Source organism: Delphinapterus leucas, chromosome 11, assembly GCF_059928025.1.
Source record: "Delphinapterus leucas isolate spDelLeu-1000000601 "Yukka" chromosome 11, BTC_Dleu_Yukka2, whole genome shotgun sequence".
NCBI classification, from domain to species: domain Eukaryota; kingdom Metazoa; phylum Chordata; class Mammalia; order Artiodactyla; family Monodontidae; genus Delphinapterus; species Delphinapterus leucas.
Window position 1 is genome coordinate 51,336,814 of NC_143139.1, and position 576,716 is coordinate 51,913,529.

Here is a 576,716-nt window from a genome sequence, read left to right on the forward strand (position 1 = left end):
TGCAGCTAGTTTAAGGGGGCCAGTGTTACATCATATCAAACACAACGTTGCAAAAACAAGCTATCTGGAGCTTTAGGGGTATTTGAATGACGAAACTAGATTATCCAGTTGATCTTACATGTACATGTCAGTAGAGTGATTCTATTTTCTTTAAAAATTAGCAAAACTGTGAGTCAGATGTCAGCAAAATGGCCTGTTTCTAACTTTTCTTTTTTCCAGTGGTACTTTCCTCATTTTAAAACTGAATTTGGATACAGATACACACATGTATACTGTGGACAATTGACTTTATTGGGTTAAACTGCAGAAACGTGCTCCTTTGTTTGATGTGTGATCACTGAAAATAGAAAATATTAGATATACTGAAGATACAGTGTAGAAAGTGAAATATTTTCCAACATGTAAGGTTAATTTAAATGTGTTCATAAACTTTACTAGCTACCTATCAATTAAAGACAACTTCTTGAATTATTGAAAAGTGCCAGAAATAACAAGAACAACCACTGTAAAGCAATTATACTCCAATACAGATGTTAAAAAAAAGAAAGAACAACAATAATAATACAAAATCAAGTATAAAGAAAGCCTGAGAACTTTGCCTGGATAGTTGTGTCTTTGTGAATGATTCCAGTCAGTAGCACCCAAATTCAGCTTTTTTAAAAATGTGAAGTGCAGTGTATTTACAATATTGTGGGGAGACCTTCAACATGGTGGAGGAGTAGGATGTGGAGATCACCTTCCTCTCCACAGATACATCAGAAATACATCTGCACGTGGAACAACTCCTACAGAACACCTACTGAACGCTGGCAGAAGACCTCAGACTTCCCCAAAGGCAAGAAACTCCCCCACGTACCTGGGTAGGGCAAAAGAAAAAAGGAAAAACAGAGACAAAGAATAGGGACGGGACCTGCACCAGTGGGAGGGAGCCGTGAAGGAGGAAAGGTTTCCACACACTAGGAGGCCCCTTCTCGGGTGGAGACTGTGGGGGGTGGAGGGGGGAAGCTTCAGAGTCACGGAGGAGAGCGCAGCAACAGGGGTGCGGAGGGCAAAGCGGAGTGATTCCCGCACAGAGGATCGGTGCCGACAGGCACTCAGCAGCCCGAGAGGCTTGTCTGCTCACCCGCCACGACGGGCGGGGGCTGGGAGCTGAGGCTCCGGCTTTGGTCGGAGTGCAGGGAGAGGACTGGGGTTGGCGGCATGCACACAGCCTTAAGGGGCTAGTGCGCCACGGCTAGCCGGGAGGGAGTCTGGGAAAAAGTCTGGAGCTGCCAAAGAGGCAAGAGACCATTGTTTCAGAGACCACTGTGCAAGGAGAGGGGATTCAGAGCACCACCTAAAGGAGCTCCAGAGACGGGCACGAGCCGCGGCTATCAGCATGGACCCCAGATACGGGCATGAGACGCTAAGGCTGCTGCTGCCGTCACCAAGAAGCCTGTGTGCAAGCACAGGTCACTGTCCACACCTCCCCTCCCGGGAGCCTGTGCAGCCCGCCACTGCCAGGGCCCCGGGATCCAGGGACAACTTCCCCGAGAGAACACACGGCTTGCCTCAGGCTGGTGCAACGTCACGCCGGCCTCTGGGGCTGCAGGCTCGCCCCGCGTCCGTACCCCTCCCTCCCCCTGGCCTGAGTGAGGCAGAGCCCCTGAATCAGCTGCTCCTTTAACCTCTTCCTGTCTGAGTGAAGAACAGACGCCCTCAGGCGACCTACACGCAGAGGCGGGGCCAAATCCAAAGCTGAACCTCAGGAGCGGTGCGAACAAAGAAGAGAAAGGGAAATCTCTCCCAGCAGCCTCAGGAGCAGCGGATTAAAGCTCCACAATAAACTTGATGTACCCTGCATCTCTGGAATACCTGAACAGACAACGAATCAGCCCAAAATTGAGGCAGTAGACTTTGGGAGCAACTGTAGCCTTCGGGTTTGCTTTCTGCATCTAATTTGTTTCTGGTGTTATGTTTATCTTAGTTTAGTATTTAGACTTTATTATCATTGGTAGATTAGTTTATTGATTTGGTTGCTCTTTTTTTTTTTTTTACATATAGATATATATATTATTTTCCTTTTTTCTTTTTGTGTCTATGTGTATGCTTCTTTGTGTGACTGTGTCTGTATAGGCTTTGATTTTACCATTTGGCCTAGGGTTCTGTCTGTCGATTTTTTTTTTTCTTTTAGTATAATTTTTAGCACTTGTTATCATTGGTGGATTTTTTGTTGGTTTGACTGCTCTCTTCTTTCTTTTTTTAATTACTTTTTAATTTTTTTATTTTTAATTTTAATAACTTTATTTTATTTATTTTCTTTCTTTCTTTTTTTCTCCCTTTTCTTCTGAGCTGTGTGGCTGACTGGGTCTTGGTGCTCTGGCCGGGTGTCAGGCCTGTGCCTCTGAGGTGGGAGAGCCGAGTCAGGACACTGGTCCACAAGAGACCTCCCAGCTCCACGTAATATCAAACGGCGAAAATCTCCCAGAGATCTCCATCTCAACACCAAGACCCAGCTCCACTCAACGACCAGCAAGCTAAAGTGCTGGACAATCTATGCCAAACAACTAGCAAGACAGGAACACAACCCCACCCATTAGCAGAGAGGCTGCCTAAAATCATAATAAGGTCACAGACACCCCAAAACACACCACCAGATGCGGTCCTGCCCACCAGAATGACAAGATCCAGCCCCATCCACCAGAACACAGGCACCAGTCCCCTCCACCAGGAAGCCTACACAACCCACTGAACCAACGTAAGCCACTGGGGGAAGACACCAAATAAAACGGAAACTACGAACCTGCAGCCAGCAAAAAGGAGACCCCAAACACAGTACGTTAAGCAAAATGAGAAGACAGAGAAACACAAAGCAGATGAAGGAGCAAGGCAAAAACCCACCACACCTAACAAATGAAGAGGAAATAGGCAGTCTACCTGAAAAAGAATTCAGAGTAATGATAGATGATCCAAAATCTTGGAAATAGAATGGAGAAAATACAAGAAACATGTAACAAGGACCTAGAAGAACTAAAGAGCAAACAATGATGAACAACACAATAAATGAAATTTAAAATTCTCTAGAAGGAATCAATAGCAGAATAACTAAGGCAGAAGAACGGATAAGTGACCTGGAAGATAAAATAGTGGAAATAACTACTGCAGAGCAGAATAAAGAAAAAAGAATGAAAATAATTGAGGACAGTCTCAGAGACTTCTGGGACAACATTAAATGCACCAACATTCGAATTATAGGGGTCCCAGAAGAAGAGAAAAAGAAAGGGACTGAGGAAATATTTGAAGAGCTTATAGTTGAAATCTTTCCTAATATGGGAAAGGAAATAGTTAATCAAGTCCAGGAAGCACAGAGAGTCCCATACAGGATAAATCCAAGGAGAACCTGGCCAAGACACATATTAATCAAACTATCAAAAATTAAAGACAAAGAAAAAATATTAAAAGCAGCAAGGGAAAAACAACAAATAACATACAAGGGAATCCCCCATAAGGTTACCAGCTGATCTTTCAGCAGAAACTCTGCAAGCCAGAAGGGAGTGGCAGAACATATTTAAAGTGATGATGGGAAAAACCTACAACCAAGATTACTCTACCCAGCAAGGGTCTCATTCAGATTTGACGGAGAAATTAAAACCTTTACAGACAAGCAAAAGCTAAGAGAATTCAGCACTACCAAACCAGCTTTACAAAAATGCTAAAGGAACTCCTCGAGGCAGGAAACACAAAAGAAGGAAAAGACCTACAATAACAAACCCAAAACAATTAAGAAAATGATAATAGGAATGTATATATCGATAATTACCTTAAATGTAAATGGATTAAATGCTCCAACCAAAAGACACAGACTGGCTGAATGGATACAAAAACAAGGCCTGTATACATCATGTCTGCAAGAGACCCACTTCAGACCTAGGGACACATACAGGCTGAAAGTGAGGGGATGGAAAAAGATACTCCATGCAAATTGAAATCAAAAGAAAGCTGGAATAGCAATTCTCATATCAGACAAAATAGACTTTAAAATAAAGACTATTACAAGAGACAAAGAAGGACACTACATAATGATCAAGGGATCAATCCAAGAAGATATAACAACTGTAAATATTTACGACCCAACATAGGAGCACCTCAATACATAAGGCAAATGCTAACAGCCATAAAACGGGTAATCGACAGTAACACAATCATAGTAGGGGACTTTAACACCCCACTTTCACCAATGGACAGATCATCCAAAATGAAAATAAATAAGGAAACACAAGCTTTAAATGATACATTAAACAAGATGGACTTAATTGATATTTATAGGACATTCCATCCAAAAACAATATAATACACTTTCTTCTCAAGCGCTCATGCAACATTCTCCAAGATAGATCATATCTTGGGTCACAAATCAAGCCTTGGTATATATAAGAAAATTGAAATTGTATCAAGTATCTTTTCCTACCACAACGCCCTGAGACTAGACATCAATTCCTGGAAAAAATCTGTAAAAAATTCAAACACATGGAGGCTAAACAATACACTACTAAATAACCAAGGGATCACTGAGGAAATCAAAAAATACCTAGAAACAATTGACAATGAAAACACGATGACCCAAAACCTATGGGAAGCAGCAAAAGCAGTTGTAAGAGGGAAGTTTATAGCAATACAATCCTACCTCAAGAAACAAGAAACATCTCAAATAAACAACCTAACGTTACACCTAAAGCAATCAGAGAAAGAAGAACAAAAAATACCCCCAAAGTTAGCAGTAGGAAAGAAATCATAAAGATCAGATCAGAAATAAATGTAAAAGAAATGAAGGAAATGACAGCAAAGATCAATAACATTAAAAGCTGGTTCTTTGAGAAGATAAACAAAATTGATAAACCATTAGCCAGACTCACCAAGAAAAAAAGGGAGAAGACTCAAATCAATAGAATTAGAAATGAAAAAGGAGAAGTGACAACTGACACTGCAGAAATACAAAGGAGATTACTACAAGCAACTATATGCCAATAAAATGGACAACCTGGAAGAAATGAACAAATTCTTAGAAAAGCACAACCGTCTGAGACTGAACCAGGAAGAAATAGAAAATATAAACAGACCAATCATAAGCACTGAAATTGAGACTGTGATTAAAAATCTTCCAACAAACAAAAGCCCAGAACCAGATGGCTTCACAGGCGAATTCTATCAAACACTTAGAGAATAGCTAACACCTATCCTTCTCAAACTCTTCCAAAATAGAGCAGAGAGAGGAACACTCCCAAACTCAATCTATGAGGCCACCATCACCCTGATACAAAAACCAGACAAAGATGTCACAAAGAAAGAACACTACATGGCAATATCACTGATGAACAGAGATGCAAAAATCCTCAACAAAATACAAACAGAATCCAACAGCACATTACAAGGATCATAAACCATGATCAAGTGGGGTTTATCCCAGGAATGCAAGCATTCTTCAATATATGCAAATCAATCAATGGGATACACCACATTAACAAACACGGATTAAAAAAATATGATCACCTCAATAGATGCAGAAACAGCTTTCGACAAAATTTAATACCCATTTATGATAAAAATCCTCCAGAACATAGGTATAGAGGGAACTTACCTCAACATAATAAAGGCCATGTATGACAATCCCACAGCCAACATTGTTCTTAATGGTGAAGAAAATGAAACCATTTCTACTAAGATCAGGAACAAGACAAGTTGCCCATACGCACCACTACTATTCAACAAAGTTTTGGAAGTTTTAGTCACAGCAATCAGAGAAGAAAAAGAAATAAAAGGAATCCAAATCCGAAAAGAAGAAGTAAAGCTGTCACTGTTTGCAGATGACATGATACTATACATAGAGAATCCTAAAGATGCTACCGGATAACTACTAGAGCTAATCAATGAATTTGGTAAAGTAGCAGGATACAAAATTAATGCACAGAAATCTCTTGCATTCCTACACACTAATGATGAAAAATCTGAAAGAGAAATTAAGGAAACATTCCCATTTACCATTGCAACAAAAAGAATAAAATATCTAGGAATAAACCTACCTAAGGAGACAAAAGACCTGTATGCAGAAAACTGTAAGACACTGATGAGAGAAATTAAAGATGATACAAACAGATGAAGAGATATACCATGTTCTTGGATTGGAAGAATCAACATTGTGAAAATTACTACCCAAAGCAATCTACAGATTCAATGCAATCCCTATCAAACTAGCAATGGCATTTTTCACAGAACTAGAACAAAAAATTGCACAATTTGTATGCAAACACAAAAGACCCTGAATAGCCAAAGCAAACTTGAGCAAGAAAAACAGAGCTGGAGGAATCAGGCTCCCAGACTTCACAGTATACTACAAAGCTACAGTAATCAGGACAGTATGGTACTGGCACAGAAACAGAAATATAGGTCAATGGAACAGGATAGAAAGGCCAGAGATAAACCCATGCACATATGATCACCTTATCTTTGATAAAGGAGGCAAGAATATACAATGGAGAAAAGAGAGCCTCTTCAATAAGTGGTGCTGGGAAAACTGGACAGCTACCTGTAAAAGAATGAAATTAGAACACTCCCTAACACCATACACAAAAATAAACTCAAAATGGATTAAAGACCTAAATATAAGGCCAGACACTTTAAAACTCTTAGAGGAAAACATAGGCAGAACATTATGACATAAATCACAGCAAGATCCTTTTTGACCCACCTCCTAGAGAAATGGAAATAAAAACAAAAATAAACAAATGGGACCTAATGTAACTTAAAAGCTTTTGCACAGCAAAGGAAACCATAAACGAGACGAAAAGACAACCTTCAGAATGGGAGAAAATATTTGCAAATGAAGCAACTGACAAAGGATTAATCTCCAAAATTTATAAGCAGCTCATGCAGCTCAATATCAAAAAAAACCAACAACCCAATCAAAAAATGTGCAGAAGACCTAAATAGACATTTCTGCAAAGAAGATATACAGATTGCCAACAAACACATGAAAGGACGCTCAACATCACTAATCATTAGAGAAATGCAAATCAAAACTACAATGAGGTATCACCTCACACCAGTCAGAATGGCCATCATCAAAAAATCTACAAACAATAAATGCTGGATTGGGTGTGGAGAACAGGGAACCCTCTTGCACTGTTGGTGGGAATGTCAATTGATACAGCCACTATGGAGGACAGTATGGAGATTCCTTAAAAACTAAAAATAGAACTACCATACGACCCAGCAATCCCACTACTGGGCCTTTACCCTGAGAAAACCATAATTCAAAAAGAGTCATGTACCACAATGTTCATTGCAGCTCTGATTACAGTAGCCAGGACATGGAAACAACCTAACTGTCCATTGACAGAAGAATGGATAAAGAAGATGTGGCACATATATACAATGGAATATTACTCAGCTATAAAAAGAAACGAAACTGAGTTATTTGTAGTGAGGTGGATGGGCCTAGGGTCTGTCATACATAGTGAAGTAAGTCTGAAAGAGAAAAACAAATACCATATGCTAACACATATATATGGAATCTTAAAAAAAAAATGGTTCTGAGGAAACTGGAGCAGGACAGGAATAAAGACGCAGACATAGAGAATGGACTTGAGGACATGGGGAGAGGGAAGGGAAAGCTGGGATGAAGTGAGAGAGTCGCATGGACATATATACACTACCAAATGTAAAGTAGATAGCTAGTGGGAAGCAGCCACATAGCACAGGGAGATCAGCTCAGTGCTTTGTGACCACCTAGAGGGGTGGGATAGGGAGGGTGGGAGGGACATGCAAGACGGAGGAGATATGGGGATGTATGTATATGTATAGCTGATTCACTTTGTTATAAAGCAGAAACTAACACACCATTGTAAAGCAATTATACTCCAATAAAGCTGTTTAAAAAAATAAAATACTGTAGTGCACACTTAAAAGAAACAATATAGTGTTAGTTTTAGGTGTACAGCAAAGTGGTTCAGATATATAGATTCTTTTTCAGATTCTTTTCCACTATAGGTTACTACAAGATATTGAATATAGTTCCCTGTGCTATACAGTAGGTCCTTGTTGTTTGTCTCAAATTTAGGGGAAAATTAGAATAAGGAATGCCTCATTGAAAAATATCAACTATTGTAAGTTATGTACAGTAATAAAGAGTATTTTCACTTTAATTACCAAAAATCCTTTAAGCCTCAGCCTCTGTAGTAGAAATTCTTCTCTAATCTAAAAGGCTTGAGATGTGCCACACCTAGAGAAGCCCGCACGCCACAACAAAGAAGAATCCACACGCCACATCGAAGACCCAGTGCAGCCAAAAAAAAAGCCTTGAGAAGGAGCATGTCAGAAAATGAATATTTTAAATTGCAGATAAAGTAGAGACAGGGTTTTCCATGGAAAATGAGGATTACAGGGAGAGGAAGAGGCCAAGGAATCGGATTTCAGGCAGGAAAGCTTTGCAAAGCAGATTTTGGGAGATAAAGAGGAGACAGGGTTGTCCATGGAAAATGAGGATTACAGCAAGAGGAAGAGGCCAGGGAATTGGATTTCAGGCAGGAAAGCTTTGCAAAGCAGATTTTTGAAGATTTCATAAGAAACTGGTAGGTAAGAATAAGGTAAACATTAGCAAATTTGGGCTACATAGGTTACAATCGGCCATGAAATCAAATTCTTTTACCGTTTTGTGAGTGATATGTAGTGGATAAATGATACTGCATAATAAATGAAATAAACTATTTAAAATACAGAACATCGTACAATTTTAAACTCTAAAGTGCAACTTTTTACATGTGTTTAATGTAAAATAATTTTTAAAATTACAAACCAATACACATTCACTGTGGAAAAAACCAAAACATAATACATGTAGATATAACTAATGTGAACACCTTGGAGGATTAGACCTTTATCAGACATGTTTTCCTATGTCTGCCCACATATTTTGTAATGGAACCAAACAGAATATACTGTTATAGACGACTGACTTAATTTGTCATGAACATCCTTCCATAGCATTGAGTAGATGTCTAGAATATTCTTATTAATGCTTCTTGCCACTATCACAGACCTCTAGGTTCTGCCGTTTTTCACTTTTATAAATAGCATGACCAGGAACAGGCTTGCACCAAAAACTTTATTCATATCCATGATTATTTCCTTAGGAGGAATCTCTGGAAGTAAAATTTCCTAGTCAAAGGATCTATGCCAAGCCTTTTGCCATCAAAGTCAAATTGCCCTGCAGAAAGGCTAACATACACATCAGCTACAAATAAGTATGCATAATTCTCCACATACTAAAAACACTTTTAAAAAACTTGACCAATGTGATGTGAGGAAATGATTCTCACTGTACTTTTTACTTTCATTTGTTTGAAGTAGAACATGAAAGTTATTTTAAGTGGCTCCAAGGACCCCTTGGGTTACTGGACAATACTTTATTGGAAGTAGATAACACCTACTGCCTCTGCTAGATCTTAATCCTAAAGTTATTTTAACTTTTCCCACATGTTTCCAAAACACTTAAATATTAAGTTTAAAATTTCATTAATCAGCTATGTATTTTGCTTGTGTTGAAATCCCTAAATGTTTGATATTCTTTTGAATGAAATAACTAGATAATGGAATGAACTTTTCATTTTCCATGTAGATATTTTGATGTGGTTTGGCTTTAGCCAAAGATGCCTTTCAAAATACTTAATTGACATTGAAGGCATTTTTCTCATATTCAAAATTTCCGTGCATTTCAAAAATTATGGTGCTGGAATCACAGAACTTTATTGGCATTAGTCAAATTTAAATAATATTTTAAAACATTTTGCTGTTTGGCATTGTGTAGATCCTTTCCCCCTTCCCAGTATGCCACACTGCTCCAAAAAAACCATACCAGATTTCACACAGTTACCTGTGGTAACCTATCTGGAGCAGACTGGACATAAAGAGTAAGATAACTGAGGTGCTAATATTGGCCTGCATAATCCCCATGGGTAATCAACACCTAAACAAGAGAGGGAAAGATTCTAGAAGCTTCATCTCCATGCCAGTTCTACCATCTTCTCTAATCCCCTACAAGAAATAGTCCTGAGATTGTTTGATATGCAATCCATTTTGTACTGAATAATATGCCAACGTTTGCAAAGGGGAGAGAGCATGGAACTTAAGTCTTTGCTTCAAATTTCATTCTTCAGAAGACAAACTCAGAGGAAAAATAAATAAATTGATCAATCAATCGGAGCTACTGACATTTTCTACTTCAAGTGCAGTTACTGAACCCTTTCAGCTAAGGAGGGGTGCAAGTCAAACTACCTTCTAATGGTTCTTACAAATCCATTTTCTTTAGAAGTAAAGAAAATGTTCTTTTTAAAAATATTGATCCCAGCTGACAAGTGGTCAAACACAATAGATTCAGGTGAAAAAGCAAAGGAGATAATAAAAGGTCATTCACTGATTTATTACTGATTTCATAATATTTCAAAATTAGTTGTCCATAAAGTATCTATGAAGAGGAAACTGTAGGAAAAAAAAAAAAAAGAGGAATACTCTCCCTATAGAGCAACAGGAGCCTCAATGAACTTATCTGCAGAATGGGGGTATTAGAATAGATGACCTTCCTGTTAGGAACTTTAGTGGATCCAAAACATCTATTCCTTTATGACAATGGAAGTGTTGAAGGGTCTAGATTTGATCTGTTTTAGAAAGGAAAAATGAGAGAACAGACGTGAAGGAAAAAAGGCAGCTAAAATTGTCACGCCCATACTACAACACGTAATTAGAGGGAACACTAGTGGTGTCTCAATTCAAAATAGCTACTTTTTATAAAGTGTTTTCTGGATCACATTCTTTATGAAGATATCCATTTAAACAGTTTTAGAATAAAAAGACCTGAAAATGTGACTTTAATTATAACTACAATGATTTTCATAAGTAGATACACTTTACCAACTAACGAGCAAAAGAATTTACTTACCATTTGTCCTCTAGAGTAAATTCTCCAACTGCACAAAAGAAACTAAACTCACATAATGTTTATTCTCCCTTTCCTTCCCAAACTAGGTCATTTATGAAATACTGAACCTCTACAAAAGGTAACATACAAAAGATGCTAATGTGCTAAGAAATAAAAGGAACACTTCATAAAAATATAGTGTAGTTTTCTTTTTCCATATGAAAGTATTTAAAAAACAGTAGCTTGCAATATGTTACAAACATTCTTATATGACACTTTTTGAGTCTGTGAATTCTTGCCAGAAATATATAGCGTTCACATCATTCCAGTGAATAACACTCAACATACCAATTTTTTTCAAAGGCACAATGTCAAAAATACTTATCGACTTTAAAATTTGTTTTTTCTGTAGTATATACCAACCACCTGTGACATTGTTCTAAACAATGACATTGTTGTAAACAATGTTGCAGGTGGTTGGTATATACTACAGAAAAAAGTCTTAAATATTATGCTAAATTTCAATGTCAGTGAACACAGAAAAAAAAGTAATGTTGGTATTTGAGGTCATTATATTTCCAGCAGCCTGAAGACATCGAGACTTATCAAAATAGTGATCTTAGGCACTTTGCCTACCCCTTTCTTTTGGGAATCTTTAATTTATGTGACATGTTTAAATAAATGGGAGTTAACTCTTCATATGCTTTGGAAATTAGATGAGAAACCACTCTTAAAAATTGTAAAAAAATGTAGCCGACTACACACTATATAGTATTATTTCTACCTGCCATCAGGTGCTGTAAATATTAAAGGGTAATTTTCTTCAACCTTTCTGGTTAACATAACTCACCTGCCCTTCAGCTTGCCAAGTGAAATTCATGGAATGGATATTGACAGGAATGGCTGGCATTCTCTGTTGTGCTCTTCTGAAATCATGTGTAAAAGGGGCCATTTTCCCCTCTGAAACAATCAAGATATCTTCTTCAAATCCTGGTGTTAAAAAAACAAATAAAACTATCAAACTAGCTGGACTTAAAAGCATCCAAATGAGAACTTGCACGCAAAAAGAACACCAAAGAATTAGTAATGGGTCATTTCTTTTCACAAGGCACCTGCCTTCGTACCAACTGATATTCCTGTGGGTGATAAGAATGATGCCAAAGACGCATGCTTTCGGGGAAAAGGAGTGGACGTGGAGTTAACTGGTGCTAGCAAATGCTGGGTCCACCTGAAAACGCAGGATTGTAGAAACTAGCAACAGCATGATCAGAACACTAGATCAGCTTAGGTTTCTTGAGAGAGAAGTTTATACGCTTTTAAATGGATAAAAGCTAATTAAAAGGGGGAGACCAATCTTCCTTGGAAATTAAGCTTTGAAAACATACTAAATGTATGCATCTCTCCTCCTTTAATGGAAAAGCTGGACACAGAGTGAAGACCCTGGCAAGGGAAGAAGCAGAAGCTCCCGTGTTAGGCGCGTAAACCTTACCTATGAGCACTCTCGCCTGGTGAGCATCGATCCACAGGTACAGGCTTTCCTCCGGCGGCTGCCCGACCTCCGCCCGCAGCACCAGCAGGCACGGGAGGATGCTCCAGAATCGGAGCGCGGCGGCAGGGAAGGCGCCTCTCCGGGCCATACTACTCCGTACCTCCTGGCTGGTGGCTCTCGCAGCTGAAACTCCTGCCGCACCTACCCAACCTGCAGCCGTTAAGCTGTCTCTCAACCGGAGCCGTTCCCGCGTAGTCAGCTGGGCGTGTAGCCTCTCGGCTCTGTTGCGAGTGAGCCCGGGTGAGCGCGAGGAGGAAGAGAAGGGAGCGGAAGAACCGGCGAGAGCGGGGCAAGACGGGGGTGGGGGGTGGGGGGCGGGGGCGCAGGAGGAACAGGGGAGAGCAGAGACGCAAGACTGGCAAAGCAGGAGATGCCAGCCCGCCGAGTGAGGCCAACAGTCAGAGGGTTAAATACAGCGGGAGAGGAAGAGCGGGAAGGGCCGGCGCAAGTGCGGTGCGAACGAGGAGGCACTCGGCCCAGTCGGCCGCCACTGGGCGGCGCTGGGGAGACGCACGGGGGTGGGGCGGCACGGGACCCCGGAGGCCGCGTCCACGCCACTGTGCGCCGCGTGGGAGCACGCACGAAAGGCGCACGTGGTGGAGGGAGCTGCGGAGAAGGGCGCTCAAAGGCGCCTCTGGGACGTCCCTCGCTTCTGCCTCTGGCCAGACGAGGCATGAATGGAGGGAAGTGGGGTGAACTGACTTCACAGGGCTTGACTGAGCGCAGGTGATGATGATGATAACTCCCATTTGTACTCCGGGGCTAAATGAAGGCGCATATTCCTCCACTTCTCCCTTTCCGCTACTGTCATTCCTCCTGCAAACCCTATCCTCATCCATCCGCGCTAAGCTGACACGGCGCATTCCCATCCATTTAAAACCCAAGACTCGACCGTCCAGTGGTTCCCTGATGGCTGGCGCTCAGGTTGGCGGGGGCGTGGGGTTTCATTGCTCACTTGCCTGACACCATGGAGGATGCTTTTTAACAGCTGTGGAGGCTCTTCTCCCTGATCACCGGAAGCACTTGGAAGAGTTCCCTGAGCTCTGGATGACAGGCTTACCTGACCTGCTGGGGTAGGGCTCCCAAAAGTTGTGAATATCTTCATAGTTGCCGGTATTTTAAGAAATTTGGAGGCGTGCCGCGCTGGTACTGAAATCGCAGGCGCTTTAGAGCAACACCAAGGATCTGGCCTTGCCTGTGGGAAGAGTAGTTGGCTGGCAGTGGGCTCCAGCCCAGCCACACCGACTCGACCCCAGCAGAGAGGATTTGTTTTGCCCCCTGCCTAATCCCTTGGATGAGCAATGAAAACGGAAGCAAAGGTTTTAAAATTTTTTTTAACTTAGATTTCAGACTCAGAAAAGAGTTGTTTACTTCTGTATTTTCTGGCATCCGAATGCTGGACAAATGTCCCAAGGATTGAGCATCTGGGGCTGGGCGTGTTGTTTCACCCAGTCCCTTGCAGAAGTGGATATCTCAAGAGGGGAGAGCAAACCGGCAACAACGGAAGAGAAGCGGAACACGTGCATGAATTCAGCTAAGCGATGGGTCATGAGAAGTTATTAAAAAGAACAGAATATGTGTATTTCCAATTATGAAATATTTTCAACCGTGCAACTGTTGATCTTTGAAAAGAACTAGACGAAATCTACAATGGATTTGAACTTTGTGTTTTAATTGTAAAAGCACTTTAAAGTGCTTACTTAGACCTCACAAGTCTTTTAAATAGGTACTATTATTATTCCCATTTTATTGATGGGGAAACAAGGCTCAAAAAGATCCAGTAAGTTAGTTGACTGTGGTTACCCAGTGGTAACTATGGTTACTTACCGGGTCAGAGGCAGAGTCAGGGTTCAAATTTCCAGGCACTCTGGTTTCAAAGCCTATTCTCTTAACCACTATACCTCCACTGATAAGTAAATCATAATTAAGTCTGTCTGCATCCAAAGCTTCACAGCCATTCTTCTTTACAATAACATTTACCTCTTTTCAAAGATTTCATGAGTTTTTATTTCAGTGAATATTCATTTATGTAATGTATTCATATACATTCCGAAACCCTTAAAGCACTTTAGCATTGTAATGCCAGTTGTCCCCCAGTTAAAGATAATACTTTTGCAACACAGTGGACATCTTCCTTTACTCCAGAAAGTTGTCGTTTTAATTGAAAATATATTTTTCCCTCAGTAGTGTTCAAACCCCTACGGCTCTTGATGCAAGGACGCCCTCTACAGGTTGTTCTAATCAAATACTAACTGAGAAATAGCCTTCATAAAATTTACTTTTTATGTAGAGAAAAAGAGGGACTAAATTCTCTCCTAATTCACCTTCCCCTGAGTGAGGTCTTTCTGCAACAGTTGAATTTGGTGTTGGTGATACTGGTAGTATATCGTGCTGTAAGGAATTTTTCTTTCCAGAACAACGGGTCTCTGTTTGCTTCTCCCCAGCAGTGGACACTTAGAAAAATTACATTTTATGATAGACAAAAGTGTTATTTAAAAATATTGGATTTGGGCTCTTTTGGTTTTTAAAGGGAAGGAAGGAACCAGTCAGCTATTTTCAAGAGTAATATGGTGTATCTTTGGGGGGAAGGTCCACCTAAGAGTTGATTCAGGCTGGACTCTCCCTTCTATTGTTAAAGAGCAAAGAGGCTTTTTCATTCAAAAAAGTCATGTTTTAAAATTTCTCTGCTCAAATAGAAATGCAACAATATTTGCACATGATAAAATGTTGGAAATAATATGCTAGGAGGTGTTTGGAGTTAACTTCATTTAGTTGAAAATCCGACCATTTATTTTTCCAGTCCATTATCCTTCCTTTCCTTGTGTAATTAATTCTTGTGAATTACATTTGCAGGCAACTTCATGTATTTGTTTATTAACTCATTCACTCATCCAACAAATATTTATTAAACACCCATTTTGTGCAAGACACTGTCCTAGAAACAACAGGAGAGACAAAGCCAGTGAAAAATATCACGAAACTACATGAGAAACAAAACACAATCCCAGCCCTTGAAGACCACTGGAGCTATTTAAATGAATAAGATAAGTACCCAAGTAACCGTAATTCAAGGCAGAATACAATGATTGTTGATAAGACAAAAGGACTGGAAATTCAAAGGAGAAATCTCATATCTGGGATTCTGAAAGTTTTATAGTTCATTCATTCATTCATTAAAAAAAACACTGACTGTGTGTCTGATGTATGCACTGTACAGGAACGGGGATAGGAAGGCAAATAAAAATACAGCCCCTGCTCTTGAACTCTCGGTCTAACAGGGGAGATTGTTAAGAATGAACAATAAAGAAGAATGAATGCCAGGATGGGGATGTGCACAGGGTATTTTGGGACTGGGAGAAAAGTCCCCTAATGCAGACTGGGTTCTGGTAGGACTTCCTAGGGGCCAGGGTACTTGAGTAAGCAGTTCTGAAGGTTAAAGGGGAATTGAACATGTAAGGGAGAGAGACAAGTGATGTCCAGCAATAGTGAGAACAGAGATGAGAGAAGGAATGGTACCATCCAGAACCTGAATGTACTGATCTGCAATGTGATGAGCCTGGAGTGGGGGAGAGAGGGATGGATGAAGCCAAAAAGGGAAGTAGGAGTTGGTTATAGAAATTGTGCTGAGAAGAATTCTCAATAATTTATGGAGAGACACTGTCCTCAAGGAGGTGGAGCATAACTCCCCACTCATTTTTTTTTTTTTAACGTCTTTATTGGAGTATAATTGCTTTACAATGGTGTGTTAGTTTCTGCTTTACAACAAAATGAATCAGTTATATATATACATACGTTCCCATATCTCTTCCCTCTTGCATCTCCCTCCCTCCCACCCTTCCTATCCCACCCCTCCAGGCGGTCACAAAGCACCGAGCTGATCTCCCTGTGCTATGCGGCTGCTTCCCACTAGCTATCTACCTTACATTTGGTAGTGTATATATGTCCATGCCTCTCCCTCGCTTTGTCACAGCTTACCCTTCCCCCTCCCCATATCCTCAAGTCCATTCTCTAGTAGGTCTGTGTCTTTATTCCTGTCTTACCCCTAGGTTCTTCATGACATTTTTTTTTCTTAAATTCCATATATATATGTGTTAGCATATGCTATTTGTCTCTCTCTTTCTGACTTATTTCACTCTGTATGACAGACTCTAGGTCTATCCACCTCATTACAAATAGCTCAATTTCGTTTCTTTTTATGGCTGTCCCCACTCTTAAGCGTAGGCTACGCATAGTGACTTCCTTTCATAGAGTTCCATATGGAAAGAGGTAAAAGGAGTAACTTTACAGCAGAGAGACCTAACAGACATGGGTGATCTTGTCCAGGTGATCAAGGTCAACATCAACAGTGATAAGTCATGTTGATAGTATATACCCTGGATAAGATGTGATGAGAATGGTAACTTCACCTCTGTGGTCTTCTCTTAAAAACCCATAACTTCTGTCTAATCATGAGAAGAATATCAGAAAAACACAATTGAAGGACATTCTACAAAATACCTAACCAGTAATCCTTAAAACTGTCAAGGTCATCACAAACAAGGAAAGTCTGAGAAATGGTCACAGCCAGGAGGAGCCCAAGGACACACGACAAGTAAATGTAATGAGGTATCCTGGATGGGATTCTGGAACAGAAAAAGGACATCGGATAAAAACTAAGGAAATCTGAATAAACTATTAATAATAATGTATCAATATTAGCTCATTAACTGTGACAAATATACCATATTAATGTAAAATGTTAATTGAAGGAAAACTGGGTGTGGGATTTATGGAACTCTGTGCTATCGTTGCCATTTTTCTGTAAATGTAAAACTGTTCTAAAAAAGTTTATTTAAAAAAATTAAAAAGTAAAGTTTATTTTAAAAATAAATGGTAGACCTAGATACATTCAAAAATACTAAAATACTACGAAAAGATGCTCAACATCACTCATTATTAGAGAAATGCAACAAAACTACAACGAGGTATCACCTCACACTGGTCAGAATGTCTATCATCAAAAAATCTACAAACAATAAATGCTGGAGAGGGCATGGAGAAAAGGGAACCCTCTCACGATGCTAGTGGGAATGTAAATTCGTACAGCCGTTATGGAGAACAGTATGGAGGGTCCTTATAAAACTAAATATAGAATTACCATGTGATCCAACAATCCTTCTCCTGGCCATATATCTGGAAAAAAACATATTTCAAAAAGATACATGTGGGCTTCCCTGGTGGCGCAGTGGTTGAGAGTCCGCCTGCCAATGCAGGGGACACGGGTTCGTGTCCCGGTCCGGGAAAATCCCACATGCCGCGGAGCGGCTAGGCCCGTGAGCCATGGCCGCTGAGCCTGTGCGTCCGGAGCCTGTGCTCCGCAACGGGAGAGGCCACAACAGTGAGAGGCCCGCGTACCGCAAATGAACTTATTTACAAAACAGAAATAGAGTCAAAGATGTAGAAATAAACTTATGGTTCCCGGGGGGCAAAGGGGGATAAATTGGGAGATTGGTATTGACATATATACACTACCATATAGAAAATAGATAACTAATAAGGATCCACTGTATAGCACAGGGAACTCTACTCAATACTCTGTAATGACCTATATGGGAAAAGAATCTAAAAAATAAAGTGGATATATGTACATGTATAACTGATTCACTTTGCTGTACACCTGAAACTAACACAACATTGGAATATAAATATCAACTATATTCCAATAACAAAAATACTAAAGTGCTGACATTTGAAAATCAAAGGATTTTTCATAAAAATTTGGATTTTCAGGTTCTTGAGGCTTTTTTTTGGCTTCTTGGGGCTTACTCAAGTAAAACTGAGACATCTGGCAATATTCCCTCCCAAGAGGATGTGTGTGAGTAGTGCTGTAAGTACAGTTACAATACTCCTCTTTCCAGCCTGCTCCACTCATTTACTTGACTTGCTGGGCTTCTGGAGGCCCAGAAGTTTGCTACTCGCTACTCATGGCCTGGAGGAGAGGCCATGGGACAGGGAGTGGGAAGGTGCCTGAGGGGGCTGAGCCATCCCTTAGCCTGGAAGTGCAGTTGTGTGGGAACAAGGACAAAGCCTGCTGTAGAGGAGGATCTTGTCACTGCCCAGCCACCCGTTCACCCCAGCAAACTGCCATCCTGCTGACCACTCTGCCTTGTGGTCTCCGCCAGAGCTATTTTGGTGACGACAGGTGTTGGGACCGAGACTAGGGTATATCAGCGGCACCCTGAGCTGCATTTGGAGAAAGAGGGGAGCAGGCAGCCCTGTAGCACACTGGTATGGAAAGGGAGCCACAAGACACAAGATAGCAAGTAAAGAGAGCAAGTTGCCAAGCATTGTTTTAATGCAGCCCTGTTTTTAAAAACCAAACACAATATCTATCTGCCTATCTATCTAGTTAATACGTATATAAAACCATGCAGAGAAAATGTCTAAAAGGTTACATACCAAAATATTTCCAAGGGTAACCTATGAGGAGTGAGACTGGGATGAGGGAATTATTTTTCACTTTATGCATAAATATTTTCTGATTTTTTTTTTAATGGGCAGATGCTCTTGTAATTAAAAACCACTTCGAAGAAGAAAGGTTGTTTCTCTCCTGCTCAGTCAGTTTCTCTCAAAGTAGGCAGCCGTCACCACCCTAGTCCAGCACTTCTTGCTATGCTGCTTGCATACTTTATCACTTAAGAACTGTACATCACAACACATGACAGCTCATTACTGAAGCACAGCACAGCTTGAGGGTTCCTCATCAGCGCATGTAACACTTCTGCTCTTCTTTCCTCACATGATGGCATTGCCAAGCAACCTAGCATATCTTGTCTTCCACAAACCATACCCATTATTTTCTGTTCATCCATGCTGTTTCATCCCTATGACATTTAACAGCACTATTTTTTTATAATTGGGAATAAAAGGAAAACAATTGTACTGCCCAATATTAGAGAAATGGAAAACAAATTAGAACACTTTCATAAGATGCATTATTATTGAACTATTAAAATTAATGTTCTGACCTATGTATTCAACCATGAAACTATCATCACAGTCAAGATAAAATCCATTATCCATCACTCCCAAAAGTTGAACAAATCATATACTTTAGATATGTGCAGTTTATTTTATGGCAACTGCATTTAATTAAATCTGTTTAAAAAATTTTTAAGAAATAAAAAATATTGATGTTTCATCAGGACACAAGAAACACTAACCATAAAGGAAAAAATTGGTAAATTAGGTGATATTAAAATTAAGACTTTTAAAAATCAATAGATAGCATTGAGAATGAAAAGACAAGCTATAAAGTAGGGGAAGATACTTGGGCATATAGGACTCTTATCCAGAATATATAAAGAATTTCTATAAATTCAAAAGAAAAAGGTCAAACAATCTGGTAGAAAAATGGGCAGAAGGCTTGAATAAGCACTTCACAAAAGAGCATATCTAAATGGCCAATTAACACATGAAAAGCTGCTGAACTTCATTAGCAATCAGAACTAAAACTACAGTGAAACCAGTTCACTGCATTCAGAATGCTTAAAATTAAAAAAGAAAGACTATATGAAGTTGGTGAAGAAGTGAAACCTATACTGCTGATGAAAGTGTAAATTAGTACAACCATTGTGGCAAACTGCTTGGAAATAGCTAGTAAAGCTCAGTGATTGCACTCCTATGGATAAGCCCAAGAAAAAAAATGTGCACCTATCCATCCAAAGACATGCACTATTTATCTTGGCCTCCAAATGGAAACAACTCAAATATCAACAGTGGAATGAATTAATAAATTATTATTATTGGTATGATGGACTACTACACGGCAATGAGAATATGCAAAGTACAATTACACACAACACAGATGACTCTCACAGACATCAGGATGAGCTAAATAAACCGAAAGGGTACATACTGCATGATTCCATTACTAAAATTCCCCAAACAGGAAAAACTAATATTAGAAGTTAAACCTTTGGAGCGGAGTAATGACTGGAAGGGGATGTAAAAGGTGCCTCAGGGTGTTGGTAATGTTTTGTTTCTTTTTTTTTTGCGGTATGCGGGCCTCTCACTGCTGTGGCCCCTCCCATCGCGGAGCACAGGCTCCGGACGCGCAGGCTCAGCGGCCATGACTCACGGGCCTAGCCGCTCCGCGGCATGGGGGATCCTCCCGGACCGGGGCACGAACCCGTGTCCCCTGCATCGGCAGGCGGACTCTCAATCATTGCGCCACCAGGGAAGCCGGATGTTTTGTTTCTTGATCTGGATGTTTGCTACATGGGAATGTTTATTTTGTGAAAATTCGTTACATTGAACGAATTTATGATTTGTTCACTCTTCTATGTGTATATTTCAATAATTTACTAAAAATTATTATATCATATAAAAACCAAAATTATAAAAGATAGAACACATAGGTGAATGTATGTATAAGGTTAGAGTGGGAATGACCTTTCTAAGCAAGACACTTGAAAGCTATAAAAGAAAAGATAAATAAATTTGGCCGGAAAAAATGTTTTAAATAGCTATGTAGCAATTAATATAAAAATAGCTACACCATAAACAGATTGCTTGGGAAAATATCTGCAAATATATGACAGACAGACGGATAATTTTCAAATTTCCAAAATGCTTATCCTTACCAATAATGCTTATACCTACCATATCAGCTAGTAGAAAAATGGACAACAATATAGATTTCTGTTTCACAGAAATAGAAATACAAAAGGCTGAAAGGTGCTTAACTTCATTCATAATGGAAGAGGTGCAAACCAAAACAATGAGATATTGTTTTATTTTACTGATGTCAAAAATATAAAAATTGACAAATATAAAATTAGATAAATTAAAAATTAAATAAATTTTAAAATAACTGAATATAAAGTATAGTCAAGGAAACAGGCAAACAGAAACTCTCATATATTATTAATGAACGTGTTAATCAACTTCTCCGTTTGGGAGAATAATTTCTAATTTTCCAATATCCATCAAAAATTCAAAATGCATATATTCTCTGACTCAATAATTCCACTGTTAGGAACTTATTCCATGACTATACATGGAAAAACACCACCAAAATACATTTACAAAGATATTCTCTTTGTAATGGTAAAAGACAAAGAAACAAAAAACTTGAGACTATCTAAAGATCCATTAATAGGAAAGTAGTCAAACAAATTATGGTACAGTATTCAGTGGAATATCAGGCAGCCATTATCCAGAAAAAAGAAACTCTGTGCTGATTATGAAAATTCTCCAAGATTCATTATGAAGTGAAGAAGATGCAAGCAAGATGCAAAGCAGTGTTTGTAGTATGTGTTCCTTAGGGTACATAAAAAATTAATACACACACAAACACTTAAGCACAGATGTACATGTACATACAAAAACACAGACATCATCATCACGTGCACACATAGTCTGCCACACACACACATACATTTATCTGCAGGAAAAATACATAGGAAACTTGATGCCAGTTTCCTTTGGTGAAAAGAACTATGGTTTAGGAAGAGCTTGGGGAGAGAGGATTTTTTAATTCTATTTTTCTCTATTATTTGAAATTTTTTAGACATATAGTTGATTTCTACTTTTTGAAATGTTAATAGAAATTACTTAGGTAACATGCTATGAGCCATTTAAATTTTCTTCTCTTTGCTTTTCTGTTTTCAAAAATAAAAGTCTAAGAAATGTTTTTTTAAATGACATTTCCAAATACTTTCTGATAGCTCATAATATAATTTTGAATGAGAAAACCCCAAGAAAAGAATGTTTCTGTGTAATATATTATGTGTAACATAAACACACAAAAATAATTTTAAAAATGCTCTGAAATGTTAATGAGAAATGAGAAACTTGCCCCGATGGAATAACCAGAACCATCCTGTACTTATATAGTAGGGAGAGGCAGACTAGAGACAGACACTCAGAATATCAGCAGGAAAGCCATGGAATATTGAATAAATGATATTGAGGTAACTGGTTTCTGCTGGGAAATAAAAGATCTCTATTTCATACCACATTCCAAAATAAGCGTCAGATAGGTTATACATATATTTATGTATAAATGTAAATATTTATATATATTTAAATATAAAAGAGGAAACAAAATACTAGAAAAAAATATGAGTTAGTATTTACCTGAGAAAAGGAGGAATTGAAGGCAGAAAGCATAGAGAAAAATGTTTAAACTTAACTACAATGTTCACTGCTATTTTACATATAGTAGTAAAAAACTAGAAACCACCTAAACGTCCAATCATCAGTTTTAGTTTAAATACAAATTAAAAAAACACTATGCACAGTTAGGAGTATTGGAAAGTTACATAATCACATTTAACAACATCTATGATATATTGTTGAATGAAAAATAATCACATTAAAAATATTATGTACTGTGGGAACCTACTTAAAACGTGTGTGTGTGTGTGTGTGTGTGAAAATACATGACTGCAGGGATAATACTTCAAAATGTTAACAGTAACACCAGTGTTTACAGCATTATTCACAATAGTCAAATGGTAGAAATATCCCAAATGTCCTTCGATGGATAAACAAAGTGGTATTAACATACAATGGAATATTAACAAATTTCTTAAAAGGAATTAAATTCTGATGCATGTTACAACATAGATGAAACATGAAGACATTATGTTTAGTGAAATAAGACAGACACAAAAAGACAAATATTGTATGATTCCACTAATATGATATTCCTGGAGTAGGCAAATCCATAGAGGCAGAAAGTAGAACAGTGGATACCAGGAAGGGAGGGAGAATGAGGGATTATTGTTTAATGGGTACAGAGTTTCAGTCTGGGGTGATGAAAAGTTCTGGACGTGGATAGTGCTGGTTGCAAAACAATGTGAATATTTCAATATTTAATGTAACCTTAAAATATTAATAGTAGCTATCTCAAGTTTTTATTTTCTCCTCTTATTTTTACTTTCTTTTTGCTTGTTTTAATTTTATTTGCTCGTCATTATTTTCTAACATTTCTATAACAAAAAAGTTACTTATATATCGAAAATTATTGCTAAAATAGTAGATATGGACTCTTGTGAAAGGAATGAAGGACACTGACAGTCACATTAGTCACTTCTATATAAGAGGCATTGGTTTTATTAATTTACTCCTCACAAAAGTTCTGTCAGGGGGTCACTATGCATATTCATATAAGAGGCTCAATGAGGTTAGGTACTGTGTATAAGGTCACACAGCTAAAACTCCGCAGAGCTAAGGAAATACCTCAGGCAAGTTTAACTCCAAGTCTGTGTCCATGACACATACAGCTTATGACTGTGGCCTTTTAAATTATTAAAGAGTCAGGTCCCAATGAAAGTCCTAATTAAAATTCCTCTCAGATAGTCTAGGAAAACATTCCCTGTATGAGAAATTGTGTCAGGAACGAAGGCATTGAGATATGAAGTAGGAGCTGGGAGTTGACTGAGAGATGGACAGAAAGGTTGGACCTATCCAGGAATGTAATTTTCTCAGGCAAGAGACAGAATTGCTGAAAAGGAACTCAGAATACAAATATGTTGTTTCAACAATAACTGGATAGTTCACGTGAAAGCACTTTGTAACCTGCAAAGCCCCAGTCGTAGCTGGTATTTTATGAGTTCCAGCAGCAGTGGTCTGAATAGCCAAGACTCAATGCCTGGGTGCGGAGCTGCTCGCTCACCTCTATGTCTGAGGCCGTCCTCAGGACAGAGGAGTGGGAGGCTTTTCTTGTGATCACTGATCTCTGAAGTCTCCAGAACACTATGAACCTTCCTCCCTTGATTCTTCTCTCCAGCTTATTTGCTAATCTGAGTTCCAGTCCTTGACCCATTCCTACAGCCAGAAAGTCATCACAGACACAGACATCCTAGAACACAGACTCCTAAAGCAATGGAAAATTCCATGGGTAACAGAAATACTATGTGAAGGAGCTACATTCAGAATGAGCCTCAAAAAAGCAGCAGGACAGTTTTGACATAGAGCTTGCGGTATGCGGGCCTCTCACTGCTGTGGCTTCTCCCGTTGCGGAGCACAGGCTCCAGACGCGCAGGCTCAGCGGGCATGGCTCATGGGCCTAGCCGCTCCGCGGCACGTGGGATCTTCCCGGACCGGGGCACGAGCCCATGTCCTCTGCATTGGCAGGTGTATTCTTAACTACTGCACCACCAGGGAAGTCCCAATATGCATACTCTTTAACAGAAATGTTTACTTCTGAGAATTTATGAAATAATTAGATATGCATAAAATGTATATGAACAAGAATGTTCTTGACAAACTTTACTATATTAAATAATTAGAAATAATTCCCATCAAAACTGAACAAACAAGTACACAGTAGAATGCCACGATGTAAGTTAAAATGGGTTCTAATGGAATTTGTTGACATTAAAAGAAATCCTCATTATTTTAAATGAAAAAAGCATGAATGATCATGGTATAATCAATAGTATAATTACAGAATGGTTTAAAATATGTCTATGCATGTTAACATATTTGTGTACATCTGGACACTACTTATGTTAACAGTGATTAACTCTAAATGATTACGTTACTACAGATTTTCACTTTATCTTGTTTTGTTGTATTATCTAAATCTTTTACAATAAAGCTGTATTAATAAGAAAAAGTAGTAAAGCTAGTTCACTGTGTTTGAAAAATATTTAATGGCTTTTTTTTTCAAGCAAAGGGATTGAATCAAAATGTCATGTACCTCCATGAATGATGACTGTTTTGGAGTCTGCCATAGCATTATGTGAGGTTAGCTATCAACAATCTTGATTAAAATCAGGTTTTACAAAGACCACTCTCATTTATGCAAGAATACCAAGGGATTACATGCTGTTTGGAGCCTTGTTTACAATATATTTATAGTTCCCACAAAATTTCACCTTTCCTTTGGGCTTTCAGTGCCACTTGGGAGGCAATGTAGAGTTATGGAAAAAATGTGGATTGTGGAAACAAGACAGCCTCCTCACTTCTCCACACCCCACCAATTGAATATTTGAGGACACTTTGTTTGATTAGCTACTTCAACTCAGATTTAGTTTAAGGAATGCTTCTGGCACTTTAACGCGTCTGAAATACAATAGGTACTTCATGAACGTCTGCAAAATATACACTGAAAGACTTAATGCAATATTTGGATCCACATGGCTATGGTTGGTTCCCTCTTGTAAATTACTAGCTTCTTCCAAGTTACTACAGGCTGTCTGCAAAAATTTACTCTTAACAGAGTTAATTTACTCTTAACAAATGCCTTGAATATTTATCATTAATTTACATGAAGCCATATAACTTGTGCCCAAGAGGAAATTTTGCTCTGCCCTTTGGTTATGGCAATAAAAACTACCATTAATAGACAATGGGGGGCATAGGTGTAGCTTCATCATCTGTGCAACCCTAGCAGCATCAACTAGCATCTTAGAAAACACTGTGACTCTAAAAACTCTTCTCACATATGAAAAAATTATCTTTATAATTAAAAAACTTTTCCCAAGGCCTTTTATAAAATATATTGTGGAAGTTGCCTTATTAATAACTGATAATCACAATGAGGGTTGAATTCTTCTATCTTGCACTCATTCTTGAGAATACTCAAGTTTCCTGAGGCATTTTTCTCTGGACCATCTGAACATGATACATATTCTTTCCATTCATGGGAATAATCACAATCAAACAATGCCAGTTTATGTGACTGGCTTCATTTAGGTAAAATACTGAATAGCATTTGGCCTGTAGTAACCTTTAAAAATATGCACTTGTGAATTTTTGAAAGGACACATTCAAAATTTCAAGGGAGATCAGCTAATTGTGAAAGTAAGACCTAATGAGGGAAAAATTCCTTGGCAGAGTTAACACAAAATAGGAAATTAATTTGGGGCAGACAAATCTCAATTTTGTCACTTTCAAGTTGATCAGGTCCTCAGAGACTGTTTCAGGATAAACTCAAAACAGAAGCGGGATAAACCAAAATGATAATTTGTTAATCTCTAACAGGCGGAATCTATTTTTGGAAACTAGAATACAAAAGTCAGCATTCCAAGACTTCCCTTTCCTATGAAGGTATGAAGGTATCTGCAGAATTCACTTGGTAATCACAAGATTGGTGAACATTGATCCCAGTTGACAGTATTGGATGGCATGAGAGTTACTTCATCTTGGCCAGTGAGTTTCAACTGCCACCCATTAGGAAGCATTTTAGAAATGCCTTGTGGGGATATTTTTGGTTGTTACAACGACTAGAGGGCACTTTGGGCTCTTACAGGGTGTGGGCAGGGATAGTAGATGTCCTGCTATGCACGAGACAGGACCACACATGAATTGTCCCACAGTCTACACATCTTTTGATGACCCCATTGGAGATTCATGTAGATGAAAACCTGTTTATAATTATATGAACCTAGAAACCTAGCTCCATTTTACATATAAACATACAGTTTTTAATATACACTGAATTTTCCAGAAATGCAACTACTGGCAATAGTAAGATTCTGCGAAGAGTAAGATTGTACTTCGTTTTGCTTGGATCTTTACCAAGAATTATCCACGTTTTGGAAAAATCACATCACACCTCTGCTTTTCTCATTTTCCTGTACTTTTATATATAATAGCTTCTGATCTTCTTACTTCCCTTGAAACCAAACTTTTCATTAAAGTAGATGCAAGCATCCATTTGGATCCTATTAAAGGATCATAAAGGGGGAAAAACAGAAGGCGGCTTTGGGTCAGTCTGTAAAGTCTATATACTATGTGATTCCATTTATGTGACATTCTAGAAAATCAGGGAATACATCAATGGTTACCAAACGCCGTGGGTTTCCAGGATGGTTTTATTACAACAAGGCATCATGAGGGAATTTCTTGGGGGGCAATGTTAGCTGTTCTGAATCTTGACTATGGTAGTGATTACTATATGACTGCATGAATTTGTCAAACATTATAGACATGTATACCAAAAAAATTGAATTTTACTGTATATAATTTTTTAAATGTTTAAAAACTTGGGGAAAAAACCCACAAACGAAACACAGAAAATAAAGCAACTTAAATGGTAGTGTTGGGTCTTAGTGTTGAGAACCACTGAACTAGGCCATAGACACTGATGACATTTATGCTCCCACAGTTCACATCTCTAGTGATTGAACTACTCATTCTCATCACTCTCCTGTGAATAGTGTCAGATATATGGAGAGATATAAGTTATTTTTTAATAGGATTCATGACAATGAATGAACTACAGCTCAATCAAAGCCAGCAAGTTACTGGCAGTTAGGATTAAAACCTAGCCACTAATTCTAGTGAACATTTACTACACCATACTGACTCACTAGTTTTGTGCTTAAATGGAAGAATGCTGTGAATTCTTAAGCTTTTCCATTCATTGCTATATTACAACTCTAAAATAAAATAAAATAAAGTAAAATAAAATAAAACACCAGGACTCACATTATACTACCTCCTGAGTTTACTAAGAATTAAAAAAAAAATTGCTTTTGTTTCCTAGAAGAAAAGTGTACTAAAATGTCACTTCCACTGACAGAAAATACAAGTCTCTTGTATTTTTATAAGGTGTTTACAATTGGTCAGCATTTTGGCTGGGGTGTTAAAGACTTTTTGCCATTTAACAGTATTTATTCTGCAGCCTTCTGAAACTGGGAAATTTTAACATGTAGAAATGTTTAGTTCACTTATTGTAGGTGATTAAAATGGTTAAGGAAGGAACATTACCTAATAAATGCCTTAATTTGGGTAATATCCAAAGAACAGATGTCAAAATGATGAATTACTAGCTTTTTAAATTTTCTTGCCTAACAACTATTTAACCAATTAAGCTATATGAATAAGTAACAAGAATATAACATTTAGATAATCATTAATTGATACTTGTGCTAAGAATCTGTAATTCATATCCAGTATGCTGCCTTTCTAAAAGAAGAACTAAATAAATGTCACTTTAATAAATGTGCTTCACAGTAACTGATATTGGAATTGTGAATTCAAATGACTTAAAAACAAAAACCAAAATATACCTCTATTGACTATAAGCTGAACCATGGATTTGAAGTCAAGTTGAAGGTTCCAATGTTCACACTGTACATTCTAGCATCTGTGGCACAACATCAACCTTCAAGTGGTAATCCTATTTTAGTTACTCATAATTGTGGTTGGAATTGTCCCATCCACCATCAACTTAAAATTGGAGGGGTGGGAGTGGAGGTGGAGGTATAGACAAAATAAGGTTGGCCATGAGTAGATAATTATTGGAACTGAAACTTCCTCTGACGCTACGATGGAGTAAATGGTGCCGAACTTGTCCTCCTATTGCAAACAACTAGAAAAGTGGACAAAATATAAGAAATCTGTTTGAAGACATTGAATGATAGGAAGTGTTAAAGTTTGTAAATCCTAAAAGAAAGGAGACAAGTTATTTAAGCTCAATGATCACTCTGGCTGTTTTTCTGAAGGCACTTTCCTGACTATGGAGTAGGGAGAGGGAATCCAAGCAGAGCAAGGTAGTCTCTGAGGAGACAGAGATGGAGGAGGCCGAGGCAGCTGGAATTTGTGAAGCAAAGAACTTAGAAGAAAGATTATGGGGGAAAAAAGCTCAAGAATTCTTCATAGAAGTCTCCTTGAGTCTGTTTCTGAATACTAAGATGAAAATCCATAGGGGGAAACTTCACAAGGCTGGTTAAGAAACTACTCAAAAGCAATAAGCTGAAAAGTTCCCAGAGCTCATGCAAAGCAGGGAGACATTTGATTTCCAACCAAGCAAACTGTAGAGACTTCGGTGAACATTGAGGTACTTGGTGGAGACCCCAGAAGGATAATTCTTTAATGGTAGGGTTAAACTAGCTCTAGAATAAAAATTACCCTAGATCAACTCTAATGAAGCTTAACAAGATTCAAAAGGATCAACCTAACCTGCAAGTAGGTTAACTTCCTTCAGAACAAGACTCAACACTCTTTAAAGAAAAATGTTTAAATCCAGACATTTGAAGCCTAAAATTCATAATGTTCAGAATCCAATAAAAATTACTAGGCATGCAGAGAAGCAGAAAAAGGTAATACATAAACCAGAAGACAAATGAATCAATAGAAAAAGATCAAGAAATGATAGAAATGATGGAATTCACAGATAAGTACTTTCAAGCACTACTTTAAATATGCTCAAGAGTTTAAAGAAAAACATGAATATAATGAGGAGAGAGATGGCAGCTATAATAAAGATAAAATTGCTGAAAACAAGTGATAAAGAAAAGAATCTTTAAAGCAGGCAGAGAATAAAAGACACATTACTTATAGAGGAATAAGCTTAAGACCTCTTTAGAAACAATTCAAGGTAGAAAAAAATGGATTTTACAATGCTGAAAGAAAAAAAGGCAATCTAGAAAGCTATATTCATTTAAGTGTCCTTCAGTAAATTAAAAATGAAATGAAAATGTTTAAAACAATAGTTGAAAAAATTTGTCATTAGAAAATTTGCATTACAAGAAATAAGAAAGGAAGATTATACAAGATGGAACTCAGAAAAGCTAAATATGTGGATAAATATAAAATAATATTTTCTTTTAAAAAATTTTCCTTAAAAGCAGTTAACTCTTTGAAGCAAAAATAGTATTGTGAAGTTTATAATATGTAAAAGTAAAACATATGACAGCAATAGTACAAAGATTGAGAGGGAGGAAACAGAGGTGTAGTCTTATAAGGTTCTTCAGTATATGTGAAGTGGTACAATATTATTTGAAGGTAGACTGTGGTTAGTTATAGATGAATGTTGTAAATGCTAGAAGAAACACTAAAGAATAAAACAAAGAGGTATAGTTAACAAAACAATACTGGAGATAGAATAGAATACTAAAAATACTCAATCTAAAAGAGGGGGAAAATAATATAGAACAAATATAACAAGTAGAAAACAAATAGCAAAATTGTAGACTTAAAGCTAACTATATCTTTAATTACATTAACTATAAATGTCTAAATACCCCATTTAAATAGCAGAGATTGTTAGATTGGATTTTAAAAAGGAAGACTCAACAATGCTGCTTACAAAAATAGTATTTTAAATATAAAGATTCAGGTAAGTTAAAAGAAAAGGATCGAAAAAATGTATACCAAGGAAAAACTATTCATAAGAAATAGAGGCATTATTAGTATCAGAGAAAATTGACTTCAAGATAGTGAATATTAGTGATAATTGTTGAAGCTGGGTGATGGATATATGCCAGTTGGTTATACTATTCTATTTACTTTTGAATATGCTTGACAGTTTTCAAATATAACATTAAAAATTGAAAGAAGAGAAATATGTGTTAAAACAAGGTTGTTTTTTTTTCTGTGTAGACAATATACCCATCCCTTATTTCACTTACCCATTTTGAAACAAAAATAGCTTATGCTGTGGGTTTGCATTACCAGCTTCAGTACTATAGAGACATACTTTTTCCTTTTTCTATTACTTTAATTTCTCCTAAAATGATTATAATACATATTTTTGAAATAAAGTTACTTAGGGATATTAGAGAAGGTTAATAATTCCCCTGGTGGATGTGGATATTAGGTTCTGGAAAGCTGTGGATGGATTTCACTTTTATAGAGTTCCCAGAGTTACTACATATTTGGAACACTGTATTGCATTTCACATTTTAGAGCTATTATCTTCAAACCCTCCAGAACAGAAAAGAATGTTTTCCATTATTAACAGAATATTTTTCTTTTTCTTTTTTTTTTTTGCAAAAAAGAGAAGCAATTTGAAAACTGCCAGATTGAAAATGGCATATAATTTACATGACAATAAAACATTTCACAGAGAACTGCTATAAATGGCATTTAGCCCAGTATAGAAAAGATTTGTCATTTAACTTCCATCTTCTCCATTATTATTTATCATCCTTACAGGAGCTTCAGACAGTTTATCACAGGTATACATAATTTCCAATCTCAGACAAGATTTTGTAGATAAGCATTAAGCTATTTTTCTCATATTCACAAGTCTATGCATATTCTTCCCTACCTAATTCACTGGGTAACATTCAATAAATTTCCAACAGAAACTGAAGGATAATACTTAACAGAATTTTACCCATATATAACACCTTAAACATAAAGCATTTTTTGTTATAATGTTTATATCTTATATTTTTATGAAACCATGCTTACACAGGGTAATACACTAACACTTATTTGTGTCAAATACTTTCATGAACACAAACGTGGTTTTATTCGTTTTAATTTATACCCGACTGTTTCAAGAGAGATTTTTATGTGGTTTAAAAGATACATTGAAGCTTTGTAGTATAGTCTGAAGTCTGGGAGCCTGATTCTTTCAGCTTCATTTTTCTTTCTCAAGATTGTTTTGGCTATTCAGGGTCTTTTGTGTTTCCATACAAATTGTGAAATTTTTTGTTCTACTTCTGTGAAAAATACCATTGGTAGTTTGATAGGGATTGCATCGAATCTGCAGATTGCTTTGGGTAGTATAGTCATTTTCACAATGTTGATTCTTCCAATCCAAGAACATAGTATATATCTCCATCTGTTTGTATCATCTTTACTTTCTTTCATCAGTGTCTTATAGTTTTCTGCATACAGGTCTTTGTCTCCTGGGGTAGGTTTGTTCCTAGGTATTTTATTCTTCATCTTGCAATGGTAAATGGGAACGTTTCCTTAATTTCTCTTTCAGATTTTTCATCATTAGTGTATAGGAATGCAAGAGATTTCTGTGCATTAATTTTGTATCCTGATACTCTACCAAATCCATTGATTAGCATACTACAAAGCTACAGTAGTCAAGACAGTATGGTACTGGCACAAAAACAGAAATATAGATCAATGGAACAGGATAGAAAGCCCAGAGATAAACCCATGCACATATGGTCACCTAATCTTTGATAAAGGAGGCAAGAGTATACAATGGAGAAAAGACAGCCTCTTCAATAAGTGGTGCTGGGAAAACTGGACAGCTACATGTAAAAGAATGAAGTTGAACACTCTGTAACATGATACACAAAAATAAACTCAAAATGGATTAAAGACCTAAATGTAAGGCCAGACACTATAAAACTCTTAGAGGAAAATGTAGGCAGAACACTCTACGACATAAATCACAGAAAGATCCTTTTTGACCCACCTCCTAGAGAAATGGAAATAAAAACAAAAATAAACAAATGGGACCTAATGAAACTTCAAAGCTTTTGCACAGCAAAGGAAACCATAAACAAGATCAAAAGACAGCCCTCAGAACGGGAGAAAATATTTGCAAATGAAGCAACTTTTAAGCAACTTTGTCTTTTAAGACAAAGGATTAATCTCTGAAATATACAGGCAGCTCATGCAGCTCAATATCAAAAAAACAAACAACCCAATCAAAAAATGGGCAGAAGACCTAAATAGACATTTCTCCAAGGATGATATACAGATTGCCAACAAACACATGGAAAGATGCTCAACATCATTAATCATTAGAGAAATGCAACTCAAAACTACAATGAGGGATCACCTCACACTGGTCAGAATGGCCATCATCAAAAGATCTACAAACAGTAAATGCTGGAGAGGGTGTGGAGAAAAGGGAACCCTCTTGCACTGCTGGTGGGAATGTAAGTTGGTACAGCCACTATGGAGAACAGTATGGAGGTTCCTTAAAAAATAAAAATAGTACTACCATATGATCCAGCAATCCCACTACTGGGCATATACCCTGAGAAAACTGTAATTCAAAAAGATTCATGTACCACAATGTTCACTGCAGCTCTGCTTACAACAGCCAGGACATGGAAGCAACCTAAGTGTCCATCGACTGATGAATGGATAAAGAGGATGTGGCACATATATGCAATGGAGTATTACTCAGCCATAAAAAGAAATGAAATTGAGTTATTTGTAGTGAGGTGGATGGACCTCACTACACTCAGGACTGTCATACAGAGTGAAGTAAGTTAGAAAGAGAAAAACAAATACCGTATGCTAACACATATATATGGAATCTAAAAGAAAAAATGGTTCTGATGAAGATGGGGCAGGACAGGAATAAAGACACAGATGTAGAGAATGGACTTGAGGACATGGGGAGGAGGAAGGGTAAGCTGGGATGAAGTAAGAGAGTAGCATTGACATATATACACTACCAAATGTAAAATAGATAGCTAGTGGGAAACAGCTGCATAGCACAGGGAGATCAGCTCCGTGCTTTGTGTCCACCTAGAGATGGGTTAGGGAGGGTGGGAAGGAGATGCAAGAGGGAGGGGATATGGGGATATACGTATGCATATAGCTGATTCACTTTGTTATACAGCAGAAACTAACACAACACTGTAAAGCAATTATACTCCAATAAAGATGTTTTAAAAAAAGATACATTGAATGTAATTGGATGGCATACATATTCAAGCCAGGGATTCTTTAAAGTCTAAATCAGAATATATAATTTTTGTCTCCATACAAATTTTAAGATTTTTTGTTCTGGTTCTGTAAAAATATGCCATTGGTAATTTGATAGGGATTGCATTGAATCTGTAGATTTCTTTGGGTAGAATAGTCATTTTCACAACGTTGATTCTTCCGATTCCAAAACATGGTATATCTCTCCATCTGTTTGTGTCATCTTTGATTTGTTTCATCAGTGTCTTATAGTTTTCTGAGTACAGGTCTTTTACCTCCTTAGGTAGGTTTATTCTTAGGTATTTTATTCTTCTTGTTGCAACAGTGAATGGGATTGTTTCTTTAATTTCTCTTTCTGATCTTTCATTGTTAGTGTATAGGAATGCAAGAGATATCTGTGCATTAATTTTGTATCCTGAAACTTTACCAAATTCATTGATTAGCTCTAGTAGTTTTCTGGTGGCATCTTTAGGATTTTCCATGTATAGTATCATGTCATCTGCAAACAGTGACAGTTCTACTTCTTCTTTTCCAATTTGTATTTTTTTACTTCCTTTTCTTCTCTGATTGCCGTGGCTAGGACTTCCAAAACTATGTTGAATAATAGTAGTGAGAGTGGACATCCTTGATTTGTTCCTGATCTTAGAGGAAATGCTTTCAGTTTTTCACCATTGAAAATGATGTGTGCCGTGGGTTTGCCATATATGGCCTTTATTATGTTGAGGTAGGTTCCCTCTATGCCCACTTTCTGGAGAGTTTTTATCATAAATCGGTGTTGAATTTTGTCAGAAGCTTTTTCTGCATCTACTGAGATGATCATATGGTTTTTATTCTTCAATTTGTTAATATGGTATATCACATTGATTAATTTGTGTATATTGAAGAATCCTTGCATCCCTGGGATGTCCCACTTGATCATGGTGTGTGATCCTTTTAGTGTGTTGTTGGATTCTGTTTACTAATATTTTGTTAAGGATTTTTGCGTCTATATTCATCAGTGATATTGGTCTATAATTTTCTTTTTTTGGAGTAGCTTCATCTGGTATTGGTATCAGGGTGATGGTGTCCTCGTAGAATGAGTTTGGGAGTGTTCCTTCCTCTGCAATTTTTTGGAAGAGTTTGAGAAGGTTGGGTGTTAGCTCTTCTCTAAATGTTTGATAGAATTCACCTGTGAAGGCATCTGGTCCTGGACTTTCGTTTGTTGGAAGACTTTTACTCACAGTTTCAATTTCACTACTTGTGATTAGAGACACAAAAGGCCCCGAATATCCAAAGCAATCTTGAGGGAAAAAAACAGAGCTGGAGGAATCAGACACCCTGACTTCACACTATACCACAAAGCTACAGTAATCAAGACAAAATGGTACTGGCACAAAAACAGAAATATACATCAATGGTACAGCATAACTTTCGCCAATGGACAGATCATCCAAAATGAAAATAAATAAGGAAACACAAGCTTTAAATGATACATTAAACAAGATGGACTTAATTGATATTTATAGGACATTCCATCCACAAACAACAGAATACACATTTTTCTCAAGTGCTCATTGAACATTCTCCAGCATAGATCATATCTTGGGTCACAAATTAACCTTTGGTAAATTTAAGAAAATTGAAATTGTATCAAGTATCTTTTCCAACCACAATGCTATGAGACTAGATATCAAGCTGGAGGAAACAGGCTCCCTGACTTCAGACTATACTACAAAGCTACAGTAATCAAGACAGTATGGTACTGGCACAATAACAGAAATATAGATCAATGGAACAGGATAGAAAGCCCAGAGATAAACCCACGCACATATGGTCACCTTATCTTTGATAAAGGAGGCAGGAATGGACAGTGGAGAAAGGACAGCCTCTTCAATAAGTGGTGCTGGGAAAACTGGACAGCTACATGTAAAAGTATGAGATTAGATCACTCCCTAACACCATACACAAAAATAAGCTCAAAATGGATTAAAGACCTAAATGTAAGGCCAGAAACTATCAAACTCTTAGAGGAAAACATAGGCAGAACACTCTATGACATAAATCACAGTAAGATCTTTTTTGACCCACGTCCTAGAGAAATGGAAATAAAAACAAAAATAAACAAATGGGACCTAATGAAACTTCAAAGCTTTTGCACAGCAAAGGAAACCATAAACAAGACCAAAAGACAACCCTCAGAATGGGAGAAAATATTTGCAAATGAAGCAACTGACAAAGGATTAATTTCCAAAATTTACAAGCAGCTCATGCAGCTCAATAACAAAAAAACAAACAACCCAATCCAAAAATGGGCAGAAGACCTAAATAGACATTTCTCCAAAGAAGATATACAGATTGCCAACAAACACATGAAAGAATGCCACTTCATTAATCATTAGAGAAATGCAACTCAAAACTACAATGAGATATCATCTCACACCAGTCAGAATGGCCATCATCAAAAAATCTAGAAACAGTAAATGCTGAAGAGGGTGTGGAGAAAAGGGAGTCCTCTTGCACTGTTGGTGGGAATGTGGATTGGTACAGCCACTATGGAGAACAGTATGGAGGTTCCTTAAAAAACTACAAATAGAACTACCATATGATCCAGCAATCCCACTACTGGGCATATACCCTGAGAAAACCATAATTCAAAAAGAGTCATGTACCAAAATGTTCATTGCAGCTCTATTTACAATAGCCCGGAGATGGAAACAACCTAAGTGCCCATCATCGGATGAATGGATAAAGAAGATGTGGCACATATATACAATGGAATATTACTCAGCCATAAAAAGAAACGAAATTGAGCTATTTGTAATGAGGTGGATAGACCTAGAGTCTGTCATACGGAGTGAAGTAAGTCAGAAAGAGAAAGACAAATACCGCATGCTAACACATATATATGGAATTTAAGGAAAAAAATGTCATGAAGAACCTGGGGGTAAGGCAGGAATAAAGACACAGACCTACTAGAGAATGGACTTGAGGATATGGGGAGGGGGAAGTGACAAAGCGAGAGAGAGGCATGGACATATATACAGTACCAAACGTAAAATACGTAGCTAGTGGGAAGCAGCCGCATAGCACAGGGAGATCAGCTCGGTGCTTTGTGACCGCCTGGAGGGGTGGGATAGGGAGGGTGGGAGGGAGGGAGACGCAAGAGGGAAGAGATATGGGAACATATGTATATGTATAACTGATTCACTTTGTTATAAAGCAGAAACTAACACACCATCGTAAAGCAATTATACCCCAATAAAAATGTTAAAAAAATAAAAATAAATAAAAATTTATCTCATTTTAAATGAAGAAATGCAAATTAAAACACAACCAAGGTACCATTTCAAATTGACAAAACTGGAACAGACTTTTTTTTAAACTCATATTCAGAGTTAGCAAGAATTCCACCAGACTGGCAGTCATAGCCACTGCTGGTAAAAATGTTTATTTATGAGTACTTTATGGAAAAAAATTGCTAATATGTATTAAAAGGAATAAAAATGTTTACCTTTTTGCTCCAGTGGTTCTACGTATAGGGATTGGCTGGTTTTTCTCCTTCTGTCCCTCCATGTCACCACTCCACACTTTTTGGTCCTACTCTATGTTGTCTAGGGGAAGATCCCTGAGCTCCCTTGCTTTCTAGCTTCTAGCTGGGTTTAGCCAGTGAAAGCACTGAAAGAAGAGAGGTCAGAAAATGAGAGATCTGGGGACATCTACTTCCCACCACCTGATTCCTCACTGCTGCCATGGTTTTGTGAGCAATTTTGTTCCTTAAAGCCAGTGGTTCTCAAACTTCAACACATCAGAATCATCTGGGAGCCTCGTTTCCAAATTGGTAGGACAGGCTAAGGCCTGAGAATTTGCATTTCTGATAGGTTTCCTGGTGTTGCTGATGCTACTGGTCCGGGGATCACGCTTTGAGAAGTACAGCTTTAAGGCCACGGTTCCTTGTTGCCCTAGTTGCTCAGCTGAGCCCTAGTTGCTCAGCTGAGACTTTCTTTGTGAGACATTGACACTGTAGCCCTTTTCTCTCTCTGGTTAGGCATGGGAAGGGTGTGTTTGCCAGTCTCTGAGTACTTCACCATTCCTTGTTGATTCTTTAACCCTGTCCACGACTCTTGTCATCAGTCCCTTCATGAAAGTCTCTTGAATTAAACATTTGGAATATGCCATCAGTTCCCTGCTAAAACCCTGGCTGATATAGGGATTTATCCTTGAGAAATAATCAAAGGTGCAGACACAGACTTAGGGGCAAGAATGTTGTTTGCAGCATCATTTACAACAGCAAAAAAATTAGAAACAAGGTGCATGGCCAACACAAGGGAAAAGATGGAATATGAGGCAGCTATGAATGGTGAACTGCATAATTGTACTGACTAACCTAGGGAATGCTCATAAAGCAACGTTTAAGTGAGAATGAGCTGTAAAACCATACTTAGTGAATGTCCACAATTTTTATAATTTTGTGTGGATGTGCTTGTATAAGGTTTGAACTGAGATGAAATTGGAGAGAGTAGTTTATTGAATGAGGATTTGACTTGCCAGTATATTTGTATTTTTCTGATTGAATGTTTTGAACCACAGGTGTAAATCCAATTAATAGGGGGCCCAGGTTTGATCCCTGGTCAGGGAACTAGATCCCACATGCATGCCACAACTGAGAGTTCGCATGCCACAACTAAGGAGGCCGCCTGCTGCAATTAAGACCAAGCACAGCCAAATAAATAAATAAATATATTTTTAAAAATGGGCAGAAGACCTAAATAGACATTTCTCCAAAGAAGACACACAGATGGCCAACAGGCACATGAAAAGATGTTCCACATCTCTAATTATCAGAGAAATGCAAATCAAAACTACAATAAGATATCACCTCACACTGGCCAGAATGGCCATCGTCAAAAAGTCTACAAATAATAAATGCTGGAAAGGGTGTGGAGGAAAGAGAACCCTTCTACACAGTTGATGGGAATGTAAATTGGTGCAGCCACTATGGAGAACAGTATGGAGGTTCCTTAAAAGACTAAAAATAAAGTTGCCATATGATCCAGCAATGCCACTCCTGAGCATATCCAGACAAAACTGTAATTCAGAAAGATACATGCACCCCTGTGTTTACAGCAGCACTATTCACAATAGCCAAGACATGGAAACAACGTAAATGTCCATCGACAGATGAATGGATAAAGAAGATGTGGTACATATATACAATGGAATACTACTCATCCACAAAAAAGAATGAAATAATGCCATTTGCAGCAACATGGATGAACCTAAAGATTATCATACTAAGTGAAGTAAGTCAGGAAGAGATATCACTCATGTGATATCTCTCATGTGATATCACTTATATGTGGAATCTAAAATATGACACAAATGAACATATCTCAGAAACAGAAACAGACTCACAGACATAAAGAACAGACTTGTGGTTGCCAAGGGGTGTGGAGGAGGGAAGAATTGGGAGTTTGGGATTAGCAGATGCAAACTGTTATGTAGAATGGATAAACAACAAGGGCCTACTGTATAGCATAGGATATATTCAGTGTCCTGGGATAACCCATAATGGGAAAGAATATGAAAAATATGAAAAAGAATATATATGTATAGCTGAATCACTTTGCTGTACAACAGAAATTAACACTGTAAATCAACTATACTTCAATAAAGTTTTTTTAAAAAGACACAAAGACCAATGTGGGATAGTGGAAAGAACGCAACTTGGGATTAAAACACTAGAATTTGATTTCAGGCTTTGTCACAACCACAATCAAGCAGTCCATGAAATCTGCTGCAAAATATATAGTAGAACATAAATTATAAAGCTCAATTATGTAATCAGGGAATCACAAAAACTTCTTCATCAGAGTGAATGCTCTGTGACATGCATAGCAAGTATGTGTTTACTAAGCTGGAGTTAACATTAGTCTATCCTTCTAATCCTTCTCTACTTCAGAACAAACGTGCATATTGTTCTCCCTGCATATGCATAATTATGAAAGTTTTGGCATATTAGTCACAGTGAGAATGAGCATTCAAAAGCCAGAGCTGATGGTTAAAACAGAGGTGGCATTATTCTTAGACAGGAAAATGGGTATCTTGTCCCTGACTCTTAATTACAGTATGTTTCCATAAAGATACCTGGAAAGGCTGTTTAGGAATCTAGCTTACAGAAAATAAGCAATCCCACATTTGTATGAGCCAGAGATAAAATTATTTTTTAATTATATAATGGGAAGAAAGACAACCCAATAATGGACGAATGGCATCAAACTGATAATGACTGAGGGATTCAAATAAAATATGAATGTAGGATAAACCTGAAATGCTGAATTAAAAGGGATATGAGCAACTAAGATGCGATCAGATTTCCAATTCTGACATTTCCTTCTCTGATCACAGCATCCTAATCATCCCATTCTTTCACTCCTACTGAATGTCCTATTTGTCCAAATAATAAATTCAAGTTTTACATTTGCCTGTTCTTTCAGCATATCTACAGGCTGCAGCTTCATTTACCTCCCTACCCAATGTGACGCTATGCCAGTGGTGATCATTTGATCACTAGACTGGACTCTCTCATCGATACGTATACTTGTGCCATAGTCTGTTTGGCCAGACCTCGAGCTTAGGAATCTCTAATGTCTGTTTTCTTTGCTCATACTCTGAAGCTGCCAAACCCAGCTGTAGAATCACAGAACTAATCTCGCCTTCTGCCTACAATGGTGATAAAGGACACAATGAAAAATGTCTTCCAAATTCCCTCCTGATTAACCAGGAGAGTACCTTAAATGAGAAAACTCATCTATGAACATGGTAAAATAAAAGATATAGTCAGATTCTGTTAAGAGACAAAATAATCCTGCCTAACTTTCTGTGAAGTAGGATTGAAATAGAAGAACCTTGTTCTTGCTCATTACTTGTTGCCACAGTGACCATGACTCAGTAACTAAAGGAACTGGTGTTCCATTCATTCTGAGCTACCTAGGCCATTTATTATCAGGTGAGAAAGCCATAGAATGACATTTTTAGGTATCTAAGAACACAGAAGCCAGATTGTCTTCCCAAATAAATGCCCTGAAGGCCTGCTTCAGAACCCCAACATATTAATAAAAATTTAGATTCAAGAAAACGAAAGTGGTGGCTAAAGGAATTGGGGTAATCAATAAGGTAAGTTAAATATCTAGAGAGAAGTTGAATTTTTACAACTAGTGTATAAATTTGAAATAAAGTTACTTGAAACAGATGATTTATACTATTTAACACGAAGTCAGTGATGCAGTTTATGACCTCAGTCTAAATGAAACCACCCCTCCCCCTACCACCAAAGAAAACACTGGAGAGAAAGGAGAAGCTTCACCAAAGGAAACAAAAGCCCTGGGTTTCACATCCTTCATAATGGGGAGTAAAGTTCTTATGTTGCTCTTGATTTTAATAATTAGATGGCAAAAGTCTAAGAATGGTTTAACTGAAACAGGATGCTTTCCTTCTTAATTATTGCAGAGAATAAGAACAAACTAACAATCCATGTCTAAAAGAGGAAAGGGATTAAAACCCAGGAAGTATAAAATAAGAGCTTTTAATTTTTGTAACAATTAAAATGGTCATTTACCTCTTTTTCTGCCCAGTATCTCTGCATTTTTCTGAGAAAAGAACCCCATGCCCCCATCCCCACTCTAACCATAGACTCCAAATGGAGATAACATCGTTTTACATGATCTTATGTACCTGGTCTAGATTATGCAGAAGCGAGTATCTGACTTAAGCTGGGTCAGTTCTAGAACCTCATCATCCCCACCCACTCACCACCCAGTCCTGTATACTGGTTGAGTTCATAGGCAAATAGACATTTGGCACAAACTGTGAACATCATATTACTTCTCCAGGGTTTGTTCAACAGGATTTGTGCAAATGGGTTTTTTTAACTTTGAAGATAAAGCTGGGAAGATGGGTGGAGAAGTATGTGTGGACAAGAGTAGTCAGAGAGGGACTTCCCTGGCGGTCCAGTGGTTAAGACGCTGCACTTCTACTACAGGGGGCACGGGTTTGATCCCTGGTCGGCATCGCCAAAAAAAAGAGTAGTCAGAGAGAAGCAAAGAAGGGAGGTGGAGCTAGAAGATCGTGGTAGCCTCAAGTCTCTGGCTCAGGGGGTCTCTAGCTGCACTCTTGCTCTTTCTGGTTACAGGAGCCAATGAATTTCCATTTTGCCTAAGTTAATTCAAGATGAATTTCTACATCTTAAAACTAAATACATACATGTAAGATTTATGACTATAAATGTAAATGAGCTTAATATTTTTAGTAAAAAGTCAAAGACTCAGATTCCAATGGAAAATAAATCCAGTTCTAAGGCCCCCTCCTCACTACTTAACATCTTGAAATCATCTGGAATTCTACTTCTGGAAAATTAACTTTTACATTGTGTATTAATAACAAATTAGTCATAGTGATAACATTTACAGATTCCTTTATCGTGATAATTAAATGAGCTAATGCATGAAAAGTATTTGGCATGATGCTTCGCACATACTAATCCTTCAACAGTGTTTGCAATGGTGAGGAGGATTATCAATATTATTATCACTCCACACAGAGCCCTTCTCTCTCTGAAAGCTCTCTTTTTGTGGTCTTATCCTCAGCTTTCACTATCACAACTACCTGGATGATTTCCAAACCTATGTCACCTACCTGGACACCACTCCTGGGCTTCCTTGTTTTACTTTCAATTTCTCGTACAAATCACCGCTTAAATATTCCACCAGCACATGGAGCTCAACGCATCCAAATTAAACTATCTCCTAATTTCCTAATTCCTGTTAATGGAACAAGCATTCTCCCCATTCCCTAATCTGGAAACCTTTGCTGCTCCTCTTACGTTGCCCGCATCCCTCAGCAATATAATTGAGCCCAGTGCCTGGATCATGTAGCTGCACAGTCCATGCCGGTCTACTTCCCTATCCTCTTTTAACTTTAATACATCGTTAAGCCCTGTAAAAAAAAATTTGTAAAAATGCCGCTGTGGGGCTTCCCTGGTGGCGCAGTGGCTGAGAGTCCGCCTGCCGATGCAGGGGACACGGGTTCGAGCCCCGGTCCGCGAAGATCCCACATGCCGCGGAGCGGCTGGGCCCGTGAGCCATGGCCGCTGAGCCTGCGCGTCCGGAGCCTGTGCTCGGCAACGGGAGGGGCCACAGCAGTGAGAGGCCCGCGTACCGCAAAAAAAAAAACAAAAAAAAACAAAAAAAAAAATGCCGCTGTGTTTACCTTCCTCTTTATGACTCCCTCCTTCCAATGTATTACTTTTCACTAGTATTGAGTTAGACTCCTAGTTTTCCTCCTTATTTTCCAATTTCTTCTCCCTTCTTTTATCCTTACAGATTAATCCTCCTCAAGCATCGTGCCAATCATGCATTTGTTATATGTTAACTAACAGGTTCCTTGTTTTGAACATAAGTCTAAACCTGTCAGCCCATCATGCCAGGCTTTCTACTAATATGGGTCTAACCTACATCACCAACTGCCGCCTTTATGGACACTATGGCTCAGTTGACCTGGTACATGGACCCCTCCCTAATAACCCCAAACATTTTTGGAACTCTCTAGTTTTATCCTTGATATTTCTTCTGCCTGGAAAGTGTTCTTGAACCATCTCTGCCTGTCAAACCCTATCTAACCTTCCAGGACTTTGTCAGAAACCACCCTTGTCAAAAAGCCTTGATTCATGCACCAGCTATGACTTGTTCTTCAAGCCACTGTAGAATTCTGTATGCCTCTAATAGTGATGAAAATGTTTTTCTTTAAATTAAAGATTCTCAGGATTTGTCATCTTGATGTTTTACCAGATCGTAAATTGTTTAAAGGGTTTTGTCCCACTTATCTTTTAATTTTCTGTAGGCCCTTGTTTGTATAGCATATTTCACAGAGTTGGTACTCAATAAATATTTGTTAAATTCAATAAAGATTGTACAATTTAAGACAGAAAAAGTTATTCTGAAAGCATGACCAAGGTTTCTTAAGCAGACTATGTAAAATAAAGACTTGTTCAAGTACAAAAGTCTATTTACTATATGTAAATCTTTGCTTAGAGAATGAACTAGCTAAATATGTCTCTGAACAACACAAGACAAGGCACACACAATTTTTATGGCAGTAGACCTGAAAGAAATATGTACTTTGCAGAGACACCAGGCCACAGAAACACCTGTGGCATATGAATAAAGGTCTTTCTGAATATTAGATGAAGTGCCAGAGGTGCTCTTTGCACACAGCTTATTTAGAGATATTTGGCTCTCCATGTTACTTTTGTTAATACAGAGATAACAACAGCTTTCAAACACTACACTGTACAGCCTGAGTAGAGGTGAGAAAATAATGGAATATAGGGCTAGGAATGCAGATTGCAGCCGAATTCTGGAGGACCTGGAATGCTGGTATCGGGATTTTATTTAGTAAGCAACTCATTGAAATTTTTTGTTGTTGTTTCTTATTGTTTGTGCTTGATCCTGTGAGCACCATCATAGAAATGTGCTTCAGGAAAATTAACTGCAGAGCAGAGGGTAGTTTGGATTGGAAAGAGAGCCTAGAGGTAAGGACCTAGCTGGTCTACTTAGAGTAGAAAAGGTCAAATGCACTAAAGTGGCAGAAGTAATGGACAGGAGGGAAAGGATGCTGATGCAGGAACTATTACAAAGGACTTAGCAAGTGACCTGAAAACAATTACGATGATCAGGGTAAGGAGAAACCAAAAATAGCTCCTCAAGTTTTGACTCAGAGAGTACAGACAGACAGTAATAATGCGGGGAGAGAGGGAGGGGGAGAGAGAGAGAGAGAGAGAGAGAGAGAGAGAGAGAGAGAGAGAGAGAGAGAGAGGGAGGGAGGGAGACAGGGAACATCCTAGAGGAGCTGGAAATGCTAATTTTATTTCCTTTACTCCTGTGAAAACAGGTTTTCTTCTTACTTCCCTCATTGTTCCTTCTTAGTCTTATATGTTGGTTTCTCTTCGTTTGTCCTTTAAAAGTTAGCATTTCAGACAAGTCACTAATATCTGGGCAATGCAAGCCAGTTATATACCTCTTTCTGTGTAGCAAATGGAATAAAATTTTAAAGGATTTATCACCTGCAGTATTGTTATCAGTGTAGATAAAAGATATGTTTTAAAAAAAAAGATATGGTTATGTGCTCCTGAGGGAGGGGAGTATAAATTGGGAATTAGATTTTACATTTAGAGGTACATATACTATATACTTCGGGGTTTTACAGTTTAAATCAACTTTATTGATATGTACATATGATAAAATACATTCATTTAAGTGTATTGTTAGGTACGTTTTGATGAAAGCGTACCCACGTAACTACTACTCCAATTAAAATACAGGAAACTCTGTACAAACCTTGCACCAGCCCAAATGCCTCTCTGCCACTGCTTTGGACCTCTGGCGTCACCTTGGCTTGAAGTGGACCCCAGCTGCTCCTGTTCTACTGGTGGATCCTGCACCTGTGCTAACTCCTGCAAACTCACCTCCTGAAGGAAGGGCTGCCACTCCTGCTGCCCCATGGGCTGTGCCAAACGTACCCATGGCTGTGTCTGCACAGCAGCACTGGACAAATGCAACCACTGCCCCTGATGCCAGGCAGATCCCGCTCCCGGATGTAAACACCACCGCGTACAAACCTGCATTTTTTTTTTTTCATGCTACCCTAACCGGATTGCTGCATTCCTTTTTCTATAAAATATTTGAAGGACAGTAAGCTCATCTAGATTCTTTAAAAAAAACTTTATTACCCCCCAAATTCACTCATATCCCTTTGCTGTCATTTTCTCTCTAACGCCCTCCCCAAACATAAACATGATTCTGCTTTCTGTCACCACGGATTATTTTTCCTGTTTCAAAATTTCAAATAAATGGAATCATATGGTATGTAATTTTTGTGTCATTTGTAGCTAAAGAAAAGTTTTCAAATGTCTCCAGATTGATGTACATTAATAGTTCATTCCTTATTAGTACTGAGTAGTTCCAATACAGTTCCAATTTCATTAGTTCCACTAAAATTTGTTTATATAGTCACCTGTTGATAGATTCTGTTTCCAGTTTTTGCTCATTGTGAATAAAATTGTTATTAACATTCATTTTCTCTCTTAACTTTTTTAAAAATTGGAACATAGTTGCTTTACAATGTTGTGTTAGTTTCAATGAAGTGAATAAGCTATGTTTATATATATAATCCCTCCCTCTTGTACTTCCCCCCCACCCCCCACCCCTGTCCCACCCATCTAGGTCATCACAGAGCACAGAGCTGAGCTCCCTGTGCTGCGCAGCAGGTTCTCACTAGCTATCTATTTTACACCTGGTAGTGTATATATGTCAATCATAATCTCCCAGTTCGTCCCACCCTCCCCTTCCCCCACACTGTCCACATGTCCATTCTCTACAGCTGTGTCTCTATTCCTGCCCTGCAAAGAGATTCATCTGTATCATTTTTCTAGATTCCACATATATGCGTTAATATACGATATTTGTTTTTAGTCTTTCTGACTTGCTTCACTCTGTATGACAGACTCTAGGTCCATCCACATCTCTACAAATGACCCAATTTCGTTCCTTTTTATGACTCAGTAATATTTCATTGTATACAGGTAACACATTTTCTTTATCCATTCATCTGTCGATGGACATTGAAGTTGTTTCCATGTCCTTGCTATTGTAAATAGTGCTGCAATGAACACTGGGGTACTCCTCTTTTTTTAAAATTAATTTTTGTCTGTGTTGGGTTTTCGTTGCTGCGCCAGATTTCTCCAGTTGAGGCGAGCAGGGGCTACTCTTTGTTGCAGTGCACAGGCTTCTCATTGCGGTGGCTTCTCTTGCAGAGCACAGGCTCTAGGCACGCGGGCTCAGTAGTTGTGGCTCACAGGCTCTAGTGAGCAGGCTCAGTAGTTGTGGCGCATGGGCTTAGCTGCTCCATGGCATGTGGGATCTTCCCAGACCAGGGCTCAAACCCGTGTCACCTGCACTGGCAGGCGGATACTTAACCACTGCGCCACCAGGGAAGTCCCCCGTATGTCTTTTTGAATTATGGTTTTCTCAAGGTATATGCCCAGTAGTGGATTGCTGGGTCATCTGGTAGTTCTATTTTTAGATTTTTAAGGAACCTCCATACTGTTCTCCATACTGGCTGTATCAATTTGCATTCCCACCAACAGTGCAAGAGGGCTCCCTTTCCTTCACACCCTCTCCAGCATTTATTGTTTGTAGATTTTCTGATGATGCCCATTCTAACCAGTGTGAGCTGATGCCTCATTGCAGTTTTGATTTGCATTTCTCTAATAATTAGTGATGTTGAGCAGCTTTTCATGTGCCTCTTGGCCATCTGTATGTCTTCTTTGGAGAAATGTCTATTTAGGTCTTCTGCCCATTTTTTTTTATTGGGTTGTTTGTTTTTTGATATTGAGCTGCTTTTGGAGATTAATCCTTTGTGAGTTGCTTCATTTGCAAATATTTTTTCCCATTCTGAGGGCTGTCTTTTCGTCTTATTTAGGGGTTCCTTTGCTGTGCAAAAGCTTTTGTTTCATTAGGTATCATTTGTTTATTTTTGTTTTTATTTTCATTACTCTAGGAGGTGGGTCAAAAAAGATCTTGCTGTGATTTATGTCAAAGAGTGTTTCCTATGCTTTCCTCTAAGAGTTTTATAGTGTCTGGTCTTACATTTAGGTCTTTAATCCATTTTGAGTTTATTTTTGTATATGGTGTTAGGGAGTGTTCTAATTTCATTCTTTTACATGTAGCTGTCCTGTTTTCCTAGCACCACCTATTGAAGAGACTGTCTTTTCTCCATTGTATATTCTTGTCTCCTTTGTCATAGATTAGGTGAACATAGGTGCATGGGTTTATCTCTGGGCTTTCTATCCTGTACCATTGATCTATATTTCTGTTTTTGTGCCAGTACCATACTGTCTTGATTACTGTAGCTTTGTAATATTATCTGAAGTTGGGGAACCTGATTCCTCCAGCTACGTTTTTCTTTCTCAAGATTACTTTGGCTATTCGGGGTCTTTTGTGTTTCCACGCAAATTGTAAAATTTTTTGTTCTAATTCTGTGAAAAATACCATTGGTAATTTGATAGGGATTGCATTGAATCTGTAGATTGCTTTGGGTAGTAATTTTCACAATGTTGATTCTTCCAATCCAAGAACATGGTATATCTCTCCATCTGTTTGTGTCATCTTTGATTTCTTTCATCAGTATCTTATAGTTTTCTGAATACAGATCTTTTACCTCTTTAGGTAGGTTTATTCCTAGGTATTTTATTCTTTTTGTTGCAATGGTGAATGGGATTGTTTCCTTAATTTCTCTTTCTGATCTTTCGTTGTTAGTGTATAGGAATGCAAGAGATTTCTGTGCATTAATTTTGTATCCTGCAACTCTACAAATTCATTGATTACCTCTAGTAGTTTTCTGGTGGCATCTTTAGGATTATCTATGTACAGTATCATGTCATCTGCAAACAGTGACAGTTTTACTTCTTCTTTTCCAATTTGTATTCCTGTTATTTCTTTTTCTTCTCTGATTGCTGTGGCTAGGACTTCCAAAACTTTGTTGAATAATAGTGGTGAGAGTGGACATTCTTGTCTTGTTCCTGATCTTAGAGGAGATGTTTTCAGTTTTTCACCATTGAGAATGATGTTTGCTGTGGGTTTGTCGTATGTGGCCCTTATATTATGTTGAGGTAGGTTCCCTCTATGCCCACATTCTGGAGAGTTTTTATCATAAATGGGTGTTGAATTTTGTCAAAAGCTTTTTCTGCATCTTCCGAGATGATCATATGGTTTTTATTCTTCAGTTTGTTAATATGGTGTATCACACTGATTGATTTGTGTATATTGAAGAATCCTTGCATGCCTGGGATAAATCTCACTTGATAATGGTGTATGATCCTTTTAATGTGTTGTTGGATTCTGTTTGCTAGAATTTTGTTGAGGATTTTGCATCTATGTTCATCAGTGATATTGGTCTGTAATTTTCTTTTTTTGTGATATCTTTATACGTTTTTGGTCTCAGAGTGGTGGTGGCCTTGTAGAACGAGTTTGGGAGTGTTCCTCTCTCTGCAATTTTTGGAAAGAGTTTGAGAAGGATAGGTGTTATCTCTTCTCTAAATGTTTGATAGAATTAGCCTGTGAAGCCGTCTGGTCCTGGACTTTTATTTGTTGGAAGATTTTTAATTACAGTTTCAATTTCACTACTTGTGATTGGTCTGTTTATATTTTCTAATTCTTCCTGATTCAGTCTTGGAAAGTTGTACCTCTCTAAGAGTTTGTCCATTTCTTCTAGGTTTTCCATTTCATTGGTGTATAATTGCTTGTAGTAGTCTCTTATGATCCTTTGTGTTTCTGCAGTGTCAGTTGCAATTTCTCCTTTTTCATTTCCAATTTTATTGATTTGAATCCTCTCCCTTTTTTTCTTGATGAGTCTGGCTAATGGTTTATCAATTTTGTTTATCATCTCAAAGAACCAACTTTTAGTTTTATTGATTTTTGCTATTGTTTCCTTTGCTTCTATTTCATATATTTCTGCTCTGCTCTTTATGGATTCTTTCCCTCTACTAACTTTGAATTTTTGTTGTTGCTCTTCTTCTTTCTCTGGCTGCTTTAGGTGTAAGGTTAGATTGTTTATTTGAGATTTTTCTTGTTTCTTGAGGTGAGATTGAATTGCTATAAACTTCCCTCTTAGAACTGCTTTTACTGCATCCCATAGGTTTTGGGTTGTCGTGTTTTCATTGTCATTTGTTTCTATGTATTTTTTAATTTCCTCTTTGATTTCTTCAGTGATGTCTTGGTTATTTAGTAGCGTATTGTTTAGCCTCCATGTGTTTGTGTTTTTTAGTTTTTTTTTTTCCTGTAATTGATTTCTAATCTCATAGTGTTGTGCTCGGAAAATTTGCTTGATATGATTTCAATTTTCTTAAATTTACCAAGGCTTGATTTGTGACCCAAGATGTGATCTATCCTGAAGAATGTTCCGTGTGCACTTGAGAAGAAAGTGTATTCTACCACTTTTGGGTGAAATGTCCTGTAAATATCAATTAAAGCTATCTGGTCTAACATGTCATTTAAAGCTTGTGTTTCCTTATTTATTTTCTGTCTGGATGATCTGTCCATTGGTGTAAGTGGGGTGTTAAAGTCCCCCACTATTATTGTGTTACTGTCAATTTCCCCTCTTATGGCTGTTAGCATTTGCCTTATGTATTGAAGTGCTCCTATGTTGGGTGCATAAATATTTATAATCATTATATCTTCTTCTCGGATTGATCCCTTGATCATTATGTAGTGTCCTTCTTTGTCTCTTGTAACATTCTTTATTTTAAAAGTTTATTTTATCTGATATGAGTATTGCTACTCCAGCTTTCTTTTGATTTCCATTTTCATGGAATATCTTTTTCCATCCCCTCACTTTCAGTCTGTATGTGTCTCTAGGTCTGAAGTGGGTCTCTTGTAGACAGCATATATATGGGTCTTGTTTTTGTATCCATTCAGCCAGTCTGTGTCTTTTGGTTGGAGCATATAATCCATTTACATTCAATGTAATTATTGATATGTATGTTTCTATTACCATTTTCTAACTTGTTTTGGGTTTCCTTTTTTTTTTTTTTTTGCGGTACGCGGGTCTCTCACTGTTGTGGCCTCTCCCGTTGCCGAGCACAGGCTCCAGACGCACAGGCTCAGCAGCCATGGCTCACAGGCCCAGCCGCTCCGTGGCATGTGGGATCTTCCTGGACCGGAGCATGAACTCGTGTCCCCTGCATCGGCAGGCGGACTCTCAACCACTGAGCCACCAGGGAAGCCCCAGGGTTTCCTTTTGTGGGTCTTTTTCTTCTTTTGTGTTTCCTGCCTAGAGAAGTTCCTTTAGCATTTGCTATAAAGCTGGTTTGGTGGTGCTGAATTCTCTTAGCTTTTGCTTGTCAGTAAAGCTTTGGATTTTTGCATTGAATCTGAATGAGATCCTTACTGGGTAGAGTAATCTTGGTACTCTGGGTAGAGTAAAGTTTTTCCCTTTCATCACTTTAAATATAACCTGTCTCTCCCTTCTGGTCTATAGAGTTTCTGCTGAAAAATCAGCTGATAACCCTATGGGGATCCCTTGTATGTTATTTGTTGTTTTTCCCTTGCTGCTTTTAATATTTTTTCTTTGAATTTAATTTTTGTTAGTTTGATTAATATGTGTCTTGGTGTGTTTCTTCTTGGGATCATCCTGTATGGGACTCTGTGAGCTTCTTGGATTTGGGTAGCTATTTCCTTTCCCATGTTAGGGAAGTTTTCAACTATACTCTCTTCAAATATTTTCTCAGACCCTTTCTCATTCTCTTCTTCTTCTGGGACTCCTATAATTCGAATGTTGGTGCATTTAGTGTTGTCCCAGAGGTCTCTGAGATTGTCTTCAAAATTTTTCATTGTTTTTTCTTTATTCTGCTCCTTGGCTGTTATGTCCACCATTCTATCTTCCAGCTCACTTATTCATTCTTCTGCTTCAGTTATTCTGATATTGACTCCTTCTAGTGTATTTTTCATTTCAGTTATTGTGCTGTTCATCACTATTCCTTTGTTCTTTAGTTCTTCTAGGTCCTTGTTAAACATTTCTTCTCGATCCATGCCTCCTTTCTATTTCCGAGATTTTGGATCGTCTTTACTCTCATTACTCTGAATTCTTTTTCAGGTAGGTTGCCTATTTCCTCTTCATTTATTTGGTCTTGTAGGCTTTTACCTTGCTTCTTCGTCTGTAACATATTTTTTTGTCATCTCATTGTTTTGATGGGTGGGGCTGTGTTCCTGTCTTACTGGTTGTTTGGCCTGAGGCGTCCAGCACTGGAGTCTGCAGGCAGCTGGGTAGGGCTGGGTCTTGGTGCCCAGATGAAGACTTCCGGGAGACCTCACACTGATTAATATTCCCTGGAGTCTGAGGTTCTCTGTTAGTCCAGTGGTTTGGACTCAGCATCCCACCACAGGAGCTCAGGCTCAACTCTCGGCCTGTGAACCAGGATTCCACAAGCTGCGTGGTGCAGCAAGAAAAAAAACAAAGAAAAAAAAGAAAAGCCGGAAAAGGCCTTGGCGCGGGGCAGGGGTGGGGCACGGACTTAGGTGGGGACAGGGCCTAGGCTCAGGACCTACGTGGCTGGAAAAGGCCCTGGGGGAAGTGCAGGGGCAGTGCTTAGGCTTAGTGCAGATGGAGGGGGCTCTGGAAGGCAGAGGTTCAGGCCCCAGACCCCAGCAGACTCTCCAGGGCCCAAGTGGGCAGGGGAAATACTGGCTGAGTTCCCCTCCAATTCCCCAATCCCCCGAAGGTCCCTCCCTGTCCCCACTGATCCCTGCACTGTGGGTGGTCCCCTCTGATAGCGGGAACCCCTCCCCTTCCCCAGCCACCCCTCAGGGGTGCCAGTCTCATCCCACCTCCACCTTTCCTCCTCCCCTCCTTCCCCCTCACAACCTACCTAATCACATGGGGATTTCTCCTGTCCCTTTAGGTCATTAACATTCATATTTAAATCTTTGTGTGGATATGTTTCATTTTTATTGGGCAAATATATAGAAGTGGAATTGCTAGATTATACGGTGAGTATATGTTTAACCTTATGAGAAACTGCCAAGTTGTCATCCAAAGTGGGTGTACCATTTTACATCCCCACCAGCAATGTGTGAAAGCACTGGCTGCTCCACATCCTTGTCAACACTTGATGTTATCATTCCTTTGAATTTTAGCCATTCTAGTAGGTGTGTGGTTGTATTTCACTGTGTTTTAATTTGCATTACTCTAATAACTAGTGATGTTGTGCATACTGCCATGTATTTATTGGCCACTCATGTATCTTCTTCTGAGAAGTGTCTGCTCAAATACTTTGCCCATGTTTAAATTGGGTTGTTTGTCTTCTTATTGAATTATAAGTATTTGAGATACAAGTTCTTTATCAGATATATGTATTTGTGAATATTTTCTCCCAGTCTGTGGTTTGCTTTTTGATTTTACTAAATGTGGTCTTCAAAGAGCAGAAGTTTTTAGTTTTAATGACATCTAATTAATCGCTTTTTAAAAATATGACTAGAACTTTAGGAACTCCAGTTTAAGAAAATGTAAGCCTCAGCTTCAATTTGCTACCTTTCTGTTATTCACCTGGGATGCTTGAAAATTGCAGAATTAGGTTAGAATCTAGGTAAATCTTACAAAAGTCCATGAATATGACTTCTGTTTATATTATAAACACTTTTGTTTATATTAATAGGTATCATTTTGTGGGTGTATGATATTCAATAAGCAGTGTACTAAACACTTCACATATGTTTCATTTAATCCTTACAAAAAGCCTTAGTGAAGAGGAAACTTGGATTTTGAGTAATAAAATAAGTAGACTAAATGCTTAAATATTATCAGTGGCAGAACTAGAGTCTACCTGACTCCAAATCCCTTTGAATCTTAAATACTATACAGTATCCTGTCCAGGAAATCTTTGTATATGTAAAAGTCAAAATATTTTCCTATGTTTTCTTCTAGAAGTATTACATTTTAGTTTTTATTTTTGTGTTTGTGATCCATTTGGGTTCATTTTTGTATATGGTGTGAGGAAGGATTGAAATTCGTTTCCCCAATGGAGATCTAGTTGCTCTGTCGTCATTTGTTGAAAAGACTATCCTTTCTCGCATTGAATTACCTTGACACCTTTCTAGAGAATCAACTGACAGTTTGTGTGGGTCTATTTCTGGAACCACTGTTCTGTTCCATTGATCTGTATCTCTACTCTTATATGGATACCACATTGTATTGATTACTGTAACTTGACAATATATCTTTGTGATATTGCGATTTTTAATAAGAAATATATATTTCTGGCACGGAGCTCCTAAAACCCTTGGAATTACTTAAGTGTTGAGAGTGACAAAGGTGTCTTTTGTTATGTTGATGAGATGATCTTTGGAATACCCCTAAATTACATAAAGGTGGGGCCTGGTCACCAGAGGAACCAACAAATGATGTGATTACAGGGTTGGAACTTTCAGTCTGACCTCAGGAAGGAGAGAGGGACTGGAGGTTGAATCAATCATCAATGATTTAATCAATCATGCCTATGTAATGAAGCCTCCATAAAAACCCAAAAGGACATGGTTTGGGAGCTTCTGGGTTGGTGAACACATGGAGGTGCTGGGAGAATCGTGCACCTGGAGAGAACATGGAAGCTCCATGCCCTTTCCCCATACTTTGCCCAATGCATTTCTTCCATCTGGATGTTCCCGAGTTATATCTTACTATAATAAACCAGCAATCTGGTAAGTAAAATGTTTCTATGAGTTCCATGAGCTGCTCTGGTAAATTAATCAAACACAGGGAAGGGGGCCTAGAAACCTCTGATCTATAGCCAGTTGGTCAGACATTTGGTAGCAACCTGAACTCGTGACTGGTGTCTAAAGTCCAAGGTGGGGGGAAGTCATTGGAACCCCCAATCTATAGCCAGTTGGTCAGAAGCACAAGTGACAATCTGGGCTTGCAATGGGCATCTGAATTGCAGGGGATGAGGGGGCCTTTGGGGTGTTAGTCATCTGTGACTGAGCCCTTTACCTGTGGAATCTGATGCTATCTCTGGGTAAGTAGTGTCAGAATTGAGTTGAATTCCTGGACACCTTGTTGATGCCAGAGAATTGCTTGGCATTGTGTGGGAAACTCCTCCTATCCAGTGAGCATGCACACATATGTCATACATTGGAATTGGGTCCAGGAACCCAAAAGAATCTTGAAGTCAGGTAATGTAAGATATCCACCTTTGTGGGGTTTTTGTCAACATTGTTTTGGCTGTACTAGGTCCTCTGTATTTCTGTGTAGATTTTAGAATCAGTTTATTAATGTCTATTTAAAAAACCTGCTGAGATTTTTAAGTGGTGTTGGAAAATTTGGGCAGTCCCATGTAAGTCAATGAAGTTAGAACATACCCTCACAACATACACAAAAATAAACTCAAAATGGCTTAAAAACTTAAATATAAGATATGACACCATAAAACTCCTGGAAGAGAGCATAGGCAAAACATTCTCTGACATAAATTGTAGCAATGTTTTCTTAGGTCAGTCTCCCAAGGCAATAGAAGCAAAAATAAATAAATGGGACCTAATCATATTACAAGATTTTGTACAGCAAAGGAAACCATAAACAAAACGAAAAGACAACCTATGGACTGGGAGAAAATGTTTGCAAATGATATGACCAATAAGGGCTTAATTTCCAAAATATACAAACAACTCATAAAACTCAATAACAAAAAAAAACAAACAACCCAACTGAAAAATGGGCAGAAAACCTAAATAGACATTTCTCCAAAGAAGACATACAGATGGCCAACAGGCACATGAAAAGATGCTCACCATCGCTAATTATTAGAGAAATGTAAATCAAAACTACAGTGAGGTACCACCTCACACCAGTTAGAATGGCCATCATTAAAAAGACTACAAATAACAAATGTTGGAGAGGGTGTGGAGAAAAAGGAACCCTCCTACATTGTTGGTGGGAATGTACATTGGTGCAGCCACTATGGAAAACAGTATGGAGGTTCCTCAAAAAACTAAAAGTAGAGTTGCCATATCATCCAGCAATCCCACTACTGGGCATATATCCAGACAAAACTATAATTCAAAGAGATACATGCACCCTTATGTTCATAGCAGAACTATTTCCAATAGCCAAGACATGGAAGCAACGTAAGTGTCCATTGACAGATGAATGGATAAAGAAGATGTGGCACATATATACAATGGAATATTACTCAGCCATAAAGAGAAACAAAATTGAGTTATTTGTAGTGAGGTGGATGGACCTAGAGTCTGTCATACAGAGTGAAGTAAGTCAGAAAGAGAAAAACAAATACTGTATGCTAACACATATATATGGAATCTAAAAAAAAAAAGGTTCTAATGAACCTAGGGGCAGGACAGGAATAAAGACACAGATGTAGAGAATGGACTTGAGGACACAGAGAGGGGGAGGGTAAGCTGGGACGAAGTGAGAGAGTAGCATTGACATATGTACACTACTACCAAATGTAAAATAGATAGCTAGCAGGAAGCAGCTGCATAGCACAGGGAGATCAGCTCACTGCTTTGTGACCACCTAGTGGGGTGGGATAAGGAGGGTGGGAGGGAGACGCAAGAGGGAGGGGATATGGGGATATATGTATTCATATAGCTGATTCACTTTGTTATACAGCAGAAACCAACACAACATTGTAAAGCAATTATACTCCCATAAAGATGTTAAAAAAAAAAGTGGAAACAACCCAAATTTCTGTCAACTGACAAATGGGTAACCAAAATGTCATATATCCATACAATTAACTATTATTTGGCTATAAAAAGGAAATTCAGTAGTGATACAACATGGATGAATCTTGAAAACATTATGCTAAGTGAAAGAAGTCAGTCACAAAAGACCACATATTATATGATTCCACTTACATGAAATGTTCAGAACAGGCAAATCTTTACAGACAGAAAGTATCAATAGATTGGTGGTTTCCAGGGGCTACGGAGAGAGGGAAATTGGGATTGGCTGCCACTAGGTATGGAGTCTCTTTTTGGGGTAATGAAGATGTTCTGGAATTAGATAGTGGTGATGGCTGCATACCCTTGTGAATATACTAAAAAACACCGAATTGTACACTTTTAAAGGGGGAATTTTAGGTATGTTAATTTTATCTCAATAAAGCTTTTATAAAAAAAAAAATGACACGGAAGCAACCTAAATGTCCATCAACAGATGAATGGTACATATATACAATGAAATACTACTCAGCCATAAAAAAGAATGAAATAACGCCATTTGCAGCAACATGGATGAACCTAGAGATTATCATACTAAGTGAAGTAAGTCAAAAAGAGAAAGACAAATACCATATGATATTACTTATATGTGGAATCTAAAATATGACACAAATGAACCTATCTACAAAACAGAAACAGAATCACAGACATAGAAAACAGATTTGTGGTTGCCAAAGGTGTTGGGGGAGGAAAGGACTGGGAGTCTGGGATTAGCAGATGCAAACTATTATATATACAATGGACAAACAGCAAGGTCCTACTGTATAGCACAGGCAACTATATTCAATATCCTGTGATAAATCATAATGGAAAAGAATGTATATAAATATATAACTGAATCACTTTGCTGTACAGCAGAAATTAACACAACATTGTAAATCAACTTTACTTCAATAAAATAAATTTTTTTAAAAACCTGCTGAGATTTTGGTTGAACTTGCATTGAATTTAAAGGTAAATTTGAGGAGTGTTTAAGTCTTCCAATTTGTGAACATAATACAACTCTCCATTTAATTAGGTCTTTTTTCAATTCACTCAGCAATATTTTATAGTTTTCAATGTACAAATGTTACACATATCTTATAAAATCCATCTTTGAGTATTTCATGTTTTATAATGCTTCTATAAATTTATTATTTTTATTATTTATTGTTATTTAAAAATTTTAAATTTCCAGTTGTTAACTGCTTACATGGCGAAATAAAATTGAATTTTTAAAATACTGACCATATATTCTGGATCTTGATATATATATACTTAATAATACTTCTAGTAGGTTTTTAAAATTTTTGTTAGGTTCTTGATGATTTTCCTTGTATTAAATCATGTCATCTGTGAATAAGACTAGTTTTACTCCCTTCTTTCTGTGTGCCCTTCATTTATTTTTCTTGCTTTAACACACTGGCTAGGACTTCCATGGGCTTCCATGGACATTCCACAACATGGGCATGATGTGGTGGATACAGCACTTGGCATTTATTCCCACTTCCTTCTAGTGTGACCTTCTGTGCTGAGTAGATGGAAAGCTAAATACTAAGTTTCCCAGACTCCCTTGGCATCAGAGTTCTACAGTTGGCTAGATTCCACCAATTAGATACACCTACACACATGAGAAAATGTGAAGCTAAAGTGGAGGTCCTCTTACTGCCGCTTTTGGCTGTTTACTGTTGACAAACGCAGTCATGGAACTGTGGGGTTTTCGGCAGTGTCCAGTCTCCAGTTTCATGGCTCTCAAGAGGCAGTAGAATCAGCTTCCTGACCTCTGGATTGCAGCTACAGTGTTTTGTTGGTTGGTTGGTTGGTTTTATTTTGTTTTTAACTTTAATAGTCCTAGTGGCAAACTCCTGATTCCCCACCTTCCTGCTTATGGCAGAGGAGGTAACGTCACTGGGAGATCAGTTTTGTGATGCTTAAGGAGTCATTCCTAGATCTCAGCTTATAACTCAGTCTTCCAGCCCTTCAAGTGATTTTTTAAAATGATCTAATTCTTTGTAATAAATCCCTTTCTGTTTAAAATACTTCAGATGGCATCTCTTTCCAGCACTGTGATACACACAGTCAGGAGAGACATTCAGCAAAGGTTTAAACAAACAGTAATCGGCAGATGTGGAAATAAACAGCCAGTTCAGGGACAGAAATTAAGACCCTGGAGAGACAAGTGTGCCGGACACAGTCTCTATCAAAGAAAACAATGCACTACACTAGTTATCGGGGAACCAGAGTCAACTTTAGGACAGGCTGTGTTGCAATACAGGGTGTGTGTTGAGTTGGTAAACCTCTGCCCTGGGGCTCTTGTGGCTCCTGCCATTCCCTATGCCTAGGAACAAGTTTGATCCCAGATTGCTGGGCAAGATTATACCTTTAGCTCAAGGTGAAGCTATCTCAGTGATAACAATTAGAGAGATGCAGGGACAGGGCAATAAGCAGAGCAGTTTAAAGATTAAAAGAATAATTTCAAGGTGAATAAAAGGCAAAGGTATTTCATAAAGTATTTAGTATATGTATGGTACTCATTATCCCCAAGATGTGAAATAGATATATATATTTATATGTATTTTTCCTCATATAACATTAAGAATTGTAAGTAGTCAGACAAGTCATTGAGCCCATTTGTCATCTAATTTAGAAATTCCCTCCATGTTACTGACTAATAGTTATCCAGCTCTTGCTTGAATAGTTAGAGTGACAGAGAGTTCACTATTTCACAAACCCGGCTATTCCATTTTTCTAATCATCAGAACTTTATTTTTAATGTTGAATACCAAATCATTTCTCTGTAATTTTTTCTGTCTCAGGGTAAGCACATGGTTTTTTGCTACTTATCTCTGTTTCAAAGTATCTCTGTATATCTCTCCAGAGATATCCATTCCCACTCAAAAAAGTCCTCAATTTCCTTTTAGGAAATCATATCTCTTCCGTGGTGTATGGTTTTCGGAAGAAAAAAACCTGTGTGCCTGCCTCCCGCTTTGGAAACAAAGGGCAAATCTTTCCTTTCCTCGCCCTCATAAAACCAGCATAAGTATGTGTCCTAGGTTTGGTCAACTTTCCCTTCAGTTTTTTAATCTTAAGAGAATGTGGCATGAATTAAAAAAAAAAAGTTAGACACCATTCAGCACAGAGGTAGTATGCCAACTACATGTGCAGTTATGAGACAGTGGCTGCACTTTCAGCTTCCAGATCAGGTTGTGTTACCTTGGTTATTGTTCATCTCAGAATCTGGCTCTCTAATCTCAAGTCTAAGCACTGCCAATAGCCTCCCAATGGTTTTATTATCTTTTAGAGTTTCTGTTGCTTGCAATTCAAATCTCTAACCAAAACACTATATATGAATGAGTGGGTAGTTTTTTTTTCCCTGAAGTGTCTAGTCGCTGCTTAACTTAGTTAGGGATAATTTGGTTGCAATAGACAGAACCCACTCCAGCTGACTCAAAAAATGAGTTTTATTGAAAGAGCACAAAGAAGCCTCAAGGCACTAAGGACAGGAATTAGAGCTGTGTCCAAGGAAACTGAAGCAGGGAAATGGGAAGTCAGGAACGGTGGTTATTCTTTACATCTCTCAGGAGTCAAGCGTTCTCCTTCAGATTTGTGTCTCTCTTGTGGCTTCACTGCTATTTTCTACACATGTATTCTGATCTCTATCTTGCTGGGTTTCTGTTTAGTCATCTCATATCGACTGTTCATGATCTTTTAGCTTAACATACAATCAGTGACTACAACCCTATGTCTCTTAGTTCAGATTATCCAAGGGAGAAAAATGTGCTCTCTGGCTGCCAGTAGATTGGCTGGCTTTGAGTTACTCACCTTTAGTCAAATCAGCTAGGGAAGAGGTAGGGGCAGGTTAACTGTATATCCCTCTAGAGGCGGTGGATGTGGCAGGTCAAGGTAGAAGGTACTGTTGCGAGTACCTGGTAAATGGAATGATTGGTCTGGTGTGTGTTTGATGGGTAAATGCTCCCCACAAGGTCAGATATTTTGAAAAACTGTAGCCTGGGAATTGGAAGTTATCCTTTCCTAAGAATCATCCAAGATTTCCTACTCACTAAGAATAATCTTTCCACCAAAGGATACCTGCTTGTTTGTTTGTAAGTAGTCATACTGATTCTAGTCACCAGTTGTTGCCCCCGAGAGGCTGACAGAGACCCATAGTTTCTCCTCATTCTCTGTCATATTCCAGGATTTCTCATAGTGATGTCCATGGACCGCCTGCAGTAGAATCTACTGGGAAGTTTGTTTAAAATGGAGATAGATTCTTGGGATTCTCTCTAGATCTACCAAATCAGCATTTCTGCAGGGGTAGGAGTGGAAGGAGCTGGCCATCTGCGTTTTAAACAAATTCTCTAGGTGATTTTCAAGTATATTAATGTTTAAGAACCACTGAGCCAGAATATAAATTACTTGAGGACACAGCACAGTTAGTGCATCCTGTTCAGGATTAAATCCCTTACACATTGCCTGGCACATAAAAGACACATACAGATTCAATAAACTATCTCTTACGTCTACAACATAATTCTGATTATATACAAATGTATAATAACAGTGATAAGACTTAACTTAAAATTACTGATTGAATCATAAACTCTTGATTATATTACAATACCAAAATATTTCTATCAAATACTAAGAATACTTGTAAGGTGTCAAAAATCAGCCAATTATTGAAAAAAACAAAACAAAACAAAACTCCCTGCAAACAAAAGTCCAGGACCAGATGGCTTTACTGGGGAATTCTACCAAACATACAAAGAAGAACTTATACCAAACCTTCTCAAACTCTTCCAAAAGACTTGAGAGGAGGGAACACTCCCAAAGTCATTCTATGAAGCTGCCATGACCCTGATACCAAACTACACAAAGACACTACCAAAAAGAAAATTACAGGCCAATATCTTTGATGAATGTAGATGCAAAAATTCTCAACAAAATATTAGCAAACCAAATCCAACAACACATAAATAAGGTCATACACCACGATCAAGTAGGATTCATCCCAGCATCACAAGAATGGTTCAATGTATGTAAATCAATCAATGTGATACACCACATCAACAAAAGAAAAGATAAAAACCACATGATCATCTCAATAGATGCAGAAAAAGCATTTGATAAAATTCAATATTCATTCGTGATAAAAAAAAACTCTTACCAGGGAACCTTCAAGATAATGGAAGAGTAAGACACGGAGATCACCTTCCTCCCCACAAATACATCAGAAATACATCTACATGTGGAACAACTCCTACAGAACACCTACCGAACGCTGGCAGAAGACCTCAGACCTCCCAAAAGGCAAGAAACTCCTCACGTACCTGGGTAGGGCATAGGACAAAAGAAAAAAAGAGACAAAAGAATAGGGACTGGACCTTCACCACTGGGAGGGAGCTGTGAAGGAGGAAAAGTTTCCACACACTAGGAAGCCCCTTCGCGGGTAGAGACGGTGGCGGGGTGGGGTGGCGGGGGGAAGCTCCGGAGCCACGTAGGAGAGCTCAGCAACAGGGGTGCGAGGGCAAAGCGGGGAGAGATTCCCGCACAGAGGATCGGTGCCGACCAGCACTCACCAGCCCAAGAGGCTTGTCTGTTCACCCGCTGGGGCGGGTGGGGCTGGGAGCTGAGGCTCGGGCTTCCGAGGTCGGATCCCAGGGAGAGGACTGGGGTTGGCGGCGTGCACACAGCCTGAAGGGGGCTAGTGCCACAGCTAGCCGGGAGGGAGTGCGGGAAAAGGTTTGGAGCTGCAGAAGAGGCAAGAGATTTTTTCTTGCCTCTTTGTTTCCCGGTGCACGAGGAGAGGGGATTCAGAGCACCGCCTAAACGAGCTCCAGAGACGGGTGTGAGCCGCGGCTGTCAGCGCGGACCCTAGATACAGGCATGAGATGCTAAGGCTACTGCTGTAGGCACCAAGAAGCCTGTGTGCTAGCACAGGTCACTGTCCACAACTCCCCTCCCGGGAGCCTGTGCAGCCCGTCACCGCCAGGGTCCAGTGATCCAGGGACAACTTTCCTGGGAGAACACACGCCGCGCCGCAGGCTGTTGCAAAGTCACGCCGGCCTCTGGGGATGCAGGCTCGCCCCGCACTCCATACCCCTCCCTCCGCCCGGCCTGAGTGAGCCAGAGCCCCCTAATCAGCTCCTCCTTTAACCCCGTCCTGTTTGAGCGGAGAACAGACACCCGCAGGTGACCTACACACACAGGCGGGGCCAAATCCAAAGCTGAACCTCAGGAGCTGTGTGGACAAAGAAGTGAAAGCGAAATCCCTCCCAGCAGCCTCAGGAGCAGTGGATTAAAGCTCCACAATCAACTTGATGTACCCTGCATCTGTGGAATACCTGAATAGACAATGAATCATCCCAAATTGAGGAGGTGGACTTTGGGAGCAATGATAAATATATATATATTTTTCCTTTTTCTCTTTTTGTGAGTGTGTTTGTATATGCTTCTGGGTGTGATTTTGTCTGTATAGCATTGTTTTTACCATTTGTCCTATGGTTCTGTCTGTCCTTTTCTTTTTTTTTGGTATAGTTTTTAGTGCTTCTTATCATTGGTGGATTTGTTTTTGGTTTGGTTGCTCTCTTCTTTCTTTCTTTTTCTTACTTTTTAATTTTTTTAAATTTTTAAAAATTATTTTTTATTTTAATAACTTTATTTTATTTTATTTATTTTTCTTTCTATCTTTCTTTTTTTCTCCTTTTTATTCTGAGCCATGTGGATGACAAGGTCTTGGTGCTCTGGCCAGCTGTCAGGCCTGTGCCTCTGAGGTGGGAGAACCGAGTTCAGGACATTGGCTCACCAGAGACCTCCCAGCTCCATGTAATATCAAACGGTGAAAATCTCCCAGAGATCTCCATCTCAACGCCAAGACCCAGCTCCACTCAACAACCAGCAAGCTACAGTGCTGGACACCCTATGCCAAACAACCAGCAAGACAGGAACACAACCCCACCGACTAGAAGAAAGGCAGCCTAAAATCATAATAAGGTCACAGACACCCCAAAACACACCACTGGATGCAGACCTGCCCACCAGAAAGATAAGATCTAGCCTCATCCAACAAAACATAGAAACTAGTCCCCTCCACCAGGAAGCCTACACAACCCACTGAACCAACCTTAGCCACTGGGGGCAGACACCAAAAACAACGGAAACTACGAACCTGCACCCTGTGAATATGAGACCCCAAACACAGTAAGTCAAGTAAAATGAGAAGACAGAGAAACACACAGCAGATGAAGGAGGAAGGTAAAAACCCACCAGACCAAACAAATGAAGAGGAAATAGGCAGTCTACCTGAAAAAGAATTCAGAGTAATGATAGTAAAGATGATCCAAAATCTTGGAAATAGAATGGAGAAAATACAAGAAACATGTAACAAGGACCTAGAAGAAATAAAGAGCAAACAATGATGAACAACACAATAAATGAAATGAAAATTCTCTAGAAGGAATCAATAGCAGAATAACTGAGGCAGAAGAATGGATAAGTGACCTGGAAGATAAAATAGTGGAAATAACTACTGCAGAGCAGAATAAAGAAAAAAGAATGAAAATAATTGAGGACAGTCTCAGAGACCTCTGGGACAACATTAAATGCACCAATTTTTGAATTATAGGGGTCCCAGAAGAAGAAGAGAAAAAGAAAGGGACTGAGAATATATTTGAAGAGATTATACTTGAAAACTTCCCTAATATGGGAAAGGAAATAGTTAACCAAGTCCACGAAGCACAGAGAGTCCCATACAGAATAAATCCAAGGAGAAACATGCCAAGACACATATTAATCAAACTATCAAAAATTAAATACAAAGAAAAAATATTAAAAGCAGCAAGGGAAAAACAACAAATAACACACAAGGGAAGCCCCATAAGTTTAACAGCTGATCTTTCAGCAGAAACTCTGCAAGCCAGAAGGGAGTGGCAGGACATATTTAAAGTGATGAAAGGGAAAAACCTACAACCAATATTACTCTACCCAGCAAGGATCTCATTCAGATTCGCAGGAGAAATTAAAACCTTTAAACACAAGCAAAAGCTAAGAGAATTCAGCACCACCAAACCAGCTTTACAACAAATGCTAAAGGAACTTCTCTAGGCAGGAAACACAAGAGAAGGAAAAGACCTACAATAATCCAAAACAATTAAGAAAATGATAATAGGAACATGCATATCAATAATTACCTTAAATGTAAATGGGTTAAATGCTCCCACCAAAAGACACAGATTGGCTGAATGGATACAAAAACAAGACCCATATATATGCTTTCTACAAGAGACCCACTTCAGACCTAGAGACACATACAGACTGAAAGTAAGGGGATGGAAAAAGATATTCCATGCAAATGCAAATCAAAAGAAAGCTGGAGTAGCAATTCTCATATCAGACAAAATAGACTTTGAAATAAAGACTATTAGAAGAGACAAAGAAGGACACTACATAATGATCAAGGGATCGATCCAAGAAGAAGATATAACAATTGTAAATATTTATGTACCCAACATAGGAGCACCTCAATACATAAGGCAAATACTAACAGCCATAAAAGGGGAAATCGACAGTAACACATTCATAGTAGGGGACTTTAACACCCCACTTTCACCAATGGACAGATCATCCAAAATGAAAATAAATAAGGAAACACAAGCTTTAAATGATACATTAAACAAGATGGACTTATTAATTGATATTTATAGGACATTCCATCCAAAAACAATAGAATACACTTTCTTCTCAAGTGCTCATGGAACATTCTCCAGCATAGATAATATCTTGGGTCACAAATCAACCCTTGGTAAATTTAAGAAAATTGAAATTGCATCAAGTATCTTTTCCGACCACAATGCTATAAGACTAGATATCAATACAGGAAAAAAATCTGTAAAAAATATAAACACATGGAGGCAAACAATACACTACTTGATAACCAAGAGATCACTGAAGAAATCAAAGAGGAAATCAAAAAATACCTAGAAACAATTGACAATGAAAACATGATGACACAAAACCTATGGGATGCAGCAAAAGCAGTTCTAAGAGGGAAGTTTATAGCAATACAATCCTACCTCAAGAAACATCTCAAATAAACAACCTAACACTACACCTAAAGCAATTAGAGAAAGAAGAACAACAAAAAACCCCCCAAAGTTAGCAGAAGGAAAGAAATCATAAAGATCAGATAAGAAATAAATGAAAAAGAAATGAAGAAAACAATAGCAAAGATCAATAACACTAAAAGCTGGTTCTTTGAGAAGATAAACAAAATTGATAAACCACTGGCCAGACTCACCAAGAAAAAAAGGGAGAAGACTCAAATCAATAGAATTAGAAATGAAACAGGAAAAGTAACAACTGATACTGCAGAAATACAAAGGACCATGAGAGATTACTACAAGCAACTATATGCCAATAAAATGGACAACCTGGAAGAAATGAACAAATTCTTGGAAAAGCACAATCTTCTGAGACTGAACCAGAAAGAAGTAGAAAATATAAACAGACCAATCACAAGCACTGAAATTGAGACTGTGATTAAAAATCTTTCAACAAACAAAAGCCCAGAACCAGATGGCTTCACAGGCGAATTCTATCAAACATTTAGAGAAGAGCTAACACCTATCCTTCTCAAACTCTTCCAAAATATAGCAGAGGGAGGAACACTCCCAAACTCATTCTACAAGGCCACCGTCACCCTGATACCAACACCAGACAAAGATGTCAGAAAGCAAAATAACTACAGGCCAATATCACTGATGAACATAGATGCAAAAATCCTCAACAAAATACTAGCAAACAGAATCCAACAGCACATTAAAAGGATCATACACCATGATCAAGTGGGGTTTATCCAAGGGATGCAAGGATTCTTCAGTATACGCAAATCAATCAGTGTGATACACCATATTAACAAACTGAGGAATAAAACCCATATGATCATCTCAATAGATGCAGAAAAAGCTTTTGACAAAATTCAACACCCATTGATGATAAAAATCCTCCAGAAAGTAGGCATAGAGGGAACTTACCTCAACATAATAAAGGCCATATGTGACAAACCCACAGCCAACATCACCCTCAATGGTGAAAAACTGAAACAATTTCCTCTAAGATCAGGAACAAGACAAGAATGTCCACTCTCACCACTATTATTCAACATAGTTTTGGAAGTTTTAGCCACAGCAATCAGAAATGGAAAAGAAAGAAAAGGAATCCAAATCAGAAAAGAAGAAGTAAAACTGTCACTGTTTGCAGATGACATGATACTATACATAGAGAATCCTAAAGATGATACCAGAAAACTACTAGAGGTAATCAATGAATTTGGTAAAGTAGCAGGATACAAAATTAATGCACAGAAATCTCTTGCATTCTTATACACTAATGATGAAAAATCTGAAAGAGAAATTAAGGAAACATTCCCATTTACCATTGCAACAAAAAGAATAAAATACCTAGGAATAAACCTACCTAAGGAGACAAAAGACCTGTGTGCAGAAAACTATAAGACACTGATGAGAGAAATTAAAGATGATACAAACAGATGGAGAGATATACCATGTTCTTGGATTGGAAGAATCAATACTGTGAAAATGACTCTACTACCCAAAGCAATCTACAGATTCACTGCAATCCCTATCAAACTACCACTGGCATTTTTCACAGAACTAGAACAAAATATTTCACAATTCGTATGGAAACACAGAAGACCCTGAAGAGCCAAAGCAATCTTGCGAAAGAAAAACGGAGCTGGAAAAATCAGGCTCCCTGACTTCAGACTATACTACAAAGCTACAGTAATCAAGACAGTATGGTACTGGCACAAAAACAGAAATATAGATCAATGGAACAGGATAGAAAGCCCAGAGATAAACCCACACACATATGGTCACCTTATTTTTGATAAAGGAGGCAAGAATATACATTGGAGAAAAGACAGCCTCTCCAATAATTGGTGCTGGGAAAACTGGACAGCTACATGTAAAAGAATGAAATTAGAGCATTCCCTAATACCATACATAAATATAAACTCAAAATGGATTTAAGACCTAAATGTAAGGCCAGACACTATAAAACTCTTAGAGGAAAACATAGGCAGAACACTCTACCACATAAATCAGAGGAAGATCTTTTTTGCCCCACCTCCTAGAGCAATGGAAATAAAAACAAAAACAAACAAATGGGACCTAATGAAACTCAAAAGCTTTTGCACAGCAAAGGAAACCATAAACAAGATGAAAAGACAACCCTCAGAATGGGAGAAAATATTTGCAAATGAAGCAACTGACGAAGGATTAATTTCCAATATTTACAAGCAGCGCATGCAGCTCAATATCAAAAAAAACAAACAACCCAATCCAAAAATGGGCAGAAGACCTAAATAGACATTTCTCCAAAGAAGATATACAGATTACCAACAAACACATGAAAGAATGCTCAACATCATTAATCATTAGAGAAAAGCAAATCAAAACTACAATGAGATATCACCTCACACCAGTCAGAATGGCCATCATCAAAAAATCTAGAAACAATAAATGCTGGATTGGGTGTGGAGAAATGGGAACTCTCTTGCACTGTTGGTGGGAATGTAAACTGATACAGCCACTATGGAGAACAGTATGGAGGTTCCTTAAAAAACAAAAATAGAAGTACCATACAACCCATTAATCCCACTACTGGGCATATACCCTGAGAAAACTATAATTCAAAAAGAGTCATGTATCACAACGTTCGTTGCAGCTCTATTTACAATAGCCAGGACATGGGAGCAACCTAATTGTCCATCGACAGATGAATGGATAAAGAAGATGTGGCACATATATACAATGGAATATTACTCAGCTATAAAAAGAAATGAAATTGAGTTATTTGTAGTGAGGTGGATGGACCTAGAGTCTGTCACACAGAGCGATGTCAGAGAAAAACAAATACCGTATGCTAACACATATATATGGAAGCTAAAAAAAGTCATGTAAAACCTAGGGGCCGGACGGGAATAAAGACGCAGACCTACTAGAGAATGGACTTGACACAGCGTGGGGGAAGGGTAAGCTGGGACAAAGTGTTAGAGTGGCATGGACATGTATACACTACCAAGTGTAAAACCGATAGCTAGTGGGAAGCAGCCGCATAGCACAGGGAGATCAGCTTGGTGCTTTGTGACCACCTAGAGAGGTGTGATAGGGAGGGTGGGAGGGAGACACAAGAGGGAGGAGTTATGGGGATATATGTATATGTATACCTGAATCACTTTCTTATAAAGCAGAAACTAACACACCATTGTAAAGCAATTATACTCTAATAAAGATGTTAAAAAAAAACAACAAAAAAGAACTCTTACCAAAGTGGATATAGAGGGAACATATCTCAACATAATAAAAGTCATTTGTGACAAATCCACAGCCAATATAATACTCAACAGTGAAAAGCTGTAAGCCTTCCCACTAAAACCTAGAACAAGCCAAGAATACCCACTCTCACCGCTTCAATTCAATATTGTATTGGAAGTCCTAGCCACAACAATCAGACGAGAAACAGAAATAAAAGATATCCAAATTGAAAGGGAAGAGGTAAAATTGCTATTCTATGCTGATGACATGATACGATACATAGAAAACCCTAAAGACTCCACACAAAAAGTGCTAGAACTGATAAACGATTTCAGCAATGTAGCAGGATACCAATTTAACATACAGAAATCGGTTGCATTTCTTTACACTAATGATGAAATATCAGAAAGGGACAGTAAAAAAAGCAATCCCTCTTATTTTTTAAAATTAATTTTTATTGGAGTATAGTTGACTTACAATGTTGTGTTAGTTTCTGCTGTACATCAAAGTGAATCAGTTATACATATACATATATCCACTATTTTTTAGATTTTTTAGCCCAGAAATAAACCCACACACCTATGGTCAATTAATGTTTTATAAAGTGGGCAAGAATATACAACGGAGGAAAGACAGTCTATTCAGCAATGGTGTTGGAAAAGCTGGACAGCCGCGTGTAAATCAATGAAGTTAGAACACTCCTTTGCAGCATACACAAAAATAAACTCAAAGTGGCTTAAAGACTTAAATATAAGACACGACACCATAAAGCTCCTAGGAGAGAACACATGCAAAACATTCTCTGACATAAACCATAGCAATGTTTTCTTAGGTCAGTCTCCCAAGGCGATAGAAATAAAAGCAAAAATAAATGAATGGGGCCTAATCAAACTTACAAGCTTTTGCACAGCAAAGGAAACCATAAGCAAAACAATAAGACAACCTACGGACTGGGAGAAAAATATTTGCAAACGATATGACCGACAAGGGGTTAATTTCCAAAATATACAAACAGCTCGTAGACTAAAAGCAAACAACCCAGTCAAAAAAACGGGCAGAAGACCTAGACATTTCTCCAAAGAAGACATGCAGATGGCCAAAAGGGGATTATCAGATACAAACTACTGTATATAAAATAGATAAACAACAAGACAACAAGGTCCTACTGTATAGCACAGGGGAAAAAAAAAATATATATAGCAATCACTTTGCTGTACACCAGAAACTAACACAACATTGTAAATCAATTACACTTCAATAAAAAAAAAAATCAGTCCATTATTGTGATACCTTTACTAGTTAAGAGTCCTCCTTTGCATTTATGTTAGACTTGCTTTCAGCCCACATTTCAATTCTTCTTCCCCAAATGGCATAGGTATGGTGTTCATGTCCTATGAGTCCCATTTCAATTACTTTTGCATCACACCATTTTGAAGTAGAAATATTTGTCTATATTTAGCCTTGCTGTTCATTTTTCTATTAGTCACTTTTTTTTTGGCCAGGATTTTAGTTCCCCCACCAGGGATTGAACCTGGGCCACAGCAGTGAAAGCACTGAATCTTAACCATTGGACAGCCAGGGAATTCCCCTATTAGTTACTTCTTATGTTTCATAGTTGTAGAGTGCAAAAAATGATTGTGGGATGAATGGGCGTTTGAGGTGGTGATGGTCATGCAGATAACTTGTTATTAGTAATTCCAAGTGACTCTTTAAGAAAGTGGTGGGTCATAGTCTTTCTTCTCCTTTTATATTTTGTAAAAAATTTATTGTTTTTACACTATTGTGGAACAAATATAATAGCAGTTTTATGCTTTGCAATTTATATTGCTAATTTCATGAACTTTTTGAAATTCTGTAATATTTCTCGCAGCTATGAATGTTGTCTCCCTCTGTGACACTGAGTCAAAATGCTATGACATAAGAGGGAGAGACTCATGTTCCAGCTCTGCCCCCACGCCCCATTTCTTCTCTCTGCCATTGAAAAGTCTGTCAATTGGCAAATCCCATCCTCCTGCTCCCATTTCCCCTCCCAACACCATCCACGGATCCTGGTGCTATCTTCTGGAGACACAGAGATTTAAATTAAGTTTAACCTAAAAAAACCCCTTCACATATATGAAATATATCCCAAATTCAAAATATATCCTAAATCCTATCACTTCTCTTTTCCTCCACTGCCACCACTCTGATCCAAACAACATCAGCTCTTGCCTGATTATTTCAGTAACCTGATTTGTCTCCATGCTTCCACCCTAGCCCCACCCCCAACAGCCTATTTTGCAACATAACTCCCAGAATGATGCCTCAAAAACACGTGAGATACAGTCACTACTCTATCTGAAATCCTCCACATGGCTCCCCAACTCACGCAGAAACTGGACAGGGTCTTTGCAGTCACCTAAAAGGCCCTACCTAATCTGACATGTAGTAAGCACTCAATAAATTTTAGTTGAGTGAATGAATAAATTTAGAGAACACTTAATTCTCCTTATTTTCAAATTAATGCCCTAGTTCCTAAAAAGTTCCTCAATGACTCAAATGGCTTCCAGACTTCCATTCTGGTCAGCCTCTTATACGAACTTTAGGTTTTTAGTGTCCTTCTTAAAATGTAGCACCAAGGAGCTTCCCTGGTGGCGCAGTGGTTGAGAGGCCCGCATATCGAAAAAAGAAAAAATGTGGCACCAAGATTAACATGGTGATACAATTTTAGCATAACCAGCGAATTTTACTCCATACATCCTTTTATCACTGTCACATAGGGTTACAGTAGCTTTTCTGGCAGCCGTGTCATAACATTGAAGCCATTCTGTTTTTAATGAACGAAAATTCCCATGTCTTCACCCAGAAATCGATGTTAATTCAAATCTACTCATCTTTGCATTTGTGCAGTTGGTATCTTGAAACAATGTAAGGACTGACCAAAAATTACTTCTTTCATAGAATTTGATTCTTTTTGTTCAAAGACATTTGCATCGATGCTTCTAATTGCTCAGTTTTGCTACTATGGCAACACTGTTAGTTGTTACTATTTTTTCAGCCATTACATTTTCCATCATCAGCCTGTCCCCCTTGTCTTCCAACTGGTATGCACCTCGAAAGTGTTGTTGTTTTGTTTTGTACTTTTGCTGAGATTATTTTGCTAGATATTTAAATATTTCTCCTGATATGATTAATTATAGAAAGAAAAATTAAATAGAATTCAGAAGACCTAGGTACTATCACATGTACTAGCTTTGTGATCTTGGAGAAGTGAATGAAACTCTATGCCTCAATTTCATTGCCTATATAAACTGAGAATTATAATAACTTGCTTCTGCCATTCAATAGGGTTGTTCAGTGAGATCATGGCAGTGACAAAGGAGTATTGATATAAAATAAGAAAAATGGCCAGAGACCCTTAACCAAGTTACAATCAGACAAGTGTCTTCTCTTTTTTATTTAATATAAATTTATTTATTTATTTATATTTTATTTTTGGCTGCGTTGGGTCTTCATTGCTGCTCATGGGCTTTCTCTAGTTGCAGTGAGTGGGGGCTACTCTTCGTTGAGGTGTGTGGGCTTCTCATTGCGGTGGCTTCTCTTACTGCAGAGCACGGGCTCTAGGCGCATGGGTTTCAGTCATTGTGGCACACGGGCTCAGTAGTTGTGGCTCACGGGCTGTAGAGCACAGGCTCATTAGTTGTGGCGCACAGGCTTAGTTAATCCACGGCATGTGGGATCTTCCCGGACTAGGGCTCGAACCCGTGTCCCCTGCACTGGCAGGTGGATTCTTAACCACTGCACCACCAGGGAACTCCTACGCTTCTTCTCTTACCCTGTTACTTTTTTCCCCCTTAAAATATAGCTCCATAGTATAGAGAGCTGGTCTGAGGATGCCTGCGTTCTAACCTTCATTTTCTCACTAACTAGTTGAGGCACCTTGGACAAATAATATAACCTGCTAGGCTTTATTTTTTTTAATTAATTAATTTATTAATTAATTAATTTATTTTTTGCGGTACGCGGGCCTCTCACTGTTGTGGCCTCTCCCGTTACGGAGCACAGGCTTCGGACGCGCAGGCTCAGTGGCCATGGCTCACGGGCCCAGCCGCTCCAAGGCATGTAGGGATCTTCCTGGACGGGGGCACGAACCTGAGTCCCCTGCATCGGCAGGCGGACTCTCAACCACCGCGCCACCAGGGAAGCCCTAGGCTTTATTTTTTTAACCTAAAAACAATAGGATTTGCCTACACACTTTCTAAGATCCCTCTCAGCTTTTGAATTTTTGAAAAGCTGTCATGCTGGCCCACACTCAAGAATAACATAAATCTTACTTGCACATTTGTCTTCATTAAGGTACATGTCTGGTGGCTTTTATAATGAATAAGATACTCATGCTGCATTTCAAATAGGAGCAGAGGTGCAGGGCCTATAAGAGCTAAAGCCTTTTAAGAGTCCTAAAACACCAAATTAAAACCAAGAAGTTTAGGTAAGTAATTAAAGAACCACTTGGGCTCAACTAGAAAGAATTTTCCACTTACTGAATATAAGTTTTGTAGCTCAGACCCCACCCAAAAACCATGGGTACTAAAGACTTTAATAACAATAATGCATCTTGTTTAAATATAGTTAATCTTTTCATAAGAAGTTTAAATGATTCAGACATTAGCCATCAATTACTTCTTTCCTTTAGAAAAAATGCACCACTTGGACTTTTACACAAAAGTGTCAAAATGCTAAGAAGGGAACATAAGTTAATATGAACGAAGAAGAGAAAGATGAGTTGGGACCTTACCTCAGATTCTTTTACAAAGCTAATTTTTATTAAAAACGTGATTAAACATTTAAAACGATTAAAGCAAAATTCATATTATATTATTCATAATCCCACTACTGTATGAAACTTTATAAACATTTATTAGTTTTTAATTTAGTTTTACTTAATTTAGTTTAATTAGTTATAAATTTACTCAGATTTATATTTGAGTCCCTTAACTTTGGGGCAATAATCAACTTTAGGACTTCATGGGAAGAGTCCATTATCCACAGGGAGGGTAGATGAGGAGAATCTTCGGAAATTTGGCTTAGCACCTTCCAAGACATCACTTTCTTAGTTTTTCTCTATCTCACACACCACCAGCTTGTTTTTAGTCTCCTCTGCAGGTTTCGTGTTATCTTCTCATCCCCTAAATGTTGCAGTACTTCAGGGCTCAGTTCCCTTACATTTTCTCTTTTCTATCTAGTTATTTTCCATGGCTTTAAATTCCATCCATATGCTGCTGATACTCATATTTATAACTTTAGCCCAGACTCATAATACATCTGTTTATCAGACTCTTTTACTTGGAAATCCCAAACATAACACATCCAAATGAATCTCTTGACTCCCCCCGAAAAATATTGTATCTCCAGGCTGCCACATCTCAGTAAATAACAACTCCTTTCTTCTGGATACTCAGCCCCCAAAACTTGGAGTCATTCTTGACTCCTTTCTCTCATATCTAACATCCAATCTGTAAATCCTGCTTAGTTCTACCTTTAAAATATATTCAGAGTCCCAATGCTTCTTACTTCCACCCCCTACTACTATGTTTCAACCCATAATCTTGTCCACCTGGAGTTTTTCAATAGCCTCCTAACCTATCTCTTTTCTTTCCTTTTCCTCTCCTAAAGTCTATTCTCAACACAACAGGTCTTCCAAGTAAATTAGATCACGTTGCTCTGTTCCTCAAAACCCTACTTTGGTTTCTCATCTCACCCAGAGTGAAATCCAAAGTACTTACCATCGCCTAAAAGGCCTTACAAGATCTCCATTCTTTCTTCACCGCTGTTCTGACCTCGTCTTCCATGGCTCATGCCCCACCCCACCCCTCTTCACCAGCCATGTTGGTCTCCTTTCTGTGAAAGCAGGATCCCACCTTGCACATTCTCACTCTGGGTTTTTGTCCTTACCATTCCCTTCAGATGCCTACACAAATGGCCCTTTATCAGAAAGGTCTTCCTAACCACCCACATGAGATAGCATCATCTACCTGTCACCTTTACGCCCTATCCCATTTACCTTGTTTTGTTTTTCTTCTTAGCACCTATCATTAGCTGACCCATTACATGTTATTTGTTAATGTCTATCTTCTTGAGCTAAAATGTAAGGTCTATGATGTTATTTTGTTCACTGTAGTATCTCCATCACCTAGAACAATGTTTGGCCCACAATAAGCACTCAATAAATATTTGTTGAACAAGTGAATGAACAAACCCAGTAGTCTTAATTAGAGACTTGACAAAATACACATAAGCAACTGAAAAGTCGGCATGACATTCATGGATTTGATATAGGGAAAATGCCTGAATTGGAGTTACATACATCTGAATTGCACAAATAAAGTACTGATCAAAAATGTAAGTTGCAGGGCTTCCCTGGTGGCGCAGTGGTAAAGAATCCGCCTGCCAATTCAGGGGACACGGGTTCAAGCCCTGGTCTGGGAAGATCCCACGTGCTGCGGAGCAACTAAGTCAGTGCACCACAAATACTGAGCCCACGTGCCACAACTACTGAAGCCCATGCACCTAGAGCCCATGCTCCGCAACAAGAGAAGCCACCACAATGAGAAGGCTGCCTACCGCAATGAAGAGCAGTCCCCGCTCACCGCAACTAGAGAAAGCCCGTGTGCAGCAACGAAGGCCCAATGCAGCCAAAAAAAAAAGAAGAAGAAATGCTCCTCATGTATGGGTGGCCAGAAATGATCTTATTTAGAGGCAAGCAGGGGTCAGGAACAAGTTTCAGTCATGAGTGATGGGAGACAAAGCTTTCCATCCCATCAACAAAAACTAAAAGTGGTCCTCTCCCCGTTATCCCTTCTCTCCATGCTTAAGCTTCTGGGAAGGATGGATAAGAAACATCAAAGGATACATAACCCAAAGTTTGAACGTATTATAAAACACAAACCTGATGATTCTCTATGCCTATCTCCTATGAAGTTCCTGTATAACAAATAAAACAACACTAAAGGATTGCATTGAAAAGAATAGATAATCATAAACTGAGGCGTTCAGATCTCTTTACACCATTGCTTATATGATGTGGGACAGAAAACTTCGGTGTTAAGATGCCTTTTGCTGCTTAAGGAAACCAAATCTCTAGAGCAGTCTGGGTCATAAGCCTCTTTACAGGTGTATTCCTTAAACTTCATGCTGAATTTGTAGACTCACATTTCTCTCCTATTTCTAGATAACCCTATACGAGTCTTATCCCTAATGTATTTCTTCTTTGTGTGTCACCTGCAAGTCTTTCTAATACTATTTTGTGACATGTGGTATCACTTAATAAGTCAGGAGCTTGGAGAGATGCAAATTTCAATCAGACACAGATCCTTATCTCAAAGAACATGAGAAATAAGGCAAGTATATAAATAAGTCTAATAAAAATGTACAATAAGAAGTATTATACGAAAGTACTTTCAGAAAGTTTTGAATTTGTAAGAGACCTTAATGGTCAAGTATTCTTACTTCTTCATTTTACAGATGAAGAAACTAAAAGAGAAAAGGTTAAGTGACTCATTCTGTGAAGTACAATCAACTCATATGAGGTATTGTGGTGGGCTGGAAAGAACAGTGAACTTAGGGTGAGACAATCTAGGAATGATTTTGGACCTCATCTAGTAAGCTCTCATAAAGAACAAATGATCAAACTTTCTTAAGCCTTAGTTTTCTCCTCTACAGAACAAGGATTATAATTGCTTGCCTATTAGGGTTGGTGGAAAGATCAAATGAGACCATGAAAAGGTGCTATTGATTATGAGGCAATTTAAAAAATGTAAAATATTACTACAATTAACTGCAGAACTGGAAATAAAACTCAAATCTCGCAACTTTTAGACCCTTGTCCCTCACATATTAATGTGAAATACTCTCTACGACTCCCAGTGCATGATTTAGCAATTCACCTTCTTGCACAGAGTAGATTATAATTATCAATCATATGTATGTTGTTTACTGGAGTTGTATGACCGTTCCTTACCTGTTTGAGTTATATACAGAAAAATAAAACAGATGCTCTTGCTATGAAACTTTCTTGGCTAATTCTTATAACAACATAGGATAAGAATTTTATCTAACATTTCTCAATACCATGTTGTATTTTCAGCCTGTTTATTCTGGCTTCTTCCTTAGAATCACTGTTAGTGTTGAATAAAAGTTAAGCAATTAAAAAGAAAAATAAACATCAGGAACTTTGTAGATCGAACTAGTGAAGACATCCTTGAGGCACTTTAAGAGAAGTTAAGTGACACCATCATTATGATACTGTGTTACTTCTTTGATCTGCTAAAAAGTTAAGTGAAATAATCAGTTTATATTTCTGAGTTTTCTTTCTAGTTGTTGCATGTAGAAATAAAACTAAGAAATAGGTCAATTGTAAAAGCTTTTGTCCTCTTCCTCACCTCATTACAGACTACTCCCTCTTTAGGATGGGTGAGAAAAGAGGGAACTAAGTTTATTTTTACACATATTACTGTATGAATTAAGAAAGGTATTCAAGAAGTGGTGTGCTATAGTGGAGAGAACATGAAATTTGGACTCTGAGGTCATAGGTTTCAGTTTTCCATCTGGTTCTTGAGACTTGAATCAAGTAACTTTTCTAACCTCAGTTTCCTTATTTGTAAAAGATGAAAACTAATAAAACCTACCCTTTGGATTGTCAAAGGAATTATATGGTATTCCCCAAATAATTAAAAGACAGCTAAAAAGATGCATATCATCTTTGGAAGAGAAAATAAAATTGAAATCACTTTTTAAAATGAGGCACATGAATATAAAGTCAGAAAATTTAGATGGCATTAGAAATGGGATTAATGTTTTAAATATATGCTATGGAGCCCTAAACACTTGCTATAGTTGGGACACAAAATTGAGTATGAACTTCCTAGCTGTCATCTCAAACAGGGAAACATGGCAAGTCAGTAAACCAACAGCATCCATCCATAAGGTTAAAAACAAATTAGTAGTTTTGTGATTCCTCAAAAAGTGAAATATACAATTACCATATGAACTGAAATTCCTAGGTACACACCCAAAATGATTGAAAACAGGTATTCAAACAGATACTTGTATATCAGTGTACATCTTGTACATCATAGCAGCATGATTCACAATAGCAAAAGGTAGAAACCACCAAAATTCCCATCAATGGATGAATTATCTACAAAATGTAGTATATCATTACTAGGAAATACTATGCAGCCATAAAAAAGAAATGAAGTACTGACACATGCTACATCCTGATGAATTTCAAAATGCTAAGTGAAAGGAGTCAGACACAAAAGGTCACATTATTGTATGAGTCCATTTATATGAAATATCCAGAATAGTTAAATCCATAGAGACAGGAAGCAGATTAGGTTGCCAGGGGCTGAAGAGGGGGAGAAATAGGGAACGCCTGCATAATAGGTATGGGGTCTCTTTTGGGAATGTTGAAAATGTTTTGGAACTAGATAGAGGTGATGGTTGCACAACTTTGTAAATGTACAAAATGCCACCAATCGTGCACTTTTAAATGGTTAATTTTATGCTATGTGAATTTTACCTCAATAAAAAATAATGATAAATAGATTAAACAAAGCAAAACCAATCCAAGACCCAAACAAATGAGTTGTCTGGAAAAGTACAACTATTTCTAATACTGAGGCCTGAAAGGACATTCTCTAAGGAAATAAACACTTAACAATATCTCTGAACATAATGCTGAGTGTCATATCATTCTTTAGAAGGTCCTTCAATAAAGGCTGATGTCCTAACTATGAAGGGAAATATGGCAATAGGTATTTTAACTGGGAACCAGGGGGAGTATGGTGTTAGCAATGTGGCCCAAGCTTCACTGGTCTCTGACCAGCAGGCTTAAGGCAGAGATAATATTAAAAACATATAGAGGAAGAGATAGACTGCCTATCCTTCTATAATCCTTCAGAAATGTTTCCCTTAGTCAAAATTTTGAAAGCTGTAGAGCAGGAGTGAGTTTGAGATTGCATTCCCTGTAGACCATGGGTGCAGGTTGCTAATTTAGAGGCTTGTGCTTTAAAAGTTAGCCAATCTGGAAGCAGGAGTAAGATCCATTGGTAAATGAGGAGAACTTTGGAAGCAGGTAGTGACAGTGCTGGGTCAGTGAAAGTTCTCCTGAGAAAGTATAAGATCTGCTCGAACACTCAAAGGGTAATTATAACCCCACATAGTTCCATGCAATAAATCATGCCCTCAGTATCTTTAAGGAGAAAGGTTTCTTGTAGACTCCATGAGACCATGTATATAAAATCTCTTTGTAAAGTATAAAGTTTATACCAATTGTAGTTTTCATTGTTGTGACTATCTGGCTATAATACCTAGCATGTAAACAACGTATTTGAACAGAATTTTCACATACATTCATTCATTATTCTTAACAGATACTTATTGAATATTAATTGTGTGCCCAAGAAGGATAGACAATATTATCATCATTTTAGAAAAGAATAAATTGAGGTTCTGAGAACCTAAGATTTTCCCTAAGTCCCATAACTTGGAGACTCCAGACCTTTGGTTCCTAGTTCATTCCAAATCTTTCTGCCCCCAAGGGCTAAAACGACTATGGTTGCCAAACCCCTTTGTCTTCATTAATTACTAAATGGGATTATTTGATGCCTTGGGCAAAGGTTTACCATTTCTACTTCTGTCTGTGCAGTGGTATTTTCCTTAACTGCTGTTACATGGAGTTCTCTCTCAGAAGCCATGCTACCAAACACACACACAATGCTTGGCTGTACATTACTGGCTAACATTTGAATGTACATTGTGTGTTAGGTGTGGTGCTAAGAATTATGCGGACATATTCTCATTTAATCCTTAAAATAGCTTTCTGGGGCTTCCCTGGTGGTGCAGTGGTTGAGAGTCCGCCTGCCAATGCAGGGGACATAGGTTCGTGCCCCGGTCTGGGAAGACCCCACATGCCGCAGAGCAGCTAGGTCTGTGAGCCATGGCCGCTGAGTCTGCGCGTCCGGAGGCTGTCTCTGCAACAGGAGAGGCCACAGCAGTGAGAGGCCCGCGTACCGCAAAAAAAAAAGAAAAAAGAAAAAAAAAAACCTTCTGAGGAAGGTTCATCATCTCTCTTTTGTTTATACAGAAACTAAGGCTCAGAAAGATTAAATAACTTGCCCTAAGTCAGAGGCAGAAATATAAATGGTCTTCAAATCCTTATAGGATATCAAAAGATTCCTGAAAATCAGAGGCTGACTTCTATGATTCCTACCTGGAGAGCCAGTAGGGTGTGGAACAAATGTTGGAAGTAAGCGACAGGGCTGGGTCCCCATGCAGTTTTGCTTAACTTCAGACTCACAGCTTAACTCCTCTGCTATCCTGAGACACAGGTCTAATACGTTTATAATCATTTGATTCCCGACCCAGACAATTATGGTAATAAATTTGGGGTCATTATCATCGTAGTGGCTAAAATTTTCTATGTCAAGCACTTTTTAAAGTACTTAACAGTCCTAGAATTCAGGAATATTTGTAGATTTTAAAGTCCTCTGATAAAGGACAAGGAAGTGCCCGTCCACGTAAGAGTATTTTTGAGGAGACAGCAAGCTTTTGCTAAGAAAAGTCAAAAGTTCAGGTTACTGAGTATTATTCTGCTGTTGGATTCAGGATGTTGAAAAGCTAGTATCTATGCTTTTGACTAACATATTTTTCCGTTCAGATGTGTATAATGTAATAGGGAAAAATAATTTATTTGACAAAAATTATCATAGCGTGCCAGATATTGTGCTAGGTGCTGCCACGTAGCTGCTAGGGTTTAAGTATTCAAGAAGTGTCAGCTCTGCCAGTGTTGGAGGAAAAGGGAAGCGATCTTTACCAAACTGGGAAAATTCCATCTGAGATTCATTTCCTAGTCTATAAATGAGGGGGCTGGATATACAGGTCTTAATCGTTTCTGTTTTTTTGACTGTGTGTGAAGGTTTCTCCTCTTCATCTGTCACTACTCCCATGTCAAAGTATTCATCTCACACTATCCTAGCTTTGCAATTAATTAATTAGTTCAACAAATGTTTACTGAACGTGCCTGAAGTGTCAGGCACTAAAGGGGTGAAGCAAGGTCCCTCTGCTCATAAAGCTTACAGTTCAAAGGGATAAGAAAATAAATAAATTAAAAATTAGGAAAACAAATGCATAAAAATATTAACAATAAATAAATAACTATAGGTTGAAAAGGTCTTAAGAAGGAAATAAGCAGGATGGCACGTTCTCTTTTTTTTTCAGTCATATAATGTGATTGGCTCTTTCAATTCCCAAAACGACGACCTATCAAGGTTATCAGATTTTAAAAGGGGAAAAACGATAATACCTTACAACTAACTAGGGAACGAATAGCCATTACTCTTGAAGTAAACTGTATCGGGGCTGGTTTACTCTATCTTTTCCTTGGAATGTTAGAGGAGAGGCTTCTCAAATGAGCAGCGAGAGTAACTCACTTTATTTTTTTTTTGGTAAGTCAGTCGGAAAGACAAAGCGAAAAGAGGGAACCAGGAGTCAGGGAAATTACCAATCGTCTGGCCATCAAGATTTCTTTAAGTCTCTAAGCTCCCCTTGGCAGCGGTAATCAAGATGAAAGAAAACCATGCCATAAACTTCAGTTTTCCCTTCAATATTACTGCCCGGTGGCAGGAACCTGGGAAGAAGAGGTCAAGGTGTGGTTTGGCAAGAGGCAGTTCCCGGGAGAGGCGCTGGGAAGGGCAGGGCGGAGAACAGCCGGAGAAGGTGACAGAAAGGAAGGGGAAGAAGGCGTTAGCACCCCGAGGTGAAAGCGCAGAAGTCTCTGCCGCGCGCGACTCAGGTGGCCCTTTCCCGCTCAGGTGAGCTCCTCCCGCGCCTCCCATTGGCCAAGGCGCCAGTGGCGCTGGGAGGGCGACGCAGTCCGGTCTAGTTCAGGGTCTAGGGCGGCGCGTCACTTCCGGTAGCGCGGAGCTTGTAAAACACCCTGGAGAGAAAATGGCGGCAGCAACGGCTTCGGCGCCTCAACAGCTCTCGGATGAGGAGCTTTTCTCTCAGCTCCGCCGTTACGGCCTGTCTCCTGGCCCAGTGACGGAGAGCACCCGCCCGGTCTACCTCAAGAAGCTGAAGAAGCTTCGAGAGGAAGAGCAGCAGCAGCACCGGTCCGGGGGCCGCAGCACCAAGACGCGGAACAGTAATAACAATAACACGGCAACCGCCACGGTCGCCGCCGCGGCAGCAGCGGCGGCGGCCGTGGGGATGGGGGTCCGGCAGGTCTCAGGCGACCTCTCCTACTTACGGACTCCTGGAGGCTTGGGCCGGATCTCGGCTTCTGGCCCGGAGAGCCCCTTGGGAGGGCCCGGGGGCGCCTCGGCCGCCCCCACGGCTGGCAGCAAAGTACTGCTGGGCTTCAGCTCGGACGAGTCGGACGTGGAGGCCAGTCCCCGGGACCAGGCCGGCGGCGGCGGCGGGGGCGGCGGCGGCGGCGGCTGCGGCGGCGGGAGGAAAGACCGGGCTCCGCTCCAGTATCGCGGGCTCAAACCGACGTCGGCGCCCCTGGCCTCCAGCGAGGTGACTAACAGCAACTCGGCCGAGCGGAGGAAGCCCCACTCGTGGTGGGGGGCCAGGAGGCCGGCGGCTGCCGAGCTGCAGAGCCCGTCGGGGAGAGATGGGGCGGCGGATGACGGGGAGCAGGAGGGAGAGGACGGCGAGGATAGGGACCCGGAGGCAGAGGAGCCGCTGTGGTCCGGCCGGACCGTGAATGGCAGCCGGCTTCTCCCCTACAGCTGCCGGGAGAACTATTCGGACTCGGAAGAAGAGGAGGACGACGACGTGGCCTCCAGCAGACAGGTATTGAAGGACGACTCCCTTTCCCGGCATCGGCCCAGGCGGGGCCATAGTAAGCCTCTCTCTCCCCTGCCTGCGAAATCGGCCGGCGGCCGACTGGAGACCTCAGTTCAGGGAGCGGGAGGAATCGCGATGAATGACAGGGCGGCGGCCGCTGGGAGTCTAGACAGGAGCCGAAACGTCGAAGAGTCGTCGTCGTCGTCGGCGGCGGCGGAGCAGGGAGGAGGGTTTGATCCCCCGGACTCCAGCCCCATTCCTAGATACCGCGTTAACGCTAAGAAACTGGCCCCTCTCCTGCAGCCACCGCTCGCGGACGTGGACTCAACCTTGGATTCGTCCACAGGCTCCCTTCTTAAAACCAATAATCATATCGGCGGTGTGGCCTTCGGCGTGGACTCCCCCAGGATTTTTTCCAACAGCCTCCCTCCCAGTGCGGCGGTGGCCGCCTCTGGTTCACTCAGGATCAATCACTCCAATCATACGGGCTCCAATCATACCTACCTGAAGAACACATATAACAAACCGAAGCTTTCCGAACCTGAGGAGGAACTTCTCCAGCAATTTAAACGGGAGGAGGTGTCCCCAACTGGGGGTTTCAGTGCCCACTACTTGTCGATGTTTCTCTTAACTGCTGCCTGCCTATTTTTCCTCGTATTGGGACTGACTTACCTAGGAATGAGAGGGACAGGAGTCTCCGAGGATGGAGGACTCAGCAGTAAGTATTAAACCCCGTGGGGAAGGCAACAAAGGGAATGTTGTTAGTGGTCGGCTCTCACCGCACTGGGCGTTTTACCCGAGGTGACTTCTGTCTGCAAGAACATGGTTTAATAGTGAAACACAACAGATGGAGTGCATTCGTATCATCTTTCTTTAAGAAAGAACATGATTACCACGATAAGAATGATAATCCCATGGCTGGTTTTAAGATTTTTCTGTATGAAGTATTGGGAAATTCAGAACATCTTATAAAAGAACAAAATATTACAAGCAAGTCTGTTAGTAAAATGCATTTATTTATACGTGTGACTTAAATTTTCTTTTGGCCTTAAATAACCATATGTGGAGTTGCCAATCCAATTACTCAACAGTTTGGAGGTATTTTGATTGTTCAGGGGCATCATAAATGCAGTTGGTTTTTTGTTTGTTTTTGTTTTCCCAAATTGAGTTGTGGTTCTAAAAGGCAATGTAAGATCTCTTGAAATTCTGGTTAAATGTTTTGTAGTATTAAGTATATGTGTAGGTAGTTCTGTAATTTCTTTAAAGTGAATGAATACAGATAGAAAGTAAGAAGGCATACCTCTACATTGATTTCCCAGCCCGAAGCACCTCCCCTTCCACCAGTGAAAAAAAATAGAGGTAGGGAACTGCAGGGGTTTGCAGTCAGGTTAATCTGGATTGGTCTCCAGGCCCTGCCTTTTACTTGCTAAATGTCTGTAGGCAGGTGTGTTCACTCATTCATTAAGCCAGCATCATCTGTGCTGTCCTTCAACACAGGAAGAAGGTGAATACTGATGGCTTTGTGTTCTATGAAGGAAATAAGGATGGAGTAATTGGTGTATTCTACTTTAGAGATAGAGAGAGTAGGAACTATTTGAAGTGAGCCCTGAAGCAGAAGAAGGCGACGGCCTTGTAGGAGACTGGAGAGCATTCTGGGCAGAGATTACAAGAGGAGGAGGAAAGGCCTTGAGTTGAGCAAGAGCCTTCCTGTAGGTTATAGTACCTTGAGCGAGGGGGAGTGAGCCAGGGTTTAAGCTTCCCTTGCAAAATCTGTAAAACGATGCTAATCTTGATTAGAATAATGCCTGGGAAGATTAAAAGAGAGAAAGTAAATTTAGTGCGTGATGGACTGCTGAATACATAATTTCTCAATGTTAGGTCCTTCTCCCCTCCCCCTGCCCCCTGAAAATTCCTGCCCTTTTCACCCAACATGAATTCGCTGTATCATGATTTGTATTTATAAAATTGGCTTACTCTTATTTTATTTCAAAATAGTGAATGATGCAGTTAGCAGACTTAAAGAGTGGAGTGAAAATAGTGTAAGCTTTGGTTTGGTATGGCCAATTCTAAGATAGTCAAATAATAGATTATGATATTCCTTAACTAGAGGATTTAGAAGAGGGCTGAAATCCAGCACGCACTGTAAATTGGTACCCTGGGAGCAAGAGTGATATATTGTATCCTGCCCCAGATATTGGAGAGAGACAAGAAGTAAGGTCACACTAGAAGTTATACTAGTAAAGTTCACATAAATGACATTACCCATGAGCAGTGCCTTCCTGCATGTTTGTTTCTCCAACAGAACTTGGTGTGTTCTGGCCCTTTTCTAAGAACTAAAGGCTTTGCACATATTATCACTCAATCTGCTCAGCAACTCACAGAGGTAGATGGTGTCATCGTCACTCTAGAGATGAGGACAGTGAGACTCGAAGTTAAGAAATGTACCCACAGTTGAGCAGCTAGTGAGTGATAGGACTGAGATTTGGTTTCAGATTTTTTTCAACTATTAAGCCCATACTACTTTGGGTATTGTTTATAGAGAGCTTTCTAATAGGAAGCTTTTTTTTTTTTTTTTTTTTTGCGGTACGCGGGCCTCTCACTGTTGTGGCCTCTCCCGTTGCGGAGCACAGGCTCTGGATGCGCAGGCCCAGTGGCCATGGCTCACGTGCCTAGTCGCTTCGTGGCATGTGGGATCTTCCCGGACCGGGGCACGAACCCGTGTCCCCTGCATCGAGGACTCAACCACTGCGCCACCAGGGAAGCCCTAGAGAGCTTTCTAAATAAGAGGATACTTTTATTAGAATTAAGGAAATAATTGAACACTTGGTAGGATTTCATACAGAATTAGTGATGTGCACAATCCTCAACTAAGGTGACTTGTCACATCTTTCTTGTCACTATTAAGATGAATGGCTAAAATTTTCTTATGTACCAAACTTTCAAATGGAATAGAAAGGGATAGGATTGCTAGGGCTTAGCTACCTGCCCTCCCCACCTCCACCACTGTGGAAGGAAGGAAATTATAAAGTGGTTTGCCCTTTAATAAATGGTAAATATGAGGTAGCTTGGGTGATGGAAAGAACAGTGGCTAAGAGGTAGAGGATCTGGGTCCTAGGACTTGACAAAATGACCTTAGTCAAGTTAACTTCTGAGCCTCATTCTTATATGTTAAATGGGACTAATAATTTCTGCTGTCTATGGGGTTGTTGTGAGGATCAAATGAGATAGTTTGTAAACAAGTTCAAAGTGATATTCAGAAGTTTAGATAAAATTTGTTGTATTCCTGGTAAACTACAGTATATATGTAAAGAGAAATAGTTAAGTCATTTCCCTAAATACTTAGTAGTGTATTACTTACCTATTCAAAATTTAATTTTTATTAAATTCTATTAAATACACATTGTAGACATTGATACAGACATTTGAGTCAAAGTGTGATCAATCCTTAAATGTAATATATACTTGACCTATTGTGTATCCTGGTAGAAAGAAGTGCCTGTTAGTTCAGCTAGTTTGCACACCTAACGGTGAATAACTTCACTCCCTATATCTGTGTATTCTGAATCCTTTGTCATATTATAATAGTTAGCCAGTGCTTAACTGTAGGGTTCATTGGTCAAATAGTGTGCTTAAGGAAATAGTTTTACTTTGAGTAATAATTTCACCAGAAGATTGTAGGTTATATGTGAGAATAAGCTTTAGTAAGCTTTCATTAGTTATCATTTAAATTATGTATAGCATATAATAGATTAGCCTTTTAAATAGTTCCTAATCATTTGTTCTTTAAAAACTTCTCATCAGTACCCTAATTTTATTAATTAAGTTACCTTTTATTAAATTACTATGAGTGTCTGCTTTCTCATCTGTAAAACTAGGGAGTTGGCTTAGATGATGTCTATGTTCTTTCCAGCTCTATGGTTTAAGATTCTGACTTTGAACTGCCCTACCAAAACAGCTCAAGGATCAGCCTGCAGTCAGATTAGATCAAGACAACCCACCAAAAGAAAATAGAGAGGCAGAATAGATTAACTTTCTTAGGCTCATCTGATCATTATTAAAAGTTGTTTTTCAGTTACAAAAGACATGATTTTTGTAGAAAATTTGAATAGAGATCTATGAAGCAAAAAATGAATCAGTATTGTTTACCTCTCCTCCTAGTCTCACACTCACCCCTGGCATAAATAAGTTCAAATAATAAATTAGAACTTTCTTTATGCTTTTCATGTAAATACATGCATTCATATATATGTACGTGTGTGTGCACATACACATTTTCATTCAACAGTAGAGTGCCTCCTATGTGCCAAGCACTATTTTAAGCAGCAGGAATATGTGGAGAACAAGGCAGATGAAATCTCTCTTCTCATGGAGCTTACATTCTAGGGGGGAAGATAAGCAACTAAACAAATAAGAATTTCAGATAGTTGCTAATACAAGGTAATGATAGTAACTTGAAAGGCATAAAACAGCCTGAATTTTATTTTAAGTAACATCCTACTATACATATTCTTCAATTTCTTTTTTCACTTAGTATTGTATAATGGGTAACTTTTCTTATAGTAAGTTTAAGTACAAAGGCATAATTTAAAAATCTCACATTTCACTGGTCCCTTTCTAGCCCTATAAAAATGCTAAAATCTCTGCCATCTTGAAAATGTTCTTTAACCCTCTGTTCTCTAGCTCTTAGTCTCATCTCAGTCAAGATTACTCTTTCCTCCCCTGCCATTCACTCAACCCCTGTCTAGTTTAGCTTTTTTTTTTTTAACCATCCATTCCTCTGTAACCTCTCTGTCACCAGTTACTCAATTGCCAACCGAGAGAAGCTTTAAAGTTCTTCTCTTCACCTCTTTGATACATTCAATACATTGACAATTCCCTTCTTCGTGAAACTCTCTCCTTTCCAAACTTCTGTATCACCACTCTCTTCTACTTTTCATTTATTTGTCTGCCTGTGTTTTAAATATTGGTGGTCTCTGGAACTCTTATCCTTTCGTACAGTTTTCCTAGTCAGTTTCATCCACTCTACTGGCTAATACCTCCCAATTTTATATTTTCATCTTAAATTTTTCTCTCTTGGGTTCTAGACTTAACCATTTATTAGACAATTTCTTCTGGATGTACCAGAAGTACTAACACCATCTGTACTCAACAGCTTTACTTCCTTTTACCTTGTTTCTCCTGTTTTGTTCCCTGTTTTAGTTAATGGCATTTCTATCCACCCAGAGCTCAAGCTAAAAACCTTGAATTTGCCTTGATTCCTTCCTTTCCTCCATCTTCCTACCAAACCTCAAACCACAGTTTATCTTGTTACCAAATCCTGTAGTTTTACTTGCTACCTATCTTTTGACTCAATCTATTTCTCTCCATTCCCCACTGCTCTAGGCTAGTCTTTTGCCTGAACTGATGTAGCAGTCTTCTAACAGTTGTCCGTGCTTCTCGGCTGTAGCTCTTCCCGTCTGTTTTTCAGTGTCAGAGCAATATTTCTAAAATAAGAATGCAGTAATTCTTTGATGCTTAAAATTACTCAGTGGCTTTCCCTTACTCATTGGATAGAATGTAAACTCCTTGGCTAAACTGTTCATGATCTAAGTATGCCTGCTCTTTCTAGCTTCATTTCTTAGCAGTCCCTGTTATCACACTTTACTTTCTGGAAAACTGGAACTTTCTGGAACACTTTCTGGTGTTCATTGAATATGTCACTGAGATTTTTGTGCCTTTGTGCATGTGCAGGTTGTTTCTTCCTCTCTATTAACTGCTATTCATTCTTAAAAGTCTCACCTCTGGGGCTTCCCTGGTGGCGCAGTGGTTGAGAATCTGCCTGCTAATGCAGGGGACACGGGTTCGAGCCCTGGTCTGGGAGGATCCTACATGCCGTGGAGCAACTAGGCCCGTGAGCCACAACTACTGAGCCTGCGCGTCTGGAGCCTGTGCTCCGCAACAAGAGAGGCCGTGATAGTGAGAGGCCCGCGCACCGCGATGAAGAGTGGCCCCCGCTTGCCACAACTAGAGAAAGTCCTCGCACAGAAGCGAAGACCCAACACAGCAAAAATTAATTACCCCCAACATCTTAAAAAAAAAAAAGTCTCACCTCTGGATGTCTTTTCTGTCTCCCTATCCTCTTTACCCTAAAGTTTGGCCCATGATTCTCTACTCAAAGAAGATCTTATGCATCCTTCATAGCATTTATTTCATGTTTATAATTGTGTATGTCCACTGTGCCAGATAGATTACAGCTCCTTGAGGTAATGTTTCTACAGGAGGAATTGAGTACACTGAAAAAGAGCACAGGCTCTTTCATTTCTCTCTCTTGACCACAGGGTCATGAGCCTGGATGACTGAGAGAACGGTAATACCATTGACAGGAATTAGAGATGTTGAAAAGGGATCTTTTTGCGGGGAAGGCGGCATAGGGAAAATGAGTTTATTTGGGGCTTATTTTTTGAGTTATTCAAGTAGCAATATGCTGTAGGCCATGGTAATTATATAATTGGATTAAAGATGAGAGACTGATGCCTAATGTGAAAGTAAAGTACTGTTTACTAAAGGAATAGATACCTTTTTAATGTTTGTTTCTTCTTTTCGTGTGGGTGTTTTGTTCTTAAAGACAAGACTGAGTGCTGCAAAAGATACCATAGTTTTTTAAAAATTACAATTTTACTTTTTCAAGTAGTTAGACTAGCCAAAAGGTCAAAACTTTGAATCTGTAATGAAATGGGCATAAGGATTTTGAAAAGTAGTTGTTGCCCTCATTCTTGAAGAATGAAAGCTGAGTGAGAAGTTGACTACTTTGTAAGAACAAAAAAATTCTTAGACCTCTAAGAATATTCCTGGGAATACCAGGGGATTGCATATCCCAGTCTGGTGATTCGAGAAATTAAAATCTACTATGTAAAAATGTCTTTCACCTGAAACATCTCTAGCATAATTTAAAATAAAAATCATCAGAGTGAAAACTTGTAAGTTCCCTATGAGTGTATTCATGGAGCCTAGTTTGAAACATTGGCATAGATATCAGGGCTTGGATCATTAAAGAGGCAACCTGGGTTTGAATTTGGGCCCTTCCTCTTGTTAGCTTTTTTATTAAAGGCAAGTTGCTGAACCCCTGTAAACCTCAATATTCTCATCTGTAAAATAGAGTTCAGTGAGAATTAAATGAAATAATGCATGTAAAGAACTCGACTCAGCACATGACACATAGGAATAATAATAACAGCAGCTAACCCTTATGTAGCACTTTGTGCCAAGCACTGAGCCTAAACAATTATAATTGTCAAGTAATCTTCATGAGGCAGGTATTTATCCCATTTTATAGGTAAAGAAACTGAGACACAGAGAAGTTACATAACTTGCCTAGGGTCATGAGTGCAGAGGCAGTATTTGGACTCAGATAGTGGCACTTAACCACTCTGCTAGATTGCCTTTTAATATGTGCAAGTACATAAGGGCTCTGTATATGTTCTCCACTATTATTATTATCTAGGAAATTATGCAAGATATGGATGGGTGAAGCTGCTTAATGCATGAAATCCTAGAAGTGCCAAGGATAATCTTTGAAACCTAACAACATTAGTACAAGAAGGTACAAATTTGTACTCACTTGACGATTAGGAATCATGTGGAACTGTTTATCCTTCTATAAGGTTTTAGATTAATTAATTCATTGATATATGAGGAGGGCAGTCTGCTATAATATAATACAAATTATATAATATGTAAAACTATAAGGCATATGATACTATTTCTAATTTTTAAAAGATTTGCATAGTCTCAAAACTGGTGGGGATAGTGGTCCTCTGATTTGCATTACCACTTTTTAAAAAAAAATTTTTTAAATTATTTTATTTTTATTTTTTTTGGCCACGTGGTGTTCCCTGACCAGGGATCGAACCCACACCCCCTGCGTTGGAAGCACAGAGTCTTAACTACTGGACCACCAGGGGAGTCCCCTGCATTACCACTTTAAAACTTAGGTTTTCCATTGTTTATTTTCAAGATGTAAAAATCTTTTAGTACATTTGTTCTCCCTTTTTTTGCACCTTTTACAAAAGCTTTGAATGTATTTTTCCCTATGCGTATATTTGTTTCAATGGGAATGAAGCATTCTGTAATTTCAGGGATGTTTTAAAAAATTAGATATTTTTATGATTCCTCAGTAGAGTTATGAAGTTTTAAAATAGCTTCTCCTCGCTCACTAATCATTCTATATATTTACCTATCTGAAAAATATTTTATATAAATAAAAGGAACCTCAGAGCAAAGAGGTTATAACGTCAGTGCAAAGAGATATTTAGATTATAAGAGTATAAAAATGAAGTATACCTTGGACTTCCCTGGTGGTGCAGTGGTTAAGAATCCTCCTGCCAATGCAGGGGACATGGGTTTGAGCCCTGGTCTGGGAAGATCCCACATGCTGCGGAGCAACTAAGCCCATGCGCCACAACTACTGAGCCTGTGCTCTAGAGCCCACGAGCCACAACTACTGAGCCCACGTGCCGCAACTACTGAAGCCCGCGAGCCTAGAGCCCATGCGCCGCAACAAGAGAAGCCACCACAGTGAGAAGTGCGCGCACTGCAACAAAGAGTAGCCCCTGCTCGCTGCAACCAGAGAAAGCCCGTGTGCAGCAACGAAGATCCAACGCAGCCAAAAATTAAATAAGTAAATAAATAAATAAATAATGAAGTATACTTTAAACTTTTGGAAATCTGTAAAATATATGGTAAGCAAGTAGTAGTAACTTCTTTACGAAAAGCATATTACTAATGGTATATCTTTATTCTAATCCTGTATTAATTTATTATACACTAAAAATTGCTACTGTTTAATTTGGGAATCCAGCACAATACTAATTGTAGAAATTATAACATGTATTATCTCATAACTTTATTTTTTTTATTTTCTCATAACTTTATATTTTGGCTTTCATACTCAGAATTTATTTTTAACAGATTTTAAAGTGAACCAGTAGCAGTATATTTGGATTTTGCTGTTTTAATAATGCATGTTTTAACCTGAATCACACAAGTGATAGTTAAAAAAAATACGTAAAATTTGATCTAATTAATATTCTTTATTAGCATCACTGTCAAAAATAATTTTTAAAAAAGAGTTGAACATGCAGGGGCTTCCCTGGTGGCGCAGTGGTTGAGAGTCCGCCTGCTGATGCAGGGGACACGGGTTCGTGCCCTGGTCTGGGAAGATCCCACATGCCGCGGAGTGGCTGGGCCCGTGAGCCATGGCCGCTGGGCCTGCACGTCTGGAGCCTGTGCTCCGCAACAGGAGAGGCCACAACAGTGAGAGGCCCGCGTACCGCAAAAAAAAAAAAAAAAAAAAAGTTAAAATAAGGCTGGGTGCAAAACTGCAAGTTGAGTGATAAGTGATTAAGTATACACCAACAGTTGGTCTCCTGTCCTGAATATACATGAATGGAAGAAAATCCTTTAGGAGCCATGGGCATTTTAATACATAGTACATCAATTTTGTTTTGCAGTTAGAGACCCCTTTTATTTGTGTATATATGTACAAAAGGTATTTGCTGATTGTGGCTAATTCCTGAAAGCACTTTATACTTATAAAGGAAGCTTTTGCTCTGTAGGAATTCACCTAGGTATAATTTTTTTTAATGTTCATTTATTTATTTATTTATTTATTTTTTCTTATTAGTCATCCATTTCATACACATCAGTGTATACATGTCAACCTAGGTATAATTTTTTAAACACATATAAAGAGGGTCATTGAAATCAATTAGCAGGAGGAAATCTTAGAATATTTGTTTCTTCCAGTCCCTGGGCTATGGCTTAGAACCTTGGTTAACCTTGGTAATGACTTCTGGGTTTAGAAGGACACCTACTACAGTAACACAAATGCTTTCTTGCTTGATTTAGTTCTCCTGTTCATTCATCCATTTACTCACTCATAAATTATTTATTGAGTGCCTACTATGTGATACCGGAAGACGAGTATATACTTTTTAGAATTGTAGGAGGGATACTCTTTCCCCAGCACACTGCCTCCCTCCCCCTCCCAGCCCCGCCATTCTCTTCTTTTTCCTAAAATGCACTAGCTAGCCTTCAGAACTGAGATTTGGTTACTGTGCAACATTGTTTCAGACTTGTCCATTGTGACTCCAGAAACATGACTTTAAAAATTAGTTTCTGCAAATTTGGGTATGCCCTATGATAAAGTTTACTACAAAAGAAATAGTTTCATTTCTTACAGGATTTTAGAAGTAATTTAAGAGTAAAAAAGGAAGAGACATGAAGAATGAATTTGTCAAAAATGAAAATATTATCAATTTGAAATGTTTATGATTGTGGTTTAAGATGTTCTAGAAATGTTCTTATGCTTATGACAAAAGACTTACTTTGTTTTTTTAATATAAGAAAATCACCTTTAAATGTCCCTTCTTTTAGATTCTAAAGCCTTAAATGATAAAAGCCTTTATTGAGAACTTTCTATGTGTGAGCACCTTTATATTAATTTCCATGAGGGAAACTATTAATATTATCTCCATGAGAAAACTGAAATATAGAGGGAATAGGGTTAGGTGTGACTTGTCTTAAGATCCCACAGCTACTAAGTTTTAAAGCCAGCATTTGAACCCATGATCTGACTAAGGGTCCACAGTCTTAGCCACTGGGAAGCCGTAGATTTTCTTATTTATCTTTTCTCACCTACTAACTTTATTTGGGCAGGTAAATCGCTTGTGACCTCTGGGCTTTGGTTTTTGCATCTGTCAAATGAGGGAATAGTAAAATCAGCTCTTCCAGCCAGTGACTTTTGTAGGGAACTGATGTGATAATGTCTATGGAAATGCTTTGGAGAAATTAGAAGTGATGTATAAATGTATATTTTTAATGCTGTAAGTTAGAATTTCCCAGCTATAGTAGTTTAATTTAAGCAGCACGTGTTCAGCACTATGACATGTCCTGTCGGTAATGTTAATAAGTAATGGAAGAGCTGGTTAAATTTATAGTTCTTATCAGTATTTTTTTAGACTTTCTCTCAGGTTGTCTGAGCAGATAAAAGGAATCATCTTTTTACATTACCTAGTTAGTGCCTTATCTCTAGGTGCTGAAAAAGAATTTTCTGTCTTTGCAGTTATATTAATGTAATAGATTATGAAGCACAATTTGAAACTAGATTTTAGCTTCCTGGACTGCTAGAAGGTAGACTTGCTAATAGGAAAGACAGAGATGGGATACATTGCTTTAATCCAAAATATAGTAGTGAATTTGAGACAGAAAAACATTTCTTAGGAATATGGATGAGTCTTCTGTTAACATTATCTGAAGGACAGACAGTACTTGCAGCTGGTAGAGAAGAATGGCCTGTCACATTGCTGTTCTTCATCCAGTTTGTAAGATACCATGAGTACTGTTATTGGTAAAGTGGGAAGGTGAGCTGTGTCCCCATGAATAGACAATAGATTGAATGGGGGTAATCAAGAAATTGGGGGGGATGAAATAATAAAATGAAGTTGATAAACATTAAAATCATGCTAATTAAATTATAAGGAATTTAAAGTACATTAGGATCTTCAGTCTCCTAGATAAAAGATGTGGTTTCAGACCAGAGCTGTCTAATAGAAATATAAACCACATGTGTAATTTTAGTTTTTCCAGTAACCATATTAAAATGTAAAAAGAAACAGGTGAAGTTAACTTTAATAATAGATTTTACTTAATCTGGTAATCTAGAATATTATCATTTCAACATAATCAGTTTAAAAATTATTGAGATATTTTACATTCTTTTTTTGTATTAACATTCTATTTTATACCTACAGCCTGTCTCAAATCAGCCTAGCTAAATTTCAAGTGCTCAATGGCCACATGTGGCTAGTGGCTACTATATAGGATAGTGCAGCTCTAGACTGCCCTGAGTTATGGAGTTATATTGTTGGTTTAATGAGATCTAACAGCTACTGATTTTTGAATCTTACAATGTGCCTTGCATTGTGTTCTCTATAATATTTTCAGTTAATCTTTATAATAACTCCATGATGCAGATTTTACTCTTCTCATGTTATAAATACAGTGATGTATAAGAGATGTTAATTTGTTAAAGGTCTAAGGTCAAACAGGTAGTCTGTAGGATAGCAGGGATTTAAAACCAAGTCTGACCCCAAAATTCTTGTCCTTTTCATTGTATTGCACTGTTTTAAAGCATGGCCACTTACCTAAGGCAGGTTGGTGTATGAGATTTAGTTCTTCCACTGCTCAGTTATTTTTGATTCACTGCAGTGACTTTTGATTTAGTCCTTATTTTAAAATATCAATACAGAGCATTTTTAGGTTAAAGTGGAAGAGGTATCCCGTAAATTCTTACTTATATTTCTAATTGGGAATATTCCTTTATATTCTTTTCATCATGTCCTGTTGTAAACTGCTTTGTATAGCTCTTCAAAGTAGACATGTAGGAGGGAGGGATGACCTTTTGATTCTGGCACATGACTCTTTTGGGAGATAAGGGAAAAGTCAGCTACTATTGAGAAAATGAAACCAGGATGACTAATAAAACTTTTGTTGTAGTAAAAAAAATTTTAAAGGTTTCAGTACCTCACTTTGAGAAAGATTTTGGGATGATCTTATTCATCATGCTCTTTGAATTATAAAAATTATCTCAGTTCTTTTGCATGGTGTTATTTTATGATAGATTTATACTTAGCAACATTAATGAATTTGAGTAATTTCTTTGAATTATGTTTAGATTCATAGACAATGTTTGCTTACAAAGACAAGCTGTTTACTTCTAAATGAAAAAAAATGGACAGTCCTTAATTTTTGAATGGTTGTCTTCCAGATCATGTGTAAAATAGTTGTTTGAACTTGGAACATATCTAACTACACTGTTTCTAAGTTCCCAGGCTAGCCCATAGAAACCTATTTAAAACCATATCCTATTTTAAAAACACTAATTCAAAAAGATACATGCGCTCTAATGTTCACAGCAGCATTATTTACAATTGCCAAGATAAGCAACCTAAGTGTCCATCAACAGATAAATGGATAAAGAGGATGTGGCATATATGTATATATACAATGGAATACTACTCAGCCATAAACAGTAATGAAATTTTGACATTTGCAACAACATGAATGGACTTGGAGGGTATTATGCTAAGTGAAATAAGTCAGAGAAAGACAAATACTCTATGATATTACTTATATGTGGATTCTAAAAAACACAACAAACTAGTGAATATAAGAAAAAAGCAGACTCACAGTTATAGTGAACAAACTAATGGTTACCATGGAGAGGAAAGGGAAGAGGGGCAACGTAGAGGTGGAGGATTAAGAGGTACAAACTATTATGTATAAAATAAGCTACAAAAATATATTGTACAACACAGGGAACATAGCCAGTGTTTTATAACTGTAACTGGAGTATAGCCTTTAAAAATTGTGAATCACCGTATTGTCCACCTGTAGCTTATATTGTATAGCAACCATACTTCAATTAAAAAAAACATATCCTGTCTTAGTACTAGTATAGTATTGGTGTAAGTTTTAGGTCCTCAGAGTGTGGGTCATGTTCTGTGGGAGTTGGATTAGGAGGAAGCAAGTTTATTTTTGGCTTTTTATGTTTTCTCTTCTTATACTTTTCTGTCTCTTAATTCCTGTTCTTATGCTGGCCTAAACTTCTTGGCGTTCTACTGTGATCTTGGTTAAACATCTAAGTGCTCAGTACTTCAAATTTTTTCTTTTTTAAAAAAAATTGAGATATAATTGACATATAACATTGTGTTAGTTTAAGGTATACTACGTAATGATTTGATATATGTATGTTTTGTGAAATGATTACCACAATAAATTTAGTTAACATCCATCACTATATATAGTTATATTCTTGTAATGCGAACTTTTAAGACCTACTCTCTTAGCAGCTTTCATTTATACAGTACAGTATTGTTAAATAGTCACCACACTTTACATTACATCCCCAGGACTTATTCATCTTATAACTGGAAATTTGTACCTTTTGACCACCTTCACCCATTTCACCCACCTCCCTACCCCCAACCTCTGGCTGCCACCAGTCTGCTCTGTTTCTACAAGTTTTTTTTTTTTTTTAGATTCCACATACAAGTGGGATCGTACAGAATTTGTCTTTCTCTGTCTGACTTATTTCATGTAGTATAATGCTCTATAATAAATAGTAGGTCCACTTACTGGGTGCTTGGCAAGTATAAACATACATGTTTACACTTAAGCATTTAAGCCTTAAGCATTTTTTACATGATTTGATAAATGAAGAATCTGTAATGGAAGATTAGGCTAATCGCTCTGTCCAAGGTTATAGATCAGAGAGGGGAGTTGTGGCGTTATGTTGTTGGTTGAACTGTGGCAGTATGATTTGAAAACTCATCCCCTAACCATTGTACTATACTGCATTTCTCTCTCGCATTCCCTCTTCCCCTTTTACCAAATTGGAACTCTTTATTTTCTCAGTTCAGATACTTTTAGCTAAATGACAGAGAAATCCATTTGATTGAATTAATTCACAGTATTATAGAATTCTGATAATAAAAATGATGTGATTTTATGACAAAATTTGATAATGTGATTATCTTTAGTGAGGATTGAGCCAGTATGGAATCAGAACTTAAACCAGCTTCCCTAAGTCATCCTTCATCCTTATATGTATAGTTAGTTGAGTTGCCTACATTTTTCAGTTAGAAGTTAGGTCCATAGTGCTCAACTTATGCGCTGAAAACAATTTGGGAACATCACCCATTACAAGGTATTGTCTGAGGACCTAACAAATGATTTGCCCTTCTCATATTCTATTATTTTTCAACTACGTATCAATACTGCTATGATTAGAATACAAAAAATATATATATTCATGGTAGAATTTTGTCGTATTTTCTTAGTATGTGAATAGTAAAAATACTACTTTGGGGATCTGAACATCTTGATATAAATGAAGAAGTCCTTTTACTTAAAAAGTGAAGAAACACTGCTTAAAGCATGCTATAAGGAAATTGTATATACTGGTTATATTTTAGAATTTGTTTTCAAGACAATCATAGTGAATGTTGGGAAATCAGTTGTAATGTTTAAATGACTGACTGACCAACCTATCAACTGGTAAAAGCCCTTTAATCTTCTCAGAGGTGATTGCACTTTAAATACAAGATCTTTGTTAACCCAGCTTCTCTCTCTGATTAGTGAAATTTTTGGCATTTAGTGTAAAATTCAGGTATTACAAGGTTTTTGGCAGGGAGCCTTGCCTTGGGGTCTTCCATTTCATCTCTTTCTAACTCACAGATTTTCTGAGAACTTTGTCATTTCTTCCCAGTAGCTCCATGGCAGAGACGAATGAGGAATGGAGTAGTGGTATATTGTGTTATTTTGTAAACTGAGTGCCGTCTATTTTTTAATTTCATGCAAAGATTTGGAAAAGAAAAAAATAGCTAAGATTTATTAATCTCTTTTCTCCCCATATTGGTATGCATAGTCACAAAACATCCCATTTTATGTTAGTTTACTAGATAGAGTCTAAGAGAGGGTGACTTGCCTAGGGTCACAAGTCATAAATTTTGGAACAAGTATTCCTTGCTCCAGAGAGTTTTTTTTTTTCCATTTTACCTCACTGCCTTTCAGTGTGAAAAGATATTTTTCATTCATCTAAATGACTTAACATCAGAAGTAAGCATTACTTAGTGGAAATTTTTATTTAAATTTTAAAAATTTAATTTATGTTTTAAAGTTTAAAAATTATACTAGGTTGAAATTAATATATTAAAGTTGTAATTATATTAATACTGTGTCATCCAAGAAGGAAAAAGGATAATCATCCAATTACTTTGAAAATATTTAGTACCTTTTAAAAAAATTCTGTAATATTTGAGTTAGAAAATTAGAGAAACTAGAGTGATTTAGTGTCCTTGCCTGGATTTTGTTGTAGGCAGAATATCAGTCCAAATACATTATAAAAAAATAGGAATACAACATTCTGTTGGGTTGATTTAGATTGCTTATTTTTTTAAGCAAACACTTCCTATCTTCTTTAAAATTCTTTTTTGGTAATAAATTTTGTAATGGATTTTGTAAATCCATTGTGTATGGATTTTGATGTTTAAAAAGCAAGATTAAATAGCCTATAGTAGGGTGTACAATTTGGAAAAAAAACAGCTTAAAGTAGTAAATCAAAATTCTGGCAAGTCAGTTTGCTAACTAGAGCAGACATAATATGAATATAAATAAATATGTTGTGCTTTAATTTACAAGACTTTTTTTCTACCAGTTTACTACAGGGTTGTTGCCATACTTTTTTTTTTTTTTTGGCTATTTTTGTTAATAAATTCTGTTCTGGGGGAAGGAAGAAGGAAGGTTGCACTGAATAAATAAAAGTAGATAAAGTCAACATTTTTGCCGTATATGATCACCTTAGAGTTTAAAGGACTTTTAGAAGTCACTTTTAGAAGTCACTAGCTACTTTGTGCAGTGGCGTTTGAGAAAAGATGATGTTTTAGTTGGGCTCTTTTGGTCATAAAGACAGTCTTAAGAAACTAAGGGTTTACTCTGGGGATATATGTGGGCTAGGACTGTAAAGACTTTAGGAAATCAATTCAACTCAAGGGGCTCTGGGTCTGTACTTGTGTGTGTGCCTCTGTCTTGTCACTGTCCTAAATTTTGCATGCAATTATTTCACTTAATTCTTAAAACAATCTTAAGAGCCAGGTATTATTAGCATTCCCTTTAGATGAGGAAACTGAGGTTTAGGAGAAACTTGTCTAAAGTCAGTAAGTAGTAGAACCAAGGTTTGAATACCGATAATCTGACTTCCGGTATGGGATCTTTGTGCCTGTACTATACTCTCTACATGATTCTGTATCATAGCCTGTTTTTGTTTTTTGATTTCCTTTGGAATTATCTTCACCACCCCCCAAAAAAGTCTTAATTCTACTAGACCAGGAGTTCTTAACCTCAGTGGTCCCTGAATCTTAAAGAAGCCATAAATGGCCTCCAGGTGAACAGTAACTCCTTGAAATTTTACGCAAATTTTTGAAAGTGTATTCACTTTTCTGGGGATAGGGTCCATAGATTTATCCATTTCTCAAGGGTCTCTGACCCTCCAAAATAGTGAGAATCACTGCACTGTCAGCTGCTCTGGGGAAGGTAGTATGAGTTTTCATCTTTGTATTCCTTAGCATCTGGTTTTTGATTGTTCAAAAATATTTGTTGAAGAGAATTTAACAAATAAGAGATGGTATGTGGGGAAATAAGCTTAAAATTAGTCATAATATGGGAGTCTTAAGGTACCTTGAATGTTTACTAGATGGGTATGAGAGCATCAGTTTTATTTACTTGGTTCAGAAAATTGTTTTGTTACTGACAGGTTCAAATTTCCAGCTCTAGCATATAGTAGTCCTATGAAGTTAGGTTTTTGAAATCAGAGCATGAAGGAAAATTTGTGTGTTCAAAACTGCTGTTGAAAAGTCCCCTAGATTTAGAGGCTGCCATGTGATCTCTCAAGAAGGCCAGTTTTTATTTCCCCCCCATCAATGTAAGAATAGACCATTTTAGTACCTGAAGGAGCACTAAGGAACATAGTACATCTTTAAACATTAGAATCATACTCAGTGTTTGAAATATTCTTAGTTATGAGAGCCACATGGAAATTGAGAGCAGCTGAGGGAATGGCAATATCGCATCTCCCATCTCAGGCTTTGTCTAGGGCACATGCCTATTGACTGTAACAGAGTTACAGTTGTGGGGAAGTGCATGCATTTTTTTTTTCCCCCTTAAATATTTGTTCACACACATTTATTCCTATTGTCTCTTTCTGCTACAAGTAGAAGTTAGAAGTAGACATTAGGTGAAAATCTGATGATTCCAGCATATGTTGTACTTTCTGTTCATTGTGTTCATGTGAAAGCATGGGTTTTACTCTTAAGGTTTCATATAATATATTTTAACCAACGAAAACGTCTCATTTAGCCTAGTTTACCACGTGTTGTAACTGCTTATATTTGTTTTACCTAATATGTTGTTTTTGTTTTTTTTAACCTAATGATGATAAATTCCTCTATTCCCCAAATGACTTTTCATTTTTGTCTGGTTTCTTCCATAGCTAAAAGTCAAGATGTAACTTTTAAGCTTGTTGCTCATAAAGTCAATGTTAGGGATATATATATATTTTTTCTTTTAGCTCCATATTCAGTTTATATGTTAGTTTTGGTCATACTTTAATCTCTGTTCTTTGTCTATGCATATAATGCCTTTTTCCCTTTTATCAGAGCTATGCTCCTTATCCCTGTTTGATGAATGGAATAAGAACTACTGTCTTTTTTTTTTTTTCATTTCTGTTCACCTTTTCATTGCACTGTAGCTTTTCTCTCTCCAGTTTTCTTATTTGCATAATGTCTCTGCTACACAAAACTAAAGTGGTGGTAGTGTTTATCTCTAGTCATTTAAAATGGTAAACACACACATTGTAATTGAAAATGTTACTAAGTAGAAGACCTCATGAATTTAATTTTATGGGAAATGCATGTTTGTTTTATTGTGCTGGAGATGGGTTGCGCGGTGTATCACAGATCCCTTTTGGATCTCTAAATTCTCTTTTAGCAATATTCTTTCAGAACAGCTCTCTTTATAACAGTTTCTTTTGTATTCTTGGCAATGTAAACCTTGAGGAAGTGTTATAGCCAGTCTCTAGTGTATAACAGTTAATGTTTAAAATCTCTTAATGCAGTGAGCTGTCACCATGTTTAATAAATTGCAGTATTGCATTAGCATAAATTCCTTTGGGTGCCAAGATATCTGTTGCACAGATGCTTGCTATTATTTATAGGTTTGTTTCTAACCTTTGTGGGTTGACTTACTTTTATATTCATTTGTCACCATGCAGTAGCATAATTCTTTAACTGACATATATGCAAAATAGTTTTCAAGAAGAAACTATGAAAGTACTGAAAAAGCAGATTACTCAAACTTTTGGACCTTGGGCAGTATAAAGCTCCCATAATTTAAGTAGACATATTGCTTTGTCTTTATTTGAATGTGTTCTTATACTGCCTTTCCTCCCAATATTGGGTAAACTGCAGGAGTGTCTTTAGCTGATGAAATTAGATGGAGGCAGCAGCCTAATCATTTCCCTCTGGTTTTGAGTCGATGAGATAAGGGTGTGTGTGTATGTATGTTTGTTGACGTGGGGAGAAATTATTATCTTTATAGTTTATTTTAGAGTAAGCTGTTGATATTTTCTTAAAGTCTAAGTCTTCTTTTGGATTAAACATTTTTTGAATGGGAACTTCACTTTTATTTGCTAGTCAGATTCAGGAAGCAGTAACTCTATCAGATATTCTTTGAGTTATGGATGCTCTATTAAGATATCAGAATTAATTTTTAGAAGGAATAGACTGACTCATTAAAGTCTTTTAAATGTGATATTTTGATATTTTGTTTTGCTAGTGATCTAATTTGCTAATTTATTGGATTGGCCAAAAAGTTCCTTCAGGTTTTTTTAAAATATCTTTATTGGAGTATAATTGTTTTACAATGTTGTGTTAGTTTCTGCTGTACAACAAAGTGAATCAGCTATATGTAGACATATATCCCCATATCACCTCCCTCATGAGCCTCCCTCCCACCCTCCCTATCCCACTTCTCTAGGTCGTCACAAAGCATCGGGCTGATCTCCCTGTGCTATGCAGCAACTTCCCACTAGCTATCTATTTTACGTTTGGTAGTGTCAGTGCTACTCTTTCACTTCATCCCAGCTTCCCCTTCCCCACCTGTGTCAAGTCCGTTGTCTACATCTGAGTCTTTATTCCTGCCCTGACACTAGGTTAATCAGTACCGTTTTTTTTAGATTCCATATATGTGCGTTAGCATACGGTATTTGTTTTTCTCTTTCTGACCTACTTCACTCTGTATGACAGACCCTAGGTCCATCCTCCTCATTACAAATAACTCAATTTCATTCCTTTTTATGGCTGAGTAGTATTCCTTTGTATATATGTGCCACATCTTCTTTATCCATTTGTCTGTCAGTGGACATTTAGGTTGCTTCCATGTCCTGGTTATTGTAAATAGTGCTGCAATGAACATTGTGGCACATGTATCCTTTTTGAATTATGGTTTTCTAAGGGTATATGCCCAGTAGTGGGATTGCTGGGTCATATGGTAGTTCTGTTTTTAGTTTCTTAAGGAACCTCCATACTGTTCTCCATAGTGGCTGTATCAATTGACATTCCCACCAACAGTGCAGGAGGGTTCCCTTTTCTTCACACCCTCTCCAACATCTATTGTTTCTAGGTTTTTTGATGATGGCCATTCTGACTGGTGTGAGGTGATACCTCATTGTAGTTTTGATTTGCATTTCTCTAATGATTAGTGATATTGAGCATCTTTTCATGTGTTTGTGGGCAATCTGTATGTCTTCTTTGGAGAAGTGTCTATTTAGGTCTTCTGCCCATTTTTGGATTAGGTTGTTTGTTCTTTTGATATTGAGCTGCATGAGCTGCTTGTATATTTTGGAGATTAATCCTTTGTCAGTTGCTTCATTTGCAAATATTTTCTCCCATTCTGAGGGTTGTCTTTTCGTCCTGTTTAGGGGTTCCTTTGCTGTGCAAAAGCTTTGAAGTTTCATTAGGTCCCATTTGTTTATTTTTGATTTTATTTCCATTACTCTAGGAGGTGGGTCCAAAAGAATCTTGCTGTGATTTATGTCATAGAGTGTTCTGCCTGTGTTTTCCTCTGAGAGTTTTATAGTGTCCGGCCTTACATTTAGGTCTTTAATCCATTTTGAGTTTGTTCCTTCAGTTTTTAAGTGGAAATAAGAGACACATTTTTCATTTTCACTAAGAACTTTATCGAACAATGTATTCACCCTTTTGTTCCACTACCTACTGCCATTTTTCAGGCATCTTCATAGTTCCATCTTCCCAAAACTTTTTATCTTTTTGAGCAAAGAACTGTTCCAGGTGCCTTTTACAGTCTTCTGGGGAATTGAAATATTTTCCATTAAGAGAATTTTGTAAAGACTGAAATAAATGGAAATCCGAAGGTGCAATGTCTGGTGAATAGGCGGATGAATCAGAACTTCCCAGCCAAGCTGTAACAGTTTTGTCTGGTCATCAAAGAAACATGTGGTCTTGCATTATACTGATGGAAGATCATGCATTCTCTGTTGACTAATTCTTGCTGCTTTTCATCGAGTTGGTCCAACTGGGAGCAGTACTTGTTAGAATTAATCGTTTGGTTTTTCCGGAAGGAGCTCATAATAGAGGACTCCCTTCCAATCCCACCATATACACAACATCACCTTCTTTGGATGAAGACCGGCCTTTGGTGTGGCTGGTGGTGGTTCATTTCACCTCCCCACGATGTCTAACGTTCCACATTATTGTACAGTATCCACGTTTCATCGCCCACCATAATTTGTTTTTAAAATAGAATGAATGTTTTCATTACTCAGTAGAGAATTGCATGCGGAAATTCGGTCAAGAGGGTTTTTTTCATTTAACTTATGTGGAACCCAAACATCAAAGAGATTAACGTAACCAAGCTGGTGCAAATGATTTTCAGCGCTTGATTTGGATATTTTGAGTACGTGGGCTGTCTCCCGCATGGTGTAACATTGATTGTTTTCAGTTAATGTCTCGATTTGATCACTGTCAACTTCAACTGGTCTATCCGACCGTGGAGCATCGTCCAGCGAGAAACCTCCAGCTCAGAACTTTGCAAACTACTTTTGCCACGTTCGATCAGACACAGCACCTTCTCCATATACTGCACAAATCTTTTTTTGTGTGTTTCAGTTGCGTTTTTACCTTTCTTGAAATAATAAAGCATAATATGCAGGAAATGTTGCTTTTTTCTTCCATCTTCAATATTAAAAAAATGGCTACACAAAAATTCACAAATTTTGATAAGTTTCTTTTTAAATGCACGCTGATATGACAGCTGTCGCAATGCAATCTGACAAAATTGTTTCGAGTGAAGTTAAAGACAACTAAGCGCCGCTAGAGCCATCGTATGGGAAAACTGAACGAACCTTTTGGCCAACCCGATAGTATTAATTTTATTTTAGGTAAATGAAGCCAGTCTTGTAAAATCATTGGTAGATGAATTATCTCCAACTCAGTAGGTTAAGTGTGTTAGAAAATAATCGTGAATGTTTGTCAAACATTTACTTTTTAAAAATTACTAGACACAGGCTCCTACATTTTGGCTACTTCCCTATCTGCCAACTTTATGACACTATTTTAGTAAAAAAGATAAATTCATATTTGTAAATGTAAATTATATGAATTTTTAAAACTAAGACTATAATAGCCAGGTCTTTCTAAAACAAAACAAAAAAACCCTTATGTTACAGTAACTCTTCTAGTTTTTTGCAAAAGAAGAGGAAATTTTCTTTTTCAGTTTTCGATTTGTTAAGAATTTAGACTGATTTGTAAGGAAGAAAAATTTTTTTCTTGTACAGTAAGCTGCAGCTTTTAAAATTGGGGTTTAACCTACTGTATCTAGGAATTGAAGTGACCTTTTACCAGTTCTCTGATACGATTTTAGCACCATCAATGAATATTTATCGTTTCGTTTTTTTATACTTTTCCTCCCCTACCATTTTATTATGAAACATTTCAAACAGAAAATTGAAAGAATTGTGCTGTGAACACTCATACCCACACCTAGTCTACAGTTTACACACTTCCTATATTCACTTTATTATATGTCTTATCACTCCATCCACTGTTCTGTTTTTTTAAAAAATATATTTGAGTAAATTGAAGATATTAGGATATTCCACCCTTACATACTTCGTGTATATTATTAACTAGAGTGAGGTGTTTTTTTCTTTTTAGGTAAGATTTGCATGTAGTCAAATGCACAAATCTTTAATGTACTATCAGATGATTTTGACAAACGCTTCCAGCTGTGTAACTTAAATCCCTACAGATATAGAACATTACCATCACCTCTGTAAGTTTCCTCCTGCCCAGTCAATACTCCATCACTGTTTTGATTTTTTCACCATAGATTTGCTTTCCCTGTTTTAAAACTTCATATAAATGGATTCATAGAATACTCTTTTGTGAGGCTTTTTTCTCTCAGCATGACATTTTTGAGATATATTAATGTTGCATTTTCTAGTACATTCCATTTTATTACTCTTGGTTTATTTTTAAGGCTCAGATCTGTTTTACACAGAAATTATTTATCCCCTTCTGAATTCTTAAAGCACTCTATTCTAAACTCTAAGGTATTGATTATATTATAGCTATTTTTATTATATATATTATAGCCATGTATATATAGCTGTTATAGCTACTCATTTATCTCCACTACTCCGTATGCAGCATGTTCTCAGAACATGGTGTATAGAATATGCTCCATTAATACTTGTTGAACAGTCTATGGTTAGAAGTCTTTCTTACAGCTTTTGTTACAGAGATCCCAAACTTGGGGTACGATTATAATGTGAAATTAGTGCTTGAATGAAGATTAAATAAAAATTTCAATTACAGTCTGTTATCAGTTTTTTCCAAGGAAGCCATCATTTCTATGGTGAACAAATATGAGATTTTCAAATGACCACAAGGTTGAAAGAGACCATAATGTTCCTTATCATATAGGGATGAAGAATAAGAACCAATCAAATAATAAGGCTATTGCCAATTTAATTATGAGTTTTGACCTTTTATTTCCTTGGATACATTCTTTCAGTTTTCACTATATTCTTAGTATTTTGATAACCACATTTAAAGCCCATTTTATTTTTATTTTATAAAATCAATCTGTATATTCTGTTATTCTTTAAGAAAACTTATTTGGAAGCAGCACAGGATTGTTGCCTCTCAAAAGAGCGCCAGTGAAAAGTTGGGAGTCCTATAGGATATGAGAAGTAAAGAAGTATTTGTATTTTTGCCCTCCTTCCCTTCTCTTTCAACTGATTATCCCCATCTAGGTCTGTACCTCTGTAAATCCAGATAGATAAGTGAGGTAAACATAGAAAGGTTATTTATGAGTAGAACAAGGTGGTATAAGAGTTTACCTTAGGCAAGTTTTATAGTAGACAGTTCTTGTCCATATAATTTTGTCTATTTTGATTGCTGATTTAATCTCAATATTCACAGTAGTTTACTAATAAGTACACTTCAAGTGAACTGTTCCTGTGCTTTAGAATGACCACATATTTGGCAGAGCCGTGAAACAATAGGTGAACTTTCAGAGAACAAATGGGCAGCGTGCTGTGTTGCAAAAGAATGTACTGCCTTGTTCACCCTGTCCATATTTAGATCAGTCTGGCTGGCAGTGAAATGCAGAAGTGTTGGCCATACAGGTGCAGTGTTCTGCAGCTGTCGGAAACATTTGCCCTCCCCCTCACCCCCCACTTCTTCACATATAATTATGCTCTGTTTAAACCATTAATGCTAGAAGATGGGATTTGAGAATTTGAATGTCTGTTTACAAAAAGGTACTACTCAGAGAGATAATTGGTCATTTAGGCAGCTGAATTTAATTGCCTAAATGACTTGAAGTTTCCAAAGACTAAAACCTAGCCTTAAGGCCATAGACTTTTAGAATTATAAGAGACTGCCTTTGAAAGAACATGTCTGCAGAGTTACTGCCCTCCAGACTGAACCTCTTGAGTTCAGGGCTTATATATTTTCATTTTTTAATATCCTGCAACCAGCATAACGCCTGACACCTAGTAGGCAACTTGATATATGTTTGTATCTTACGTTAGCAGATGAAGCCAAAATATTGTTTAGATGTGGTATGGTACTAAATTAGAAAATTATGATTTTTTCTTTAAGCCGATGCCTTGTGGTAAGTTTTATAGCAGTCTTGAGAACAAAGTGCCATGGCAGCAGAGAGAAGGGCAGTGATTAATGCTGCCCGTGGTGGTCATCAGACACTATGTTTTGATAGGTCATGGAAAATCTTTTCTAGACTACAATTAGAGAACTTGGTTTTGAAGAGTTTTCCTCATCTAAGAGACATCAGTGTATTTTCCCAAAAGCAGTGTCTTTTCCTCCTTATCCCGATTTTGCGCATTTTTCATGCATTACATCATAAGGAGATTAAAGTTTAATGATTCCAAATCTGAAAGTTCTGGAGAAGAATGTTTTCCGTAAACCTAATAGAATAACTATTTTCTTTTCTGTAGTTTTTTCTATAATGAAAAGAATGTAGGCTTTGGAGTCAGACATAGGTTTGAATCCCATCTTTTTGAATCCCAGCTCTTTAAACTGCATTTACCTGAAGGATCATGCATCAGTTTCTCTGTCCATAAAAATAGGGGTAATACCTGCTGTAAAATAGTGGTGTAAGGATGAAATGAGCTACCTCCTAAGAGTGTGGCATCAGTATTCCTGGAACATATCAAGAGCTCAAGAAATATTGTTTCCTTTTTATTCAAAGGAGAATCTTGTAGAGTAAGCAGGATTATAGTACCCCTCTGGTATTGGTGAAGCTGTTATTCTAGGAGACTGCACGGTGCTTTCAAGCTTCTATTCTTTCGGCATATATTTAGCACCCAGTATCTGCAAAGCAGGTAGAGATTTTGCAGTCTTGTTGGCAGAGGAAACAGCAACAAATAGTTAAGGTAGTGGGATACTGAGAGTAAATACATGGAGGTTCTGAGAAGAGGAAGGTCCTGATAAACTGCAGTGGTTAGGCATCCTTCATGACTGCAGGAGAGCTGCAAACTGGACCTTAAAGACAGAATGAAGGAGAAGGAAAAACATTCAGGCTTGAACAAGATCAGAAAGATCAAAAGCTCAGAGCCTTTCTGGCAGAAGTTTTTTTCCAGCTTTATTGAGATATAATTGACATATAACATTGTGTAAGTTTAAGGTGTACAGCATGTTGATTTGGTAAATTTATATCCTGCAAAATGATTACCACCATAGCATTAGCTACCACCTCCATCCTGTCATATAATTATCATTTCTTTTTTGTGGTGAGAACATCTAAGAAATACTCTTTAAGCAACTTGCAAGTTTATAATACAGTATTATTAGCTATAATCACCATGCTGTACATTAAATCCCCAGAATTTGTTAATCTTACAACTGGAAGTTTGTACCCTTTGACCAGTATTTCCCCATTACCTCCACTGCCCAGCCCCTGGTAACCACCACTCTACTCTCTGTTTCTCTGAGTTTGGTTTTTTAGATTCCACATATAAGTGATATCGTACCGTATTTGTCTTTCTCTGTCTGAATTATTTCACTTAGCACAATGCCCTTAAGGTCCATCCATGTTATTGCCAATGGCAGGATTTCCTTCTGTCTCGTGGCTGAATTGTATATACGTACTGCATCATCTTTATCCATTCACCCGTCGACAGTTAGGTTGTTCCCATATCTTGGCTGTTGTAAATAACGCTGCGATGAATATGGGGATGCAGATCTCTCTTTGAGATCCTGTTTTCATTTCCTTTGGATGTGTACCCAGAAGTGGGATTTTACTGGATCATATGGTAGTTCTATTTTTAATTTTTTGAGGAACTTCTATACTGTTTTCCATAGTGACTGTACCAATTTACATTCCCACCAACAGTGTACAAGGGTTCCCTTTTCTCCCCACCCTCACCAAACTTGTTATCTCGTCTTTTTGAGGATAGCCATTTTAACAAGTATGAGGTGATAATTCACTGTGGTTTTGATTTCCAGTTCCCTAATGATTAGTGATGTTGAGCACCTTTTCACGTACCTGTTGGCCAGGTATGTCTTCTTTAGAAAAATGTCTATTCAGTTCTTTCTGACAGAATATTTTTATATGACTGGTAATAGTTTCAAGTATTCAGAACAGAAAAATGTTGAGGCTGTCTGTAGTTGGCTGTGCTGATGTAGAGAAAGCAGGACGAAAGTACCCTGAATGTACTATTTCCTCAGTTTTCAAGCAGATCATTCTTATCTAAATGTTTAGGACTCTTAAACTTAATCCAGAGAGGGGCCTGTCACTTATTACATGTGTCTTTCTTTTAAAGCGTAAGCCGGATAACATGTTTCCAATTCTCTGAGGTTTCTTGCTCAGAGTAATATATAAAAAGTCTTCAAGGTTCTACATTATCTTACCTACCAACTCCCTTAATTTTACCAGTTTGACTTCATTTCTTGCTACTTGCCCTCTCATCCACACTGCTCTATTTCCGGGAGTAGTATGGCAGGCATGCTGCCACTTCACAGCCCATACACTTCCTGTTCTTTCTGTCTATAAATCTCTTCCTTCACAGTCCACGGCTTGTTCCCTCAGCTCTCTCAGGTTTCTATTCAAATGCAACCTGAGAAAAGGGGAGAAAAGGGAACCCTTGTACACTGTTGGTGGGAATGTAAATTGGTACAGTCACTATGGAAAACAGTATAGAAGTTCCCTCACATGTCAAGCACCATTCCTGCTGTTTTATTTCCAAAGCACTTAGAACCATTTGACATACTATATATTTTAAAAGTGTATTTGCTCATTGTCTCTTCTAACGCCTCTAAAATATAAGCTCCTTGAGGGCAGAGATATTATTTATTTTATTCACAGCCACATTTCCAGTGCCTAGCACAAACTATTCAATAAATACTTATTAAATGAATAAACTTTATCTTTCTTTCTGAGTTGTAAAAGAACTGTGGTCATCACAGACTTTTCTTCCCTTTATTGCCACTGAGTGACCAAAATGGGGCCTTCCTGAGGAGGACATCAGTTCATTTGGTCAACATTAAACACACTTTGCGAATATAGGCATACCTCGGAGATATTACAGGTTTGGTTCCTGACACTGTAATAAAGCGAATATTGCAATAAAGGGAGTCACAAGAGTTTTTTGGTTTCCCAGTGCCTGTAAAAGTTATGCTTACACTATACTGTCCATTAAGCGTGCAATAGCATTATGTCTAAAAAAACAATGTACCTACATTTATAATATACTTCATTTTTTCCCTTTTTATCTGGGAATTCATAATGGTCGACAGTTTGATCTCAGCCTAAGAGAATGGAAAAGAGTTTACACTTGATAGAAAGGATCAGTAAAACTAGTAACTTTTTTTTGCAATTTATGTGAGAGAAAGAGGCTTAGAGAAGGAGAGGAAACAATGTGTCTTGAAAGTAAGTAGGAAACGATCACAAGATTAGAATTAGTTCCTTGAAGCAAAATGTGATGAGAAATCATTGGACGATTTTGAGGGGTCTAGTAGTATAATTAAAGAAATATTTTTAGGACTTTGATTTTTACAATTATTAGGATAGTCCGAAGAAGAGAAGTCAAAATTTAAGGACATTTATAAAAAAAAGTTTGGTATATTTGAGGTTTGAAATAATCTGAACAAGAAAAATGAAGGAGGAATGGCCACATGAGAAGGATTTGAGAAAAAGCAGTAATGAGAAGCTATTCGGGGTGTAGGGGTTATAGGAGGACAATAAGTTTGAAATACCAACTTGGCATTATCATTGCTTTAGGATAAGAGATAAGAACTATAATTTACTCTCAGTTTCCATTTTTTAGAGGCTAAAAAATGAGGTGGCATTTGCTGTAGATTGCTTTTGGAATATGGTTTCTTCTCTACAATTGCCTAGTTAGCAGGGGGAGGGAGGAATGTTTTCACTAGGGGTAACAATATTTGTTGTATCCATTAGAAATTGTAGGTAATGCGGATGAGATAAAAAGTACTGATGTAGTTTTAGAAATACTGAAATGATTTAGGGGAATAAAAGTTAGATGCATAAAAATGCTTTTGTTTGCTAAAATTGCTGTTTTTAGATGGAGTTTCCTTTTTAAACTTAACCTCAAGACTACATTTACTTTTGTTAATTTAATAGGTCCATCTGTTAATTTAATAGGTGACAGTTGTCACAGGAAGCTGGGGAACATTTTTTTATCAGTAGGTATGTATATTGTTGGCTTTCAGATATGTTATGCTCTCGGGTATCTAAGCCTATTAGACAAGAGACAGAAACTTAGAAAGATACAAATGGCAGAGCAACGTTTTTCAACAGAATTACTGTTCTGCTCTTTGGCTTTCCCTTTGTTATCCTATTCCTCTCCCTTTCCAGTTGCTCAGAACGTACCCTTCTCCAGCTTCCTGCAGAGTTTAACACTTTTGCTTCAGTGTTAACACGTAGAGTAGAATAAAGAAGGACAGATTTAGCCTAGACAGCTCAAATAGTACTTTTCAAACACTGACTGTATGTTCAGTACTATGCTTGGCTCCAAGCATACAAACCTGAATACACGTGATCCCTTGTCATGAGAAACTCATAGTAGAGCAGTCTAGTGGCAGAGCATCCACAATCTACAGTAATACTTTCATAGAGATACTTGAAGAGCTAGTTTTCCATTTAATAATTTTAACAGAAACAAATTTGTAAGCAGTCAAAAAATGGTCCTCTCATGGCCTTTCTTCATAGATATTAAAACCTGTTTTTAGAATTGCATGTTTTAATATTTTTTAGAATTACTCTTATAGAGGGCAAATAAAATACTCATTGTTTAGTATTGTTTGACCAATTTATTTTAAGTAGATTGACAAAAGCATTTTTGGTAGTATGTTGAACTAAATATGGCTTTATTTTAAATTGTTCGAATTTTACATTAATTAAAATTAGTGTTATTAAAAAGTATCTTTTTAGTCTAAGCATGTTCTGATTCTTAACATTTTATTTAATCTTTAGGCTATATTCCTCTTCCTAGTCCCCTACTGAGTACTTCTGATCTTCTGTTTTTCAAAATTTTTTCTTTCTCAGCATGAAAACCCTATTGCTTTATAGAAAAATGATGTCTGAAAATTCATTACCAAATCCCTTTAGATGATAGAAGAATACATTTTTGCCTTATTTTTTATTGTACCTTTTAACTTAAACTGGTCTCACACATGAACTTTCTTAGAATCAGGCAGTTCCTGGTTCCTATGGGACTTCCTGTTTTCTCAAATAAAAATAGAAAAGCACCTCAGAAAGGAAACCTGGTCAGTGTGAACTACTTTGTAGGCTCAGTTAGTCTTAGTTGTGACCTGGCTTATAGAGATCCAGGTATCTGAAAGCTTTGAATATTTTTGCATGCAATTTTAAAATAGAGGAAAAGGAGGAGATTCTAAATAATAACCAGAGAGATGCTACATAATCAGCCATGAACTTGTTTGTATCTTTTGGGGGAGGGTGGATGTATGGAGGTTGGATGGAAAGTGGTAAATCCGTTCTTTATAATATTTATTAGAAGTAAGAAGTTGTTTAATACTGAGACTTTATTCTTAGCCACTTTGATGTGTATATTTGTTTCATGCCACTTTTCCAGATGTTAGCAAGGACTAGGAAGTTTTGTTTTTTAATCATTGGAAGTAAGAATTCTAAATGAATTATTCAGTTTTAAAGCATCTTGTAGATTTCCTCAAGTAGTAACTGCCTTTAGTCTATATTTTGAAGAGAAACCAAGTTAAGGTGAAGAAATGATAGTCATTAATAGTAACGATAATAGGTAACATATATTAAGTGTTTGACACTATGCCAAGCATTTTATATGGTTTATCTCATTTAATCCTCACAACTGTATAAGGTAGGTATCATCATTACATCCTTCCGTTACAGAAGAGGAAACTACAACTTAGAGTGGCTGAATAGATGGTAGTTCAAGGCCACGTTGCTAGTAAGTAGTGGAGCTAGGACTTGAACCAAGTCACTCTAAGTATTATAGAGCAAACCACAAAATCATAGTGAGAATGGTAAATATAGTAAGTCTGAAAACTTAGTTCCCCAACCTTTATTATCATCAGTTTGTTTATATATTGTTTGCATGTTTACATTCAGTTTTAGCATAGTACACTTTGGCATTTCCGAGGGCTTGTTTAGGGGGATTCTAATTCTCATTCTTAAATGATGCTAATAGTTCTCTCTTTTTCTTTCCTTGATAGTAAAAAACCCCTTTGATGAAACATTTGGAAAAATAAAAGTAAGTAAAAAATCTTAATACTGATACTTTGTCTTACGTTTTATATGATAAAGGTAGTAGGATGACTATCACCTAAAAAGTAGTAATTTTAAAGGCAATAAATTTTCTTATTTTTGAGTATTCCTTGACCACAGTATAATTAAATCTGACACCGATTTCCACCTAAGAGCTGACCTGTTTATCACTTTGAGGTAAAAGCCACTGCCAAGTAAAATGGCAGTGGCATGTCATCTGGGGATCTGGTCTTACCCTTAAAAGTATGCCTGTTTTCTTAATTGTTGGGTACCCTAGCAGTTTTTGTCTTTTTTGCCCTCCTTTTGTTCTCTTTCGATTTTTTGCTCATCGGCATGCCTTTTCAACTGTCAGGAAGGCAAAGGATTTAGAGTCTTATGCAACTTATTTATGATTTCTTTTATTTTTAAAGGATTTATAATATTAATTTTAACCTAAGTTTTACTCACATGAAAACATTTTTCACTTACCATTCATCATTATAGGCACTCCAAAGATTATGATATTTGAGTTTATATTATAATACACAATTAGTTGTTAATTTTTTTTATTATAGGAACTGACAGTAATACAGACCTGTACAGAAAACATTATTTGTTGTACTAAATGATATGTAATAATGTGTAATCAGACCCATAGAATGTTACTTTAGATTGTTAGTAATGATTATTTTCTGTAGTATTCTATTGTTGTGATATTGTTTTTTTAAAAAAGTTGACTTTATCATATTAAGTATAACATTGCTGCTGGCATCATAATTTAAATTTGCACAATATACTCACTGAACATTGAAAAGACAAGACTTTATTTTCTTCTGTATAATTTTCCCCTTGGGGGAACCTGAAGTTCCTAATCTCTAAATAATAATAATAATTGTAATGAAGATAATGGCAATTAACTTACATTAAGTGTTTATTCTGTGCCAGGCACTATGCTAAGTGTTTAAAATCCATTAATATCATTTAATCAGGGACTTGATACAAAAATTGAAAATATCCTTGAGAAAATTGGCTGAGATACAAGAGGGAAATATTTAAAGGTGATAATATGTGAGAAAATTTGGTAGAGTCACCCTACAGTTTGGTTTTTCCCCCAAGAATGAGAACTTTGCTTCAGAGAATGATTTGTGTTAGTAAAAGAAAATCTGGAGCTTATCAAAACACGTAATTAGAATAGAAGGTAGCTATTTCAAATTAAAAAATTATTTTTGTTTAATGGAAGGTTACTTGAAAGCTTACTTTAAATATGGATTTATTTGTAGGTCTTTAACTTGTTTTCAGGGTAATCAGTAGACACATTTCAAGCTGAATATTAGGAGGCAATCTGAAAAGCAGACAGAATGGAAGAAGTTTGTAATGAAACTATAAGCCAATATCAGTTTCTGTAAGAAAGTAACTTTAACATTTGATTTACACCCTTTTCGGATTTACTTCTAGTTTAGCATATTGGTGCTAAAGATTATTGAACCTTTCTATTTCTCAAAATTGATTTGTTCCAATTAATAAAATGTTCCATAAAAACTATTTAGGTCGTAATTTAGTTGATTATTTGGATGGCACTTGACACCCTTGTAATATATAGATGGTCATTTTGAATGAGTTGCTGTTGGAAAAATAATTCTTGAAAAAATTATAGCTGAGCTTTTTGGGCGTTTAAATGCATTGTATGCGAATGGAATAGCATGTATGTTATCCAGTATGAGATCCAGTTACATATGATTAGGTTTTGTTATTTCTTCTACTTGTCTAGTCCAGTGTTTTTTGTTGTTGTTGTTTTTAATGTATTTATTTATTTGTTTTTTGGCTGCATTGGGTCTTCGTTGCTGCACACAGGCTTTCTCTAGTTGTGGTGAGCAGGGGCTACTCTTTGTTGCTGTGTGGCGGCTTCTCTTGTTGTGGAGCATGGGTTCTAGTCACACGGGCTTCAGTAGTTGCAGCATGTGGCTCGGTAGCAGCACGCAATCCCTAGAGCGCGTGGGCTCAGTAGTTGTGGCGCACGGGCTCAGTAGTTGTGGCTCGTGGGCTCTAGAGCATAGGCTCAGTAATTGTGGTGCACGGGCTTAGTTGCTCCATGTCATGTCGGATCTTCCTGGACCAGAGATCGAACCCATGTCCCCTGCATTGGCAGGGAGATTCTTAACCACTGCACCACCAGGGAAGTCCTAGTCCAGGGTTAATATATGTGAATCAATAGATGAAGTTTATTCCCAGGCCTCTGATGTTCATTAAAGATGTAATCACAGAAGGACAGTGTCAAATTTTCGGATTTAGTTTTGGATTTGAAAGGGGTGTGGGGATAGGCATGATCAGGACATGCAAAATGAAAAGGGAGTCGGTCTCTTTTCCAGTTAAGGAAGGAAACAAACTTCAAAACTCTCAACCACTTTAGTCCTGAAGCTTAATCAGATTTACCTTGGCTTTATATGTCAAGTCCACAACCTACACTATCATTGGAACTCCTCATCTTGTTATATTGAACATATTTATTAAAAAACGATTTTGTGGTTTAATCTATCACAGATGCATAGCTTTCAGAATCTTGAATTTCAGCCCCTGCGGTTACTTTTTGATGTCTAATTTTTGCAGTTTGGATTTTTAAGCTTATGTGATAAGGACTGGCTTGATTCTGAATCAGGTTGAGATAGAGTTGAGGGGGTAAAAAGCAAATGGGTTGGAAGGCAAGTAGTCAGCTGAAGGAATGTCACTTATCTCTAGCAACCATCTCACATAAAGCCAGGGACTCTGGTGGTAGGATTATGGAGACTTTGATGAGTTTTTCTCTTCCTAGTACCACTCATTAAAGCTGCATTGATCCATAGTGTGCCATCCATAGTGTGCAGACTTGTCTCTTCTGTCCTTGAACATATAGCGTGAAAACAAATGGATGAGATTACATGTCATTGGGCATATGAATATTACTTTCCCAGCTTTTTTACTATCCTGTCTGAATTTGTTCCTGGTCATATTCATACAGTAATCCTATTTTGTTAGAAACTTAAGGAGAAAGGAAATAATAAAGACATAGCCCCCTCATAAATCATGAGTTTATTTCAAATAGTGTGATAAGCTATTCTTACCCCCTAACCTACCCTCCCCCGTTGCTTGTATCAGTTTCTCTTAATTGTGATTGCTCTTAAATTGAGGTCTCATTGCTTTAGACTACTTGTCAGGGTGCTTAGACATTGCAGTAGTCTGCACTCTGGTTTCCTTTCATATGGTCAGAATAATATTCCTGATGCACAGTTCTGTTTTACTTTTCTTGTCCTAAATGTTCAGAATGAAGTCAAACTCTTTGTCTTGGTATCTAGAGCTCTCTAGCCATTGATTCCAAACTGCTTTTCTAGTAGTTTGCTGAGTCAAAGTAGACTCTGGTTATGTAAGAAATATAACCAAAGGTTTTATTCCTTCAGGCCCATTCTGTTCCTTCTGCCTGGAATGCTGGTCAATTCTATTCTTTCTGTGAAGCCCGATTCAGATATTCCCTCTTCCATAAATGGATCTTCCCTCCCCTCCATCTTCTGTATTTACATTGTACCTTGTTTGCAACTATAATATAACGTTTAGTATGTTTTTTGCCCTTGAGAACAGGAACCATCTTGTTCCCTGGGTTTCTTGCTTTGTTGAGAACAGTTCTTAACTCGTAGTAGATGCTCATTAAATGTTTGTTTCACTTTAATGGTTCATAAATTTATACAGGGCCACTTTGGGACCTAGGAGGGATTGAGGGTTAATTTAATTGAAGTGTCACTACTCATTCCCTTATTATGTGGTTGAGGCAGGTTAAAACAAAACATGAAGAAAACAGTCTCATAAGAATACACATGAGCGTGCATTGTATAGAGGGGGATTGGGAGCATTGTTTTGGTGGCTGGGGGAGTTTGTTGTATATAAGACATTTTCTAGCACTAACCTTAGTGCCAGTTTCCCAATCATCCTCGAGAAGGTAAAATATTTAGAGTGATAGTTTAGATTCTTAGATTAAGGTTTCTTTAAAATATGGTAGCCGTTGGTTAAATATGAATTTGTCTTTCAGATTATGTAGCTTCTATGGTTTTTAAATTCATTCACTGTTTTTCTTTTCGAATAAAAATTATTAATTGGTGCATTTTTCTCCCCGGAATCGGATATTTTATAATAATTTCTTTTAAATTTAGGAAAGTGAGAAAAATCTTATGATGAACAGTTTATACAAGCTTCATGATCGATTGGCACAGCTTGCAGGTAATTGTTTTAACATTCATAGTCTCTAAAACTGTTTTGAAAATTAATTTGCATATATAGCATGCAGTATCAGTAGAAATGGTTTTTCCCAAGTTCAGTGTTGTTATGTTACATTGTGGGGTGTTTTCTCTTTAGAAGTTTTTAGTCCTTATATGGAGTGGGTTTTTATCTGTATAGATATGTTTAATCAAGGCCTTTTTCCTGCCTGCCATATGTATACAATGAAATATAGATATATACTCTATGGTAAAAGTCATCACATTTTTTTATTGCATTGATAATAACAAAATTCTGAAAGCTTATATATCAGCTAAATTGGGTAAGCAGTGGATTAACTAAAATCCTCAATTAAATATAAAAGTGCAGATTTTCCTTTGGTGATTGTATAGGTGTCATTTCCTTGGATAAAATAAATATATTACAGAATTTTTTTCTCCTGAAACATCGCATTTTCCTCATATTCTGGTCTTAGTAAGACTTTGAGAGTTCTCAGGTATGCAACATACCTGCAATTAGAATAATATAGGTGAATTGGCATGAAGTTTAGCATTTATAAAAGCTGTAGTAGAACCTTATCTGTTTAATACCTTTTAACTTTTTTCAGTTATTTCACATATAATCTGAAAGAAGAGACTTTGGATTCTCTTCATATAAACAGTTACAAGAAAAGAAAAATGTAGTATTCCAAACTTTTGTTTGTAGCAGATCCTTTGGTAGAAACTAGATCATTGGTAGAAACCTAGTAGGTGAATGTGGAACTCCTCTGGTCGAATGGTAGCATTGAGAATCCTGACAGTTCCCCATCCTCTCACCAATCTTTGCTTTTGTTTTTTTTGGGGGTCCTTAATTCTGGTCAGTTTTTTTTTGGCTAATAATTGTGTGTATATCACTAAAAGTCTTCTTTGCATTGACTGACAGACTGTTATATACATATGCTGCAAACTGATGACATTTATTTGGTATGCTGTAGCACCCAGAAATGAAGTATATAATCTACATGGAATTCCTCATGTTGCTGCTACAAGCTTCTAGAGCTGTCTCTATAGCAGTGTTTTATGAAGTGTGTTAGATCGGCATAGTCTGGGGTGCTTTTAAAGATGTAGATTCCTTCCTCTACAGCAGGGGTCTGCAAACTTTTTTCTGTGAAGGAGCCAGATAGATTTTTTAGGCTTTGTGGGATAGACTGTCTCTGTCACAACTACTCATTTCTGCTGTTAGAGCCTGAAAGCAGCCATAGATAATACATGAATGAGCGTTGCAATAAAGCTTCATTTATAAAAACCGGTGGTAGACCAGATTTGGTCTGTGGGTTTGCCAACCTCTGCTGTAGATCTGTGGAATTGGAATCTCTGAGGATGGATTATAAAGTTTGAAGACTTACATGTTCATCTAATAGGTATTTCTACCTGTTTTACAACCATGACCATTAAAATCTGGCTACTTGAACAAAACGATAAATAGGAACATGGTTGCTTTTATGATAGAAAAATTTGCCAAGGATTTTACTTTAATTATTGTACTTTTATGTTAAATTTTTTTTTTAAAAAGTACTTGAAAGAAACAAGTAGGAGAAACTTAAAATTGAAGTTCATTGTAAGGATAATTGATCTCTAATAACCACAGATAGCCTGAAAAAGAAAAAAAAAGGCTTTGGATTCTTTTATAATAAATAGTTACAAGAAAAGGAAAATGTAGTTTTCCAAACTTTTATATGTAGTACACGTATTTGTAGAAACCAGATTATAGGTAGAAGCTTCTAATTTCCCTATTGATTTGTGTTATAATAATTTTTTAAGTTATGCATACTCCTTGCTAAAGATAGGCTTAGTAATACTCCGAAAATGCACATTTTAATTCAAACTTGAACTCTTGAATTATTAGCTTTAGTTAATAGATGTATGAGTTAGCACAATGAATTTTCCCCCTTGAAAAATAATACATCTGTAGAGGGCTTTCTTTGTGCCAAGGTCTATGGATAGGCATCAGCATGACATGGTTCCTACCCCTGGCTAACAATTTCATTGGGAATGTAAGAGGAATGTATGTTTCTGTCTAGACTGAAATACATTTAAAGGTTGTGGTTGATATAAAAATATTTGTTTATATTGCCTATTGAAATTTATTTCTAGAAAATATAAATGAGTGTTTATCTTCTTTCTTTACTGATTATAATAATATAATCTATAATTGTGTAATTTGTAAAACTAGTTTGATTAATCATATTTGTTTTCTTCTGTTTAACATAGTACTGATTCAAAATTAATAATATGCTAATCTTTCCAGGAGATCATGAATGTGGCAGTTCTAGTCAGAGAACACTTTCTGTCCAAGAGGCAGCTGCATATTTGAAAGTAAGCAGTGAAATTAGAATTTTAATAGCTCTATTCTTAAAGTTTATGTAAATCATCACAACTTATATCTACAGTACCATGCATTTGATTACTTTAATTGTACTGTTACAAACTTGGGCCTGCTGTTTGGTGTAATGTGAGCAGATAGAGAAAGCAAAATTACTCAACATTTTTTGTTTTAGTTTGTTTTAGAACATTCTCTGTGAGAGAATGCACATTAGTTTGGAAAGGGTGCAGACACCATTGGTGAGAGAGAAATTGAGATAAGTAAGTAGCATATAAGAAAGCATATAAGTAAGCATCTAACCATTGTCATTTATTTCAATTCTTCTGCCCCGGGATAATTTTATTTCAGGGTTCTAAGAGAATTTGCAGATGTATTTTCTATACCACTGTAAGTAATCTAGGAAATCCTAGATAAAAGGATAGGTACTAGAAGGTTAAGATGGACAGGTGTCACTCTGATTTCCAAAAAGGGGACAGTGGATTTTGAAAACCCTATTGGGGAGCTTGATGTTAATCCAGTTCCATAAAGATAATTCCATAAAGATGTGAGTACTTGCAGATGGAAATGCTGATCCCTAGAAGTTGGCATCCATTCATCGTGAACAAGTCATGTCATACAAACTTCATTTCCCCCCTTTTTGTGGTAAAAAAAAAACACGTAACATGAGATCTGCCCTAAAGTGTACAGTATTATTAACTATATATGCATCATTGTGCAGCAGATCTCTCAAACTTTTTCATCTTGCATTACTGAATCTCTGTACCCATTGCACAGCAACTCCCCCTTTCCTCCTCCTCCCAGCCCCTGACCACCACCATGTCACTTTCTGCTTCTGTGAGTTTGACTACAGTAGATACCTCATAAAAATGGAATCATGCAGTATTTGTCCTTCTGTGACTGGTTAGTATCTCTTAGCACAGTGCCCTCAAGTTTCGCCCATGTTGTACTATATGACAGGATTTCCTTTTTTAAGGCTGAATAATATTCCACTGTATATACCCCACATTTTATTTATCCATTGATAGGCTGGTGAATATTTAGGTCTTTCCACTTCTTGGCTATTGTGAATAATACTGCAGTGAACATAGGAGTGCAAATATCTCTTAGATCCTGTTTTCAATTCTTTTGATAAATACCCAGAAGTGAGATTGCTGGAACATATAATAGTTCTAGTTTTAGTAATTTGATGAACTTCCATACTGGTCTCCATAATGGCTGCACCATTTTACATTCCCACCAACATTTACAAGGGTTCCCTTTTCTCCATATCCTTGAAAACTCTTATTTTGTTTTCTTTTGGTTCTGGTTTGTTTTTTAATAATGGCCACGCTAACAGCTGTAAGGTGATATCTCACAGTGGTTTTGATTTGCATTTCTTTGATGATTAGTGATGTCAAGCATCTTTTCATATACATATTGGACATTTTTATGTTTTCTTTGGAGAAATGTTTATTCAGGTCTCTTACCCATTTTTTAAATCAGGTTATCTGATTTTTTGTTATTGACTTGTAGGAGTTCCTTATTTACTTTTGGATGTTAACCCTTATCAGATATTTGGTTTGCAAATATTTTCTCCTATTTCACAGATCCTCTTTTTACTCTGTTGATTGTTTCCTTTGCTATGCAGAAGCTTTTTAGTTTGATGTAGTCTCACTTGTCTCTTTTTGCTTATGTTGCCTGTGCTTTTGGTGTCATATCCAGAAAATCATTGCCAGGTCATATTTAAAAAATCATTGCTAAGGGCTTCCCTGGTGGTGCAGTGGTTGAGAGTCTGCCTGCCGATGCAGGGGACACAGGTTCGTGCACTGGTCCGGGAAGGTCCCACATGCCGCGGAGCGGCTGGGCCCGTGAGCCATGGCCGCTGAGCCTGCATGTTCGGAGCCTGTGCTCTGCAACAGGAGAGGCCACAACAGAGAGAGGCCCGCGTACCGCAAAAAAAAAAAAAAAAAAAAATTATTGCTAAGACCAGTATCATGAAGCTTTTCCCCTGTATTTTCTTCTAAGAGTTGTTTTTTTTTAATATCATTCCTTATTTTTTATTAATTAATTTATTTTTGCTGTGTTGGGTCTTCATTTCTGTGCGAGGGCTTTCTCTAGTTGTGGCAAGCGGGGGGCCACTCTTCATCGCAGTGCGCGGGCCTCTCACTATTGTGGCCTCTCTTGTTGCGGAGCACAGGCTCCAGACGCTCAGGCTCAGTAGTTGTGGCTCATGGGCCTAGTTGCTCCACGGCATGTGGGATCCTCCCAGACCAGGGCTCGAACCCGTGTCCCCTGCATTAGCAGGCAGATTCTCAACCACTGCACCACCAGGGAAGCCCCATCTTCTAAGAGTTTTATAGTTTCATGTCCTGTTTAAGTCTTCAATCCATTTTGAGTTGATTTTTGTGTAGTGTAAGATAAAGCTTCAGTTTCATTCATTTGCATGTGGAAATCCAGTTTTCTCAACACCATTTGTTGAAGAAACTATCCTTTTCCCGTTGTGTGTTCTTAGCACACTTGTTGAAGATCAGTTGACCATATATGAGACCTTCTCTGTTTTCTTCCGTTGTTCTATGTGTCTCTCTTTACATCAGTACTGTACTGTTTTGATTACTGTACCTTTGTGATATGTTTTGAAGTCAGGAAGTATGGGGCCTCTAGCTTTGTTCTTCTTGCTTAAAATTGTTTTGGCTATTCAGGATCCTTTGTGGTTCCATATGAATTTTAGAATTGATCTTTCTGTTTCTCAGAAAAGTGCTACTGAGATTTTGATGGGAATTGCATTGAATCTGTAGATTGCTTTGGGTAGTATGGACATTTTAACAATATTAAGTCTTCCAATCATGAACACAGGATGCCTTTTCATTTATTTGTGTCTTGAATTTCTTTAAGCAGTGCTTTGTAGTTTTCAGTGTACAAGTCTGTCACATTCTTGGTAATGTTTATTCCTAAGTATTTTGTTCTTTTTGATGCTATTATAAATGACATTTTCTTAATTTTCTTTTCTGATTTTTCATTTTTGTGTATAGAAATGCAACTTCTTTTTTATATTAATTTTTTTATCCTGCAACTTTGCTGAATTGCTTAAATTGTAATGGGTTTTTTTGTGGAGTCTGTAGAGTCTTCTATGTATAAGATCGTGTTTCTGCAAACAGATAATTTTACTTCCTCCTTTCCAATTTGTATGCATTTTCTTTTCTCACCTAATTGCTGTAGCTAGGATTTCTAGTACTATATTGAATAGAAATGGTAACAATGGACATCTTTGCCTTATTCCTAGTCTCCAAGGAAAAGCTTGGAGTTTTTCACAGTTAAGTATATACTAGACATTGGCTTTTCATATGTGGCTTTTATTATTTTGAGGTAATTTGCTTCTGTTCCTGATCTGTCAAGTGTTTTTAATAATTTAAGGTGTTGAATTTTGTCAAATGCTTTTTCTGTATTTATTGAAATGATCATGTGAGTTTTAATTTTTTGTTCTTTTAATGTGGTGTGTATCACATTGATTGGCTTTTGTATGTTGGACCATCCTTGCATTCTTGGAATAAATCCCACTTGGTCATGGTGTCTGATCCTTTTAATGTGTTGTTAAAACTGTTGAACTCAGTTTGCTAATATTTTGTTGAGGATTTGCATCTGTATTCATCAGGGATATTGGTCTGTATTTCCTTTCTTGTAGTGTTTTCGTTCAGCTTTGGTGTCAGAGTAATGCTGGCCTCATAAAATGAGTGTGGAAGTGTTCCCTCCTCTTCAAATTTTTTGGAAGAATTTGAGAAGCATAAGTGTTAATTCTTTTTTAAATGTTTAGTAGCATCCTCCAGTGAAACCACTGAATCCTAGACTTTTCTTTGTTGGGAGGTTTTTGATTACTGATTCAGTTTCTGTACTAGTTATAGGTCTGTTCAGATTTTCTATTTCTTCATTATTTAGTCTTGATAGGTTATATGTTTCTAGGAATTTATCCTTTTTTTTCTAGGTTATCCAGTTTGTTGATGAGTAATTGGCCGTGGTAGTCTGTTACGATCCTTTGTATTTCTCTGACATCAATTTTAATACCTCCTCTTTCATTTCTGATTATGTTTGAGGCTTCTCTCTCTTTTTATTAACTAAGGGTTTGTCAATTTTGCTGATCTTTTCTAAAAACCACTTCTTTGTTTTGTTGATTTTTTAAAATTTTATTTCTGCCCTAATCCTTATCACTTCCTTCTGTTAACTTTGGGTTTAATTCTTCTTTTTCTAGTTCTTTGAGGTGTAAAGATGGGTGGTTTATTTGAGAGTCTCTTCTTTTTTAATGTAGGCATTTACCACTATGAAATTCCCTGTTAGAACTGCCCTTGCTGTATCCCATAAAGAAGCTGTTGGACTTCTTGAATCTGAACGTCCATTTCTTTCCCCAGATTTGGGAGTTTTGGGTCATTATTTCTTCAAATAAGCTTTCTGCTCCTTTCACTCCTCTCCTTCTGGGACTTCCATAATGCATGTATTGATCTAACTGATAATGTTCAGTAAGTCCCTTAAGCCTTTCTTCATTCTTCTTCATTCTCTTTTCTTTTTGTTCCTCTGGATAATTTCAAATGACTTATCTTTGAGTTCCTTGATTCTTTGTTCTGCTTGATTTAAGACTGCTTTTGAACCCATCTTTTGAATTTTTCAATTCAGGTATTGTATTCTTCAGCTTCAAAATTCCTGTTTGGTTCTTTTTAGTGTTTTCTCTTTATTGATATTCTCATTTTATTTATGCATTGTTTTCCTGAGCTTGTTGAACATCTTTATGACAGTTAGTTTTAGATTTTTATCAGGTAATTCATATAGCTCAGTTTCTTTAGGGTCAGTTCCTGGAGATTTATTTTGTTCTCTTAGTTGGGCCATGTTTTCCTTGTTCCCTTTGTGTGCCTTGTTACCTTGTGTTGGGATCTACCATTTGAAAACACAGCCACATCTGCTAGCCTTTACAGACTGCCTTCATGCAGGGGAAGACCTTTACCACTGAGCTCAGATAGAGATTCTGGGGTCCCCTCAAACCTTTTTTGTGGATGCATCTTTTCTGGACCTGTGGGTGCATATTCCCAACTAGAGAGATTTTGCAGGTTTCTTTTTATAGGAGCTTGTAATCTCTTGCTCCCTCTGGTGTCTGTTTGCTATACTGCGGGTTCTCTGGAACCGCAGGAAGCTGTCCAGCTCTTTTTTATTTTCAGCAACCCCCAGGCATCTAGACTATGTCAGATCTCAGTGCTCTGAAACAAGTGATACAGAAACCAGTCCCTTGGGCAGCTCCCTGAGAAACTGAAACGTTGGACACATGTTCCAACTCTTTCCCTCCATGGGGAGAAACCAGGAGTTAGGGGTTTTCTGCCACTTATTCTGCACTGAGCTGCAGGCAGGGAAAGTGGCAAGTGAGTGTGTATTAGTTCATTGCCTTTGTTCTTGGCAACCCCCAACCTGGTGCCCTTACCTATTAGTGCTAAGATTCAAGCAAGACAGAAGCCAGTCCCTCTGGCGGCCCCTGAAAAGTCTGAACATTGGGCATATGTTCCAGTCTTCTCTTTCCCTCCTCAAGGATAAGCCAGGAGTTGGGAATTTTCTCCAGATCACATTATGGTATGCCAGGGGAAGGAGCTCCGGTGGAGTGAGTGTTATGAATTTTCCTACCTTCATGCAGCTAGTTTTGCACATGCTTGGGGTGCAGGAGGCTCTTAACCGGTTTCTAGATTTCTTACAAAGGGGTATTATTGAATTTGTGTCTCTGTAGGGGAAGGAGGGTCTGGAGCTTCCTATTCTGTCATCTTCCTGACGTCACCCCCTCTTTTTTTTTTTTAAATTTAGAATGTAGTATAGTTCTAAGGCTTTCAGCGAGGTTTTAGTGACAATCTGCCATGATATGCTCGTCAAAAAAGAGAAATATGGACTCAGTTCTTAACTTAATTCATAACTTATATGTAGATACTTAAAAGATGTTGAGACAGTATAATATGATGGAGATTTGATGTTGATTCCAATTCTAGCACTGGCACATAGAAACCGTGTGTCTTGGTAAAGTCCCTTTACGTTTCTGTACCTGTATCTCAGTGTGAAAGTGGGACTGTTCTTAATAATGCCTGTCAGAGTTGTTGGGAGACTTGTGAGAATACAAAGTACCTAGGTCAGTGCCTGATGATTATAATAACTTCCAATAAATTTTACTTCTTTTTTTGTGTGTTTCCTAACTAATTAAACCCGTGTCACTCTGAAGAGAGTTTTCTAATAACATGCTGCAGGATTTGTCTCTCAACCTTGTTCTTTTCTTCATTTTCAGTTTTGACCTAGATGAGAACATTGATGACAGGCAAATTTGTGGATAGCGTAATAGTTAATAGATTGGATACCTAAAGGATTAGGATCCAAAAAGGTCTAAATAAGAAGGGCTTACGATTATGGGACTTTGTCTTAAGGGATGGAAAAATTGCTAGATATATTATGGGGGTGGGGGCAAAGAAGGGATTGGATTGAGTAGGCTAAAGGGAACATAGAATCAAATATTCCAGGAAAAGGGCATAGCATGTGGGAATCCAAAGCCAGCAAGCCATTTGTTATGATTTGAACATGTTTTTACTTTTAGCAGTGGGAAAAACTGATCCCAACCAGTGATTCCCTCCTGCTTTCTCTTCTTTTTTTTCCCAGTTGAACCTCTCAGAGAGGTAATGGCACAGATATCTGTTATCATTGGTCATAAATTCCTGGAGCAGGATTAATTTACATTTCAGACAAACCTCAAGACTCTTAAAATCTACTGAATTGTATTTGAAGGAAGGACTAAAGGGTTGGATGGGATAGGGCTTGGGAACAGGATAGGGCTTGATCAGCAGTTAAGCTGGAGCTGAAGAAGAGTCGGGTTGGTGTGGAAGGATGATTAACTGCCTCTCTTTCCCGTCCCCAGCCATTTGATTGGATAAGGTAAAAAGAAGGACACAGAACCAGGGTTGGGACAAGTTGGAGTCTAAGCCAGGCAGCAGTAGGGTACAAGACATTAGTTTGATTGAAGACTGGCAGCAAAGGAGTTAATGGATACACCCATGCATGAGTTAGTTGGGAACTGCCTGTATTGAGTTTAAAAAAAAAAAAAAGTGATGCTAAAGAATTCTGGTCTTAAAAGATTTTAATATCTTTTCTCTGGGACTATTTTATGTTTCAGATTGGGTTTTGCCCTTTTTTTTTTTTAATTCAGTAGAATTTCTAATGTATATTTTTACAAGAGATTTTGGATTAATTTCTTAATTAGTTAAGTGAAGTTACTTTATGTAGGTAATATCCTTCTTATACATTTAGGGGTGTGTGTGTGTGTGTGTGTGTGTGTGTGTGTGTGTGTGTGTTAACCTTTTCTTTTTGGAGTCCCATTTTTAGCTTTTCAAATGCTGTGAAATCTGGTATGGCTTGTTACCACCAAAGATGCAGTTTGGACTGCTACTAAAAGGAAAAAAAAGCATTAAACAGGGTTTTTTCCAAAAAAATAAAGTTTTAAGGTTTAGATAAAAGCTTTTAGGTGCTGTTTTTAATAATGCTTATTTTTTCAGTATAACATTAACCCATGTTTATGATTTAACTCATACAGAAAATAAAAGGAAAATTGCATTTCAAATTCACCACCTAAGGTTAGCCACTCATTTTGGTCCATGTTTCTCTAGTCTTATATTTTTTCCCCAAAATTAGTATCACTATAAATATTATAAATGTCATATTGTAAATATTTACATATTTTTTCCTTTAAGCTGTTAGTGTTTTCCCATGTCATTGTTCAGGTTTTTAAAAATTACTTCTTTTTATCACTGGATAATATTTCTTTACATGATTGTATTGTACTGGTTTGTGGTTTTATGAAAGTACCTTAATTTTTGCATTATAGTACTTGATTTTGTGATCATTTCCTTAGGAAATAGTCCTGGAAATGAAATTACTTGTTCAAAGAACTTTTGTTAATGCTTTTGATATATGTTGCCAAATTACTTTCTAATTTTTAATGATAATTTTAGCACAGTCTATCCAAAATTGATATTTTATTTTACCCAAGTTTTAGAATAAGCATGGAAGAACCCCACTACGAAGCTGGTATCAAATAATGATGACCATATATATATTGTAGGCTTTCTGCTTGTGGAGAGGGATCTATTGTACCTTTTATGTATTTGTACTATGGTTTCACCTGCAACACAATTAAGCTTTTGCATTCAGGAGAAAATGAGCCAGGGAATATGTAGCACTCCTACAGTATAAGCTAATTTTTTTCCCAACTTCTAGTGCATTTTAAGCACAGTATTAGTAAATGTTTGATGGAGTAAAATGAGTGAATAAGCCTCAGTAAAAATGTTTAAAATTTTTCTTCAATTTGATTCTTTACATTCTATTTTTATTTTATTGCTCCCACTTTCTCCTTCAAAGGAAATTTAAATAAATGTGACAATTAATTTAAATAACGTAAACACTTTTTCTTACTTCTCCAGTGTTTTTCTTGAACTTTTTATTCATCATTTTTGAGATTGAAAGCTTGTTTGTTTTGATTTGTAAAAAGTTAAGAGGTCCCTCTGGTGGAACATTTAGGAAATACATGGCACTATATTTTCATGAAAAGACATAGATTGCTTTTAAGTTAAATGGTGGGAGCTTTGTATGATAACTTAACAATAGAATGATGTAGTGGATGGTGGTTCATTTCCTAGGTCACTTTCAAAACCTGTTTAATTTTTGACCCAATATGTTTAAGGTTTGTGAAGAATATAATAGGAAAGAAGATAGCTGCAAATGTGCCAAATTATGGGCTGGATATATTTTTTATGAACTAGCTTGGGATGCTAATCACTGTTAATAAAATTGTGTCTTTGTGGAAAAATAAGTATTCTAAGAAATGGAGTGAGGGATACATTTCATAATAATTATAATATTTCAAGTATAATTTATCTTAGTACTTTCTGTATGTTACCTTTGATTTCACAATGATCCGGAAAGGTAGGTGGTATCAGACCCACTTTATTAAGAAACTAAAGCTCAGAGAGGTTTAATAACTAGGTCATCCAGCTAGTAAGTGATGGAACTGTGAATAGAATCAAAGTATTTGCTGTTTTCACTGTATTGTTCTACCTCTTAGATGGAAGGCCTGGGTTTATAGCCCCTACCCTCATCTATTGAGTGGTCAAGGGACTGACCCTGAATAGGGTTTAGAATCTGAAGAATTGATCAAAGTATATTCATCTGCATAAATGACTTATTTTCTCTTATTTCCGCTTAAGGTTATACACATAGCTATTCAGTAGTGGAGTCATGATCTGATTCCAGGCCTCTTTGATTCTAAGGACCATGTTCTTTCCGTTATTCTTGGAGGTGAAAGATCAAGTTTCCACTGAATCATCAAGAATTAAATCATACTCACTATTGATTTCTGTGTGTCATATTTTACTTAAAGGTAACATCTAATGTATGGCATATATCATCTCACAATTAAGCAGAATATTCACTAACCGGAAAGCCACGTAGCTATTATTACCATGTAAATTATCCATTTGTGAACTATATCCAATAGATTTTTAATCTTTGCTTGACTTCTCCCTGTACCACTATCATTTTCCCTCCTTACAAATGTTTTGTTACTTTATTTAATGAACGGAATCTTTTACATGAAACAGTATTATTTTTGTACTTTGTAATCCAAGTTCGAAGCATCTGATACAGGTTTTTAAATACACATTTTTGGCTAGTTATTTTGAAAATAAGTAAATTTGTAATTGGGAATCATGGGTGTGTATGTATGTGTACACATATAGTGTATTAAAATAGATTTGTTAAAGATTTGGGAAAACATGCTTTGAATTTAGAAAGATTTCTATGAAGCAATCAGCAGTGTGTTAGCAGAAATATTGCCTATAAGTAACTAGTAATAAGCAATTATGTTAATAGTAGGCCTGATTTTAAAATTAAAAACTTAGTTTCCTCCTGAGTTTTGTCATCAGTTATTAGAAAATGGACGTTTTATGATACAGGAATGCCTTACCTCGAGGGCTGGCAAACTGCAGCCTGTGAGCCATTTTTTGGTATGGCCTGCTAGCTGTGTTTTTACAACGTTTTTAAAGGTTGCTTAAAAAAAAAAGTGACAGAGACCAGAAGTGTATACTGCTGCAAAGCTTAAAATATTTACTCTCTGGCCCTTTACAAAAAAGTTGGCCTACCCCTGCCTTACAGCTTTCCAGGTAGCTCCAAAAAGTGAACAGTAAAACACTTCAGACTCTTATAATCAGGTAGATGCTGTGTATGCTACAGTGTTAGCATGAGCTATTTAATTAGCATAAGCCAGAAAAAAATTCAACTTCTGTGTCTATAAAAATTCCATTTTATGATACTGTAGAACTCTAAGTACTACGTAGAATACTTGTGGAAGTAATAACTTATTTAAGAACTCAACACCTTTTTAATCTTTAATGAAGTTTTAAATAAATTATCATTTGTTTTTTGAAAATCTGTATTCATAAAGGAACATTCCATGGTTCTATTGTATTCCAGGTAGTCATTGGATATCCAGGGGTATTAGCATAGGAAAGGAAAACAGAAAATGGGAAAAATAACAACGGATGCCTTTTTCTATCCTTAGTATTTTATAACTAGAAGTGTTAAGCTCTTTGTTCTCCACATAACTTATTAGAGTAGGTGTCCTTGTTAATTTGAACCATTATGTACATTTTTAAGGATAATTAATGAAGGTAGTAATTTTGTTTATAAAGTTTTTAGCTTCCTAAAATTTTTATATTTAAATTATATAACTAGTAAACTTGGAAATTTCTTTGTTTTTACATTCTTTGACATATGTTTATAGTCTAGCCTTCTAAATTCTGTGTAATAATGCAAACATGTCATAATATTCTGCATACTGTATTAATACAAACTGAAGAGCATATATGTAAATACAGGTTAAATACAATGTATGTATTTCATTGAGTTTTTAAAAAATATCCACATCTTTCAAGGGTGCTATCATGTCTTTGTCTTTGAAGGATGAAGTCTTTGAAAGAAACTAAATGAGTACAAAATCATTTTTAAAAACCAATACATTACAAAGAGGAATCGACGCAAGGTCTTCAGCTCCCATATTAATAACCCATATTAATATCGCTTTATGGATTTTCAAAATCCTGTATAACTTGTGCTTTATCTAATCCTGATCTATGCAGTGTAACCAGAAGTATGTTCTGTTGGTGTTCCTTTATCAAAGCTTGAATCTGCTCTAATTTTAGAGTATGTGAATGTGCATTCTGTTTGATTTTTAGTTATATACAAAGTGATTTCTAATTTTATAACAATTAAAACAGTAATTGCCTGAAATTGTTTTCTATAATCGCATAACATCTTAGGGCAATATTAAACAAAATTCACTTTTTCTTCGTTATTTTTCTAGTTCTTACTCAAATGAGTATATATCTTTTATAGTTATAAATAAGTTGAATGTTGTAGTTTACTTTTTAAAGCATATAGCTATTTAGCTGTCATCATGATCATTTCTAAATTCATAATATCCTACTGAAGTGATCTCACATATAAACCATTTCTCAATAATTAAATACTAACATTGGCTACAATTTTTTGATATTTATAAATATTGCCAAAATTATCACACTTAAAAAAATAACAGATAGCCTATAGTTATCTTCAGCATCTGAAAATCCTGGTAGTAGTTACACATAAGTAATGATGCCTAGCAGTATTAGTTCTGCTTCATAAAATTGTTTACTATACTTTCAAATTTGATATATTAAAATAACTGCCAGTTTCATATTAGGAAGGAAACTGATCAAATGAGAACCTTGTAATTTCCAAAGCTGTTGAAGAATATGTTGTTAAAATTCAATAGCTATTACTTATAAACATTTTTAAGGGATTGTAAAAAGTGATTTCTTATTTCTACTTTTAGAAATTCATTTTTTGCACTTCCAAAAGTACATAAAGACATAATTTTTGAATAGAATGCAAGCTCCATGAGCACAGGGAATTTCAGGTATTTGTTTAGTGCTACATCTCTAGGTCCTAGAATAGTACCTGGCACATAGTGAGCCCTCAATAAATATTTTGAATGAAGCAATTTTCAAGGATGTTTATTTACAGTATTATTTGGTATACTGAAATTGGAAACACTTCATGTTCATTAATAAGGGGGTGATTAGTGTAAAATAACCACACAATGGAATATTATCTTGCTGGAAAAAATTGAGGTTGTTCCATGTGTACTGACATTGACATTCATGCCACCTCATTCTGTGAATAAAGCAAGTAGAAAAACAGTATGTGTAATATAATACCACTTTTGTTTTTAATATTTTGATTTAAAAAATACATAATCCATTTATGCTCAGCAATTCTTAAACTTTTTGCACTCCTAAAATTACTGATGATTCTAAATGACATCTGTTTGTGGGCTAGATATGTATTTATTTATATTTAGATATACATTTGCCATGTTAAAGTTAAGACAACATTTAAAAATTTACTTATTCATTTAAAATAAGAATAATGAATTTATTACGTTAACATAAATACTGTATTTTTATGAAAATAACTATATTTTCCAAAATAAACACATTTAGTGAGAAGTGGCATTGTTTTATATTTTTGCAAATCTCTTTAATGTCTATCTTAATTAAAAATAACCGACTTCTCATATCTGCTTCTTTATTTAATCCATTGTGATGCTGTTTTGGTTGAAGTACCTCAAGAAAATCTAGCCTCACACAGATACGTAGTCAAAACGGGGAAAAGTATTTTAATTCTCTATTCCGATAATTGTAGATATTCTTCAATACCAAAACTCTACAAGTAGTAGTTTCTTAAAGATTAGCGGCAATGTAGAATTTAAAGCTATGTCAGCGAACTTTTCGTACTCATACTTTTCATACTAAAGCCCTTTGGTCTGTTTTGCACTTAGAATAGATCTTTTACCCATGCAAGCTTTTATAGCTGATGATTGTTCATTTGGAAAATATTGGTTCACTGGTTATGCAGATCTTCCAAATGTTGACACATTTTATTATGCCATGCTCAAAAGTCACATTTGTTAATATCACAGCATAGTCTCATTGCAAAGGTTTTCAAGTATTGTGAAGTTGTTAGGCTCATAGTAATGGATGAGCATTTTTTGAAATTCTACTTTTCACTTGAAAGCTTGAATTTTGTCATTGATAACACAATCAGTTGTTTTTCTGGAGTTGATGGGCTTAACTTCATTCACTTGTTGAGAAAACAGCTGTTAAACATCCAAGTCTGAATAATTGTCATTTGTTCATCTACAGATAGTGTTCCATTAAAAAAGGGGGGGGCTAATTTACTCTTAATCACAATGATACTTGAAAAGAAAATTACTATTTTTTTAAATCTGTAAATAAAAAAATGAAAAGAAAACATAGCAGAATGTTCAGTGGTTATCTTAGGATGGTGGGGAAATGGTGACTTTTTTCTTCTTTCTCCTTTCATTTTTCTGTAATGAATAATACATTTTTATTATGTTATATAGTTTAAAGTGTTATATAAAGTATGTTATTTATAGGACAACTTACACATAACAAGTGGATATGAATTATGAAGAATAGTTAGTTATTTTCTCTATTTTTCTTATTAGGATTTAGGTCCTGAATATGAAGATATATTTAACATCTCATTGCAGTGGATTTTGGAAAATGGAAAAGATGTTGGAATAAGGTAAAGGATTTGGTTTCCACTTTGTCCATTTTGTAGTCTAAGAAGTGATTTTGACTCTAAACTCTCCCTTAATTATTTTTAAATAGGTGTGTTGGTTATGGCCCTGAGGAAGAATTGACAGATATAGTTGATGTACAGTTTTTACAATCCACAAGACCACAGATGTCCTTCTGGTGTCGTTTTCGACGTGCTTTTATTACTGTCACCCACAGGTTATTGTTGTTATGCTTAGGTAAGTTGTGAGGATGAGAAAGCAGATACATTGTAATCTAGAATTTTTGTGTCTGTATTTCACCAAATGCCAGGATTGAGAATATACTTCTGTGATAGTTGTCATTATAAATCGCATCCAGAAGTCTTCAGTAAGGTATAAGAATATTGAGGGTTTCTATAGTGTCCGTATCAATCTAAGGGCTTAGAAAACCGTGCTGTGAGGAGAGGTGGGAATCAAACTTTGTCATGTGAATGTCACAGAAAAAGCAAATTTAGTGCATAGATAGAAATCTACTTTAGGAAATAGAACAGGAAGATACAAAAATTAAGCTTATTTTTAAAATACTATATTAGAAATTAACTTAATTAAAATTATTTTTAATTTAAAAAATACCATTAAATGAATTAAAATTTTCATTCAGATTCCTAGATTTTATGTGACTATTTTGATTCATAACAGGAATTTAGGAGATACTCATATTTTTTTCTTTTTTCTGCCCAATTCCTGTAAAAATAATTCAGGTTACTTAAAGTTAGAGGTAGTTTGTTTACAGTCTCATAAGACTCACTTTTCTCATAGCTTAATGCTGAAAGAAAAAAGTTTGTGAAACATAGTTATGTTACTTTGTTTTCAAAAAAAAATAATAGAATTTAAATGTTGAGTTGTCAGCGTAATGAAGAAATGGTTTTTCTGGAGATATTAAGTGACACTCTGGGAAATGTTTAATATTAAATTTTTCTATGTAATTTGATCATGTAGCTAATTCAGACCACTGTCTTGAAGGCTTATTCCATTATCCCATTATGGCAGTTAAAATAGTCACTGTAGAAACTGTCAAAATGGCTTTTTTTTGCTTTATTTTGTTAATACCACATTTAACAACTGACAAAATAACTTCAAGTTGCAGTGAATATTATTGAATGCCATTGACCACAGTTTTAAAAACAATATATAAATATTGCAGGTGTAGTGATGGTTTGCGTTGTTCTGCGTTACATGAAATACCGCTGGACAAAAGAGGAAGAAGAAACAAGGCAGATGTATGATATGGTGGTAAAGATTATAGGTATAGTATTTGTAAAAATCTAAACTACTTCTAGACATTATGTGATAAACTACATGATGTCCAGTGATTGCTTCATTTGTAAATTTGTTTGATTTACTTTCAGATGTTTTACGAAGTCATAATGAAGCTTGCCAGGAAAATAAAGATTTACAGCCTTACATGCCTATTCCCCATGTGCGAAATTCCTTAATACAGCCTCCCGACAGGTGTGTTCAACACATTATGAGTTGAAGTAAATCAGAATGTTGGTATCTTCTGCAGTCATGAAAATTACACTGAGAGTTGTGACCCTTCTCAACTAGACCTGTTTTATTGTACAGGCTTTATTTTTGTACTTTAAACTCTTTTCTAAATTTTCATCTATTATCTTCCTGATTTGGAGTGGCATAATAGACAACTGGATTTCAAAATATACACTTTTGATTCTCTGTTGTCAGTCTCTACCTTATTTCCTTTAATTCTGTCTTGATAAGGAAACAGAGACAGAGAACAGCCAGAGATGTTTTATTAATAATGTTTTAAAATACTTCCTTTTGTTGTTAATAAGGCTTTTTAAATAAAAGAATTAAGCAATAACTTCTTGAAAATAAAAGATGATGTCACATTCTAAAGCAATATTCTTACCCTAGCAACACATCAGAATCACCAGTGGAGCTTTTGTGCGGGAGGCGGCAGGGGCGGGGGGAATACAAGTGCATTGTTCCAAATATAGTCAATCTGAGGTGAGGTTCAGTCATCTAAATCTTTTTGGAAAAAACTCCTCCATATGCAGTGATAAGAACAGCCCGCATTAAGAGTAACCACTACCTTCAATGACTAATATTTGAAAAAGATGACAAGCCAAGATGATAGTAAAGTTGTCATTTTCCTTCAAATGATAGGAGAAAAATGAAGAAAGTCTGGGATAGAGCTGTTGACTTCCTTGCTGCTAATGAGTCTAGAGTTCGCACGGAAACACGAAGAATAGGTGGTGCAGATTTTCTAGTTTGGCGGTGGATCCAGCCTTCTGCATCCTGTGACAAAATATTAGTAATACCTTCTAAAGTGTGGCAAGGTCAAGGTATGTATTTTTAAACAACAAAAAAATATAAATGTAATTTTTTCAAATGCAAAAGCCTTACGTGTTTAAAGTAAAATAGTATAACTGAAAGATGTATGAAGGCAGAGCTCCCTTCCAGTTCCATCCCATAGAAGGAATCAGTGTTAGCTTCTTACATGTCCTCCCACTTTTCTCCTTGCTAATATAAACAACATGGTTTGTCTTCACTGTGATAGAATTCTAGAGACATTACTTTGATTTTTTTCCCTCTTTCACTTACCAAAGCAACTTAGTATATTAAGTTGACTGATTTTTTATGCAAATAAGACACGTAATTTGTTTTGTATTTAAAACACGTGTAAGTGGAATTATAACTTTTAACTGCTCTTTTTTCAATTTTTGCTTGCCTTTCTCTTTTTCATTAAGAGTCTTCCACCTGCATATCCCATGCCAAGTAGCTTTTGTGGGTATCATTCCATATTTTTCTTAATGCTTGCATAGTTGCAAAAACAGGTATTTGTAAGTTTATAAGAGGGTTTGGTGTTTGGTTGCCTTACGTATCCAAAGTGATAACTGTTACCTCATTTTAATTTTTTGTATCTTAATGGTTATTTGCAAAAAGAAATCTCATGGCTAGTTTAATTTGTATTTCAGAACTAGTAATGAGTTGAGTTTCTTTTAACCTTGTTGGATAAAAAGCATATTTATCAATGCTTGCTAAACATAGACTATATGGGAAAGGTAGGTCAATTGTTTTGAAATTGAAATAAAATAAAATCCAATCTCTTCCTGATTTTCTGTAATTGATTTTCACTTTCAAAGAGCTTGAATAATGGTTTATATAATCGTGGCATAAAAATAAAGTTTTTATGTTTCCAAAATGACACTAAACCATAAACTATTTGCTTTAGGGTACATGCAGAATGGTCCTCTGAAACCATAGGCTGTCAGTCAGATCTGATTACCTTAGTGCCTTATAATGATGCATGTGGAGTCTCAGCCTAATTTCATCATAGAGCTAACAGTTGGTGCTCATGTATGCATCTGAAGTGCTAGGCCATTGTTTTTGTTCATATGAATTTTTTTTTATCATTATAGTTGTCTTATTTTAAAATAAGATATTTAAAATAAGTGAGATTTTCAAGATGAATCCAAAGGCAATTTTCAACTAGATAATCCATGTTGTTCTTAAAAATTAGTAGTGGTATGATTTATTTGTGTTAAATTGGACACTTTATAATCTCTAGGATTTAAAACCTCAGACTATTATTTTCACTTTATCATTATCTTTAGCTAGGAAAAGACTGCAAAAATGATAAAATACAACTTAAGGTCAGTTATAGTAGTAGTTAAAACTCAACCTGAATTAATACAATATTTTTTAAATCTCCAGCTACTTTTTTTTAATATATTTTTTAGAAGTTTTATAGTTTTATTTTTTTAATTAATTAATTTATTCATTCATTGATTTTTGGCTGCGTTGGGTCTTTGTTGCTGCGTGCAGGCTTTCTCTAGTTGTGTCAAGCAGGGGCTACTCTTCGTTGTGGTGCACGGGCTTCTCATTGCAGTGGCTTCTCTTGTTGCGGAGCACAGGCTCTAGATGTGCGGGTTTCAGTAGTTGTAGCACGCGGGCTCAATAGCTGTGGCTCACGGGCTCTAGATAGCAGGCCCAGTAGCTGTGGTGCATGGGCTTAGTTGCTCCGTGGCATGTGGGATCTTCCCGGATCAGGGCTCGAATCCATGTCCCCTGCATTGGCAGGCGCATTCTCAACCACTGCGCCACCAGGGAAGCCCTCCAGCTACTTTTTACGTATTAAGTGTTTTATCCAAGTTTCAGTGTATTAAATGTTTGGAAACTATATGCCAAGTACTGAGCTACCTTAATTTGCATATTTCTAAATGGGCCATGTAAAGAATTGTAAATTTAATCTCTCTTTTCTTGACAGTCTTTGATAAACAGTTACAGTGATTAGGGCCCTGTTCCTGGACCTAGAAAGGAATTGAGAGTAAAGTAAGACACCTGCTACTTAGCAAATAGAAAAAAAGGTGTAATGGCTGAGATAATTTTAGCCTGAAGGCAGAAAATCCTGACATAGAACACTTGGTAACTATTTACTTGAAGTATACCAATTCAATTTTTGGATGGTTGTAGTGATAAAATGGAAGTCTTTAGATTTATAGCAAGAAAGACTTGAGCTCTTTTAAGAATTTCATCATAAGAAGAATTGTTACAAAAAGCTGATAATGAGAAGTTGTTGGAATTTTCTTAATGATAGTTATACATCTTTTTGCCTCATTTAAGAACGTATAGCTCTAATACAGAGAGAATTTAGTGTTAATATTACTTACATTTTTATGCTATTAAATATATAGTCTATTTAAATGTAACTAAATGACTCTGACCTAGCTTTTTAAAATGATTAATACATAAAATAAGTTTTGCTTTCATTTAAATATATCTGAGCACAAATGTTGTACTGTATAAAAATGGGCGTATACTAGAGGGTTCTGATGGTTTTTTATGTGAACAGATAGTTTAACTTACTAACAAGCTTAATGTTTCTCCCCTTATAAATGCAGTGGTTTAAAAGGTACATGTCTGGGGAGTTCCTGGTAGCCTAGTGGTTAGGATTCCGAGCTTTCACTGGATTTCAATCCCTGGTCAGGGAACTGAGATCCCATAGCCGTGCAGCATGGCCAAATAAATAAATGGTACATATCTGGAGGGTTGGTAATTACAGTAGTCTTTTGAGTTCACTACCACTACAAGCTGTTGTCATTTAATGATACTTTTCCCAAGTAACTGTTAAATAATCAGCCTTATTGAATTTTTAGTTCAGTTTCTAAAAAGTAGTTAAATATAAATTCAGTGATAACATTAGTATCTCTAAAGGTATTTTATTTAATGAATTAATTTATTTTTATTTAAAAATTTTTTAATTTAATTTTATTTTTGGCTGCGTTGGGTCTTCGTTGCCGTGCATGGGCTTTCTCTAGTTGTGGCGAGCGGGGGGCTACTCCTTGTTGCGGTGCGCAGGCTTCTCATTGTGGTGGCTTCTCTTGCTGTGGAGCACAGGCTTTAGGTGTGCAGGCTTTAGTAGTGGTGGCACACGGGCTCAGTAGTTGTGGCTCGTGGGTTCTAGAGCGCAGGCTCAGTAGTTGTGGCGCACGGGCTTAGTTGCTCCGCGGCATGTGGGATCTTCCCGGATCAGGGCTCTAACCCGTGTCCCCTGCATTGGCAGGTGGATTCTTAACCAGTGTGCCACCAGGGAAGTCCCTAAAGTTATTTTAAAGTACCAGTTTGCTGGGGAGCCAGAGAATTATTTATGCTTCTGACAAATGTAGTGTTTGGTATAAACAACATTCATTTGAAGGACCCAAAGGTAGTTCCTGAGGTACTTGAAATGTATCATTCAATAACTACTGTATCTTTACATGGCCATGGTAATTAGGGTTTAGTTAGGGAGATAAAGCTTGTATCTTAAAAATCAATTTGATCTTTTGGACTACTTTCTGACTAGAGTTGGCCAGGGATAGTTTCTCCCAGATCTGTTATTTTGTGGAAACTTGGGTCTCGGCTAGGATAAGGTGGTATGAATGCTTCTGTTTTCTCTGGTGCATCCCCTGCTGGCCCAGGCCGTTATTGGAATTTCAAGGAAGTCAGATTGTTTGCAGCTAAAAGGTCATCTAAGAACAGAATCTGTACACTGGTAGAGAAGTTCAGAAGGTACTAGATGTTCACAAACCTTCTTGATCTGAGATTTGGCAAAGATTTTTCATGTCTAGTGACCCTTCCTCCACCCCATATCAGGCACTGTTCAGACATTTATACTCCAGATGTTTCTTATCACTGACAGTTCTGAAATCTTTAATTGATACGCTCTGGTCTTTATCATAAACTCATCCTTTCAACTTTCCTGCTTTACGTATTTGGGAACTCCAGAATCTGATTCTTCAATGCACCTACTTTCTCCAGTTCTTCAGCATTTCTCCTATCTTTACTTCTTTTCCTGTGCATCTTAGTTTTCATGATCCATCTTTTCAATCACTCTCTTGCTAGTACCCTTATGTCATCACTTGTCCTTCATCTTACCCTGGTATATTCCAACCAAGGATGAAACTGTTTATCTGTGCCTGTCTATATGCAAATGGATGAGATTAGCAGGAGAAATTCATGCAACTTGTTAGACTGGTACCTTTATAACTAATCAACCTCAATTAGGTCTTCAGTACTACCTGCCTTTCTTATTCTTACCATTTTTTACTAGTCACTTCACTTACCTACTCCACTCAATAACAATTTTATATTTCTTCCCCTCTTTTCAAACCTTTTGCCCTTCTTCTCTGTCTTCTAATTCTCAGTTGATGACTCAAATAGAAACAGTCAGATTGTACCTGCCTCAAATTTCCACCACCAAATTCATAGAATTACCAAAATCTACACTCATCCTCACCTCCTCTTGCAATTGAGGAGCTGTCTCACTTAACAAAGATCCGAGCCCTTCTCTTCAGAGGATCCCTCTGGATCCCATTCCCTCTGGTCTTCTCAAGTGTCTTCCCTTACTGTGTTTTAAATCCCTGCCTCTCTTGGATCTTTTCATCAGCACTTAAACATACTATAGTCTCATCTTTAAAACACACTGGTGCACTATACTTTGTCCTATAGCTGTCTACCTATTTATAGCCAAATAGCATTAAACAATTTACTCACTGTCTTTACTTTTCCACCTCCCATTTATTCTTCAGCTGACTCCAGTCTGTTTTCCATCCCCATCATTTCAAGGAAATAGCTCTCAGATTTCAATATTGCTAAAGTCAGCGGACATTTTTCTTTCCTGTCCTTATTTTACTGAACGGTATTAACAATTGAGCCTGCCTTGGAAAATTCTTGTTTTGGCTTTGTGGTTGCCACTTTCTTCTGGTTTTCATCCTACCTCTTACCCTTTCTTAAATCTTCTTTTCTAGATTTTCCTGGACCTCTAGGTGTTGGGGTTTTTCCAGGCCATCTTTCATCATTCTCCCTGTCTTCCCAGATGATCTTATGCTGCAACTTCATTTTTTATATATATGTTGATAACTTTCAAATTTATGTCTCGCACTAAGTCTTCTGTTCTTTTTTTCAGATTTTTATACCCAGCTGTATACTTGTCTTCTTTACTAAGAAGCACTGGAAATTCAACATGTGCATGAACCTAATGTCTTCTCTCTCCAAACTGACCTTTCCTCCAGTGTTCCTGTCTAATTAATGATACCTGCCCCTCCTCAGCTGGTTCTGTCATAAACCTGGGAGTCATCCTTAATCTCTCCCTTAGCCCCCACATGTGCAGTCTTTAAACAAGTCATGTCAGATCTATTCCATAATATGTCCTGATTCTGTCCAGTTATTTCCATCTGCATTGCTGGCCTGTCTTATCCACATTACTATCATCTCCCTCTTAGACAACTATAATAACCTCCTAACTGGTGTCCTTGCATTCACTTTTGCTTCCGTCTAATTGATTCTCCACATAACACTCTATTTAAAAATTTTATAATTTTAAGAGATCTTATCATACTATTCCTCTCCTTAAAACATTTGAGTGGCTTCCCATCGCTTTTATGGTAATGTCTAAGTGCTTTAATGTGGCCTACATGGTCCTCCATAATCCAACATCCCCTTCTTCAGGTTTATCTTTCTATTGTCCCCACTCTAGTCTCAGTGACTATCTTTTAGTTACTCGAATATACCAAGTTCCTTCTTGCCTTGGGCTTTGTACAAGCTGTCACCTTTGCTTGAGATGTCCTTTACACCTCTCTTTACTCTGCCTATTTATATTGTATTTATTCTTTAGGTCCCAGCATAAATTATACTTTATCCTTGAAGTGTTACTTGATATTCACAGATTAGCTTCAGTTACACTGAGAGCTTTCTGTACTCTTCTTTCTTAGGATTTACCACAATTATGATTTCTTGGGTGACACTGTTTTTCATCTGTCTCCCCCACTAAACTAAAGTCTTTGAGAACAATGACTGTGTCTGTCTTATTCACCTTGATCCAGGGGTCTGGCTCATAATAAAAGTACGCAGTGAATATTTTTTGAATAAACTGAATGGCTGAATACTTTTCAACAAAATGGAACAATGGAAAATAGTAAAACTCATTTGTTTTTTATAGCATTTCATTTAGATAGAAGAAATTCACCACCAAATAGTTTGACGCCATGTCTAAAGATTCGAAATATGTTTGATCCAGTTATGTAAGTATTATGACGAAAGGTACATGTAATTTTTATTTGGAATATTTGGCTGAAAAATGCATGATACTCTTATAATGCTGTCTGTAATAGAAAACTCTTCTACTTCTGAATCTCTAACTACCGAAATGTTCTGTTTTTCTCATTTCTTCTTTTTTGTTAAATTTCAAGCAAAGGTTTCACCAAAAGGCACAGATGTATAATGATTTGTAAAACTTTTATAAATCTGCATTCACTGGGAATCCCCACAGCAGATAAATGCTTGAGTCAAATTAATGACAGATATGATGACAGACAACAGTACCCTTTATTAGATGTATAAGTCGTGTCTGCCACCGTTCTTTGCCTCAGTAGGCAATATAGATAGAAATATCTGCTATTTAAAAATTTCCAAATCCTACTCATAAAAAGTTTTCTACAAAAATGTACATACCTTCCCCTCTACAAGACTTGTCCATTTACTGTTTGAGAAACTTTTCTGTCTATGTAATTACAACAACACATGCATCCAGAAAATAGCACAGTCAAAAGTTATTGCCTTAGAATCCATAATACTTCACATATAAGCTGTAATAATCTTTACAACTTGCTTCCTAGAGGTGACTACTTATCTGTCCAATGATAGGACAAGTCAAATTTTGTTTTTTAAAAAAAGCTGACAGTAGAAATTGTATTACATATAAAATACCCATAAGTCCCATCTGATAGCTCATTTATTTCAAGAAATAGTTGATATGGTAAGATTCCAAATGAGTGACAGCAAAATTGTAAATGCGACAAAGCACTGTCAGTACACACACACACACACACACACACACGCACACACGCACGCATTCCCTCCATTTTGCAGAGGTAGAAACAATTAATGGTGTGGTGATCCCTCTATTTGGAATCTTACCTCATACCTTAGGGTTTAGGAAGTCTCTGCCAGTCCAGTATTTTATTACCTGAGATGAAGATTTACAATTTGAAGTGTAACAGCCTTTTCCTTGGACCCACCATCTATATCTCACAAGAAAAACAAATGTGTGTTACTGTAGCGGGAACTCTTTCGTAATAGTAAGGTGATTTGTGTCACCTTACTTAGGTGACTTAGGTACAAGGTGACTTAGGCACAAAATGTTTGTCCTATATTCACGCTTCTATTATTTTGGAAAAAAAGAAGCTCAGAATATACTAAGAATTTTCCTTAAGTTTAGGAATTTGAAAATGTCATTAAAAAATAATACTTTACTTTTACAAGTTTACTGTAACTCATTAAAGTGCTTATTAACATTTGTCTAGATAGAAAAGAGAAATGACTTTAAGTACGTAGGATTTTAAACGTAAAAATGATAGCACATTTATTCTGCTATAGTAGAGATCCTTCAGTGCCTCAGCATGTGCGTTCTTAGACTGGAAAGTGAGAGCAGGGCTGGGACTTCTGAATGCTAATTATTTTTTAATCTACCTACTGTTAGTAACAAGCATTTATATACTGTTAATTTTAACTATATGGTTTTTAAACTATCCCCATTTTAGTTGGGTATATATATTGTAAAAAACAGAAGACTTCTTCTGAGTAGGAATATAGCTGTTAATTTTTTTTCTTTTTTCCCCCAGCTGTATTGAGGTATGATTGAAAAGTAAAAGTTTTATATATTTAGGTTATACAACAGACCTTTTGTGTTTTGTTTTTTTTTGCTCATTCTTTAAAAAAATTTCTTTTTATTGAAGTATAGTTGATTTACAATACCATGTTAGTTTCAGGTATACAGCACTGTGATCCAGTTATACATATATATGTGTGTATATATATATATTCCTTTTCAGATTGTTTTCCCTTATAGGTCATTACAAAATATTGAGTGTAGTTCCCTGTGCTATGCAGTAGATCCTTGTTGTTTATCTATTTTACATCTATTTTATGTTTATTTTATGTATACATTATATATATAAGATAATGTGTATAAGTATATAGTGTATATAGTGTGTGTAAATTAATCCCCAAATCCTAATTTATCCCTCCCCCCTTTTCCCCTTTGGTAACCATAACTGTTTTCTTTGTCTGTGAGTCTCTTTCTGTTTGTAAATAAGTTCATTTGTATCATTTCTTTAGATTCCACATATAAGCAATATGATATGATATTTGTCTTTCTCTGTTTGGTTTACTTCACTTAGTATGATAATCTCTAGGTCCATCCATGTTGCTGCAAATGGCATTATTTCATTCTTTTTTATGGCTGAGTAATATTCCATTTATGTATCTATACAACATCTTTATCCATTCATCTGTCGATGGACATTTAGGTTGCTTCCATGTCTTGGCTATTAATAGTGCTGCTATGAATATTGGATGAATATTGGGGTGCATGTATCTTTTTGAATTATGGTTTTCTCCTGATATATGCCCAGGAATGGGATTGCAGGTTTATGTGGTAACTCTATTTTTAGTTTTTAAGGAACCTCCATACTGTTCTCTATAGTGACTGTACCAATTTACATTCTCACCAACAGTGTAGGAGAGTTCCTTTTCCTCCACACCCTCTTCAGAATTTATTATTTGTAGACTTTTTGATGATGGCTGTTGATTTTTGTTTTCGTTAATTTTTTAGGGAAATAGGGGATCAGTGGCATTTGGCAATTCAAGAAGCAATTTTAGAAAAATGCAGTGATAATGATGGCATTGTTCACATTGCAGTAGACAAAAATTCACGTGAGGTAAAGTAACTTTTACTATTGAATTCTACGTTTTGGATTTGTTGCTACTAAACTAAGACTATTTATTTTCTTTCTTCCCTTTTTATTTTTTTAAAAAATATCACAGGGTTGTGTATATGTTAAATGTCTGTCTCCAGAATATGCTGGGAAAGCTTTTAAGGCATTGCATGGCTCTTGGTTTGATGGTAAGAAATTTGAGTATGACAAACATTTTGAAAAGATAAATTATGGTTTACTGTTAAACTATACCAGATTTTAAATTAAAGAATCTTAGGTTAGCATTTTTAGAGTAATAATTTTAGATTATTTTGTGTTCATATATCTTTTACCACAGTTTGTTTTCTATTAAGCACATTCATACAGATCTAAAATATTATTTTTATCTTACAACAGGGAAATTGGTTACAGTAAAATATTTACGACTAGATAGATATCACCATCGCTTTCCCCAAGCTCTTACTTGCAACACTCCCTTGAAGCCATCAAATAAACATATGAACTCTATGTCTCATCTTCGTCTTCGGACTGGCCTAGCCAATTCTCAAGGAGGTTCCTGAAAAGACTTTCTTCCACTCCTAGGACTGTTCTTTACAATAGGAAAATTCCTGTTTGGCTTCGTCTCCCTTTTTAAATGCTTTTTGTATGTAATATTTTTATTGAGTACAGATCTGTTTGAACGTTCCAGAAATCTTAAGGTTCCAAAGGGACTTAGCAGTGAAGCAGCAATGCTGAGTAGATAGAATAATTGTTTCATTCAGTTTTTGGAGCTCAGTTAAGCCAATGCACTTAAAGTTTTGCATGAGGAACATTGACCTTATTAAGCATTTTCAGATGTGGTGGTTGTTAATTTTGCACCAAGAAGTGTTTGGATAACCACACAAAAGCATGGTGAAAAGGCTTCTTGTATTTCCGTAATTTCCTGTAAACTAATGTTGTGAATTTTTGTATACAGTCACCTACATAGTTCCTTACAGGCTAATGTGGTAAAACTGTTAATTTCCCAATTTAATCTTAGGTTTCTATTGCTTGTAAGAGATTCATTTGCTATAGCTGGAATATGGGAAAATCAGTCTGGGTTTAGTGGTTACATATAAGTATAAGTGGATGTACATGTACTTAAACTGGCTTTTGTATATATGTATAAATGCTGGTGATGGCGAAAGTAGTCTTGTTTTGTGAGGATATCTGCATTAAAGCAGTAAAATAAGCTTCCTATTTTATTCATAATCTAATGTATATATATATGTATTTGTATATATGTGTGTATGTATATATATATGTATGTGTATATGTGTATATATACACACACATATATACATATGGCTGTACTATCATATAGATCAAACAGCCAAACACCTGGAAGTATTAGATAAAAGTTTAAAATATCTTTTATAGGTTTTATATAAAAATGTCTGAGTATGATATTGTGTGAAAGTTCCGATACCAGTTGTAAGGGATTCAAATTTATGTGAGCAATAAAAAAGCAATTGGCAGACATTGGAAAAGTATTTTGTGAAAAGCTGTATTTATTATAAATACTAGGGCTATGACATAGTACCATTGGGATTAAGTCATTTTCCCAATCTATTTATAATTTAATGAGATGTTAGCTTCCCTGTTGTATGTCAAGTTTAAAGCAGGGCACATTGTTGCAGCAAAATGTGTATTTGAGAAATTATATTTGCAATTTTGGGTCATGAAAGTTTGCAGTATAGTAAATGCAGGAGTGATGGTTGCTTTGTGCCTCAGTATTTACTTTGTTTCAGTGAAGTTACCTTATTACTGTTTATGATTTCAGATTAAAATAGTTACAGAGCAAAGTTTACTTGTAATGTAACAATTGGCTTTTTAAAAATAACCTGTTGATATGTCATTGTCAGTCCAAATGAATATGTGAAACAGCTGGAATTGTACCAATTTTGATTTTGTTTAAAGCTCAGTTTTCTTTTTTTTTTTTAATTGTATATGTGTTGGGTTTGCAGCATGAACTTGCACAGTTAATGCACGTTTTCTGGTTAAGTAAACATGATGCACACTGTTCTGTAACAGAAAACCCTATTGTGCCTTACCTATGTGCTTTTGTGGGCACCATGTTTATGAAGAATAAAAAATGATTTGTTATCTGAAGAGAATAAATTTTAAATTCTCAGTTTATGTCTCAGATGCTAAAGTGTGAAAAAATATATATAATATATAAAATAACTAATCTTTCTGTATTTTATGTGCATCACAGTGATTTATCTGTGCTTAGTGACCCCATCTTGTGACCTGTTATAAGAGTGAATGTAAAAAATAGTTGTGGCATTTTAAGAGGTCGCCTTTTGATGCAGATGCATCTTTTTCTTGCTTCTAAAACATATTCCATGTAAACATTGTACATTTATTATTGTAATATATACTTTTATGCAGCTTATTTTACCTGAAACTGTTAAGCCGACCAAGATCCCTCCCTGCAAGACAGATGGGAATGTGTATAATAACTAGATATTTGAGAAGTTCTGAAGTTTGATGTAATCTGTTACTTGTCCTGTTTAAAAAAAGGAAAAAATTCTAATTAAAAATTTATTAGGTTTTTTTTTTTTAAATGCGTCTTGGCTTTAAAAAAATTTTTTTAAGTGCCCTGTGTCTTTATTTTATTTTATTTTTTTTACCAGTGAAAATAGATGCCTTTATTTTTAATCTTTTTTGGTATCTGTAAATATATGTATGATTATAAAAATGGATGAAGACCCTGAAGTTAATTTTAGCCATCCATTCCTCAGCATCTTTTCTTTATGAAAATGTCTTTGTCTAACTTTCAAGTGTTTGGCTTAAAGTGGGGCAAGAATGTAAATCAGATGTATCACTAAAGCACTACTTAGTTTAGCTAGACTTTTTTTTTTTTGGCTGCATTGGGTCTTTGTTGTCGCACGTAGGCTTTTTCTAGTTGTGGCAAGCGGGGGCTACTCTTTGTAGCGGTGCACAGGCTTTTCATTGCAGTGGCTTCTCTTGTTGCGGAGCATGGGCTCTAGGCAGGTGGGCTTCAGTAATTGCAGCACGTGGGCTCAGTAGTTGCAGCACATGGGCCCTAGAGTGTGCATGCTTCAGTAGTTGTGGTGCGTGGGCTCAGTAGTTGCAGTGCGCAGGCTCTAGGGCACGTGGGCTTCAGTATTTGTGGGTCCTGGGCCCTAGAGCACAGGCTCAGTAGTTGTGGCGCATGGGCTTTGTTGCTCCATGGCATGTGGGATCTTTCCGGGCCAGGGATTGAACCTATGTCCCCTGCATTGGCAGGTGGCTTCTTAACCACTGTGCCACCAGGGAAATCCCAGCTAGACATTTTTTCATAGCAAGACTTTCTCAAAGGAAGCCATTCTTTTACACATTCTAGCTCAAACTCCTTATCATAAAAAAATAGTTTGTGGGCTAGCTACTTTGAGTAGCATTGGTTTCGATTTTTCGATGGTTTAATCAACTAAAAAGAAGACTTGACTTAGTTGGTAGACTTTTATTGGTTGCTAACAAATGTCAGACACTGTTACACATTAGGGATGCAAAGATGAAAAAGACATGGCACAGTCTTCAAGATGGTCACAATTTAGAGAACCTAGGGCAGCTAAGTTAAATGATAGTGTGGAAAATATAGTGAGAGAAGAAAGCAGAATAAATTCTGGGAGATTAGGGTTTCCCTGATGGCACAGTGGTTAAGAATCTGCCTGCTAATGCAGAAGACATGGGTTCAAGCCCTGGTCCAGGAAGATCCCACATGCCGCGGAGCAACTAAGCCCATGTGCCACAACTCCTGAGCCTGCGCTCTAGAGCCCGTGTGCCTCAACTACTGAAGCACGCGTGCCTAGAGCCCTGCTCCGCACCAAGAGAAGCCACCACAATGAGAAGCCCGCGCACTGCAACAAAGAGTAGTCCTCACTCGCTGCAATTAGAGAAAGCCCGCGGGCAGCAACGAAGACCCAAAAATAAATAAATTAATTAATTAAAAAAGAATTCTGGGAGATTAGAGAGGTTGCTTATGCATCTTAATAGATTGAGAAGACATCAGGGCAGATGAGGTAAAATTTATCAGCCACTTCTTAATTAGTATAGGTACAATGGTAAGTCTCTTTTCCTGTGAGCTCTCAGGGAAGCTTCTGTTCTTGTGATGAGCTCATAAAAATCAATGTGTTGAAACCTGAGTTATTATAAAATCCATTTTCATGCTCATTGGTCGGTAGAAACCTGAATATCTTGTGAATATAGAAGCCTGATATTGCACTTTGTTATATTTTCCTTGTGTGGATGACAAGTTGTGATTTCCAAGTGAACAGTGTCTTGATATATCATGTGCCCAGAACATTTCCTTTAATAAGATTGACCTTGCAATTCTCATTCCCTGCTCCTAGTGACATTACATTACTGCAGGTCATCTACATGGCTTCTTTGCCCTTTTTTCCTAGACTTATCTCGGCAAGTCACTTCTTCCAGATGACTCAACAAAAGATGCTAAATCAAGCAGAATTTTGGCAGCCACTCTTTTGGAAAGGATGCTCAAGAACAGGTACTTAACTGAAAATTAGAAACCAGAAGTTGTGCTTTAAAGAAACTGAATGTCCATAATGCTCATTCTACTGGTCTAGTGAGCATAACTAGCTACTGCCTTTAAGCCCCACTGGAGAAACTTTATGACTAGGAATACATCCTGGTGGTAGATTTCTGTACCCAAGAACCTCTACCAGGGGCAGCAGGATAGACTCATTTTGTTGATTCTTGGACTTTAATGCCAGTAGAACCTGAGTATTTAGATTTACCGTTTCTTCCATGGGTAGACGTTGGAGACCTGCACATGCTCCTTAAAATTGGAAAGAAGTCTGTCTGGGCATAGAGAGCACATGAAAAAAGATCGATGAGAAACAACCTAGTGCATGTATAAACTACAAGCAATTTCTTATGGTTGAATTACTCGGTACAAGACAATAAATAGAGAAAGGAAAGGTAGGTAATGATCAGTTCATGGAAAGCTTTGTAGGTCACATTCTGAAGTTTGGATGTGGGTTGTTAAAGGGAGATCAGGTGAGGATTTGTTGGGATGAAAAATGGAGAAAGGATTTGAAAAATAGAGATAAAATGGGAAGGACTTGATTAATTGGATATTGATAGAGAAATTGATGTCCAGTTTTCTAATGTAGGAACTCTAACCATCCCAACATTTGGAGAACAGGTGATAAGTAACAAATTGGATGGGAAACATGATAAACTGAATATTTGGATACTTTGAGATTGGGATGGAATATTCACCCATCCCAGTATTCAGGTGGATGTTTCTAGTAGGTGATTGGATTTCCAGTTCTGAGGTATTTTGAGAAAAATCTGAGCTGGAGATACAATTTGGGAGTTAAAACCACAGAGGTGAATCAGATGACCCAGAGAGAGAGAGTCCATATAGAGACAAATTTAGTTTAATCCTAATTCTGCCATATTTAGCTGTGTGGGCCTTAGGTGGAGGGTTGGGTTGGGGTGAAATATTAAGAAAATTTCAAAACAAATTAAGGTGGAATTTGAAAAGGTCTTTGAATGGGGTGAAGTTGAAGTAGAAATTTAGTATGACTATCACATTTCTGGCTTGGGCAACTGGTTAGATGGTGGTGACATTCCCTAAATTATGGATGGGCGGTTGGCGGGAGCCAGATGCTAGTCAGAGTGCTAGATAAGACTTCCCAGAATTGCAAATGTTAGGCAAAATAATCCTTCTGACTTATTTTTCTGTTATAGGACATTGTTGGAGGATGAGTGATAGGGGACAGTCTTTGAGAATCTCTCTCCAAAAAAACAGAACTGTTAACTTACATAATGTTCTAGCATTGTCTATGATTCTCTGGTATTCATTAGAAATTTTCCTGATTTGTAGAAAATGAGATGTTGTGTAGATCTGTAAACCTGTGACTGTCAAAAGAAGGAATAAATACAAAAGTTGGTTGTTAATTAGGACTGTTTATAAACGGTTTGCCATGCACCCAAAGCTAGGAACTTGGTTGATGTGTGTTATACATTTGTAAAGCCTTTGTAAACTAGTCAAGTCTTATAGGCCTGGAAACCATTTTTTTTTCTTGGCGACTTCATTTCTCCTTTGATTTATTGAATGAGTTTAAAAATTTAACTCCAGAGGGCAGTTTTATTTTTATAGTTCCAAATGCTACAATACTTCCTTTTACTTAAAAAAAATTTATGTGGACATTTTGAGATTTCAGTGGCACTTTAAATCCTACTGCGTAATAGCCAAAACTCAAGTTGGTCTTTAAGGCTTGCCTTTATCTAGACCAGTGCTGTCCAATACTTAATATAATGTCAGGCGTGTGTAATTTTATTTATTTATTTATTTATTTATAATAAATTTATTTGTTTATTTTTGGCTGCGTTGGGTCTTCGTTGCGGTGCGCCGGCTTCTCATTGTGGTGGCTTCTCTTATTGCGGAGTGCGGGCTCTAGGCGCCCAGGCTTCAGTAGTTGTGGCACGCGGGCTCAGTAGTTACGGCGCATGGGCTTAGTTGGTCCGTGGCATGTGGGATCTTCCTGGACCAGGGCTTGGACATGTGTCCCCTGCATTGGCAGGCGGATTCTTAACCATTGCACCACCAGGGAAGTCCAGGCATGTATAATTTTAAAATTTCTGATGGCCACATTAAAAAAAGTAAAAACCAGGTGAGGTTAGCCTTAATACATTTAATTTAGCCTTATATATACAGGATATTATTATCTCAACATATAATAAAAGCTTTTATTAATGAGCTATTTTACATGCTTTGACATCTAGAATATAGATTACTCTTACAGCTAGGGTGACCCTGTGTTGTGTGACTTACAGTGCTAAAACTTGTACAGATGGTCACCTTATTTACAGCCCATATTAATTCAGATGCTGCATTTTTATTGAAAATACTTGGTCTATATTTAGGTTACATAAAATCTACTGTTTGAAAAAGTTTATTCATATATGCAGGTTCTTCCAAATATACTTAAAAGTGTTCCTATAACTGAATCGGGTATCAGTTAAATTTACATTAATTCAAATTAAACCTTCAGTTCTTCAGTTGTACTAGCCACATTTTAAGCGCTCAGTAGCCACATGTAGCCAGTGACTACCATGTTGACAGTGCCAGTCTTGAACAACCTGTACCTTTCTAGCTAAATCCTAGTCTTCACGCAGCCACTGTGCTCCAGCTAGACTGCACTGCTTGCCCTTCCCCTTCATATCTAACTTTTGCTTGATTCTGCCTTTACTGGCATTGTTCCTATTGTTCTTTTTGCCTGAAACATCCTTCATGTCCTGCTTCTGTATACCCAAATGTTGCCCATCCTCTAGAATCCTATACAAATGCCTCTTCCAGGAAGTGGTATTGATGAACCCTGGTTGGAAGTAATTCCTATCATGTACACTACTGAAATATTGATATTAATTTTCACTTCTCATGATTTTGGCAGTTTCTATCTTGTATTATGGTGTTCTCAATCCATTCTAGTTTGGCTTCTGTCCTCATTGCTCCTCTGAAATCACTTCTAGAGATCACCACAAATTTCCTTTTGCCAAATTCAATAGTCTTTTCTGTGTCCTCACCTTTCTTTGAACTCTCAGCACCATCTGACATAGCTGATCATTATCTCCCACTTAAAAATTTTTATTATGAAATGATTCACACATATTAGAATATATATGAAGTATGTATTTTACTTACATTTTGAAGTACGACATCGTTTAAAATATAGAACATTAACTTCGAGGCACCTCTGTGTGTCCTTGATACTTCTCTCTCTTTCCTAACTCCCAGATGACCACTATCCTGAATTTTGTATTAATAATTCTTTATTTTTCATTATAGTTTTACCACATATTAATGTTGGTATTTATCCATTCAACTACGGACATTTAGATTATTTTCACTTTTTTACTATTATAAACAAGGTAGTTATGAACATTCCTTCTTGAATGTGATTCCAGCTGCACATATTCAAATTTCTCTAGGTCAGTGATACTCAAAAAGTATGGTTCTTAAATCAGCAGTATGAACATCACCTGGGAACTTGTTAGTCCAAGCAAATTTTGGGCCCCACTCCAGCAAATGTGAATGGACTAAATGCTCCGACCAAAAGACACAGGCTCACTGAATGTATACAAAAACAAGACCCATATATATGCTGTCTACAAGAGACCCACTTCAAACCTAGGGACACATACACACTGAAAGTGAAGGGATGGAAAAAGATATTCCATGCAAATGGAAATCAAAAGAAAGCTGGAGTAGCAATACTCATATAAGATAACAGACTTTAAAGAATGTTACAAGAGACAAGGAAGGACACTACATAATGATCAAGGTATTAATCCAAGAAGAAGATACAACAATTATATATGCACCCAACATAGGAGCACCTCAGTACATGAGGTGAATGCTGACAACTATAAAAGAGGAAATGGACAGTAACACAATAATAGTGGGGGACTTTAACACCTCATTTACACCAATGGACAGATCATCCAGACAGAAAATTAATAACGAAACACAATCTTTAAATGACACAAAACACCAGACAGATTTAATTGACATTTATAGGGCATTCCATCCAAAAACAGCAGACTACATTTTCTTTAGTGTACACGGAACATTCTCCAGGACAGATCACATCTTGAGTCACAAATCAAGCCTCAGTAAATTTAAGAAAATTGAAATCATATCAAGCATCTTTTCTGATCACAACGCTATGAGATTAGAAATAAATTACAGGGGAAAAAATGTAAAACACAAACATGTGGAGGCTAAACAATACGTTACTAAATAACCAGGAGATAGATCACAGAAGAAATCAAAGAGGAAATCAAAAAATACCTAGAGACAAATGAAAATGAAAACATGTTGATCCAAACCTATGGGATGCAGCAAAAGCAGTTCTAAGAGGGAATTTTATAGCAATAGAATCCTACCTCTAGAAACAAGAAAAATCTCAAACAATCTAGCCTTACACCTAAAGTAACTAGAGAAAGAAGAACAAACAAAACCCAAAGTTAATAGAAGGAAAGAAATCATAAAATCAGAGCAGAAATAAATGAAAAATAGAAACAAAACAGTAGCAAAGATCAATAAAACTAAAAGTTGGTTCTTTGAGAAGATAAACAAAATGGATAAACCTTTAGCCAGACTCATCACAAAAAAGAGGGAGAGGGCTTCCCTGGTGGCTCAGAGGTTGAGAGTCCGCCTGCTGATGCAGGGGCCACGGGTTCATACCCCGGTCTGGGAAGATCCCACATGCCGCGGAGTGGCTGGGCCTATGAGCCATGGCCGCTGAGCCTGTGTGTCCGGAGCCTGTGCTCTGCAACGGGAGAGGCCACAACAGTGAGAGGCCTGCGTACTGCAAAAGAAAAAAAGGGAGAGGACTCAAAATTAGAAATGAAAAAGGAAAAGTTACAACAGACACTGCAGAAATACAAAGCATCATAAGAGAATACTACAAGCAACTCGATGCCAATAAAATGGACAACGTGGAAGAAATGGACAAATTCTTAGGTATAAACTTCCAAGACTGAACCAGGAAGAAATAGAAAATATGAACAGACTAATCACAAGTGATAAAATTGAAACTGTGATTAAAAATCTTCCAGCAAACAAAAAGCCAGGACCAGATGGCTTCACAGGTGAATTCTGTCAAACATTGAGAGAAGAGCTAACAGCAAACCTTCTCAAACTCCTCCAAAAAATTGCACAGGAGGGAACACTCCCAAACTCATTCTACAAGGCCACCATCACCCTGATACCAAAACCAGACAGAGATACTACAAAAAAAGAAAATTACAGACCAATATCACAGATGAATATAGATGTAAAAATCCTCAACAAAATACTAGCAAACAGAATCCAGCAACACGTTAAAAGGATCATACACCATGATCAAGTGAGATTTATCCGAGGGATGCAAGGATTCTTCAGTATACACAAATCAATCAGTGTGATGTACCATATTAACAAATTGAAGAATAAAAACCATATGATCATCTCAATAGATGCAGAAAAAGCTTTTGACAAAACTCAACACCCGTTTATGATGAAAACTCCAGAAAGTGGGGATAGAGGAAACCTACCTCAATATAATTAAGGCCATATATGACAAACCCACAGCCAACACCATTCTCAGTGGTGAAAAACTGAAACCATTTTCTCTAAGATCAGGAATAAGACAAGGATGTCCGCTGTCACCACTATTATGCAACATAGTTTTGGAAGTCCTAGCCTCGGCAATCAGAGAAGAAAAAGAAATAAAAGAATACAAACTGGAAAAGAAGTAAAACTAACTGTTTGCAGATGACATGATACTATACATAGATAATCCTAAAGATGCCACCAGAAAACTACTAGAGCTCTTCAATGAATTTGGTGAAGTTGCAGGATACAAAATTAAAGCATAGAAATCTCTTGCATTCCTATACACTAACAACAAAAGATCAGAAAGAGAAATTAAAGAAACAATCCCATTCACCACTGCAACAAAAAGAATAAAATATAGGACTTCCCTGGTGGTGCAGTAGTTAAGAATCTGCCTGCCAATGCAGGGGACATGGGTTCGAGCCCTGGTTCAGGAAGATCCCACATGCCGCAGAGCAACTAAGCCCGTGTGCCACAACTACTGAGCCTGCGCTCTGGAGCCCACGAGCCACAGCTACTGAGCCCATGTGCCACAACTGCTGAAACCCACGTGCCTAGAGCGTGTGCTCTGCAAAACATAAGCCACTGCAAGGAGAAGCCCATGCACCACAACGAAGAGTCACCCCTGCTCGCCACAACTAGAGAAAGCCCACGTGCAGCAATGAAGACCCAACACAGCCAAAAATAAATAAATAAAATTAAATAAATTTATTAAAGAAAAAAATTAAATACCTAGGAATAAACCTACCTAAGGAGGTAAAAGACCTGTACTCAGGAAACTATAAGACACTGATGAAAAAAATCAAAGATGACACAAACAGTTGGAGAGATATACCATGTTCTTGGATTGGAAGAATCAACGTTTTGAAAACGACTCTACTACCAAAAGCAATCTACAGATTGAGTGCAATCCCTATCACATTACCAAGTGCATTTTTTACAGAAGTAGAACAAGAAATCTTAAAATTTGTATGGAGACACAAAAGACCCTGGATAGCCAAAGCAATCTTGAGGGAAAATAATGGAGCTGGAGGAATCAGACTCCCTGACTTCAGACTATACTACAAAGCTACAGTAATCAAGACAATATGGTACTGGCACGAAAACAGAAATATAGATCAATGGAACTGGATAGAAAGCCCAGAGATAAACCCATGCACCTATGGTCAACTAATCTATGACAAAGGAGGCAAGGATATACAAGGGAGAAAAGACAGTGTCTTCAATAAGTGGTGCTGGGAAAACTGGACAGCTACATATAAAAGAATGAAATTAGAACACTCACTAACACCGTACACAAAAATAAACTCAAAATGCATTAAAGACCTAAATGTAAGGCCAGACACTATAAAACTCTTAGAGGAAAACATAGGCAGAACACTCTTTGACATAAATCACAGCAAGATCTTTTTTGTCACACCTCCTAGAGTAATGGAAATAAAAATAAACAAATTTGACATAATGAAACTTCAAAGCTTTTGCACAGCAAAGGAAACTATAAACAAGACGAAAAGACAACCCTCAGAATGGGAGAAAATATTTGCAAACAAATTAGTGGACAAAGGAATACTCTCCAATATATACAAATGGCGCATGCAGCTCAATATCAAAAAAACAAAGAACCCAATCAAAAAGTGGGTGGAAGACCTAAATAGACATTTCTCCAAAGAAGACATACAGATGGCCAATAGGCACATGAAAAGCTTCTCAACATCACTAATTATTAGAGAAATGCAAATCAAAACTACAATGAGGTATCACCTCACACCGGTTAGAATGGGCATCATTAGAAAATCCACAGACAACAAGTGCTGGGGAGGGTGTGGAGAAAAGGGAACCCTCTTGCACTGTTGGTGGGAAGGTAAATTGATACAGCCAGTATGGAGAGCAGTATGGAGGTGCCTTTAAAAAGTAAAAATAGAATTCCTGTATGACCCAGCAATCCCACTACTGGGCATATGCCCAGAGAAAACCATAATTCAAAAAGACACATGCACCCCAATGTTCGTTGCAGCACTATTTACAATAGCCAGGTCATGGAAACAACCTAAGTGTCCATCAACAGACAAATGGATAAAGAAGATGCGGTACATATATACAATGGAATATTACTCAGCCATATGAAGGAATGAAATTGGGTCATTTTTAGAAACGTGGATGGACCTAGAGACTGTCATACAAAGTGAATTAAGTCAGAAAGTGAAAAACAAATATCATATATTAATGCATATATGTGGAATCTAGAAAAATGGTACAGGTGAACCGGTTTGCAAGGCAGAAATAGAGACACAGATGTAGAGAACTAATGTATGGACACCAAGGCGGGAAGGTGGGGGTGGTGGGGGCATGGTGGGATGAATTGGGAGATTGGGATTGACATATATATACTAATATGTATAAAATTAGTTAATAAGAAACTTCTGTATAAAAAATAAAATTCAAAAACAGTCTTCTTTAATTTCTTTCAGCAGTGTTTTATAGTTTTCAGGGTATAAGTTTTATACTTCTTTTGTTAAATTTATTCTTAGGTGTTTTATTCTTTTTGATGCTATTATAAATGGAATTTTTAAAAAATTGCTTTTTTAGATTGTTCATTGCAAGTATATAGAATACAATTGGTTTTTGCTTATTGATCTTGGGTCCTGCCACCTTGTTGAACTTATTTATTAGTTCTAATAGGTTTTAGTGAATTCTTTAGAACTTTCTATATATAAAATCATGTCATCTGCATAAAAGGTAGTTTTAATTTTTCTAGATGCTTTTTCTTTTGTTTTTGACTTACTTGCCCTGGCCAGAACTTCCCATATGGTGTTGAACAGATGTGGGGAGAGCAGCTATCCCTGTCGTGTTCCTGAAATTAGAGGGAAAGCATTCAGTCTTTCACCATTAGGTATGACGTTAGCTTTTGGTGTGTTGTGTCTTCATTTCACTCACCTCAAAGTATTTACTCATTTTCTTTTTTCAAGTTGAGGAAGTTCCCTTCTATTTCTAGTTTGTTGATTGTTTTTATCATGAAAGGGTGTTGGATTTTGTCAAATGCTGTCTCTGTTGAGATGATCATATGATTTTTGTCCTTTATTCTACTGATAACAGGGATTAATTTTCAAATGTTAAACCAACCTTCCATTCCTGGGATAACACTCAAGCCATAATCATGGTGTATAAACCTTTTAATATGTTGGTGAATTTAGTTTGCTGGTATTTTGTTGAGGATTTTTGTATCTATATTCAAAAGAGATATTTGGTATGTAGTTTTCTTTTTTTGTGAGGTCTTTGTCTGATTTTGGCATCATGATAATACTGGTCTCAGAATGAATTGGGAAGTGGTCCCTCCTGTTTTTGGGGAGAGTTAGTGAAGAACTTGTATTAATTATTTTTTAAATATTTGGTAGAATTCACCATTGAAGTCATCAGGCCTAGGCCTTATAGGCAGTTTTTTTATTACTAAATCAGTCTTTTCACTTGTGATAGGTCTATTCCGATTTTCCATTTCTTCTTGAGTCAGTTTCAGTAGTTTGTGTCCTAGGAATTTTTACATTTCATTTGTTGTGTAATTTGTTGGTATATAGTTAGTCATAGTATTCCCTTATAATCCTCTTTATTTCTGTAATGTCAGTAGTAATGTCCCTTCTTTTGTTACTGATTTTAATAATTTGAGTTTTCTTTTTTTCTTGGTCGGTCTAGTTACAAGGTTACCAATTTTGATATTTTCAAAGAATCATCTTTTGCTTTGTTGATGTTGCCTATTGTTTTTCTATTCTCCATGTCATGAATTTCCACTCTAGTCTATTATTTCCTTACTTCTACTTGCTTTGGGTTTATTTTGCTCTTCTTTTTACAGTGTCTTTAGGTGGAAGTTTAAGTTATTGATTTGAGACCTTTCTTTCTTTAATATGGGCATTTACAGCTATATATTTCCTTCTCAGCACTGCCTTAGCTGTGTCCCATACATTTTGATATATATATTGTGTCCTCATTTTCATTCATCTTAAAGTATTCTAATTTCCCTGTGGTTTCTTTTTTGACTCATTGGTTATTTAGAAGTTTGTTTCATTTCCACATATTTGTGAATTTCCCGTATTTCTCTCTGTTATTAATTTCTAATTTCATTCCATGTGGTTGGATAACATACTTGTTTGATTTCAATTTTTTTTAACCTTTGAAGCTTGTTTTATGGCCTAGCATATGGTCTATCCTGAAGAATGTTCCATGTGAACTTGAGAAGAATATATATTCTACTGTTAAAAACTCTAAGTCACGAGGGTTCAGCTGGTGCTCTTTGGGTCACCACTGGCTCCCACATCTGATTATATCTTTGATTTTCTGCTTTTGTTTCATTTTTGGCCTCTAAGGATTCCTCTTACTTTACTGCCAGATCAGTAATTCACTTTGAAAGATGTTTTTCATGTTTAATCCAGTAAAAAAGATGTTTTATTTTGGGAGGTTTATTCAGGATGTCTTATTCCATCATATTGCTGGAAATAAGTTCTGTTATGCTATTCATTATTGTCCCCGTCTTTGAAAATCATTCATGCTCTTTACCAAAAACAATTCCTGTCTTGGGATTGGTGCCTGCATGTTGAATAGGGATATTCTGTTTTAGATGGTGATTTGATAGATAGGTACACTGTTATCACCTATGAATAAATTCAACAAGTAATATATAAGATGTATGTGAGGAAAACTTTTCTAAAAGAGATCAAAGAAAACAAATAAATGGAGACAATAATTTTTCCTTGATAAAAAGACTGAATATAGCAAATAGGCTCCCTAATTCTTCCTAAATTAGTAAAGAAGTTTAATGCAATTCCAGTAAAGTTTTCCATAGATTAAAATTAATGTCTTGGTATTTTAAATGAATTTATAGAATATCAGCTGGTAGGATAAACAAGAAAGATATTAAATTCTTAATAAAATATGATTAATAAAGAGAGACTGGCCCTATCAGATGTTAAAGCAAATTAAATCTGTGTCAACACTGTTGCACAAATATATAGTCAGACAACTAATACCTTGAAACAGATTCTTACCTGAGCATAACTGATACCAGAAGGTCACTTAAATTAAGTCTATTTAAATTTGGGACCAAATTTTCCTAAATAGTTTCACTAGAACTTTAACTTAAAATTTTTTGCTAAGATTACAAAAAAAACTTTCTGTATAACATAGTTAACTTATAAATATTTTAACTCTTAGAAATATTTTTTGACAAAATTATTTGAAACATGGAATGATAATTTTTACTTCATGTTGGCTGTTCCATAATCAAATCATTTTACAAAAGATCCCAGACTTCATCCATTTTTGTAAGGGTATCTTCTAGTCAAATCATTCCCTTATGTGCTTCATGTATCATTGTTTTTTTGTTCTTGGCAACTTTCCTTTAATTGCTCACTGGACTTATTGACACATTCTATGGCTATACTCATGATTTGAATAGTCTTCCATCATCTTTATCAATTTCATGAAATACTACATATTTCTGAGACTTGCAAGTTCACTTTGTAGTGAATTTTCATTGCACTTGCATTGTGTTTTGAATGACAATCTGCAAGACACTGTCAAAGACAGACATTAATGTAGGAGGTGTTGTGAAGTGGGGAAGAATGTTTGAGGAGGGATTGATTTTTCTTTTTCTTTTTTGGCTGCACCGTGCGGCTTGTGGGATCTTAGTTCCCCGACCAGGGATTGAACCCACGCCCTCAGCAGTGAAAGCATGGAGTCTTAACCACTGGACCACCAGAGAATTCCTGGGATTGACTTTTTAAAGAGCACTTTTTGTAAGAGTATTTTATGATCCATTATCATAACAGTATGTGGTTAATGGATACTTGAATTCTGAAGATACTCTGATATGTAAGAATTTAGTATATGATAAAGATTGGCTTTAAAAATTAGTGGAAAAAGTGGATCATTCAATAAAAGTTTTAAAAAATTAAGAGCAAAAGTTAGAGCCCTAATATACCAGGGCCAGAAGCCTATGTTTCCTGCAACTTGTATTTCCTTAGAAGAGGCACAGACCCTTTGGCTTGTAGTAACTTAGAATATTTTAATGACCAGATACTTCCACACTGTGGAAGTCACTCAATTTCCTCATACTAACTTGACTGAGAGGATTCTTTCACAAAAATTTCGTATGTCCCAATAACACAACAAATGTTCAGTTTACTTTGTTCAGTGCTCTCTTTTTATTTGACAGTCACAGTCGGGCTTCTCTACCTTACTACCAGCATCTGATTTATAGACCCTAGTAACATTTTGGGGAAGGGTTCCTTTCAGAGGAACATGATAACTGACAGAAATATTATGGACTTCCCAACTGATGTGCCACAAATGGTTACAGATGTACCATTTAGATGTAGCCTTTAGAGTAGCACTAGGACTTGGAGTGGTGGAGCTCAAGGCCTAGTGACCTCTGGCAGGCTGTTAAGTAGCTTCCTCCATTTAACCAGGGCGCTGTACAATGATTATCCTTTTCTTTCAGCGCCATGAAGTAAAAAAAGTTTGGAGAGCACTGTTCTAAGCAATTAGCTGGAAACAATGAGAACGAGAATAATATGCAAACATAGAGTCATTTGGTTTAGGGGAGAGAGTGGATAAGGGGGCAGATTAGACGTTTTCTTTTTGAATTCACTTCAGTTTTTTTTTTTTGCGGTACGCGGGCCTCTCACTGTTGTGGCCTCTCCCGTTGCAGAGCACAGGCTCCGGACATGCAGGCCCAGCGGCCATGGCTCACGGGCCCAGCCGCTCCGCGGCATATGGGATCCTCCCGGACCGGGGCATGAACCCGTGTCCCCTGCATCGGCAGGCGGACTCTCAACCACTGCACCACCAGGGAAGCCCCTTCAGTTCTGTTTTCACGTTAGATTTTATATCATCAATGTGGTATCTACAGTAGTTTCAGTCTTCTGTGTTTTCACTTGTAAAGAGTCTTCTACACATACCCAGATAAATTCCAGGAGGAATAAAGAATTGAAAAATAGTCACAAAATAACTAATAAAAAAATCAGAGGAAAACATTTGATAGAGGGTTAAGCACAGAAACAAAGAAAGAAACCATAAAGAAACATGTTTGGTTATATTAAAATGATCAGTACATCCAAAACGTCTAAGAACAAATGAAAAGACAAGGAAATTGAAAGATGTTAGCACTATATATGATTTGCAGTAATATTCTACAAGTAAAAATTATTCTAACATAAAAAGACTAACATCCCAATAGAAAAATAGTCAAATGACATCAGGAGATGACCCACAAATGAAGAGCTGCAAATGGCCAACAAAAATATGAAACAGTCAGCCACAGATATAAATGCAAATTAATCAACAATTGAGAAAGTCTTTTTACATATGAAACTTCACAATTTTTCTTAAGTTTAGGGAAAGTAGGCCCCTTATATTAATGCTGGTAGTTATGTAAAGTGATGCTCATTTCTATAGGTCAATTTTGCAATACATAGTTTTGCCAATAAATTTTGAAGTCCAATAAATTTTTAGGAATTTATTCTGAAGAAATTATCAGGATGACATGAAGATACGAAAATGATGTTCATTACAGCTTTATTCTGTAATAAAAATTAGAAGCAATTGAAATCTGCAAAAATGAGAATAAGTAATGAATTATGGATTATATGAATCATGGGCAATCATTAAAATAATGTCTTTGAGGAATACTTAAGGTGTGGAAAATATTGTCTATGTGTTTCTTAAGTTGCATAATCATTATTTCAAATATACTGTATTTCATCTAAGATACTGTTAGTCGGAAGAGGCAGCATTTTCTCTGGCACTAAGTAAGAAAGGAAAACAACAATAAAAGTAACACCGAAGATGTGGATTCTGATAGGAGACCCTACCATAAAGCTAGAACAACCTCAGAGTCAGGGTAAACGTCCCATCTGGAACGGGACCGCAAAAGAACCAGCTGATCTTCATTCAGACTGGTTTCGGTTCCTTCCACCAGCATGGTGCAAAAATCTGCAAGCAAAGAGAGAAGTTAAAGTGTTTACAGTTAGTAGTTCCCCCAGATAAAAGCAAACATCAATTCCCTGGAAGAAATGGGAAGTAATGCAGGTTAGACTGCAATTTTTTTTCTTTTATAACTTTGACAGTGAATTTTTAAGACACCATTTATTCTAAAATGAATTTCTATACCAGAGTTGTTAAAAGTGAAAAATTATGTATCTAGAGTGAAATGAATATATCATATACGTACTATTGGAGGGAAATACTCCAAGATTTAGCAGTGAATTCCAATCTGTTATATTGTATATGTATTTTACAAAATTTCTCCACAAACATTTATTACATATATTTGAATGCTTACCTTAATTAGAATTTCCATAATTGTCTTTACTTCATCTTCTTAATTTGATCTCCTCTGCTAGTATATATATTTTTTCTTTCTTTTTTATTTTTGGTATGCGGGCCTCTCCCGTTGCGGAGCACAGGCTCTGGACGTGCAGGCTCAGCGGCCATGGCTCACGGGCCCAGCCGTTCCGCGGCATGTGGGATCCTCCTGGACCGGGGCACGAACGCGTGTCCCCTGCATCGGCAGGCGGACTCTCAACCACTGCGCCACCAGGGAAGCCCTGCTAGTATATTTTGAATCACTACCAACCTTTGGTAATGAAGCTCAGACATTTTAGACTTTTTACAGCACTTTGGAAAAGGCTATGTTTATTTTGGTGGCAGATCTGTGGGTTGTTACAGTTAGCAGGTATATGAAAGGTCTTACAAACACTGGATTCCTGTATTGAGAGAGGGGGAAAAAAGGAGGCGTGGTTTAAGAGCACAGTCTCTGGAGTGAGAGAACCATGTTCACATTTCGACTTTAACACATCCTGGTTGTGTGACCTTAGGCAAGTCACGTAGTCTAAGACTCAATTTCCTCATTTTTAAAACTGCTTATGATGCAGTTGAGAGAATTAAGTGAAATAATGTAAAATGCTGTCATATATCCCTGTCACCATCTCTAAATCAGGCTCTATGAAACCAACTACTTGATAATGTGATTTATTTTTAACACCCCTTTGCTTTTCATTGTAGTTACCCTTAACAATGCTCACGCATAAGAGAGACCTTGGAAAATCTATAATCTCTTCAGTGCCTCCTTTTTGAAATAATATATTTCCCATTCCAGCAAATAGAGAAAGGGAGTGGACTGATTAACATAACTTTGATGCAGAAGCCAAACAGAAAGGGAAAATTTATAGGGCAAGACCCCTGAATAAATGCAAAAATCCCAAACAAACCAAAATGGTCAGCAAGCCAAACTGCAGCATCTGAGTAAGAATTACATATCATGACCAAGTTGGATTTATTCCAGGAATGCAAGATTAGTTTGACATTAGAAAACCAATGTAACTTGTCCCACTAACAAAATAAGTGAATTTAATATGATCATTTCAGATAGATGCAGTAAAACCATCTGATAAAATTCCAAATGCATATATCCTTTCATAGAAAAGTAATTCTTAGAAAAATAGGAGTAGAAGGGAACTTCCTAAATCTGATAAAAGATATTTACCAAAAATCTAAAGTAAACATCATATTAATGGTGAATGCTCTGGTATATCCTGACTGGGTGCAGTTTTGAAAGCCCAGAAGTTTTGACATCTTTATTTCTATAACTGGTTGTTCTTCTTCACCATTAACTACTTTTGTTCTTTTGAAACTAATGTATTCTCCCTTTTTATTTGACTTTGAAACAGTATACCTTGTGAGTTTTTCATCTCTCCTAAATTACTCATTTTATTATTAGTTTTGCCCAACTATTGTGTCCAAAAATTACTTTTATGCTCAGTACTTCTTCAAAGAGGCAGAAAATCTAAATGTAAATTTCTTTTTCTCAATGTGAGTAACATTGAGATTAAGATCCTGATTATGACAGCATTCAAGAATTATCATCCGTGGAACTAGTGTAGTGTCAGTGATTAGAGTGATGTCAGCCTGACTGGAAAGGACCAGTTGTGATTCACCAACAGAAGACATTAAATCTTGAAAATGATAGTCCAAAATCAGTCCTGTGTTATTGCAATGTTCCTTAATGTGACTCTAAATATATAGGCTGGTATAATCTTTTAACAGCAGGAGTCTTACAAATTAATTTTTTGTGGTATATATCTGGTATCATTGAGGCTCTGTTGTGTGGTGTAGATCCCTGGAAGATAACAGGAGTGATAGGGATGAGAAAGAAGCAGACAGTAAAGAAGAGAGACTGGTTATGAACAGTAATGTGGGTTGTTGAATCCTGTTCGCACATTCGGAGAGCTAGCCATGAGCCTTGTTGATTGGCCACTCATTCTGCTATTCATCGTTATGAATTATACATTGTTTCACATTTAAATAAACCACATTTCAATATATCCCATTTAAATAAAACCACATTTTCAAAAGTTACAATGTATCATATCTAAGTAAAACTGCCTAATTATATAAATTTTCATTTTCATTTTCCACTATGCTTAAATAACATGGAAAAATCAAAATCACTTTTCTTGGTTTTCCCCAAGAACAGCTGAATATACTTAAAACACTACTTAGTTATCAAACAGAACCTTATATATGGACATTGGTGGAATAAATATTGCCTTATGTAATTTAAATGTCTGGAGAAGAATGCTATTTTCATTATGTTCAGAAAAAAATATGTACTATAATAAAGTACAGTTGACCTTTAATATGGGTTTGAATTGCATGGGTCCACTTATATTTGGATTTTTTCAACAGTAAATACTATACAATTCGAGATTGGTTGAACTGGTGGATGCAGAACCGCAGATACTGAGGAACCGAGTATAGGTAGGGCTGACTATAAGTTATACTTGAATTTTTGACTGCGCAGAGGATCGCCACCCATAACTCCTGTATTATTCAAGGATCAACTGTATTTCATAAAGTGTATCATATTCTAGTATTAGATTGGTACAGAAAATTCCCATTTACCTGGAGTAATTTTTAAAAAAATTAATATTCCACTTACCTAGGAGTTATAACCTGATTTAAAACTAACCAATTTTCAAGGAATACAATAAAATATTCACAGCGTTAAAACTATGGGGAGATTAATGACTGATGGCTCAGGATGCAACTCAGAATCTTTCAGTGCCTCATTCCAAGGCTTATTATAAATCAAAAATTGTAGTTATTTGAGTTTCCTGTAAAGGTCATGAAAGCTGTGTTATGTATACTCTCATGTATTTTCCTGTAATCCTTTCCACCATTCTTATGGGCATTATAGAAAAAAGAGCTCGAAACTTATCCTCCTCAGTTGGAAGGTAGACATGAAAATTACGCTTGTTATTCTAAACCAGAGAAAGGTCTGTGGAACACCTGTCTTAGAATCATTTGGGGTACTTGTTAGAAATGCAGATTCCTGAATCCCTCACCAGACCTGCTGAATCACTGTATCTGGGAGAGATCCCAGGATAGTAACAAGTTCTCCAGGTATTCTGATATTTAAGTTTGACACCCACTGCCACAAGACTTCTGAATATGAGATATCAACCTTGGGAGAATTATCAGTGCTGATTCCTCCCATGAATGTTGATATAGGAAAAAGTGACAAAGATTAAAATGGGTGTGTTACTTCCCACAGAGTACAAGAACAGGAAATAATATGTTCAGCCATCTCACCAAAGGAATTTTAGAGGCAAAGTTGGAAACAGTTCAGAGCTATTTCCTTCATGTTTATAACATCATTGCTTACATAATGTATAGATTTTCCAACGTTTTTTTCCTTATTGCTGTGAAGTGACATGAAATTAGCTGAGCCTCATTTGTTTCCTTTGGAAAATGTTTTTATTGTTTTAATGTTTTGCTTTTACTTCAAACACTCTACTAAGTGTTTCTTCAGGATTTCTTTCCACTAAATATCTTGAGTTTTCAGAGCTTTGGTTGTGATATAGTTATATGTTTTCATTTCAGTTCTAGTCATAATTGTTACCACTGGGAACAGAATATAATGGTTTTTAGAAGGAACTATTTTATTTCATTTTACACAACTGTGGAAAGTTAAAAGCCTAATAGTTTTATTTGGTCTATTTGTTTTCTCTATGACCGTTGAACGTACATAAATTCTTCCTTAACCATCTTCCACCTTCCCCTTCAAACCTCGTGCCCCTCTCCCCCATCCCCAGTTTAAAAGAGTCGGCCAACAGCATTTATTGAGCACTCATCACACTATGGGGAGTCACAAAAGAAGAATATAGGCTCCTTCTCAAAGTTCTCTATTACTGTTGAGAGTTCAGTCAGTATCCAAGTCCTGCAACGTCTTGCTCCATATCTCTACTACCCCCAAATTTGCAAAACTCACTTTTGCTCAGGGACAGCCTTCACCAAGTCACCGGCCAGTCATGAGGTTTGGCCTTACTTTATCCTCCACCTGTCTTCTCCAAAATGCTCTGCAGAGGTGTGGGCTGTGGGCCTTTTGTGGTCTCCAGCTTCACTGTGGGCTGTTCTTGGGTACTGCTGATCATCGGTTGTGAATCCTAGTCTGCCGCTATACCTACAAGAGAAGTGAAACCAGACCCCTTTCTCCTTGCTCTCATGACTTTTCCGCCTCCACAGAGTGAGACACTAGGACACGGTGAAGGTAATTTCAGAACAGAATTACAAAGTAGAAGAGATAAGGGTTAAAGTTTGCAGTTCTAGTTTGGATTTTCACCTGTATTACCCAGGAGATGAGAAGACCTTAAAGGCCTTAAGCTTTTAGATGGAGAAAGTCACCTGAATACTCCTGCCTGTCCTGCCTTTGGGTTTGTAATATCACCTCAAATGGATTTCCTTCTTTGAATATTTCAACTGTTCCTACTTCTCCACTGAAAGGGACCTCGTTGTTTAAACTTCTTCCTCCCCACTCATACCATACACTGTCCAATCAAGTAAGACCACAGGCTTGGGCTGCATAGGGAAGAAACTTCCCTGCCCAGTCTCATGTGCACGTGTGTGTGTGTGTGTGTGTGTGTGTGTGTGTGTGTGTGTTTAGGTGGCGGATGATGGACAGACTGTGGGTCCTCCAGTTCATGTTTCTGTCCAGGGCAACCGTGAGCCAGTGGTTCTTTTGCTAATTAGCCCATACATTAAACACACATGTGCACACACACATTCAGGTAGATTGTACTGGACAGTACGAAACTCATATATGGAGAATAGAATATAACCACAATTTTAGTAACTCTCATGCCCTGTCTGGGAAATAAATAGGTCTGTGAAGAACTGTTTGACATCTTTATTGATCTCTTCAGGATCCACAAAAGAGCTGGACTAGCTCTTAATGACTCTGTCCTTTTCACAGTGGTCATGTTGTACACATTGTTTTGTTGTTTCAGAATCTGCCTCAGAAACATGGGGATGAGGGTAGGAATAAGTTCACCGGTTTCTCTCTAGGATTGCCAGACTTAGCAAATAAAAATACAGGATGCCCAGTTAAAATGGAATTTCAGATAAACCATGAATAATGTTTTAGTGTAAGTATGCCCCATGCAATATTTAGGATATACTAAACAATTATTTGGTGTTTATCTAGAATTCAGATTTATCTGGGCATACTGCATTTTATCTGGCAACTATTCTTATCACATCTCCTTGTTCATCTCTAGTCTCATGGCTGCCATCTTAGACTAGGGGCTCTCATTACCTCAAGCTTGTGTTTCTGCATCTGCCTGGGTTGCCTTCCCAACACTGCTATCCTCTTCTGATCTGCCCTATAGCCTACTACACACTGTTTTTTTGGTGATACTTTCATTAGGTTTCTCTTCCACATAAGAAATTACGACTCCTATTGCTTTCCAAAGTGATTTTCGATCAGTGTGCAATTGTATACCAAATTTTGTGGGCTTGTGTGTATGTATGCGTTTTCCTTAGAGGAACTTTTTTTTTTTTAATTGGGATCTCAAGGAGGTATCTTCAAAATACATAGAGAACTGTGGCTTATACAAAGAAACAAAAGTAGGTGAATTTAGAAAAATGCACCTCGCCTCAATCATGACTTTTGCTTTAGATATCAGTAGTTTGAAAGCTCCCTCATTATATCATTCGACTTCCACCAACATCTTGCAGAACAGGCAGAGCAGGTATTATTTCATTTTAAAGATAAGGTAACTAAATCCCAGAGATGTGAACTGTAAAATCATGCACAACTATCACATGGCATAGCCAGAGTTTGAAGAGAAATCTGCCAACTGCAAGATTATTTCTCTCTCTGCTTTTATGACCACCAGCTTTAAAAACTATAAAAGCAACATCTGTACAATACTTTAAACAACAGTTTTAAAACCACTTTGTATATATTTGAGCCTCACAAAAGTTCCTCTCTGAAGAGATGTCTTTATTCCCACCTGTCTGATAGACCTTGTCATTTACACACCACAAATATTTGGTATTTGGCCATTTGACCTATAGGGATAGCTTTTCACTGTGGTTACAACGGTAGAATATACCTGTATTCCAGTGCTGCTATTCCTCAGATACCTAGAGACTATCTTTTAGGGTAAGTTTCAGAGACGATTTATAAGTCACAAAATAAAATCATTTTTAATATTTTATGTTTACTCATTTAAAGCATAAAAAGGATATAACTTTATTTGGTTATTCATCTATCCTATTTTGATTCTAAATAATTTCTGTCTTTATCCACAAAGAATATATTCTAAGTACATAAGTTGAAGAAAGAAAGAAAAAAAAGCTTCATTTGCTTCCTAGGCCTCCATACTTGACTGATTTTCCTACTACCTTTTTAGCCTCACCTTCTCAGTGGCCCTGCTGGCATTTTTTTTTTTTTTAATTTTTAATCAATCCAGGGACCTCTCAGGATTTAGATATCATATATACTATCTGCAGCCCAGACATTCCCCTATACGTGCAATTTTCATATTTAATGGTCTAGATGAACATTATCTTGTATGTTTAAAAGTCATTTCAAACTTAACATGTCCAAAACTGAGCTTCTAATATACTACCCCACCACCTACTTCTAAGTCATCCAGAGCTCAGGAAATGGCAATTCTGTAATGCTCAGAAAAAAAAAGAGGAAAAAAAAGTATAGAGACATTCTTAACCTTTCTTTCACACCCTACACTTGGTCTGTCAGCAAATCTTCTGGGCTGCTTCTTCCAAATTTCTCTGCAATTTGATCACTTTTCACCACCTCCACTTCCTCCTTCCTACTCCAAAATCACCACTACCTCTCACCTGGATTACTTCAAGACCCTCTAATTGGTCTCCCTTTCTGTCTGTGCATGCCTAACAGAACAGCCAATGTAAGATCATGTCGCCCTTCTGCTCAAAACCCTGCAGTAGCTTCCCATCTCACTCACAATAAAAGCCAAAGTCCTTATAATTACTCAGGCCACGTCTTCTAGTGCTCCCCCCCATGGCCCCTTTCCACCCTCTTCTCATCCGGCCTCCTGGATGGTCCTCCTACAGGGCAGGCCTGCCTCTGCCTTGGGCATGGCCTTTTCACTTGCTGTTCCTCCTTTCCTAGATACTGCATGGCTTCCTTCTTTCTTCCATGTCTTTAATGTTACTTCCCCAACACTTTCAGCAACCTTCCCTGCCTTATTTCTCTATCACTAAATATTTTACCGGTTTATCTTGTTCATTGTCTATCCAGCATATAGAAAGCATTCAGTAAATATTTGTTGAATGAATGAAAGAATGCAAAGATGATTTTCCTGTGCTGAAGATATTTTTCAAAATGTGTCATTTATTTTGATTGCAATTCTAAAACTGGTTTTCACAAAAATAGTTTGAATAATCATATAAGTGTGTAGCCTTCTGATTACTTTGAGGAAGTTAAAAATATATTTGAAAACATAGTTACTATTAGTAACCTTGGGTATAAATATAAAAAGTAAATTTGAAGAAAATATGTGTTGACAGGATTACTAAATCTGGACAGACTTCCTTAAGAGGGAATTATGAATACAAGTGTAGGACTCTGAGCTGTGAAGAGAAATTATGAGTCATTTCAGACAGAGGAACTCCTATCAGATAAGGCTTAAAGGCAAAGAGTGGCTTTGTGGTGATTGAAAGTTAGTAAGCTGTGATAAAAGTTAATCACATTAGTACTATATTGATATTTATTAAGGATTTACCATTTGCTAGCACGGGGCTAGGGCTAAGCATCATGAGTGGTAGGTACCTTTATTTTCCCATTATACAGAGAAAAAAGAATATCAAGGCTTAGAGTAATTAAGTAACTTACCCATTGTCCCAGAAGCTTTAATGGCAACGGTAAAACTACTGCAGAAAATCTTGTAATGAAGCACCATTTTGGAGGGCAACATACCATATCCCAGGAAGCCCAACACAGCCAGGGTTTCCTCTACCTCCTATTGGAGCCTCTTTGGATGAACAACACATGAAGGAGCTGGTTTGCAGTTAGGGATAAGTTGTGTGAAAAAACACACCTTTAAACACTGGACACGCACACCATGGTGTGAGATGCTCTCAATATAAGAAGCATTCAGGAACAGACTGAGTGAAAGAGTAGAATCAAGTCTCCCGTCAGAATCTTCCTGTACCTACGGACACCAAGGGGGGGAAGTGGCAGGGTTGGCGGGGGGTGGTTGAGGGATGTTGGGAGATTGGGATCGATACTAATACACTAACATGTATAAAATACATGACTAATAAGAACCTGCTGTATAAAAAAATAAATAAAATTCAAAAAAAAAAGAATCTTCCTGTACCAACTTAAAAGTTCATTCTTGTCCCTCTCTCCCAGCCCCCTTATTCTGTGTGTGTAGTTGATTTTGGGTATGCCACTTCATGTGATACAGTCGTGCCAAAAGCCAAGCAGCTTTGCTGGTCTAGAGGATTATTTAATTCTCTACAATATTGAAAGTCATCTTGTTAAATATTTATTACTTGTTGTAGCATATCCACAGCCAAAGCTGGTAGAATCAGGCAGCACGTCAATCATGGGAATACGTTCTTCAAGTCTTTTCAGAATTAATCAACAAAAGGGATGGCCTCAACTGTAAAATTAAAAAATACCGTTTGAGATGCAGGCAAACCATTTTACCAAGACAAGAAGGAAAATGCTCACTTTAATTCAGTCTTCCGCCTTTGAGAGTCCTTGTCATTTTAGTGTGTTTGGTGACTGGGGGCTGGAGGGTTGTCATGGAAGAGGAAATCCTTTTTCAGAATGAGAGAAGATGTTCTGTGTCTCTCTTAGCCTGTCAGCATTGACTCTGGGTCCCTCATGCTGAGAAGAGTTCTCCTTAACTCTCTTCCCACTCTAGCTCCTTGAGGCGCGGGGGGCATGCTTCCGTCAGTATAAAACAGTGTTCTCAGCAGGGGTGAGAGTGACAACATTCTACCTCGCAGGATAGGAAAGCAGAATTTTGGGAGTTTGGATTGAGTGTAGTTAGAAAAACTTCCTTCTGGAGAATCTGTTACATCCTCCTAGGAGGTAATTATCAATTCCAATTGATCATTATTGGTTTAGAGCAATGGCACTTGATAACTGTTCATTTATTTGAAGTACTAACTTAGGGTTTCTCACCCTGCCTGAGGGCTTTTGAATAATATCTAGTCGGAACCTGTCCTTTCTCCTGTTTGGAATTGCTGGCATCCACCCAAGATGTTCCTTTGGGTATGTGGAATGGGGACTGTCTCAAAGCTTTGCATAACGGCTGAGGGGATTTACTGAAAGAGTTGAGAATAGTATGTCAGAGAGACTGTAGCTTGAATGCCTGCCATGCTTACAGACTCCCTTTGAAAGAGGCTGCCCCAACTGCAATGCCCTAGAAAGGCAGCAGCACAGCCTGTTTCTTTAGTACAGGTGACCATGTTGTCTAGCACGTGAGCCTTCCACCCTAGCTACAGCTGCAGAAGTAGGAGAGGACACCTGGCTCAGAGGTAGCCAATCCACAGGCTGCTCAGTGGCTTATGAGATAACCTCATACCAGAACTTTCTCCAAGAGGGACTGTGGTGATAGAATCAAACTCTCCCCACTGAGGCATTTGATTATGAGCTATAGAGGAGAACTGGCAGCTGGTAGTGGGAGCCAGAGTAGAAAAGCTGTGGTTGTGCAACTTGAATTTTGCTGCGTTCTGAGGACATTTCTGAGGGGTTGGGGCAGTGGTGTGATGGGACTGGCTCGCAGGGGCCCAAGAGCTGGTTGAGGGCATCTCTCCCCAGCTTTGCCTCCAGAGACTTGGGCTGGTGGGAGTGTTACACCCACATAAATTGGGTTTTGTTACACTACAGGCCTCCTTCCTCCAGATCTGGTTGTTAAATATTTACTAGCACACCACTGGGTTGGGGGAGGGATGGTGTATAGGAAGCAAAGGAAACAGTTACCTCCTCTGGGTCCTTTGTCTTAAAAACAAACATTGTTTAAGATAATATGTTAACATGATTGTCATTAAGATTATAATAACAAAGAGAAAACATGTGAAATATATGATTTAAACTACAAAACTCATAGGAATGTGGTCAGAGGGTAGTAGCTTTCCTGTTTCTGGTACCCATCAAAGGCACAGGCCCCCACCCCCGGGCCCACCAAGGATGACCTGACAAGCCGGTTAAGTCTCTGGTCTTATTTCCACATTTATTCTTTACCCCTATTACTTGGGGTAACCTAAGTGCACACCAGTTACTTAAAACCACAAGAGCCCAATGAATACAGTCTCTGAATACCCTGGTTTTTGTTTTGTTTTTAATGTAAAGAAAATGGGGCAGATTAGTACAGTAAACGTATATGTGGACTTTGAAATGAGATTTGAATTCCAGTACTACTTTACCCCTTCTCAGTAGCATAATTTACTTACCTGTGCCTCTCCTTAGCTGTAAAATAGGGATACAAAATAAAAAGCTCAAAGATATTTGGAAGGATTAAATGAAATACCATGTGTGAAACAACTAGCACAGTGTCTGGCACTTACTGTGTACTCAGTAACTTTTGTTCTTTTCTCCCTTCTTTAGCATATTTATTCGAGCCTTTAGAACAGCTGCTGGTATTGCTGTCAAGTCAGCAGTTGATACAATTAATTAACCCTCCACTTATATTAACATGCAGTGGTATACAGCATTCTTTGTAATTTTATGTTTTTGTACTTAAGGTCAACTAAAATATTTTAAATATAGCCAAAATTATTACAGCCCTTTGAAACAAGCTTTTCTCTACACTTAGGGAGCTCCTATATGTCAGTCTACAAATGACTGCTCATTTTACTTTTGTTTTTAAACAAACATTTGAGCTATGGGCGGGACTTCCTTGGTGGTCCATTGGTTAAGAATCCGCCCTCCAGTACAAGGGACACGGGTTCGATCCCTGGTTGGGGAACTAAGATCCCACATGCCACGGGGCAACTAAGCCCGCGCGCGCCACAACTGGAGAGAAGCCAGCGCGGGGCAATGAAGCACCCTGCAACAAAAGATCCTGAGTTCCTCCCACCCACGGCAGCCGAAAATAAAAGTAAAAAAAAAGAAAAAAAAACTATGGGCAAAGAATTATACTACACGTTGTGGGGGAAATGAATAAGAAAAGTGCTTATGTAATACAAAATATACAAAAAAGAGGAAAGGGAGAGAATGCATAAAGAGTTTCCTGAATATCCCCTTTAAGATAACCAGCTTCTAGATACTTAAGTTGAGTAATAACGCCTGTGTCTTTTAAATCCCTAATTTACTGTATTACATTTTATTTACTGTTAGTTTACTTAGGTCATCTGCCCTTTGTCTCGTTATCACTGCTAGTACATTGAGGGTGAAATCTGCCCATTTGCCAGGCATAATTCATGGGATGTGGTGTTTCTCAGTACCAGATGATTTAAGGGGAACCACTTGCAAAAGGACTGGTTTTTGGCATATGGGCCTTAATACTTTGCCAGAATTGAATTCGTTTTGAAACAAAGTTTCTAATTTTCAAATATAGCATTTTCAAACAAATAGTGTGATGTACAAATTACCGTACTTTAGGTCATGTTAGAATAATCCACACTCTAAATCTGTTTGACTTTTACCCCATAAGCATTTTGCATCAGTGAATCATTTCTGTAGCATCTTAAAATGGTCATAAGTAATTATATAACATCCTACATCTCCAGGGCCTGTTCCATTAGTGCCAGTAAAAAAGAAAAAGTAGTAATTAGACATAATTATGTCCTCTTGAAAAGCTAAGGGTCATTTGGCCTTGATTACTGGAGGGGTTATCAGTGCTAGAGAAAAGTCAGGCAACTATTGGTTTAGGTCTGTAATTAAACATCGGGGACTGACATTTCTGGTCGTCAGAGGTAGTACCTTTTGAATAAATTTCACCATTGCCCTTCAGATTAGCTACAAGAAATACAAAACTAATGTAAGGGAGATGAAGAGAGGCTGGAGGTGAAAAGAATGACTAATCTAAATAAATATCAGCATTTAGCTAGTATGAAAAACTATTGTCAGCCAGTCTGCCTCAACTCCATATATGGTGTTCAGATATAAGTTTGGGGAGAGCCCGTTTGTAACTCTGGCTAAACACACACACACACTCACCCTACACACACACCTGGTGTAAAGGGCCCACTCACCTGGAATGCAGGGGGGTGTTTTATATATTATAATGTCTGTTCGTTTTGTATAGGATGGCTCACCTGACTGTGTGCATAACTGGCAGTGCCGCTCCAGCCTCACCTGACCACACTCAAGAGAAGCACTTGCCGGATATTTTTATCCACTTACTCACAAAGCTCCCAGTTGATTAGGGGCATCGCAAGAGTCTTCTCAAACCCCTTAAATGCCTTCCCGCGGGTCCCTGGCTCGCTGTCGGTTCTCCTCGTGGTGGTTCCTCTCTTTTCTACCCCTTCAGGGGTCTTAGGCGGGACCCGTGGGTGGGATGCGCCGCTCTGCTCTTGGGCCCCAACACTGGAAAGGGATGCCCTCTGTCAGAGGGATTCCACATCCCGGTTGCACTCGGCAGCCGGCGGCCTTGGGGTTGGCAGCTGAGGAGGAGGAGGATTTGGAGGAGGAGGGAGTTGGCGGCCGCCGAGGCCCGGGCAGCGGGCCCCGTCCGCGGCGGGCGCGATCCGCGATCCTCCCTCGCTCGTCTCCTATGCTCATATTTGGACTCGGCTGCCAGTGCCCAGGAATTTCCCGTCATGCCTCCCGCCGCCCCGTCCGTCGCCCGGAGCCGGGGAGGAAGGGAGGGAGGCTCGGACAGCGGCGGCGGCGGCTCCCTGGCACTTTCATGAGCCCGCGGCGGACCCTCCCGCGCCCCCTCTCGCTCTGTGTTTGCCTCAGCCTGTGCCTGGCCGCGGTCGCGGCCCGGGAAGCCGCTCAGTCGGGTGAGTTTGGGGCTCCCTCCCCGCCCCGCCTCTGCCCTCAACGCCCGGACCCTGCCAAGTTGAGGTGTGACCCCGACCTCCGCTCCCCTGAGAGCGCAGGCAGCGCCCCTTTCAGCCTCCTGCGAGGACCCCCCCCCCCCACCTCGTCTCCTGAGCCGAGGAGGGGCGCGGGCGGTGAGGGGCGGATGGAAGGAGGGCAGGGCTGGCTTCGCCCCCGCCGACGGGAGGCGTCTGGCAGCGTGGCTGACACCTTATCCCGTCCCGGGAGCGAACCTGAGCCCGAGGGAGGCTCTCGAGCGACGCGGACGCCCGAGGGAGGGGCGGCCTGGGCAGGGACGCCGCCCCCAGCAGGAGAGGGCGCGGGGCCCGCGGCGGGGGCCATCGCGGAGTCCCCTTCCCCGCGCGGGGCGGCCCCGCCGCCGCGGCCGTTCAGATAACGGGCCTGGACGCGTGGGAACGGCCAGCCAGGCCCGCGCCTCCCGCCGCGCGTCCGGGAGGGGAGTGGGGCGCCCGGCGGCTGGGGGGGCAGCGGCGGGCGCGCAGAGACTAGGGGTGCACCCAGAGGCGCACCGCAGCCCGCGCCGCGGGGTCAGGCTCCCGCGGGCCCGGTAGGTGTCTTAATAGGCCAAAACCGAGCAAAACCCCGAATTTTACAGGTACCAGTTTTGTTTTTGTTTTTGAGCGGAAAAAAATGCATCCGAGTCTGGTTTGTTAAGTTTCACCCTGGACTATTTACAAGTATATGATCTAAAGATGCCATTCCTGCCTTATTTGGTTTATATGCTCGTTTGATATAAGCTGTCAAATGGGGGTAATTTTGCAGTCTTAACAGGATGATTTTTAAAGATAGTTTTCTTTAAATCATGTGGAAAATATCAGTGTGGAATTTTTTTTAACATAAGATTACTATAAAAAGTAATTATTTCAAAGTACAAATGTAGAGTTTAAGGTAAATGTGAAATTGCACGAACTTCTATATTTGTGATGAGTATCTAGTCATCTCACTTCTTAATTTTATCTGGAATGGAAGAACAGAAAATATAATTCCTCAGAGTTGAGATTTCTTGGGAAATTTTAGTTTGCTTTTGTTTTTGCCACCAATAGAGTAAACTGTCAAAATATGATATGGCTAACAACTAGGACTTTAAATTAGTTGAAAGCTGACTCTACTAAGCATAGATTATATTCAGCACCCTCTGGTCTATCGCTTCATGTTTCCATTTGCATTGCTGGTGGCAAAATAGATTTTTAAAAAATAGTTTTGTCTGTAAAATAATCTTCAGGATTCATGTAATTTATAAAATTGTCAATTCAGATTGATGGGAGATTTTTAAAATATTTAGTGTTTATCGATGTTAATTTAAGTAATAATACCAATTTCATGTTTGCTTCTAATTAATATTGTTTTTCAAGAAGACCTACTTTTTAATGGATTTATATTTTAGGAGTTACTTTAGTAGCACTTCTTGGGGAACACAATAGGTTCTGTCTTCACATTTTATCAGCAGTCTTCTAAAATATTCTGTGCTGAACGATAAAGGGTAGATTGTAACTGCCAGAGATTATCTGTTGTTTTTTCTTTTTGCCCTCCCTCAGTGATGTGTTGACTTACCTAATACTTGTGGTCAAGCAGCCCTTGAAGACCCAAATCCATAGTACTATGGCCCCTTGCCAGAAGCTTTGAAAACCAAGTTTATATTTGGACCATGTAAAGATTTATTCTTTTAATTTTGGTCCCAACTGACATATTAGTCTAATTTCTGGTGATTTTTATTAGGGCCCTATGTAAATGTCTGGATTTTTTAATATTAAAATAAGCATCTTTCTGCCATTGAGAATTTTGTCACAGTGCCTAAACTGCCTGTCTGCCAAGGTTGCAAGCATACAACCATGTAGGTTCTGAATCAACACACAGTATTTTGGCTTTTCAAGGTGCTTGGTCTAATATCTTAACTGAAATGTTAACCCATTTGGTCAGAAATCTTTACCCTTTTGCTAAACTTAAGTAACAAGAATATCCAAAAAATATCTCAACAGTAGTTTTCATAGATTTTTCTAATACAATTTTTCTTTTATAATTAAAAATAAATTTTCAACCATTAGAGCAGCTTTAGGAAATAATGCTTTTTGATTCTGTCATAATCTGGTCACAGTCCCTTTGATTTTTATCTCACCTGTGTTACTGTAGTTAGGGATTTGGTTGATAAATTTGGTTTTGATATTTAGCTTCCTTCCCTGTAAAATGATGAAGTTGGACAGAGTCTCCATGTCCCTTCCACCTCTAGGATCCTGTAATATTGTTTTTGTTTATATAATCCTGCAGAGCCATCCACTACATTGGTTCAAACTTCTGATTGTCAACTCTGACTTGCTATACTTGTTTAACTGCTTTACTTGTAGTCAGATCTGATGGGTGCGGATCCAGCTTTGGGGAGACTGGATCTGTCTCAGGAAAGTCTTGATACCTGGCATATCACACAGATGCACACACCTAGACAGAGTTCCATGATATTAAGCTTCTGTTAACTTTTTTCCCCTTATCTAATAGCAGGAAGTGCTGGTTATGTCATAGGGTAAATAGTTAAGCCAAGCCCTAAGATGGTTTGATATTCAGTTTTGGATTTGGGTCTGGGCTAGGGATACCACTGGAGAGCACCCAAACTTTGTGTGGTTGGGTGCTAATTACTTGGGGCATTCCAGACGAAATGCCCTATATTCAGTTATGACCTTTTTCTCATGCCTTAGAGGAGACTGAATTGGACCTACCCATCGGGTTTATTCAGAATTAAATCGGCTTTGGGTAGGAGGGTAATCAGATAGCTATTTAATTTACTAGTTGTTAAGCATCTCTGGTTGCTGTACAATTATCTCAAGGCTTTACCTTGAATATTCCTATATTTTCTCCTTCCTGGGGATGATGGGTTTTCCCTTTAAAAATGCTCAGCATGGGGCTTCCCTGGTGGCGCTGTGGTTGAGAGTCCGCCTGCCGATGCAGGGGACACAGGTTCGTGCCCCGGTCCGCGAAGATCCCACGTGCCGCGGAGTGGCTGGGCCCGTGAGCCATGGCCGCTGAGCCTGCGCGTCTGGAGCCTGTGCTCCGCAACGGGAGAGGCCGCAGCAGTGAGAGGCCCGCGTACAGCACACACACAAAAAAAAGGTGCTCAGCATAATCCTGTATCTCTGTTCACATATTTGTCTGTATAGCATACCAAAGTCATATTTATGGCTTTTAAGGAAATACAAATGAATAGAAAGTATAGGAAAGGTAGATCAGTAATAAATCAACCAGTTGACCTTATGAAGGATTTTGGTTATTGCCGCATTTAAGCTTCTGTTCCAAGTAACACAAATGAACTTGAACTAGTTTTAGGAAAAAGAAAGAAAGACAGGGATTTGATGGAAGCCAAATGCACGCAGACCTTATTAGGGACCAGGGACTGGAAAATCTGGAATTTTCTCTGTCTCTAGTCTTTGCATTTCTTTGCTTCATTGTTCTCTCTTTGCTGACCTTTTTTTTTTTTTCCTTTTTTTCCTGTGTTCACAGTTGTATGTGGCTGCTCAGCAGCTGCTGGGTATTTAGGTGTCCCTCAGTTCCAAGCACAGAGAGAGACTAAATCAATAAGCCTTGACCCTGAATTCCTGAGAGAAAGAACCTGATAGACATAGCTTGGGTCACATGGTTGATCTAGATTTTCTCTATGGTCTCTTCTAATTCTAGACTTCTTTGTACTACGCAAGGTGCGTAGTACAAAGTGCAAACATTTACATGGTTTGACTTTGCATTTTTCAATTTTATATTATGGGGTTATTAGTTCTTAAAATGTGTGTATAATTTTCTCTTGGTTGCAATGTGTGCATAGAAGAGTGTGTCACCTTCAGTGGATCCTAAGATGTAGAACTGTTCATTCATACTGCTGCAGGAATGCTGAAGAGCCAGGCTCTGGGGAGTAAATTGAGTGTAGCACCACATTCAGGATTCAACGCATCTCAGGATCCAACTGAGTTGTGAATATCCTGTTTAATAACAACTGATCCATCCTGCAGATAATCATCTGCATATTTTCAGGAATTAATTGAAGTAAAACATAGGGATTTTTTTTTTTTTTGCGGCACACGGGCCTCTCACTGCTGGGATCTTCCCTGCATCGGCAGGCGGACTCTCAACCACTGCGCCACCAGGGAAGCCCAAAACATAGTTTTAATTCATTAAAACTATGTAAGTGATCATTAGAGACTTTCAAAATAGTAATAGTTTAGGCACCCAGAGTTCATCAGGTTTTTTTTTTTTCCCTATTTCTCACACTTCTAGCATTTTCCACCTCTACCTTTCCTTTATCTGCTGCCTGGAATACGTTTCTGTCATAACCTGTTGAAGTCCTTATGGTCTCTGTTGCATGGTATTTTGTGAAGCTTTCTGCATCTCTTAGAATTTCTCATTTCCTTATGCTTCTAAGACATTTTTACCTCTATTGGAGCACAGTTTTACCATCTTGCATTATAAAGTCCGTATGTGTTCATATTCTTCACTGGACTGTAAGTTCTGTGAGAACGATGAATCATCTCGAAGAACTCTGGTAGACTGTTAGCATCCATTGTCCCAGGTAAAATGCTTTCAACCTTTCAAATGTTCTGAAGCATTTATGGCGTCCTGCTTGTCACTACCTTTTTCTTTTGACGTTGGAGCTCAGTCACACGGCTCTTCTTTGTTGGGGTTCTTGTCTGTTTTCTAGATTTTACAGGCTTTTCCATGAATATGCTAATTTCCTGTGTGAGAATCAACTACGTAGAATGATAGGATGTTTTCCTATAAATTGAGATGGCATGGGGAAGGAGAATATAGCAAACTCATGTGGAAGGAAATCAACTTTTGTCGAGTACCCAATATTTACCAGATCAGATTGGGCAGGTGTAGAAAATAATTGGAGCGTATATGAGGGGGAATAGTGGGAAAATAAAGTATAAAGATGGAAAATTAGGTTTGGCCTAGAACATGGAAGGCTTTTAATGCTGGACTAGGAAATTTGGACTGGGTTAGTAAGCTATGAGATTGAAGTTTTTTTGGTGCTGGAAATGTCATAATCAGAGTTGAATTATGGGATATATTATCTAATAATTCAGAGGATGAATTGAATTGGGAAAGAAACAATTGGACTAATAAAGAAAAGTTATAAGGGCTTTTGTTAGAGAATGAAGACGTAAACTAGGGTAGTGACAATAGGATTGGAGAAGTATTGCTGAAGCAAATTAGACAGAGAGAAACAGTTAATTGGATGTGGGGAAAGAGAGGGATGAATAAAAGGTGATGGTAAGATGTTAAGCCTGGGTGATTAGGAGAAGTGAACTCAGAGCAGGTTTATAGGTGGGGGTAAAAAGTAAGTTGTGTTTTAGATCTACTGCATTTGAGGCACTGGAAGAATATGCATGTGGAGATGTGTGGTGGAATTAGAAATGTGAGGCTGTAACTGGAGAGATTGGAGCTGGAGATAAAACGTGTGTGAGTAAGGGAGGTTAAAAATAAAGGGGAGAAGAAGAATTTGTCGACTGGAGTAAGAGCAAGGGCACAGGAAAAGTATCATAAAGAAGATATAGTTTGGTCTGGCTTTGAAAGATGCCCAGGTAGTACACGGCGTTCTGTCCATGATCTTTCCTTGTTTAGGGGACACCGCATTTACTCCCTCCACAGTTAGTGCCTGGGAAACACTGAACAAAGGGTGCTGCAGCCAGAATGACCTTCCTAACCTGCAGAATTGTTGCTACTACTTCTTTGTTTAACCCCCTCCCGTGGCTTCTTAAGATAAGGGACTAACTCCTTAAAAGTCTTCATCATCACCAAGCTCCTCTGTGCTCTGGGCCTCCTACAAGTTGTTCAGTTGGCCTTGAACACACATTCTGCTCAGTCTCCTCCCCGTTCCTCCCTTCACCTTCCCCAAGAATGTGAAGCAGATACGATTCCCACCAGGAGGAGGACTCTTTGGCCCTTTTTGTCCTTTATGGGCAGTTTTTATTGCCATGGTCAGGTTCTTATCCATACAATAATTATTGACCATTTCCTAATCTATAATAAAATAATTTATAATAAATCACATCCCTCCCCCTTTCTTACAGAATGCTTTGCTTCTCTTATCTCTTCAAGTGTCACCTGCAAGGTTCTTGCACTTGAATTGGCCACCCTGGCCACAGTACCCTGACTCTGATGCTTGGCTGTGGTAGCCTGGAGCAGCATTGTGACCTGGCATTTGTATAATTGGGTTGCCCAGCTGTGTGCTGATTTGGAAACAGCGAGACGATTTCTTGTACCTGACTTTCTGAAGGAAAGTGGAGGGAATTTATTGGGTTGGCCAAAAGGCTCATTCGTTTTTTTCTGTAAGATGGCTCTAGTAGCACTTAGTTGTCTTCAACTTCATTCGAAACAATTTTGTTAGAGTGTATGTGACAGCTGTCATTATCAACGTGCATTTTAAAAAAGACATCAAAATTGAATTTTTTGTGTAGCCATTTTAATATTGAAAATGGAAAAACAACATTTTTGGCATATTATGGTTTATTATTTCAAGAAAGGTAAAAACGCAACTGAAACGCAGAAAAAGATTTGTGCAGTGTATGGAGAAGGTGCTGTGACTGATGGAACGCATCAAAAGTGGTTTGCAAAGTTTTGTGCTGGAGATTTCTCTCTGGACGATACTCCACGGTCAGGTAGGCCAGCTGAAGTTGATAGCGAGCAAATCGAAACAATAAGTGAGAACAATCAATGTTATACCATGCAAGAGATAGCTGACATACTCAAAATACCCAAATCAAGCACTGAAAATCATTTGCACCAGCTTGGTTACATCAATCGCTTTGATGTTTGGGTTCCACATAAGTTAAGTGAAAAAAACCCTTCTTGACCATATTTTCACATGAGTCTCCACTTAAACAAAATGAAAATGTTCCTTTTTTAAAACAAATTGTGACGGGCAATGAAAAGTGGATACTGTACAATAACATGGAATGGAAGAGATCGTGGGGCAGGCGAAATGAACCACCACCAACCACACCAAAGGCCAGTCTTCATCCAAAGAATATGATATTGTGTATATGGTGGGATTGGAAGGGAGTCCTCTATTATGAGCTCCTTCCAGAAAACCAAACGATTAATTCCAACTGCTCCCAGTTAGACCAACTGAAAGCAGCACTCAGTGAAAAGCGGCCAGAATTAGTCAACAGAAAATGCATAATCTTCCATCAGGATAACACAAGACCGCATGTTTCTTTGATGACTAAGCAAAAACTGTTACAGCTTAGCTGGGAAGTTCTGACTCATCCGCCTATTCACCAGGCATTGCACCTTCGGATTTCCATTTATTTCGGTCTTTACAAAATTCTCTTAATGGAAAAAATTTCAATCCCCTGGAATACTGTAAAAGGCACCTGGAACAGTTCTTTGCTCAAAAAGATAAAAAGTTTTAGGAAGATGGAATTACGAAGTTGCCTGAAAAATGGCAGAAGGTAGTGGAACAAAAGGATGAATACATTGTTCATACAGTTCTTGGTGAAAATGAAAAATGAGGCTATTATTTTTACTTAAAAACCGAAGGCACTTTTTGGTCAACCCAATACTTCATTGAGAGGACTTATTTGCACCGACTGTAAATGAAGGTTTGTAAATTATGGAGATGACTGCAGGTGAAATAGAGAAACAATTCTGGTAGAGGAAATGTGTTCTCAGGGCCTAGCTTCCTGACCAACGGTCTATCCTGGTTCTAAGTTTCTAAAAATAGTACTTGTTCCTAATGCTCGTCTAAAGTGACATGTTTATGTTCAATGTACAGGATTAAGAGTAATTTCTAACTCATTTCGAAAAAGGGGACCCTCCCATGTGCTAGTAGTTGTGCTTTTAGTAGCTGTTGACTGAGAAAATACTAGCAAAAATCCACTGTAAAAATTTGAGTTTTTTTTTTTAATATAAAAGCATTATCATATGTTTGGAAAGTACACATATGTGGAAATTATGACTCACAGAGTCTATAGACAACACTTGATTTCTTGCTTTGTGGATCCTCTCAGGGAGGTTCTGGTCTCAACCTTCAGCAACTCCTTGTCATCTCCCTTTAGAGCGTGGGGGAGACTTTTGTTTGAAAATTTGAGCTGTAGCTGAACTTTTGCAATGACAAGAAAACTTCTCAACATCTTCTTTCAATAGCAATTGCCTGTTTTATGCCAGGCAATGTACTTTATGCTAAGGCCTGGCTATTATGTAGTCTCAGGGATTAGTACATGAACACTTTTCAAAAATTATATTTTCATGTATATAAGCATCATTTTTAGGGCTATCGTGCTATTATCAAGGTGAAAATTAGTAGATGATTTGCATGCAAGTACATATCTTCTGCAGTCTCTGTTATGGCCATGGAATAACTATCTTCTATTACTATAAATTACACAGTGAATTTTTATGGTTTGTTGGGTCAGTTATTTTATTTAAAGGCAAAAACAAAAATCCAAACAAAACAAAACCAGCCAGTCCTTCAGAACATATGTTAAGGCCACATTGAAAATAAGCCCATGCTGCATGTTAGAGTCCTTAAAAAATATCAGGACAGCCCTTGTATAAATCCTAGAGCCCTGGATTTTACATTATTCTTTCATTTCTCTTGCTTCTGTTGTGTTTTGTTGTCAGAGAGAGAATCTGGGCTTGGTTGCTGTTGGGAGAGATCTATAGTGACTATTGTAGGTGGATACTTCTTTTATCTTAGATTACTAGTGTGAAGTAAGGAAAGGTAGGGCCATGTCTCGCAGTACACAGTACAAGAGAATAGATAGGACAGTGGGTGAGGGGCCACAAGTGGTCTTGGAGCTCTAGGCTGACAGTTGTTAAGTGTGAAAAAAAAAAGTGCATGCATTGTTGTACTTGTTCCTGATTTCTTGTGTGTGAATATGCCTTCTAGTCAGATCACCCTAAGGGGCTGGGAAGAGGATGGGGGGGGGTGAAGGCAGAGGGTGTTTACCTGTGTGCAGAATCAGTTGAAAAATTGCAGACTCATTAGCATATCTGCATTCTTGTGTATATGTTAATGTCACAGGGGAGTCAGCCTAGTCACTGGATAGCGACTTGGAAGACTGGGTTTCCTAGTCCTGCTCTTGCCTAAGGCATTTTAACTCTGTGCCTCAGTTCTCACATCTGCAAATTGAACGAATTCAGATGGGCAATACCTGATGTTGCTTTTGCATTCTATAATTCTATAGAATGATTCTATAATTCTATAGAATGATTCTATAATCTCTGGGTTGTCTAAAAGTCTTCAAGTACCTTTCGTAATTTTTAATGGAAGTGACATGATTAATAAATTATGCAAAATTGTGTTCTCTTGTTATGTTTGGTTCAAGCTGTTTATTTTGTGGAACTAAATATAAAGGTTATTCTGAGACTAAGATCCTATATTAGAACCTTGTAGCCTAGTGTAATTTGATCCATAAGCAAATTTACATAACCCTTTTAAAGATTTAGTATTGATTTAGAGGATAGGTTACAATGTATTAGAAGCATCATATTAGCTATCCCATCTAAAGTAATGGCATTAAGCAGGAGAAATTATGTTGGTTGTTCTAAATGTACAGCTAAGAATTGCTTAATTAGGCGTGGTGATATGTCTCAGATGGGAAAAGTCCTCTTTTATCAGGGTACACTGCCAGTGGAATTTGCCTTTGACCATCCTAGAAATATACTTAACTCTTAAAACTAGTTAATTTGGTCTTATCATTAAAGAAGAAAATCTCTTCCCTTTAGCTTTAAAGAAAAAAAACTTTACTAATTTGAGAGGTTAAAAAAGGTTTTCTCTTGCCTTTAAAATGTATTAGTAAGTTTTTCCCTTTTTATTATAAAATATTTCACCCACACAAAAAGAATACATAACACCTATGCAAGGTATGAAGAATAATTTCCAAAAGTCTGGGTACCCCCACTCAGCTTCAGGAATGGAATGTTGAAGCTGTGACCTTCACCAGTTCTATCTTCCCTTTACTTAGAAGTACTCACAGTCATGCATTTTGTGATTATCACTTAACACAAATGATAACTGATAAGCTCTTGCTTTCTTTATAGGTTTACCATAGATGCAGCCCTACATATTTTATTGTTTAGTTTTGCATGTTTTGGAACGCTACATAAATGGTATTATCTGCTGTATAACTTCCATAAGCTCTTGCTGATAAGCTCTTGCTTTTTCCCCCCATGACATTATATTTGTATTATCCATATTGGTGTATATAACTCTATTTTTTTTAGAGATTAGCATTTCTTTTATTATCTATATGTTTTTCTACTTTTTATTTATTTCTGCTCCTTGCACATTTATCTGTTAGGGTTCTTGTATTTTCCAGTGGATCAAATCTTTGTATTTTCTCCCATTGGTTTTATGCTTCATTATCCATATATCAAATAATAATGATAATGATAATGATAATAAATAGCAAATACAAACAAATGTTACTATGTGCCAGGCACTAGTTTAAGTATTTACTGTTTACATATATTAACTCATTTAATGCTCGTGGTAGCTTTATGAAGGATGTACAATATTATTATGATAGTTCATATATTAAGATTAGTACCTGAGGCATTCCATCATTTGAATCCAGGCAGTCTGGCTCCAGAGTCCGTGCTCTTCATCATTACACTATTCTGACTCACTCCTTATATAGCCGTTTCTTTTGATTACATTTTTTCCCATTTAACTTTTTAAGGTGTTAAAATGTTTCTGTGACATTTCAAAAAGAATGACCATAGTGTGATGTTCAGATTGGTTCTCCTTTAAGCTGGTTCTCCTTTAAACTGGTATCTCCTTTAAGCAATACCAGTTGCTTAAAGTCATGCCAGTTTAATTTGTGTCATGGTTAGACCATGACTTTTTTATACAGGTGTGGTTTTTCCCCCCCATTTTCTGGGGTTTATTATTGCTTTTTTTTTTCTTTTTTCTAATTAGAAGAAAAAAAGTATGCCTTCTTCATTATCCTTCTAAAATCTTTCAGTTTTTTACTTTTGGTGTGTGGTTTGGAATTGATTCCATTGATTCCCTATGCTAATTTGGGCCAGTTTCTTCATATTTAGACAATGACATCCTCTTTTAAAAAATACGTGAGTGACCTTATATGAATCACTTAATCTTCCTGAGCCTTGGATTTCCCAACTAAGCTGTTTTGTTAGGTATGATTATTTTAGTAATCAGACATATGTGACTTCCTGTGTGTGTGATATAACCAAATGTGAAATAACCAAGAGAGATCATGTAGGAAAATAATTAAAGGGAAGTTCTTGATAGTGATTAGAAATTGCTGATTTTCCCCAACCCCTTAAATTACAGAGCAAAAAACTTTGGCATAGAGAGAGAAAATCCCTTTGTATCCTTACTTTCTTGGTATAGCTGTAATTTTTTCCTAAATTGATTAATTTCCTAATTAATTAAATTTTCTCTTACATTCAGTTACTTCACAATTTTTTAAGGTTTTCCTAAACTCTTGGATAATCTCCTAATATCCCTCATTTAAATATGCTCAAATTTCTCTCATCTTAAAAAACAAACAAAAAGCCTACTCAGCCTGTCATCCTCTGTGACAAAGTTGTTTTACAAGTTGTTCACATCCTTGCTGTCACTCTTTTTCTGTCATCCATCCAAAAATATGTATTGAGTTAGATATATGATCTTAGGCAAATTAATTAAGTCATCTGTGCCTCAGTTTCTTCACTTGCAGAATGGGGATAGTAGTGTTCCTACCACATGGACTGTTGTAATCGTTAAATGAGATAGCATATGTGAGTCACTTAGCAGAGTCTTCCACAGAGTTAATTCACAGTAAACGTTAGCTAGCAACTTCATCATCACCATCCTAGTCTCATCATTATCATTGTCGCTCTGGAACAACACTCTCCTTGACCTCTGCCTTCTTTGGCCTCTGCTCCTTCATCTTCTTTACTAGTTCTTTCTCTTCTAGCTCACCTCCAAATGTGGAGGTTCCTCAGGGCTCTGACATTTTCTTTTCTCATTTTACACATTTTCTTAGGCAATCTTATTTACTCCATGGCTTCAGTTCCATTTGATAAATTAACTCCCCCCAAATTTACCAACAACCTAGTTCTGTACCTAAGCTACAGTCCTATATATCCACTTTCTTCTATAGCATCTCCATTTGGTTGCTTGTGTGTACCTTCAACATGTTCAAAACTTTTTTTTTTTTTTTTTTGCCCACGCTTAAGTCTCCCACCTTGTTCCCTAGCTTAGTAAATGGTATTGCTAAATGCCCAGTTCCTTGAGCCAGAACTGGAGTCCTCTTAATTTTTTTTCCCTGTCTCACGCCCTGTATGAATCGTGTGCCTAGATTTCTACAGTAGCTTCCCAGTTAGTCTCACTACCTCTGTTCTGATGCCACCCCCATCCATTTTCCATCTTTTAGTCATGGCAGTCTTTTAAATTCAAAGATCTGATCATGTTACTCTCCTTCGATTACTTCTCTTTCTTTTTAGGATGAAGTTCCAAATTCTTATAATAGCTTCAAGATTTGTTTCTGCCTACCTCGTCAGCCTCGTCATCTCCCCCATCTGTTCCTCACTTACACCTTCCAGCCACCCTGCTCTTCTTTCATAACCTTCAGTGGGTTACACACACTCTTATCTCAGGGCTACTGCTCATCTTTTTCTTTGTCTGGTACACTTCTTTCCTCATTCTTAATCTGAGCAACACATTCTTATCCTTTATTCTTAGTTTAAATATTACTACCTGCAGGAAGGCTTTCTTATGCCTCCCAAACTAGACTACTTCCCTCTGTTATATAGGATCTTTATTCCCTTTCTGCTTCTCCGTGATCCTTATTGTACTAGCTAATACCATCATTCTTACAAAAATGTCAGCTTCATGGTGGCAGGGACCATGGCATCTTAGTTCTCACTTTGTTCCCAGCATCTGTTTGTTAAGTAGAGTAAGAGATGGATGCAGCGTGGGCTTGCCCAGTTTTGGGAGTGAGAGGCTTCTAGCTGAGTTTGGTGTGTTTTTCTTAATCTTTCAAGGTGATAAAAGGGGAGAAGAGAAAAGTTTAGGTTTACCATAGTTTAACTTTCAGACTTCAGAGGCCTCAGGTAGAGAGGAGGGAAGCAGCTTCAGAACTGGAGGTGGCTCTAGCAAGAAGTATTGCCTTAGGGTTGAAGTTTCTTTTCTCTAATTAGGGTGACATCAGAAATTCCAGCCAGTGCCCCGAGTATTTCCCAGTTTTGACTGTCTTTTTCAAAAGTCAACCTTGACAGTGCTTCCCAAATCCTTGGTGCGCTAGGCTTGAGCATCGCCACAGTACCCCTGCTTAGTGTGGCTTTCAGTGTCAGAAGTGCTTGCTGCAGTGACCTATGGGATCTAGACATACATACCCTGTGCCCGTTATCAAGCTCTCCATACCTTTGACCTACCTGTTCTCTTGACTTGGCTCCTCCTATTTAGAATTCTGATTCTCTTTCACTAACTTGCAGGAACAGTGTTTGCACATGGACGAGTTGGGAGTTGGCCTTTTCTTCAACACATCCTCTGTACTTTATCTTGCACAAGTTTATCCTATTTTAGTTCCCAGGGCTGATATATATATATAGATTTCCTCTATTTTTATATTCTATTTACCATTTCAGTGGGAACTGGTAGGAATCTGATTAAGGGAGAACATGAGTGTGTTCTCTCTTAAAAGATATTTATTCGTGTTGCCACTTTTGTCTGTGTGTGTGTGTGCACTTGCGCATGCACATGTATGTGTGCATGTATGCAGTCTCTCTTTTTCTTTCTGCTTCTTTTCTTTTTGATCCCACTATACCATTTATTTGTTTTGTAACTATATGAGAGTCATTTTTCAGTAGGTGCATTTAAATCATTTATATTTTATGTTATCAGGGACATATATATTTTTAAATTTATTTTTAAATTTTTGGCCGTGTTGCGTCTTTGTTGCTGCGCACGGGCTTTCTCTAGTTGTGGTGAGCGGGGGCTGCTCTTCATTGAGGTGCAAGGGCTTCTCATTGCAGTGGCTTCTCTTGTTGCAGAGCACGGGCTCTAGGTGCGCGGGCTTCAGTAGTTGTGGCACGCGGGCTCAGTAGTTGTGGTGCACGGGCTTATTAGTTGCTCCGCAGCATGTGGGATCGTCCCAGAACAGGAATCGAACCCATGTCCCCAGCATTGGCAGGCAGATTCTTAACCACTGATCTTTTCCCCTTGGTTTTCAATCTTTGGCATATGGTTTCCATGTTTTATTTACTTTTATCTTTCATAGGGATTGAAACAGTGACATCATATTTTAGGTTCCACGGCCTTGAACAAGTGTTTAAAAATATCATTAAACCTGAACTAATCTAGTCATCAAATTAAAAAAAGTAAGATTCAACAGCGTTTTGCCCTTCTCTGCAGGAAGAATTTTGGATTCTTTTATTTTATTTTTTTCCCACTCTGCTTTTGTTAACTAAAGTGGGACCTGTAGATCTACATGATTGTTGCTGAATTGTTATTTTTATATTATATGTTCACTCTTTTAAGGACTGTTTTTATCTTTTTCATTTAATTATGTAATAACATCTACTGCATTCAGCGATTATGACCATACCTTTGATACCTTAACTTCATCATTCTTAAGGATATTTTGATTCATGTGCCATTTGGCTAGAGTCTATCCAAGAGTTGATGTCTTTCTTGAGCTCTCCTGTTACCTGAGGGAAATACAGAATGTTGTATAACGTGTTACCTTTCCCTTGCAAAAAAACATTTAATTGAATCCAAAAAAGCATAATTAGGAGGCTAAAAAATGCTTATAGAATAATCTGAATGCAAATAGTACTGTAATTATAGAATATAAAATGTTGCTAGCATTCCCTATGGAAGAAGTACCTGGGAACAATGGAAGTTACCGACACTCAGATGACAAATCAAAGGCATTGGTGGTTCAGTGGTAGAATTCTTGCCTCCCAGATGACAAATCAATATCAGTTACAAGGTTACTACTGGGAATTCGGTATCTCTAAAGTTCTAGATAATTCTCAGGATCATGATGCAAAATTAGTTATAAGTCCTAGAATAGTTTTATCTTTGAGTAAGAGTGAATGATATTGGCAGTTTTAATTGAATTACAACAGTATTTTATAACTGCTATTGATATGTTCAAATTAGAGTTGACCAAAGTTTACTTTGTCAGATTCCTGTTTTATTAGTACATTTGCCTCATGCATGCATAAATTTATATCACTCTATATAATTGACTGAAACAGTTGGTTGCAGAACTTGAAATTGTTCCTTTTTGCCAAAGATAATGATTTTTTGACAATCACTAAAACATAATTACTGAAATAGAAAAATCAATCTTAAATTAATCTTACCTGAGTTGTCTGTTATACAATCACCTCATTCTTACCCTGCCCAAAATGGAACTAATTAAACCCTCCAACCCAGACACACACACATGCACACACACGAACGCATGCACACTCATGCAAACATGCACACATGCATACACTCTCATTCTCTATCTGTATCTCTACATGGTATCTCAGACCTCCTCTGCTTTTCCTTCTCAGTGATGGAAGTAAAATTCACTGAGCAGCCTGCTAGTTATCTCACTTAATCCTTCCAAAACTTAGTGAAATAAGTGCTATGGTCTACATTATGCAGGTTAGGAATCAGAGACAAGAAACTAATTTGCTCAGGATTTATCAGCTGGTTAAGTGATAGAGTCAGAAGTTAAACCCAGTTCTGACTCTTTCCTGTATACTGCACTTCCTGGGTATAGGATAGGACTCTAGTCCTGGGCAAACTAGGACATTATGAACAGAGATGGGGGGAAACAGAGGAAGTGACATGTTTGGTACGCGGGCCTCTCACCGTTGTGGCCTCTCCTGCTGCAGAGCACAGGCTCCGGACGCGCAGGCCCAGCGGCCATGGCTCACGGGCCCAGCCACTCCATGGCACATGGGATCCTCCTGGACCAGGGCACGAACCCGTGTCCCCTGCATTGGCAGGCGGACTCCCAACCACTGCGCTACCAGGGAATCCCGGAAGTGACATTTGAGTTCAGTTCTATGAAAGCATTTATTGAGGCTTTATTTTACAGAAGTGAATACCTCTGGCTGCTCTCAAGGAGTTTTTAGGAGAGGCATATCTATCTATCTATCTATCTATCTATATCTAAAATTCTAACGTGCAGTAATAGATAAATAATAGAGGTACTGAAGTAGGAAGTAGTATAGAGGTAGAATTGATTCATTTTCTAACGGAAGGGTTGGGGAGAAGGGTGAGAAGAATAGCTGTGAAAAAAAGTTTCCCAGAGGAGATGATATCTAAACTGGGTCTTGAAGTTTAAAAATGAAGATTTCATTCTTTATGTGGTATGAAAAATATGGGTGATATGGTAAGGGTAGAAAAGGTGTGTGGGAAACAATAGTTGACTGTTATCAGGAGAGAATCTTCATTCATTCATTCAACAAACACATATTGAATACTTATTAGAGGTTAGGCACCTGGTGAGGTACTAGAGATAAAGTAAAGGACAAGAGAGTTAATGGATTGTACCACTGTGTACCAGGGAGTGTTGGGGACTGAAGCTAAGATAGGAAAAGAAATGAATCTGATAGATTCTTTCCCCATAGGTGTTAATGAGCCATGGAAGTACATGAAGCAGTGTTCTGACATGGTCAGAGCGAGTATACATCACTTCTGTAGCAGTATGGAGACTGGCTGTGAGGGGAGTCAGGGTAGAGGCAGGAAGACCAGTAAGAGGCCATTACTATATTCTAGATGAGAGATGAAAAGAAAAGGATGTATTTGAGCAATATCTTGGAAATAAGGTTGACAGCACTTGGTGTTAATTAAGTATGAAAGATTAAAATAGAAAATAATTGAGGATGACTCCCAGATTCGGGGTTTAGTGGTTGTGTAGAATGGAAGTAATTTCTAACAGGATCAGGAATACAGAAAGAATAATAAATTGGTGAAGAAAGAAAACAAATTGAATTTTGGATGTGATAAATAGTTTGAGGTGCACATGAAATACCTAAATTCTTTTTAAAACATGATTTAATCATCTAAAATTAATGAAGAAAACCATTGAGGACAAAGTAGAAACAACATTATGCAAAGTAATTTATTTCTTTCACTTTATGATCTCATTCAGGGCTTCTCCTTTCTCCCAAGTTCAACATGGTGTTAAAAGATAGTTGATAGCGGCCATTAAGATTTACTTTTCAGTGGAATAGAAGGACTACATTTTCATAAAACTTCTCCTTTATCTGCTTTATCAGATACAAGCTACGAGGCATACCATCATGAGAAAATTCTTACTTTCTGCAATAGAAAGTAAACTTGGAGGGGAAGGATGCTGAAATTCTGATACAAAAGCAAATATTTATTTTCAGTTTCCAGTGCTAAAGCTTTCTATTCCTGGAATGGTGGCAGAGTTCTAACTTAAAATATTTGAAGCATGACTTACAGATACCTATTTTTAGGGCTTATATTCAACTCATTAAAAACAGTTTTTTAGTGATCGATATAGATAACTGTAGTTTATAGTCACAGGCATAGGACAGGATTTGTTCAGCCTGCATTAGCAAGTTTTTCTTTAGATGAAATGGTCCACTGGGGCACTGCATCTTTTTTAGCACGTCTAAGCTTTTTTTTTTTTTTTTGGCACATGGTTCTTGATACAAGGGAACTTAAGGTGAAAAGCAACAGCCTCCAACTCTATCCCTTCTTATCTTCACCTCACTCCTGTGAAAATCATTCTTCTGGTAGTATTTCTTGATTCATCAATTTCAGATAATATCCAGTTATGAAAAATAAGGATTTATCTCCTCTTGCTTCTCCATTTTGTCTACCATTGTTTATTGTTTTGTTGATTTTTAAAATTCCCTTATTGTTCACTTTTGTAACATTAAATAATATATTTGCTCATGAACTTTTGATAGGCTACATGACAAGCTGTTGTGACAAAAAGATTCCAAGTAGAGTGACTGACATAAGTAGAAGTTTATTTTTCTCCTCCATGATAGCCTAAGGTAGGTAATAGCCTAAGGTTGAGTTGGCTTTGCTTCATGATCTATTAAGTCTGCCTTTCTCAAGTAGCTTCCATCCCAGTGTCCAAGTGCGCTGTTGCAGTTTTTGCCATTTCCCAGGGGAAAGAGGAAGTCTAAAGCAAGTAACTTTGTCTTTAAAGGAGGTGACTTGAAAGATCACACATCATTCCACTGGCTAGAACGCAGTATCATATTCACAATTAGCTGCAAAGGAGGCAGAGAAATGTAGCTCTATGTTCAGCTAAAATTTCAGAGCGTTGTATTACTAATATGGAGAAGGAAGAATGGATTCTAAGGGTCCAGTTAGCATTTTGCAGTCTAGTTAATATCTCCTAATTCTCTACTTTATAAGATGGGGGTCCTGATACTCTCACCCTTTATTCTGCCTTTCTTTCCAGGCATTCTTTACATTTTGTTAGCTATGTACATTTTCTTTTTGTTTTATTTATTTATTTATTGGCTGCGTTGGGTCTTCATTGCTGCGCGGGCTTTCTCTAGTTGCAGTGAGTGGGGATTACTCTTCGTTGCGGTGTATGGGCTTCTCATTGCAGTGGCTTCTCTTGTTGCAGAGCATAGGCTCTAGAGCGCGGGTTCAGTAGTTGTGACGCACGGGCTTAGTTGCTCTGCGGCGTGTGCATTCTTCCTGGACCAGGGCCCAAACCCGTGTCCCCTGCATTGGCAGGTGGATTCTTAACCACTGAGCCACCAGGGGAGTACCTTTTGTTTTAAAATGTGAAGTTACTAATGTTTACATTCTGTTCTGCAACCACAGCCAAATCTTTGTCTATAGGTTGTCTCTAAAATCTTATTGTTTTATATATTGTTTACTTACAGGTCAAAAAATGAACCATTACAGTTCCTTTTCCTTAGGGCCAGGGTCATGATCCCTGAGCCACTGGGGAGGACAAACTTTTTTTTTTAGCATCATGGCAACGAATATTTTTTTTCTTACATTTATAGATTGATTAAAATCAGGGCACTCTGTTTCTAAGGTCTGCATCTGGGCACTGACTTATTAGATCAGTAAGAAGGTACAGAGGATCTGGTTAGTGCCCAGGGAGCTTTCAGTCACTTCAGGAAATGAAATCTTCGTAATCAGTCATTTTATTGTCACCAGGAGCTACTCAAATCAGTTTTGCAGCTGAGTGAAACATTTAGTTCTTGAAGGGTTGGGACTAATTTGTTAGCTACAGACGATCCAAGATGAAGTAACTCTCTCCTAACCTTTATGTCTGGATATGAGAGGAGAGCCGTATCTTCTGACCATGGTAAGAATCTCTTTGGGATACTTAGGAATAGAAGGGATGACTAATGAGAGAAAGACCCTGGGCTTTTCAAAGTGGTCTCATTGTTTTTAACATTGGACTTCTCAACCTTCCAGACCCTGTTGTTTTCCTAAATAAGGACAGCAATCTGGGGCATAAGAGTCCCTGCCATTGAGGAATTGTTTTTTTTTTTCGGTACGCGGGCCTCTCACTGTTGTGGCCTCTCCCATTGCGGAGCACAGGCTCCGGACGCGCAGGCTCAGCGGCCATGGCTCACAGGCCCAGCCGCTCTGCGGCATGCGGAATCCTCCCAGACCGGGGCACAAATCCGTTTCCCCTGCATCGGCAGGCGGACTCTCAACCACTGCACCACCAGGGAAGCCCATTGAGAAATTTTTTAATATACTACAGGAGATTAAAATAGACTTCAGTTCAAATTCTGGCCCCAGTACTGGCCGTATGACCTCACACAAGTTATTCTCTGAACCTTAGTTTCTGCTGGAACACATAATCCCCAAATTCCAGTGACTTAAACCACTGAAGTTTTATTTCTTGCTTGTATTGCATGTTCATTGTCTGTCAGATGGGAACTCTGCTCCATGTCTGCTATTCCAGGATCATGGTTAATGGAGCAGTCATCATCTAATTATAGAACATTGCTGATCACTGTTGGAGAGAGAAAGAGAGTTCTGGAGAGTCTCACGCCAACAATTAAGTGATCTGTCTTAGAAGTGGCACACGATATCACTGTTCACAACTTATTGCCCAGAACTAGTGACACAGTCTCAAGAACCACAGAAGTACATTTCTGTGGCCAGAAAGTACATTTCTACCATGTGCCTGGAAAATGGAGAGCCAGAAATGTGGGGCAAATAGCACTAATGACTACCACATATAGCAGTTCCTACCTCAGGGTTGACATGAGGATTAAATGATATTAGAAACACATATACATGATCACCTCGTGCAGGTACTCAAAAATGATTATTAGTAATAATATCATAATAATAAGATGCACACATGCAAGATAGTTGAATAACAATATAAGGTGGGACTAAAGATTCTTATAAGCCATATAAGACTATACCATGCAAGTGCAAGTTGATGTTATTATTATCCAGTAGATATTAGAAGATAGAGCATTAGAGCTAGATCTGTATAGTTATCTGTCAATAAATGATGGTTGAAGTTGTTAGAATAGGTGAGATCTGTACGAAAGAGATTAAATAGTGAGAAATACAGAGGGTACTAAAGGGATATCTCTGGAGTTTAGTCACAGTTTGGAAATCAGAAGGAAATATCCCAAGAGATAGAGAAGGAATTTCCAGAAAGGGAGGAAGAAAACAATACTGTGTAGAATAGAAAAGTCAAGTGAAGAATGTTTTCAGTAAGAAAAATCAACCATATAAAATGTCACTAAAAGGCATTGAGCTTCAGTTCTGTGAGTTCCACGGGGAACAAATTATCAACAGGGAATGTTACTTAAGGAAGGAATCGTAGTATTAATTTAGAGGTATGTGTGTGCCAGGTGCTCCTCTAGTAGCAATCTTGCAAGGAAACTATTACAAACTCCAGACATACAGATGAGACTTTCAAAGCTCAGAGTAAACCTTGTCAAATGAAACATAACTTGTCAGTGAGAAGGTTTAAATTTGAACTCAAGTACTAGAAAAGCAAAACTGTATTGTATAAACACAACAAAACGAAACAGTTAAAAAGACTGAAAAATTCTGAAGGCATTTTTTAATAGTAATCAAAAGTGATTTGTTTGTGTGGGTTTTGCTTTCCTGTTGGCACCTTTTAAATATTAAGAAAAACTTTTTAGATGAAACACATGTAATGTAGACACTGAAACTACATTGTCTGTGTAATCAATGGACTGTGAAATCAATATATATATATATATATGTTTTTTTTTTTTTTTTTTTTTGCGTTACGCGGGCCTCTCACTGTTGCGGCCTCTGCCGCTGCGGAGCACAGGCTCCGGACGCACAGGCTCAGAGGCCATGGCTCACGGGCCCAGCCGCTCTGCAGCACGTGGGATCCTCCCAGACCGGGGCACGAACTCGTGTCCCCTGCATCAGCAGGCGGACTCTCAACCACTGCGCCACCAGGGAAGCCCAATATATATATTTTAAAAGAAAAAGATTTGTGTTCTATATTGGTGATAGAAGTTTTAAAACATTAATGTGAGAATGAATAAATCCCTGAATTTGACTAGATGCTTTACAAAACGGGAATCCTGAAAAAAAGATAGCGTTTAATAGAGTTATAATTAACATCAGAAGATGGACTTAATGTCCATAATTCTATTTTATTTAAATTTATTTATTTATTTATTTATGGCTGCATTGGGTCTTTGTTGCTGCACGCGGGCTTTCTCTAGTTGCGGTGAGCAGGGTCTACTCTTCGTTGTGGTGCGCAGGCTCTCATTGCGGTGGCTTCTCTTGTTGTGTCGCGCGGGCTCTAGGCGCGCCGGCTTCAGTAATTGTGGCTCGCAGGCTTCGGTAGCTGTGGCTTGCAGGCTCTAGAGCGCAGGCTCAGTAATTGTGGCACACGGGCTTAGCTGCTTCACGTCATGTGGGATCTTCCTGGACTGGGGTTTGAACCTGTGTCCCCTGCATTGGCAGGCAGATTCTCAACCACTGCGCCACCAGGGAAGCCCCATAATTCTATTTTAATTATACCATTGGTGTACCTTCTTAATGGACACAGTGTAACCCTAGCACTGTCAATATTAGGTACAATTCTTTATGTCCTTTTCTTACTTTTTATGTGAACTGAATAATAAAGAAAACACAGATGCCACAACATGTAGATAAAAAGTTTTAGCCTAATGTTTTCTCCAAATGGCTGTATGACCTTCAATAAGTCTCTTTATCTCAGTTTTGCTATTGACAAAACAAGTGGTTTGGATCAGTTCATCGTTTCTCCCACTTTTTTTCCACTGAGATACACATGATGGATGATATTTCATGAGCAACATCCTCATGTAGTCATACACAGATGATGATCATAGACTGAGGAACAGATGGTCCAAGCTGTGCATTCCTGGTGCTACTTCTACCTCCACCATTTTCTCTTTAATTTTTGGCTGCGTTGGGTCTTTGTTGCTGCGCGCAGGCTTTCTCCCACTCAAGAAGACATTTCAGAAGGAAATGTGACATTATTAAAGAGATAACTCTAATTTCATCCTAGTTGTTTCGTTAAAAACTTTATCCTCAAACTTCAGCATCTAAAGACAATTTTAAACAAATTACTTGTGAAACAGCTTTCAACTAATTATTTTACCTTTGTTGGGTGGTCACTTCATGTTCAAAAATCTATGTATTAGGTGTTAATCAAGATTTTTTTCTGGTTCTAAACTTATTTAATGATACAACTTCTATTATTCTCAATCATTTCCAAAAGTTTGTATTCCTTGATTATTCTACTAGCAGTATATGAATTAATAGTACCATGTACATGATATGGGTTCAATAAATGTGAGAATTTATCAACAAATTAATTTTCCTTTTCTGGAGATAGCACTAATTCACAATTTGTTTTCTTATCCCCTAGCAGACATATACTTTTGTGAATTTCAAGGAGTGGTGCTGAGAAAATTGGGTTGTAGCACTCTGACTGTTACTTTCAGAAATCTGCCATAACTATTCTACTCACTTTGATAAAATAGCTCAAAATTTTGCATTTGCATTTGTCCACAGACTAGATGAAGTAAGAAATGTACTAATTAGCTCTAGAAGTAGTAAGAGGTCTACATACTACTGGTATTATTTTCTAACCATTTGTTTTTTGCTAGACAACATGGGGTAAGTTATAAATGTATTCCTCTGTTCGCCGTTCACTTACTCAATGAGTGCTTATGAAACATTTACTGTGCTTGTTACGGACCAACCGGAGGGCCAGACCAGCAGTTTGCAAAGCATGGACTAAGGACCCCTGGCATCTGAGAGCTTTGCAAGGGATTCACAACGGCAAAACTATTTTCAGACTAATGCTACGACCTTATTTTCCTTTTTCACTGTGTTGACATTTGCGTTGATGTTGCAAAAGCCAAAGCAGGTGAAACTGCTGTTGTCTTAGTGTGAAGCTAGGCAGGGGTAGCAAACCTTTTTAGCAGTCATTCCATTCTTCACTAACATCCAAACAGGAGAAAAGGCTATTTTTACTTAAGAATGTCCTTGATGAAGTAAGATTTATATTAATTTTATTAACTCTAGATCTTAAGTGCATATCTTTTTATTATTCTGTGTGAAGAAACAAGAAATACACTTTTTTTTTTTTTTTTTTTTGTGGTACGCGGGCCTCTCACTGTTGTGGCCTCTCCCATTGCGGAGCACAGGCTCTGGACGCACAGGCTCAGAGGCCATGGCTCACGGGCCCAGCCGCTCCGCGGCATGTGGGATCTTCCTGGACCGGGGCACGAACCCGTGTCCCCTACATCGGCAGGCGGACTCTCAACCGCTGCGCCACCAGGGAAGCCCAAGAAATACACTTTTATAAAGAACTTCCGCATCGCAAAGTACAGTGGCCGTCTCCAGGAAAAGCACTGGTGCACTTGTTTGAATCACCATTTCACTTGACAGAATGACCGACAGACAAATGATGGTTATTTAAACTTGGGTATTTGGCAAGTATTTTCTCAAAAATGAATGAAGTGATTCTGTCACTTTAAGGAAAACAACTGACTGTATTGTCGGCAATGATAAAATTCGAGATTTCAAGTTAAAAAATAAAATTTTGGAAGGCTTGTATCTGCCACTGTGAGCTTACAGCTTCTCAACATTTAAAGATTTATCTGATGAAATCAGTGGTGATATTAATGAATATTTTTGATATTGATAATGTAATGTGTCAGCATGTGAAAGATCTGCATAACCCATTGAACCAATGTTTTCCAAACGAACAGTGTGTGATGTTACAAAATCATGCAAAGTTAAAAGATCCAGTCAAAATGTAAGATAGACCAATGAAATTTAATGTAATAGTATGAAAAATTCATTGATAATACATAGTTTTAGATTATCATTGTTGAATTTTGGTGTAATATCAAAGAAGAATGTCTAGAGTTATCTGAAAAAGCTATTAAAATATTCGTCCCTTTTCCAACTACTTATCTGAGTGAGGTGAGATTTCATTCATAAATATACTTCAACCAAAACAACATATCACAACAGATTGAATGCAGAAGCAGAGATGAGAAGCCAGCTGTTTTCTGTTAAGCCAGATATTAAAGAGACTTGATTTCCAAAAAAAGTGTAAAACTCTTCTCATTAAATATATATTTTGTTTTGGATAATATAGTTATTTTTCACTGAAAATGTCATTTTTGTAATATGTATTGTTATTTTTATTTTTGTTATTCTTAATGGAATAAGCAAGTGTTTTAAAAATTACTCAGCTTTAGTTCTAAAATAGTAAATATTGATGGGTATAACCACATAAACGAAAAGCATTTGGGGTCCTTGATAACTTTTTTAGGAGTGTAAAGAGATCCTAAGATCAAAAAGTTTAAAAAATGGCTAACCCTGGAGATATTGAAGAAAATGTTCCTCTTTATGCAACTTTTCTTCAGTTCCCAACCCCCCATATCCCTGCCACTCCCTCTCCCAAAGCTGGAGGCAATTCTCCTTCCCCTGAAATTCCATGTACTTTACTTCTACCTCTGTAAAGGCATTGAGTACATATTTTATGTTTCCATCTAAGCTAATATGTTTTTTGACAGCACAGACTATATCTTACATCTTTGCATATTCCTCAGCTCCTAAAACATTGTTTTCCATGTAGTAAGAATTTATACAGGTGAGCTGAGTAAAATTTGGTATCTTAAAATTGTTATCTCTAGGGGCTTCCCTGGCAGGGGAGTGGTTAAGACTTTGCCTTCCAGTGCAAGGGGGTGCAGGTTCGATCCCTGGTTGGGGAGCTAAGATCCCATGCCTTGAGGCCAAAAAACCAAAACATAAAACAGAAACAATATTGTAACAAATTCAATAAAGACTTTAAAAATTGTCCACATCAAAGAATAAATAAAATAAAATGTGTCTATTTAAAAAAAAAAGTGTTATCTCTAAATGGTTTGGAAGATTGAGGATTCTGAGTAGCCAGTGTTCTATTGTTTCTTATAACAAATACAGAAAGATCTCTGCTTAATAAAAGAGATGCCCGATTCTGCAGTTTGGCCAATTGATTTTGAGAAGTAAATGACTGATTGATCATTCATTCAGCAAACATTAGTTGAGCATAAACTGGGTGCCAGGTATAGAACTTTATTGTAGACATTTAAATTAGTGGTTTCCAAATGCTAGTCCATGATGAAGTGTCTTCTTTTCATAAAGAAATGAGAAAAATAGCAACAATGAAATGTTTTCCCACAAAACTTAAATATATTATTCAAAAGTATATGTTCTTTATCTTGAGATTGCTTTCTGAGTTCTTGGTGTTAATATAATTTTCTTTTCTGATATTATGGTGAGATTAGGGTTTGGCACTTTTTGTTTTTATTTTGTCCTTACCTGACAAAATTCAAATTTGTCAACTGTTGGCTGGCCCTTGCAGTTTGGGGGGGACATTTTACTAGCTTGTGGAAAACCACTGATGTAGACATTCTTTTGGCATTTATCGGAAAGGGATTTGACCTTTAGGTGGTTTGACGCTTTAAATCCACTAGCACAATCAGCTCATTTATTCTTGAGCTAATTATCAACTTTGTAAGTTCCCCGCTTCCCTGTTTATATCATCTCTCTTTGGCAGTTGATTGTTCAACTGCAAGGAAAGAAGTGAAAGGAAATAAAAATAAACCCAAACCCAAAAGCTAACAAACTAACATTAGTCAAATTTTGGATGTCAGAGTTCTAGGGGTTAAAAAAGATGGAGAAGTAAAAGTTTTTGACCAAAATAGGGCATTTGAATTATCTAGATCTCAAGTCAGATTGCACTTTCAACTTCCCACCTCTTCACAGAAACTGCTGATTCCTATGAAGGAACCAACTGGTTTTAATTTAGATTCTTACATTTAAGCACCATTAACAGTTGAGATGGCAGAGATAGCAGGGTGGGAAATGATGATCCAGAACACTCATTTCCATAGAATCAGTTATTTATATAGTCATTCTTTCACTCAATAAATGAATGGCTGTTAGGTGCCAGGTATTGGGATACAAAGGTGAAAAAGACACTGTCCCTATGCCTAAGAGGTTTATAATCTAGAAGAGGGAGACAGAGGTGTAAGCAAATCAGTGCCTTGAAAATTGTTGTAGGGGCTATGACATCATGCTTTGTGCCTCACTGGGGACCCAAATGGGAGAAGTTAGGAGTGGTGGGAGTTGGGAGTGGTGAAAGGACAGTAAGGATATGGAATGAGGAAAGATGTGGAGGTGGAAATAGGAAACAGCAGACCTATTTGGGGGAAGTTATGAGTATATTGGTATAGCAGGAGCATGGGGCGGGTTGAAATGTGGAGGTATGGCAAGAGAAAGGGGTGAAGAGTTAGGCAGCAGCTAGATGTAGAACTTTAGTTGCTTTGTTCAGGAATTTGGATGTTATCCAAAGGATTCACCAGAATGTGTTCTGTGGGATGGCGATAGGAAAGGAAGGGGTTTTGTAAGGTCAAAACCATTTGAGAGGCACCAGTTGAGAGAAAGTTAAGCAGGTGCACTTTATTGTAAAGCCTCTCAGACCCTTTATATTGAGTAGCATTTCCATTACTAAATTTGTTTGAAGGGGTATTGCCTGTTTCACAGAACATGGTTTGGGAAACCCTGCAATATGCAATGGGGAATCATTAAAAAGTTTAAGCAGAAAATTATAGACAATTATGTAATCTAATTCTGTTCTCAACACATAGTGTGATACTGCTCATTAGGTATTGTTCAACCCATATTTTTTAACACCAAATAATTTCAAAGTGATGTGCTAGATATTCTGGGAGATTAGAAAGATGTGTAAATTGTGTCTGGCATTAAAAAAAATATTGGTTTTCTATAAATGTTATTCATCGGTGCAATTATTTGAGTCAAAAGCAATACAAAAGTGAAGAAGTTGACGATAAACTTGAGGAACTATAGATTTTCTGGGTGGCTTTTGCTCAGTGCTGATTTCTAGGGGGTGTTTAATGCTAATTCTTTTCCCAAAGATTGTCACCACTTAGAAGAATGTGCTTCTTTTGCCTCTTTTTGGACTTAGGATTGTTTCTGGCCAGGGTCCTCATCCAGGCAGCTCAGGGAGCACAATGGGAAAAAAGCTGCCTAATTGAAACTCAGATTTTTTTGCAGGGGGAGTGGGAGGAGTAGCTGTTGGTTTGTTTGACTCTCAAAAGTACCGTATCATCAACATATTGAAGCTTTGGTAGGTGCAAGTGGACTCAATTGTAGGCATCTTTAGGTTATATATCCTAAAGATGTATCCAAGGCGTTTAGAGAAACGATTTGAAGGTGAAAGGGAAAGAGGAGCTGCATGTGGTGGGACAGAAAGATTAAATCTATCAGCCACATTGTCTATTAGGAGAACATAGAATCAGAGTGTCTAGAGTGGATTGGTAACAACCTCAGGCTTTTCATTGCCAATTGTGTAGTGGTCAAGAGCACTGGTCCTGGAACTATAACAGATGGCTTGGGTTCAAATCTGTTAAATCTTTCCGTCCAGTTACTTAAGGGCTGTGCTACTTACCAGCCGTTAAAATCTTATGTAGATTACTTAACCTCCCTATGCCTCAATCTCTACATCTAAAAATGGGAAAATGATAATATGTACCTTATAAGTTCCTGATGATTAAAAGAGCTAATAAATATGAAGTGCTTAGAACGGTGTCTGCCATATGGCAAGGGTTTCATCGACTATTATCCTGAGGAGATCTTTATCCTACCATGGAAATCAATCCAAGAGTAGTACGTTTTCCGGCCTAAATAGGATTCTATGTTTGCAGAATGGCCTGCTAACCCTAAATAGGATTGGGTATAAATGGACTGTTAGAAATTTCCGATTCATATAATTCTGAAATAAAGCAAATATTTGTATATTTAAATAATAATAAGAGCTAATGTTTGTGAGCATATACAATGTGCCAGGAGTTATTTCAAGCACTTTTTACCAATTAACTTATTTAATTGTTAATTTTGAGTTGAGGAAGCTAAGGCACTGAGAGGGTAAGCAACTTTTCCAAGGTAACACAACTCCTTAGGAGCCGGACAAGGATTCAAACTCAGGTAGTCTGATCTCATAGATCACACCCATCCATTGTGATATATCTTTCATCTAAATGTATTCTGCATTTTAGATTGGTTTGTCAGTGTTTGATTTCATTTATTGCAAACATAAACTAAGAAAAACTAAGTGGGGACTTCCCTGGTGGCCAGTGGTAAAGAATCCGCCTTGCAACGCAGGGGATGCAGGTTCGATCCCTGGTCAGGGAACTAAGATCCCACAATGCCGCGGGGCAGCTGAGCCCGTGTGCCACAGCTGTTGAGCTCACGCGCCTCAACTAGAGAGCCTGCGTGCCACAGCTACAGAGCCCATGTGCCCTGGAGCTCGTGCACCACAACGAAAGATCCCGCATGCCTCAACAAAGATCCTGCGAGCCGCAACTAAGACCCTATGCAGCCAAAAATAAAATAAAAAATAAATAAATTTTTTTTTAAAAAAAAAGAAAGAAAAACTAAGTGGAAGAACATTAGTTAAAAATTAAATTTGTTAAAAAAAATTAAATTTGTTAAATCATTTCAGCATAAAAATATTCATTTTTCTGTTCTAAAGAACAGTTGCTCCTGGTGTCACATGTTAGAGCCATATTAACTATGATTCTTTTGTGGAATATAACTATGAGTTTGATTTCACCAAGGCATCCAGATGCATGCATCCATTCTTTAGAACTGTTTTTCACTTTCCACCTCAGCTACATTTTTTCAGGGTAGTGTGTACGTAATGTCACTTTATGTGCATTTTTGCAAAATTAGCTACTTTTTCAGTTATCCTTGCAAACATTAAAATAATTAGGGTTATATCAAATCCTAACCTATGAAATGCATGCTTTGTAGGATTTGACAATGGAGAGCACTGTGATAAATTGTACTTTTGCATTCTTCAGTGTAAAAAAGGTTAGATAGCTCTAAAAGTAAACACATTGTTGCTCTACTTTGTTGGTGCTAATGTAGCTGGGTTCACTTTTAAAGAAAACTGGGCAAAACTAATTTGCCACTAGATGGAGCCCTGGCTATTTGGGTAGAAATAAATGCAACTGGCAGAACATTAAATCACTCCGTCATATCATGCTGGAGGGCCCCCTGGTATTTGAGGCCCTCAGCTTTTCATTGTAGAATGCATCTTTGTTCTTTGCCTGACCTGCAGAGTGACATCACTCCCTTTCTTCCTGTGCGCCGGCTTTGACACAAGCCAGATGGCCGTGGCCATCGGTAGGCGCGCAGGCCGCCTGGTACAGCAGTTGATGAAACAGGATAGGAAGACGTTTTATAGTCAGCTGCAGGAGCACAATGAGGCTGCAGCTTTGCTAAGTAATTACATTTACCGTGCGTACTTTATTCCTCACAGAGAAGGTCACAAGGAAAAAAATACATTTTTATTTATAGTGTTGTGAGGTATAGACCTTTGATCTTTTATTAGTCAGTAGTCTGCTCCAAAGGAATGCTCTCTTTTCCCTGCTCTGCAGTCACTCGTGAAAAATGACATGTTTATTTATGTTTAATGGTTCTTTCAGGCTGTGCATTGTGATACTTACCTTCCCTCTTCCTCCCTTTTGTCTCCAGTTAGTAACACAAAAATGTTTTAGTTTTGTAGTGAGTTTAGTTTGGAGAAATCAGAGTTCAGGCATGTTAATACAAGCAGATTTGTGTCAGATATACTCCAGAATGATTTGGTAAAATATATTACTGTTTATTATGTGTTTGTTCTTCGAGGAGGTCAGAAGACACCAGGAACAGACTTTTATTTTTGGGGGGTGGGGTGAGGGATGAGGGTCAGGAAATGAACGAGACGTTAAATTTATATCCATTTTTGGACACTTAGTAGTTAAGGTCACTTATAATGCTAATTCAAAATAAAATATTAGAAGTTACTGTTAATTTAGTATCTTCCACCTTCATTAGAAGTTAATCTTTACCAACTGAAAGATTGTACAAAACTTTAAAGAAAATCCTAGTTGAACTTTTCTTTAAAGTTTAACATTCACACAGTTTTGAGATCCTTCCACATGATTCATTTCCAAAAGCTTTAAAAAATATTTTTACCCTTTTTAAGGCTAGATTTTGAACATTATTTACAGAATTGATCTAGAAATTATAAATCATAAAATCAAATGAAAATTCATGGTTGATATGCCTTCTTCAAACTTAACACTATTTATAAAGTGAAGCCTCCTAGTTGTCCTTAGGTTATTTGACTCTATTTTTTTAAAATATGAAACTCTAACAAAAGAAATCTCTTAATCTTACAGTATTTTGCAGTCTTCTCCAGGGAGGGAGATTTGCAAATAATTGCTGGAAGAAGGCAGCGTGGTATGAGGAGAGAGCGGGACTTTGTAGTTGTATAGAACAAGGTTTTCTAATTTTTTTTCCACTGGCTATTTGCTTTGTGCCCTTGGACCTTTGAGCCTTGGCTTCCTCACATGTGTATTGGGTGATAAAACCTACCTTCTAGCTTTATTGTAAGAATTAAATGACGTAATATATTTATATTTGGCCCTAGACAGTTCCTGTCACTTGTTAGGAACTCAGTAAATGTTAATTCCTTTCAACTGTTTTAAACTTCGTCTCTTTTCTCAACCTCTTGCAAAATGTGTTCACAGATTACACTGCTATTATATAGTGTGTATTTTATTCATAAGATATAAATAAGCCTGGGTTGAAAGTAAGCCCACCATATGAAAAATAGGCATTTGAAATTTATTAGCACTGTGTGTGTGTTCAGTTCCAGATAAAACCGTAACCATCAATTGTGCAGTGAATGTGTTTAACATTTGTGATGTTTTAATTTGTTTTTGTTTTCTTTTTTTGTCTTACTCAGCTCTTGCCCCTGTTCTTTGCCTCTCGTTTTGTTGGTGAAGATATCACAGTGATGTCTGCATTCAACCTGCTGCGTTTGGTGACAAAGAGCCAGCCAGTAGCCCTGCGAGCCTGTGGGCTTCCCTCAGGTTGCTGCTTCTTGTACTATACTTAGTAAGGGCACTGGTCCGGGTGGGGGAGTGTTTCTGCTGCAGGAAATGATACACCATAATGCTTTGCTGAATTTCGTTTTCTTTTACTTGGGCCCTAATTTGAAGCCGGAAATTGGTTATAAATCACCACTCTACTTTGAGTAACATTCATTTCCACAGTCCTTACAACCCCTGGAAACATTGTCCAGTTTCCTTGCTCAGTATATAATTGTCACTAATATTTCATGATATCTTCTCGTTCTTTAACGCACACTACAATCTGAAAATCGTAATGTTCATAAGAGGCTGGCAGCCTTGATAAGAAACTGCTCCAAATCACACAAAATAGAACATTCATCTCGTTAAAGGATAATGAAAATGCTTTTCATTCCACTTGTGGTCATTCCTTTAGAAAGAAAAAATTAAAACGAGCAACTTTAGTGTAATAAAGTTAGTTATTATAAAGAAAACATGTTATATTTAACAATGACCAAATAAAGAGAACTAATATAGCATGTGTTTACTGGTTCTTAAATTAGAGCCACCACCCTTTTTAAAAATGGGAGTTTAAGCATTTAAACAACTGAGACATAAAAGTCCAAAATTTTATTATGTGCTTATTTCATGTTTAATATTTTAATTTTATTATGAAAATCACTATGGCCAGATATAGTCTGTGAACATTATTGTCAATATTATTTATATTTTCTTTTAGTATACGTATCTCTATACTGTATAAAGAATTTAATTCCAACTCATTAAATATTCATTGAATATTAACTATGAGTGCCAGACATTGTGTGAAGCAGTGAGGATACAATGATAAACAAGATCAAGCCAATTTCTTTAACAAGCACAAGATGGAGTTGGAACTGTGTGAAGACCATTGAACCATATGGTGATGATAAGACTAGACTAAAAGTATTTATGCCTGGGATGTTAGGGGAATCCAGAGGATGCTTCTAGCTCTTTGCTTAGGGGAAGAGATTTTGGAAGGGAGGGAAGGTCTCTGAAGTTTAAGGAGGGCTTCATGGAGGATATAGTGCTTGAGTTGAATTTCAAACTATGAGCAAGAGTTAGCCAGATGTCCAAGGAGAGGGAAGGACATTTCTAATATATGAAGTAGTGTGGGAAAAACATGAAGACCTGAAAGAGCAAGGTATGTTCAGAGAAATGCAGGTTACTTAATATGGCTAGCTTGGGTAGGTGAGGGCAAGTAGAAGAGGTAAGGAAGGTAGCCAAATCATGAAGTGCCTTATATGCCTTATATTTTAAAAAATTTAAGTCTTGGGGAAGGGAGGAAGGGGGAGTAAAATGACTTGATTTGCATTTTATAAGGATTATTGATTTAGTATGATGGAAGGTTCAGTGCTAGTTCCAGATATTTCTATGAGAAGGTGGAGATGGCAACTTAATTAAAAGGCTTAATTAGAAGGATAAGGCTTTTGTCTTGAAGCCGTACTTGAATAGTAAATGCGCTATTTTTTAAAAAAAATAGATTTTATGTCTATTTGTGGTGACTTGAGAGGCCAATGAAGCTTAATGCATGGGGTCCACAACCACTCTTCCTGACACTTTCGCTTCCCCTACCCCGCCATGCCCCTGCATGCCACCATTGAGTATGCTGGAGGAGCTTGAGGCTGGAGGGACTCATGAGGTACTGAGAGCCTTAACAATGATCATTACAGTAGGTTTGGGAAGAAGGGGATAGATAAGAGAGAAATTCAAGTTGTAGGACTGACAAGGTTTATTTGTTGAATTGTATGTAAGCTTGAGGGAGAGCATCAACCAATGTAGTTCCTGTGCCATGTGGAACTTTTCCATAACGATATACTACATATAATAATTGTAGTATGAAAGTTATTTAACTGATACATAACCATGTTTTCCACTGGAAAAAAAAAAAACCCAAGATATGAGAGCACTAGCATAGTTCTTGTAACATGAGTTTGTCATACACCAAGGAGGCTAAGTATTTACAGAAGCTTATTAATTAACATGGTATCCCTCGATATATGACAACTGTGGGATTAAAGTGTTTCACAATGAAATTGTTTAATCAAAATATGTGTCTTTAAATTTTGATATCAAATGATTCAAAGATAAATTCAACAAAGCTGGTAATGTTTAAGAAGTAACCATTATAGTACAATGCTTGAGCACACAAATTCTGGAATCTGACTGGATCTGAATTCCAGCTTTGCCACTTAACTGGCTGTGTGCCTTGGCTTCCTTGTTTGTAAAATGGGGATAATAATAGTACTTACCTGAAAGGGCTGCTGTGAGAATGAAATAGGTTAGGATGTGGAAAGCACTTAGAACAGTGGCTGGCATGTAGTAAGCACTATATATAAATGTTCACTAGTTCACTGTAGACATCTGTATCAATATACATACATATATATTTTGTATTTTTCTAGTACAATAGACTTTTAAAAACATTTAAATATGTCCCATCTTTCATTTAACTATTTTTACTTTAATCGGAACCACAAATGCACTTTATGTTTGAGAAATAACCATCTCAATCTGTTGTTTTGATCTCTTTATTTTACTTATACATCCTGCTGAACCAGATTCAAGTCCTATAAACATACAACACATTTCTTTTATTCTTACTATCCAGTACTGATGGAAGCTCAGAGAGACTCGGTCTTTCTTACTTAGGGCTTGTAAACCCATTTTATTTTGATAAATGATTTGACTAAAATAGTATTCCATAATTTCTTAGCCATTCAAGCACCCGGTATTTTTTAAAGTGTTATGAGACTCAGTTTTCCAGTGTCCACGTATTTTATAACTTTGATGTTAGCAAAATCTTTGTTACCATCTATTTCTCTGACAGAATTTTACTCTTAGAAACATAAATATGTTGAAGAAATTGCTAAGTTTAACAATAATGTGAAACAAACTATTTAAATTTTGAAAAATAGAAATGAAATGGAAATGGAAATTCTGGTCTTTATCACTTTATACAAGTAGAAAGGGAAGAGGTCAAAATTGGAGATATAGGAAATTAAGGTAAAAGTTTGACGTCTTGCTTTAATTTACTGTTCCCTGGTCAAAACCCTTTTCAACAAAAATCTCTGTAAATCAAAAAGATTTCTGCTCCCTAGCCAGTACCCTACTAATTGTAGTTTTTATTCAATATGAAATAATTCCAGAACTGAAAAATAATTGGAACAGGCTCTTAAAGTTGATTATAACTGGATTGACCTATATGAAGGCCATATTCCAGAAGGCTGACCTATCATTTTTCAGCTTCGACTTCCTTTTCTTCTTATTTTTAAATAAGGCATAATTTCAATTTAGAGCTTATTAAGTGCATCTGAGTTATGGTTTGCTCATGTTTGTAATTAAAGGTAATTTTTTTTTCTCTCAGAGCTCTTCTTAATTTCCTATAGCAGTTTCTTTTATGTATTAAAAAGAGCACTGGAATAGGAGTCAGAAAACTAACCACAGCTTTGTCATTAACTTGTGAGACCTTGAACGTATCAGTAAACCTCTCCAGATCTCAGTCTCTTTATTTTTCAAATGAGGAATTTAAATTAGATAATCTATTCAGTTCTGAAATTCTGTGATTTTATGAACTGTCATTGTTTTTACTTTGGCTTTGGGTTAGTCAAATCTTAAAACTCAGTACTAATTAATGGCTGGGAATTTATAGAAAAATCTGCTTGGTTGTGGTGGGAGGACAGAAATATTTTCCATGTTTAAACATTAGAATTCCTTGCATCTAAATCAAGACTGAAGCATTATCTTAGGAGGGATTAGAAAGCACAATTTTATACATAGTTTCACTGCTTGATAGAAATGAAGTCTAATTGTAGGTTAGACTAGATATCATGGTAGCTTTCAGCCAAGTGAGAGTATTTGTCTAAATAGTACTAATTACAGTGATAAATTGTGCTTTTCTCTAACATCATACACATAATATGTGCTTGTTACTCTTGACTTTAGTGGCATATTTAACAGTCTCCATGAATTGAAGAGCCACTCGGCAGTTTATGCAGCTTGTAAAGATATTATGTCATAATATTCCAATGCAGAAATTAGAAGTCTTAAAGACAGAAATTTTGCAAATGGTGTTTGCAAGTCATAGGCTATCATCTGTGTAAGTACAGCTCTCTAAGAATCAGGGGCTTGTGGCTCCAGAGCTTAGCACAGTGCCTGGCACTTAATAAATATTTGTTAAATGAATGAATAAACATTTGGAAAGTTTACATGTAGGTGAAGTGATAGCTATAACAGACAGTACAAATTTATTTGAGGCTCTTTTGGGTCTCAAATAAATCTAATGAGGACGTTAAATTAAAGTTCATAGTTTGGTTGCCTTTTGAATATATTGTAAAAAAACTTTCTCTTTTCTCACTTTATTGCATTAATACAATATGGTAGATTTCTCAGGTATAAATCACATTGTAGCTAAACAAATAACAACAACAGCACACACAAAAAATGGTAACACAGATTCAAAGTATATTATCCAAACTTGCTTTTACTTTTTCTCTCAAACAATTTGAGTTTTGGTGATAAACTGTTTGAGGAAGGGAATAAGTACATATTACACTTACCATGAGAACTAAGAACTCTGGTTCTTTTGATTGATTTTCTCTGGAGCAAATTAATATTGTTTGCTGTGCTTTAAGTTCTGCATTTGTAAAGAGGAAATACAGATAAGCACCAGAGCAATATCCATAAACAAGGAATACTACTATTCAAGTTTGAGCTGGCAATATTTCATTAATAGCATCTGACATTGTATTTACCTTAAAAAAAATTGAAGTCATTGGTGTGTTGTTCACTTACTGAATAGATTGGCTTTCTATATTAGTTTTAATTTTTAACCATTTTGCGTCCTGAAAACACGAACCATTTCCATGTTTTTTTGTGGGTTTTTTTGATAAAAGTTATGGCTTTTCTCCTCCAGAAAATACATATGTGCACCTATACAATTTTTCATATAATTTCAAGATTTTTTATTAGATATTCTGATACTCATAAGAGAGGTCTCTTTGACCACAGATTCAGAGCCTGCCTTCTAAACACAAAACAATATAAAAACTCTAGTCAGAATGTATAATTTCCGATTTCTGTATTGATATCACCAATGAAATTCTCTCCCATGAGTTCAGTTTAATGCCTTCTATTCTCCAACTTCACCATTCTTACATGTTCATCTTACCTAACTTATTTATTTATATTGAAAGTGCTTTGGGGGAGTTTTTTTTTTAAGAAACAAATGGTTTTTTTAAAACAATAGACATTCAAATTTCAACTCCCCTAATTCACAAAATAATTTGCAATTAATTGATTGAACGGTATCTACTTTTCCCAGTAGATGGCACTAGATTTACATTCTTTTACCGCATGAAAGGTTATTGATATCATTAGCACATAGGTGCATTGTGAAAACTTAAAAGTATGTAAAGAATATTCAGTTAAGAACACATGGATTTACAACCACAAATTTTTCTGCTTAGATGATGTTCAAACAGTATTTGTAGAGTGCAAAACCTTTTTCCATTTTCAACAGGATTCCAACTCCCTTGTGCTTGGACATCTCATCGAAATTGTCTATCATGTGTAGACTTTCTATAAACTAAAACACGTTTTCATAAATTAACTTATCTTGTATCCAAATAGCTGATTTAACAGTAATTTATAGTTTTATATGTAGCTAAATTTTCTTCAGCAGACCACCCAAGAATTAAAGAAAATTTCACATTTTGTTTTGCTATGTTTTGAATTTTTATAGAATCTTGAAAATGCTATGAGTTTAACATGTTGACTGTTAAGCATGAATCTTTTTCTGCATGAATAAAAATATTTTTGGAAGCTAAGAAAAATTATGTGTAAAATGTTGATTAATGAGTACTCTAATGCAGCTATATTCTTTCCTAAAACAAAATGTTTTAGTAGCTCCGTGATATAACAAAGTATTAGTTAGTGCTGAAAAGTTGCTGTACAGCATATGATTATTAGATGAGTTTTAAAAGTCGTTTGTGCACAAGGCTAAATTGCTATAGAATGATGAATACATCTGTATGAATAAGGTGTTGGGCATATGGTTTGTTAAATGTGGATTTTGTTAATTTTTTCTTAAATATAGAATAAATTCTTCACATACATTAATAATTATAAAATACATAGCAAAATCTAGTAGCAACAGAGATAAAATGGGCATGAACAAAAAATAAATTTTAATTTTGTTTGAGAAATTCTCTAATTAACGACTAAAGAATATAAAATATTATCAGTTCTGAAAACAAATGATAATTCTACAGAGTTAGTTTATCTAGACAATATGCACTTTTGGGGAATCATATAGGTAGAATTATTAGAAGTTTATTTATCTCAACATGTTCACAGTAATTTACCTGACAGATCATAGAAGGATTTATTAAAACGAGCCATCTTTTGCTCTTAACAAACACGTGTTTAATGAAGGAGTGGAACGTGAATGAGAGTTCACAAAGAGTCGCTAATATTGAGGCTAAATACTTGATGAATATTCATTGTCAGTCTTTTCTAGCTTATAGCTTCATCCCAAACATTTTATTTAGAGACTGAATTTCTTATGGCCGCTTTTGCTAGATACATTTAATTTAAAATGCTTTGAATAGATTTCACCGAGATGCAGTGGCAAATTATTTCTAATTATTTTTGTGTCTTTGCATTTGAAATCAACCATCTGAAAATTTAAAATCCCCATTTTATTTATTTTAATTACCTCGTTCTTCTCTCTCTTTTTTACATTTAGTATATTTGCACTTGTATTAGTCACTTAAAAATGCATGTTATAAAAATATACCATGGGGACTTCCCTAGGGGTCCAGTGGTTAAGACTCCATGCTTCCACTGTAGGGGGTGCAGGTTCAATCCCTGGTCGGAAAACTAAGATCCTGTATGCTGTGTGCACAGTCAAAATACGTGTGTGTGTGTGTGTGTGTGTGTGTGTATATATATACGTATATATATACACACACACACACACACACACCATGTGATGACAAAGATATACGTTATTTAGGTGATTTTTAAGAGCTACACATTTATAGAATTTAAATTTACTCAGTTACTACTATGGTAAGCATTTCCTTCAACACTAGATATATTTATTGTATTCAACCACGTAATTGCAAGTGAAGAATGGACTGCTAATCTAACTCGCTAGATTACTTAAATTTTAAGCAAGCAAAGATAATCTAAAATTCTATAGCTATAGTTTTTAAGATTTTGTTTTGTTACAGAAATGCATGTTCGCTCACAGAATATGCTCTTCATGGCATATTCCATTTTGATTAATAGTTTAATATTTCTTGTGCAAATTTTAAATAACATCACAGCAAGTTTCAGAGCTTGCTGTCCTGTTACTGGTATTGATGAAGAAAGAGACTGGAAGCATAATCTGCATTTACTAGTTTGTTTTTACCACCAACTTGCTTTCTGGCCCCAGAATCTGTTTTGTACCTTTTATTCCTATTCCTCATCTGTAAACTTAGAATGAAATACACTCTTGTCAAATCGTTCACAGATAGATATTACCCTCAAGTGTTAACATTATCTGACATTTCCCAGAAATTTATTCTGTGCAACTTTAATCCCTGTCTGTAAGGGAGAATAAACTGGAAAAATATAAAAAGTCAGGGGTGGAACATCAAATAAGCCTGGGAATGCTGATAGGTTTGATCATCAAAATCTATTTCTATTACAGGAAAACCCTTGGTTCCTGCAAAGTGAGCTACAGAAAGGTAGAGATTTTTTTGTCTGTTTAGTTGACTACTCCGTCTTAGCAACTAGAATTATGTCTATCACATAATAGGTGTTCAATAAGTATTTGTTGAATGAATGAATGGTGATGAACAAGTAGCAGCATCTTATGTATCAGAATAATGCCACGTAGTAAGTAATGTGATCTCTGTTCTTAAGGAATGCACATTCTGAGAAAGATGGCCGCTCTGGGTCCAAATTTTGTTATCTATAGAATGGAGGGAGTTACATACTTCGTGTTTTTATGATTCTATTTACACATTTCCTCCTTTGCTTTACTATTGGAGGAAGGAGTAGAAGAAGTAAGAAGCATCGTGCTTCTTTCTGCCCAGAATGGCTGACTAGCTTCTTGGATTAGGATTTGAAGTAATGACGGTCCTCCTGGAGGATATTGAAGGAACGCGTAGATGTAATTATAATTAGCAGGAGGTAGTAGGAGGGGAGGATGGTGGTGTAGGGGTGAGAACAGGCTGTGGGCACATGGGTTAGTGAAAGATGGGCATGTTAGTGTACAACAAAGCATTGGTTCAAGAGAGAAATATATTGAATGAGAGAATTAAATGAGGAAAGCTGCAAATGAGGAGCTTGCTCTCATTAACCAGGTGTGTGACCAGGTCACATAACTTCTTTGAGCCTTGGTTTCCTCATGAGGGCTTTGGACTAGAAGATCATCAGTTCCCAAATTATGAACACTCATTCTACTAATACCCTGTAAAACTGATCCCGTCATCAAATGGAGAAACTTTGCATACTACCATGTTTTATAAATTCTAAGATGAGCTGTTTTTACATTTCATCATCTTGGTAATGAGGATGCAGCTTAAAAATTATTTTGATAAGAAAGTATTGTGTCATGGTTTGATTGACAACTCTTTTTTACTTTTCTGGTGGAGCATAAAATAATGGTGCGTCAAAATACCACATGTTCAATAATGCACATCAGCATAAGAAAGTCTGTAAGAAGTCTTTATTAGGAAACCCATGTAACCTAGATTTTCCTGATCTGGTTTGACTATAGAAACTTCTCCTCACCCCTCAAGAGGAACTACTTGTGAACATTGTTTTCAGAGCCAGTGTTTCACAGGATATGTTTTGGGGAATGCTGGATTAGGTAATCTCATAGTCTTAAATCCAGAGAATTAATGGAATATTAGTCATAATAAAATATTTGAAAGTGGAACTCTAGAGAGGTAATAAAGGATTCAGAGTAGTAATAAAGAAAAAAATTTAATCCATCATTTATTTTTTTAAATTTCACTGGTTTATTAAGCAAATATTACTGTTGCAGTTTTTAAACTAAATTCTAAGAAACATAGCCAGAGCCATCATTTAGAAAACATCTTTTAGGAAGAAAATTTAAATAGTAATAATTAAAATGGAGAGTTGAATAAATATTTAAATACAACATACACTTATTTAGGGCTTGCTCTTCTTAGGGCACAGTGCGAGGTGCTGGGGATGCAAAGATGACCGAAATTATCCCCCAGTCCCTCAAGGATATATTGAATAATTCAGAAGTCTTATGCCTTTTCTCTAGTTATCTGGCTGATAAAGAAAACTGTAAATTTTTTGAATTTTTTTTTCTCCAGAATCTCTTAGATTTTCTGGAATGTATAGCTAGACTCAGATTTAGCTGTCCACTGAGTGGCAATTGCAGACATATTTTCTGCCCATCGAGCTTAGTTAATTTAGATTTTAAATTGGATTTGGGTGATAATGTAATTTTAGAAATTTACAAAGCTGAGCTCTTAGACAACATAAGTTTTATTTTCTTTCTAACAAAAGCATACTTGATGTTACATGGAAATAAAATTCTGCATGGTAATCTAAGAGGGGGCTCCTTTCCTTCCTTTTTGTGGGTGGTTACCTCTCATCTCCTCAGTCTGTGCTCCCAAGGCGGTGAGGGAGGATGGGAGAGAGAACTATTTTTTGCAAGTCTTTTTGATTGCATGTGAAATGTAGAATGGAAATGAGCCTGTCTGTTTTTAAATTTTTTTTTCTGTACTGGCTATGATGTTCTAGTGAAGACCCATACTGGAAAAAAAATTAAAAACAGGGAACTCTAACTTCGTCAGACATTTCACATGCAATCAGATAGACTTGAAGTTAAGTAACTTTCTCTTCCACTGTTGTCACTTGATGATGGCAGTGCCTTTAAAACTTCTCTTTTTACTCATATGCTTTGCAAGTAAGAAAATGCTTTTTTGGATCAAGACATATTTTAAATATTTCCCTAAACTCTAGTCTTTATGGTCCACATTAATACAAAAGTCATTGCTCTTGTATTTGCATTACGTTTTGAAGTACTGATGAGCACTCTTTAGTTTTATTTGCTACCCTTAGAGAATGCTGATAAAACGACTATCACGCATGTATTCAACAATTAAAAATTTGTAACCCACAAGTAAAAGAAATGTAAAATGTGGTTTCTGTCTTACAGAGTTCATTCAGATGAGTGTATCATCGGATGAATGTAGTGGTAAAGCTCTCTTGTCACCTCTCAAGAAAATCATGCAGCCTTACAGATTACTTAATATCAAAGGCTAGAATTTAAAATCATATTAATAGACTTTAGATACTGTGGCAAATACATTTACTCCCATTGACTTACAGTGAGAAAACATTGGCATATTTCCCCTTTAATTTTAAAACTGCCTTATTTCTCAGCTGCCCAATTTTCCCTCTTCCAAATCAGAATCTACATTTTATCTTGGCTATTTTGCTTTGTTAAATTAGCTAATCCCACCTACATGAAAGACTCTTTGATTACCACCTTGACATTGTACATATCTGACCACACTACATCTATCAGCTTGTCTGGATGGAGTTCTCTCCCCTATTTGAATCTTCTCTGGCCCTGTGACCCTGTAGATGCTGTTTCTGCAAATAATGTGAGTTTTCCATATCCCAATTATAATTGGACCTAGTCAATGTAGATGGGCAAAGTTTAAGAGTGTTAATGTCTTTTTTGTTAACTCTCTTTACACAAAACTTTGCATATATTTTTACTATAAGACTGCACATTGTATTGATTGTTTTTCTTATCTTTTCTGCTACAGTATGTGCTCCCCTAAGGCAGAAACCTTGACTTATTCATTTTTAACTTTCCAGTACACATCACAGTTCTTAATTCACTGTAGATGTTTAATAAATAGTTGTAGAAGGTATGAATTAATATTAGGCTCAACAGTTTATGTCTTCAAAGAATTTATAATCTGGGAAAATAAAGCAGAAACAACTGACGACATTTGAGAATAATTGCAATATATTATATTAGCTCATGTAAATAGTACCCTGCAGGGTAAATACACTAGTACTAAGGATATTCAGATGGAAGATCAGAGTAGGGGTGAATTTATCAGGATATGTAGACTTGGAAGGAAAACTTCCTTGAAAATATTTTCTTAGTTTATCTATTCAAACCTTCAGTATGGAAACCAGAAGGCCAATTTTATCATTCAACTATGCACCACTAAACCATATGGTCTTGTTTAATTCAAGAAGTTTAAAATGGTGTGTTGCCGTGGCATGCTTATACGTCCATTAATGTTAATTAGAACTCTGTGCATGCATCAATAGAATATAACTGAAACTGCTCTGTAGAACTGTCTTATATGAAGTAATAGAAAAACAGCAAGAAGTCATTAAATGTGATTATTACTATGAGAAATAAAGATATGATTTTTCTCACATATAGAAAGGAAAACAAATCCTTACCTTAAAAAGAAACAATTGTCTGCTTTCTGATTCCTAAGATCTAGAGTTTTTGTTTTCCTTTTGTGTTATATTTAGGACTTAGAGGACAGATGAAATTAAACTGAACCTAAATGTAAAAATCAAGAATGTTTTTAAAAAATGGAAACTAAGTTGAGGTACTAATTTTATACTTTCTTTAGTTATGGATGTTCCCTGCTACCACCTGAAGCGGGGAGTTATTGAACTGTCTCCGAAGGGTAAAAACATTGTTTGGCCAAAGGATTTTGCTCTCTAGGCCTATCAAAAATTCATCACCAAAGAATGTCTGTTGAGTATCTTACACATAGCTCCAGGTTGGGAATGATGATCTATAGTCTGAAAGGGATGACATTAAATACATAGAGCAAATTAGCAGAGACCGCATGTCTAATTCTGTGTTCATCGTTCAGCCAAGTACTCTCTGAGAGCTATTTTGAGTATACCACTTGGCTTAAAGGATTTCACTTGGAAGGAAGGAAGGTAATGTCAGACAGTCTGTACTAAGATATGCAATTGTAAATTTCCAGATGTAAAAGCATATTCTTTTTTTGTTGTTTACCTACTCCATTCATATTCAGGTTTTAGTACTTGCGTTGCAATTACTTGTCTCCATCTCTACCACTGGAGTATGAACTTTTCAGTGTATTCATCTCTTGCATTGGCCATTTCCACTGGGTGTTCAGAAAGCTCTCCTTTCCGATAGCAGCATAGTCAACTTCCTCTCCTCCTTAAGGCAGGGCGGTGCTCAAAAGTTACCTCCCTGAGTCTTACCTTGACCACTCTATTTAAGGTTACAGCCCTTACTTCTAGCACTCCCAGTCTTCTTTGCCCTGCTCAGTTTTGCTTTTTTTCCATCCTGTATACTTATCACCTTCTAAGAGGCTATATAGTTTTCTTACTTATTTTCACTGTGTTTTATCTGTCTTCCCCTACCCCTGCTGGAATGGGAGCTCCATGAATGTAGGATCTTTATTTTGTTCACAGATATATCTTAAGTACTTAGAATAATGCCAGCGTATAGTAGGTGCTCAGTAAGTAATATTGAATGAATGAATGAGTATTTTTTAGCACAGTGCCTGGCACTCTGTAAACACTCAACATTTTTGATGACTTAAAAAACCAGTAAGAAAAATGTCAGATCAGTGGTCCTCAAAGAAAGTCCTACAGCCCTAGTTGCATGGAAACCAGAGGACTGAAGCCAGAGTGGCATGGCATCTTAGATTGTATGTTAATCTCAGGAATGTTTTTCCTGTATAGGTCTACGTTGAGAGAAAAAAATCAGAAAAATTGAGCATGCTTCTACAAGCATGGAGCTTTTCTTTCTTGTGCTTTGCATTTTTTTCTTAAAGCCTTTATTAAATTACTAGAGTGCAAAACAAACAAAACACAAGAGAAAAATGGTTCATGGCATATAATTTTATATTCTGTTATAAAAATGGACTAGATTTGGTTTTTATAAATGCCCACTTATTTAGAAATTCCTAACACTACTACATCTGGGATAAAAGTTTCTTTAATTTCCCAGTATGACAGACTAATAACCAACTGAAAATTATAATTTATAGTGAAAATTAAAATACACCATTTTTAAATATAGTAGCAAGATATTTCAACATGAACTTTACTGTTTTAACCTAGTTAATTCAAAGCAAAACAAGATAGTCTTATCTCTTATTCACTTCTTATTTTGGGAAGATATTTAATAGTTTCATTTTTTCTGATCCTAGGACCAAAATTAAAGTTATGGGATCTTTGGATTTTGTTTTGTTTTGATTTTTCGCACTGAAATATAAGATTTATGACTTAAAAGTGCTCTAAGATTTAGTTAACAGATTTGATTTACTTCTAAACAGGACTTTAAAAAGCCTTTCAACGTTTTATAGACTTTGTGAGAATCCCGTTTGAACCTTGTCACTGACCCTATGCTGAAGGAATGAACACAGAGAATACAGACATTGGCTAATAGACAAATGTTTTTACTTTTCTGGATGTACTGTAGTGATTATTACTTTTCTCTCTTATTATCTTAAGTTGTTAGTGATAGTTTTCAAGCTGAAAGTTATTGCATAATTTAAGAAGAAAGAAGAAATTTGTAGCATAATTTTTCCATGGGCATTGCAGTCAGATAGCCTGGGATTTGAGTCAGTATATCTATTTGCTGCTTGTCCTTAGTAAGTTATGTTATAACCTCTCTGAGCCTCAGTTTCTGTATCTGTAAAATGGGTGTGACATTTACCTCCTAGAATTATTGAGAGGATTAAATGTAGTTACGTGAAAGTGCCTAGAAATGTGCCTGACACGTAGTAGGCACTCAAATTTTAATTTTCTTCTCTTCTTTCAATTCTCATTTTAATCATTTTTAAAGATAACTTGTGAGGAAAATACTGTTCTAAGGGAATTATTATGGAAAAATAATTACCAATAAAATATTGCAGCACACTGAAATACCTGATCTGGTTACCTTTTAAAATACAGTTTTAACTTCAGAATTCACTGTAATCAAAATGATAATATAATACTGCATTTGTTTAGACAGTGTTTGTTAAGTGCTAATTGCTATGATCCTTATAGCAGACCTCTGAGGGTGGTAGCACATAGAGAGACCCATTTGTCTAAGGTCACGTGACTAGGAAGCAGGCAAGGCAGAAAGTGAACTCTAATTCAAGACAATACTGGCTTTGAGGCAACAATATGGAACAAGCTTTGATATAAAAAGAGACTTTGGGCATATTTTAGCAAATAAATGCCCTTGGATAGGGTTCAAGGTGGGTCTGATATATACCAAAGTTACTCTGTATGGAATGGTGTTATGATTAGATACCAAAGTGGCAATATTACCCTCTCAAATATGCTTTGTGTTGCGTGTGTATAGACATATGCTCACTTGTGGCTTCGAAGTACTCTATTAACCATTTAAATAAAGGAAAAAATCTTTCCCTAACGTACTTCTAAGCCAATTTAGGGGTCATTGAACAGATGTCATATAATACTAATGTTAAATTACCCTGTGTAATAAGAAAATTACAGTACCTAAGTGAAGATAGTAAAGGGAAACCATCCAATGAATTATTCTAGAATTTCAAAATGAAATGATTTCTTTGAAATTAACAGTGGCACCACATGACTTTAGAAAAGTGAGTCTGATAGGGAGAAGGGAAATTAGAGACAGAAGTGAAGCCTTTCTGTGTTTATATATGCCAGTTTTTGGTTATGATGCTAGGAGAGCTAATGTAATAGTACAGCTTTCAATTGTCCAGGAAGTGTATTATTATTAAACTATGTGGCAAGAAATTTATTAAAATCTGACTAACTTTTCATTGTTTAGTATTAAATCACAATGGTTGTTTCTAGTCCACACATACTTCCTTTTGCTATTAGGTACACTTTAAAAGCCTAATTATTTTGAGAACATAGTATGACCAAAGAATAAAAATGTACAAAGTTTGACAACTTTAAATAAACACTAGCATTTCTTAAAGAACAAACCTCACTTACAGTTAGGAAACAATATTTATATTTAAGGTTGAAAAGCCAGGATGTAGGAAAATTTTGCTAATTTGGAAGATGACCTTTAAGTGCACCAAAACCAAATAATTTGTAGGCTATGACATAGGGCACATTCCTACAAAATTTGTGTGAATACTGCTTTAGTGGTTCTTGAAAGACAAACAAAGAAAGCTGGAATGAAATCTTTATCCCCCTTACAAATAAGACGGAGACTAACAAAAGAGTACAGCAGCACTCTTTCAAAGCTTGCCATTAAAACGAGGTCTCTGTAGCACAGCTAATGAGATGGTTCATAGTAGAAAACAATCTGTTTTTAAGAATGTTTAGATCAAAAGTAATTTCTAATCTATGAAATAAAGTTTTTTCAATACCCTTCATTCACCAGTGAAGCTTTTATGTTTGTCTTATTTACTTCAATCAGATGTTTTCAATTTTACCTTTTTTCCTTGTACAAATCCTTGACATGGTTCGTCAATACTGACCAACAGTTTTATTCTTTTTCTTCAGAAAAGAGAGATTTTTGAGAGAGGGAGAATGAAAAAGAGAGAAACATCTTTGCCTAAACGATTTGCAAGCATCTGTGCTTTAAGCTACTTTTTATGAACACTCCTTAGTAAATGACTCAAGGTAAAAAAGCAGAAAAGCATCCAATGTTAGGAAATTGCAATCCAATACCATGTAATTTAAACCTGCAGTTGCTTCTCTTGTACTAAATGACATACAGATGGGTAGCTTAGTTCTCTCAACTTTGGGAACACAATTGGCCTTTTTGTATGAATGAACGTATATTAACAAAAATATTTTAGACAGAATTGTTTAATTCTAATTGTATAGATTTTAATTATCTATGCCATTGGAAAGAATAATTTTAACCAAGTTATTTTGTCATGTTAGATTTACAATTAATGAATTTGGGGGGATAAAATCCACAAAGATACAACCCTTTCAACATACAAAGCAATAAAAACAAAAAGTTACTTTTTAAGATGTCCATAGCAAATTGAGCAGAGACTCACCTATCACAGCCAGTTCTGCATTCAATTTGTGGAGAGGCTTGTTCTGACAGGACAAACATTTCTCAGGGAAACATTTCTATCTCTTAGAAAATATTAAAAGTGTTAAGTAGTAGGTATTTGCATAAAGCCTAGTGTAATATGGGGTTCAGTGAGATGAGAGACCAACATGCCATTAGTGTGATTTGCCAGCTGTTCCTGTGGATCTTTTCAGGCCAGAGCAGGGCTAACATCCTTTGTGGAAGGTCAGAAGAGGCGCTATTTGACAACCAACAGGCCTACTCAAAGGTGTGTTTTGCTGTTCGGCTCTGGTTTGCTCTTTTGCTGCCTCCATATTTTCTCATAGAGAATCAACCACTCTATCTTGGTGGCCCTGATTCTGGAAGCTGATATCCTGCTTCAATCCCACAATCAGAGTCAGTGGTTACTTAAGTTTCTCCTGTTTTAATTTCAGTGATCTCGTATACTATGACATTAGGTGCCTTAAAAGTAAAAGAAGTAGAAAGCATTTCTATTCCTAAATCATATTTCTTTTATGTTTCAAAACAAATTGAGTTTAATATTTGGGGAACTAAGCAAGCTTTCTTTCAGTAATTTCGTAACATGGTAGGAAATTTTTGCATGTGGTGACATCTGCGTGCCTCTTTCGCACTGTGATGGAAAAGCAAAGAAAAGCAATTTTACTGCAGTGAGTAAGGGTTGCCGTGTCTGGAGTTATTGATCATCCCGTGGTACTCATGGGGGATTGGTTCCTGACCCCCTGCAGATACCAAAATCTGAGGATGCTCAGGGCCCTTATATAAAATGGCGTAGTATTTACATATAACCTATGCACATCCTCCCTTATACTTTAAATCATCTCTAGATTACTTATAATACCTAACACAATGTAAATGCTATGTAAATAGTTGCCTTAGCATGGCAAATTCAAGGTTTGCTTTTTGGAACTTTCTGGAATTTGGGGGGGGAATATTTTCCATCGTGTTTGGTTGAATCCATAGATGTGGAATCTGTGGATACAGAGGGCCGACTGTATTTCTTTTCAGTCATTTGTTCAGGTAAGACAAAATACCCCATATAAGCGGGTATTGTCTGGACATTTTATTGCGGTCTGTATAAGTTGAAGTAAAAGCTAACATTGTTATTAGAATCTAATTAAAATTATTTTACCATTCAAATATATTTAGCCAGTGAAGTCTTTCTAAGTATATTTTATAAAAAGAAAAATGTAGGTCTCTAAATAAAATCACATTCACTTTTGCTTTTCTTTGTCTTTCCTCCCTCCCTATTTTTCTCACTCTTTCTTTGGAACTTCTTGAATCTGCATTAGTGTAAATGCCTTCTCCTGCAGTCTATTAAATGTTTCTTGCTGCCCGTTTAAGCGTGGTAAGATACAGTCTTGCAAGAGATATTTGTTTTTAAGGACTCTTCAGAACCTAGTGAAGCCTCTGACAGAATCACAGAGAATTCCTAGCTGTGGAAAGATACATCTTTAGGGTTCAATAAACAAATAGGATAGTATTTAAATCACCCAGGTTGGAAATTGAATGAGGAAGGTTTCGGGCTATTCTAATAAACGAATGGAGAGTTATTGTTTAATATAATATGCCCATCCTCTTATATATACAGCATAAATGCTTATAAATAGAGTTATGCTTTTTGAATTCATTTGAAAAAAAAAAGAAATTCAAGGTACTGGGAGACGTAAAGGATGTATTCCCACCTTGTGAATGTTCAATGGGTTTTTACTGTTGCCTGCCAGCAGCTTTGGCTATAGCACACTGTCAGTGCTCCAGTGGAATCACCTGAATCTTGAGTCCCATTCTTTTTAAACTGAGAGAAATAGGCAGCTGCAGTTCAGGTAAGTTTGTCTAGTGTGTTAGGGACTGACCTGGTCATTGACAAGTGACTGCAGAAGCTGTGCTGTGATGGCCAGCCAAAGCAGTTACTTAGGATTCAAGCTAAAAGTCCTCCTTCTCCCACATCCTCTCTCTTTCCAGGGTCATGTAGGGATAAAAAGAGCTGTAAGGTGGTCTTTTCCCAGCAGGAACTGAGGAAGCGGCTGACACCCCAGCAGTACCATGTCACTCAGGAGAAAGGGACCGAAAGGTAAGGCGAGCTTACGAAAACGCCATTAAGCAAGAGCTAGTTTTCTTCATCCTCCTTATCCCCCCGCCCCACCTTTGAATCCTCTTCCTTGCCACTTAATTTAAAGGATTCTATACTTATTTGCTAAAGTCTACAAATTAGTATCCTTGAAAAGGTTGAAAATGGTATTGCTTAGATTAAGACTAAGTTTTATTTATTCTTTCTCCCATTTAATGAACACTCTATCTTTTGTAAAGTCACAAGGCTTTTGTTAAGGGCCTGTTTCTAGTTTACTACAAAATGTGTGGAAGTAATAGCGATTTAGGTACATTTTTTGGGAAGACATCAGAGTAAGCAAAACCATGAGGGACATGGCACTTTGCCAGGATACTGAAAATTTGAAGGTGGCCATTGTAAGTATAGACGTTCTGGCTGCAAAAAGAAGGTAGCATAATTTAGTTCCTTTCTACCCCACTCCAATTTCTTTTTGAAGCACATGTGGAGAAAGTATTTATTGGCTCATTTGTGGTTGGAATGTCAAAAATTTTCAATAACTGCCCTCACATGGCTTTGGTCCTTGGAAGTTTGCCCTACGTCCTGAAAAAAGAGTTTGTTCACTTCCAAGACTGTTTGTAGTGAATAAAGTCTCTCTCAGCTGATTCCAGCTCAAAGGTAACTTGCCAAAGTCCAACCATTTTGTTGTCTAATTTATACCATGGAGCTTGGCATAAGGCTGTAACTTACCTCTGATCCAAATTTATTAATGATGTAACTTCTTGTTTTCATTCATGAACTGAAAGAGCTCTTTACCACACGTGGGGTCTTTGTTAATAGGCAACACTGTCTTCCTGTCACAGTATATACTGTTTACTGAATTCACCAAATGCTGAATCTCTGACAACGTACACCTTTACTGCACGATGAGTTAGCGATGGACTTCGGTCTTGGTCCAAGTCACCTACCCGTCCTGTTGTGTACATGACTAGCAAAATGATTTAATGCACACAAACAACTAGAGATTAGGTCATTCTTAAAAATTCTGTTTATAAAAAAATTGGACCTCATAAAGAGGGTGAAAGGATAATAAAAACAAGCTGCAGAGCACAGACTTTTTGTTGGGCTAGCACAGCTGATTTGTATTAGCTGAATGACCTCCTAGCCTTTAAGATTGTTAACTTAGAAAAATATTCCCTTAAAGCTGCAATATTCCTTTTCAAACCAAAAAATAAGACTCCTTCCACTGGAAGTGTTGGACCCTTCTGCATTTTCTGGTATATACTCTTGGACACTGTAGAGTAGCAGAAATCTTATGTAATAATGTTTTTTTTCTGTGAATCTGAACTACAGGCTTTTTTTTTTTTTTTAATAGGAAAAAAGTTTTCTAAGCATTACATAACTAGATGGCCTGATTTTTTAAAAAATTTAACCCACACTAGTTTGGAGTTGTTATATGCACATTTTATTATACAGATTTGAAATGTATTAGTAATGTTCAGATTTCCATATGTTTGGTCTGTTCTCATTTTAGGACAAAAAGCCCTTGAAAGTTTTCTTAGAAAAATGTATTTTAAGCAAATAAGTTCTATAAGAAATAATGCTAACTTGTTTAATTAAATTTTTTTATGCTCTGTTTATTGTGTATCAGTGCCTTCGAAGGAGAATATACACATCACAAAGATCCTGGAATATATAAATGTGTTGTTTGTGGAACTCCATTGTTCAAGTAAGTATGTTAAAAACCTATGGATATGGACAAATCACAGATGGCAACAAACTTGGTATTGTCTGTTCACATTAGAATCTTTCCATTACTAAATTTTCTTTTTTCTAATTTTTCTATTTCCCTACCACCACCAAAACAAAAGTAATTATTGACTTTCATGATAAACTACCAGTTTGGTAGACTGGCTGATTTCTCATTGTTTGGATCTTTAAAATACCTAACGTTAACTTGTTCATCTTAGTAACCATGGTGCTTAGCAGAGCTATAAAAGAGATTTTGGTGAACGTAGAAATGTCTATGTATTTATTGATTTTTCTGTCATCAAGTGATGGCCCTAAATTTATTTATTTGACCATGATGGAAGTTCTCTGTGTACATCTTTCAGATTGAATAGTATCCACCAAGTTGATTATTCATACTTCTGCAATGAAGGGCAATAGCTGTATTGAAAATAAAATGGGAAATATAATAGATACTTATGCATATATAAGTAAATTACATACTCTGAGTTTTGCATTAATCCAGAATCTTTGTTTTATAGATCCCAATAGTTTACTATAAAACAGGCCAGTACATAGACTTTTTCAACAGAATAGTTAATTCAGACAGTGTATTCTGGAGATTATGGATCTTAATCAAGAAAGAAAGCTCTTTACTAAAAATTTATTTATGTAGGTGGAGAAAATCCTAGAAGCCCTGTACTTCCCATAGGGATGCTGATTTGGGGGAATAAAAAGAAAGAAACCTTAATTGAGAGTAAGTGTCATTTATTTAAAACAGAATTACAGACTTCTTAGGGGAAATGAACAAACAAGAATCTGATATGTGTAGCAAGTAAAACATACTTAACAACTCTCCACAAATGTTTCCTTTTGAAAACACTAGCATTTACAGATTTCCCAGAAATAACAGGAAACAGTAGTTTCCTTGAAAAAAAATTTTTTTAAGTTTAAAACCTTTCTTAACTTGCATAAACCTTATTGCACATTAGCGTTGGTTGCGAATCTGTTCTGAATTCTTACGTATTTATTCTTTCTGTTAAAAAAACCAGCCCTTCAAATTGTCACCCATTTCCTCTCAGAAAACACACGTCTTTATATTTCAACACCTTTAGTTTGTGTCATAATAGTTGATATAACACTTAAGATAGTTGCTGAGCCATGTTAAACTTGTTAATATCCCAAATGGTAAAAATTGGCCACATCTCCTTTGCTTTTTGTTTAAGATTCTTCATTTCTTTCCCTATTATGTGATTCAGTAAAGTAGTGGATCTAAGGAAAACTTACTGTTTTAAATAAGAAACAGAACCACTGTAAATGAAGGATTTAACCCATGTGACATCTTGAGTCACAAATAGTAAAAGCAAGACCCTTATCCAAACATAGGTGCTGCTGGGGTTCAGGATTTCATATTTGATGTGATATTGACTCTAAAGGAAACTTTAGCATTCTTGTAAGGAAAGCTTTTGTTTTCTAAGTTTTTAAGGAATATAGTTTAATATTTTTTATTCTATATTTAAAAAAATAAGTGTGCTTCTCCATACTTGGTTTCTTGTCATTTCTAGGGGGAACAATATCCCTGCTTTGGCCTTAATTGTAGAATACAGTATTCTTTGTCCTGGTGCTGCTTTCTTAGTACTGGAGAACTTGTGCCCTGGGTGGCCACAGGGCATGGGGCCACAGGGCATGGACAGTTTTGAGGGAAGCAATTTTCTGGTCCTCAACCGCTATACAATACACTTTCCTGAAACTGCTGTCTGTGTCTGAGAGAGTCTGTAGTCAGCCACCTCTTCCTTCCAATCTCCTCTGTCATAGTCGCCCTTCTCCCACTTCACAAAAGATATCATACCTTCCACCCATCCCAAATATTACTATGACTTGTTGTCACAGGATAAAATCTTCAAGGCATCAAGCAAAAGGACAGTTCAGGAAGGCATTACTTCTGAAGGAGAGACCCATGAAAGCAAGGCCAAAAAAAAAAAAAAAACTGAGAAATATTGAACTGGTAAAAAAGTATTGAAACAGTATTTCATCTTGGAAAGGCTCAGTCTGCCTGCCAGCTGTCTGCTTATCTGTCTCTCCATCTGTTGTCCGTCTATCCATTTCCTACCAGTCTTAAGTGAGATGTGTGTCATGAAAACATGTATCAACATATTTATTCAAAAATTTTAAATGAAAGTCTTTGTGTGTGTGTGTGTGTGTGTGTACAGGAAATAAGTCTGATTTACTTGATAGACAGGACGGTGAGGACTGCCTTTGCAAATTAGGTTATATGGTGGACTTCTCCCATTCATTAACTGATCTAGATATGTCACTCTAAGATTTTGACAGAAATATATTTTAAGCATGTCTATATACAGAACACCAGGTAATTTATCTTTTTTCAATTATTTAAATTTTTGATAAGAAATTTTAGCTGTCACTTTAAAATGTATGAGGAAGGGTGTATCAGTCAGCACCCAATATGGATACAGAAACCACACAGTAATTTGAACAGGAAAGTTTAATGTAGAGAATTACTGTGTGTGACAGAGGATTATGGTGATGAGGGATTGGCTAGTAAGAAGTAAATAGAAATTCTAAAGAAGACAAAGATAGCAAATATAGGAAGCTATCATGGCCTCTAGGGCTGAGATAGAGCCCAAGGAAGAGCTTTCCCTGCAACCCGCCCCCCGCCCAGGCTTTCTGGGGCTGATGGCACAGGAGTCACTGGGGCCATGATGTTGTAAATTTCTGGAAATCTGCCTTCTGGAATTTGCTAGAAACCTCCCCTCTGGGGTGCTGGGGAAAGCTCTTTGCTGGGAGGTGTCTCCCTGGGAGTGCTCCACTACAAAACTACCTGAGGGAAGTGCCAGGGAAGGCTGCTGACCACCAGGTGCTGCTCACTCCTGTACCCTGAAGGCTGCACCTCGCTCCAGAGAAGCCAGGAGCCTGTCACCTGAGAAGCAGTGAAAAGGGCTGGGGGCTGGAGAGGCTGCGCATGCTAAGGAGTTGGGTGCTGGGGAAGCCGCCCACGTTGCAAGGGCCTGCAAATAGAGAATCTGCATGCACTGCGTGAGCCAGATGCTGGAAAAGCCACGGGCTCTGCAGGAGCCTGTTGAGAAAGCATACTGAAAATAGGAAGGAAGAACCTCTTTCTCCTGCAATCCTTCTCCTGTGCCCTCTACTGACAAGGTTTAATATCATGTTAGCTGACAAAGAAAAAAATATTTAAAGGTCCCAGATCCATTTTAGCAGAGCAGGCAAGGAAGATGGATTTAGAGGTGAGAGGCAATAAATAAATTGGTAACTGGCACAGAGTCTCTCTGTTTTGTTTTCAAAATTCTTTTAGGGGTTCGTGAGCAAAAGTTTGAAAACCACTCAGTAGTCTAGTGTATTAATGGCAGCACCATCAGACACCCTCTGGAGATAGCTGGTTTCGTACTTGAACACAAAGTGTAGGAAACAATTGAGGTGCGTGTGTGTATGTGTGTGTGTGTGTGTGTGTGTGTGAGTGTGAATGAGAAAGTGTGTGGAGTGTTTGTTTGTTAGAGAGGAGGGAGTGAGGTGGAAAAGACTACATAGAGGAACAATGTGAGAAATAACAGTGGGAGGGAAACAGATAAGAAATAAAAAGAAATAAGAAGGAAGTGCTGAGTTTAAAAATGCCCATCATTAGCGCTATGAAAAGGTTGTTTTCCCAACTGCTATTTCTGTTATCTTATTGACACTCTGTGTGTGTGTGCATGCGTGCAGCACTCACATATATGTATAATTCTCATCATTTACTTGACTGATATATATATGTATATATAATACTTCCTTACAAAAAAGACCATTCAAACTTGTACTCTACCCTAAATACACTCCCTCTCAACAATATACTGCTTTTTTTACTGCTTACCAAGTACAAGAACCTTATTCACAGGCTGCTTTATAAACCAAATGTGTAATTTATTCCATGGTTCACATTTTCTTTACATTCACAAATTCTACCAAGCTAGTTTATTTCTCATATAATACTACTGACTTTCAGTTAGTAAATTAACTGACAGAAGTAAGAATGTTCTCTCCTCTGGTTATTTGAACTTCTAAACTTTCATAAAATGAATTTGTTGAACATCAGATAAACCAGAAAAGGCATTGGTGAAACAATTTAATTCAGTAAGTATTTTTGACATCTTGTACTTTGCTCTGGCTGACCCTTTGCCAGGTGTTGTGAAACAAAATAAACTTATGAACTACTTTTTTCCTTAAGGTGCTTATAGTTTTGTTGGAGTGATAAGAAAAACACAATAAACAGTTACAAAGTGTGGAAAAATAACATTAAAGTCTATCTGAATATGACTGTTTGATATGCTTTCATAAGTAATAGGAATGTATATGACTGCATCAAAGTAGGGCCTGTTTTCATGGAGGAGAGGAGAACACACTTTACCAGGCAGAGAATATCTGATAGAGAATGCCATATGAGACGAGGAATTAGAGATAGGATCAAAACTGGAATTTTCAAGGACATAATTATGAGACTGGTCCAATAGGAGTGGGGAGGTAAGGTATGTTGGGAGGAATGGAGAAATGGCTGGAGGGTTAAAAAGGACCAAATAAGGAAGCCCTGGGATCCCAGAGAAGACACTTAAGTTTCTGCTTGAAATTCTTTAAGCCTTGGCATCCTTTCCTCCAGGAAGCCCTATCTGAAACTTCCGGGTTGAACTCTAGTGTCCTTCATCTCTGTTCCCATAGCACCTTGTATGCACTTCCATCATTGCATTTTCTGCTGTGTTCTGTAATTATCTGTTTATGTGCCTGTTTGTCCACTAGCAAGTAAACTCCACAATTGCAAGGCCATGCCTTAGTCGTATTTATACCTCTAGTCCCTGGCATGTAATAATCACTAAATATTTGTTTGTTGATCAGATGCATGTCTGAACTTTGTGAGACAGGTTGTGGAGAGACTTTGAATAAGACAAAAGCATGATGAAAATGGGAATTAAGCTGTAACATTTCACCAGATAGATTTCTGGAGCTGAAAAGAGAAGGAAATAGGGCTTTTACAGCTTCAGTGGGAACTTTTTTCCTTGTTAGCTGATAAAGCTCAATGTTATCCATGTGTGATCAGCTCCTGATAATTTTAAGACTTTCAAGAACCACATAGGATAGTTTTTATTTTCTGTACATTTACTAATAAGGCCTTGCACTGAATTAATAGCTCATTTTACACAGGTTCACTAATGAGGGTGATGATAATAATAATGGTAATAATAATAATAATCAAGAGCTAATACTTACATAGCACTTGCCTCTTGCCAGGCATGGTTCTAAGTGCTTTATATATATGAACTCCTTTAATCTTCACAACAACACATTTTATAGATGAAGAAACTGAGAGGATAATTGTCTTGTGAAAAACAGACAGTATACAAATGGATTTAAAATGGCAATACTCAAACTTTTAGAAAAGAATAAAGTTAAATAATTATAAGAAAATAAAGTTTTAATATTTTGTTTTGGTCACTCGAATCTGGTTATTTTACTCAGCATAATTGGAACAAATGGAACACACAGACACACAGACACACACACCTCAATTCCTTAAAAAATTTGCCTTTGTCATAGTAAATATTTAAGTTGACAATTGAAGACCATTCCAGTCTAGGGGGGGCTGAACCAAAAGTAAATAGATCCATCATGGTAGATCATTAAGAAAAACTCAGCTTCAGGCTGGTTGTTATCCTTGGGGAAGTCCCTTGGAATCCTGACAGGAAGATGTAGCCAGTATTCAGGAAACCATCAGGCCATGCAACATCTGCAAAGTAGGGCAGCAGCTGGATTCATGGGCTGGATTCTAGTTATTAAAATTGGAATGTCCCTTTATTTTCACTATTAACCCCCCATTACATTTTCTCAAGTAGCTGTGTTCCAAATTTTTACCACTTTTTTTTTGAATTCTCTCCCTACTTTTCTGAGAAAATTGAGGCCACCTGACATGAGCTATCTTAAATGTCTTTCCTTCTACCTTGAAATTTCTTTGTATCTTCATTTTTATCAAACAATCAAAACAAGCACAGGCTAAAAGCAAGTGGTGGAACCAGTTGAATATTAGCCCAGATGTGTGACCTCAAATTCATCACCTATAAAATGGGGAAAATAAAACCAAACAGGTGTAAGAACTAAATGCAGAAAAATGCCTAGTATATGGCAGGTATTCAACAGTGTTAAGTTCAAGTGGGCCTGACCAAGTTTGGGGAACGTATCATACTATCACAGCAGCCTAAGAAGCTCCTTATAATGTGAGAAAGTGCAGGCTTTACTAGAGAGAGTCTGACTGTTAACAGTAGATGTTAGTGTGATGAGTCACTGCTCCAGCTGTGTTGCTACATTTCAAATGGGACTCTGCTGCAAAACTATTAACACATGCTGCATTTCACATGCGCCTCCTGTGCAGTTTTATTCCAGGCTACTAGAAAATTTAAGCCCTTTTTCAGCTCTTTAAGAACATAAGCCCTTTCACTGAAGAAATTCCAGTTCAATGCCACACACAATTTACTCAACTATACTGTTCCATTTACCACTAAAGGAGACTTTCAACATAAGCTTTTCCCCTTCTGGTATAGTGGGGGTTTTTTTTGTTTGTTTTGTTTTTGTGTGTGTGTGTGTGTGTGTGTGTGTGTTGGAGGTGGGCAGATGTGAAAGCAGGGAGGGGGAGGAGAAGGGGGAGGGAGAGATGGAGTTTTCCATCCTTACTTTCTATTCAAATCCTATTTTTCCAACCCTTTCCCTATCCACATGATAGTTACTCATAAACCATTCCAGTCACTATGGAATTCTACTAGGGAGAGTAACATGAACTTAACTTCAAGCTTTCTTTTTATGGAACACTAGCTGGAAATTGCTCATAATTCTAGCAAATGTTTCTTAACCTTTAACAAAGTACATTTAACTTGAATTTAAAAGAGCTGAATTGCCCTTCACCTCATTTTAAATCCATAAAAAAGTAAGCTTTCCAGTATAATGAAACCATTATGAAATGAACTAGATTTCTGAATAGTGACTTAAGCTTTTGTTATATCTAAATAACTCATATATTATTTTGAAGAGTGTACAAAATTGACTTCTCTCATTCCATTTACCTTCCTGTCTTGTCCCCACATACAGTGATTTATAGGAAAAGAATCTGTAACGTAGGGAGGTACTTTTCTGTCTTCATTTCATCTGAAAGCTCAGGGCGAGACAACAGCTAGATTGAAAGAAAAGTACTTCCTGGAGCTACTGGCAAAGATAGGGAGCGAAAAACATTGTTAGTGCCTGACTCATTAAACCATCAGAAAAAAGAAAAAAAAGAAAAACATAAATAGTATAAAAACATAGCATAAAATAAAGGAAGGAACAACTCCATTTTGAGAAACTGGAAAACTATAGTAAGGCATGATTCAAAGTTTAACAGTATGCAAAGATAATTATAACTGCATTTCCCTAAATAAAAACTATATACCCACATATAGAAAAATTGAAGCAATAACTACACATAAAATCCCTGGATAGTTGAAACTGGGTATATGAGTATTTGTGTATATATATGTGTGTGTTTTGGGGGAAGAAAAGTGGGGAAAGAGCAATCTTGCCTTGTATTTCCTAAACTACAATCCTAGTTCTTTAGTTAATTTTTCAGATGTAGACAGAAATAACTTAGATTTTTCTTAGTGAATTAGAATGGATAGAATAAATTAGGAAACAAAATAGGCAAATTTTTTTAAACTATAATTCATGTAAATTTATCTTGTTTGTATAAACGTGCATCAGAAAATCAATGAACATGTTATTCAAGTTCACAGACTTTGAAATTATTTAAAGACAGCTTATAAAAAATAATGTACAAGTTTTATCCTGTACTTCTGAGGCAGTCCACAAAGCTGCTCTTCTTATAAATGAATAATACTTTTTTCGAAACATGGTCATCAATGGAATAAGAATTGCATAAATTTTCACTCAGAGACATGTCTTCAATGGGTTTTATACATGGATAAGTGACCTAACACATTACATTATCAAAGAAAAGTGCAGAAGCCATCCAGAGTACCAAGTGGAAATAAAGTTTTGTAAAGTTCCAGCATGGACTTGCTGTATAACCATAAGCAAGTTACTTAAACATTCCATCTCATTTTTCTCATCTGTAAAATGGTGAGAATAACATCAACCTTTTCTAGCTCATAGCATTACTGTACCAAATGAAATAATCACACAAAGATGCTATTAAAGATACAAAGAACAAACAGCTCATACAGCTTAATACAAAAAGAAAACAACCCAATAAAAAAATGGGCATAAGATCTAGACATTTCTCCAAAGAAGACATACAGACGGCCAACAGGCACATGAAAAGATGCTCAATATCATTAATTATTAGAGAAACGCAAATCAAAACTTCAATGAGGTATTACCTCACACCTGTCAGAATGGCCATCGTCACAAAATCTACAAACAATAAATGCTGGAGAGGGCGTGGAGAAAAGGGAACCCTCCTACACTGTTGGTGGGAATGTAAATTGGCGCAACCACTATGGAAAACAGTATGGAGGTTCCTCAAAAAACTAATAATAGAGTTACCGCATGATCCTGCTATCCCACTCCTGGGCATATATCTGGACAGAACTATAATTAGAAAAGATACATGCACCCCAATGTTCACAGAAACACTATTTATGATAGCCAAGACATGGAAGCAACCTAAATGTCCACTGAGAGATGAATGGATAAAGAAGATGTGGCACATATATACAATGGAATATTAGTCAGCCATAAAAAAGAATGAAATAATGCCATTTGCAGCAACATGGATGGACCTAGAGATTATTATATTAAGTGAAATAAGTCAGACAAAGATGAGTATCATATGATATCACTTATATGTGGAATCTAAAAAAACGATACAAATGAACTTATTTACAGAACAGAAACAGATTCACAGACATAGAAAACAAACTCATGCTTAACCAAAGGGGATAGTGGTGGAGGGAGATAAATTAGGAGTTTGGGATTAACATATTCACACTACTATATATAAAATAGATAAACAACAAGGACCTACGATATAGCACATTAAAAAATTATTGTCAATATCTTGTATTAATAACCTACAATGGAAAAGACTCTGAAAAAGAACAGATGTGTATATATATATATGTGTGTGTGTGTGTGTGTGTGTGTGTGTGTGTATAACTGAATCACTTTGCCGTACACCTGAAACGAACACAACATTGTAAATTAACTCTACTTCAATTAAAAAATAGTTTAAAAAGATATAAAGATATAAGTATAAAGTAAGGTTTGTGAAAACTGTGCAGCTTTAAATAAATTTACATGGTAAAGTATAAGCAGCCGCAAATCTAAAATTAAGTTAGTTTCTGTCCAACAATTTTTTTAAAAGTTTAGTCTGGATTCTAAATTCCCCAAATAATGGAACTTAGATGAGTAACTGATAGTTTTAATACATTAGAAGCTAGAAACTTCTTGAGAGAACACATCACGGCAGAATTTTTGTAACCCACATCTGCACCCTGTGCAGGGGCGTAAACCTTTGCATATCCAGGCTACTTAATTATTTGTTAAATAAATGGTTTAATTCCAGTAAATCAAGAGTAACCGCAGAGTTGAATGATTCAAGTTGATACTGGAATGGTGGAAGTATAAATAAATACTTGGTTATGGAGTCTCTAAATTATTATCCCCTATCACACTTTCCAAAGTAGCTTCTATAGACCACCCATGGAATTTAATTTTAGTGGATGCTTATTTCAGCAATAGCATTGCTTGCAACTGCAAAGATACACTGATTTCAACTAAGGGAGAGATGGAAATGTCTATGGCTGGGATCTTTTACAAGGAAACATTGAAAAGAGCAAAAAAGCGAAAATAAACAGTGTCAGCTACCGAAAGCTGTATCAGAAGAAAAGTTCATAGTCAAACATGTTTATTAAATATAAGAAAGATTAAAAATAACTGAACTAAATAGTGACTCAAAATGCTAGAAAAATTACAGCAAGAACAACAAAATAAACTGGGATAAAATGGCCTCCTTTTTCCTCAAGGCATTTGCCAATTCTAGGCAAGGGAAGAAAGGTAAAGATTCCAGTCGATCGGAAGCAGAAGTGCCAGCAGACTAGGATTTCTCAGCTCCAGCACTATTGACATTTGGGCTGGATAATACTTGGTTGTAAGGGGCTGCCCTATGCATTGTAGGATGTTTAGTAGCATCCCTAACCTCTGTCCATTAGATAGCTCTGTCCACTAGATAGATCTCCCCTGCCCTGTCCCCCACCATTGTGACAAACAGAAATATTTCCAGGTATTATCAAATACCCCAGGGAGGGGGTAGAGGGGGGCCAAAATCACAATTGATCTAGACAGTCTACAAAACAATAATCAAGCTCTGATTTGTAGGGTTTACTGATTTCTATGGTACAAATACTTCCACCATAGGCTATTTCAAGATACAACTGTGACATTACTTAACATGGAATTGGGAAGAGATGTGTAGTGACACCATTATATAGCATTTCTGTAATTCAAATACAGCAGATATAAATCACAACAGTTAAATTTAGTTAAAAATTTAGACGTGAATTTTGAGTATTTATTACCTTTGTTTTTAATATAACTTATTTAATTATAAGTTTACATAATTTGTTTTTAATAATGTCTGTGTTTAGCAACTGGATCCCAAAGTTCCCAAAATTTTAACAGTAGGCTCTCTTGAGCTTTGCACACCAACATAATGGAGACAAATCAAGGGTAGACCAAATTTATCAAAAACTGCAACCCAACCCCAAGTGAGCTCAGTCCCTGATTAGATTAAGGTAATCTTTCCCTCGTTCCCCTCCCCACTCCAGCTGCCTATCAGAGGATAGGATAAACCCTCTGTAGAAAAAGATTACATCATCATCATTCAGAGTCCAGTTTTTCATAGACAATGTCTGGCATTCATTAAAAATTACCAGGCGTACCAAAGTAAAGGACCAAGGGAAATAAATTGACAAAAGAAACAGGTCTATAGATGGCCCAGATATCCAGATATTTAAGTCATCAGGCACAGACTTTAAAAATAACTGTGAGGGCTTCCCTGGTGGTGCAGTGGTTGAGAATCCGCCTGCCAATGCAGGGGACATGGGTTCAAGCGCTGGTCTGGGAAGATCCCACATGCTGTGGAGCAACTAAGCCCGTGCGCCTCAACTACTGAGCCTGCGCTCTCAAGCCTGGGAGCCACAACTGCTGAGCCCGAGTGCCACAACTACTGAAGCCCACTTGCCTAGAGCCCGTGCTCCGCAACAAGAGAAGCCACTGCGATGAGAAGCCTGTGCACTGCAATGAAGAGCAGCCCCCGCTCACCACAACTAGAGAGAGCCTGCATGCAACAACAAAGACTCAACGCAGCCAAAAATAAAATAAATAAATAAATTTATTTTTAAAAACCCCAAAAACAGTGATTAATATATTCAGGAAAATAGATGGCAAGATGGAGAATTTCACCACAGAACAGGAATCTATTGTAAAGAATAAAATAGTTCTAGGGCTGAAAATGCAATAACTGAAATATAAACACAGGAGATGAATTTAATAGCATATTAGACATAGAAGAATGCAGGATTAATGAACAGAAAACAGGTCAGAAGAATAGATTCAGGCTGAAGTTAAGAGAGCCAAAAAAATGTAAGGTTATTGAAAAGATAATACAAGATACACAGTTTCAGGTTTAACATATTAGAGTCACAGAAAGAGAAGAAAAAGATAATAGGAAAGAAGCAACATTTGAAGATAGAATTTTCCCAAACTGAGGAAAAAACTCAAGTCACAGATTCAAAAAGTGCTACAAATCTGAAACAGGATGAATACAAATAAAACCACATCTAGGCACATCACAGGCAATCTGATGAAAATCAAAGGCAAAGAGAAAATATTAAAAGCACTTGAATAAATTAACTTGAAAAATAAAAAATTAGAGTTAAGTAAATCCAAAATGTTGATCATAGAAAAGGCCATTTCTATCAATAAAGTGGACCATTTCTATCAAGTCTAGTCAAGAAAGAAAGGGAGAAAAAAAGAACATAGGTTCAAAACTAGGAATGAAAATGGGATAAAACCAAAGATATGGAAAAAAATATTTTAATGTAAGAGAATACCGTGTATAACCCTATTCTCACAAATTTAAAATCTCAGCATAATTTTCTAAAAATAAAATACAAATTCTGACTAAAGAAGAATTATAATTGAATTGATCAGTAACTCTAGAAGAAATTGAGAGTTATCACAAACTGGCTTAGACTTTTACAGAAAAAAAAAAAATCATTATTCTTGTGCTATTACAAACTGTATCAATCACAGAAAATAGAAGAAAGTTTACCAACTTCTTTGACAAATGTAACATACCTCTAAAACCAAGATGTGACAAAGACATTACAAATGAAGGAAAACTATAGACCAATCTGATTTATGAAAGTAGATGTAAGGATCTTAAATAAAGTATTAGCAAAAGTAATATAACATTGACATATATACACTGATATGTATAAAATGGATAACTAATAAGAACCTGCTGTATAAAAAAATAAATAAAATTCTAAAATTAAAAAAAAAAAGTAACATAACACTGTGTTGAATAAGTAATATGCCATGGTAAAGTAGGGTTTATTTCAGGAATGTACAAATAGTTCAGTACTGGGACATCTTTGGAAAAATATGATCATTTTAGTATATTCCCAGAAGAGATTTTATAAAAATTCAAAGTACATTCTTTAATTAAAAAAAACTCGTAGTGAAATACGATTAGAAGGAAATACTATGTTTTATCAAATCTAAGAAGCCCTTAATCAAAGGATTTATTACTTCAAGTAACACTAAGAAAAGAAAAAAACATGCGAAGTAAATTGTAAAATGTTTATCACAGATGCATCCAGGTTTCAGAGATGTTAACATGTTTGAAATAAAAAGTGCCCAATAGAATCAATGAAATACATACTATAAATAGTGCTGGGGCAACCAGCAAAGTATTTAAAAACTAAATTTAGATCCCACCCTCAATATCTTACAACCCAGTGCCTTATACTCCAGTAAAGTCTAGGTTAAATAAAAAATTTAAATATTAACATTAAGATCATACAAGTCCTAGAGGACAATATAAGTGGGAACTTTGTATAACATTGGGGTGAGGTAAGCCTTTCTAAACAAGATTCCCAAAGAAGAAATCAAAAAGAAAAGATATATTAGGTTGGACCACCTAAATATTTTACATTTCCATAGATCAAAACACTATTTTAAAAACTGGTAAACAAACGAACTGGCAAAATATATATGCAATTCATGTGACAGACAGACAATATTCAAATCAACTGAGAAAGACAAACATTGGAAAAATGGGCAGAAGATATAAACAGATACTTTTCAAAATAAGAAATGTAGATAATAAGCATAGGGGAAAATTATCCACCAGTTAGTAATAAAAAGCCGAAGTAAAAGGAGGAATAGTTCTTTATGTATCAAATTAGCGAACATTTCCAAAATCATCAAATCCAGTGTTGGTCGAGGTCTGGGAAATTAGCACTGCTGGGTAGAGGGTGAATTGGTAGTAACCTTCTGGACAGTTTAATAAGCTATGTCAAAAGTCTTAGAAATCTGTATGCCATTAATCTAGCAAATACACTTCTAAGAATTTATGCTAAAAAGTCATGTTTATGCATAAAGATAAAGCCACAAGAATGCTTTTAATCACTCTTTTTATGATAGCAAAAAAATAATTTAAATATCCAAAATAGAGGTCTAGTTAAATAAACTAGTGAAAATATACATGGCATTTCAAATAATATTGCAAAAGAATATTTAGTGATCTGGAAAGCAATTTAAAACAAATTTAAAAGTTTACAAAACAATAATTATATATGACCCTGTATTTGTAAAATACATATATTTCCACATATATGAAAACAGTTTAGAAGGTTATGTACCATATGTTAACAGTAGTTATCTCTGGGTGGTTGGATTGTAGGTGATTTTTTTTTCTTATCTATCCTTCTAATTTTTTTTTAAAAGATGAACATGTATTTTGGGGGGTAATAAGAAAAATATTTAATATAGTATTACCTTTACTCAATGTTACAAACACTAAACTATTTATTTATTTATTTCTATCTCTTGAACATGGGTTTGGTGATTTTTGTTCTTTTATTTAATCTTTCTTTTTCTTTTTTAAAATTTTTATTGGAGTATAGTTGATTTACAATGTTGTGTTCATTTCTGCTGTACAGCAAAGAGAATCAGTTATGCATATACATATATCCGCTCTTTTTAGATTCTTTTCCCATATAAGTCATTACTGAGTATTGAGTAGAGTTCCCTGTGCTATACAGTAGGGCCCTATTAATTACCTTTTTACCACCAAATTTACCTTTTCCCAGTGATAATTTGAAAGAATGAAATGGAATGTAATTCCACATTATGTAATTCTGTCCATTTAATAATCTATTCAACACCTCAAGTAGCTACTTTACCCACTGCCTTCTAAGTTGTTGCTTCTTTTTTTTTTTTTTTTTTTCCTATTTTATCCCTAAGTGACCTGTAATGGTGATGATAACCCAGGGAAGGCAGCCACTGAGAGCTTAGACTTAGCTCTAACCTTCTATTCACCTACCTTCTCTTGGCCTCCAGTTCAAGCATCATTTCAAATTTTATTCCTCCTCGTGACTGTCTTCTGTCTTCCTATAGTCCTCACATAGCCCTATTCCCAGACATCTGGACGTAATTGATGAAGGATGGGACCCCAAAGTCAGAAAGTTTTTATTTATTTCCAAACAGACTTATTTTAATAAACTGTTTATCATGTTTGAATTAGGGATTAAAAAAAAAGCATTGAATGAAGACTTACCATGTACCAAGCATTATGCTAAGCACTTTAAAGAAAATTATCTCCTTTATTCTTTGTAACCTAAATAGAAAATCAAAGTTCACAAAGGACATGTAATTTAGTCAAGGTAACAATGGCAGTCAGAGATGGAGCTAGGACCCAAATTCAGGGCTGCCTGACCCCAAAGGCACCCCTCCTTAGCTCCTGTATTATGTTATAATTCCTCCCCGATTCTAGTTGATTGTTCTTTTTGCTTAGTAATTCACCATCTGGTAGACATCACACGCTGGTGTTAATTGGTGCTAATTTTCTGATGATGGCCAAGTGACTATACTTGGATTTTAAAGTGGAGAAAGCTATGATTAAGGTGCGGGACATGAGGTTAAAGTCACCACTTTCCCCACTTACTGTGTGTGATTTTGAATAAGCTACTTAACCTCTATGAGCTTTAATTTCCTCATTTGTAAGATGAGGATAATACCCATGTCACAAGAACTTTTGAGGGGATTAACCAGATAATGTTGAAATGTTTTGTAAGTGGAAAAAACACTCTGTAAATTTGGAACATTGATTCTAAAACAGTGTAAGGATTGGCATAAATTGCAGTTTTCAGAGCTAAAGTTCAGTAGAGAAAGGGAGGCATGCCACTTATTTAGAACAGAGACCAGAGGTCTTTTAGGTAAGTAACACTTTAAAATTCTGGAAGTTATATCTGTTTGCTGCGTGATTCACATTCTAGTGGTTATTGCAGATTGGTGTTGATCATAACAAGTAGCAGTTTGCTGCAGGGGATGGAAGAGGGAGGAGATGATTTTGCTTGTCCAGCATAAAGGCAGATCTAGAGAAACCCAGGAGACAATAGATAACTGACAGTCCTACTCTCTGACAAGTTGGCTCGACTATATCCTGAGTGCTCTGCGGTTCAGTATAAAACCCTTGCTTTAAAAGGTTTACAGACAAAATGGACCACATTCAACAAAGAGCAACTGATGGTTAGGAGACTCAAAATGATGTAACTTGAAGAGATGAGGGAAGAGAACTGAAAATGCTTAGTTTAGGCAGAAAAGAGTCATGGAACCTTCATGGTCTACTTTAGCAGTTTGCAAATCTGGCTGTCTGTTAGAATCACAGACCCCAAGCCTCTCCCCCTCAAAATTCTGATATAGCAAGGCTGTGGTGGAGCCCAGAATTTTTTTTTTTTTTTTTAAAGCTCTCCTCTAATTCTTATGATTGGTTACCATGAGTCTAGATGAGGCTTAAGGAAGATTTGCGTTAGGGTGATGTCAATAGGATGATGTAAGGGAGGGGAAAAAAAACTACAGACGACAGACAGTAAGAGCTGAAAAGATTTATCAACTGTCAGAATACGAGATTGGTGAAAAAGCTGTTACTAGAGATTAATTTGATGTTTAACACCTGGCTTGGGAGGAAAGGTGATGAATTCAGTTTTGGAAGCCTGATAGATTTCAGGTTTTAACCTAAAATTTCAGGTACATCAGTATTCCCCAAAGTATGTGCTATGGAGTATTTGTTTCATCAGAATACTACTCCTACATTATAGTAGCTCCACAACGTGTTAATATGTCTTCCATGAAAAAATAAAATAAGAGTTCTATTGATGAATGAAACAAGATTGCTTATTGGGAAACACTGAGTAAAAATGAGTCAAATGGTTGCTTCATCATAAAAATCAAGGAGTGCACAATTCACTAATGTTCATTGTAGAGCTTCAGGAGTAGAATGTTGTAGGTAGCATTTCCGAAAGTTTTTGACCACAATATCTTTTCTTAACTGAGGAACATACTGTGAGGTTAACGTTACTGATAACACACGTCGGGAAATGCCAAAGTAGGCAGGAAGATATTTAAATTTAGCATGAAGGCCAAGGTTGGATGTATAGATATCATGGATAGGATGAACTAGGCTATGAAGTGATGCCGAGACTCAGAAGAATAAGAACCAGTCATTGGGTTTGGCAATGTTAGAGAATAATTTTGGTGGAAGTAGTAGTGAAAACAAGATTGTGGAGATTTTAGGATACAATCTCATGTTTTCAAACCACAGGCTGAAGTGGAGATAATGTGACAAAATATTTGAAGTTGGAATAATCCCAGAAAACACAGTCATCATAGTTGTGTCATTATAGTTAAAATAGGAATTTGAGGCTAACCCCTTATGACTGGATGGAAAACAAACTCAAGGGAAATTTTTTTTTTTTTATAAATTGAAGAAAGTTGTAAAGTGGGATATATTTAAGGTATTAGAAATGAGGGAAAGAGATTTAAAGAACAGGTAGAATAAACTGTAGAAAAGATTAACTTTTCTCCTTACCTTTCTGGGCGATAGGTAAAATAAATTTCTTCAGATTAATAATTGTCCATCTACGAGATACGTTTTTAATGTGCAGTTTTTTGATCAGCTAGGCTCTTTGCTTGTGTGTAAGTGTTAAGGATGCTTGCTGTGAAGTAGGAGTTCCATACGTGGCAGCTCTTATTCGTTGCTGTTGGTTCCACTCTTTGAACACTTAATGCATTGTGCCACTACCAGTGAGTAGACAAAGGAAAGGAGAGTCTAAGTCAAAACAGGTAACTATATTTGACTTATCATTCCTATATTTCATGATCATGGATTAGCTGGCTGTAACCTATGATTCCTTCTGCTATTTATATATATATATTTATTAATTAATTAATTTATTTGGTTGCCTCGGGTCTTAGTTGCTGTACGTGGGATCTTCGTTGCAGTGCATTGGCTTCTCTAGTCGCGGTGTGTGGGCTCCATAGTTGCGGCTTGCAGGCTTAGTTGCTCTGCAGCATGTGGGATCTTAGTTCCCCGGCCGGGGATCGAACCTGCGTCCCGTGCGTTGGAAGGCAGATTCTTAACCACTGGACCACCAAGGAAGTCCCTGCTCTTTATATTTTGTCTTTATTATCTTGCATTGTACTTGGAACAAACTATACTTTTGTTCATTTGTGTCTTGATTTTTTTTTTTTTTTTTTTTGGCTGTATGCGGGCCTCTCACTGCTGTGGCCTCTCCCGCTGTGGAGCACAGGCTCCAGACGCACAGGCTCAGCGGCCATGGCCCACGGGCCCAGCCACTCTGCGGCATGTGGGATCCTCCCAGACCGGGGCACGAACCCGCATCCCCTGCATCGGCAGGTGGACTCCCAACCACTGCGCCACCAGGGAAGCCCTTGATTTGTTTTTTTAGTGTTCATTCTAGTTGCAATTTTTTTACCGTAAGGAAAGTTGGCCCTATGCTGATGGAGATTGCATGTTTTACTTCTATGTGCTCACTTAAGTATCTAGTGTTAATGGCTGTTGCATGACTCATAGTCTACATAAGCATAAATTAACTCCAGTACCTCTGTGGTGTGCCCTTTTTGAGATTGCTCTGGAAGACCACCCAGAAGGTAGAATTTACACAAACTGCAAAGGCCCATTCAACTTAAACTGAGCGGCACTGACCAAATTACACCCTCATCCTTCAGTATGAACCAGCTACCCATTTGCTCCTGATTGAGGTTCAGACTGTTGATCTTTAACTATAAAGGGCTTTATGGGCTGAATTATGGCTACTTTAAACAAGACCTCTTCCTTAAAATAGAGTGCTTTGCAGGTAGTGAGCTCTCCATAAATGCTCTTGACTATGACTTAATGAAAGTTCAGATCTTCTAGTGAACTGTTCATGGTTTCCAGATTTGAAGGAAAGCGTCTTGATATTGAATCTTTGTCTTTCGTATTATTTTTGCTTGGAGGTTTAGTGGAGTGTAAATTTACTGACCACACAAGACACATCTTTTTAGTGATGAATCTTTTTAATTTGCTAGCCTAGTCTGAGTAAACCATGAAATCTATGGTTTTATCATTTGATTCATGTGGCCAGAAACAATAGCTGTGTAATCGAATGTTTTTAATAAGTTCACCAAGAAAGTGGCAAATGTATCATTTTTTGCTCTGGGACTGGATCTTTTCTGACAAATTTTTCACTTCTTTTGTACTTAGTTCAGTGCTTCCCACAAACAACTTTATAGCAGTGTTGCACAACAATCTGTGACGGGAATTTTTTTACTTCTTTATTGGGCAGAAACTTATTTTGGAAATAACGAATAGATACAAATTTAAATCATTAGAAAGGTGGGATGCCTTGTTATTTTAAATAGGAGAAATATTCTTTGTTTTAAGGGATGCCATCCAGGTCAGTAGTTCTCAAGATCATCTGGAGAATTTAAGAGTACAGATTTCCAGACTAATCTGTGCTTTTGAAAAGCTTGATATAATCATACATCTTCCAGACTCATTGATTTGGGCCTACGGAACCAGTGATTTAATATGAATTTTTGTCCCCAAATTAGGACAAGAGACATTTTGTATCATCTCTTTTTAAGGCAGTTATATACTTTTCTATTATAAATCATGCTTTTAGTATCTTCAAGGTTAAAAAAATACAATAAAATTATACTAATCTGAGATCCTGTGTAGGACCATACAGCTTGAAACTTTCTTATTGATCCTAGCAGCTCACAAGAATAAATCAGGAATTAGCAAGAAATAGTGGTAGCAGAATGACTCAGAAGCAGCAAAATCTACTCTTCTCTCATTTCCCCCCATATACTTAGTAAAGGTACTATTTTTTAAAAATTAATTAATTAATTTTTTGGCTGCATTGGGTCTTTGTTGCTGTGCGCAGACTTTCTCTAGTTGCGGCGAGCAGTGGCTACTCTTCTTTGCGGTGCGCGGGCTTCTCATAGCAGTGGCTTCTCTTGTTGCAGAGCACGGGCTCTAGGCGCACAGGCTTCATTAGTTGTGGCACTCGGGCTTCAGTAGTTGTGGCTCGCGGGCTCTAGAGTGCAGGCTCAGTAGTTGTGGCGCACAGGCTTAGTTGCTCCATGCCACGTGGGATCTTCCCGGACCAGGGATCAAACCCATGTCCCCTGCACTGGCAGGCAGATTCTTAACCACTGCACCACCAAGGAAGCCCTACAATGGCTTTTAAAGTTGTGATCTGGCCCTTGTCTACTTCTCTGACTTTCTGTCTTACTGTTCTCTCTTTTATTCACTTCTTTCTAGATCCAGTCTTCTTCTCCCCTTCCTCTTTCTCTCCCCCTCCTTCTCCTTCTTCTTCTTCATGCCAAGCTTGGTTGTTTTTCTTTTTCTTTTTGTGGTACGCGGGCCTCTCACTGTTGTGGCCTCTCCCGTTGCGGAGCACAGGTTCCGGACGCGCAGGCTCAGCAGCCATGGCTCACGGGCCCAGCCGCTCCGCGGCATGTGGGATCTTCCCGGTCCGGAGCACGAACCCGTGTCCCCTGCATCGGCAGTCGGACTCTCAACCACTGCACCACCAGGGAAGCCCTCAAGCTTGGGTTTTTGCATTGGTCCTTTCCTTTGGAATCTCCACCAAAAATTCCATTTTGCACCCCCATTGTATGTGGGCTCCTTGTCATTCTTTAGGTGTCAGCTGAAATGTCATCTCCTTCTAAAGCATATCCCTGACCACTTTATTTAAAATAGCTCCCCCGGGGCTTCCCTGGTGGCACAGTGGTTAAGAATCTGCCTGCCAATGCAGGGAACACGGGTTTTGAGCCCTGGTCCGGGAAGATCCCACATGCCGCAGAGCAACTAAACCAGTGCGCCACAACTACTGAGCCCGCATACCACGACTGCTGAAGCCCGTGTGCCTAGAGCCCATGCTCCACAACAAGAGAAGCCACCGCAATGAGAAGCCCACGTGCTGCAGTGAAGAGTAGCGTTCTTTCACGTGTTTGTTGACAATCTGTATATCTTCTTTGGAGAAATGTCTATTTAGGTCTTCTGCCCATTTTTGGATTGGGTTGTTTGTTTTTTTTATATTGAGCTGCATGAACTGCTTGTATATTTTGGAGATTAATCTTTGTCAGTTGCTTCATTGGCAAATATTTTCTCCCATTCTGAGGGTTGTCTTTTCATCTTGTTTATGGTTTCCTTCGCTGTGCAAAAGCTTTCAAGTTTCATTAGGTCCCATTTGTTTTTGTTTTTATTTCCATTTCTCTAGGAGGGGGGTCAAAAAGGATCTTGCTGTGATTTATGTCATAGAGTGTTCTGCCTATGTTTTCCTCTAAGAGTTTGATAGTGTCTGGCCTTAAATTTAGGTCTTTAATCCACTTTGAGTTTAATTTTGTGTATGGTGTTAGGGAGTGTTCTAATTTCATTCTTTTACATGTAGCTGTCCAGTTTTCCAGCACCACTTATTGAAGAAGGCTGTCTTTGCTCCATTGTATATTCTTACCTCCTTTATCAAAAATAAGGTAGCCATTTGTGCGTGGGTTTATCTCTGGACTTTCTATCCTGTTCCATTTACCTATATTTCTGTTTTTGTGCCAGTACCATACTGTCTTGATTACTGTAGCTTTGTAGTATAGCCTGAAGTCAGGGAGCCTGATTCCTCCAGCTCCGGTTTTTGTTCTCAAGATTGCTTTGGCTATTCGGGGTCTTTTGTGTTTCCATACAAATTGTGAAATTTTTTGTTCTAGTTCTGTGAAAAATGCCAGTGGTAGTTTGATAAGGATTGCATTGAATCTGTAGACTGCTTTGGGTAGTAGAGTCATTTTCACAATGTTGATTCTTCCAATCCAAAAACATGGTATATCTCTCCATCTGTTTGTATCATCTTTAATTTCTTTCATCAGTGTCTTATAGCTTTCTGTATACAGGTCTTTTGTCTCCTTGGGTCGGTTTATTCCTAGGTATTTTATTCTTTTTGTTGCAGTGATAAACGGGAGTGTTTCCTTAATTTCTCTTTCAGATTTTTCATCATAAGTGTATAGGAATGCAAGAGATTTCTGTGCATTAATTTTGTATCCTGCTACTTTACCAAATTCATTGATTAGCTCTAGTAGTTTTCTGGTAGCATCTTTAGGATTCTCTTATGTTTAGTATCATGTCATCTGCAAACAGTGACAGCTTTACTTCTTCTTTTCTGATTTGGATTCCTTTTATTTCTTTTTCTTCTCTGATTGCTGTGGCTAAAACTTCCAAAACTATGTTGAATAATAGTGGTGAGAGTGGACAACCTTGTCTTGTTCCTGATCTTAGAGGAAATGCTTTCAGTTTTTCACCATTGAGAATGATGTGGGCTGTGAGTTTGTCATATATGGCCTTTATTATGTTGAGTTAAGTTCCCTCAATGCCTACTTTCTGGAGGGTTTTTACCACAAATGGGTGTTGAATTTTGTCGAAAGCTTTTTCTGCATCTACTGAGATGATCATATGGTTTTTCTCCTTCAATTTGTTAATATGTTTTTTCACATTGATTGATTTGAGTATATTGAAGAATCCTTGCATTCCTCATTCTTTTTCTGATTACAACCTAGAGTAGAAATGAAAATTTCCAGGCAAAATAAGTAAAGAAATATTATATGTCAAACTGATGTAGAGCAGTAAATGTTACTACCTCCCAAGTCTGCCTCATCCCCCAGAGAGCATGTGACAAGTATGTATATAACATCAGTGTTAAAGGACCAAGCAAAACCATTCGAAACATTTTCCCACAGCAGTATGAAGATACAAAGAGCCCATTGATCACAGTCTTATGCTGTGCCAGCTGGTGGTCTCTACTAATTTGCAGAAGCAGCTGCCCAATGGTCAAAATGCAGGTAAAGCACTTTGGCAGAATATGGTTAAAAATATTAAGGGAGGATAGAGAAATCAAACATATTTTGTACCTAAAATGGGTTAAAGTGTATGAAAGCTGTAGACATTTTTATTTCCAGCTAATTTCTAGGTTTTTGGTTTTTATTGGAGGTCTGAGGTTGCTAAATATCTGACTGAAGAAGAAATGATATGTAGAAGTTTGCTAGGGCTGCCATAACAAAGTACCATAGACAGTGTCTTAAACAACAGAAATTTATTGTCTCACAGTTCTGGAGGCTGGAAGTCTGAGATCAAGGTGTCAGAGGGTTGGGTTCTTCTGAGGCCTCTCTCCTTGACTTGTGGATGGCTGTCCTCTCTCTGTGTCCTCACACGGTCTTCCCTCTGTGTGTGTCTGTGTCCTAATTTCCTTTTCTCAAAAGAACGCCAGTCATATTGGATTAGGGCCCACTTGAATGACTTCATTTTAACTTAATTACTTCTTTAAAAACCTTATTCCCAAATACAGTCACATTCTGAGTTACTAGGGGTTACAACTTCAGCATATGAAGTTTGGGAGGACACAGTTCAACTCCTAACGTGAAAGTGTACTCTATTCTCCTTAACCCTGTTTTCTTTAGTGTTTTGAATTTATTCTCAATAGCTAAAGAATCTTTACTTTAAAAGCTTTATTCTCTGTAAGAGTTATATACACAAGAAACAGTTAAATTATTTTAAAGGAAACATATGATTAAGTACTATAAATCATACAGACAGGAAATGATATTGAAATTCAAAGAAGGCAGTTATCAATATGGCCTAGAGAAAACTGTAGAACCTGGAGAGCCAAAAATGGTCTTAACAATGACCTATTTTTTTAGTCTTATTTATCTGTAGGTTCAAGTTCTACAGATGCCAATTTTTATCATGTCATATTCACTTTTCCTCTGCTCTCTCCTTTCCCCTTTTCCTTTTCTTTATTCTTGGGAACTGTAGAAAAATTTAGATAGCTTACCTCTCCGTGGGGTAGGCTGTATGGAGCAGCATTGATTTATTTCTAATGTCTAATTTTACTAATGAGAAAAATGCAGCTCACAAGTTAAATGACTTGTCCTGGTTGCTGAGCTGGAATCCAGGTCTCCTGTTTCTTATTCCAGTAAGCTCTCAAGTGCACTGTGCAACTATTTTAGTTAGAGAATGTTTTGTGTTTTAAGGACAAATAAGACTGCTTTCCTGTATTGTGTAATTGGGTCATTTATATTATTTTCCATTAGCATTCCCTCTTAAATATTTCCAGTTTCTTCAGTTATTTTTATTGCTGTTCCCTCATTTTTTCCTGCATGGTTTTTGATACTCATATTAAAATTGAACCCCAAGTAAGATATCAGAGTAATACATTCTTTCTTTTTATAATATAGTAGTATTTTTTTTTACTTGCTAAAATATTGCTACTTGTACTTGTAGCCATAAACTTTATTTAATATTATTGCTTAGATAAAACCTACCTTTTATTCAGCTTCTAATATATGCCAGGACCTGACCTACACATTTTACAGTATCATCTCACTTAACCTACACAAAACTTTTAAAAGGTAAACATTACTCCCATTCTGTAGATAGTGAAACTAAGATGTAGAGTGTAATGAACTTCTGTAAAATCACACAGGGTAGAAAGTGGAAGACCTGGGACTGGGCTCTAGTCTGTCCGTCTCTATTGGCTCAGTCTTAAGTGCTTCATAGACTACATCACTGCTGCATAAAGTCTCTAACTTATCAGGGTGGCAGTGATCCCAGTGAAAGTGCTAGGGCCTGGTTAAAAGGAGAAATAAAAACAGTACCAGTGGAAGCAGAACTGTGTCACGGGGAGCAGGAATTTATACAGGCATGTTATCTGCAGTACATTACGGTGCTCAGTGAAAGACACTGTCGATAAATGAAGAAGAATTGTAGCTGTGTCCTGGTAACTGAACTTGAAGATTCTCATTGACAGGCTCACGTAAGAGATCTTCAAGCAACTTAGGAGGGACTTTGCTGCTGTTCTGCTAATGATTATCATCTTGACTTCTAAATTTCTGGTTTTTTAATTTATATTTTTCAGTTAAAAAAATTAAGCATGCAGTTAATGGGTATCTTTTATTTGTATCTTTTCTTCATTTTTAGTTCTGGCAGCTAACATGTCTTTAAACATTTAAATTCATTTTGTTTTCTTTCTGCATATTTTTCTTTTTGTATTTATAGCATCATTATTATCAAAATATAACATAGAGGCCTAAGTTTTAAACACAATAAGTAGATAGTTCATAACCTAGTACTGCTATGGTAACAATATCAGTTTAGAATATGTTGGTTTAAAAGTAACAGAAATACCCAAGTGAGTGTGGCCTAACAATGCTAGACTTGACTTTCTAACTCAGCGGGAATTCTAGAGAAAGGCTGTTCTGGAATTGGAATGAAATTAGGGTTCCGGGTTGGCATTTCTGCTATTTTCTTGGCCTTCTCCTCATAGTTACAAGATTGCTACAGCAGTTCTAAGTATTCTTACGTAATAACTTTAAAGGCAGGAAACAGGGAGAGTGTAAGAAAAGGGCCTTCTCCCTAAATCACCCCTGTCCTTTTCATGAGGAAAAACCTTCCCAAAAAGTACCCCCAGCAGACTTCCCTGTACCTCTCACTGCTCAGAGCGGGGTCCCATCCCTGTCCTTGAACCAGTCACTGACAAAGGAGATTAGGATTGCCACAGATGGCTTAGCCTAATAATGATTCATTCCTAGGGTGGACACATTTTTCCGCACCCTTCAAAAATTGCAATTCTGTTATCAGAGAAAAGGGAGACTGGCCATTACATACACAACAGATAGTGTCTGCCACAATTAGTGAACTCTTTTAGTATGATCAAATAACTACGTGAACAAACGTAGAGGTACAACTCTGACGAGTGCAAAGGAGTGACTGGTGCTATAAGAGTATAAACTCAAGGGATTTAATCTAGTCTGGCTACTCTTCTTCAAAGAACTGATAATTAAGCTAATAATGGAGAAAGTTTTAGAAGTTAAGTAGGCAAAGGGGTTAAGGGATACTGGAGTGGGTGAGGGGGAGGAAGAGAGAGCATTCCAAGGAGAGGAAGTGTATTATGTTTATGTAACTGAAAGAAGGTGCATAAATAGTCACTGCCATTATTACTAGCCTTTGGTCTGATGAAAGCCTTTGAATTACTTGTAGGGGTAAGAAGAAATTCTTAGACTTATAAGTAGGGTCCTGAAATATTGGAATTTCTGAAAATTTTCCTTACTTTAGGGGCGACAACAGGACAGGTTATTTGACTTGGATTGTCCTAGAAAATCCTTGGTATGGAGTTGCCATATATAATACACTAATAGGCAAAAATCAGTCTGCCCCTCCTACTCCTTCCCTCTAATAATTTTTTGCAGCTACAATCTTTAGTTGACATCAATTAAAAATAATAAGAACAGCATCCTCACTGTTCCACATGTTGTCTGAAACCTTTTGGAACATTGACTTCATTAACCTGTAGTTCGTACTTACATGGGTCCCATTTAAATTTTTTCAATACAGTTGAAAGTAAGCAAAAAAGCAGTGTTCTCTGAGACTTTGTGGATTCCTCATAAGAGAAAATTTTAAAAATAATAAAATTTTAAAAATAATAAAATTTTTAAAAACTTGACTTCAACATACATAGAACTTTCATAAACACTAGGTTATTTCCTATAAATAGAGAACAGCAGTTTTATAAGCTTGTTCAGGACTATAGAGCTCTAACCAATGACTAACACTGCCCTCTTTTGAAAATCTGAAACTTTATTATCAAAAGAATACATATGTTATATATTTTAATTATTTAAAAAATAATAATGATACTTAAATTTTCCTATCATCTACACTTTATGGTTTTAAAATTCATAAAAACTTTTCAGGTTTAAAAATTTTTAAGTTTTAGTTTAAGCCTTTTTTTAATGTGGCATTACTGTTACAACTGTTCTCACAAGACTCCAAAATAATAATGGCTTAAACATAGTAGCAGTTTGGGATTGATATGGTGCTACTTGTGTGTGTGTACCATCAGCCAAAGGCTGGTGCTCTACTATCAGCTTCTCTCTCATGATCTAAGAATGGCTGCTTCAGCTCCTGGAATCACATCTGCATTCCAGCCAGTGGGAAGAAGGGGAGGGGTGCAGACATTTGCTTCAAGGGCATAACTCATAATGCTTCTCCTTGCATCGTTTTGGCAAGAACTTAGTCACATGGTCAAAACAAGAGAAGTGGGAAATATTGTGAAAAAACGGTCTTACCTCAGCAGGCATGTGCCCATCTAAAACTCAGAGATTCTATTTCCAAAATAAAAAAAGGGGAGAATGGATATTGGAAAATAGTAACAGTCTGGGCTATATTCACCATCTTTTGGCGATTGCCAAAAGAAATGGTTGGAATAGCTTTAAGCTTAGATGTTAAGTATATAATAAGGAGTAAAATGGGTGTCTGTGGAGACACAAATATATTTATCAACCTTATACCCCGTACAACCTTACTTTATGCATCTTTGTATTCCTACCATCCAGCATGGTATATGAATAAAAATAAGCGCGTAAGAAATGTGTTTGGAATGAATGAATGAACCATCCCTCTTTGCCTTTCTTGTATAATATGTATTGTGTGAATTCTTTTTTCATACTTGCCATTTCTTTGTCCTATCTATAATTTACTTACTTTCTTACAGAGGATTTATGAGTAGAGATGATCAGAGTCCATAGTATAATAGAGGAGTACTTTGTGTCTCTGTGTATGTATGTGTGTATGTAAAATTTAATAGAAATCTAAATTAACTTATACCATAGGACCAGTTTTCTCAACCCCTAAAACTGACAGTATTAACTTCCATTATTACGTTTTAATTATTATTAGACTAGTTGTGGCTTTTGAAGATTCAGTACTGTGTCTAAGAATTCTGAAAATATTCTTTTTTGAAAACTGATACCTAATGTCATTAATTAGTTTGTGAAGATGTTTTCTCTGCACATTATGTGTATATTTTACATACTGACCAGCTATCTCTGGAAGAGATAAGATGGTCTGGGGATTAACAGTTTTCTGATATGATTTTTCATCTCTCAAAAGAGGCATTTTATAGAGCTTTTGGTCATTATATCTGGTTTTTGGCCCTCTGTTAATTTACAGATCCATTTGTTCATGTGTTAGCTTCTGCTACACATTTTTAATAACTCTTAAATACCAGGTGCTGTGCCTAGTGCTGGGAACATGAAGATGGGCGAGACCTTGCATGCACCCTGCTGGGCTTAGTGTCAGTGCCACATGGTGTGGGGATTGCCGTGCCAGGCCCACACTGTGGAGTAACTGAAGGCGAGCAAGGAGCTCTAGGAGGTGAGGGGGCCAGGCAAGTTGCTGCCAGGATTGAGGCAAGTCTGTGGAGTCAAAGTTTGTCAGTGATGAGCTGGGGGAAGTGTGTCTAAGCTGAGGATACTGGATGAAGGCTGTGAAATTGTTAACACAAGTTCATGTGCCGGACACACAGTGAGGCCAAACAAACTGAAACGTCGGAGTTTGGAGCAGAGAAAGGTTTATTGCAAGGCCATGCAAAGAGACAAGGTGGCTCATGCCCTGAAAAGCCTCCAGCTCCCCAAAGCGTTTTGGCAAAGCATTCTTTTTTTTTTAACATCTTTATTGGAGTATTATTGCTTTACAACGTTGTGTTAGTTTCTGCTGTATAACAAAGTGAATCAGCTATACATATGCATATATCCCCATATCCCTTCCCTCTTACATCTCCCTCCCACCCTCCCTATCCCACCCCTCTAGGTTTTAAAGGCCGGGAGAGGAGGAGTATGTGATCAGCTTGTACACAGTTCTCTGATTAGCTGATGGTGAGGCAGCAGCGTGGTGTCACAGGGGTTAACATTATCAGTCCTTAGGCTCCAGGAGGCCTGGGGCTGTGTGCTCATGGTCATCAAGTAGTTCTTCCGTTTGGTGGAAATTTGCCTCATATACTATTATCTAGGTACTTCAGAGTGGAGCTAAAGCAGAGGATATGGGGGAAGGCCTGTCCTGGGAAGGCCCCATAGGGTCCTGCTTGGTTACAAAATAACATGGCAATAGTTTGATTTGGTGAGAGTGAAGGCTACAGTTTAGAGGGCAGAAAGAAGTGGAAACAAAGAGGGAAGGGCAAAATGCTTTTCCTATTCTTCCACATTCCTGGTCAGAGAATTCTTAATTCAAACCTTCCTGTGAGAGTGGGGAGCTGGGAGCACCTAGAAGCCAGAGGTTGGCCCTTGGGCCTGACTGTTATAGTCTAGATGGACTTGGAGCTCAGGGGCCTGGCTGGTGGGGACAGGCAATGGGGGATGGGTAGGAGTACAGAGCCTCTGACAGAAATGAAAGAGCCCTTCCCCCAATAAAGAAGAAAAGAAAGGAGGTGTTTCTCTTATGGACTCCATAGCCACTGGAAGAGAAGGCTGAGGGAGGCTTCTCCTCTTCTCACACTTGGCCTAGTTGCCATTGCCCCTGAATTTCCCCAGGCTGAATAAGTCTTTCAGTGGAAGATGAAATTAGTTTAAAATTTGCACTATTCTCAGTTACTTGGTATCAATAGTTTCACACACAGTTTTCATTGTTTTTGTTATCAGGTATATCTGTCAAGGTAGGTTAGTATACTTTTCTAACAGTTTATTGCCTTGGCTTGTAACTTTTAAATAATTAGCTGTATTGTATCCCTATTTGTCCTCTTGCCAAGACCCTGCAAATATTAGGGCCAAGCCTGGTAATAAGTCACCATGTAAAAAGGTATGTCTTACTATGGGTCACAGACAAAAACGTTTAAAAGCCACTGACCTAGGGACACCAAGTTCACAGTCCTCTGCGTGGCATATGAGGGGCCTACCGTGATCTGGCTCTCCGCCCCCCCCCCCCTAATCCTGCCTCTAATCCACCTCTAAACTGCATGTACTCTCAATATGGGATGCATCTGTCTTCTGTTCTGTTCTGTTTCATTTTTTGAAAAAAATACTAGTTGCAATGCACTAAATTAATTTTATAATCCTCTGATGCGTCAACTTGTGACCCAAGTTTGGAAAAACTCTGCTCTAGTTGTTGGGGTGGTGACAGTGTGATCAGATTAGTGTTCTGGAAACGTCTGGCAGCTGATTAGAGGGTGGGTCGGAAGGGAGTGGGGGACACGGGTTATGAGATTATTGAGCCAAAGATAGGCCTAAGATGGTAAGGCTGAGGATAGAGAGGAGGGGAAGGTGGTAGAGTCAGCAGGTCTGGGTGACAGCTTAGATATCGAGGGTGCAGAAGAAAACTAGAATAACATCATAATTTCTGACTTCATAGGGAGTCTATAGCAGGAGAATTATATTTGAGGGAAAGGAAAATGAATGCAGTTCAGTACTTGTGGCATTTGAGGTCACAGTGTGACATTCAGGTAGGATTTTAGTTGGAGAAAGGCTTAGTAAATTAGGGACTGTAACAGGGCTGTGGGCTTGAGCATCAGGAAGCCACTGAGAAAACTTAGCACAGATCTTAGTGGTTCAAAGAGTGAATATGTTGGGAGGTCAGGAAAGGAAGACGTGCAATATAGAATATAGTCTTTCCTTTCAATAAACTTGCTTGTAAAGCCAGGAAGAAAGAGGGATGAAAAGAGTAGGACACGGATTTGAAGGAGGGTTTTAATTAATTCTGGAGCACTTCTGTGCAGAAGGGAGGAGGAACTTGGGGAGACGCAGATACTGAAGATACAACCGGAGGAAGGGGTAACTAATCCAACCTGGTTTCAGGGGAGATGAGAGAGTGCACTTTAGGATGTAAATGCAGGGAACCTCAGGCAGAAGGAAGAGCACCTCTTATACAGCTGAGAGGGAGATAAGGATGTCTGTGGAGGCAGGGGTTTCCCTTTATAGACATGTGTTGAGTACAAGCACCAGGCACTGTGTAGGCGCCCTGGCTACAGACGTTAGTAAGGCTGAGTCCAGTGGGGAAGATAGGCTGGGAAACCAGCAGGACAACGCGTGGTAAGTGTCGTTTAGAGTTATGCTCAGGGATGCTGGAAACAAAGAAGAGGGCATGAGGCCAGGCTTTCCAGAACAGGAGAGGACAAAAAGTGAAAATGGGTTTACACCTGAAATAGGAGCCGGGGACACCTAAGGACTGAGATGAGGACTATGGTGGGGCCAGGGTCTGAGACAAATATGAACCTGGATTACAGTGGTGGTTGTTGATAACCGTGGTTGTAATAGTAAGTTTTCTGTTTTTATGATTATTGACTTGGTTTGAGCATCAGCTGAAACTTTATTTGGGAATACTTGAGAAAATGAATTTTTATGTCAAAGGAAGCTGTCTCTTGCTTATCCTTTGCCTCTTCCTCCTTTGATGACTTCTCTTGAAGCTAATTTAGGTAAAGAAAGCCACCGCTTCCAAAGGTGCTTTGGTACCCTGGCATAATTTCAAAGAAATCTCCTTTCCCACTTAGTTAACTACATTTCCCCAGGAAAAAAAAAAAATCTTCTCTGTCAATGTAACATCCTTTAACAGGACTCCTGCTGGTTGGTTCTTGTCTCTTGCTGTGGCAGCTGTGAACATATATACTATTGATTGTTAATGTGTGATATAAATCCGACTGGAGCATGCCCACTAATTGGTTTGAGAGCTAGGTATAGACAATGCTGTCTTATAGTAGCTTGTGTAGATAGGCCTAGTCATAGGGTTAATTCTGCTTGACAGCACATCAGCAGCATCTTGAGAGTAATTACCCAACAGCAGTTTTCCCACAGCCGGACTGAGAGCTTCAAAGGCTTCTGAATTTACAACCAGTATTAACCTATATCTGAAACATAATGTTCCCACAAGGGCTCACATTTTTTTCTCCTTCTTATTAAATGTATGGGGTTACTAGGTTCATTTACTCTGTGAAGAACTTAGTGTAAAATTACTTGCTGTTGAATAATTGAAAATCTTGAATAATAAGTAAAGAAGATAATTTTAAATTTGAGTTTTTATTGCTTTATTATATTACTGAAACAAGTTAATCTGTACAGATTGGGTGCTTTTTTTTTAACATAATTTATTCTCTTTCTCTCAAAAACAAGCTAAGAAGTTAATATCTTTTCCATACTGCGCTATCTCTGTGGACATGTACATATTTAGAGGACCTAGGGTTATGCATGCATTTAAAATGGTTAAAATAAATACGTATTTACATCTTAAAAAGCTGTCTTACTTGTTGATGCATGTACTGAAACTTAAAACTATTGCATCTTTTTTCCCCCTCATAAAATCAGTTATTGTCTAACAAGCAATTTTTATATCATAAAAAATTTCTTTCTCTTTGCAGGTCAGAAACCAAATTTGACTCTGGTTCAGGTATGTTTACATTAATAATGTTATTCTGAGTATATTTTATTTACATTATTCTCTGAGGAGTAATGCATCAGATCAAGAACCATTTTGATTTTAAACAGACTAGGCAGTCTCTTTTCAAAACATGAACCCCACCTCAGAGCAGGGCTGTTGGCTGCTTGTGGCTGCTTGGAATCACAACTTGAGGTGGTGTTCACGTTGGGATTCTCGATAGCTCTGAAATGAGTATTAAATGCTCTGTGTCTGCAGAGCTTCATTTTAAAAGCAAAGGAGGGGGTTGTACCTACTCATTGCTAAAAATAGAATATTATTCTCTCACTGGACAAAGCATCCTGGGTAATTTAAAAATTCTCTGCAAGTGACTTGTCATCACATATGGGTAACAGATACATTTAATCCAGCAAACTGCAGAGGGTTTTAGCCAATAGAAATAGATATTTGTCTATGACTTGCTAATTTTTAAAAATTTGTTTTGTTGGGGAGGTGGGTGATGGAAAATGAAGGTCACCTTAAGCCATTATTTTGTATCTATCAAGACAGTCTCACAAACAGTGGCGTATCAGCCTCATTAGATGTTTTCTTCTCATTAAGCATGAATATAGCTATATAATCCTTACATTTGACTGTGTCTTTGTGTCACTCGCTGAGATGTACGTGCTTCATAGTTTCTGACGGTGTTTGCAATTAAAGCACAAAAACTACCTCATGTTCAGTACGAAGGAATTACGCCCTTTAGTGAACTGTTATAGATAAATAAACATTGATTTTCAATTTCAGGAGAAAATAGTTTGCAGAAAATTTATAACTTATTGAATTTAAAAGTAACATTCTTACTCTGGTTTGAGTTCCACTACGTTTTAACTTAAAAGTTTTCGTTTATTATTTCACAAAGGGACCAAAGACTATGTATTCTTTTTGATAGTGGTGTTAAGGAGCCAACATGCTTTTCTTCTTCAAAACCTGTATCTTTCTTTTGAATTTCTCCAACTTGGTGAGACCCTTTAAATATGAAGTCTGTACATTTGAGTTAACAATTTTACCTAATTTGAGAACTGTGATTCCAGAAATCTTTCCATTCTGTGTGCTCTTGGGCTTCTGAATCACATGTGACAGTGGTAGCATAAGATAAACATTTGGTTTACAATGTTGACGATATGGAGACTAAAGGCATAATGGCATTGTATCCACTATTTGACTTTTTTATTGACTCATAGGAGGCGACTCAAAATGGTGTAAAAAGTCTTTGTCATTTTTTAATAGTTAAAATATTTAAATATAATAAGAGATAAATGAAAAAATTGAGAATGAATTTTTATATAAAATTGCATATCTTTTTACCATTGCCAGCCAGTCATCAAATATTTATTTAAAAATCCACTTTGTTATGATCAAATTCCTCAAGCATCAAGTCAAAAACTGGTTTTAGCCTACAGGATCTGGAATATAGCTTTTAAAAATGAAAAAGTCTACTAGGTTCATTTCGGAGGTAAAACCTGGAAATAGTGTATAAAACTGAAATATTAGGCAGCTGTTGTCAAAGTTAGAAAATTTATGTTAAATTTTCAAAAGCAAATTAAAGTGTGCTGCTAAATTCCCGTAGTGAGAGTTAGTATTTATCATGAAAATAGTTATAACATCTGTATAGGCACACATCTTTCACTCTTGTGACCAAAGGTTTTGTTCATGATTCTTATTTTTTCCAAGTCCTAATTTTTTAAAACGTCTTTCATGGACAACATCTGCATGTCTTTGAAAACTACAAAGTTTTGTGCTCTGAAAAATCTTATGGGGAATACTGATTAAAAGTTTATTTATTCTTTTAATTTTGAATCTAAATATGTTGTGGAAATAATTCAGATGGTTTCAAATCAAGAATCAGGTAATTCTTTTTTCTTATAAATTCTTTTAGCTTAATATCAAATGAGGGAATCATGACAAAGGAAGTTAGAAATGTATTCTTTGGCATTCTATATCATGCAAATTTTGGTTAGAAATGAGGTAGCATATTGGAACAATTAAATGTATGACTTTAATAGGTTCAGGTTCTCTATTGTTCATCAAATACAGAAAATAAACTAGCTCTGTTTAATGTTGTATACAACTGTAACATTGTTCCTGACAAAGTAAAATTTTTAAATGAAGGAAGATGCTGATCTTACTAAGAAAGAAAAAAAAAAGCCTTAAAAAAATAAATACTATGGTCAATGACTAGCCATAAAGGAAAGAATTTCAAAGTAAATACATACGTGTATATATATATATTTTTTTCAAGTAAAGAACCCAACTTATGCAGAGCTTACTGCATATTTGCAATTCGCAGTTTGTGTAAATGAGTTTCAGGCTGTGGAGTGAGATTCAGGAGGAAGGAAGGAAAGTTTTCATTGTCAGCACATGGTAAAAAATGTCAGCTATTGAATATATACCAAAATGATCAACCTAGATAGTGATTTAATTTTTTTCTTATCAAAATTGTATTGATTTTTTTCTACAAAAGCAAATTCACAAACAACTTCTTTGCATTTTTTTAAAGTTTCAAAAAAATTTATAATGAAAAATTTCAACTATACATAAAAGTACAGTGTGTAGTAAATGAGCACCCACACATTCATTATCTAGATTTTACCGTTATCAATAATTTGCCATTTGTTTCAGTTTTCTTTTTCTGCTTTAATTATCTTAAAGTGAAATGCATACATTTCATGTGATTTTTAAAACCTGAAAATTATAGATTGTGTTGATTTATTGAAACAGATCTTTTTTTTGAGGTTTTTATTTCTCTCAGAAATTTGAGTCACATACAAATTCTTATGGAAAGGATCTTGACATTACCATGTCCACATTCAGTTAGAGAGGTTGAATGTTCTATCCATGTGATGAAGGTTAAGAAAAACTTTAATCAGAAGGTGCTGAATTAATTCCAATCTGAGAACCCCAGAATCGTCCTATCCTCAAGATTCATTTGATGAAAATTTTAGCTGCCTTCTAGCTGTGTCCTCTATGTACTGAGTCGTAGCCTGATTAAGTTCCGTTTCTGTTGGTTTATAACTTAATCACCCAAAGGTTTCAGCTTTGTCAATTGAGAGCAATCAGCCTACCTTCTTTCTAAAGGAGTTTTAAGGGTTCCATTTTAATACTGTTTCCTAGCTGATGTACTAATGTTGCTTGCCTATGATCCTGTGTAGTCGGTGATTTTACTAATAGAGTAAAACAGACTTCCTTTTATGTTCAGAAGTAGCAAGAAGCTGTGCTCTTCTCCCCACCTCCCAAGAAGGGAAGTTAGTTGATGCTGGAGGAAGCAGAGCATTGAGTTTAATGTAGTGATTAAACATGAAAGCCATATATCAAATCTCAGGAGAAACATGCTTTTGAAAGAGGGAGAGAACTGTGGAGCATATTGCATGATAGGCTATGTAAACAGAGCCCTGGAGGTCAGTGTGTGGATGCAAACCAATTAAATAAAGAACTTACTGGCTTTGCTTTCTATCATCTGGATGGGGAGGATCACAAGTTAACATGCATACGGTTGAAGTGTAAACTTTGCTTGAATAAGCTGGGCACCTTTGGAAACTTCATTAACTCTTTCAACTCACTACTGAGGTTGGTTGGGTTTTGTTTTGTGTGTTGTTGTTGGTTTTCCTTCGAAAGTTAAAACAAAACCCAAAATATATGCTCTCTTGGCCCTTCTGTACATACCTGTCAGCAAAGGTGCTAGTGAAGAGTAGAATGGAAGACAAAGCAAAGAATGAATTGCTGAAAAGACCAGAGTTGGCTGTGTAGTCAAATTTCAAGGAAGTGTACATGTCTTTTAAAAACAACCCATTTGGAAAAACAGAGCTCTCACAGAATAACTGAAAAAAGATGTTTTTCTCATATCCTGAATTCTGGGTATAAGGAAAAGATATAGTTGGAATTTACTAGTCACTATATAACATCAGGATATTGTTATTTCTGTTCTATTAAAATAGAATAGTTTTCTGACCAAGAAGAACATGAAGCCCATAAGTTAAAAACTGTATGTTAAAGGACTGCCCAGAGTCTAATTCTGTGGTCCTAACCTTCTCAGGCAATGTTTGGGTGAGAACATGAAATACCAAGTTAAATGGTATAGTTTCATGGTCCATAAACATTCAAAACAAAGATTTTTTTTTTTTTTTCTGTAGAGTCATGTTGGCTGAGAAAGTGAATAAGCTTATGTTTAGTGCTTGTTGATTCTGGGCTGCTTGGAATAGCAGTACTAAGGAAATGGGCTCATAGAACACAGCAACTCAAAGGTATAAGATTTCATGAAAGCAAATTATGGAGGATTAAGAAACCTAATGAGCGTGGTTTAGTGTGGAGAGTGGAGGAGAGAGCTCACTATTAAATAAAGCCCAAGAGTGTACAAGGTTAGGAGATCCTAAAAGACACGATAATAAAAGGCACAACAGAATATAATTATCCTGAAAGGAAAAAAAAAAAAAAAAAAACTCAAAAACTCCAAGGAACAAAAAGCAGCTAGTGTCGCTTTTAAGATCTGTAGTTAAAAAGGAATCTACACCAGGGTAAGGAACTAAAAGAATATAATCAGTTAAAGCTTGAGGCAAAAACATATGGGGGGTGAAAAACAGAGTGGGCTGTTAATGGTGGTCACTAAGTAGAAGGGAAATGGGGAATTTGAACATGGTAAAACTAGAGTTTTGAAAGCTTATTAGCAAATGAGACCATCTGCCTAACATAGTAAGCCTTTCTCAAGAAATATTAATAAGGAAAACATTTTCAGATATTAGAAATGTGGGAATATGTTGACAATACTTTTTAGCTCCTACAAATCAATTTTGTTGTTTTAAAATTTCTTATTTTTAAAGTTCTCGTAACAATGAAGAACCAGGAAATAAAATATAAATCTCTATAAGAGTATTGAAATCTGTCTTTGGGCATCCTTCATTAATAAGAAAATACTGGGCTCCCCTGGTGGCGCAGTAGTTAAGAATCCGCCTGCCAATGCAGGGGAAACGGGTTCAAGCCCTGCTCTGAGAAGATCCCACATGCCGCAGAGCAGTTAAGCCTGTGCGCCACAACTACTGAGCCCGTGTGCCACAAATACTGAAGCCCACGTGCCTAGAGCCCGTGCTCCACAACAAGAGGAGCCACTGCAATGAGAGGCCCGCGCACCGCAACCAGGAGTAGCACCCGCTCACCACAGCTAGAGAAAGCCTGAGCCCAGCAACGAAGACCCAATGCAGCCAAAAATAAATTAATTAAATAAATAAATTTTTAAAAAAAGAAAATATTGACTATTCATCTATTCATTCATTTAGCATACATTTATCAGGCGTACTCTATGCCAGATGCTGAGGCTATAGCTATGAACGGGGGGGATACAATTCCTTCTCTCATAGAATCTTACAGCTGGTTGGTCTGTTATACAAATTCACATGGATTTCTTTGCATATTTAGCTGAGAAGGGCTAACAAGGTTAAATTTGTATCCAGATGGTGAGTTAAAGAACTCTTGATATTTAAATATAAGCTAATATATTTTAAGTTTTGACAAATTCACCTTTCCTTTCTTTATTCAAACCACATCACTGTTTTCTACTTTAAAGAGAACACTTTTAAGAGAACAGCCTAATAATGCTAATGGCTGGTTAGTTTTTCTATAGCTTTTAATAAGGAGTGACATTTCACATTTGATTATCATTAAGAGAGATTAACTTAGAAGAGAACAATGACAAATGTTTGTGGATACTATTCTCTTCACTTTTATTTATTTTTTAATTCATTCTTTTACTGGATCCTATTCAAGGTTGGCCTGGAAAATCAGGCAGTCTCTCCTCTGTAACAATCTTATGGGATTGTGTAGAAGCAAGTGGAGGGGACATAGCCCTTCATCTCCTTTTATAAACTAAAGTAAAGACCAGGAAGCAGCAAGGCATGTTGGCTAAGTACTGAGGTGCTGGAGCAGATAAATCTGAATGAAGTTTCTGTTTACTTCCAATAATTTTCAATTGGTTTTTTTGGATTTCATGTATACCATTATGTCATAGACTTAAACTGTATTTTCTTTCTTTCTTATTTAGAATTAAAGCATTTATAACTATAATTTTCCTTTACTAAAGCTTTAACTGAACCCCAGAGATTTTTAAATATTGTATTTTGAATAATTGCAGTTTTGATTTTCTTTTGGACATATTGATTAGGAAAGTTTTTAAATTTCCAAACTTTCTGCTTGTTACTTTTGTTAGTAATTTTCAGTTTCATTGCTTGGTGGTCAAAGAATGTGACTTTACCACTTTTTAGTAAGTCTGTTGTTCATTACTTATTAGACTTTTATTTGGGGGCCTAGTGGGTATTTAATTCTTGTTACTCTTCTGTGGGTGATTTGAAAACTATATTCTCTGCAACATAAAGGGTTTGATGCGTAGTTATTGGATCAACCTGATTCATTATTTTTATCATTATTTATTTGGTTTCTATTTTATCTGACAAGGACTTTGAGAGGAGAGACAATTTGTCATTCAGTGTTTTTTTACCTGAATTCTGCCTCTTTAGATATCACCACCCCTGAGTTGTCAGCTCCACGTGCTCTATGTATTCTGGTGCTAGCCATCTTGCTTAGGTCATGAATTGTACTTGTTCTCTTGTAGAGAACATTATTCCAAAGCAGTGCCCATGGAAATGAAGGCTGCTCTAATTAGAAAACTTATGTTATTCCAAATTTATATGTGAAGCAAGAGGTTATTTTACCACTTGTAAACACACGTGCTTGCCCCTTCCCTCTTGCCCTCAACACCACTCCGTAGCTTTATAAGGAAAAAAGCTCTGAGCCATCATATGATGCAAACCTTTGTTTTCTCCGCTTAGCATCCTCCCCTACTCCTTCATCTGTCTGGCAAGATTCTGTTTATGTCTTAAGGCTCAGATCAAGCATTGCCCCCTCAATTAAATATAGTCTTCCTTAACACTCTCCCAAGAGTTAATCATCCCTTCCTCTGTGCAAACATTGGATCTTGTATTTACATTTACTATAGCATTTATTATCTGCTATAATTATTTGTGTGGATCCCTCTTCCTCTTCAAGTCTGTGAGTTTCTTGAAGGCAAGAATCATGTCTTATTCACCTTTATAACTTTTGTATCCAGTGCGAAATAGTCAATAAACAAAAATTCAGTGAGGTTGGGAGTCTTTGTTCTGTTCTCCAATTGTGATTGAAATGCTTAACTAATGACCAAAGAATTATTCTCCCCTCCCTTAGTGTAGAGTTGTTGCTGGGAAGCGGCTACTCGGCCAGAGATTACAATTTCCAGCCCCTTTACATCTGTGTGGGGACATATGACTAATTCTCCCAGTGGAGTATGTGTCATTTCTGGGCTAAGCGGGTTAAGTATCCAATATGCCTTCCCACATCTCACTTCCCCTTTTGAGGTTACATCAGAGGTACATGTTGAACATGATGGCATCACAATACGGAAGGGGTCTTGGTTCCTGAGTCATGCTTGGAAGAGATCCACTCAGGAGAGCTCTTCATCCAAGAACATCTTCATTGGCCTTTATGTAGAGGGAAATAAACTTTTATTGTAATAGGCCACTGAGATTTTGCCATTGCTTACGAGGGCAGCTAATGTTACATAGCCTGACTAGCTCAGTGCCTAGAATACTCCCTGGCAATAGTTGGTACTCATTGATTACTGTTGGACAAATGATAAAATTAACGGCTAGGGATTACATTATCTAACCTAAAGACGATCCTCTAAACTAATGATCATACAAATATAGTAGGTTCATAATATAGTATATTATGTTCTGTATAATCACTGGGCCTATCAGTTAGTGATTGTCACAATAACAAGGTGTAAAAGGACACCTTAAAAAGCAATGACTTAAAACAACAATATTTGTGCTCACATGTCCATGAGTGGGAGTGGGCTTGGGTGGGAGTTGGTTGACATAAGCTAGTCATAGGTTGGCTTCAGGTCTGCTCCACAAGTCTTGTCATTGATGATAAAAGGTAACAAGGCAAGCCCAACTATGCAAGCATATTTCAAGCCTCTGCATCATCCTCTGCTAGCAGATCTGCACCATAGCTAGATCTGCTAGCATCCCATTGGCCAAGCAAGTTGCATGTCCAAGCCAAAAGTAAAGGAGTAGAAAGAGCTAGTTGCTTCCCACTTGTCATGCAGGTGTAAGTATCCTGTCTTCCCTCTAGTGGGCAGAACTGCCGAGTCACATGGTAATGGGTGTGGAGATAGGGAGGGGAGAGGAATAGGAGCCAAAACTTGAATCTACCGCATTAGAACATTATGTCCTCAGATCAGTTATTTAGTAAAAATATGTATAAAGTTAGAATGATTATATTTTTAAGTGGATCCGATTCTTTCTATATAATTGCATTATTTGGTAACCTAAGTTCAGATGTGATATTAATGGATATATGATGAAAATATTTGTATAATGCTTTACCATTTAAAAAGTATTTTAATTAATCAGATTTGAGACTCACAAAAATCTTTGTAAGATACACAGGGACATTTTTACCAGCGAAGGACTTGAGATATGGAAAGGTTAAGTGATTTGTCACATAAATAGTAAATGGCCAATCTAGGATTGGACTTCAGGTCTCCAAGTTGCAAGGACTGTGTCCTTTTTATTAGATCATGAGATAGTTATTTTAATGAGCAGCTTTTGTTTTTAACTTTTCTATTGTTAGCTTTTTATTTTGGATAATTACTATGTTTAGTAACTATTATGCATTATAAATTATAAAATTTAATCTTTTATCAAACATAACAATGTGATTATAAACACACCTTAATAATATGAAGTGTAGTACAGATTTATAAATGATTACAATGTGGCCAGTTTGTAGGCCGTTGAAAATGTTGCTGGCAGTTTCCCAAGAGGCCTGAAAAGATAGTATCAATTGCCTTGGTGAACTTGCCGTGTTCTAGTATCTAGTCAAACTTTCAGGCTCAGAATCCTAGATGTTTCAATATCTCTCAGGGATGGACTCACGTTGACAAACCCAAAAGACGGATGGATGAAGCTAAAATGCCAATGTATTTGTTTACAATGAGAAATAAAATTTTCACATGGCTCAGGATACTTAACGTCTGCGTGATCAGTGTCTTCTTTCTCTGGTCAAGCTATATGACTCACAAAATCACCATAAGAACTCATTTTATCTATTTGTCAAAATAAATCATTTGTGTTGGGGCTGAAATTTCCTTACTATTGTATATTATCATCCTAAAGGCAGACCTACGTAGGGAGCCAGATCATATCCAGAAAGTGGCCCTGTTGAGCACAGAAAACGAACAAAGGGAAACAGACAAGTTGAATGTTTAGCTTTATGAGTTAAAGTTAACATGAATTGTCTATCTCAAAATAGGGACGGTGCTGGCCATTGAGACCCTATTTAACTTGATATTCATTGGCTTCAGCTTCATCCATCCGTATAAAAGATAGTTTTGCCACTGGACCTGGAAAGCATAGTACAAGCCCATTACTTAAGACTTTGTTTCCAAGTTCTTGGAGCAGGAGATCATGTGTAGTAACTTTAGAACTTAAAATTTATAATTTAAATGTTTCTTAGCTATTGAAGCGTATATTAAAATTTTAATGGTTTAACACACCACTTCAGCATACTAAAATTAAGATGTAGACCAAGGTCAATATTTAGATCAAGGTAGAGAACGTTTCCATTACCCTAGAATGTTCCCTCATGTTTTCCTTCAGTCACTCCCCACTCCCCAGAGGCAACCACTATTCTGACTTCAATCACCATTGATCAGATTAAATAGAATCATACTGGGACTTCCCTGGTGGCTCAGTGGTTAAGAATCCGCCTGCCAATGCAGGGGACATGGGTTTGACCCCTGGTCCGGGAAGATCCCACATGCCACAGAGCAACTAAGCCCATGTGCTACAACTACTGAGCCTGTGCACCTAGAGCCTGTGCTTCTCAACAAGAGAAGCCCCCCGCTCACTGCAACTAGAGAAAGCCCGTGCACAGCAACGAAGACCCAACACAGCCAAAAATAATTTTAGAAAAAAGAAAGAAAGAAAGTTAAAAAATTAAGTAAATAAAAAATAGTTGTTTAATATCCAGGGTATGGATGTATAGTACAACTTATTTTTAAAAATAAATAAATAAAATAAAATCATACAGGATGTACTCTTTTGCATGTGATATCTTTTGCTCTCTGTAATGTTTCTGAGACTTAGCCATGTTATTTGTAAGTACCAGGAGTTATTGCTGAGTAGTATAAATTGGGATGCATATTTTGGTCCAGTTCTGGCTACCATTCATGCAGTTGTGTTTACTGTGAGTAGTCTCTGTTTCTAACATTCTAAGGCCCAGAATACTGTTGTTAATGCACTGAGCCAGTATGTAGACGTTTTTAATACTTTGATTCTGCGTGGTCAGTCAATTGCCTGTGCATGTAGAGCACTTACTCTGCTTAAGACACAGTGAAGGATATATGAGTATGACACAGTTCCTGCCCTCATGGAGCTTATAATCTAATTGGAGAGGTGAGATATATACACACACAGTAAGATACCTTTGGGTGCAGGACAATATGAGCGGTTCCAGTAACAGAGTCCTAGTAGAATTTAGAAGAAGGGGGATTACTTTAGGCTCCGGTGATTGATGAGGGTGAATGATTCCTTGTTGGAGGTAGAACTTGGATCTTCAAGGGTAGGGTTTAGGTAGATATAAAGACGGAGATCATTTTAAATAAAGAGTCAGTTGAAGGCAGACACAGAGGCAAAGGTGCAAAATATATTTGAAGAACAGTAAGTAAACCAACTTACCAGAACTGGAGGATTTTTGCTTGGGACTAATGGTATAGTTGGGAATCTATTACAGACCACAGGTTAGAGAATTTGGACCTAATTCTGTGGACAATAATAATAGTAACAATTGCTAACATTGATTGTATATTACTATGTGACAGACATTGTACTAAGTGCTTTATATTTACTAACTTATTTAATCTATAAGACCTACACATAATTATTTCCATTTTATAAATGAGTAGACTAAGGCACAGAAAAGTTGGATATTTTGCCGAGATTCAGGTAGCTAGTAAGTGACAGAACTGGGATATGATCCTAAGTAGCCTGATTCTAGAACCCATAGTCTGAACCATTATGCAATTTTTAAAAACCTAGAATATAAGTTGATATGATGCAAAAATTATGAATTTTTACTCATACATCCTTTTTCTCATACACATGACACACACATCCACACAGCCACATGTTTGTAGAAATTTTCTCCCCCGGAAAGTAGATTCCGTAGTCTGTTGAGAAATGGATTTTGCTAGTGATGTATAGCTTTGATTTCTAAATGCAGGTCATCCCCCCCAGCACTAAATCACCTGCTGAAAAAGATATTTACGTGGAATTTGTTGTAAAAACATGATAGATGAAGAATTAACTGGCTCTAGAGAATTGGTCATTGTTTTGTTGGTGGACTAACCCCTTATTTTTAATATAGTTCAAAATTAATATAATTCAATTCATACAGCTTACTATAGTTTCAATAGGAAGTGAAAGTGCTTGCTTTATATTGATAGATATCCATCAAGTGGAATGAGCTGGTGGCCCTCATCACCTTCTTTGAGGCAGTAACGGATTATTTGTCAATTCATGTTGATTGACATATCTTCCTCATTCCTGGGCAGAAATAAGATACATTCAACTACAAAGTGTAGAAAATTTTGGTATAAACACATTACTTGGTTACAGGCATATAGTTTTTAACATTTTACAGCAGTATGAACTATTTTAAGGAATTAAGTATAAATGAAGTAGTAAGCAAGCTAGCAATCATTTGCTTATTATATCAAAATTGATATTAAAATACTGTAATCTAAAATGACAATGCTGGACTTCCCTGGTGGCACAGAGATTAAGAATCCACCTGCCAATGCAGGGGACACGGGTTCGAGCCCTGGTCTGGGAAGATCCCATATGCTGCAGAGCAGCTAAGCCCGTGCACCACAACTACTGAGCCTGCACTTTAGAGCCTGTGAGCCACAACTACTGAGCCCTCTCGCCTAGAGCCCGTGCTCCGCAACAAGAGAAGCCACCGCAATGAGAAGCCCGCGTACCGCAACGAAGAGTAGCCCCCGCTCGCCGCAACTAAAGAAAGCCCGTGCACGGCAACAAAGCCCCAACACAGCCAAAAATAAATAATAAATTAATTAATTAATTTTAAAAAAGATATCCATACTTTATAAAAAAATAAAACGACAATGACTTTTTAGTTATTTTTATGTCTTAAAAAAATTTTAGTACTGTCTTTTGTATTGTAGAACTATTTTATAGGAAAGAACACTTTACAAGAGTTTCTTTTGATTGTTTTTTTTAATAAATTTTTATTTATTTATTTTTGGCTGTGTTGGGTCTTCGTTGCTGCACACAGGCTTTCTCTAGTTGCGGCGAGTGGGGACTACTCTTTGTTGTGGTGCGTGGGCTTCTCATTGTGGTGGCTTCTCCTGCTGTGGAGCACAGGCTCTAGGTGCGTGGGCTTCAGTAGTTGTGGCTCGCGGGCTCTAGAGCGCAGGCTCAGTAGTTGTGGCACACGGGCTTAGTTGCTCTGCGGCATGTGGGATCTTCCCTGACCAGGGCTCGAACCCATGTCCCATGCATTGGCAGGCGGATTCTTTACCACTGCGCCACCAGGGAAGTCCCTCTTTTGATTTTTAAATTAATTTTTCCTGGATAGGAATCAAAGACGAACAGATGAAAAGCAAATTTTTGCTTGATGACCACTAGTCTTTTAGTGAATTTTCAATATATGTGTTTTGGAGAGTCAAACCCTGTTCCTTAATTAGGAACTTAAATGGTCAGATATCTGGCCTATGTGGTGATCAAATGTTGCAAATTAATAATCTTCCATCATAGCTGTACTGTTTTTTTGTTTTTGTTGAAATTAAAGACATTTAACTGATATATATTAAAGACATGTTTTTTTTCTTTTTTTGTAATCTGCCTTCCTTCCTAGTTATCATGTTTGCTTCTTTTGCTCAGTCTTCATTTTCTCTTTCTACCTTTTTATAAATTTTGTTAAAAATATTTATTTATTTATTCATTCATTCATTCATTTGGCTGTGCCAGGTCTTAGTTGTGAAGTGCGTGCTCTTAGTTGCAGCATGCAGGCTCTTAGTTGTGGCATGCGGGCTCTAGTTCCCTGACCAGGGATCAGACTAGTGCCCCCTGCCTTGGGAGCACGGAGTCCCAACCACTGGACCACCAGGGAAGTCCCTATTAAAGACATATTTAGTCAACATTATATTTTCACACAGTAGCGTGTGGTAATGTTTGTTGAATAAGTGATGAGTGAATGAATGATAAATGGAATGATGCTGAGTTTTGCAAAGAAAAGTATTTTGCCATTTCCAAAATAACGCAGAATATTTATCACTTAAATATTTTTCTTCAAAAAATGTACCTATAAATTACCTTGCATCCAAATCATTCACGCTATTGATGGAACACCATTATATAGAAGGTGAGATATGTAAATGACAAAAAGAAAATCCGATAACAATGAATACGTTTTACAGCAGAACACAGCAACACAAAACACCAATGCAAAGATTTAAGTTTTGTAGCCTATCAAATTAGTAAGTCTCAGGCTGCCCAGCCAATCAAAAATAGTTTGAGGCGCTATTCTAACGTATTAGATTTAAATTCATTTCTATGCTATAATACTCTATTAAAGCAAATTCATTTTTTCCCGTGTGGTTATATACTAAAGTAAAATATACTTTTATTGTACCAATGAAAATGGCATTGAAACTCATTCAAATGTAATATCAATACATTAGCGTTATCTTTGTAGGCATTTATTCAAATTTATTGCATTTTGTGGCTTGCTTTATATTAATTTTGATCTACATATTTTCCTTTTAAATTATACTATATGGAAATTTATTCGATTTATTTTTTATCGTGACCTGTTTCTTAGTTAGTATACTCCATAATTGTTTAGATATGTGACTTTTGCTGATTTATTTATTGAGACATTTGTTGGTTTTTAAATTCTAAGCAATGTACTAACATATTTATTTTTCTAGCTGTATGATTTTATTTTTGGGGGGATTGTAGAAGAATACTGCATATCTACAACTTAAAATTGCCTTTGGTTTCAAGTATATGTGTTAATATATAAGAGAACTAAAATTTCCCCCCAAAATCTAGTTTTAAAAGCATTTTAAATTCATTCATGATGAAATACAATTTTTCCCCAAAAGTTTTCTGTGTAAAATTAGTATGCATTTTATGTAACCTGAGAATTTTATAAAATTTTATGAAAATACAGTCATGTCAAATGTAGAAACAGCTTCGTAGAACTACACATCATGATGTTTTGTTAAAATGATATAAATTTTTATAAATGAATAAATTAATAAAAAGGGAAATTTTAGTGCCAAATGAATACCATTTCATCAATTTGGAAGTTTAATGTAACCATGCTCAATTCCACAGTTGTTTGTTGATTATACACTCAGGTAAAGCTTTGCATGTTGCCCTAAGCAAGCTATTTGTTAATTATTTTAAAATAATTTAGTATCTAACAGAAATAACTTGCAGCGTAGAAATAAACTACCGTTAGGGTATTCTTACATGACTGTGATAAGCAGGGAAGAGTCACCTCTCTCTGCTACTTGTTTGTTTTGTAGTTAACGAGGCCAAGGGAGGGAAGCTTTTGATGATTTTGTGCTTGTGTGCCTACACATACCTAAGGAAAAAATAATCACAGACCCCAGTATCAGTTTAATTATGCAGTTGATTTAACTGTTGATTCAATAACTAGTTACTGTTCATAATATTTTAGTATTTGTAAACTTGGTGGCATGGGTGACAATAGAGTAATGATAAATGAATATGTTTTCCTAAAGTAGGAAATTATATAAGTGAACAACGATGCTTTGTTAGTGGGATTATTTTAAATGTAAAGATATGCAGCTTAATAATAACCAACTTTATTACTTAACAGACATGACTATAGATTTGAGGAAAATGTTTAAAGACAGCTAAATTGTATTTTTACACATGGTTAATTCTAATCTTTCTTATAACCAATTTAAAAAATATATTTTTATGGTTTTTCAAAAGACTGTTTTGTAGAAATCCAAAGTATATCATGTCTTAGCAATTATTTTTTTTAACTGCCTTTTAGAAATTCCCCAGTTTGAAAAGTAATTAGACTAATTCTCATCTCTGTCTTGTAACCAGTTTATAAAAAAGTAATTTTTTATATTCTTTCAAAATACTTCAAATTTATCCATTAGAAATCTAAAAGACACCATGTCTTACTTTTATAAAGTGGTTGGTAGGAACTTACTTCTCTACTTTATTCTTCTTACTGCTAGATTTAATAATCTTTCTCTTTTGGCATGATTTTTCAAGAAGGTATTTTTCCAATTCATATGAATTTTGATATATATGATGTGTCACCACACAAGTCATGGGTCTACATAACAGAAAGATGAAAGCATCTATATTTATCTGCTACCTGCATTTCTCACTAGGAGTCAACAGAATGGTTGTATATGAGATGATCAGAAACAGGAAAGCTATGGTTTAGAAAATGTTTTAATCTGTTTCAAATAACAGCAGGGCAATCTGGTAAAAATGACATGATTAATGACTGAAGAAGATTAAAATATTTTCGCGTTCTGTTTTTAATGACCACTATCTTAAGTTTCTACTCTAAAATTTATAACTACTAAAATATTACAGAAAGAAATATATCCTTCATAATCCACTGGAAGTTGTGTTTTACCTTATCAAATTGTGCCTGCTTTTTAACCAAAAGAGCATAAATTAAAAACAAATTTTAACTAAAATATAGCTTTTGTGCTATTCTTGATATATCCATTATATTCTTGAATATATCCATTAATACTTATTAGGTTAGGTTCAGCATAAAAGAGCTAAAATTATTGTTTTCAGTTAGGCAAGGTAGCATTTCAGTCAATATGTAATTTTAAAATTTACCTTTACATCTAGGCAGATCCTCATCATTTGGAAGTAAGTCATTTTAGAGAGTTTAACTACAAATGTTTTCTATATGTATAAATAGGTGGCAAATATAACTATTAATTTTGGAGTTTTGCCAATTGATTCTAATTGTTCTGTCTTTTTTATCCAGAGATAATGATGTGTATTCAGCCTCTGTAATATTTACCTAGAGGAAGTCTTTTTAATCCCTCATTTTGCTCCTTCAATGAGGTTATGTGTAAATACTACATAAAATGGCAAATGGAAAAAAGTCTGTTTTGTCTAAAGATACCATTCATCTTAAATAAACACATCAGTCTGTCTTTTGAAAGCATAGTGATACAAGTTTTTTGGTGGGAGAAGGAGGAGGATGGACAAGACCAAAGCAAAAATATGTTGCAAATTATATGAAGTGTTATTAAATCCCCTTAAAAATTGGATAAATTTTTCTGATTGTGTCTAATTAAGGGAATCATCTCACCCGCATCCCTACACTGTTCCTGTGCTTCTTAATTTCTATCACCACTGGTGTACCATTTTTTTTTAAAACATGCATTGATTTCTGATAAAAATCTGAAGCTAACTTTTAATCAGATATAGCACAATTTTCTGGAAAACCATGTATATGAATTTATAATTCCATATAAGGAAAGGAATATGTTACTTTATTTTAATTATTTCTAATTTGGAACGCCACAAAATGGAATAAAATAGCTTTATTTAACTTCCATTCCTATGAACTCTTTGGGGTCAGAGGCTCTTTTTAATTCCTCTATTATATTTATCCCCAGCACTAGGCACAATTAGGTCACAAGTGATGACTGAATAAATGTTTACTAAGCTAATGCCAAAGGAATTAATCTTTAATTGCTTATATTCGGTTAATTACACTTATTTTGAAAACCAGTATATTTGGTGTTGTTCCTGACATACCTTGTCTTCTTTTTATTATGCTTGCTGTCCTTGTCCTTTTCTTTCCTTTTTTTCCATTGGTTGCATCAATTAAATTTTTACTCTTTTTAAAAAACTTTTAGTTATAAGTTAAACATAGGTTTCTATTTGTCAATTTTAAGAAACATATTTGACCTTGTATTTTTGTTAATGTTGGGAATTAATTAAAATCTATAACCTCCTTCCGTTTCTCCCAATATAAGAACTTTAGTATTTTTTTTTTTTTGTCTGTGTTGGGTCTTCATTGCTGTGCACTGGCTTTCTCTAGTTGTGGCTAGCAAGGGCTACTCTTTGTTGCGGTGCGCGGGCTTCTCATTGTGGTGGCTTCTCTTGTTGTGGAGCACGGGCCGTAGAGCGCGTGGGCTTCAGTAGTTGTGGCACGTGGGCTCAGTAGTTCCAGTGCCTGGGCTTCAGTAGTTGTGGCGCATGGGCTTAGTTGCTCCGTGGCATGTGGAGTCTTCCTGGACCAGGAATCAAACTTGTGTCCTCTGAATTGGCAGGCGGATTCTTAACCGCTGCTCCACCAGGGAAGTCAAGAACTTTAGTACTTTTAATTTGTCTCTGATCCCCATGCCCTTAGGCTGCCTCCAATCTGGAATTTTTGTAATAGTTTTCATTATGCCTCTACTTTCTTAAAAATCATTTCTTAAGCATGTTATTAAGTGTTACAGCCTTGTTGGTAACTGCTATTTAGAATTAACTATTTAATTTTACCTATATATTTACTCATCACTGTTTCTTGTGTCCTGATCTTCCTTAGATCTATTTTTCATTTTGCTGTAGTACTTCTTTAGGTATACTTTCAGAAATGGTTCTAGATAGCAAATTATGCGAGTTACTTTATATGTAGATTATTTAATCTCACATCTGATATCAAAAAGGATTCAAGGCAGAGGACATGTTGAGCATTTTTTCAAGTGTGGAAGCTGGTGAAGAGAACGTACGTGGTTCTAAGATCTTTGCGTGTGCTTCCATTAAGGGTGGACTTTTTATTTTTCTTTTATATGCTAAACGTTTTTACAGGTGTGATTTAAATTTAGTTTACAACTCATTTGCTAAAAATTTCTTCTTAGAGAAAAAAAGGAATTTGTTATGTATCAAATACTTAATAAGCATCCTTTCAATGTAACAAATATGGAGTATTGAGGAGGAACATATTAAATACAAGACTTGGTAAAATGTATTAAAATATGCATTTTTCATGTTATAGCTTAAATTTGGCCTTTATAATTCTTGTGTTTTGTTTTAAGAATATTTTTAAATTAAATATATGTAAAGTAAAATGGAAAGATATATTATTATCATCTTTGATCAAATTGGAGGACAAGTTGCACCACTTTTTAAATACCATTATCTATTTTTGGATACTTAGCTAAATTAACATACTAGAGCAATTCAAGGGATGAGAGGATTTCACTTTGTTTTTTTTAGTTCACAAAGATTAATGTGGCAAAGACCTTTCATGTCAGTTTTGTTGTAAGAGAAGGAATAGAATTATCTGTTATGCAGATATATGTGCCTTTAATATAGCCTGTATTTTCTGATATTTTTCAGTCTTATCTCATTATTTCAACTTTTGGGTTTATTTATGTAAGGCTATTGTAGAGCTAATGGATGACAGGATTATAGTACAACATTAGTATCTCATTTTAAAAGCATTCAGTGAGTTAGTTTGACACAACTAAGGATATAGTTTGAAAATGAAGGGCGATGAACAAAGGGAAATAAGGGGGAAATTTGGCAATGTGAATAAATAAAAAATAAAATAAATGAAAATGAAGGGTAAAGAGTCTGCATGCTTTTAGTTTTACTGTGAAATAGCCCTCCAGAAAAAAATGTACCAATTTATACTCTCACCAGTTGTATAAAGTATTATTTTTTCTTACACTGACCAACTCTGGGTATTATTACTACCTTCCTATTTTCTTTACCCATCTATAGGTGAAAAGTAGGATCTCATTGTTTTAACTTGCATTTTTAATGACTAGAGAGAGTGAACATTCTTCTTATGTATTATTTATCATTTGTAATTCTTCTCTTGTGAATTGTTTGTTAACTTTGTGTGTGTGTGTGTGTGTGTGTGTGTGTGTGTGTGTTTGTGGCTGGATGTAAGAGCCGGGCTTGAGTCAGACAGACCATCATTTAATTCCTGGCTCTTTTTTTTAAGCATTGTGTATTTTGGGGCAAGTAATGTAATCTCTCTGAACCTACTTTCTTCATTTGTAAAACAAGAATACTTATAATACCTACGTCAATGTTATGAGGACTAAATAAAATAATATACAGTTAAAGCCCGTATCAAGTGTTTGATACACATTAGTGATTCTGCTGCTGCTGATTAAAAAAAGGATAGTGCATTAAATATTTTTCTGAATAGATTGCTTGATGTTTAACTTTAAGATCTTTTTTCTCTACACAAATTAAAAAATTTTTATTAGTAGCATATGTCAGTCCTTTCTTTTGTAATATTTGCTTTGGAATTACGTTAAGAAAATTGTTCTTCACACCCAATATTATAAAAATATGATGGAAATATTTTTGAATGTGACTGAGTTGTAAATGGAATCGTTAATTTTAGTGACTCAGACTAAGAAAGTAGACTGATTATATGATTTTTCATTTCTTTGGGAAAATGTTAGCTTTTACTCTTGTCGAAAAAATTCAGAAAACATTAATTCACATATTTAACAAGTTATTATTAATTTTTATTCTTTAAAAGATTTTGACAATACATTCCCCTGGATTATTTGTATATTTAAGAAGGGCCTAAGCTATTTTATACAATACCTTTGTGTCCGTTAGAAAATAGTGCTGTGCTTAGGTCACTGAATTAGAAAAAGTCCCCTTCTCCACCCTGCCACCCAACTGCAGATGAATGACTTCTCTGAGTCAAGGTGAGTACACAGGCTTGGGAGTGAGGGGAGCATGAGCTAGAGTTTAGCTTCCACATGACTCTTCCACCAGGTTCCTTTTGTACTGCCCAGATGGCCCCATGTTTCAGTGTTATCATAAAATGGCTCCTGAAGTCAGATTAATTTTGAGGAATTAATGATTGATTTATCTAGAGCCACCTGCATAATTCAACTGAATTGAGTAACCTTTTATACCAGTAGTTTTATAAAAAAAAAAAAAAAAAAAGAAAAGCCTTTTTGTTTGAATATTGTGGGCAAAAAATAAGAGAACACTGACACGAAGCATACAGCCCTCTATTCTTCTACCCTGGGTATTAATTCATGTGTTCTTAAGGGTTGATTTCTTCCTCCCAATAAATAGTGATGTTAATGACCCATCTGAGGCCATGTCTTTTTGAATGTTTTTCTTGTTATGGGAAAATCGATAGGTATTATGTTGTGTCTCCGGCAAAATGTGCTTTGCAGAAGTCTCACCCTCTAACACTGCTTAACCATCCCATGGTGCTCCTTTCTCTTAACCCTGTATTCTTCTGTAGCCCGTTATTCATGATTCTTTCTTGCTAGCCTTGCAGCCATTTCTGCTTTGTTCTTTGGCACTCTCATTCCATTGTAAATACATTCTTTTTTATCCTCAAATCTCTTCACACAATGTTTTCTTCATTTTCTTGCTTTGAGATTTGTCTCTGTCACAAGGTCCTTCCTGCAACTGCAATTTCCCCCCACCCCTAGAGGCAGTGTCGGTAATAGCTCCTCATTACCTCCTTCAAAGCCTCAGTTTTCCTTTCTTGTGTGAAGAACTCCTCTTTTGAGGTTTGTCATCTTATTCAACCACTTACTGCCTTTCATCATTGCTGCGATCTATCAGCGTTGGTAATACCCTTCATTTATTGAGGATTTTGGCTTTCCACTCTAATTCTTGCCATCCTCATGGGCCATTTCAGTGACCATGTGGACAGTCCAACCAACAGTCGGGCTTCTTCAACCTCAGTGTTCTGGCCCCTTCCTTTTCGTCCCAGTCTACTATGCCCCTCATTGTTTTACTTTCTTCTCCATCCATCCTAGACTCTATAGTGACCATGCTGTCATTTTTGCCAGTACCCTCTGGGTTCTGGATTTGTTTCCCTTATATTGAATTGTTCCTTCACCAGGATGCATGGCCCTGCTGAAGGAAAGAGTATAATTATTGGATAGTTGCCACTAGAGATTTATGGTCTTTAATTTCAGATCACCTCTTGACACTATTCTGCAGTCCTTCTACATCTTTATCACTTTTCTCAAATCCTCTTTTCTACACCCATTTTTTTGGTCTCAGCAATAATCTTGCTTCCTATTTCATAGAGAAATTTGAGGCTACGAAGCTTGAGTTAGAATGTTAGATGAGGAAAGAGAGGAACTCACCAATGAAAGATGTGTGGGAACATTAAAGGAGAAGAAAGAGAGCCAACTAGAAACAAAGGAACCAACTGATCTCAAGCTCATAGGTGGTAGGTGCACATCAGTGTTCAGTAGGTTGTCCCATAATAATTTTACTGAATATTAATACTGACAGCCAAAATATTGTTTAGCTGAAAATAAGAATGGGTTGGCTTCTTTCCCAGAAAATGTGATTAGTAATGGTAGTGTGTTCCTCTTCAGGGGGTAGAAGCAACTGTTAGTTAAGTAGAAATGTCTAGGATATATGCTTCTAGCTAGAACCTTTTAATTTGTGACTTTACATATATAGGTTAAACTTACTGTGTGGGTCCCCTGGCTCTGTCCTTTGCTCATAATTCATATTCATATAAGTGATACTATCATATCAAACACTGGTCAGAATATGATACAGAGAACGTTCTCAAAGAGATGGATAGGTTGTGTGTTAAAAGTTCATTTGTAGGTTGGTTGTTTTGAGCATAGAATGCCTTTTACTATAGAAAGAACCTAATAGAAAAATTAGATTTAAAGGCCAGTTCACCAAACATGTTTAACCTATAATGTACTTGAGAATACATAACAGTTTCAGTAAAAAATTTATTCACAATTTTAGGTTGGGATGCCAAGAATCAACTTCCCATTCCTCTATGATTCTCTCAGCATTAAGCCCCTACAGGAGTTTCCAGCAGTTTTTATAGATGATTCAGTACAAGGTTAGCCTAAGCTAGTGAGTAACAACAGAGGAATTAAAATGAATGCTTTTGGAGTTGTGGAGATTGAGGAAGCATGAAGCCAGGGTGCTGGAATAGTTGTCAACATGATTGTGGAAGTTATATAGGATCATGAAAACTTGGATTGGAGAGAGAAAATTTGAGCCAGGTGCTAAAAGGAAATGGGAGGCTATCCCAGGAATCTATAGATGGAGGGAAGAAGAGGCTAATTGAAGGCTGCAAAAGTAGAGTTTCTTAGGCCTGAAACCATAAAACTCCTAGAAGAAAACATAGGCCGTAATCTCCTTGACATTGACCTTGGCATTAAATTTTTGGATCTGATTCCAAAAGCAAAGGCAACAAAGCAAAAGTAAACAAGTAGGACTACATCAAAAAAGGTTCTGCACAGTAGGTTGAAAATGCAACCTACTGAATGGGAGAAAACATTTGCAAATCATTCTATCTAGTAAGGGGTTAATATCTGAAATATATAAATAACTCAGTTCAATAGAAAAAAAAATAATCTGATTAAAAATGTGCAGAGGATCTAAATAGGCATTTTTTCAAAGAAGACATACAGATGGCCGACAGATACACGAAAAGATGGTTAACATCACTAATTATCAGGGAAATGCAAATCAAAACCACAAAGAGATAATCTCCTCAAACCTGTTAGAATGGCTGTTTTCAAAAAGACAAGAAATAACAAGTGTTGGAGAGGGTGTGGAGAAAAGGGAACCCTCCTGCACTGTTGGTAGGAAAGTAAATTGGTGCAGTCACTATGGAAAACAGTATGGAGGTTCCTCAAAAAATTAAAAATAGAACCTCAATATAATCCAGCAATTCCACTTCTGGGTATTTATCTGAAGAATGTGAAAACAATAATTCAAAAGCATTTATGCACCACCGTGTTCACTGCAGCATTATTTACAATAGCCAATTATATGGAAACAATTTAAGCGTCCATCTATGGATGAATGAATGAAGAAGACGTGGTATAGATATACCATGGAATATTACCCCACCATAAAAAAGTAGGAAATCTTGCCATTTGCAACGTGCGTGGATATAGAGGGTATTATGCTAAGTGAAATAAGTCAGACAAAGATGAATACTCTATGATTTCACTTATGTGTGGAATCTGAAAAACAAACAAAACAAAGTAAAACTCAGATACGGAGAACAGATTAGTAGTTACTAGAGGGGAGGGGTTGGGGGTTGGGCAAAATGGGTGAAGGGGGTCAGTTGTATGGTGGTGGATGGTAACTAGACTTATTGTGATGATTACTTTGTAGTCTATACAAATATTGAATTGTTGTGTTGTACACCTGAAACTAACATAACATTATATACCAGTTTTACCTAAAATTTTTTTTTTTAAGTAACCTCAATTAGAAAAAAAAAAGGTAGAATTTCTTGAGCGATGAAGCTGTAAAGAGCCTGTCTGATTTTCCAGCCAAAGTAATCCAGTTACCTACACCTGGAATTATTTACACTGACTTTAAGCCCAACCCTAGCTTTGGATACCAGATTCAATTTCAGTTAGAGGAGTTTTTCTCAATCCTAGCCACTCATGAGTTATCTGAAGAACTTTTTAAAAATATATGTGCCTGGACCCATCCTAGGCCAATTAATTCAAAGTCTCTGCAGTTGGGGCCCAGACGCTGGCATTGTTGTAAAAGCTTCACAGGTGATTCTAATGTGGATCTAGGGTGGAGAACTGCTGGTTAGAGTCAGAAGTAAGTTACACAGGGTAGAAACAGTGGGTGTCTGTTTTATTCACCGTTACACCTCTGCATCCAGCATAGGAAGAAAGGAGGGAGGGAGAAAGGGAAGGAGGACAGGCATCCAGATTGAAAAGGAATAAGTAAAACTTTCTCTGTTTGCAAAGGATATGATCTTGTATATGGAAAATACTAAGGAATCCAGTAAAAATCTTTTAGAACTAATAAACAAGTTCATCAAGGTTGCAGGGTGTAACACCAATGTACAAAATCAATTGTATTTCTGAAAGAGATTGTAAAGCTTAGTTATCATTTCTTCCTTAAGTGTTTGGTAGAACTCACCAGCGAACACATCTAGGCCTGGTGTTTTCTGTTTTGGAAGGTTGTTAATTATTGATTCAATTTCTTCAAAAGATATAGGCCTATTCAGATTATCGATTTCTCCATATGTGAGTTTTGGTAGATTGCGTCTTTCAAGGAATTGGTCTGTTTCATCTAGGTTATCAAATTTGTGGACATGGAGTTGTTTGTAATATTCTTTTATTATCCTGTTAATGTCCACAGTTTCAGTAGTGAACTTTCATTTCCAGTGCTAGTAATAGCATTCAATGCTATTGATAATTGATAATTCAATTGATAATTGATAATTCTGTTGATAATTGAGTGATAATTATCAATTATACAATTGATAATTCTATTGATAATTGATAATTCAGTGCTTCTAAGCACTGCTTTTACTGTATCCCACAAACTTTGATAAGTTGTATTTGCACTCTCATTTATTTAAAAATATTTTAAAATTTCTCTTGACACTTCTTACTTGACCCATGTGTTACTTAATAGTATGTTGTTTAATTAACAAGTATTTTGGGGATTTCCAGCTCACTTTCCGGTATTGGGTTCTAGTTTAATTTCATGGGATAACAAATAAAGAAACAGGTGGTCCGAGGCATCGGGAGCATGGGAAAAAGTAACTGGAAAAAAGTGTTGTTCTGCTCAGAGCATAAATAAGGTACAGATCTCAGCACATTCAAAAGGTCACCAAGTGGACTCTCATGCATGCCCAGTTGAAGGGTTGGTCTATCCAGTCTTAACCAGCTTAGGTCACACTAGACATAGCTGACTCCAAGTTCCTAGCAAACAATTCGGTCAAGTGTCTTATTGTTTAGGCTGCCCGCTGCGTGTACAGGTCTTTAAATGACCTTGATTTTTGAAGCCAGGTGAAATGTATTTAACCCACAGTTTCAATACTATCAAACTGAATTCAACAGCACATTAAAAGCATCATATACAATGATAAATTTACATTTATCCCTGGGGTCCTAGAACGTTTCAAGATAGGAAAATCAATAAATGATATAGCACATTAACAGAATGAAGGATAAAAATCATATGATCATCTCAATAGATACATAAAAATCATTTGACAAAATTCAACATCCCTTCATGATAAAAACTCTCTAAGTTTGGTATTGAAGGAATATACCTCAACATAAGGAAGGCTGTATATGACAAACTGACAAGTAACATCAGACTCAATGGTAAAAGGTTGAAAGCTTTCCTGCTAATATAAGGAACAAGACAGGGGTGCCCACTCACATCACCCTTATTCAACATATGCTGGAAGTCATAGCCAGAGCAATTAGGCAAGAAAAAGAAATAAAAGGTATCCAAGTCAGAAAGGAAGAGGTAAACTTGTGTCTGAGTTTGCAGATGACACGATCATACATAGAATATAGTCTTTAGAGAAAACTCTAAAGACTCCACTAAAATAACTGTTAAAACTAATAAATTCAGTAAAGTTGCAGGATACACAATCAACATACAAAAATCAGTTGTATTTCTATACACTAGCAATGAACTATCTGAAAAAGAAATAAAACAATCCCATTTACAATAGGATTAAAATAATAAAATACTTAGGAGTAAATTTAACCCAGGAGGTGAAAGATCTGTATACTGAAAACTATATGACATTGATAAAAAGAAGTTGAAGAAGACACAAATGAATGGAAAGATATTCTGTGTTCATGGATTGGAAGAATTAATATCATTAAAATGTTCGTACTGCCCACAGTTATCTGCTGATTCAATGCAATCATTGTCAAAATTCCAATGGCATTTTTCACAGACGTAGAAAAAACAATTCTAAAAATTGTATGGAACCACAGAAGACCCCAAATAGCGAAAGCAATCCTGAGAGAGAAGAGCAAAGCTGAGACATCACACTTTCTGATCTCAAACTGTATTACAAAGCTGTAGTAATCAAAACAGTGTGGTACTGGCATTAAAAATAGACATACAGACTAATGGAACAGAATGGCAAGCCCATATATAAACCCACACATATACGATCAACTAATATTTGATAAGGGTGCCAAGAACAGACAATGGCAACACGATGGTCCCTTCAATAAACAGTGTTGGGAAAACTGGATATTCAGATATTCACATGAAAAGTAATGAACTTGGACTCCTATCTTATACCATTCACAAAAATTAACTTAAAATGAATTAAAGATTAAAATGCAAGACCTGAAACTGTAAAACTACTGTAAGAAAATATTGGGAAAAAGCTCCTTGGCGTGATTCTCGGCAATGATATTTTGGAAATGACACCAAAAGCACAAGCAACAAAAACAAAACTAAACAAGTGGCACTACACCAAACTAAAAAGCTTCTGCACAGCAAAAGAAACGATCAGGAAAATTAAAAGGCAACCTGCAGAATGAGAGAAAATATTTGCAAACCATATGTCTAAGGGGTTAATATCCAAAATATATAAGGAACTCAAACAACTCAATAGCCAAAAAACCAAACAATCTGATTAAAAATGGGCAAAGGACTTGAATAGATATTTTTCAAAAGAAGACATACAAGTGGCCAACAGGTACATGAGAAGATGCTCATCATCACTAATCATTAAGGAAATGCATATCAAAACCACAATGAGATATTGACTCACATCTGTTAAAATGGCTTTTATCAAAAAGGCAACAGGGACTTCCTTGGTGGCACAGTGGTTAAGAATCTGCCTGCCAATGCAGTAGACACGGGTTCGAGCCCCCGTCCAGGAAGATCCCACATGCTGCAGAGCAACTAAGCCTGTGCACCACAGCTACTGAGCCTGCACTCTAGAGCCTGTGAGCCACAGCTACTGAGCCCACGTGCCACAACTACTGAAGCCTGCACACCTAGATCCCATGCTCCACAACAAGAGAGGCCACCACAGTGAGAAGCCCACACACCACAACGAAGAGTAGCCCCCGCTCGCCGCAGCTAGAGAAAGCCTGCGCGCAGCAATGAAGACCCAGTGCAGCCAAAAATAAAAATAAAAATAAATTAATTAATTAAAAAAAAAGACAAGAGACAACAACTGTTGATGAGGATGTGAAGAAAAGGGAATGCTGGTGCACTATTGCTGGGAATGTGAATTAGTATAGCCACTATGGAAAACAGTATGGAGGTTTCTCAAAAATTTCAATATAGAACTACCATATGACCCAGCAGTCACACTTCTGGCATACATATCTGAAGGAAGTGAGATATCTGCACTTGCATGTTCATTGCGGCATTATCCACAAGAGCCAGGGTATGGAAACAACCTGTTGATGGATGAATGGATAAGGAAGATGTGGTGTATATATGGAATGGAATATTATTCATCCATAAGAAAGAAGGAAATTGTGCCATTTGCAACAACATGGGCAAACATTATCCTAAGTGAAATTAGCCAGACAGAGGAAAACAAAAACTATATGATCTCACTTATATGTGTAATCAAAAAAAAAAAAAAAAAAGAAAAGTCTAACTCTTAGACACAGAAAGTAGAATGGTGGTTATCAGGGGCTAGGAGGTGGGGGATATGGGAAGGTGCTGGTCAAAGGGTACAAGCCTTCAGTTATAAGATGAATAAGCTCTGGGGATCTCATGTACAATGTGGTGGCGCTGTATGTAATAACACTGCATTTGTACTTGAAATGTGCTAAGAGAGTAGACCTTAAGTGTTCTCACCAGGAAAAAAAAGGTTAACTGTGGAAGGTGATGAATGTGTTAATTAACCTGATCATGGTAATCATTTCACAAAGTATATGTGTGTCAAATCATTAGACTGTATAAGTAAATACTATGTTATTTGCCAAAAAATAGATTTGTGTCTATTGCTGTAAATAGTGATAGCTCAGAAATTGCTTGTTAGTACTCATTTACGGTGTTACTGAACTTATTGGTTTATTAAATCATTATTACTTTTTAAAAAGGATGATACAGAAAATGTATCAAAAAGAATTTCTTTTAGCTCTTTGCTTTGCATATCATTCTGCTTTACAAAATAATTTAGACTTAAACAAAACTTCAAGAACTGTACAAACTTAGCTTGATTTTCATGAGTTTAGAAAAATAAACTTCATTCATTGACCAGAAGAAAAAATAAGGTCAAGGAATCTGAATAAACATTTCTCCAAGGGAGATATACAAATGGCCCATATGCACTTTTGAAAAAATGCAAAACATAAGCCATTTAGAAAATGCAAGTGAAAACCACAATGAGACACCACTTCTCACCCAATAGGATGGTTATAATAAAAAAGACATACAATAACAAATGTTGGCAAGGATGTAGAAAAATTGAAACCCTCTTGCATTGCTGGAGGGAATGTAAATGGTATAACCTCTTTGGAAAAGAGTTTGGCAGTTCTTCAAATGTTAAACAGAGTTAGCATATGAACCTTCTGGCATATACCACTCCTAGAATATAGCTAAGAGAATTGAAAACATACGTCCACATAAAAACTTGTACACAAATATTCATAGCAGCATTTTTCATAACAGCCAAAATATGGAAACAATTCAAATGTCCATCAACTAATGAATGGATAAATAAAATGTGGTAAATCCATATAATGGAATATTGCTCAGCCATAAAAACAAATGAAGTACTGATGCATGCTATAACATGATGAACGTTGGAAACATTATGTGAAAAAAAGTCAGCAATGCAAGAGGACATATTGTATGATTACATTGATATGAAATGTCCAGAATAGTCAAATCTATAGAGACAGACTATAGATTAGTGGTTGCCTAGGGCTAGAGGATCTAGGGGGAAATAGAGTGACTGCTAATGGGTACAGGTGTGTGTGTGTGTACGTGTGTGTGTGTGTTTGTGTGTGTGTGTGTGTATAATTTTTCCTTTTTCCTCTTACACCTTTATAGGTTCATTGAAATAATTGGGGATTTGGGTTTCAGATTGTTAGTAATTTTTTTTCTTACAAAATGCCTCATCCATTTATAAGATCCTTTTTGTATGTTACATTATACTTTAAATCATATTATCAATGTATATTGGTTCAGCATTAAAATAAGTTTTGTAAGTTTTGTTTATCATAACTATTTCTTATGTAGTAAGTCTTCCCCTGTCTTGAACTTTATTTTCTAGTTTTTAAAGAACAGTTTGTTTAGAACCACAACAGGAGTGTTATACTTTCTGAGTGTTTCCTTGTATTGTTATGAGCACTTTGAAGGATCTTGGTAGTTATTGCCAAATTGCTTTCCAGAAAACTTGTGCTGATTTAACTTCCATGTGGATTCTGTGGGTGTTGCCATTTCTGTATGCTCTCTTTCTTCAGTACTGAATGTTTTCATCCTATTTAATTAATACCTGATAATGTATGTCATATTTGAAACCTAGTATCTCATTAACGTTTTAATTTGCGTTTAGATTTTGTGTTTAGATTTTTAAATATAATTACTGAACATTTATTTATTTTTTTCTTTTATGTATTGCTGGGTTTTCTCATTTGCCTATTTTTTATTGGGGTATTTTATATGTTTATTGCTCTGTAAGTTCTCTTTGTATATTAAGGATATCGCCATATATGTATGTTACAAATCATTCACACAGTTGATATTTTATTTAGTATATTTATGCTGTTTTATGGTTGGGACCAGATCCAAAGTTGTTGGCATTTCATTAGGAAGATGGTTAAGAGCATCACATCCTAGCTCAGGTTCTTGTTCATTGTGTAATCTTGGGAAAGTCTTAATGTTTCCTAACTCCTGCTAAAACTGATGTAAAACAATAGTGTCAACTTCATGGGATTGTTGAGAGGATTAAATGACCTAAATTAGAGCTTAGCATAATACTTGTCATAATTTAGCAAACAATTGATCATTTCTGGCTGTTACTATTTGTGTTCTTTTTAACAGATGAGCTAAGTAGAGATAAAGAGAATGATGTGGAATGAATGAGTGTAGGAGTTGTATTTGCTGCCCTGTCTGGTTTCTTCCCATTAACCTTTCCCACAGGTGAACTTGCTGGAGACCTTTTTACACTGCAGCATTTGGGTCCTGTTTATTAGAACTACTGCCAGTGGAAACTCCCCTCCCTTTTGTGGGGTAGCATATTTGATATTCAATCTCATTCTTATTTTGTTTCAACAACTTGGGAATTTGTTAGGTACTCATTGTGTAGGTTTTCAATTAAGTGTGCTTTTCAAATAAATAAAAGTTCAGCAACAGGGTAGAGTACTGTTTTCAGATACAGTATATACTGCATTAAGTCTGTTTTTCCCACTTACCTAATAATGGCATTTGTACAAATAAAAGATGTATCCAGTGAACAAAAGGGTGTTCCTAGCTCTGAATGTGCCATGGAGACTTTAATTCCTTTTTTGATTAGTGACATTTTTTTCTCTCCCAAACGCTTGGAGCAATGGGAATGTGAGCTTTCCGTGGGGAAGCCTTACGTGTGTTGTTTCTTTTTATGTAAGTTTTATGTATCTGTCTGTTCTGTGGTTGAATAAAATATGTCCTCTCTATGGTCACCAGTGTAACCTTTGTACACATGCTATCCGTTATACTCGGATCTCCTTCTTAAAACCCCACATGTGCAAATGAATGCAAACTTTGTACTCTTTTACCTTTGAAAAATTTGTAATGATCGTCATATCTTTTTGATCATTAGATTGGCAAGTGCTTAAATTCTCACAAAATTGCCCTTAAAAGATGTTTAGCTGGTTTTAGTTTTCAAATATTCAATCCTACATGCCTTTTAGAAAGACAAAGTATATATATATGGTTATTGATGAAAGGGAAGAAAGAATTATTGTTGTATTGCTATACCATAATCTGTTGATTATGTCATTGTAAACTAGATTATTTATATTTAATATATACTAAATATATATATGTAATATATAATACATGTATGTATATACATATATATAAACAGAGGATGTAATCTGTCATGATTTGATTTTATAGGAACAGAATGTTAGCATTTGAAAAAAGAACATTAAAGATGATGTAATCCAACACTCTCATTTAAAAATGATACAAGCTTAGAAAGGCAGCACATGGATTCCCCAAGGTCTCATGTGGGAGAACCTAGTCAAGAATTCAGGGCTGTGTTCATGATATCACTACTACAGTCATATTTTCACTCAATTCCAAAGCCTTTTAATTTTAATATCACAGTTACTATTATTATTTGTGTGTGTGTGTGTGTTTGGCTAAGCCCTTTCCAGTTATTCCTATCCAGTAAGAGTCATCAATTTAGGTAGCAGGCTTATGAGATACCACTAAAGCTATTAAGAAAAAAAAAATTAGCAAGGTTGCTCTCACTGAAAGTGTTCAAGAATAGACACCCCAGTACCTGCAACATGTTATGTATATTCCCATCTTGCAGCTGCAGTAGAAGAATAAGTGGTTACCTTATTTTGCCTTCACCTGTGCCCTTCATTCTGCTTACTGTGGGCTTTGAAATTGTATGCCATGTTCAAAGGTTTCTAAGTAGCCCAAGACCACCATAATTAACTGGATAGGTTTAATAGGACTGAAAATGATGTTTCAGTAGCTGTGCCTTTTCATTAAACAACATTATTAAAAGTACAGCTAGCTTTGTTGAATTACGTTGGTTGTGGTACCCACCCCTTGTGAGGTATTTAGTGCTGCTTTTGCTAAGTAGTACTTGACAGTTTCCCATATATTAATAATGTTTCTTTAAATTGCTAAAATGCCCTCTTTCCTACCTTCCAATCAAGGCACATTTGTTCAAATATCAGAACATGCTTTATTTATGCATTCTTTCTTTCTTTTAAACACCAATACAATAAATGTTCTAATGGGCTGGGCCCTGAGTATGTATGGTGCAGCATAGACTCAGGCCCTGCCCTAATTTGATGGGTTTTTAAAATATGATTACAGAGACGAGGTACGAGATCTTTGGAACTAGCAAATCTGATCACGTCACCCTTTTGCCCAGAGGTTTTCAGTGGCTTGCTTCCCTTTGGCTACAGGATGAAATCACTTTCCCTTTGCCTAAAATGGAAAGGCTTTCAAGACCTGGCCCCCTCTCTATCTAAGTTTAAGGCATACTCACTTAGTGTAAGAGGTCAAGGAAGGTCTCTGGCTTTAAACTGAAACCTGGAGGATGAGTAGGAGAGAGGTAGGCAAGGAAGTGGGGAGGGTTGAATGGGAATGTTCCCAAGCAATGGAATGAGACTAAGTGAAGGGCTTGAGGTAAGATGGAACGTAGCAACTCCCCTGTTGCCTTCCTTACCCTGGATTGCTGATCTGAACCATAGGCTACAGAAAAAGATTTGAGTAACTATTTTTTCAGTTTTCCCAAGGATGATACATAATGAGAACCACGTTAGATGCTTGGGAGAGAGGTTAATTACATGCAATGGATGCCTCGGGTTAGGCCCTACATCAGGGTTTTCAAGCTTAATTCTCTCTGGGAACTCTGGTTGAGAGAGGCTATGAGTATGGAAGATCACCACTGACAGGTCACAAATCCTTAAGACTCTCCTCTGAGTTGGAGATTAAATCATCTCATTTTATCTCCAGTCTGCTTGGCAGTCTTAGAAATTTAGTGACAGGTGCCTGGTTCTTTTAGCCTATTATATTTTTGCAAACTCAAGTGCCTGCAGCTACTGCCATACCCCGTGCTTCACTGGTTTTCCTGTGCTTGGCCTAGTAGTACTTCCAGTCCTCTTGCCTCTACATTTTGGCGCTGCATCATGATGTCTTGCAGTTTACCTGAATACATTGTGTAGGCCACACTATCCCCACTGGCGCTGGAGCTAGAGAATTTGGGTCTAAAGGATGAGAAATGTCTACACACCCACAAAACAGAAGCCCTTGCTTAGTGGCGGCATTCTATTACCTCTAAATTCTGCTTGTATCCAGGAGAGAGAATGTCTGGGACCATTAAATACCTACAAGTGAAAGAAGAGCTTCCTATCCAATGTCTAGCTCAGTCCCTATAACCCTTCTTAAAATAGACATTAGTATCTAGAACCTCCGGTTAGGGCTGCTCCGTGGGTGATTGCCACAGCATATGGCCAAATAAAACCACTCAGAGACAAGATAAATATTCAGCAAAATTTTCCTGCCATTGAATCCCTCTTCCTCTCTACGATACCTATTTATTGTGAAACTCTGTTGGCTGTCCCTCTGTTACCTGTCCATAATTTGATTTTCTAAATCACCTAAGTCTGTTATCAGAGGTTTTTTTTCTAAAATGTAAATGTCACGTCAGCCCTCTGCCCAGAGTGTTTCAATGGCTTCCCACTGACTATGGAATGAAATCTCTTTCCTTTTGCATAACAGGGGAGGTCTTTCATGAACTGGTTCCCTCTCTGTCAAAGTTTAAGGCCTCCTCTCCCCCGCAACCCCCTCACCCCTAGCAATTTATATTTTATAAAACCTGAACTGATTCCCACAGAATGGAATTGCATGCTGTTATGGCTGTTTCTGTGCCTTTGCACACCCAGTCCATTCCCTTGGAATAGACTTACTTTTACCAGTAAAATAGGCATATAAAGTTCTTTCTACTAGGCTTCTGTGCTCCTGTAAAACAATTATTATATTATGATTATGTGCCAGTCTCCATTCTCTTTATAAGGTTTTTGAGGATGAATCTGCATCTTTTCGTGTTGTTTTACCCTCAGCCTCTAGGAGAGTGGTAAACACATCCATTCACTAAATATTTACTGCTTTAGGAACAGTAGAAAGAGTGGCAAACAAACAGGCAGGGCTCCTGATGGTAAGGAGTTTACATTCTAGTGTGTGTATGTGTCTGGCACTAAACCAGTAAACCAATAAAGATGATGACATCTGATAAGAGGTGGAGAGGAAATAGAAAGGATCAGATAGGGAATGGTGATGGCGGGGGTGGGGGGGGCAATCCTAATTTAGACAGGATTTCTAGGAAAACCTCACTGAGGAGGAGATATTTGAGCTAAGGTTTGAAGTATGAGAATCCAAACAGTTTGGGGGAATGTTCTAAGCAGAGGAAAAAACAAATATAACAGACCCTGATAAGCGATGAATTTGATATGTTAGGGGAACTGAAAGGAGACCAGTGTGGGTAGAGCGCAATGTGGAGACAGGTTCAAGATGTGTTTGGAGTTCCCTAGTGGCCTCGTGGTTAGGAATCCAGGCTTTCGATGCCATCCCGCAAGCTGCGCGGCACAGCCAAAAAAAAAAAAGGGATGTGTTTGGAGAGGTAGGTAGGAGTTGGATAATGTACACTTTTGTCCACCTTCAGATATTTCTTTAATTGGATGTGTCAGGTCTGGTCTCAGTATGCATGTACACCGTACTGGCTGTCTTCACCCTCCAGCATAGCCTTAGGATCCACTTCTCCCCAGTGCTGTTCCCACGGGGCCTGAAATCACTGCCATAAGAGTGTTAAACGTTTCTCTCTTCGGTTTTATTTGTGGAATTTCACCAGATCTGGAAACATTAAGGAAATCAGGTTGGCTTCAGTGTTTGGTCTTCTGAGCAGGTCTTTGACAGGAGCCACATCGCAATGAATTCAGGATGATGTGAACAATGACTGCAGAGGAACAGGACCAAACGCAGTTCAGAGACCTCTAAGTAATACTGAGATGGGAATCCTTTCATTTGCTCCTGCCTTTTGTCTTCATCTGAACCAGCAACCTGAAAAATGAAAGAAAAATTCCGGAACCATTTCACTGCCCAGCCCAGCAGAAAGTTAATGTAGAACCCAGGGCAAAGACCAAGAATGAATTCTAGAAATCTTACTACGTTTCTCAGAGAAAGCAATTGAATTGCTTTCGTTTCTAATATGAGCAGTGAAGGAAGTAACTGCTGATCTGAAGGCTCTAAAAGGCTTCAGGATAGCAGTGAAGTGGACTACACATTCTTCCAGCTGCCGTTGTTCACAACGCTCTTGACAGTTAAAATATATCACACATTCTCTTGTCCTTTTAATGTAAACGTTTACTGTTTAAAGTGGACTGTAGAATCAAACCAAAATGGAAGGATACAGACTGATATTTCAGAGGTGAAGCTAAACACTAGACTAAATTAAATAAAAGTAATTTGCAATCTAACTCATAGTTACATATTGTACATTACACTGTGTTTTTCCCTGGGAAAGATTAAACAGAGAGCTTTCATTGCTTGCTTTATTTTTACAACCTGTTACTAGAAGGGAATTTCATATAGAACAGGAAAAATTTTGAAGTAGAATAAAGTTAGAAAAAAATGGAAAATGTTTTAAGGTAAGGATAGACTCCTTGATGTGGACTTTCTTCTATGCTTGAGCATTGTCTAGAATCAAGAAAGTAATGCCATGTCTGGTTTTTGTTGTTGTTGATCTCCTTAGGAAAAACTCAACCTCCTTCTTTCTCTTCCCATTGGCATCTGGCCCCAGCCTTTACCTTCAACTCACAACTTTTTTCAAGTTGTATTAAATCTGAAAACTAAGAACCTTCCAAATGACCCACATTTGAATCCTGGGCCTACTCCTGGGCTGACTTGAGTAAGATACGGATTTAAAAAAAAAAAAGGGATATGAAATTTTGCTTAAAATCTCAGTAGTTAAAAATGTGGCATTCTATAAAATGTTAATATTAGACTCTATAAGAAATTCTGGTGTCCTTGAAGTTAGTTTTACCCTGAAAGGAAAAATTATAAATGAATATAGTTTCAAATTCATTCACTTTTCTATTTTGCTTAATATTTCTGTGCACAGCACAGAAATTTATCAAACTCCTTTCCTGGTGACAGTACATCATTAGATTACTTCAGTGAGTATTCAGGAGATTTTAATCTTATGAGTCATAAAATTCTTTTATTCCCCAAAGAATTTCCTGTGTCTGCCTGGAATTTCACGTCTTTGTAGTTTTAGCAGGACTCCTTGAAGCAGTTACTTTCTAAATGACTGTATTCTTGAGGTCTGTATGTAATACCTGGGAGGCCGGGTCACAGACTGAGTCCTGTTTTTCCAGAAAATTGAAAAATGAATCCCTTTCACTGACCTACTCCTAGTGATTTTATTCAGAAATTCCCTTAAACTTTTTAACCTCTTCCTCTCATGATGGAGATGTTTTCACTTGCTGCTTATGCAGTTCCCAGCATTAACATTCTTTGCCCACTTAGGCCTGTTTTTGTCTCTTTCTGTGAATATCCTCCAGTGACTGGATGTTAGTGTGTTGCTTGCCTGTCCCATCAGGTTTTCATCACTCACTTGGTGTAAAGGAAAAGGAGATAGAATTACAAATATATTGGACCATTTAGCAATTGAATAGAAATGCCTTTGGATATCCTTTTTCCTCCTCTTTTTGTTTTTTTCTTAGCTCTTTTTGAAGAAGGTGAAAGTCAGGTTATAGTGGAAAGCCAGAACCTGTGTATGTTCCTGTTTGAAAAGTCCAGGGAAGCGAAGATGATACTTTTTGACATGTGAGTTTCAGAAATTCTTAGTGATTATTGTTAATACACACTTTGCTTATGTGAAGAGCTTCATCTGCTTGTGCATGTCTTTGTGTGTTTTAAAAGATAACGCCTAACTGTGTTCTGATAATAAATGGCAGCTGAACAAGCACAGAGGAGACTGAGGTCTGTCTGGATATGCTATTTGGCAAGATTCATCTAGCACGGAACAAACGAAAAATGGAAGGCTAGTAGTACATCGACACTAACAAATAAATTATTCAGAAGTTGATTACTAGGAAATCTTTTACTAGACTTCAGTATGATTGGTGTCTTTAAGGACAAATCTAGAATTTTATCCCAAAAGCTAGGTACTTTTACTTGTTTTATGGCTACCTTCTCATTTTTTAGCATAGGACTTAAAAAAAATTTTAATCAATAAAAGAAGATAAAAGAATATATGTACCAGATTAATGTTTTACTTGGTTGATTAATATATTATTTATTTTTAGAGTAGAGAAAAATCAATGCAGTGATTACTTGCTGTTCACATATATACAGAAAATGTAAGTCCTTGGAATGTAGCACACATTATCATTGCATAATCTATATCCATATGCTGTTTATAACAAGCTGAAATGTTAGACCCATGAGAAAAGAACCAGATTCTGGCACAGGACAGTTTTGTGGTAAGGAAAGATGAATGGATTCCAAAAAAAAAAAAAAAATTGTTAAAAGCTTGATGGCTCCACAATAAAATAAGAGAGCTGAAATGGGGGTTTAGAGACGTATGTTAGCACAAACTGACATTTAAAACATTTAATTCCTTTCTTCATCTGTATTCTCCTTCAGCTCTTCTGATCCTGACTTAGGTAAATGAATTGACTCATACCTTCTTAGCAGGTAAAGATAGGAACAAAGATGTCTGGCACTGTAACCTCTCCCCAGCTTCTTCCCCCATCCCCTTGGGTGGCTTTTCTTTAATAGTTGTTTTCCCTAACAGTTAGAGGCAGATCTGTACTAGTCAGTGATGCCTTGGTTGGAGCTTGTTAGCTTAGTTGCTGTATTTTGCTAATGATGCCAGGGCTACATGTTTGATTGCCAATGTGAGTATTTTCATACAGTGAAAAAGGCCTTTGTCCAAACATATATTGCTCCCCTCACCTCTTCTTATATAAGTTTGAGATAAGGAGATTTGTGAATATGAGAATGACTCAGTAAAAATATATTCTGAGCCATTAAGATGGCCATTATTAAAACAAAACAGAAAATAGTGAGTGTTGGAGAGGATGTGCAGAAGTTAGAGTCTCTGTACATCATTGGTGAGAATGTAAAATGGTGCAGCCAGTGTAGAAAACTGTATGGAAGTTCTTCAAGAAATTGAACATAGCAATTCCACTTCTAGGTATATACTCAAAAGAACTGAAAGCAGAGAATCAAACAGATGTTTGTATACCAACGTTCATAGCAGCACTATTCACAATAGCCAAAAGGTGGAAACAACTCAAATGTCCATCGAAGGATGAATGGATAAACAAAATGTGGTGTATACCTAAAATGGAATCTCATTCAGCCTTAAAAAGGAATGAAATTCTGATACATGCCACAATATGGATGAATCTTGAGTACATTATACTGAGTGAAATAAGCAGACACAAAAGAACAAATGCTATATGGTTACGCTACATGAGGTACCTAGAATAGTCAAATTCATAAAGACCTCGAGTCATAGAGACAGAAGTCGAATGGTGGTTAACAGGGACTAGGGTGTGTGGGGGGGGGAGGGGGAGCGTTGCTTAATGGGTACAGAGTCTCAGCTTGAGAAGAGGAAAAAGTTCTGGGAGATGTATGGTGGTGATGGCTGTCCCAAAATGTGAATATACTTAGTGGCACTGACCTGTACACCTAAAAATGATTAAAATGGTAGATTTTATGTTATATATATTTTACCACAATAATTGTGTGTATAAATATAGAGAAAAAACACACTCTTGTGTGTGTCCTCTTAATACTCTTAACACTACTTCAATTCTGATACCAGGCATGTGGGTTTTCCATACATCAAGCAATTCTGAAACACCAGCTGGGTGTCCTGCAACTTAATTCTAAGTGTCAGAGGCTGGTTAAGGGCTCAGCCCCACAAGACGGCCTCTGCTCCCTACTTCAGACACTAGTTGCAAGGCCAGGTTGTCACTTGTACTTCTGACCGACCTATGGATACAAATTGAAGGTTTCCAAGACCCCGTCCTCAGGTTTGATTAATTTGCTGGAGCGGCTCACTGAATTCAGGAAAACAGTTTACTTACTAGATTACCAGTTTGTTATAAAAGTATATAACTCAGGTCCAGCCAGATGGAAGAGTTGCATAGGGCATTTACGTGGGAAGTTGGTGAAGAGTTTCCAGTGCCCTTTCCTCAAGCACCATTCTCCCAGCACTTCCACATGTTAATCAACTGGAAGCTCTCCGAACCCATCCTTTGAGTTTTTATGGAACTCAATCTCCAGCGCCTCTTTTCACCCAGGAGGTTGAGGAGGTCTAATCCTCTAATCAAGTGGTTGATTCCCCTGGCAACCAGCCCACATCCTTAAAAAGTCGCCGTATTAACATAAACTCAGGTGTGGTTGGTTGAAAGGGGCTTGTTGTGAATAACAAAAGACACCTTCCTTGCTCTAATCACTTAGGAAATTCCAAGGGTTTTAGGAGTCTGCCAGGAGGGCAACAAAGACCAAATATATATTTCTTATTATAAATCACGATATCACAGTCTACCTCCTGGTCTTCATTGATCCCTTACAGCAAAACAATTATAAAAGTCAAAAGGTACTGACATATTACTAGAATCCCATTGTGTCATTAATAATTATCCAGTCCATCACTATAGCATAGGTAAATGTGTTCCAGGGAGAGGCCACATTGGTATGCATACTTCCATTGGAGACCTTGTCAGGAACAGGAATGAAGACAAAATATATAGTTCTTATTATAAATCACAGTATCACAATATATAAATATACATTATCTAATGCTATTTACCATCACTTTTATTTAATAGTAGTTATTTTTAAAAGTCCTATACAAGAATTTCTTCAAACCGTCATTAACTAGAGATTAAAGAGGAGAAAGACTTTGAGGTACAATGGCAAGATGAAAAGACATCTGTTCCTCCCATACTCTACCAAATTCCAATTAAAATAACCAAAGCAATGTAAAAGAATTTTTTTAACTTTGAGAATTACTGCCAGATAAGGAAGATTAGGATGAAATTAATGGATGATATTAAGGGAAGATTTATATACCACCATGAGAAAGTGGTATAGTTGTAAGTTAGGGTGATCCTGTCAGAACCCGAATAATACTTCTGAAGTTGGAGAGTTGAGAGCTTAGAGGCCAGGTTAGTGCTGGGGACAGGTGGGGAGCTTTCCATTTTGGAAATCCTTTCACCACCGTGGAACAACTATATTGAGAAGCAATTGAGTGCAGAGGTCTAAAGGCAATTATCACACAACATAGGTAAGGATTTAGTCCTGTCCTTTCAGGGCCAGACAGTAGCTAGCAACCAGATGGACACCAGACGTACGTAGTCCCATCGTGTACATGGAAAGGAGGTCAGACCAAAGAGTAAATTACACGTGGAAGAAATGTTCCTTGGCCTAAAAGATTTGCCAAACACAGTGAAAGGTATACAGGGACAAATGTCCCCGATGAGGACAACTGGTAACACCTGCTCCCTCCTGTTTCCCTCAGTGAACTGGATTGCTGGCCTGGTAACAGAATTGTCCTCCAAGTCCCAGTTACCCTCACCAGAAACCTTGAAGGTCAAATTTCAGTAGTTCTGAAGTCGGTCTTCGCTTTACCCATCACATGCCGAACAAGACCTTGGCTGCACACTGCCATGCCCTCACACAGCCTGCAGACCTGGGCACTGTCACTGGGGTGTTTTGGGGCATTTCTAAATGTCGTCACACTTCTGCTTCACTGATAGCACTTCTCAAAGGTTGTTGTATGAGGTTGATAGTTTTCCTCACTGAAAAAATATTCTTTGCTTTTTTCAAAAACTTATTTTATTTCATTTGATTTCTGCTGAAGGAAATCTTTCTCCGCATCTATGCTGCTTCCTTGACCAGAGTCTGCTTTTTGGCCTTTGCTTTTGTTTCTCGAAAAGATATTCTCTTGGATCCATGCACCACAGCCTAACAACAGATACACTCCACTTGTATCGCCCTGGTGCCTAGCTAGATGCAGCATCTCAGGCTTTTTGGGTTACCTTATCTGCAGGGAGAAACTTGATCATTTCCCTAGATTCTTTTCAGAGACTGGCATATTCTTTTGAAAATCTTCAGTAGTGAAGAATCTTTGCTCTTTGAGGTGCTTACTTTTTCTAAGTATGGTCAAATTAACCTTGTACAGTGTGTGGGGTCCACTCTTTCTCCTTTTTTGAAAAATTGGGCAAATGGATTCTTACTGTCTACTGTGTACCCACACCTGTGAGCTGTACCTACACATCATTGTCAACATCTGACTTCAAGCTCTTGGCTCCATCCTCTGACTTTGGTCCTGTTTCTTTGGAATTGGCATTCCTACTGTGATCTTTCTATCCTGACTCTGGTATCATCTCTAGGATTTGGCCTTGATCTGCTCTTCTCACTCTGTTCTAGTATATTCTTTAGAACAATCTCTGCCCAGTATGCAGATAGCTTAAAATCTAGCCCACTATACAAATAGTTTAATGTCTGGTTGGGAAGATAAGCCTAACATAATAAAACAACAGACAGTAATTTAAAGTGTCATTGAGTAGGTTTCAGGTTGTATAATAGAGTTGTTAAGTGCCATAAACATTCAGAAATAGTGGAGAATAATTATAGAACGCTTCACGGAACATACAGGACTTCAACAAGGTATTAACAAATGGTTGAGATTTGGAGATGGCAAAATTCCAGTCAGGTGAAAGAGCATGAATGAAGGAAGAATGTGGTAATGAGCCTGGGCATATTGATGCAACCATAAAAATACTCCTTAGCATACTCCATCTTTTTGATAAATGAGATTGCAAATAGGGGGCTATGGGACAACAAATAGAACTGGGAAGTGATTTGGGCAGGGAGAGCCTTCTGTCTTGGAGGCCAATTAAATGTTATCTAGATAGAAAAATTTCTAGATAGAAAATAGAAAACTCACTATTTTCTGTCAAAATTTCACCACCAAATTTTGATGGTGGCTGAGGAATGAAGAAGGGATGGAAATTAGAGATAGTAGTAGTCATAGTAGTTAATGACCAAGTAGATGTGGGAGTACAACAGGTGAGTTTTGAAAATCGGTAAATAAAACAATGGTGATGCCATCATCAGAGGCAGGAAAATGTATGTAAGTCAACATTCTGATTTGTTATTTCAATCCAGTTACTCTTGTTTTATAAGAGTTATAAGATAGCTCTTTCTGACTCTTTGCAGTTTCCTGTTTAAAATTTTAGTTGTTTCTTCTTCATCTTTTGGCCAAGACCAAATCTATATTTTAAACTGTTTTTTGTATATTTCAGGACTATTTTGAGTTTACTCCTTCGCTTTCTCTTTGCCAGACTACATAATCCTAGGTACTCATTTCTTTAACCATTTGTATAGGCCATTTTAAAAAAAACCTTTTTATTGTATCTGTGATTATCTTCTGAATCCTTTTCATTTATCCACATCTCTCTCTGGATGTTAAATTCAGATTTGGTCATAATACTTCATTATAGTTACAGCCTGAGCAATATTGATTTTGAGTGAAAAATAGTACACCAAGTTTCCTAAAGTGTGTACACCTGTTTATTCATAGCGGTATAGTGTTACACTACACTGATGAGCCAGGTTCAGGTCGTCATGTTTCCTGGAAAGCACTTTGAAAGATTTTGGTAACATTTTGCGAAAGTTTCTAGGAAAGTGTTGATGGACTTCCAGGCAACATTCCTCCTCCTCTGAAAGGCAAACGTTTCTGATAAGAAAGCAGTTTATCAAGGTGGCAGTAAAAGATAAGGCAGGGTTAGTAACCCGAAGTCTGTGAAGTCCTGAAGTTTTAGTATATGCATTTGGATGAATAGTTTTCTGGAGGGGGTCCAGATATTTCATCCATTTTTCAATAATTCCCAATAACCTCAGGAAGTAGATTTTTTTTTTTATTTCAAATTACAGAATAAGAAAATGAGGCTCAGTGAAGTTATATTACTTGTCAGAGATTTCACAGATAGCAAATTGCAGAGCTGGGATTTGAACCTAGTTTTGTGTGTGTGTGTGTATGTGTGTGTGTGTGTGTGTGTGTGTGTGTGTAAACTAAACTTCAAATTCCATGCTTTTCCCACTTAATACATCCTACTTAGTCAAAATGATTCTATCCTATCACTTTGCTGTACACCTGAAACTAATACAATATTGTAAATCAACTATAGTTCAAGTGAAATAAAAAGATTCTGTTCTAGGAAAAGTCATGATAGTCAACCCAGGGAGGATTGAGAAGTTTCAAAACAGTGTCCATGGAATACTCAGGCATAGGTTTTAGATCAGGAGTTCTTAGCTTGGGGTCTTTGGATTGAATTTAGAGGGTCCATGAATTCGGATGGGAAAAAAATTCCATATTTATTTTCACTAACCACAATTTCTATCAATTATAAATGTAGGTAACAACCCACAGTAGTATTTGTGACTTTATCACCAATAGAAATCATAGATATTTTCATATCATATTAAGTTGTCAACAGATACCTCAAAATAACATTTATACTCATAAATTCTTTAAAATTATGGCAATTACCAGAGCCACGATTAGAGCTTGTTATTTAATGTGTTAATAAAAAGAGACATTTATTACTATATCATAAATTTGGGGCTTTTTTTTTCAGTGTTTGGATAACACTATTTATTTCTTCTTTCCATGTATTTCCTCTCATGCATTTAAAAACATTATCCTGAGTGGTCCGTAGGCTTCACCAGACCTCCAAAAAGCCCATGGAACAAAAAAAGTTTAAGAACTCTTGCTTTGAGTATTATATCATCATTTCATCATTTCCAAAGGTTTTCTTTTTTTAGTGCACTGAGCATGGGACATGAAGCTCAGGATTTCATACATATAATATTAGTTATTGAAAAGAACATTTACAAAAATCATAAATCATGTGGTGAATGTGGACTTTTGGCTTTCAGGAAATGTTTGTAACTTCTTACTATTTTCTTTCTTTTCATCACTAGTTATATTCTGTCGTAGACTCTCAACTTGACAACTCCCTGGGCTGCCCCAGACAGTTTTGTTGCAGGAAGGGGAACATCTTCCAGGACCTGAGAGTTGGCTCTTGTCTAACACTTGGAAGTGAGTTGTCTGAGGCACACACGTGCTGACAAAGCAAGAGACTTTATTGGGAAGGTGCACACGGGCGGAGAGCAGCAGGGTAAGGGAACCTAGGACTGCTCTGCCATGTGGCTCGCAGTCTCGGGTTTTATGGTGATGGGATTAGTTTCTGGGTTGTCCCTGGCCAGTCGTTCTGACTCAGGGTCCTTCCTGGTGGCACACGCATTGCTCAGCCAAGATGGATTCCAGTGAGAAGGATTCTGGGAGGTTGGTAGGACATATGGACTGGCTTCTCCTCTCTCCTTTTGACCTTTCCCAAATTATTCTGGTTGGTGGTGGCTTGTTAGTTCCGTGTTCCTTACCAGGACCTCGTGTTGCAAGATAACTTGTGCAAATGGTTACTATGGTTCTGGGCCAGGGTGGGTGGTTTCAGTCAGTGGTTCCCCTAACAGTTTGGTGTAGTATTTAAGAGCAAGGACTTGGAGACAAACTTAGATTCACATGCCAGCTTCACCACTTAATAGTGCATGGTAAAGTGACCTTGTGGAAGATACATAATAATTTTTAAACCTCAGTCTCTCTACCTGTAAAATGGGAATAAATAGGGTTGCTGTGGGGTATATATAGGACAAGAAAGGTAAATCACTTAACACAGCATCTGACAAGTAATAGCAATAACATTCATTGAAGATGGTCCTGAATATGGCTTGCTACCCTTATACTCTCCATTCTAGCCTGTCTGAATCTCCTGAGCTAAATAGTGATGGGAATCTTGGGTACACGGAGGATTTCTCTTATTCTTATCCTCTTATTCCCTTAGCAACATCTGGCAGCTCATCTGCGTCTGTACTTACACCATCTGCAGGACTACCAGCTTCTGGATTACTTTAATAACAAGTCCTGAGCCCAAGTGAGCCAACAAAGAATAATAACAACACATGAAAGGGAATTCAGCACCCAGACAGGATCAATCAAAACAAATAGACACATATCTGATGAAATAGAACTTCTGGAGGAAACAGATGACAACTAAACCAAACAACAATAAAAAACAACTGTGATGACATTTGTTGCCTAATATCTTCATACTTTTTATTTAGGACAGAGTGACTCCCTCCCCAGGTGAATAGTAATTGATCTAAGCTAATCATAAAATTGAATTCCCCTTGTCAGTGATTGATTTCAGCTTGGACAGGTACCGTTCCTGATCACTTGCATCTCAGGGGAAATCTGATTGGAGGTTCCTGGTAAAAGTTTTCCTCACTGATAAAAAGAGAGACACTGGTTGAAGTGCTCCCATTTTCACTAATGCTATCATATCTGCCTGTGGTGTCTGGAATTGCTGCAGCCATTGTGTGACCGTGAGGGGAAACCTCACTGACATTGTAAAGGAGGGTAGAGAGGAAAACACCTTGGCCTTTATGAGGTAATTGTGCCACTTATTTGACCAACAAGGAACCACCTAAATATAAACTCTTGCCATGAGAATTAATAATTCCCTTATTTTTAAAGCCACTTTTATTTGTGTCATTTCTTTCTTGCAGTTGAAATATCCTATTTGATACAATTGAAGAAGTTCATGTCCAGCCCCTCAAAAAGTGGAGATTTGAATATATCATGATATACCAACTAAACAGTTCAGTAAAAAGCGAATTGAAGGAAGCCACTGCTGAGACCCAAACTGGAAGAAATATCTAAAAGCACATAGTAAAAACATAAAGAGGTCTCTATCATGAAGGAAAAATTAAGAGACTTGGATGATAGCTTCAGGAGGCTTAACATGTAAATAATGTTTAAAAAATTTTTTTTCTCATTTAAAGAAAGATTCAATTCTGTGAGGGGAAGGAAAATGTCTTTTTCCTCTATTCTTCTAAGTTCTCAGCTGAGACTCCTATAACAAAAGACAGATTAACAAGAGAAAAACAAATTTATTTAATGTGTTTTACGTGACACAGAAGGCTTCACGTTGCCAAAATCTTGGCTGTCTGTGCACCAATGCCAAATAGAAATATGGAGACAGAGTTATGGAGGAAAAAGAAAGAGTGGCTTTATTTCTTTGCCAGGCAAAGAGGGAACACAGTAGGCTGGTGCCTCAAGAATTGCCCCCCTCCCCCCTGCACGGGGGAATAGGGAGAGGTTATATAGTCAGGGGTAGTGGTCAGAGGTATGAGATAAGGATCAAGGCAGCAACAGTCTTGCATCCTTCTTTCTTCTGCACAGTTTCAAAAGGGTGTTGCTGACAAGATTAGGGTGTGTGCAGGTTCTCAGGTGGTCTGGGTCTCCTAATCTTGATGAGCTTCTCTGTCCCTTTAATCTTGCTGGCTCTTCTAATCTTGATAAGATTCTCTGGTCCCTTTAATCTTGCCTCAGGTGGTTTCAAGGCTGCTCCTCCCTTGATTAGCAACTGTTTGAATCTGCCCTTTGGAACTCAGGGAAGGTCACGGAGGCTGCAGTCTTGCCTGCAGAAATGGGGGAACAAGAAGGTCTCCGTGGGCTTCCCTGGTGGCGCAGTGGTTGGGAGTCCGCCTGCCGAAGCAGGGGACACGGGTTCGTGCCCCGGTCCAGGAGTGATCCCACATACCGTGGAGCGGCTGGGCCCGTGAGCCATGGCCGCTGAGCCTTCACGTCCGGAGCCTGTGCTCCGCAACGGGAGAGGCCGCAGCAGTGAAAGGCCCATGTACAGCAAAAAAAAAAAAAAAAAAAAAAAAAAAGGCCTCCGTGCCCAGGAGGGCACAGGGCCCTGCTCGGCATCATTCCTAAGGAGACAAAGACCCAGAAAAGCAGTTCAACTTGAATGTTTTCACACCAGGTTTGATGAAGAGTGGAGAGTCTTGGAAAAATGTGATAGGACAAAAAAAGGATATGAGTCCAGTGTAGTAAATTGGGGGAAACAGCAAGGCCTGTTCATTTTGATTCCTTTCATTCTTTTCCGGGTCTTGGAGTTAAGGATATTCCATTTTTTCTAGGTTTAGGGTGGGCACTTCTCACGTGAAGGTTTTATTCAGACAGGAAGTGGGCAGGGCACAACCTTTAAAAGAATGACATAGCCTTTGAGGACACAACATAAACTGGTTAGAACCAACTACGTCCAAGATGGTGGACAAGTTGACTTCCAGTAGACCTTGAGCCTCTTATACTCTCATTGTAATACATCAGCATCTAAATGACACACCCACAGGCACCATGACAGTTCCGAGGCCAACCATAAAAGGCCAAAAAGTGGGTGTTGACCCAATTCCTGGAAATCTCCACCCCTTCTCCAAAATAGTTGGAATAATCCTCCCACTCATTAGCCTATGAAATTACCCAGCCCATAAAAACCAACCATCCCATATTTCGGGGTCTTTCACCTTCTGAGATGGCCCACACTCTGTGGAGTGCGTTTCTCCCAAAGCCACTCTCTCTTTCTGAGACAGACCTCCATTCTGTCTATGGAATGTGTATCTCTCTAAATAAACCTGCTGTCACTTTACTGTGGCTCACTCTTGAATTCTTTCCTGCACGAAGCCAAGAAACCACACTTGTCAGCCTGTCCCAGGGACTCGCCTGAGGCCTGGGACGTGACCATCCTCTTGCACCCCACTTTTCCCTGCAACGTTATGACCTGCTTCAGGAGAAGGTCATAGCATTTCTCAAATTCCTTCAGCTTAAAATATTCAATACGCCAAGGTGCCACATTTTGAGGTAGCACATCCTGTACTCCATCACCTGCAGATTAAACAGGCTTACCAAATTCCATGTAGGACTAATGAGAAAGCATAGGCACCAAAAGCCTTGCTTGATGCTTCAGGGATAAAGGGAAAATTTTATAAGCTTCCCAATTTACAATAGAAGTGTCAGATTAGCCTTAGATTTCTCAACCCTGGAACCTAGAAGATGGTAGGATAACCTGTTTAGAAGGGGAGGGAAGGCAGAGAGAAGGAAAGTGAAAGTTTTCTAAAGGCTTTATATCACGTGAGTGGGAGGAAGGGGAAGCAGGAAAGGGAGGCTATAGCATCTTGATAAGGAAAATAATGGGTCTTTGTGGAGGAAATTGTATCTTGTATATAGTATATTGTTGATAGTAGATAATTCTGTTTGTGAACACAGAGAAAGAGAGAGTGACTTAATAAGGGGAAAAAATGGCTAAATAGGAATTTGATCTAAACAGCAGAAACAAGGGGGAAAACACAACAAAAAATAAATAGTAAATGCAAAGAAAGATGAAACTAGATAGTTATGTTACTTGTTAAATCAAATATGCATAGACTGAATTCCCCCCATTAAAAGGGAATTCCCTGGCAGTCCAGTGGTTAGGACTTGGCGCTTTCATTGCTGGGCTTGGGTTCAGTCCCTGGCCTGGGAACTAAGATCCTTCAAGCCGCATGGGGCGGCCAAAAAACGAAAAGCTTGACCATAAAAAGATTGTCAAGAAGATACTAGATCAAAGCAAACAAAAAGGAAAGTAGAGATGGCCATATTACTATCAAAGTAAGAATTTAAACTAAAAATCACAAAAGGATAAAGAGGCAAATTATATGATAATAAAAGAGTATAGGGCAATCATAAACCTGTAGGTATAAAATAACATAGCTAAATATATAAACAAGAATCTTAGAAATGAAAGAAAAGAATTTAAAAATACAGAGTTATAGTGGATAACTTCACTATGTCTCTTTCAGATTGAGACATGTGAGTAGTCAAAACTAAGTAAGGAGATAGATTAACCAAATAATGTAATCAATAAACTATTTAGTAGATATGTAAAGTATCTTTTAAATTTTAAAAATCCCTCAAATAAAAAATATAATTTTGTATTTTCATGGAACATTAAATAGATCATTTACTTGACCATAAAGAAAATATTAATAAATTTTAGAAAGCAGTGACTTTTACGGCCATATGTTTAAGATAATCCAGTGAAATTAGAAATAAATATCTAACTCTATGTGATACTATGAACATTATACTTAGGGGAAAATTTATAACCTTGAATGCCTTCATTATTAAAGAAAAAAAAGATGAAAAATAAAGGAATTTTATAAAAGGAAAAATAAAAATCCTAGGAAGACAGAACAAAGATAAAAGCTGAAATTAATGCAATAGAAAAAATTAAACAATTATAGAAAAAATAAATTCAAAGTTCATTTTTTTGAAAGACAAAAAAATAAGATTAGTTTATAATCTATAATGAACCTGTTTAAGGAAAAAAAGCCCAAGCAGTAATGTTTATGAGAAAGAAAACCTTAAGTGATACTTGCCTTTCCTGATATAAGAACATGCTCTAAAGCCACCATAATAAAATTATATTTGCATATAAATAGACAAGTACATCAGTGGAACAGACTTGAGAATCTATAAATAGATATCAGTTAGACATGGTATTTCAACTTAGTCAAGAATGGACAATTTAAAAATTGTTGATGGCCCAGTTGCTCTTCTATTTGGGAGAAAATAAAATTGAAATATTATCCCATATTCTGAAAGAAATTACAGACTGATTAAGATCTAAATGCAAAACAAAAAAATAATCCTACAGGAAGTATAGGATGCCATACGTATAGTCTAGAGGCAGAGAGCTCTTGTTAACCAAGGCCAGGATCCCAGAAAGTGCAAAAGAAAGGATTAGACATATTTGACTGACAAAATCATAAACACAGTCAATACAGAAGCAATAGATATGGAAGGATAATTACGATGCAAAGGCCTGAATTAATATCCGCAATATACAAAGAACTGTTACCAATTGTGAAGAAAAACAACAGCAACAAATAACCCTATAGAAGAAAAGGGCAAAAAATATGAAGATACAAGTCCCAGAAAAGCAGATAGCCAACAAACATTAAGAGCTGTCTATCTTGCAGAGAGTCAGTGAAATACAAATTTTGCTTAAATGAGCTACTGGCAATAATTTATTGGAAATGTTTAAAAGCTGCAACACCTGTTGTTGATGGAGGTTTTGGAGAAAAGAGTATTCAACTGTCTTTATTATGGAAAGCCATCTAGAACTACCTTCTAAACACAAAAATACATTTACCCTTTGACCTAGCAGTCTTATCCCTAAGAATCTATCCCATTAGAAGAAAAAGTCTACCAGATGTAGTAGCATATGTGCAAGGTTGTTATTGTGGTATATTTCATAGAGGAAAAACAATTGGAAACGAAGTCATTCTTGTAATTTGGCAGATGGTTGCAAAGTGGAATATTATGCAGCTGCTAGAACACTTATGTTTATGTGTATGTAGATACTTATGATTTTGTAAGGCTATAAGAACATGGACAAAAATGTAGAAGAACCCTTATTAGATTGTTAATGTAGGTTTCCTTGTAGGATGAGGAAGGGGGCCAAGAAAATAGGGGAAAAAAGGTTGCACTCAAAGTATGTAGGGTATATTCACATTTATGCATTTGTATATGGTTAATAAATATGTGTATGATATATTTAAAAGTAATAGGAGCTAAGCAACAAGGCATTAAAAGAGTAATAACATTAAGATATCTTGGAGGCCAGAAACCCAGAGCAATACCTGGAACTGAGCAAAGAGTTGAGATTGAGAGGTAAAAATTATTTGTGTCGAGAGCCATTACAAATAAAAATGCACAAAAATAAAAACTATTAATTATCAGAGAGCTATTATACTGGCTCTTGATTTGCACCTCAAGTCAGAGTAGATGAATTTTTAAAATCTTTTGTATAGCACCAGACCTTGGTGAAATTTCCCAAGGGAGTTTTCTAATACGGGAAGTGTAGTTCAAATTTATTTTTACCTAGCCTTTAAGACCATGATTTTGGCGATTATTTAATAATACATGGTTTAGACTTTAATAGTACATGGTTGAGTGCTTTATGTGTATGGATGCTTACTACACCTTCTAAAATATTTTATGTTACCGAAATGGGCAAAAAATCAAAGAAATTATGTAGGTACTCTGGTATAGTGACATAAGAAATAATAAACGCTTGAGAGGTGATCTTTGTCAAAAATGTCTGAAATATATACATTGATTTATTGTGATATCGTTTTCACAATTTCTGTTAATACTTTCTTCATCTTCAATTTGGTTCACTTATTCAACAAATATTTATGTAATGCCTGCTCCGTACTAAGTAGCCAACTCTTGCACCTGCACCTTGCATCACTTACGACTGGTTTAGTGAGGTAGGACTTAAATATTACTGCACAACTGGCAGAATGATACATCACCCTATAGCTCATGCAATATACACTGTGGATGTGCTTGGATCTTTATGGAATTTTACTCATTTGTTTTTTGGTCATGATGGTCCAGTGCCAAATTAAAATATGTGTGCGGTACCATATCCTCTTCAGTCGAATTCATTTATCTGAAGTCCAGCTTTCTTCATGTGATGACATCTAACTTTTTAATGCGTTAAGCCTGTCAGTGGTCAGAATCAAAGCCACTGAAGCTTTCGAGTTGCAAGGCCACTTGTACCCATAGCTCTTGCTTGATACAGGACCTTGGCTCCATGGACTGTATTAGTTTCAGCTTTCTGAGGTACTCAAAGTGCTGTTGATATGAGGGATGTTAGGTGGGTTACCTTCATAGAGGTCCCTAGAATGTAGGTAGCAGTTTGGAGTGGGGAGAAAACTGTCAGCCAGGTGCCAAAATCTTCAGTAAACATTAGTAAGTGACCTAGAGATTCTATAACTAAATCTATAATAAAGATTTTTGTAACTGTGTATTTTAAAACCAAAGCAATATTTTTAAATTCCAGATTTCCAGAGTAACAAGAATATATATAGAAGGTTCATTCAAAGCATGCCAGGCATCCTTCTAGGAGCTTTGAATGCACTGGGAACAAAACAGTTATCTCCACCCACAGGGAGCTTACATTTTAGTTGGCAGAATACAGACAAGAAACAAACAAACCCAAAAAACATTATAAACAGTCAGTTATAGCATATTGGAGCATAATTAAATATATGAAAAGGAAGAGCTAAGTAATGGGGATTGGGTGTTGGCAAAATATTTCCTTAAAGGATTTTTTTTTTGAATTTTTGAATTGTATTTTATTATTTTATACAGCAGGTTCTTATTACTTATCTGTTTTATACATATTAGTGTATATATGTCAATCCCAATCTCCCAATTCATCACACCACCACCACCCCCATCCCTCGCCGCTTTCCCTCCTTGGTGTCCATATGTTTGTTCTCTACATCTGTGTCTCTATTTCTGCCCTGCAAGCCGGTTCCTTAAAGGATTTTTAAAAGAATGAATAGTTATCAGAGTATGCCTTGATTTGATGTAGTTTGCTTCATGTCTTTCTGATGTAGTTTATTTAAAAATTTTAATATATTAGGGAATGTACAGTGTTTGATAATTTGCTTCAATTTTGCCATGTGTCTGCTACAAAGGGAAAAACATCTTTTGTCATGTAAACAACTCTAAGTAATCATTTTGGTCTAGATTATTTGTGCTTAGTAGCTTTTTTGAGCAATCTGTTTCAAAATACTTTTTCAAGATGGGTTGTCAGAAATTTAAATTGTAGTAGGTGAACTAAGTTTTGACATGTCATAAAAAGGTGATGCAGCAAAGGATCATAGATTTATGAAAACAAGGAAATATTTTATTTCATATTGTGGTTACTAAAAGTTTATAATAGAATAAAGATCTAAAGCCTATTCAGAAGTTTAGAGAGAGTTTAGTTAGAGAAAAATATCAGGAGAAAATTTAGAAAAAAAAAAGAATTTCAAGACTTAACTCCCTCTTAGAAATAATCTTCCATTTTTATCAGGCACATATATATTTGAGAGGAAGTATTCTGAAATTTTTGATAGGTGCCCAACTAAAGACTGTGAGTGATAGTTTGACAGTCCCAAAAGATGCTATGTAGTGAATAGACCCAGTTCAGGACTGCAGTTGAATGGAACATTATGTCACTTTTAGTCTGGATTGCATGTCACTGAGAATAAAATCTGTATTTCTTTGAATTTCCCCATTCTGTATCCCTCCTGGAATTCTTAAGGTCAACTTAACCACAGTAAATAATCTTCACTCAGCAAGCAACCCAAATCACTATCTTCCTGTTCGATGTAGCCAGTAAATTCTAAGCAAACTCTAAACTCTTTGTGAGGCTTCCTAATGGATGCCTCACTGGACTGAAGAGCTTTTGGAAGCAAAATAAAATAATTATCTAAAGTTGAATGTTTTTGGATCAAGGTTACTAGGTCAACACTAAGTTTAAAACCAGTTTGAGAGACATTTTTTAACGGCACTTAGAAATTATGGCTAAAGGTCAGGCTGCTACATGTGATGTTGTTCAGATCCTTTGATGCTAAAGGTCTACAACTGACTTATGTGTAAGATATATTTTTAAAAATATTAACTGTGATTTAAAGTAGCAAGAGACTGTTCAGGCCAGGGAAAATAAAGTCCCTCTCCCCGGTTTTTTGGTTGAAGCAGTTTGAGTTCAGTAATTTTATTGAACCTGAAAAAAATTAACAGCTGCCTCCACAAAGGGAAACAGGGAAGCTTTCCTCTGTCAATTCCTGCTTAGGAGTTTATGAGATATTTTGAGACTGTAAGAAAACTGTGGATGAAATCCACACCAATTAGAGATCTTGTGTGTTTGGAACCATTTAAAAATGCTGTGCAGGGCTCAAAGGAATTAGTAAAGAAAGCCTGCTGCAGTGCAGCTACATTATTAATCTCCAAAGAGAATAGATACCAGATGTTCACACTGCCCAAAGGACACCTCAGTGTTCTTGACAGTTTTTAGTCATGTTGTCCTTTCACAAATGCAAATGCCTGAAATCCTTATGGGTGACAAGGCTATGTGGCTTCTACTTATGAAATTATTAATAATCAGTTTGAATAACTGTGCTATTTTTGATAGGCAGGAAAATAATCATATTATATTAAATCTGATATTTGTAAAAAATTGCCTAAAGCAAAATAGTAGAAATTCTTCATCTACTTTTTTTTTTTTTTTGATCAGCCTAGTGATAGGCAGGTCCACACTAAGTGATCATCTTTTAATTCAGTCCAATTTTGTTGTTAAATAATGAATTATGTTATGATATTTTCTTTATTAATTCATTCAACAAATATTTCCATGAGCTAGGTGTTGAGGATATAATAGTAAAGAAAGCAATCATGGTCACATGGAACTTAGTAAAAGAAGCAGACGTTAATCAGAAACTACCCACATAAATAAATAATCACAAACCATGATACATGCTTTGAAGAAAAAGTACTGGGTGCTGTGAACATGTTTGACAGTAGAACCTGACCTAGAATTAAAGCTCTGGATTCATTTATTCATCCATGTTTAGTGAGTACCTACTTTGGGCCAAAAAGCAGGCCAGATTGCCATGGTCATTCAAAACTTAAACTCATCACTCTCCATTTGGTAGACCAAAAGATATTAGGAACAAAACAACAACAAACAACTTAAAAGTAAACTAAAGATAAAAAAGATTCTAGGGATGGAATCTTATTTTAGTCTTCTGGTCTTTCTTCAAATATAGCTTCTATACGGTAAGCTAAGGAGCATTTGAGTAATGCTTAAGATTTTTTAGCCTGTCTAAGTATTTTTCATATCACTCATTTTATTGCAAAAACTCCATTAGAAAAGTAATAGTGTAACATTTTAAACACTTTAGAAAACAGAAAGGTGGGATCGGTAGGAGGGATCCCCCGCAGAACCCAAATATTTTAACATAAACATCATTATGCTGTCCGCTAGCCATCAACCTGGCTTACCTTCCTTCCCTGCCAGGCTTTGTAAAGAGCAAGTCTTTGTTCACTCTCTCCACTTCACATAATGCTCCTCAACCCAACAGAGTTCCGCTTCTGTCATCATCACATTGAAAAGCCTCTTCCTAAAGTTCCTCAGACCTCCTAATTGTTGAATTCAGCAATGTCTTCTCAGATTTTACTTGACTTTTTCTTTCTGTAGATTATGTCACTGCTGTCTGCCTGCCAAACTTAAAGAGTTTTCTCTCTATTATCTGACCCTGTCCTGGTTCCCTTGTCCTCTTCCTATTTCTTGGAACGCCCTCTTCTATTTTCCTTTGCCGACTCATTCTTCAGCTCACCTTTTAAATGCCCGTCTGATTCTCCACTGCCTTCTACCGATGCTCATCCATAACCTTGCTGCCTTCTGTGTTCTGCTGACTTTCACATCTGTATCTTTAGCCAGGGTCTCACTTCTGAGCCCACATAGCTCTCTGCCTCCTAGATAGTTCCACACTAGACTGATTTTGTTATTTTCCCTGAAAACACGTATGACGAGCATGATCCAGCTGGTCATACAAGCTGGACACCTTAGTCATAGTCTCACCCTGCCCTTCCCCTTTGCTCCCCCACAGGTACCACAGTCACCACAACCTGAATTATGCTCTCTTAATCTCTCTACAGTCTTTCCCCTGCTCCACAATCCCACTGCAGTCGTCTTCATTTACAACTTCGAAACTTCTGTTCCTGTACATAGGCTTCATCTGATAGACCTGCTTTCATCCGCCCTCTTATCCCTCACCCTCCAGCCTGCTTCCAGAGCCATCTTCCTAAAACACAAATCTGATCATGTTACTAGTCTGCTTAAAAGCCTTTAGGTGATTCCCCCATCATCATGCCATTCAAAATATCCGTGGCAACAGTGCCACTGCCATTTAGAGCTACTGGGTTACTTGACAACAAGATAGAAAAGCAAGGTGACTAGTAACCAAAATAAAATCAATGCTTGACTAGTACATTGTGCTTAAATTTTATTCGCATTTATTATCTTTTTTTTTTTTTTTTTGCGGTACGCGGGCCTCTCACTGTTGGGGCCTCTCCCGTTGCGGAGCACAGGCTCCGGACGCGCAGGCTCAGCGGTCATGGCTCATGGGCCCAGCCGCTCCGCGGCACGTGGGATCTTCCCGGACCAGGGCACGAACCCGTGTTCCCTGCATCGGCAGGCGGACTCTCAACCACGGCACCACTAGGGAAGCCCAGCATTTATTATCTTCATGGATTTTTAGAGTCTATAGATTTATGCTAATTTTTATGTATATTCTAAACTCCTTGCCTTAACTATCATTTTTATTTGAGGTACTGCTTATTAAAGCTGAATGAAGCACAGGGAGAATGTTTGACAAAACCAATGGTTTTATTTTTGTCATAAATAGGAAAATGTTTGATTTTAGGCAGCCTGAGGTTCTAATAATGGGACCGTTGGAGAAGGAGATATAATCCCAGCACTCTTTAGCTCTGCAGTAAACAACATATATATAGCCATAATAATATAAAGGCTGTTTACTAGTTTTCAATTCTGAGAATCAATCTCTAGAAAAGCATAGAAGACTTAATTAAGATTAGGCATTGGAATGGTGGGAAGGAGTAGGTGGAGGGAGGATCAGGGCACTAAGGAGAGTCAAAAGATATTAAGTTATAGGATAGTCATGCATTCGTTCAATCATTAGACAGTTCTTTACAACATCTCTTATGTCAAAGGCACTATTTTATTTTATTTTATTTTATTTATTTTATTTTTTTACATCTTTATTGGAGTATAACTGCTTTACAATGGTGTGTTAGTTTCTGCTTTATAAAAAAGTGAATCAGTTATACATATACATATGTTCCCATATCTCTTCCCTCTTCCGTCTCCCTCCCACCCTCCCTATCCCAGCCCTCTAAGGTGGTCACAAAGCACCGAGTTGATCTCCCTGTGCTATGCGGCCGCTTCCCACTAGCTATCTATTTTACATTTGGTAGTGTATATATGTCCATGCCACTCTCTTGCTTTGTCACAGCTTACCCTTCCCCCTCCCCATATCCTCAAGTCCATTCTCTAGTAGGTCTGTGTCTTTCTTCCTGTCTTACCCCTAGGTTCTTCATGACATTTTTTTTTCCCTTAAATTCCATATATATGTGTTAGCATACGGTATTTGTCTTTCTCTTTCTGACTTACTTCACTCTGTATGACAGACTTCATACAGGTCCATCCACCTCATTACAAATAGCTCAATTTCGTTTCTTTTTATGGCTGAGTAATATTCCACTGTATACATGTGCCACATCTTCTTTATCCATTCATCTGATGATGGCCACTTAGGTTGTCTCCATCTCCTGGCTATTGTAAATAGAGCTGCAATGAACATTTTGGTACATGACTCTTTTTGAATGATGGTTGTCTCAGGGTATATGCCCAGTAGTGGGATTGCTGGGTCATATGGTAGTTCTATTTGTAGTTTTTTAAGGAACCTCCATTCTGTTCTCCATAGAGGCTGTACCAATTCACATTCCCACCAGCAGTGCAAGAGTGTTCCCTTTTCTCCACACCCAATCCAGCATTTATTGTTTCTAGATTTTTTGTTGATGGCCATTCTGACTGGTGTGAGATGATATCTCATTGTAGTTTTGATTTGCTTTTCTCTAATGATTAATGATGTTGAGCATTCTTTCATGTGTTTGTTGGCAGTCTGTATATCTTCTTTGCAGAAATGTCTATTTCGGTCTTCTGCCCATTTTTGGATTGGGCTGTTTGTTTTTTTGTTATTGAGCTGCATGAGCTGCTTATAAATTTTGGAGATTAATCCTTTGTCAGTTGCTTCATTTGCAAATATTTCTCCCATTCTGAGGGTTGTCTTTTGGCCTTGTTTATGGTTTCCTTTGCTGTGCAAAAGCTTTGAAGTTTCATTAGGTCCCATGTGTTTAGTTTTGTTTTTATTTCCATTTCTCTAGGAGGTGGGTCAAAAAGGATCTTGCTGTGATTTATGTCATAGAGTGTTCTGCCTATGTTTTCCTCTAAGAGTTTGATAGTGTCTGGCCTTACATTTAGGTCTTCAATCCAGTTTGAGCTTATTTTTGTGTATGGTGTTAGGGAGTGATCTAATCTCATACGTTTACATGTAGCTGTCCAATTTTCCCAGCACCACTTATTGAAGAGGCTGTCCTTTCTCCACTGTCCATTCCTGCCTCCTTTATCAAAGATAAGGTGACCATATGTGCGTGGGTTTATCTCTGGGCTTTCTATCCTGTTCCATTGATCTATCTTTCTGTTATTGTGCCAGTACCATACTGTCTTGATTACTGTAGCTTTGTAGTATAGTCTGAAGTCAGGGAGCCTGATTTTTCCAGCTCCGTTTTTCGTTCTCAAGATTGCTTTGGCTATTCGGGGTCTTTTCTGTTTCCATACAAATTGTGAAATTTTTTGTTCTAGTTCTGTGAAAAATGCCAGTGGTAGTTTGATAGGGATTGCATTGAATCTGTAGATTGCTTTGGGTAGTAGAGTCATTTTCACAATGTTGATTCTTCCATTCCAAGAACATGGTATATCTCTCCATCTATTTGTATCATCTTTAATTTCTTTCATCAGTGTCTTATAATTTTCTGCATACAGGTCTTTTGTCTCCTTAGGTAGGTTTATTCCTATATATTTTCTTCTTTTTGTTGCAATGGTAAATGGGAGTGTTTTCTTGATTTCACTTTCAGATTTTTCATCATTAGTGTATAGGAATGCAAGAGATTTCTGTGCATTAATTTTGTATCCTGCTACTTTACCAAATTCATTGATTAGCTCTAGTAGTTTTCTGGTAGCATCTTTAGGATTCTCTATGTGTAGTATCATGTCATCTGCAAACAGTGACAGCTTTACTTCTTCTTTTATGATTTGGATTCCTTTTATTTCCTTTTCTTCTCTGATTGCTGTGGCTAAAACTTCCAAAACTATGTTGAATAGTAGTGGTGAGAGTGGGCAACCTTGTCTTGTTCCTGATCTTACTGGAAATGCTTTCAGTTTTTCATCATTGAGGACGATGTTGGCTGTGGGTTTGTCATATATGGCCTTTATTATGTTGAGGAAAGGTCCCTCTATGTCTACTTTCTGCAGGGTTTTTATCATAAATGGGTGTTGAATTTTTTCAAAAGCTTTCTCTGCATCTATTGAGATGATCATATGGTTTTTCTCCTTCAGTTTGTTAATATGGTGTATCACGTTGATTGATTTGCGTATATTGAAGAATCCTTGCATTCCTGGAATAAACCCCACTTGATCATGGTGTATGATCCTTTTAATGTGCTGTTGGATTCTGTTTGCTAGTATTTTGTTGAGGATTTTTGCATCTATATTCATCAGTGATATTGGCCTGTAGTTTTCTTTCTTTGTGACATCCTTGTCTGGTTTCGGTATCAGGGTGATGGTGGCCATGTAGAATGAGTTTGGGAGTGTTCCTCCCTCTGCTATATTTTGGAAGAGTTTGAGAAGGATAGGTGTTAGCTCTTCTCTAAGTGTTTGATAGAATTCGCCTGTGAAGCCATCTGGTCCTGGGCTTTTGTTTGTTGGAAGATTTTTAATGACAGTTTCAATTTCAGTGCTTGTGATTGGTCTGTTCATATTTTCTATTTCTTCCTGATTCAGTCTTGGCAGGTTGTGCATTTCTAAGAATTTGTCCATTTCTTCCAGGTTGTCCATTTTATTGGCATAGAGCTGCTTGTAGTAATCTCTCATGATCTTTTGTATTTCTGCAGTGTCAGTTGTTACTTCTCCTTTTTCATTTCTAATTCTATTGATTTGAGTCTTCCCCCTTTTTTTCTTGATGAGTCTGGCTAATGGTTTATCAATTTTGTTTATCTTCTCAAAGAACCAGCTTTTAGTTTTATTGATCTTTGCTATCGTTTCCTTCATTTGTTTTTCATTTATTTCTGATGTGATTTTTATGATTTCTTTCCTTCTGCTAACTTTGGGGTTTTTTTGTTCTTCCTTCTCTAATTGCTTTAGGTGCAAGGTAAGGTTGTTTATTCGAGATGTTTCCTGTTTCTTAACATAGGATTGTATTGCTATAAACTTCCCTCTTAGAACTGCTTTTGCTGCATCCCATAGGTTTTGGGTCATCGTGTCTCCATTGTCATTTGTTTCTAGGAATTTTGTTATTTTGTCTTTGATTTCTTCAGTGATCACTTCGTTATTCAGTAGTGTATTGTTTAGCCTCCATGTGTTTGTATTTTTTACAGATCTTTTCCTGTAATTGATATCTACAATTGTGGTCGGAAAAGATACTTGATGCAATTTCAATTTTCTTAAATTTACCCAGGCTTGATTGTGACCCAAGATATGATCTATCCTGGAGAATGTTCCATGAGCACTTGAGAAAAATGTGTATTCTGTTGTTTTTGGATGGAATGTCCTATAAATGTCAATTAAGTCCATCTTGTTTAATGTATCATTTAAAGCTTGTGTTTCCTTATTTATTTTCATTTTGGATGATCTGTCCATTGGTGAAAGTGGGGTGTTAAAGTCCCCTACTTTGAATGTGTTACTGCCGATTTCCCCTTTTATGGCTGTTAGTATTTGCCTTATGTATTGAGGTGCTCCTATGTTGGGTACATAAATATTTACAATTGTTATATCTTCTTCTTGGATCGATCCCTTGATCATTATGTAGTGTCCTTCTTTGTCTTTTCTAATAGTCTTTATTTCAAAGTCTATTTTGTCTGATATGAGAATTGCTACTCCAGCTTTCTTTTGATTTGCATTTGCATGGAATATCTTTTTCCATCCCCTTACTTTCAGTCTGTATGCGTCTCTAGGTCTGAAGTGGGTCTCTTGTAGAAAGCATATATATGGGTCTTGTTTTTGTATCCATTCAGCCAATCTGTGTCTTTTGGTGGGAGCGTTTAGTCCATTTACATTTAAGGTAATTATCGATATGCATGTTCCTATTCCCATTTTCTTAATTGTTTTGGGTTTGTTATTGTAGGTCTTTTCCTTCTCTTGTGTTTCTTGCCTAGAGAAGTTCCTTTAGCATTTGCTGTAAAGCTGGTTTGGTGGTGCTGAACTCTCTCAGCTTTTGCTTGTCTGTAAAGGTTTTAATTTCTCCATCAAATCTGAATGAGATCCTTGCTGGGTAGAGTAATCTTGGTTGCAGGTTTTTCTCCTTCATCACTTTAAATATGTCCTGCCAGTCCCTTCTGGCTTGCAGAGTTTCTGCTGAAAGATCAGCTGTTTACCTTATGGGGAATTCCCTTGTGTGTTATTTGTTGTTTTTCCCTTGCTGCTTTTAATATGTTCTCTTTGTATTTAATTTTTGACAGTTTGATTAATATGTGTCTTGGTGTGTTTCTCCTTGAATTTATCCTGTATGGGGCTCTCTGTGCTTCCTGGACTTGATTAACTATTTCCTTTCCCATATTAGGGAAGTTTTCAACTATAATCTCTTCAAATATTTCCTCAGTCCCTTTCTTTTTCTCTTCTTCTTCTGGAACCCGTATAATTCGAATGTTGGTGCGTTTAATGTTGTCCCAGAGGTCTCTGAGACTGTCCTCAGTTCTTTTCATTCTTTTTTCTTTATTCTGCTCTGCAGTAGTTATTTCCACTATTTTATCTTCCAGGTCACTTATCCGTTCTTCTGCCTCAGTTATGCTGCTATTGATCCCATCTAGAGTATTTTCAATTTCATTTATTGTGTTGTTCATCATTGTTTGTTTCATCTTTAGTTCTTCTAGGTCCTTGTTAAATGTTTCTTGTATTTTGTCTATTCTATTTCCAAGATTTTGGATCATCTTTACTATCATTATTCTGAATTCTTTTTTCAGGTAGACTGCCTATTTCCTCTTCTTTTGTTAGGTCTGGTGGGTTTTTATCTTGCTCCTTCATCTGCTGTGTGTTTTTCTGTCTTCTCATTTTGCTTATCTTACTGTGTTTGGGGTCTCCTTTTCACAGGCTGCAGGTTCGTAGTTCCCGTTGTTTTTGGTGTCTGTCCCCAGTGGCTGAGGTTGGTTCAGTGGGTTGTGTAGGCTTCCTGGTGGAGGGGACTAGTTCCTGTGTTCTGGTGGATGAGGCTGGATCTTGTCTTTCTGGTGGGCAGTTCCACGTTTGATGGTGTGTTTTGGGGTGTCTGTGGACTTATTATGATTTTTGGGCAGCCTCTCTGCTAATGGGTGGGGTTGTGTTCCTGTCTTGCTAGTTGTTTGGCATAGGGTGTCCAGCACTGTAGCTTGCTGGTCGTTGAGTGAAGCTGGGTGCTGGTGGTGAGATGGAGATCTCTGGGAGATTTTCACCATTTGATATTATGTGGAGCTGGGAGGTCTCTTGTGGACCAGTGTCCTGAAGTTGGCTTTCCCACCTCAGAGGCACAGCACTGACTCCTGGCTGCAGCACCAAGAGCCTTTCATCCACACGGCTCAGAATAAAAGGGAGAAAAAGTAAAAAGAAAGAAAGAGAGAGAGAGAGAGAAAGCAAGGAGGGAGGGAGGGAGGGAGGGAGGGAGGGAGGGAGGGAGGGAGGGAGGGAGGAAGGAAGGAAGGAAGGAAGGAAGGAGGGAAGGAAGGAAGGAAAGAAAGAAAGAGAAGATAAAATAAAATAAAGTAAGATAAAATAAAATAAAGTTATTAAAATAAAAAATAATTATTAAGAAAAAAAAATTTTTTAAAGAAAAAAAACAAAAAGAAAACGGACGGATAGAACCCTAGGACAAATGGTGGAAGCAAAGCTATATAGACAAAATCTCACACAGAAGCGTACACATGCACACTCACAAAAAGAGGAAAAGGGGAAAAAATAATAAATCTTGCTCTCAAAGTCCACCTCGTCAATTTGGGATGATTCGTTGTCTATTCAGGTGTTCCACAGATGCAGGGTACATCAAGTTGATTGTGGAGCTTTAATCCGCTGCTTCTGAGGCTTCTGGGAGATATTTCCCTTTCTCTTCTTTGTTCGCACAGCTCCCAGGGCCCAGCTTTGGATTTGGCCCCGCCTCAGTGTGTAGGTCGCCGGAGGGCGTCAGTACAGATATTTTTCACTCCACATATCTGAGATTCACTTGGTACATTAATTCATTAATGACTCCTCCTGCTGGTGTTGGGGGGTTTCCTGCAGAGACGGGGGGTGGCTGTGGCTCACGGTGGGGACAAGGACACTGGCAGCAGAAGTTCTGGGAAGTGCTCCTTGGCGTGAGCCCTCCCAGAGTCTGTTGTTAGCCCCCCGAAGGCACTATTTTAAATGATTGGCAATACAGTGATGAACAAAACAAACTCCCTGCTCTTACTGAATTTACATTCTAGTTCAAGAGGCAGATGTTACCAAGCAAGGTTTTAAAAGAATATTACTATTCAAAAATTGGAAAGGGGAAGGGAGGGGAGACAGTGTAAGTATTAATCTTCATCATTCACAAGAAAGAATCATTTTATAGTTTATAAACAGCACTATCCAATGGTGGAAATGTTTTATATCTGGGGAAAATAATGGTGGAAATATTCTACATCTGTTATCTGTGTTGTCCAATATTGTCCCTATTAACTACATGTAACTGTTGAGAACTTGGACTGTGGTGAGTGTGACTAAGACACTGAAATTTAAATTTTATTTAATTTTAATTAATTTAAATTTAAATTGTAACATGTGGCTGGTAGCTACTGTATTGGACAGCACAGATTTAAATGAAGGAATCAAGAGATAGCAGCATATGCATATTTTTTAGAAATAAATGGAAAACTATTAAAAATGGTTGTCTACAAGGTGGGGAGAATTGAAAGGGAACATTTCACTGAGTCATCTTGCACTGTTTGATTTTCTACTACATGCATGTATTTGGTTATTACTTAAACTTTTGGGTCTTTGAGGGGGAATAGAGAATCATCCTTTTAAAAATGAGATAAAAGTTATACTTGAAGTGTCAACTGAAGTGAATAACTGGGCAAGAATCAGAGCTCTAAGCTTCAAACAATTCTTGTTAGCAGGGGGTCTTCACAGAGAGTTTTATTATTTGGCTTGAGATAGCTAATAAAGTAAATATCGGTCGGTGAGGTTAACATATTCTGGCTTCAGAGAAGCTAAAAGCTACAAATTTTGATGTATGGTCCTAGAATTATAGAGCTGTGAGAATTGCTATCCACACAAAATTATAGATGTGTAAGTCTCCAGCTTGTCTCACCAAAACCATGCTCAAACATATCTCATCATTATTAAACCATCACTCAAGCCCAGGTGGCATTTGTTGTGCTCAAACTTATTTTGCATTTGAAGACAACAAAATATTTGTAATTACATTTCAATTAAATGAATTCTTGGTCATGCGTAGTTTCTGCTATGTTTTACTGATGGGTCATGTAGCCAATTTACTGGGGGTATTTTTATCTGGGGGTTGAGGGAGGGTGTAGGGGAAGGGGAAGCTGTATAGCAGTCCTTGTTAAATTAAGAGTAAAGGAATGAGGGCTACTTTTTCTAGACGTGGTACAGATGGAATTGGCTTCAACTTGTTTATAATCTGTTGTTAGTTTTAACAACTTGTTTTGAAGATTTTTGAGAGGAAGGAGGAAAAGCCTGGTATAGAGAGCTGAGAAAGTTTTTCTCAAGAGGCAGTTGGAGTGGAACATTTTAAATTTATGAACACAACACTACTTTTGGAGAGCTGTGTCACTATAAAATTCTGGGTTCAAGTAGACTCAGAGCAGCTTTATTAAGCTACATTATGAGTGAGAAGGAATAATTCCTTCTACTGCGATCTAAAAAAATCCATTCTAGTGTAGGTGGTAGCAAGCACCAAGGATCTACTATTAATCTCTTACTCTTGTGTTCAGATTTGCTTCACATTATACCAGCATATACCACATATACCAAGGTATGTCTGCAGATTAATTTGGCCTGATGGTTGGATAAAATTGAAGCAGAACTGTCGTATTCCAACTTGTCGGCATTAGGTGTAGTACCTATAGTTATTTGCTATTTAAAGATGAGAATTCTTAGAGAGGAGAACGTGTTTATTGAATATAAGATATTTTTTGAAAGATACTTTAAATTTGTTCCATATCATTTTTAGAGGGTAAGTCCAAAGGGCAAAAATTAGAGGGGGACAGATTTCTAACAATTTGAACTCTTCAAAAATGGAATAGCCTTCTTGTGAATTAGTGAGTTTACTTCTGTTTGGACATATTCAAGCAGATCACAGATGATTTTGTGCCAGAGATGTTGAAGGGGGACTTTACATCAGGCCAGATGATTTCTACCTTCCCTTCCAACTCCTAGGATCCTTAAGATTCTCTAATTTTAGGTTCATGAGCTCAGTAAGAGTTATAATCATTATAACACTTCCAGACGATACTGGAAGCCTATTTCTCCATTGTCAAGCATTCAAATACATTTGGTGGTTTAATACAATGTATACAAAAACTGGTCTGAGTAAATAAAATCTCACACAATTATATTTTTTTCAAATTTAAGAGTTGTTAAAAGTTTAGTTCAGATCATATTTCTGCATATATATATGCGATGACTAATCCCAGCCTAAGAGCTAAAAATACAAAACTCTTATCGAAATCAGGTGTGCAATAAACAAATAAACTCATTCATTGCTTACCTGAAAGTCAAGGAAATGTGGCAAAGAAAACTATATATAACAAGCCAATATTACAGTCTATCTACACAATAACTCATCTACTCCTTCCATCTTTATAAGGTGAAAAAATGAGTTTAAAATTTAAAGCAGAGACAAGATGTATTAACCTGTAAAAATGGTTCTTCAACTGTGTGCCTTTAAATTAATAGAAAAAAGAGAAACTCAGTATTAAAATAGATAAAGTATATATCACTATGTTTATGTAGTAGTTGTAGCCAAGGTCCCTAAACAGAATATTGTCCAGTGGTGCCAAGGGGGTCGTAATAGTATCAAGAAGTATTAGATTCAGATTTCAAGTTCTGGTTGAAAAAAAGATAATATTTTATTTGTTTTTAAACTAAGCTAAGGTCTTAAACTAAGCTCTTAAAATCAGAAATATTCTTTAACAGCCACCCTCCAGAGTTGAGGGGAGTTTTTGGAAAAAGGAGACAAAAAAGCATTGAGAAAGATAACATTTTCTAGAGAACTCTGCTAATATTAGAATTAAATGTTTTAATTAGATAGTAATTTACTTGCTTTCTTGTACGTTGTGTCATCTTCTCTAGTTTGTGTTGTTATAGTTCTGCATGTGAAATAACAAAAACATAGAATATAAGATATTCTTGATAATAATAGACTAAAATCTAAAAGGTACAGTTTATGTTCTTGGAAATAAAATGATAATCAGCCCATATCCAGCCTCTTCAAATAGAAGCAAAGGGATGTACTGGGGGTAGGGTGAGTCAACGCTGTTTATACAGGTTTTCACATGACTTTTCTTTTAAAAAGTGTATGGAATACATCCAAAACAAATACTGTTTTGTTAGATGAGAAGACCAAAAGGGAAATCCTAGAGAAAGGAGGATGGATGATCTTTCTTTAATGTCAAAACTGACAAAAACACATCCCCTCCCCCGCACTTTGCTCAAGATAATTTTCTCAACAAGACCCAGATTGCTTCAAGTCTTTGCCTATCACCCTTTGAAGCACTTTCCTTATTATTAGGAGTGGGGGCAGGGTTTCCTTTGAGGATTTTTACAGCAGTGAAGAGTTCCTCCTTTAAATACTTTCACATGATGAGGGAATTCCGCTCTCAAAGTGCTGTCATCACTGTGGCTTCTCTGTCATAAGACAATTTATTCTTGGGTAAAGGTCCTTCTTAGTTTGTCAATAGGACTTACCTTTCTGTTGGATTCTCTTTCTATAGAGCTTCTCTTTTTCTGAGAGATGTAGCAAAAGAACTCAACATTCTCCTTTGTTAACCTTATTGATGAAATTGACCGTGATTCTCTTTTGAAATGTGTTCCATACAGGAGGTTACAGACTTCAACATGGCTCTCCTTGTCAATCTGCCACCAATTAAGATGTGGGTGACATATCCAATATTCCATCTTGAAAACTGTATTCCTTCTACAGTGCAAAGGGACACTGTGAATTTTGGGATGTTTGGTGTCTCTTCCAGTGCTTTTTTTTTTTTTTTTTTTTTTTTGGCGATACGCGGGCCTCTCTCTGTTGCGGCCTCTCCCGTTGCGGAGCACAGGCTCCGGACGCGCAGGCTCAGCGGCCATGGCTTACGGGCCCAGCCGCTCCGCAACATGTGGGATCTTCCCGGACCGGGGCACGAACCCGTGTCCCCTGCATCGGCAGGCGGACTCTCAACCACTGTGCCACCAAGCAAGCCCTCTTCTAGTGTTTAAATAGCACCATGGTAAACAACAAACTATTCAAGTGTCAAAACAGTTTTCTCAGAAACATTGAAATCTTTTGAGAACCTTTACTCCATGTCATCCCACATCACCCTGCTCAACTCTTGAATGTGGTCTCCTGGAAAATTTTATAAATATTTAATTCATGGATGCAAAATGTATAGCTGTCTGGTTTCATAGCTTATTTGAAAGCAGTTCCTTTCCCTCCCCAAAATCTTTAGTAGGCAGTGATTCACAATTATTAGGAAAGAATTAGAATTAAGAAACCCCAAATAGAATTGACAGTTTTCTCAATATTATTGCCTAAGGGTGTGCTTCTAAGTCTTCCTGGCTGTTTTAGATAAATGAATAAAAAACTTATCTATATCCCAAGCTACATTACATGATTTATATCATTACCCTTGGACTTTCCTTTGAACAGTTTGGTCTTTAGAAAGTGAGAGAATAGGTATTGTGGGGTACATTCATTATCCGTTTCCACCTAGAAGCTCTTAAGTGCAACAGTGTATCTATCAACTAATCCAGACTGGCCGTAAACATATTTCTTAAAACCTTCAGCTTCCTTCCTGCCAGAGTGTTCAAATGATTGACCTCTCAGCCTTTCACTGAGGAAAAAAGTGGAACATAAGAAGAGAGCCCTAGACTAAATCAGAATACTCAGATTCTATTTTTGGCTCTGCCACTTCCTGCCTGAGTAACATTGGCAAGTAACTTGTCCTTCTGCTCCCCCATCCCTCTCCCCCAAAAACCCGGTAAAGTGAGTGACCTAGATGATCATCAATGTGTTTTTACTACCTCAAGTAAATAATAAGGTTATTTCACCTACATAGTGAGGCTTAATTATAGTAAATGAGCCAAAACGGAAAGTCCAGTGAGAAAGTAGCATTGATATTCCTTAATCTGGTCTTGTAAAGAAGGAGTATGATTATATTCTTTCCTTCTTCTATGGGACTCTGTGGTGTACTGTAATTATTCATCCCACTTTCTTATTTAAAGTTAGTGGAAAATCCGTTTAATAAACATTTCAGCTGTGCCTTTGTGCTGTACACCATGGTAGGCTGTGAGTATACTCAGGTCAGCGCTTTCAAAATGCTCACCAGCTAAGCAGGGAGAAAGCATGAAAACAAATCACAAATCTAGTGTGATGAATAGAACAAGATAAGTATACCTAAGATGCAGAGGTAGCATGGGAAATACATATATATTTCTCCGTACCTATTTTAAATTCTAGAAATAGGAAAATGTGGATGTGGTGGAGGGAGGGAGGTAGCTTTAGGGTAAACTTAAAATAAAAACAAAAACTCCTAACTCTTTACCTGTTTACTACTGAATCAAATATGTCCCGTCATAATATTAGTTGCTATAAACTGTAATCAAATGAGTTAAGACATGGGAGCTTTAAAAAACAAAAACAGAAACAGAATGTTCTCTTTCTTTTCATAGATAAATTATTTTTCAATGTCTTGAAGCATCACCACTAAATTTCTCTTTATCAATGGGTACTTCTGTCATTGAACAAAGAAGAGCACCTAAATGTATCAAGTAATCATTAAAAACCAAATACTATAAGCCAGACTATATTCAGATTCTCTTTGGAATTTAGAAAATGGGGAGAAACAAGTTTTCTTAAGGATACTGATGTTTCTTAGCATAATTAAGTTTTGTGGAATATTATCTTATATAGACAGAGTTAAGGTTTTCCTGGTGATCTGTAGCAATCTCGAAGTCAAATCAAAGAATTGGAAAGTGTTTAAACTCTGGGTGTTAAATCTAGCACTACCAAAGCTATGTTGTTGCATAAGGGGGGGAAGGGGAGCTTGGGGGAGTTTAGTGTAAAAACTTGCCTGAGCTAATTTGTTTTGTTTGAAACTGGAAATCATATTGTGGAAATTTGCATTCTGTTTTCTTTCAAAAGGTGTATTAACACAAGGCACTCAGTTTTTAAAGGGCTTCCTCCTTTCTATAGGAAAAATTTGGCTTCTGAAAAAGGAAAAAAATTGCACAAGCAATTCAGCAACATTGCACCTCTTTCATCATTTTGAGGATACAGGCTTCAACTCAGTAACTCCAGACATATTTTCTGGAAACATGTAAAAACATGCCCATAAGTACTGAACATAAAACCTGACTGTATACCCATAAACATGTGTACAGTCTTATGGTCTACTTACCACTGGGTTTCTTAAAGCCATGTGCATATTTTAAAAATCCCTAGACTAAATGAAAATTGGAACAAGATGCTATTTGAGAGAAGGCGCTACCCAGAGATGCCTGAGGAACACTGCTCTGTGACTCTCCTATGAAGTAAGCAAGCCTCTTGCCCATCAATAGATAGAACCTATGCTTTCCAGATAACCCCTATCCTGAGAAATTAGATTAAGATGGAAAAAACAGAATTAAAAAAAATATATTTTAACCATCCAAACTGAGTACTAAAAAAACATGGTTCCTAAAGAAGCATGGAATAGTTGAAAAATTAACAGCCAGACCAGTTGGATTGTGTTTTGGAAAACATCACACTGTAAAACTCACAGTGCTTCAGGACCGTGCCCAGTGACTCTGAAGATAAGAGAGAGAAGAGGAAATGGTGATAGAGAGCTTTATAAGTTCAGGGATGCGCTAAAGAAACTACTGGAAGGTCTAAGAGAGTCTCATGAAACATAAAATCCCAATACAACTGTAATCTGAATGTGAGGAAAAGGTTATTCTTAAAAAAAAATAGTTGCATTCTTGCAAAATATATTAACCTTGAGTCTTCGACCTTTTTTTTTTCAGGTTGAAAAAGTTAAGCATGATTCATATACTAAAGATTTCCATTCTGTGCTTAGTATTTCTTTTAAAATTGCATTCTAACCCAAGGATGTGTCTCTCTCTCCTCTTGGTTCTTGTGCTTGCTCTGTCCCAGGTTGGCCTTCATTCCACGATGTGATCAGTTCTGATGCAGTCACATTCACAGATGACTTTTCCTATGGGATGCACAGGGTGGAAACCAGCTGCTCTCAGGTCAGTTAATCCCACCTGAAAATCCAAAATGATGCTCACTCTGCATTGCAAGTACTTTCAAGACTCCTGGTTGTACTAGATATAGCAACTAAGGCCAAGTGCCCCATCACAAAAGGGACAAACACAATGAAGTCTCTATCAAGTCCTAATGACATCTCAGTCTTGAGGAGTTTAGCAAGTCCACTTAAATGTCAGTCATTGGCTTCAACACTATTAAACAAAATCATTGGGAGGAAAAATCATCTTCAATTGACTTAATACAGTGGGGAATGGGTCATTCTTAGGGCATGTGAAGATTTCATCACATGGCCTCACATAATCTGTTCACATAATCCCCCTTTCCCTGCAGTTCTGTGCACTCATTGTTCAGTTATAATACCTCTAATGGTAATGATCCCAACATGGTCAACAAAGACCCCAGAAACAGCTCTCCTTGGGTGGATGTGAGGAGGGAGGTTGGAGAGCGGCAGAAGGAAGAGGAAGTTCAGTGGTGGGCTGTATGGGAGCAGAGAGGGTATGTGTGATAAGGTAATTCCTTCTCTACTTCTCCTAGGAATAGGCCTATCCTCATTTCCAAGGATGTTCTAGTTAGTTCCTTCCACCCTGCTCTGACTGAACTAGTGCTGGATCTAAGGGAGAAAATGAACGTGTGTTGAGCAGAAGGCAAAAATATAGTTAATCTGTCATCCCAATCAAGAAATTTGAACTTTTGGGGGTTTTGTGCTTAAGCCCAGAGACATAGCCAGAACCTTCTAGTTCTAGAGCAACTGCACATTAGATAGTCTCTTCTAGTTCTCTAGAACTAGGGCAACTGCACATTTTATTCTAGAGTAGGTAGTCCTGCCCTAATTTGCTTTAAATAAGTGAAATATAAAGTCTGAGTATTGTGGCACTGGAACTCATTGATACTACAGAGTGTTTTGTTGGGGGCTGTCTCTTGTACAGTACATATCAGAGGTAGAGGGGGCACAATCAGGCAGCTGTGATAGCAAAGGGATTGCCACGTGGGCCTCCCTCAGCCTTCTTCCACCTGACCGTTAACCCCCTTCGTCAGGCACATGAGTTTTAGGGAGTAGGTAGCATATTTACTACCAAGTAGGGAAGGAGATTGGTTTGAACCTAACCACCTGATGAATTCCTGTTTTATTTTTTTAAAATAAGGCTGGCAAGTTAACTGTCTTCTAAGTATGAGGACCACTCTCTCCCTTGAAAAGCAGGCTTTATATTTTATCCAAGTCACATTTTCAGTTCACTCTTGTTTCTCAGATCTGAGTCTGAGCAAGATGGTGGTACTTTTTGATCCTGGGTCTCACCCCCAGAGATTCTAATTTAATTGGTTTGGGTGAGGCCTGAACGTCAACATTCTTAACAACTCCCCTGGTAAATGTTCACAATAACCTTATGACTAGATAATGTTATTCTCTCTCATTTTACACTTGAGAAAACGGAGGCACAAGGAGTGCAATTACACTTGTGTAGATATTCATAGATTGAACTGAGACTTGAATTTGGGCAGTTAGCTCCAGAGCTCTTTACAGTGCTCAGTTGGATAAATAAGTAGATAGAGGAGAGGTAGGTAGGTAGGTAGGTAGATAGATAGATAGATAGATAGATACATGTACCACAAAGAGTCATATTGAAATAAGAAAAAAAAAAAAACCCCAAATCCTCTGATCCCTCAGCAGTTAAATTCAATTCAGTTTTAGATTCAACTGAATTTTTATTGATTTTTGTTATAACTGCCACAGAAGCAAATTGTGAATATCTACCCAGGAATCTAAAATACTTGACAAAAGGGACTTCCCTGGTGGCGCAGTGGTTGAGAGTCCGCCTGCCGATGCAGGGGACATGGGTTTGTGCCCCGGTCCGGGAAGATCCCACATGCTGCGGAGCGGCTGGGCCCGTGAGCTATGGCCGCTGAGCCTGCGCGTCCGGAGCCTGTGCTCCGCAACGGGAGAGGCCACAACAGTGAGAGGCCTGCGTACCGCAAAAAAAAAAAAAAAAAAAAAAAAAAAAAATAGTATTAAAATACTTGACAAAAAAGTGAGGTTGGATGGTACACAGTAATTTGTAACTTAGGTACATAGTACTTAGTAAACCTCTCTTAAGGCTAATGGTTGTTTTTTTCTTTCTTTGTTTAACCTGCCTTAAAGGCTGTTATATGACTGCTACTTTCCTCTTCACTCAGAACCCACTTTCAAACATTGAGTTCTATGAAAATCAGATAAAAAAGGGACAGAAAAGGTGGGGCATAAGACAATACCTTTCATTCAGGCCCTACTCTGATGTCTTTGCGACTAATTCTTATAATTCACAGTTAGAATATACTTCCTCCTTTCTCTGTGCCAGCCACTGAGGTAACACCAGTGGGAGTCAAGACAAGACCATTAGGAAGACCAGAGGACTTCAGTGGTCACAGAGACTACAGTGACCAGAGGAATGAAACCCACAGACTGTGCCCAAATTAGGCAACACTCATAACAGATACCAAGCTAACCCAAGCATAGCTCTCAGCCCTTTGGTTAAAGGCCTAGGTGACTGTTACTATTCTTTGGTCCTTTCCTAACAGTTGCGTGAAGAACTAACACTGACTGACCTACTCCATTTCAGCTTCTTTTTCCACCACTTTTATTTCTCACATTAGAAAGTGACCCTTTCTTAAATAAAACTCTTAAATTTAAAGAGAAGAGGGAGGGATATTTGTTCCATTTCTTTCTTAAATTTAAAGAGAAGAGAGAGGGAAATTTGTTCCATGAACGCATGTATAAACAGGCATGCTTTGAGAAGTAAGTACCACGTAGAAAATAATTGGGTTCCAGCCCCAAAGAATATGTTTGCTGGACTCTTTCCTGTGTGGACAGAGTGGACATGTCTGCCCCACAGTGCACTAAGAGCTCACTAAGCTAAAGTGTTCTGGGTGTCTTTCCTTTCAGTTTCTTTGTCTTCTAATTTGTGTTTGACACAGACATTTATTTTCCTCTTGTATTATATTTTTCTTTAGTTTTCTCTTGTCCATTTTCTCATTCATCCTTTTTATCTTGACCCGAGGGAAAAAAACTGATTTAATGGTTTCCATACTAGAGTAACCACTTGTATCTTATTTCCTAGTTTCTCACCCTTAACACTGTTTTTCATTATCAGTTTATCTTCTTTTACCTTCTATTCTTTCAGTTTAGGAAGTCTCTTCTCCTACATGCAACTTCTCCCATCTTTTTTTTTTTTTTCTTTTAAACTTTTGGATGGTGACATGGTATGGCAAAATTGTCTGGTTTGCTTCTCCTCTTTCTAAAATTCTTGTTGTATTTTGAATTCACATGGTTTGTCCTTTTTCTGGACTGCATTGCATGAAAGGGGTTTGTGTTATAAAGAATCTATTAGATGTTTTCAGTATCTTAGAGACATTCTCAGTTGGACATGGTATGTGGAATGCTTCTTTCTTATGGTAAAGATGGAGCATCTAAACACGTAGACCCTTTTACTGCCAACTTACACAAATAAACTGAGCTTCTGTGGATGGAACCAGTAGACTCAACCTGCTTGCCTGGCAATATGGCGATATTTTTTTTTTTTGGTGTATGGGTCTCTAATTCTTGCCTTACTACTTAGGATTTCTCTCCTTCTCCTCCTCCCCTGCCCCTTCTTCTTCATTGTGATATGGATGACACCATGAAGTGAATTAGGCCTCATATTTGGGTAAGAATTCTAAACACATTGGGAGCTGTACCTACCACCTCATTATACTACACTGTAGTTTTTCCATGTGTCCAGTGACTTCTTTTTTTTTTTTAATTTTTTTAATTTATCTTTGGCTGCGTTGGGTCTTCGTTGCTGCGCATGGGCTTTCTCTAGTTGCGGGAATGAGGGCTACTCTTCGTTGTGGTGCGCAGGCTTCTCATTGCAGTGGCTCTCCACTTTGGTGGGCATATGTATCTTCCCCCTGGCTGTAGCAATTTCCTAACAATTTTCAGTTATAAAGAATTTTTCTTAATTTCGTTTAATTCACATTTTTAGTTAGCAATAAAATATATTGCTTCTATTCCACTTTCACTGACTACTATGAGTAATTGCTTGACAGCTTCTTCCTAATCCTCCAACCCCAGCCTGTTAGGCAACACTGTCAGGAATTTAAATTCAGTGCAAAGAGGTAAGATTTGCATGGTTGAAGCTGTAGTTCAGTGAAGTAAGTCTCTCCTGGAAATACTTGGGGAATTCTTCCTTCTTTAGATCAAAATTCTACGTCTGCAGCAAATGGGAGACCAATAAATCACTTAACTTTTTGTAATAATCTTTGAGGAAGAACCCTGAGTTTACCCAAGTTGGACTCTATTTATGACTGCAGCTATTACTGCTTGAATCTATGGTAGAGTCCCTTAAGTTTGTTTTAGATCCTTATTAATTTGTTCTAAGTTAGCCAAATCAACAGAAAGGTAAATATCCACCAATACAAAGCATTTTTCAAGAGATAAGCAGTTTTTGGGCTTCCCTGGTGGCGGAGTGGTTAAGAATTCGCCTGCCAGTGCAGCGGACACTGGTTTGAGCCCTGGTCCAGGAAGATCCTACATGCCGCGGAGCAACTAAGCCCGTGCGCCACAACTACTGAGCCTGCGCTCTAGAGCCCATGAGAGCCCGTGTGCCACAACTACTGAGCCCGTGTGCCACGACTACTGAAGGTTGCACGCCTAGAGCCCGTGCTCCACAACAAGAGAAGCCACTGAATAAGAAGCCTGCTCACTGCAACGAAGAGTAGCCCCTGCTCACCACAACTAGAGAAAGCCGCGCGCAGCCACAAAGACCCAATGCAGCCCCAAATAAATAATAAATAAATAAAATTTAAAAAAAGAGTTAAGCGGTTTTTGGTAAAACCCCAAACCTTATTAATCTTTTGCAGATGACAACTCATATATTGCTGAAGATTAAAGACACCCATGTGTTACAGCAGGATTTCAGATGCACAGCCCCTCTTTTTCTTGATCTTTCAGTAAAATCATAATGCTAAACTGGTGACTTCACAGTCATTTCCTTGGCAAAAGATTAATATCACAAGCACAGAGGAAAAGAGCCCTACTTACACACAAGTGTCTTTGATAACGATGGGAGAAAACAGGATACTACTGGCAAAGTAAATTGCTTTCCTTCTTAAAACTCTTTTCTCCTTCTCATCCTGCCCCTTGTGCCCAAGTGTAAAAGCCCTGCTTTGAAACTGCTTCATCTTGTAGATCAAACACTTAAGAGAAAACGATAATGATAAAACCCCAAACGTCCTAGGAATAGCTGGGAGAAAACCTTCCAGGACAGTTGGAAATATATCAGTGCAGAAATATATAACTGTGTTGAATGCACTATTTGTGTTTCTCATGCACACAATTGAGAATTGCAGTCAGATTTTAAGGAATTATGTTAAATTTGATGCTCAATCACTTTTCTTTTTTTTGAGGGGGGTCCTTTCCCTTGGTTCTCTACAGGTTCTTTAGTTGCCAGTTTTTCTGAGTGAGAGGCTTAGGTGATAAAGGATTCCCGTGGGAATTTAAATTATTTCTTTTGAACAATGCTTATCTCATGCTTCCTCAGAATAAGAGCTGGAAGATTCGGTCATAGTTTGTATTTTACCTGTAAAAGAAAGAAATACATAACCATTTTAAAACAACTTTCAAAATGCACACCAAAGATCGTACCCTGAAATAAATCATTAAGAGCAGGTTTCAGAGATTTCTTCATTGGGCAGCCAGTTTGTTTCAGTTACAACCAGGTGTGCTGAGGGATCCCAGCACACTGCCAGCTGGCTGGGGCCGGGACGCGGAGCTCGCAGGTGGCTAAAGAAACAGTGCATCTGTGACAACTTTCGTTCATCACCGTAGCCTTCCACCAGGGTTAGAAGCTGGAAAGCATGGGCTCCATGGGTGTTCCCCTCAGGGAGGAGCCTTCAGGGATTGTGCACTTTTAAAAGAAACCAGGTACTGGTCTTTTATGGGAGGCTAGGTGCTCCTGGGAGGAAGCAGAAATGGTACTGTGTGGTTAGGCTTCCTTCAGACAAACGGCCTTACAACTTTGCAGGCAACCGGATGGGCATGTATGTGGTGGCACAGATCTAAATGAACACCTTGCTCCTCCCTCAGTTATGTGAGCCTGGAGTGAATCTTCCAGAACACCTTGTGCAGGCATGATGAAGCTATCACTATTGTTTTTAGGGGACCATTACCATTTCTGAGGGTTTCCCTACCCCATCACCAACCCAGATACTTATTTACCAATGATCTTTGTTGCCCTTTCCCCACTATAATTCTTCTTCCTCATCCCGCTCCCTTTTTCTGTTGCCTGGGTCTAGAATCTGTGTTTTTCTTATTGAAATGACTTGTTTCATTGATTCAAATGAAACTGCAGGCCGATAACCAACTCAGTCCAACAGATTAAATTACTCTAATTTGGATTTTTTTTTAATAATTTGGGAAATGAATGATTTGGGAAATACACACTACAAAATGGCTTCAAGTATACCATTGCTATGCTTTATCTTTGTAGTAAGGTAAAGAGAACTGTTTTCTAAATATGCTCAAGATGATTAATAAAGGCGATATCATTTATTTTTGCCCAGATAGCTGTATTCTCTCATTAAAAAAAAAAGAAAAACCAAAAATACTATCTGAGGCTTTTATGTGAAAACGCCACCTCTCAGATGCCAGGTGATTGAAGAGCCGGAGCTGCACATGAGGTCAATAATTGTGCACACGTTCTGGTCACCGAGAGTTCCTGTTGGCCTGCGCGCTGACTCTTTTGGCAGGCAGAAGTAGGTGCTTTCCTGTGTCCGCTGGGTAAGCATGTGTATTTTTACTGGTGCATCTTAGCTGCTGATGCCTGAAAATTTGGTCTCCATTGTTTATAGAAAGGGAAAGCAATCTGAGCTGTCAGCCTTGATATTACCTAAACCTGCATAAAATGTGGTAAAATAATGCAAGATTTGTTTTTCAGGCCTGTTTCATATTTTCCAGGCAACAGATCACATCAGTGCAGGGTTCATTTTTAGTTCTTTAATAAGCTGACACAGTATGTTGGCAGTAAAATAAGAATGCACTTTTCCCATGGAAGTGCCCTCTAGTTGAAGTTGCTATTTGCGCTATTCATTAATAACTAGAGAACCCTCGAAAATTGAATTTAGTACTTTCTATGGGGAAACTGAGATTCTGGTTCTTTCCACTGTAATGAGCACCATCCCTCACTTCTCTCTCATCGTCTCCTGTTTTCCTTCCTTGCAATGTATAAGTGTTTTATACACCAAACGAGCTCAGTGAGAAGAACTAATGAACCATCTGTATGTCTCTTCTCTCACATTCTTGCCTAAGTCTTGACTCCTCCCCATCTGCTTAAGATGCTCTCCCCTGGATATCCGCTCCTTCACTTCCTCCAGGTTCTTATCCCAAAGCCAGCCCGGAAAAACCACCCCTGGCCATCTTACCTAAAATGTCAGCCCCCAACCTGTGTCACTTTCTGGTTTTCATTTTCGTTTTTGTTTTGTTCCTTAGCATTTACTTCCACCTACTGTGCTTTACGGTCCCTAATTTCCTTTGTATTTTCCGTCTCCCCCACTGGAATGTAAGCTCCATGAGGCTACTGCCTGTACCTCCAGAGTCTGGGACAGTGCCTGGCATGTAGCAGACGCTCCATAAATATTTGTGAAATGAATGAACGGGGGTCATTTGCCCCAGGCTTTGGTTTCTTTGTTACGCGACGAACGATGTGTTTTTGCAGCCTGTTTGAATGTGGAGCACTGACGTCCCCATACCCTTCAGCCCTGTTCCTGCTGAGGAGGGTGGGGGACAGGTAAGTGTGGCCTGTGCTCTTATCTCCTGGAGCCGAATCCAGCGGCAGACTAGTTAGTGCGGGCTCTGTTCAGTGAGCCGGGCTTTTTGGAGACACTTTCTCTGGGCTGGATTTCTCTTAACACCGTCATAACCAAACTTCCCTCCTTCTGCCTCTGTCTGGACTCTCTGCCTCTCCTCCTTCCCCAGCTTTTTGGATAGTCAGTAGCATGGAATGAGCTCGACAGCTTATTCCTTCTCCACATGACCCAGTTTGTGCAGGTAAGGCAGACCGCATGGCACTCCACCTGTTGGAGGCCAGAAAAACCGATTGCGTGGACTAGTGACGTTTCCATTTTGCCCCACTGCAGTCTTGGTGACCGTGACATAAATCTGTTGAGTCTTGCTATTGCTTTGCTGGGTTCCAAGAACATCCAATGCTCGTCTGATGTTAAGTTTTACTGCCCATGAAAGCAAACGTCACCTCCGTCATGGCCAGTTAAACAGTATCTTTTACAGTGGACTTCTGCATATCTGAAAGCCACCCATCCAAAGCCAAAAGCAGTGCCAGAGGTCCAGATCAAGGGTCAACTCAATTCATAAAACTACTGCAGTCACAGATCAGAAGATACAGTGGCTCCTAAATGATTTCTGATATGCACAATTCTAGTGCTTTTTATTCTCAGCATGTGGTGCAAAACCTGCCAGAAACCATCTTTGCAGCTACTGACAGGCAGATTAGAAATCATCCATGATGGCTTCCATCATTTCTCTATAGGCCGGTCATCCATTTAAACTGCTGTTCCCCTCAAAGCCGGCTTTGTAGATGCTGTTGACTTAACATTTTGCCCTTCTCTTGCAGTGCGGTGCTCACCTCGGGCACATTTTTGACGACGGACCTCGTCCAACTGGCAAAAGATACTGCATAAACTCTGCGTCCTTGTCTTTCACACCTGCAGAGATCAGCGACGCCAGTGGGGACAGCGCAGGGGGCAGCCCGGCCCAGGGCGACAAGACAGAGCTGTAGAGGAGTTGATGGAAACAAGTGTACTTAATGCACAGCTTATTAAAACTAATTCGAGAGCGTCTATCTCAGATATATTTTTTCAAAAATAGAAGAGCAATTTTATGCTATTGATATTTTTCTTCCTTTGCTTAAACAGAGGCCCCGGCCATCAATGCATTTTGCTATTGACTAGATCGGGAACTGTTTGTAACTTTAGTGAACCTCAGAGGTAGCTTTGTGAAACTTCTTCACGAGCCACTTACATAGCATTTGGCATTACTTTCTTCGCCTAGATAGCTTCTTTCGATTTTTTTTTTCTCCTTGCTTAATAGGCAGAAGGTGCTTGGTCTTCAGACATGAAAATCAAGATCGCCTCTGCAGTGCGGAGACCAGGGCTCGGTGGGGCAGGGTGTTGAGACCTGTGAGACACACGGCCTGGAGGCATTTGTGCAGATCCACCTAAGATAAGGGTGGAGCGATGTCTTGTGAGACTTCTCAGCTTTGTGGAAAGTTTGGACTGAGGTCCTTTATTCTCCCGAAAAGGGTGTGAAGGTCTAAAGTCTTTCCTTATGTTAAATTGTTGCCAGATCTGAGGGGGCACACTGAGTGTTGTGGCAGAGAAGCAAACATTACCTCATGGTTAGGCCTTTATTTTATTTTTATTTTTCGTTGAAAACATTGGAATGTAAGATAACCGTAAAATGTTGATCCCTGTTTTGTCCAAAATTCACAAAGAAGAGCACCTGCCATTGCCTTCTGTAAGTCTGTCCCTCCACACCTCATACCAGCTGTGGCTGGAAGGGCATTTTGGTGAATTCCCTGTGTAAAGTAAAATACTGGGGACAGCACACTTCATCAAGGCAGCAGAAGTAAGAGAGAGCAGAGAAGGTTGAGGAGGAAGCCTGGATACTAGATGTCCAGTGCTCTGAAGAGCAAGTAAGGAACGGAGCCCAGAGGGGAGGGCAGGGGACCTGTGCACAGGGCAAGGTGACCTCTGGAAGGACATTGGGGCTTAAAATAGAAACAGCCAGGAGCTCACATCCCACCCTTGGCACTAATCTGCTGTGTGACGAGGGACAAGCTGTCTAGCCTCTCCATGCCTATTCTTTATGTATAAACACGACTTAGAATATTTGCAAAATAATTGACACTCTCAGGGGAAAATTACTATATTGCTATACAATGAAGATCAGTGTTGTAAAATTAAACTGATCTGGTTCTAATTGCCTCAAAGGCCGAAGCCCAGGCATTTGAAATGGAAAGAAGCAGAGAGGAGGGTGACTTAGCTGATTGGTATGGAAACAGTTGGGCCAAGAGCCAGAAATTTTTCTCTGTAGCAGTATGGCTGGTTTTACTCTAAGAAGCTCCGCTCAGTTGCCGTATAACATTTAGTCTGGTGGGATGGATGTCCCACCATCCATACGGTGGGATTGTGCACCGTAAGGTTTCTACAGCTCTGAGCGGTGGTGAAAGTATGGTTTATGACTGATATATATTGTGTTTGTCGCCTTGAATGCTAATCCTGAAGTGTAATTTTTAAAAAATAATTTTTTTGTAAATCTTTGATAGCTTATGAATACTGACATCTTTCCTTATAAGCACCAAGACCAAAATAAGGAAGAGGAACACCTGACAATCTTAAAGGAATAATGAGAAACTAAAATGAAAAGTTGTGATCAATCGATGTCAACGTGGTCACGTCCACATCTTTCTGTGTCTCTCAAAACATCTCCTGGTGAGGCTCTTCATTGTCATGTGGGCCACAACTTTGAGATTCCAGATGCACTATGCTCTTCTTCCCTCGGGTCCCAGATGTGTCACCTCAGGCCCTGGGGTCACTCTGGAATTCGCAAGTTTCACTCCCCTCTAGAAGTGAGACGTTGAATTTAAGACCCTTGCAGCCTCGGTGTCCAGACTATCCTAGAAGTCTTTCCCGACCTCACCAAAGGAGTCCCAACATTTCCCAGCGACCCAAGGACCCCTAAAGAAGTGGGTCTCCCAGGACATTCCTGTCCCAGTGTGCGGTCCATCCTTCGGGGGCTCACGTGGCTCCTGCTCTAGGCGGTGGCCTGCTGCGGGGTCTGCTGGACACGAGCTACAGTGTTGGGGTAGACAAAGAAGATAAACGGGGGCTTCTCCCTCTCCCCAGAGACTCTGGATTCTCACTGTTCCTCCAGTTTTATTGTGGGGCTTAACATTCCCCTCAAAAAGCTCCTCTTCTAATGCTTAGTCTTCGTTCAAGGAAAGCCAGTTTTTCTTCTACCACATTTTCCAACATCAACTTTAAGAAAAATGCAACATCCATGGCAGAAAGCAAGTGGGTATATGCATCATGTGGTTGAATTTCAGATTGCTTTTGAGTTTAAGTGGTATCGAATTTCAGTATATTTCTGTCTTATGTTAAAGAAATATATTACTAAAACGTAAGTGAGCAATAATGTCAGCTGTCGAGCACTAGATTTATTTTTGCAGGATATGGAGTGCAATGAACTGAGTCAATATGGCGAGGTGTATGTGATCTGTGGGAGTTATGCCATTTAACATGGGAAACGCATGGGACTTTCCCTCTCTGCACTCCAGCCCTCACTGTGCCATTAGGAGACGCAGGTTTCTTTGCTGGTGTGTAAAAAAGTACGTCCATACACTCATGTGGAATGGATCTGAAGAAAGCAACAGTACGTATTGTATTAGAGAACATTTCTATGTGTTTAAACTTTTCACTTTATAGATGAATTTAAACTCTTAATGTACATGACAGCGATTTGAAAGCCTCTCCATGTTAATTGAATTGAAAATGCCTTGCTTTAAATATGGAATATGATGAAAGGGATTAGCATTTGTCCTGAAGGTCAAATACTACTTTTGCCTTAGATAGCTTTGTAAGAATTTTTCTCCAAGCAATTCAAAACTTTTGAAAAATGACATGGAATTTTCATTATAAACCCTTTTCCTATGTCTATTGTATACAGAAATTATGTAATAAAATCTCTTTATAAAAATGTTTTCCTCTCTGATTCCTAAAGACTTCTCTTATTTTTAGCACAGACGCAGAGACCATCCACTGGAGTTTGCCATAGGCTGCTCTGTTTACCTCCTTACCCAGCTGACGTGTCTGTAGTTTGTACAGAGGGCCTTTTATCTGGTGTGGACTTTATAAGCTGGAGCTCTGACAGTGGGTTTGGTCCGACTCCCCATACCCCAGGCCCCAGGAGAGGCCTCCTGGGATATGAAAGGTTGGAGGGAAGGGAAACATTTACAGAATTACTCTACTTTCACCTCATCTCAGCAGAATCTTCAGCAGCTTGTGTATGTTTTTGTGCTTAAGACATGGACTTTGGCAAGTTGCATCATGATAACGCTATAGGTGAAAATGCAGGAATGATACCATGCTGATGCCTAGGCTTCTGTTAAATAATTTGACAGGAGACATACTGTTGTCAAGGACTCGCCTCTAGGGAAACACATTATGGGTTCGCCATTGCTCACAGATGATTCACCTTTAAATATCTCTAACAGAAGAGTTTCGGTATAGTATTATTTGTTATTGAAATTTTTTAGTTTAATATTTTGGTTCATTTTGTTGATTTGTTTACTTAGGGAGGAGAAATGAGGTGATGAGGACTTTTGTTTTTCAGCCACTTCTTTAAGTCATATTCCTGGGATCCTAAAATTCACAGGCCAGCAACTTCATGTAGTGTACCTTAGAACAGTGCCTTCTCAAAGTGTGGTCCCCAGACGGCGGCATCAGCATCACCTGCAAACTTGCTACAAATATAAGTTTTCTTAAGCTTAATGCATCAGAAATTCTGGGGTAGGGCCTTATCGATTTATGTTTTAGCAGCCCTCTTTGTGATTCTGGTGTTTGTTCAACTTTGAGAACCACTGTCTTGGAACTTTCCGTGAGAAAATTTCAGTTAGCATTAATTCTAAAAGCATTTCTATCTGACCCTCCAAAATGGTTTATTTTGTCATCACTGGTTGTCTTTCTGTAGAAGTGGGTCCGTTTTCCCAAAGCTTCATGCCTCTCAGCTATTCCTGTCCTTCATTGCCCATTTGCCTTGTTCTAGAAGACTTACCTGGTTCTCATCAAGCAGTACCACCTTAGCTCCTGTTTGCATTTATGGGTTGACCTTGGGCTGCCCCGTGGTGCTCGCCATACCCTTCTAGAACTGCAGGATGTCCAAGGCAGGGTTCATCTCAGCAGTTCCAAGAACTAGAGAACATCTCACTGCATAAATTTACATAATGACCTTTCCCATTTCTTTCATTTCCTTATGCATCATCACCATCATCATCAATTTTTTTTAACCTATTAGGAGATTTTTAAAAAGGTGCCATGTATCCAAATCATGACTCTTTTTTGTCAGAAAACTGCCATCGTTACCCAGATCGTAACAATGAAATGACTTCTAGAAGATGCTAGTATTAAAAAAAGCCTTGGGACAGGCTTACAAGCATCCTGTACTGACTTCTTACCAGTGTTTGTTGTGTATTACATAACTGATAGAAATTTAACCATTTTGATGTAGGACCTGAAAAAATGCCACATGCCATAAAAGAATAGTCTAGAAAGAACTCTTCCCATCCAATATCTCCCAGAGGCTAGTCTTGTCCTGGACCAACCTGGAAAGGGATTGGCCAAAGATGATTATAGGTTCTACACCAAGCAGCTCTATAAATCTGCCATGCCAGTAAGGGGTTTTTATGGAACCATGATAGGATAAGGCCATAGTGACCGGAGATTTAGGAACCAAATCAGATCCTCAGGCCTACCTGGGATTTTCGCCAACTTTTAGGTTGGTTACAGAATCACACTATATTGTCAGATTATGGATGCCAGAGAACCTCATTCTTATTTCAAGGTTTTCAATTCCCCTCCCTGCAGTGTCTCCCAGCAAACATACACTCACCCTTATCATCTGGACTGGGCAGGACCCCAACAGATTTTCAGGAATAAAGAGCAGGACAAGCCAATTAGTAATTTTTAAGTACTTAACCTCAGCACTGTACTGACAAGTTAAGGGAGTAGAAAGGTGTAGAAACAACTAGAAAGCAAAGTAAGAGTGTTTTGTGCAGGTCTCAGCCTATCAGTGGTAATGTTATTGGCTGGAAATGCCTGGAGCCACTTACCTGGCCCCTGGTGTGCTTCCCACAGACATCTCCCTTTTCCAAACCAACGTTACCACTGGCCAGACCCTTGTGGTTCTTATTATGGTTGCAAGACGCCGTCAGCAATAATCACCTGGAAACTTTAAAAAGTGTATTACTTACAAGCCCTGGAGCATATCAGGCACACCCCAGGACACACAGTGGGGCTGTAGGTAGAGAGAGAGTGAGCATGGGCCTGGGGTTCTGCCTTTATTGGGGTTGAGGGTAGAACCCGAGGGCTTCATGGGCTCACTCTTTATTGGCACCTTTAAAACATAAGAGCTGGAATTCAAAGCTGGAAGAAGAAAGAAAAAACAAGTGGCCCAAGTGGCCCGCCAGTTATCTAAATCAACCAGGATCTCTAAAGCAAAGGAGCCTCATGGGGGTAGGGGTGGGGAGGGAGAGTGCATGTGTTTATTCAAGACAGCCCTCTTTGAAGTGGATGCCTTGGCAATGGAAGCTTAAATTAGGCATTTGCATCACAAAATAAAAGCCAACTGTCAGGGCTTATATTACAATCCACCCTGTGATGCCAAGGCATCATAGTCAGTGTTGAGGGCACTAATGGCCTAGATAGCTGATATGCTAAAAGTCAGGTATAGGGCATGCTGTAAACAGAAATTGCACGTGTAAATAGGATTATAGTAGCAAAAAATATAACAATTATACAGGCAGCAGTCTGAAATCCTGTAGGCACACATTGTCCTACACTTGAAAGGCCCAGCCATGAAAATAGGTCAGTGATTTCAGGGACCCTGGGAATCTGTTCAAAGATTTAGTAAGATCGTGGAATATTTAAACAACTTGGGCCATCTGGTGTAAATAGGTTTGAACCTGTCCTGAGTTGGTAGATTGCTCCATATCTCATTGAACCAGTCTCTGAGTCCTGAGAATAGGTCAGCTCAGTTAAAGGGCTGTGTCTTATTTCAGAAAGCAGTGAGGCAGGTGGGTTCCCCAAGTGAGGCCCATGTGGTGCAGGTATTTGGATCAGGTATTTAATAAGAGGCATTTCTATGGAAACAAACAAACAAACAAAAAACACAAAAGTTAATGATTGGAGCAGATTATAATCCCAGTTACTGAGTTCCGAAAGCAGTTGGTCAAGAAGACTTCCAGATGGTGAGCTCGAAGCATCTTCAGAGGATGTGAGGGGAGACAGTGGCAATCTGATAGATCTTCCTGTCTTGCAGTTTGAATGTCTCTGGTGGTTTTTTGAGTGTCCCACATAACAATAGACATGAAGACTGTCCACACATGAGTGAGGTGACTTCTCTGAAGTTGATATAAAGTTGTCCCACTTTAGCTTGTATGGCTCTGGGTAAAGAAGCCATGCAAGCTAAACAGCCAATTTTAGTTCTCAATGATTCCAAGTCAGTAGGGTGGAGAAAAATTGGAAACATTAGTTTGGAGAGTTCCAGCCAGATATTCGAAGAAACAAGAAGAATTCATTATCCGGTCCAGTTTATAGGTAGAAAGAAAAAACCTGAAAGACAATTAACAGAACTAGAATCTAATATCCACAAGTGTGTATTCTGTTTCTATTGAAACATAATTTTTCTCTCTACAATCATCTCCATTTCTATCAAAGATAACCATAGTAAGACTAATTTGTTTGCAAATTCAGTCTAGTTTCAATAAGCTTGGCCTGATTATTTACATAAGTACAGCAAGCATAGTGATTGACCATATAGGCTCTTTTAAGTTTGTTTTGTTAGAATCATATATAAGAAATCTGAGCCTGAACTTTTAAAATCCTCTCTAGGCTAGGAAACAAAGTCCAAAACTTGCCATCAACTTTGCCTGCAGTATCTAGAGATTTGGATGAATTCCTCTCCTCTCGAGTTTCCCCCAAATATTCTGAAGTTCCTGTACCTGCCAGGAAGTAACCTTCCTTACTCACCTGGTAACCCCTACTGGGAGCCATGTAAACAAGGTACCAGGCCAATTTTTCCAAGGGGCTTTATTGGCTCCATAAAGTCAACCTTCATTCCTTAAAGCTGTCTGGTCATATGTGAGTCTATGCATTTCTCTTTCAAATATGACATTCTAGTCAAAGCCTTGGTAATATAATCAATGGTTCCAATTGTGTCCTGTTACAAGGAAAACAGATTCTTATTGACATGCCCTTTGTTAAAGATCTGAGAGTTCATTATAATACAGTTGTCAAGGAAATCTGATTATTTCTGTAACAAACAACGTTTTAAGATGATAACTGGAATTATTACTGATACCATTACCTATCACATTTTTAGGAATTTCATATAATTTCTGGAACACTTATATTAATAACATATATCTATACAAGGATATCCATAAAGATGGTTTAGCATTGTCTCCTATTTGACAATGCTTCCCATGTAATTTAACATATCAAATAAGCCCAATTATTATAATGTCTCACTTTTTATAAGGAGAGAGAATAAATCTTTTGAGATGTTCCAGGGGTCCTCTGTAAAATCCCGAAGTTACTTCCAGGTCAAAAAAAGTCACTTAAAATTTGATTTTGGGAAGTTTGTCAAAAATATCAAAAGGTTGTGGACACTTGACTAAACAGGATCACAGTCATTATGAAACAATACTTAATTATCTACTTAACCAAAAGGACAAAAAATATTAAAGACAATATTACAGTTACAGCAGGTTACATAGTCGTGAGCAAAACTAAGTTCTTTTAATATTGAGAAGATTCAGTTTTCTTAAGTAATCGAAGACCTCATTAAGATAACATGAAGACAGGAAATTTTTCATAAAACACAAAATCTTTGCTTTCTAGCCAGATTACTTAAAAGGTAAAGAAAAACATTTCACAATATCGTATTAAGTGCAATAGTTCAAGAAAGCTTTCTACTTTTAGCAGATGAAAGAAAAATGTTTTAGTTTTACATAAGTGCACTATTGATACCAAAGCTTATTTTTTAAAACCTTAAAAAAAATTCGTTCCATTTTAGCCATCTTGACTACACAAAGTAAAATTCTCCCTCTCTCTTTCTTTTTTCCCAACTTTCTATACCATTTTTTCCTTTGTTTTCCTCTTTCTCATTCTAAAATAAACAGTTTTACTTTTAAGACAAATTTACTTTCTTTTTCCTTAAAAAATATATCTCCATACTTCATACCTTTTCTTGCCAAAAACACATCCTACTTTCCTTGCATACAGGGTTGTATCTCTCATTACTTCTAGCAGCTTTAATTACATATGTTAATTAGAATTCTTAACCCTTAGAAACTTTAATTTCTAGCTAAAACTAAGAAGGAAGCAATTGTGAACTGACTGTTACACCAGCGTTCTTTACATTGGTAAATTTATGAATGCATTTCATAATTTCTAGTAACACACATTACCTCATAGCACAATTTTTCAATGTGGCAGAAGCCAAGTTTACTAACAGACCCAAATATCTTTGGTTCCTCTGTAATAAGAGGTCAAGAGTAAATAAACTTAGACTTGGTTAGCAATTAATGTTTTAGTATTTTCTCTTATTTGGAAATGATCTAGACATTCAGTGAATTCCCATCATTAAACTTAGCAAAACTCTGAAGTTTCAAGTCATCAAAGAGATTTGGGAAACTATTTTCTTTTTTTAAAGTTTTTTTTTTAATTAATTAATTAATTAAGTTTTTGGCTGCGTTGGGTCTTTGTTGCCACACGGGGTTTCTCTAGTTGCAGCGAGCGGGTGCTACTCTTCGTTGCGGTGCGCGGGCTTCTCATTGCCGTGGCTTCTCTTGCTGCTGAGCATGGGCCCTAGGTGCGCGGGCTTCAGTAGTTGCTCCACGGCATGTGGGATCACCCCAGACCGGGGCTCGAACCCATGTCCCCTGTATTGGCAGGTGGATTCTTAACCACCGTGCCACCAGAGAAGTTCCTTTGGGAAACTATTTTTAAGTAGAAATCCCATAACACGTAATTATTGCTAAAAAGTTGACCTACACTCTTATTCCAATTACATATATCTAAATTATTTTCTCCCAACAATGATGTTTAGACTATCAAGGAACTTTTATTAGACAGTAGCCAAAGTCAGCCATCATGCCAAGCTACTTTTCTTGCTGACAAATTTTGTGTCAACATGAATTTGTTTGACAAGTAAACCCAGGTAGAATAAAAGTTGTTTATCTGAATTATATTTAATGCTGACAACCCTGAAGAAATACCTATTTTAATTAAACCAAACATAAATTAGATTTATCAAAGATTATTCCAGATCATGTGAACTTGAAAAACATTTGGGTTAGTCTCTATATTTCTGAGTTTTAGGAATACTCAATTCAGAGCGCTTATTTTTAAGCCAATTAAGCAGAGCTCTTTTACAAAGTAATTTTGGCAACGTCATCTGCAGGTAGAAAGAAAAAAAATCACATAAATATACATCCATAGACATACATAAACATGCAGGCAGATACGAGACACTACAACGTCTGTTCCAAGATTTTAGCCATGAATCAGGCACGATATAAAACTCACTAGTTTATAAATAATAGTTGAATACAAATTGGCAGATGGAACAATTTAAGGTTACCTGCTGCAGTGGCTAAAGCTTTATACTAACATTTGTGGAGAAGACTTTTAAGATTTATATTTGTCCTTGACAAGTAAGCTTAAGGAGGCTGTGGACTAGACTTTGGGCAAGAGAGTTTTTATAGCATTTTGTATTTTAAAAGATCTCCTTCTACTTGTCCCAAATCTTGTCCACGTTGCTTCAGTCTCAGGAGTTTGTGGGCGAGAGTTTTAGTCACCTCCTGAGGTGTTTACATTTCAGAGACGTGGTAAGATATATATCTTCAAGAGACAAAGAATGTAAATTTTATCCTAGGAGTTTTAGTGCCTTTTGGATGGTTATGGCAGTTCCAATAAAATGTAGTAAAGCTGTCCTGTAATTAGGGAGAGTCCTCTGTGAATATAATTCTCTGGACTCAAGGTCAAGTGGGACCTCCTCAGGGTTGGAAGCAAAGAGGGGCTCATTTGGGTCACTATGGTCATGAAAATGATAAACACATCGGCCCATGCCAGTTTTGCACAGCATCTTAACGTTTTCCATTAACCGTGAGCCTCAGCAATGATCACTGATGGGAGGATGGGCCCAGCACCAGACAATAAATATCCAAGTGAGGAGAGGAAAGACCTTGATACAGACATCACTGGCTCTAGAGCCTTTGCCTTCCCATTTCTCTCATTCTCCTCCCTAAAGGCCTCGCTAGTCCTGTCCGCTTTTCCGCAGTCAGCACAGACACCTCGTGCGGCGGCGTGGCTTCTAGCTGGACCTCCTCCCCCGGTCTCGCAAGGCGCCCTGGGAAGGAGCGCGGAAGCTCCAGAGCCCTTTGCAAACTCGCGCGGCCTTTGCGAGTGCGCACCTGACTGAGCTCTGGAGCCTCGCGATAGCTCCTGCAGGTATGTTTATCTGAAAAGGAGCCGGGAGCTGACGCCATCAGCGGGTGCCCGTCTAGTTCCGGCCTCCTTAGAAAAGTGACACGCTACAAGGTGGGAGCTCGCGCGTCTCCGGTTTCACTGTGATACGGTGTGGTGGCCGCCGCGTGTGATGAGCTAGAGTGAAGGCCTCCCTGCTTCCCGCGGAGATTTCCGGGACGCCCTCCTCCCGACCTCGGCTGCCCCGGCCCAGCGGCTCCACAGCCCGTTATGCTGCGGTAGCACAGGTGCTTTGGGTACCTCTTTTTTATTTTTCAACATCGTTACTGGAGTATAATTGCTCTGCAATGGTGGGTTAGCTTATGCTGTATAACAAAGTGAATCAGCTATACGTATACATATATCCCCATATCTCCTCCCTCTTTTTTTTTTTTTGCGGTACGTGGGCCTCTCACTGTTGTGGCCTCTCCCGTTGCGGAGCACAGGCTCCGGACGCGCAGGCTTAGCGGACAAGGCTCACGGCCCCAGCCACTCCGCGGCGTGTGGGATCTTCCCAGACCAGGGCACGAACCCGTATCCCCTGGATTAGCAGGCGGACTCTCAACCACTGCGCCACCAGGGAAGCCCTCTCCTCCCTCTTGCATCTCCCTCCCACCCCTCTAGGTGGTCACAAAGCACCGAGCTGATCTCCCTGTGCTATGCAGCTGCTTCCCACTAGCTATCTATTTTACGTTTGGTAGTGTATATATGTCCATGCCACTCTCTCACTTCGTCCCAGCTTACCCTTCCCCCTCCCCGGGTCCTCAAGTCCATTCTGTACACCTGCGTCTTTATTGCTGCCCTGCCCCAAGGTTCTTAAGAACTTTTTTTTTTTTTTTAGATTCCATATATATGTGTTAGCATATGGTATTTGTTTTTCTCTTTCTGACTCACTTCACTCTGGATGACAGACTCTAGGTCCATCCACCTCACTACAAATAGTTCAGATTCGTTTCTTTTTATGGCTGAGTAATATTCCATTGTGTATATGCACCACATCTTCTTTATCCATTCATCCGACGATGGATACTTAGGTTGCTTCCATGTCCTGGCTATTGTAAATAGAGCTGCAATGAACACTGTGGCACATGACTCTTTTTGAATGATGGTTTTCTCAGGGTATATGCCCAATAGTGGGATTGCTGGGTCGTAAGGTAGTTCTATTTTTAGGGTTTTTTTTTTTTTGCTGTACGCGGGTCTCTCACTGTTGTGGCATCTCCCGTTGCGGAGCACAGGTACCGGATGCGCAGGCTCAGCGGCCATGGCTCACGGGCCCAGCCGCTCCGCAGCATGTGGGATCTTCCCGGACCGGGGCACGAACCCGTGTCCCCTGCATCGGCAGGTGGACTCTCAACCACTGCGCCACTAGGGAAGCCCTATTTGTGGTTTTTTAAGGAACCTCCATACTGTTCTCCATAGTGGCTGTATCAATTTACATTCCCCCCAACAGCGCAGGAAGGTTCCCTTTCCTCCACACCCTCTCCAGCATTTATTGTTTGTAGACTTTTTGATGATGGCCATTCTGACTGGTGTGAGGTGATAACGGTTTTCCACTCTTCTCAGTCTGTCCCCGAAAGTGCCGCGTTGAAGAGTCTCCGCTCATCCTCGTGGGAACTGGGACACGTTGAAAGGTGAGGACATGCCCCTGGCCTGCTCTTCACGGTGACGTCCGACGGTGGCCACAGCCAGAAGCAGGTCACAGAGCAGGAAGCGCAGCAGGCAGCCCTTGCTGTGAGTGAAGCTAGGGGACATCGGGGGTGAGCGCGTGTCCCTGTCCATAAGCAGCTGGCTGGTGGGGGAACTGAGGCGCAGACCCAGCAGAAACGCTAGTTGCGAGGATAACCGAGCCGCCTGTGAACCGGGTCAGAACCAGAGTCCCAGGTAGCTGCACCGCTGGTCTCTTTAGAGAACGTTCGAATGCCGAGAGCCCCTCTGGACTGGCAGAAGGTAGACCTTTGTGACGTGGCTTCTGGCCGGGTCTGGAGGATGCTTTTAACCCAGTACTGGAACTCAGGTGCCTTCACTCGCATAAAGAAATCGTTGCTTGGAAGACACCTTGCCGAGCTGAACCCCTCTCCGGGTGGAAGTCAGGGTTCCCCAGAGCCCCAGGGGGACAAACACAGCTTCGGTGTCTGTTTATGCCCGAGCGGCCCTCACCGGCTCTGGATCCCACAGTCAGCTTCTATCCTCCCTCCTACTAGGGTTGAGGGGACGGGAGGTGACAGGGCTGTGCCACGCCCCAGCGCTGTTTGGCTTTGTTTGAGCAACACAGGCAGCACCTCACGCAGGTCGGCCGGGCCTTGCATACTTTTCCTAAGAGGTGCTGCAGATAGAAGAGCCTTTTGACCTTGCACTGTTGGGGAAGGGAGTGGGGGAGTGCACAGGGGGAAGACAAGCCCACCTTGAATATCACGAAAGCACAGAAGAGCCGGAGGGAGCTAAGAGGTCAGGGTGCAGGGGGCTGGAGGTCAGGGTGCAAGGGGCTCAGGACATGTGGTATTTTGGAGGAAACGAGCACATAGCCTGGATGGATCTTTAATATAGTTATGGATTTTAGGGTCTTTAGAGATACTGGCCAGCTGATGCATTTTGACAGCTATGAGTAACAAACAATTCAGAGCCCGTGGCAAACAAATAAGAAACCCGCAATAGCCAATTAGCTGCATAAAGAAAGGTTTGAATTTCAGTCAGGTAGAGTTTCTGATCCCAGCTTCAACTTTGATTTTCTCCCACCACCTTAATCTTACATGTTGTTACTGGAAATATTGATGGATGACATTCCTGCTAGCCCTCTAGTAGGTGGCTGCTCTCCTCCAGGGTGTTCCAATGGATGTCTCCAGGATTGGGATCTGTATCCACTAGTGCAACATGCACAGGGTCTGTGGGAAAAGCTTCTAGGCCTCTGGAGTGTAATACCAGAGCCTTGGCACGTTTGTGTGCCCCAGCACTGGGCAACACTCAAGAGACTTCCATGGGGTTTTTGCATTTATCAAGGAGCTGGTGTAGCTCCTCAGGGTTCTCAGGAGGCACTGGCTCTAGATATTCAGAACATTTGCATTTGTCCATTAAGTTTTTAGCAACATGGTGCCAAGGACCCTGATATCCCACTGGGCCAGGAGACGAAGAATTACAGCAGTGAATAAAGCAGTGGCACGGAGACCACAGGCCTCTTGTATTTTCCCTCTGGTGGTGCCACTAGTTTCCACTTGCAAGACTATTTGTCTTGTGGGTTAGAACAGTCTGGGAACAACCCACTGACTCAGTGGTTGCAGGTGGAGATCTCCTGTCCTCCTTACTTAATGAAATCCTTTCCTCAAGCCTTTAGCCCAGAGCGTCTCCCTTGTCCGTGACAATAGTCTTGTGATCCACCCTCCTTAGCCCTGTTGGTCTTGAGGCATGCAGAACACTTATGGACATTAATAGTCAATTAAGGCCTTTATGATTACTAGTCTAATCATCTTGTCGGACTGCATGGCCTTGATCACGCTAGTCTGGGGAGGCTGTTGGATTATTATGGCAGCCGTGATCTTTGGGGTTGGATGCCACAGGCAACACTTGACAGAGGTGATATGCAAAAGCACATGGCAGCACGACAGACCCCCACCAAGTGGTGGTCCTTTCCCAGATGGTGTTACTCACCTGAATTAGGTGGTTAGTAAGCAAGTTGCAGGTAAAGGGCATTTCCCTTGGTCACTTAACAAGGGCAATCATGCAGTCCTGCCCACTATGACAGTTGTTGTGTGCCAGTCTCAGACTGTTGATAGTAAGAGAGTAATGCTATTGGCTGGAGATGCCTGGAGCCACTCACCTGGGCCCCAGTGAGCTTCCCACAGGCATCTCCCTTTTCCAAACCAACGTTACCACTGGCCAGACCCTTGTGGTTCTTATTATGGTTGCAAGACGCCCTCAGCAATAACCACCCAGCAACTTGGAAGAAAAACAGTGTATTACTTACAAGCCCTGGAGCATACCAGGCACACCCCAGGACACACAGGGGGGTTTCAGATAGAGAGAGAGTGAGCATGGGCCTGGGGTTCTGCTTTTATTGGGGTTGAGGGTGGAACCCTGGGGCTTCATGGGCTCACTCTTTATTGGTGAGTTTAAAACATAAGAGCTGGAATTTAAAGCGTGGGAAAAGAGAAAAAGAAAAAGTGGCCCAAGTGGCCAGTTATCTAAATCAACCAAGATCCCTAAAACAAAGCATCTTCCTGATGGGGGTCGAGGAGGTGCATGTGTCCTGACTCCTTATCTTGTCTTTTGGCTGCACTGTGTTTGTTCGAGATAGACTTCCTTCCAGTGCAGTGGATGCCTTGGCAATTGAAGCTTATGTCAAGCACTTGCATTAGAAAAAGAAGAGCCAATTGTCAGGGTATAAACTACAGAGAGGTTGTATACGTTAGCACAGGAGAGAATCCTAAGAGTTAAGATGAGCTTGCCTGAAGCTGTATTCCCAAGGCCTTTGATCTCACCATGGGACTTCTTTTTACCTTAATGATACTGTATATTGAGCAGCCTCTGTAAGTTAGGCACTTGATCCGTTATCTCTAGTATGAGGTAGGTAGTCTTATCCCCATTTTACAGATGGTGGAGCTGATGCTCAGAGCAGTTAAGGTAAGTTACAGAGCTAGTACATAGTCAAGCTCAAAGTGAAATCCAAGTTTGTTCAAGGCTTCTAAGGCTGTGCTCCCTACTCAGCACTGAACTGCCTCTGCTGTAGACCCTGGCCATGCGGGTAGTGTTCAGTTCAATAAGGCAGGTGTTAGTTACATGAGGGGGAAAATGTGGTTATATCATTTCTTATTTATTTCAAATTAATTGTAATTTGCCCTTCCAAAGTATATTCTGCTGCGTGACTGCTTTATCTCAGAGAGGGCTAAATAGCATTGTACACCTTAATTTTTTACACTTCACTGATGGAGAATTTCTTTTTTTTCTCTTAATACTCCAAATAATGTCTAACTACCACAGAAAAAAATAAGCCACTTTCTGGATCCATATGGAAAAAAGGAAGAATAGAGGTGACACTAAAGATGCATTTGATCAAACTATTTCATTTCTGACATTGCTGATCTAGTTAATCTCTCCTCATCTAGAAAGGTGTAGAGCCTGGAGCAGGGGGGTGGAGATGGGATGTCCTTACCCATGTCACTAAGTCAGTGAGACTCTGCAGTTGGAGGCTGAAGGAGGGGGACAGATTCCAGAGGGCTCTAACCACACCCAGAGCAGGTCTGCAGGGCATATGATGGACCTATCCCAAGAAGTGACGGAATCAAGAGGTTTGTTTGTTTGATTGCAATTCATGACAGATTGATAACTGCAAAGGCATTCAAACTTGGTGTTTCGCCCCCCTTCTCTTTAACACTACAGCTTGTAAGGCGAGTCAGGCATCTGGTGTTTGTTAGATGGCTGCGTTGCATCATCCTTTGATTGCTGGGGAACATCTCCCAGCATTGGTACGATTGGAGAGAAGACTATGGGGCACAAAATGGCCTCATCCGGTTTATATCTTCATTACTGCGCTTCTCACATACCTGCTTACATCTGGAAAAAATCTCCAGGTAAACCTCTTGGGCTCTTTTTCTAAAGAGTAACTGTAATTATTAGGGCTATACCCAAATTCAGCTTAAAATAGGTATGTGGCTGAACTTCAGCCGAAATCCTGTGCCTGTCGAAAAGAAATTTTCTTTTTTTTAACATCTAATTACATAGGAGGAGCCTTTCCCCACACATGGCCAGTGGGTTTCCTGGTGCTCTACACCCAAGGCTTCTATTTATGCCCTTAGGGAAAAGGCAAGGAGATTTTAGGGAAAAAACTTAGAGATCTCCTCAAATCTCCCACTGACTTTTTTTCTTAGTACCAAATCCCAGAATTCTAATATGCACTGCAGGTCATGTCAAAATTTTACGAATGTCAAGTCTTTTCCCCACTAGGTACCGTCACAAACTATCTTACCAAGTAACAGCACCACAAAAAAACTTCCTATTTTACTGTTTACTGCTTGTTCCCCTTGTACAGGATTTATCCACTCAACACACATTGGCTGAGCACTTGCCTGGGTACCAAGCCCTGTGCCGGGCACAGGAAACCTAAAACTGAGTAAGATTCAATGCTTGCGGTTAGTTGGAGAAACAGACACGCAGCTAATTACACGTCATACTGGAATGTTGCATAAGGTTGCATGGAAGTGTGAACAAAACATTGTGAGAACTCAGTTGAGAGAAGAATGAATTGTGCCGAAGGAAAGGGATGTAGCAGAGTGGGTGGCAGTCAAGGAAGGCTTCATTTAGAGATGAAACATAAGCTGAGTGTTGAAAAATATGTGGCATTTCACATAGACGAGAATAAAACAAGGTCATCCAGAGAAACAAGAGGGAATGGAGTAGTGAGTAAGGAACTTAGGGGCGCTGTGACTTTTTCATATATGCTTCTGTTTCCTTTGTTAAGTAGTGGTTTTCCAAGATCGTCCTGTGATACGATACTTTTTCATATGCCTCCCCTCTCCTTTTAAAAACATTTAGCCTCAGTAAAAATTCATATATACAAATACTATTATATGATATATAATATATATGCTATGTGATACATTTGTTATATATACGTATATGTCATATATCATGTATCATATATACTTATACATACATATATACATATGTATATACATATATACATATATATAGAGGGGGGTGGAGAGGGAGAGAGAGAATCATAAGGTAGAAGAAGAAGAGGATCTTAGAAAGAGGACTCAGTCCTCATTTCTGCCTTCTCCATGCCCAGTGCCTCCAAAGAGAAAGAGCCTCTGCAAAGTCTTTCATATCTGCTTCCACCTCTGTTCTACTCCCTGTGCTCAAGGGCGGGCCATCATGAGCTCATCTGGACCACTGTAGCAGTTGCCAAATTGGCTTCCTGTCTCCAGGCTCCCTCCTTCCTTCCAGATGCCACAGTGCAGCCAGTGATCTTTTGAAAGTATAAATCTGGTCATCTGGCTGCATCCACTCTAGGCTGTAGCACGAACACACTGTAACAGAGCCTACAAAGGCCCTTCACAATCTGGCTACAACCTGCCCCTTCCAGACTCATCTCTCCCCTCCCCTCCCTCACCCCTACCCGCAGCCTCTGTAGATAGACTTCTTGCCACCGGGGCAGATACTTTCGCCTGAAATATCCTTCTTGCCTTTTCTGAGTGGTAGACTTGAGTCATCCTTCAACTCCAAGCATAGCATCTCTTTTATGAAGTACATTCCCAATTTCCTCTCCTCCCCTAGCACAAATGGATTCCCATTATCGTTTGTCTGTGCCTTGATTCTCAAGTTCAACACATTGAATAATTGTCTCCCTCACTGGATTTGGAGCTCTACTTGAGGACAGACACTTTGAATAAACCATCTTGGTAGTACGGATGCCTGGAACAAAGACTTAAGAATTTTTGTTTCACTTAGAGTTAGACTCACTAACAGATGGTGAAGTTCCTCAGAAACAGATGGTGGAGTTCCTTTTCCATTTCCCTCCTCTCTCAGTTTCTTTGCCTTTCCCCATCTTTTCTTCTAACACTCCACCTAGATCTGTCCTCTTGGCACTGCACATGTCCCCAAGCCTCTTTCATCATGACCCTTTTAGGAGCTTAATCTGATAGATAACAGCTACTGCCTACCCCCTGAGTTTATTAGAGGTGGACTCAATGTTAAAATTCACTATCTCATCTGATCTTCTGGGTAAGATAGAAGTCACAGACTAGAGGCTGAAAGTGTGTTTTCTTTGCCGACACTTCTTTTTTTGCGGTACGTGGGCGTCTCACTGTTGTGGCCTCTCCCATTGCGGAGCACAGGCTCCGGACGCGCAGGCTCCGGACGCGCAGGCTCAGCGGCCATGACTCACAGGCCTAGCCGCTCCGCGGCATGTGGGATCTTCCCGGACTGGGGCACAAACCCATGTCCCCCGCATCGGCAGGCGGACTCTCAACCACTGTGCCACGAGGGAAGCCCTACATTTACTTTTAAATTATGTACATCCATCACTATAGTAGTATAGTATGCACATTCTAAAATATATACAAAGGTGGAAAAATTTAAAAGATGAGTTAAAAAATGTTAAACTCAAGTTTAAAATTAATTTAAATGTTATTTAAGGGTACCAAAAATATTTTTGCCTTTACTAAAATACTAAAATTTTGGGTAAAATTTTTAGTGAAAGCAGTGTGATTTGAATAGGCCATTATTTTTCAAAATCTGGATTTAACAGTTTTTGAAACAATGTTTGAAGGTCTGGATCTAAATTCAGTTTATTTTAATACTTGCTTAAGTGGTTGATATAACTGAAAACTACATTCCATGACATCCCAACAGAAAGTTACATCGTGGACTCACTTATGGATCATGACACTCATTTTTTAATCCCAACCACTAGTGTACAAAGGTGTCTCTGGTCTTTTGGTTATTGGATCTTCATATTCCCAGATATCAATAAGGTATTATTGCAAATTATTCATATATTTAAAAAAAACATTCAGCAAATGTGAAAATCCATTGTACAGTATTGAAAAGCAGATTTTAAAATTCTGATCCTGAGTTTTATAGGCATTCAGATGTGAAAGATTATTTAAGGTAAGACACATACATCTTTTTTGGCAATAAAAATCACACAGAAATGGGAACAATTCCAGATACCCATTTTCATAATGGTCCCTCCAGAGCCTGAATTTCTTTTGAAAAGCAGTTATTCATTGTTGAGGTGTCACTTTCACCTGAAAGGAATGGATTGAGTGTATTTTTCAAAGATTATTGTTAGATAGCATAGTACTAACAGGCACTTGTCATCACAGAAAATGTTGGAAAATTTGGAACTTAAAAAAAAAACGAAACTCATCTTTAAGATTGATGACCCTTCCATGAAATGGCCAGCAAGTGGGCTTCCCTGGTGGCGCAGTGGTTGGGAGTCTGCCTGCCAACGCAGGGGACATGGGTTCTGGCCCTGGTCTGGGAGGATCCCACATGCCGCAGAGCGACTGGGCCCGTGCGCCGCAACTGCTGAGCCTGCGCTCTGGAGCCCGTGCTCCGGCAGCGGGAGAGGCCGCCGCAGTGAGAAGCCCACGCACCCCAATGAAGAGTGGCCCCAGCTCACCAAAACTAGAGAAAGCCCGTGCACAGCAACGAAGACCCAACGCAGCCAATCAATCAATAAAATAAATTAAATTAAAAAAAAAAAAAAGAAAGAAATGGCCAGCAAGTATAAAATATATTCATAGCTATTACCTATCTCACTGCAAGGTATTTTAAAGGTTGCCCGTATTTCCAGGATTTATTTTTATAAAATTAACCACAGCAATGACATACTGTAGCACTTCTGGCTTCAGTCCCTTAGTGAGAAGTCTTGTTGGTACATAAATAGCGAAGGGGAAGATGTTCAGGTGCAGTGCTCTTTCTGGAGCCTTCTCGTGGAATCCATTCTTTTCCCCAGTACTCTAGTCAAAGCAGGCATGGCACTGGTGGTCACATTTACAGAGTTTGCCATTACACATTATGTTTATTAAATCAGTTATTTCCATTTTTCCTTTACTGGCTCACAAAAAAAGTAGTTCTTCATTACTGAAACAAAATCTAGCAAATACCATAAGCTGAGATGTGACAGAGACATCTATATTTAATGCACTGCAAAGCAAACTTCTGCAAAAACTAGGTAGTTTGTCCAATGACTCATTTCTTCACATCTTCAGCATGTTTTCTCTGCGCCTTCCAATGGCACTTTTCTTTCTGTAAATATATTTTGGTTTGTTACCATCTTCTTTTCATATTACTTTGTATACTTTCATCAGGGCAGGGAAAACGATTGGTGTGTGGCCTTTCATAGTTTACTAAACATGAATCATTACATTTATGGAAGGTTGATAGTGTATTGAGTATTATGTGCTGCTAAACATCGCTGAAAAAAATTGTAAAGTTTGTTTTCCTGTTCTGAGCATTTGGTAACGAAATGTTGAGCTCACAGTTACGGTCTCATATTATCAGCTGCTAGTAACTGAAGGCACCATATGTACTTTAGAGCAAGTTCACTGTTAATCACAGTGGGTGTAAATTGATATTTCGTATACTCAGCCTAATCACCTCACATTTTTTGCTGTCTTGATGGATCTGATCGTTGCTTATACCTCAGAATGTGGCTGACACAGAGCTCTAATCAGAAGCGGCATTCTCTGTCATTTACTTGTGCTCGTTTGGGCTTTCATTTTTATTATTTTCAGTCTGCACTTTAGTTGTGGAAATTATCTGAAGGCACTTGTCAATACTCTGAGGGTTCATGTCTTTAACTATAGATTATCCGTAAATCTTTTAGTAACACATGCATGTGCCTCTAGTAACACTGGAGGTGAAGACCCCCCACGTTTCCCTGACACTGTGTGTGACATGTGATCACTGTTCCTGTGAACCTAGTGAGGGCACAAGCATCCCTACATCAGACACAGGTTGTCCTTACTTTTCGTGGTAATGTGAGACCACAAAAATTACCATGCAAGCTGAAACCATGCAAATCGATCTTAATAATCAATTGGAAAATTCCAACTTTTCCACGACTCAAAAAATTTGGTTAAAGTGTTGAAAGCTCTTTTACAGTCTGTTGTAAGTGTAGAGGGAAAGGAAAAAAAGTAGAACAAATACTTATTTAGTATGCTGTAATTTAACACATTACAAATATTGGGAATGAAAGTGTTTTATTTCTTTGTAAAAAAATTGAGTAGTTTGGTTAGCACTTGCCTTCTCATTGTTTAACTTAAGACTCAGAGAGCATCCTTTCTGTACCGTGGTGACATGTCTTATGCCATGTATCCATGGTCAGCTGGAGTGCTGGCTAAGGGCTGGCTGTTCTAACATGGCCACTCCTGGGGCAGCTTGGCTGTCCTGCATGCATCTCTCATGTCCCTCCAGTTGGCTGGCCGGGGCATGTTCTCATGGCAGTGACAGGGCTTTAAGAGAGAAAGTAGAAATGTGCAAGTGGATCTTCAGACTTCTGCTTGTGTCATTTGTTACTGTCCCTTTGGCAAAAGCACATTACATGACCATAGCTAAAACCGGTGTGGGCAGGCCTTACCGAAAGGGATGGGTATAAGAAAACGTGAAAAACTGCAGCCATAATGGAGTCGGTCAGGTCCAATAGAAGATACAGTAGGTCTTGGCCGTGCTGTTTCCTGGCCATCATCTTAAGAAAGTTCCTTAACACCCCTGAACCTCAATTACAGGCATACTTCATTCTACCTTGCTTTGCTTTATGACACTGTGCAGATACTGCGTTTTTTACAAACTGAAGGTTGAGGCAACGCTGCGTCCAGCAAGTCTGTGGGCACCATTTGCTCACTTTGTGTGAATGTGTCACATTTTGGTAATTCTCACAGCATTTCAAACCCTCCACCAGAAGAAATATCATGACTCACTGAAGGCTCAGATGCTGGTTCGTGTTTTTTAGCAATAAGGTATTTTTAAATTAAGGTATGTACATTGGTTTTTTAGACATAATGCTATTGCACACTTAATAGACTACAGTGTACTATAAACATAAGTTTTATATGCACTGGGAAACCAAAAAATTCATGAGATTTGCTTTATTGCCATATTCATTTTATTGTGATAGTCTGGAACCAAACTCACAATATCTCCAAGGTATGTCTGTACTGTATTGTGATTTAGCCTATATATGATATATTTTTTAAAACATATATATATTTTTTTAAAAAATTTATTTACTTTTAGCTGCGTTGGGTCTTCGTTGCTGCACGCGGCTTTCTTTAGTTGCGTCGAGCAGGGGCTGCTCTTCCTTTCAGTGCATGGGCTTCTCATTGCAGTGGCTGCTCTTGTTGCGGAGCATGGGCTCTGGGCGCGTGGGCTTCAGTAGTTGTGGCACGCAGACTCAGTAGTTGTGGCTCTCAGGCTCTAGAGCACAGGCTCAGTAGTTGTGGCTCACGGGCTTAGTTGCTCTGCGGCATGTGGGATCTTCCCAGGCCAGGGCTTGAACCTGTGTCCCCTGCATTGGCAGGTGGGTTCTTAACCACTGCGCCACCAGGGAAGCCCTAAAATATTTTTTAAATTAAAGAAATATACGCACGAATTTAAAAAGTGAAACAGTGCTAAAAGACACAGCTAAAGGAGCCCTTGGCCCTTCCTCGCATTCAATCCTGTTGCCCAGACACAGTCACTTTTAATCCTGCTCGCTGTTTCTTTTTTTTTGCCTTAGTTTTTTCTCTCTCCCAGACTATCACGGCAAAAACATCTATGCCCACAAACATCCTTTTCCTCTTCCCAGTTTGCTGTTTTGTCTGACATTGTATCAATGTTTTGAAATATTCCATGTTGCCGTCTATTAATTAATTATAGGCATCATCTATTGATTTATTATTTTAACTCTCTTACCTCCCTCTTTTCTCTCACCCCATCCATCCAACTTAGTTTTATCACGATTTTTGGTTATAGCTCCATTTAGGGTCTTCATTATTATAATAATAAAAAGAAATTTTTAGTGTTGAGCCAAGTAGTGTATAATATTATCACATTTCTTTTTCTGTATGACTTCTGGTTTTCCTTGGAGTTAATCATTGTCTCATGTGTTCACCTGTTCATTTATTTACTTTTTTCATTGAGTCTCTAGTTAAGCCTTCCTACATCTTCCAACTGTTTTGTAAAATAATGTTTCTCTTTCTCAAGTATGTCAGATAATATATGTTACATTTTATTACTAGAAATACCCATACCAGAGTATGTCATACGCGCGAGCACTCATACACACACACGCACGCATGAACACACGCCTCTATAATTCCCTGTTCCAGTTTGGACTGCTCGCTCTCCAGATCTTCTGCACTGCCGATGCCCTGGATCCTTACTCTGTCATAATCCTGAGGATTCCTGTCACCCTTTTCTTGTGCCTCTTCCTTTGTCTCTGGATCCCTTCATTTATGTCCTCATTTCGGTAGAGCAGATCTTCTCTGGTTTCCTATGAAAAGGTGCCCTCAAGGTTAAACTTTTGAGACATGGTATGTTTTGAAAATAACTCTCTTCTGCTCTCACACTTTATTAGTATTTTGGCAGAGTCTAGACTTCCAGGGTGAAAATCACTTTCCCTTCAAATTTGGAGGCATTGCTCTATTGACTTCTATTTTCCAAGGTTGCTGTTGAGATATCCCATGGAGATTCTAATACTTTGGTTGCGAGCTTTGCCACTAGAGTTTGAAAAAGATGAAACGCCCCAGGGAGGGTCTTCTCCCATTTGTCTTGCTGGGCACTTGGGGGGTCTTTTCTGTCTAGAAGTTTGGGCCCTTCCACTCTAAGAGATTTCCTCATCATTCCTTTGCTTGTATCCTTTGTTTTGTCTGTTCGTTCTATTTTTTTTTTTTTGTAACTTCTATTAGATGTTGCACTTCTTGGATTGATTTAATTTATTTTTCTTCTACTTTCCATCACTTTTGTTCCCCTTTCTAGGAAATTTTCTTACGTTTCTTTACAACCACTTTACTAAAATTTTTTTACTTTTCATATATATCTATATCTGTATCTATATGTTTCATTTCCAAGAGCTCTTATTCTCTGGTTGCTCTGTTTTTATAGCATACTCTTCTTGTTAAAAAAGCAATATCTTCTCATTTCTCTAAGAAAATCAATGATAATTTTAAAATATTTTACTTCTCCACTCTGTATGTATTTCTTACACTGCCATTTCTCTGACCACAGATTCTGGGAAGGGTTCTCAGCTCTTAAGGACTCGTGTGATTACACCGGGTTCATCCAGATAATCCAGGATAATCTCTCCATCTCAAGGTCCTTAACCCTAATCACATCTTCAAAATCCTTTTTGCCATGTAAGGTAGTATATTCACAGGTCCTGGAAATTAGCACGTGGACATATTTGGGGAGGGACCATTATTTTGTCTACCACAATGTGCAAGAGTTTCTCTAGGGCATATCCTTAGGAATGAAATTGCTGGGTCATAGTGTACGTGCATTTTCAGTTTTACAAGAAAATGACAAAATAGTTTTCCAAAGTAATTGTGCCGATTTATACTTCCACTGGCAATATATAGAAATTCCCGTATCCTTGTCAACGCTTTGTGTGACTGAACTTCTTCCTTTTTGCTAATCTAGTGTGTGTAAATCATCACAGGTTTAATTTGAAGTTTCCTCATTACTGATGATGCAGAGCATTGTTTCCTATGTGGTGGCCATGGGTTCCTTTTGCTGGGAAAAATGTTATCCATGAGTTTTGGCCATTTTTCCCTTGGCTATCTTTTTAAAAAATTTACTTGTAGTTATTTTTCCGCATTTTGAATATTAGTCTTCTTTCTCTTATACGTGTGGCAGTCTTTCTCCCAGTTTGTGGCTGATCTTTCCACTTTCTTCATGGTGTTTTTTTATAATTTGTCTCTGGTGGACAATTATTGTAAATTTGAATGTAGTCAGATTTATCAGTTGTTTCCTCAGTTACCCACCCAGGTTCTTGGACTCTTTAATTAGCAAAAAAATTGATAAGAGTCCAGATGAGAAATTCAGGCAAGGCATGAGGGAGTGAAAACAAGTAACAGGTTCCCTTGCTCCCTCTGCGAGGGGGGCAGGCTGGTCCCTTAAATGGGGTGAGGGTAGGGACGCATTGTGGGTTGGGCCAGAGGAGGGGTAGCTTAGGTGCTCTGCCCACCCCCTTTCTGGTACTGCAGGGATCATGCGCAGTGCCCTGCTTTTGCTCCTGGCTCCTCAGAAGTGGCAGTTGGGTTTTGGACTTTTTGTATCTTGTTGTTCATAATTTGCCCCAACTGCAGTGCAGGCAGTCATTTTTAGTTCCTTATAGTTTCTTTGTATTCTGATGTATTCTGAGGCTGGGAGGAGACATCGTTCAGGTGTGAGCACTGCAGTAAAGGGTCCAAGGTCCTAGCCTATCTCACTTCCATGGTTACCACTTTTGTTTTTTTCTTACTTTACTGTATTGGTAAGAATGCCCAGTATATACTTGAACTTCATAGTGTCAGAGAAATCTTTGTCTTGGTCCTGATTTAAAAGAAAATGATTCTTACTTCTCACCTCTAAAAATGCTGTTGTTGTATTTTTGGTAATTATCTTTATCAAGTTAAGCATATCCCTTTCTATTCTGTTTGTTACCAGTTTTTATCATGAATTGGTGTTGAAATTTATTCAATGCTTTGTCTGCATCTATTAAAATTATGGTATCGTTTTCAGTTTTAAATACACTATTTTGGCAATTTACATGTATAGGTTTTCCAGTGTTAAACTATTCTTTTGTTTCTAAGATAAACTCAGCTTGGCAGAATTGGTTCCTCAGTATTTTGGGTAAGATTTTGGCCTCTGGGTTCATGAGTGAGAGTACCCTGTAATTTTTCCTTTTTATTCTGTCCTTAGCTGGTTTGGGCATTACAATATACGGATCTTATACAGTTAGTTAGGGTATTTTCCCTTCTTTTCAATTTTCCGGAAGAGTGTGTATTAGATTGGAATGATTTGTTCTTTGATAGTTTGGTAGAGGTCACCTGTAATAACATTTGGGCCTAATGTTTTCTTTGTAGAATTATTTTCACTATTGATGTTATTTCTTCAGTGGTTACAACACTCTTCAGACTTTCTGCTTCTTCTTGATTTCATTTTTATTAAGCTTAATTTTTCTAAGAATTTGTTCATTGTGACTATGTTTTAAAATGTATAGATATATCAAGTTGTTCATAATATTCACTAACACTTTTTAGTGTCTGCCATGTCTGTATTTGAGTACTCCTTTTAACTCCTATTACATTTTAATTGTGCCTTCTTTTTTTCTTGACTGAGATAACCAGAGATTTGTCTATTTTATTTTATTTTTTGAAACAACCAAATTTTGGTTTTGGTGATCCTCTGTATTGTATCTTTTTTTTCTATTTACTACATTCCTACTCTTATTTTGTATTATCTCTTTCATTCTACTTTATGTGGGTGCTTTTTCCTAACTTCTTCAATTGGATGCTTAACTTATTAATTTTCTTTCTTCTTTTCTACTATAAGAGTTTAACACTATAACTTTCCCTCAAAATAGTATTTTATTTGAATCCTACAAGTTTTTTTTAATATGTAATAAGTTCATTATCATTCACTTCTATTTTTAAAAATTTCTATTACGTTTGCCTCTTGATTTATGAATTATTTAGGAGTGTAATTTGTCATTTATATTTTTATTATTGATTTTTATTTTAATTATATTGTGGTCAGAAAACAAAGCCTGTATGATAGCTATTCTTTAAATTTTGCTGAGGTGTGTCTTATAGCCTACAATGTGGCCAATTTTTATAAATGTTCCCTGTGTGCTTGAGAAAAGCATGTGCATTCTAATTGTTAGTTCTGTTGTGTGATAGTTATTAATTGCATCATTCAATTCTTCTGTATTTTCACTAATTTTTTTTGTCTGCTTGACCTACAGTAATTGACAAAGATAGTTTGAAATCTCCCAGTACAATTGCAGATTTGACAGTATTCCCTCTACTTCTATCTTTTTGAATTTTGTATATTTTGGTAATTTTTGGTGATGCAACTTTAGAATAATTATTTCTGCCAGGTGAATTAAATGTTATCAATATGTAGTGATCCTCTTTGTCCCAAACAATGGTTTTGATTAGCATCTATTTTGTTTGGTAAAAAAAATAGCATCTTGAGCTTTTATTGTTTGGTATATATATTTTTGAATGTGCCTTTTTACAGTCAACCTTGTCATTACCTTATATTTCAGTGGTTATTTTTCAGATAATATATAATGGAATTTTTCTTTTTTAAAATAACACTCATAATCTCTGAACTGGTGAGGTTTTATATATATATATATGCACACAAAGATTAAAATTATTGCTATATTTGGATTTGTTTATGCCATCTTTCTTTTTTCTTTAACATCTTTATTGAAGTAGAATTGCTTTACAATGGTGTGTTAGTTTCTGCTTTATAACAAAGTGAATCAGCTATACATATGCATATATCCCCATATCTCCTCCCTCTTGTGTTTCCCTCCCACCCTCCCTATCCCAGCCCTCTAAGGTGGTCACAAAGCACTGAGCTGATCTCCCTGTGCTATGCGGCCGCTTCCCACTAGCTATCTATTTTACATTTGGTAGTATATATAAGTACATGCCACTCTCTCACTTCGTCCCAGCTTACCCTTCCCCCTCCCCGGGTCCTCAAGTCCATTCTCTACATCTGCATCTTTATTCCTGTCCTGCCCCTAGGTTCTTCATAACAATTTTTTTTTTTAGATTCCATATATATGTGTTAGCATATGGTATTTTTTTCTCTTTCTGACTTACTTCACTCTGGATGACAGACTGTAGGTCCATCCACCTTACTACAAGTAACTCAGTTTCATTTCTTTCTATGGCTGAGTAATATTCCATTGTATTTATGTGCCACATCTTCTTTATCCATTCATCTGTCAGTGGACACTTAGGTTGCTTCCATGTCCTGGCTACTGTAAATAGAGCTGCAGTGAACATTGTGGTACATGACTCTTTTTGAATTATGGTTTTCTCAGGATATATGCCCAGTAGTGGGATTGCTGGGTTGTATGGTAGTTCTATTTTTAGATTTTTAAGGAACCTCCATACTGTTCTCCATAGTGGCTGTATCAATTTACATTCCCACCAACAGTGCAAGAGGGTTCCCTTTTCTCCACACCCTCTCCAGCATTTATTGTTTGTGGATTTTTTGATGATATGCCATCTTTCTTTATGCTTTCTATTTTTCCTGCTTATTCTATGCTTTTATTTTTCTCTTTAAATTGATTTTTGTTTTTTTCACCTCCTTTTTCTATTCGTTTGGAAGTCATAGCCTCTCTTTTTAAAATGTTACCCTTGAAATTTACCATGCATGGTTAACTTAACAGCATCTAAGTTTTTCAGTATCTGAATAACTCAACTTTAGTTAACTTTGACATTGATCATTCACCTCCCAAGTTAGATATTATTGATACATAATTTTAGTTCTGTCACTTCGTTCATCTCACAAAGTAAATATTATTATTATTTATATTGACTCACTGATTGTACCTGGAGATAATGATGGCTTGCCTACATGTTTACTGATTTCTTTGTTCACAGCTCTCTCTTGCTTCCTCAACCCTTCTTCCAAGGTTATTTTTCTTATTCCTGAAGTTCATCCTTTAGAAGTGTCTTTGGTCAGCCTCTTTTGAAGGTAAATCCTATATCTTTTTTTTTTGTTTACCTGGACAAAAACTTTTATTCTCATTCTCAAAAGTTTTTTCTCTTGATACACAATTTTTAAATTTAACAGTTATTTTCTCTCAGCACTTTGAACATATTATTTACCCTTTTCTAGTCCTAATTCTTAATCTCTTGTAGATGGACTCTCTTTGAGTGCTTTTTTTTCCCTTTTTCTTTTATTTTAAATTGAAGTATAGTTGATTTATAGTGTTGTGTTAGTTTCTGTTATACAGCAAAGTGATTCAGTTATACATATGTATATATTCTTTTTCATATTCTTTTCCATTTTATCACAGGATATTGAATATAGTTCCCTGTGCTATACAGTAGGATTTTGTTGTTTATCCATTCTACATGTAATAGTTTGCATCTGCTAACCCCAAACTCCCAATCCATCCCTCCCCCACCCCCTCCCCCTTGGCAACCACAAGTCTGTTCTCTATGTCTGTGAGTCTATTTCTGTTTTCTACATATGTTCATTTGTGTCATATTTTAGATTCCACATATAAGTGATATCCTATGGTATTTGTCTTTCTCTTGCTGACTTACTTCACTTAATATGATAATCTCTAAGTCTTATGGGTGCTTTTAATATTGTCTTTTTTTTCCTCAGAATTCTTCAATTCCACTACATTTTTTTTTCAAATCCTGCTTATACACTATTTTTCTTATATTTGTGGATTTATCTCTTCCATCAATTCTGGAACATTCTCAGCCTTTATCTCTTCAGATGTTCCCTCTCTTCTCATTTTCTCTGTTCCTTTTTAACCTCAGATTCCAATTATACTTATATAAGTATTTCTGACTCTCTGTATTTCTTAATTACCTTTTTATATTTTCTAATTCCTTGCCACTTTATGCTGCATTATAGGTAATATCTTCAGCTTTATCTTTCTCTAATTCTTTCCTTAGTTGAGTCTCATCTGTTGGTAAACTCATTCACTTAGCTTAAAATGTCAATGATTATATATTTCAATTCTAGGAGTTCTTTTGCTCACTCTTCAAACATGGTTAGCAATATTTGGTAGTCTCCTGTTCTTAGCTTCTTTCAAAAAAATTCAGTCTTTTAAATTTTGTCTACTTGGTTATTTCATATTCTATATCTGATAATTCCAAAATCTGAGATTTTTAGGGTCTGAGTTTATTGCTTCAGTAATCTCTTATAAGTGGCTTCTTTCCATTTTTGTTTGGTTAATTTTGGATTGTGCATTCATACTTTATAGAACTTAACCTTTGGGAGTTGTAGGATGCTTTCCTCCAGAGAGAATTTACATGTACTCAGTTGGAGCCATGTATGTACTTTCCCCAGTCCTGGATCAGCTGAGAGCTTCACGTTCATCTCCCTCATCTTCACATGGGACCATGATGAGTCTCCCAGCCCCAACTCAGGTGTTGACACTTTTGCTCCCATGATCCCAGGCAGGCAACTCAGGAACTTACTGGAATTTACTTACTATCATGGTTCTGTACTCAGATTTCAGCTAGCTTTTATATTTCCCCCCCAGAGACAGGTGTAGTGAAGGAAGCTGGAGATTTGTCTTACTTTTTAGTAATCCCAAAATGCATTAAAATGATCTTTGCTGTAGTTTATCCAGGCTCTAATTGCATTTTGGCAGGAGGGAACTTTATTGTATAATCAAATCTGCCATACCGCTAGAAGCAGAAGTCTCCTCCTACTTAGCCTTTTAACCAATTTCCCTGTCACCCCAGTCTCCTCTGTGAGTAAGAATAATCCCATCTGGAGTACCTGGAGCTTTCAATTCCTGTGTCTTTTCTTTTAGGACAACCTTAATCAATATCTCCTTCTGAGGATCTTTAGGTTTGATTTACCTTCACTCTGCTGTGTCATTTAACTTTTCTCCATCTACTTTCAGTCTTCATATATTGTAGTTTGTGGTTGCATATGTCTTCTAGTTTAATCAAAGATGGAATCTCTGTTTTCCTGTTTCTTGTTCTCCTTTTCCTTTTAGGGTAATTTTTAAGATGAAGAAGAGATGGAAAGTTCATTATTCTGCCATCTTCAAGACTCTGCTTTAACTTAGAAGTCCCTCAAAATTGATTGCTCACATAGCTTGGAAGAATTATTGTAGCTTCCACATAGTTCATATTTCCAAAGAGTAGTATCTTCAACTTTGGGATCCTTTCCAATAAGAGGTGGATAGCTGGTCAAATAAGAAGAGACGCTTTGGGTTTCATAGATGAGATTTTAGACATTTGGATTGGCAGTCAAAACCAGACACCTCTAAATGACCCATGGAGACAGCACCTTCAGAAAGGAAGCCAGAGTAAACATCTGTCCTTCATGGAATTATTCTATAATTACTGTCTTCTCAACCTTTGGGGTTTTTTGTTTTGTTTTGTTTTTTGTTTTAATCTCTAAAGAGACCTGTGGATAAAGACTTTTCACATTTGCCTTGAATGAATATTGATGCCTTCTATAAGTTCCTATCTTTCCAGGATTTGTGCCATTTATCCTTGTCTCGTTCTTGAATTTGACTTTGCTTCTTCATGTTAATGCTTCTCCCCATGCCCAAAAGATTGGATCCTTAGTGTTGTTTCATTTGCCTATTCCTAAGTGCTGCTACTCTCAACAGTTATTTAAGAAATGTTTCGGGAACTTGAAAGAAAATAATAATCTTAACTTCCTTTAAACACGACGTCCATCATTAAAAAATTAAATTTTAAGGAGTATTCCCTATTTTGGCTCCTCAGATCACCAGCCTAAGAAATGATAAACTATACAAGCATTGTTATATTTATATAAGTATGGGAAACTTGGGCTTCCCACTAATAAAAATATTTTTGTAGATGTGACTTAATTTGAGTTCTTACAGTTCTGAGGGAGAATTGCCAGCTTTATTTGAGGTAGGTTAGGAGGAGTTTTATAGTGAAATATTTCAAAGTGGTGGTGAAAAAAAAATCCACCTAATTCAGAACAACAAACATGTCAGCCATAAAGATGTACAATATTTTTAGGAAACCTAGTCCATCCTGAGCAAATGTTTTTATACCAAATAACAATCCTTCCATAATCACCGTTATTGAGAGACATCCCAGGGTTGCCAGATGGAAATATGTTAAATATGTTCTGAAATCCAATCTAACAGAACCCCAATGTTCGAGCTCATTCATAGGAAGGCATTCGAAGGCAATGCAATTTTCATAAAATATGTCCGTCTAGGTAATCATGAATGCTGAATATTGTCAGGGTTTCTCAGGAATTCTCAGGCTTGTGGAAAAGCTTTACAACTGGACTTTTAACCACCAAGAAGAAATAACAATAATAACTTGAAACTTAAAATAAACAGTGCTGGAAAAATACTATAACTCCCACCCCAAAAGGCAGCAATAGGAATTTAGTGCTACTTGTAATATGACACAGGGATGTGAAAGGGAACACAAATACTAGGCTTGGGTCTGACTGCTGGGGTGTGGCAGACGAGTGTAGTATATAAAGCAAGCCTGGCTTTCCGGAAATGATCCACCCAGGTGATCCTCCAGTTCTCCCAGTAGTTATCTGTAGATGTTTAAATGGCAGGAATGTATAAGTGGCTCAGTAATGAACTCATCACTGCGTGTGCTGCTGATTATTAGAAGGACTTAGTATTAGCTCTGGGTGTCTACCTCCTTGAAAGCGTAAGAAGAAAAGAACCGGGCTGGGAGAAGGTCATGCCTGTGGGCACAGCTCTGTCTGCAAAGTCTCTCTGGCTTGGAGAACCCTGAAAGAGTGGACATAGGAAGAGAATCGGATCTGGGGTCTAATGGTTTCATGCAACAGACCTTTTTACATTTTGCTTTCAAACAAAGTCTCCTGTAACAGAACAGGGACTATATCCCAACATAATTTTTTTGCCAAGTTGAATCTGTCGAAAAATGACTCAATGTTGAGGAGAGTGGGGTTTTCTGGCTTTTCCTCGTGCATCTGAGTCTTTTTATTCTGATATGTTAATCCTTCAAGTCATTTGATCTGCCCCAGGCGGTATAAACAACATTTACAGCAAGTCTTGCACTCTATCCGTCATGTGCAAACGGCCCGCTTTTCCCATTGCCACATGAAAGTGAAAGAGTCAAATGGGGCCATTCAGACTTTCCTGCTCAGAGACAATTCGACAGTGTCAGCTTCACCCTTTGGCGTCACCATTTCTCCAGGAGCTAGAACCTGATGGGGGAGGAATGGATGGTTGTTTCAGCATTTCCCACACAGCAACAAGGAGCAGATTTGGGGTCATGCTTGAGCCCAGTGGGAGCTACAGTAATGGTAAAGTCCCTGATTCTGTATGTTAACAGAGAATTTGTGGCTGAGGGAGGGGATACTTTGAGCCAGAACTTCACTCTCCATTGTACTTGGTGTGAAATTGTCCTTTAAAAGCCTTTATTCCACAAATATTTCTTAAATATTTCCTTGGTGCAAGGTCATTTCCACTCTGTGTGGGTATAACATGTTTTAATCCTAATCGTCAGTGTGGACCATCAGCTTGCATCAGTTGCCTAAAAGGGCTTTCAATTTTAGGGAAGTGGAGAGGGACTCACCAAAAACACCCAAAGGCAGACAGTGCACCAGAGGGTGTGGGGAGATCTGTAGTGAAGGTCTTTGTGTGTTGTCACATTGCATAACGAGCCAAAGTGGAGAACGGGAAGAGAAGATGTTTGTAATTCCTCACCAAAACCCACCACCACAAGAAGCCAAGGTATCAGGTCCTTTCTCAGTCGCTATCTTAAAAATTAGATGCCAGTAGCACAGGGAGATCAGCTTGGTGCTTTGTGACCACCTAGAGGGGTGGGATAGGGAGGGTGGGAGGGAGACGCAAGAGGGAGGAGATATGGGGATATATGTATACGTATTGCTGATTCACTTTTTTATAAAGCAGAAACTAACACACCATTGTGGAGCAATTATACTCCAATAAAGGTGTTGAAAAAAAAAATTAGATGCCAGAACTTTCCTGTGTTGCGGGTGGCAGTGTGAGTCAGTACGGCCACCTTGGGAAACTGTTTAGCAGTATCTACAAGAACTGAACACAGGCATACCCTATGGCCCAGCTATTGTACTCTTAGTTGTACCCCCAGCAGAAGTGTTCACCAAAAGCCTAGCATGTTCCTAGCAGCAGGAGTGGAATGATTAAAAAAAAAGAGAAACTGGAGCATATTCATCCACTGAGACATTAGACAGTACTGATCGTGAAGAAACTATAACTGCACACGGCCGCACACATGAACCTTACAAATACAGTATTCAGAGTAACAAACCAGACACCAGCGTTCATACTACACAATTCCATTTATATAAAGTTCAGAAACGGGCCAAGTAATCTCTGTGCTAGAAATCACATAAGAGGTTCCCTTTGGTAGGGGGGCGTGGCGATGGTTAGTGGGCAGATGGGAGGGGTCACAAGGGAGCTTGTGTGGGTGCAGATAATGTTCTATTTCTCGATTACATGCTGCATGCATGGTTGTGCCCAGTCTGTGAAAATTCTTTGAACCAGGCACTTGTGAATCGTTAGCTCTTCTATATGTGTGTGTTACACGTCAATAAAAAGTTTACTCTCAAATATAGGTGCCCCTCCCCCCATTTTTTATAAATCTAGAGAAATTAATTTTCTCCAGTTACCAAATGCAATTCAGAAATCAGCAATTTCTTTTCTGGCTCCATGAGTTCCAATCCACTCTTCATCATTCCCACCCCAGATCCCGTGCTATACATCCTAGATTTTTCTGGCAAGTGTGAGCGTAAAGGCACATACATTTGCACATGTGCATGGACACACCTTCCCTTTTGCTTTCTCTTCCAAATGTGAGTTTAGGTCTATGTAATATACATTTCTGGTGCATAAGGCACTCTGCTGGGGACTTAAACCCTATCCTATAAGGCTGTCATAATTGTCTCCACTTCACAGATGAAGAAACTGAGGTCCAGAGAGATTATGTAACTTGCCCCAAGTCACAGAGCTAACCAGGTCTCACTGATTCCAGACCCCTTGCTCTTTCCTCTATAGTAAAGCCTCTTTCTCCTTAAGCAAAAAGATAGCAACTTGAGAACTATTGACACATCACATTAAGGGAGAAATTATATAGCCCATCTGCCTCTGTTTACAGATGAGAAAACAGAGGGGAAATGACTGGTCCAAGGTCCCATGCTGGTGGCCACCATTTCATATATTAACTATTCACTGTAGGAAACATTAAGGAAAAAAATACACAAGTAAGAACAAAGTTTAAAGAACTGCAGAAGAATAGACCCAGCATGTTGCTTTGGTGCTACTCATTACAATTTTACAATCTAACCCGAATTTCTTCTGTTTAGCCTTGAGGATGAACCACAACTAAGCTTTTTTTAAATTTTTAATTTAATTTTTATTTAAATATAGTTGATTTACAGTGTTGTGTTAGTATCAGATGTACAGCAAAGTGATTCAGTTTATATATATATATTCTTTTTCAGATTCTTTTCCCTTAGAGGTTATTACAAAATATTGAGTATAGTTCCCTGTGCTATACAATAGGTCCTTGTTGGTTGTCTATTTTATATATAGTAATGCATATATGTTAATCCTAAACTCCTAATTTATCCCTCCCCCCTTTCCCTTTTGGTAACAATAAGTTTGTTTTCTATGTGGGTCTATTTGCGTTTTGTATATAAGTTCATTTGTATCATTTTTTTTTTTTTAGATTCCACATATAAATGATGTCATATGATATTTGTTGCTCTCTGGCTTACTTCACTGAATATGATAATCTCCATGTCTGCCCATGTTGCCGCAAATGGCATTATTTCATTCTTTTTTATGGCTGAGTATTGTGTTTATGTATACATTGTATATATGTGCCACATCTTCTTTATCCATTCATCTGTCAATGGACATTTAGGTTGCTTCCGTGCCTTGGCTATTGTGAATAGTGCTGCTGTGAACACTGGGGTGCATGTATCTTTTTGAACTGAACTTTTCTTATACCCAGGTGAGATGGTTCTGCTTTGGGATTTAGAAAATCCCTCACATGTCACAAATAACTATGCCCTTTGATCTCTTGGAAGTGCTTTGATATATAGAAAGAGATAGGGAAAGATTGATAGACATAGATAGATATAGATATATAATTCAGCCACAAGAAAGAAGAAAACCCTGCCATTGTGGCAACATGGATGTTCCTTAAGAAGTTATGCCAAATGAGATGTTAGACAGAGAAAGAAAGCTGCTCATCTCCTCCTCTGCCCCCCTCCCTTCTCTTTTTCTTCTTCTTGTACTCCATTTCTTCCTCCTCTCCCCCTTTCCCTCCCCCTCCTTCATTTTAGTGAGGAAAGACTTCTCTTGGTAACCGTAATACTGTGTCATTCACTTTTCTCACCTTCCTTTTCGTCAGTGCTGATTTTGCTCAAACCTGAAGTGTCACAAATTTTTTTAAATCCAACTTTCTGCCAGAATTCTTTAAACAGATCAACCCCTTTCATTCTCTAACATCTTAAAACTCATTTGCACAAAAGAGAATTAGAAGAACTTAGAGTATAGTTGTCTGGTGGTTCCCTACAACCAACAAAGATTGTTATTCCAGTTGATAACATTTTAAGTCCAGTAACGATGGACGTTCTCCCTTTCATATAAATATCATAGGGATAAATAAAGAATATGGAAGTACTATTATTGCCATTTCTACTGGATTTTTAGATAAGACTCTTATCTCAGTATTTTACTCTTAATTAATTTTCTGTGTACTTGGCTTGCACAGCAGATGGAGAGGAACTGGGTTTCCTACACAGCACTAAGACAAGCTACCTCTCATTTGTTGCCGTCTTACTGACCCCAAAGTTCCACAAATTACTCTGTGTTGGGCAAGTTGGTTGCCAAGATAGGCAGTCTAGACTATAGCTAAAACTAAGATATTTCTTCACTCTATAAATTTAACAGTTTATTTCTTGAAGCCATCCTGTTTCTCCTTATTATGGCTCTAGAAAAAATAAACCACAAGTGACACATTTTTCATTGTGGGTTCCTTAGACACTGTGGCCATCCTCAGTTGGGGTGTTAGGGTTTACAACGGCTCCAGGTCCAGGTTGTGTGATGGTGGTAGGTATCAGAAAGTTTTCATGGCCATAACCCCAGTTGAGGATAATAAAAATTTATTTGACCAGAAGTGAAATGTCTTAGAAATTGCCAGGACCAAACTACAAGAGTTCCCAGGGCAGCTGCATGACATCCATCAGGCCCGTTCTTATTTATAATTCATTGGAATAATCTAGAATTTCAAAAGTACTGGGTGCTTTCTCAACAACTTCACTCCACCATGCATTAGAAGTAACCTATGATGGGTTCCATAATGAAGACTTTAAAGTGCCCCTAAGGAAGTGTGGAGTCTAGCAAGGTCAGGGTTGCAAAATCCTCCAGAGTGTTTTAGTTACATTTTTGAGCACTTACCACAGACATGTAGTTAGACATATAGATAATGTTTCTCTCATGGGTTTGCAAATCTCTATTGTTCACTGTTGTATTATGAAGCCAGAGTCCTTAGAAGATATTTAGAGAATAAGAGGTCTGGGACTGGCCCACGATGTAATCTTCCTCCCACTTCTGCCCTTAAGATCGCTTAGTAATTGTAGTCTGTAACTCGTTTTCCTTTGGAAAATGATCACATTTTGTTGTCTTGGGAGGAGTGGCAAAGATTCTGTCACATACTTATTTAACAGAACCCGAGGCCCAGAGATTCTGAGGCTGTGTGAGTTTTAATTTTGCAGAGCATGTCTTGTAACTTAAGACACTTGACTCTCTGCAAGTCTGGGTATGGCCCCCTCTCCTCCTTTGGAATAATAATAATAGTAATACTGATAACCACAATGAAAGTTAATGATGCTTGTGTCTATATACTAGACACTGGGTTAAGTGCATCATATGCATTATCTTATTTATTCCTTCCAGCCACCTCATGAGATCCGTGTAATTCTTATCTCCATTTTACAGACGAGGACACTGAGGTGCAGAAAGGCTCAATAGCTTGTTCAAGATCTTCCAGCTAGAGAGAGATGGAAGAGAGAATGAACACAACTAGCCTGCCTCCAGAACCCATGTTCTTAGTCTTTACGCTCTCCTGGGGCAAATACATTAGATCATCTCTCACAAAGCAATTGAAGAGATGGAGAAATACTCCAAGGCAGATTTTGTTGCCTTTTGAGTCCTTAATTATTCTTTCATACTTTCTGTTGGCATGGCTCTCTGCTCATAAGAAGATGTTTCATAGACTGAAATGTGACTCCAGAAGTCTTATGAATGCAGCCAGTACACAGTGGGTAAGAAGGAGTTAAAGCGCTGACAGTCCTTCCTGTGCGGGTCTAGCCAGCAGCAGTTCATCACAAAGACAGGGCTTTGATCCTGACAGCTCTCCTTTCACTCAGGGGGAGCAGGGAGGGTTTGACATGGGGAAGCGGGAAAGACTATAGAGAAAAGAGTCTTGTTGGTTTCCTGGGTGGATTGCCTCCTTCTTGGCATGCTTCCAGGAAGTGAGTGTTTTCCTGCCCTGAAACTTCAGGGAAATAAATCTCTCCCCTGTAGAACAGACCTGAGAGAGGCCCCAGGGCAGCACATGAGATCCATCAGGTCCAGTGACTTGGCGGTCAGGGTGGTCAGTGTGTGACCTGGCAGGTTGCAGCCCCTGGCCAAGGCGGGAGGGTGGGGGGGTTGTCAACATGACCCAGGGAAGAGAAGGGTGATGCCAGTGAAGTCTTTGACCCCAGGGGCCAGCAGCCAGAGCGGGCACCCATAGAGAAATAGGTGTCCTGAGACTGATCCTCTGGGGGAGGAAGCCTAGGAGAAAGGGTAATTTTGAATGCATTTATAGAGGGCAGCCCGAGAGGCAAGCTTGAGGGAGACTGAGCTCAGCACTCCAGAGACCAAAGCAAACTTGAGAGAGGAACAGGAAGTGTCGTGGATACAAGCTCATGAGAAATAGCTCCAGCATTAAGAGTAAGAGCAGGAGAAGAGAGAATTGGGGGGTTGGGGGGTTGGGAGGAGTGGGGTCCCCACAGTGGACATGTGGTTTCTTGCAGACCAGGATCCTTTGACGCTCATTCTTGTAACTGTGTCCTGGTTTCTTTCTGTAGAATTTACCCCATGCAATTTGAACAAGGTGATTCACTTTCCAGCTCTAGTCAAGGCAGGTTTGTCGCAGTAACTGGTGCAGGGATGGATGAGGATGCACCAGGGCCAGTGAGAAAGTGAGACTTTTGTTGGAACTTGAGGAAGGCATTCTTCTCATTGGATTTGAAGTTAGGAAGTAGATACTGAATAGATTGCATTTATATTAGGACTGTGGTGGAGGAAAGACTCTGTTTAAGTTTGATTCTGGTTCTAACATTTACCCTCCTCCCCCACCCGCTTCCATGAGAGGAGTATATGTCTTCAGAGCAGTGATGTCAGGCTTGGCCAGATGACTTGCCTTATGGTGGGCAGCCCTTAAATTTGGGCTCAGCCACGTGACTTGCTTTGGCCAATGAGATGTTAGTAGATGTAACACAAGCAGAGGCTTGAAATGTGCTTGTGCAGTTGTGCTGGCTCTTTGTACGTCTACCGTGACCATGAGAAGAATCTCCCAGGGTAGCTGCTGCCCCCTCAGCCCAGCCTCACGATGAACCCCAGCCTGCATTGAGGAGCCAAGCTTAGCTGGACCCCATGTGAAGCAGAGCCACCAGAATCTAATTCAATGGACATGCAGAGGGGTGACCCACAGATGTGGGAGATGGAAATGCTCATTGTTGAACGCTTCTGATATTTTGTTGCTGGTTCAGCAGCTTCATTGTGATAACAGCTAACCAATACAGCATTTTCAGAGAGAGGCCAACATGGCAGTGACAGGGCTAAGAGAGAGAGTGAGAGAAAGACAGTGGGTCCTGGTGACATCATTTGAACCCCTGATCAAGCTGTTCCTAGATTCAGATGACTTCTTAAACTTTCCCATTCTGTGAGCCAATAGAACCCATTTAGCTTAAGCCATCTCAGATCAGACTTTTGTCATTGGAATAGGGTCCTGATTGGACTAGATATAGACTAAATGTTAAGAGGACCTATATGCCCTTACAATACAAACACACACAATATATACACATATTATAGAGATATCTATTTATATAAAGTAGCAAAAAGCAGATAAAAAATTAGAAACCAAACAACAGGAGGAGGAGGGGCTTATATTTAGTTCCTTGGGACACAAATTCTGGAATGGAGATTTATGTGCAGAGGAGTGTTTGTAGGACCAAAACCTGTGAGGAAGTAAGAGAAGCAGAATAGGGCAAAGGAAGAAGTTGAATTGCAGTGCATCTTGCAACAGAGACCTCAGCGGTTTCCATGGGAAGGCCTGGAGCTGGGCTGGCCCCTCAGACTTGTCCCGTGGAGGCAAGGGAGCCAGACCTTTGTATCCACCCCGTTGACCAAGCATTAGATATGCGCTGGCCTCAGAGATACACTGTAACCTTGGGTGAGGCAGCTCCCTTTAGATGAATGCAAGTCCTGGAGAGAGACTCAGCTATGAGCTCTCAGTAGCCAACACTCCTGGCAGCTGGGGGATTGAGAGACTTGGTCCTAAAGGGGATGGGTGGTAGTCCGGGTAGGGCAGCATAGTATCCACTACAAAGGCCACAGTCTGATGCAGGGATTGGGATGGTTTCTGGCTAAAATTATCTAACAGGTGAGTGCAGAGTATTACCCAGAAGTCATTATTTGATCTACTTTTGCTTTGCATTATCAACAAGTCAGTCAGCCAATAAGCGTTTATTTAATACAGAGAGGGTTCAAAAGGCCCTGTGTGTGTGTGTGTGTGTGTGTGTGTGTAGAGAGAAAGAAATATATATACATATAGGCACTCATATATATATATATGTATGTATATATTCAGAGAGAAACAAGAGTGACTATAGCAATTCTATTCCAGTAGAGTCAGAGGGAATTTGTCAAGAAAAGCCATGTCATAATGTCAATGTTTCACTTCTTACAAAATGATGGGAGACTAGGACTGGCTGGTCTCCAATGTACAGGTTCTCACAGTGATGATGTCTGTGAGTAAAACTTTCATGGTACCAAGTATCCCACAGGCCTAGAGGTGTGGGCATTCAGTTCTTTCTAAGGGAATCAAGTGTGCCCTACAAAGGTAGAGGAGCTCTCTTGCTCCCAGAGCAGGACTGGTGCTCACCATATTGGGAAACGAGAGCCAGTTTCCTCCCTTAAGCATCCTTATCTTCCCTTGGGATATATTTGTTTCCTCTCTTCCGTCTTTCTCAATGGTTTACAGAGCCTCCTGCCTGGAGCTTAGAATGCAAAGGGGGAGCCCCTTTACCTATAGCTCCTCTTGCTGAAAAATTCTGCTTCTTGACTTTTCAGTGCCCTTATGTGGAAATGTGTTACTCACAATGCTTAAAATATTTAGGGTGGAAGGGACGGAAGCAGGGAAAGTAATAATATTGGCAACACATCATAAATCCTCAGAGACAAGCATGCTGAAAGTGGCAGAATTAAGGACTCTGGAAAGCACATGGGGTCAGCTGTGAAGAGGGCACTATTGTGAAACACTTGAGGGACTGTTTTCTTAACCTGGTGTGCAGTATGGTACAGAGAGCATTCAGGAGTTACACCATTAGAGCACTGATTTCACATGAGTTTAGTATTTCATATTAATAATTTTGACATTTCCAGACGTTGGCTAATATTGGTCCCTCTTCTGTAACAGCCTATTTCCCTCTTCTCCACATGAAAGGCAAAGCTGTTGAGTGTTCCATCCCTGTTGGGTCTGGATTTTTACCAGTTGTTTGTTTTAAGTGAAGCATGGTTCTTAGGTATGAAGGAGAACTATAATTTTCTTTCTGGTTGGTCCTTTTTTGGGACTGGGGAGCTAGGAGTTTGAGAGAGACAAGATATATTGTGAAAGGAGGAAGTATTTTAAGACTCAGAATGAAGAAACTGATTAGATTTATAAATGTAGGATTTGAGATTGTTTTCATCAGAACATGAAATGACACCTATAATTTGGATTTTAGTACTCACAATTTAAACTATTTTAAAAATAGTATTCTGTTATATTGGACTTCATATAGAACAATGATTCACATTATACATTATGCTCTGCTAACAGCTCTATTAAAAATGGTATCCCACCAGGATAAAAAATAAAAAGGACCACTTTCCCCAAGGACATTAATTTATATTTTGCTTCAATACTGATCGATTTGGAAAGGTTGTAAAAGCATAAAACCTGTGGTAAGATAAGCTTTATTCTGAATTATCAACAATTATTATGAAAACCGTGTGTTTCATGAGATTTTGTATTTAATAAAACTCAACATCTTTCCTGGTAAGAAATCTTAACAAACTTAGGATAGAAAATCTCTCTCCCTCTTTTTAAAAACCCTGTATAGAATTTCTACTATAAAACTACAACAAATAGTATGTTTGCTGGTGAAATACTAAAGCAGATCCCTAAATGCAAAGGTAAGGCAGTGATGCCAGCTATCACTGCAAGTGTGCAACATAGGGGTGAAGATCCTAGCAATTGCAATAAGATAAGAAAAAGAAATGTCTAAAGATTGGAAATAAAGAGAACACTACCTAGAATATCTGAGAAGCTCAAGTGAAAAGCCATTAGGAGTAACAGAATAGTCCAGCAAGGTAGTCAAATATAAATGATCTGGTGTATAGTGATGCTCGATTAGAAAATGTGAAGGAAAGAAAGACCCTATTCACAAAAGCAACAAAAATTGCAAAGTACATAGGAGCAAATCTAACAATAAATGGGTAAGACCTACATGAAGAAACTTATAATACTTTACTAAAGGACATACTAGAAACCTGAAATAACTTGAGAGCCATATTATATTCTTCAATGGGAAGATTCAATATTAAAAGATGTTAATTTCCCCCAGATTAACTTGTTAATTCAGTGAAATTCCAGTCAAAACAAAGAGCAGTTCTGGCTTTCCCTGGCAGAGGGAAAAACGCTTTGGCTTATAAAAGCAGCACTTGAGCCCACAAAGCTTTTGTGGGTAGTGGCAGAACTGCCACTTCAAAGGAGCACACTTCAGCTGTAGTTCCACAGGGATGACAATGCATGTCTTAGTCACTCACTGCAGCAAACTCCGCTGGCAACCAGCTATGCCATGAGGCAGTAAGATACCTTCAGCAGCTCTAGAGCCCAAATCTCCTCTGCTGATTAAACCAAATTTCACGGGAGCAGTTAGGGTCAGGACCAACCCTCAGTTCTTATATTTATCACAAGAGGGAAAAGGATCTTGAGGAGGAAGAAAAAAGAAGGTGCTCTCTAGATAGCAAGACAGGACATTTTATTTGAAAAAAGTTTAAATATATAACTTTATTTTGTTTCCCAAGCTGATAAAGTGGAAAAAATCAATTCTGTAATTATAAACATAAGGATAATTAATTAATTTACTAAATTCCTTTTTTCCTCCAGACATTAGCCTGTATATTTAGAAACAACATATGAATCTGTACCTGTTCTTTGTTCTTAATTAGATCATGAGATCTTTGAGAGCATGCACTATGTGTCTTTTGGAAATATTGATAGATGCTATATGAATTTTTAAAATCTAAAATGTTAAAAAATAGAAAATCCAAAGGATGGTTCAAGAGTATTGATGGAATCAGTTATTATATTTATTCATCCTCTTACAATTGTTTCTGAAAAGTCCAGGAGAATAGAGTAGATGCCAGGAAATTAGAAAAATGCAGCTATGGTGCAAATCTTCAAAAGACTTAAGTTGAGCCGTCCTTACAAATTACTCTCCCTCATTGTCAGTTTGGAAGATTTGGGAATAATTGTATAAAGCTGAAATATAAAAAGAGTGAGACACAAAAAAAGTTTAACAAAGCAATCTGAGCTTGAGTATGTGCCTATAATAAAGGGATAAGGAGACTGGTCCACAGATGGTCATTGTAGTTTGTTTAAGCATATTGCCTGCCAGGACCCCACACAACTTCATTTATCAAATTCCTTAAGCTTGAAAGAACAATTGTGATGACTTCACGTTGCCCTAGCCCTGAACACAGTGAAAAAGATCAAGGGGGGAAAGGCTGGGCTATATATATCCAGAAGCAGCAATGCCAGACAATTTGATATCATTTGAGTGATCGGGAGAGAGAAAGGCCAGAGACTCTGCAGTCTAGAAAAAGCTCCTGTACATTTGGGAGTTTGGGAGACAACAAAAACACCAGCAACAATCTTAAGAAGTGAGGCCGACAGGAAGTGAGAAAATGAAACAAGTGCCAAGAAAAGAATTCAGACCAACTCATCAGGGAAAATAGATTCGGGTATTCAGAGTCGAGAGTAATCCAGAAAACCACAGTGACATATGTGATGTCATGAAGATAGTGACAGCAAATTAGATATGTAATCAGTGTGTCTCTTCCTTGAGCTGCCTGTCTCATGTATGCCTTGGAGTTCCGTCACTCAGAGGGCAATCTGGGGTCATGTAATTTCAGGGTCACCCCTGCCATTCTCCCACTGTCTTCTGGCAACCAGATCCAGACTCTTGGGTTCATTTTGGCCCAGGCTTTAGCCCTCTCCTTCTCTTGAGAAACCTTGGAAGATGTGGCGCCCCCTTGTCCTGCAGTGAGGGGATAGTGGTTTCTGGAATGGGACGGGGATGTTTGCAAGTGTCCTGGAACTTTTCTCCCTGCTTCCCTGCTCCTGACCACCAGAAGAGAAATTTGAAAAAGTGGAACCATCTTTTCAATAATCTCCTTTCAGAAATCACATTCGCGGCTGGGTTTGCCATTCATTTTTGTACCACGAACTTTATGAAGTGGAAATGGCTGAACTCATCTGGCAGGGCTCTCCACTGCAGACGGCCAGTTCCCAGATCCCCGAGGTGTGAGGGCCGGGTTCTCCCCAGCACGTCCTTTTCAATAAACATTCCCACACTTGGCCCTTTACTCTAGCCGCCCCGTCCCTGCCCTCCCAGCGCCTGGAGCTTTCCACCTTGGCTCTGGGTCTGCTGAGCCTGGGCTCAGCCTTCCAATTCCAGGTTGACCTTGGCTGAGTGCTCCACATGGTCATTCTTCTTGTAAAAGGAGAAAATCTCAGGCACAGATTTCTGCACTTGGCCTCTCTGCAAAACGTTTTAGTACTCAAGGCAAATGCAACCTCCGGCTGACACTGAACGAAAGCAAGAGCACTTGCTTACCAGAAGTCTGTGTTTACTGAATTGGATTTGGCCTTTGGCAACCCTCCTGCTGAGTCCATGGTGAGAAGAGCCTGGAGCTGGGCCAGGTCTCAGGTCTATCCCCAGCTTGTTTAGCACCTGCAGGTACATAGGGCTCGCTCTCTCTCTGACATTCTCAGTACACACGTCGCCTCCCACCCTGGAGGACAAACCCTCCCAGCGCGTTCTTTACCATCATTGCACCCCTATGCATTTTGCAAAAGACTACTGTATACATTTTCCTCATCTGCAAAATGGACACGTTGATAATACCTACTACCTAGGATGGTTGTGAAAATTAAATGTGTTTAGCTCAGTGTGTGGCTATTTGAAACTTATTATAATTGATTCAGCCTAATTTGATAACTGATAAAGAAATAGAGTGTGAGAGCAAATTAAAGAAGTAGTCAAAGGGCTTCCCTGGTGGCACAGTGGTTGAGAGTCCGCCTGCCAATGCAGGGGACACGGGTTCGTGCCCCGGTCTGGGAAGATCCCCCATGCCGTGGAGCAGCTAGGCCCGTGAGCCATGGCTGCTGAGCCATCGCGCCCGGAGCCTGTGCTCCGCAACGGGAGAGGCCACAACAGTGAGAGGCCTGCGTACTGCAAAAAAAAAAAGTAGTCAAGCTGGGAATCTTTGGATCTCCGGTTTCTTCCTTGTTTTTTATCCCATGGCAAAATCCTCCCATAATCCACAGGGTAGTAGGTTTCGCCTTCCTGTCAGAGACAGCTGGGCTGAGGCCTTGGGTAACCCTCCAGTCCTTGGCATCTGACAGACCTGTGATTAAAGAGAGCCCTGTAATTTCTAGCTGGGTGACCTTAAAAATCTTTGAGCCTCAGTTTCTTCATTGGTAAAATGGGAACCATAGTTCTGACCATGTAAGGGAGTTGGGAGGATGGAAGAAAGGCAGACCCTCAGCAGAGGAGATGTGGAGGGGTCCCAGGAGATGTCTACATGGGCTCTCCTGAGTTGCCTGATATTGATTATTTGTCAAGGTCCAGTCTCTGGATTTCAGCCTTGTGAGGTTCAGAATCCGAAAATGGATGCAGATCCACAGAGGGCAGGTGAAGATGGAGAGTTCTTTCATCTTCCCTAAGGGCAACACATGGAGAAGGACAGAGATGCTACAGCGATCTGCTCAGTGGCATGGCTGTGGGGTTTTCCATCTAAGAATGGGTGAGATGAAGGGTGTTCAGAAATGACCTGGGTGCTAACCCTCCCTCTGTGGAGGAAATCATGAGTTTTCTTCATGGTAGCAGAATTCAAATACAGACCTTAAAAATAATTAAGGTACAAAAAGTGTAAAGCCAAAGCTGTTTATTTTTTACAGAGGGGGTTAAATGACTTGCCCCTATTTTCTTGGCTAGGTTAGTGGTTGAGGGAAACAAGCGATCAAGCCCTGTTTGGTCATCAATAAGGAGACTTTTTTCTCTCTTTTGAGAAATCTTTATCTTCTAATCATTTATTTTATTAAAGATTAAAACATTTATAATTGGAAAAAATAAATGTGCTAATCATAGGAAAGTTTTAAAATGCAAAAGAATATAAAGATGAAAAAATAGATCTCATACCCTAGAGATAATCACTATTAACATTTTTCTGTATTTCTTTCCAGTCTTTATGTATATATATATGTACATAATTGGGATCATGCTAATTTCATAGCTTTGTATACTTTATCAATACTTTCTGAGCATTTCTTCGTGCTATTAAACATTTTTCCACGTACTGATTAATATCCCACTGTTTGGATATACCAAGACTTGCTTGATCATGCCCTCACTGATAAATTTTTAGTTTGCATCCAGGTTTTCTCCTCTGCAAATCATGCTCTGTTAGTCTTCTTTTATAGCAACCTTTGGGCATTTCTGATTATTTGCTTAGTACAGATTCCTAGAAGCATAATTGCGGCTGTGCTAGGTTCTTTTATAAAAGGCTTTCCTCCTTCCAGTCTTTGTTTTCCCCAAACTTGGTAGATTGGTCCTATTCTCCATGTGATTGTTACTATAATCAACAGATAGAAAATATGGTATCTCACAGATTTCTGGGCTTTCTTTGTTTTCAAGAGTACACACTGTTTCAAGCATGCTTGGGTTTCTAGGCTCTTGGGATCCTGACCATTGAGCCTAATTACCATGACTCCCAATATCTCCTTGGCAAATGTGTTCTTGAGTTCAAACTAGGCAATCGGAGCGTATGTTTTGCCCTTACGGCCTCCCAACCTTGGCCCAGGCAGTGAGGTGGGCAGCTTCCTCTCTCTCCTTTCTTGATGCATCTCTCTGGACAGTGAAACTGGGCACTGTCAGTTCAGAGGCCACAAGCGGTGAATCTAAGGGCTTCAGTTGGTGGAACTCCAATGGGACAAAGACAGTGGCAGGGAGGGGTGAGGATTCTGCCGAAGTGAACACTCTGCTCAGCCCTTGTCTTCTGCTTTCCTTTCTCCTCAAGATCACAAGGAATGAACCTCCTGCTCCTCTTAGTTTTGTCCCCACCTGTTGCTCCAGACAGGTGTCCTTGACATCGCTCACCCCACTCTGCCATGAAGAGAAACAGAAGCCCGCGTCATATTTTCTCTCACTCTCTCCTCCCTGACGAGGCCGATTCTACTCACTGATGAGCTATTGTAAGGGTTTGTACCTCTAACAAAAACAGGAAGCAGACAAGGCTTAAGAAGCCTTCCTCTTCAACCCCATTCACTTTTTTTTTTTTTTCACTTAGATTCCCTCCGGAAGGAGAAAAACTATCTGGGGAATAATAGTGGGTTCTGGAGGCGTGAAGTCTTGCAGTGGCATGCAGAGCTGGGGAAGAGAAAACCCAGACCTGCTTGTCTTCTGGGCCTTTCCTCAATGGAGTGGATGGGCATGTGGGAGCGAAGGAGAGAGAAGCCAGCACAGAGGCTTGGGAGACTCTGGAAGAGGGACTTGGACTGGTGTTAGGGGTTACCCTTCCCGGTACTTTTCCTCTCTCCCTTCCCCTTTGCGGCCTGTCCTGCCCCCTAGTGGGTGTGGGCTGAAGGGGCAGGACTCCCAGGCAGCTGCACAGTCCCCAGTGGAGAGAGAAGGCAAGGCAAGAGCAGGGACAAGGCTTGGAAATTTCAGACATCAGCAACCTGAGAGAGGAGGAAATCCTTTCTAGAACTCAGCAGGGGTGATGGGGTGGGGGCTTGATGATGATTGCTGTTATTACGTAAGGGATAGGTGGAGAAAAATACCTGGCATTGCCTACAGACATATCCATGACAGACTTGAGTGGGATCTAGGAGGGGATGACGATGATGAAGAAAGAGATGATGAAGGCTACCTTTTGCTGATCTTTCTGTGTGCCAGGCAATGTAGCAGCCCTATAAAGAAAAGTCTTTCTATATCATCCTCATCGCAGCTCTGTGCAGTGGGTATTACTACTACTTTGAAGATGAGAAAGTTGAGGCTCAGAGATACAAACAAGCTTGCCTAAGCCAGGAGCTAGTAAATGCAAGAGAAATTCCAGCCTTAGAGGGACTATCTCTAAGACCCATGCACAATGTTTCCTACTACTGCATTCAATTCAGTAGCTCCCCACAGACTATGGACTGTAATCCCAGCACAGCAGGGGCATAAAAAATGAGAATGACATCACCCTTATTTTTCAAAAGTTTGCAGTCCAGTGATATTTCCAGACCTCACTTGTATTTCTTCCTTGCATTGAGTCCACCCCATTTGACACCCTAAACCCTTCTTAGGATTTCTTCTCCAAGCAGGCACTGAGTCCCTGATCACCTGGCCAGTGGGCTCATTGCCTTTCCTGAAGGCAGAGTGAAGAGAAAGGCAAGAATCCAGAGAACGGCCATGTACCTTCCAGTGCAGGACTCGGTCTGGTTTTCTGGGAATTTAGAGCCTTGAATTCAATCCATGGATGTCCATGCTTCTGCAGAAGGTTAGGGTCCCTCTGGGCACTTTGGCAAGTTTTGCCCTACTGTATCCGGCCAACGCCGAGGTCAGGACTGACATCCCCCTGCGGCTTGGCCTTTGACTTTCATTCTTTGAATATCAGCCCAAAGAATTTCAAAGCCACATTTCACTGCCAAACTCCTTCCCTGACACGGTGCATCTTTCTGATATGTAGCTGTACTTCTCCACCTTTTAAGCTTCCCTGCATGGATCGTTCTGCAGACGGAGGGAAATCAACGTGGTTTGCCATCTCTCTGTCTCGACTGTCATGCTGGCCATCTCCTAGCAGCCCCCCGAGGGGAGGCTCACTGCTTTCTTGCTTGCCTTCTGTGACATTTTTAGCTGTCTTTGAAGTTTTATCCCTTATAGTTTTTTTGTTTTTTTTTTTTTTTTTGCGGTACGCGGGACTTTCACTGTCGTGGCCTCTCCCGTTGCAGAGCACAGGCTCCGGACGCGCAGGCTCAGCGGCCATGGCTCACGGGCCCAGCCGCTCCGCGGCATGTGGGATCTTCCTGGACCGGGGCACGAACCCGTGTCCCCTGCATTGGCAGGCGGACTCTCAACCGCTGCGCCACCAGGGAAGCCCTCCCTTGTAGTTTTGAATTGCACTGTCCTTTCGTCTGTCCAGTTCTTGTTGTCATCTGGACTCTGATTTCAACTTACTCTTTAACCAGGTTGCCCAAGCCTTATTTTTTTCTGTTTTGATTTGAGACAGCTTTTTGCTTATTGTTCAAGTCAGTGTGTACCTTGAATGCTGTGGCTTTCACTTTCAAACATGGCTAAATGTAGCTGGGGTCCTTTGCTAGTGGTTCTCCCAGACCATTGGTTGGGGAAGACATTAAGGGAGGGCATGCTCCGGAAGAAATGCTGGGGGACAGAGGTGACCTTGTCATTGGTTATGAATGAGTTCAAGTTCCTGCTTCAGAGCTGAGGAAGACATGTTTTAGAAGACCTGAGAGGAAGGGAGATTCCTCAAGGCAGCGTGGATTCTACCCAGATGGAAGGGGAGGTCTCCGGGAATTCCCTGGGATCTGTGCTCTGCCTGAGAGGTTTCCAAGAGACATTATCTCAGTACATTCCGTTTTAATAAAAAACATTTAAGGAGATGGCATCTGGGGAGCATGTGTAGCCTACAGAGCTACTATAGGTAAAAAGAATTCTTTTTGCTTGTGGTAAATCCACAACTGCTTGGCCAATGTGGATTTATTGCCACTAAATCTTCCCTGCTCATGGTAAGAGGCTCAAGCTGAGTTGTAACAATCCCACTTCTGTAATGGTTCACACGGGCAGAACTGGTGTGTTGTAGCAGGCATGTCCCACAGAGGATTTCTTATCCATGCTGATTGCCATCCCCGTGTGGCAGTGCCACGAGTGTCATCTAGATTTGTCCAGTGACAGGTTTCCTCCAGACGTGAGAGGTTCCAACACCATGTCAGCAGCACCTACACTTCTCACTGTACTCTTTACAGCTTTTGTCAGATGAGGACATGGTAACTGCCAGTCGTCTCCTTAGAACTTTGAAACAACCTTTTACCCCCTAAAAACACTAAACCTCTTTGTTGACTACCTTTTTTTCTACTTGGATAAGGTATATTATGATTCTCTTCCCACCTCCCCCATGCTACTTACCACAAGAAAGGGGATAACCATCTTCTTTGTTTAATGAAGCACATTGTATTTCATTCTAGCTGTGGAGAATATTCCTTTCTTACTGGGTATTGGTGGAGGATATTGAGAAGACATGACCATTGATTGACCCACGAGCTGGACGTGGGCAACTGGAGGCTCCCCACCCCCTCATCTGTCCTTGGAATATATGTACTTTTTACCTTCCCTGTTCCCAGAAGCTGCCCCAAGGATACAGCCTTGACATAGAAATGTGGTGTTGAGACCATCTGGATGGTATACGTGACTGAACCCAGTTAAGGCCTCTATATAAACTTTTAAGATTATGGTGGGCGGATGCAGAAATCTACTCATTTTGCAGCCACATGAGACAAGCCTCATAAGGAAGTTCCTTTTCTTATTAAACCTGCCACATAGCAATCTGGAGTGGTCTGCCTCTTTCTTTGGTTTCTACCTGCCCTCTGTGAGTCTAGGAGCTGGTAGATTATACCTGGGAAGCTCTCTAAGAGGTTTCAAACTGACACTGGGAAGTATGCATCCTAGATTGGAAGGTCAGAGACTCAACTTTTTGTCCTTTATTTTTTAAAAAACAACAAGATGTATATATCCTCTTATTTCATCTGAGTTTTTTACGTTTCCTCATTAGAAATTAAGAGATTAGACCCGATGACCCCCTTTACAAGATCCCTTTTCCATTCTAAATGCCAAGGGTGCTTCTCAGAATAATGTCTGCAAAGGTCATACCTGGCTTGCTCAGAGTTCCTTTCCCTTTCCCTTTGGAGGCACGCAGTGTGCTTCTAATAGCGGTAAGACTTTAGAGCATGTATTGTCCTTTCTTTATGATGCCCCATCCAATTGATAACCAGCTACTACCAGGCAGTTGAATCTCTTAAACCATGCAATATATGTCCAGGGTTTTCTTTTTTAAATGAACTCCAACATCCTAATAACTAACTTTATTGAGCATATAGTATATATAGGGTATTCTTCCAAGCCTTTACATGTAAAGTCACTTTTGATATCCTATGAGGTAGATTCTTTTCTTTTTTTAAAAAAATTTATTTATTTTATTTAATTATTTTTGGCTGCGTTGGGTCTTCATTGCTGTGCGCAGGCTTTCTCTAGTTGCAGCGAGTGGGGGCTACTCTTCGTTGCGGCAGGAGGGCTTTTCATTGTGGCAGGTGGGCTTTTCATTGTGGCAGGTGGGCTTTTCATTGCGGCAGGTGGGCTTTTCATTGCGGCAGATGGGCTTTTCATTGCGGCAGATGGGCTTTTCATTGCGGTGGCTTCTCTTGTTAAGGAGCATGGGCTCTAGGCACGCAGGCTTCAGTAGTTGTGGCACGTGGGCTCAGTAGTTGTGGCTCACAGGCTCTAGAGCATAGGTTCAGTAGTTGTGGCTCACGGGCTTAGTTGCTCCGCGGCATGCGGGATCTTCCTGGACCAGGGCTTGAACCTGTGTCCCCTGCATTGGCAGGCGGATTCTTAGCCACTGCGCCACCAGGGATGTCCCTATGAGGTAGATTCTATTATTTATCCCCATTTTACAGAGAAGCAAACCAAAACGTAGAGCTGATAAATTACTTTCCCAAGGTCATATAACAGCATGGTAAAACTAGGATTCCAGTGCAAGCTATCTAACACCTGAGTTTGTGCTCTTTTAACCTCCAGGTTAAATCTGCATTTGTGCAAATGTGGTTTTGTTTTTTGTTTTTTCTCCACAGCCTCAATTATTTTAGGTTCTGTTCGCAAGTGCAGTAAATTGCCCAAATGTTAGAGTCTAGAACTTACATATATGTCTTGGAGACATGATTTGACTCAAGTTGTATGTAAACCTGTATAACACCAAACTATATACAAAATCCTAGGATGAATAAGCTTGACGTTGTTTCCTGGAAAGAGATGATTATTGCCTCTACTACGGGTAGATATTGATTGGGAAACTTGACTCTGGTTATATTTTCTGATAGGAGACCCTGGTCTTTTCCTTGAGCCCCTGGCCATAGCCTCCTGTTTCAGGCTTTAAGAAGACACTGAGCATTGCTTGTCTTCGTGAATGAGAAATATTGCCTGGTCACTCAGAGGGAAACTGCCTGGTGGATGTGCTTTGGCAGTGACAGGATATGGCTCCAGCTGCAATCTCTGGTCTCCCTTCTTCTATACTCACCCTGGTTTAACCAAAACCAATAACCACCCTCCCAAAGGTTTTTCTCAGACTCAGGGGATGCCCCCACCCCCATTTTGAGAAATGCTTATAGCACCTAGCACTAGGCCTGGCACATGATAAGCACTCAATAAATATTTGTTACTTCATGGCAAAATCGATCCATTCAGCAGTGATTTTTCACCTTTCCCAAAGACTCACTGCAGGGTTCCTTTTAACGGCCAGCTCCCCTAGCGCATTTAAAATGCGACTTGATTTATGGGAATTCCACATACATGGTTCTGCAGGGCCACATCAGTCGTGTAAACTGAGATGCTTGTGCTGCTGGGTTCCCACTGACCTGGCGTGTTGGCAGCTCTCCTCCACCAGCTCTAAATGCACACAAACCCCGGGGCTGCTCTCCCTCCTTTTACCACAAAGAAGCTCATTTTGTGAATGAGCAGCCACTGCCAACAGCAGGATGGTATTCCCAGTGACCTTTGCCCAGGGATTGGATTCTCGCCCAGCAGGGAGACAAGGTCTTAGGAAAAGGTTAGTTCATTGATTGCCACAGCCTGCTGGGCTGAGGTCTGGGGAGGAAAAGACTCAGAGAACTTTCCTTTTTTCATGAATCACCTCGGAGAAGCCACCCTTCCCGCCTGTGTAGCTGTCTCTCTTCTTTGTACGGGCATATTGGGTCCCGTTCAGAAGGGAAGTTTTATTGCTTCTGCTGCTCGTGCTCATGCCTTTTTTTTTTTTGTAGCTGTGAATAATAATCATTCTAGTTTGGCTTTGCCATTTCCCACCAGTAATTCTGGGGTCCTCATGAGCTTCACCCCATCCTCCCCTCACCCCCGTTTCCTCCTCCGCCTCACCGTGGCTTTTTCAGTTTGATGTTTTTAGGTATCAAAGGAAGGTCTCCAGGAACCCTGCAACTAAAGACTTTAATGAGGACCATGCCCAAGAAATCCTGGCTGCCAAAGATATGAGGATGATTTATGTCACTCACTCACTCCCTAACAGCAAGAGAACTATTTGTAAAAATAAAAAAACTGCTCATATGGAATTAAACAAGAGCATAGCTGCTTCCTTCCAGAACCCAGGAGCTTAACAAAGAGCATCCACACTCTGTCGCCAGCAGCACAAGGCTCAGGGCCGTTATTAGTCTTCCTGTCACATAAAGCTAAATCCTGTTAGCCCCGGCCGCGGCGCACACTCTATCGGTGGAACTCAGGAGGCACGTTCCCCAGGAAAGCGCAAATGGCACCAGACACGGAAGGGTATATGCGCTCACCCTCAGGCCTAGGCCGAGCCGCGCTGAAGGTTGAGAGCCCACCAGGACCGCGGGGCTGCTGCTGTGGGGGACCCTGAAACTGGCTGCAGGGTATTTAGGGTCCCCCATTTGTTCCTGGCATCGAGTTGAGTGACTCATGGATACCTGTTGGGTTCTGGCCAGCTCTGTGGAGAAAGCGCTGGAGGGAAGATGTAAACTCTAATGCCTCTACCTTCTCCTCTTTGAACTGAGGTTACCTCATAGTGTTGTTGTGAGCAGGAACGGGATCGAGCACAGAAGGCAGAACACAATGCCGACATACATGCTACTTATTCTTCTTCTTCTATATTGTGGCTGCCATGAAATGGTGCCTCTCAGACCTCCTGCAGCAGCGACGGTGATTGACTAATGGACTGTCCTGTGTTCTCTCATGTGATGGGCAGTCAGGTGTGGCTCCCAGACAGGACACAGAAGAGGCACAAGAAAACAAAGTTCATTATATTCACAGGTCCTAGAAAGGGAGTCGCCACATGCCACGAAGGGTCCCAGGGGAAGAGCTAGCTTCCAGTCAAGTGGCCAAAGACAAGATGGAGGGGAACACCTAGTTCTTTACTGTCTCTTAGAATTGGCTAGCCCCTGGAGGAGCAGACTCCAGCCAGAAAAGGTTTTTCAAGATGTCAAAACATCTATAGAAAATAAAAAGTATATACAATGGATGGTCCTAGCTGGTGAGCTCTAGATCATGTTGGCACCATGATTGCCCCAAGGCCACACTTCTCACAGGTGCTCCAAGCCATTGATAGAGCGTGGCAGGGATACCGGTACAGGCTCATTCTTGAGAGACCTGGGACTCCTCTGGCAGCAACTTTAGCTCAAGGACTCCCCAGAAGTTGAGCCTGGCTCAATCTGGGAATTGGGCTGCTCCCTGAGACGCTTCCACCCCATCTCCCTCACAGGGGTCAGACCAACGTTAGGTTTGAAGGCTCTCCCTGCATTTTGTGCTCACCCTCGAACCTGTTTTCTCCCACAGACAGTTTCTCCAATAGCAGGAGTAATCTGTTCTGTGTCTAAGTCTCTGTCTTGGTGTCTGCTGCTTGGGGGATGAACTGACACTCATCAGCCTCTGTGTCGCTTCAGGACCACGCTTACTAGTGCAGCACAGCACTAGTACAGAAATTGCTAGTAAATCAACTCCTCTGACACATGGACATGCGCCCACTCTTTCACTTAGTCACTTAACCTTAAAAGCGTTGAATAAATATGCAAAGAGTGCTGTAGACCGAATGTTTCTATCTCCCCCAATTCCTGTGTGGAAACTTAATCTCCAGTGTGATGGTATTTGGAGGTGGGGCCTTTGGAAGGTGATTAGGTCATGAAGGTGGAGCCCTCATGACTAGAATTAATGCCCTTATAAAAGAGACCCCAGAGAGCTCCCTTGCCTCTTTTGCATGTGAGGACACAGTGACAAGAAGGCCATCTACGAACCAAGAAGCGGGTCCTCACGAGACACTGAATCTGCTGGCACCTTGATCTCGAATTTGCCAATTTCCAGAACAGAACCGTGAGAAATAAATCTCTGTAGTCATCCAATCCAGTCTATGGAATTTTTGTTACAGAATCATAAACGGACTAAGAGACTCTCATCTACGGGCTGACAGGCTGGAGTGCGCACATACACAAATAATCATAGTAATATGGTTAATATTCAAGTAAAAAAGGCAAGAATCCACAGGAGGAAGTCCTTATTTTGCCAGGGCTGTGGGAGTAGGTAGGGATCAACAAGGAAGGCTTCATTAAAGGATATTTGAACTCAGGTGAAAGACGCACACTCCACACTGTCACCCCATCTGCAGTGTGACCCAAGGAGCAAACAAGGAAGAAGAGGAGCCCGTAAGAGGTGTAACAAAACATCCTTCGATGGGCTTTCTCCCTCCTCTTTCAGTGCCTCTTACAGTGGCTGTAAAGTAGCAGTAATTATCCACAGATTGGAGACATATTCCACCTTGTCAAGTGGAAAGAGGCACAAATGTCCTGAGCTTGTGCACATTGGAAGGCAACTGTCAGACAGGTGAGCCAGTCTGAGAGACCACGGGGGACCAGCAGCCCACACTTCAGTTGCACACCCAGAGCTCAGCCTGACCCCAGATCCAGCCTCCATGGTCAAACGGGGATCTGTGATGGGCTGAATGGTGTTCCCCAACAGCCCAATTTCATACGTTGAAGTCCTAAACCCTAGTACCTCGGAATGTGACAGTATTTGGAGTGAGGGTGTTTATAGGAGTAATGAGGTTAAAGGGAGGTCATCTGGGTGGGCCCTAATCCAATTTGACTGGCGTCCTTATAAGAAGAGGAAATTGGGTGTAAAGACACAGGGAGAGAAAAGACAACGTGAAGAGTCCCGGGGAGAAGATGACCATCTATACACTAAGGAGAGAGGCCTGGAACAGATCCTTCCTTCAAGACCCTCAGAAGGAAACACCCCTGACCTTGATCTTGGACATCTAGCCTTCAGAACTGTGAGACAATAACTTTCTCTTGTTTAAGGCCCCCAACCTGTGGTACTTCGTATGGCAGCCTGAGCAGAATAATATGACTCCTCCTTTTCTCCTTACTTGGGGAGAGGATCAAGCCCCATTCTGCTCCCAACCTTAGCACAGAGCGGTGAGCCAGGAAAGATGGTGTTTTTCTTTCCCACAGAACTGGGAATTAATCTCTAACCACGGGAGAGAGAGCAGGGGAGGTGTAGCCTGAAGAAAAACAGAAAGCTGGACTTACCACAATGCAACATGGTCATGTAAGATGAGGAAGAATTGTCCGTCCAAAGAACACAGGTCCCAGAGCCTCAAAGGCAAAAATTGGGGAAGATACACTTTTGCACCATCGATTTTAATGCACAGATGCTATTGGAGAGTGAGGCAAGTTATTTTGCAGGACTAAAATTGGAGATAGGCTGCCTGATAAGGATCAGGGTAGATCAGTTGCACTGCAGTCCAAAAAGGAAGAAAAATGAGGTGAAAAGAGGGACATGCTTAGGGACTGCAACCTAAACAGCAACTCGCATGAAGCCTTCCTTTTGCCCCCTGAGAAGCCTGAAATGGGAATTCGTGAGAAGGCTGAGTGATACCTCAAACTCACATCTTGACATTGCTGGAAAGGAAGGCTTCATTGGCCCTGAGTCAGAACCAAGAAACATGAGTAATTTTAACTTGCAGGGTGTGATGTGACAATCCAGTCACTTTCCTGGGGACAGATCAAGTCGGACTGTGACAGATACTACATTATACCAAACCGTGTCTGCTGGGAGCTAACCAATGGCCAAGGCAGGGCCTGCGATATCTTACTGCCCAAACCATCTCCCTGAAGTAAAACATTTCTTGGAATTGCTTTGTTCACCCTGGCGTTTTTTGACCTACTGGGGGGAAGTTTCCTGCTAAAGCATTTTCTTTTTCATCTTTATGTAAACAACAGAAATGTGTGGGGTTACTAAGCATAAGTCTCCCCGCCCAAATATACACACTTAACGTATGTGCCTCTTTTTAGTGTCCCTGAGGTGAGACCAAGGTGCCCAGTGCACCTAACATGACTTTAGGCCTGTCTCTCTTCCAACATAATTTATGGAGTCCCCTCCACCTGACCCCGTATGCCCAGTGCCTACAGGAGTAGAACAAATAGCCAACAATGAAAGACAGGAGAGAATTAGGGTCTAAATTATACGTGTCCTCACCCCCACCCATGCTGAGGGAAGCAGCTCAGAGAGAATCCACAGCCACTGTGAGGGGCAGCGATGTTAGAAGGGCAGAGGGCAACCCTGGGATCTACAGGGGGGACAACAGCAGAAACCACAGCTGAGGAGAGAGGACTCTGGGTGACAGCGGCAGCTGCATAAGAGAGAGTCGCCTTTCAGGGGAATTCATTCATTTACTGAGCCCCTAATAGGCACTAGGAGAATGAGGTCCAGGGAATGGAGAGCCACAGGGGTCCATCTTGAGATGCACATTGTGGTCCGTGGAACTGAGTGACTGCCCCTGCCCCCCTGCACTGGCACTAGTCTGGGGAAGCCCTGTTCTTTTTCTTCTCTCCCTTCTCCTAACCATGTCTTTTCCTATCACCATTAGGAATATGCTTAGGCAGCAGAAGCCCTATTCTGTATTTCCAGTCCTCTTTCTAGAGTGGCAGAAATGGGCATTTCTATTTGGGTATCTTGTTGGCATTTTATACTCATCAACTTCCCCAACTCTTCTGCCCTCCCCTCCATGAACAGACAAAAGCCCAAAGCAGCTCTTAACACACTTCTTCATTTGTGGGATCAAAGCTTCAATCTCCTTTGACTCCTTCCTCTTCCTCCCAGTCCAGTCAACTACCATGTTATTTTTGACTACCTATACAAAGTGTATGGAAGATGCACTTTCCTTCCCAACCCAGCTTTCAGCACCACTGTCCCTTCTGTCACATCATCCTTCACATGCATCGCTGCAGCGTTCTCCTAAGGTATCCTTTTGTCTTCCTTCAAAATCTACCTCTGTCCTTCCTCCATTATCCTCACTGATGGAAGTCCCTTCGAATTGGCAGCCCAAATGCCACCATTTCCTCCATGAATTCTCCATAATATGCTCAGTGAGCTATGGGCTCTTCCTCTTCCAAAATCACACAGCCAAATTTATCTTTGCTTGCGTACATGAAGATGCCTCCCAGGCTTCTTTTCTTCATAACAGGTTCTTGTGTGATTCCCTCTGTGCCCCATATGAGCCTAGTCAACATTTTACTTGACTTCTCCACTTGGATAACTTACAGGCACCTCAAATTCACATGTCCTCTATTTACTACTTACAAATATTTCTTTTCATTGTTCAAATGCATGTTTTTATATCTGTGAAAATTATTTGGTATCTTAGATAGAAGTGGAAGACATCATAATTTTTCCCTTTAATATTAATGGAACTATTTTGGTATTTAACAGTTTTTCATTTAGTGGAAGGAAGGGTTTTCAGGAACAAATTAAAGTTCTTAAGTGAGGGAAGGGACGGGTATACATGGTTTACAGAAGGCAATCAATGAAGAGCTGAATAGACAAACAAAAGATCCTACTGTTCCTCAGAACCTGAGCTGGCCCTGGAACCCAAATCTCATAGGCCAGTATGCTTTCTCTATACCATATTCCATCCTGCCTAGGATGATAATTATTTGCATACAAATCTTATCTTTTCATTCTTGACTCCTTAAAGTCAGGCCTCTTTTATTCTGCTTATAATTAAACTGACCTTTCCGTTTAAGGTGCTTCTCAGTGCACAGCCTTGGCAAATTGATTGTAGAACCACCCACCACATTTATTTATTCAGCAAACATTGACCGACTTTGCTGAATAGGTCAGGCACTGCACTAGGTACCGGGTATCCAAAGATCAGAGATGAATGCAATATCAAGATGCTCCCTGACATCAAGATGCTCAAAATTTAGTAAGAGAAAAAGAGGAAAATCAAAGAGTTAAATATAGGGGGAAGAAAGAGGCAAAGCCTCTAATGGAAGAGTAAAGAGAGGTTGATGGTGGGAATGATTTGACTCTACCACAGGGAAAGAAGGATTAGAGGAAGGTTTCAATGGAAAGGACGCTAGAATGTGATCCTGAAGGACAAGTGTTAGCAATCGAGGAATGTTGGTTGACATCGCCTCCAAGGCACTGTTAGCTTGGGCTCTGGAATTGTTCTTGAGGTTGGATTGTTGTTTACCCTGGCGAATGTAGAAATCAATGAGAGAAAAGAATGAATGAAGACTTGAACACTGACCTCAAAGCTGGGGAGAATTCATTCCTCATGCATCTTAGATTAATTCAAAGAAAAGGAATAGAGAGGATTATCAATAGTTCTTCCTTGTTGAGTTTTCTCCTTTCATTTTAAACTTTGCTACAGCAACATTCTCTTAAAGCCTCTCAAAGGTATGAGACTGTCAGTTGGTTATTATGACTGAAGTGGAAGGGCTGGAAGCATTTTCAGAGGTATCCAAGTGCATAAGGTGCAACTATTAGGTAATGAGTTGGAATTTTAACAGTCCTGGACGCATACAACTTAATGAGCATGGTCCCCCAGGGAGGAGGTCAGCTGCTTATTCCAGTGATTTTGCCATTACTGAAAACATTCTGAGAATGCATGTCTCTCTGGAAATTGTCTTCAAACCTACAACATTCTTTTGAATTGCCCTGATGACGGGTAAACCCTAGTCCTTTGAGTCTAAATTTTTACTTATGTGTGACAGGTAGTTTTCCAGACCATACCAGCCCCGGGGGAATAGCTTAATGATAAGTCAGTGACATAAGCCCATTACTCCATAGCCTAGCCCCACCAGCTGGTTTGCTAGAATTCTGAACCACTGCATTCTGCCTCTAGGTGTACGTGTGGCAAGTGAAGACCAACACCGCGGTGGAGAGGGGGAGAGTGGGGATGAGTTTTTACAAATAGGCTTATTTTAATTTATTCATCTGTCTTTTTCTCCATAACTCATCAATTGTCTGGCAACCAATTCCAATCCACTCAGTGGGAGCCCAGTGGGTCCCACTGAATCTAGAAGATACTTTCTGGAGATACCCCATGTGGTAGCTTGTTCAAAGATCGATACTATCAATTCCTTCTCTCCTCATATGCTCTTTCAACCCACCGTTAAGAAATGAAGTCTGTCCTCCATCTGCTAAAGCCTGGGCTGACTTGTGGTTGCTTTGGCCAATGGAATATAGCAAAGGTGACATTATACTAATTCTGTGCCTAGACTTTGAGAAGATTGGCAACTTCTACTTTCTGCATCTTGCATTACTCGCTCTTGGGATGTTTCTCCTAGGAACCCCACCACCACGCTATGAAAAGTGTAAGCCAGGGGCTTCCCTGGTGGCGCAGTGGTTGAGAGTCCGCCTGCCGATGCAGGGGACACGGGTTCGTGCCCCGGTCCGGGAAGATCCCACATGCCGCGGAGCGGCTGGGCCTGTGAGCCATGGCCGCTGAGCCTGCATGTCCGGAGCCTGTGCTCCACAACGGGAGAGGCCACAACAGTGAGAGGCCCACGTACAGCAAAAAAAAAAAAAAAAAAAAGTGTAAGCCATGTGGAGGTCAAATGTAGGCACTCTAGTTGACAGTCCCCAGCTGAGCATCCAGCAAATAGCCTGTGTCGACTGCAGCGGTGTGAGTGGACCTTCTTGGACGTCCAGTCCATTGAGCCTTCAAATAACTCCAGCATGAGATACTCCAAGTGAGAACCGCCCAAATGAGGCTAGCAGGCACACAAAACCATGAGAAATAATCTATTGTTGTTTTAAGCAAGTTGAATTTTGAGATAGTTTGTTATGAAGCAATAGAGAAGCAGAATGTCCCATACCCTATTATACCAGCCCTGTGCCAACATGGCTGACTCACTGGCACTGCTGTCCGTGACATTCCTCCAAGCAGCCCACCCACAATTCGTACCTTTGGTAAGTAACCTCTATTAGGCATTGAAGCTGAGCATGTGACGCTGAGTCCCTGGAATAGCGTGTCCATCTCAACTACCAGCCAGAAATGACCATTTTCCTATTCTTTCCTTATTCTATAGCTAAAACCTAACCAGTGGGAGGAAGTAAAAGAATTTGTTTTTGGTATGAGGTGGGGCTATATTTTGCCAGAACCTTGGCCATCTAGGTGGTAATTCCCTTGCTTCAGACCCTGGGCCTAAGAGGACAGAAAATTCAAGTCCTCAACTTTTTCACCCATGTATACCCCACTTCCCACTATTTTCTCTCCTCACCTTCTAGCTAGCCACTTACCCTAGAATTTGTCCAGATGATTCAACTTAATTTCTTTCTTAAAAAATAAATTTATTATTTTATTTATTTATTTTTGGCTGTGTTGGGTCTTCGTTGCTGCACGTGGGCTTTCTCTAGTTGCAGCGAGTGGGGGTTACTCTTCACTGCAGCGCGCGGGCTTCTCATTGTGGTGGCTTCTTCCGTTGCGGAGCATAGGCTCTAGGCACGTGGGCTTCAGTAGTTGCGGCACGCGGGCTCAGTAGTTGTGGCACACGGGCTTAGTTGCTCCATGGCATGTGGGATCTTCCCGGACCAGGGATCGAACCCATGTCCCCTGCATTGGCGGGTGGATTCTCAACCACTGCGCCACCAGGGAAGCTCCTCAACTTAATTTTTAAAGACTAGCACAGTGCTGCACATTCATGAAATGCTAAAAAAAAAAAAATCCATTTGCTGTTTCATTTATTCATTCACAAAGTATTCATTTAGATGCTTATTTCATGCCAGGTACTATACTAGGTATTAGGGAGAAAATAAGCTCAATTTTTCAAAACTTAAAAAAATAATATGGGTATGCTGGAGTGGGGAAAAGAGGAGAGGAAGAAAGCTTTGCAAGATATGGAAACCAGAAAAAAAAATAAAGAGCTAAGACTCAAAAGGGAGATGAGTGATGAAACTATGGAATTCTGTTTTCAGTTAAAATAAAGTTGTCATTTATACAGTAATGAGACTGACTTCTTTTGAGGCTCATATATCAATCCTGAAGGCGATTTCAAAATAGTATGCATGTCCAACATGTTTTGAGCAACAGTGACATAACTGGAAATAGTGTAGCCTCCTAGGGTGACTTTGAATGGGACTGTCCTCACTGGCATGTGAGCAGTGCTTGTGGAGCTGTTAAAGAAAAAAATCAATCACATCAGTAACTACTTCAAAGATGGGAGATGTATGAGTGTGTTATGTAGTTTTGCCCAGTTCAGCAAAGGAAGCAGAGGTGTCTACAGTGTTGTTTCTTCTCCATCTCCAGCTTTAAGACTCTAAGGAGGCGAATGTGTCAGAGACAGAGATTCTCCCCTTGGTTTCAGCTCAGCTGAGTCAGAGTCAGGGTGCTTACTATCCAGAGCTCTGCCCCTCAACTCTCCCACCGCCAAGTCACCATCAGCTCTCACCTAGATCATAGCAGTAGTTTCCCAGCTGGTCGTCTTGCTTCTGTACTTGCCCACCTCCCACTAGCTTGTTCTCTACCCAGCAGCCATTGGGATTCCCTTAAAATGAAAACTGAAGTATTAAAGTTTCTCTGCCCAGAACCTTCTAGTGGTTCCCTATAGCTCAGAATAAAAGCCCAAGTCTTTGTAATGGTCCATAAAGTGCTTTAGGGTCAGCCGCAATTCCCAGCCACCTCTCTGACCTCGTCCCCTAGCCCTCTCCCTGAGATGCTCAGCACTTTGGGCACATTGCTCACCTGACCATTTCTTAAACAAACCTTTACACGTGCTCTTCCCTCTGCCTGGTACCCTCTCCCCTCAAGTAGCCACATGACTCACTCCCTCACTGCCTTTAGTCTCCGCTGAAATGTCACCTTATGTGTGCGAGGTTTTCAATCTCCATTCTTTTAACAAGAGCAGCTCTTAGCTCTTCTTAGCACTTCTTATCCTCCTCACCTTGCCCCATTTTTCTCCCTGGCACTCAGAAGCACACACATGACTTTTTTTTTTTTTTAATTATTTATTTATTTATTCATTTATTTTTGGCTGTGTTGGGTCTTCGTTTCTGTGCGTGGACTTTCTCTAGTTGCGGCGAGCGGGGGCCACTCTTCATCGCGGTGCATGGGCCTCTCACTGTCGCGGCCTCTCTTGTTGTGGAGCACAGGCTCCAGACGCGCAGGCTCAGTAGTTGTGGCTCACGGGCCTAGTTGCTCCGCGGCATGTGGGATCCTCCCAGACCAGGGCTCGAACCCGTGCCGCCTGCACTGGCAGGCAGATTCTCAACCCCTGCGCCACCAGGGACACCCCACATGACTTTTTTGTTCACTGTATCCCCCAACTAGAATGTTAGCTCCCAATTCACCCCAAACGTCTGTTCCCCCACTTGGTGTCCATACAGATTGGGACTGACATATATACACTGCTACGTATAAAATAGATAACTAATGAGAACCTTCTGTATAGCACAGGGAACTCTACTCAGTGCTCTGTGGTGACCTAAATGGGAAGGAAATCCAAAAAAGAGAGGATACATATAGCTGATTCACTTTGCTGTACAGTAGAAACTAACACAAAATTGTAAAGCAACTATACTCCAATAAAAATAAAAAAGATACAATGTTATCTCCAAGAGACAGGTAATTTTTGTTTGCTCACTACGATATTTCCAGCATCTACAACTGTGTCTGGCACAAAGTAAGCACTCATGTAATAGTTAAATGAATGACTTAATTAGTTACCCCCAATGGAAGAGGAGAGGGAATTCATAACCACAGGAATGGCTTCAGTACTTGAATCGCCAGTCCAAAGTTTAATTTGGGGGTAGAGTCTCATGTATTATCCTAAAATTTTGATAGACTTTTGTATTCTGTTCCATAACAAAATCTGTTAGAAAAAAAATCTTGGGGGGAAGTAGATGTTCTAAAAAGATGTATGATGTCTGTAATTCATTCATGAAGGAGATATTGATTGAGCACCTTTGAAATGCCAAGTACTTGCAGGGCACTTGGGGCTGTCTCTGTCTCTCTGGGGTGCATCCTCTCTTCTGTTGCTTTGTAATCCTTCTAGCACTGTATGCCCTCAAGAAGCACGTGTCCTGCAAAATTCAGAATTTTATGGAGCAATTTGGGGACATTCTTCTTGATTTTCTACTGTTGCATAATAAATCACCCCAAAACTTAGTGGTGTGAAACACCACAATTTTGCAACTTAGGAATTTGGGCAGAGCTCTGTGGGGGCAGCTGCACAGCTTTTGTTTCTACTCCATGTAGACTGGGGCCTCAGCTGGGTGGCTTGAATGGCTGGAGAATGGTTGGCTTGCTTAGGGCCATATGTCTGGAAATTTGTTCTGGAAGTTGCCTGGGTTCCTTGGTTCTTCTCCAAGTTATATCTTCTGGGCCTGAAATGTTTTTCAGTTACAAGGCAGGTGCTTGGCCTGGACTAGCTGGAAGAGCTGGGAAGAAGCCAGGCATCTTTCTCTTTCTCTCTCCATAGCCTCTTCATGAGGCTAGCTTGGGCTCCCTTACAGCATGGTGGTCTTAGGGTAGTTGGATCTCTTACATGGTTTCCCCCAGAATGAGTTTTCCAAGAGGCTAGACAGAAGCTGGAAGGTTTCTTATGACCCAACCTTGGAAGTCTTAGAAAATCAATTCCACCACATTCTATTCATCAAGCAAATTCCTAAAACCAGCCCATATCCAAAAAGAGAAGAATTACACTCCAGCTCTCAATGGAAGGAATAGCAAAAATAATTGTGACCATCTTTAATCTATCATACTACAGGTAGGCAATGTGTTAGTGCCTTACTTGTAGCTTCTTTTTAATCCTATGACAGTCCTATGCAGTACATACAGTTATTGTTTCCATTTCACAGTTAAAGAAATTGAGGCTTTGAGGGGAAGTAACTTCCCCTTGAGCCCATAGCTAGTCATGGAGCCAGTAACAAATAAAAATTTTAGTTCCTTGAATTTATAAAACAAACAGATAGCATTCTGCCTACTTAGAAATTGCTTCAAGACACACAGGAAAAAGAGAGTGGAGGTGGAACCTTGGTTCCTATGATAAGTCCTTGTAACTGCAGATAAGGAAGGACCTCATCAAAGCATCAGACATAAGCCCATCCTCGAGCTTGGACGAGAGAGGTTTGGGGCTCCAGAGAAGAATGTGTGTAGCTATAACATAAAGCAGCTATGCCTAAGGGTGTATGTGAACCACAGCTGGTAACCCCAGACCAGGATATTGATTTCTTCAGGGCAAATGAAAGAGAATATGTATGCCAAATTGTATATGTGTGTGTGTGTGTGTGTGTGTGTGTGTGTGTGTGTGTGTGTGTGTGTGTTTTAACCTAAGAAAAATAGTGGCGAGGCTCTGGACCGATCCTAACAATCCCACATTCATGAAGTGGCTCAAACCAGCGGGACTGTGTTTGGAATGGAAAGACCCGGGGCCAAGGAAAAGGAAAGTGGAATTTCTCTTTGGCATTTTGAAGTCCCTCCTTAGCTCATGGTTTCGAGCTGCTTGAAAAGCTTGAAGGGAATTTCCACACTTAGCACACTTCCCGTGGCTGCCCGCCGCCTGGCTCCAAAGCACATTTTGTGGGGTTTAGTGAGTTCCATTCCTCAGTGTTATAATAGATGCTGTCAGTAGGGCTGGATCCTGGCAGAATAATGTGGGTCACCCTGAAAGGTTTACCAGCGTCCTGTTTCCTGACTGAATGCTCGGTTGATGGTATCTTGTCTGATTCATATCCTATTGGAAACGGTGTGAAACAGGGCCCTGGAGTACATCTGGTTTTAGTCAATCTGGCTTATGCAGCCATGTTTGACAGGCAGCAGGGGCTTGGCTGCTGGTTTTAAAAGAGAAATTCTAGTTTCAGAGGAAGATTTTTTTTTCCTTCAGTGGCCTGAGAAACTTACCAATCTCTTGTGGCTAACACAATGCTGGACACAAATGAAATGCTTTAAAAAATAATAATAATCCCTGTTTGCTTGTTTCATTTATGTGTTCACCAAATATTCATTTAGAGGCCTGCTTTATTCCAGGTATTGCACTAGATGTTAGAGAGATAATCTTGTACAAAATCAATGTGGTTCTTGCCCTCATGAAGATTATAGTCTAGTGGGAAAGACAGAAATTGAACAAACTCAAAAAGTAATATGAATAAGTGCTGTATATGAAAGATACAGGTGCTAAGAGGGGACATAACAAGGGGCTTGACTTAGAATGAAGGGCTCAAGTAAGTGTCAATGAAGAGACACTGAAACAGAGACTTGGAGGATAGAGAGGAGATGTCTAGGCAGAGAGCTGGGGGAACAGCGTTCCAGACAGAGGGAATGGCAAAGATGAGGGAAAGTGGCTCAGACGGGGCTTGAGAGACAGGGACAGCCCACGTCATGCAGGACCTGAAGGCCAAGAGCAGGATTTTGTGTTTTGAATTCACCCTCCAATCAGTTTTGTTTAAACCACTTTCTACCACTGTCAGCTTGATTGGAAGTAAGGACCTCTCAGGCATTCAGCTAATTAGATCCTGAAATAGCCAATTAGGAGTCAGCCTGTCACTGCCAAGGTTGCTGGCATCCTCCACTGTAAGAGTTGAGTGGGACGGTCAATATTAAAGCAATAGCTTGGCAAAAAGATGAAATTCAAATGTGAATTTATTATCCTGTGTATTGTTTTCTCCGTCACTGTCCATTTATACTTCCATTCAATCAAAAATTACTGAGTACATCCTATATGCAAAATGCCTTGACAGCTTCAAAGAGGTCTGAGACACATCCCTTCTCTCCAGGAGTTTACAACTCAGTAGAGGAGCTGGCTCTGTGAATCACTCCACAAAACCACAGACTCATGCAGAGAAATGGACAGCATCTTAAAGATCATCTGGTCCAGGTTCACAGATGTATTCTCCAGGGCCAGAGAGTTCTATATATTTGTTTTTTAATTTTGTGGTTTTCATTTTGATTATAATCTAAAACGTATTTTACTAGTGAAAAAGTCCTTTGGGGTTCACAATGATTTATAATTGAAGAAAATTTCATGGAGTAAAACTTTAGTTCCTCGAATCAATGTTTGTCAAACTCGGATCCATGGAGACTTGAGGGCCCACAGATATATTTTCAGGAATCTATGAGAAATTTTTTTCGTTAAAAACTAATCTATTCCACCCCCTCTCTATTACAGGTAAGAAAACCAAAGCCTAGGAAGGGTAAAAATAAAATTTCTACACTATTTATAGTACTTTATATTAATCAGTGATTATAGCTTTCAAGGGCCTTTTGCATTCTTTTTCTTATTGCTTTCTTGTAAGTATCCATGAACCATGAAAGGTAGGTAGTATCATTATCTTTTTCATAAAGATGAAGAAATTGAGGTTTGTAACTGTTAATTAACTTGCCCAGGTTCAACTAATAGTCAGTGTAAATAATGGAGTTGAAAGGAAAACATTCTGATTCCCAGTTTAGTGTGTGTCTAATGGTCCCAACCTGCTAGAATTTATGGCAACAGATACAACCCATTAAAGTCTGCAACCCCTGTTTCAGGCATGTGTTTTGGTTTTGTTTTACCAATTACACAACAATTCCTCATTTGGTCATAGTCATCCCATGATGGCTTGACGATTTCCTCTGCTGAGCTGTGGTGGTTTTAAAATGTCTGCAAGGGCAGAAATTGAGACACAGATGTAGAGAACAAACGTATGGACACCAAGGGGGGAAAGTGCCGGGGGTGGTGGTGGTGTGATGAATTGGGAGATTGGTATTGACATATATACACTAATATGTATAAAATGGATAACTAATAAGAACCTGCTGTATAAAAAAATAGAATAAAATTCAAAAAAAAATGTCTGCAAAATTCTTTGTTCCCATCAAGGAGGTTTATGTGCCCTCCTCTTGAGTCTGGTTGACCATGGTGTGTGATAGAAGTGACTCTATGTGAAGTAACTCTATGTGACTTCCGAGGCTAGATATTAAAAGGTGATACAACTTCCACCTGGTTCTCATGGGATGCTCCCTCTTGGAACCCAGCCACCATGCTGTGCACAGGCCCAAGCCACATGGAGAGGCCATGCGTAAGTGCTCAGCTGATGCCCTCAGCCCACAGCCAGGATGAATCACAGACTTGAGTGAGAAAGACTTTGAAAAGACAACGCCAGCCCTGGCAGCCACTGAACTGCAACCACACTAGAGAGGCTGCGTGAGAACCATCTGGCTGAGTCCAGAACCTTGGGAGATAAAAACAAAACACTTTCTAAACTACTAAGTTTCGAGGTGATTTGTTGAGCAGCAACAGTGGCTAGGATGCTAGTGGAGCACCTCACATGGGGGAGCTCCATCTGCGTTTCACCTGAGAGGCCTCATGCTCAGCACTGTGCTGGCAACTTCTGGGTTGACTCCCTGAGACCAGAAGTCATGACTGCCCCTAACATCTCTGGTCCTTTGACTCATATGTTTTCTTTTTCTTTTCCATCAGAAAATAGTGTGCTTTGGAGCCCAGCTCCATGCTGCTTCTGCAAATAGGGAATCAGCTCAGCCTAGGGTAAAAACGCCATGCTCCTTAGGGTTCCTCCTGATGAGATGTCTCCTTTTGGTCATGCTGAAAGGGCTTCCCTCCCAGATCTAGGAACCAGTAAGCCAGCTGCCCTGAAGGAATGGGAGGACTTATGGCAGCCAGAAAAAAAGCCACAAGCGGTGAGCATCTTCAAGGCAGGGAGAAGATGTCTGCATCTCTGGCCACAGCCCCCAGCACAGTGTCTGCCTAGATGGATTTGGGTTTTCCGAATGAATGAATGAACTCAAAGTAGCAGTAGATTCACCTGATCTGACTGGTCTCACTGGCCTGTGAATGAGTCATCAATGCACATACCCTTTTATAAAGGAAAAATCCTCTCTGCCCAAGAAGTGTGGGATGGAAGGAAACAAAGTCATTTGGAGTTAGGGGTAAGACAGTGAGTGAGTAGTAGAACTTTTATTATTTATTTATTTAAAACTTTAATTTTATTTTATTAAAAAAAATTTTTTTTCCCCTGAACTTCTTCACTCTGTTTCCCTGTCCTTCAGAGAGTTTTTTGTTTTGTTTAATTTTTTTTGGCTGTATTGGGTCTTCGTTGCTGCTTGGGCTTTCTCTATTTGCGGTGAGCGGGGGCTACTCTTTGTTGAGATGCACCGGCTTCTTATTGTGATGGCTTCTCTTGTTGTGGAGCACGGGCCCTAGGCACGCAGGCTTCAGTAGTTGCAGCACATGGGCTTTAGAGTGCAGGCTCAGTAGTTGTGGCGTACGGGCTTAGTTGCTCCACGGCATGTGGGATCTTCCCGGACCAGGGCTCGAACCTGTGTCCCCTTCATTGGCAGTCAGATTCTTAACCACTGTGCCACCAGGGAAGTCCTTATTTTATTTTTTTAAGATTTTTTTATATGGACCATTTTTTAAAGTCTTTATTGAATTTGTTACAATATTGCTTCTGTTTTATGTTTTGGTTTTTTCACCCCGAGGCATGTGGGATCTTAGCTCCCCCACCGGGGATTGAACCTGCACCCGCTGCATTGGAAGGCAAAGTCTTAACCACTGGACCACCGGGGAAGTCCCTGGTAGAAGAATTTTTAAATGAAATATTTAACAGGGAAGAGAAGAAGTTTAATCTGGTTGAGTTAATTTCCAGTCTGTAGTCACTAAAATGTAATGTCGCTTGAATGTGGGAGTCAGAATGTCAGAATGACATTATGTGCAGGTTGCATGTTGTCTGCAGAGAAGATCTCTCTTACAGAAAGCAGAGATGCCTCCTGCATGATGTGTTTGGGTCCCCCACCACCAGGAGCTTCTGCAAATGATCACACAGGCTGGGCACCACACAGCTCCAGTGCACACCATCTGTAGAGACCAGGAGCTTCTCAAAAATTGAAAAACTAATTAAAAGGGATTAATTGAAAACTAATCAAATGGGGGTCCCAAGGTCTCCAGCCTGAAGAAGCTGGGGCACATAAATAACTGACACAACCACATATAATTGAGGTGTGTAGAAAGTGTCATAAAAACCCAGAGAAGGAAGCAGCTGATGCTGCTGAGGGAGGATCGGAGAAGGTTTCTTATAGAAGATGACATTTCACTGGGGCTTTGAAGGCTGAATAGGAGCTGGCCTAGAGAAAAGAGACAAGGGAATTATAGTCAGTAGAACAAACCCATCCACAGAGGGGAAAGAACTGCTGAGTATTTCAGATACCATGAGCTTAGGATGCCCCATGGGAAATGGTGGGAGGGAGGATAGACAGAGTGAAGCTCTGAACATTAAATTACAAAGTTCAGACTTTATAGACAATGTGGAGCCATTGCTGGTTTTTATACACGGAGGTAACACAACTGGGTGGCAAGAATGGACTGGAAGCTGGGAGATTGGTTAGAACACATCATAATCCTGCCAATAAATGAGGATCTGACTTCTGAATTCCCAACAACTGTTTTGAAACAAAACAAAACAAAAAAGAGTTTAACCCCTGGCAAGTATCTACTATATTCTTGGTAGGTATATGGGGTTTTGAAAACAGCATCGAGAAGTGGTCTGGTTGGGAAAACAGACACACAGATGAATAATAAGTGCTATGGGAGCAAAGCAGATGTCTAATTCTACCCAAGGAAGTCTGAGGAAGTGCGTGAATCAATGTGGCTTTTGAGTAGAGTTTGCCAGAAAGAGGAGTTCGGGAAGAGCAATTCTGAGTGTAAGAAGTATCATGTACAAAGCCTCATGAGTATGAAGGAGCAAGACATGTCAGTGGGAGGACTTCTGGGGCATGAACTGGAAAGATTAAGTAGGGATCTTGTGATGTTGAGGAGTGTGGCCCTGACCCTCCTCCAGTCGCATTCTCTGTTAGCAGAGGAGAACGTGGCATGTCCCAGGGAAAGCAGCTGTAGACTGAGCCATGAGACAGACTGCAGGCTGGTCCATACCCTCTGTCTCCTTGAGGTCAGAAAGGTGGGAGATGTTTGTACATGCAGAAGCCTTCAGTTACAGTGATGAAGGCTGTCCCATAAAGACCAGTTCCCTAACTCATTGTATCTCAAAGTTGATGAGGTCAGGTGGGAAGAAACCCAGTGCCTCAGGGGCTTTGTCAATAAGTGCGTGTGTGTTTGTGTGGTAGTAGTCGGTGGTGGTGTGTGCAGTTAGGGTGAAGGGAGAACTCTGGGCTCTTAGAGGGTTAAAGATATTTGAGAGTCTGGTCAAGGGTCTCTGATGGTTAATAGAACTTGGCCCCAAGGAAGGGGACCCAGGGACCCCTTCACCTATTTCACAGTTTTGCACTGGACTCCACCCAATCCAAGGTTCTTAAACATATACTTTTAGACATTTTAGAAGACAAGCCAGTATACTCTTGTAAGAATAATACTAATCTTAATAGTAAAAATAATAATAGTAACAATACTTACCATTTATGGAGTGCTTATTATGGGCAAGTCACTATTACAAGCGCTAGTCACTGTTATCAGTGCTTTATATTTATTAACTCATTTAATCTTTAAAGTGACTTGATGAGGTAGGTACCATTATCTCCATTTTACATACAGGGAAACCGAGGCCTAGTAACTTGCCAGAGATAATGCAGCTGATGTATGGTGGAGAAAGTTCAAACCCAGCAGAGGGTTTCCCTTAATTGACTCTGAACCATCTCTTTAATTTCTGGTCACTGAGATGTTCACTGGAAAAGTCTGCATGCTGTGTAGATAGAGCCTTCCCTGAGTGGGACCCAGGGCATTGGCCAATTCAATGCTGGATGACTTGTTTAAGCCAGTGTCAAGAGGCCTCTTTTCCCTGTGTGTTCCCCAGTAGGGTGGCTTGATCATTCCATCAGAGGGTTGGAAGCTGTGATGCCCAGACCTGCCACAGATGTTGCTAGAGTCCCATGGCTATTCCTGCCTCTGTTTTCCCATAAAGGACAAGCATTATTCAGACACCCTATTCTGCCTGAACATTGAGGAGATGGGAACCCAGAGACATAAGGAAACTTCAAAGAACCACAAAAATAATTTTTTTCTTGTCATTTTGGACCCATCTGCCAATTACCCAGTTGAGAAAACCTTGCAGAAAAGCAATTTCCTAATATGGCACTTCAGCTATACAATATAAACATTTGTATTCATGGGACAAAAAGGCTTGAGATGTGGTTAAACTCTCTAGAGACATATTTTTCTTTCTATTTTCTCCTCTGTGATGTGATGTGATGTGATGTGACATTATACAGTGTTGGGGATGTGAAGAGTCTTGTGTACTTATGCATTTTCCCATTGATTCTCTCGTGTTATTTCGATTGTACATTATTTTCCCAGAAAAATCATCATAAAACATTTGGAATGGTCAGGCTTTTAATGGGCGCTAAAAAGTTTTCTCTCTAGCTTTGCTACCAGAAATAGAGACTCTGAGAGGTTCACTATCCCACAAAGAGTTGGTGGTAGAACTAAGAATTGCAGCCCCAGCTCCTACTCCCTCATCCCATGATCCCTGCCCAACAACTATTCTTTCTTTCTGGCCCTGGCTCAAACCCATGCTTCAGAACGGAAAGATCTGGCAAAAGTGTGACACTAAATAGCTTTGTCCCTTAACTTTGTATTAAGTATTCCTCTGCTTGATGAAATGCAGGTCGAGTTAAAGCCAAAAGCTTATCATGTGCTCCAGAGGTCACTGAACTCGGCTTTGCACCAGACAGAGTCCTTCCACAGGTCTCTCCATTCCTGGGCAAGGAGCACGCCTTGGACAGGGACCTTTAGGGTCAATCCTACAGAATAGTTGTGTAGATAGTTTTCAAGATCCCCAGCCCCTAAACATGCTCTACACTCAAGATCCCCTTGGCTCCACACATATTCTAAGCCTCGTCTGCAATTTTCTGCTGCTTTTCTTCTATTATTTTCGCCTCTTTTTCTTCCTAACATTTGGTGGGGAACTTTCACAAATATGCTCCCCTCTGCCTGCTCTGTTTCTTTGTTACACTTTGTGCAAGGTGAATGTCATTAGTCAGTTAGAAATGTAAAGGACAGTTGGAGGAAGTGCCTGACAGAAATAAAGGTAGATCTGCTCAATAACTTTTAAGGAAAAGGATGGTGTCTTTTTAGAACAATCATAATCCCAGCATCTTCCCACAAATGTGTTATTTTCAGAGGAAATAAACAAAAAGGCATAGTAGTGTATGAATTAATATTAGTTCTAGTAGCTAACATGTATTGGGTGTTTACTTGTGTTAAGCTTGTATTTACTTGTGTTTTGTATATATTATTTCATTTAACACCCTCAGTTTAACTCTCAGTAACCCAGCAAGGGTTGTTAGCATCCTCATGGTGTAAATTAGCACCATTTACAAATGTGGAGAGAAGTTAAGGACATTTCCAAGGTCATAGAGCTAGGCAGCTCCGATGGAGAAAGGACACTGAGCATCCAAAGATGTTAAGATTTCTCAGTTGATTGATGTAGAACAAATAAGGCAAAGCATATAAAGCCAAGAAGGCTTAAATGGCAGAAGAGTTTGAGGGTAATGCCAGCCAGGAAAGAAAGAAGGAATACTGATAGGGACTTAGGATGGGGCATGCAGAGCCCATATCCTCCAACTTCCCCCACCCCATCCACAACCATATTGAGTCATTGTTGGAGGAGAGGGACCACTGTGTGTGATAATGAGCTGATGGGCCCTAGTGACACCTGAGCATTCATGAATGGTATGGAGCGAAAAACCACCACAGACATAATTCTCTTGTTATGGGTGACTCCTAGTTCCTGTAGGGTGTCTGGTTTCTTTTTCCTCTGAGCTTCTGGCCCTCACCCTGGGCCCAAACTTTCAGAATCATTGAAAAATGGTCCCAGGGTGGAGACAAAGGCTTTCACAAACACCCACCCTGCTGAACCTTCCGGTAGGCTGTATTGACTTGGCCCTAAATTCAATCCAGAAAGCTGTCTTCCAGCTCTCCTGGTTGGCTCTAGCCCCCTTCAAATCATCAAGAGGAGCTTCAGGGGCTTCCCCGGTGGTGCAGTGGTTGAGAGTCCGCCTGCCGATGCGAGGGGACGCGGGTTCGTGCCCCGGTCCAGGAAGATCCCACATGCTGCGGAGCGGCTGGGCCCATGAGCCATGGCCGCTGAGCCTGTGCGTCTGGAGCCTGTGCTCCGCAACGGGAGAGGCCACAGCAGTGAGAGGCCTGCATACTGAAAAAAAAAAAAAAAAAAAAAAGGAGCTTCAGGTGGGCTTTGTGAGGTTATGAAGCAGTGGTGAGAGCCTTCCTGTAGAGATTTAGTATGGAAGGCAGCCTGGAACAGCAAGAGAACTCTGAGCTAGGTGTAAAAGAGAGTGAGAGAGCCTAGGCCGGCAGCTTCTTGGTTCTCCAGCCAAATAGCCATAAGAGCTGGCAGAAAGGCTCAGGTCTCCTAATTCCCAACATTTCCCCTATCAGCCTTATCTTGATAAAAATCCTCTCATTTTGCATGTATACTAAATATTGGAGAAAAACCATTTGTATTTCAAAAGAGCAATTCTTAAACCAAGGAAATAAATCTCTATCAATAAAATTAACTCTCTGCCTGCTGGCCTGTCATTACATCTTGAGAAAATAGCTGGATGGATTGTCACTATGTTCAGAGGCTGTTTAGGATTGTCTGGCTTACAGCTAGCCTATGAAGCATGCACCAAATTCTTTAGCGAGAGGTGGCAGTCATCATCCAGACAATTGTCAGGACTTGATTTGCAATCAAGTTGCTTTTCACAGCGGTGATGCCATGTAGCTGAGTTCCACGGTCAATAGCCAGGGATTCATTTATTTAGCTGCATTAAGCCATCCTTAGGGAAGCCAGCCACTCGCAGATGGTAGGATGTCAGCCCCTGCTTGAGGAGGCTGGTTCTGAGGCATCTTGGTTGCCCCCAAACCACAGATATTGAGCAACTTCCCAGCCCAACCCACTGCTCCAGACTCTTTATTTCTTCTATGGCCATTGGGCTTCAACAGGAAAACAAAACAGAATCAGGATGCTTGCTAGACGCCCCAACACATGCCACTGTGGCTGCTCCAGGGGGAGCACACAGTATTCAAGGCCTCACAAGAAGTCCTGAGCACAGGGTGCCCTCAGCCTGGATCCCTTTCTCTCCAGGGCCTCATGCATTCTGGACACTCTGAACATTCTGGACACTCTGGGTAGCCTGGGGGCTCACGGGCTGGTCGGGGTTAAGTAGCCAGTGAAAGCCCTCCTCTCCCCCTCCACCCCAGCTCCAGGTAAATGAGTGCATTTAACTAAAACCACAACCACAAAGGCCTCAGCCCTTGAAATTTCCCTGGAAGCCAATGAAAGAAAGGAGAGCCACAGTAGTAGGTAAAATTAAGCTATGTACCAACTCTCTCCAGCTTACAAGTTCCTAAATTGTTTGTTTACACATTAAGAGCAAAAAATGACCGTAGTCTTTCCTCTTAATTACTGTAATTATACTTGTGCCACCCACAAGAGAGGCTGTTGATCTCACTTCTAAAGGGCAATTGCTGTAGCCTCACTCTTCTTAGCACTTTACAAGGTTTTTCTCATTTTCTGATTACCACTGGCCTATTGAGCTGCCAGTAGAAATTTATTCTCCTGGTGCACGACACCCTCCCTCCTTTACCCCCCTTTATGTTTTCTTTTTCCTTCTCTCTTTCTTTTTCTCTTTCTTTCTCTCTCTCTCTTTTTTTTTTTTTTTTTGCTGCTGCTGGGTAGTTACCAGGAAGAGCTGACTTCCTTGGGATCAAAAAGGATTGCTATTTCTGTGATCAATTGTATGTGGTTAGGCATTCTCAGAATATCCTGAATGTGGAAGTACTCAAAAGCCCATAATCTGGATAATAGTGGTCTGTGCTGGCCACATCCCTTAGGAAAGGCTCGGGGAACCTGGGTCAAAAAACTTGCAAACTCTTGTCTGGCTCATGTGCATTCAATGCTGAATTGGATCAAAAGTGTTTCCTTTGGGTTACCTGATACGGAGCTATTTGAAGTATCCTTGTAGCCTTCTACACTGATCCCTGAAAGTCCTGCCTGAATCCTTTCCCTGTTTAATCGTGAAGGAATGCTGTTCCAAAGACGTGGGGTCAGAAGGGCACAATAAATCAATCCAGATACACCCCTAATGAATAGCAAATTAGACAGCATTTGTTTAAAGTTCATAGGTCCTCTTGGAAGATGCATTTTTAGTGCAAGCAAAATTCCTGGGTTGCGTGTATGTTAGACAGTGGGGGTGGTGTGTGAAGGGCTTACAGTCTCTGGTTTTTTTTAAAACTCTGGACATGGTTTTTATTTATTTATTTATTTATTGGAAATGAGTTTATTTTATTTTATTTTAATTTTTATTATAGTTGCTTTACAATTTTGTGTTAGTTTCTACTGTACAGCAAAGTGAATCAGCTATATGTATCCTCTCTTTTTTGGATTTCCTTCCCATTTAGGTCACCACAGAGCACTGAGTAGAGTTCCCTGTGCTATACAGTAGGTTCTCATTAGTTATCTATTTTATACATAGTATCAATAGAGTATATGTGTCAATCCCAATCTCCCAGTTCATCTCACCCCCACCTCCTTTCCCCCTTGGTATCCATACGTTTGTTCTCTACGTCTGTGTCTCTATTTCTGCTTTGTAAATAAGATCGGCTATATCCATTTTTTCAGATTCCCCATATATGAGTTAGTATACAATATTTGTTTTCCTCTTTCCAACTTACTTCACTCTGTATGACAGTTTCTAGGTCCATCCATGTCTCCACAAATGACCCAATTTCATTCCTTTTTATGGCTCAGTAATATTCCATTGTATATATGTACCACATCTTCTCCATCCATTCCTCTGTTGATGGACATTTAGGTTGTTTCCATGCCCTGGCTATTGTAAATAGTGCTGCAGTGAACATTGGGGTACATGTGTCTTTTTGAATTATGGTTTTCTCTGGGTATATGCCCAGTAGTGGGATTGTTGGGTCACATGGTAGTTCTATTTTTAGTTTTTTAAGGAACCTCTGTACTGTTCTCCATAGTGGCTGTATCAATTTACATTCCCACCAACAGTGTAAGAGGATTCCCTTTTCTCCACACCCTCTCCAGCATTTCCTGTATGTAGATTTTGTAATGGTGGCCATTCTGACTGGTGTGAGGTGATATCTCACTGTAGTTTTGAGTTGCATTTCTTTAATAATTAGTGATGTTGAGCATTTTTTCATGTGTTCATTGGCCATCTGTATGTCTTCTTTGGAGAGATATCTATTTAGGTCTTCCTCCCATTTTTTGATTGGGTTGTTTGTTTTATTGATACTGAGCTGTATGAGCTGTTTGTATATTTTGGAGATTAATCCTTTGTCAGTTGCTTCATTTGCAAATATTTTCTCCCATTCTGAGGGTTGTCTTTTCATCTTGTTTATGGTTTCCTTCGCTGTGCAAAAGCTTTTAAGTTTCATTAGGTCCCATTTGTTTATTTTTGTTTTTATTTTCATTACTCTAGAAGGTGGGTCAGAAAAGATCTTGCTGCAAGTGTTCTGCCTATGCTTCCCTCTAAAAGTTTTATAGTGTCTGGCCTTACATTTAGGTCTTTAATTCATTTTGAGTTTTTTTTTTTAATGGTGTGAGGGAGTGTTTTAATTTCATTCTTTTACATATAGCTGTCCAGTTTTCCCCACACCACTTACTGAATAGGCTGTCTTTGCTCCATTGTATATTCTGGCCTCCTTTGTCATAGATTCAGTGATCATAGGTGTGTGGGTTTATCTCTGGGCTTTCTATCCTGTTCCATTGATCTATATTTCTGTTTTTGTGCCAGTACCATACTGTCTTGATTCCTGTAGCCCTGTAGTATAGTCTGAAGTCAGGGAGCCTGATTCCTGAAGTTCTGGGTTTTTTTTTCCTCAAGATTGCTTTTGCTATTTGAGGTCTTTTGTGTTTTGATACAAATTGTAACATTTTTTGTTCTAGTTCTGTGAAAAATGCCATTAGTAATTTGATAGGGATTGCACTGAATCTGTAGATTGCTTTGGGTGTATTGTCATTTTCACAATATTGATTCTTCCAATCCAAGAACATGGTATATCTCTCCATCTGTTTATGTCGTCTTTGATTTCTTTCATCAGTATCTTATAGTTTTCTGCATACAGGTATTTTGCCCCCTTAGGTAGATTTATTCCAGGGTATTTTACTCTTTTTTGTTGCAATGGTAAATGGGATTGTTTCCTTAATTTCTCTTTCTGATCTTTTATTGTTAGTGTATAGGAACGCAAGAGATTTCTCTGTATTAATTTTGTATCCTGTGACTTTACTAAATTCATTGATTAGCTCTAGTAGTTTTCTGGTGGCATCTGCAGACAGTGACAGTTTTACTTCTTCCTTGCCAATTTGGATTCCTTTTATTTCTTTTTCTTCTCTGATTGCCATGGTTGGGACTTCCAAAACTACGTTGAATTATAGTGGTGAGAGTGTGCACCCTTGTCTTCCTGATTTTAGAGGAAATGCTTTCAGGTTTTCATCACTGATAATAATGTTTGCTGTGGGTTTGTCATATACAGCCTTTATTATGTTAAGGTAGGTTCCCTCTATGCCCACTGTGAAGAGTTTTTATCATAAATGGGTGTTGAATTTTGTCGAAAGCTTTTTCTGCATCTGTGGAGATGATCATACAGTTTTTATTCTTCAATTTGTTAATATGGTGTGTCACATGGATTGATTTGTGTATATTGAAGAATCCTTGCATCCCTGGAATAAGTCCCACTTGATCATGGTGCATGATCCTTTTAATGTGTTGTTGGATTCTGTTTGCAGGTATTTTGTTGAGGATTTTTGTGTCTATGTTCATCAGTGTTGTTGGCCTGTAATTTTCTTTTTTTGTGATATTTCTGTCTGGTTTTGGTATCATGGTGATGGTGGCCTCGTAGAATGAGTTTGGGAGTGTTCCTCCCTATGCAAATTTTTAGAAGAGTTTGAGAGGGATAGGTGTTAGCTCTTCTCTAAATATTTGATAGAATTCGCCTGTGAATCCTTCTGGTCCTGGACATTTGTTTGTTGGAAGATTTTTAGTTATGGTTTCAATTTCATTACTTGTGATTGGTCTGTTCATATTTTCTATTTCTTCCTTGTTCAGTCTTGGAAGTTTGTACCTTTCTAAGAATTTGTCCATTTCTTCCATGTGGTCCATTTTATTGGCATATAGTTACTTGTAGTAGTCTCTTATGATCCTTTGTATTTCTGTGGTGTCAGTTATAACTTCTCCTTTTTCATTTCTAATTTTATTGATTTGAGTCCTCTCCCTTTTTTCTTGATGAGTTTGGCTAAAGGTTTATCAATTTTGTTTATCTTCTCAAAGAACCAGCTTTTAGTTTTATTGATCTTTGCTATTGTTTTCTTTGTTTCTATTTCATTTACTTCTGCTCTGATATTTATGATTTCTTTCCTCTATTAACTTTAGGTTTTCTTTATTCTTCTTTCTCTCATTGCTTTGGCTGTAAAGTTAAGTTGTTTATTTGAGGTTTTTCTTGTTTCTTGAGGTAGGCTTGTATTGCTATAATCTTCCCTCTTAGACCTGCTTTTGCTGCATCCCATAGGTTTTGGGTCATCGTGTTTTAGTTGTCATTTGTTTCTATGTATTTTTTAAAATTTCTTCTTGGATTTCTTCAGTGATCTCTTGGTTATTTAGTAGCATATTGTTTAGCCTCCGTGTGTTTGTGTTTCTTACAGTTTTTTTCCTGTAATTGATTTCTAATCTCATAGCATTGTGGTCGGAAAAGGTGCTTGATACAACTTCAATTTTCTTAAATTTACTGAGGCTTGATTTGTGATCCAAGATGTGATGTGTCCTGGAGAATGTTCTGTGTACACTTGAGAAGAAAATGTATTCTGCTGCTTTCAGATGGAATGTCCTATAAACATCAATTAAGTCTAGCTGGTCTAATGTGTAATTTAAGGCTTGTGTTTCCTTATTAATTTTCTGTCTGGATGATCTATCCATTGGTATAAGTGAAGTGTTAAAATTTCTCCACTATTATTGTGTTACTGTCGATTTCCCCTTTTTTGGTTGTTACCATTTGCCTTAAACATTGAGGTGCTCCTACGTTGGGTGCATAAATATTTACAATTGTTATATCTTCTTCTTGGATTGATCCCTTGATCATTATATAGTGTCCTTCCTTGTCTATTGGGACAGTCTTTATTTTAAAGTCTATTTTTTCTGATATGAGTACTGCTACTCCAGCTTTCTTTTGATTTCCACTTGCATGGAATATCTTTTTCTGTACCCTCACTTTCAGTCTGTATGTGTCCCTAGGTCTGAAGTGGGTCTCTTGTAGGCAATATATTATGGGTCTTGTTTTTATATCCATTCAGCCAGTCTGTGTCTTTTGGTTGGAGCATTTAATCCATTTACATTCAAGGTAATTATTGATATGTATGTTCCTATTATCATTTTCTTAATTGTTTTGGGTTTGTTTTTGCAGATCTTTTTATTCTCTTGTGTTTCCTGCCTGGAGAAGTTCTTTTAGCATTTGTTGCAAAGCTGGTCTGGTAGTGCTGAATTCTCTTAGCTTTTGTTTGTCTGTAAAGCTTTTGATTTCTCTGTCAATTCTGAATGAGAGTCTTGCTGGATAGAGTAATCTTGGTTGTCAGTTTTTCCCTTTCATCACTTTAAATATATCCTACCACTCCCTTCTGGCTTGTAGAGTTTCTGCTGAGAGATCAACTGATAACCTTATGGGGATTCCCTTGTATGTTATTTGTTGCTTTTCCCTTGCTGCTTTTAATATGTTTTCTTTGTATTTAATTTTTGATAGTTTGATTAGTATGTGTTTTGGTGTGTTTCTCCTTGGGTTTATGCTGTATGGGACTCTGTGCTTCCTGGGCTTGACTATTTCCTTTCCCATGTTAGGGAAGTTTTCGACTATAATCTCTTCAGATGTTTTCTCAGACCCTTTCTCTTTCTCTTCTCCTTCTGGGACCCCTATAATTCGAATGTTGGTGTGTTTAATGCTGTCCCAGAGGTCTCTGAGACTGTCCTCAGTTCTTTTCATTCTTTTTTCTGTGTTCTGCTCAACGGCAGTTATTTCCACCATTCTATCTTCCAGCTCACTTATCCATTCTTCTGCCTCAGTTATTCTGCTATTGATTCACTTCTGATGTATTTAAAATTTCATTTATTGTGTTGTTCATCACTGTTTGTTTGTTCTTTAGTTCTTCTAGGTCCTTGTTAAACATTTTTCGTATTTTCTCCATTCTATTTCTGTGATTTTGGATCATCTTTACTATCATTACTCTAAATTCTTTTTCAGGTAGATTGCCTATTTCCTCCTCATTTATTTGTTCTTGTGGGTTTTTACCTTGCTCCTTCATCTGCAACATATTTCTCTGTCCTCTCATTTTGTCTAAATGTCTACTGTGTTTGAAGTCTCCTTTCCACAGGCTGCAGGGTTGTAGTTCCTCTTGCTTCTGGTGTCTGCCCCCAGTGGGTGAGGTTTGTCCAGTGGCTTGTGTAGGCTTCTTGGTGGGAGGGACTGGTGCCTGCGTTCTGGTGGGTGGAGCTGGATCTTTTCCCTCTGATGGACAGGGCCATGTCAGGTGGTGTGTTTTGGGGTGTCTCTGGGCTTAGTATGACTTTAGGCAGCCTGTCTGCTTATAGGTGGATTTGTGTTCCTGTCTTTCCTGTTGTTTGGCATGTGGCATTCAGCACTGGAGCCTTCAGGCAGTTGGGTGGAGCTGGGTCTTGGAGTTGAGATGGAGACCTCTGGGAGAGCTCTTGCTGATTAATATTCCCTGAGGCTGGGAATCCTCTGGCATTCCTGGATTCGATGCTACCACCTCAGAGGCTCAGGCCCAACCCCCAGCCTGGGAACAAAGACCAACACCCCCCCACGGCTCAGCAAAAAAAGGGAAAAAAAAGAAAAGAAAAAAGAAGGGCGGGAAGAAAACAAATGAAAACAAACAGACATACAACACCCAAGACAAATAGCAAAGATAAAAACAAGCAAACAACAACAGCAATAATTAAAAACAAACAAAACCCCAGAGAAATGATAAAAGCAAAACCAACGAAACAAAAACAAACCAAAAAAAAAACAACCCAAAGAAACCACACACATGCAAAATAAGAAACAAAAACAGAGAAAACAAAAAGCAAGAGAACAACCAAACAAAAGAATCCGAAAATGAAATCACACAATTAAAAACAAAACAAAAAGGAAAAAAGAAAACAAAAGCAGAATGCAAACTGAAGGAAAAAGCAAAGAAAACAAACCAAACCCACAAAAACAATTAAAAAAGAAGAAAAAAGATAAAAACAAATAGAACAAAGGGAAGAAAAAAAGGAAAAAACAAAACAGTAACACAGAAATAGAAATATAAAAAATATATTTAAAAAATAAATAAAAATAAAAACAATAATAAAAACAGAACAAAATAAAACGTTAAAAAAATAGTAATAAGTATGTTTTCCTGGGGTCTCAGCTGTCAGTGTCCTTGCCCCCACAGTGAGTCATAGCCAACCCCTGCCTCCCCAGGAGGCCCTGTAAAACCTCTAGGAAGCTCTCTGGTCCCTCTGTGGGCACTGTGCGGGCAGTTCAGAGTCTGACCTAGCCCAACTCCCACATATAATAGTCCCCAAAGTCCACAGCTGCTAGAGCTAGACCGTTTTCAGTTTTGGGAACACTCGCTGTCCATTCAGATATTCCATAGATGCAGGGTTTACCAAGCCGATTGCACGGATTTAATCTGTGGTTTGTGCAGCTGCATGGAAAGATTTTTGTTCCTCTTCCTTAGTCTCCCTGTCCCTAGGGCTCAGCTGTGGTTTTAGCCCCACCTCTGTCATTCAGCCACCCACAGGAGTCTGCTTCCAAGGATGCCCTGGAGCACTCGGGTCTGCCCCGGTGAGGACAGGGTGTGGAGGTGGCATGACTGCCTGGGTCGAAGGGGCCCTGATGGCCACAGGTGTCCGGGAAAGCTGGCAGCCACAGGCACGAGAGATCCAGCCCCAGTGGGAGCCTTTCCTAGCACCTGGTGGCTGGTGTGAGAAGGTCAGCCCTGGAGGGGGCTTTTCCTAGTGCCTGGCAGGGCAGGGAGCCAGCGTGTGGGGAGAGAGAGGCTGCAATGGCAGCTCCACCCCCTGCGTGCCACTCAACTGTGGCGCTTTGCTTCTACGGCAGTCTGGGTTTCCTCCACAAGCATTCCTGGTTGTGGATTTCCTCCCTCTCGTCCCCTCAGGCTGTCTCCTCACAGCCAACAGCAGTCCTCCCCCCGGTTTTACTCTCCAATCCCCACGTTCCAGCTCTCAGCCCCCATGTGGACTGGTGGACACACGTCCAGTCTGGGGCATGCAGGGCTGTGGCACGGACCATCTGTGTAGGTCTCACTCTGTCCTGTCTGCCACAGACCAGCCGTTTCACAGTCTTCTGACAGCCTCAGATGCTCCCTTTCTGTCCGAACTGATTTCCTCTTTGGTGATGGGGCTTCCCTGGATGCAGGAACCTCTCCTTTCCTTCAGCTCCCCACCAGGGAGCTTCTTTTTCCCTTCCTCCTTTCGTCCTACCTAGTTATGTGGGGATCTTTCTTGTCCTTTCCGGTGTCCAAGGTCTTCTGCTAGTGTTCAGCTGGTGTTCTGTGAGAATTGTTCCATCTGTAGAGGTATTCTTTTTTTTTTTTTTGAGGTACACGGGCCTCTTACTGTTGTGGCCTCTCCCATCGTGGAGCACAGGCTCCGGACGCGCAGGCTCAGCGGACATGGCTCACGGGCCCAGCCACTCCGCGGCATGTGGGATCTTCCTGGACCAGGGCACGAACCCGCGTCCCCTGCATCAGCAGGCGGATTCTCAACCACTGCGCCACCAGGGAAGCCCCTGTAGATGTATTCTTGATGCATTTGTGGAGAGAGATGAACTCTGCATCCTCCCACTCCTCCACCATCTTGGCTTTTTGGACACTGTTTTTAAAAGTACCAAAAATATCCCCAAAGTTAGTTTGCCCAACTGGCTTTGAATGTGCAGTGCTTTCTTCAGCCCTTACCCTGGGACAGAACTTTCTGACTACTGTGGACTCTGGTGTGACCCAGCCTCTTGGACTGGTTTCCCCATTAGCTCATTCAGGTGTTCTTGGGTGGCTGGATAGATGTTTTTGAGAACGTACCATTCTCGGCCACAATGATTGAGCTAAAATAAATCTTCCAGTCACCTACAATTCTAGCATAACCTTACAGATACAGTGAATGGCATTGAGAAGATTAAATCACCAAGTCTAGCCACACCACCCCCACCCCAACCAGTGACTGGAGCAAACTTGTTAGAGCTGCATCAGAAGGAATAGAAGAGCTTTCAGTCTTTCATGGCCCCTAAGCATTTGGTAATAAATAATAAAAAGTATTTATTACATGTTACAGTGACATTGTGGAATTCAAAAAAATAACACTTTCTTCCTCAAATGTTAAAAAGAAAGAAAAAAATATTAGGATTGGGCAGGGACGACAGCAGAAGCAGTGGCTTTAAAACCCAAGGAATGTGGTAAAGAGAGCTTTGTGTGTTTTTAATAGTCATAGAATGGGGGAAGAAAGTGGGGAGCTGACATGGACAGGAAGTCAGAAATTAGAGTTTTGGGCCTGGTGTTGCCACTGTCTGGCCGTGTTACCTTGAATAAAAGTTCTACCCCTCTTGATCTTGGCTTCTCATTTATTACATAAAGGGTTTGAGAGCCTTCCTGTTTTATCAGCTATTTCAGCTCTCTCATAAAACCACTGGGTCAGTCTTCCCTGAAATTCAGGGACACGTGCTTCTGAGCCACGCTTCCTTCCCCCAAGAGGTGGCCAGGCTCAGGATGGGTGATGGGTAAGGGACAAAACAGCCCTGTGTGTCTCTGGCCCCAGTTTACCGTGCTATGAACTTGACAGCAAAGTCCCTCAGCTTGCCTCCGTCCAACACCACAGACGGCTTCTGGCACTAGAGGGTAGTGGTTAAAAGCAAAAAACTTCTGACTTGGGTTCTAGCTTCAAGTCACCTGTAACCAACTGTGGGACTTCAAGCAATTTACTTAACTCCTCTGAGCCTCAGGGTCCTCATTTGGGAAATGGTGGCAACTGTAGGGCTTGTAGGGCTACAAACTTGTAGGGCTATTTTGAGTATTAAATCTGAAAATGAATGAAAGGGCGTAGCGTAGTGCTTGGCATGTAAACTCTCAATGAATGGTAGCCAAAGAAATCAACAATAACAAAAATATATTTCCTAGGCCTTAGGTTCTTTATGTTGGTAAATGGTGACCCAGAGTGGGAAGGAAGAGTGCAATGATCTGTATGCAGGAGCCTCTGCCAGGCATGTGTTAGTTGCTCTGGGTGCTGGGAGCAAGTCTCAGGATCCACACCCGGATTTAAGGAATGGCGGGAGAGGCTGCAGGAAACAGGAATGAGAGACCCATATGAAAAAGAATGTCAATTTTACATTCATTCATTCATTCATTCAGCACTAAGTACCTATTCCAGTTTTGGTTTTTGCTTATTTGCCATGTGCCACAGCTGTGCTAGGCATGCAGCAGGATTACAGAGATGAATGACCCTATCCCTGCTTTCAGAGAACTGGCTGTTCTAGGGCTACAAGTAAGCAGGCAGTTACAGTAGAAGACCCCAAGTCTGGGGAAGGTAAGCACAAGGAGCCTGGGAGACAGGGTGACTGTCCTGATTTCAGCGCTAAAATCCTCACATCCCAGGAAGTCCCTCAGTCCCAGGAAAACCAGGATGGTTGTTCACCCTAGTGGGACAAGCCAGAGAAGCAGCACCAAACCTAAACTTCCCAAGTCAGGGAAGGCTTGTCAGAAGGAAGGCCTGCAAGGATAAGGGAGAGTTAGCCAGGCAGGTTGATGACGAGTGGGGAGTGGAAAGGGTCCCAAGCAGAAGGAACCACATGTGCAAAGACCTAGATGCAAGAGAGACCACAAGGAAGTAGGGGGGCCTGAGGAGAGATGCTGCAAGGCCTTCCACGGCCGTGGACAGATGTTGCCCTGCAAATGTGCCCCTCATCCCCTGGATCTCCTCTCTGACTCATGTTGCTTGAGACTGTCGATATAGAAAATTATTGGAGATGCTGTCCAGGCACCTCTCATATCAAACAGGAGGGCAGAGAAGAGTAATTCTTCCCAAGGTCTCTTCCAACTCTTCTATCCTAAACCAAGAATTCACACTATCAGGCCATCGGCCAGCGAGGTATGCATTCAGTGTACAAGATAAATGGCCTGCACCTTCCCTATCTATTTTAGCTGCCTCAGGGAGCCACACGGATCATCACTTAATTGATTTGCCAGCAAGGGTGTGTCCACTTTAAAGCCGGCCAGAATGGATGTGTTGGCTGGGCCACTAGCCTTCTGAGCCACCATGGGGATGCAATTTTGTTAATTTTGTTTTTCTAAATGGAAAAGCCCCTCTCCTGGTGAGGCATCATACCCTTTCCCATACTTGTGAGGGCCCAGAGAACCATTTGGTCTTTTTTCTTTCTTTCTTTCTTTTCTTTCTTTCTTTCTTTCTTTCTTTCTTTCTTTCTTTCTTTCTTTCTTTCTTTCTTTCTTTCTTTCTTCCTTTCTTCCTTTCTTCCTTTCTTCCTTTCTTTCCTTCTTTTCTTTTCTTTCTCTCTCCTCTTCCTTCCTCCCTTCCTTCCTTTCTTCCTTCCTTTCTTCCTTTCTTTCCTTTCTTTCCTTTCTTTCCTTCTTTTCTTTTCTTTCTCTCTCCTCTTCCTTCCTCCCTTCCTTCCTTCCTTTTCATGATTCCCTAAATGGTAATAGAGGAATTTTCTCTATAGGAATGCTCTTTGCTTTAACTTGTTTCTTCTGTAGAGTCTATTCTATAAGTATAAACAGTATTAAGTCAATGATTCCTGGATTGCTAATCCTCTAGGTATGTGTTTCATCTTCTAATATTGGGCTGGTATGGACTTACTGGGAAAAACAACAACTTAGTGTCTTTTCTAAACCCTCTCCCAGAACAGAAAAGAACATGAAAAAAAAAAGTCTTGACGTCACTTAATAAAGTTTTATGAGTAACTCCTTTGCTACTATAGATAACATTGCTAATGCATATTGCTCAATGGGAGAAAATGTCCCAGGCCACACTTTACAACTGGCAGAAAACTCTGAGCCGTCTTGCCAATGCTTTATACTAAGTGCCAAATCCTTATGACTTTCTTAGGCATTTATTGTAAGAACATGAATCATGATGCATCACTCTGGTATTTGTGTGGCTGCTCAGTGTTAAGTCCCCAGGACCTCCATGGAGTTGACTTTATTTGGTTTTCCACTTCCGTTTCTGAGTGAGAGCCACATGAACTCAGCCTTGAAGGCTCGCAGGAGCCCGAGTGGGCAGCTCTTTTTGTTGCTGTTTTGGTCTGCCTGTACTCGATGGTTGTGATATGTGCAGATCTGAACCACTTCAGGAGACTCGGCTGGAACTGCCCCCACTGCCTCAAGTTTCCACGGAAACAAGAGTTCTGGGATGATGCTCAGGAGAGCCTGGACAGTTGCAAACCTCTGGGGCACTTGGGAGAAATGTGGCTAGAATTTTGGAGCATTGACCTGTATGTCTTCTAACTTCCTATATGTAATCTTGAGAGTTGGGCTGGATGTTAAACCCCGGAGGTGGTGGGTTTTAGAGAAGAGCTACTGTCCAGAAAACAGTCCAGGGGTTCAGTGTCAGGTTTTTGACTTGATGGAGAGTTGGGATGAGTAGCTCCTCTATATGGAAGGTTAACGGTGCCTGCCTCAAATCCTAGATGAAATGTTATGTTCCTCTCCTGCTTGTGGATATTCAACTGGCACAGTCAGGCTATTTACCTCAAAGGTCTAAATTGTGCTAGTGAATCACCAGGGGCGGTGTTGAAAATATTTAGCCCAGACAACAATGAAGCAGAATGCACATCCTTAGCGATCAAAGGGATGATGGCTGTGAACAACAGATATGGCCACGTCTGTGTTTCTTAGCTGAATATCAGCCCAACAGAGCACCGACCACTTGCAGTGGCAGAGACACTGAAACCGATGGTTCATTCATTGATTTGTTCAAAGAGCACTGTGTGCTTACTATGTGTCACTCACTTTGCTGGTCACTGGGGGTACAATGCTGAACAAATCCAGACTTGTTCCTGTCCTACAGCTGACAGTTTTTGTGAGAGATATTAATCGAGTAATCATAAAAATGTAGAAAGTGTCTTCAACTTTAAAAATGGTAAAAAAAAAAAAAGAATTAAAAATTAGAAAAAAAAATATATATGTAAAACATTAACCTTGGTAAGAAATTGCACAAGGTTGCATGAGAGGCCTTGACCTAGCTGGGGCTATTAGAGCTGGAAGATGAGAAGCAATTAACTAGACTACCCCATGACGGAAAAATGCTTCGGGCAAAGGGAATAGCATGCTTATGTGAACGTGAGTGATTTGCCCAGTCACACTGTTAACTGGTTAAATCTGAGATGGGTATAGAGCTCCAGGAGTCCCAGCTAAGGGTCTATCTATAGCAACCCTATCCAACTGAACTTTCTACAGTGACAGACAGCATTATAGCTGTGCTCTCCAAGACAGTAGCCTTTAGCCATATGAAGCTATTGAACACTTAATCTGTGGCTAGTGTGACTGAGGAACTGAAATCTAATCTAATTTAAATCAGTGTAAATGTAAATAGCCACATGTGGCTACCATATTGGAAAGTACAGACCTATGTGAACCAAATCCTGAACTAGCCCAGGTTACATGGGGCAGAGGTTCATGTAAAGGGGATGAAATGTTTTTCTGAGATGATGATAAGTGCATTGCCCTGAGGGACTTCATTTATTCACTCAGTCAATCAGAAACAAAAATATACTGGGTACCCATTTTGTGCCAAGCACAAGTCTAGACCTGGAGACTGCCTGATTAACAAGACCCTGCTCTTGAGGCATTCACAGGCTAACAGAGGGAATAGGCTCGGAGGAGTAGTAGCAATCCACTATGACTGAGGGGACAGAATCGTGCTCTTTTGGGGTTGCTGTAAATGGGAAAAACTGAGGGATAATTCTCCTGTAACTCAACCTTGGATATGCTTAACTCTATAGGTGAAGGTCATGATTTCTAAATTCCACCATTCCCATACCCCAAGGACTTCAGACAAAGGGAGAGGGCTTTAATATAACACACTACACACTTTGTTTTAATCCCCCAAATTCAGTATAGCAAGTGTTAGAAAAAGAAGTAAATTTATACTTCCCTAGACTTCGGCTTTTCATATGTAGAGCATCTATTGCTAAGTTTGGGGAATTGGGCCCCACTGATAAATATTCTTCAGAAATAGATCATGGGACCTCAAATCAAGGATTTTGGTAAGTGATATCTTATTTTAGTCATGGTAAGAAGTCACCAGGCTAAAGAAGGTGCTAATAATGTTTACATATTTTTAAAAAGCACTTTCTCACAAGCAGCACTGTTCAGTCACTTCAAACATTTAAAGCTCCCTGCTATTGCAAACAGAATGTGAACAGTTATTACATCATTGTAAAAAACACTTCCTGACACTCAATTAAACTCATTATGCCTAAATAGTCAATTCCTGCCAATATAACAATTTAAATCACTTCAAAATAATTTGTTTCCAATTATCAGGATCTACTAAATGACCTCCTTAAACCAATCACCTGGAAAAACATTACATGCCAGGGAGGATAAAGAGACTTTTCCCATTATAATTCCAGGACACTTTTCAAGTGCTTCTTCTTATGGTGCATCAGTTTTTCCAGTGGGATCTGGCTCATAGCTTGTCACTCCATCTTGGAGATCCAAGGGGCCAGAACCTAGAGGATGTGTCCTACTGAGCTAGTTAGTACCAACTATGATTTCCCAGCAAAATTAGCTGGGACTTTGAAAAAATACAGAAGCAAAGGTCCCCTCCAGATATGCTGTGCAAAAATAAACAACGGGGCTTGAGAATCTGTACTTTTAGAAAACATCTCAAGGGCTTTAATAATGACTAGTTAACAGACTAGAAAATACCATCTTACTCAATTAGCATACTTTATACTGCTACATTTATGATGTATTTTTCAAAGTGTGAAGGTTATCAATGTCAATTTTTCTCCTGAATTAGACCTCAGAACTCCCTAATTCCAAAGTGACCCTCTTTCTCTGTATTATTGCTGACCAGAGCAATGTATTCCCACTGACAATACTTATTTAAATTTCCTTATATGTTTTGTTTGTTTCTTTGTTCACCAATGCTTCTTGAATCTTACTCTTAAATTTTGTTCCTACTGAGGTATGTCCTTTGGTAATTCTTTCAGTGAAGTCTTAGTAGTAAACCCTTAGTTCGTGGAAGTCTAAAAAGGTATTTATTTTGCTGTCATTTAAGAGTGTTACCTTAACTGGTTGTAAAAAGCTAAACTAATGGTGTGTCCCATCAGTACTTAGAAGATATTAATCCATTGTCTTCTGGAATCCATCACTGATGACGATAAGTCAGCAGTTAAACTGATGATCATTTCTTTCAAGGTAATACGCCTTTTCCTCAGGAGACTATTTTTATGTGAAGTCATTTCAGTAATATGTTTAAGTATGGATTTTTATTTAATTATCATCTTTGGATTCCATGTTCTTTTTCAATATGAGGATTCATAATTTTCTTTATGTATAAAAACATATTGCCATCATCTCCTCAAGTAATACCTCTCTTCCACATGTGGGGCTTCTCATTCTATCTCCATATCTTTTATTTTCTCTTTTATGAGCCCCATCTCTTTATCTCTTTGAACTGTGTTCTGAGTGATTTCCTCACATCTATCTGTAATTTATTAATTTTCTCCTCAGCTTTACTTTGCTGTTTTACTCGGGTATTAAGGTTTTTAAAGCACTTTGTTTTTCATAGCTAGAGTATAAATTTGCCTCTTTTTAGAAATTCTCTTATTATTTATCCAAAATATTTCTTTTTGCATGTTTCTTTCTTGTTCTCTTGAACTTTTTAGAAAAAAATTCTAGTTGAAAACCTCTTTCAGATTGCTCAGTTGTCTCTGTTCTTGTATATCTGCTCACTGTCTTTCATGGGAGTTTGTTTCCTATGTGCTTCTGAGTTCATGTTCAGGGAGAGTTGTTTCTCATGGGAGACATCTTTTGGGGGAGGCCCAAAGTTTGCTTGCAGACCAGTTTTTATGTTAACTTCTCATTCCCATTTCATGAAGGGAGTGTGAATTCAGAACCCACTCCTGGACAGAGTGGTCCTGGGATCTCTGTTTCTTTCAAGTGACTTTCCCCCTCTTCAGAGCCACATCCCTAACCAGCAGGCAGAGTTTTCCTAGTGCTACATCAAGACAGAATGTCCCAGTGTCTGGCTTTAGGCATGATTTGGGGTTCAGTTTTACAGCACACAGGGGTATGTGATTTCAACACTTGCCCTTCAGAGCTGATACTACCCCGGCCCCAGTGTACTTCAGCTCCAACACGCCCATGGGAAATTCCATCTTCAACTTCTACATTGAGTTCTTTTTTTTTTTAGAATAGTCTAGATTCTGACAACTTGGAATTAAAATAGCTCTGCCATTTACTAGCTGTATGACTTTGGGCAAGTTACTTAACTTCTTTGTGCCTCAGTTTCCTCAACTGTGAAATGGGGATTATAATTGTATCCTCATGGAGTTGCCGTGAAGGTCAAATGAGTTAATATATATGAAATCCTGAGAACAGTGCCTGGCACATGGTAAGCATTAAATGCACATTTACCATCATTATTTCTTGCTTTCAAGCTTGCTTAACTATTAATGCATTATACATATAGGTATATATTAACACATTTTTATTATATATTATCTTGTTAAGTATATTTTGGTTTGTTACATGTGTGTTTTATACATTTTCTTTCATAATTAAAAAAATATATTGTACATAGATAGCATATGATTTTCATTCTGTTGGAGAAACTTGCCTTTCTAAAGTGAGGGCACAGTGGTAGCAAGCAGGATATGGGAAGCTTACATTATGCTCAGTTGCTATATACAGGATTTGGGGCCCCTGAATTCTCAGTGGTTGAATTCTTTTTTCCTCATTGAAAGCTCGGCTGGGCTCTGCTATCTTTCTCTACTTCCCATGGCTGTCACTGCTAATCTTCACAAATTCATCTTTATTTTGAAGGTCATGGAACTCTAGAGATGTTTAGATTTTTTTGAGCTGGCAGAAGAATTATTTTACTTCATTCATTCCTCCCTACAAAAGGTTTTTTTTTTTTTTTTTTTTTTTTTAACGCGTGCCTCTCACTGTTGTAGCCTCTCCCGTTGCGGAGCACAGGCTCCGGACGCGCAGGCTCAGTGGCCATGGCTCACGGGCCCAGCCACTCCGCGGCATGTGGGATCTTCCCGGACCGGGGCACGAACCCATGTCCCCTGCCTCGGCAGGTGGGCTCTCAACCACTGTGCCACCAGGGAAGCCCCTACAAAAGATCTTTTATCTTGCATTTTACCATTTTATTTGACCACACCAGCAAGTCTGTTTAACTGAATGTGGTATTTTCACAAGGAATAATGATCTGAGGCAAGGGAACCTGTTCCTGAAAGCGGAATTGTAGATGCTAGTCTTGGCTCAATTTCTGGGGTTTATTAAAAGAGTGTTTATAAAACCACTCTGTTTGTATTTACCAAGAATATTAGTGGGGGAAAGGAGCAAAAAGATGGCCTGGGACTCAGAATTCTCTGAGGATAAATCAGTCATTTTTTCAGTCATATATATACAAATAGCCAAGACTTGATGCAGTGTGTCAGACAGCTCCCAGCCACAGGTCAGCAAGGATTCAGATGTACAATCAACCTTCTCTCATTCCTCAGAAATAAATGAAAAACTAGTCAACTAACCAGCAGACTGCTCTGAGATTTCTTGAGTAGAAGCATCTGAAAGAATTATTTGACCAACCTTTCCTATTCCTATCCTTTAGCATTCCAAGCCAGTTAGCAATTCTAGTGAGCTGCTTGCTGTTCTGCAGCAGATGCAATAAAGAGCACCACTTTTTGTGACTTTCTGTTTCTCCTTCTTTCCTTTCTTACCCTTGGAAGTCCAGCAGTAGCCATGTACCCTGTGGGGGCATACAGCTTATCAGAGGAACTTACTATACATTAAACATCCATTTTGGCAAAGAAGCACCCAAAGATAGTCTTGAACTTGAGTAGGGAGTTTGTGCACTCCATAAAATGGTGTGCAAAATGTGTATGTATATTTTGGGGGCTGGGGTGGGGGAGGGGTGTGTAGCACCACAAAGGATCGTAGAGTCAAAGCACAGTGAGAAACCCTAATCTGAGAATTCCTTGCTGCACAGCCTTATTCTGCCCACAATACACCAAATGGATAGACTCATTCATATGGGGCACGACTTTGATATGTGTTACACAAAAATGTTTCTAAGCTACAAGACTGAGTTGAGTAAGTGCTTTCATTTGTTCAGATTTCTGTAGATAAATGCACTGTGCTATCAGAGGGAATCAATTCATAGTGGATGGAAAGGTTGGAATTCAGAATTTTAATCTCAATTTCATTAAGTTACAATTAACTCACTTGTTAATTAATTCAAAAAATACTTATCAGAAATCTAGTCTGTGTCAGGCACTGTGCTAGGCTCTGGAGATTTAATGGAGAATAATGCAGACATAGACTCTACTTTCTTCGAGCTTATAAGTTGGATGCCCATCACCAAATAACTTTACCTCTCCGAGACTCATTTTTTTCACCTGTAAAATGGGGTTGTAGTAAGTACTAAAGGAGAAATATATGGGAAAGTGCTTTATAAATTCTACTGTTTCACATTGGAGATTACACACACACACACACACACACACACACCCACACACACTCACGGCACAGTCATCTTCCAGTCACTGCAAAGCATAGTGAAGGCCTGATGAAGTTTGGTAAAAGAGATTATGACATAAATCTTCATATTTCTAAAAAGGGGAGGCTGTGCAGAGACTTTCTTAAAGCTGATTAGGACCCTGAGTATGACTGAGGCTTCTCTCAAGAATTTTTGGAAAGAGGCAGGTTATAAATCACAAGCCAATCTGAGCATTTTTTATCTTCTTCCGTGTGCATGCTCTTCGACTCCTGGAGTGGCAGTAGGTGGATGAACTGACAGACCTCAAAGTCATGGATGGAGACAAGACAATGTAACACAGGTCAGAAAGGTGCCAAGGGTGCCACCTGCAGAAATACTTGCCGCAGGCTGGTCTTGTGAGCATCTTCTCCCCAGACCCTAGGAAGCAAGAAAGCACTATGGAAGAACAGGCTTTAATGGATACTTTGTGTTTGGGAGGAGGGACATTGGCCTCAGCTTCTCTTCTCTATGCCCAGTTCTCTAAAACCAGCCTGAGGTGGGTGCTCTGGACAGGGTTGGACAGAGAAGATAAACAAAGAAGGCCAGAGAAGCTCCCAGAGCCTCGTGGGATGAAAGGCCATTGGACTGGAGTCTTGCTTCTTTTCTAGATCAAGGATGACATGTGTCAAGTACTTGTTACAGTGGAAGGGTAAAGGCAAGTGGTATACTATTCTCAGAGTGCTTAAACTATGACTTCCAAAAAAAGAGAAACTATTGTGAGACAGGAAAGGGAACTGGAATGACAAATTAATATCATAAATCCATCATTTCTTCCATATGCACTGCTACCACCATTGACAGAGCTGCCATCTTATGGGGCCATGGACAAAGGCTCCCTTATTGACCCCCTAAATTTTACTTTTGACTTTGTTTTTTTTTCCCAGCTAAATTCAGATTATGCCTCTCTTTCCTGTTTAAAACTATTCTGTGTCTTCTTGTACCTGGAAGAAACCTCAAACCCTTTGCTTTGACCTAAAAGACCCTGCATGATCTGGCCCCTCAGATCTTAACAGTTATCTCCTACCCTTCCCTTCTGTCCCTACCTTCCATTCACACTGGCCTTGTTGACTTCCCCAAATTTTCAAGCTTCTTCCTACCTCAGGACCTTTGCATAGGCTGTGTCCTCAACCTCGAAGGCTCTTCTCTAGATGATTCTCCCTCACAACTCCAAGACTCCTCCCTGGCACCCCATTTAAAGCAAACCTACCCACCTTTCTTTTTCTCTACTATAGAACTCTGGTTGCTTCCTTCAAAGAGCTGCTCTCATTTGTAATTTACGTGCTTGCTTATTTGCTATCTCCATGACTAAACTATAAGCTCCAGGAGAGCCAAATCCACTTATGTTTACTCACCATACCCTAGTGCTTGAAACATATGATGGCATCTGACAAATATCTATCAAAGGGATAAATAAATGTTTGAATTTCTTTCCCCTTAATTCTTTTTTTTAAAAAAATATTTATTTATTTGGCTGCATCAGGTCTTAGTTGCGGCACGCAGGATCTTCATTGCGGCAAGCTGGATCTTTCGTTGTGGTGTGTGGGCTTCTCTCTAGTTGTGGCACCTGGGCTCTCTAGTTGCAGTGCATGGGCAACAGAGTGCACGGGTTCAGTAGTTGCAGCACACGGGCTCCAGAGCACACAGGCTCAGAAGTTGCGGCACCTGGGTTTAGTTGCCCTGCAGCGTGTGGGATCTTAGTTCCCTGACCAGGGATCGAACCCGTGTCCCTTGCATTGGAAGGCAGATTCTTAACCACTGGACCACCAGGGAAGTCCCGTCTTTCCTCTTAATTCTTACCGAGAACACAGGCAATGATATGGGGCACAATTTCCCAGTGCCTCCTTGCCTTTGCACATGCAGGTCCTTCTATCAGGACTGTATTTTTCCCCTTTGCCTGATCTTTAAACTCGCTGCGCATTCTGCTTCAAGACCCAACACCACCCTTTCTTCTTCTGTGAAGCTGTTTGTCGTCTCTCTTTTGTGTCTTCTCACTACCCATGTAGATCTTTATTAGTGTTTACGACACCATATTGTGATTGCATGTTTATATTTCTGGACCCCTCTCCCCCATAGTGAACTGTCTAAGGACAGGAAGCACGACTTATTCCTCTTTGCATCTCCAGAGCCAGCGTCTGGAATGCCATAGTCACATGATTCACATCTGCGAGGAGCCTACAGATTTTTATACATTCCACAGAAAAAGACAGAGTGCGGGGAAAGCCGGCCAGTCCCGGTGGCTCCTGCCAAGTGGCAGGGCTGGTGGTGGTGTCCAAAATCTGTTTCTCCTGTTGAACAAAGAGCTGCCTATGAACAGAGAGGATGGGATGCCCCCCTCCCCTCCCTGCAGGCCCCATTCAGGAGTGAAAGCAGCCTGTGTCCATGCCTCACTAGGGTTTTCCTTTCCTTTGAGAGGAGACCATTCTTAAGGCAGATTTTCAAGCTGAAGTCATCCAGAACAAAAGCTGCTTGCCAGCTGGGGCCCAGCAGCCTGGTGCCCCTCCCCCTGCAGCCCGGGTGCCATTACCGCCTAATGGGAGAGGTGTGTGAAGGCTTCCGGTGCAACATCTGGCCAGGGCCGCTGTCAGCTGGGGAGACCGAGCCCAGCGACTTCCCCATCTGATTTCTTGAGATTGTTGGAGGTGCCTCTGAACCGCAGAGCAAGTGAGGAGAAGGAGAGGCCAGTCCTGGGGTGAGGCCGTTAGGAAGGCTGAGGCCAGCCCCCTTCTTCCCACGCTTGCTTTCCCTGCTGGCCACCAGGAGACTTCTGCTTGGCCCACAGCTGTGAACTCAGGCCCTTGAGAAGGAGGAGAGCCTCTGCTTAGGACCCGAGGGGCTGAAGGGCTGGCTAGATGCCACCTAGGCAGCAAAACTGATTTTGTTCTCATTAACCCAGGTCCATGCCCCGTCAGGATTTCCTAACTCGGAATGCTGTCTCTTCCATGCCTTTCCCAAGGACCCTCACGTTCTCCCTTCTATTCATGCCTCCCTTCGATGGTAGAGCTGGGACACTTAGACTCTATTCTGGATCTTTCTTTCTGCGTCTTTGCTCTACTCTAAAGGCAGCTGCTCTGACAAAGATTTCTGATGGCAGCACCTAGCTATGTTCAGGGAAGGTTTTTTTGTTTTTTAATTTTAACAGTGACTTCTGAAGACCAAGAAAAAACTCAGAGGAACAAGTGGAAATTTCAGGTTCTGTGGTAGGCTTTGGGGGGCAGCCTTGCATTTCAACAATTCCTCAAATCAGTTCCACCTAGGCACTGATTCCAGGTCTGAGTTTTTTTCCTTCTTGAGGCCCAGACGAACATGAGTTTGGATTTTTGGAGGGTCCACGTTGGCTAGTGAAGTGTCTGTAAACTAGCTGCAGACCAACACAGCAGACGTTATCTTAATGGTACTGATAGATTGGGAGTGTCATACATCATTAAAATAGCTGATTGATTAGAAGAAAATAATTAGCTTGCCCTGGCTTGCTGGAAAGCTTTTTGACATACCAAGAGGGAGATATGGAAGGGACGAGGGGTCATCCATCTTTTGATCATTTGTTTTCCCTCCAAGGTGATGAAAATGGCCCTGATAACCCTTAGGAAAGGGAAGAAATATAAACAAGTCCTAGTTCTTCTTCACCATTTACTCACAAAGAAGCTATCTGCAGACTTTCTGGAGTGTGGTGTGTTTATTACAGTTACAAAGATACACTCCTTTAAATCAAACACTCTGTTAGTGCCTTGGAGTTGTAAATCAGTGGTTCTTTTCAAGTGACTTGATAGAATGTGATATTCTGCTTTCCCTTGACAGGATATAAACACAGAAACCTAAATATTATAATCAAGGCCAGCCATTGGCAGGCAGGGCTATGCAGAAGGGCATGGAGATTCTAGTGGTTTTTCGATGCCCTTCTTGTCTTCTGTGTATCTGTCTTTCTCTGGGTGTTCATAATCAGCCTCTCGACGACTTGGGAGTCAAGCTGACAAACTTATTTATACTCAGGAGTGATATCGTTTAAGGCAATCTTACGCTCAGAGACGTTTGCATTTTAGCTAAAGGCACAAAGAATCTTAAGCCAAAGGATGTCTCTAGAGAGGTAGTCTGCTGATGTGATGGGCCTTCTCACTGTCCTGGAAATCATGCTGCTGACTCAGTGTCCCCCCCCATAATACCGCACCCTTGCACCCTTGGGGGACAGAGGATAGAGTAAGAGCAGATCTGGATCACCTGGCAGCCTTCAGCAGATTCTGAGATGTACCCCCTGCCTCCCTTCCCATTCTTACTCTCCATCATTGCTTCAAAGAGCTACAGACGAAAGTAGGTTATTAGGCTTGTGTTAGAAAATAAAATGGTGGAACTCCATTGGCCAGGAGAACAATGTGAGTTTGGGAGTCAGCTGGAATGGGGCATTCCGCCCTATAACAGTCAAGTGATATTGCTCACATCACGTAATGCCTCTGCAGCAATAGACTACTGGCCTTACAAAGCCTCATGAAGCTTGCATCAGGCAATGTAGGACAGAATGATTAGCAAGTAAATATTAGGTTTTTTCCCTTTTAAAAGATAATTAGGAACTCTGAATTTCATCTGAATATAATATGTTGACTTTCAACTGTTAATCAACTTGTACAGCCTTAAAAAAATATTATTCACTTTTTTTCTGAGCATATAAATAATACACACTCTTTGTGGAAATTTGGGGAACTAAAAGAAAAGAAAATCCCATATAACCTTTCTTGAGGCGGGATAACTAAGTTGTTTGTTTTTCAAAAAAATTTCCAGTATTTTTTCAATGCATATGGCCCCCCCCCTTTTTTTTAAAGAATGTTTGCCATCATACCACACACACACATTCTGTTTTGTGGTTTTCTTTTCTCCTCTGACACATCATGAGCACTTTCCCATGTCATTAAAAGTGCATGGTGTGTATGTGTTTTATAGTTGCTGCCATCACTAATGAGAGCCTGTTAGTAAGATGACACTTGTTCCTCTAGTACATATGTCAGTCATTGAAATGACTGCTTCCAAGCAGTAGTGGCTGCTTTGGGGTTATAATTTTTAATACCCTCAATTCCAAAGCTGGCTCTTGGCAAGACCCTGGGTTCTCGCTTGGATTTTTGTCTCTGGTACGGCTGGATCTGGGAATAGGGATATAGGATGGCAGTGGATTTCAGCCTACTTCTTCCACTGGCCAGAAGTTCTCTCTGCACTCCATGACAAAAGGCCACGCCTCAAAATCAGTTATCAGAAGAGGTCCTTCAATCCACAACTGGCTCTAGGACAGTTGTGGCAAAATGGTTTTTGAAAGAATAAATGCATGCATGAGGCAAGTGGCCTTCCATTCATTCAGATATAAGGATTCCGTATTGGTTACCCATAGTTACTCTCAGCACGATCTTATGGGTAATTTTTAGCATTCTCTTTTATGTTAATTAACTTCTCTGTGCCTCGGTTTCCTGTCCTGCCAAAAGGGGATAATAACGGTACCTATCAAGTAGGGTTCTTGGGGTGTTGAATGAATGAATACCCGTGAAGTGCTTTCAACAGTGCCCGGCAGTCAGCAAGCTCTCATGAACCTTAGCTGTCCTTCTCCTCCCCAACATCGTTATTATGATTATGTGCTTTTCTACATCGTATAAAATTTCTGCAGTAAGTCCAGCTACCCATACCTACAATATTTTTTAAAAGAAATAACACATATGGAATTCCCTGGCGGTCCAGTGGTTAAGACTCTGTGCTTTCATTGCCGAGAGCCCGGGTTCAATCCCTGGTCGGGGAACTAAGATCCCACAAGCTGTGTGGCACGGCCAAAAAAAAGAAAAAAAGAAAAGAAATAACACATAGCCAGGGGAACATAGCCTCTTAGGCCAGTGAAGTGAAACAGAATTGGAGGATTGATTAGATACCAGGAAAAGGAGGTTACCGATGGGGACAGAGAGGGACAGGCAAGAAAACAAGGGAGGGAAAAACGAAAAGAGTGAGAAAGGAGAGGACAAATGAAGGGCTGGCCAGAATTCAGGGGTGGGGAGGGCCAGGCTTGTGTATTTCAAAGTTGCCGCGTGGAACTTGAGCTCACTCCTCTAGCACCCTGAGGAGGGGGCTCACAGAACTGCTACTGCTCTCCATCCCCTTCCCCAGTTCGTAAAGGGGAAACGGGTGGGCAGGGGGGAGTGACAAGAAAGTAAGAGTAGGAATTGGAAGATGAGAAAATGGAAGCTTGGGAAGATAAATCGACTTGTGAAGGTCTCAGCTAACTGCAGGCAACCCCGGGTCTAGAACTCAGCTTTCAGGATATCCAGACTTGTTCCAGTACCTCTCCACCCCACCTACCAATTTCACTCTGTACCTGGAGGCCAGAATGTAAAACCTGACCCAAGAATTTGGAATCTGCACCTTGGCCATTAGGGTGGCCATAGATTCAGAGCGGAACAAAGATGCTGGCCAGTCGAAGTTTCCCCCAATGACTTGTGGGGGATTAGAAAAGACCCTTATACTACCACCTGCCCCCCACCGCCCTCTCTGCTAACTCCCAATCCTCCTGGTTGTGTTTTCTAGACCTGTCTGTCCTTGCAGGAAACAGTCAGGGCAGGTGCCAAGCCAACTGCTTCATCAGTTAACAGCTCATTGTATTCACTGTACAAAATGTAAGGGAAAGGATCCATTGGATATTTTAGTTTTATACCCGCCGGTGAATGGGTGCTGTCAAAGTGCCCTGGCTGAGGACGACTCAGAAATCTCTTCCACTTCTAGGCTGATGGGCTTGGCATCTGGAATCACAGGGTCTATGACAATACTATATTTACTTTTTTTTTTTGCATCTATAGAATATTTGGTGCTACAACTTGCAAACCGTGGTTGGACTTAAGAATATTTTTAATATGTAAGGATAATGGTGTTATTTTTCTGCCACTCATTTGACTGGATTGTTGCCTCAGATATGAATGTGTGGGCTTCCCTAGTGGTGCAGTGATTGAGAGTCCGCCTGCCGATGCAGGGGACACAGGTTCGTGCCCCGGTCCGGGAAGATCCCACATGCCGCGGAGCGGCTGGGCCCGTGAGCCGTGGCCGCTGAGCCTGTGCGTCCGGAGCCTGTGCTCCGCAACGGGAGAGCCCACAACAGCGAGAGGCCTGCGTACCGAAAAAAAAAAAAAAAAGAATGTGTGCCCTGTGAGGGAAACGTGTGTGTGTGTCTGTGTGTGTGTGTGTTTTGGTTCATAAAAGGTGGGGAGTAAACCCTGAGAGTAAACCTGTCACCATACAAGGTCATTCCAGGGGCCTCCATACCATGCACACCATGAGATGACCAGGTCCTTGTTGCTCAAATAAACTAACTTTGAACAAAGGCAATTTAATACAAGGAAGAGGGAAGAAAGTAAAATTGGCACCCATTAATTAAGGCTATTTAGTGATATTTTCTATGGAAAAGGGTGTGAGTTGTGTTATCTGCTATCTGGCAGCTGTTGAACTCCCCCACCCCGGCAGTGAACAAAGATTGGAGCCCAGGGAAAATCATCGGGTAGGACACAAGATTGCGTACACTTGGGCTGGTACAGAGTCTGAGACAGGGTTCCTTAAGAAGATGCCATATTCTTTGAGAGGAGGATTGTTGTATACATCAGGGCACTCTGAATCAGCCTAATTTATGCCTCTAGAAGTGATATTTTCTTCCCATGTCAAAGCTTCATAACACCTGAGAAAATAAGTAGGAATGTCTTTGTGGTTATGAACTTTATGTGAATAATGACAATTTTGAGATACATGCCAAAATAAAATAGTCCTTATTTTCCTCATTCCTCTCAAGGTCGTGGTCTGGACTTGCTCAGGTCTAAAACCTGTAGCAGAGGGCCCGTGGGAGCCTCCCCCTCCCAAGGAGAGGAGAGTTCCCTTTGTTCCCTCTGGAGTCACTGCCGAGCGATACAGCTTAACACCAGCAGATGGCATGTGGCGTCAGGCTCCTGGGCACTTGAACCTGGGAAAGCCATCTTTTCTCTACCATAAGATTCTAAATTTTAGTTATGAATAAAAATGTGATTGTTTTAGCTATTAGATATTGTGCTTGCATATACATTACTGATACTGTGTATAAAATAGATAACGAATGAGAACTCTACTCAGTGCACTGTAGTGACCTGAATGGGAAGGAAGTCCAAAGGGGAGGGGATATATGTACATATATGGCTGATTCATTTTGCTGTACAGTAGAAACTAACACAACATTGTAAAGCAACCATACTCCAACAAAAATTAATTTTAAAAAAAGATACTGTGCTTGATCATCTAGCTGTGTCTTTCTATGATGTCCAGTTCACCCGTGGTAGAAACAGAACCAGATATAACTCAGACACCATCTCAGTCATTTCTTAAACTAGAAATGAATAAGGCTCGCCCTGTTCCTTGACTTGTCCAGGACATTCTTGGGAGCCTCATAAGATGCTGAGGAATGAAATAGCAGGAGTAGCAAACAATAGATTCTGGGGAGAAGAGAAGAGAAAAGGAGAACGAGAACACCTTCCCAAACATGATCTGAGCCTAGAAGCAGATGTTCATCACAACCCCCTCCATTCTCCTTTCCCAGCCCAACAGAGATGCCTGGGACCAGAGTGGAGTTTCCTAGAATGCCTGCTGCTGGGGTATAGTTAGAGATGGTTGAAAGCATCACTTGGGGTTTTGAAAGTAGGTTATTCCCACACTTAGCAAAGAGAATTTAACTTAATCTCTTGTTTTCAGGCCAGCACCTTGGCCCTGAGCTCCTCTAGGCCTGGTATCCCCAGTCTGGAACTTCAACAGAGAAGAAACTTCTAGTCCTCTAAGGGGAGAGGAGGGAGGAAGGGACAAGCGGAAGTATAAATGCCTGGCTGCATGGGTGTGGATGAGGGAACCTAGAGATCTACCTTCCACAGGTCTTCAACCAAATCATGTTTCAGCTCCCTGCTCCACCCTCACTTTCTATAGTATGTCGTGTCTCTAAGGCCTGAATCTTTCAGGGGCTCTTAGGAGCAAATTGCTCATTAGAAAAAAATCTTCTTTAGCAGGTACCTGTCATTCTATTAACCCCCTGCTCTACATGTTCATAGTTTCCCACATTGTTAGTCTTACTTTCCCAGGGAGGAAATTCCCAGCATCTCACGCAGCTAGGGAGCAGGCATGTGACCTAAGGTCCACCAATCAAGCACACCCACGTGAAACTCTGGTTTGGATGTCGGCGACCCGAGGAAACAGACTGGGTTCTGACCACTGCGCATCCACGTTGCAGGCAAAAGTGGCGGCAAAAGAGCAGTGGTAGCAGCAGCATCCACATCGGGTCATTTCTGTGTGCCTCGGAGGCTAGCCTTGTGCTTCTTTTTCTCCAGACCTCCCACTGAGTCACGGAGCTATGAATAACTCTTAATAAATGCCGCCTAAACCAGTGTGGATGGATTCTCTAGTTTGCAACTGAAAAAAGAAGGAAATAAAGAAAGGAAGAGAAAAGAAACTAATTTTAAAAATTGGTCCATGAAAGCAGGGTAAATCTAGGATCTATCAGACTCGAAAATGTGGAATTGGGCTTGGGGATGGGGGGCGCAGTTCAGCAAAGGAGGCAAGGTATCTTTTGTTATGCACCAAGTACTAAAAGTAGCCAATTCTGTAGGGACCCTCTAACTGTGGCCACAACCTAAGCTAGAGAGAAGCCCCATGGTGTGGAGCTTTGAAAGGCTGACAAAGACAACTGCTTCTTTATCCCCCAGAGAAGTAGTTAGAAACCATGACTTCAAAGTAGTCACCTTAGCTAGTGAGACCCCGTGCTTTTCTCCCATTAATTAACCGCTCTCTGTACGACATCTTGTTCAGACCCACTGGAAAACTTCAAGTTCAGTGGATGTCTCACCATAAGAAGCTGTGACTTCAAATTGTTTCGAAGAAGTGGGCATTGAGGAAGGACTAGGAAAGGACAGATGACTAATGTCAGAAGGAACAGGAGGAAATCTTCGGGTTTAAAGGCTGTTCACACAGGATCTTTGGCCATTGTCTACATGTACTTGCCGTTGACAGGAAGCAAGGAGAAGAGAAGTCAACTGAGATTTTTAGGAAACCACATTGTCAAAGATGCCTCAAGTCTGCCTGGTGAACACCTATGATTTTATCCTGAAAACAAATCTCAGGCCTCTAGGTCCACACCAGCAGGAAGAAGTCTATGAAATCTGTATATCCCCCGCTAAAGCTATGTTCTTTATTACTTACCCAGGATGAATTCATATGGGATAATTTACAAGGAGATTACCCCAGAGGGCAGTTTCTAGAATCACCAACCAAGTAAGTGGACTGGGAGTCATTGCTGTCTCTATTCAGCTGGATTTGTTATTTGCTATTGCTTAATGACTGCTGAGTGTTTCTTAGTCTTCTACTTTTTAACCTGAAAGTTTATAAATCTTGGTTATCCTGTCTCTTCTCCACCGCTGTATAATGAGTGTGTTGGGAAATGACTCATCTTTGAGGTTTGGGCTTTCAGTAAATAACAGTTTAAAAACTAAGTGTTTTTTAAAGTCCTTACTATTTAAAACAGAAGATTATTCTGAAGAAGGAAGACCCTAGAATGAGAAGAAACGTGTTCTGGACTCAAAATATTATTCAGCTATGTGAGCAAGGACTGAGGTCTTAAAGGGGCTCCAGATACTAGTAAGAATCATTGTGTTATCCTCTTTCTCATCTGTTGGATGTTTTTCTTTTTGAACATGTGGTTGATGAACTGGGAGAAGGGAAGTGGTCTAGAGAGAATTAGGGTGGGTGTGTAGATAGGATACAGGTGGCCATTCAAGATGGGGAATGGTCACCTGTGAACAGAAACCATGTTGATCTCTCTGTTCTGTTTGCCCCTCTTCACTGCTCCTTATCATGCCCTCCTACTTTGGCTCTGTCAAAGTGGCCCCATCCTTCTCCTTCTCAAGCCAAATCTACGGCATAGTTAATCCAGAGGACAGTTAAGGTGCAAATGAAAGTGGCTCAAACCCCTTTGCAGGTGTGGGGAAGGAGTTTGGATTAGGCAGTGGATGGGCTGGAGGTGGAGGTGAGAGGAGCTTGTGGCTTCCCTAATGAGCTCCGATTCAGAGCTCATACTTCTGCCGATCATCTCCAACCCAGAAGTGCTGTCTCATCCCTTTGGTTCCCTTAATACCTACTCAACCAACCAACCAACCAACCAACCAACCAAATCAATCAAATCAATCGATCAATCAATCAAAACCAAGATCTTTGTGGGTGTAGCAGAAGGCAGAGGGAAGCCAAGGTCTTTTTCAAAGTAATGCAAATAACTTAAAAACCTCAGAATTCTCAAGGCTAGAGAGACTTGGCCATTTCTGCTAACTCAGGTTCTAACATTACCTTCCCCCCTCCCCTCCTATTGTTTCTTCGGTCCCTCGATCCTTCTCTTCCTGCCTACCTCTCAAGAGTAATCATCTCACCCTACTAATTGTGCCCATATTTGAACGCAGAACAATTCAGCCTTCACTCTATTCTCCCCTCTTCTTCCAGACTCTGGGTCTGAGTTATCTTTTTACACTCAATAACCTATTAAGAAATTATAATAAAGACTATTCCTCCCTAAGAAGAATTCTGAGGTAGCTGTTAATTATCCTTTAACCCTCTTACACACAGTTAAAAGGGTTGTTGTTGTTTTGATTTTAGCTTTTACTTATTGTTAGAATGGCTATTGTTTTGGTAAATAGTACTCATAAAAATTTGTCCAAAAACTCAGAAAAGTACAAATAAGTGAAAAATTTGTAGCCTCTAAAACTCAGTATCTCTTAAGGACAGTCCCCATTTCTTCCATGTCTCATTCATATCTTTCAACCTCCCCTCTCTAAGCAAAGGATCATTGGCTTGACTTTTTAGGGCTGCCTCACTTAATTTTAGAGAAATATAGGTCCTGTTTGAGATCCAAGGAGGCATTTGTCAGCATTAAGGGCCTCCCTCAGCTCCACCTATGCCCCCAATATTTAGCAGGTGTTCTTCATAGTTTGTGGTTTGGGACTGTAGCTGTTTCCTTGCTTCATTCATGATACGGAGATTTTTTTCCTTCTGTTTTTGTTCCATGTATTGTTTTCATTGGACTTTTAGGAAGAGGAATGGCATAAGTGTTTTTACTCTGCTGTCTTTAACAAGAAGACCAAGGTTTTAAAATAATTATGTGTCTGCTTTTAATTATTTTACTTCAAAAAAACGTTACGAGAAGAAGGTATTCAAAACTCCAGTTAATTTTCAGTTGTTTAGGTGGCTGATAAAGAGGAGCTTCCCTGAACTGCAGTCAGTTCCTTTCTGAAGATGGCCTTCCCATGGCACTGGTACCCTGGTTAGAATTTTCCCAGGGAGAGATGGCCTAGCTCCCTGAGAGCTATCACCATAGATTGCCCATGCGGAGAGAGCAGACCGCAAATTACACCAGCTGCAAGCACTTACATAGCACATGTAGGGAGGATACATGCCCAGAGAATCTGATGCCCAGAGACTGAGAGGACTCATACCTCAGCTGCAGAACAGCAGGAGCCTGCAGAGGAAGACAACCTGCGAGTTACACGTTCCTCCCCCTGCTCCATGAGGATCCATAAACTTCTCCATCATCCAGATGCCACCTTGAGAAGAAGGGAGAAGGGAGAGCCTCAGAAGGTAGAGAATTGTCTCTGATAGGGAACTTCAATGGCTGAACTGCATGAATACGGCCCCCCCCTTTTTTTCACCCTGAAAGAGGCTGTTTAGCAAATTTATTTCTGCCGTCTGTAGGAATGAGAGCTTCAGAGTGAGATTAAATCAGTTATAGAAAACAAATACATAAGCTACTGTTTTGGTACATCTGATCTGTAAGATGTAAATCTTGACCCTACAACATCTGCGGTGTCATCTCCAGCTTTCTTCAGGAAGCAGCCTGCTAGAATGAAAACTGCATGGGACTGGGAGCTGACCTCAGTGTGCTCCTGGCTCTGCCACAAACTAGCTGGCTGATATTGGTTAAAACAATCTTCTAGTTCTAAATTTCATCAACTCTAAAATGCAGGGGTTGGAGCAGATCCTTGATTTTCAAAGGGTCTTTTTATTTATTTATTTTTTTAGCTGTGCCCTTTTACTTAGTTGGACAATGTGTAAAACAGATACAGTTGGAGTTTGCTCTGGCAAGTGGGGAGGAGGTGTCTGGGACCACATGTTATGGGGAGCTCCTTGGGCACCCCCAGGAGTTTCTAAGTCACTACTGAAGACTATGATCTCTGGTCCTTTTTGATTCTAATCCTCAGTGATCCAATATCTGCCCAAGGCCAGAAGTAGCTGGCAGCAACATGAAATAATCTGTTCTGTGGTCCACGGGCATCTGAGGAGTTTGGTGCTAACTTGTGTTTTGGGGGAGAAGACAATTATCTTACCGTTAAAACAATTCCCGGAACTTCATGATGGGTAGAAGTTCCCCCATTTACAACCAGGGGAAAGAAAGCTTGAGGTAACCCATGAACTAAAAACTGGGTCACCATTGTGCGATTAACATGGCAGAGTCATGTCCAAGACTCAGCAACCATTTAGCATTTCATATACGCTGGGTACTCTCTCTGTCATCTGATTGAGTCCTGATAGCACCCCAAGAGGTAGGTATGATCCTCATTTTACAGATAAGGAGAGCAGGTTAAGTAACTTGCTCAAATATCACACACTATTACAGAGAATAACAACTTTTTTTAAAAACATTTACTGTCATAAATAAGATGTTCACATATACTATCAGTGAACCCAAACCATGGAACTTCTCATCCCACAGAACCTACCATTCAGTGACTCTCAGAGCATTTTTGCACATGAAATGGATAAGGAAAATGTTTGAGACAAACAGTCTGAATTTTAAATGCAGACCAAAAATCCTTGCAGTGGTGAAGAAAGCCTGTGGGTATTTCAGGGAGGTTTACCAAGAAAGCAGGCATCTTCCCCTCCACTTTATGGACTTACATTTTAAGAAGCTCAGCCATTCCAGTCCATGCAGAAAAATACTCTCAGAGGAATATTTACAATGTGGATCTTATATTAAACATTTGGTTTTATAAACTTAAATATTTGTAAAAGCATATGTGGAATAAATTTTAGTCCACAAACTGAAGTGTGCAAAACATATCAATTTCTTTCTTTCTTTAAATCAGCTTAGTTTTCTGACTCTCAGGCACCATCCTTCCTCTGAGATGGCAAGAATTGCTATGTCCTCCTTGTTGGGAACCCCTCTCCTTCCGAGACTCACACCAGAACCCAGAAGGTTTACTTGGAATGAAGACAATTGAGGAAGGGCCTCTATACTCTCCAGTCTTTTAAGGTACCATTGTTATTGCTCTGTGGAGCCCACAGTGGGGCCCTGGATTTTGGCGGCGCCATTTGGGGTTAGGGGACTTTGCAGAGGTTGCCTCCCTCTAGGCGCATCAAGAAGCCATCTCCTCTGGGCAGGGGTGGCTGCATGGCCATGTGACTGTGTAGTTTCACAGGGCTCCATGCTCAGAAGAGCCCTGAATTTGTTTTAGTGCTCTGCTGTGGCCATCTTGAAATTTGAACAAGGGCCACCATGGTTTCATTTTGTACCGAGTCCCCCAAATTGCATAGCTGATCCAGCTCCAGGTTTAAGTCACCGCCTCCTCTGCTCACCTTCTCTGCAGAGCCTGCAGTCTTGTTCCTCTACCTCCTTAAGATGAAGAGCTTCTCTCTCTGACTCTCTGTCCTCCAAAGCCTCATCCCTCTTCCTTAGAGTCTGGAGCACTTGTTATTTCTTCAGTGGCCATAGGCCTTTGCAACAACACAAGAAGAACTACAGGCTTTTCAGGGGCGTCTGCCTTCCGTCCTGCAAAAATCCCTGAGGCAAGGAAGCACACAAAGGACTGGTTCCTACTTGAAATGAGAAAAGAAGACAAAACAAATATGTGGGGAGAAAAACGATACCTTAATTTGTCAATAACTTATTATGTCACATGTATAGTTGTGTTTTAGTTAACCCTAAGTTATTTTCATGATCAGTTTTGATGATTTTGGCCTATAAAATGGGTCTCTAGGACCAGAGCCCCAACACATATTGCTGCACCCATAAAAAGCAAGGGCACAGAGATCTAAAATGGGTTTCGCTATTAGTAGAGCGATCATATACATTCTAGCTTAAACTGGGACATTTTTGAAAGGGACACTATTAATGGTTACACAGGAGCATTAAGAGTGAACTGGGGCCACTATGGACACACAGGGATACATGGCCCCCCCTGTACAGAGTCAGGATTTGAACAAGTCTGTGTGGAGCCCACTGTCTTTTGATATTAATTAGAATAATCTGTAGCCAGTTCAACCAACTGCCATGAGTGCTTTATCTCACATCCATTCAGTTGTGGTCCTGTTGACATGGCCTGAGAAAGACTAGGTTCACAACCAGAGAATTTTATTCATGAAAAGCCCAAGAGCTGCATTCCTCAGTTGCAATTGGCCAGTGCTCCAGGCATGAATGGGGGAAGTTTCATCTTCAATATTTACTAAAAACAGACGCTGAAGTTTGAGAAGCAAATGTAAAGTGCTCATTCCAAAAGCCTTTTTATATACATGTTAAATCAGTTTGTGGGAAAAAGACCACAGAGATTGTTTAAACATTCATACTGATGACACAACTGTTCGAAAATATGCAGTTCCTTGTAGTTATATGTGGAATTAACTGCATATGGAGGAAGTCATCTTTTGAAACTGGATTAAAAGGAAATAGTTCATAACTCAGTGATATCAACATGCACACATTGTGCCTGGGACTCAGCTTCACCTAGTCTTTCTTATCTCAGCTCTGGGTCCAGAATGGAAGCGATGTCACTTCAGCCCATGTGGTACTGTTGGGAGTCTCTTTCTGACCTTGGATTCTGGAGTTCAGCTCACGTGTGTCCGCCCCTTTGTGGAGGATGCAAAGAGCTGGTCCCTCTCTACGTTTCAGTTCCTTCAGAGTAATGCAGCCAGTGTTTGGGAGCACAGTTTCCTCCCTCATCACACATCACAGTTCAATATTCAGCCTTAAATGAATTACCCAGAGTTCTTAGCAGGGCATCTTGTTAACCACAAAGCAGTTGGAGAGCTATGTTTAGAGAGAAACAGCTTATCTCTTTCACTCCAAGGCAAATCAGCAGTCATTTCCTAGAGATGGTCTTAGCATGGCTCTGGGGCTCCAGTTTCCCTACGATACAATCAGCCCTCAACCAAGGCTACATAAAGTGGTGGCACTCCCCCGTATGTCTTACTCATGGCAGTAATCACACTTTTAGTACATCTGTTGTTTTTAAATTTCCAGTCCCTATTAATTCTTCCTTTTTTTCTTTTTTAAGATATGAGGAGTTGAGAATACCCATATTCACTTTGAAGTACCCTCACTTAAATGAGAGATTTGGGAAAAAAATCGAGACATGAGGCAATCCTGAAAATATGAATAAAAGAATATAAATATTTCTCTAGCCTCTCTAGTCTTCATTAAAATACACAAGAGGAAGAAACTGGTTTGCCCTTCTATATTTAATTTGGACTCTGACCTCTTTGAAAACTTCAGCAATATGATTAATTTTAGCTTATCTTCTGGAATGTCTCTCTACCTATAAATAAGTCTATTCATCTTCAGAAGAGCGTAAATATCCCTCCTGTTTTACAGTTATTTTAAAATATCTCTTACATATAATTGTAATGGGATCTATTTCCAGGACAATAGCTAAGTATCAGTTACATTTCCATCATGCTCTATTAGTTTCATGGTTGGAAAACTTAAGGAAAAATAAGTTTCTTTGGATGAATATGAATCCAGCGTTAATCGAAGTAGCATGAATAATTCAAAGAGCAAAGAGACCCTGATATTCGATCTAACAAGACCAAAAAGAATAAGAAAAGAGAAGAGAAGGAGACAGAGAAGGGAAGGGAGAGAAGAAAAAGAAGAGGAGGAAAAGAAGGAGAGCTTGGGAGCTTTTAACTTCAGATAAAGGGATAAAAAATTCCTTTATTACATTTTTTATGTTATCCCACATAATGTTGGAAAATCAGAAGAGCCTTTGCTACACTTCATTAGTGTCTGATTTTCCACTTTTCTGTCTCCCAGAGCCTGCAGGTTCATGTGAGGTCCACGTAGCCACATAGGAAAGCGCTTTGCCTACATGAACACACTAAACCCAGCATTGCATTATTTGATGCCTTGAGGCAGGGGATGTTAAAAATTATTTCCGGTGTGAAGTTATCTTCAAATAATTAATAGTACTTATAACAATAATCTATGCTTCAAACTGGTGATAAAAGCAACCTGTTCAAGGAGAGATGGCATATTCAGCTATTAAAAATCATATTGCTATGGGAAAAAGTTGAGTATCTGATATTTCTAGGGCCACAATTCATTTCCTATATTTGAATTCGAACCTTTAAAATGAAAACTTACACATGGAGAATTACACTTGGGACTCACACGTGGGAAATGAATTACCAATTTTTTTGCTTTCTAGGACATCCCCCATTGGAAGAACGGGCTTTCCATCAGGAGACAAAGGACATGCTTTTCTCCGGAGAAATATCTCCCCATTGATAAATAATGAGCAAACGCAGAACACTTAAGTAGTGTTCCCGCCAGTAGTGCAAGCCGTGTCAGCACTAACCAGCTGGTCCTTGTCTGTTTTGCAGTCAAAGAAAATGGGAACTCAGCATGTATCCGAGTTCCCAAGGATAGGAAGATTCGAGCTGCCAGGTGTGCACGTGGGCAGAATGCCCAACTCCAGGTCATCTTACAAAAAACCTTGCTCAGGCATGGCCAGCAAAGGAAAGCAAGCAAAAGGCCACCGTTGCTATTTCTGCAACATGGTTACTCTCTGCAAGACATCCTTGTGGTGTTTTTTTTGTTTTTCCCAGTTGTTAAATAAACGTTCAGGGAGCACATTAGAGTCATGAAAGAAGGTTGGAATGGCGGGCAGTTCAAGTGTCGTGATTTCTACCATTCATGAAATCAACACAATTCTTTCAGTAATCAAAGGTGCGTTCAGAGGAACCAAGAATGTGGCAGGCAGGGGTATTGAGTGAGGAACTGCCAAATAACTGTCACCTTTGGCCCATTTGCTTCTATCTACACCATCTAGGAACGGGGATCGTATTTATTAACACACTTTTCAGGCAGAGCTTTCAAGTATTCGCATGTAATTATTGCGGAGCAAATCTTGGGCAATCCACTTTGCTTTTGTCTAACCCAGAAACGTAAACTGGAATGAGAGTGATTTTCTGCATAATTTGATCCAATGGAAGAATACTCTGGAGTCACGTGGTGATGTCAAGGTTCTTGCAGCTCATGCCTTAGAACCCAGTTACATGGGAGACCATGTTTGAACAATGTCCTTTAAAGAATTCAGTAACTAAAACCCACTGGAAATGAGCCAAGACAAGCCTCTTGAATGCCAAATTCCACTCTAGTGGGTCAAGTTATTGGATGGCTCAAATGAATTTGGGCCAGGAAAAAAAGGGCCTCCTTTCCCTCAATAGTTGGTTTTTTGTCTGAATTATCCAGATAATGGCTTTACTTTTCAACTTTCTTTTGCCTGCATGGAGTAGAAAGGCAACGCTACTTTTTTGTCTTTTGTTGTAATGGAATTATTACCTGTAATTCTCAGAAGTCATTCTCATGAAAATGGGTAACTTTTGTATATATCAAAAAGAGCCACCTAATTTATAATAGTGATTTATGCTTTTATAATTTTTTTTTATTTGTTCATTGTGATTCATTCAGCAAATATTTACTGGACAAACAAAAGACATATTATCCTTATGTATCATGCCCATTGTTTCAGAAATCTCCTACCAGCTGAAAAATCTCTTAAGGATTATGAAGCACCAGGAAAAGGTGAAAAAAATTTGGAAAAGTTTTCCTGCAGAGGCTATGTTTTTTTAAAAACAAAAAATTCACCTCATAAGGCGCATGTATACTTTGAAGCTGACATGGCACCTTTTGCTTGAAAAGATTTCAGGTATTAACATTTAATCCTGACTTTAGTCCCCACACCCCAGATACACTGTATCTCTCCTTGAAGACTGGAGAAGTGGAAACCTTTATATTGTGACTTTTCCTTCACTGGATGATCATTTAGATCCAGGACGCTTGTCTCTGACCTACTCAACTCACCAGGTCATCCTGTAAAGTCAGAAAATATGAAATAAGGCTACAGGGAAGGTGGAGTTTTCTTTCCGTCTCACCTCTCATTTCCGCTCTCCCAATTCCCCTTCCCAAACTCAGCAGACCATTTGAAAAAGAAAGCAACTCATACTCCAAGGTAACCCATATGTTATGTATCTCTTTTTCTGCTTTGGTACTGATCACTGCTGTCTTGGCTCTTATAATAATAACAACAAGTAACAAATAGATATCTCCCTGCTGAATAAAAGAAGCTATGTTACCCAAGGGTCAGAGGGAAGGAAGTTATGTCCTGAGGGTGCTAAGTTTTGATGTTAGGTTTGAGGATCCTTTTGAGGTCTTTAAATATGGTCTTCAGTGACCTGGCAGTTGGGAATTGAGGGAAGAGGGTGGACAGTCACAGGTACATGACAATAATGCTTGGAGACTCAACTGTTATTTGCCTGGGTGTGTTACTGCTCTCATGAGCGACAACTACGCAACTCCAGCTCTTCAGAAGGGGTCAAGCAGAGGACAGAAAATGTTGTGGGGAGATTCAAGCATCAGATGAGTAGATAGACTGGATGATCATAAGTTGTATGAATTCCAATTAAAATTTCTGTTTATTGTTGCAATTTTTCATCCTTTGTGTATGGGAGAGAATGTAAAATATAATGCACATATAGAAAAGTACATAAATCAAACACCTGCAAAATCACCATTTAGGTAAAAAATAGAACATAGCCAGCACCTCAGAAGTCTCTCCATGACCCTTAATGGTCACATGCCCACCATTCTGACTTTTATGGTAAACCCCTCTTTTTTTTTAATAGATCTATTCCTTAAATATGGATCTCTAAGCAATATGGTTTAATTTGTTTGTTTTCTAAACTTTATATAAACAGAACTAAATACTTGTGTGTTTTGCTCTTTTTATTCAATTTTCTGTTTCTGATTGGCCCATGCTGTTAGATATAGTTGTCCTTCATTCATTTTTGTGGCTGGATCCAGATTAAGTTTGACAGGTGAAGGCTTAGGCAAGTCCTGAGCCCCCGTGACTTAGTACTTCAGCGGGACTGGTTACTTGTGTCCAGGGTTCTGTTGCAGAGAACAGAATCCTCTCTAGGTAGAGATTTACTGCAGGTTTTTAAGTGGCATGTAGATCGTTGGAAGGGCAGGCAGTCTCCAGGGGGACCTTTTGGTAACCTTCCTCCCCTCTCCCCAGTCCCACCACAGTACTGGGCACCCACACATCTCCTACCACTCAGAACTTGGTCACCGCCTTGACCTTGAAGCCACTGCAATCAGAAGCTTACATGAGTAAGAAGGTACCATGCTTACAAATCCACGAATGCTGCAGATTCCAGACCATTCTATGACTGATACAAACTTCACCAGCAAAAATGGACACCCCTTGCTTTTCTTCTTGATACCTGTGAAAAGCACCTATGCTAATGACTAAACCTCTGTTGTCATTGCCAAGAAAGGCCAAACACTTCCATGACACACTTGCCAGCAGAAATAGCAAAAGCAATACAAGGGCATTGGGTTTGCAGAGCCAAAAACACCTGGAACGTTAGCTGAAGTGGGTGGAAAATGCAGTCTTTAGCTTTCTAGCCACTGTTATACAGGAAAGCACATTACGGCAATGGCTTTCACTCTGGGGACCAGGACTCATCATTAGTGAATCATGAAAGCACTGAAAGAAATAAAATAGAATAAAAATTTCAGAGGGCATCAGCATAGTAAGGGTAAGTTATGTTTTGTGCAACACACACATACGCATATACTGCACTGCAATGTAATATGTTTTTCTTTAAAAAAAAGTTTGAAAGCCGCTACACTGGAAGGGGAGTGGAATAGATGCTAAGTGCCAATCAACCATAACCACCACACTCCTACTGTTGAACATGGATGTAATAGATGTGTTCAATAATGAGACACTTGGCAAGTCTTGCTGGCCAGTGTAATCTAACAATCCACTCTGGAGCATCTTTGTGTCTGGATTACCCTTTTAGCCTGACCAATTCAGAGGCATGAGGCAATGCTGGCAGCTTGGATCAAGTCCCCTCCACAGATTCCTTAACTTCAGCTAAGATCATCTCCAGAAAAGAGATGATCTTGGCAATCTGTGTGTTGGAAAGAACTGGGAGAGTGCTATGACTACTGCCACAGGTGTTTGTGTCTACGTGCCCCCCTTTTCAAGACATCCTCTGCGAGTCCCAAAGTGATCTTTCTGAAACACAAATCTGATTATTTCACTCTGTTTTAAAGTATTCAGTAGCACCCTCCTGACTTATAGCAGTGATCTCCAAACTTGAGGTGTTTGTTAAAATACAGACTCCCAGATTTTCCTCAGAGATTCTAATTTAAATAACATTGTGATGGGGTCCGGGAAACTGCACTATTAGTGGGAACCCCTAGTGAATAAAAAATCCAGACTCCTTAGCATGTTTGGTCCCATACCACGCGGGTCCCGCCTCAATTTTTCCTGCCTTGCCACCAGTCCCCCTTCCCTCCTGCACCCTCCCTTCTTCCGGACAGTGAACTACTTCTTTGTCCTTTGTACTTTATGCTTTTATACCTACATTATCACATGCTGTTTCTTCTAACTGGAACATTCTACGTATCCCCACTCTCATCGAATATCTCCCAAGCTCCCATTCACCTTAAAGGACCCAGCTCCAATATTACCTCTCTAGGAAACCTTCTCTTATATGCAAATAAAGTTTATGTTCCTTTGATACTCCACATATTTAATACTTACCTGCATTATAATACATTGTTGTATTATAATCACCTTGAATTGTAATTACTTGTTGACATTATTTTCCCTATAATAAGCGGGAGCGTATTAGATATAAGCACTGTGTCTTATGTCTTTTTTTTTTTTTTTTTTAATCTCCACAGCCTGGCACCATGTAAAAGTACTTTCAATACTTACTCAGTGAATGGATGATAGATGGATTGATAGATGGATTGTTAAATGAAAAGAACTGCTTCTCTAAGGTATGGTTTCTCTTTTGATATTGGTCTTCAACAGAGATTAGAACTGTTGCTGCTGGAACAGCTGATCTTCTGTCAGGGTAGCTGATGCCTTTGGAAAACAAAATGAACTACATGTTAAGACCGCGTTCTATGGATTCAGCGTGAGTCATCCATAGATGTCAGGCTGGTGGGTGGAGGTTCGATTAGGAGCTAAACATTGGTGCTGTCTCAAAATATCTTCCCACAAAATGCTTATCAGTCACAAGAGGAAAAATAGTGACTTTATAGTGGAGAAACTTGGTGGATATCAACTTGACCCAGTGAACAATAACCTCACTTGTTGTGGGACAGATTAACCTTGTGTGTCTCTTGATGTGATATCCAAGAAAAGCATATCATAGCCTTTCCCTGCAAAGAAAATATGGCCTGATTCTGGACATGAGACAAACTCAAGTAAAGGAATATCTACAGACTGAAAAGATGGAAAGACTAAAAAATGATTCCAGATTGAGTGATATTGGAAATCCATTACAATTAAATGCAATGCATGATCTTGGATTGGCTACTGGACCAGAAAAAAAGAGACATTGTTGGGATAGTTGGAAAAACTTGAGAGTGTTCTGTGAACTGGATGGTAGAGTTGTATTGATATTGTTTTCTGATTTGGGTTGTACTGTGGTTGTGTAGGAGACTGTCTTTGTTTTGGAAAGATAGACACTGGAGGAAGTGAGAGTGATGAATCATTGGGCCTGCAGTTACTGCTTAAATGGTTTAAAAAAGAATAATGATAATATATATTTGTGTCTATCTATCTATCTATATACATGGAGAGAGAGAGGTAGAACAAATGTGGTAAAATGTTAATAATTGAGAAATCTGGGTAAAGAGAATATGGGAGTTCTCTGCACATGTCTTAAAATTTTTCTGTATTTTTGAAATAATTTCAGAATAAATTATTGGCTTCCTCTTGTGGCTGAGATAGAATGACAGGGATCAAATTTACCTTCTTGCCTCAAACAACTGCCAAGGCAACTTGAATTTGTAAGATAGAGTACCTGGGTCAGAGGAGAGAGCTGCATAGCGAACTCTGGAGATCTGCAGAGACCCTAACCCTAACCCTAACCCTAACCTTTGAGCATTTAGCAGGGTACTGATCAGCTTATGTATATGAGAAAACTGTCCAAGATTGGAGAAAACATTAACAAAAACGTATTCAACGCTCACAAAGGACCAGTTACAGTGTCTGTTCCCACCAGCCAGACTGAAAAACCTCATAATTCATGGGGTATTGGGTAGAATAGTTAGAAGGGTCTTGCCTCAGTACTAAGGGACACATTACCAAGATTAAGTGCTGCTCTGGTCCAGGCTAACAAGTCTTAAAAAGCAAGACACAAAATGATCAAAATGTTTCCAAGAAACTTAACTGCATACCACAACAAAGCTTAAGACTATTTATGGGTATACAAAAATATTTAGGAGCCAACAAGGTAAAATTCACAATGTCTGGTATCCAACAAAAGAGTAATAGGCATTCTAAGAAGCAGAAAAATGTGACCTATAATGAGGAGAATAATCAATCAATTAAAACCTCCACAGAACTGACACAGATGTTAGAATTAGCAGGCACAGACGTTAAGTTATTATAACTATATTCTGAAAGGCCCCCAAATAGAGATACAGAACATATGAAAAACAAATACAAAAAATCGAACAACTAGAGCTAAAAACTGCAATGTCTGAGATTTTAAAAAAATACACTGGATGGAATTAATAGCAAATTAGACATTACAGAAGAAAAAAATTAGTGAATTTGAAAACATAGCAATAGAAGCAATCCAAGATGAAATGCAAAATGAAGATGATGAGCTTCAGTAGCTTTGAGACAACTTTTAACATCTGAATATACCTCTAATCAGAGTCCCCAAATGAGAGGTTGGTGAGAGAGAAAAAAAAAATAGTTGAAGAAATGACTGGAAAGTTCCAAATTTGATGGCATCTAAAAACTACATATCTGAGAATCCTAATGAACTTCAGCACAAGAAACATAAAGAAAACGACACCAAGACATATGGTAATCAAATTTCTCAAAAGTAGTGATAAATAGAAAATCTTAAAAAACAGCTCTAGAAAAACTACATCACATACAGAAGAACAAAGATAGGGAACATCACAAACTCCTCATCTGACACAATACCAGCAAGATGACAGTGGAGAAACACCTTTAAAATACTGAAGGAAAAATAACTATCAACCTAGAAGTTTATACCCAGTGAAATAAAGACTTTTTCAAAGGGAGCCCTCTTACACTGTTGATGGGAATGTAAATTGGTGCAACCATTATGGAAAACAGTAGGGTGGTTCCTCAAAAAACTAAAAATAGAGTTGCCATATGATACAGCAATCCCACTCCTAGGCATATATCCAGACAAAGCTATCATTCAAAAAGATACATGCACCTCTATGTTCATACCAGCACTATTTACAATAGCCAAGACATGGAAACAACCTAAATGTCCATCAACAGATGAATGGATAAAGAAGATGTGGTATATATACACAGTGGAATACTACTCAGTCACGAAAAAGAATGAAACAATGCCATTTGCAGGAACATGGATGGACCTAGAGATTATCATACTGAGCAAAGTAAGTCAGAAGAGAAAGACAAATACCATATGATACCACTTATATGTGGAATCTAAAATATGACACAAATGAGTGTATCTACAAAACAAAAACAGACTCACAAATATAGAGAACAGACTTGTGATTGCCAAGGGGGGTGGTGGGGGAGGAGGAGAGGAAAAAAGACTTTTTCAATCACCTAAGAGCTGAAAGCATTTATCACCAGCAGCATCTCAGTATAAGAAATGTTAAAGGAAGTCCTTCAAGCAGAAGGAAAATGTTACCAGATGATAATTTGGATTTACTCAAAAGAATGAGGAGAACCATACATGGAAACTCTGGGGAAATAGATTATTTTATTATTATTTAAACTCCTTTAAAATATTCGATTATTTAAACAAAAATTACAGCTATGTGCTATGGGGCATACGTATAAGTAAAATGGATAAAAGCAATATCATAAAGGCTAGGAAGGGAGAAATGGAAGCATACTGTATAAATGGATAACATGGGAATATGTTGAACAATTCTATGTCAATAACTTCAACAATGTAGATGAAATAGATAAATTCCTTGAAAGACACAAACTACCAAAGTTCACAAAAGAAGAAATATATAACCTCCTTAGCATTATATGTATTTTAAAAATTGAATTTGTAGTTAAAAACCTTCTCATAAAGAATTCCAAGTTTAAGTGGCATCACTACCAAATATTTAGGGAATAAATAATACTAATTCTACATAAACTCTTCCAGAAAACTGAAGAGAAGGAAATACTTCCTATCTTATTCTGTGAGCCCACTACCAAAACCAACCAAAGACATTACAAAATAAGAAAACTACAGATCAAGATTCCTCATGAACATAGATAAAAAATTTGAAACTAAATTTTAGAAAATCAAATCCAAGCATATATGAAAGGCATAGTACATCATGACCAAGTGAGGTTTATTCCAAGAATGCAAATTTGGCTTAACGTTAAAAATCAATCAGTGTAATTCATCATATTAACACAAAAAAAGAAAAACCATATCATCATCTGAATATATGCAGAAATAGCATTTGACAAAATCCAGCATCCATTCCTGATGAAAACTCTAAGCAAACTAGTAATAGAGAGAATTTCTGCTTACTCTGATAAAAGACATCAAAGAAAACCTACAGCCAGCACAATACTTAATGATGAAAGACTGAATGCTTTCCCACTACATTCAGGAAGAATAAAAAGATGTGCCTTCTCATACTCCAATTCAACACTGTACTAGAGGTCTGGTCAGAGCAATAAGGCAAGAAAAAATGCATTTATTTTGGAAGGGAAAAAGCAAAATTGTTTTTAATTCAGAATGCATGATTGTCCATGTAGAAAATCTGATAAAAATCTACAAAAACACTCTTAGAACTAACAAGTAAGTTTAGCAAGTTTGAAGGATAAAAGACCAGTACCAAAATCATTTGTATTTCTGAATTTCTATATTAACAACTGGAAACTAAAATTAAAAAATACTATTTGGAATAGCATTAAAAATATAAAATACCTAGGGATAAATCTGAAAAATATGGTAAGCCTTGTACACTAAAACCTATAAAATATTTCTAAGGGAAATGAACTATGACTTAAATAATTGGAGAGATATACCTTATTCATGGGACTTAAGGTTCAATATTATTAAGATGATAATTCTCCCTAAATTGTAGATTCAATGCAACACCAATAAAAATCTTAGCAAGCTCTTTTCTTTTGATAGAAATTGGAAAAATGATGCTAAAATTCATATAGAAATGCAAAGAACATAGAAAACCCAAAACTTCTTTGAAAAAGAAAAAGAATGTTAGAGGTCTTATACGACCTTATTATAAAGACTTACTGTAAAGTCTGTATAGACTTACTATAAAGTTAAAGTAATGAGGGCACTGTGGCATTGGTTCACATATAGACAAATTGGTCAGTGAAACAGATCAGAGAATGCAGAAATAGATCCAAATATATAACAACTGATGGATTATGGACAAAACACATGTGGACAAGTAATATTCAACATAGGTGCAAAGGCAATTCAGTGGAGGAAAAATAGTCTTTTCAACAAATGATGCTGGAAAACATTAAAAAAAAAACCCACGAAAACAAAACTTGGATCCACACCTAAAGCCATATTAAAACATGACTTAAATTCATTAACTCAAAATAGATCATAGATTTAAATGTAAACCTAAAACTATAAAAGTATAAAAACATAGACAGGGCTTCCCTGGTGGCGCAGTGGTTTGGAGTCCGCCTGCCGATGCAGGGGACACGGGTTCGTGCCCCGGTCTGGGAGGATCCCGCGTGCCGCGGCTGGGCCCGTGAGCCATGGCCGCTGAGCCTGCGCGTCCGGAGCCTGTGCTCCGCAAGGGGAGGGGCCACAACAGTGAGAGGCCCGCGTACCGCAAAAAAAAAAAAAACACAAAAAACATAGACAAAGATATTTTAGGTAGATACATTACGTACATGATCTATAAAAGAAAAAAAAGGTAGTGATGAATCAGCAAAACCTTCAACATTAAAGACTTGTGCTGTTTACTCAGCTTTACAAGTAAGTATTAAAGTGTTGGACAAAAAAAATCCATCCTATGGAAGGTGTCCTGCCCATGTGCTCCATTCCTTCCTGCTGTTTGGGTCCCTGAAGCTGCCCTGGTTCATGTCCTTTCTGAGTCCTGGTTTACATGTTTCTTCAATCCATTGAACATCCCCAAATCTTTCCATTAAGTTCCTTTCTCTGCTCAGAATCTCTTTCTGTTGATTGCAACCAAAAAACCTTAACTGATAACGTCTTGTTAAATTAGATATTCAAATATTTCCATTTCCCTGGTTAGAGCAAAACGTGTATCTTTAGATTTCAGTTGAATGAATACAATAACTAAATCTAGATAAAATGACCATGGTTTCCTCTTACGAAACTCAAGAGGAAACAGGTGGTGGGGGGGGGAGATATACTGCAATTCCGTACACCCAGGCTGTATTAATGGGAATAATTTGGGGGGAGGGGGTTCTGACTCTATGAGGTTTTGTGTATCCCCAGTGCCTATCAGTGTGCCTACCACATTCTAGGCATAAAGTCAAAGAGCACACTCACCATATCCTTCCAGCAGCATCACTGCTGTGAGGGTGCCACAATTTGAAGGCTAAATTCTTCATTGGAAAATACTCGGAAGTTATTTTTCCAATAACAGGGAGTTTTTGTTCCTCCGTATCACCCACAAATCATTATCCTCACCTTGCATTCTTGTTAAGTAAATTAAAGTCCTATTGCATGGACTGCCAACGACCTTGCACTGGACTGTTGTTTTATGACCCAACTCTTGGTTTTACTTTCATATGAAAATAATAACCGAGGTTGCCAAATGCCAGATGATTTGAACTAGTACAGCAGTTTTGGCAGTTTCTTTTAAAGAAGCATGAACAACATATGCCTTCAAGATTCAAAGCATCTGCTGAAAGCATTTACACTTTGCGTCCTTGATCTGCAAGCAGACTGTAGAATATTCCTCTGCCACCTGAGTAGGGGTGGTGTGTCTGGACGATCTGCAGGTATTATAGAGTCTGCATTTCTTGCCCTTAGAATTAGCAAATGCTCTACCCGTATGTGAAAGAGAGCATTTCTAGTAGAAGTGGTCTCTTTAATGTCTAATACATGTAACAATGTAGTTTCACTGTCTTTTGTGAGACCATTACAAATATGAAATCCCATTCAATCAGTAGGTGCATTTTGCTTCAGGCCAAATGTGGCATTCCATCCAAGAAGCCCCTAAAGTGCAGTGTTCAGATGGCAACAAGCTTTCTACCATGAATATAAATAGCAACCTGCCAACCAGGCTTTTGATTCCTTTTTTGTGAAGTTGATAGCTCTGAACAATGATGATTTTCAGGTAGTCAGTACACTGCTAATAATCCCATGAGCTCATCAAATAGTCTCGTCTTATGTGAAGCAGAATACTTCTTACTGTGATAAATTGCTGGAGTCCCATAAATGGTCAGAAATGCAGTACACATATATTGAAGGGGCACTAATTTTGTTTGCTTCAAGAGAGTTTAAATGCCTCCCTTTGTCATAGAAATCCCAGAAAACAGGAGAAATGATATCAAGCTTGTTCATATGCCTCCAAACTGTCATTTAAAAACAATTCACCAGTTCCAGGGTTTGATTGTAAGCATTTTTAATGAATGGAATTAATATTCATTGAAGCATTACCAGTCATTCTTGAAAATGGATTTGCATTGTTGGTCTTCTAGTTGTGCTTAAGATGACATTTGTGTCCTCAGAAAAGATATTGAACATCTGCAGGTATTACAGGTAGAACTTGACTTCTTCAAAACTCCTCTGGCTCCCTCCATCCACCCTGTAGCCTAAATTTACTGCATCCTGCAAGGTCAGGAAGACAATTAGACCAAGTTTTCCCTCCTTACCGCCAACCCCACCTTCACGGCCACCGTACTCACTGGCATGCGTAACGATAACAGTTCTTTCTTTGCCAGAGTCCATTTTAAGCCATCAGCATATAGAAGCCACTCTTCTGAACCTCCTGTGGCCGCAGTTCCTTAGAACTGCAAAAAAAAGGCCATCTGTTGTCTCAACTATCTGTGGAGCTGGAGTGAAGGCTTAACTTAATGCTCTTCAGCAGAGCAATAGGAAAACATCCATCACGCAGTGACAGGTTAGCTCGTCTGCCCCCAATGAACGGATGTCTGCAATTGCACACATTAAGGAAACAGAGTTGATCACCCTAAGGATACAATAAAATCTCAGAACTTCAAGCAACTAAGGACTACTGCAAAGGGGCCAGATTCTTCCAGAACGCAAAAGCTATTTGCTAATTGTATATTTGGTGCATTCCACATTCACATGAAACTCTCAGGCCTTGGTATTGCTGACTGGGTGGGCTCTCTGGGGTCCTTGATGTGTTGGACGTTTGAGTTTTCCATTCCTGAAGTAGAATTAGCAAAATGACTCTGATTGCTCGCCCTGTGGGGAGGCAAGCTGGCTTTGCCTGCCCACGTAGAAGACCTGGGAGAGTGGGGAGAGGCAGGCTCCATGATGGGACGGATGCAGGCAGGGTTTCTGTGCAGCGGTTTAGTTTGTAGCACTTTCCTCTGATCTCTGACACTCAAACTTCCTCTTTTTCTCATTTTCTCACTTGCCCAGAAAATAGAAGTCTTCATACAGGATCTTCTTAAATTTCCCACCACTGAACCTGTAAACCTGTTTTTATTCCCACTCATTCTTCTCACCTTGTTATAAAAAATAAGCACTGCCAATATTTATTAAGCAATTATGTACCAGGCAGTGTCTTGAATACTTTCCTGATATAAACTCAATTAATTCTCAAGCAGCTCTGTGAGATAGGCAACTGTATTGTCAACAAAATGTTGGTGAGGCCACTCAAGGGCAGAGTCCCAGCAACTTGTTTAGTCACACAGCTGGGAGGTTGCAGAGCCAGGCTTCAAACACAAGTGTTGTGACTGCAGATCCCGTCTTATCTACCACACTGTCCGGAATGAGGAGACCCACCTGCTGTTGATTAATGCCTCTCGCTCTGCTCTCGTGTCATCCTTCTGGAAAGATGATTGAGTGTCCACTCCGTGCCAGGCACTGGGCTAGGTCCTGGGGATAGAATAGTACACAAAAATAGGTATTAAAGAAGTAGACACATTAACTCATATGTAATGAATGACAATGATGTGAGAAAGGAATACAAGACTGGGAGCGCATATAATAAAAGGACCTCGACCTAATCGATGAGGCTTCCCAGAAGAAGGGCTATTTATGCTGGACAGTGGAGGGTGGATAGGAGTTACCTTGGGGAAAAGGAGTAAGAACAGTCATTATGGAGGAAAGCAGATGTCAAAGATGAGCCCCCAGCTCATGGCTGGCTCATGAAAAGGTTAGTCACTCACTATTTTTGGAAGAGGAACATGTAAGCAATTTCCTGATATTTTCCCTTGACTGGAAGTAATTTTATTATATAGTATTTAATATATTTTGTATATTTAAATAGTTTAACAAATATATAAAAATACGTACTAAAATAAATGTATATACAGATATATAGATGAATAGAGATATATGTGCATACACACATGCATGCGTGTGTGTGTGTGTGTGTGTGCATGTGTGTATCTCTATCCAAAAGCAGGAAACCAGAAAACCAACCCTGAAACGTTAAGAAATGTCATGGTAGAGAAAAATGAACTAGGGGCCAGAAGTTCATGATTCTAGTACTGGCTCCGCCATTAACAATCTGGGTGACCCTGGCCCTTGGTTTCATGTCTGTAAGACAGAGATGTACCCGCCTTGGTTTAGTCCCCACAGGCACTGCAAGGATTCAATGATATAACCTACAGAGGGGAACAAGCTTTGTAAACATTTCCATGTTCTGGCTAGGAGCTTTGGAAAATGCTAGTTCAGTGGAGATTCCAGGGAAGTTTGCTTCAGTTTCCTCTGCATTGTTGGATTTCTTGTTGCAAAAAAAAAAAAAAAAAATTGTGTGCTTTGTGAACCAGGATTTCGGAGCCTCAGAATTCCTTAAGAAGCACAGCATATGTCCCCGAGGGTATACGGTACACACTCCCCTTTTAACAACTTTGCATTTCACTTAAGCTCAGCGTTTCTGCTTCAAAATGAATGCCACCCTGCAGCTGGTGTTGGCTGGTCTTAGTTCATTTTGTGTTAGTGATTAACACAGCTGAAATTGGTTGGAAAAGGAGGAGAATGCTGTTCTGCTTGATAAAAATAAAATACATTCTTTCAATAGAGGAAGTGAACAGAAAGCAAGCAATCGACTGGGGAGCAGGAGGGTGGTCTTACAACTCCAGAAGGGAATTTAAAGTTTGGCATTGGATGCCACTGGCTTCCAGTCCTAAATGTGACATATTGAATTGTGTGTCTTGGATGTATACACACAGACGCACACACACACGCACGCGCACACGTGCATACACACATATACATGCTTATGTCTCTGTACAGATATGTAAACATGTGTATTTATATTCATAACGCACCCCTTATAGAGTTCAATGGGTTCTGAACTGCACTGGTGTACAGTTTTATGCTTTGAGATGATTTTTCTGTTATTTTAAGAAATTGGAACTTTTAGCTATTCTAAATTTATTTCTACTGTTTTAAGTCAGGAGTTTTAGTTGTAAGCAGCAGACAGAAAGCCATTCTAGGAGGAGAATTTATTAAAAGGCTTTTGAGTAGCTCATGGATTTGCCAGATAACTTAGCCTGATTCTCAGCTCCACTACCAGGAACAGTGCCCAGAATCCAACTGTGGAACTGCTCTGGGGAGGATGTCACAGTGACCCCGAGGCCCTGCAGCTGGCACGTCTTGGGCTGCCAGCTCTGAGAACTGGACACTGCCTCTGGCATTACCAGCTCCGCTGGCCCAGGACCTTGATTACCCTGTAGCTACCACCGCGGCCAGAGTCTTCCTCACCATCCAAGCTCCTTGTATCACAAATTCCAGATTCTAAGTCTGTGACGGATGCATCTGATTGTGGGAGCCTGGGTCACATGTTTGGGCCCTCACTGTAGAGAAATTTGAAAAACGATGAAAATACAGCATTTTCAGCTTCTCTGCTGCTTAATAACCTGGCCTTCCACCAAGAATCCCAAGGCAGAGAAGTTTGCAAATATGGGTAAGGAGTTCAGATACTTTCTGGGCAACCAAAAAAGAATGACAAATGTCCACTGTGACAGAGTAGTGCTAACAACTGCCAACTCCAAATTCAGAGGGTCAAGCCTGGCTTCCTTCCCGAAGAAACTCTTTGAGAAAGGAATCTACACACTGAATTCCTGGTCTCAGGAAGAGCTGCAGTCTCCCAGGAATACCCTGATATATCACAACAGGAAGAAAGCAATACGGCACATGCCTAAGAAGCAGCTATTTCCATGAAGGTTTAAACAACAGAAACCCGAATAAAGAACAAAAGCAGAACCATTGATATAAAACATATGATACGTTTCAGCTGAACTATCAAAACATCTCTTACTTTTTTTCCAAAAAACAATGTTTTAGAAATGACCCATCTGCTGTCTCCAGAAGGAGATGACTTTTATCCAAAGGCAATTCGGTTTCTTCAAGTTCACGAAACGAGCACTTCCTGCCTTCCGCTGTTCCACTACAGTGACAAATTCATTCGGTGAGTTGTAGAAAGCTCCTGGTCCTTCCATGAAGTTTGCTATGCCATAGGTCAAATAAGAAGGCCTGTTGCCTCTGGAATTGTCATGTCTTAGACCATCTGTAGTAGTTCCTCAGTATTCTTGAGAAAAAAAAGAAGGGGGGGACAACAGCCTCTATAAAGTAGTAGTTACGCTCTACATGGAGCCCCCTCGTTGACGCTGGTGAGGCGGTATGTTTGGGTGAGGGGTCTCAGTTAAACAAACCTCTGTGAAGGCCCGGCTCGGGCATACCCGCTGTATCCTCATGCCAAGATCTTCCCGGAAGGAGTCTTCTGAGGATTTAGGTCTCTGAGTGTGGAAAGCTGGTTGGGAGCCAGCACACCTTCTCCAAAGGCACAGAAACATTAGGGTGCAGTATCAAACAGCCTTTCTTTCTTTACCCAGTCTCCGTTCACCCTTTGGAAAAAATATTTTAATATCAATTTTAACATCCCACGATTGCAGAGTGACCACCTGTCACCTCTCACCACAGATCAACAACCGCAGTCCCCCAGAGTCTCTGGCAGAAGGTCCTGCTTGCAGAGGAAGCAATTCGGCCGGCCTCTGGAAGGCAGCCGAGCAGCAGCAGGAGGCCTGTTAAATCCACAATTGCAGACTCTCGGGGTGGGCATTTTCTTGTGGCGTATTAAGTAACACACCTACTCAAGTTACTGTGTGAACTCAGTGGACAGCTGCCTTTCCAGCGAGAAGCAGAGGCTTGCACTGCACTCTGCCCACCCCGCCCTCCAAGTTCAAGCATAGATTCGTGAGAGAGGGATGAACGGGAAAGAACAGTGAAAATGGAAGAACATCTGAATGAAGATTCCGCCAGGAGTTACTCAATAATGGAGAACTGCAAGTGCTTGAGGGTTCACCCCAAAGTCACAACGAAATAAAGACTGCATGAACCCTAAGTCAAGATGGAAGCAGTTAGGAAGATCCAGTCAAAATGAAAATGGTCTCTATCTTCACGTTTGTTCAGGAAGAAACGCCCAAGGCAGGATGGAAAATGGTGGTTCAGAGGAAAGATGTTGAAGTCAGAAATACGTGGGTCCAAATTCCTTAAAGAATCGGCATGACCTTGCACGTGTCTTGCTTAATCTCTCTAAGCTTCATTTTTCTCTTTCACGATGAAAATAGTATCGTGTCATCTCATAAGGTTGTTGTGGGAAATAAATGAGATAGTAAATATAAAACAGGTGATACCTACTAAGCACACACTTTATGGATCAGCTATTTTAATGTTTTCATGGCTAGTGGTAGACTAGTGTGGTTAAGACAGCCCTTTTTCCCCTGCTTGGTGAATGAGATAGGTATCTTTTCCTTTAAGGTAGGGTCATGTGCTATTCACATTTAATACTCTATTTCATAACGTGTTTCTATTTAATGAAAAACTTAAAAAGAAAACTTTCACTCTGTGCCTCTTGCTTTGTGCTTTGCGAGGTAGATGCTTTCCTCATAAACTTCCTGAAATGAAGTCTGATGGATTTAAATAGAAGAATTCCATGTGAGAGGGAAAATATAGTACCCAGAAAGGGAACCCGAGAAGGAAGGCAAGTAAAGAGAAGGAAAATGTGTGGAAATACCATTTACAGGAAGACCCCTTACCCTCCTGTCTAGACTGAGTAATATAACAATGACCAATATAGGGTGTCATAGAAATGCTAATGCATAATGGAAGTAATGATCGGACTTGAAGAGAGTTTACCTCTGCTTTTATTGTGTATTCCCTTCACAGCATAGAGTCCAACTTTCTGTGGTGAGGTAGAAGGGCATGAAATATAGATTGTCAGGCCTTTGGGGATTCTGAGGAATGAAAGGTACTTAACAAGGATAGAATTCATCCTGGGCTTATTATTACCTTGCCCTCTTCCGTCTCAGAGTCTCTTGTATCATGAAGTAAGTTTGGCAAGAAAGTAGGAGAGAGAGAGAGAGAGTCATTTTAAATGATGGAGCAGGAAGTCTGTTCCTGGGCAATTTTTGGCAAGTTTGAGGATAAACAAGGAGTGAGGTAATGAGACTAGCTCAGCAGTTCTCCAACTCTCTTATTTCCTACCCCTTCAGAGAGCCCGTCTGATTTCTCCTGTTAAGGAGAGAGCTATAGGAATAGGTTTCCTTTGTTTTACCTCAGAAAGAAAATATGCTATGAGAGGCAAGAACAGGATCTAAGAGGACACAGGAGGTGAAAATGAGGGAGGGGGAGTCAAAAGGAAGGGGGGCCTTTGGCAGATGTGTGATTTGGAAAAAAAAAAAACAGGAATCGGGTGATAATGTGGAAGGAAAAGAACTAATATACTTTACCACAAATTTCTGTTCAGAATTTGACAGCTCTGATTTCTTTAAACCTTTTGGAATTTCCCTACAGCCTTTCAACATATTGTGGTTCCCAACTTGAAGACATTTGACAAAAGGGTTATGAATGAACAATAGAAAAACTCCGTGCTCCAAACCTGAGATCAAAAAAGACTTTATTTCTGACATTTCCTGCTTTAAAAAAGAAACCCCTTTTTTCATAGGGAGCACTAAACGATGAGAACAAATTTATACTTTCTAAATTTTTCTCATGAAAACCCTATTCAGATGCATGCTCAGATTTACGGGGGATATGAAATGTCTCCAAATGCCAATTTGGAATTTTATGCAAATCTTAGAATCATAGACATCTAGATATGGGAGGTACCATATAAGTCAACTCATCCAGAGTCCACTTGCCGCAGGACAGCCTCCTACCTGTATAACATCCCTATTATTTTTTTTTTTAGCATCTTTATTGGGGTATAATTGCTTTACAAATGGTGTGTTAGTTTCTGCTTTATAACAAAGTGAATCAGTTATACGTATACATATGTTCCCATATCTCTTCCCTCTTGCGTCTCCCTCCCTCCCACCCTCCCTATCCCACGCCTCCAGGCGGTCATAAAGCACGGAGCTGATCATACCTATTAGATGCTAAATGAGGCTCTGCTTCTATACATGGAGAACTCAATGGTTCCCAAGGCAGATCATCCCTTTGTGAGAAGCTATCATGTCAGAAGATTCTGTATTGAGTCAAATCTACCCCCCTCCCTTCACCCCAATGTTTACCAATTGGATCTAGTTTTGTCCTGTATAACTTCACATCATAACTCTAAAATTAATAACTCTTCTACAAAATTGCCCTGAAAATATGTGAAGACAACTCTCATTTCCCCCACTAATTTTCTCTTTTCCAGGTAAAGAGATAGCTCCCCTTTCTGCATCCATTCCTCAGTTGTATAATTTCCAGATAATTCTCCATCCCCATAACACTGTAGAAGTTTCTTTCTTCCTTCGCTTTTTTTTTTTCCCTCTCTTTTAAAGGGCAAACTTTCCTAGAAGAGCAAACAAAATGTTCTTTTCTAAGATCTGATTGGGCTTAACCATTCCATACGCATTACGGCGTATAATAGTGGACTATAAAATGTTTTATTGCTTTGCATTTGAATAGAGGATGACTGCATTTGTTAAGCAAGCTCTTTCCAAACAAGTCATAGTAAAAACTTTATAGCATCCCACTTCATCACATAACTTTTTAATGCTTCTCCTTTTGTTTGGTTTTGGTTCTGGTTTTCAGTCCTTCTTCACTTTTTTTTTTTTCCCCCTTGATGTATCAGAGTTATTCTGGAAATTCCCATGGAGAGTTTCAAGTTGGAAACCTGGTCCTAAAACGTCTTTTCCTTGAGACCGTCTCCTGGGTTTGGGCTGTGAATCAGACTGTGGAAATGATGATGCCATCTGCGTGGTAGGGCCCAGTGCAGTGCATATGGGCAGTATAAAGTCAGTTTATATATGGCTTGAAATTGTATCCCAGGGTTTGGAAAATGCAGAAGTTTATGTGATGGATTTCATGACCACACATGAGGTGCTGTGGAGATACATATGTATCTTAAAATATACATAGCTACAAGAATATACATGTCTGTATATACCTATAATGGAAAGCTTTAAGCTATCAAAGGCTTCAGGCAAATATTTTACAGCTATCTAATAGCGGGTATTTATAACTTAACCTCTTGACTTCAGAAGTTGAGATTTGGCACTACAAACACCAAGTAAATACCAGCCATGATTAGTGTAGGAAATTCATTCCATTGGCACCAGATAATTAAGGTGGCCTTACTTTAAACATTTGTGCGAACGTGTAAAGGGAGTACTAGCATTTTTAAAGCACCAGGACTGATTTTGAGATGCCTCTCTCTGGGATTCTGATTTTAAACACTTATTTTGGGACTTAACCAAAAAAAAAAAAAAAAAAATGTCTGTCTATGAAAAAAGTAGGATAAGTTAAAAGATTTAATGAATCCTTTTTCCTCTTCATCACCCACACCCGCTCCCTGAAATATTATCAGTATTTGTGGGTATGCTGGGAATAAGAAGATAAGCCTGTCAGTTTAACTTCAGTTAGAGGGAAGGACTCTGTAACTACTTGAAGGTATCAAATCAGGAACAGTCGGAATAGCAAGCTTGATTAAAGACAGCTAACATCATTTCAGGAAGGGGAGTCGTGCTGAACTAATTTGTTGGAATTCTTTGAGGAAATCACTGCCCCAGTGAGCTGGCTGGGGGAAGGGAGGAGATTATAGACTGAGTTTTTCAGAAAGTGCTCTACAGAATTCTCCACTGTTGGTGAAAATGTTTAAGGTCTGAAGTCATACAAATGCAGGACAATTGGCATATTGGACTAAAAACTGGCAAAAGGGGAGGAAAGAAATGGTAACTATGAACAGAAATGTGTCAGCCTTGAACACAGTATCATAAGAGGGATCAGAAGAGAAGCTGCATTTGGCAGACGAATGGGGCTTTCCCAGGACACCAAAGGTGTCCCTCTGGGAAGTTTATATAAAAGGGAGTTGGGGTGATGGGTGGGAACTCTTGGAAGGACTGGGCCACAAGCAGACAGACTCTTTTTTGTGGGGACTTTACCTCCAGTTGGAAGGACTCTGCATTATCATGTCCTGGTTGTCAGCCTGAGCTACATAGCACATTTCTTTCTTTCTTCTTCTTCTTCTTTTTTTTTTTTTTTTTTGGAGAGTCTCCAAAACAAATATACTAAGCAATTCTCTTTGATTTAAAACCTACCATAGCATGAACCCAGAGCAATCTAGATATATTCTAAGATGAAACTACCTTTTCCCCTTTCTGAAGTTGTTTAAAGAGAGATGAGAATTCATAAAACAACATTTTATACCTCACTTTCAGTGATTTAATATTCTGTTTCCTACAGAGCCACAGTTCTGACTAGGGATTATGTGGCCCTTTCCACTCCATCCACCTCCAAACTTTCCCCTGATGCGGCTGTTTCTCTGCTCGTTAGTGTCTTTGGCAGAGTCCAGAAAGGAAAACCAAGGTTGATCAAAATTAATTTGTTTCTAGGCCTTGTATACTTTCTACAAGACAAGGTGAAACTCTCGGGGAATAGTCGTTAACCTTCCTTTGAGTGTTTTGTTTTGCAGGATTATGGGAAGAAAATCCCCTGCCCACGTAGAGAATGGACTTGAGGACACAGGGAGGTGGAAGGGTAAGCTGGGACGAAGTAAGAGATTAGCACTGACATATATACACTACCAAATGTAAAATAGATAGCTAGTGGGAAGCAGCTGCATAGCACAGGGAGATCAGCTCCGTGCTTTGTGACCACCTAGAGGGGTGGGATAGGGAGAGTGGGAGGGAGATGCAAGAGGGAGGAGATAAGGGGATATATGTATATGTATAGCTGATTCACTTTGTTATAAAGCAGAAACTAACACACCATTGTAAAGCAATTATACTCCAATAAAGATGTTAAAAAAAGAAATGCTTTGCTGGGGTGGGGGGATAGATTGGGAGTTTGGGATTGACATGTACACACTACTATTTAAAATAGATAACCAACGAGGACCTACTGTATAGCACAGGGAACTCTGCTCAGTATTCTGTAATCACCTAAATAGGAAAAGAATTTGAAACAGAATAGATACGTGTATATGTATAACTGAATCACTTTGCTGTACACCTGAAAATAACACATTGTTAATCAACTATACTCCAATTTAAGATTTAAAAAATTTTTAAATACTTTGCGGAAACCCTTTGGGGAGTTCAGGGCTGGAACATGAACCGCCTGTTCTCCTTGCCTTGTCCTGCAATAAACCTTTCTCTGCTCCAAAAAAAAAAAAAATCCCCTGCCCACATTTGCCCCAAATAATCTCCCTCACTGGTTCTGGATAAATAGGTTTTCCCAGAGGGAGACAACCTATTAGATCTTTGTTTTGGCTTAGATAATACATTTGAGGAAGGGGGATATCAGAAGAGTAAATTTCGATGAAGAATCTGGGGGCAGTGTTTTCTAGGAACCAGTGCCTCAGGGGGCAGAGAAGTAACATTAACGAGGAAAGCAGTGAATGCCAGAGAGTGGAAATGGGGTGTTTGTGGTGCCTGCAGAAAGCACAGCACCAAGGAAGGGTGTCCACATCCAGAGACATTTGGAGCACTGGGCTGGCCAAACCATCCCGTCTGATGGCTGGATTAGGCCCTAGGGCTGCAGTTGTGGGATGTCTGGATTAGAGCAATAGTTTCCAAACTGAGAATGAGGAGCACTTTTCAATGTAAAAAAAAGTGAGTTTTCCCAATATTATAGTTTCATATCTATTAAGAAAATTCACAAAAACAAAACATTTTGATGCATGATTATAATATATAAAAATGAGTTTTGTGATACCCACTGAGTCTGAGGCTGTGAATATGAAATCGAACATGAAGTAGCCCCTCCCACGGTCTCGTGGGCTGGGTGACCAAGTCAAGAGGTGATCACCAAAGACTCTGTTTACTGATAGAAGAGATGTGAGCATGTGGTGCTACAGGGTCACATAGGAAGGTGTCTAACCCAGTTTTGGCAAAGGTCAGGGAAGACTTCCCCAAAGAGGTGGCAACTCAGCCAATACTAATGTAGTAGTGGCAGGTGGCCAGAACTTGGCATACGTGGGGTATTTTAAGGAAAAGAGAACAGCATGTGCAAAGGTTCTGAGGTGAGAGAACAGGTTTCTCTCCAGGAGATCAGTCCAGATCAGTCCAGCTAGAATAGAGTGAGGAGAGAGAGAAAGTGATGAGTTAAATCTAGAAAGGAATGCAAAGGACAATCACTGGGCAATCTACATGTGTTATTCACACAGCATATTTACTTGGCTTTAAATTAAGAACAAAATGACTGTATAAATCTTAGAGCTTCTGACAAGGCTCACACTTTGGGAACCAAATGTACTACAGCAAGTGGAACTGTGCAGTCCAGTATATTAGCTTGCCAGGGCTGCCATAACAAAGTACTACAAATTGAGTGGCTTAAACAACAGAAATGCATTGTCTTACAGTTCCAGAGGCTGGAAGTTTGAACCAAGGTGTCAGCAGGATTGGTTCCTTCTGAGGGATGTGAGGCAGAGATGTGTTCTAGGCTTCTCTCCTTGGCTTGTTGACAACTGTCTTCATGTTTACGTGATGTTCTCTCTCTATACAGATCTGTCTTCAAATTTCCCCTTTTTATAGGGACACTAGTCATATTGGATTTGGTCACCCTAATGACCTCATTTTAACTTGATTACCTCTATAAAGACCCTGTCTCCAAAATATGGTCATATTCTGAGGTACTGGGTGTTAGGATTTCATCGCATGAATTTGGGGGGGTACACCATTCAATTCATAACACTCAGGTTAGAGTACTCAAAGCGAGTTGGGGGACCCAGAGCATTTGGCAACTTGCGAGAGGTTCCAGGGTACCTGAAGGGACAGGAGAATGGAGAGAGACAGCCAGGAAGAGGAGGGGAGGGGAGGGGGCTGCAAAGACCAGATCTGGCTCTTTCCCTACACTTGCCTCCAATTGGCCCAACTCCATGATTCCTGACAAGCTGGCTGTACCAAACCACAGGGAGTAATCATTGAATTTCATAGATAAGGAAAAGGTTGAAGTCACTTCCCTTCTCTTCCTTTGCACTGTCTTACGGACCATCTTGCTAACAAAGAAGATCTTCTCCAAATGAATGCCTCCCTCTTGTCATGGGGAAGCCTACTCCAGAGTTAATTTTGACCTTGGCTCTTTGGAGAGAGTCACCTAATCAGAGTATTTCTCAGGAGAGATGTGTTCCCCACCGCCTTGCCTCCCACAGCAAATAGCCTCCTTCTTCAGGGCTCAGAGTAACTCGTGCTGTCCGAATTATGCAGCGTCAAAAAGACCACTTAGAAACAGCCACCCATTCACTCAGTTTGGACAAAAACAAATCAAATGAAACAAATACAAAGACGGCAGATTCCAGTTCTCTACGTGGAGCCCCTCAAGAGAGGGCAGTTAATGAAAACCAAACTATTGGGGGTGAATTTTGATACTTTTTTTTTTTAAAGCCTTGTTCAGGCAGAGCAGAATCAAAGTTTCTGTGTGCCTCTGTGGGCAGCATCTTATTGTCTTGAGGAAATCTCTGGAAAATGTCAGTTGATTTGAGCCCTCTTATTATTTTTATTTAATTTCCAGATGTGCTCTGATGTTTTTTTGGAAAATAAGCCCTCATGATTAATAGCCCCAGCAGTGTTCAATCAGTAGAGATTCTGGGATTGTAAGTGCTATTTCTCCTTGCTTTCAGGGTCTACTTAATCTCTCTCTTTTCTCTTCAAATAAGAGGCAAGACTTCATTGTAATACCAGGCAAGGGAGAAGAAAGCAAGGTTTTAAAAAATGAAGATATGGCAACTTTCTGAAAAGCAAGTAAGGTGGAATGGGTTTTCCTACCCTTTCCTGGTAACTCCCCACACTGAAGGTTAGATGAGAGAGGAAGCACTTTGGAAATATCACTCAAGGCTGAGAAGGACTCATCCACTCTTTTAGAATAAAGAGGGAAAGGAGAAATGCTAACTGGAGACTAATTTTCTCAGTGAAAAATGTGTGATTAATTTGTAGATGCTTCCCTTTAAGGCCAATACACATAAGTGTTTCTGCCCCTTCTCCCCTTCCTCAGCAGAACTGAAGTCCATTTCTACCTCTCCACCCAACAGTGGATTTGGACTTGTCTGAGCGTGACTGTCCATGGTCATGCCTGAGGCCATCTGAGAGACCAGGTCTCAGAGAGGATTCCTTTCTAATATTCAAAGACACAGCTAGATGGTGTTTCCCTAGAGCCCAGGACTAATGCTCCCCGCTTAAATGAGTGAGCACACAGGTAAGCTGAATAATCCGGAAGAATCCCTCCTAAGTCTCCAACACTGTGAACTCTGGATGGATTGGGGAGATAATGTTTAAATTTGAACTGAAGGACAGATTGAACAATTTTCAGGACTCTCAGCTTGTGATTGCGTGTTGACTGCAGGACCATTTTGTTGCTGCCTATATTTAAATGAGCTGAAGGTATGTAGCGTTTAGGACAGTGCCTGGCACGTGGTAACTATAAGGCCACATTTTGGACAGAAAATTGCCCGGAAATAGGTCAAAACCATAAGCAGATCATTTGGAACTTGGTTTTCCAGCCTCCTCTCTGGCTCTTAACTTGCAATTCTATGTAAGTAGGAGGTTATGAGCCCCTCTGCAGGGTGAAGAATACTGTCCACAGAAGGTCATTTTCATCTTTATAATTTCATAAGCCATTAAAATGGTGATTGAATTACTTGCGAGAGAAAGTGGAACAATTGACAGTAACAATGTATGAGGGGCTTACCACACGCTAACTCTGCTGGGCTCTGTGCAAAACATCCCATTGGATTCTCTTAACAACCTTGAAATGTAGCCTTAAAAAGGTAAAGCGATTTGCATCGTCACACAGTTAATGGGTAGACAGAGTTTCAAGCCCAAATCCATCTGACATCAAAGCAGCTGCTACATTGTCTCTTGTGTGGACTAATGGCTTGTCAAACGCTTAGTCCTGATTGTGGGGAATCGAGGATTATAGAGCTTTTTAATCCATGTGCAGTTAATTCTTGTTATTCACCATAGTCATATGCTATAAAGTCACCACAAACACTGAATTAGCAAATCCTGAATCACTGCTTCCAGAGGAAATTTAGGGTTAGGTTCCTGTGAGTCTCTGATCACAACCTTTTTGTCAACCAATCAATACATAGTCTTGTTTTTTTAATGTGTTTCTGTTTAAAGATAGCTTCTTTATCTGTAATTACAAAATCCATGAATAATGTGGATTGACTCCTTCCTGATGTAGTTATTAAGCCAGTCCAGGCAAAGAAATCCTACATTTCAGCAGAAAAATGAACAAAATAGAACAAAAAATAACAAAATACTTGCTAACTACATTCTTTTAGTTTTTGCTTATTTAAGTTCTCTGAGTCCAAAGATGCAACTCTTGGTTTATTGCATTGTTCCATGTAGAAGAGGAGTTTTCCAAAGACGTTTACTTTCAAAGTTGCTAAAATTTCTTTTTAATTAAGCTCTTAATGAAATTTTTGCCTATCAAGAGACGAGCTCATTAAACGTAAGATTCTATAAGTGCAATACTTGATTTTTTATTCTTTTGTCAGTTTCTTCCGAATGCTTCTGGATAGCTGCTTTTTCAGTTCAGTCACGAGTAATATCATCAGCCATTTCAGCCCTGTCCAAATCTTGGGTGGAACACAGCTGCTCAGAAATCTCATGGAGACCACCAGACTCAATCTTTTCCAATAAAAGAGAGAGGAGGAATTAAGTGCAGCATATTTAGTTAACCAGTCACCTAACTTTCAGGAAACTGTGGAACACAGAAATCAAGATGCTGAAAATCAGAGAAGGTATTTTCTATGTTTTTCCTTTTCCAGGATTTTTCTTTATAATGAATGCTTGGTAAGCACTTGGCTAATAATGGTGAAGTATCTGTGGAGAAGAGGATGCTTGCCTTTCCTTTGACTGACATGGTGGAACATTTTGTTACTACTGCCTAAAGGCTAAAGTCAATCTTTTTTTTTTTTTTGCGGTACGCAGGCCTCTCACTGCCGTGGCCTCTCCTGCTGCGGAGCACAGGCTCCTGACGCGCAGGCTCAGCGGCCATGGCTCACGGGCCCAGCCGCTCCGGGGCATGTGGGACCTTCCCGGACCGGGGCACGAACCCGCGTCCCCTGCATCGGCAAGCGGCCTCTCAACCACTGCGCCACCAGGGAAGCCCTAAAGTCAATCTTTTAACCTGGCTTTCAAGGTTTTCCATGATTTGGACATAGTTTTCCTTACACTCTATTTTCCACCACTGCCTTATTCAGAATCTCTGTCCCAGCCAAGTGGGTATTTTATGTAGATGAAGAATGAAGCATGAACCATAACTGTTTAGAGTTTAGAGTCTAGTTGAGAAGATAAGACTAACATCCATAAAAGTGAAAGATGTTAGGCGGTTATATAATTGAGTCATTGATGTGACATAGACTGTAGAGTTTATATGAGCTTGAAATTGCAAGTGCACAGGCAAGAGAGAGACAGAGAGAGAAAGGGAATGGATTAGTCAGGGAAAGCATGGTGATGGCAAAATGGTTCTTGAAGAATAGTGAGAATTTCCATAGATCTGGGGGAGGCGTGGATTGGAGAGGAAGAGGAGAGAAGAGTGAATCCAGAGGAGGGAACCCAAAACAGTGATGGTATGCCAGTGGGAATGCAGTTTGTGGTACTGGAACTGTAAAGAAACCAACCTGTTTGGCAAAGGCAGTTCACATGAGAGAGTAGGAGGAAACAAATTTGGAGACACAGGAGGAACTGAGTTGAGATGGGCATGTTAAAAATAGGTAGAAGCACTGAAATTTAGTGAAGTAGAAAAAAGATAGGTAGACGCATTGAAATTTGGTAAAGTAGAAAATAGAAAGCCAATGAAATATTTTAAGAAAGCATGCCAATAAACCAACTTGCAATAAACTGTGGGTGACTGAAATATACAATTACTGATCTTTTTTTTTTTTTTACTCTGTATAGCAGGGATCCTGTTAGCAGGGATTTCAGTAAATATGAGACCTTCACCTTTCTGCATTTGTAAACATGTGTGTGTTGAACTTAGCCTTCCAAAAAGCTGGTACTTTAAAGACACAGCACTCTTACTGAGGAGAAACCTTCTCTGTCCTCTCCAAACTGGTCAGGAGCCCCTTAGCAGTGCTCTCAACACCCTGTGCTTCTCCTTGTTTCTAGATAGTATTTAGAAATAGCCCACTCTGGTCATAGCTGCTCTCTTGGCATCTGCTGTCGACTTACTCCAACTAGATTGTAAGTACCCTGGGACAGAATCTTCCTTCATCTCTACATTACCACTGGAGGTGCTCAATAGATGTTTAAATAAAATGAGTAAATGGAGGCATGAAAGTGAGTTTTCCTTATCTGGATTTTTTTCTTCCCTTTGGGTCAAGTTTTTGAGGGAGAAAGGATATGCCTAGTGCAAGGCAGAAAGATAAGGTCCCCCTTTATCTTCTTTATATATGAGATAACACTTTGGAAATGTGTTTGGTTGTTCTTATCAGGCTAATTGGAATGTGGTAACAGAACTGGATATCTTGCCTTAAGGTGATTTAAAAATGACAAACCTCATGCATTTTTTCTTTTCCTTAATGGCTGTAATATTAACCCACCCCATAAATCACAACAGTTGGTTCTGTCTTAATGCCATAGGTATTTCTGTAATATAGACTGTTCAGTACGTTATCAGGTAGTTATTAGTAAGAACAAGGCAAATTTGATTTAACTGTAGGCATCTTCTTGGAACCTTCTAGCTCTGAGGTTTGGATTTAAAACACTTTGGATGTCACCATGAGACTTGCTACTTACAATTGATTGTCTGTAATTCTCCCTGGCAGCTTTGCAAAACAAATCTTGGAAAGCGCCTAGAGAAAGCCATTCTTCCTAGAAAACTTGGAAGTCCTTTTAATTCAGTCTGGATGCCAAGGACAGTGAATGAAAGTTTTTGTCTTGTTTGTGTATTTTCCTGCTGCTTTTCTCATTCGCTCATTCTTTAATTTTTTATTTGATTATTCAATTTTTTTTTTTTTTTTTTTTTTTTGAGGTACGCGGGCCTCTCACTGCTGTGGCCTCTCCCGTTGCGGAGCACAGGGTCCGGACGCACAGGCTCAGCGGCCATGGCTCACGGGCCTAGCTGCTCCGCGGCATGTGGGATCTTCCCGGACTGGGGCACGAACCCATGTCCCCTGCATCGGCAGGCGGACTCTCAACCACTGCGCCACCAGGGAAGCCCTCAATTTTTTTTTTAATAGCAAATATCCTAGGTTTTTAAACATCATTGTACTCTATGGCTATGGGAATGCCTCAGTCAGACTCTAGGAGGCGCCCCACAGTGAGCCTGGGAGGGGAAGGAAGGAGCTCTCAGACTGGAAAAAGAACCACAGAACATCCAGGCTGATCCTGAGACACGGGAGGGAGCTTCCCGTGTGGGGCTGTAGAGTAGGGCAGAGCAGGACCTGTGCTAGGGTTTCGTTTGGGGAAAAACGTACACCATCTTGCAATATAATTTACTTCCAGGGACTTCCCTGGCGGTCCAGTGGTTAAGACTCTGCATTTCCAATACAGGGGGCACAGGTTTGATCCCTGGTAGGAGGGCTAAGATCCCACATGCTGTGCGCCCAAAAAAGTTAAAGAAATTAAATAAAAATAAAATTGACCTTCTCGCTTAAAAAAAAAAAATTTACTTCTAGATTTCAATTTGGAAGATAGTATGAAAATATCCAACTTTTGTTCAACACCACCCTCCTTACCTCCTGGATTAGGTGGAGGTTCCTATATCTTCATTGCAATTGTATCACAGTTGTAACTGTAAAACTATTTGTTTATTTGTTTAATATCTTCCCTCCTTGGACTATAAATTGCATTTAGCAGGAGGACCTGGCTGCATTGTTCACTGCTGTATGCTTGGTACCCGACTCAACACCTAGCAGATTACAGACACTCAAAATATATTTCATTTTGTCGGCATATTTGCCTGCTGCTTTTTGCTTGCTCTTTCATTAGGTCTTTTATTTATTCATTCCTTTATCTCCACCCTTCCCCTTCCCACACCAGCCTGCCCTTATCTTCTATACCCCCACCCCCACCCCGATTCCACCACTCCCAGTCTTCTACCCGGCCCCTTGCCAGACCCCACCCTCCCTCCCTCCCATTCATCATGAGTTTTAAAAGTTAACAAGCATTAAACGAAATATATTGAAAGCTATCTTCAAATAGTGAGACCTTCCAGGGAAAGAATATTTAAAGTTAAGCAAAAAGGCAGCCTTGCCAACACAGAAGAGAAAGTGTGCCCTCCCCAGCAGTCATTTCCCCTGGAGCGGTGGCTTTCCTGAGCAGATGCTGCACCTCCTGGATTTGGACAGCTGCTGGCAGGAGATCGGCACAGCCCTTCCCTCTGAATGGTCTGGACTGGGGACAATTGGCTGGAATCATAAGTGGCTTCTTGGCTCACCCCAGCGGTACTTCAGCTTTCATAAATGGCCCATTTCTGGAGTTGCAAGGCTTCAGCGCATGGGGATTTCCCTTTGTTAGATCTTGACCTGCAGAGCTGTGTTCCCAAGCCAAGACTGTTGTGTCTGCCTCTTAAAGGCAAAGAGAAAGAAGGAAAGAAAGAAGGAAGGAAGGAAGGAAGGAAGGAAAGGAGGGAGGGAGGGAGGAAGGAAGGGAGGGAGGAAGGAAGGGAGGGAGGAAGGAAGGAAGGAAGGGAGAGGGAGGGAGGGAGGGAGGAAGGAAGGAAGGAAGGAAGGAAGGAAGGAAGGGAGAGGGAGGGAGGGAGGAAGGAAGGAAGGAAGGAAGGGAGAGGGAGGAAGGAAGGAAGGAAGGGAGGGGAGGGGGGAGGAAGGAAGGAAGGAAGGGAGAGGGAGGGAGGGAGGAAGGAAGGAAGGAAGGAAGGGAGAGGGAGGGAGGGAGAAAGGCAGAAAAAGAAGGAAAGAAAGAAGTCAAATTTTGGAGACTATTGATTGTTATTCACAGACACCTAACTTGCTATTTGTTAAAACACACTTTAAAGTTAATGTAAACTGAAAAATAGTTATTGCGATATCAGTTGTTCCTCTCTGCTCCCCACTGAAGCGATGTGAGTGGAGAGACAAGCTTTTGGAAGAATTTGTGCCCTGCATCTTTTTTTTTTTTTTTGCGGTACGTGGGCCTCTCACTGTTGTGGCCTCCTCTCTTGTTGCGGAGCACAGGCTCCGGACGCGCAGGCTCAGCGGCCATGGCTCACGGGCCCAGTCGCTCCGCGGCACGTGGGATCTTCCCGGACCGGGGCACGAACCCGTGTCCCCTGCATCGGCAGGCGGACTCTCAACCACTGCGCCACCAGGGAAGCCCTGTGTCCTTAACATCATCACCCACCATGGAAACAGAACACAGGGCTGGAGAGGAACTTCAGGTCCTAGATGCAAACCCCTCACTGTGCAGGTCAAGATAATGAGGCTCTGAGGTGAGGGACTTGCTTAAAGCCACTCAGTTCAGGAGTCAGGGCCAAATCTCAGGGCTTCTGACAGTTCTGGGCACTCCACAGGCTGCAGTTTTTGTTTCAGTTAAAATAAGTTTCAAACAGACCATCCACCATGCATACATGTATTTCCTCAACTCATTCTCCTGTGTGAAACCTCACAGGGGACCCACCTTCCAATGGCAAAGGAAAAACATTGTCTCCTTTAGAAAATGGTCAAAAGGACAGGAAACTCGATAGCACAGACATATCATATCACCCTGTGAGTAGGAACCATCATTATTGTGTGGGTCATAAAGAAATAATTAAAGAAGCAGATTCCAGTTAATTCCACACATAGCATGTGCCTTTGAAAAAAAGGAGTCGAATATTATTTTCCAAACGTTCTCACGTAGACTGAGTGCATCTGTCCTTTGTAACCTGAAAGTGATTTACCCTTGTGAAATCATTTGTGCAAATCTGCCAACGATATGAATGATTTTGTTTGTCTACTGTCTCAAAATAATTGATCTTACATACATTTTAATTAGCTAATTAAAACAGCCAGGTCCTTTCTTTGCAGAAAATCCATAAGCCCTCTTTTCATTGTACTTCAGAGGTCAAGAAAGCAACTCTTATGGAAGAGTCTAGAATTTGCTTCAATCTATTAAGATAAAGCCAAAGAATGTGTTTTTAATACATTGATAAAAAATACATAAAAATATTTGGTATTTTTAGTCAGTCTCCAACTTACTCAAGGGTCGTATCCCAAAAGTTAGTGGGTAAATGGGTTGTCTGGAATTCAGAGTGCATTTTCCCATAGAAACAATGTCACCCATAGGAGTTAGTTCCCAGACTACCCTCTAAGTGCTTTTTAACCCATAGTGTAGCAGACTGTTGTAGATTTTTAAATGAACGTTTTAAGTTTAATATTCTTAATTAATTGGCACAACAGTAATTGATTGATTTACACATAATTTTAAATGCTAACATCTAGGAAGATTAGTTTCAATTCTAGATTTTTGAGATAAGAGTTGGAGACTTCTGAGCCATTTCTGTAGAAGGCTTTGGGATACTTTCAAAACTCTAAAGACAGATGATGCTATTGGACCTCTAGTTGTCTAATCCCATCTGATCGCTAATGACGAAAAGGGGAAACAGAAAGGTCCCTGGTCCCCATTCAACTTCCACCACCAGAAAGGTGACAGGACAAGAAATGGGAAAGAAGGAAAGGAGTACAGAGGTTAAAATTACGTGCACAGAGAGTACCTGGGCAGTGAACAAGGAGAGATGAGAGACTTTGGGAAGTAAGACACACACGAGAGAGGGGAGGGGAAGGGAATATTGGTCTGAGAGCTCTCTGTGTTGTTCATAAAGTGGTAGTGCCGGCCCGGGGCCTCTGTATGATTGTCCAGAACGTTCAGGAGGGAAAAAGAAAGTGTTAGGGGTAGTTTGTTTGTGATTGTACACACTGATGCTTAGGGTATTTGGCAAACAGATGTTTGTTCCTCAGGGGCAAGAATTATCTGACATAGGAAGAATTGGCCTCCCAGGTCAAATCCATACACATCTACTGAGGACCTGAGTGTTCCAAGAACTGGGGACAGAGAGCCAACTGCAGAAATGATTATATCTTTTACTTTGTGGAGCTAATAGTAGCTAACATTTATGATTTGTTTTTACTCATGTAATCTTCACAATGACCCTAAAGAGTAGGTATTGTTATCACCCTATTTTACACTTATAGACACAGACACAGAGAAGATAAGTAAATAGCCCAAGGTCATATGGTTAGTAAGTAATGTTTGAATCCAGGTAGTCGGAAGATGGAGCTAATACTCATGACAATCATGCTATCGTCTGCCCTGATGTTCCTCTGGTCAACATTCTTGTCTCTCAGCGAAAATGGCTCCTGCCCTGATTCCGTCTAGAATTTGGAACGCGCTCAGAGAAGTGCCTGTGTATAAAGGCTGGAAATGGAAGAGGCATCCAAGGTCATGACTTTCAGGCTCCCTTAAAATTCTACAGCTACTGTGAAGAAAGTTTCATTCCCACAGAGAACATGTCAGACTTGAAGAAAATTATGACAAAAGGTCTCCAAAAGGACTTCTGAATCTTGGATTTTATCTCATTCCACAAGCTGAAAGTTAGTTTCCTAAATCAAAGAATGAAACCAAGGACATCTTTATCAAGTATTGCTTTGACATCACTCCCCTGTCAGGGACTCCCCTGACAGGCACTCCCATTGTCTCTTTAAATAATTTTTCAACACTCCTGAACTTTGGCATGGAAACCCTCCTTTGAAATGAATTTACCTCCCTAGACATACTAGCTCATATTTTTTTTTACTTCAACCTGGCAAAAGTTATTATCCCTCATAAAACTTTACCCTCTCTCTCTTCTCTAAGCCATCACACAAACCATTCCTCCTGATTATACAAGCCTCTTCTCAAGCCATATCCATTACTCTGTCAACTTTCTATGGAGGTTAATCTGCTAGTGAGACTTTAAGTGGACTTCTGGGGCAGGGTGTGCTCACAGTGGATGGAGCTTGGGCTCTGAATCAGCCAATCCATGTTCAAATCCCAGTTCTGCCATATACTTGCTGTGCCATGTTGGGCAAGTGATTTAGTCTCTCTAATTCACTGTTGCCTCACCTGTAAAATGAATAGGATACTTCTCGTACTGGCATAACAGTTGTTCTGAGGATTAAATGAGATATTGCCTATAAGGAACTTAATTCTGAGTAAACACATCATAACATTCAAGGAATGTAAGTTCCCATTTATGACAATTCTTCTGGAGGGCAAAATAACAGGAGATGTGTACAAAGATGGATACTAAGAGACGTTGAACCCACAATTTTGTTGTTGTTGTTGTTTTCCGGTACGCGGGCCTCTCACTGTTGTGGCCTCTCCCGTTGCGGAGCACAGGCTCCGGACACGCAGACTTAGCGGCCATGGCTCACGGGCCCAGCCGCTCCGCGGCATGTGGGATCCTCCCGGACCGGAGCACAAACCCACGTCCCCCGCATCGGCTGGCGGACTCTCACCCAACCACTGCACCACCAGGGAAGCCCGAACTCACCATTTTTTATGAGTGAAAAATTTAAAACAATTTTTGCCCAACTGTAGTTGAGTATGCAGACAGTTAAAAGTCATGTTCTGAATATTGGGATCTATTCAGGCTATATTAGTGAGTTTTTAAAAAATTAATCACAAAACCTGTAGAATATGATATTGGGGTGTGGAGTGTATGCTTAGAAAAAAGATTGGAAGAACCTATATGGAAAAGTAAATTATAATATTCTCCCCAGAGATGATGTGTATGGAGGGTGCATGGGTATTGGGATAATGGGTGATTTTTTAAAATGTTTTGTACTTTTCTGTGTTTTCTAAATTGTGTCCCTTTTAAATTAGGAAAATTATATGCTATTGAAAAGTACTGTATAAATTTTGACCATAGCCTTCTCCAATGCTCTCCTCCTCATTCTGAGTCATTCAGACATCCAGCTCAAACTCTTCCTTTACTGCCTTTCTCACTGTCTACAGATTTATGTGTCCTCCGCACAGATGCAGTTGGTTTTGAATATTTGGCAGGGTCTGTAGTTGGTGTTTGGATATATTTACGTGGGTTCTCTCTCCCTCATCAGACGGCATTTCCACCAGAGCATTTTCCCTATGTTTTCTCTATAATTGTGCACAGTGATTTGGAAGCTCTTTGTCCCAAATGTCAAGTAATTGAGGTCGTTGTAAATAATTCAAGGAGAAAAACAAACTGTTTAAGTTGCTTCATTATTAGCACTAACACTTATTGGGAGCTCGGACTCAAGTGTTAAGAATGGAGGGACTTAGAGACAGTTGGGAATCAGGCCTTGTGTCTGAGACAATGCTATATATTTATGCAGATATCTCATTTCCTCCCAAAGCACAGAAATAACACATTCCCAAGGCCACTTGCATTGAAGAGGGGGTGACATGACTAGTTCTGACCAATAGAACGGGAGGAGAAGTGGTATATGATACTTCTGGGCCCTAAATAATGTTGTGTATTTCTTTATGAAATCCTACTTCCCCTGCTGTCTGCTGGCTGGATAGTGCCAGGGTGACCTTGAAGCCACAATATGGCAGAACCACAAGATGGAAAGGCCCTGAGTTTCTGCTTAGAAGTGAAATACCCAAGAGAATTACCAGAACAGTAACATCTGAAATGAACAGCATCAGGGAGAGAGGTAAGGTTTTTATTATATAATGGCATTGAGATTTGAAGATGATTTGTTCTGGCAACAACTCTATACCAACTTATAACAGAAAATTATATAAATAGTAAATAACTCAAGATAATATATTCTAGGTGTCAAACAAATAGAATATAATTTTTTAAAAAATTAATGCTTTACTTTTCCACAAGACCCTTTACTTCATTGCTTTACCCAATCCTTTTAGAAATATTGGTGAGTGGTAATATATCTATCCTTATGTCATGATCTAAGAAGCTGAACTTCATCCTTTGATGTAAGCTAAAACCAAGATTTTCTGACTCCAAATATTGTGCCCTTTCCTCTATTGCATACGGCTCTTTGCCTCTGGGCAAATACTACTAGAGTTCAGAGCAGTGACTAATGATTGTTACTTGTACAAAAGATGTTTTGCCTAAATTGCTTAGGCAGTATTTCTCAAACATTGGTTCTATAAGAAATTAATATGTATCCCAAAGAATAGAGTGCCAAGGACAAATGAGTTTGGGAAACACTGGGTTAAGTAAATGTGGCCAAGAGTCTTCTATTTGCTGCCAAGCTCTCAGAGCCTTTAACTTATGCCTTGGAAGTTTGCATGGAGGTTGTATGCCATGTGTTCCTTACGTCTGGCTATGGAACACTCACGGTGAAGCAGTCACCAGGAGTAGAGTGGGCCCAAATATCCCCTGAGAAAAGCTGTTGTAGATAACTTCCTCAGTTCTCCATTGCACCTGCTTCCACTTTCATTTGTTCACTTTTTCCCAGAGTATATTTCTTAGCTAGTGTCGGGACAACAAAATCTCAAATAAGCCCATTTAACCAAGATCAAAGGAAACTCCCAGGGGATTTTTTAATGCATTTTTAAAATTATTTATTTATTTATTTTTAACAACTTTATTGGAGTATAATTGCTTTACGATGGTGTGTTAGTTTCTGCTGTATAACAAAGTGAATATGCATTTTTAAAGCTTATTTCAAATAAGAACAGGGCACATTCATTGCAACTGGAAGATAGAAAATACAAACAAACAGGAGAAAGAGATGCAAATCAACCAACTTCTTTTCAACCCCACCAGCATAGTCAACCTGTGGCATTTACTACCACTGGGGGCTGCTGAGGCAGGGGAGAGTAGGATCTGAGGCAGGGGAGAGTAGGATCTGAGGAAGGATTAGATAATTTTATGAGTGTGACTAGCATTTAAAGCTATGTGAACTAGAACAAAAAAGATACAAGGAAATGAAATCTCAAGTTCCACGATGTAAATTGATCACATGTGGAGGGTGGGAAGGAATTCCCACCTCGCAGTCCAGTGTGGGATATTACACAATGGGCCAGGTGCAATAAGCTTGACTTTCCCTCTTTATTTTCCTTTCCCTTTTCTCTAGTACAACTGATTCAGGCTAAACAGGAGGTGGGGATGTTAGCCCTGACAAATAGCGATTTGATCCCACAGGGCAACTCCTATTGAAAACCAAGATAACACAAATATTTTCAATTCTTCAAGTTGAACCCAGACTAAGTATTTTGTTTTATGGGTGATCTCTCTGTTCTTTTATTAAGAGAAGATCATTTTATGAGAGCTAAAAATATTTGCATTCCTACCATGGGAAGAATTTAAAATTCCCAACCAGCATTTTGTTCAAGCAAATAAAAAGAATGGCAACCTAGAGACAGTCATACAGAGTGAAGTAAGTCAGAAAGAGAAGAAGAAATATCGTATATTAACGCATATTTGTGGGATCTAGAAAAATGGTACAGATGAACCGGTTTGCAAAGCAGAAATAGAGACACAGATGTAGAGAACTAACGTATGGACACCAAGTGGGGAAAGGGGAGGTGGGATGAATTGGGAGACTGGGACTAACATATATACACTAATATGTATAAAATAGATAAATAATGAGAACCTGCTGTATAGCACAGGGAACTCTGCCTCACCTCACTGTACAGTAGAAACTAACACAACATTGTAAAACAACTATACCCCAATAAAAAAAAATAATCACAGAATTTTTAAATGTTAAAAAAAAAAAAAAAAGAATGGCAAAGTTTCTGAAAGGTAAGGTAAGATCATCTTAATTAGTTGAGACTCCTGAGCAGGGAGAAACACATTCTTGAAGTACTGGCTATTTCAAAATACTCCCTTCATCTTAAGCAGAAAAATAAAATGTGTTTTTGAGCTGAAGTATTTAAAGCTTGGTCATGATTAAAGGTCCTGGAGGAGGAGATGGCAGATTTTATTGGGCAGGGTGGGTTTTCACCCACCATCTCTCTATGGGAAATTTTGTGAAAATATTCAACTCCAGTGGTTCAATGAAAAACATTTGGGCCCCAGGGAATCAATGAAAGCTAAGTTTTATAGAGTGAATCCCATCTGGGACCAGAAGAATTAAGAAACAAGAATAGCAAAACCAGCCTCATGGTACAAAAGGTTCATCTTTCAGCTTATAACTAGTCAATCCCTCAGTGTTACGATTTTCTCTATTAAAGCTAGAATACATAATCAATCTGATCCGATCAGGAATGGTAGATTTTCACTGTAGGACCTTTTCTCCAAGTCTGAATTATTTGGTTGTGTGACAGTCCTGTGTCCCAGTAAGAACTCTTATCTATCTTTTGTGTTAGGAGGGATTTTTTCCTCTGGACACCCATCAATCTTTCTGAGCTTATGGCAATAGCAGACACTGTTGTCTATACGACTCCACTCTCCTATGCCTTCTTTCTTAGCAAAGCCCACTTCCCATGATAAAAACTTGAAAATCCAGATAGGCATCCAGTGTTCCAGCTATATCTTGTACCTAAGGTTGGTCATGTGACTCAGTTCTGGCCATTTCTGGCTTGGGGGATTCTAGGAGATGTTTTCCTTTTTGATAAAAGGAGAGAGGTATGGGAGGAGAGGTTTTTTTCGTGTGTGGTTTTTTGTGTGTGTGTTTTTTTATTTTCCTGCCACCCCTTCTTCTTCTCTTTGATGTAACTGTGAGAGAATATGATGCTTGGAATTGTGGTTGCCGTTTTGTGATCCTGAGATGACAAGCCTGAGGATCAAAGGTATCTCAGTAGGATGGACAAGATGAAAGGGCAGAAACTTCCTGAAGTTGTGATTATATTATTGAGCCACGGCTTTAATCCTGGGACCAGGTACCTCTTGATTTCTTGTTGAAGCCACTTTCAGATGGGTATTCCATTACAATCCAAAGCCTTCTAATTAAATACATCCAGTGAAAAGGTGGCCGTATGTTCCAATAGAGCACATAACCCTGAAAAAAATCATGTGGGCTGTAGCCTCTGGTCATCTCGAATCTCTGGTATTCGTGGATGTTGTCTGGCATATTCCTCTTGGCAAAAGTAGAAAACCAGTATTTGTTTGACTGTGATCTGAGAATTCGTTGGCTAATCTTGGCAGAGCCTAAGGCCATGAACACTCTGTTTATTTCTAGGAAACAGGAATTATTGATGTTACAATTCAGTAGGAGAAAGGAAAGGAGGATTTTACTCCATATTTCACACAATGTTTCTTTACCTCCTTTTTCTCATTTTCCACAATCTTACCTTTCCTTTGTTTCTTACTTTGACTTCAGAGAACTTCTTTTCCTTTCCTATTTTGTCAACTCTGAGGTTACTTACTTTTTCAATATGGTAAAGCAATAAAAAGAAAGCTGGCTGATTGATTTGGAGCGGTGCCAAACATGTATATATGGAATGTTAGAATATGCTCTACTGAATAAGCAGAAATTTAGTTAATCTCCAGAGTAATCCAACTCTTCTCCCCCTCCTCACTGCCACCACTGCCCAACTTTTACATCCTCTAGTCCTAGTAACTTGCCAGACTGGCATGTCTTTCACTCTGCATATCATAAGCTAAAATCTAAACTACTGTTACTGAAAATGGTACAACCCAATGGCCTAGGGGATATTCAGCTCTAGGGAACATATCCATTTAAAAAATGTGTTTGTTTCAGAAGTTCCTGTCCTTATTTCTATTCTTGAAGAGTCTGCATTTCATTATACATGAGCAGGGAATTATGCTGTGTCCATATTTTTAGTTAACTTGAAGATCTACACTTTTTTCTTTTACGTCTATTGGATTTTTGATTAATCCTAATACCATCCTGAGCTCAAAGTACAGACAGAGCTGACTAGGCCTTCGAATTTCAGTGCTGAAAGTAACGCATAGGAAATTCAGTTTCTGTGGCGTTCAAAAATTTAGCATTCACATCTGAAATGTTTAAGAGAAAAATCAAAGCCTGACAGAAAAGTGTTGTTTGCAAATGCTATGAGGGTCTATTGGGTACTCTAAAAGGTGCTTCATGTGAGAGGGACTCAGTATGATTTGTGTTATGTGTTTTTGGTTTCCTTGGTTGTTTTTTGTTTTGTTTTGTCTGAAGGCTTTTTTGCTTTTGTTTCTCAGATGAAAGAAAGAGGGGTTTGCCTGAAAATAAGCAAGAACGGTTTTGCCCAGCATGATATGCTCTTGGCAGCCAACTGTGTTCTGGTCAATGACTGCTGTTCCTTTACAGGTGTTGATTTACCAAACATTACGCTTCTTCTGTATTACACAGGCATGGCCAGACATAGCCACTGCTCAAAGTGTTGAGACAGCTTCTTGGTTCCCATTAAGCAGAGGGAGCAATACTTGGAGATTCAACAACAAAGCCTCCATTAGCTGGATGGCTCAGAACTCTCACTATAATTTCCCATTCCTTACCTGTAAAGATTACACAGACAATCAGGAAGTTTTCTGGGTCTGTCTCCTCTGCTGCTAGGTAGAGGTGGTAACAATGTAACCTTTCCTCACAATGTTGTTGGAAGGAATGGTTATTTAAAATAATTATAAAAATATGCTCAACATCAATTGTCATTAGGGAATTGCGAATGAAAACAACAAAATACCAGGGACTCTCATTCACTTCTGGTGGAAATACAAAATGGTACCACCACTTTGGAAGACAGTTTGGTCATTTCTTACAAAGTTAAACATATTCTTACCATACCATCCAGCCATTGTGCTCCCTGATATTTGCCCAAAGGAGTTAAAAACTTATGTGCACACAAAACCTGCTCATGGATGTTTATAGCAGCTTTATTCATAATTGTCAAAACTTGTAACCAATCAAGACATCCCTCAGTAGGTGAATGGATAAATAAACTGTGGTATTATCCATACACTGGGATATTATCCAGTGCTAAAGAAAGGAGCTATCAAGCCATGAGAAGACATGGAGGGAACTTAAGGGCATAGTATTAAGTGAAAGAAGCTAATCTGAAAAGGCTACATACTGTGTGATTCCAACTATATGACATTCAGGAAAAGGCAATATTATGGAGGGAGTAAAAAGATCAGTGGGTGTCAGGGTCTTGGGAGGAGGGAAGGAGAGATTAATAGGTGGAGCACAGGGGATTTTTAAGGTAGTGAAGCTACTCTGTATGACACTGTAAGGATGAATGCATGTCCTTATACATTTGTCAAAATCCACAGAATGTAACCAACGTATAACCAAAGACTCATCCACAATAAACGTGAACTTTGGTTGATAATGATGTGTCAATGTTGCTGCAAGGACTGTAACGAAACAGAGTGTGGGATGTTGGGTGTGGAGGCTGGGTGTGGGACGAGGGGTTCTGTGGGAACTCTGTACCTTCTGCTCAATTTTGCTGTGCACAAAAATTGTTTCAAAACTAAAGTCTATTAATTAAAAATAAATGAATTTGAAAACCTAAATAAATTATTATACAGTAGAAAGTGGGTGTAATTACATATTAATCATTTATAAATGAACGAAAATCATTATTGAATGCATGCTTTAGGATTATACCTGACAGAAAAAAACCAACAAAATCTTAGAAAAAAGAATATTTCTCTCTCATGTAAAATAAGAAGTTGGCAGTCCTGGGCCAGAGTGGTGACACCATAAAGACTTTGTAGACCAAGGCTTCTGGCTTTGCTGAGGCTCTCACACCAGCACGTAACTACTATCCCATGGCCTGATATGGTTGCCAGATCTCCAGCCATTACATCTGCCTTCCAAGAAGCAGAGAGTGAGAAACCAGAGAATAAGGCCTGCTTCCTCCCTTTAATGGAGACTTGCTGGAAGTTTTATATTATACTTCTGCTTCAATCTCATTGGTCAGGCACACAGACAAATGGCCACACTTACCCCTCAAGGAGTCTGGCAAATTTTTAGCTATTTAATTTATATTGAATTAAAAAAAAAATAGAGAGAGAGGCTTGGCTAAAAATCAGGACTCTTTTTCTACATAAAAAGGGGGGACAGGATGTTGGAGAAGGCAGCTAGCAGTCTGAGACACTGAGCAACAGTTGCTATGTTGAAAATACAGCTAGATGCAGAGGATGCAAAGACATTAGATCAACAGGGGAAATAAACATGTAAGCATATAGATGTCACATATGGTAGCAACTTGTTCATGACACAAAAATCTCAGAAGGGGACATGAGCATGCCCAGCTGGGGTGGTCAGAGAAGGCCATCTAGAGGAAGGAGATTTTATAAGGACCTAGAGGATGAAGAGAATTTGGATAGTAAGAGGTGGGACAGAGGGCAAAGCTGGTACAAGGATGGCACGAGAGAAGGCAAATCGTTGTTTGATAATGAAGGCTGTGCCTGTCATTGGCACGTATTATATCGTGCACAGGTACAAAAATTTTCCAGGCCAGGAGAAATTGATGTCTGTAGTTTGGGTACATATCCTAATGACATCAGTTTCTCTCTTTACAATCTGTCCATCATCCCCATAAAGTGGGGAGTGAGGAAGAATTTCATTCAACAACACACACTTTGAGTGTCTCAGGCAAAGAGACTTTTTTTTTTTTTGTATTTATGATAAAACACCCAAATATATATTCAAGTGGGATTACCAGCCTGGGTTGGATCCAAGAGACTTCGGTTAACAGAACTATTTCTCATCATAAATCCCCAAACAAGTTGAGTTTTTCACTTCCTCTCCTAATCTGCTATGGAGCACAGCCGAGGGGCTTGAAGTCATCTAATTTTTGGCAGTGGCTACAATTCCAAGATGATGGAATGATTCTTTTCCATATACATCATTATTATTTCTAGTATAAATATTTATGAAGCACTCACTGTGTAATAGAAAAGAGCTCCTGCTTGGTGGTCTTCCCAGCTGAACAAAACAAACATGAGTGGAAGCCAAGGGAAGAGGTGGGAAGAGAACCTCAGCTGGTGGGAAACAATAGGAATTGATTCTTCATCCACCGACTTTTATTCACGCTGGTTATTATTCGGAAGTGGCCGCCGTATTTCAGATTTGTAAATTGTGTGTTTGTATTGGTTTAAGATACACTTACATAGGGCTTACCATGTGCCGTGCATTGTTCTAAGCTCTTTACAAATATTAACTCATTTAATCCTCATAGGAATCTTGTGAAATGGGCACTATTTATTATCCCATTTACAGATGAGGAAACCGAGGCATAGAGGAATTTGCCCAAGGTCACCACGTCGTAAGGCTCTAGAGCAACACTCTCCAATAGAACTTTCTGTGATGCCAGAAGCATTCTATATTTGCATTGCCCAGCAGGATAGCCACTGGCCCCATGTAGCTATTGAACACTTGAAATGTGGCTAGGGTGACTGAGAAACTGCACTTTTAATTTTATTTGATTTTAACCTAGTTGACATTTAAGTAGCCACATGTGGCTAGTGGCTACCATCATTGGCATAGCAGCTAAAGTCCAAGCTCTGTACCATTGTGCTATGGCTTTCTTTTGTTTTTTCAAAGAGTGAAAGCCAAGAACATAGAGATTCTTTGCTTTCGCTTGCATTTGCTTTTCAATTATGATGAGCAATGTGAGATGTACCTTTATGGGAGAAAATAAGCAAATCACTCAGGTGGTGCCATTCCCCATTTATTCCCTGGCTATTAAGGAGGATTACAATAAAACTCTCCAATGAAAGTTTTCTCACAATTAGTAGCAGATGAGAAGGTCAAAGGGGAGAGACCAAGGACTGGTTAGACCATGGGTAGTTGGTAGCACAGCGACATTTTAAAAGCAAAAGGCAACATTACCCTATCTGGTGTTTGCTTAGAAAGGTGAAGAGAAGAACTATGTCATGTGCTGTCCTAGTCTTACCAAGACTCATATTCCCATTTTCTCCTTTCCCTTCCCCATCCTTATGCATCTATATTCTATTCACCTTTCCAGGCTAATCTCAAGTGCCATCTCCTCCCTGAAGACTGCTCTCATGGCTCAATCTGAAAGCAGCGTCTCTATAGCATGACTGTATCTTTCCTCTGATACTAATAGGCTCTCTACCATGTCATTGCTATGTAAGCACAAGCTCTAATTCTCATATTGTACACTACACTTTTTAAGGTCCAATTTGTCTTTGTATTGATTCTCCATAAAACCTTGTACAGTTCCTTGCTCACATTCCATTGATCATCTTAACTTTTGTCTCTGTTTCCCTGTGGGAAACTCTAGCATGTACTTTATTATAGCACTGACTGCACTGAGTTGGAAAGTTGAATGATAATCTATCTGTCTGACAAGACTAAAACCTTTTTAGAACAACACGTATCTCATAACAGATACTCAGTAAACAGTGAACAACTGCTTGTTGAATGAACGGTTATTGTGAAAAATGTGAAGTATATTTTTCTGTCTTTTGTTTAAAACAAAATGGAACCCCTCCTCCAATGGAACTGTTCTATACTAGCAGATTAAGCATTGGTTATATCAAACTGACTTCACCATTTTATAATAGCATTATTGTGGAAAGGGACAAAGCACAATTGTCACAGACAATGAGTACATTTCTTGCTTAACTTTGCCCAAGGAACACAGGTTATCCAAAGACAGTTGGATTTTAGTGAACTGCACAGAACTCTGTATGGAAAAGAGGTGTGGAAAATGGCAATTAGGCAAGATACTGCATTTCTTTTTACAAGTCTATAAAGCTCAAAATTCAGAGAATATTTCTGAGAATTTTAAGAAGTGTATGTGAAGGATGTTATGACATTAGGTGAAGTGGAGGGAGGAGCAGAAAGAGGCTGAGATAGACCAAGATCACTTTAACAGCCTTTGATTTAGTTTAATCGATTGAGTGCAAAAAAAAAAGAAAAGGAGAAAAAGAATGAGGAGATGGCAAAATTGACAAATGTAAAATGCTGTAACAGAAATTACTGTACTTGCCTTGAGTAGAAGTGGAAAAGTTTGTTATATTAGGAAATAGTCATTTAAATGGAAAGATGGTTTTTCATGTCTTTTACGGCTTGTTGTAAATGGTTAATTAAATACGCTGAGTGTTTCATTAAAAGTATGCATTCCTTCCAAATTAAAGTGTGTGGAGACTCGTTATAAATAAATTCATTGGATGAATGAAAGGAGCATTTACTTCTAAATGAATATTACTGGCAAATTTCATTCTTGACATCGATTAAACAGACTGTATTTTTTTTTTAAGATTTTTTTATGTGGACCATTTTTAAAGTCGTTATTGAATTTGTTACAATATTGCTTCTGTTTTTTTTAAAATATATTTATCTATTTTTGGCAGTGTTGGGCCCTTGTTGCTCTGCGCGGGCTTTCTCTAGTTGCGGCGAGCGGGGGCTACTCTTCGTTGGGGTGGGGCTTCTCATTGCGATGGCTTCTCTTGTTGCAGAGCACGGGCTCTACGCGGGGGGGGCTTCAGTAGTTGTGGCACGCGGGCTCAGTAGTTGTGGCTCGTGGGCTCTAGAGCACAGGCTCAGTAGTTGCGGCACACGGGCTTAGTTGCTCCGCAGCATGTGGGATCTTCCCGGACCACCCCAAATCGAATCACATCAAAAGGGTACAACTCCTGTCTGTAAGAAAGGTTATTCTACAGAAAAGCTTGTGGACATTTTTCTTTGATAAGAAAATAAGTAGAGAAGCAAATTCAGTGTTCTTAAAACTGCTTATGTAGAACAAATGTACTAGCTTTGATGAGCCTCACTCCACGTTATTGTCCAACGTTCTGGGGCAGAGGCAGGTTTTCCTCTAGGCAAACTTTATGGGAGGAATTCCTTTTTAGTTGTCTCCCTGCCCCCGCAACTATTCTTTAAGAAAGATGATCTGTCTCAGTAAAATGTCTTGTCTTTTCCTGATCACTTTTTGCAGTCTGCCTGCACCCAGCAATCTGCTACAGCAATCTGCTTTGTTCCATCAGGAGCCCTGTCATCTCTCAAGGCAGAGAGAATCATCAATGGCATCTCACTTCAACAAATTAGCCACAGTGTTTACACTGCAAGTCCTGGGGGCCGAGCTTTCTTGCGTCTCAAGAAATTCCCAGGATTCTAATGTTTTTCCAAGGGGGAGGGTTAGGAGCCAATGCATTTTACCTCTTTTGCTTAGTATACATTATTCTTTGTGATTCTACTGAAGGCTTTAAGCTGAAATGTTGGAAATATTCACACACACACACACACACACACACACACACACACACACACACACTCTCTCTCTCTCTCTCTCTCACTCATTCAGTGATGCAAATAAAGAAGCCAGTATGGTGCAGGGGAAAGAAACTGATCTGAAAGAAGGGAAGCCTAGAGTCTTGCATTCTAGTTCTAGTTCAGGTAAGCCATTGTGTGACTTTAGAATCATTTCTCCCCAATATTCTCTTTCCACTACTGTAAAGTGGAGACCTTGAAGGGGCTGGGCTGTATTATTCCTAATAGCTCCTCCAGCTCTAACATTCTATCATTTTAGACTTCTAATCGGTAGCTTGCTAGGGATGAACTTTCTTAAGGCAATGCCATGGGAAACCACCATGAATCACTTCAATCATCAGCTTTCATCTCAAGCAGGAGGTGCCCCCATGATGGGAACAGACTGAAAAGACAGCCCTGAGAGATCCACAGATCCTTGCCTCAATGTGCACCCAATGTTACTAACATAGCTACGAAACAGGGGTATTACAAGGCTGTTTCTACTGATGCCGCGTCTATATTTTATTGTACTGGTCCTCATGTGGAACCTAAACATCTCAGCATTGGAAGAGCTCATGTTATAGGGCCAAGGCTAAGGGAACAACGTAGAAAAACATCCCAGTCAAGGGTGACCTAAATAACTTCCTGAGCTTCCTTTTAGGCCCGGGAGTCAATGTATAGGAAGAATGAGCTTATTAATCAAAAAATGCTGATCTGCTCAATGTCTAATTATACCTGTCACTTTTGTAGCCCACACCCCAGCCTGAAATGGTTTCCCTCTCTGAAGTCACATAGCTGTATTTGCAGACCGGTTTTCAGTTGGTCTGTGTATTTTCCGTGTGACATGACTCTTCCATGTGACAGTTGAAAATTGTCCAGAGAAATGAAAACCTCCCTATAGAGCAACCCAGCAACCCAGACGACACAAACCCCCTCTCTCCTCCTCTGACTCCCCATCCCCCAGCCTCTTGTTAAATGCCCAGCGATCTCTCAAGGCCAAGCTCAAATCCTTCCTCCTCCAAGAAGCCTTTCTTGATCCCCTCCCCACCGGACTTACTCCCTCCCTTCCTTATACCTCCCAATCACTTTGTACCTTTATTATTTAGCACTTACTTACCTGAGTCTATCTTATATTAACATTATTTTATGCATATGTCTTTCCCATGTCACTTTGAGCTTCTAGAGGGCAGAAATAAGTTTTGTTTCTTCTTTCCATTATTTGCAGCATCCAGTAAAATGCTTTGCACACAGTAGGCACTTAAAATTATTCCATGAAGTGTGAGGGTAGAAAATGAGTGAAGCACGAAGCATGTCTTACCCATTGTTTTATTTTCTAAAGCAAAATGCTTTTTTTGTATTGAATTCGTAAAATTGTTGGATCACTTATAAATGCATTAAGTGATGCAAAAAACGCTAAGGTAGAAAACCAATTAGCCTCGTAATTTGTTTGTATTGCATATTAAAATAAATTCAGTCTCGGGACTTCCCTGGCAGTCCACTGGTTAAGACTTCGCCTTCCAGTTCAGGGGGTGTGGGTTCGATCCCTGGTTGGGGAGCTAAGATCCCAAATGCCTTGCAGCCAAAAAACCAAGACATAAAACAGAAGCAAGGACTTCCCTGGTGGCTTCTTACCTGGTGACCCAACACACCAAAAATAAAAATAAATAAATGAATTAATTAAACAAAATTCTATTTACAACAGCAGAATAAATCAATTGCATGGAATTTTTTTTATTCTTTCAAAAATTCTTAATTTTTTCCATTCATCAGTAGTACGTACGTACAAAGTACGTAATAACTTTTCCTCTGCTTCTACATAAGGATGGTTAGTCTGATGTTAGAGCAGAAAGCTACCTTAGCAACCATCCACTTGGCTACCCTCATTTTCTGCATGCAGGACCATCCAGGAATTACTAGACTTTCCATGGCTCACTCAGGGGAAGAGGGGCATAGTCTCTTAGGACTCACCTTTCTGTTCTTTTACTGCAAAATCATTTAGCCTTCATTAGAATCACACCTTAAACCATGCTTCCCTTAGGAAATATGCCTCGATTTTGGCTTACTAGTGCTTTAACAAAAACCAGGAAGTGCCTTCTAATTTCAATTTTAATAGAAGGTGGATTTTTTTTTCATTTGAATTCCAACAAGGAGAGCCACTATTATTAAGTTCATTATATTTATTTGTGGCTATATTGGTCAGATTTTTAATGTGCTACTTCTGGAGAACAAACAACCCCCAAATCTCAGTGGTTTATAATAAAAGCAACAAATATTAACTTTTTGCTCATAGGTCTGTGGGTAGGCAGGTGGCTTGGTTTTAGGCTTTGGATTGGATTCAGATTTGCTCTCCTGGTCTCTCATTCTGGGAACAGTGGCTGACTGGGACTAGCTCATCTCCTGGCAGATGGCAAAAGCCCAGGACAAGCCTGACCATGCAAGCATAATGAAAGCTTCAGCTCAAAACACATCTGATCACTTTCCATTGGCCAAAGCAAGTAATACCGCAAAGCCCAAGTCAGAGATGACTGTCCCACCTCCTCTACTAAAAGGCACTGCAAAGTTATATGGCAAGCGGTATGGAATCAGAATGCTTTTCTAGGGTGGGAGTGGAAAACTGAGACCAGCATTCCAATCTACCACTTAAAACAGAAAGGAAATATTACTTTTCTCTAGAATCAGAAATTACACTACCGAGTTCTCCAAGTTGCCTAGAATAAGACAAATCCTTATTTGAAATCTAATTTTCTAAATGCTTTTAATTTTCCTGTATTATCTGGCACAGAGTAGATTAACTGGATATTCAATAAATATTTGAGGAATTAAAAAAAATACTGTGCTCACTAAGGAATTGCTTCTTTTGTAACATTAGTTCATCCATTCATTCAGTCATTCCAGAATTATTGATTGAGTACTACCATGTGCCAGGCATTATTTATAAGTGTGTAGGAAACATCAGTACAGAGAAGAAAAAACATGACTGTCTTTGTGGAGCTTATGTTCTAGCAAGGAGAGACAATTCAAAATAAAACAAAAATAATAAGTAAAGCATATAGTATGTTAGTATTTTATATGTGATTTAAACAAAGAGTAGGCTAAAAGTATCAGGAGGACTAAGGGTAGGTATGGGGACAATCTGCAATTGCAATCTGCAATTTTTCTATAGTCTCTTATCAAAGAGGTGACATTTGACCATAGACTTGAAGGAGGTCAGGGACTTCTTATTCTGTTCTCCATGTACCATTGAGTTCCATAGTGAGCCCTCAGATATCATTTTCAGTGTAAGTGTTGGGGGGAGGGTGTCTGAGGGAAAACTGAGAGTGCAGGACTTTGGGGGTGGGCTAGCCCCCATCTCCACCCAGAAACAACCAGAGCACTTCCAATTTTAGATTTAGATTGAGCTATAAGATTGCTTTGGAGGAATATCCTGCCATTAAAAAAATAATGAATGCTGAGATTGGTTCAAGATGGCGGAGTAGAAGGATGTGCGCTCACTCCCTCTTGCAGGAACACTGGAATCACAACTAACCGCTGAACAGTCATCGACAGGAAGATACTGGAACTCACCAGAAAAGATACCCCACATCCAAAGACAAAGGAGAAGCCGCAATGAGACGGTAGGAGGGACGCAATCACAATAAAATCAAACCCCATAAATGCTGGGTGGGTGATTCACAAACTGGAGAACACTTATACCACAGAAGTCCACCCACTGAAGGGAAGGCTCTGAGCCCCACGTCAGGCTTCCCAACCTGGGGGTCCGGCAATGGGAGGAGGAATTCCCAGAGAATCAGACTTTGAAGGCTAGTGCGATTTGATTGCAGGACTTCGACAGGACTGGGGACAACAGAGACTCCAGTCTTGGAGGGCACACACAAAGTACTGTGCACATTGGGACCCAGGGGAAGGAGCAGTGACACCATAGGAGACTGAACCAGACCTACCTGCTAGTGTTGGAGGGCCTCCTGCAGAGGCGGCGGGTGGCTGTGGCTCACCGTGGGAACAAGGACACTGGCAGCACAAGTTCTGGAAAGTACTCCTTGGTGTGAGCCGTCCCAGAGTCTGCCATTAGCCCCACCAAAGAGCCGGGTAGGCTCCAGTGCTGGGTCTCCTAAGGCCAAACAACAAACAGGGAGGGAACCCAGCCCCACCCATCAGCAGACAAATGGATTAAAGTTTTACGGAGCTCTGCCTACCAGAGCAACACCCAGCTCTACCCACCACCAGTCCCTCCCATCAGGAAACTTGCACAGGTCTCTTAGATAGCCTCATCCACCAGAGGGCAGACAGCAGAAGCAAGAAGGACTACAATTCTGCAGCCTGTGGAAGGAAAACCACATTCACAGAAAGATAGACAAAATGAAAAGGCAGAGGACTATGTACCAGATGAAGGAACAAGATAAAACGCCAGAAAAACAAATAAATGAAGTGGAGATAGGCAACCTTCCAGAAAAAGCACTCAGAATAATGATAGTGAAGGTGATCCAGGACCTCAGAGAAAGAATGGAGGCCAAGATCGAGAAGATGCAAGAAATGTTTAACAAAGACCTAGAAGAATTAAAGAACAAACACCTAGAAGAATTAAAGAACAAACAAACAGAGATGAACAATACAATAACTGAAACGAAAAATACACTAGAAGGAATCAATAGCAGAATAACTGAGGCAGAAGAACGGACAAGTGACCTGGAAGACAGAATGGTGGAATTCACTGCTGCGGAACAGAATAAAGAAAAAAGAATGAAAAGAAATGAAGACAGCCTAAGAGATCTCTGAGACAACATTAAACACACCAACATTTGCATTATAGGGGTCCCAGAAGGAGAAGAGAGAGAGAAAGACTCCGAGAAAATATTTGAAGTGATTATAGTCGAAAACTTCCCTAACATGGGAAAGGAAATAGCCACCCAAGTCCAGGAAGCACAGAGAGTCCCAGGCACGATAAACCCAAGGAGAAACATGCTGAGACACATAGTAATCAAACTGACAAAAAATTAAAGAAAAATTATTTAAAGCAACAAGGGAAAAATGACAAATAACATACAAGGGAACTCCCATAAGGTTAACAGCTGATTTCTCAGCAGAAACTCTACAAACCAGAAGGGAGTGGCATGATATATTTAAAGTGATGAAAGGGAAGAACCTACAACCAAGATTACCCAGCAAGGATCTCATTCAGATTCGCGGAGAAATCAAAAGCTTTACAGGCAAGCAAAAGCTAAAAGAATTCAGCACCACCAAACAAGCTCTACAACAAACGCACAAGGAACTTCTCTAAGTGGGAAACACAAGAGAAGAAAAGGACCTACAAAAACAAACCCATAACAATTAAGAAAATGGTAATAGGAACATATATATTGATAATTACCTTAAACGTGAATGGATTAAATGATCCAACCAAAAGACAAAGGCTCGCTGAATGGATACAAAAACAAGACCCATCTATATGCTGTCTACAGGAGACCCACTTCAGACCTAGGGACACATACACACTGAAAGTAAGGGGATGGAAAAACATATTCCATGCAAATGGAAGTCAAAAGAAAGCTGGAGTAGCAATACTCATCTCAGATAAAATAGACTTTAAAATAAAGAATGTTACAAGAGACAAGGAAGGACACTACATAATGATCAAGGGATCAATCCAAGAAGAAGATATAACAATTATAAATATATATGCACCCAACATAGGGGCACAACAATACATAAGGCAAATGCTAAGAGCTATAAAAGAGGAGATCGACAGTAACACAATAATAGCGGGGGAGTTTTAACACCTCACTTACACCAATTGACAGATCATCCAGACAGAAAATTAATTAGGAAACACAAGCTTTAAATGACACCATAGACGAGATAGATTTAATTGATATTTATAGGACATTCCATCCAAAAACAGCAGATTACATTTTCTTCTCACGTACACATGGAACATTCTCCAGGATAGATCATACCTTGGGTCACAAATCAAGCCTTGGTAAATTTAAGAAAATTGAAATCGTATCAAGCATCTTTTCCAACCACAATGCTATGAGATTAGAAATAAAATACAGGGAAAAAAACGTAAAAAGCACAAACACATGGAGGCTAAACAATACACTACTTAACAACCAAGAGATCACTGAAGAAATCCAAGAGGAAATAAAAGAAAACCTAGAGACAAATGACAACAAAAACATGATGATCCAAAACCTATGGGATGCAGCAAAAGCCCTTCTAAGAGGAAGGTTTATAGCAATACAATCCTACCTCAAGAAACAAGAAAAAAGTCCCAAATAAACAATCTAAACTTACACCTAAGGGAAGTAGAGAAAGAAGAGCAAACAAAACCCAAAGTTAGTAGAAGGAAAGATATCTTAAAATCAGAGCAGAAATAAATGAAATAGAAACAAAGGAAACAATAGCAATGGTCAATAAAACTAAAAGCTCGTTCTTTGAGAAGATAAACAAAATTAATAAACCTTTAACCAGACTCATCAAGAAAAAGAGGGAGAAGACACAAATCAATAAAATTAGAAATGAAAAAGGAGAGGTTACAACGGACACCGCAGAGATACAAAGCATCGTAAGAGACTACTACAAGCAACTCTATGCCAATAAAATGGACAACCTGGAAGAAATGGACAGATACTTAGAAAGGTATAACCTTCCAAGACTGAACCAGGAAGAAATAGAAAATATGAACAGACCAATCACAAGTAATAAAATTGAAACTGTTATTAAAAATATTCCAACAACAACAAAAAAATATTCCAACAAACAAAAGTTTGGGACCAGATGTCTTCACAGGTGAATGTCTTCACAGGTGAATTTTATCAAACATTAGGAGAAGAGCTAACATCCATCCTTCTCAAACTCTTCCAAAAATTTGCAATGGAAGGAACTCTCCCAAACTCATTCTATGAGGCCACCACCACCCTCATACCCAAACCAGACAAAGATACTACAAAAAAAGAAAATTACAGACCAATATCACTGATGAATATAGATGCAAAAATCCTCAACAAAATACTAGCAAACAGGACCCAACAACACATTAAAAGGATCATATACCATGATCAAGTGGGATTTATCACAGGGATGCAAGGATTCTTCAATATACACAAATCAATCAGTGTGGTACACCATATTAACAAATTGAAGAATAAAAACCATATGATCATCTCAATAGATGCAAGTAAAGTTTTTGACAAAATTCAGCACCCATTTATGATAAAAAACTCTCCAGAATGTGGGCATAGAGGGAACCTACCTCAACATAATTAATGCCACATATGACAAACCCACAGCAAACATCATTCTGAATAGTGAAAAACTGAAAGCATTTCCTCTAAGATCAGGAGGAACAAAATAAGGAGGTCCACTCTCACCACTATTACTCAGCATAGTTTTGGAAGTCCTAGCCACGGCAATCAGAGAAGAAAAAAGAATCCAAATCAGAAAAGAAGAAGTAAAACTGTCACTGTTTGCAGATGACATGATACTATACATAGAGAATCCTAAAGATGCCACCAGAAAACTACTAGAGCTAGTCACTGAATTTGGTTAAGTTGCAGGATACAAAATTAATGCACAGAAATCTCTTGCATTCCTATACACTAACAACAAAAGATCAGAAAGAGAAATTAAGAAAACAATCCTATTCACTGTTGCAACAAAAAGAATAAAATACTTAGGAATAAACCTACCTTAAGGAGGTAAAAGACCTGTGCTCAGAAAACTATAAGACACTGATGAAAGAAATCAAAGATGACACAAACAGATGGAGAGATATGCCATGTTCTTGGATTGGAAGAATCAATATTGTGAAGATGACTATACTACCCAAAGCAATCTACAGATTAAATGCAATCCCTATCAAATTACCAGTGGCATTTTCTACAGAACTAGAACAAAAAATCTTAAAATTTGTATGGAGACACAAAAGACCCTGAATAGCCAAAGCGGTCTTGTGGGGAAAAAACAGAGCTGGAGGAATCAGACTCCCTGCCTTCAGACTATACTACAAAGCTACAGTAATCAAGACAATATGGTACTGGCACAAAAACAGAAGAAGTATAGATCAATGGAACAGAATAGAAAGCCCAGAGGTAAACCCATGCACCTATGGTCAACTAATCTGTGACAAAGGAGGCAAGGATATACAATGGAGAAAAGACAGTCTCTTCAATAAGAGGTGCTGGAAAAACTGGACAGCTACATGTTAAAGAATGAAATTAGAACACTGCCTAACACCATACACAAAAATAAACTCAAAATGGATTAGAGACCTAAATGTAAGACTGGACACTATAAAACTCTTAGAGGAAAACATAGGCAGAACACTCTTTGACATAAATCACAGCAAGATCTTTTTTGACCCATCTCCTAGAGTAATGGAAATAAAATCAAAAATAAACAAATGGGACCTAATGAAAGTTAAAATCTTTTGCAAAGCAAAGGAAACTACAAAAAAGATGAAAATGCAACCCTCAGAATTATAACTGGGTCTGGTCCCAGAATTTGTTCTTCTTGACAGCTTAGATCCACTTCAGTTATCTGTATCTGCTAGGTTCTTTGATTGCAGACTACAGAAACCCACACTGGAACACTTAAGAAAAAAAAAAAAGAATGAAAAGAATCAAGGTTAAGAAGTAGCTTGGAAGTAAAAATAAAAGAACTAGGTCTTACTTACAAAACAGAAATAGACTCACAGACATAGAAAACAAATTTATGGTTACCAAAGGGGAAAGGGAGGTGGGAGGGATAAATTAGGAATTTGGGATTATCAGATACACACTATTACATATAAAACAGATAAACAACAAGGACCTACTGTATAGCGCAGGGAACTATATTCAGTGTCTTGTAATCACCTATAATGGAAAAGAATCTGAAAAAGAATGGATATATAACTGAATCACTTTGCCGTACACCTGAAACATTGTAAATCAACTGTACTTCAGTTTTTAGAAGAAAAACTAAGTGTTAACTCAAACAGCTTCGAGGATCTGGGGCCAGCAATACATGGACACTTTCTTCAGGCCACTGAGGTTGAGATAAAAGAATTGCTACAATTTTCATTTTTTGACAGCTTATTCAAGTTTTAATTTCTGGGGTAAGAATGTCTGATACATTCTTATTCCTGGATCCTGGCATGGAACGAACCCCCATCATCCTAAACCCAGTGGACTATTATCAGAATCACAGGTAATGGATACTGGGCTGGACAGGCAAATGCGACAGCTGTCCACTCCATTCCATGAAAATATCATAGGGTGAGGCGTTTCATTTTAGAGGGTTATAATCTAGTTTGCAAGGAAATAAAGCTACAGGTCACTTATCTCAATGAAGGAAATGTATTATTGCTGGAAAAATAAGGTATCCTTCCTGTTAACTATGAGAAGCTAACAGAGATTTAGTCCTAGACATGTGTTTTCTCTCCTGAGGCCCATTTTAAGAAAGGTGTCCCTCATCTTCTGCAAACTCTCAGCTGGAACAGGGCACTGCTGATTCCTAACCACAGGATTTCCTCTGTTCTTGCCCTCTCTAGATTTCAAGCAACTTGGGCAACAAATTTAAGTGTTAAATAAATAACTCTGATCACAAGCCTCAGGTTATTCACAATCAATTCCTCCAGTGTATATAAGTATTCGTGTGCGTGCGCGTGCGTGCACATGCACGTGTTAGGTGAAAGTGACAGGTGAGGGGAAACGGCTAGAAAAAGGGAAGGAGAAGAAAACTTAGGGATAAAGCCTCAACAGTGGAAAAGCAAAGAGGAAATCCCCGTGGTGAAAACATCTTCTTTCCCCCCAAGCCAATGGATTTTAGCGCAATTTGCCTACTAGGTGCTAAAAGATTTTGATCATAAGTGAAGACTGATCACATAAATGAGGATTCATGTTTATGCCAACAGATATACAGTATAATTTATGTGCCCATTTATTTCTTCCACAAACCTTTACTGTGCCTGCACTTGCACTCAGCACACGTGAATGATTCTGATGTGTTTCCTGCCCTCACAGAGCTGATAGGTAATGGCGGCCGTGAGGCAGGTAGAAATAACAGAGACCTGGGAGAGCGTTTCTTGGGGGGTGGGGGAGAGTTGAGGCTGCCATGGGCTCCCATCAAAGAAAAAGCACACGAGGGCTCCCAAAGGAAACTGAGTTTCATGAAGAAAGAATTCAACACTTGCCAGTGGAGATAAGAGAAGGCACTCAGAAAACCAAGGGACCTGAACCAAAAGGAAGAGCCACACGATCCTCATGAGAACTACTGAGAACAACAAGTGAGGGAATGGAGAGCAGCTCAGATCAAAACCAAAGTGGGAGGCTGCGCTGCAGAAAAGGAGGAGCTCTTTCTGCAAAAATCTGGAGCCAGCTGGGAAGGACCAGGCAGAGGGCCAGGTTTTATGGAGCCTGAAGCAGCATTCAATTTCGAGGACTCTCTTTAAGAAGAGCACAAAACTGTAAATAGCAACTCAGGTTTGAAAGCGAATACTTATTTGGAAAGAGAAATCACAATGCATTACACATCTTTAAATGTGACAATTACCTCAGACTTTGCAAAATCCAGAAAAAGATAATAGTTGTACTCATGGACACACATCTATATTGGTTTTCCTAATTTTTATTTATTGGCTGTATTTTCTTTTTGGTCATTCATTTCTTCCTATGAAAATGACTTTGTAGCATAATTCTCTACAGAGTGAACAGAAAAATAATTCAGTCTTTTGTCTATCAAATGATTAATTTTTAAATTTTTGGTATTTTTAACTAGACATTGACCTGGTCAATCTTTGGCTTACAGTCTTATACATCTGAAGATGGGAAGAAGTTTTCACAAACTAGCTTCTGGCTCTGTATATTTCCAACCTTATTTCTCCTCCCCAATCCACAGGCTTCTGATGCCCATAGGACACGGCATAGGGTGCATTACCGTGATAGGGCTTCTGGTCATGTCCCTTTGTGTAAGTACAGCAGTATTTCCAGGAATATTGCTGGAAGCCATTCTAACACTGAAAAGGCCAGAAATTCCTTAACTCCACATAGAAGTGCCTGTGAACCACAAAACATATCCCACTACATTCAAATTAAACTCAACTCTCGCTTAGTTGAATGACAGAATGCCCATGGCCACTCAAATGCCACTGAACGTGAGGGGAAGCATGACAGAGTGGAAGGAGAAATAGAAATAGAGTGGTGCTAACCAATTGTCATCAACTATTGTTCTTCCACAAATTTTATTATCCATATGACCATGTGAACACATTGCACAGGCCCCTCTCAGGGCCTTGAAAAATAACTGTGCAAGTGACGGACTTTGAACTTTGCCAGACCCTGGAGAGGGCCTGGGTATTCAAGAAACCTCTGGGGCTTCCCTGGTGGTGCAGTGGTTGAGAGTCCGCCTGCCGATGCAGGGGACGCGGGTTCGTGCCCCGGTCCGGGAAGATCCCACATGCCGGCGGAGCGGCTGGGCCCGTGAGCCATGGCCGCTGAGCCTGCGCGTCCGGAGCCTGTGCTCCGCAACGGGAGAGGCCACAGCAGTGAGAGGCCCGCGTACCACAAAAAAAAAAAAAAAAAAGAAAGAAACCTCTGAACAATGCCTCCATACGCAAAAGAACGAAAAAAACCTAGAGAAAAAGGAACTGTAATCCAGTGTTAAGATCTGGGAAACAGGCCTGCTACCTAAAGGGGAGGAGAAATAAATGAGATTTTAGAAAGGTTCATAAGGTTTCAGCCAGTGTGAAGATTAGATGGAGAGTCTGCACTTGTAAGACTCTCTGACTCAACTGTACATAACATGTTCCCAGGGAACCCTGTATTACCTATCTGTTGCTGCATAACAAATTACTCCAATATGCAGAGGCTTGAAACAAAAATAAGCATAAATGATCACACACAGTTTCTAAGTGTTGGGTATTTGGGAGTGTTTAGCTGGGAGGTTCTGACTCAGGGTCTCCCGTGAGGTTTCAGTCATGACATTGGCTGGGACTGGTCACTTGAAGGCTTCGTTGAGGTTGGAGGATCATGTCATTCTCATGCCTGACAAGTTTGTGCTAGTTGTTGACAAGAGGCATCAGTTCTGACCACATGCACCTCTCCACAGGGCCTCTTTTTTTTTTTTTTTTTTCTGCGGTACGCGGGCGTCTCACTGTTGTGGCCTCTCCCGTTGTGGAGCACAGGCTCCGGACGCGCAGGCTCAGTGGCCATGGCTCACGGGACCAGCCGCTCCGCGGCATGTGGGGTCCTCCCAGACCAGGGCACGAACCCGCGTCCCCTGCATCGGCAGGCGGACTCCCAACCACTGCACCACCAGGGAAGCCCCACAGGGCCTCTTGAGTGTCCTTCTGACATGGCAGCTGGCTTCCTCCAGAGCGAGGGAGCCAAGAACAAAAGGGAAAGCCTCAATGTCTTTCATGACCTAGTCTCAGGGTCACACTCCGACATTTCTAAAAATCCCCCCTGGTTACACTGGTCAGCTCTATTCACTATGGGAGGGGACTGCACAGGGTATGACCACCAGGAGGTGGGGCTCAAGAGGACCCTCTTGGAGGCTGGCTTCCCCTGACTCTTCACGCTGTAATGTAGGTTAATTTTGTCCAGCTGCGGACCAGAATTTGGAAACACTGTCCTGGCAAGAGGTGGAAAAGGCCCAGGATCCCAGGAATTTGTATGTGTGTGTGTGTGTGTGTGTGTGTGTATAGCGGGGTCTCCAGAAGTAGCTACTGGCAGGATTCTGACTCATAAGCTGCAAAGAAACAGAGTGACTTAGTTTCATAGATGAACCTCGTGGACATAGAAAAGGAAAATGAATTCTCTAAGGCCACAAGGCCAGTCAGATTCAGAGATGGTATTAAAACCCAGGTCTCCTGACTAATCTTAATCATAGTGATAATAATTTAAATACTAGAGTATTTTTCTCTATATCAGGTACTCACCTAAGTTTTATATGTAAATCATCATCTCAGATTATATATATATACCAAGGAAACTGAGGCACCAAGAGGTCTAGCAAATTGTTCAAGGTCATACAGCTGGTAAAGGTAGAGCTGGCATTTCAACCAAAGCCTTCCTAGTGCCCCAAACCCCTTTCTTCACCCTCACATGCCACTCTTCTAGGCCTTCTATTCTTTTAAGCCTATCAAGTTACCTCCTTCCTTTAATCCATTGCCCCACCCTACCCACCATAACTTGTCCCCAAGGAGGAGTCTTCTGTTTGGGGCTACCCTAAGGGGACTTGCTTTATAAATTACTGGACATAAGTGGGAACACAATGAAAACCTAAGAAGTGGAACCCAGTATTCAAAATTGGATTCTAAACATTCTGGACATACAAGGTCAATGTGTTTTATATTCTATGGAAGTTTAGACTTTTTTTCAAAGTGAAACTTCAGACTTTGGTCCTCACCCAGCCAAGGTCTCCCCAAGCCAAGTACTCCGATACGTAACAGTCAACACTAATAAAGCACTGACTACACGCTAGCCATTGCTCTAAGAGTTCTAGCTATGCTGACTCACTTTAATCTTTACAATAGTCTCATGAGGTAAGTGTACTATTATTATCTCCTTGTTAATGTAATTTATCTGCACAGCTAAGCGAGTGGTCATTCTAAGATTTGAACACAGAAAGTCTGGCTCCAGAGTTCATCCTCTTAAGCAATATGCTACATCTTTGTCTTTCTTCTTTCTAGGCTGTCCTTGTGTTGGTAGTGCTGTCCGTGGAGTCTAAGATTTGATCCTCATGTTTGTCAACATTCATAGATAAGAATCCTCTTTTTTTTGTTTTTGTTTTGCAGTACGCGGGCCTCTCACTGTTGTGGTCTCTCCCGCCGCGGAGCACAGGCTCCGGACGTGCAGGCCCAGCGGCCATGGGCCACGGGCGCAGCTGCTCTGTGGCACACGGGATCCTCCCGGACCGGGGCACGAACCCGCGCCCCCCGCATCGGCAGGCAGACTCCCAACCACTGCGCCACCAAGGAAGCCCGATAAGAATTCTTGAGCACCTGCTAGGGTGAGGCACTGTGCTGAGCACTTGGTATAAATTGGTTGAAGAAAACAGACATGGTTCCTGTCTTCCCTGAGTCTGCACTCTAGTGGGAGCAACAGACCTTAAAGAAAGTCATAAACATACATTTTTTAAAATTAGTAAGTCAGTAAATAAGGATTCAGCTTGAAGTGGCATTCATTGTTATGAAAGAAGCAAACACGGTGCTCTAATAGACAAACCCAAGAGGATGCACTTAGACATGTCGTCGGGGAAGTTCACTCTGACTTTGAACCTGCTATCTAAAGGATGTAAAGTCTAAAACTGAGAAAAGGGAAGAGGCACTCCAGTTAAACATGGAAGGTATAAGACATTCATCCTGACCCCTTCAACAATCCCTACTCAAATTGAGTATTAAAAGAATTAATGAGAAAGAAACTCAGAAGGACAAAGAGAATGGGTGAAGAGAGAGAGCATTGTGGTTGCAAAGAATGATCACAGTTTCGGAAGATAAAAAGTGGAAGGAAGAGTTAGCAAAACTAAAAATGCAAAATACCAAGTGCTTGCAAAGGCGATGCCATTGTTAAAGGCGTCAAGTCACAGCACTGAACTCCCCAGAAAAGTCTCAGGAATTGAAGGCACCTGACGTGGGTCATGTAGGGGTAGAAAGTATAGGGAGGACATCAGAAAAATGTCTTGAAAGTCAGTATAAAGAACATTTAGGCCCCCAGATTCTCTCCTCCATTCCACCTATTCAGGCAACTGTCCCTCCCTCATTCTGCCAGGATGACAGAGGATTTTTATTACATGGAAAATTTGAGTGGCTTCATACCCAGGATGCCATGCCCAGAGGAAGTAGGGGAGAGATGCATGGAAACAAGGGTTTAAGCACAAATCTATATATCGGAACATGATTTCTACTCCTCCCAGCCTCCTAAGTCTCTGGCTTTGGGTTATAACCCTATAGCATCATTTGTTTTAAATTGTGTACATTTATCCTTTTCATAAAAATTATAGGCACACGCACATACACATTTTTTTAAGAGGAGAGGAAAGGCATTCCTGGCAGAGGGAACAGCATGTGTGAAGGTCCTGGTTGGTGCATTAGGGACCAGAGAAGAGGTCCCTCTGTTGGGAGGGCAAGGGCGAGAGGAGGAGATCTGGGAGATGGGGTTAGAGAAGGAGCAGGGCCAGATGTTGCAAGACCTAGCACGCCATCAAAAGGAGCTCGGGTTTTCTTTGAAATGCAGCCACAAAGGGGTTTTAAGCCATGGGTAACATGATCTTATTTAGGTTTAAAGAGTTACTCTGGTTGTATAATAGATTGTCACATATTTAGCTAGGCCATCTCATGAAAAATTACGTACCCTAGTACTTTAGAGCGGACAGGACCCTCAAGATCATGTACTCCAACCCTTCCTTTTAAAAGATAAGCAAACTAAGACAGAGAAAATTTATGATTTGCCCAAGGTCATATAGCTAATAACTGTGTGAGGCTTTTAAACCAGGAGTTGGAAAGTGATAGATTATACTTTTAAAAAATCATTCTACTCTATATTTCCTTTGGCCAGAAGTGATGTCTCCTTTTTCTGAACTTTCATCTCACCTTATTTTTCTCTCCCCTGGTACTTACTCATTTATTACCTTGATCATAGTTCTTTGTGTTCACGTCTTGTCTTATCTCCTTTATGAGACTGTAAAAGCAATCTCTGTAAAGCAGGAGGTATGGTTTGTACCTATTGTGTCTCCATAGGGCTTTGCTCGTGGTAGGTGAATCAACATTTGGTGAATGGATGGATGGATGGATGGATGGATGGATGGATGGATGGATGGATGGGTGAGTGAATGAATTCTCCGTAGGCTATAAGTAAAACAGAGTATCTACTGACTAGATATGGACATGTAGATTTTACTCATTCTGATTTACTATTCTAGGTTACCTCCTAGCTATGTTTTCATTCATTTTCTTTAATAGGAACATATTGGAAAGTGGTCATTTTTTTATCAGATGAAATGAGGTGGCCTAGAAAAATGTCATATTTCTAAGTCAGGCAATTCTTTCTCCCAAGTTTATCAGCAGGGAGAGCCTCTCCACACTCACCCCGCTGGCTGGGCTTCTACATTCTTTCTCCACACATGGTCCTTGGGGAGTTTATTTCTTACTGGATCTTTTTTTTTTTTTTTTTTCCAAGAGATAGCTGAGACTGCCCATAAGAAACTAATCAAGTGTTCAGGGTAAAACAGTGATATCACAAAGAAGAAATACGTTTTGCTTAAGGTAATAAAAAATGCTGGGCTGCACCTATGCCCTCTCCAGCAGAGAAGTACACAAACATATCAACTAACTATCAACTAACCATGAAAACTAACACTGCCAATAGTGGAGAAAGCCCTGAAGAGAGATTGGGGAGCTCTGGATTTTGTCCCTGCCTTCAATTTTGACTTGTTGAGTGGCTCTGGTAGTTCATGGGATCTCTCTCTCTCTCTCTCTGTCTCTCCCTCTTGGTATCCTCATCCATAAAAGAGAGATGAAAATATTTGCAACAATTGGTCATAGGCCCAGTTTCTGCTACAACTAAATGACCCATTAATTCTGTCAATAAAATCAGTCAGACTGGTTTTGGCAGGTAACTATTACATTTTTGGACTCACTGATTTGGCATCCTGCGCATACATGCTCAGGCACATGTTGAGAATCTTTGCCAGAGATGAAGTTATACATCGTACGTTGGCTTCCCAAAGGAAGAAACGAGCTCCAGGGCATGGGACTTCTGATGATCTAAGATCTCCACTAAGGCAATAGGCATTCTGAAGGCAAACATGACTCATCACGCATGGGATCTCAATCAACTGTTCACAAACTTTGGTTTGAGGGTTGGGAAAGTCTGGAAAAGATTCTCGGGTAAAGCTTAATCCAGAAGGGTACAGACTGTTTTCTTTGTGAAGTGACACATGTCACTGTTGTGAAACAGTGAAAACTGGAAAAGAGTGCCTCGCGTCAAGTCTCACGGAGTCATCCCGCTGCCCCATCCACAGACATCTCTTGCTTTCTCCTCCGGTACCCCAGCATTGCAAGGAAGCCACTGTGCTCAGACTGCTTCAGCTGTTTCACCACATCACGTATCTATTGCTATGAAATAAACAGTTTGTAGTTTAGGGTCACAACATTTTATTATTTGCTCTTGATTCTGTCATTTGAGTGGGGCTCAGCAGGGTGATTCTTCTGCTGGTCCGGCCTCGGGTCACGTAGGCAGGTGCTGTCATCTGGAGTCTCAAACTGGGCTGGAACATCCAGAATGACATCACTGACATGCATGAACCTCAGCTCGGATAGCTGGAACAGCGGGTGGCTGGCTAGGCATCCTTCTCTCTCTTCCTTTCTCTCCAAGTTTCTCCAAGCACAGTAGATGAACTTTATGGCATGGTGACTCATGGCTCCCCAAATCACAAAAGCAGAAGCGGCAAGGCCTTCTTAAGGCTCATGCCTAGAACAGCCACAGTGCCAACTCTGTGGTGTTCTACTGGTTAAAGCAAATCACATTCCAGCCCGGAATCAAGGAGAAGGAAAACACCTTCATGTAAGGAGTGGCAAAGAATCTCTGGCTATCTTCAACCCACCACAATTATGTAATCAGGTCTTGTGGAATAAAGGAGTATCTTGTTACCTGCTCATCCTGCTGCCCCTGCTACAGACATCTCCTGTTTCCTGTTTGAATGTTGCACTATTACATGAATCCTCCACCCCAGCACTCTGTTGCTTCCACTTCTCTGCCACTACCAGCCAATTTCTCTCTACTCCCTTTCTTTCCACCCTATAGTTTCTTATCTTCCATGGGCTCTGCTGCTCCATGGTATTACCACCTGTGGCTTCTGCTGGTCTAAAAGTTAGCAATGTGCAGAATAAAGCTGACATAGCTGGCCTGAGACTGCTTTCCTTAGGAAGGCCTGCTTTCAAGGTTGACCCTTGACTAGGATCTGGGAACTTGGATTAGTCGGGTTTCTTCAGAGATACACAACCAAAAGGATATGTGTGTGTATAATAGAGAGAAAAAGATTTCTTAGAAGAAATGGGTTCACGTGATTATGGAGGCTGGCAAGTCTGAAATCTGCAGTGTGTGCCGGCAGGCTGGCACTCCACGAGAGCTGACCTGAAGTCCAAAGGCCGTCTGCTTGAGAATTCCCTTTTGCTGGGGAGGCCAATCTGTTTGTTCTGTTTAGGCCTTCAACTGATTGGACGAGGCCCACCCATATCATGGAAGGCAATCTGCTTACTCAGAATTTACTCGTTTAAATGTTAATCTCATCCAAAAGCACCCTCCAAGTTGACATATAAAATGAACCAACACAGGAGGGTTCCCATCATCCCCAGAACTGATAAGAGTGACTCACTGTGACTAAACTGTTTGTATGAGTAACGTGGTTCGTGCTGAACAGCTGCTTTCATTATTCCCATGAAGAATTTAAAAAGGCATTCCCAGTCTAGAATTTTATTATGTGCTTGGCATAGTGCCTACGTGACTGGACACCAGTAAAACCCTGGGCACCGAGACTCTAACGAGCATCCCTGGTAGACAATTCTCGTGTGTTGTCAGAACTCGTCACCGGAGGAATGAAGCACATCCTGTGTGACTCCACGGGGAGAGGACTCTTGGAAGCTTGTGCCTGGTTTCCTCCAGAGTTTGCCTTGTGTATATTTTCCCTTTGCTGATTTTGCTTTGTACCCTTTTGCTATAATAAATCTTATTTATGACTATGACTCTATGCTGAGTCCTCTGAGTTTTCCTAGCAAATCACTGAACCTGAGAGAGGTCCTGGGGGGCCCTAGCACAAATAGGAAATGGAAAAAGTATGTCATTTGCATAGGTCTGTCTCTAACTGTTAATACCACGGAAACAAAGATGGAAAGTATTTCATATACTTAAGGTCTTATATGAGTGAGTACTATGCTCCATATGATGATGTGTTCAAAGGAGATATTAGGAACACAAATGAGTGACCAAGACTTCCTGGAGGGGGTGGGATATTTGAGTAAGTAGGAAAAAGCGTAAGGAAGAAGCCCAGTGTTTGAGAGTTCAGACTCCAGAGACATGGCTGAGTCCAAATCTTGGCTTTACTGGTGACTAGCAAATCGTTAATCAACGTAAGCTTTAATTTCCACAATTGGAAGGTGGCATAAAAAATATATATATATTTACTAAGTACCATGTCCTAGGCAATTCATGTGCTAACTCACTTAACCTTCACAACAATCGTATGAGGCAAGTATTATTTTAATCTTTATTTTACAAAATCAGAAACGGAAGCCCAGAAAGTGGTCTTGCTAATACCCACCATAGAGGGTATTGCGAAGCTTAAATGAGTCAATATATGTAATGCCCTTGGGAAGTGTCCGGAGCAACAGAAGCACTCAATAAATATTAACCGTTACCTTTTAAAACATGATAAAAAGGAGAGGAAAGAAGAAGTTGGGAGCAAGTGCCTTGCATGAGCAAAGCCAGGAATGTCCCACAGCAGAGCGCATTCTCTGAGTAATGAGTGGATTGAGGGCAGCGAACCAGGACTGAATCCACTCGTGTGTGCCCTGCATTAGGCTCAGAACTTCAACCCACTGCATACAAAGGAAGGATGCTGGATTAAAGAGAAGTCGAAATGTGACCTGTGGGCAGAGTTTAGAGGGTCTTGACCATCCTTTTAGCACTTACTATCTAAAGCTATGAATCTCAATTTGACAAATGACAGGGTCCCTAGAAACCACAGTATTTTCAGGCGATATGAAATAACTATGTATTAGTCAATGATGAAGATAAAAGTTTTTTAGAAAAGGGGACCTCCCTGGTGGTCCAGTGGATAAGACTGCGTTTCCAATGCAGGGGGCATGGGTTCGATCCCTGGTTGGGTAACTAAGATCCCGAAGGCTGTGCAGTGCAGCCAAAAAAAAAAAAGTTTAAGAAAAAAACTTCAGCGAGAGAAATTTAAAATATTAAATTTTAGATACTTATTTTAAAAAGTAAACATTTCCTTTTCTGTAAAGAAGTGAAACACCATTATTATTTGATTTTTAGTAGCTTCAGAACTACTGCATTAGACAATGGAAAAAGAGGAGTGGTTGGGTAGATATATCTGGTTTGGGGCATAGAATTTTGACTGAAGTCGAGGAAGGAGAATGGTTAGGAAACTGTGGCACTAATTTGAACATAAAGAAATGCAAGTCTGACTCAAGGTGAGTTCATGGGAAATAAAAGGAAATAGCTGAGCACAAGATCAATGATGAAGGAAGCATAGACGGTATTTTGTCGTCCATAAAGATCTGGGTTCAAATCTCCACTAATTATCAAATTCTGAGTCCTCTGAAGCTCAGCTGCCTTATCGGTCAGATGGAATTGATAACAGTTGCCTTAGGGGGCTGCTGTGAAGGCAAACGACAGAGTGAAGGTTAATGCCATTTGATACAGAAGCTGTTCTTATTATAAACAATACCTGGATGTGGGAGAGTGAGAAGGTGTGAGCAGTCAAAGATGGCTGCAAGGACCTGACCCCAGGTGCCGGAAAGCAGACGGCTCCCTGGAAAGCAACAGGAAAGAGGGAAGATCAGTCCAGTCCTGATGGAGGATGATGGGCTTCATTTTAGGCACACCGAATGAGGACAAATATTTTGTTTGCTCTGCTGAAAAGAGAACTTTTCATGAATATGGGAAAGTAAAATTATCATCTCAGAAAGAGTGGTATATATAGTATTGTCTTCCTATTTATGGCATATTGAAAGGGCTTAAGCATCCTGTGAATGTAAACTACAGTATATGAAAAGAATTTCAAAGAAATACAGATTTAGGGCAAAAAGGGAAGGGAGTTCCTAGGGCCTAGGATAAATTGTACACAATTTGTGATACAAAAATTATAACTAGATTTTTGTAAGTTAAACTGTGATTATTGCATGATTTTTCAGCCTTGCAGTGGTTATATAAATTAAAATATACTGTGCATGGGTGGAAATAAGCCCCTTTATGTGACTTTCTGTGAATGGTCAGCTCATTCATGGCCAAATTGAGACTACCCTTGAGAATCAGGTAGTCTTGGCTTTGAATAAGGCCCTGCAAATTTGGACAAATTTCTTAACCTAGAGAGGTTAAGAGAGAGAACCTCAATTTCATAATATGTGAAAAGAGATGGAAATAAGACCTCTTTTACAAGGTTCCTGTGAGAATTACATGAGACTACGTTTGGCACTCACACAACTGATAATCAGTAGACATAAGTTCCCCATCCCTTTGTCCTTGCTGTAATGGCATGGAAGCTATTAGCTGCAGAAGAAAGATACAGGTATGATTTGAGAAGTTTTAGAACCGTATTCATAATCTAGTTTTTGCCTTAATCAGTGGAGGATGATTTACAAAGAAATATTCTAGTAAAGTCTGAACTGGGTGACTAAGTTCTGAATAGAACTGTTAAGACAAAACACATTGCACTAAGCATTAGTAAAGCACACACCAGGTTGTACCTATGAAGTTCTTATTTTAAATCTTGATTCTTTATATGTCCCTTTTTCAGTAGGTACTATGTTCAAATCTTCCAGTGAAGAGCCATTTTGTCACTTACAATGTGGAGTTGGAAATTCATGGATTTGATTGAGAGATATCTCATTAGAAAATGCCAGTCTTGTCTAGAGAAGCATAATGAAAACATCACTGACCTATTGGAAGCCAAGTCACTTACTCTTTTGAGAGCAGGCCTCAGAAATGGAAACTTATAACATGACAATTGCTGATCTTGCAGATCCTAGTACATCCCCCAATATTCCACGAGAACCACTGTAGCACCTAGAAACTACACCTGGTTCTATACCTGGGTGTACTTGTGTAATATATTTCTTTCCTCCCTGAATCATAAGCTCTCTGGTGGAAGAAAACCTATCTGTCTGTCTCATTGCTATTTTACTAGAATCTAATGCAATGCACCTCACAGACACACAGCAAATGTTTGTGGAAGGATGAAGGAAGGGAGCTAGGAGGAAGGGATCTGATACAGTACTTGGCAATGCAGTCAGCACTTTAAAAAGCTTGTTTAATGGATAGAGTAAGTCACATTTCCTGTTTCCCTCTTAGTCATGTACTCTGTAGGACAGAACAAATGTTATGTTAGGTCGCAAAGAAAAGTCTCAAGGCAAATGCATAAACAGTAATGAAAACTATATCAATGTTATCATACTAGCCAAAATTTTTATTGAGTGCTTACTATATGCTAAGCACTTTATATGCATTAATCATTGCCTATCACAATAACGTGGAGAGAATTTCCATGTGACAGATGGAGCGACTGAGGCTCAATGTGGTTTTATCAGGTAGTTAATAGTAGAAACAGGATTCCAGGCCAAGCCTGCCTGACTCTTCACTACCCTGCACACTTTTCTAAGGGCTCAGCAGTACCTCATAGTGGTTTCCAAGTCTCCACTCCCAGCACAAGGACTAGAGTGACCAGGCCTCCTGTAGGCAGGATAAGGAGGCCACCTGTGGTTGAGCACATGGAGACCACCCTCCTGGGTTCACGCAGGTGTCCCTCCAGGAGTCTGGCCACAACACAGTTCAGAACCACAGAGGCTGATGGTAGAAATGAACGATCAGGAGGAACAAGGCAAGCTGGTCTTCATATAAGACCAAAACAAACACAGATTCGGAAAAAGAGAAAGCCTGGGTCCCAAGGATCAGGAACACACGCATTACTGTAAAAAGGGAACATAGGAGCTTGCTGCTGGCATCTCAGAAAACTAGCAAAAGGCATCTTGGCTCGGAAGATGACTGAGGAAACACAACAAGAAAGGACCTTGCATACAAGGCATGACTCTTCCTTCACCCTCAATCCCATCCCTGTACCCACAAACCCTTTCTCTTCTTCCTCCTCCTCCTTTTTCTCCCTCCCTCCCCCCTTCCCCCTTCCCTCCTCTCCCCTCCCCCTTCCCTCCTCTCCCCCTCCCCCTCCCCCTCCCCCTCCCCTTCTGTAAGAACACTTCTGCTGCTAAAGTGTTCTTACATGCCCCAGGTTGCTGGTCCCTGCTCTTCATTCAAACATCTTTGGAAAACAAGGTTAAAATGTCTCGATCTAGGATTGAACTGACAGTGCTTATGTCTCTGTCCCCTTCATCTTGAGGGCAAGAACGCATATTCCATTTCTTTTTTATCCCCCTCACAGCACCTATTACTAGATACCATATGCTCTGCACGTACTTGGCACTCAATAAATGCTTGCTGAATGGCTGACTCTTCCCGTCTCCCCACCCTTTCCTTCCCACCCCTACAGCATTACTTTAAAGATATGTTGCAGAGCTGTGGGGCGAGGTTTAAGACCCGTTTTGACAAATAACCCTTATGGGTGTTTAAAGCCAAAAGATCGAATATTTAAAGTAGAAATATGAGCTGTAACTTCATGGGTGTTCTTTGAAGAGATGCATAAAGCTGTACAAATAGATAGCCTTTCAGACAGGACATAACAGACCCAGCTTTGTGCATTTGCAAATATACAGAAGAGAAGAGCCTGAACTTCGCTTTGAACCCTACGTTTCCTTCTGAAATCAGTTTAAATGGGAGAGTGAAGGTAGTTAAATCTTCTATTTTTAAAAAGGAGATGTTACAAGTACTTTGGCTTTAAAAGCCTATGTCCTTGATTCATAATATAAGAGGTGACATTAAATCTATGCCCCCTCACTGCCCCCCACGCCCACAGACAGGAACCTACAGGCAAAAACAAGGCTGGATTCCATGGAAGTAGTGAGAGCAAATCCACTCCTATAAAAAGGGGCTTTTACAATCTCAGACATGAGATCCTGATGCTGGGAAGTTTTAGGGACCAAAGCAAGGATCCAGGGACAGCAGATGGTTGAAGAGCCATAGCGGAATCAACATCACACAGTGGCTCTGGTAATGCCTTCATGAGGCTGCTGAGCTTAGAATACAAGTCCCAAGAGAGAAGTGAGCATGAGTTGAGCAGGCCCATCGCCCCATAGGATCCCTTTTCTTCCAAGGATGTCTGGAGTTCCCTGGCTGCTTAGGTTAATATGGCAGAAACAAAAGTGCATCCTATCTCGGGCTGCAGCTCCAGCTTTGACTGTCCCATGTTCTCTTAGAGCAGCTGAGCTCTTAGCTCATATGCCTATTCTATGTTCTAGAGGTGATCTCAGCAAGTGGAAGCTGCTTGACACGTCTTATTTTTGTTTTAAGCAGAATTATTTTGCATGGAGCTATGTTTGCCCAGTGGCTAACGAGGTTACTTAAAGCTAAGCATTTGTAGGATAGGTGCGATCAAATATACTTAACTATCAAGCAACAGATATTAAATTGACCATAAGGGGACTTCCCCGGTGGTCCAGTGGTAGAGAATCTGCCTTACAATGCAGGGGATGCAGGTTCAATCCCTCGTCAGGGAACTAAGATCCCACATGCCACGGGGCAACTAAGCCTGCACACCACAACTACTGAGCCCGTGTGCCTCAACGAAAGAGCCCACATGCCACAAACTATACAGCCCACGCACTCTGCAACCCACACACCACAACTAGAGAGAAGCCCGCTCACCACAACGAATAGCCCTCGTGCTGCAATGAAAGAGCCCGCGTGCTGCAACGAAAGAGCCTGCGTGCTGCAATGAAAGATCCTGCATGCCTCAACAAAGGTCCCGGCCACAGCTAAGATCTAACACAGCCAAATAAATAAATAATAAATCTTTAAAAAAATAAATAAGTTGACCATAAGAACTCTTTACTAATTTTTACATTGCTAGTATCAGAAGTATGCCCTCTTTCTGATTCATCCTTTGCTTCCATTTCCTGTAGGTTTAATGTAGGTCAATAGCCCTGGATTCTATACACATTATATTTGTGCAAGATGACTGACCACATAGTAGAAATCTGCATAAATACACAATATCTTTACTTTTTGGATAACACGTTATAGTTACAAAGAAACTTCTCATTTCTCATCTCATGTACTTCTCAAAAAATAAAATCTATAGGATGGGAATTAATATTACTGTCATTTTACAGATGACGGAATGGAAGTTAAGAGAATTTCATTCAATCATTCATCCATTCAATAATTTTAATTTTGGACCCAAATGTGTGCTAGTCACTGGAAATACAAAGATGAAAACAACTTAGTCACGACCTGATGAAGTTCACTGTCTATTATGTAGAACAAATAGGTAAATAAAACATTGATAGTGGGATGTGATGAGTCTGTGTTAGTCAGATGCACGAGATACAATGATGGAAAAAAAAAAATTACCGTATTTGCCTGGGTGTGAGTGAATAGTCTTTCCAAAGGAGGAGATTCTTGAAGTGGGTCTTAACAAGAAATTTGCCAGAAAAGATAAAACATAAAGCAGAGAAGTGGCAAGGCACAGAAGCAAGGAACTGTATGATAAATTCAAGAACAGCAAACAGTTCAGCATGCTTATGAGTACGGAAAGGAGGAAAATGAGATCGGAGAGCGTTTTCTAGCTTTACTAGAGCTAAACAAGTGAGAGCAAGTGTTTTCACTTGTTTCCAGTGAGAAACAAGAAGTTTCTGGGTTGGTACGGTGGGTTGGTGAAAAGAAGTCTTCAGGAAATCAGATTCATTTGATCTTTTCTCAAAATGCATGGCCTCCATGTGGTCCAAGATGGCTACTCCTGATTCAGCCATCCCATCCACATTTTGAGCAGCAGAAAGAAGGGAAAGAAAAGAAAAAAGGAACAAAGGCATAAACTAGCTTTCTTTTAAGGGAGATTTGTAGAAGCTGCCATGGGACGCTTCTGCTTATAATTCATTCATCAGAGCTAGTCACATGGCCACGTCTACTGCTAAAGATTTCTAATAGCTTCTGCTATGGGGACCAATGTGCTCAGTTTAAAATTTGTGATAATATTAGTATAGAAAAAAGAGAGAATGGAATTTGGAAGACAACTGGGAGTATCTGCCCCTGAGTAGCATGAAAAAGCCCATCACAAATTGCTATGAATTTTGAACTTTGCCCTCTGGCCAACAGGGAGTCATTGGAGGGTTTTGGATGAAGGACCTGAGGTGACCATATGTGTATATATGATTAAGATAGATGATAGACTGGAGAGGGTAATATTGGAGACAAGGGACTAGTTAGGAGATTTTTATAGTGGTCCAGGTGAAAGACAATGGAGGTCCGATGGGGGAAAAGGAATGAGGAGGAGAAATGTTAAGAAAGTTATCCATCATGACAGTTGAGTAGTAGCAAGAGGGAGGATTCAAACTCTAATCTTTGGCTCTAAGTCCACGTACATGACGTCCATCTTTCTTAACCAAACTTATGGCAAGCTGGCCTCCCACAAGCCCTTCATATCCAAGTCATGTTGTGAAAATCAGATATTACGGTCCAGATCCAGGAACTGAAGGATCCAAAAACAAGAAAACATGTGTGGCAGTTTAATATTTTGAGATATTTTTCATTTTCTCTTCTGCATTCAAGCAGGTAGTAGACTCTGGGCTGGGCTTCCTTGCCTATGGGAGGTCTGAAACAGGACTTCTTGGGTTTCATTTCTAAGCCTCAGCCCATGCCAGAGGAGAGAGTCTGAAGAGGGAGAGATTTCAGCCGGACTAGGAAGGCATTTTAGAGTTGGGGGGGAGGAAGATGGGTTCTTACCACCTGGAGATCATGGGAGGAGATGAGGGAAAAATGGCCATGAGGTGACACAGGCCTGAATCCAAGGCCTGGTGTTCACCAAAGATTGCTCTGCCCTCAGTGTGGCGTAGGCAGACCCATCAGATGGGACCAGGTGAGCTGGAATAATCAACAACCCAAAGGATATTTCAGAAAAATTAGCAATACCTGAAACCACAGCAAAGCCCCAGTCTGCTATTAAATTACCTTCCAGAAAGAGAGCTAGAGGTTTTAATGAATTGACGTGTAGAAATAAAAATGTGCACTGCAATACTGAAAACAAAGTTTAAAATGTATGAGAAATAAAAGAAAGGACTGAAATTCCTACGTACAACTCTGCTCGACAGTGGAATCCTGGGTGACAGCAAGGCTTTCTATAGCCTCGGGGGTAAGGAGTCAAGAACAGCTCTAGAGCACATTTTTGTGCCTGTCTCTCCCTTTTCCTTAACTCTGATTCAGTGTGGAAACCAATTCAGACTGGATCCATGTATATCCTTACCCATTATTCACTTGTAAAGGTTCTAAGTAACTCAGATCTCCCCTCAGAAGACATTTTAGTATCACTTAACTGGATATTTCAGGACAAATGCATGGGATGTTTGGAAATGTCAAGATAATATTCTAGTTATAGTCTAATTTTTCCCTTTACTAACACAAATGCTCAAATCAGGATCTCTGCATACGGTATTTATCCAAATATCTTCATGTATACAAAATTCCAGAGATAGTGACATCCTATAGAACAAGCATAATTTACAAAGTCATCAAGAATATCCTATTTAAAGCAATATCCCCTGGGTGTTGTCTGAGCTTGAAATACAAGTTCATTATTGTTTCTTTCTGGAGACAATATGCCAAACCTTAAATGTGGCTAAAAATCAGAAGTTCAGGGGAAAAACATTTCAGCCCTGCAAAGAAGAAAATATGCTATATTCCATAGAGTTGGGAATAAATGGTTATGTTTTAGAAATCTGAGAAAAATTTATGTTCTTTGTCTTCCTCTTCTATTTTGCCTACAGCAAGGCTTTCTTACCCTATTTTCATTCTCTTTAATTTTCTCCCTACCTTCAAGTAGTTTTATCTTAAAAATATTACAATCCAAAAAAAGGGTAAGAGGAATTTAACTAAAAAAATAATAATCAAAGCCATTCATGGTTTATGTGCCCAGACTAAGCTATATTTATGGCAGAGTTGTTCTTTTTTATTTTCTAGAAGTCCAATGTGTAAATTAAGTTGCACCAAGGCAAGTCAAATTATTCCCCAGCCATTTGTAGTATGCAGTGTTTTATGTGACTTTTTACCCTCTGTTCAATAAAACAATGTGTGCTTGTATAGCAGCCAGACGAAGTGGTGATTCACACTCATCTAGGAGATGCCAAGTACTGTACCTCTGTGAGGAAACACTCACCCATGTGTAATGAGAATCCTTTGGATTTCCTGAAGTGATTCAACATTAAATTGAATTCGGCATTGAACAGAATATCCATAGATGTTAACCATCACAAGATCGGATGTACTAGAGTTTCATTTGCCCTTGTGCAACTCCCACTCATTAATTATAAGCTAAGAGATGCAGCCTTGTCGTATTGAAGTGGAATATTTTCACTCACTCAAGGAGACTGATTAAAGAATTTGGCCTGTTTCTTATTAATATAACGTAATCAAAAAATGTTCAAGAAAGGATGGCCAGCTATGGCTCTGTGATACAGAACTCCCATTGAGCCCTTGTTTTAAATGATGCAGCTTTTAGCTCAGGAAGAACACTGGCCTAGGCTGGCCACTGGCTGCATTATTACTAGTTTGATACTGTAGGTACTGGTCTCTATTAGAAAAGATGCTTGTAGAAATCCATAGCCTGCTAGATGTCAGGTCACCAGAAATTACTGCTTTTAAATGCAGGCAGAGGAGTACAGATTTGATATGGCAGCACTAGGAAGTCACAGTGGGTCACTGAGTGAGGAAGGAAGGATTGGATTGAAAAGTCAGGCCTTCTCGCAAATCGTATAAACACTGCTTAAAGAAATCCAGTTACTTTACCCATTGGAGACAGTAACCAAAAACAGAAGTTCTTGAAATACAAGAGTGAAATTAAAAGAACAGAGTGGGAATGAGGGAGAAAGAAGTAGTTGCCAGAGCTGTAGTGGGCACAGCCACTGCAGGCCAAAGAGGGCTTTATGTACAACTTGAACTGAGCTGATGAAAAAATAAGGCCATTTGGACATGTGTAAAAGGCAAACGGTCACCAGAGAACTTGAATGTATTATCCACAGCATCTAGGTCCTTTAATCACAAAGTGTTTGGGAGGTTAGAATTTCAACCTAAATTATAGAAGTGTTGGGCTTCCCTGGTGGCGCAGTGGTTGAGAGTCCGCCTGCCGATGCAGGGGACACGGGTTCGTGCCCCGGTCCGGGAAGATCCCACGTGCCACGGAGCGGCTGGGCCCGTGAGCCATGGCCACTGGGCCTGCGCATCTGGAGCCTGTGCTCCGCAACGGGAGAGGCCACAACAGTGAGAGGCCCGCGTACCGCAAAAAAAAAAAAAAGTGTCACAGCAAGATTCTACCTAAACTATAAGTTGGGGAATCTGGACTAAACTGACAAAAAAAAAGGAGGCTGAAATGTGTTTCTTGAGGCCAGCCCTCTAGGAGAGTACAGTGCAAGAAAGCGATGGGCCACTTCCAAATCATCCATTAATTCACTCTGAGAAAGTCATCTTTTCACCAACAGGCATACATTTCAGGGCTGGGACCTGAGACGCAGAAAACCCTTTGTTTCCCAAGAATTTATACGGGCTAGCCTTCTTTACGTGGGCTAGCTTTGCTACAGGCAGCCTGCCAGAAACACAAACTCTCAGGCCTCGTCCCAGAGACCCTGATTGAGAATCTCTGTTTTAAAAAGATCCTCGGGTGATTCTGTGCCCATGGAAGGATTTGGTAAGTTCAAACTGAAAAGTCTCTCTCAAAAATCCCAGTTCCAAAATTACATCTAGTTTAACTTTTATGCTATGCCTACAAGAAGAAATAAGATTCTTTCCTTGTAATGATGAATATAATACCTTGTATTGATAAGATTCCTCTTTTGTCATAATGATGTGTATGTCTAAATAATGTACATGTAGGAGCCTCCATGAATGTTCTAGGGCAGTGATTCTCAAAGTGGGGTCCCTGGACCAGCAGCAAGGTCCCTGGGAACTTATTAGAAATGCAGATTCTCAGGCTACATCCCAGACCCACTGACCTGGAAACCCTGGAGGAGGGGCCCAGCAGTCTGTTTTAACAAACTCTCCTGGTGATTCTGACCCAGGCTTAAGTTTGAGAGCCCCTGCTTTTAAACCACCTCTGGAACTATTCAAAGTCTTTAGGGTCATTAGCTGTGACTTGAGTTCTGAAGTAGAGAAAAACCTCAATCGAATGGAAAATTATTCTGAGAAATTTCAAAATTATCAAAGCAGAAATGTCAAAGTCTGTCTCACAAGTACTTTCTAATGGATTGATTTACATTGTTTATCTAGAGGGAGGCAAATTGGTATTTTTATTACTACCAGCCTCTTTTCAAAGTATTGATAGTCATTTCATTTCAAATCCCTACCTTCCTTGTGAAGACAATCTTCACGGCCGGGGGAATGTAACAGCCTGACGGGCCAGCTTGGAGTGCATCTCACCCTCCCTAGGTGAGAGAGGGAGTTGCCCCCCATTCCCATCATATGAATTCGAAGAAGTGGGATTCTTCTTCCGAAAGTTTGTCGAACAATCAACATATGTCCCCTACAAGGAAGGTGATTCTGCTAAGATCATGACCTGTGAGGACAATATCACCTGCAACTGTGAGTGTCCATCTCTCCCACTATGTGGAGGGATCTTAATTAAGAATGCAGTGGGCTTAAGAAAAAAAGAAAGCGGAAGGAAGAGAGAGAAAGAGAGAGGGAGAGAAGCATTGTTTGAACTCTCAGAACCAGCCATGTATGAAGCCAAATTAATCCCAGGACTACCAGTCATATACACCAACAAATTGGCTTGAATTATTGTGAGTTGAGTTTGTGAACCTTTGTGCGAACCATATATGTTCTAATAAATGCCTTCTTGGGAAGGCATAAATAAAAGAGTACACTGGACTGGTAGTCACAAAGTCAGCAGTAAGGTTTCTTCACTAACTAGAGAAGAAACCTTAGGCCAGGTATTTAAACCTCTGAACTCCCCCTCTGACTTAAATATAACAGAAGAGTTTGGTCTAGATACACTCAAGAAACAAGTGTTTTAGAACGGGTAGAGGCCTTGGAGATCCTTTATTTTAGAAATGAGAAAACCATAGCCCAAGGAGTTAGTCACTTGATCAATATCAAGCACCTGCTGGCAGCTGTGCAGGATGACACCCACCTGCCCTAACTCCTGTGCCAGTGCCCTCTCCCTAACACCACTTGATGGGCTTTCTGAAGGTGTGTTTATTTCACTGTTATCTTTATAACTATTAGGATGGTTTTGGCTGCAAGTAGCTCAAGTGATTTTTAAATTAAGGGATTTAATGTACACATATCAAGAAGTCCAGAGAGAGGTGGATTCCACTGTTGGTGAGTCCAGAGATCAACAGCATCATTAAAACCACAGATTCTTCCCATATTTCCACTCTGCCATGCTCAGCATGTCGACTCAGGTTCCCAGGGTAATTTCCTGGGATATGATAGCAATTCAATGATAGCAAGATAATGATAGCAATTCACATAAGTCCTTAAGCCAGAAGGGGGAAAATATCTTTCTTGAGCCCCTTTTTAAGAGCTAGAAAACATCTATCGGCGCCCCAGAGAGCTTCCCCTTCCACTCCATTGGCCGGAAACAATCATTGATGGGAAAAACAGAATCATCACTTTGGCTTAAGCTACTACATCTTGAAAAATGTAAGGTGCCACTGATGTCAGCAAAGTTGAATTGTTTTAAATATACATCTTAGAAGTATTAGAAAATAGTATCATGAATTCTTTACCTGGAGGAGAGCCCGGTGTGGGGAGAAGGTGAGCTGATTGGGAGGCTTCTGTGGGTACACATCCCCTCTGGTCACGTTCTATTGGTCAGAAATAGGGATGCCTGGGAGATGTAGCTTAGCTGTGTGCCTGGGAGGAAAGGGTACCACATAGTCTCTGCCCGTGGCCACCTAATACCTGGACCAAATCAGGGGATGTGAGTAGCTATAGGATAACTAACCTACAGAATGTACAAGCACACACTTGTGGAGAACAAGCTTTGAAGATAAGTATCAACTTCTTCCATAATCTGCCCGTGTAAAAACTGGCCTTGTGGGGTGGTGGTGGTGTGATGAATTGGGAGATTGGGATGGGCATATATACACTAATATGTAGAAAATAGATAACTAATAAGAGCCTGCTGTATAAAAAATAAATAAATAGGGCTTTTCTGGTGGCGCAGTGGTTGAGAGTCCGCCTGCCAATGCAGGGGACACGGGTTCGTGCCCCAGTCCAGGAAGATCCTACATGCCGCGGAGCGGCTGGGCCCGTGAGCCATGGCCGCTGAGCCTGCGCGTCCGGAGCCTGTGCTCCGCAACAGGAGAGGCCACAACAGTGAGAGGCCCAAGTAACGCAAAAAACAAAAAACAAACAAACAATAAATAAAATTCAAAGAAAAAACAGAAACTGGCCTTTGTGAAGCCTAAGTCCCCACTCTTGAAGTGTGGGCTGCACATAGTGAATTCCTCCTAAAGACCAGAGTATGTGAAAGTGGGGAACAGGGTAAATTTATAGTGGAGAAACCTGACAGACTCTACCTTAGCCAGGTGATCAAGGTAAAACATCAACAGTAAGGTACATGTTCAGACTTTTGATGTGATGGAATGGAAATGATACTCTACCTTGAATGGTCTTCCTCCTCAAACCTGGTGACTCCAGGCTAATCATGAGGAAACTATTAGACAAATCCCAACTGAGGACATTCTATAAAATACATGACCAGTACTCCTCAAAACTGTCAAGGTCATCAAACATAGGGAAAGTCTGAGAGATGGTCACAGCCAAGAGATGGTCACGGCCAAGAGCTGCCTATGGAGATGTGACAAGTAAATTTAATATAGTATACCAGGGGGGACACTGGAACAGAGAAAGAACATTGGGTATAAACTAAGGAATACTGAATAAAGTACAGACTTTAATTAATAATAATGCATGTTTATTGGTTAATTGATTAGGACAAATGTACCATTACTAATGTAAAATGTTAAGAATAGGGGAAACCGGGCATAGAGTACATGGGAACTCTCTAGACTAGCTTTGAAACTTTTCTGTAAATCTAAAATTATTCTAAAATTAAAAGTTTATTTATTAAAAAAAAAACCTGGCATCTGCTTGAGCCTGAAATAAAGCAGAGCTTGCTCCTTCTCCCTTTTGAAAAATATTTTTGTTCAGAAGTAGCTGCTATTAACTTGTGGGGAGCCTGTGCCCATGCAGACATCTTGACTAAATTGATTTTAGGTTGAAGAATTTCCTGTTTCTCTAGAGGCGTTTACTCATTGAAACTTTGCTGCAGCCAATGAAATTGAGCTATTATCAAAATGCTATTTCATACTGTTTGCTACAATAGCTTAGAGAGTGCTACAGCTTCTAATGCTGTGTTGACTGCCTGCTGCTCCTTTCCAACTCACATGCGCATGAACTGCAAATACTCTTGTTGCCCTTCAGAGCCTTGCACATAAAAGATGACTTGTAGACAGTCAGGTTACTGCCTGGGCCAGCACAGCACAAAAGGAGGAGAAATAAGAACCATCCTCCATTTCCTCACCACAACCCTACACTCTGTCTCCCAACACACACACACACACACACACACACACACATACACACACACACACACACACACACAATTGTCTATATAATGCCAAAGTCACCTCTGCATAAACTCTGCAATTTTTGCTCCCAGAAGAATGATCAGTGAAAACCTCCCTCTGTAGCAAAAAGGGAACATACAACATTGAAATTCCTAGTGTCAATACAAACTGTAAGATAGTATATTTTGAAAGATGTCACTGCTCAAATTTCTAATTAAGATACAGATAGCAACATATCCTTTAGCTCTTTAAATATGAAATGCCTTTAAAGTGCAGGTACAGCCATGCTGTGTGATATGGAGAATTATCAGCTCATTTCTCTGCCCCCTTTTACTTCCTAAGGGTTTCTTTTTTTTTTTTAATTATTTATTTTTTATACAGGTTCTTATTAGTTATGTATATTATACATAGTGTATATATGTCCATGCCAATCTCCCAATTCATCCAACCACCACTCCCCTCCCTTGCATTCCCCCCTTGGTGTGCATATGTTTTTTCTCTACATCTCTGTCTGTATTTCCACCTTGCACACCGGTTCATCTGTACCATTTTTCTAGATTCCACATATATGCGTTAATATACAATATTTGTTATTCTCTTTCTCACTTACTTCACTTTGTATGACAGTCTCTAGGTCCGTCCACGTCGCTACAAATGACCCAATTTCGTTCCTTTTTATGGCTAATATTCCATTGTATATATGTACCACATCTTCTTTATCCATTTGTCTGTCGATGAGCATTTAGGTTGTTTCCAGGACTTGGCTATTGTAAACAGTGTTGCAATGAACATTGGGGTGCATGTGTCTTTTTGAATTATGGCTTTCTCTGGGTATATGCCCAGTAGTGGGTTTGCTGGGTCATATGGCAATTCTATTTTTAGTTTTTTAGGGAATGTCCATACTGTTCTCCATAATGGCTGTATCAATTTACGTTCCCACCAACAGTGCAAGAAGGTTCTCTTTTCTCCACACCTACTCCAGCGTTTGCTGTTTGTAGATTTTCTGATGATGCCCATTCTAACTAGTGTGAGGTGATACCTCATTGTAGTTTTGATTTGCATTTCTCTAATAATTAGTGATGTTGACCAGCTTTCCACGTGCCTCTTGGCCATCTGTATGTCTTCTTTGGAGAAATGTCTATTTAGGTCTTCTGCCCATTTTTTCATTGGGTTGTTTGTTTTTTTAATATTGAGCTGCGTGAGCTGTCTACATATTTTGGAGATTAATCCTTTGTCCGTTGATTCTTTTGCAAATATTTTCTCCCTTTCTGAGGGCTGTCGTTTTGTCTTATTTATCATTTCCTTTGCTGTGCAAAAGCTTTGAAGTCTCATTAGGTCCCATTTGTTTATTCTTGTTTTTATTTCCATTACTCTAAGAGGTGGGTCAAAAAAGTTCTTGCTGTGATTTATGTCAAAGAATGTTCTTCCTATGTTTTCCTCTAAGAGTTTTATAGTGTCCGGTCTTACATTTAGGTCTGTAATCTATTTTGAGTTTATTTTTGTGTATAGTGTTAGGGAGTGTCTAATTTCATTCTTTTACATGTAGCTGTCCAGTTTTCCCAGCCCCACCTATTGAAGAGACTGTCTTTTCTCCATTTTATATCCTTGCCTCCTTTGTCATAGATTAGTTGACCATGGGTGCATGGGTTTATCTCTGGGCTTTCTATCCTGTTCCATTGATCTATATTTCTGTTTTTCTACCAATACCATATTGTCTTGATTACTGTAGCTTTGTAGTATAGTCTGAAGTCAGGGAGCCTGATTCCTCTAGCTCCATTTTTTTCCCTCAAGATTGCTTGGCTATTCAGGGTCTTTTATGTCCCCATACAAATTTTAAGATTTTTTGCTCTAGGTGTGTAAAAACTGCCATTGGTAATTTGATAGGAACTGCATTGAATCTGTAGATTGCTTTGGATAGTACAGTCATTTTCACAATATTTATTCTTCCAATCCAAGAACATGGTATATCTCTCCAACTGTTTGTGTCATCTTTGATTTGTTTCATCAGTGTCTTATAGTTTTCTGAATACAGATCTTTTGTTGTTGTTGTTGTGGTACGCGGGCCTCTTACTGTTGTGGCCTCTCCCGTTGTGGAGCACAGGCTCTGGACACGCAGGCCCAGCGGCCATGGCTCACAGGTCCAGCCGCTCCGTGGCATGTGGGATCTTCCCGGACCAGGGCACGAACCCGTGTCCCCTGCATCAGCAGGCGGATTCTCAACCACTGCGCCACCAGGGAAGCCCTATGTTTCCTACTTAGAAAAGTTCCTTGTGCATTTGTTATAGAGCTGCTTTGGTGGTGCTGAATTCTCTTAGCTTTTGCTTGTCTGTAAAGCTTCTGATTTCTCCATCGAATCTGAATGAGATCCTTGCCAGGTAGAGTAATCTTGGTTGTAGGCTCTCCCCTTTCACCACTTTAAATATATTGTGCCACTCCCTTCTAGCTTTAGAGTTTCTGCTGAGAAATCAGCTGTTAACCTTATGGGAGTTCCCTTGTATGTTATTTGTCATTTAACCCCTTGTTGCTTTTAATAATTTTTTTTTGTCTTTAATTTTTGTCCATTTGATTACTATGTGCCTTGGCATGTTTTTCCTTGGGTTCATCCTTCCCGGGACTCTCTGCACTTCCTGGACTTGGGTGGCTATTTCCTTTCCCATGTTAGGGAAGTTTTCAACTATAATCTCTACAAATATTTTCTCGGGTCCTTTCTCTCTCTCTTCTCCTTCTGGGATCTGTATAATGCAAATGTTGGTGCATTTAATGTTGTCCCAGAGGTCTCTTATGCTGTCTTCATTTCTTTTCATTCTTTTTTCTTTATTCTGTTCCACAGCAGTGAATTCCACCATTCTGTCTTCCAGGTCACTTATCCATTCTTCTGACTCAGTTATTCTGCTATTGCTTCCTTCTAGTGTATTTTTCATTTCAGTTATTGTATTGTTCATCTCTGATTATTTGTTCCTTAATTCTTCTAGGTCTTCATTAAACATTTCTTGCATCTTCTTGAGCTTTACCTCCATTCTTTTTCCGAGGTCCTGGAACATCTTCACTATCATTATTCTGAATTCTTTTTCTGGAAGGTTGCCTATCTCCACTTCATTTAGTTGTTTTTCTGGGGTTTTATCCTGTTCCTTCATCTGGTACACAGTCCTCTGCCTTTTCATTTTGTCTATCTTTCTGTGAATGTGGTTTTCGTTCCACAGGCTGCAGAATTGTAGTTATTCTTGCTTCTGCTGTCTGCTCTCTGGTGAATGAGGCTATCTAAGAGGCTTGTGCAAGCTTCCTGATGGGAGGGACTGGTGGTGGGTAGAGCTGGGTGTTGCTTTGGTTGGCAGAGCTCAGTAAAACTTTTATCTGCTTGTCTGCTTATGGGTGGGGCTGAATTCCCTCCCTGTTGGTTGTTTGGCCTGAGGCAACCAAGCACTGAAGCCTACAGGCCCTTTGGTGGGGCTAAAGGTGGACTCTGGGAAGGCTCACACCAAGGAGCACCTCCCAGAACTTCTTACTGTCTCTTTTAAATATGTTTTGAAATCAGGAAGTGTGAGTCCTCTAACTTTGCTCTTCTTTTTCAAAATTGTTTTGGCTATTTGGGCCCAGTAACGGCTTTTTATTTGGAATCACAAGGGACCTCTGCTCAGGTTTCAGGTTTTGGGCCTTTGCCTCCCAAGACCTCACTGCTGCCCAGCAAGAAGCCACTGCCACATGGGCATCCTCACTGTTGCTCCAGTTCCTGAGGCATCAACTTCCTAGGGGTTTCAAGTCCATTTAGATAAATTCTAACAAAACTTGGAAGATGAAAGTTTTATTTTTTTTGTTTGTTTAAATGGAGACTATTAAGAAAAGGAAGTTATATGAAGTATTTTTGTTAGCCTAATTAACCGTAAGCCCTTAGCCCTTTCTGCATCAGAGGCCACCAGTCTCAAGGCATTTGGTACATGGTGTGGCATGCGCAGGAAAGCAGCAATGTCTAAGAGAGCGAGAGATGCCTGAAATGTATCTTTAAATGCAATTAGGAGAAAAACTCTAATGAATTCTGAAGATGTTTTCCTCCTCATATGACACCAACATGGAGGCATGAGACTGTCCTTATGTCAAGAATTCTACGTGAAAATATAATTGATTGGACTTCTAACACTAGACTGATTATCTAGTAAAAGCAAATACAAATATATTATAAAATATATATAAAATAAAATCCTGACATATCAAACCACTATTTTATGAGCTACAGATTCACATTAGGCAAGGGTACTTCACTTCATTGAAAGTCTTTCTTAATGACTAATAACTAATCAGAGGGCTAACTGTTAGGAGATCTGGTCTATGAAAATTTAATCTTATATGAAGTTGATAATCCTTGAAATGATGAAAGCAAAAAAGATCTATCCTATTTTTAAAAATCATAAATTATATAAAGCTTCTGAAGAGTGTCAATTCTTTTTTTAAAATAGTACAGCTGGAGGAGACCTTCAAGATGGCTGAGGAGTAGTTCACAGAGATCACCTTCCTCCCCACAAACACATCAGAAATACATCTACATGTGGAACAACTCCTACAGAACACCTACTGAATGCTGGCAGAAGACCTCAGACTTGCCAAAAGGCTAGAAACTCCCCCACGTACCTGAGTAGGGCAAAAGAAGAAAAGGAAAAACAGAGACAAAGAATAGGGACGGGGCCTGCACCACTGGGAGGGAGTTGTGAAGGAGGAAAAGGAAGCCCCTTCACTGGCAGAGACGGGGGGTGGCGGGGGGCAGGGGGGAAACTTTGGAACCATGAAGGAAAGCACAGCAACAGGGGTGCAGAGGGCAAAGCAGAGAGATTCCCACATGGAGGATCGTTGCCAACCAGCACTCACCAGCCTGAGAGGCTTGTCTGCTCACCCGCCGGGGTGGGTGGGGGCTGGGAGCTGAGGCGTGGGCTTCGAAGGTCAAATCTCGGGGAGAGGACTGGGGTTGGCTGAGTGAACACAGCCTGAAGGGGGCTAGTGCACCACAGCTAGCCGGGAGGGAGTCCGGGAAAAAGTCTGGAACTGCCTAACAGGCAAGAGACCATTGTTTCGGGGTGCGAGGAGAGGGGATTCAGAGCACTGCCTAAACGAGCTCCAGAGATGGGTGCAAGCCGTGGCTATCAGTGCAGACACCAGAGACCTCCATGAAAGGCTAAGGCTACTGCTGCAGCCACAAAGAAGCCTGTGTGCAAGCACAGGTCACTATCCACACCTCCCCTCCCAGGAGTCTGTGCAGCCCACCACTGCCAGGGTCCTGTGATCCAGGAACAACTACCCTGGGAGAACCATGGCACACCTCAGGCTGGTGCAACTTCACGCAGGCCACAGGCTCACGCCACATTCAATACCCCTCCCTCCCCCTCTCCCCCAGGCCTCAGTGACCCAGAGCCCCCTAATCAGCTGCTCCTTTAACCCCGTCCTGTCTGAGTGGGAACAGACGCCCTCAGGCGACCTACACGTGGAGGCGGGGCCAATCCAAAGCTGAACCCCAGGAGCTGTGCAAACAAAGAAGAGAAAGGGAAATTTCTCCCAGCAGCCTCAGGAGCAGCGGATTAAATCTCCACAATCAAATTGATGTACCCTGCATCTGTGGAATACCTGAACAGACAACGAATCATTCCAAAAATGAGGTAGTGGACTTTGGGAGGAACTGTAGATTTGGGGTTTCTTGTATATGACTGACTGGTTTCTGGTTTTATGTTTATCTTAGTTTAGTATTTAGAGTTTATTATCATTGGTAGATTTGTTTATTGAATTGGTTGCTCTCTTCCTTTTTAAAAAAAATATATAGAGAGATTTTTTTTTTCCTTTTCCTCTTTTTGTGAGTGTGTATGTGTATGCTTCTTTGTGTGATTTTGTCTGTATAGCTTTGCTTTTACCATTTGTCCTGGGTTCTGCCTGTCCGTTTTTGTTTTTCTTTTTCTAGTATAGTTTTTGCACTTTTTATCATCGGTGGATTTGTTTTTTGGTTTGGTTGCTCTCTTCTTTCTTTTTTTTATTACTTTTTAATTTTAATAACTTTATTTCTTTTTATTTATTTTTCTTTCTTCTTTCTTTCCTTCCTTCCTTCCTTCCTTCCTTCCTTCTTTCTTTCTTCCTTTCTTTCTTCTTTCTCTCTCTCTCTCTCCCTCTCTCTCTCTCTCTCAGTACTCCAGCTGGGTGTCAGGCCTGTGCCTCTGAGGTGGGACAGCCGAGTTCAGGACATTGGTCCACCAAGGGCCTCCTGGCTCCACATAATATGAAATGGTGAAAGCTCTCCCAGAGTTCTCCATCTCAACACTAAGACCCAGCTCCACTCAAAAAAAAGCAAACTACAGTGGTGGACACCCTATGCCAAACAACTAGCAAGACAGAAGCACAACCCCACCCATTAGCAGAGAGGCTGCCTAAAATCATAATAAGGTCACAGACACCCCAAAACACACCACCGGACATGGTTCTGCCCACCAGAAAGACAAGATCCAACCTCATCCACCAGAACACAGGCAGTAGGCCCCTCCACCAGGTAGCCTACGCAGCCCACTGAACCAACCTTAGCCACTGGGGGCAGACACCAAAAACAATGGGAACTATGAACCTGCAGCCTGTGAAAAGGAGACCCCAAACACAGTAAGTTAAGCAAAATGAGAAGACAGAGAAAGACACAGCAGATGAAGGAGCAAGGTAAAAACTCACCAGACCAAAGAAATGAAGAGGAAATAGGCACTCTACCTGAAAAAAAATTCAGAGTAATTAGTAAAGATGATCCAAAATCTTGGAAATAGAATGGAGAAAATACAAGAAACGTTTAACAAGGACCTAGAAAAACTAAAGAGCAAAGAAACAGTGATGAACAACACAATAAATGAAATTAGAAATTCTCCAGAAGGAATCAATAGCAGAATAACTGAGGCAAAAGAACGGATAAGTGACATGGAAGATAAAATAGTGGAAATAACTACTGCAGAGCAGAAAAAAGAATGAAAAGAATTGAGGGCAGTCTTAGAGACCTCTGGGACAATATTAAATGCACCAACATTCAAATTGTAGGGGTCCCAGAAGAAGAAGAGAAAGCGAAATGAACTGAGAAAATATTTGAAGAGATTATAGTTGAAAACCTTTCTAGTATGGGAAAGGAAGTAGTCAATCAGATCCAGGAAGCGCAGAGAGGCCCATACAGGATAAATCCAAGGAGAAACATGCCAAGACACATATGAATCAAACTATCAAAAATTAAATACAAAGAAAAAATATTAAAAGCAGCAAGGGAAAAGCAACAAAGAGCAGACAAGGGAATCCCCATAAGTTTAACAGCTGATCTTTCAGCAGAAACTCTGCAAGCCAGAAGGGAGTAGCAGGACATATTTAAACTGATGAAAGGGAAAAACCTACAATGAAGATTACTCTGCCCAGCAAGGATCTCATTCAGATCTGACAGAGAAATTAAAACCTTTACAGACAAGCAAAAGCCAAGAGAATTCAGCACAACCAAAACAGCTCTACAACAAATGCAAAAGGAACTTCTCTAGGCAGAAAAGACCTACAATAACAAACCCAAAACAATTAAGAAAATGGTAATATGAACATACATATCGATAATTACCTTAAATGTAAATGGATTAAATGCTCCAACCAAAAGACAGACTGCCTGAATGGATACAAAAACAAGACCCGCATATATGCTGTCTCCAAGAGACCAACTTCACACCTAGGGACACATACAGACTGAAAGTGAGGGGATGGAAAAAGATATCCCATGCAAATGGAAATCAAAAGAAAGCTGGAATAGCAATTCTCATATCAGACAAAATAGACTTTAAAATAAAGACTATTACAAGAGACAAAGAAGGACACTACATAATGATCAAGGGATCAATCCAAGAAGATATAACAACTGTAAATATTTATGCACCCAACATAGGAGCACCTCAATACATAAGGCAAATGCTAACAGCCACAAAAGGGGAAATTGATAGTAATACAATCATAGTAGGGGACTTTAACACCGCACTTTCACCAATGGACAGATCATCCAAAATGAAAATAAATAAGGAAACACAAGTTTTAAATGATACATTAAACAAGATTTTGATATTGATTTGATATTGATATTTATAGGACATTCCATCCAAAAACAACAGAATACATTTCTTCTCAAGTGCTCATGGAACATTCTCCAGGATAGGTCATATCTTGGGTCACAAATCAACCCTTGGTAAATGTATGAAAATTAAAATCGTATCAAGTATCTTTTCGACCATAATGCTATGAGACTAGATATCAATTACAGGAAAAGTCTGTAAAAAATACAAACACATGGAGGCTAAACAATTCACTATTTAATAACCAAGTGATCACTGAGGAAATCAAAGAGGAAATAAAAAAATACCTAGAAACAAATGACAATGAAAACATGATAACCCAAAACCTGTGGGATGCAGCAAAAGCAGTTCTAAGAGGGAAGTTTATAGCAATACAATCCTACCTCAAGAAACAAGATACATCTCAAATAAACAACCTAAGCTTACACCTAAATAAATTAGAGAAAGAAGAACAAAAAACCCCCAAAGTTAGCAGAAGGAAAGAAATTATAAAGATCAGATCAGATATAAATGAAAAAGAAATGAAGGAAATGATAGCAAAGATCAATAAAACTAAAAGCTAGTTCTTTGAGAAGATAAACAAAATTGACAGACCATTAGCCAGACTCATCAAGAAAAAAAAGGGAGAAGACTCAAATCAATAGAATTAGAAATGAAAAAGGAGAAGTAACAACTGACACAGCAGAAATACAAAGGATCCTGAGAAATTACTACAAGCACCTATATGTCAATAAAATGGACAAGCTGGAAAAAATGGACAAATTCTTAGAAAAGCACAACCTCCCGAGACTGAACCAGTAAGAAATAGAAAATAGACCAATCACAAGCACTGAAATTGAGACTGTGATTAAAAATCTTCCAACAAACAAGAGCCCAGGACCAGATGGCTTCACAGGCAAATTCTATCAAACATTTAGAGAAGAGCTAACACCTATCCTTCTCAAACTCTTCCAAAATATAGCAGAGGGAGGAACACCCCCAAACTCATTCTACGAGGCCATCATACCAAAACCAGACAAAGATGTCACTAAGAAAGAAAACTACATCCCAATATCACTGATGAACATAGATGCAAAAATCCTCAACAAGATACTAGCAGACAGAATCCAACAGCACATTAAAAGGATCAAACACCATGATCAAGTGTGAAGAATCCAGGAATGCAAGGATTCTTCAATATGCACAAATCATTCAATGTGATACAACATATAAACACATTGATGGAGAAAAACCATATGATCATCTCAAGAGATGCAGAAAAAACCTTTGACAAAATTCAACACCCATTTATGATGAAAACCCTCCAGAAAGTAGGCATACAGGGAACTTACCTTAACATAATAAAGGCCATATATGACAAACCCACAGCCAACATTTTTCTCAATGATGAAAAACTGAAACCATTTCCTCTAAGATCAGGAACAAGACAAGGTTGTCCACTCTCACCACTATTATTCAACGCTGTTTTGGAAGTTTTAGCCACAGCAATCAGAGAAGAAAAAGAAATAAAAGGAATCCAAATCAGAAAAGAAGTAAAGCTGTCACTGTTTGCAGATGACATGATACTAAACATAGAGAATCCTAAAGATGCTACCAGAAAACTACTAGAGCTAATCAATGAATTTGGTAAAGTAGCAGGATACAAAATTAATGCACAGAAATCTCTTGCATTCCTATACACTAACGATGAAAAATCTGAAAGAGAAATTAAGGAAACACTCCCATTTATCACTGCAACAAAAAGAATAAAACACCTAGGAATAAACCTACCCAAGGAGACAAAATACCTGTATACAGAAAACTATAAGACACTCATGAAAGAAATTAAAGATGATACAAACAGATGGAGAGATATACCATGTTCTTGGATTGGAAGAATCAACATTGTGAAAATGACTATACTACCCAAAGCAATCTACAGATTCAATGCAGTCCCTATCAAACTACCAATGGGATTTTTCACAGTACTAGAACAAAAATTTCACAATTTGTATGGAAACACAAAAGACCCCAAATAGCCAAAGCAATCTTGAGAAAGGAAAACAGAGCTGGAGGAATCAGGCTCCCTGACTTCAGACTATACTACAAAGTTACAGTAATCAAGACAGTATGGTACTGGCACAAAAACAGAACTATAGATCAATGGAACAGGATAGAAAGCCCAGAGATAAATCCATGCGCCTATGGTCACCTTATTTTTGATAAAAGAGGCAAGAATATACAATGAAGAAAAGGCAGCCTCTTCAATAAGTGGTGACTGGAAAACTGGACAGCTACATGTAAAAGAATGAAATTAGAACACTCCCTAAGACCATACACAAAAGAAACTCAAAATAGATTAAAGACCTAAATGTAAGGCCAGACACTATAAAACTCTTAGAGGAAAACATAGGCAGAACACTCTATGACATACATCACAGCAAGATCCTTTTTAACCCACCTCCTAGAGAAATGGAAATAAAAACTAAAATTAAAAAATGGGACCTAATGAAACTTAAAAGCTTTTGCACAGCAAAGTAAACCATACACAAGACGAAAAGACAGCCCTCAGAATGGGAGAAAATATTTGCAAATGGAGCAACTGACAAAGGATTCATCTCCAAAATATACAAGCAGCTCACGCAGCTCAATATCAAAGAAACAAATAACCCAATCCAAAAATGGGCAGAAGACCTAAATAGACATTTTTCCAAAGAAGATATACAGATTACCAACAAACACATGAAAGGATGCTCAACATCACCTATCATTAGAGAAATGTAAATCAAAACTACAATGACGTATCACTTCACACTGGTCAGAATGGCAATCATCAAAAAATCTACAAACAATAAATGCTGGAGAGGGTGTGGAGAAAAAGGAACTCTCCTGCACTGTTGGTGGGAATGTAAATTGATACAGCCACTATGGAGAACAGTATGGAGGTTCCTTAAAAAACTAAAAATAGAACTACCATCTATGACCGAGCAATCCCCCTACTGGGCATATACCCTGAGTAAACCATAATTCAAAAAGAGTCAGGTATCACAATGTTCATTGTAGTTCTATTTACAATAGCCAGGACATGGAAGCAACCTAATTGTCCATGGACAGATGAATGGATAAAGAAGATGTGGCACATATATATGATGGAATATTACTCAGCCATAAAAAGAAACGAAATTGAGTTATTTGTAGTGAGGTGGATGGACTTAGAGACTGTCATACAGAGTGAAGTTAGTCAGAAAGAGAAAAATAAATACCATATTCTAACACATATATATGGAATTTAAAAAAAAAAAAGTTCTGAAGAGCCTAGGGGCAAGACAGGAATAAAGACGCAGACGTAGAGAATAGACTTGAGGACACAGGGAGGGGGAAGGGTAAACTGGGACAAAGTGAGAGAGTGGCATGGACATATATACACTACCAAATGTAAAATAGTTAGCTAGTGGGAAGCAGCTGCATAGCACAGGGTGATCAGCTCGGTGCTTTGTGACCACCTAGAGGGGTGGGATAGGGAGAGTGGGAGGGAGATGCAAGAGGGAGGAGATAAGGGGATATATGTATATGTATAGCTGATTCACTTTGTTATAAAGCAGAAGCTAACACACACTTGTAAAGCAATTATACTCCAATAAAGATGTTAAAAAATAAAATAAAATAAAATAAATAGTATAGCTGTTACCTGGGAAATAAATTAACTAAAACAGCTTGAACAGAGTATATGCTAAGGAAGGGCTAAATTTGACACAGAAAGTTTTAACACAGGAAGGTACTGATTTAAATGGCACCTGGAGTTTAGAGATCAAATCCAGAGAACCAAGGAAAAATGGAATGCCTAGTTTAAGACTGAATGGTGACTGATGTGGTCTTCAAGAATCCTTTTGCCAGCAGTCTATGCTGTTTAATTGGGTGATTATGTTCTAGGGGATTATAAGTTTCCCAAATGCAATCTGGCATTCCATTGTTGGTCCATGGGTTAATCTGGAGGTAGAAGAAGCAGAGATGTGACACATCACGGATGGGCTCTATCTGAAGCAGGACATTTTGTCTCCAACATTTATCATTAGTTGTTTGGACCTAAAGTAGCACAGACTGTTAATGAAGATAGGTTTATCAAAAAATTCGAAGACCAATGTAATAGTGCGACTCCAGACTATTTAAAGGAATTTCTCTCCGTTTTTCTGGTTGATTAACCAGCAATGTCTGGATATGTATTTTATTCCATTTCTGAATAATATTATTAATAGAAATAATTGACACAAATTAAAACAACAGGAACTTCCCTGGCAATCCAGTGGTTAAGATTTCACCTTCCAGTGCCCATGGTGCGGGTCTGATTTCTGGTCAGGGAGCTAAGATCCCACATGTCTCACAGCCAAAGAACCAAAACATAAAACAGAAGCAATATTGTAACATATTCAATAAGGACTTTAAAAATGGTCCACATCAAAAACAAATCTTAAAAAAAAAAAAAACAAATAGAAAGATACTCAGTAAAATTTAGATTTACAAAACTTGCTCCAGGGATGTTGTCCTTATTGAAGTAATTCTCTCTCTCTCTCTCTTTTCCTAGCAAAAACTGGAATCCATAGACTTATTATGATCAAAGTGCTGATTGATTAATCGAATTTTGTAAATATCGGTCCAAAGAAGAAAGAATTGATCTCCAAGAAAATGTAAATAAAATTTTAAATGGAAAAAAGTAACTGGAAATGGTTTAACTGATTAAGGAAAATTACTGCAGAAAATGCTTTTTTGACAAAAATGCATTAATGTTGTTACCATTTCCATTTAAGGGCTCTTTTCTTTTCTTTTTTTTTGGTATAACTTCAGCCTCAAAACATCCTCAGGGTCAAAGCAGTGAGAACATAACTTGCTGTGACCCCTCAGTGGGAGTCAAACAATGCTGTTTTTACCTCTTGGCTTTTGCGTATATTGTTCCCTCTGCCTGGAATTCCTTTCTCTGTTTCATATTCTAACACACTGCATCTTGGCTTTCTCTAGGGTATGGCTCATGTTTTACTTCTTTTGTTATTAAATCTCTGGTATATGATAGACATGTAATGAATTAATGCTGAATAATCGAGTGGTTGCATAATTGAGGTCTCCATGCTACCCACTCATTCATTCCTCTTGTTCTTTATTTACGAACAAAATCATCAACTCTGTACTGCAACTTTAAAGATGTATTAAGAAAAAGTTCTTTGCTATAAATTCAGATGTATTTTTGTGATCTCTCTCTCTCTTTCTTTCTCTCAGCAACACTTCCCTCCCTTGCATCTCTCCCTTATCCACAACCAAGAAAAGCAGTGCATTTATAAGGGTCCACTTGGGACTGAGATGGCTAGTTTAGGAACTCTTGGCTATGGGCATTGGTGGGGGCATCCCTAGAGTGTGGGAGTACTTCCTGGGAGGTCCAGAGGTTAGGTTAGCCAAGGGCTTTTTCTTTCCATCCATCCTCCATTTGACTCTAGATTCAGCTGAATATGGTTAAAGGATTAATTGCCCATCATCTTGTTCCCTAAATTAAGAGTCATTGTGGTAAGAACCAAGCCTAGCAATATGCGCCAACCACAAAGAAATAAATTACTTTGTAAGTTTCAAAAGATTTTCACCAAATTACTGCTCTGTGCAAATGATTTTGGGGGGGATAAAGTTTGTTTGAGAAACATTTTCTTTTGTGACTGTAATAAGGTATGTGTACCCCTGCTGAGATATGAGTCACATCCCCTGTGATAGGAAACTGTGGCTAGTTTTTGTGGGTTTGGGGTTTTATACTAAATTTTCAGTGCCTCATGTTTCCTATGACTGATGGTTGGATCATCACCTGACTCAGAGAGTCTTTTGCTACGGATCAACATAGTGTAGCTTTTCAAATTCAGTAATGTGGCACCCAGCTGCTCAGAGTTTTATTATGGAGGGAGAAACACCGGAAACATGCAATCAGTGCTTTGGAATGGACTTTACTGAGATCCTCTCTTCCCAACCTTTGACAGGATTATAATTAAACTGGTCTAGACTCGTTTGTAATTCTTATTTTTAAAAGACCTGCAATGCCCTCTTTTTGGTCTAAGTAAAGTAGATGTCTTAGTCCATTGAGGCTGCTATAACAAAACACCATAGACCACGTAGCCTATAAACAAAGGACATTTATTTCTCACAGTTCTGGAGCCTGGCAAGTCCAAGATGAAGGCACCAGCAGATGCAGTATCTGGGGATAACCTGCTTCCTGGTTCATAGACAGCCACCTTCTTGCTATAATACCACACGGCAGGGTGAGAGAGCTCTCTTGGGACTCTTTTTTTTATAAGGACACTAATGCTATTTATGAGGGTTCCACACTCACGACCTAATCACCTCCCAAGGGCCCCACCTCCAAATATCATCCATACATTGGGATTAGATTTCAACATATTAATTTGTGGGACACAAATATTCAGACCATAGCAGTCGGTATACAATAAACATTTGAGTTCTTTTTTCCAGACTACGGACATGCCACCAACCTCAACTTCAGCGTTCCTAAAGGCAAATCTTTATTTATTCATTTATTCAATGAATATTTATTGGATAAATAAGTGTGTCCCGCTTACTGAGATAGGGAGAGAGGAATTAAGGTGAGGCCTCTGACCTCAAGAAGCTTAGAGGTGGTGGGGGAAACATACAATTAATTAAATATGGCACGTGCCATGACAGGCATGGTCACAAAGTACACAAAGTGAGTAAATGACAAAACCTATGAAAAGGCATGTCTAAAGGCAAGACATCAGGAGAGAAGATGGCTATTAAAAGATCAGTTCAGCATGGCTGAAGCACAGATTGTAAACACTATGAGGGAACATGTAAGGGATGAGGTCAGGGAGGGAAGGCAGGAGCTAGGTCTTAAGGAGCCGGATGACTTTCTCCTGGTATCCAGGAGGAGCCCTGAAAGGTTTCAGCAGAGGGGTGACAGGACACGACTTGCAGAGGTGTTAAGGAGAGATTAGATGAAGGCAAAGTAAGATTGTAGGTAAGCAGATTAGTCAGGAGCCTATCTTGATAAGCCAAAGGGAAAACGGCATTGAGCCCAAATGACAGTAAGCTCAGTGGGAATGGAGAGTAGGTGAAGGAAACAGGAGATAGGACCTGGTGATGGACTCTGGGCTGTGATTTAGGGTCCTGGTGCTCAGACTCTCGAAGTTGGAGCCCGATCCCCTGCCCAACCCCAAGGGCACAATCCTTGGTCCTCTTTTTTTTTTTCTGGATACATTCACTCCCTTGGCAATCTCAACCAACCTGTGATGATACCCAAATTCATAACGTCAGCTCACACTGCTCTGAACTCTAGACTTGAATATTCAATGGTCTATGTAGCATCTCCACTTGGATGTCCAGTGCAGACAGCAAACTTAACACACTCCAATCTGAATGTGAGCCCTCCCCTGAAACCTCTTTTACCTGCAGCCCTCTCCATTTTTGGTAACCTCAGTTCCATTGTTGGTTTCTTGGATCTAAAGCTTCGACGTAATTCTTGACTATGTGTATTTATTTCACATTCATTCCATCGGCACATCCACGTAGCTTTAACTTCAAAATTTATGAAGAATCTGACCACTTCCCAGCACCTCCACTGCTACCACCCCTGATCTAAGGCATCATCTTTTTCTCCTGGATTAATATAATAACTTCCTATGGGCTTCCCTGGTGGCGCAGTAGTTGAGAGTCCGCCTGCTGGTGCAGGTGACACGGGTTCGTGCCCCGGTCCGGGAAGATCCCACATGCTGCGGAGCGGCTGGGCCCGTGAGCCATGGCCGCTTGAGCCTGCGCGTCCGGAGCCTGTGCTCCGCAACGAGAGAGGCCACAGCAGTAAGAGGCCCGCGTACCGCAAAAACAAACAAAAAACAAAAAAAAACAACTTCCTAACCTGTCTCCCTGCTTTTTCCCCTGCCCCCTGCAGTCTATTCTCTACACAGCAGCCAGAACGATAAAACTCTATCCTGTCAACTTCTTATTTAAAACTTTTCAAGCATATAGAAAAGTTGAAAGAATAGAATATAAAATGTCTTTTACAGTTCTTTTTTTTTTTCTGATCCAGGATCCAATCAGTTTCACGTATTCATTTATCTTTTTAATCTCTCTTAATCTAGAACCGTCCTCCTACTTTTTTAAAAATGACATTCATTTTTCCGTCAAGAATGTCTCACACATTCTGAATTTGTCAGTTTCCTCATAGATGATGTCATGTACTTCATATTGCATCATATCAAGGGGCAGATAATGTCAGGTTGTCCTAATATTAGCGATGCAGTTTGATCACTTGGTTAACGTGGTGACCTGCCAGAGCTCTCCATTAGGAAAGTAAATTTTCCTTTCTGTAATTAGTCAAAAGTTGTGGGGTGCTATTCTGGCATCTTCCAAATATCTTATCCACATTTTACCCACTGGTTTTAGGATCTATGGATAACCCTTCCTAGATTATTTATTATAGTGGAAGTTGGGAAATGGTGATTTCAAAATACTCCCACTCATTTTTTAGCAGACATTTTAGTTAAAACTTTGCCTTCCTTATTTTTTCCTTTTTCTTCCTCCCTGATTCATCCTCTTGCCCTTCATCCTCTCCTCTTCCTCTTCCCCCCTTCTCCTTCCTCTTTCTTCTTTTGACTTTCACAATTGACTCACAGGTTCGTTTTCATTCAATGTGTTACAATCAGTTACACAGAAAGATTCATTAAAAATGTGTATCAGATCATGTTCTACTCCTCAACTCAAACCACACTGATGACCTCCCACGTCGCTCAAGAGTAAAAGACAAAGTTCTTACCTCTGAGGCCCTGCATGATCTAGTCCCCAGTTCTCCTGTGGACTCACCTCCCTCTGCTCACAGATCCAGCCATCTGGTCTCTTGACTATTCCTCCAGCATGGATGTTCCTGCCTCAAGGTCTTTTGCTCCACCATGCTCTCTCCTTGTAATCCTCCCATCCCAGATACTCACTTGCTTTTGTTTCTCACCATCCTCAGATCTTTTCTCAAAGTCACCTGACCAAATATTTAGAAAAATTTAGAGCCAGTACTCCCCACTCACCTCACTTTATTTTCTCCATCAATCTTACCACCTTCTTAGATTTATTATATTTATTGTCTGCCCCCAACTAGAATTTAAGCTCCTTGCAGGTAGGGAATTTTATCTGTTTTATGCACTGCTGCATCCCCGTGGCTGGAATACGATCTCTTTGTACATGTTCACAGTGAGTGAATGCATTGATTGGATGAAGGGTTGAAGGACAGGGAGATGCCCGTTTTTCAGGTTTGGCAATTTGAGATGACAATGCTCTACTCCCTGCAACAGGGAACATAGAACAAGGAGCGTTTTGGAGAACAAAATTTGAACATGTTGAGTTTTAGGTGCCTGTGAGATAGTCATGTGGAAAAACCCAGTAGGAAGTCAGCTAGACCTGGATTTAGTGGATAGACTGGGTATGAAGTAGTTTCCAAACACCTAAAGCAAAGTCATGTCTTAATTCATTTTAAATGAATTGGACATTACTGAATTGAATTAATATGAATGGAAAGGATCAGAGTCTTTCACCTCCCAATCTGGCATGCCAACCAAGCGTGGGAAGAGAGTTATTAACACTTTCCTGCGTGTGCTAGGTTTTGAGCTGCTCAACTCAAAGACAGCACTAAACACCTGGTAATAGTTCTAATGGCTTGTCAACAAAGCTGGACCTATTAGTCTTCTAGGGTGATAATTGTTTCTAGTAGTCTAAAAACTTTGTTAGAGACACCTGCATCTTGTATAGAGCAATTAGTAGTTTAAAAGTGTGGTTTTGCTGTTGATCTACTAGTGTGATAACCTTTGCAATTCCTTTAGTCAAAGGATAAGAAAAGCAACATCAAGAATCTTTTCTTTCATTAGGTACTAATCTTTTCTCTTCCTTCCTGCACCTTCTTGGTTCTTTCAAGTCTTGGGAAAGTCTCCAAGAGATGATGAGCCATAAGAAGAGTTTGTCTTGTGTGGTGTTTAGAATAGCACCTAGCCTAAACTAGGTGCTCAGTAAATTTTACTCAGTTGTATATTAACATCCAGTTTCTAGATTTCTGAACCACCATCCATATCCCTGTTCTACCCCAAAAGCTCAATCCCCCCATCTTTCTAAATTAAAGTCCTGAGCCACTCAGTCAGTCCCTATAGTTAAAAATTAAGGTAACTATGGGAAAGGGCGAAGTCGATGGCATCTCAGCCAGCATGGAACTTGTCCATTGCACCTTTGGATGTGAGGGAAACTTAAACACATTCCAACATCGTTAGACTGGACACACACCAATGAATGGGAATATGAGTCTGGATGCTCATGGAGAATTTCCATATTAGCTTATAAATCCTGCCCACGTGGTGGGTCATTCCATTATAAACTCCTTGAAGTCTTTTATTTTCCTTTTGAATGATGGTGCATAAAGTAGATGTTGTCATGCATGTCTTAAAGAAAAAGAGATCAAAGTGAAATTATGGGCATATATTTCAGCAATTTCAGAAGACTTTGTCATTATTTATGAGAGTGACAATACTGGTGGTGAGCTGATCTATAGTACTTTGAGAGAGCAGTGTTACTAAGTTAAGTGTACTATAAATCAGAGAGGCCTCCCTTCCCCTTTAGGTACAAGAAAATAATTAGAATCTTTACTGGTCAACATCAAGGTCAAAAGCAAATGTATATTTAACTTGCCCATTGTTTTTATGGCTCTTCTTGTTTCTTTCTTTCCTTTTTTTTTCTAAAATAGAAAGTGGGGACATAGTTAAGTTAGGAAAGCAGCACTTTAAGAGCATTTTTCAGAGTAACAATAACAAGATGGCCAGATCAGGAGAGCATCAAACACAAAAGTGTAGAGCCACTGAAATTCACTTCAGTGAAACCGGAAATTAACAGTTTTTTAAACCCCAGTGCTGGTAGGGACTCTTGCTATTCTGACCCTTCTAGGGATTTGGTTTTCAGGGTCATCTATGCTTTTCTTTTAAAATTCTGCACAGAGTAGATTTCATATGTAGCAATTACTAACAGAAGACATGTAGGTACATGGATGCCACCCTTTCAACTGAAGGCACACACCTTATTAATTTGAGTGCTAAATTCAGCAGTAAGATATTCTCATAATGGATGTTCATGAAGTCCTAAAGCAGGAAAGAATTAAGACATAAAATATTTCTAAATAACAAAAAAATCAAATATGTCTAAAACAATAAATGCCAAAGATCAAACAACTTAGAATATAGAATAGCTAGCTGTGATTTTTATTTAGATAAGCAAGATTAGAAGAACTGAAAATGGCTAAGTAACCCCTCTGAAGTTGGGTGGTTACTGTTTTATGTATGGAATTTTAATTACTTTCCATTCATTAGCCATTTCCATTCATTCAGTTCAGAATTCCACAGATGCCCAACCACTTAAACTTTAAGTCATTGACAAAGAGGTGTCAACTCCTGAAGACATCCCATCTGCTTCCAATAAGAAACTTGATATTCTTCAAGATTTATGGGTGGTGGGAGGAAGTTGCCTAAAGTGGGGTTGCAGAAATGGCTGGAAAATCCTTGTAGGTGAAACCCATATTTCTTTGTCTGTAGTTCTACATTTATATCTAGAATCTCGGCAATAAGTGTAGAGTAGTTTCTTTGCCCAAAGAGAGCCAAATTATAGATTTCTGATAAATCTAGTGTGCATGTCTATATACAAATCTTTTGGGGAGATGGGTAGGAGTGGGAGAAGGGAAACATCTGATGACAGATTAAAAATATTTTTAGTTTCATACTCATTTGCACTCATATAACAGTTCCAAATAATAATAATAATAATAATTTATAGACCCTGGGGACTGTCCAGAATGACTCTTCTTCCATCCTCTTCCTGGAATCTGAAATGGTTCCACCTGGTCTCAGCAGAGAACGGACCCAGAAATTGTGATACATGAAGATGCAACAGCCACCTTGTATCCAAGAGGAAAAGGCCAAAAGAATCACAAACCCTGGCCTTTACATTGTAGAGGCCCTAAACCAAGGCTAGTAGTCACCTCTCTCCAAACCTCTTAGGCTCTTAGGAAGATAATTATCTAGTTATTTAAGCCACTGTTGGTTGAGTTTCCTAGTATTGGCAGCAAAATACATCCCTGTCTGAACACACCCAGCCCCAGCTTAATCTGACACTCAAAACAATGTTACGTTTGGAATTTGGACCGCAAAAGAAAGAAAGAAATAAAATAAAGCAAAGCAAAGCAAAACACAGAAAAAAACAAAAATAACCTTACTTAAACCTAACTCTCTTCCATCTCTGTGAATGAACCCATGTTGCCAGATGAGATCCCACCAACAGGACCTATTTTAAAATCATGACCCCACATCCAAAATCCCCAAGCCACTGCCCAATAGTTCTAATTTATTTGCTCTGTAACTTGCTTTCTTGCTCTTTTTTTTTTTTTTTTTTTTTGTGGTATGCGGGCCTCTCACTGTTGTGGCCTCTCCAGTTGCGGAGCACAGGCTCCGGACACGCAGGCTCAGTGGCCATGGCTCACGGGCCTAGCCGCTCCGCGGCATGTGGGATCCTCCCGGACCGGGGCACGAACCCGTGTCCCCTGCATCAGCAGGCGGACTCTCAACCACTGCGCCACCAGGGAAGCCCGCTTTCTTACTCTTTGAGTTAAAATTTAATACTTTCTCCAGTTGCCTCAAACCTCCCCTTATTTCTACCACCCAAGCATTGGTATCTCATACTTTACTGAGAAAAGAAACTCCTTAGCATTCTGATGGGTGGCTTAGGTATTTACACATATATCTGCCTTTTAAGTATTTCCCCTGCTTTTATAGAAGAATCATCTCTATACATAAAAAAGTAAGAAGTCCCTTCATTTGTGCTCAGGTTCCATACCATCTCCTCTCCGCTTCCTAGGGACATTTCTTGGCCAGCTATTACAGCATTTGCACATCAGCAATCTCTTTCTCTTTACCGAATCGTTTTCATAGGGCTATGTTAGCATCATCCTCTAACAACCCTCCATTCAACTATTCAACCGGTGCCCCATTTCTCTGTTTCCTTTCAGAGCAAACTTTCTCAAAAGGCTTCTAAACAAGCTGTCAGCACTTTAGTCACCTCCCATTCCTTCAGTATTCAATGCATTCCAGTCTATCTTCCATTCCTACCACTTTACTAAAACTGTCCCAGTCACTGTCACCAATGGCTTCCATGTTGCTAAGTCCATGCTCCTAAGACATTCACAAGCACTGAACACAGTTGACCATTCTCTCTCCTTCATGAAACACTCTCTACTCTCAGCTTCTATCACACCACACTCTCTTGGGTTTCATCCCTCTCCTCCACCCCCACTGGTCACTTCTTCTCACTCTTCTTGGCTACAATCTCATTTGTTACTTGACCTCTAATGTTGGAGAGTCTCAGGTTTTGGTCTTCAGCCCTCTTCCCTATTGATAGTTCTTCTCTAAGGAATTGCATCTATGAATACAATCTTTATGTGGCTGATATTCAAATATTTATCTCCAACCTCCCTTGAGCTCCAGATACTTATAGTCAACTTCCTGTGTGACAGCTCCACCAGGTATCTAATAAGGATATCAAACTTTTCATATGTGCAAAGTGAACCCCCCACCACTATATACACCATAATGCTTGCTTCCCTGGTTCTTCTATTTTGATAAAGGGTAACGTCTCCACCCACATGGTCCAACCAGACGTTTAAGAGTCTTTTTAGAGTCTTCTCTTTTCCTCAACCTCCTCACCACCAATTCCTCTGGGTGTTTTTTCTAAAATTATCTCAAATCCACCCATTTCTCTCCATCTTCACACCTTTTTAGTCTAAGCCACAATCCTTGCCCACCTAGACAGCTGCAATAACTTCCTAACTCATCTTGCTCCTCTCCTGTGGCATTCAAAACCCCACAGAGCATCCAAAGAGATCCCCTTGATATAGACGTTGGATTTTTTTTTTTAATTTTTGCTTTCTGTAATCTTATCTAGTTTGTTTGGTTTTTTCTTAAAAATAAAACTATTTATTTATTTATTTATTTTTGGCTGTGTTGGGTCTTCGTTTCTGTGCGAGGGCTTTCTCTAGTTGCGGCAAGCGGGGGCCACTCTTCATCGCGGTGCGCAGGCCTCTCACTATCTTGGCCTCTCTTGTTGCGGAGCACAGGCTCCAGACGCGCAGGCTCAGTAGTTGTGGCTCACAGGCCCAGTTGCTCCGCGGCATGTGGGATCTTCCCAGACCAGGGCTTGAACCCGTGTCCCCTGCATTGGCAGGCAGATTCTCAACCACTGCGCCACAAGGGAAGCCCAGACATTGGATTTTTTAAGGTAAAATGCAAATTCTTTTCCTTGGCCCACGAGGTCCTGCCTGGTCTCGGTCCCCCTTCCTCTGCAGCCTCTTTCCTACCTTTCTCCTACTCCTCACTGTCCTCTAGGAACAAGTCCCCTTTCCTAATCCCAGGCTTGAGCACTTGTTTTTCTCTCTACCTAGAATGTGCTTTTCCCCACCTCTTCACATCTTTTAGTTTCCATTCCAGTTCACCTCCTCAGAGAGGCTTCCCTGGCCATGCTCTCCCAACTGGCTTTCCCCACTGATTCTCTGTCTCATCAACTTGTTTGTTGCTGGCAAAGAACTTCTCACAGTCTGTAATGATTTTATTTGCTTACTGTGTTATAGTTTATCTCCTGCACTAGAATATTACCTCTCTATCCCAAGGTCATTCCTGTATCCCCAATGACTAGCACAACAGGAGCTAAATAAATTATGTTTACAAATGAATACAACTCTGTAAAGACTTGTTGTTTTTTTTTAATTAACCTAGAATTCAGGAACATTTTAGATAAATGGACCTTAGAATCATCTAACCCAATGATTTAATCTAATGATGAAGAAGCTGGGGCTCATGATGAAGAAAGACTAAGGGACCCCTCTGGGTTAATAGACTATTTTAGGACAGAGCCAAGTCTGACTCCCAGTCCCTTGCCCCTCCTTTTGTCCTGTGAGGACTCCCTCAGGTTCTTCAGTTGCAAGGACACTGACTCTGGAAAATTGAAGTAATAAAGGGATTATTAAAAGGGTTTGAGGTTGGTTGCTCCTAGAATTAAGCGGGAATCTGCTACCCCTGGCTTTAGAAAGGACACACACTAGAGTGGCTCTGAATATTCAGGTAACAAGTGTCAATGGACAGTCAGGGCACTAAGTCAGGATGAACTAACACTGATCTTTTCCCTTTATTGCGTCACGCCATTCAATAGTCACATTCCTAGGAGGAAAAATAGGAGAGTCCTAGTTTGGCTCTTGTTCCCATTCCTTGGCAGATCAAGTACTGGTCTTGCCTATCCTGCATGTGAGAGTCGTTGGATGATTTCCCAAATGGAAATGGAGGTGCTTGTACCAGAAGAAGAGGAGCTAGATTCTCTGCAGGCAAAAACAACAGATGTCCATGGTACATCATCATGCACAGCTGGTAGGAACTGTTGATGCCAAAACATTGGCCTCATGACAAGACCAGTCCTCAGGTTGATAAAATTCTATGTTTCTTGAAATTATTTAGTGATGTCTTTCTTGCTGGTGCATTGTGCAAATTTCCCTGCATGAGAATTTTCCCACTAAAGCCCAGAAGGCAGACAGTAGGGCCTTCTGTGGTGTGAAGGCTGCCAGCCGGCACTGTAACCCTCACTTATTACACATTATCTTGTGTTTGTTCCTGTTTGCCCAGGGCTCAGGTTGCTAAGAGTGTGGAATTTTGTGTTCCCTCTCTCTACAAATGAAGTAGGCCTCAGAAATATACCCTCATATATCTTTTCATACATATTCTTAGCTGTTGAGAAGAAGGTATGTACATTTTCCACATTTTCTGCTTGTTAACAATGCCCCACAGCTACATTAAGGAGACCGCAATAAGTATAAGCATTAACTCACCAAATACATATTGATCCCTAGCCAGGAATTAAGATTACACTGAAGAGTAAAAAAAAAAATCCATTTTAAAACCACATCCAAAAAAATAAAATACTTAGGAATAAACCAAATACATATTGATCCCTAGCCTGGAATTAAGATTACACTGAAGAGTAAAAAAAAAAAAATTCCTTTTAAAATCACATCCAAAAAAATAAAATACTTAGGAATAAACCTGACCAAGGAGGTGAAAGACTTATATGCTGAGAACTATAAAACATTGTTAAAGGAAATTGAAGATGATTCAAAGAAATGGAAATATATCCCATACTCTTGGGTTGGAAGAATTAATGTTGTTAAAATGGCCACAATACTCAAAGCAGTCTACAGATTTAATGTGATCCCTATCAAATTACCCATGACATTTTTCACAGGACCAGAACAAATAATCCTAAAATTTATATGGAACAATAAAAGACACAGAATTGCCAAAACAGGCCTGAGGAAAAAGAACAAAGCTGGAGGCATAATCCTCCCAGACTTCAGACAATACTACAAAGCTACAGTAATCAAAACAGCATGGTATTGGCATAAAAGCAGACATATGGATCAATGGAACAGAATAGAGAGCCCAGAATTAAACACACACACCTATGGTCAGTTAATCTTTTTTTAAATTTTTTATTGGAGATAGTTGATTTACAATGTTGTGTTAGTTTCAGGTGCATTTTTAATAAAGGAGGCAAGAATATACAATGGAGAAAAGACAGTCTCTTCAGCAAGTGGTGTTGGGAAAGCTGGATACCCACATGTAAATCAATGAAGTTAGAAAACTCTCTCACACCATACACAAAAATAAACACAAAATGGCTTAAAGACTTGAATATAAGACAAGACACCATAAAACTCCTAGAAGAGAACATAGGCAAAACATTCTCTGACATAAATCATAGCAATGTTTTCTTAGGTCAGTTTCCCAAGGCAATAGAAATAAAGGCAAAAATCAACAAATGGGACCTAATCAAACTTATATGAGCTTGCACAGCAAAGGAAGCCATCAACAAAGTAAAAAGACAACCTAAAGACTGGGAGAAAATGTTTGCAAACCTTTGCGACAGACAAGGGCATAATTTCCAAAATATGCAAACAGCTCACACAACCCAATAACAAAAAACAAACAACCCAATCAAAAAATGGGCAGAAGACCTAAATAGACATTTCTCCAAAGAAGACATACAGATGGAAAATAGGCACAAGAACAGATGCTCAACATCACTAATTATTAGAGAAATGCAAATCAAAACTATATTGAGGTATCACCTAATACCAGGCAGAATGACCATCATTAAAAAGTCTACAAATAACAAATGCTGGGGAGGGTGTGGAGAAAAGGGAACCCTCCTACACTGTTGATGGGAATGTAAATTGGTACAGCCACTATAGAAAACAGTATGGAGGTTCCTTTAAAAACTAAAAATAGAGCTGCCATATAATCCAGCAATCCCACACCTGGGCAGAAAATGCTAATTCAAAAAGATACATGTACCCCAATATTCATAGCAGCACTATTCACAATAGCCAAGACATGGTAGCAACCTAAATGTCCATCAACAGATGAATGAATAAAGAAGATGTGATATATATATACAATGGAATACTATTCAGCCATAAGAAAAGAATGAAATAATGCCATTTGTAGCAACACGGATGGACCTAGAGAAGATAATGCTAAGTGAAGTAAGTCAGACAGAGAAAGACAAATACCATATGATATCACTTATATATGGAATCTAAAATATGATACAAATGAGCTTATTTAAAAAACAGAAACAGACTCACAGACATAGAAAATATACTTATGGTTACCAAAGGGTTAAGGGGGTGGGGAGAGATAAATTAAGTGTTTGGGAGATTGGTTCAAGACAGTGGAGTATAGGAACGTGTGATCACTCCCTCTTGTGACGGCACCAGAATCACAACTAACTGCTGAACAATCATCGGCAGGAGGACACTGGAACTCACCAAAAAAGATACCCCACATCCAAAGACAAAGGAGAAGCTGCAATGACATGGTACGAGGGGCAAAATCACAATAAAATCAAATCCCATAACTGCCGGGTGGGTGACTCACAAACTGGAGAACACTTATACCACAGAGGTCCACCCACTGGAGTGAATGTTCTGAGCCCCACGTCAGGCTTCCCAACCTGGAGGTCCAGAAACAGGAGGAGGAATTCCCAGAGAATCAGACTTTGAAGGCTAGCAGGATTTGATTGCAGGACTTTGACAGGACTGAGGGAAAGAGAGGCTCCACTCTTGGAGGGCACACACAAAGTAGTGTGTGCACGAGGACCCAGGGACAAGAAGCAGTGACCCCATAGGAGACTGAACCAGACCTACCTGCTAGTTTTGGTGGGTCTCCTGCAGAGGCGAGGGTGGCTGTGGCTCACTGCAGGGATGAGGACACTAGCAGCAGAAGTTCTGGGAAGTACTTGGCATGAGTCCTCCCAGAGTCCGCCATTAGCCCCACCAAGGAGCCTGTGGGGTCCTGTGCTGGGTCGCCTCAGGCCAAACAACAAACAGGGAGAGAACTCAGCCCCACCTATAAGTAGACAAGTGGATTAAAGTTTTACGAGCTCTGCCTACCAGAGCAACACCCAACTCTACCCACCACCAGTCCCACCCATCAGGAAGCTTGCACAAGCTGCTTAGATAGCCTCATCCACCAGAGGGCAGACAGCAGAAGCAAGAAGAACTACAGTCCTGCAGCCTGTGGAACAAAGACCACATTCACAGAAACATAGACAACATGAAAAGGCAGAGGACTATGTACCAGATGAAGGAACAAGATAAAACCCCAGCAAAACAACTAAATGAAATGGAGATAGGCAACTTTCCAGAAAAAGAATTCTTAATATGATAGGGAAGATGATCCAGAACCTTGGAAAAAGAATGGAGGCAAAGATAGAGAAGATGCAATAAATGTTTAACAAAGAACTAGAAAAATAAAGAACAAACACCTAGAAGAATTAAAGAACAAATAATCAGAGACAAACAATACAATAACTGAAATAAAAAATACACTAGACGGAGACAACAGCAGAATAACTGAGGCAGAAGAACAGCTAAGTGACCTGGAAGACAGAATGGAGGAATTCCCTGCTGCAGGATAGAATAAAGAGAAAAGAATGAAAAGAAGGAAGACAGCCTAAGAGACCTCTGGGACAACATAAAATGCACCAGCATTCGCATAATAGGGGTCCCAGAAGGAGAAGAGAGAGAGAAAGGACCCGAGAAAATATTTGAAGAGATTACAGTTGAAAACGACCCTAACATGGGAAAGGATATAGCTACCCAAATCCAGGAAACACAGAGAGTCCCAGGCAGGAAAAACCCAAGGAGAAACACGCCAAGACACATAGTAATCAAATTGACAAAAATTAAAGCCAAAGAAAAATTACTAAAAGCAGCAAGGGAAAAACAACAAATAACATACAAGGGAACTCCCATAAGGTTAACAGCTGATTTCTCAGCAGAAACTCTACAAGCCAGAGGGAGTAGAATGATATATTTAAAGTGATGAAAGGGAAGAACCTACAACCAAGATTACTCTACCCAGCAAGGATCTCATTCAGATTCAATGGAGAAATCAAAAGCTTTACAGACAAGCAACAGCTAAGAGAATTCAGCACCACCAAACCAGCTCTACAATAATGCAAAAGGAACTTCTCTAAGAACTTCTCTAAGTGGGAAACACAAGAATAGAAAAGGACCTACAAACACAAACCCAAAACAATTAAGAAAATGGCAATAGGAACACACACATCAATAATTACCTTAAAAATGAATGTGTTAAATGCTCCAGCGAAAAGACACAGGTTCGCTGAATGGATACAAAAACAATATATGCTGTCTACAAGAGACCCACTTCAGACCTGGGACACATACAGAGTGAAAGTGAGGGGATGGAAAAAGGTATTACATGCAAATGGAAATCAAAAGAAAGCTAGAGTAGCAATACTCATATCAGATAAAATAGACTTTAAAATAAAGAATGTTACAAGAGACAAGGAAGGACACTACATAATGATCAAGGGATCAATCCAAGAAGAAGATATAACAATTATAAATATATATGCACCAAACATAGGAGTGCCTCAATACATAAGGCAAATGCTAACAGCTATAAGAGAGGAAATTGACAGTAACACAATAATAGTGGGGGACTTTAACACCTCACTTACACCAATGGACAGATCATTCAGACAGGAAATTAATAAGGAAACACAAGCTTTAAGTGACACAATAGATCACCTAGATTTAATTGATATTTATAGGACATTCCATCCGAAAACAGCAGATTACACTTTCTTCTCAAGTGCACACAGGACATTCTCAAGGAGAGATCACAACTTGGGTCACAAATCAAGCCTTGGTAAATTTAATAAAATTGAAATCATATCAAGCATTTTTCTGACCACAATGCTATGAGGTTAGAAATCAATTACAGGTGAAAAAACTTAAAAAATACAAACACATGGAGGCCACACAATACGTTACTAAATAACCAAGAGATAACTGAAGAAATCAAAGAGGAAATCAAAAAATACCTAGAGACAAATGACAATGAAAGCACGACGATCCAAAACCTATGGGATGCAGCAAAAGCAGTTATCAGAGGGAAGTATATACCAATACAATCCTACCTCAAGAAACAAGAAAAATCGTAAACAAACAATCTAACCTTACACCTAAAGGAACTAGAGCAAGAAGAACAAACAAAACCCAAAGTTAGTAGGAGGAAAGAAGTCATAAAGATCAGAGCAGAAATAAATGAAAGAAACAAAGAAAACAATATAAAAATCAATAAAACTACAAGTTAATTCTTTGAGAAGATAAACAAAATTGACAAACCATTAGCCAGACTCATGAAGAAAAAAAGGGAGAACACTCAAATCAATAAAATTAGAAATGAAAAAGGAGAGGTTACAACGGACACCGCAGAGATACAAAGCATCGTAAGAGACTACTACAAGCAACTCTATGCCAATAAAATGGACAACCTGGAAGAAATGGACAAATTCTTAGAAAGGTATAACCTTCCAAGACTGAACCAGGATGAAAAAGAAAATATGAACAGACCAATCACAAGTAATACAATTGAATCTGTTATTAAAAACCTTCCAACAAACAAAAGTCCAGGACCAGATGGCTTCACAGGTGAATTCTATCAAACATTTAGAGAAGAGCTAACACACATCCCTCTCAAACTCTTCCAAAAAATTGCAGTGGAACGAACACTCCCAAGCTCATTCTATAAGGTCACCATCACCCTGAGACCAAAACCAGACTAAGATACTACCAAAAAAAGAAGAAAATTACAAACCAATATCACTGATGAATATAGATACAAAACATCCTCAACAAAATGCTAGCAAACAGAATCCAACAACACATTAAAAGGATCATACACCATGATCAAGTAGGTTTTATCCCAGGGATGCAAAGATTCTTCAATATACATAAATCAATCAATATGATACACCATAATAACAAATTGAAGAATAAAAACCATATAATCATCTCAATAGACGCAGAAAAAACTTTTGACAACATTCAACACCCATTTATGATAAAAACTCTCCAGAAAGTGGGCATAGAGGGAACCTACCTCAATGAAATATAAAGGCCATATATGACCAACCCACAGCAAACATCATTCTCAATGGTGAAAAACTGAAAGCATTTCCTCTAAGATCAGGAACAAGACAAGGATGTTCTCTCTTGCCACTATTATTCAACATAGTTTTGGAAGTCCTAGCCACAGCAATCACAGAAGAAAAAGAATTAAAAGGAATACAATTTGGAAAAGAAGAAGTAAAACTGTCACTGTTTGCAGATGACATGATACTATACAGAGATAATCCTAAGGATGCCACCAGAAAACTACTAGAGCTATCAATGAATTTGGTAAAGTTGCAGGATACAAAACTAATGCACAGAAATCTCTTGCATTGCTATACACTAACGATGAAAAATCTGAAAGAGAAATTAAGGAAACAATCCCATTCACCAGTGCAACAAAAGGAATAAAATATCTAGCAATAAACCTACCTAAGGAGGTAAAAGACCTGTACTCAGAAAACTATAAGATACTGATGAAAGAAATCAAAGATGGCACAAACAGATGGAGAGGTATACAATGTTCTTGGCTTGGTAGGATCAATATTGTGAAAATGACTATACTACCCAAAGCAATCTACAGATTCAATGCAATCCCTATCAAATAACTAGTGGCATTTTTTACAGAACTAGAACACAAAAATCTTAAAATTTGTATGGAGACACAAAAGACCCAGAATAGCCAAAGCAATCTTGAGGGGAAAAAATGGAGCTGTAGGAATCAGGCTCCCTGACTTCAGACTATACTACAAAGCTACAGTAATGAAGACAATATGGTACTGGCAGAAAAACAGAAATATAGATCAATGGAACAGGATAGAAAGCCCAGAGATAAACCCACGCACCTATGGTCAACTAATCTATGATAATGGAGGCAAGGTATACAATGGAGAAAATACAGTCTCTTCAATAAGTGGGGCTGGGAAAGCTGGACAGCTACACATAAAGGAATGAAATTAGAACACTCCCTAAGACCATACACAAAAATAAACTCAAAATGGATTAAAGACCTAAATGTAAGACTGGACACTATACAATCTTAGTGGAAAACATAGGAAGAACACTCTTTGATATAAATCACAGCAAGATCTTTTTTTGACCCACCTCCTAGCATAGTGGAAATAAAAAGAAAAATAAACAAATGGGACCTAATGATACTTCAAAGCTTTTGCACAGCAAAGGAAATGATAAACAAGGCAAAAAGACAACCCTCAGAATGGGAGAAAATATTTGCAAGCAAATCAACAGACAAAGGATTAATCTTCAAAATATATAAACAGCTCATGCAGCTCAATATTAAAAAAACAAACAATCCAATTCAAAATTGGGCAGAAGACCTAAATTGACATTTCTCTAAAGAAGACATACAGATGGCCAAGAGGCACAAGAAAAGATGCTCAACATCACTAATCATTACAGAAACGCAAATCAAAACTGCAAAGTGTGTATCACCTCACACCAGTTAGAATGGGCATCATCAGAAAATCTGCAAACAATAAATGCTGGAGACGGTGTGGAGAAAAGGGAACCCTTTTGCTCTGTTGGTGAGAATGTAAATTGATACAGCCATTATGGAGAACAGTATGGAGGTTCCTTGAAAAACTAAAAATAGAATTGCCATATGACCCAGCAATCCCACTACTGGGCATATGGCACAGAAAACCATAATTCAAAAAGACACAACCACCTCAACGTTCATTGCAGCACCATTTACAATAACCATGTCCTGGAAGCAACCTAAATGCCCATCGACAGACAAATGGATAAAGAAGATGTGGTACATATATACAACGGAATATTACTCAGCCATAAAAAGGAACAAAATTGGGTCATTTGTAGCGACGTGAATGGACCAAGAGACTGTCATACAGAGTGAAGTAAGTCAGAGGGAGAAAAACAAATATCGTATATTAACGCATATATATGGAATCTAGAAAATGGTACAGATGAACCCGTTTGCAAGGCAGAAATAGAGACACAGATGTAGAGAACAGATATATGGACACCAAAGAGGGAAAGCAGGGGTGCGGGGGGTGATGGTGGTGGGATGAATTGGGAGATGGGGTTGGACATATATACACTAATATGTATAAAATAGATAAGTAATAAGAACCTGCTGTATAAAGAATAATTAACTTAAAAAAAGGGTTTGGGGCTTCCCTGGTGGCACAGTGGTTAAGAATCCACCTGCCATGCAGGGGACACGGGTTAGAGCCCTGGTCCAGGAAGGTCCCACATGCCGTGGAGCAACTAACCCCATGCGCCACAACTGCTGAGCCTGTGCTTTAAAGCCCACGGGCCACAACTACTGAAGCCCACATGCCTAGAGCCTGTGCTCCGCAACAAGAGAAGCCACTGCAATGAGAAGCCCGTGCACCACAGCAAAGAGTAGCCCCCACTCGCTGCAACTAGAGAAAGCTGGCACACAGCTACGAAGACCCAATGCAGCCAAAAATAAATAAATTAATAAATTAATTAATTTCAGAAAAAAGGGTTTGGGATTAGCAGATACAAACTACTATATATAAAATTGATAGACAACAAGGTCCTACTGTATAGCACAGGGAACTATATTCAATATCATGTAATAAATCACAGTGAAAAAATATGAAAAAATATATATGTATATATACTGCATATAACCGAATCACCCTGCTGTACACTAACACAACATTGTAAATCAAATATACTTCAATAAATAAATTTAATTAGAAATTTTTAATTAAAATTATTTAATTGAAAATTTTAAATTTTTTAAATTAAAATTGTTTTAAATTTAAAAATAAAAATTCAAAAGATGACACAGAAGTGAAATAGGAAGGGAACAATTACACCCATTATATTTTCCTTATTCCTGACAACACTTTTCTTCCCTTTCTGCCCCTTCCTTGCCCCACCACAACTAACAACCATCCATACAATACCTGGGTCACCCACCATCCAAGTCTGTTTCTTTGGGATTTTTTTTTTTTAAGGAGGAAAGAAAAAGAGAGGAAGCCAGAAGTGCCATGGAGGGTTTGCCAAAGCAGAAATTAAAAGTTCAAAGGAACCAAAACCAAACAGATCGCTAGCAACACCAGGATCTGAAACTAAATCTGGGAGATGGAAGCTCTCAGGCAATGTTCCCTCCTTCATGATGAATGGACGATATCAACCATCTTTCTACTTGTTTTTTCAGAAGTTTTATTTACCCTAGGCTATAAGGTGAGATGAACTCCAAGGCTGTTGTAAACCCCAGTGCTGTTGGGGACAGTAATGGAATCCTGAAGAAAGATTAGTTAAAAAGCAATATTTATGGAAGGACACCCAGAGACTAAAAGGAAACAAAAACATGTTTAACCAGACAGTGTTCTGGGATGCAGTCTGAGAACTCAGAATCAAAGTTGTTTAATTTGAAATGACTTTGCAAAACATGGAATATAATCTCATTTACCTAGAGTGTCTGGCACTTGGCAAAATACAACACACAGAAATCTGACTAGTATGTAAAGATGTCTCTATTCTACCCCCTGTATGGGAGAAAATCATGTGGGAGAAAGACATATGCTGCTGTGTGAATGTAAACTGTTCCCCGCCCCTCGCCCCCGCACATCACTTGCCCAAATACATTTGCAAGGTGTCAAGCAGGGAGCCCCGATAAAAGGGCTGGAATGATCACCTGGATAATCCTTAGGATTAATTTGAGGATAGTCTCTTCCAATAGCATCAAAGAGCGTGAAAGGTGAGGGCTCAATCAACAGGGTGGCATTCTATCCAGGGCAACCTGAACCCTGCAATCTGTGTGATAGAATTCTTAGAAAAGTCACTTTTGTTCCAAAGACAACATATACAAAATGGCAGACATGAAACTGTAGGATCAAGGACTCCAGGAGCCTCTTGAGGCTTCATTGTTTGAAACTAAATTATGATCTCAGTAGCAGAGCCAAACGTACATCTATTGCCCTGGCTCATGCTATAATATGAATAATAATAAAAACTAATATTTACTAAGAACTTATGTGCTAGGGACTGTGACAGGGCTTTTCCATAGATTATCTCCTTTATGTGGACAATACAACAACACTGAAAGTAGATATTATCATTGTCCCGATTTTTGAGGAAACTAGAGTTTAGGAAGATTAAGAAACCTGACCAGGATTGCACAGCTAGTAAGAGGTAGAGCCACAATTTGAACCCAGGAAAATTGACTCCAGAGCCTGAACTTTTGACTGTTATGTCACCCCCCTATGGGGTGACAAAGTCCCAGTACTTTGAACCTTGAAGCTGGTCCTTGGCAGCCTTTTTCTAAACTTTAAAATGAGGTAGTAATGCTCATAATTTGTTAAATTTTAAAATGATTCTCCCATTCTTTTCATTTTCCTTAAGTCACAAAGATAGTAAATGGTATATTGGGATCTGGACAGGAATCTCTGTTTTAATCACCTCCAATTCACCTCATTGGTGAGGGAGGGATTCCTGCCCTAGGGTTATGGGGATGGCTGAACACACAACACCCAACACTGGACAGATGACATGGATAGCAGTTCATTAATCACAGCTACTCACCACCTGGGGGAGGGGGACACTGCATGCCAGGGGTTGCATTTAGAAACAGAGAAAAGCAGAGCCTGTGGGAAGCAGTCTTTGTAGTATCAAGAGGGTGGGGTATCCCCTATTCCACAGGAGAATACAATTGGCTTGTTTGAATAATCCTGCAGGCTGGTAGGGATCTGAAAACTGCTACTTGGGGATAAACAGGAGCTATACGTGATCCCCCTAATGAGGAGGGTTGTTTGCCTATGAGACCTTATCTGCAGAAGCAGGGTGGGAAAGGGAATTTGCAGTTGGACCATTTGAAGTCCTTCCAATTTTACCAAATGTCAAGACAGCACATAATATTGGACCTTAATTTTAAGGCTTACGCCACAGTATCTATAAAACATAAATAGATGAGAAATATAAGGAAAGTGTATGAACAAAGATAGCCGGCTAGAAAAGAGCAGGGTGTATTTGGGTAACTAAGGCTATGTGGAAAGGAAACGTGTTAGATGAGACTGGAAAGCTGGTTTCCAAGGGCTTTGATAACCCATTAAAGATTTTTTTAAAAATAGAAGGACATGACCAAATATATGTTTTAGGAAAAATCTATCTGGAATGAGGATGGATTAGAAAGGAGGAGAAAGCAGAGACAGGCAAAGAAGATTACTGTTTGTTGACATCATGACAGTGAGATATCATGGGCATTTGAGCCGGAAAAGTGGCCTCCATGGAAAGATGAGCAAAACAGCAAGTCAAGAGAAATTACAGTAATCAGGAGTAATCAAATGATTGGCTGTAGGGAGTAAGGGAGCAAAAGAAGTAAGGATTACTCCAAAGATAGCCCATATTTGTTTAAAGTTTTCATATTTTGTTTACCATGGATTTTTTGCATTAATTTTGATGTTTAAAAATAAATATTTCATTAAAATATTTATCTCGATCACAGAGTGCATTATTTTCTTGTGGCTGCTGTAACAAAGTACTATACATTTAGTGGCTTAAAGCAACAGACATTTATTCTATCACAATTGTGGAGGCCGGAAGTCTGAAATCAAGGTGTCTGCAGGACCACAGTCCCTCCAGAGGCTCTAGGGGATAATCCATTCCTTGCCTCTTCCAGCTTCTGGTGGCTGTGAGCATCCCTTTTTTGTGGCTGCATCACTTCCATCTCTACCATGTAGTCACACTGCCCTCTCTTCTTCTTCCTGTGTAAAATCTCCCTCTGCCTCTCTCTTGTAAGGACATCTATAATTAATTACATTTAGGGCTCACCCAGATAACCCCAGATAATATCCCCATCTCATGATCCTTAACTTAATCATATCTGCAAAGTCTTTGCTATTCATAGGTTCCAGAGATTAGATGTGGATTTGGTGGGGGCAGGGCAGGGGGGTTAATTTTTAGCCTACTACACTGAGTTTTTTTACATCTCTTTATTAATTTATTTATTTTTGGCTGCGTTGGGTCTTCGTTCTGCACACTAGCTTTCTCTAGTTGTGGGGAGCGGGGGCTACTCTTCGTTGTGGTCTGCGCGTTTTCTCATTGTGGTGGCTTCTCTTGTTGTGGAGCACGGGCTCTAGGCGTTCAGGCTTGAGTAGTTGCAGTGCGTGGACTCAGTAGTTGTGGCACACGGGCCCTAGAGCGCAGGTTCAGTAGTTGTGGCACATGGGCTTAGTTGCCCTGCGGCATGTGGGATCTTCCTGGACCAGGGCTCAAACCCGTGTCCCCCGCATTGACAGGTGGATTCTTAACCACTGCGCCACTAGGGAAGCCCCCTAGGACTCTTTAAATTTGGCATCTCGGGCAAGTGCCTCCCTTCACTCTCCTCACCCACCCTGGTCCCAGCCCTGGACCATTTGGGCCTGGAACACTACGAGGAGGTGGTTTTGCTTACAAAAATGGGAAATTAAAGAGAAGGAACTGATCTAGGACACAAATATTGCTTAAATATTTAAAATAACCTACTATTGAATTAGATATTTTAGTGTCCATTTGGATGTTCACACCTGATTTTTATGTTCCTTGAACATGGCCTCATTTTTCCTGGAGCCAAATGAAAGCCCACCTTGAGAACAGGTTAGGACATTCTGTGTCTTTGCCTAGAGTTGAGAAGATAATACTGCCCAGTGTTCATCTCCCTTTCTTTTCTTTTCTTTTCTTTTTTTTTCAATCTCTCTTTCTTAGAAACAGTACCAGAACTTGCTTTGGGGAACCACCTGTCTTCTACTCTCAGACAATGTGATTGGATGGTCTCTATTTCCCACCCCAGGACTGGAACTTGTGACCCAGGCATTGTCTATCAATGGAACTGCTTCTCCCTAACTGCAGCTATGGGTTCACAGATTTGTCTCAAATTGATCTAATAAAAATGAATTCTGGGATTTCAGTGGGAACCGCAAGGAAGTACTGAGTTTTCCTCTCAACTTGTATCAGTGAATATGGAGCTTGAAGCTCTGGAGCCTGAAGCTAACAGAGAAAAGGCAAAACTAAGACTCAAAGATCCCAATGACATCACTTCAGTCACTAAATCAGGTCACACTTGAAGCCAGACCTACTCCCAGGCTTTTCAATTACCTGAACCAATAAATTTCTCTTATCGTGCATGCAAGATTGAATTTGATTTTTCTGTCATTTAAAGCCAAAACTGATGGTTAGAAACTTTAATAAAACATATATATATATAATTTTAAATACTTGGCTGCTCAATGGAAATGGTGTGGTGCATGGGGCAGGAAAACTTTTTGAGCTGGGGTTGTACCCAAGGGACATTTGTGCTTTATTTGGTGAGCGTGTAAATTATTTCATCCTTTGACCAGGACACTGCCACTGTCATGGAATTTATTCAGTGCCACAAAGCCTCCAGTGGGAACCCAGCATTTTCCCTCAAGGAGATAGGACTATCTGATCAATCTCCAAGAAATGTATTGACTGAGGAGCAAAAAAGAATTAGAGGAAAGGCTAGCAAGGTCACTGGGTAATCTTGGACAAAGCTACTGGAGAAAGTGAAAAGGGAGGACCATGGGGCATTTAGGAAAGGGACCAGGGCAAGAGGAAGCTGGTCAAAAATGTAGGGAAGTGATAAGGTATAAAACACTTACCGGATTACATTCCCTAGAGTTCCTTGGGCTTCCTTTACAAAAGTGGCAATGGCTAGCACCATACTTATAAATTACTCCTCTCTACTTTGTACAGACTTTTTTTGTTGTTGTTGGAATACAGGAAATTAACAATAAAGAAATCAAAAAAGAAAATATGATTAAGATAGTAAACGAAATCATTTTCTTTTCATCATTCCGTACATACCCTTCATATCTGGTAGAAAAGATTATATTGGAATTAGGCTGTGTTTTGCTAAAGTAATGAAGAGTGAAGGTTTCATAATAGTCAACTCAATCATCTCTTCATCACTTCACCTTTCAACGTTTGACCTAAGCAGAGCCCTTTCCAGGGTAATATTAAGAATATTTAAAAGAAACAGGAAAGTCCACCAGTAAGATAGCTTCTCCAGTAGAAAAGTTAACTATCCACTCAGGAGAGTCTACATTTTCAGCAGCGATTTAACACCTTGCCTAAATTTTTCAACATCTCACTAGTTCTTTCTTCTTAACTAGTAAAGAAATGACTTATATGTTGGGTGGGTCCTTTTGTATTATGCTTATAAAATAACATTTGACTACGTATTTTATACTAATTATATCAATGGGCTATAGTAATAGGCAAAATAAACCCCAGAGGAGCATGTTTTTTAAAATATAAGCAAGTAAATGAAGAGCCTATGAAGATATTAACAGCTTTCCTTGATCACAAGTTTCTAAGCACTATTCAAAGCTCTTTAGGGACCATAATTACTGTAGTCTATAGAGTTACTGTTACTTGTATTCGGCAAGATTCTCCATGTCAACTGTACAGTGTGAGGCTGAACAAAACAGAGGAATAAAGGGAAAAGATTTGGCAAAACATCTTGGTCTTAACCTTCACTTATATGACTAGGGAGGTATAAGGGACAGCCATCACAGAGAATAAAAATAAGAGGTGGCATTTTGGAAGAAATCCAAGTTCTCTCTTATTTAAGGGAGTCAATTTAATTTACCTTGAAACACGATTATGTACACTGGAGGTAAAAACATTAAAGGATCAGGTATTTGATCAAATTTTAGGGGAAAATTTAAGATTCCAAACATGGCACTACTTATAAATACACAATAGGTGTGTTCATACATACAAACATGTTCTGAACATTCTGATGAAGAAAAAATGTTGTTTATACTTTTTAGATCAGTTCCAAAATTCACTTAGGAAAAGTCTTAAAAGCTCTTAGAGATGAAAACTCTAATAAATGAAGCCTAATTTTCATGAATACCTGTAGTCAAGGGCTATCTGACCTGAATTACACAGCACGTTTTGAGTTTTGTAACTCTTAGAGTGCATATAATTTTTAATTGACTTTTCTTTGGCAATATCAGTATGTATGTATTATATTCACGGGACTCCCTCTACTGTATAACTTAACACATGAAAATTCTTGTTTTACTCTTTACCAAGGTTTCCTTGCACCTTGATGGATAAGGTGTCTAATTATGCAGTACTGCAGAAGGCTGTGTATCAAATCAGATGTTTTTTTGTTGAAAATGAGGTCATGTTGGTTTGTGTGATATAGCTAAATAATCACTTAACTATTTTTCCAAGCCAAACACAGAGTAATTAGGTTTAGTAACATGGCTTCCTCCCTAAGATCCATAACTCAGACATGGTGGTTTGGGAACAATATGGGTAGAAACTGTGTATGTTTTTCTTGGACGTTCAAATGAATGTCACTTTCTAACTAGACTACATTTTAGATATAATTTAATTTACTCTAATTTTTACTTTATGTGACATTGCCTGGGAGAACATTTTCCAAATAATCATCTAAAATATTGTGGCCCCTAAATTTATCACTCAAGTAATATGTCATGTTATTACAGATAAACAACGAATCGAGGAGTTTGGGATAATAATTTATACAATGATATCCATAAACACCCATTAGAATATTTTGATAGTAGATTTCCAGATATTTCATGGAAGTATTGATTTCAAATATATTGTCACCATACCGCCAAAAATCATTGAAATGTTCTAGTTCTAATACTCTCTCAGTTTCAAATGCTTGTGTTTCTTGTGTACCTAGAAGACCTAGTTTGGCGTTCAGGAAATATTAGACTCATTGCTGTACCCAGGTCCATTTTTTTGAAATTTGTTAAATAATAAACTTAGATCAGCTTTATGTTCAAACAGTGCCTAATTTTTCACATTTCAAGGTGTAGGCTTAGGCACAAATTCTTAGACTATAGGTATAAGATCATTCCACTGAAGAATAAGGACTCTTTTACTAAGACTATCATTCCTTCCAAGATACTAAAATTTACTATATATTTCACATTGTTGGGTTGGTCACACAAAATCCTTTCATATTTTAGCTTTGGGCCACTAGATATTTTTTCCATTCCACTTTTATGCCTCAGAAGGGTACTATGTATTGTACCATTATAAAATTTCCATATTCATCTTACGTTTACTACCGGTATGACTTCAAAAATATGATACTATCAAATTGTAATGACTGTGAAATTAAGATGCCTTTTAGGGCATCCGTGAACAGCTGTATTGAATAGCCTGACATCTGTGAAATCAAAAGTGTATTTTGAATTCAACTTTCAAACCACAGAATTCAAGTAAGCAAAAACTGACCATGTGTTAAAAACACCTGAAACTCTTCCTCTTATAACTGTTTATCTACATTTTAAAAACTCTGTTTACATTGTAGTAACAGCTGTGTTTAAAAGGGACATGACAGAGCAGACTAATTTATAATGCAAAACTCTATTCTAAAAAAAAAAACTTATGCTTGAAAAACACTTCAAAAGAGGGCAAAAATGATTAAAATAGACACAACCATTTGTTTAAACTATGACTTTCTCTAGAAAAAACAGCCTAATGTAAACTGGCCTATGCATGTTTCAAGCAGCTGTTCTGTATAATGCCTCTACAAAACCTTTCTCTTTGGGGGGCGGGCGGAAAGAAAATGAGCAACTGACCATATCAAAAGGTCACTGACATTTAAGAAACAGCACAAATCTAAGGATGGAATACAAAATATTTTTCAAGTATGCCAAGTTAGTTAAATTAAAGGCTGAGGAGACAGAGCCAGTGAACATCACCGTAGTCACCGATCTTACGACTGAAAAGTCACCTTTGACCAGCATTCATTCATTGTATTTGTATAGAATAACAGCAAAACTTTTCCATAAGGAAAAAGAGTCCAAACAAATGTTTTGTCCGTGTTTTACCATATATTAGCTAATGTTTCTTTTCACTCTCTCTTTTTTTCAATCATTGTTTGGGCACCGCATAGACATGATCCTAGGACCTCTTTTTCACCGTTTCAACTGATTTTTCTTGGTGTCTGATGCTGTTGACCACTTTCACTTTTACAAAATCCTCTCTTTCTTTGGTTCCCATGATGCCATTCTGTCCTCATATCTCTTGATCATTTCTAAGGATCTAATGGAGCACCTTTTCCTCTGCTTGTTTCCTAAACGTTCCCTTAAGTGCCATCTGCACCGTCCTTCTCTTCTCAGATGAAGGACAGTGGTCTCAGGTAGCTGAAAGAAGCAAGGAAGCAGAGTTTCCCACATCTCAGCCTGGCCACGTGCTCAGATTGTCAGGAATTAGCTGAGAGGGTCACACCTGAACGGACCTGACTGGACAAAAGACAAGGACCACACAGAAAAAAGGATGCTTCGGCAGATCCCAGCACGGAGAGCTGATAACACCAGAACCTGGTTTCCGCACTCACACATGTCAATCTTGGAAATGTAGGCACAACCCCAAAGAAAGGGGCATGGAATTCCAAATAGATGAAGATAAAGTTCTCGCTGCCCAACAAAATAAGGGTCCCAGATAGAAATTAAATTCAGTTAAAGAAACATGAGAACAGTTCCATTTCACACGTATGATTTTGTTGAATGATATTCCAGCAGTTCCCAGCACAGTGCCTGCAATATGGTTGGAGTTCAAAAAACTGTGGTTTCCTCTTCGTATTGGAGGATCACAAAATTCTCATTATCTGGTGAGTTAAACTGGGTGAACTTTAATTCATTTATCCATTTACCCTTGTAACAAAGATATTTTGAATACCTACTCTGTGCCAGGCAACATTCTAGGCACTGAAAACACTATAATGTAAATGAAGTTCCAGCCCCTTAGAGACAAAGGCAGTGGAAAAAGAAGAAAGAGGGAAGGAAGGAGGAAAGGAAAGAAGGAAGGAAGGAAAGAAGGAAGGAAGGAAGGGAGGAAGGGAGGAGGAATGACAAATGTAAAAGAATAAAACAAAGCAGGGTATTAGAGAGAGTTCGGGGTTGGTCCTCTCTCCTGGTCAGAGTGCTCAAGAAGGCCTCTCTGAGTAGATGAGACTAACATTGTGCCTTGGAAATTTGTGGCAAGAACACTCCAGGCTGGGGAGCCAGCAGGGCACAAGCCATTGAGTAGTCTTCCAAATCAGTTATTCTCTAAACTTACAACTCAAATTAGCATGTAAGGGAAGAAGTCTGTAATCTTAATGTGCATCTTAGCCATTCCTTCGGTTTCATTTATATAACAGCCAAAATATATTTTGGAAAAATAAATCAAGATGAAAGTAAGGATTTGCTGTTATTAATGTGCATTCGTTAAATTACATTCATTCAAATAGGAAAGAATAAGCTATATAACTTATATTTGTGTCTATGTCTCTATTTGCATGTACCTATATTTGTATCATCTATATCTCTATTTACATTTGAAATATGCTATATACTCTGCTTATACCCATACCTGCATCTATCTATCCATCTATCTACCTATCTATCATCTATCAATGTGCTGCTGGCTATGTGACCTAATTATTTTACTACTAAGGCCTCACAGCTGATTAACTTATTTCTGAAAGAAGCAAACTGTCTTCCTGAGAAACTCCTCAGAAGTAGAATATATAACTCTGTATCTATACCATGTGTATCTGTATCTGTATCTGGCTATGCTTATAATTGTGTTATGTATACATAAGACTTCCGTTTAAGCACTCCCAGGTTATACCTTTACAGACCAACTGGATCAAATATCTACAGCAAGAAGATGACTCTACTCATAAAACACCAATTGGGGGGATTATTTTGTTACTATCTTCTAACGAGATGTCGAAAAGAGGTTCCCAAAAGATAAATTATTAATTCTAAATAGCATACAAAATCATACTTTATTATTTGAAAAAAGGTAAAAATATCACCACTGCTTTATCCTTAAGGTTTCCCCTTGGAAAGAGCCACCCCCGCTCCCCAAACAGAAATTGAAGATGTGTTACCAATGCCAATGCAGTCACCTCCAGGGTAGCTGACATATCCATGGCATTTTTTCAAAGCTATGATACATAAATTTTATTTTAAAAGAGTTGCAAACAAAAAGAAACACACTGGCTTTGTCTATATTCAGGGTCCTACAGTTCTTTTTAAAGTACAGTGTTATGATGCTTTATAAAAAGAGATCCTACATTTTCTGATGCCTGGTAAGACTGATATTTATCACTTACAACTCCCTCACACTCTTGATTTTATGATGGCATCATAAAATTGTGGGTAATTTTTTTTTTTTTTTTTGCGGTACGCGGGCCTCTCACTGCTGTGGCCTCTCCCGTTGTGGAGCACAGGCTCCGGACGCGCAGGCTCAGCGGCCATGGCTCACGGGGTCAGCCACTCCGCGGCATGTGGGATCTTCCCGGACCAGGGCACGAACCCGCGTTCCCTGAATCGGCAGGCGGACTGTCAACCACTGCGCCACCAGGGAAGCCCGTGGGTAATTTTTTAAATGACTGCATCAATTATAATAAAAATATATGCTTTAAAGCCCTCAAAAGTAGGATAGTTACAATCAGTCATCCTACACTAAAGGAGTCATTTGAAATGAGTCTTACTTAATTAGGACGACTGCATGCCTGACTTGCGGGGGACAGTCCCAGTTTATGTCTACTGTCCTGATGTAAGAACAGTGCCCACACTGACTCTCAAGAAAGTCCTGGGCTTCCCTGGTGGCGCAGTGGTTGAGAGTCTGCCTGCCGATGCAGGGGACGCGGGTTCATGCCCCGGTCCGGGGGGGGGGGGGGGTGTCCCAGGGTGTCCCACGTGCCGCGGAGCGGCTGGGCCCGTGAGCCATGGCTGCTGAGCCTGCGCGTCCGGAATCTGTGCTCCGCGGCGGGAGAGGCCACAACAGTGAGAGGCACGTGTACCACAAAAGAAAAAAAAAAAAAAAAAAAAGTCGTAGTAAACTACAGTTATTCGATGTAAAATCAATTGCAGAATGGTTATAGTGAAGAAATTTTATAAATCTAGTGTTTGGTCCGGGACAGGAAATACCACCTGTCACTAAAATCTGGAAAATACAGTTGTCACAGTATATAATATTCAATTATTTAAATAATTTTCCTCCTCTGGGAGCCAAAGAATCAAAGAGTGACAAAAAAGGGCTGTAGCACAGAGGTAGCTTGGCTGCCATGCCAGCACTAGTATAATAGCATAGACACACAAATACAAGATAGGGTTTACAAGTTTATTCTCCTTCAGGCATAAAATTAATGAAACTGACATTTGTTAATGTATTTCCCTGACTACATTTTACTTCTATGAACTAGCAAAAATTTGGAAGTTTATGGCAACTAATCATTTCCACTTTATCTAATACTAGCAGGGGAAAAGTTATTAAAGTTGAAGTCTTCTCAAGGGATGTGCCACTCCCATCAACTCATCTTTTCTATGGCATATAGCATTACTATAGTAAATGTTCAATTGTATAGGAGAAGATATTTAAATCATTTTACATTTTCTAATATTTTCCAGCTCTACGCTTTCCCAGATATAGTAGATTTGCTTTTTAGAACAGCATTTGCGTTTGACATAATAAGGGGTTTGGCATTTTTAAAAGGTGGGAGGGGGGCAGATCATTTTTGGAAAATAATTGAACTAGCTTTATGACTACAGAACTTCTTAGAACCTTTAATATTCTAATATACATGGTGACTCTAAGAGACAAGTATTGCACGAGGCACTTCTCAAACATGTTTGCCCACTGAGCTCTCTTTTCCCACAGCATCCTGCTGGTCTAATGTCTGTGCAACACATTATGGGAAATATGTCTTCTTAGAATAATGTCTTATTCTTCACAAATCTACATGGAAAAAAAATCGAATTCCTCTGTTAAAGGTTTTAAAACTACTTAAAGATGCAGTAATGAAAAAAAAGATGATAAGAAAATGCACCTACATTTATTTATTTATTTATTTATTTATTTATTCTACAAATGAGTGAGTATCTACTATGTGCTGGGCACTTTTTCAGGCAACAGTATTGCTGCAATACAAGCCATGCAAAGTCCTGGTTCTCAGGGAGGAAACATTCTAGTGGGAAATACACAATAAGCACATGTACGAATATATATGTATCCATGAGTGATGGTGTTAGGGTGCTAATATTGTGAGACTTTGTTCTTTCTGCTTTTGAATTTTCTCTAATATGGGTATAGTACATATATAAATTCAATGTGATTATAATCAACATCCAAAAGGATTTTTTGTGAAACTTAACAAACTGGTTAAGGGCCTAGAAGAACAAAAAGCCAAGAAGAGTCACAATGATTTTTAAGACTAAGGAATTTTCCCTAAAATATTAAGGAGCTATAAAGTTATTAGCACAGGGATAGACAAACTAATGGATCAAAATAAGAAGGCCATAATCAAAAACCTACATGGAAACAAACTTGATGAGTGTAGAAATGGTACTGATGATCAATGAAAGTGATGGATTACTCATCAAATAGTGTTGGAACAACTGGCCTTCCAAATGGAAAAATAAACTGAATCCCTGCCTCACACCATACTTAAAAAAGAAATTTAATGTGGAATAAAGAACTAAACTTGAAATTGAAAAAGACACAAATAAATGGAAAGCTATTCCTTGTTCCTGGTTTGGAATAATTAATATTGTTAAAATGTTTATATTGCCCAAAACAATCTACAGACTTAATGCAAACCCTGTCAAAATTTGAATGGCATATTTCAAAGAACTAGAAAAAATAATTCTAAAATCTGTATAGAACCACAAAAGATCTTGAATAGCCAAAACAATCTTGAAAAAGGAAAACAGAGCTGGAGGTCTCATGCTCCCTGATTTCAAACTATACTACACAAAGCTATAGTAATCCAAACGGTATGCTATTAGCACAAAAACAGACCCACAGATCAATGGAGCAGAATTGAGAGCCCTGAAATAAACCCACAAACATATGGACAATTAATTTACAATAAAGGGGCAACAAATACACAATGGAGAAAGGATAATCTCTTCAATAAATAGCACTGGGGAAACTGGACAGCCACATGCAGAAGAATGAAACTAGACTACTATCTTACATCATACACAAAAATTAACTCAAAATGGATTAAAGACTTGACTGTAAGACCTGAAACCATAAAATTCCTAGAAGAACACAGAGGTGGTAATCTCATTGACATTGGTGTTAGTGATAGTTTTGAGGATCTGACTCCAAAGGGAAACAAAAGCAAAAATAAACAAACAGGACTTAAACTAAAAACTTCTACACAGTGAAACAAACCATCATCAAAACAAAAAGGCAACCTACTGAATGGGAAAAGATATTTACAAATCATATATCTGATACAGTGTTAATACCCAAAATATATCAAGAGCTCATACAACTCAACAACAATAAAACAACCCGATTTAAAAATGGGCAGAGGATCTAAATAGATAATTTTCCAAAGAAGACATACAGATGGTCAATAGGCACAAGAAAATATGCTCAACATCACTAATTATTAGGGAAATGCAAATCAAAAGACATATCCCCTGACAATTGTTAGAATGGTTATTATGAAAAGACAAGGAATAACAAATGTTGGGGAGGATGTGGAGAAAAGGGAGCCCTTGTACTCTGTTGGTGGGACCATAAATTTGTTTAGTCACTATGGAAAAACAGTATGATGATTCCTCAAAAATTTAAGAATAGAACTACCATATGACCCAGCTATTACACTTCTTAGTATCTATCCGAAGAACACAAAAACACTTAATACTTAATTCAAAAAGATATGTGCACTCCTATGTTCACTGTGGCATATTTATAGTAGCCAAGATATGGAAACAACCTGTGTGTCCATCGATGGATGAATGGATAAAGATATTCAATGGAATGCTGCTCAGCCATAAAAAAAGAATGAAATCCTGCCGTTTGTGACAACATGGATGAAACTTGAAGGTATTATGCTAAGTGAACTAAGTCAGGTGGAGACAGAAAAAAATACCACATGATTTCACTCATATGTGGAATCTAAAAAACAAAACAAAAAATAAATAAAACAAAAACAAACTCATAGATACAGAGAACATATTGGAGGTTACCAGAGGATAAGGGGGTTTGGGGATGGGTTAAATGAGTGAAGGTGATCAACCATATGAAATTTTTAATTTCAAAATTAAGTTATTTAATTAGTAAAAAAAAAAAAAAAGAAGAACTGAACATATACAATACATATCTACATATAGGTATAAAACTACATGGCTCCAGGCAGTTATGGAAGTGAAATTCACATCAATCTCTTCCCACAGTATCGATGCATTTAAAGTTCTTACAAGCATGAACCTTTAAAATGTTTTAATATTCACAAACTAAATTCCATCTTGTAAACCACAAGAATCATAAGCATGCCCCTGCCCACCCTTGTATAACAGAATTATTCTATAAGAAAATTCTAGGTCCACTGAGCACCCTGTTAGGAAGGGGCCATCTACAGAGTGGAAATTGCCAAGGATTTAGAATCCAGAGTACTGAGTTCAATTCTAGTCTCACCATTCCCTAAGGGTGTGATCCCAGGCCAGTAATTTGACCTGTGTGAGTCTGTTTCCTCGTCTATAAAATGATGATAATGATAGTATCATCTCACTGAATTATCTTGAGGATTAAAGAAAAATATACAGAAAAGTGCTTTGTAAGTCTTAAACTCGTTTTGCCAAAAATAGTAACTCATTTCTGTACCAGTTGAAGGCAAAAGATGCTTACTACATGAAACTCGCCTTAAGGGAATAAGTGACGTGCTCTGGTGGAAGAGGCAGGATTAACACTGGAAGCAATAGCATGCATGAGAGAGAGAGAGAGAGAGAGAGAAAGAAAGAAAGAAAGAAAGAAAGAAAGAAAGAAAGAAAGAAAGAAAGAAAGAAAGAAAGAAAGAAAGAAGGAAAGAAGGAAAGAAGGAAAGAAGGAAAGAAAGAAAGAAAGAAAGAAAGAAAGAAAGAAAGAAAGAAAGAAAGAAAGAAAGAAAGAAAGAAAGAAAACCCCAAAGAAACACAGGTTGAATTATGTAGCTGAGACTCTCAGGACTGTAGGGAGCTTCAGTGAGTGTCAGGCTCTAGGATGATGAATGACTTTCACTAGGCCTGAGGCATGCTGTTTAGATCAGTGGAGGGTGTGAAGACGGTGTTCTAGGTAAGGAGAAGAGAATGCCATCTACTTGCAAAATAGCAATGATAGGCTTAATTTATCCAACATGGTCAGGATCTTTTCACCGTAGGGCCAATCATGGTTCTTATTAAGCGGGGAAGGCTTACTTGCTCCTGTAGGTTAACGTAACTTTAAAATTACGAAAAAAGGACTTGGGAAACAGCAAGGACTGATACTTACAGGGTGGCAACAATGTTTCACTAGTTATCATCCAGGTGCGTGATCTGGCCCTTAGCAGCTATTTTATTAGGTTCCCAGCATCTTGTTATAGATCCTTGTCCATAGCTATTTGATGACTCTGAAGGATGACGGTGAGAAATCTCATCTTTGCTTTGTAAACACCCCAGAATTTAAATTTACTGCTTCTAAATCTGACCCACGAATGGACCAACAAAGGTGTTAAGATATTTTTCTTGAATCAGCACAGCTTACTAGACCCTGAGACAGATATCTGGTCTCAAATTTCTTCTACTTTATTTGCTGTCTGTTGTTTTAAACAATTCTCTTTGATTCTTTGTTTTGATCTACACAAAATGTTAGGTTGAAATAACTACTTGTCGTTCCCACTGGATCCAGCTCG

General features: G+C 38.9%; 3 protein-coding genes across 8 annotated transcripts in view; 2 read left to right on the forward strand and 1 right to left on the reverse strand.

Annotated features, from left to right (window-relative positions):
* WIF1 (Wnt inhibitory factor 1) overlaps positions 1-12,585 on the reverse strand; it is an 87,213-nt gene extending 74,628 nt beyond the window's left edge. Inside the window, exons 1-2 of the mRNA XM_022571616.3 lie at positions 12,435-12,585; positions 11,796-11,935 (exon numbers count right to left, since the gene is read on the reverse strand). Of these exons, the coding sequence (XP_022427324.1) occupies positions 11,796-11,935; positions 12,435-12,582 (288 nt within the window). The 5' untranslated portion in view covers positions 12,583-12,585. The remainder of the gene's footprint in view (positions 1-11,795; positions 11,936-12,434) is intronic.
* A 68,642-nt stretch (positions 12,586-81,227) lies between these two features.
* LEMD3 (LEM domain containing 3) lies at positions 81,228-151,088 on the forward strand. 3 transcript variants are annotated; one of them, XM_022571610.3, is made up of 13 exons: positions 81,232-83,041; positions 113,187-113,224; positions 117,390-117,456; positions 119,740-119,807; positions 133,412-133,491; positions 133,578-133,723; positions 134,670-134,771; positions 134,875-134,977; positions 135,653-135,831; positions 141,966-142,047; positions 144,639-144,744; positions 144,851-144,929; positions 145,138-146,893. In XM_022571610.3, the coding sequence occupies exons 1-13, from the start codon at positions 81,478-81,480 to the stop codon at positions 145,299-145,301; spliced, it is 2,778 nt and encodes a 925-aa protein (XP_022427318.1). In that variant the 5' UTR covers positions 81,232-81,477; the 3' UTR covers positions 145,302-146,893. The 3 variants fall into 3 exon arrangements, with proteins under 3 accessions (XP_022427319.1, XP_089777095.1, XP_022427318.1); XM_022571611.3 differs by lacking the exons at positions 144,851-144,929; positions 145,138-146,893 and adding an exon at positions 149,172-151,088 and having other exon boundaries at positions 81,228-83,041; XM_089920969.1 differs by lacking the exon at positions 144,851-144,929 and having other exon boundaries at positions 81,231-83,041; positions 145,138-145,281.
* On the forward strand, positions 149,175-345,954 carry MSRB3 (methionine sulfoxide reductase B3). 4 transcript variants are annotated; one of them, XM_022571612.2, is made up of 7 exons: positions 149,175-149,272; positions 207,506-207,632; positions 225,664-225,772; positions 227,397-227,474; positions 259,300-259,328; positions 328,943-329,040; positions 337,693-345,953. In XM_022571612.2, the coding sequence occupies exons 2-7, from the start codon at positions 207,557-207,559 to the stop codon at positions 337,855-337,857; spliced, it is 555 nt and encodes a 184-aa protein (XP_022427320.1). In that variant the 5' UTR covers positions 149,175-149,272; positions 207,506-207,556; the 3' UTR covers positions 337,858-345,953. The 4 variants fall into 4 exon arrangements, with proteins under 4 accessions (XP_022427320.1, XP_089777097.1, XP_089777096.1 ...); XM_089920971.1 differs by lacking the exon at positions 149,175-149,272 and adding an exon at positions 149,592-149,706; XM_022571614.2 differs by lacking the exon at positions 149,175-149,272 and adding an exon at positions 176,092-176,176.
* Positions 345,955-576,716: the final 230,762 nt, after the last annotated feature.

Excerpts from the sequence above, each read along its gene's own strand:
- LEMD3 (XM_022571610.3), top strand. The coding sequence starts at position 81,478 with ATGGCGGCAGCAACGGCTTCGGCGCCTCAACAGCTCTCGGATGAGGAG. Across the intron at positions 119,808-133,411 it reads AGGCAGCTGCATATTTGAAA|GATTTAGGTCCTGAATATGA; the intron begins GTAAGCAGTGAA and ends TTTTCTTATTAG. Across the intron at positions 133,724-134,669 it reads GTTATTGTTGTTATGCTTAG|GTGTAGTGATGGTTTGCGTT; the intron begins GTAAGTTGTGAG and ends TAAATATTGCAG.
- MSRB3 (XM_089920970.1), top strand. The coding sequence starts at position 175,729 with ATGCGCCGCTCTGCTCTTGGGCCCCAACACTGGAAAGGGATGCCCTCT. Across the intron at positions 225,773-227,396 it reads CAGGAGAAAGGGACCGAAAG|TGCCTTCGAAGGAGAATATA; the intron begins GTAAGGCGAGCT and ends ATTGTGTATCAG. Across the intron at positions 259,329-328,942 it reads CAAATTTGACTCTGGTTCAG|GTTGGCCTTCATTCCACGAT; the intron begins GTATGTTTACAT and ends GCTCTGTCCCAG.